General features: G+C 33.2%; 9 protein-coding genes across 10 annotated transcripts; 4 read left to right on the top strand and 5 right to left on the bottom strand.

Moving 5' to 3' along the window:
• Positions 1-16,768: 16,768 nt before the first annotated feature.
• On the top strand, positions 16,769-17,788 carry LOC126882506 (uncharacterized; the record flags this gene model as incomplete). The annotated part of the gene is made up of 1 exon (XM_050647473.1): positions 16,769-17,788. A coding segment is annotated over one exon (894 nt), but the record flags the coding sequence as incomplete, so codon positions are not given.
• A 15,700-nt stretch (positions 17,789-33,488) lies between these two features.
• On the bottom strand, positions 33,489-33,974 carry LOC126882505 (protein FAM200A-like). The gene has a single exon (XM_050647472.1). It carries the CDS (start codon positions 33,972-33,974, stop codon positions 33,489-33,491), a length of 486 nt encoding a protein of 161 aa, XP_050503429.1.
• An 11,495-nt stretch (positions 33,975-45,469) lies between these two features.
• On the top strand, positions 45,470-126,789 carry LOC126881109 (retinol-binding protein pinta-like). Its single transcript, XM_050645154.1, has 6 exons — positions 45,470-45,886; positions 74,041-74,200; positions 85,933-86,179; positions 100,036-100,146; positions 107,199-107,301; positions 126,539-126,789. The coding sequence occupies exons 1-6, from the start codon at positions 45,748-45,750 to the stop codon at positions 126,685-126,687; spliced, it is 909 nt and encodes a 302-aa protein (XP_050501111.1). The 5' UTR covers positions 45,470-45,747; the 3' UTR covers positions 126,688-126,789.
• A 24,058-nt stretch (positions 126,790-150,847) lies between these two features.
• LOC126882504 (general transcription factor II-I repeat domain-containing protein 2-like) lies at positions 150,848-152,644 on the bottom strand. The gene has a single exon (XM_050647470.1). The coding sequence runs from the start codon at positions 152,642-152,644 to the stop codon at positions 150,848-150,850; it is 1,797 nt and encodes a 598-aa protein (XP_050503427.1).
• A 15,498-nt stretch (positions 152,645-168,142) lies between these two features.
• On the top strand, positions 168,143-260,437 carry LOC126881108 (clavesin-2-like). Its single transcript, XM_050645153.1, has 6 exons — positions 168,143-168,397; positions 209,627-209,786; positions 228,695-228,950; positions 239,616-239,726; positions 254,434-254,536; positions 260,209-260,437. Exons 1-6 carry the CDS (start codon positions 168,271-168,273, stop codon positions 260,355-260,357), a joined length of 906 nt encoding a protein of 301 aa, XP_050501110.1. The 5' UTR covers positions 168,143-168,270; the 3' UTR covers positions 260,358-260,437.
• Positions 260,438-272,393: 11,956 nt separating this feature from the next.
• On the bottom strand, positions 272,394-272,930 carry LOC126882503 (uncharacterized). Its single transcript, XM_050647469.1, has one exon. It carries the CDS (start codon positions 272,928-272,930, stop codon positions 272,394-272,396), a length of 537 nt encoding a protein of 178 aa, XP_050503426.1.
• Positions 272,931-278,611: 5,681 nt separating this feature from the next.
• Positions 278,612-280,954, bottom strand: LOC126882502 (uncharacterized). Its single transcript, XM_050647468.1, has 2 exons — positions 280,391-280,954; positions 278,612-279,415 (listed from the first exon to the last, which is right to left on the bottom strand). Exons 1-2 carry the CDS (start codon positions 280,736-280,738, stop codon positions 278,612-278,614), a joined length of 1,152 nt encoding a protein of 383 aa, XP_050503425.1. The 5' UTR covers positions 280,739-280,954.
• A 10,180-nt stretch (positions 280,955-291,134) lies between these two features.
• Positions 291,135-401,956, bottom strand: LOC126881893 (alpha-tocopherol transfer protein-like). Of its 2 annotated transcripts, XM_050646543.1 has the most exons (6): positions 401,611-401,935; positions 356,696-356,855; positions 324,738-324,993; positions 317,476-317,586; positions 293,377-293,479; positions 291,135-291,322 (listed from the first exon to the last, which is right to left on the bottom strand). In XM_050646543.1, the coding sequence occupies exons 1-6, from the start codon at positions 401,735-401,737 to the stop codon at positions 291,174-291,176; spliced, it is 906 nt and encodes a 301-aa protein (XP_050502500.1). In that variant the 5' UTR covers positions 401,738-401,935; the 3' UTR covers positions 291,135-291,173. The 2 variants fall into 2 exon arrangements, with proteins under 2 accessions (XP_050502500.1, XP_050502501.1); XM_050646544.1 differs by lacking the exon at positions 317,476-317,586 and having other exon boundaries at positions 401,611-401,956.
• A 28,334-nt stretch (positions 401,957-430,290) lies between these two features.
• LOC126881892 (serine protease gd-like) lies at positions 430,291-520,488 on the top strand. The gene is made up of 8 exons (XM_050646542.1): positions 430,291-430,461; positions 452,839-453,045; positions 484,701-484,942; positions 489,220-489,314; positions 493,294-493,455; positions 499,224-499,430; positions 499,486-499,650; positions 515,113-520,488. The coding sequence occupies exons 1-8, from the start codon at positions 430,459-430,461 to the stop codon at positions 515,301-515,303; spliced, it is 1,272 nt and encodes a 423-aa protein (XP_050502499.1). The 5' UTR covers positions 430,291-430,458; the 3' UTR covers positions 515,304-520,488.
• Positions 520,489-523,727: the final 3,239 nt, after the last annotated feature.

The following is a 523,727-nucleotide window of genomic DNA, read 5'->3' as shown; positions in this document are numbered from 1 at the left end:
GTTTGCCTTGTACAGAAACTTATGTAACCGCGTCCACTGATCCGCATCGTACGGATCGCATTATCGATTGTCAAACTAAAATCCGTTGCGTACGATGCGGGTCTGTGGACGCTTGGCTTTAATCGGATTAAAATCATTTGCGTTCTTTGATGGTTTAAATTTGTATAGTTTCTGCTTTAGCTTTTGGTACTGCTAGTACCGCTTCCTCTTTGGTGACCCCATAGTTTTGAAAATCTGTGTCCGACCTTTTGGCTTGCCACTGTTTGTATAGTTTCTTAAACTTCGTTTGACCACCACCAGGTCACCAGATCGCCGTCGTTAGATAAAATAAAAAAAAATCAACACATTCATCTGCTCCCAACAGTACTACGTGTTGCCAGCTCTACTTAATTGGCTGAAATCTTCATAAACCAATCTACAAGCATCAACAGAGCACGATATATAGTTCCTAAGAGCATTTATTCTTAATGCTTTCAGATAATGCCTTCTAATTTCCTAAGAGAAATCAGATATCAAATACAGAACAATTATTTTACATTATAGAAAATCGAGAAGCCTTTGTAAATGGTGGTCGCCAACGTCGGATAATTCTAATATGAAGATATAAGGAACACATATATTTTATACTGATGTACATGATGCTTATTAAGTCCAAGAAACAAAAGTCTTAACAGAAGTAAGACTTAAATGAAATTCTTCACACCCGCGAAATAATATGCGGCAGGGAATTCTACGCCAGAGTAACGCCAAAGACAAACAAGTACTTAGTAGAATAATAATAATAATAATAATATATTCCATCATTCCTAACTCAGGGAACCACTTATTTAATACCGAAGGATCAAAATAACAGCCAAGATCCAGCCAAATACCGCCCAATTACTTGTCTTCCAACTTTGTATAAATTGGTCACATCCTGTGTAGCCCGGCGTATCTACCAACACTTTGTTCTGAACAAAATCATAGAGCCTCAACAGAAAGGATGCGCTAAGGGTTCCATGGGTTGCAAAGAACAACTCATCATCGACTCAGTCATTTCTAACCAGGAATATTCCAAAAAGAGGAATCTTTTTACTGCCTTCATTGATTACAAGAAGGCCTTTGATTCAGTGCCGCATGAATGGCTTATAGATATATTGAGAATATATAAAGTCGATGATAATATAGTGACCTTTTTAGAGCATATAATGACAGAGTGGAAAACTAGAATTAACCTTCAAATACCTGGTGAAAATAACATCGAAACTGAAAATATCGCAATCAGCCGGGGCCTGTTTCAAGGAGATTCGTTGAGTCCTCTGTGGTTCTGTCTAGCTATGAACCCACTATCTCAGCTATTGAACTCCACAGATGCAGGTTTTAGCATCAAAAATAACAAAAATGTGGTGGCGAAGCTTAATCATTTATTGTACTTGGATGATTTGAAATTAATGGCTTCCACTCGAAACCAACTCGATGAGATGCTAAAAACTGTAGATGCTAAAAACTGTAGAAACTTTTTCTAATGATATTAGTATGCACTTCAGACTAGACAAGAGCCGTATTTTAAATATAGTCAGAGGAAGAGTACAGCCCGGGGGATTCGATATGCAAAATGGCCAGAACATCGAGGCCATGGGCGAAAACGATATGTACAAATATCTTGGGGTGAAGCAAACGCGGAAAATTGACATAAGCAAATGAAAACTGAGATAACTACTGAGTTTATAGGAAGGGTAAAACAGCTGCTTCGTTCACAGCTTAACAGTAAAAATTTGTTTAAGGCACTAAACACCTACGCTTGTTCCGCGCTTAGCTATTCATTTGGTATTGTTAAGTGGACAAAAACGGATATAGAAAATCTTCAGCGAAAAGTACGAACACACCTCACAAAGGCACAAAAACACCATTTTAAAAGTGCAGTAGAGCGAACGAAATTACCACGGTATTTAGGAGGAAGAGGACTTATGGATATAGGTGAGCAATTAGATAAACAGATTGCTAATTTAAGAACTTATTTTCAGATGCAGGCTGAGACATCTACTCTTCATCGCGCTATTTGCGCAGTAGATGACACAACACCGATCAAACTGAGGAAACCAGAAATGCTCATAAACCACCTTACTAAGGACGAAAAAATGCGCACCTGGATGGGCAAACCTCTGCACGGGCGACATCCCAGTGAGGTCAGCCAAGACTATGTCGACAATACGGCGTCGAACTATTGGTTGGCATCAGGAAAGATGTTCCCTGAAACAGAAGGTTCATTGTTGCCCATTCAGGATCAGGTTATACTTTATACCAACTAAAAATTACCTGAAATATATCGTCAAATACCCTCAGATCCAGAACGACAGATGCCGATATGGATGTCGAACCCAAGAAACCATCCAAAACCTTACAGGGGGCTGTCAGGCATTTGCTGCAACTGAATACAAGGAACGGCATGACTCAGTAGGAAAGATCCTTCATCAGGAGATAGTTATCAAGCTGGGACTTCTTCAGACGGACCATCTCCCATATTATCATTACGTCCCTCAGAGTATGCTTGAGAATGACAACTACAAGCTATACTGGGACCGCACTGTACTCACAGATCAAACAGTGGCACATAATAGACCAGATCTCGTACTAGTCAATAAATTAACAAGACAAACAACACTAATTGATGTGGCGATACCTACCAACAATAATTTGCGAACTAAATTTACTGAAAAGATCGCCAAATACAGAGATCTGGAAACTCAAATACGAAGACAATGGAGAATGCAAAGTACCCAGACGATACCTATTATTATGTCTACTACTGGAGTCATTCCGAAGAACTTCCTCGAAAACATAAAAAAGCTGGGTCTAAATGAACACCTTTATAAGACCATGCAGAAAGCTGTACCTACTAAGAGCGACGGCCAGATGTGTACGAAAATTTCTGGGAGATACCAGCATACCAAGTCACCTATATAGGGCTCGATAACACGGAAAGTGTCCCACCAGAGCTCAATCCTTTTGATACCGTAGGTATCTGGGATGAGTCAATTTTCCCCTTAGAGGGAGTGTGAGCCGTATGGCTAAATCTGACAGCGTTTAGAAATTAATACACAACAATGGAAGAATCCCCATTCCACGAACATACGCCTGTTTTGGATTACTTCGACAACGAATATTTTACTGTGCAAAATAAGAAGAACGAAAGTAAATTGCAAATTACATTGTTGTTTATTGGAATAATTATTAGCGCCATTTACTTTCTTACTTCTTATGTTGCACAGTAAAATATTCGTTGTCGAAGTAATCCAAAACAGGCGTATGTTCGTAGAATGGCCCATACTTAATTTATGTTGAAATCTATCGAAAAACGTTCAGAAATAAGTAGGGATATACCAGTGTGCTATTCGTAGATCTTGAAAGACTTGGTGACCCATTAAATACACTCAACCAAACTTATTTGGAATCATCTGATATTTTTTATTATCGCGAATTAATGCTGAATTAAATTTTCTTCAATCACATCTCTCAGGAGCCTAACTACTAGTTATAGAACCAAATCAACATACCCGCGAGCTATTAAAGTTGGTTGCATGAAAATTAAAGGATTTTTTACCGATCATAGTCCAAGACGCACACTGATCATAGTTCCTTCACAGAAAATGACCCTTCCTCTTTTATATTTATGAACAAATCTGTCAGTTTCCGTTCTTTTTCTCTTCCTCGCTCTCTAAGTAAACGAATTCGTTAATCATCCGATTTTACACATTCTTCTTTCGTTTGAAAATAGCACTCTTTTCGAATTTCCAATGTTCCAGTTTTGGTATTGAAGTCACCAATTTACATGATCAATCTTACAAGAACCTACAGGTCGAGCAAGTCTCGTAAATTTCACGATTGCGAGCCACGCTTCACGCAACCGTGTTTGCGTACTTGTGTTTCAAGTTGCGTGGTCGTACGGAGTTATATTTACCAAATTTAAATATAATCGTTTTCAAAATTAAATCAATATGTCAATATGGCTACTGGGTGTAAAAGATAAATCTTATTCTATCTGTTCTTAATGAGTTTTAGATAATTTTAGTTGTATTTCTTTGTAATTTTGTGTTGTACAAAGATTAATTTAACATTTTCTCTGGAAGTATTAATTTAGAAAGATAATATGCTTCATTGGTGTTGTGTTTTGAAGTGTGAAATGTGATAAAGTCAAGATAAAGTTCACTTTTAAACTGAACTAAATAAGGTATCTGAGAGACAACAATGGTTAAATGCAATACAATGTACAGGTTTTACTAGCGAAATGAAAATTTTCCTGTCCTGTCTGCTGTAATCATTTTATATCTGGTAAGTTACAATTACAACAGTAACGATTTTTGAAGATGTTAACATTTTAATCTTATAGGAAAACCAGCCGACTTAATAGATAATAACAATCTCCAGATTGGGTTCCTTCAATAAATATGGTCTATAAACACAATGAAATAAGTTCCCCAAAATCTAAAATGGAGTGGTATCAAAGGAGAATTAAAGGGAAAAATATTCATATTGAAATTATTTATAAGGCACTGGACTGTCTTAAATTCTACAATAATACTAGGTGGGTAAATGATTTTAGACATTTTTCATTAAGAGTAGATTAAGATTAAGTAGATTTTCATTCAGTAGATTTAAGACTTGTTTACACGGGTAGAGTAATGATGCAAGTACTTGATAGAGTAGAGTAACTCTACCTGTAAAAATGCTCAGCACAGTAGAATAGCTGGTAGAGTGTATAGTTGGAGTTAAAGTAGAGTGACTAGCAACCTATGGCAAAGTAACTACTCTATGACCACCACTACTGCCAAAATGTCTACTCGGCTGCACACTCTACCCATGGAACACGCTCAATTATGGCAGAATAGAGTAGGTAGGAGAGTACATGGGGGCGCTGTCATTCTGGCTGGAATTGTGTTTTGTGTAAATAGTGAAAATGAAGTTCACCGAAGATGAAACTTTAAAACTTGTAGAGCTATAATACGGCGAATACCAGTGTTTATGGAATTTAGGTAGTGTATACTACAGAAATAAAAGTTTGCAGCAAGCTGCGGAGGATGAAATCGTCGAAAGAATGGCAAAGGGGGCTTTGGAGTAAACAAGCTTAAGCAAAAAATTAAGAATTTAAGGTGCACTTATAATCAAGAGTGTTTAAAAATACAAAAATCGGTTTCACTATATTAGCATCAGTACTATACTTGTACTCTCCTCACGTGAATGGTATCAAGCCATTTTTGGTAGAGTACTACCACTACTCTACTCTCCTCAAAACTCTACCCATGTAAACAAGTCTTTAGAAACAGTGGAAAATGAGGTAGCTAGTAGAGTAGTAGTAGAGTAAAATATACTGGTTTAGCAAATTGCAATGTTTTAAGGTAATACAGTAGCGATAAACAGGTAGCCTAAACGTGTTCCAAGATTGTCACTGTAATTTTGAATATTTTTTCGAGGCATTTGGCACACGTATTCGTAAAATAATAAAGAATGGCGGTACAGAGCCCAATTTGAAAAATATATTAATATGTGGAAATTACTCTGTAATTATACAATATTTAAAAAATGAGCCTGTACCGCCATTAAGAAGAACAAAAAAATACACTTTCTTCAAATAAACTTTTTTATCCGATGCCTAGATTTTGTGTAATTTTGGAACTACTAATGAAATAAAAAATTTTAGTAGTTCCAAAATAACACAAAATCGGATAAAAAAGTTGTATTTGAAAAAAGTGTATTTTTTTGTTCTTCTTAATGGCGGTACAAGCTCGTTTTTTTTTATATTGTATTTAATTACAGAGTAATTTCCACATATTAATATATTTTTCAAATTGGGCTCTGTACCGCCATTCTTTATTATATTACGAATATGTGTGCCAAATATCTTGAAAAAATATTCAAAATTACAGCCGCAATCTTGGAACACATTTTCGCTACCTGTTGATCTATACTGTTTCCTCTTAAGATAGTTTTAATAGTTATTTATGATATAAGTATTAAATTTTAAGACGCGCATGTGAAAGTTAACTTGAAAAAATAATTTTATTAATGTTTTGACTTCCACATCAGATGTCATTGTCAAAATACAAAATATTCATTATTATTAGGTTTGTTCTAGCAAACGGTCAAACTAGTCAAAAACCATCAGCAAACAGTTGGTCAGTAAAAGAACATAATACAGTCACCAGTGCGATCCCCTCTACTCGCGCTGGTCCACTATTCGCTGATGGTTTCAAACTGATGCTAGAACAAACCTATTATTATTATACATATCATTATCTGTAAATAATATTTCTTCTGATTGTTAATTGTAAAGGATAGAAAAATTACCATTTATTTTATTTTTTTTAGAATCAGCTGAGAGAAGTGGTCTACAAAAAAACCAGGAAGGAAACGGAATATGTGGCTACGAAAGGCAAAAGAAAGGTTTACAAAGCAAATGTGACACATTTTTTTGAAATATTTAGGAATATCAGTAAATTGCATTAAAAAAATGTATGAAAAGATTTTGTTCAATAAAAATGTTTATATTTATCAAGGATGTATTATTTGGTATGGCCACATATCGTCAGTGATGTAATAATACATCCTATCTGTTTTTTCATGAGTTTTGTAAGAGAGACTAAAAACTTGTCTTAGGGTCACCTCCTGTTTTCATATGATATTTTTTGACTTGTTTTGTAGTAAATTAAACTATCTATGAACTACAAAACAAGTCAAAACTTACATATGAACACAGGAGGTGACCTTAAAACATGTTTTTCCATCTCTCATACAAAACTCATGAAAAAACAGATAGGAAGTATTGTCACATCAGCAAGGATGTACAGTGATGAGTGCCCTAATAACCGGCAAAATATTTAGTTGTGAGATAAAAAGAAATGAAACTAGTCGAGCTGGGAAATTTAGCGAAATTAACCTTTAAATTTACGTTATATTGATCCCACCTTTACACATATCGGAGGAGTATGTCAACTAAAACTGTCACTGTGACAGTGGTAGTTTCCAAACTCGTCTGATACGTCTGAAGGTGGTACACAATCAATACAATCTAAATGTATAAGTTAATATCGCTAAATTTCCCAGCTCGACTAGTTTCATGTCTTTTTATCTCACTACTTAATACATCTTTTGTGCTATTTTGCCAGTTATTAGAGCGCTCATCACTGTATTTCTGGTATATCCAGGGAATGTCTACAAAATATATTTTGAATGTCCAGAGAACATTCGTGGACATTCATGGAATGTTCCAATAAGACATTCAGGTAATGTTTAAACACTCAGGTAATGTTTGCTGACACAGGATTTTCCTGGGATGTTCTCAGGGAACATGTTTTCGGGGATATTCCAGGAATTTTTCAATGTCTGTGTACCTTCTATGGACCTATATGGAATATTTTGGTGTTATTACCGCCGCACTCCACTTGCGATTTGTAATCAGGAAGATTGAACACATTGTTTCAAATACAAGTCAATCCATTTGTGACTAAATAATCATGGATTGACTTCTATTTGAAAGAATGTGTTCAATCTTCACAACTACAAATCGCAAGTGGAGTCCGGCGCTTAGGGCTACTTCCTCTTCGGTATTATGTATTATACTACAGAAATCAGGAACTTTCCTTCTAAATATATGTATGCATCTTGGCCATCAAACATATTCTTCCAAACATTTTTTTAAGGGGTCTTGTGGGTAAAAAAAGTGACTTTTTAAAAAAATTATATCTCGAAAACTAAAATTTATTTTTATTTATAATTGGAACATGTAAAAGTATAGTACTTAAGGTAGTCTCAAAAAAAGTTTCAGCCAAAAATATTCATTTTTGTAGAGTTTAAGTTTTTTTGCGTTGGCAGCATAACTAAGTCCAGTCTCATCTGAAATCAAAAAGTTTCTTGTAGTTAATACCTCTGGCTAGAATATGAACGAAGGAATTAAAAAAAAAATGAAATTTGAAGATTTTACATAAGTTTAAACACATTTTTGACCCCAATTTTTCTCATTTTTAAAGTAGTTTTTTTTATAAAACAAAAATGACCTCATCTAATAAAAAATCCTTTGTTGATTCACTAGCCAGAGGTATAAACTACAAGAAACTTTGATTTCAGATGAGACTGGACTTGTTATGCTGCTCACGGCAAAAAAGGGCTGTTGTCGAAAAATTGCAGTCAACTCTACAAAAATGAATATTTTTGGCTGAAATTTTTTTGAGAGTACTATACTTTTACATGTTTCAATTATAAATAAAAATAATTTTTAGTTTCCAAGATATAATTTTTTAAAAAGTCACTTTTTTTACCTGCAAGCATTGATTATAAATATTCCTCTGCAAGACAACAACTTAACAAATTGTTGATTTCAAATTGTAACAGTTGTTTTGCAAAGTATGCTGCCCTCTTGTATTTTCTGTGTTATCTTCATCATACAATTACTTCATCTAAAAACTTTCTGCGATATATTCGCAACAACAAAAACAAACAAAACAAAAAAAAAATAAAACAAAAGTTTAACCACCTTCACACCACAGAATCAAGCAATCAAGTTACACAAATTTTCAAACACCTCACCTGACACAGCGTCTCAAGTACGATTGCGCGAATTGGTAAATATAACTCTGCACGACCACGCAACTCGAAACACAAGTACGCAAACACGGTTGCGTGAAGCGTGGCTCGCAATCGTGAAATTTACGAGACTTGCTCGACCTGTAGATTCTTGTGATCAATCTTTGGCTGCCTGGTTAACTCGGTATCCCAAAACTTCTTCCTGCTTCCGTCCTTGGGCACTGCAACTCTTCTTCTTATCGTTTCAACTAAAATATTTACACCTATAACTTCCAAAAGCTGCAGGTTTCTGAAACATAGTGATTCCATATACTAAGTTTGGTGGAATGTAAGTTCTTTGAGGTATAGTTGTGCAAACAAACTAAGAGAGTCATTAATATTCAGCTCAGCGGGGTACTATTGATGGAAATGTTTGTGTACTTAAATAAACAGGGGATTATTCCATAAAACAGGTAGACCCCTTGTTGATAGGATTTCACACCTTGAATAACAGCACCCCACTGAGCTGAATATTAATGACTCTCTTATAGATAGTTCTGCTGAGCGGGGTGCCATTGTCCTAGTTGTGAAATTATATAAACAAAGGTTTAATTTTAGACAGGTAGATCCATTGTTTATGGAATTTCTCAACTCCTCCAATAGCACCTCGCTCAGCTGAATATTAATAACTCTCTAAGATAGTTTGCCAGACTATACACACATAATATATGAGCCCAATGAATAAGCTTCACAAGAAAACGGTTCGTTGTGTTAAGATTGACAACTGACAAGAATATCTTAAGTTCGATTAAAGTTAAATCTTAAGTAGGATTAAAGCTTTAAACAGGTCCCTTACAATGTTTACTTATAAGAAGCGCTTAGGTCTTATGCTGTGTACAAGTAGATAGCGTTTAAAAAAACGTAGAAGCATTAGAATTTGAAAGAACTGCTGTCATAGTTTCTCATTTGCAGGTGGCAAGGTAATAGTTGCTTTCGAGGAGAGGACATAAGTTAATATGAAATGAACGTAGAGGGCAAATCTTCGAAGTGGTATATGGCATCGTAGGTAGGTGCCAGGAATATTGGCAAAAACCGAATAACTAAGAGTAGGACATTTAAAAACACTTGCACTGAGGACAAATAAAAAATTAAGAAAAAATATATGAGATATATCGTGACAATGCACAAACTAGACAAGAAACATAAAAAACAAGGATTATTAGAAGGCAGCGTAGGTAGTTTGTAGAAAAGCTAGAAAGGCACTCGTAGAATCAGAGAAAGAATCAAAACTATAAAACACACAGTCAATGTTGAAGATAACTAGGTTTACTCCTAGTTATTAAACTCACACTAAGTTTTAAAACTTTTCCCTTAATTGCTTCTCTCCACTTCCACTGCTTCAGTTAGTTCTTGTTCTAGGCCTCCCTGGTATCACTTTGACGGTTTAAAGTATAGTTTCTGCTTTAGCTTTTGGTACTGTTACTTCCGCTTCCTTTTTGGTGACTCCATAGTTTTGAAAATCTGTGTCCGACCCTTTTGCTTGCCACTGTTTGTAAGTATAATCTTGTCTTCTTTATTTTTTCTTAAACTTTGTTTGACCCATAGATAAATAATATAGTATTACCGGACCAGGTCTCTTGTGGTTTGACCACCACCAGGTCTCTTTATTCTCAAACTTCTTTCCTACGATTGTTTTAAGTATTTCAATAACAGTATCTCTAATAATACTAACAATATTCCTCCAAATTGTATTAGGACGTATAATACTAAGAGCTGAATACGTAGACTTCTTAAGAGCTGAATAAAAATTTAAAATTTGTGTGCATTGTTGGTTGCTTAACTAGTTATTACTACATTCATATAATGATGTTGACTGGTTGATACCCATGTTGAGTCACTGATACAACATTTAAATAATGTTTTAATACTGCTTCTATATTCGTTGGTATGTACTGCGAAAATACCAAATAAATTAAATAATAAAAAAGACTAACTAAAATAGAAACAAGCAATATAGAGCGAGTATAGTAGAGTTGGTCTTAGTCTGAGAATAGGATACTATTCTCAGACACTTTCCATAGAATTGGGAATAAGCTTTTTGATATTGATTTACTATTTTTTTCAGTATTTTTTGATATTGATTTAAGTGTAAGTATTCCTGAAGGACAAAATATGAATTACTTTTAACATTATTACCTTCATGTTCTTTGCAGAACTCAGTACAAAAATATCGAAAAAACAATAGACTGTGGAATAAAAAGTCAATATTTTCTCCATCAAGATAATTTGCTAGCCATTCCTCATTAAACCTAAGAGATCTCTAATCTAGTGTAGGACCATCTGTTTCGTCGTAGATGAAGCAACGAAGCACTAAAAAGCCCAAAACCTAGGAATTTTGTGCAGTAAGATGAATCGTCATGCAACTTTTTGCATTCAATTTAAAAGAGTGTCAGGAAATTTTGTGAACTAAATTGATCTCCGGCAAAAAAATTTGTGCATGAGAAAATGCATTTTCAAAGTGCATCTCGAAGAGATGGAAAATGAAAAATTTAGAACTCAGGAAATATTGACGGAAATGAGTTCAATTTTTATATATGAGGGTTTTTTTAGGTCAGTGAACACAAATTTCATGACGGCGATGTTCTCCGAGGTACCTGGTGCCAAGGTGGAGCTCGTTGCCTGGGACGATTGAATAATTTGCGAAATAAAGATTGGATCGAAAAACTAAAAAATACGCGTTTAATATTTTTCAAAAATCTATCGAATGACACTAAAGACGACCCCCCACTCTATCCCTGGAGGTGGGGTGGGGGTAACTTTAAAATCTTAAACGGAAACTTTAAAATCTTACGTAAAAATAAGCAACTTTTATTCGAGAAATTTTTTCGAATTGTGGATAGATGGCGCTATAATCGGAAAAAACGATTTATCGTGATACCATAGGTAATTTATAGAAACGGTCTAATGCCTCGAGAAATACACTTCCAAATAAAAGACCAAAAAATACGTAATTAATATTTTTCAAGAACCTATCCAATCACATCAAACACGACCCTCCACTCCACCCTCTGGAGGTGGGGTGGGGGTTAACTTTAAACTCTTAAATGGGAATCCCCATGTTTTATTGCAGATTTGGATTCCTCATGAAAAAATAAGTAATATTTATTCGAAACATTTTTAGAATTGTTAATAGATGGCGCTAATAAATAGTGTTTTTCGATTATAGCGCCATCTATCCCTAATTCGAAAAAATGTCTCGAATAAAAGTTACTTATTTTTTATGTAAGGAATCCAAATCTGCAATAAAAAATGGGGGCTCCTCTTTGAGATTTTAAAGTTACACCACCCCACCTCACCTCCAGGGGTGGAGTGGAGGGTCCTGTTTTATGTTATTCGATAGGTTCTTAAAAAATATAAAAGATGTATTTTTTGGTTTTTTATTTGGAAGTGTATTTCTCGAGATATTAGACCGTTTCTATAATTTACCTATGGTATCACGAAAAAACCGTTTTTTCCGATTATAGCGCCATCTATCCACATTTCTAAAAAATGTCTCAAATAAGAGTTGCTTACTTTTACGTAAGCAATCCAAATCTGCAATAACAAATGGGGTTTCTATTTAAGATTTCTCCTTTCCACCCCACTCCACCCCCACCTCCAGGGGGTGAAGTGGGGTGGTCGTGTTTAGTGTCATTCGATAGATTTTTGAAAAATATTGAACACGTATTTTTCAATTTTTCGATCCAATCTTCATTTCGCTTATTATTCGATCGTCCCGGGAATTATTCGGTCGTCCCAGGCGACGACGAGTTTCACCCTGGGCACCAGGTACCTCGGAGACCATCGCTGTCATGAAATTCGTGTTCAGTGACCTCCAAAACCCCCAAGTATAAAAATTGAACTCATTTCCGTCAATATTTCCTGAGTCCTAAATTTTTTATTTTCCATCTCTTCGAGATGCACTTTAAAGATGCTTTTTCTCATGCACAAAAATTTTTGCCGGAGATCAATTTAGTTCACAAAATTGCCTGACACTCTCACAAATCAAATGCAAAAAGTTGCATGACGATTCATCTTACTGCACAAAATTCCTAGGTTTAATGTTTCGTTGCTTCGTCTATCGTATAGTGCATCGTGCAACTCCTATCTAATAGGGAACTTGCACATTTTTTTTTTATTAGATAATAATGTTCAGTTTTGTTTAAAAATGAGATTTCCAAAATTTCACGCTTCAAAAACTCGTAATAACTTATATTAAATAAAATACATACATATTTAAAGTCTTCTGCGGTATAAAGTAGTTCAAACGGCCCATGACGTCACATAGTTTTGCATTAGTTTTTATTATGGTTATATTTCGCTGTGTCTAGGTACACGATAACGTGTACGCAAATAAAAAAGTTAGGTAGACGCGAATTAAACTTCATGGTACATGCTATTTTGATATGTTTAGTGTTTGTTTGATAGAAACATATTTGTTAAGGGAAGGGAAGCAGAACTATTCAGATGTTTCAAACTTAATTGTAATAAATCAATGTATAATATAAAAGTATATATTTAGGTTAGCAAAATAATTAACATATGCATTTAGTTTACATGACATGTAGGTACAAAATATTGTTAAAATAATTTTTATACGTAAGTGAATTATTATAATCAACTATTCTAAATGCAAAATAAGCCACAATTTAACTAAAAAAAATATTTGATTAACTTTTAGACGTCCAAATCGGATTTCATTGTCAAAATACAAAAATTAGTCAGATTAAATAAATTATTAAGTCCACTTTACATCAGCAATAAATTGAACATGAAATTGACAAAGTTATTCAAGGCCAAATTTGCGTGTACAAAATGTATGGTTTGTAAAAGAAAATGAAGGAATTTGATGAAATAGAACAACTGGATATGTTTTATTTTGTCAAATTTCTTTATTTTTTTTTATTCACGGCAAAATTATGTGTTTTATATAAGTCAAATTTGACCTTGAAGAAGTTGGTCATATTCTTGTTCAATTTATTGTTGATGTAAAGTGGACTTTCGAAAAAATTTTTTACTAAGCAACAACATTTTTGTTTAATTTAATAATATTTTGTATTTTGACAACGACATCCGGTTTAGAAGTCGAAACGTTAATAAAATCAATTTTTTAGTTAAATTGTGGCTTAGTTCTCATTTAGAATAGTTGATTACAAAAATGCCACAAGGATAATAGCTTCAGAACAAGTTAATTATTATTGTGAACGCTTTAGGTCTTCCTTATATTTTAATCTTTTACGGTAATACTATTTCATTTATAACTACAAAAAATATATATTAATTTATAGTCTCTTATCTTTTTCGTACTGTTTTAAAATGTTCTTAAACTCATTAAAAGAACTAAATAATTGTCCACACTCCGTGGTTAATTTAAAAACAAACACTAAACAAATAAAAAATAAGAAATCACTGACACTAACTTTTTATTTGCGTACACGTTAGCGTATACCTAGACACAACCTTATATTTAGGTATATTCTTCTTCTCCTTCTTTAGTTTATTGGCCTCCACCTACTTTGGTATTTGGCAAGCTCATCGTCGTGGAATAAGTCAAAAATATTTATATTATAATGACATTTATCGTATAGCATTGTAATAATATATACCAGTTTGTTAAAATTGTAGTTTTATACTGTTTTTGAAGGAAAGGAACGAAGGTTTACTATTGAAAATAAAACCATTTTGTAAAAGTACAAATTTTCTATGAATAGGTCTAACGATCAAAAACACTTGTAACGTCACATAAATGTATTTTCTACTGACGTTTATAACGTCTAATTTAAAATTCTGTTTATTTTATTGGAAAAATGTACATGTAAAACCAAGTGACGTCACGACGCATTTTGGACCACCTGTTTTAATTTGAATTTTTAATCGTCTTTAGGGGCCAAACGAAAGACAAACAAAACTTTTTTATCTTTGATACATGTTTTAAATTATGTTCTGTTGTGATTTATAACATTTTTTTCGAATTTAAAAATTTATGCAAGTTCCCTATTGTTAAGCTAAGGTCTACATTAAGACGAACAATATTTGGATTCGTTGAAGCTCTGAAGGAGAAATACCAAGTTCTTCTTGGGCTAATTTGTCAAGTTCTGCTCAGTAAGGTTGAACATTATCATCACTTTTTGCCTACCAAATATTATGATAAACTCCTTCCATGACTCCAAGATATTCCACCTTAGTCAGTAAGATATAGACTTCCAAAAAGAAAATAATATGTACTTCGAACAATATTTTCCAATTATGTATTCAATATGGAACAATTATTTCATACGTTCTTTTCAATGTAGAATATGGTGATGGGAAAGCCTTCATACCTAATAGTCCAGGGCGCATCTGTTTTGAGATGGACGTTGAGAGGTGACTCAAATTTTTTTGCAGAAATTCCTTGAAAATAAATCAAATATTAATATTTGAGTTATCCTCCCTCTCAAAAAGGTCCGGAACATTGTTTAAATAATCAAAATGTCAAAAAATTAAGGAAAAATTCGATTTTTTTCTTGGTTTTTTGATTATAACTTTAAAAGTGTTCATTTCCGAGAAAAGTTGTACTGACATAAAAGTTGCGTAATTAAAGTTCCTACAATATAGAATTGGTTAAAAATTTAAAAAATAGTCACCCTAGTTGCAAAATAGCAATAATTGCGAAAAAACCATACAAAAACAAGTATTAAGGCTCCCCCAAACCAACGCGAATTATTCGCAGCGGATTCGTGACGGAAAGTTCGCAGTCGAATTCCTGACGGAATTCGTAAAGAACTTCATATTGAAGCGAATATATTCGCGTCATACTCGTATGTGTCTAGTATTGAGAAGAGTTGGTGACAACGAAAAACAAAGAATACTACTCAGTGATCTCAATTCTTCACAAAAATGTATACATCATCAGATGAAGAAGAGGCTCTTGTAATGTTAGCAATGGAGGACGACAATTCAAGGTAAAATTATTATCTATAGTTATCCTAAAACAACAATATGGACTATATTATGAATTTAATCTTAGGAAAAGAAGAAAATGGGTTCATGATATCAATCTAGAAAGACTGAAATGTGGGGAATATCACACGCTGATGCCTCAATTACGAAAAGACGATAAAAGATGCTACATTTATTTTAGAATGACAATAGATTGTTTCGATGAACTGTTGCACCTTGTAGAAAATGATATTAGAAAATCAGACACGAATTACCGAGAAGCTATTTCTCCCGAAGAACAGTTGGCCATAACATTAAGGTAAGAAAATGAAAAAAAAAACTGCAGGCATTATTTATATCATTAATTTACTACAGTAAAAGAGAATAAGGATCAAAATAACTCTAAAATATACTTTATGTATTGTAAGGGTCAAAGGAATTGACATAGTTGGAAACTGATGGATTATGAGAAGCTGCTTGGTTGCAACTCTGCGCCAAGTTGTGTAGTGTAATATAATTATTTTCACAATTCACTTCATAGAACCCAGAAGTATTCGATTGTTTAGGTAATGCAGTGTCATTTGGTGAAGGTAGGGATACAACCGAAATACTTCCGACGGAAGAGGGGTTTTGATAGGTGTCTGTACTTTCAGCTCTAGATTGATGGCTATTCAAAGAACTTTCCTCCAATTGAAGCAACTCCTGCTCCATGATAACTTGCGCAATCTTCATTTTTGTTTCAATTTGCCTTCTAGGAGAGAAAGATTTTACCGTAGAAGCATGAGCCAAAAACAGTTGATCGGTAGCATCATGCACTACTCTCTTTTTGCTCTCAAAATAACTGATCATATCTTTCACAGATGTGGATGGCTCAGAATTGCGTTTTCTGTTTGTTCTGCCTGTAGAAGGAGTTTCATTTGAAAGAGTAACCCTAGGAGCTTCATTTCGAGTAGGTTTCGATGAGGAGGGTTGAATCTTATTCTGGGAATCATCTGTCTGAGTTGTTAGTAGATTTTTACTACACGTTGGTTTCTGTACTGCGGAATTTTCATCCGTTAATATATTTTCGGGTTCTTTTCAGATTCTTGTGTATCAACATCTGTGACATTGGATGCAGTCTTAGCAAAATTTAGGAACGGTTTGAACGATTCCATATGATCTGCCCATATCCATTTTTTTTATCGCTTGCCGCTTGTCCAGTTCTAGTTTTATTAGTTCTTATGTACTTAGCGTACGTATCGCGCAGATTCCTCCATTTTTTTTTAATCTCATCCCCTGAAACAAAATACTCTTTTTTAGGTATCTGGCTACCGGAGATACATTTTATACAATAGGCCATAGTTTTAGAGTCGGGTTTTCGACTGTAAGTGCCATAGTTGTAGAAGTTTGTGAAGCTTTATGTAGAAATTTGCAACATATTTACTTGCCCGAACCAACTACAGAAATATGGAAAAAATCTGAAGAAGGTTTTAGAAATACCTGGCGATTCCCAAATTGTATTGGTAGCATCGATGGCAAGCATGTTACTATCAAGTGTCCAGACAAAACAGGATCTAATTATTGGTGTTATTTGAATAAGTTTTCTACAGTATTAATGGCTATTGTTGGCCCAGATTATAGATTCATTTCAGTTGATATTGGCGGTTTTGGTAAAAACAGCGACGGTGGAATATTCGAAGCTTCCAACATGGGAAGAAGATTTGAAACAAATCAGATGGGTGTACCTGAGCCGAAAAATCTCCCAGGCCAGAATGAACTTTCCCCCCATGTCTTAATTGGAGACGAAGCCTTTGCACTAAAACCATACTTGTTGAGGCCCTTTCCATACAGTCAAAGCAGAACAGATATTTTCAAGGAAAATTATAATGTGAGGCTCTGTAAAGCGAGAAGAGTAGTAGAAAACGCTTTTGGAATATTGGCACAAAAATGGCGTATATTCTACAGACCAATGGAAACAAAAATTGATACTAGTATTCTTATTGTGAAAACTGCATGTATTTTGCATAATTTTCTAAGGACAAAAAAATGTGATGATAGATTCATAGAACTTTTAGATCCACCAGAGCCTGAACTTGGAGCATTTCAAAATTTGGACAATGACCCAAGGAGAGCTGCAAGACTGGCATTTTCTGTTCGAGAAAAATTTGCCACGTATTTTAATTCAGGACTATGAATAAATTGTTCACGATGAAAATAATGGACTCTTCTTGCAGTAAATATAGTATTGTTTAGGCCTCTGCTTTTCTTTAGTCTTAGATGTAGAAAAATAAACCAATACAAATCGTAAAACTACTCACCATTTTCGCCTATTTCTTCTCCTATTCTAGTCCAAATCTTGTCCTTTTTCCTTACATTTTTATAATCTTCATGAGAAAGGTCATAGAGAATAGGATACTTTCGAACCAACTCAATAATTCTCTCCATTTTCAATTTTTTCACATGCGAAACTACTGCGAAACTGATAAAAACGCTGTCGAGTGCGAACTAAGATTCCGGACGAATAAATACGCAGACAAAACGCATGCCCGAACGACGAAAATCGTACTTGTCTGAACTTGTATACTTACCACAGTGGAAACAATTCAATGCGAATCGTATGCGGTACGGAATTCCGCAGGTAATGCGAATTTTCCGCGTTGGTTTGGGGGAGCCTTTAGCATTTTACGTTTTTCAACCATTTATGCTACACTTAGGACCTTCATATTTCACCCACAAAAACTTTATGATACAGTAAAACAATACTGTAAACTTCATTAAGATCGGTTTAATAGATTTTGCAAAATAAATTTTGCAATACAACTTTCGCAAATAGATTCATTTTTTCAAAATGTTACAGGACTGATAATAAAGCAGATAGCAAGTTGAAATTTTTTTTGTTTATAGAAGCGTACTGTAACTTTCATTTGCAATTTTCAAAATTAAAATCGATTAATTACCACGGCGTCAGAAAATTTTTTAAATAAACAATAATTTTTGGTGCTACGCGCAGGACAGCGGTGTTCGATTCACACAAGTTGATTTCCACCAAAATTTCTTCCAATCTTTATCTAATATATTATTTTCTTACTCTATATTTTGTTGTATTTTAATATTTTAATTCCACAAAAATCAAACTAATTTTATTATTGTTTGTGAAATATTGTTTAAACAATTGTATATGTTTAAAAATAATAAACTTTTATTATTTAAGTTAAAATATATGAACAAAGAAAGTTTTTGCTAATAAAAGTGTTATTTCAAAGGATAGATTATGTAATTTTATTTTGCAATAAACAAATTTATTTATTTATATCGAAATGTAATAAAAATTAAAATGCATCAATCATTATCAAAGGTCATTGGAATGCCCAATCAGAGCAAACTATCCGCTGTCCTGGGCGTAGCACCAATAATTAATGTTTATTTAAAAAAACTCCTGACGCCGTGGTGTTAATCGATTTTAATTTTGCAAAATTGCAAATGAAAGGTGCAGTACACTTCTATACGCAAAAAAAATTTTCAACTTGCTATCTGCTTTATTTTCAGTCCTGTAACCTTTTGAAAAAATGATTTTTTTTACGAAAGCTGGATTGCAAAATTTATTTTGCAAAATCTGTTGAACCGATCTTAATGAAATTTACAGTATTGTTTTACTGTATCATAGAGTTTTTCATGGTGAAATATGAAGGTCCTAAGTGTAGCAAAAATGGGTGAAAAACGTAAAATGCGAATACTTGTTTTTGTATGTTTTTTTCACAATTATTGCTATTTTGCAACAAGGGTGACTATTTTTTAAATTTTTAGCCAATTCTATATTATAGGAAATTTAATTACGCAACTTTTATGTCAGTACAAATTTTCTCGGAAATGAACACTTTTAAAGTTATAATCAAAAAAACCAAGAAAAAAATCGAATTTTTCCTTAATTTTTTGACATTTTGATTATTTAAACAATGTTCCGGACCTTTTTGAGAGGGAGGATAACTCAAATATCATTATTTGATTTATTTTCAAGCAATTTCTGCAAAAAAATTTAAGTCACCTCTCAACGTCCAAATGTACTAATATTTTTACAGATGCGCCCTGGTCTATAAAGGAATTAACAAGTAGATACTATCATAATTACCAGTAAAGTGGCTTGTTAAAATTGATTAAAATGATACAAACTTTTTACTGCGTTGATAATGGTAGGGGAGCAAAGTGTGCTAAATTTGCAGTCACTCGAGCGTTATGAGGTTGTGATTATTAGGTCCTAAAACTAAACAAAGTTAAGTAAAATTTTCCATTTCAGTGGGGACTTTTTTAAGACCATTTTTTAATTTAATTTTCCATATCCAAAAATCGATTTTTCCGATTATAGCGATATCGATTCATAATTCGAAAAAATGTCTCGAATAACAGTTGCTTATTTTTACTTAAAGAATCCAAATCTGCAATAAAAAGTTGGGGGCCCCATTTTAGGATTTTAAAGTAACCCCCCACCCCACCTCTGTGGGGGTCGTATTTAGTACCATTCGATAGATTTTTCAAAAACATTGTGAAAGTGTATTTTGCAGTTTTTCGATCTGATGTTCATTTTGCGAAATATCGCGGGGTTTGTATTTAAAATTTTAAATTTACCCCCCACCCCTCTCCGTGGGGGGTCATGTTTCGTACCATTCGATAGATTTTTGGAATATATTGAAGACGTATTTTTTAGTTTTTTGATCTGTCATTCATTTCGCGAAATATTCGCTTCTTTTTTGTAAAAGTTTTTGACTCATCCATTTCCTTACTCAAATCGTCAGATTTTTGAAATATACACTCTTTTGCATGTATGTATGATACTTAACTTACCTTATCTTAATCTGACAATTTCGAATATTTTTAAGGATCGATTTTTTTTTCGGGTCCCCCTTAACGAACTTCCCTGTGTTAACAGCCAATATATGGTAGAGGGACATCTGCAGGGTACCAGGTCTCTCCCCATATGATAATCTGACGCGCTCGAGTAACTGCAAAAATCCCCGATGGGGCTCCCCTACCATAAAGCATTTTTATAAAAATAGCGGTAAATATATTTTTAGAACGTCCAAATAAAATGTAAATTTTGCTAATCCCAAAAAAACCAACAACTATTTTAAAACAAAATATACAGGTAGAGGTAGACATCATCAAAATACCCACTTCAAAAGATGTAGATAAGTAAGTTATACAGTATGGTGCAAACTGTGGAATATATGCATTATTTCAGAAAAAGATGATTCAAAAAAATCTTAAAACACATAAATTTTAATTTTTGGACTGCCATCAATTGGCTTAGGTATTAATTTAAGTAATAAAAAAATATTTTTAGAATATTTATTTCTAACCGATTAACCAAAATTATGTACTTAATTACCTAACTATAAAGTATGAAATAAATTAGTTATTTCAGAAATGCGACTTTTAACAAAGTCTTTAAACACGCCAATTTTAATTATTTTTGGATGGCCAGCAATTATTGCTATATAACAGGGGTGGCCAAGTTCCTTGATAGTTCGAGCCATTTTTCAAAATTTGAAAATTTTCGCGGGCCGCGATTAAGGAATTTTATTTAAAAAGTGTAAACATGGTATATTTAATTTTTCTCTCAGTGTTTGGAGTCCACGCATTTTAAAGTGAAATAAAATGGTTCACATCGTTGTTTAAAATATGAAAATAATTCTACAAGTAGCTTTACTAATTCAGGATACTTCGGGATTCTTTATCGTCGTTCCCTCTTTTTCTGGGACGGCCTACTGATTTTCTACATTCTTTCAAAAAACACTGCTTCTATTACTCTGCCTTCCTCTGATCTTAACACATGACCTGCCCATCTTGTCTTAGCTTTTATGTGTCTGACGATGTTTTCAGTAGAATATCTACACAGTCACCAATTCGGCTTTGCGACACCTTCTCCATTCTCTTGTCATTTCATCTCTTTGAAGGCCAAATATCATTCTGAGAATTTTCCTTTCAAAATCCAGCAGCTTATTTATTTCCTGCTAATGTAGAGTCCATGTTGTACTTCCATAATATGTAACAATTGGGCGAATAATTAGCATGTACAGTTTTAATTTAGGATTTATGATAATTTAAACAATTTAGGGGGCTAATATTGAAGAAGAAACAGGTTTTAAAGCCTACTTACAAGAAGATAGAAGAAGAAGTCTTAATTTAGATTGTATTTTTAGTAGCCTAGATTTTAATAATGATGCACTCAACGAAAAAGGTACGTAATATCAATAAAAATGTTAATTCAGACAACAAACGCAATACTTAAAATTTGTCCAATTCTTGGTTTTATTGGGACAACAAAACGATGTTCATCAATTCATTATTTTCGTTCGTTGAGCCATGAATTGTATTACGTTTATTGAGTGGATGAACATTCATTATGTATACAATACCATAATATCACTTTATTGGTATTACGAACTCTGTTCACTGAGTCAACGAACACTATTTATTGATATTACGAACTCTGTTCACTGAGTCAACGAACACTATTTATTGAAACAACAACGTCGTTAATTGACCGACGAAGACTATTCGTTGTGTCAATAACAGTGTTATTTCTCCTAACGTATTTCGTTTATTTCTACAATTATTTCCGTTTATTGTTACAATTAATTCCGTTCATTCCCACAATAAATACGGTTTTTCTTACAATCAATTCTATTCATTCTTACAATCAGTTTCGTTCATTCCTAGTATGAACGTATTTTATATTAATAATAGTTACTGAATGCAATAGCCCAATGTATGATATTAATTGATTAATAATAATTTTTTAAATCCCCTTTTTTGTCCTTAACCTAAAGGACTTTACACTGTGATTTTTCATATGATTTCACTTATACAGTGTACTGGAATAAGTGTTACACTCCCCCCGCCCCCTTATTAACTTATTTATTATTAGCACATAAGCAAAACGCTCGGACAGGTCGATTTTTAAAATAATCAAAGTATATTATAACCTCAATATTTCGAATTTTACACGATCCCTCTACAGGTGACAGGCGCGGCGTAACTTTGATTTTTTGTAATGGGAAAGTACGTCATGTGACAGCTTATTTAAAAGCGTTTGAAATAGTGATTCCAAAAATGTATAACACTTTAATCCTTTTTGAGAGCGCAGGTGCAAAATTTCGATCGAATTCTTTTTAAACGCATTCATTTTTTTTGGAATTCTGAGAAAACATAAGTATTTTTGAAAAATTTAAACGCAGAATAAAATATTACATTATTACCGAGGGCAGAAAGTCCCTTAGAATAAACAAAAAGTTTCTGTTAAATGGTATGCCTATTTGAAATTAAAAATAATACTAAATTTTCTCTTTTTCACCCCTGTGACTTATTAAAATAATCATTATAGATGTTCTCAGGGACTTCAGACCCTCGATAATACTGTAATATTTTATTTTACATTTAAATTTTTAAAAATAATAATTAGTTTTCTCAGGATTCGAAAAAATGAATTAAAAAAGAATTCGACCGAAATTTCACGATAATAGACACACAAAAACTTCCTTCTACTACGGACTACACTTGAAAACGAAATGCAATTATTATTCGGCACCTCGGTAACACAGAGAAGCTAGGGGTATCACAATAAAGAAAAGCCGTTAACTTTCAAATGATCAAGCAAAACATTTATTGTCTCAACAACTCCGAGTATTGTCACAATGATGCATTAATTGTGGGTATTAAATGCAGTAGTAGATTGATTAATGCATTCGTTGTCACAACAATCAATTTACATCTATTCAATAATCATATATTACTCTATATTAACAACATTTGTACATTGTTTTAATGAAATCTGTACGTTGTCACGATAAACCAAGGTAATTGATTGTTATCTACGAAATCAAGAACGTGAGTTGCTGCCAGAATTAACAGTATTTATTAAATATACGAGACTAAGTTATTGGCTGAACAAATTGAGTGTTATTGATTAATGTACTCTAGTTATTCTCACAATTATTATTCAATCATTGTGACAATAACCAAATACATTCGTCAATGTCTAAAAGTTCGTTGAAACAAAAAATTAAATTGTTGTGACAACGAAATACTATTCAGTAATCACTGTTAATCAATATTACGAACTAATTTTTTTTAAGTGTGATAGGGAACATAATGATCTATTCCCCACGCAGCTATCCATTATCACTATGCTCAGTCCTCACTATGCTTCCAGATATTTAAACTCTTTTACTACTTCGAAGTTGTGGTCATTACTAGGGCTTTTCATCGATTGTCATTTGTTTCGAGCTTCTGTTCTGTCATATGTTGTATAATATGTGTATACGAATTTTATATACAGATTATACAACATATTATGACAGAAGCTCGAAACAAATGACTGTTGTTGAAAAGCCCTATAGTTATGTTCCGCCTAACTATTGGTATTGGATTTTTGGTTACTGTTAGCATGTATTTCGTCTTCTATTCATTTATTCGAAGGGCCAGACTACCTATTTCTTCCTCGTGTTGTGAAAACATCTCTCTCACGTCTCTTGTAGAATGAGCGACTGCACCTCCACCTAGATCATCAGCAAAGGTTAACAATAGTTTTGATCCTCGATTCGAAAATCCCTCTGTCAGCTTTTATATTCATTGTCAGTAATTCAAGACATTTTGAAACACAAAAATTAAAAGCAATTCAGGTTCATTTAATGAGAGCCACAAATAAAATCCTTCAAAGAGTCAGTGGCTCACGAGCCACAGTTTGGCGACCCCCATGATACTATGACAAGAAGATAAATCAACGCGCATGATGGTCTTGCATCCCTATCGCTCACTGTGACGTAAACCAGAGACAACTTTCCCGGCGCCAAGTTGAATTCTTTATTTGTGTTCATGTTCATTCATGTTGAATGAGATTTTTGTTTATTCGTTTATGTAGTAAAAACTTTTATATTATATAGTTATATAAATTTTGTGGTAAAAACGTTCAGTTTCCTGTGTTAATATCACCTAATTTGTTTATCTAACGCAAGTTGCTCTCGGCTATCTGTACCTACTTTATAAAGAAGACTAATTTTTGTTTACCATGTATTGTGCAGTGGTGGGTTGTTTAAACAATAACAATAAAAAAAGTGAAACTTTTTCGAAGTGTCGTTTTTTCGTGTTTCCTAGTGACAAACACATACGTAAACTGTGGGTCTCCAAGTGTTTTCAGCGAGACAAATTTAATGTAGATACCGTGAGAACATGCTCCAAACATTTTACAGAAGCTGACTTTTGTTTAAAAGAAAAACTATTGGATACCTGACAACAAGTGGAAGTTAAGAAATGATGCAATACCTTCTCTTCATTTAATAAAGACCCCAAGTGCAAAAACATCGATTGAAAATACACGCAAAAGAAGAATAGAGATAAGAAATATAAGAAATGACAGACAAAATGTTTCTATTGAAACGAATGGCCATTTTAATAGAACTCTGAATTCGAAGTAACACTTTATTTTTGATAGCTCCATAAATAACTCATTTTGGATGTATGTTTTACTACGAATATGCTAATGAAATGTGTTCTTTATATATTTAACTTTTATTACAGAGAAAACACACATGAACTACAACTTGAAATGTCAAATGTGTTAGATCAGATTGCAAAACAAGCAGTAGAAGAAACTTGCGACACAAAATTTAAGGATACCGCTACTCAAACTGTAATATAAGAGAAAAAAAATATTTTTAAAATCTACAAATTTACATAATACATATTTGTTATGATCTACTCAAAAATTAATTAATTTCAGTGAAAACGACATTGTCAAAAAAGCCATGGAACAAATAAAGAATTTGCATACTGAAAATAAAAAATTGAAGGAACTTCTTAGTAGAGAGAAGGAGGAAAAAGTACAGTTGAAAAATTTTTACTAAAGGGTAGTTAAAAAAATTAAAAAGTAAAAAACAAATTAAGTGGTCAATTGAAGATTTTGCTTCAGCAATTTCTTTGAATGCTGCAGGGGCAAGGTCCTATCGTTTATTAAGAAAAAAAGGCTACCCCCTTCCAGCTGTAGGAACGTTAAGACGATGGGATTCCAAATGCTAACGATAAATCGTTTACTTGGGTAAACCACGTTTCTGAGGGTGGTTTACTAAAACCAATCCTGGAATTTGTAACTAAATGTAGTGAACTGGAACATATTTTTTCTACGAGCGTGCAATAGCTATTTGTATAACAAGGGAGGAAAGTGCTACTTTTCCTCCCGAGAATGAAGTTTACTGCCCGACGCGTAGCGGAGGGCAGTAATCATTCAAGGGAGGAAAAGGTACTTTACTCCCATGTTATACATATGGTTTTTCCACCTTCCTCAAATAACAAGTCATTTTTTTCATTTCTACTTAATTTATTTATGTAACTAACCAACAAAATTTATTAGAACTAAAACAAACAAGTAGGTACAATATAACTGTCAACTGTCAAATATAAGTCAATTATTAATGTAAACATTGTTAAATCAGAATAACAATTTACTGTTTTTTACCATTCTGCAAAATACAGAGTGTTTTTAAATAAACGTTAAAATGTATAGATACTTACGTAATAAAAAATAGATATCGTACAGGGCGTCAATAAGTTATATTTCATGAATGAAACACCATGACCTCACTTTTACTTTTCCTCCCTAGGGAGGAAAAATATTTTCCTCCCTAGGGAGGAAAAGTACAACTTTGCTCCCTACAATCAGGTCCGGAAAAGTATACTTTCGGTAGAGGTAGGTGGAAAAAATGTTTACTTTCGCGCACGCGTTTTAGTTTAAAAAGTTTCACTTTTCCGCACGCGTGTAAATATTTTAATGTGGCCTTAAAATAATTATAATACATGCAATAAACTAATATTTAGATATTATTTACTATTTTATTTCAAATGTATCTTATTGTGTTCCTGTTTTAATGAAATTAACGCGACAATTCGATGAAATAAAATTATTTCGACATAATATTCGAAAGTCAAATCGGTAGACAATAACAGTCGTTTTGAATCATCGTCATGGAAACCAAGATCGTCGTCATGCTAACTAATTATATTGAAAGTTTGGTTTTGACAACCTTGTCAAAAAATTAATTTGTGTATGTATTTTCATATTAATTAAATTAATTGATTAAGATTTGGTCATTTTTATTAAGACTCACAGAAAAAATATTGTTCCTAACTCTTGCAGAAAGTCTCTTTTCCGCACTCGACTGCTTGCGGAACTCCCGCTTCGCGTCGTTCGGCAAACTGCAGTCGCGTGCGGAAAAGTATGACTTTCTGCACTTGTTAGGAAAATAACTATTTCGTACTTATAATCGCAGTACATTAAAAATTAGTAAACATTATCTGAAAACCCTATTAGAAGCCGCAAAACAAGTAAATCTTAGTGCCGACGTAAAATTACTTTTTTTTTTAGATGTAAAAGGTATTTTAAAATAAGGATGCTAAATAAAAATATTAAAGATAATTATAATATCCGCAAGAGAAAAATTATAAAAATTATCAAATAATATCATAAATAAATAAATAATAATAAATAATATTCATAAAGTCTGAAGTATGACACGCTTTTCGTTTATTTTTCAAATTATTTACGTCTTACCGGCTTTGTATAATATTTAATTTATGCCTTATAGCTTTATTTTGTAATGTACACAATCAAATCGTAGATTCATATATTTCTATAATTAATTTTACAAATTAATTATGCATTTTCAAAACCACGTATTCACATAAAGTAACTAGTTATGAATTCTTAGTGCAACATATGGCATCAAGGGCCACTCACCGTTAACAGTTTAAGTTTCAAGTTATTCATTTATAGTAATGAAACAGTGTTGCAATATGATTCATCGTCAAAATAAGATACACACAAGTTCCCTGGTTTAGTCTCGCAGTGACGTCATGCGCCAGTCGATTGAATTTAGAATTGCAAGTGTGCATATCTTTCTGTCATAGTATCATGGGCGACCCCTATATAATATGTGTTGGACATTACGTCACCAATGTTGGCCTAACAACGTAATCAATAATTTTTTTAATACAAACCGAGGTCACGGGATACCTCACTTAAAAGGTTTCCTAATCAGCTTTGCAACGAAGTAATATTCGAATATTTATTTCTACAGGATTAATCAAAATTATGTACCTAAGCACAGTAAATATTAAGCACTGTAAACTGGAATTGCAATAAATGCTTCTTCACTAAACTACATTACGTTAGCAAAGAATTTACTGCCCATCTTCAAAGTTCGTCATTTTCAATATTTCAATAATTTGATTATATTACTAAACATTTATTATAAATTTTTTTTAATGGCATAGATATTATTCATTCAGTCATTCGCTATCAGATTATAGTGTAAGATGTAGTGTGAATTAAGTAAATGTCTTGTTACTAAGTAAAGTCGACTTCATTATCTTTATAAAAAGACGCTTATTGCTTCCGAACGTCTGCGGTCCCTAGGTGAGTACTCACTTAAAGAAAAATTTCCTATCCAGCTGGGATTTGAACTCACAACCCTTGGGTTCAAAGATTCTTACCACAGAGCCACAGAGGAGTTTGTTATTATAAGTTAATTGCATTAATAAACCAACAGTTTTGGATAACCTTGTGAAAATAAATATTCAAATAGCATCGTTTCGAAGCCGAGTAGGAGATCTTTCAAATGAGGTAGGTATCCGTGACCTCGGTTTGTATTTAAAAAATCATCGATTACGTCATTACATAAACACTGATGACGGAATGTCCAAGATATACAGTCGACCTAATGTGAAAAATGCATAAGTCCAAAATATGTACCTGATTTTACAGGAGAGGCAAAATAGTCTAGTAAAATAAGATTACACTACATGTAAATCAAAATGTAAATTCGTAGAGGTTGGAACAAATTTTAAATCAATGTTTGGGTGAGTACAAAAGATATTTTCAAGAAAGTATCCAAATCATATAAGGGGATCATTGTTTAAATAATTAAAAAGGGGTCATTTTTGCACAATATTTACTTTTTTAACTGTTGAGGTAATTTACATTTTAATGAAGGTCTTTAAGGTTTTTTCTACAAAGCTAAAGGACAAATATTTCACCTAAGACCTACTAAATTAAATTTGACCCCCTATTTATTTAAATAATTATATATCAAATTTAAAAATCAAATTTGCAAAAAAATTTTTTTGCGTTTTAAATAAGCACTATAAATTATTTTATTTAATAGGAGAAGTTGCGCTATATTACCAGTATTAAGCAAAAAAAAAATTGGTTAAAAAATATGTAATAATGTATGAGATATTTAATGTGTTGATCAAATGTTACTATATTTTCAAGTGCAAAAACGCGGTTGTTACCAAAAGACTATAAACCTGTTTAAAATCTCATTACTTTTATTTTTATGTATGTTTTCGATAAATGTATTGATACATTCAAATTTCAATTTAACTCCCCTCTAAAATGACATTTGAAAGTCGTTCTAATTTGTTTATAATTTGTGTTTTAAATAACGTCGCGGGGATTAAACATTTTGAAATGCTGTTCCGATAATCGGGTTCCTGGGAATTTTTCACTAAGTAACAAATCTTTTTTGTCGTTTTTTCTTCTTCTTTTTTTTCCTTATAGTAAAAGACATAGTTTTGCTTATAGAGGGGGTTTCATTAAGAATGTCCAATCTCTGAGTTGTCGATTCTAGACCTCAAAATATTAAAATTTAACCAAAATTCCTTAAATAAAATATGGCTCCTTATTAAGTTACATTATTTAAAAAAAAAAAAATATTTTTGCTCAGTATTTTAAAACTGTTCGACGTATCCTTTTCAAACTTGGTAGAAAATGTAGGTATTATACACTCTACGAAACTATGTTAAATACAGGTTTCCGGCTATTACCAGAGGCATACGACAGGAGAAAGCAAGTGCTTGACCCTTCCCAAATTCTACGTCATTGGTGAAATTGCCATTTTAGCGCAATTTTTAGATTCTCCAATAATCTCTATGTAAATAACTTACTCTTCACTCGTAACGATAAAGTCATTATTTTTCGAGATATTTGAAGTTAAACCTGTAACGGCACAGTTATTTTGATTAATGTTTTGTGCCGCTTAATTTCAAGTAGGTATCTCGAAAGCTCTGATTTTATCGTTAAGACTGAAGAGTATAATATTATTCATTCTTAACGATAAAATCATTAGTTTTCGAGATATTTGAAACTAAAAATTAAGCACAATATATTAATCAAAATAACTGTGCCGTTACATGTTTAACTTTAATATCTCGAAAACTAATGACTTTATCGTTACGAGTAAATATGATATTATTTACATAGAGAGTATTTGAGAATCTAAAAATTGTGCTAAAATGGCAATTTCACCAGTGTCGTAGAATTTGGGAAGGGTCAACCATTTACTGTCCCCTGTCGTACGCCTCTGGCAATAGCCGGAAACTTGTATTAAACATAATTTCATAGGGTGTATAATACTTACACTTTCTACCGAGTATGAAAAGGATACGTCGAATAGTTTTAAGGCCATCGGTACATAATTCGCAAATATTTTACGGCTATCCCTACTTTTTCTGTCTTTACACTGCAAATTACGTGTAGTAAAATTCACACTGATATGGATATGTAAACATTACTAGAATGTCATTCTACTTGACAATGTCATCATTAACTTTAAAGAGATGGCTTTTGAATGTTTTTTAATAACTGTTATTTGTAAATTGCAAATTATTAATTCAGTTAATAAATGTGTTAATTTTTTCACTAACTATGAATTCAGTGATTGTAATAATTTATATGTATACAACAAAAACTAATACTCAATCAAGACAAGAGGAAAAGTGTTAAAGTGATTATTTAATAATACCTATATTGTTACTATGGAACGCTTACAATTTTGAACATCTTAACAAAAAAAAAAAATACTTGGATCACAGAATATAATAATATCCAGATGTATTCTCTGCTTGGATCTTCCATAAATAATAAACAACAAATAACTTTTTATTAAGTTCACGTCTTAAATCAATTATTTATCAAATACACTATCAATAGTTATTATTTAATCAACAACTCAAAATATTCCCGATGCTTGTGAAATATTTAAAACTGTCACTGTCTTGTCATCATATTATTTGACTCAGTTCGTTGTATGACAAAGATAGCGAATGTTCGATTTGGAAAATATAACCACGGACATGGTGTCCATTTTTTTCGAATCCTGAAAAAACTAATAAATATTTTAAAAAAAATTGAAACGCAGAATGAAAGACTAAATTAATATCGAGGGCCGAAAGTCCCTTAGAATAAATAAAAAGTTTCTTTTCAATGATATATTTGAAATTAAAAATCACACTACATTTTCTCTTAGTTTTTCACCCCTGTAATTTATTAAAATAAACATTATAGAAATTTTCAGGGACATTCGGCCCTCAGTAAGAACGTAATCTTTCATTCTGCGTTTAAATTTTTCAAAAATATTAGTTTTCTCAGGATTCGAAAAAAAAAAAAATGAATCCCCCTAAAACCCTCTAAAATACTGAGCAAAAATATTTTTTTAAATCTTTAAATAAAACACCTTGTAACTCAATAAGGAGCCATATTTTATTTAAGCGATTTTTGTTAAATCTTAATATTTTGAGGTTTAAAATCTACAACTCAGAGATTGGACATTCTTAATGAAACCCCCTCTATAAGCAAAACTATATCTTTTACTATAAAGAAAAAAAGAAGAAGAAAAAACGACAAAAAATTTGTTAATTAGTGAAAAATTCCCAGAAACCCGATCATCGGAACAGCATTTCAAAATTTTAATCCCCGCGACGTTATTAAAAAAACAAATTATAAACAAATTAGAACAATTTTCAAATGCCATTTTAGAGGGGAGTTAAATTAAAATTTGAATTTATCAATGCATTTATTGCAAACATACATAAAACTAAAAGTAATTAGGTTTTACACAGATTTATATTCTTTTGGTAACAACCGCGTTTTTGCAATTGAAAATATAGTAACATTTAATAAACAAATTAAATATCTCATAAACTATTAAACAGTTTTTAACCAATGTTTTTGCCTAATACTGGTAACATAGCGCAAATTTTCTTATTAAATAAAATAATTTAGTGCTTATTTAAAACGCAAAATATATTTTTTTGCAAATTTGATTTTTAAATTTTATATATAATTATTTAAATAAATGGGGGGTCAAATTTAATTAAGTAAGTCTTAGGAAAAATATTTATCCTTCAGCTTTGTAGAAAAAAATCCTAAAGACCTTCATTAAAATGTAAATTACCTTAGCAGTTAAAAAAGTAAATATTGTGCAAAAATGACACCTATTTAATTATTTACACAATGGTCCCCTCATATGATTTGGATACTTTTTTGAAAATATCTTTTGTATTCACCTAAACTTTACAATTCATTCCAACCTGCATGGAATTACAATTTGATTTTTTTTTATTTTATTAGGCTAAAAATAAAAAAACTAACAACTGTGCATAACTCCACTTTTATACAAATAAATATAATGTGAAAAGTGCACAAGTTCTTAAACAAATTAAGTTCAACGGTTTTCGTAATTAATTTGTTTAATTATCAAACAATATGTTTTGTAATTTTAACCTATTCACCCATTTACAATGAAAATACTTTTAATTGTATAAACATAAAAAAATCACCGATGCGTTTAAACGGTTTAACCACTAACAAAAGCGGACTTGTGGTACTTGTGCAGATTTCATATGGTTTTCAATATTAAAATGGACTTATCCAGATTTCATTTTCATCATTTTAGCAAAATCTAGTAGTAAACTATATTAGAAGAAAATAGAGCTGTACATAGCTTTTGGATAATGCTAACAGATGCCATTAAAGTCTAAAATGGAATATTTTGGACTTATGCATTTTTCATATTAGGCCGACGATATATAGCAGTTGATGGCCATTCAAAAGTTAAAATTGGCGTGTTTTAAGATCTTTTTAAAATTCGTCTGTTTCTGAAATAATGAATGTATTCCATACTTCTGCATCATACTGTATGAAATTCAAAAAAGGTTTTACAACCTCAGTCATCTATTTAATAGCCACACCTCATTTTTTAAAATAATAAAATGTTAAATAAAAGTTTTTATGTGGTATTTTTAGAAGTAGAGTAGTTTTAAATCTGGTTCTAAAACGATGGTATTTTGAAAATATATCCACAAACAAACAAAAAGTTCTTACACCTACAGTTTGCATTGCAGTATCAAATAAACACACAAATATGTTTTATCTAATCTATGTATCTCATATTATATAATATATTATATTATGTATAAGTTTTTAGTTTGTGAAAACTGTCATTATAGATAGCAGTACGTGAAGGATTTAAAGTGTGCGTGAAGTAACAGTCTTCTTTCTCATTGTTTTTTGGCACTCTTTCATATAATAAAATATCCCTAACTTTCGCGTTGTCATGGTGATGGCATGTGAGCAATAAATTACAACAAGTTTGGACAGTTTAGTGGTTTGAAAAAAGAAAGAAATTTTTAAATATCAAAATTCTAAAAATTATAGAACAGAAATGAATTCCAGTGACGAAGCGTTACAGTTTTTTTATTTGTTTATCGTAGATAAAATATTGTATGAAACTGTTCTTGAAGTACTTTTTGAGAACTTACACGATGTATACTTGCTCCGCTGTTGCTCGTGCTCTAAATATCGCGTGCTTTCGCAAAAAGCATACTTCACGAACTTCAAAAATAAATATTTTGCAACACTCTATGCCAGTGGTTCTCAACCTTTTTGTGGCGACGGAACACTTTTAATTACCGAAAAAATTGCGGAACACCAAAGCAATAACATGCATATACTGATAAACAGATTAGGATTAGCACATAAATTCTGTAATAAACTTCGTTATACGTACTCAAATTTGTAAAATTTTACTTAAAATATGAAAACAAAAAACATTTTTAAAATTAACAAAAGCGTAATTCTCAAAATACATCATATGAGTAAATACTTCAAATTAGTGAGACACTTGTGCCTAGTGTCATTTGCAAATTTGCTCAATATCAGGCCTGATGTGGGAAAGAGCTACTTTCATTTCTTGTTCTAAGTTTAGCAGCCTTTCCCGTTTCTTATTTTTAATGTTTGTTAAAGATGAGAACCCAAATTCACATACATAGGACGTTGAAAACTGTATTAAAATACTAATCGCTTTTTTGGCAAGAAGTGGATATTCCTCTTGGACCAAGATCCAAAATTCCTGAACATTCACTTCTGAAAACTTAATTTTCAGAGTACGATCAGATGACAACGAAATAAATTCTTCTTCTTGGTTCAGAGAAAACTGGAAATTGGCTGTATTACCTGTGCTAAAAGGACTTCTTATCCAGTCATATTTTTCTACGTTCAGAGATGGAAAATACCTGGCAATTGTCTCCTCTAATAGTGATAAGTGTTCTGTAACTATATGCGTGATTTCTTGTTCTTTATCTTCATCACCTTCATTCTGAAGCAATGGAAACATATCCATTGTATTTGTCTCTAAAATGCGCTTCTTCCAAAATGACAATTTTTTCTGGAAAGCTGACAGCTTGTCCGTGGATGTTAAAATATTTTCATTTTTGCCTTGCATACTTGAGTTAGGTCCATTTAAATAATTAAAAATATCGGCCAAATATGCCACTTTAGTGCACCATGCATCATTTTCAAAATATGTGGTAAATGTGTCATTACCTTCTTCTTGGAAAAAAGTTAACAGCTCCGTTCTAAGTTCATAAATTCGACATAATACTTTGTCCCTTGACGACCATCTAACTTCGGTGTGCAGCAACAAACATTCATACTTTGATTCCATTGAGATGCAGAGTTGTTTAAAAAGACGGGTTTTTAGTGGTCTTGATTTGATGTAATTCACGACATTAACCACTTGGTCTAATACAGATTTCAAAGGAGCTGGTAGCGTTTTTGAAATTAGAGATTCTCTATGCAAGAAACAGTGCGCAGATATGATATTTTCATTTCGCTTTTTTGCAAGGGTACAAAAACCTTTTATGGAGCCTACCATGGAAGGGGCACCATCCTTACAAATTCCTACGCAAAAGTCCCATGATATATTTTTTTTCTCTAAATATGACGTTATGGAATCAAATACATCCTGACCTGTTGTACGTGCTGTAAGTTCTCTGCAGCATAAAAACTGATTGACTATTTCACCTTCGTCGACAAATCGAATAAATCCTAATAAATGAGCTTTGCCACTAATATCAGTGGATTCGTCCACCTGCAACGCGAAGTTTTTTTTGTAAAGTTTATTTGTAACTTTTTCCTCAATATCTGCAGATAAATCAACAATCCTCCTTCTTATTGTATCATCCGACATAGGAATTTTCCGTATTTCGTTTTGTGCATCGTTGCCAAACATAATTTTGACCATCTCACAACATGCTGGTAATATAAAAGATTCTGCAACAGTGTGTGGTTTCTGTTTCAAAGCAATTAATTCGGCGACCTTTCAAATTGTTTCGCTTGCTTAGCTTGTGTCTCCAAAAGTCGCTTGAAATAATCTTTATTTTTTGAAGCTACACTAGCGTGTTTAGTAGTAAAATGACGTTTTAATTTAGCCGGAGCCATTGCGCTATTAGCGAGTGTCTGCCCACAAACAATACACTTGGGAATTGGACAGTCTTCTTCCCCAGTCCAAATGAAGCCATAATCCAAATATTCATCCAAATATTGCCGGTTCAACATTTTTTTGCTGCGCTTCGATTTGTCATCAACACCACTTCGTAAAGTTCCAGTATCTCCGCTGGTGCTCGCTTCATCATCATTAATTATGAGTTGTTCCACAGTAGTTTTTCTTTTAAGTTTGAGGAACTTATCCATTTTAATTTATTCGTCTCTAAACAAAATAATGCGGATGAATGCTTCACATTTTGTATAAAATATGCAATTACTTACCTTTGATAGATAAGCCGTACGTACACGTTTTCATAAAAAAAAACTCGCACAGCGATTTTCACGTATTACCTTTGTGCGATGTAACAAATTCAACATTCAGTTGCAGACTGTTAGGTAATTCCACGATACACAAATACACGGTATGCTTATTGGGTTGCGCGCGTCTTTAGAGCCAAAACCATCGCGCATCGTTCAATGTTCAATAGGCATACGAGGCATACCGTCGTGGGCATCGTGGGTGATTCAGATTGGCTGTGGCCAGTGCGGAGCTCACTCGGTCACAGCATAGAAAACGCAACAGCAGTGACACACTAGTAGGCGGGAAAAGTTCGCGCACTATTACGGCGCAGATCGTCGGCCATTTTGTGCGTAGTACCAGACAATGTAGAAAATCGACAGTGTTGCCGATTTGTACATAATTATCAGATTTACTTAACTTTTATGACATTCTGATAATATTAAATATTTTTTAACATAATTTTATACGTATGCCTGTAAGAATTATGTCAATAATTGGGACATAACACAAAATATTGACGATGAATGGCGATTGTATTTTACGCCATTATTAATTTAAACTTAAAATTTTTGTTACATTTTGTAAAATGTGTTGCTTGAAGAAACAAAAAATAATTTTGATTATATTTTGCAATTAAAAATTATTTTAGTTTGTTTTGTCATAGTTATCCATGAACGAACAATTTATTTTAAAGTATAATAATTTTTCTAATAATGAAAAAAAAAGAAGGTCGTAGAAAAAGCATAGTATTCTACTTACATGTAATGGCTATTACTCACTCTGATAAATAACGACACTCGCCTTCGGCTCGTATCGCAAACTTTATCATCGTGAGTAATACCTATCATTACATGCTCGTTGAATAATACAGTTAGGTCTCGTTTTATGCGGTGGATACGTTCTTCAGAAAACCGCATATAAAAAAATCACATAAAAAAGACTTTACTTGCATTGAAAGTAGGGATACGTTCCGTGATTTTCTAAAATCACATAAAATGGTGGACGTTTGTCCACCAAAAATTGTGTCTTTGATGTTTTTTTTCTTCATTGGGCCAAATAAAATCTTATAGACTAAGAGCCGCTATAGGTGAAATTTCTTAATCATTTTAGGCACGATAAAAGTCTATAACTTAAATAGTAGAACCTAAAAGAAAACGTTTGAACACTGTGCCGTCACTTTTCAGTGGCACATGCGTCGACAGTGGCGCATCAAACTTTCCACTTATGGACGGGATAAATAAATTAAAAGTTAACAGAACTTACTAACAGATTAAATTTTTTTATTTTTTTAAGTTCTATGTGATTAACACATAGGATTCATCGTGATTTTAACCCACCACCCCCTTCCCCCTGCCCCCACCATCAAAAACTTCATTTTTCGTTTTTATTTTTTTTATAGACATAACATGCATAGGCATAACATGCCTATTTTTTATAGACCCTTAGGTAGAGTGTACATAACCTCAAAAAATTAAAAGAAATTTTATTTTTCAAAAAAGCGTATAACTTTTTTTGAGGAATAGCTGCCGGTCTAATTTTTTCTTAATCTTGTGTGTTTTATCAAACACTATATTTTAAATCTTTTTCAGATTTTTTCGTAAGTCTCACCACCCTCAAAAATCCGAAAAACTGTTTTTGGGGGGTTTTGGGGGATTTTCCCTATTTTATAGACTTCATAATATATTAAATCAATTTTGTTTTTATAGGTTATATGTAACTTGAAGTAACTGAGTTCTTTAGAATATTTAAAAATCAGAAAAACACGTTCAAACCCCCCAAAACCACCTTAAAAAACAGTTTTTTGGATTTTTGAAGGTGACCAACGTTACAGAAAAATCTGAAAAAAATTAAAAATATAGTGTTTGATAAAATTCACAAGACTAAGAAAAAATTAGATCTGCAGCTATCCCCAAAAAAAAGTTATATACTTTTTTTCAAAAAAAAAAAAATTTTTAAATTTTTTTGAGGTTATGTAAACTCAACCTACAAGTCTATAAAAAATAGACGTGTTTTATAAAACCCTTAACTACGCGTGTAAATTTTTTGAAATTTTAAAATTGATTGCATCCCACCAAAAAAAAAATAAAATCGAAAAATAAAGTTTTTGATGGTGAGGGCAGGGAGAAGGGGGTGGTGGGTTAAAATTAGGATGAATCTTATGTCTTAATCACATAAAACTTAAAAAAATGAAAAAAATTAAATTCTGGTAATTAGGGAGGGTATTTTTTAATTTATGTATCCCGTCCATAAGTGGAAAGTTTGATGCGCCACTGTAGACGCATGTGCCACTAAAAAGTGACGGCACAGTGTTTAAACGTTTTCTTTTAGGTTCTACTATTTAAGTTATAGGGTCCCGTCGTGCCTAAAATGATTAAGAATTTTCACCTATAGCGGCTCTTAGTCTATTAAAGAAGAAATTAAAAACGTAGACTAACGAATCTTGCAAAAACCTCTTCTATATGGAACATAAAACTTTACGACACTTAATTAAATGTTTCAATCCAGAAATCAAAATGTGCTGTGTTTATTATACTGCAACTTGAAATCAGCAATATTTAAATTTAATTTCAAAACAATTATTAGAGGTTATATAGGTCTGGATTTTGGATCCCGCGTATGAAAAAAAAGTTGATTAATAGCAAGCTGAAAATTTGTTAATAGCTTAAGGGTGTCTAGTCGGACAAACTTTGATATATGGGAACACTGAAACAGGGGAAGTTTTATTTGTGGAACAGGTTAAAAATTTTGAACGGTCAAACCACGAAAACGTCACATGTATTTTGTCCGACAGAACTTCCAATTGATTTGTTACCCTTTCATTAAACTCTCATGCAAAAATCAGACTGCTATTTATCACCTGTCATAATTCCTGTCATTTGACATGTTCTACGTGTTCCACTCATTAAAATACCCATTTGGTGATAAATAGCAGTCTGATTTTTGCATTAGAGTTTAATGAAAGGGTAACAAATCAATTGGAAGTTCTGTCGGACAAAATACATGTGACGTTTTCGTGGTATGACCGTTCCAATTTTTTAACCTGTTCCACAATTAAAACTTCCCCTGTTCCAGTGTTCCCATATATCAAAGTTTGTCCGACTAGACACCCTTAAGCTATTAACAAATTTTCAGCTTGCTATTAATCAACTTTTTTTTACGCGGGATCCAGACCTAATACCTTTCAATGCGAAATTTAGATTGATATAATAGCTGCGTGGTACATCATGTAACAAGGGGAATACCCGAATTGCAAACTCTCAGACTACTGGATGGGAATAGTTAATATTAATTATACTAATTGTTAATAATAGACATTTTTGAATGAAATACCAATCGCATAACTTCAAAATCGCATAAAAATAATCCGCATAAAAAGAGACCCTGTTACATAACTATGTTACATAACTATGTACATAATTATAAATAATTTTGGATTAAATATAGTTTGAGTTTTCAAAGCCTTATAATTATTATAAAGCCACTTTTCTGAGTTTCATGGAAACAAAACTACTTAAAATATCTTCTACTACTCTTCTTCCAAATTTTCGAGAACATAATTTTAGTGAATCGTACAAAATAATCGTTTTTAATAATTTTCATTTTTGAAAATGACCGTTCGCCTGTTGCATTTGTAATAATTAGCGTAAGATAAATCTTACAAGCTACTGACAAATTTTGAAACTTCGATTCGAATTTGTTCTCATAAAAATAACCCAAAGAGACTATGAAGCAGGAAAAAATTGTTTTCGCTACAAATCCTGAAGATGGACTATAAAATATTTGAACTGCAGTAGTTCATCTTAAATTTCAGGTTCAATATCATCAGTAAAGCTCGGATTTATAGGCAACAAAAATTGAAGAAAAAGGCGCCTATATAGTCAAAGATTTTTATTAAAAAACGCAGGAATATTAACCTTTAGGCAAAATATAGGCAATAAAGAAATATAACTTATTATTTATTGTACAAAGTGAATTAACGTAATATTAACTTAAGGCAGGTATATTTACACATCATAATCATAACATTAGTATAAATAAACTAGTAACTAAATAACTGTTAATTAATAATTAAACATTGTAACCACTTAAAATTTTATCATTAATAGAAACAACTAAATGTTTTTCAATATTTTCGGTCTTAAAACTATGTCTTCGATCACTTAAAATTAATTTGTACATTGAAAACGAACGTTCGACATCGACAGATGTAATTGGAGCATATTTCAGAGCGGATAATAAATCTGGCATAATTTGTAATTCCTCGGAAAATGTCCCATTCAAAACTTTAGCAACATTAGATAAAAACGAAAAACCTTCATTCTTGTCGAAAACATATTTCATTTTTTTAAAAATTAATTGACCGTTACTTCCAGGTGCCGATTTAATTTTCGTCTTTAAATTATCTATTAATTTTACTGACTCACATAAATTTATCTCTTGTGTTTCTAATAAGGTAATTGTGGTAACTATTAATTTATAATTGTCATTGATATAAGCGAGTTCCTGTTTCAATTTGGGATTTTTTAATATTTTTTTGGCTTCTCGAATGGCTTCGGAAATATCATCATCAAATTCTGACATAACTAATTCTATTTCATTGCAGTGTTCAAAGTAAAAAAAAACTGCTTCGAGCCAGGTTCCCCACTTTGTAATTACTGGTTTAGGTGGCAAAGGGACACCGGGAAGTCTTTCTTTATATATTTGCACCCTCAACGGAGCCTTTACAAAAACTTTTTTCATAAAATTTATAAAATTATTTACCAACGGAAACAGATTTCTTATTTCTTCAGCAATTATATTTACCCAGTGTGCTACACAAGTGCAATGAATTAAATTAGGATAAAAAATCTTTAAATTAACAGCAGCTTTTAACATATATGCCGCAGCATCTGAAAGCATTAAAACTATTTTATTCACTGGTATAGGGTTGGGTAAAAAGAGGTTTGTTAAACTATCTTGTAGAAATCGACTTATTGTTAAATTGTTTGTTTTTTCCAATTCTTTAACGGCAACTAAATAAGGTTTTCTCGCAAAGTTTTCGTTCAAAATTCCAATCATTAAATTAGCTATATACCTGCCGCATACATCTGTCGTTTCATCCACGATAATATACAAAAAATTGCCCTCTAACTCCCGCTTAATTTTTGAAATACATTCCACATAACATTTTTCCACAGTATGTTTTCTCAATGTACTCTCGTCCGGTAAGGATTTATTAACATATTTTTCGAAAAAGCATTTAAAACTAGGGTTATTAATTAATATAGAGGAATGTTGGATGCAATCATAATCTGGCATAAATCAAATTTAAATGCGTCTTCCTCCTTTTTTTTGAACTGCTTAAACTATCCCGCAGAGATATTTGGGCTAACTTAGAGGAATTTAATTTTTCCAAATTACGTTTATGAAGTGGGGTTCCACAATGCTGGTCAATAAAGTACTTTTTTCTACTTGAAATCTGAGAATTAAAAAAAAATAATTAGAATTCTAAAACCGCTTTAGAATTTAGTTATGTTGTGGGACGAGAAAAAAAGAGAAAAAATAAAACCTACCGATTTGCCGCATGGTTTACAAAATGCTCCATCTCCTTCTAGAGAAAGTTCCGAATAAGGTGCGATCCATAGCCTTAATTTAGATGTCATCTTTTCACACAAATGTCTAAAACGTTTTAAAACGTGTTCTTTGCTTTTCGGTATACGCAACAAAACTAAACTAGGATATAGCAATTTGTGACTAAACTCTGATACAGTAACCGACTGTACAACTGATAATAAACTAATAAAGCTTAAGGATTTCCAAATAGTTAACCCTCAAGTCTCGGTCAGGTACATTTTCCTAGAAATCTGTTATATAAACAAACCATTGATATTTTATTATTGACCCAAAATTTTATTATAGAATGGTTTAGTAATAGAATAATATCATGGGTAGTACCATGAAATTTAAAAAAAGGCACAAATAGACGGAATTTACGAAAAAAGGCAAAAAGTGCAAAAAACAATTATAATAGGCAAAACAGGCAAAAAAAGGCATTTTGCCTATACTCCGAGCTTTAATCATCAGTATAGTTTTCATGTAGTTTTGAAGCACACTCCTTTGTTTGACTATCACTCAGTTTTGGAAAAACACACATAATACCAAATATACTAAGTTACTGACTCGTACGCTGTCAACTGACGACTCAGCTCAATAATTATCTTATCCGAAATTGGTATATTCGTTTTAACCTTTAACTTTTCTCCACCCTGTAGAAAAACTTTATTGGAATTAGCATCATCAAAATGTAGTTTTCTTGCCCGCGTTTGTTTACTCTCGTCGGTATATTCAGAGTACTGTAGATCGCAGACCTTCTGCTCTCCTAGTTAAGCAAAATTATCTCTTTCGTAGTAAGAACTGCAAAAGTAATTTTAGAAGCTGAACTGCAGTTTCAAGTTCAATCTCTTCTCGCTGTAATGATTTACTGACAGCGTTGATGAGTTCTAAAATTGTTGCCCAAAACTCATTCATTATGAATTTTTTTGTTTTGACATTTCTGTCAACAAACATAACCTCACGAACTGTTTCAGCTTTCTGATAAGGGTCTTCAGCAAGAATATGAAGAGCAGATTTGACAAAGACAAAGCTCTGGTTGCATCGGCCCTTGCAGTCCATCTAGTGCTGCTTGTTCTTTTAAGGACAAGGTTTAGATCGTGGCGAGTGGGATCGCTTCGTCGAGTTTCATTTAAGCATTGTATCGTAGCTTCCAAACGGTGGGTAGAGGCTGAGAAAACGTTGTACACGGACTGAACAAATCCAAAATACGATATTGCTCCAACGGGTCCAGGTCCAACGCAACTTTTAGTAGCACTTACTCCGACTAAAGCGAGTGTGCGGCACAAAAAATGTAAATTACTTTTAAATTAAAAGTTTGTTAATCTTAGATGAATGAGCCTAAAGACCATTTATTTGCCTGGAATGTAGCGAAAGGCATGGGTAATGAATGAGAGGGTAGCGAGGGAGCACTGACTTATTTGTTGCTCTTACTTTTACTACTTTTCTAAGAAACCGTGCAGACTTATAAGCAGTACTGTTCCTTCTACCAAACGCCATTCATTAGCGACTTATTATCACAACATAGGCTTTCTGTGTGAACAAAAGAATATGCATGGTAATGTAATTTTATACGTCCACCATCAATTTTATGGTATTGCGCGATATTTGAATTTTTCAACATAATATAATTTATACTTTTTATTTAAATCTAATTATTATTTTTTTATTTTGGGCCCTGCGAGGCCCCTAGGCAACGGCGTAACCAGGATAATCCTAAGGGGACAACTGCCTACTTTGCCTATTGGTTAATTCGGCACTGAATGGAAAATAAATAAACATTCTCATAACCGGAAGATCTGTTGTAGGTTCAATACATTTCTTATTTAGAACTTTTGCCATCGTTATTTCTAACTTGACTAGTAGTGCTCTTATCGTTCTTACAAAGTGTTCACTGTTATTCTATAATAATTATTTACTAATGCGCGACAGAGAAAAAGTATTGCAGGCTTTTGAGAAAACCGAAAAACATCTTACAGAAGATGTTAATGCGATCAAGGAATGGATTAAAAAGCATTCTTCATATAGGCCTATTTCACTATTACCTATCATGTCGAAATTATATGAAAAATTACTCTTGAAGAGACTAAAACCGATTATAGAGGAAAAAAAATTTAAAGCACTAGGGGAGTGCCGACAGAAGTGAAAACTTCTTGCGAAGCAAGCGTCTTCGGGTACACACTCGATCCCTCCTCCAACCATTATAACTTCGGTCAAACTTAAACGCAATTCAACCTATAGTATATAAATTACTAATATCTCGCCGTGTCGATGACGATCGCTAGATCAATGCTTTTTCCCCATTCAAAGAGATGACGATCGCTAGATCAATGCTTTTTCCCCATTCAAAGAGAAATGCTATACCTATATTATATACGCATTGAGTGCATCCTATACTATTTATAATAATATACAGGGTGTAACAAAAATACAGGTCATAAATTAAACCACATATTCTGAGACCAAAAATAGTTCGAATGAACCTAACTAACCTTAGTACAAATATGCACACAAAAAAAGTTACAGCCCTTTGAAGTTACAAAATGCAAATCGATTTTTTCGAATATATCGAAAACTATTAGAGATTTTTTGTTGAAAATGGACATGTGGCATTCTTATGGCAAGAACATCTTAAAGAGAAATTATAGTGAAATTTGTGCACCCCATAAAAATTTTATGGGGGTTTTGTTCCCTTAAACCCCCTCAAACTTTTGTGTCTGTTTCGAATAAATTATTATTCTGATGCCATTAGTTATTAAATTAAATATTTTTAAAACTTTTTTGCCTCTTGGTATTTTTTCGATAAGGCAGTTTTTATCGAGTTGCGGCTTCTTTTTTAATATGTTTACATAAAAATTTTATGAGGGTTTTGTTCCTTTAAACCCCCCCAATGTTTGTGTACGTTCCAATTAAACTATTACTGCGGTATCATTAGTTAAACACAGTGTTTTTAAAACTTTTTTGCCTCTTTGTATTTTTTTGATAAAGCATCTTTTATCGAGATGTGGCTTCTTTTTTAATATGATTCAAAATATACCTAAAAATGTAAATCATAAATAAATTTTCATATTATTACCAAGTCTCCATAATCGTACTTTACCATATACAAATATGTGGTGGATTTGACAAATATTCAAATATCTCGATAAAAACTGACTTTTGGAAAAAGTACTAATAGACAAAAAAGTTTTTAAAAACTTGTGTTTAACTAAAGGCGCTACAATAATAATTAAATTGAAACGTACATAAAAGTTTGGGGGAGGGTTTAAAGGAACCAAACCCCCATAACATTTTTATGGGGTGTCCAAATTTCATTATAATTTTTTCTTAAAATACTACCGCCATAACAATACCACATGTCCATTATTAATAAAAAATCTCTAATAGTTTTCGATATATTGGAAAAAATCGATTTTCATTTTGTAACTTCAAAGGGCTGTAACTTTTTTTCCGTGCACATTTGTACTAAGGTAAGTTATGTTCAATCGAACTATTTTAGGTCCCAGAATACGGGATTAAATTTATGACCTGTATTTTTGTTACACCCTGTATACATACGCATAATACATAAACATACAGAATTTATTTCGGCGTAGCGATGACGGTCGCTCTATGCTTTTTCCCCATCCAGAAAGTGCACAACATCGTTAAAGAAGTTTGAACTTCAAAAATACTTTAAACACTAATCATTAATAATGATTGGAGTAGAGACACTATGGCCCCTCATGCAATTCGCAAGCTCCTCCGATACGCACTATCCCTCCTCCACCCATTATAACTTCGTTCGAAATTATACGCAATACAACCTATTAGTATATAAATTACTAATATTTCGCCGTAGCGATGACGGTAGCGAATTCAATGCTTTTTTCCCATCCAAAAAGTACACAACGTCGCTAAAGAAGTTTTTATTTCAAAAATAGTTTAAACATTAATCATAGTACTTAATCAGTTATAATGATTGGAGAATGCATAGTGTGGCTCCTCATGCGCATGCTTTGCCATCTCCCTCTGGTACACACTCGATCTAGTTTCTAGTTTTACTATGCGTATCTCATGCCCTAAGTACTCATACCCTAAGAGGTTTCTTCAATATGCATGCCATTTTGCCATTTACTGAAATCTTTTCGCTTAACACAAGATTTGTCATGATTTGTGTTTTTGTGTGGTTGATTTTTAATCCAATTTGTAGTGAGGCTAGGTATAGTTTCTTCAGTTGCGATACTGCATCATCGATGCTGGTAATATGCTAAACATAGTTTATAATATACGAAACACAAAAAAGGTTTTATATTAGTCTCGATATTTAGTAGCCACACCTGGTTTTGTGAAATAATAAAATGTTAAATATGTAAATCTTTTATGTGGTATTTTTAGTAGCAGAGTAATTTTAAATCCAGTTCTAAAACGATGTTATTTTGAAAATAGGTCCACAAACAAATATAAAGATAAAAGAAAATACCTTGTACCTATATGCGGAGATAGACGAAATTTTATTTTATAAGAATATAAAAGTACAGTATAAAATGAACACGCAAATATGTTTGTGAACAACACCCTATATAGTAGTATGCACTTAAATAGGTATTTATTAAATGGCAAATAAATAAACACTCTCATAACCGGAAGATCTGTTCGAGGTTCAACACATTTCTTATATTTTTAGAACTTGCCATCGTTATTTCTAACTTGACCAGTGATATTGTTCTGACAAAGTTTTTACAGTTATTTTATAATCATGGGTTCCAGTGATTTACTTATGAACGACAGAGAAAAAGTGTTGCAGGCTTTTGAGAAAACCGAAAAAGATCTTGCAGAAGATGTTATTGTGATCAAGGAATGGATTAAAAGTCAACCGCATCTTCCTGAGGTTCCAAGTAAGTTTATTAACATTATTTTAATGATCCTTTTTAACTCCTTATAGAATTAGTCACAGTAAAACAAATGTAATAATTTTTTCTTACTGAATACTCCAATTAATAAGATCAAAAATAGGATAATACCCACCTCCGATTTCTATCCTGATGCATTGATTTTGATGAAATTTTGGAAATAGGCTCTACTCACTTCCTAATTCAAAGTCTACCCTATGCCGATATATTTACGCTTATGTTTTGGGAGGAAAACTACCCTTTATTGCCAAAATTGATAAAATTAGTTGTAACGTAAATCAAAGTAAATTTTGTACTTAGGGACTTTTGGCCATCGGTAATAATGTAATCTTTCATTCTGTGTTTAAATTTTTCAAAAATACTTATTAGTTTTCTCAGGATTAGAAAAAAATGAATGCATTTAAAACGCATTGGTCTGAGATTTAGCGCCTACCCCCTTAAACAAAAATAAACAACGTTATAAATTTGGAAACAGTCTTAGATTCGGTTCATTGTTTTTGTTTTCTTTGAAATGATTAAACAATAAAAAATATTTATGAAACAAATTATTTATTATTTACAAACTTACAATAATATTTACTAAAATACGAAATAGTCCAAGTAATGAAGCTTAAAATAGGACAAAACCTCGCAATTTTGAGAATAAGTAATAGTCCAAGGATCAAAATCTATATGATGCCGAAAGGCGCTTTTACCATGGGGGTGGTTGCCACCTCATCTCGGGCGTGGAAATGTTTTAATATATTTTGACCACAAAAGTTGGTAAAAACTTTCATTCTAAGCAGTGGCGTAGCTAGGGTGGGGCGGAGGGGGCGGTCCGCCCCGGGTGTCACCCTTTCGGGGGTGACACCCGAGAGACCCGATCACAACAGAATTAATCGTTAATTTGTAACTTTCCTCACTTTACAATCAAAATACGAGTACCATTCGTTATTATTTTGTGAACAGACGAATCCGACAAAAATCGAGGTCAAAGAGCCATTTCTTGGATTATTGGAGTTGAACAATTAAAAGGAAAAAAGCAGTTGATCGTTTCGATCAGTTTCGAAGTAACGAAATTAGAAGAAGATGTATAATGGAAAAATGTAGTGAGCAACTTGGATAGTTCATAGCGGCCAGCTGCAGCTTTTGAACTAAGTAGAGAGCTGTGGAAGAGTTTGCTATGGAACTCTAAGGACCTCATTGCCTTCTTTATGTCTGAATAGAAAACAAAAAATTTGTGACTGGCTAATTGACACCCAAGTCAATGCCATAAAAAAAGAAACGAAATTCTCAAACAACTTGAAATTGATGGTTTAGATAATATGAAGTGCCGTTCAAAGGAATATAGATGTTATGAGCGGCGTAGGTGAAGAAATACAATATCTTAAGTATTAAAGCAACAAACAAAAAAGGCCATTTTCTTTGGATGTATTGATCATTTAATTAATGTATGTGGCCAGCACTCTTGCACAAAATACATCTTGTATATAACAATTTTCGGAACAGTAGAGGAAATTTTGCACAAAATACATCTTGTGTAACAATTTTCGGAATTGTAGAGGCAATTTTCAATTTTTTCTGCTTCCACTAGCTGCTGGGAAGTGCTCATTAAACACAGCAAAACATCTATTAAACGACTTTACACAAAGAGTTGGAGTGCTCACTATGCTGCAGTTAAACAACTTTTTATTGTGTTGTTGCTGCAATTGAGGAATTATGTCATCAACAAGAAAATTTAGACACCAGAGGTGCTGCACATAACCTAATGCCCTGTATGTGTTATTTCACATATCTTTGATATCTTTTCTTTTGGAATGATGGAAGAGAAATAAATTTTTGTCAGATTGAATTGACAAGTAAAAGCATAACCGTTGATCACTCAGCGACCAAAATATATAGGGGCTTTTCGTCTTTAGATATATTGAAGAAAAACGTGGTGATAAGTATTATAGATGAAGCAATAGTTTTTGCCACAAAAAAATATGAGGACGACGACATTCCCACCGAAAAACGAATTCGACGTTAAAAACGAATGGATGGTGAGTTAGCTTCCGATACAGGACTCACACTTCGAGCCAAACTTCAAAACGATATGTTGGAATGTTTTGACCTATTCAATGTTGTACTCGAAACCAGATCAAAGTCCATTCATGATATGGCATCATTGTTCAAGGTTGTGCAGACACACACTTTGCTTTTCACGAACAGTGAACAGTTGAAATTAGCTGCTTCAACATTTTGTGACTTTTACAATGAAGAGGTATCAAAAGCAGACCTCCTGCTAGAAATACTAAGGCTCAGAAGACATTTACAAGCGGCCAATATTACAGCCTCTAAACAGTTATCTGTAGACTTTTTAAAATTCATTGTGGAATGGGTTTTCATGGAATCCCTCCCAAACTTAATGGTCGCATTAAAATTGTTTATGACCATGATTTGGGTATCGGTTGCTTCATGTGAGAGAAGTTATAGTAACCTAAAAACTAATCAAGAATTACTTGTGAGCAACAATGACTAATGACGCAAAGAAGGCTAAATAACCTCGGTTTATTAACTATCAAACATGAAGCAACACAAAACATAAATATAGAAAATATGATTTCAGAGTTTACTGCTAGTAAAGGTAGACAAAAAATATTTTAATTCATTCACATAAAGTAAAGCAAAAATAAATAAACTATACCTACTATGTATTTGGATGGACAGACGACGTCAAAAGGATTGCTGGGAATTGGTTGCAGAAAGACCAAGATCGACAAAACTGGAAGAAATTAGGGGAGGCCTATGTTCAACTTTGGATGCAGAAGGCTAGATGATGATGATGATATACTATTTACTGCAATTTCATTAACTATAATATTTTTTTTTATTACCTATAATTTTTTTATTATTCAAAACATACGTATACGTATAACGGATTTTCGTTGATTTTAACAATCTTTATTTTTAGGATTTGGGGTGACACCATCGATTACCGCCCCGGGTGTCACCCATGCTAGCTACGCCACTGATTCTAAGCAAAAAACGTTCTATACACTTTTTTGATAAAATTAATAATTTTCGATTTATTCGCTATCGAATGTGTTAGTTTTATATCGAAAAAACCAATGTTTTTAATAAGTTTTCTGCTAATAACTTCGTTTTATCAAAACATCTTTACTTAACAAAAATGTACCTTTTAAAAAAATTAACAAAACTGCCCTTTATAATTTTCTTTAAAACCAATAGTAATCGAGATATACTTTATTCGATGGCGCCCAAAATCCCGACAACCAAAATCCCTACAGCCAAAATCCCGACGGCCAAAACACCGACACGCCAGAATCCCGACACACCAGAATCCCGACAGGCCGAAATCCCGACATGCAACAATCCTCGCATAAGCAAAAATCCCGACCACTACATTTTGAATATTTATTGTTTCCTTTTCAAATGCAATACAAATCATATTATAGAGTATTGAAATTGAAAAATTAATTACTTACTTACTAATAAGTACGGGTACTAATTATTATGTATTTTAAAAGGAAAAATCATTAAGCACTTTATTTTATAATATAAAACTATACTTACTGAAATGGAAGGTTGTAAGTGACATGATAATTTTTATTATATGAAAGTAAACTTGAATTCAGGATTTGGTTATAAATATATTATTGGACTATACAGGGTGTTTGGTAAAGAATGGGCCATAGCTTAACCTCAGGTTCCTGAGGTTAAAATAGGCCGATTTAAGCTAACTTATTTTAGTACATAGTTTATAATAACCGAGATACAGGGTGTCAAAGTTAAGCTTTTTTTTATTTATTATTGAATATTTCCTGACAGGTATGAGATAACAACATGAAATTTGGTATGTGGGGGTTTTTTGGGTCGAGAAAACTAAATTCTCTACCAAAAATTATGTATTGCCCAGAGGGCGCCACATACGCCTTTCAGCACTCACTCTGTATAATTTTGATATTAAAATTTTTATTCTTCTATTAGTTTTACTTAAAAAAGGTATACTTCTTTCATCTCCCTAAACCCAACCGTTTTCGAGATAAACGCATATTAAATCTGCGATACACCATCATTTTTAGCATAATATCATTGTAGTTACACCCGAAAAATAACTTAAAACCATAAAATTATCCAAAAATGTATCGCAAATTTCTTCAAATGAAATTCGCGATGCAATGACATAAATTTGAGAACTTGCACAATTATAATGCTTTTAAGTTATTTTTCGGGTGGAACTACAATGATATTATGCTAAAAATGATGGTGTATCGCAGATTATTTAAAATGCGTTTATCTCGAAAACGGTTGAGTTTAGGGAGATGAAAGAAGTATACCTTTTTCAAGTAAAACTAGTAGGAGAATAAAAATTTTAATGTCAAAATTATACAGAGTGAGGGATAAAAAAAATTAAACGTAATAAATGAGTGCTGAAAGGCGTATGTGGCGCCCTCTGGGCAATACATAATTTTTGGTGGTGAATTTAGTTTTCTTGACCCAAAAAACTCCCACATACCAAATTTCATGTTGTTATGTCGTACCTGTCAGGAAATATTCAATAATAAATAAAAAAAAAGTTTAAATTTGACACCCTGTATGTCGGTTATTATAAACTTTGTACTAAGGTAAGTTAGCTTAAATCGGCCTATTTTAACCTCAGGAACCTGAGGTTAAGCTATGGCTCATTCTTTACCAAACACCCTCTATAGTCCAATAATATATTTATAACCAAATCCTGAATTCAAGTTTACTTTCATATAATAAATATTATCATGTCACTTACAACCTTCCATTTCAGTAAGTATAGTTTTATATTATAAAATAAAGTGCTTAATGATTTTTCCTTTTAAAATACATAATAATTAGTACCCGTACTTATTAGTAAGTAAGTAATTAATTTTTCAATTTCAATACTCTATAATATGATTTGGTATTGCATTTGAAAAGGAAACAATAAATATTCAAAATGTAGTGGTCGGGATTTTTGCTATAGTAAAAATAGGATTTTTGTAGTAAAAAAATAATTTACTACATATACCCATGTTAGAAATTTTATTTAGAAAATTAGTTCATATTAAATGGTAAATAATTTTGTTTAGTAACAAAAAATAAAAGACAGATGGTCATAAACAAAAAACCGGAAATAAATGTAATTATATGTTAAAAATGAACTTATCAAACCTGTCGGGATTCTGGCGTGTCGGGATTTTGGCCTGTCAGGATTCTGGCGTGTCGGTATTTTGGCCGTCGGGATTTGGCTGTCGGGATTTTGGGGTAGACCCACTTTATTATATGTTAGCTCTTCTTCGTCAAATGCAAAATATTGTAGTTTCAAAGTCAAAATACGGTAAAACTATGCATTTTTCGAGGATAACTTGTTCAGACTAATTTAAAGTATTTAAAAATATCTATCTTAAGAAATAAAAAAAGTCTGTAGCTCAAAAATTAGGTGACTTATAATGAAAAGAATCAGTCCCTATTTTTTTTTTCAGCGAAAAAGTGATCGGAAGCAACATCCTAATCACCACCCTAATTAAAATTAGTCATTGACCTTATTTGGTCTTCTTTATTTATGTATTATGAATAGCATCTAGAAGCCTGACCGGCTTAGAATGATTAATTTAAAAAAAAATGGAGTTAAAAGCGAATAACGAATTTTTGTAGTTTGGAAAAAATGGATTTATCTTCAGAATAGATAGATTAGTATCACAGATACGAAAAAATGTTTAAATATGAAATTTTAGCTTATTTAATTCCTAATAACCTGTTCTGCAAAAATTTTTTCTACGGTAAAAATTGAGTGAGCTATTGACAATTAAAACTTGTAATAACATGCAAAAACCACCTTTACCAACCCTTTCAAAGTCACCTCTTTTTGCGACTGAGGATTCTAAAAATATTTAATATTAATAGGCTTATAGATCTTGCAAAAACCTACAAAATTCTATTTTACCAAACTTTCTAAGATAAAAAATAAAAAGTAACGGTTAACAATCAATATATTTTTTTGAAAAAATAAGGAGAAATCCAAATGGAAGCATAATGATGTTAGCGGTGTTTTTAGTCATTGGCCTTATCAATTCTTCTTTATTGATGTATTATTAATATATTCTAGAAGTTTGACTGGCTTGGAATGATTAGCTTTAAAAAAACTTTAGCTAAAAGCGAATAACGAATTTTTGTAGTTTGGTAAAAAATGCCATTTTCTTCACAATAGAAAGGTTAGCATCAGAGATACGAAAAAATGTTTAAATATAAAATTGTAGGTTATTTAATTTCCAAGAACTTGGTTTGAAAAATTTTTTTCTACGGCAAAAATTGAGTGAATCGTAAATGAGTATAATTGAAAAACATTGATTTTTTCGATATAAAAGTAATCCTGGGGATAGCTAATAAATCGAAAACTATTAAATATTTTATAAAAAAAATGTATGGAACATGTTTTGCTTAAAATGAACGGTTTATCAACTTTTGCGGTCAAAATATAATAAAAAATTTTCACCCCCGAGATGGGGGGCAACCACCATCATGGTAAAAGCGCCTTTCGGCATCATATAGATTTTGATCCTTGGACTATCCACCACTTATTCTCAAATTTTCAAGCAAATCGATCCATTCTGTAAAAATTGCGAGGTAAAAAGCCTTGATTCCTGGACTAAAAACGAACATGAAAGGTTTTGTTTTAGGTCTTCGTTCATGATTCTTTCTATTTCGAGTTGAAATTTTGTGTTTTTTATTCTAATTTCCGCTTCTCCAATTCTGGTCCACTCAATGGATTTTTATTTATGTTAATTATTATATTGAAAATGTTTGTTCGCAAATGTAAGTCGAACTAAAAGTAACTTTAAATTTGGATATGTTCTTTCGAACATTGGCAAATTTTTTCCGCATAAAGATTTGTAAAATGCTAAAAATATCCTCTTTTATGTGTTTTTTTAATGTTGTGTTGCAGAGTACACCTAAAATCATCTAAATGAATGTTAACCGGTACAGAATCAATCATTTGAACCAAAAAAGGATTTTATACAAGTTATACGGAAAATTATGTATCTTCAAAATCTTTGAAACGATTTTCAAATTCCGTTAGCAAATTACAAAGTTTTTCTTCATAAATTTTAAACTCAATTTCTGGTACATTATTTAACAATTTTGTTTTCACCTAATTTTGAAAAAATGTGAAAACTTTGTATTATCCACGTCCGTCTGTCCGTCCGTCTGTCTGTAATCACAACTCCTCCGTCAATATATCAGCTAGAATGACAAATGAGGTGTCAACTGAAAGCTGATAATCCAAGGATGGTACTTAAGGTGAGATATTTGACCTTGGCGGTCTGTCCGTCGGTCTGTCCGACCGCGAATATAGCTCCTCCATCATTATACCAGGTAGAATGACAAATGAGGTGTCAAATGAAAGCTTATAATCCAAGGATGGTACTAAAGGTGAGATATTTGACCTAGGCTGTCTTTCTGTCGGTCCGTACGACCGCGAATATAACTCCTCCGTCATTATACCAGGTAGAATAACAAATGAGGTGTCAAATGAAAGCTTATAATCCAAGGATGGTACTAAAGGTGACATATTTGACTTAGGAGGTCTGTGCGTCGGTCCCTCCGACCGCGAATATAACTCCTCCATTATTATACCAGCTTGAATGATAAATGAGGTGTCAAATAAAAGCTTATAATCCAAGGATGGTACTAAAGGTGAGATATTTGACCTAGGCTGTCTTTCCGTCGGTCCGTACGACCGCGAATATAACTTCTCCGTCATTATACCAGGTAGAATGACAAATGAGGTGTCAAATGAAAGCTGATGATCCAAGGATGGTACTAGAGGTGAGATATTTGACCCAGGCTGTCTTTCCGTCGGTCCGTACGACCGGGAATATAACTCCTCCGTCATTATACCAGGTAGAATGACAAATGAGGGGTCAAATGAAAGCTGATAATCCAAGGATGGTACTAAAGGTGAGATATTTGACCTTGGCAGTCTGTCCGTCGGTCTGTCCGACCGCGAATATAACTCCTCCATCATTATACCAGGTACAATGACAGATGAGGTGTCAAATGAAAGCTTATAATCCAAGGATGGTACTAAAGGTGAGATATTTGATCTTGGCTGTCTTTCCGTCGGTCCGTACGACCTCGAATATAACTCCTCCATCATTATACCAGTTTGAATGATAAATGAGGTGTCAATTGAAAGCTTATGATCCAAGGATGGTACTAAAGGTGAGATATTTGACCTAGGCTGTCTTTCCGTCGGTCCGTACGACCGCGAATATAACTTCTCCGTCATTATACCAAGTAGAATGACAAATGAGGTGTCAAATGAAAGCTGATAATCCAAGGATAGTACTAAAGGTGAGATATTTGACCTAGGCGGTCTGTCCGTCGGTCCGTCCGACCGCAAATATTACTCCTCCATCATTATACCAGCTAGAATGATAAATGATGTGTCAAATGAAAGCTTATAATCCAAGGATGGTACTAAAGGTGAGCTACTTGACCTAGGCAATCTTTCTGTCGGTCCGTACGACTGCCAATATAACTCCTCCGCCATTATACCGGGTAGAATTACAAATGAGGTGACAAATGTCAAAGTTTAGTAAAAATGACTCAAAATTAGTAAATTCGTATATCAATCCACGCAAAGTTACACGTAAAATTCAAATATCGTCTTCCAGTTCTACTTTCGATTACTTTGGGTGAAAACCTAGGACTTACGAACTCCAATTACTTGTTAATGATGGAAATGAACTAATCCTTTCTTTTTTATATGATCAATGAATAGTTCGTGCTTCAATTTAAAAGAATTTTCCTCAGTTATCAGTTATCATATTGTGTGCGTATAAATCTTAAAATGGTAACTTTAAAATCTTAAATAGGAGCCCCCATTTTTTATTGTACATTTGAATTCCTTACGTAAAAATAAGTAACTTTTATTCGATGCATTTTTTCGAATTATAGACAGATGGCGCTATAATCGGAAAAACACTAGGTATTTATTAGCGCTAGGTATTTATTATTTATTAGCGCGTATCAACAATTCTAAAAAGCATTTTAAATAAATGTTACTTATTTTTTCATGAGGAATACAAATCTGCAATAAAATATGGTGATTTCTATTTGATTTTAAAGTTACCCCCCCCCCACCTCCAAGAGATGGAGTGGATGGTCGTGTTTGATGTGATTCGATAGTTTCTTGAAAAATATTAAACACGTATATTTTGGTTTTTTATTTGAAAGTGTATTTGTCGAGATATTAGACCGTTTCTATAATTTACCTATGATATAATGATAAATGGTTTTTTCCGATTATAGCACCACCTATCCACAATTCGAAAAAATGTCTCGAATAAAATTTGCTTATTTTTACATAGGCAATCCAAATCTGTAATAACAAATGGGGGTTTCTATTTAAGATTTTAAAGTTACCCCCACTCCACCTCCAGAAGGTGGAGTGGAGGGGTCGTGTTTAGTGCCATTCGATAGATTTTTGAAAAATATTGAAAAATATTTTTCAGTTTTTCGCTCCAATCTTCATTTCGCGAATTATTCGATCGTCCCGCGAATTATGCGATCGTCCCAGGCGACGAATTCCACCCTGGGCACCAGGAACCTCGGAGACCATCGCCGTCATGAAATTCGTGTTCAGTGACCTCCAAAACCCCTAAGTATAAAAATGGAACTCATTTCGGTCAATATTTCCTGAGTTCTAAAATTTTTTGCTGGAGATCAATTTAGTTCACAAAATTGCCTGACACTCTCTCGAATCGAATGCAAAAGTTGCATGATGATTCATCTTACTGCACAAAATTACTAGGTTTTGGGCTTTTTAGTGCTTCGTTGCTTCGCATAGTAACTTCGACCCGCCCAGCTATCTGACAAGTTTTTTGACATTTATGAATCTCAATAACCAAAATCTTTATGATTTCTGCAATGGGTTCGGTGGACTTTTTAAATCAATAACAAGTAATTGGATTTCGTAAGTTCTAGGTTTTCACCCAAAGTAATAGAAAGTAGAACTGGAAGTCCATCTTTGAACGCTTCGTGTAACTTTGCGCCGATGGATAAACGATTTTACTAATTTTGAGTCATTTTTACTATACTTTGGGTCATCATTGTTTAAACAGAAATGACTTCAAAACCGAAACTAAAGATTCAAACTTAACTTTTCAATACGCTTCGATTGATGTGTTACATGTAATATTTCTGCGACTATAACGGCACTTCTGGTTAGAACTTTTTAACCGGAAATGATATATAAAAACCAAAATTTTACATTTGTTCTCATCTTGCTAAGGCTCGTCGAATGATATATCGCTTATACTATTAAAAACAGTACTTACAGTTGCAACTCTAAAACCGAAAGTCCGATGTCAAATTTCTCATCTTTAATACCATCTTTGGGTTATAAGCTTTCATTCAACACATCATGTGTCATTCTATCTGTATTAATAACGGATAAGAAAGACAGACGGGCAGACAGTCATGAAACCGGAAGTATATATTTGTTCTCTTCTTGCGAAGTCGCGTCGAATAATATATCACTTGTACTATTCCGGTGACAAAACAGTACTTCTGGTCGCATTTCTAAAACCGGAAGTCCTAGTTCAAGTTTCTCACATTTAGTACCATCCTTGGATTCTAAGCTTTCTTTCGACACCTCAATTTGTCATTCTGGCTGGTATAGTGGAGGACTTACATTCGCGGTCGGATGGACAGACAGCCTAGGTCAAATTTCTCACCTTTAGGATCTCTCTTTATCCTTGGATTATAAGCTTTCATTTGACATCTCATTTGTCATTCTACCTGGTTAAATGACGAAGGAGTTATTTTCGCGGTCAGACGGACAGACAGCGTAGGTAAAATTTCTAACCTTTATTACCATCCTTGGATTATAAGCTTTCATTTGACACCTCATTTGTCATTCTACCTGGTAAAATGACGGAGGAGTTATATTCTCGGTCGGACGGACAGATAGACAGACAGCCTAGATCAAATTTTTCACCTTTACTACCATCCTTGGATTATAAGCTTTCATTTGACACCTCATTTGTCATTCTACCTGGTATAAGGACGGAGGAGTTATATTCGCGGTCGGACAGACCGACGGACAGACAGCCTAGGTAAAATTTCTCACCTTTAGTACCATCCTTGGATTATAAGCTTTCATTTGACACCTCATTTGTCATTCTAGCTGGTATAAGGACGGAGGAGTTATATTCGCGGTCGGACAGACCGACGGTCAGACAGCCTAGGTAAAATTTCTCACCTTTAATACCATCCTTGGATTATAAGCTTTCATTTGACACCTCATTTGTCATTCTAGCTGGTATATTGACGGATGAGTTGTGATCACAGACAGACAGACAGACGGACAGACGGACGTGGATAATTCAAAGTTTTCACATTTTTGCAAAATTGGGTGAAAACAACAATTTATGGCCAAAAATGCACAGTTTTAAGAACTTTCTTACTTACTTATTTACTCCGTGGCGTTACAGCCCTTCGTGGGTTTTAGCCGTTTCAACAACATGCCTCCACTCTTCTCTGTCTTGAGCAACCTCTGTCCTCTATCCAATTCTCCACGCCCATAGCATTCAGGTCTTCTGCTATATTATCTCGCCACCGGAGTCGAGGGCGTCCGCGTGTTTTTCTTCCAGTTGGGACTTCCTCCCATACCAGCCATACTATTCTTTGGTCGAAATGTCTTCTGAGGTGTCCAGCCCATTGGAGTCTTCTGGACTTCAATTCTTTTATTATGTTGGCGTCTGGGTAAAGTTCTTCGAGCTCTTTGCTTGTTCTTATTCTATGTTGTTCTGCTGCTTCATCAAGCACATGCCCAAAGATCTTCCTTAGGATATTTCTTTTCCAAACACGTAGTCTGTCTTTGTTTGCCTTTGTTATAGTCCATGTTTTCGCTTCCATACATCACAACGGGTCGTATTATTGTTTTATATACTATACTTGTATCTTTGTACATCTTGTTACTTGTTTCGTTATAAGTATTTCTTGTTAAGAATTTTCGTCTGCTAATAATTGAATGGTAGGTATCTATCTTCGTAAATAGTACAAAGTATTGTACAAAACAGTTACGGAATCTATTGTAATTAGCTCTCTCGTTTGCTCAATAATTTCACCTTCAACATATAATTTCATTTAAAGTTTAATTCTCGTAGAATTCTCCAAAACGTTTCTTTCCTTTACTCTTTAAAAATTACTCACTCTATATGAAACACCCTGTATAGTTTAAAATTAGTACACTCAGTTGAATGTTATTATGCAAAACAAACCATTCTATCTTAATAAAACATGTTTACATGTGACCTTTTAGTACAGAGAAATTTGGTATATTTAGTATGAGAAGTTTGGTATTCCCTATGACGTTTGATCAGACTAGGTACCTGACAATTTTTTAAGTTTTGGTTATGGACCTCGATCGCCAAAACCTCTATCCCCTATATTTTCTGTAGTGTGTTCGGTGGACTTTTTATACTAATGATTGCACATTTAGACCAGGCCGCATCTGTAAAAATATTAGTACATTTGGATGTTGAGAGGTGACTCATTTTTTTGCAGAAATTGCTTGAAAATAACTCATATAATAATATTTGAGTTATCCTCCCACTCAAAAAGGTCCGGAACATTGTTTAAAAAATCAAAATGTCAAAAAATTAAGGAAAAATTCGATTTTTTTCTTGGATTTTTGATTATAACTTTAAAAGTATTCATTTTCGAGAAAAGTTGCACCAACATTTCAGTGGCGACGCGTGACTTTTTCTGAAGTGTTACCAAAACCAGATGCAAAAAAATCTTGTTTAAAAAAATGAAGATATGGCTAAATGTATATATACACTCACCGGCACAAAATTCCGCCACCCAAAATTTTTGATTAAGTTTGACAATCTATAGAATAGAATAGAATAGAAATATGCTTTATTGTCATGAAAAATTTAACAATTTTATAGACAAAGCTTACAAGAATCATAAATAAGAACAATAACAAATAACAAATACAATTTACTAAAATGATATAAATCGTCTACATAAATAAAAATAATGAAGATAAACAAAAAAAAACAGTAACAATCTATTGCAAAATTTAAAAAAAAAAATTTGCAAATTGCATAATCTACCTTAAGAAATTTAATAAGTTAAGTTAAGCTGCTGCATATGACACTCAAATATAGATTAAGATTATACTTATAAATAAGAATACTGTACTTTCTTAGTTATTGGTTAAGAAACTCTGCTGTTGAATAATATGGTCTTTCAGATAAATAGGCTTTAGTCATTTTACGGAACTTGGGGAAAGATGTTGCAGATTTAAGTTGTAGAGGGAGATGGTTGTAAAGTTTTTTTGCAGAATATAATATAGATTTCTTTACTAACTCACTGGACGGGATCGGTAAATAGATGTCAAAGGTAGAATTTCTGGTGGAATAGTCATGTCTAGGTCTTGCTGGAAAGACATGTAGATGTTTACGAATTAAGCAAACAGTTTCTAAAATATATAAAGAAGGTAGTGTTAGAATCCTGTGATCTTTGAAGTAGCTTCTGCAATGTGTTGTTCTTCTGAGGCCAAACAGATATCTTATTGCTCTTTTTTGTAATTTAAAAATAACATCAGATTGGGCAGCCGTACCAGAACCCCAAAAAGGGAGACCATATCGAAGATGTGACTCGAACAAAGAAAAATATGTTATTTTGGAAGAGGCTAAATTCATTTCCTTTGAAACAGATCTTATTGCAAAGCAAGCTGCGGATAGTTTCTTGCTTAACACATCAATATGAAGGGACCATTTCAGATTTCTATCTAAAAAAATACCAAGAAACTTTACAGAATCAACGATACTGATCTGGCTGTTATAAAGAGGTAAGGGTTGAAGAGCTCCTTTATAGGACAATGCTACTGTTTTATCTACATTAAAAGAGAGTAAATTTGAATCGGACCAAGATTTTATTGTAAGTAGATCAGAAGTTATAGTAGCATGAAGAGTTGCGATATTTGAGTTGCTCCAAGTGATACTGGTATCATCAGCAACAAGAAAAACTTTTCCATCGATTTTTAAGCTAGTGATGTCATTAATAAAGATAAGGAAAAGTAGAGGACCCAATACTGAACCTTGTGGTACCCCACATACAACATTTTTGAGACTAGAGTCTGTATCATTTGCTCTAACCAGTTGTTTCCTATTATCCAAGTAAGATTTAACTTTATTATTTGTACTTCGATTTTCAAGATTCTTGCACGAATTTGTAGGTACATGTATTGATGTCAATCGCTATTATTCCGGTAACAAAAAATTTTTGCTTAGGTGGTATTATACGGGGGTGAATGTAAGCGTTGTTCTTTCTCCTAACTTTAAACAATTCTGTGGAAAAATTGGAGGGGCTGATTTTGTTTCATACTTGTTTTGTATTATCCTGGAGGTATCACTAAGGCCTTGTTTTTTGAAATATCTGAATATCTCTTTTCATGTAAGAGCTGTAATTAAAAACACTGCTTTGAAGGTTTATTTAATTAAAAATATCAAACGCACTAAAATTAACAAAACAAAACAAATTTAACAACAACACAAAACAATTCAATAGCGGTTATGTCCACCTCTTGCAGCAACGACTGCTCGCAATCTGTTTAGCATCTAATAAATATGTGTTTTCCTTGCCTGGGGAATAGCCCGATATTCCTCTACTAGGGCCATAGCTGTACCAAATCTTCTGGAGGCTTAGGATGACGGCAAATAGCTTTTTTTATTCATCCCATAAATGCTCAATATGATTGAGATCTGGGCTGCATGCGGGCCATTCTAATCTTATCAATCCAACCTCAATTTTATGAGTCAATCAGTGTTTTTATTTACAAAAAATGGTACAGCTCTTACAAGAAAAAAGGTATTCGGATAATTCAAAAAACAAAATGTTGGTGATGCCTCCGGGAAAATATGACAGGACTATGAAACAAAATCAGCTATTCCATTTTTCCACAGAATTTTTTAAAATTAGGAGAAAATACAACGCTTCCTTTCACCCATGTACAATTACATGCAAGCAAAATTTTTGTTACCGGAATAATACCAAACAATATGAATACATGTACCTACCTACAAACTGGTGCAAGAATCTTGAAAATAGGAGCACAAATAATAAAGGTATAAATTGTCAAACTTAATCATAAATTTTGGGTGGCGGAATTTTGTGCCGGTGAGTGTAGCTTCAATAATATCATTTTGTATATCACTTGAAACTCTCGAAAAAACAGATGTTTCTAGATGTTGATAAAATTTTTGATCTTTTTTGGCAATTAATGTTAACAATTTCCTGTAATTGCCTCGATTGTCAGAGTCGTCGCACTCAAAATGACCAAGAAACGCTAGTTCTTGTTTGGCCCAAAAACATACATTATCTATTATAAGTGTGCTAAGGATATACCTATCTATTTTTTTTAACAAACTCATTATGTTTAGCAATATCTGCTTTAAAAGCTTGGTTAAGAGAACTTTTGATTTTTGTTTTGCCAAACTGAATCAAATTGGGTATACATAATACATATCACATGTAGGTAAAGGAGAAATTTCATAAAACCAGAATACATCGCCAACAATACAGTATATTTTTCTTGCAACCATAATATAACCAAGGATTTTCACTGTACCAACTAAATTTAAAATATCGAACTACTTTTGTTGATTCCTTTTTTAAATTGTTTAAAATAGGTCTTTCATTTTTAATAATCTCATTTTTTTCTTCAAAATTATAGAAGGAGAATGACTTTTTAAGTAGTTGATCGATTAAGAAGCGACACTCATCCATGTTAACTGCACGCACACTTTTTGCACATCTTGGGTATTAGTGCACCCTAATATGTCTGTGTGGATTTTGGCATTGGATCCAACTAATCCGAATGGCTAATTTTTTTCATACTTTATATTTTCGAGGGTGCTGAAAACGAAAATAAGGTTTATTTTGAATTTTATCTGGGGGAACATTGTCAAAATCGCAATTTTAACCTAAAATAAAAAAAAAATGAAATCACGTTTTTTGCGTTTACCTCGCTACAACTCTGTTCCTTTTTAATATTTTTTTGTGAAATTTTTACAGTATATAGCTCTAATATTTCTGAAGACAATGGTACCTGCTTTAAGTTTTTATTCTTATCATGATAAAGATTATGAATTTTTCAACGAAAAAGGTGCGGATTTGTGCATTGCAAAGTTTAATCGCAAAAGTTGTGTGACGAAGTTTAAAATTTAGCTTCTTAATCACGCTTATTTGAAAGTAGAGAGTTCAAAGAAGTTTTCTGGTAAGTTTTAGATCAAAATTTTTTATAGAAAAAAAAATAGTGCAACTTTTAATGTCGACATTAGAAATCCCCAATGTAACGCTTATTTTTTGAGGGACAGACAATCTAGGTCTAATTTCTCACCTTTATTACTATCCTTGGATTATAAGCTTTCATTTGACACCTCATTTGTTATTCTATCTAGTATAATGACGGAGAAGTAAACGTTCTTATTCTATTATTCTTGTAGGTACATTTAACATTGATTGAAATTATGAAAGAAATGGCATGGCAACACTGTGACGCACAAACATAAGATTCAGCTGTGCGTTACATAGGGTGCACTAATATCCAAGATGTCCCACTTTTTATAGGTACTGTGACCAATTTTAAATCTGGTATAACAGCGCTACTGATATACAGCGCGCTTATGCCGTCGCTTCTTCAAAATTTTCAGTCACTAGCCGGTCCCGAGCGCAACGCGGGTATATAACCATTGTAACCAGAAATGAGTCTGGTAACAGAGTATAATAAAGTGCAACTGAGTCACATAAACTCGCCAATATTTTCGTGTCTACGAGTAGTTGGCTATTTACTGAGTTAGGTACTATTACCACATAATATAATAATATATTTCTATTGGTAAAAATATTGGTAAATAGAATTATTCATCGTCATAAAATATTTATTTGCAAGATTTTTAACTGTTACCAATGGTAACAGTGGTTACATGGACGCTTCGCCAGTGCAACATTTGCAACAAGTTGCGTAATTAAATTTCCTACCATATAGGATTAACTGAAAATTTTAAAAATTGTCACCCTTGTTGCAAAATAGCAATAATTTCGAAAAAACCATAAAAAACAAGTGTTCGTATTTTACGTTTTTCAACCATTTATGCTAAACTTAGGACCTTTATATTTCACCAAGAAAAACTTTATGATATGATAAAACAATACAGTAAATTTCATTAAGATCGGATTAATAGATTTCGCAAAATAAATTTTGCAATCCAGCTTTTGCAAAAAAAATTCATTTTTTCAAAATGTTGCAGCACTGAAAATAAAGCAGACAGCAAGTTGATTTTTTTTTAAATATAAAAGAATACTGTACCTTTCATTTGCAATTTGCAAAATTAAAATCGGTTAACCATCACGGCGTCAATAAACATTAAGTTTTGGTGCTACGCGCAGGACAGCGGATACGTTCGCTCTAATTGGGCATTCCAATGACCTTTGATAATGAAATAACACTTTTTTTTAGCAAAAACTTTCTTTGTTCATATATTTTAACTTAGAAAATAAAAGTGTATTATTTTTAAACATATGCAATTTTTTAAACAATTTTTCACAAACAATAATCAAATTAGTTTTATTTTTGTGGAATTAAAATATGAACATACAACAAAATATAGAGTAAGAAAATAATATATTAGATAAAGATTGGAAGAAATTTTGGTGAAAATCAACTTGTGTGAATCGAACACTGCTGTCCTGCGCGTAGCACCAAAATTAATGTTTATTTAAAAAAATCCTGGCACCGTGGTAGTTAACCGATTTTAATTTTGCAAATTGCAAATGAAAGGTACAGTATTCTTCTATTTGTAAAAATAAAAATTTAACTTGCTATCAGTTTAATTTTCAGTCCAGCAACATTTTGAAAAATGAATTTTTTTGCGAATGCTGGATTGCAAAATTTATTTTGCAAAACCTATTGAACCTATCTTAACTAAATTTGCAGTATTATTTTATAATATCATCAAGTTTTTTCTGGTGAAATATGAAGGTCTTTAGTCTAGCAGAAATGGTTGAAAAACGTAAAATGCCAATACTTGTTTTTTCATGTTTTTTTCGCCATTATTGCTATTTTGCAACAAGGGTAACAATTTAAAAAAATTTTAACCGATCTTGTATTATAGGAAATTTAATTGTGCAACTTTTATTTTGGTGCAACTTTTCTCGGAAGTGAATACTTTTAAAGTTATAATCAAAAAACGAAGAAAAAAATCGAATTTTTCCTTCATTTTTTGACATTTTAATTATTTAAACAATGTTCCGGACCTTTTTGAGAGGGAGGATAACTCAAATATTATTATTTCATTTATTTTCAAGCAATTTCTGCAAAAAAATTTGAGTCACCTCTCAACTTCCAAATGTACTAATATTTTTACAGATGCGCCCTGGTCTAATGCTACTTCCGTGAAATCCCATTATTGGCTCGATTTTCAGTAAAATCTCATTATCGGTCTAAATAGAAAAAGTAGGTCAGTTTGAAAATTGACTAATACATATTACAGCTCCAAAACAAAATCGCATCGAACATTTTCCGACTCGGTTGAAATCGAGATGATTCCCTTTCTATTTACTCGACTAAATCGGTGAGATTAACCGAATGATCAAGTGAGATACAACAAGGTTTTTCACTTAGTTAACCGGATTTTCACATAGTTAATCTAATGACAACGTAAAAATTCGGAATTGTGACTGATCAAAACAGATCCGCCCTGGACGAATTAAGAAATTTCGTCTACCAGTAAGAAGTAAAGCATTTTGAACGAATTTGGAGGTAATTAGGGTAATTCACGGTGATATGGTGAATCGGGTGGAATGGTGAAATGCTCTATTTCTTTTCCCGGTATACACATGTCTCTGTAAATCTAAATCCCGACAGTTTATTATCATTTATGCACCGAGCACTTTTTGAAAACCAGCTCCGTTTTAAAAACCGTAAATAATTTGTTCAAAACTGTTTCCGGTGCTCAATAATTTTTATACAATGAGGTATCTTAGACATTGCTTCAGGTAGCTCACTTAGTCCGCGAGGTATTGTTCGATATATTCTGACTTCTTACGACTGTTTATATACAACATAACATAACCTACAAATCGTTGCCTCTAACATTTTGAACTTCTTGCCGTGCTATTCACCATTTCACCCATAGTAGGTAAATGGGAGAAATGGTGAACTCAGATAAGTGATATATGGTGAAGACCTTTTCCAACACGTATACCTATTTCTAGAGCAGCTCTTTCAAATTCGGCCAAGTAAACTATTTTTTATTGGTTTCGTCCGATTTGCTTTGGTTTGTCAGTGATTTAAAAAAAAAACGAACTGTACTTGCAAGACGATGATGACGACGTGGATGATAAAGATTTTTGTTGTGTAGGGTGTGGTGAGCTGTACAGTTACACAAAAAAGGACGTGGACTGTTCAAAATATGAATCCATGTTGTGATATATATGTAGTAAAAACTAGGTGTAGTAAGTTCACTATTTCACCCCAACTGCCTTCGCCATTTCACATTTATGCATGGGTGAAATGATGAATTTAATAAAAATAATTATTGCTTTTTTTCTAACATTTGTAATGTCTTAAAGAACCTATGACACTGTTAAGTTGTTGCCAATATGTTTTGTGATAGAAGTGTATTTTTATTTCGTTTAAATAAACAATTTCTTGTCTTCTACACGGCTTAACTTAGTTGTTCCCCATATCTATTTTATAAAACACATTTAAAGCTTTAAAACGGTAATTTTTGAATGTTGATTTACTAATAGTACGGGAGCCGAATCTTGGTTGACCACCCATCGGCTTTCCGGATAAAACAATTTTTTTTTATTAGATTTCATATTGCAAATATTACTTGCATGACCATACTGCAAATATTATTTCTGAGTGATACCAAAAAGTCGAAAATCATAAGCTAATAAAATCTTTTTGAATTTTTTGTTTACCATGATTCAATGATAAGTTCTGATGTCCACCGCAAAATCCATGTCGAATTTCGACTTTAATTGGAGAATCACAAAGCAGTTTTTTATTTTTTCGAAAGATTTTCTGACCTGTTCTATTCTCGATCTCATTTCTCGATCAGGATAGGCTGCTATCGATCCAACATCCCAGGTACTTAAATCTACTGTTCTAAAATGTGCCCATTTATTGTGCAAGTTTAAGGTACGTTTTGGTTTTTTTGGATTGACATCACTGTGATTTTTTAATGTTTATTTTCATACCAAATTGGTCACAGGTCGGCTTTGTCTTGTCTATGAGTCGTTGTCTTAAGTCGGACTTAATTCGGAATCCGCAATTAACACCGTATCTTCAGCGTATCTGATGCTGTTAATCTTAACTCCATTCAACTTTACTTCATCTTTGGAATCGTCCAGTGTTTTTTTGCGCTAATCTATTTTTGCTAATGCCAGTAAAAAAATTATTTTCATATTCGAAAAACTTTCATTTTCTCACAAATTAAAAAAAAGTTGTTCTACGACAATTAGGGGCCAAATCAGTCACTTTTTTGTATTTGTTTTATAGCTTGTTTGTTTATAACAATTTATTATCGGCACTTGAAAGATTAAGGACTAAAGTTTTAATATACAGAGATTTTTTTTTTAATTTTCTAAACAACAAATTACTAAATCAACATTAAAAAATCGCCACTTTAAAGCTTTAAACGTGTTTTATCAAATAACTACTTAACAAGTTAATAATTAGGAAATTTACGCCACATTCCACGTGATGAAAATAAAAAACAATGTAGTAATAACAAATCCCTTATTAATGAATATGTGCACAGTGCAGTTATATTACTACTTATACAATAAAGACGTTTAGATTGGAATACATTCATTTTCTCGAGGATGGGCGATTTTGGAGATAAATCCCGAAAGAGGTCGATTTTTATTTTTAAATTATAATTATTTGGCAATTATACAAGTGACGTCATCTACCTGAGCATGATGATTGAGCAATCGATGATTTTTAAATGAGAATAGGGGTCGTGTGCTAGCTCATTTAAAAGGCTGTTCAATTTTTTATTCATTAATATAAACATTAGCATATTTATTTATACAGGGTGGCAAAAAAAAATTTTTTTGAATTAAATTAAAAGCAATGTTTTTCTCAAATAAAGATGTTTTTCTGTTTTCTGACAAGAGTAAAATGTATTTTGAATTAAATAAATTACATACATACTTCTTTTTGCGTCAATTACTTTAATTAAAAAAAAATTTTGGCACCATGTATAAATAATTATGGTAATGTTATTATTACTGCATAGATAATTGAATAACGTTTTAAATGAGCTAGTATACGACCCCTATTCTCATTAAAATAATTATAAATTATCGATTAAGTACGTCATCATGCCCAGATGGATGACGTCACTAGTATGATATATATGCCAAAAAATTATAATTTAAAAATAAAAATCGACCTGTTTACGGTTTTATCTACAAACTCATTCATGAAAAAATACGCCCATTCATGAAATACGCCCATTCATGAAAAAAAAATGAATTTATTCCTCACTGTGTATGTGAATGGTAGTTTGTATAAATTAAAACATTGTTTGATGTGGAAAATTTTCAGTCTATGAATCGTTTTTTGTAATAATATGTAACTAAGTTAATTGAAAGAGTCATCACGCTATTCTGATTTTCTATTTAGTTATATATTAGCAATCAGATATTCAAAATGCATCAATAAGTATTAAAAGTAAATACCTACTTAATTATAAAAACTTTATATTGTGTTTTGTGGAAAGTGTTTCCGTAATTTTCAAATTATATTGAATTTATTAATAAACAACGCGTAAATAACAATATTGTAACAATAATTATTTATACAATTTGGAAAATAATGAATCAGAGCCATGAAGGTGATACATGCATTTTTACGCTCTTCGAATATTAGTTATATTAGTCTGGGCAAGTTATAAAAAAACCATTTTTGGGAAAAGTTGTTTAGCAGTTATTTTATTGCTGGAATCGAATCTTAAGATTGCATAAATATTAGTAATATCGGTGTGAAAAGTCCACAGAAAGTGTGCTATTTTGTTTGTTAACAAATTAGCGCAAAAATGTAGGAGCTGTGTTTATAAAACGATTTTTTTTTCGAAAAATTCGAATAGTCCACTTGGGAGTGTAATAGAGCATTTTCAATGTATGTATGTAATACAGAACCGGGTTTTTAGCAGTAATACGTTATAATATGTTCCACTTTCTCCATTCAAATCGAAAGACAGCAAAGAAGAAAGATCTGTTCATGTGTCTGCGTGTGTAAGTGTAGATTTCCTTGATTCCTCGCTAATGTTAATAAAATTTGCAATGTTATTAAGGGTGGTTTTTAAGGGTTGAAATATTATGGTATTATATCTTAAAGCGTAAAACAATAATTATTTAACCAATCAAAACCAAATTTTACCCATATTAAGGTTTACAATGTTTTACACGACTTTTGACAATAAGGGGTAGTTTACACCCCTAAAAATAATCAACGCCCTTGAGTATGATATAGAATATTATGAAGTATAGGGTGAGATGATCTTAGTCCTAAATTTTTACGCAAATCGATGCAAGCCGAAGTGATTCTTTTAGGATAAATAAATTTTTTATATATAGCTCCAACAAGGGGTTTTAGGGGTTGAAATATTATGATATTATATCCTACAACATAAAACAATCATTATTTTAATATAAGTTTAAAATGTTAACTAAAATAAAAATGTATACCATTTGTATTCAGTTGCAATGCGAAGGCCAAAACAATCTTATTTTTCACTTAGAACAGGGAGCGCAGTCCATTACTCTGAATCGATGATTTTCGACTCTTATTGGAGTCATCATCGGAGAGGCGTAGGCCTGCTGCTCCATACTCGAAGTGACCAAACCTTGAAAGCTTATCACCACATTGCAACTGACGTGTATGGATTAGGTGACTAATCCTTTACCTTTTAACTCTTTGTGGCCTAGTGGCTCCACGCTGGAACCACCTTCAAGGCGGGTTGACATTACTAGTGAATGACGAACGTGGCTCACGCTTACGTATTTTGCCCGTGCTATTGTTAGATATTTTACAAATGTACTGCTCGAGTTTGAAAATAGATAATAAAATATCTAACAATAGCACGGGCAAAATACGTAAGCGTGAGCCACGTTCGTTAGTCACTAATAATGTCAACCCGCCTTTAAACAAATTTTTTCCTACTGTCCGAGTAATCGTACGCTGGCACCACCGGACGGATGCAATGTATACGTCTTATGTTTCACCGATCACGAGATTACAAAATTCTAGGAGCAATTATGCATAGCTGTACATCATATATTTGGCGAGCTAACAAGTGGATGACAGTGAGATTATTTTATTGCTGTAAATAAACAAACATTCTTCTGCTGATAAAAGATATGTAGGTTGTTAATTTGTTGATAAATAGATGTATTTATATATTACCGTATTGAGACTTTATGAACTGAGACGATAACTAAGTGAATTTTAATATTTTGTTTGGTGGTTCCAATAAGGTGCCACTAGGCCAACGGTAACTAATAGGTATGTTTTGTTACAGAATTCCAAAATGAAAAGACGTCTTGATTTGATTAAAATAACAAGTAGCGACGCTTACGATTTACTAAGAGATATCCCATCGGATGGATCTGACGCTAAAAAAAATTGTTTCATTCCATATCACGCTAAATAATTTTTTCATTTGTGGCCTAGTGGTTCCATATGGTACCACCTTTTTTATAATAATTACAAAAATTTAATATAAAAAACCTTTATTTTGTTTTTTGCCCTAATATGTCCTAAAAACAAATTATTCACCATCTAATATAAACAAAAAAAAGTCCGTCCGCAAAGGGTTAAAATGTTTAATAATAACTTTACCTTTTAAAATGTTAATTTATAATTTTTTACAATTATAGGGGTAGTGTTCACCCTTAAAAAACCAAAAGCGTACAACGGCTCAATATAGAAAATGAACTGGAGGGTGAAATGAGCCTAATTCCAAATTTTTGTACAAATCGATGCTGGACGAAAAAATTACGAGGTTTTGCCATTTTTCAGGCCATTTTCTGGCCTAATTGGACTATTTGAGCGATCTCAGGAATGTTTTAAAATTATAAACAATTTTTTGGCTTATAAACAAAATAGACTATATTCTGTCGAATAGAGAGTTACACCCGTCTCTAATCTTGGATGTAAGAGCACTAAAATCAGCAGAAATAGGAAGCGATCATAAATTGGTATTGTGCAAAATCAGAATGAAAACACATATATGTGATAACAAAACAGCGGAATACACCACCAATATTAAAGTCGAAAGCTTACAGGACGACTCCACAAGATACTTATTCCAAAAAAGACTAACGGAAAAAAGCAGCAACATGTATATCACAGAAAGTGACGGAGTCAAAGAAAGCTGGGCAAAATTAAGTCTAACATCTTAGCCTCTGCCAAGGAAGTTCTTGGTGAAAGAAACATTAATAAAAATAAATCGCTTCCAAGACTAAGAACTCCATGGTTTTGTACAGAAGTGAAAGAAAAATGTACAGAGGAGAAAAAAGCTTACCTAAAATACATGTCAACTAAAACACAAGAGGCATACGATAATTATAAGACTATAAGAAACGAAATATATTCAGTAGTAAGAAGAATAAAAAAATGATCACTGGGAACGTTTTTCGAAAGAAATAGAACATGATTTTTATGGTCTCCAAAAGGAAATATCGCGCTTTATAAGAGGTCAAAGAACGGAGGTAAAGGAACTAATAGAACCAAAACACATAGAAAAGGATATATGGATTGACTACCTAAAAAAGCTCTATGCAGAGGAAGAACAAATGATGCTAGAACCGGAAACACCAGAAATTACCACAAATGAAGATGTTAATATAACTGCACAGTAAGTAAGAAAAACACTAGAAAAGCTGAAGAACAGAAAAGCTGCAGGTAAGGATGGAATACCAAACGAATTACTGAAATATTGTGGAGCAGCAATGACAGAACAATTAACAACATTAATTAACAAAATCATAAAACACAATAAAATACCGGAAGAGTGGAGAACGAGCGAACTAATTCTACTATTTAAAAAGGAGATAAAAAGCAGCCAGAAAACTACAGAGGTATCAACTTGTTAAATACTACCCTAAAACTTACAACTAAAATCTTACAAGACGTAGTGAATCAGAGGATAAGTTTAGCAGATAAACAACAGGGTTTTCGTACTGGAAGATCGTGTACAGATGCAATATTCGTCATAAAGCAAATTACTGAGAAATCACTAGAGTATAATAGACCAGCATTTCTATGTCTGATTGACTTAAAGAAAGCATTTGACAGAGTAAGACTCAAAGATGTAATCCATCTCCTGTATAATAGAGAAATCCCTCTAGATATCATAAAAAATATTGAGAACATCTACCAAAACAACAAAATGGGAGTCAGAATAGATGGACAACTTACAGAACCTATAGATATAGGTAGCGGAATAAGACAGGGAGACTCATTGAGTCCTATGCTTTTCAATTTAATCATGGATGAAATCATCAAAAACGTCAACAAAGGAAGAGGTTATAGAATGGGAAACAATGAAGTAAAATTCTCTGCTACGCAGACGACGCAATATTGATAGCCCAAGATGAAGATAGTCTGCAAAGATTAGTCCACAGATTTAACATAAGAGCAAAAGAATTCAATATGACAATTTCATCTCAGAAAACCAAAATAATAGTAATCAGTAAAGAACCAATCAGATGCAAAATAGAAATTAATGGTATCAGTATTGAACAAGTAATGGAAGTAAAATACCTTGGAATTACATTGTCAAGTTACGGAGACCTAGACAAAGAAGTGAGAAATCAAGTACAAGAAGCAAATAGATTGGCAGGATGCCTTAATAACACTATATTATGGCGAAACCAACACATTAACACTGAGATGAAGTCAAGAATTTATAAAGCCAGTGTAAGACCAAGAATGACATATGCATCAGAAACAAGACCCGATACAGCCACAACACAAATACTACTGGAAACGGCAGAGATGAGAGTACTGAGAAGAATTACAGGAAATACACTGAGAGATCGAAAGAGGAGCGAAGATATTAGAAGACAATGTAACGTACAATGTGTAAACGAATAGACACTAAATAGACAAAAAGAATGGAACAACCACATAACTAGAATGGGGGAGACACGTGTGGTCAAAATAGCACGAGATAAATCACCAATCGTCAGAAGAAGTATCGGCCGACCGCGCAAAAGATGGAGTGACAACCTTCCATAGGGGTATAAATCCGCCAATGAACAAGCAGAATTGCTTATAAAGAGGAAGAAGAAGAAGAAGAAGAATAAACAAAATAGCATATCTCAGTAACTATTAGATTACATTATATTAAAAAAACGGTCTTGGGAAGGACTCGGCAAGACGCTTCTTTTAAAAGAAAAATAGTTGAATTGCAAGAAGTAATTCTGGAAGATATGAAAATTTGTATTGAGAAAGAGGACTGAAATAAAAAGGTAATGGTTCGAAGACTACCATCCTATTGTTTATAAATTAGTAGTAAATGCCGGTCAAATTTGACCGGCTGTATCTCAGGAACCACTCCTCCATAAAACTTTTTTCCTTTAAAAGAAGTATCTTGCCTTTCTTTTCCAATATCGTTTTCTTAATTTAATCGAATAGCTATAATAAACAGTGTTTGTTTAATTTTGAAATTAGTTTTTAAATAAAAAATATTTTAACAATTAAACTAAAATAAATACTAAAAGTCAAAACGTCTGCGGCCTTTACAACAACAGTGCCATCGAGAGAGCGCAGTGGCCACACTTGCTTAGCATGTGTTATCTTTGTCCAGCTAAAAGATTTACGTACTGTATACAATATAATATACAGTGAGCACGTAAAGGTTGGAATAAATTCATTTTCTCGAGAATGGACGATTTTGGAAAAAAATCCCGAAACAGGTCAATTTTTATTTTTAAATTAGGACTTTTTGACATATATATCATACTAGTGACGTCACCCATCTGGGCGTGATGACGTCATCGATGATTTTTTTAAATAGGAATAGGAGTCATATGACAGCTCATTTGAAAGTTAATTTTATTCTCTATTCAGTAATGTACACATTTATATAATTATTTATACAGGGTGTCCAAAAAAACATTTTTTTAATTAAATTTATTGAGATAAAAAGAAGAATGCATGTAATTTACTTAGTCCAAAATACATTTTACTGCTCTCAGAAAACAGAAAAAAATGTTTATTTGAAAACTAATCATTGCTTTTCGCTTAAATTAAATGTTCAAACTGTCAAGAGGACGGTGGGTGGGGGCTTTAATATTGAATTTAAGCAAAAAACAATATTTATTTGTTAAATGAACATTATTTTCTGTTTTATGATAGCAGTAAAATGTATTTTGAGTTAAATAAATTACACACATTCTTCTTTTTGTCAATAAATTTAATTAAAAAAAATGTTTTTGGACACTCTGTATAAATAAATATGTTAATGTTTATATTAAAGAATAGAGAATTTAAAAACCTTTCAAATGAGCTATCACACGACCCCTATTCTTATTTAAAAAATTTATAGATGACGTCATCATGCCCAGATGGGTGACGTCACTAATATGATACATATGCCAAAAAGTCGCAATTTAAAAATAAAAATTGACCTGTTTCGGAATTTTTTTCCAAAATCGTTAATTCTATAGAAAATGAATTTATTGCAACCTTTACGTGCTCACTGTATACTTAGTATGATACATAATATACATAGAATAGAATATGATTACAAGATATTTTAATTATATTTATGAATATGATATTTATATTTAGAATATGATTGTTTTGGATATTATAATGCTATACTTGAATTTTGGGTATCTACTTCTAATTGAATAAATTCCTAATATTCCGACATCAATGTATTTGTTAGACAGTGCTCTAATTTCAAAACTGTTTCAATAATGTTCATAAAATTATAAATGTGTTGAAAATGTTTGTCAAATTATAGTTAAAATTGCTAAAAAAATTCGGAACAAAAAATTATGTACATATTTAGACATTACTTTTATTGTAGGTACCAGTATTATAGAAAGTTTTCTCGTAACCAACAAATTCAGCATTGAAAAAACAAAAAATAAGTTGGATATGTACTACAGTATAAGAACGATGATACCAGAGTGTTTCAAAAACAGTCATCCTAATCTACCCCACATGATAGAAATCACCAAATATGTGTAAGGTACACTTTACCTATTATAATTTCTTTGATTTTTCACATTTCTTATAAATAGAGTCCATAAATGAAGTGAAGTAAAAATAAATGTATTGTTATTGTATATATCTTTCAGTTGAAGTTGATTCTCAGTTAGAGTTGACCATTCCTAGTTGGAGTTAACTCCAAATAAAACCAGCAGTAAGAGGTGATTTGAAAAAATTAATTCAACTTTTATTAGTTGAAGTAGACTCTTCCTAACCCTTATTAGTAAAAGTAGATCCCGTGAAAAATGGAATCAACTCTTACTAGTTTGTGTTGACTAATCCTGGATGGATTCAGTAAAAATGTAAATTATACGAGTATAATCTCACGTGCTTTTTTGATGAGTGTGCGTCTCTTTGTTTTGACCGTTTCAACTACTGTTACGATTTGAACATATTGATATTGAGTAACATTTTAATTTCTAGAATCGGTTGTTTGTGTGAATCAACTCTTACTAAATGGCATTGGGAAGAGTATACTTTTTCTAGTTGGAGTCTACTTTTACTAGTAAATGATGAATAAAAATCTTCATTTTATATTTATAATAAACTTTTTCTAGAACCAGCCATTTGAGTTGACTCCAACTAGGAATACTTAGTCAACTCAAACTGGATAATCAACTTGCTCTGTAACATATACAATAATTGTTGATCTGTATTGTACTAATGAAGATTTATCCTTGAATATCTCTACATGTTCATCAAATCTGGACGTTATCACCCTATATAAGATTAAGATATCAACTGTAACGTATAAATTAAAAAATAATGGTGCTACCATAAAATGAAGGTCACGATTCAGCATGTTTCTTCAAAAACTTTTTTTATTTTTATGATACCTAATACTGTTACATGATTGCTGCTTTTAACAATTCTCTAATACCTAGGTATACTTTAATTAAGTTGTTGCGTTACTAAACTAATATAATATAAATTACAGGTAACAAGCAATACCATTATTTTAGCAAAAACGTTTCTACAGCACCTACAAATTGTCACCTTCAGCAGTGAATATTTGAAATTATTGTTGGAAAATAGGAACTTTATTCACAACAACTCCTGTGTGAATTTGAAGATAATCTGAACATATTAGACAAGGGGAATACCTACTCGTATATATGTTACGGTCAATGTGATAAGTCCGGTCTGTATTAATAATTACCGGTAAATATTAAGAGTAACCGTAACAGTTGTTCAATGTGATTAATAATGCCTTTATAATTACATCTACCGGCTATTATTAATACTTTCCTAAAAATTCTGGTTAATGTAATAAAAACGCATTTTGGGTCTGACTATTGTTTATTTATAAAATTTGATATAAAGTTAAAATATAACTTATTAATCAAAAAACCTAACTAGACATGTAGTCCATTCTTTCACGGTTTTTGCTGTAAATTTTAAAGAACCGCTTGGATTGACATGAAATTTGGCATACACATAGCTAACATGTCATAGAAAAAAAGTGACATGGTGCCGATGTGTGCTTTTGCCCTGGGGTTTAGTTTCACCCCATCTCGGGGGTGAAAGAATACATGTTCAAGATAAGTTCCGAAATGGATAAACTGACTAATTTTAAGCAACTTTTGTTCTATAGAGTTTTTTCACCAAATCAATACTTTTCGAGTTGTTTGTAAGTGAATATGTTCATTTTTCAACAAAATAACCACGTTTTTAGACGGTTTTTCACAAATAACTCAAAACGTAAGCAGTTTGTCGAAAAAAATATTCTTAGCAAAATTATAACCTATAAAAAAGTGAAAAAAATGCTGTATATATTAGGTCCCTATACCTAGCAAAAGCAGAGTTATAGCTAATGAAAAATAGGTTCATATTCGAAAAATTCCAAATAGAATAATTCAATGTGAAATATCCAAATAATGAAGCATTCTTGGGGAAAACACATTACAACTTTTTTAAAGTGTTTAAAAAAATCTTTATTTCTGTTTTTATAAAAAAAATTTCTAGCATCAAATGTAAGCAAGTTACGCTCAAAATAAAGTTAGTCCCTTTTGTTTTGGAAAAATCAGGAAGATCACCCCCCCCCCCATTAGCAACTTAAATGAAATTAATCGTTACCGCTTCACAAGTTACTTTACTTATGTTGTGTTTATATGATCTGTAAGTTTCATCGATTCAAAGTGCTTATTTTTGAAAAAAATTTGGTTTTAAAGTAAAATTTAAAAAAAATTTGAATTTGGAAAAAATGCTTTTTTTTTTTCAAAATAACTTAAAAATTGTTAGAGATACCAAAAGTCTTAAACAATAAAAAAAGTCGGCTTTACTTTTCTGAATATTTTGTATTTTTTTGGTTTTCTGTAAGACAAAAATTGGTCAAGATTCGGTGTTTCTAAATTTGCATACACTCGTGATAAGTGACTCGTTCAAGCCCTTTTAACTACAGCTCTTTCAAAAATAAGGAATTTGAACCGATGAAATTTACAGATCGTATGATCAGTACATACGCGAGTAAAAAACTTGTGAAGTGATAACAATTAAGTTCATTTGAAATGCTAATTAGAGGGTGATTTTCCCGATTTCTGACCAAAAAAAAGGGACCAACTTTATTTTGAGCGTAACTTGTTTACTTTTGATGCTATTTTTTTTTTAAACAAAAACTTTTTTAAACAGTTTAAAAAAGTTAAAATGAGTTTTCCCCAAAAAAGTGCTTCGTTTTTTGGTTATGGCAAGTTAAAATATACGATTTGAAATTTGACGAATATGAACCTATTTTTCATTAGCTATAACTCTGCTTTTACTAGATACAGTGACCTAATATAAACACCAAGTTTTTCACTTTTTTACGTGCTATATTTTTGATACGAATTTTTTTTCACCAAATACTTACTTTTTGAGTTATTTGCGAAAAACCGTTTGAAAACGTAGTTATTTTGTAGAAAAATTAACATATTCACTCGCAAATAACTCGAAAAGTATTAACTTGGTGAAAAAACTTTACAGAACAAAAGTTGCTTAGAATTAGGCATTTTATCCATTTCCGGACTTATTTCGAACATATATATTTTTCACCTTCAAAAGGGGGTGAAACTCACCCCTAGGGCAAAAGCACACATCGGCACAATATCACTTTTTTTCTTTGAGTTATTAGCTATTTGTATGCCAAATTTCATGTCAATCCAAGCAGTTCTTTAAAATTTAGAGGTTTTGCAATATTTTACCTTCAAAGAACGTACTAATGTAATAGGTAAAAAATAAAGTCGTATTTGGTAATAAAGTTAAACACTTAAACAGAATTTATCAATGAAAAAATCTCCTACTAAAAAAAACTAGACACCTAATAAGTAAAAACCAACTCATACATACGCATTAGGCTTTAAGATTCCAGAATATAATTACTTGTTTTTGCAGAAAACGCTCTTGTGGAATTTAGAATTACAAAGAACACTTAATTTGTTGCATTTGTAGCGTTTTTAATTGCATTGGCCACTACAATAAAATTATAGTGGCGGAATCCTTGACTGCCTAAATTCGAATCTTTACGAGCGCATTGCATACATAAATGTTGATTTTTTAATTGAAAGCGCGTTGTTTGTTTTGAAATATGGAAATATAAAATTTGGTTTGAGACATTCGAAAATATTTGAGAAATTTTGGATCATGTTTATGCGGGAGAAAATGATGAAAATCGCCATATTCTCTTCTGTTTTTAATATTTCGTGAACCGTATTCTGCAGAAATGCAGATAACATCTCTGGAAACGGCAGAGATGAGAGTACTGAGAAGAATTACTGTAAATACACTAAGAGATCTAAATAGGAGTGAAGACATTAGAAGAAAAAAAGTAACGTACAATAGTGCATAAACGAATGGACACTAAATAGAAAAAAAAGGATGGAATAACCACATAAGCAGAATGGGTGAGACCCGTGTAGTCAAAATAGCAAGAGGTAAATCACCAATCGGTAGAAAAAGTATCGGTCGACCACGCAAAAGATTGAGTGACAACCTTCCATAGAGGTACCTAATAATCTGCCAATAACCAAGCAGAATTGCTTATGAAGAGGAACAAGCAGAAGATCTGCGTAGGTATATATTGTTGACATTAATTATGTTGATCTTAATACCATTACATATTTGATGGTACCTACAGTGGTGTCATGGCAAAATTAGCAGTGCGGGAACGCAGTGCCGGAACGCACTGCTAATTTTTGTTTACAAAACCTAAATTCTCTATTATTTTTTTTTCTTTTCTTAACCAGTGTGGGAACGGCGTTCCCACGCGTTCCCACACGATGACACCACTGGGTACCTACTATGAAGAAAACTATTTTCAACAGGAGAAACTAGTTTAGCGCTATTTTCCACACTTAATCCCCGATAGATTTGGCAGTAGTACATAAAGGTCGTAAATATTCTCTACAAGAAGTTGCTTCTGGCGTACTCATGCATGTTACTATATCGGCTATGTAGGTACAGTGCTTTTCAGATGAAACTATCCACCTTAAATAACTTTTGAACCATTGATTTTTAGAAAAAACGCAAAAACATGTCAAATAATACTGGAAGAGGAGCCATTATGCCATAACTAAGCTTATCGGGAAAGGCATCCTCTCACCTCCCGTATCATCCCTTATTTTTTAAAATTACTTCTACCTTTTTTATTTTAGGTTTGGATTCTCCTCTTTGTACTGGTTTCAAAAATGTATAACACATGATGCTTAAAGTGGTTAGTTTATGAGAAAAATAAATACAAAAATAAGAAAACTGGACAAAAAAAAATTATTTTTCTACGGCCGTGCTAAAAGAGCCACTTTCACGCACCCATTTCGTTTCTGAAAGTTGCACTTTCCCGCACGGCGTGCGTGAAAGTAAATTTTCCCGCACGGCGTGCGGGAAAGTAAAATACCTTGTAATATGGCATTATAATATATTATAATACATGCAGTAAACTAAAATTTAGATATTATTTACTAATTTATTTCAAATTTATCTTATTGCGTTCATGTTTTAATGAAATTAGCGCGATTATTTCATTCATAGGAGATTCTGACCAATAGAATAAATCTAAATTAAATCGATTATTTTTTATTGATTTTAACTTCCAATCGTATAGTAAGATATTTGATCACGTGTTTAATTCTGTCCAATCAGATTAAAATTATACTGAGAATTATCTACTGTAGAAAATTACCGATAGAATTTTTTTAAGTAGATTGTTTCTGTTTAATGGCAACCAGTTTCCTAGTTTTGACAACTGTCACATTTTTAAGAAAATATCCATAATATACGTATTAACAATAATCTTACGAATATCACACGACAGTAAGAATAAATAAGAAATGACTGCTTCATTTTTACTCAAATTTGTTGTCATTGGGCAATAGCCACTCGAGCCCTGCGGGCTCTCGTCTTTAGGGATGTTCGATACGTATCGATACTTTGAGGTATCGATACTTTATATTTCTATACTCGATATTTTGTATCGATACATTAGTTGGTATCGATACCGTGTATCGATACACCGAATCATAATATCGTATCGAAAATTCAACCCTTCATGTTATGCAATACCTTTTGCAACACCGGTTTGGATAATTCTTTGTCCTTTATTTTCCTTCCAAATTTCCAAAGTTTGTCCTTTATTTTCCTTGGTGGGTGGGCTAGGTGGCTTGCACGTGGTCTGTATTTTATTACAGGACAAAAATAAAGGACGGACACTATACTGCGCATGCGTATCTGTCAAAATAAAGGTATTAATATTGTGTATCGATACTTGCAATATCGATACTTTTGATTACGATATCATAGGGTATCGATACAGAACCTAACAATACGTATCGATACGATGTATCGATACTTTGGTGAGTATCGAACATCCCTCTCGTGTCTATTGCCAGACAACAAATTTTCGAAAAACTGCTGGATTATTTTCAATTTATTCTCACTCTCTTATGATATTATCAAAGATCTTATACACATAGATTTGGCCAACTCGGAAAAATAACGTAACGCGGAGCAGTTCGGGTCGGTGGTCTATCTATCTATCTCTACCGGCGCTTAAATTTCTCTCTCTAGCATATGATGGCTGCCGCCTCTGTGTAACTGTCGTTCCATTACTTCCACCTCTTGGTAGATACGCTCACACTCGCACGACAGACAAAGATAGCTAGACCACCGTAATTGATATCGGCGTTACACCCCGATGCATTGAGTGGCATATCCCTAGCCAGATCTATTCTCTTTACATATCTCTGGATATTATACCCGATAATTTTTGATAATTTCCCGTCGTCAAGTATATTACGTCAGATGCCCTTCGTTGCTACGAAAAAATACATTCAGTGACATTAATGACAATTAATGTTTTAAAAATTATAAAAGTGATAACTTCCAATCGTCAAATTAATATCTATAACAACTGTGTGTTTAACTGTACTAATTTGTACTTACATAAATAAATTACAATACAATTTTGGTGTTGAACAGTTTTATTTATGAAATAATCGCAACAAATTGCACTCGATCTCTAAAATTAATATATAATTTTTGCCCTCGTGACACTTTGACATAATTTCACTCGCCTTCGGCTCGTGAAAGTCAAAACTGTCAAAGTGTCACTCGGGAAAAATTCAATAATTTTAGAGCTCTTGTGCAATTACTACTGATAATTCGATGAAATAAAATTATTTTGATATATGTAATATTTAAAAGTCAGATTACTAGACAATTACAATGGTTTTGAATCGTCGTCGTGGTAACCCATTATATTCAAAGTTTGGTTTTGACAACCTTGTCAAAGAATTAATTTGTGTATATTCACTTCTAAATAAAAATTGATATAACTCTATTTGCTGTGGCTTTTTTCTAAACGTACGGCCCCAGAAAAAATATTGTTTCTAACTCATGCGGAAAGTGTCTTCCCCGCACTCGACTCGATTGCTTGCCCGAACTCCGCTATCGCGTCGTTCGGGTCAACGGCAGTCTCATGCGTGAAAGTATTACTTTCCGCACTAGTTAGGAAATAGTATATTGTGCAACAAGTGCAGAAAGGTACTAATTTCTCACGAGTTTGAAAAGTTGCGGTACGAGCGCAAGCGAGTGCCGCAATTCAAACAAGTGAGAAATTACCTTTCTGCACGTGTTTCACACTATACTTTTTCTACAAGCACAGTTTTTCCTAAAAATAAAAATCACAATTTCCAAACGACGATTAATTATAATAGGTACCTATGTGATAAATTTTAAACTGTATTTAATTAATACCTACTAATCAATTTAAATTCCTTATACCTAAATAAATTGCACAGAAATCAGTTAAAAAATTAATGCACTGCTTTAATTTGTTTAAATTTAAACAATTATTACACATTATTGACATTATATTTATGCAGTCACGGATTTACACAAAACCTACTTCATTCGACGTCTCTTGCACAGGTTGCTAAATCCTTATTGGTTATTTGATAATTATAAAATGTTTAATAAGAATAAAATTGTAAAATAAAACAGTCGTAACATCCATAATTTAGTTTCTATGCTATAGTTAAATATAATAATTGTCTTATAGGTTATATATTTGTCTAAAGTTTAACCACGGATGTAAACAGAATATAACGTTACTCAGAATGCGGTAGTCCACGGATGTAAACAGAATATAACGTTACTCAGAATGAGGTAGTCAACTGTGCAGAAAAGAACTTTGCGGCACAGAAACGTCACTTTTCTGCACACTAATGTCAAATATCTTATACTGTGAGAAAATATCAAGTTTGCTAACATAAAACCGTGCAGAAAAGTGCACTTTGAATAGTGGTTGTAGAAAAATAACTATTTTTTAACAATTTTATTACATACAAACATTTAAAATGAACATTTCAATACCAAAAATTTAAACAGTAATTATTCAAAATGAATTTTGAATAAATTATAATAAGTAATTATTCAAAACGAATTTTGAATAAATTATTGTTAAAATTTTTGGCAGTGAAATGTTCATTCTAAATATTATAAATATTATAAAATTGTTAAAAAATAATTTTTATTAATAAAAAAGGAGGAAGTAATTTAAAAAGAATGAAGGGATGATACGGGGGTGAGAAGCGGCCTTTCCCGGCAAGCTTAAATATGGCATATTGTCTCCCCCTTCAAGTATTATTTGAAGTGTTTTTACGTTTTTTCTAAAAATTAGTAGTTCAAATAGCTATTTGTATAACAAGGGAGGAAAGTGCTACTTTTCCTCCCGAGAATGAAGTTTACTGCCCGACGCGTAGCGGAGGGCAGTAATCATTCAAGGGAGGAAAAGGTACTTTACTCCAATGTTATACATATGGTTTTTCCACCTTCCTCAAATAGCAAGTCCTTTTTTCATTTTTACTTAATTTATTTATGTAACTAACCAACAAAATTTATTAGAACTAAAACTAACAAGTAGGTACAATATAACTGTCAACTGTCAAATATAAGTCAAATTATTAATGTAAACAATGGGTGCATTCAGCAGACGCAATCGCTAACTAATCGATTAGTGATTTTCTGCTGAATGCCACATAAATTGTGACATTCAGCATGTAAATCACAAATCGATTACTAATCGATTAGTTAGCGATTGCGTCTGCTGAATGCACCCATTGTTAAATCAGAATAACAATTTACTCTTTTTTACCATTCTGCAAAATACAGAGTGTTTTTAAATAAACGTTAAAATGTATAGATACTTACGTAATAGAAAATAGATATTGTACAGGGCGCCAATAAGTTATATTTCATGAATGAAATACCATGACGTCACTTTTACTTTTCCTCCCTAGGGAGGAAAAATATTTTCCTCCCTAGGGAGGAAAAGTACTTTGCTCCCTACAATCAGGTCCGGAAAAGTATACTTTCAGTAGAGGTAGGTGGAAAAATTATTTTTAAGGTGGATAGTTTAATATGAAAAGCACTGTACACACATTTCTGGGTGCTACTTACATTAATATTAAAATTTAATTTTTTTTGGTAAGTTAAAATCATTAAGAATGAATTATCATTAAAAAGAACAACATTTTTTTGGTTTCATCAAAAATAATCAAAAGTAACATTACATAACATGACGTGTACTACAATTACTACTTAAATTATCTGCCAAATAATTTTGTAACAAAAAAATTTCAAGGAGATTGATTAGGTACTTTACATTTTTTGTTTTATTCGTCTCGATTTTTTTTACTCATCAGACGTCAATATTTACATTTCCGTCTTAAGAATCTATTATAAGAATATAATTGTGAATAATTAATTAAACATAAATGAAAAACATAATTTATTCAGAGACAATACTTCATAAATAAATATATGTTTGATATTTAAGTTACAAAATCGGTATATTATGTATTACTAATAAAAGCATTAATAAAAGCATTGTCACTGACTGTAATTGTAATTACATTGCATTTATGCCAGAACGATACATATCTACATGTACAGGGTGTAACAAAAATACAGGTATAAATTAAATCACATATTCCGGGACCAAAAATAGTTCGATTGAACCTAACTTACCTTTGTACAAATTTGCACATAAAAAAGTTACAGCCCTTTGAAGTTACAAAATGAAAATCGATTGTTTCCAATATATCGAAAACTATTAGAGATTTTTTATTGAAAATGGACATGTGGCATTCTTATGGCAGGAACAACTTATAAATATCTCAGCAAAATAAAGTATAGTGAAATTTGTGCACAGGCATGCGTAGGGATTCTTGTTCTTTTTCCTTTTTCATAAACTGATATACGCTGTATATAATTTGTCGACCTTCGCTATGAATAACTGTTCTTGACTTGTTCATGTTTTCACGTTTTTGCTATAACAACACAAATTAAAGCTACTACAAGTATATTAGTTCATTCTTTCACGGTTTTTGCTCTAAATTTTAAAGAACCGCTTGGATTAACATGCAATTTGGCATACGTATAGCTTACATGTCAAAGAAAAAAAGTGATATTGTGCCGATGTGTGCTTTTGCCCTGGGGGTGACTTTCACCCCCTCTTGGGGTTAAAAAAATATATGTCCAAAATAAGTCCGAAAATGGGTAAACTGACTAATTTTAAGTAACTTTTGTTCTATAGAGCTTTTTCGAAAAGTCAACACTTTTCGAGTTATTTGCGAGTGAATATGTTCATTTTTCAACAAAACAACCACATTTTTAGACGGTTTTCCGCAAATAACTCAAAAAGTAAGTATTTTGTGGAAAAAAATGTTCTTAGAAAAAATATAGCCTATAAAAAAGTAAAAAAAAATGGTGTACGCAATAGGTCTCTGGATCTCGTAGAACCAGAGTTATAGCCAATGAAAAATATATTCATATTCACCAAGTTTCAAATAGAATATTTCGACGTGAAATATCCAAAAAATTAAGCACTTTTTGGGAAAAAATGGAAAAACTATAACTTTTTTAAATGTTTAAAAAAGCTTTATTTCTGTTTTTACAAAAAGTTTCTAGTATTTAATTTAAGCAAGTTACGCTCAAAATAAAGTTGGTCCCTTTTGTTTTTGCAAAAAAACATCGGAAACACCACCCCCTAATTATCAACTTAAATGAAATTAATCGTTACCGCTCCACAAATTATTTTACTTATGTTGTGTTTATATGATCTGTAAGTTTCATCGATTTACAGAGCTTAATTTTGAAAAAATTTGGTTCCAAAGTAAAATTTTAAAAAATTTAAATTTTGAAAAATATGTTTTTTTTTCAAAATAACTTAAAAATTGTGAGAGATACCAAAAATCTCGAAAAACAAAAAAGTCAGATTTGCTTTCCTGAATATCATTAATTTTTTTTTTTTTCTGTTAGACAAAAATTGATTGAGATTTGGTGTTTCTAAATTTGCATACATTCGTGATCAGTGACTCGTTCAACCACTTTTAACTACACCCCTTTCAATAATAAGGACTTTAAACCGATGAAACTTACAGATCATATAAACAATATATACATGAGTCAAGAAACTTGTGAAGTCGTAACGATTAAGTTCATTTAAAATACTAATTAGGGGGTGATTTTCTCGATTTTTTTACCAAAACCAAAAGGGACTAACTTTATTTTGAGCGTAACTTGTTTAATTTTGATGCTAGAATTTTTTTTATAAAACAAAAATGAAGCTTTTTTTAAACACTTTAAATAAGTTGTAATGAGATTTTTCCGAAATGTGCTTCATTTTTGGTTAATTTCACGTTAAAGTTTTCCATTTGGAATTTGACGAATATGAACCTATTTTTCATTAGCTATAACTCTACTTCTACTATGTGTAGAGACGTGATATATACACCATTTTTTTAAATTTTTTACAGGCTATATTTTTGCTAAGAATCTTTTTTCGACAAAATAATTACTATTTGAGTTATTTGCGAAAAACCGTCTAAAAGCGTGTTTATTTTGTTAAAAAAATGAACATATTCACTGCAAAATAACTCGAAAAATATTGACTTAGTGAAAAAACTCTATAGAACAAAAGTTACTTAAAATTAGCCAGTTTATCCATTTCCTGACTTTCTTTGGACGAATATTTTTTCACCCCCAAGAGGGGGTGGAAACCACCCCCAGGGCAAAAGCACATATCGGCACAATATCACTTTTTTCTTTGACTTGTTAGCTATGTGTATGCCAAATGTCATGTCAATCTAAGCGGTTCTTTAAAATTTAGAGATTTTGCAATATTTTACCGTTAAAAGAACGGACTATATGTAATAATCACAAAAAAATATTTTTTTAGGCAATATATTCCACTACCAAAATTAACAAAAGATATGTTCAGAGTAAACATTTCCAAGCTAAGCGGAAATCCAAAATATTTCGATGTCTACAATTTTTTCGCTCATCAGATCAACATTAATGAAATCAGATTGCACGAAGAACTTATACTTGGTGACGTACTATTGGTAGATCTCAAAGATGTTTCTCTAGGTCATATGGTCAAGGTGACTCCTCAACATATCAAGAAAGCCGTTTTGGTTTTAGAGGTAACAAATTATTCATATTGCTTGATTTTCCTATATTATGGCCACTAAAGTTTTACTATTTCCCTTATTATGCCCAATTGGTAGAATTTAATATCCCAATCTTCTTCTTCAGGTGCCGTCCTCGTTCCGAAGTTTGGCTATCATCAAGGCTATGCGTATTTTTGATACCGTAGATCTAAATAATTGGCAGCTGCTGCACTTGTACCAATCTCTTAAATTCTTCAACCATGAATGTTTTCTTCTGCCAATGGATCTTTTACCTATTATTTTTCCCTGAATAATTAATTGTAGTAGCTGGTACTTTTGTCCCCTCATTATATGTCTTAAGTATTGCAGTTTGCGCTTTTTAATAGTAAGCGCAAGTTCTTTTTCTTTCTGCATCCTTCGCAACACTTCCATGTTTGTCACTCTCTCTGTCCACGATATTCTCAGTATCCTGCGGTACATCCACATCTCGAATGCTTCTATTTTCCTTGTATCGATCTTTTTCAGTGTCCAAGCTTCCATTCCATAGAAAAGAACTGACAGCACGTAACATCTCATCAGGCGAATTTTAAGATTTAAACTTAGCTCTCTTCCGCATAAAACTGTTTTCATTTTGGTAAAAGTAGCTCTAGCTTTTTCTATTCTGATCTTGATTTCTTCAGAGTTGTCGTTGTTTTCATTAATCACAGTTCCCAGGTAATTATATTTTCTAACACGCTCAATTCTTTGATCATGTACGGTTATGTCAGAAAAATTTTGTGGAGATTTCGACACCATCATTATTTTTGTTTTTTTGATGTTAAGTGATAAACCGAACTTTTCGCTGCACTCTACTATTCTGTTTATCAGTGTTTGGAGATCTTCCGGGGTTTCTGCTATTAATACTGTGTCATCAGCGTATCTCAAATTGTTTATTAAAGTGCCATTTTTTTTTCCCAATACACTTAGTAAAATTGGTGAAATCACCGCTCTCAACAGCTGAATGTAAGGTTAGAGTGCAGAACGAAGTATCAAGAACTTTCCAGACACAAACAGGACTTCGAGAGGGAGGTAGCCTATCGTGTCTTCTATTCAACATTGGCCTAGAAAAAGCTATTAGAGAATCTGGAATAACAACAAGAGGGACCATTATTAATAGGAGTGTACAAATACTAGCGTATGCAGACGATATTGATATCATAGCAAGAAGAAAGGCGGACCTGGTTCAATCGTTCACGGCATTGGAAACAGCAGCAAAAATAATGGGGCTACACGTTAATACTAATAAAAAGTCTATATACCGCATATAATAATGCCGCATTTATACTCAGCTATTGCCACTGCTGCTGACGCTGACGGAAATATTGCCCGAAATACGATATCGACGCGAGTGAAGTGTTCACATCAGTTCCTCGCCAATGTCCTCACAACTCATTACCGAACGACTCACAAGAATGGAATGTGACGACAGCATCGTCTTGCTCCCTTACTCACTTGCCGCTTTGCCGGCGGCAAGTGAGAGAGAGAGAGTAGTTGAATGTGAATACCCACTCGTGCTCGCTCTGCCAGTCCTTTGACTTCCATCTCGAAAACCGACTTTTGAGGGAGCGCCGTGCAATGGCAGTAGCATGAGGAGCAGCAGAGCGAGTGAGCTATTTACATATTCACGCTGCCCACTTCCCTGCCCAATTCCCTGTCATTCCCCATAAAGGTCACAAATAATAATCAAGTAGCAAAACCCGAAGATCTAACCATAAGGTTGGAATATATATATATATATACTTTCGAAGGAAGGAGTAAGAGAGTTCATATATCTAGGCTCACAAATCAACCAAAGTAATGCAGTAACCGCAGAAATTAACAGACGTGTATATCTAGTAAACAGAGTGTACTATAGATAAAAGAAACTTTTGACATCAAATAAAGTTACAAAAATAACAAAAACATTGATATACAGAGCTCTAAGCAATCCTGTCTTCACTTACGCGTCAGAAACGTGGACGATAACAGAAAGTGATGAAGAACGGTTAGGCTGTTTTGAACGTAAAATTCTCAGACATATTTATAAAGGTGTGCAGGAAAATGGGTTATGACGTAGACGCTATAATTTTGAGCTTTACCGCCTTTATAATGAGTCTAGTGTTCGTAGGTCTATCAAAATAAACAGGCTGCGTTGGCTGGACCACTTGGAGAAAATTAATGAGATGGAACCGTTGAAACACATTTATAACCAAGTGAATTGGGATACACCGCATCTCAATAAACATCATATTACAAATAAACCTTTTAATAATTAAATGCCCGTGGTAATGTTTGTTTAATAAATACGAGTAACCTAGTTTTGCATGCTAGTATTTGATACAAGGTCGAGTTGCAATAATATTCACTGGGTGTTTATTAACAGTCAGCACTTTAAATCACGGTCACCTCGGCTTACCAAAACAGTAAATAAACAATAACCGACTTTAATTATATTTTTACGAGAACAGATAAATCAATTAGCAGTTGAGATTCGACGGGGTAACATCGATTTCAAGTAAATAATATACCACCAGTTATTTTCTGTGATATATTTAACGTGTAAATAAATGTCTTAACAACGAACTATATTTACTACATCAACCCTCATAGTCGGGGTAACCACCCCTCAGTATCCAGGGTGGCTCAGAAGGCGGGAGCCACCATATGGCGATCCAAGACCAGGCGAGAACTCAGAACTAGCAGTCTAGGACGAGTATAGAAATGGAGAAAAACGTCAATGTTCCGGCACCTCGACCACCCTAGACAACAGTGTGGTACCTACATGGAAATAATGGAGACATCAGGCCGACGCGGAGCTGAATGGAATGGAATGGAGACGGAACTACCATATGGAACATCGTGGGACAATGCTATGGAACGTGCAGCGAGAACTTTTGGGTGATACGAACAAAGACGTTTAAAGTGGTAAGTCCATATTAGCTATTTTTATGGTATTTCCTGATTCGTATAATATAAAATATAAAGTATAAAGTAATATTAACGTAATTATCATTTAAGACGCACATTACCTTTTAAGTTTTACCTATTTTTACTTAATTATTCTATTTTAATTTCCTTATGATACCAATATTTATCAAAATATACAGAATTTTTTTTAACCCTGATATTAGTTATTATAGGACGTAATGATACATTTTATTTGATACTGATTTTTATATGATTTTATATTTTTATATATTTACCAACATATTTTATCTTTGCTGATTCTTATCCATTCATTATTTGACTACTGATTTTTATTACATTTGTATTGGCTAAGCAGTAGACCCCTTTTTAATGGTGATTTATATTGAGTGATATACTGATTTTTATGGCAATTTACTATATTTCTACTATTTTTGACATAATATTTTTCATATATATTTACTATACCTCGTAAGACTGTCAAATTTACGCGTTCGTTACGGGTACAGGAATAAGAAAATTATGAATAAATGAGTAGCAACAAAGTTACTTGGGAAGATTTCATCAAAATAGTTGAGGAGATTACGCAAGAAGTAACAAGACAAAGTAGAAGGGTCTTGAAGAAGAAAGTACCTAAATCTAAGGATATACAAGAAGAAGTAACGACACAGCTAATTAAATTGTATAACAAATTCACACATTTAACGAAGAAAAATTGGGAAGCGCTATCGGACAAACAAAGAGAAGCGTGCAACAAATATTTCGGAAAAATAAGAGACAAAGTTATACGCTCATTTCAAGCTGTAAACTTAAGGACAGTAGTTCCAAGTTCAATACATCAACTAATCGACAAGGAAATAGAGGAAGAACAAAGCGACGAAGAAGTAGAAGAGGAAAAAAGTGACGAGGAGATAGAGGAAAAAATTGACGAGGAAATAAAAGAGGGAAAAAGCGACATAAAACAAGAGATAAAAATATTAAACATGGCTCTGACAATCAACGAATTTTTGAATATTGCAAGCAAGGTATTGCCCAACGAGTTTGATGGAAGCGCAGGGAAATTACAACCATTTTTAGACGCATTAGAGTTACTTGGAAAAATAGCAGAAGGACTTGAAGAAACAGCAATAACATTAATAAAAACAAGATTGACTAATAAGGCTAGAAATCTGATAACTACAGAGGATACGATCCCACTTATAGCAGCGGCACTGAAGAAAGAATTAAGAGGTGACAATCCGAAAACGATAATAGACAAGTTAACAAAGAAAAGGCAAGGAAACAAAGATGCAGCAGTGTACGCATCCGAAGTAGAGGAATTAGCGGAACAGTTGAAAGTAGCATACATAGCGGAAGGAATGCCATTGGAGCTAGCGAAAAAATACACAACGGAAACAGCTGTAGCAACAATGAAGCGAAACGTTAATACGGATAGAGCAAAGTTAATACTGGAGGCAGGTAATTTCACAACACCGCAGGAAGTAATATCTAAATTTTTATCGATTGATACGACAGAGGAGAACACACAGGGAAGAGTGTTCAATTATAGGACGAATTATGAAAATAGGAGAGGACAACAGCAATACCGAAGAGGATACCACAACAAATACGACAGAGGAAGAAGAAATAACTTCGGACAACGGAACGAAGGAGAAGAAACAGGAAACCAACGGAATTATTCCAACAGAGGATATAGACAATTCAACAACCAAACGTACAGAGGAAACCAGAGAGGAGGACGAAACAGAAACGTAAGGCTACTTGAGTTAGAAGACAGCCAAGAGGAAACAGAAAACCAGCAGTTGGGGTTTTGAATGAACGAAACAAGGAAAGTACACAGTCAGAAGTGGAATATAATATTTACAACTTCGACTTAAACCTAACGAATTTTGTACGAATGAAAACAGGAATCCTAGAAAACACAAATACCTTTATCATAGACACAGGAGCTGATATTTCAATACTGAAATGTTCACAAGATTTTATGAAGGAACATGTGAAACCAAACACAAAAGCGAAAATAAAAGGAGTAACTAAAGGAGAATTACAAACAATGGGAGAAGTTGAAACAACACTAGAAGTAAAAGGATCTCGATTTGAGCATATCTTTCAATTAGTGGAACCTAGCTTTCCTATTCCAACCGACGGAATCATTGGGAGAGACTTCATTTCAAATTTTCAATGCATACTAGACTATGCTAACCTTAAAATGCACATTAAAGAGGACAACGATTGTTACATTAGTACAAACATTTTGGATAATAATGATAATGACGCGATAATAATACCGCCTAGATGTGAAATTTACAGAATCGTAAAAATTTTTCAAACGCTGAAGAACGACAGGATAGTGGAACAACAAGAAATACAACCAGGAATATTCATAGCGAGAGCAATTATTTCAAGTAATAATCCGTACATCAAAATTTTGAACACAACCTACGAAACAGTAAAAGTAGAGACAAACGCAATCAAAACATTAGACATTAAATTATTCAACATATACAGACTGATCAACGACAGCAAGGATAGGAAAAAGGAATTACGGGAATCATTGAAGTTAGACATTCCAGAATACATACGCGATAAGTTAGTATCTTTATGTGAAGATTATTCAGATATATTCGCCCTAAGGCACGACATGCTAACATGTAACAACTTCTACGAGCAGAAACTGAGAGTTAAAGACCAAACTCCGGTATACATTAAAAACTATAGGACACCTCATGCACAGAGGAATTAAACCGGCAAGTGCAAAAACTGAGAGACCAAGGAATAATAGAACCATCTACATCAGAATACAACAGCCCAGTAGTACTGGTACCGAAAAAGGCGATAGATGGAAATAAAGCATGGAGATTATGCTTAGATTTTAGACAACTGAACAAGAAAATAGTCACAGACAAATTTCCTTTACCAAGGATAGACTCGATACTAGATCAACTAGGAAGAGCAAAATGGTTTTCAGTTATAGACTTAATGTCAGGTTTTCACCAGATACCATTAGAAAAATCATCGAGAAAATACACATCGTTTAGCACAGAAAATGGAGCATTTCAATTTACCAGATTACCTTTTGGATTAAATGTAAGCCCAAATAGCTTTTCAAGGATGATGTCAATAGCATTTTCGGGATTAACACCAGACAAAGCATTTCTTTACATGGACGATATAGTAGTGATAGGAATATCTGAAAAACATCACCTAGACAACCTGAAAAAGACATTTGAGACATGTCGAAAATTCAATTTGAAACTTAACCCAGGAAAATGTCAATTTTTTAGAAGAGAAGTAACATATTTAGGACATGATCTTTCTCAGGAAGGAGTATCACCAGACAAAGCAAAATATGCAACGATTGAACAATACCCGACACCTAAGACAGCGGAAGAAACAAAAAGATTCGTAGCATTTTGTAACTATTATAGACGTTTTATTCAAAATTTTGCTGAAATATGCAGACCACTCAACAGATTATCAAGAAAAGGAGTAGAATTTTTTTGGTCAGAAGAATGTAAAAAAGCATTCAATAAGCTTAAATCATCTCTGATGAAGCCACCGATCCTAAAATATCCAGATTTCAATAAACAATTCATCCTAACAACAGACGCATCCAACGAGAGTTGTTCAGCAATTTTAAGTCAAGATTATAACGGAATAGACCTACCTATAGCATACGCATCAAGAAGTTTTAATAAAGGAGAATGTAATAAACCTATAATCGTTAAGGAATTACTAGCGATTCATTGGGGAATTAATCATTTCAAATGTTATTTATATGGAGCACCAACATTTTTAGTAAAAACGGATCATAAACCACTAACACATTTATTTGCAATGAAAGAACCAACTTCGAAACTTACAAGAATCAGATTAGATTTAGAGGAATACGATTTCGAAATAGAATACATAACAGGGAAAAATAACTATGCCGATAGTCTTTCAAGAATAACATTACATCAACTAAAGAACCTATACATAGACAATACCCATATATTAGCTATAACACGAGCTCACGCAAGAGAAAATAAGAAGGAAGCAAGGCAAACGAAGGCAGAAAGCGAACTCGCACTACAGCCAGAAGCCCACAAACAGACAGTAAGAAAGGTACTAAATAATTTAGAGGCGCATAGACTACCAATTTTGTCTTTTGGAGCAGAACTAATCTCACCAAGGCTGAGCATTAGGGTCAAAAACAAAATAAAGTGCAGCAAGAGCATAGCCACAGGATTCAATCCAAATGTTGGCACAGCTTGATAAGCTGGCGGTAGAGAATGCAGTACGTAAAGTAAAAATATACGTAAACGATATTATTTTTAAAGTGTGCACAATTGAGGAATTTATTAAACAAGGAAACAAAATATTAAAGAATGTTGAAATATACATATGTGAAGTACCAGAAACAATAGAAGAAGACAAAGAAAAACACAGGCTAATAGAAGAATATCACAATCATCCGATGTTTGGAGGACACGTAGGAAATAACAGACTCATAAAGAAGCTAAAAGCAAGATTTAGATGGAAAAATTTGGAAAAAGACGTAAGAAAATACGTTAAACAATGTCATAAATGTCAAATTAATAAACCGAAAAAAACACATGTCGAAGAATTCGTGATATCGGACACTTCTTCCAAACCATGGGACATAGTATATATAGATACGATAGGTCCATTCACTAAAAGTAACGAAGGTAATAGATACTGTATAACAATGTTATGTGAACTTACTAAATACGCGGTCAGCATACCCGTGTGCAATAAAGAAGCAGATACAATAGCCCGAGGAATTTTTGATCATTTCATACCAACATACGGACTCATGAAGCAAATAAGAACAGACCAAGGCACAGAATATAAAAATGAAGTAATGCAGGAATTAACAAAGCTATTAAAAATAGAGCACAACTTCTCAACGGCATACCATCCACAGTCCATTGGAAGTTGCGAAAAACTACACAGAACATTAAACGAGTACGTAAGAGCATTCATAGATGAAGACAGAGAAAATTGGGATGTGTGTTGCAGGATGTTCACATACTGCTACAATACAACCCCTAACGCGTACACACCGTTTGAACTATTATATGGCAGGAAGGTTAACCTACCAGAAGACCTTACACAGGAGGTTCAACCATGTTACAATATAGATGCTTACTACAATGAGTTACGTTACAAACTACAAAGCGCACACGAGAGAGCTAGAACCTTCTTACTAAAGCACAAAAAAGAGCGACAAGAAAAGAATAAGCTCAAAGCAACACCACAACAATTTAAAATAGGAGACCTAGTCCTGGTAAAAAGGGAAGAGAATGGTAAGTTTGATAGTCTTTATGTAGGCCCTTTCACAATAACAGAGGTAAATAATGTTAATTGTAAGATCAGATCGGAAAACAATAAAATCAAGGAAATACATAAGAATAGACTATATGCTTACAATCCGAGAACACCGTGAGTGACAAGTGAAACGGGAACAGTCTAGATAACGAACATTTTCACTTTTATTTTTTGTATCTAATTAGTATTTATAGGAAAAATGTATATATTGTACTTCGTAAAACGCAGCAAGTAATTAGTGGTACTATTAGAAAAATTTTCTTCCTTTTCCGTAGTCAGAAAATTTTCGGGGGAAGGGGAAGATGAATTGGGATACACCGCATCTCAATAAACATCATATTACAAATAAACCTTTTACTAATTAAATGCCCGTGGTAATGTTTGTTTAATAAATACGAGTAACCTAGTTTTGCATGCTAGTATTTGATACAAGGTCGAGTTGCAATAATATTCAGTGGGTGTTTATTAACAGTCAGCACTTTAAATCACGGTCACCTCGGCTTACCAAAACAGTAAATAAACAATAACCGACTTTAATTATATTTTTACGAGAACAGATAAATCAATTAGCAGTTGAGATTCGACGGGGTAACATCGATTTCAAGTAAATAATATACCACCAGTTATTTTCTGTGATATATTTAACGTGTAAATAAATGTCTTAACAACGAACTATATTTACTACATCAACCCTCATAGTCGGGGTAACCACCCCTCAGTATCCAGAGTGGCTCAGAAGGCGGGAGCCACCATACAAGGACCGTATGGCGTGAGGAGAAGGGGCAGGCCTAGAGTGTGGTGGTATTCCACCCTCAGGAACATCCTAGGTTAGTGGGGGTAGTTACCCCCTGTGATAGGGGTCGATGAAGTAGACACTATTTGCTGAATACTTATTTATTTACCAACTCTAAACACCACAGTAACTAGTTGGTGCGTTTGAGGTCTAACTGTCTAATAATAATCTGAATCACGAATGATAATTGATAAAAGAATGATACGCGATGTTATTTTGTATCTATAAATAAACTAGAAAAGTGTTGATGTCTTTAATGCTGACTCGGCTTGGCCGTGAATTAAGAATAATATTGAATAGCTGACAAAGCGTTATTGAAACTAGTGCACTTGTGTTGAGTAATCGGTGTCACCTTAATTATTTAACAACAAACGTGATGTTTGTTTTGTAAGACATTTAAAAATTAAATGAATATGTCTTGCTCTTATTTTGGATGCTGATAATCCTGTACAAGAGTACGATTTAAGGATCAGGTGGAAGACGACTTACGAGTATTGAGAGTACGAAATTGGAAAATCAAGGCGAAGGATAGGAAGGAATGGAAGCTGATTCTAGAACAGACCAAGACCCACTATGGGTTGTAGAGATCTAGTTGGTGATCGTCCTCTTGATCTTCTCTCCGGAACGTTTCCAGAAACAATTAATCTCTCCAAACTGTTATCACCTCTGCGAACCACGTGACCAAATAAATGCAGTATTGGTTGCAGATATATTGTGGACAGCCTTTTTTTAATCTTGAGTTGGTTTAGAATGGAAATGTTTGTCCTATGAGCTGTCCAAGGTATGCGCAGCATTCTTCTCCAGCACCACATCTCAAAGACATCAATTTTTTGGCGCTCGCATGCGCGAGAGTCCAAGTCTCTGCTCCGTATAGAAATATTGAGAATACAAGGGCATTCACCAGTCTCATCTTGATATTTTGAACGATAGATCTGTCTGTCCAAACTTTAGTTAGGCGACTCATCGCATTTTTTGCCATACCAATACGTCTCCGAAGTTTTGCTTCACAGTTACCATCTTTAGTTATACTAGACCCGAGATAGACAAAGGTGTTTACTATCTGGTATTCTTGTAACATGTTAGTCAGTTGAATAGTGTCGAATCTGTCGACCACCATTATTTTTGTCTTAGCTTTATTTGATTTTTAGACCAACTTTATTGCTTTCGTACCCAACTCTTCGCAGGAGATCAAACATTTCTTGCTCATTTGCTGCTATAAGTGTAGTGTCATCAGAAAATCTTAAATTTGAGATTTTCCTACCAGCTACTGTTACTCCACCGGCCCATCCTTCTAAAACCATCCTCGTGACATGTTCACCATAAATGTTAAATAAGTCAGGTGACAACACGCATCCTTGTCTAATACCTCTCTCGGTCTTGAATTGGTTTGAGAACTTATGATCTAGTCGTACTGTCGCTATGTTGGACTGGTACAGATTTTTAATAAGTGTCACCAGGTGCATTGGTGCGCCCATTTCTATTAAAATTGACCACAGATTTATCCAGCTTACACAATCAAATGCCTTTTGGTAGTCAACGAAGCATACAATCATAGGTACTTGAAATTCTCTAGACTTTTCAATGAGTTGTCTCAGGTTCAGGATTTGTTCCTTTGTACCTTTACACTTTACAAACCCCGCTTGTTCCTGAGGTATTTGGTAATGTAGATAGGTTTTTAATCTGTTTTTGATGATGTGTAACAAGATTTTACTAGCACGTGTTATTAGTGACAGGGTGCGGTAGTTTTGACATCTGGTAGTAGTTCCTTTTTTGTGTAGCTGGATATAAATTGAGGTACACCAATCAGATGGCCATTTTCCTGAATTCCAAACAGCGACACAGAGAGAATGGATGATATGTAATCCTTTGTCACCTAGTAACTGTAGTATTTCACATGGTATTGAATAAATGCCTGGGGATTTATTTCTCTTTAGTGATTTAATTGCATCTTTGACTTCAGCGAGTAAGACAGTAGGTTCTCTAGGGTAGTCAGGGGACCACTGATTTTCTGCTGATATCTCGTTATTTTTATCGCCACAGTAGTTTCGCCATGTTTCCAATATTTCGTCAGTATCGGTCTTTAAATTACCTTCCTTATCTATTACAGACCACGTTTGAGGTTTAAATTCTCTGGTAAGGAGTTTGATCTTCTGGAATAAATCCCTCGGTTCATTTCGACAGCCATGTTCCTCTATCTCTCTGCATATTTGAGAGATGTAATCAGCTTTGTCTTTGCGGCACTGTTTTCTGATTTCTTTTGATAACGCTCTGTATTCATCGTTTGTTCCGTATCTAGTTTTATGTTCTTTTCTGCGTTGAATCACAGTCCACGTATCGGGTATCCATGGTTATTATATCATATGGTAGTAAATGTTAACCAATTTAAAAAGAAGAATATCGAATGTAAACTTAACCGCAAAAGATTTGTACCACCCAAATCTGGTGTAATTTTTTTACCACCAAAAATCGTTTAATTTTTTTGGTATTTACTGTCATTTACTGTTTGAGTAAACAAAGGTTTACTCAAATTTCTTTTTTGAGCTTATACCAGGTGGAAGAAAAAAATGTTTTTTAAATGTTGTTTACACATCAAAATCGTGTCATAGTCTTATATTTTGTGAACATTTTGTTTTGTGAATTTCTCTGATATCTTTAAAAACAAAGAAAATAGACGATCAGTTCCAGAAACAATTCTAAATTAACAATAAAAAATAACAACAGTTAACAAAACTTTAAAATCAGAAAGGCACATAACGTAAACGGTTTGGTAGACACTTTAAGAGTTTAGTTGTCGACCATATGAGCGGTATGCACACCGCAACATAAGAGAGACGAGGTTGTTTAATGGAGGTTCTGTGATGTTTTGGGGTGCAATTTATTTGAGCGCAATAATAGATTTGATGTCGTTACTCCATATTCGCGGTGTGCAAGTAGGTACTTGAAAGGGAAACGAGAAACGACCGTGCGCGAGTCGCGGAGAAATATTGCAACTATCTTAAATAATTCATATTGTCAATTGAAATTGTCAAATTGACGTATATTTCATACCTTCTGTCATTGATGCAGAAAAATTATATATTGCTCCACAATATTGATATGATATGCAATTATTATATAAAGGTAAATTTAATGAATTGTATTTTGCTTGCAGTACTGCATTTTAATAACTAATTTTATTTAATACATACAATTGTTTACGTTTGCATAACATAACCTGCATCTTATTTTTTCTTCTTATTATTTTTTTGGACTATGACCTTGACAATTATCCAGCAACCAGGACTAATATAATTGGCCAATATAATTAAAAGTGCGAATAAAAGTACAGAGCGTAGAAATAGAGGTCGCTTTGCCGAACTTGCACGGTCCCAATAGGCGAGCGGCAGCAACCTCTAAAATGATGTTATACCGACGACGAAAATCAACTTTCAGGTGAATGACGAATTTTGGTCATTTTTTATGTTTTCGAGGTCGCTGAATCCGAATATGAAGTTTATTTTTATCTAAAATTAGTGGAACATGTTCAAAAGTCAAATTTTATGCAAAAATGCGAAAAATCAATTTAGATGATTTTTCAACTTTAACTCGCTGTATCTTTAGTTGTTGTAAATATTTCCTTTCAAAAATATTATTGTATTATCTTTGAAGTATTCAGGTAACAATGAGATTTGTCCGAGATGTTTAAACAAATTAAAAGAGGAGTTGTTAATTTTTAAACATTTTGTCGTCAGGTTTCATTAGTTTCATGTTTACTTAAAAAAGTTGAGTGACAAAACTCTTTATTTTATAATTTAAGCCAACACAACATTAAAAAATACTTAAGTCACGAAGAAGTTATCTGGAAAATTTCAAGTCAAAATATGCAATAGGAAAAAAGTTATGTGGCTTTATAGACGCCCCCCAAAAACGCGTATTTCTCGAGATACTGACCACGGTGTGGTGAATGGCTAATTTTGGTCAAACTGTTTGTTTTTGATGGTGCTGGAAACGAAAATGAGGTTTATTTTGAATTTTAAGTAAAGAAACATTGTCAAAATTGCAATTTTACCCTAAAAATAAAATAAAATCACGTTTTTCTTAAAATTAAAATTTGCCCCATTTTTTTTCTATAAATCATTTTGTTCTTTGCAGTCTATATTTTAACAACGTAATTAAAAAGCTAAATTTCAAATTTTGTCACTCAACTTTTGCGATTAATCTTTTCAATTCAGGAATCTTCACCTTTTACTTATGTTTTATTGCTGTGTTGGTTAAAATTATAAACTAAAAAGTTTCTCACTCAACTTTTTCAGGTAAACATGAAACTACCGGAATCTGACCACAAAATGTTTAAAAATTAACAACTCCTCTTTTGATTTTTTTAAACATTTCGGACAAATTTCTGTCTTATCTGAATATTTCAAAGATAATACAGTAAAATTTTCAAAAGGAAATATTTGCAGCGACCAAAGATACGCGGGTTAAAGTTGAAAAATCATCAAAATTTATTTTTCGTATTATTGCTTAAAATTTGATTTTTGAACACATTCCACCAATTCTACATAAAAATTAATTTCATATTCGGATTCAGCGACCTCGAAAACATAAAGAATGACCAAAATTTGCCATTCGCCTATCATGGTCGCTTTTTCGATTTCTAAGACCCAAATTAGGGTTTCGCCGCTCGTCTAATATTTAAGTGAGGTAAATAGTCAGATACTGAATTGGCGTCATCACAGTCCCGAAAAAAATAGGGTATTTTAAATTAAAATTAAGGTTTATTCCAGATAAGAATAGTAGATAACTTTTGATGGATCTAACCAATTTTTTAATTTTGCAGAAGGTATTCTCTAACAGAATTAAGCAGATCCATTTGGTTAATCCATCGACAAGTGTGGACATGTTGGTATCTGTTTTGAAATCTACACTGAAGCAAAAATTGGCTGACAGAGTAAGTTCATTATATGCTAATCTTCTTCTTTTTATATTTTTGTGTGTGTCTGAGCCAAATGTTATAACTAATATTATCAGGGTTTTCATCTTGTACTAGATACTCTAATTTTCATCTTGTACTAGATACTCGAGATATTCCTTAATTTTAGTTGTTTTGATAGACCAAAGTTAGTAGCAGGCGTTGGCAAAGGAGATTCCTTTGTTCATATCATTTTTTCTGTCGATTTTTTCTATCTAATATATCCAAATTCTTAAACAGCTTTTATAGTTTTTCCATTAATAATATGTAAAATTCTGCATCTATTTTAGAAGAGTTGCTGATACTGACATATATTTTGATTTCTGTGTGTTCATTATAAGTTCCATAGTTTTTAATCCTCCAGCTGTTCGAAAGTGTCTACAATTCAAGATGTCTAATTTGTACTAGAATCTATTATTACATCATATATATGATTATATGTTTTTAGCGTTTGGGGTTCTAAGTGAATATCTTTATGTTTGAAATATGTGGTACTTAGCTACTCCTGCTTTATACAAGAGGCTGAAGGTTTACGGTTCTTATTACATTATCATTGCTCTCTTTATATAGGCTATGCGGTCCAATGATGGGATGGTACATAGACTCTATTCTCATTTTAGATTTCATGTAATCGATTTCATAAATCTTATGTCATTTATGGGTCATTTTCTGCAAGCCTGGTTAACTTTGAGGACGCTGCCACTACATTTATTACAGAATAGCCTAATAAAATAAAAAAAAGTCAAAATGTAAATTCGTACAGGTTAAAACAAATTTTATATCAAAGTTTAGGTGGGTACAAAAGATATTTTCAAGAAAGTATCCAAATCATACAAGGGGATCATTGTTTAAATAATTAAAAAGGGGTCATTTTTGCAAAAAAAATACTTTTTTAACTGCTGAGGTAATTCACTTATTAATGAAGGTCTACGGGATTCTTTTCTGCAAAGTTGAAGGGTAAATATTTCACATAAGACTAACTACATTAAATTTGACCCCCTATTTATTTAAATAATTGTATATAAAACTTTAAAAACAAATTTGCAAAAAAATATTTTTAGCGTTTTAGATAAGCACTATAAAATATCTTGTTTTACAGATTAAGTTGCGCTATGTTACCAGTATTAATTTAAAAAAAATTGGTCGGAAAATATTTAATATTTTTTGAGATATTGAATTTGTTTATTAAATGTTACTATATTTTCAATTGCAAAAACGCGGTTGTTGCCAAAGAAATATTCACCTGATTAAGATCTCATTATTTTTATTTTTATGTATATTTTCGATAAATGTATTGATAAATTTAAATTTCAGTTAAACTCCCCCCTAAAATGGCATTTGAAAATTATTCAAATTTGTTTATAATTTGTTTTTTTAATAACGTCGCGGGGATTAAGTATTTTGAAATTCCTTTTCGATAATTGGGTTCCTGGGAATTTTTTACTAATTAACAAAATTTTTTTGTCGTTTTTTCTTCTTCTTTTTTTTCTTGTAGTTATATTACTACGGGCCCTTTTAGGGCTAAATTTTATTAAGAATATCGAATCTCTAAGTTGTAGGTTATAGACCTAAAAATATTAAGATTTAACTAAAATCTCTTAAATAAAATGTGGCTACTTACTGAGTTACAGGGTGTTTTATTTAAAAATTTAAAAATTATTGTTGCCAAGTACTTCAAAACTATTTGACGTATCTTTATCATACTTGGCAGGAAGTGTGGCTATTATACACCCTACTAAATTGTGATCAATAAACGTTTCTAGCTAGTTCCAGAGGCGTACGACAGGGGATAGTGAATGATTGACCCTTCCCAAATTCTACGCCACTGAGTGAATTACTATTTTAGCGAAATTTTTCGATTCTCCAATACTTTGTATGTAAGTAGCTTTATTGGTATCGATAAAGTCATCAGTTTGAGAGATATTGGAAGTTTAAAATGAATGAATGAATGAATCAAAATAACTATGCCGTTTCATTTTTAACGTCCAATATCTCGAAAACTAACGACTTAAGCGTTACCAGTAAAGAGTATATTATTTACTTAGAAAGTATTGGAGAATCGAAAAATTTCGCTAAAATAGTAATTATCTCAGTGGCGTAGAATTTGGGAAGGGTTAACCATTAACTATCCCATGTCGTACGCCTCTGGTAGTAGCTAGAAACTTTTGTTTATCACAATTTAGTAGACTGTATAGTACCCACACTTTCTGCCAAGTATGATAAGGATATGTCAAATAGTTTGAAAGTACTTGGTAAAAATAATTTTTAAATTTTTAAATAAAACACCCTGTAACTCAGTAAGTAGTCACATTTTATTTAAGTGATTTTAGACCAATCTTAATATTTTTAGGTATAGAATCTACAACTTAGAGATTCGACATTTTTAATAAAACTTAACCCTAAAAGGGCCCATAGTAATATAACTCCAAGAAAAAAAAAGAAGAGGAAAAAAAGACAAAAATATTTGTTAATTAGTGAAAAATTACCAGGAACCCAATTATCGAAACGGCATTTCAAAATATTTAATACCCGTGACGTTATTAAAAAAACAAATTATAAACAAATTTGAATAATTTTCAAATGCCATTTTAGGGGGAAGTTTAATTAAAATTTGAACTTATCAATACATTTATCGAAAATATACATAAGAATAAAAGTAATAAGATTTAATACAGGTGAATATTTCTTTGGCAACAACCGCGTTTTTGCGATTGAAAATAGAGTAACATTTGATAAACAAATTCCATATCTTGAAAAATATTAAATATTTTTGGACCAATTTTCTTTTGATTAATACTGATAACATAGCGCAACTTCTCCTGTAAAATAAGATATTTTATAGTGCTTATTTAAAACGCTAAAAATATTTTTTGCAAATTTGTTTTTAAAGTTTTATGTATAATTATTTAAATAAATAGGGGGTCAAATTTAATTTAGTAAGTCTTATGTGACAGATTTACCCTTCAACTTTGCAGAAAATATTACTATAGACCTTCATTAGTAATTGAATGACCTCAGCAGTTAAAAAAGTAATTTTTTTGCAAAAATGACCCCTTTTTAATTATTTAAACAATGATCCCCTTGTATGATTTGGATACTTTTTTGAAAATATCTTTTGTACCCACCTAAACTTTGATATAAAATTTGTTTCAACCTGTACGAATTTACATTTTGATTTACATGTAGTGTAATTTTATTTTACTAGACTAAGAAAGTAAAAGGTCTCAGACACAGAATACATTATTAAAAAAAAAATATGAAAAAAATATTTTTAAAAAACGCTTTTCTTTAGTTACGAGTGACTAAAATTAAACATATTATAAAAAAATCAACTAAATAGCAAAAAATAAAAAAAATGAAAAATCTAACACATTCGTCAAAGAAAAGCGTGGCGCGTCTTCATCGAATAAACGGTTTTCGCACCACGCTTTTCTTTAACGAATGTGTTGGATTTTTTCAATTTTTTTATTTTTTGCTTTTTAGTTGATTTTTGTACATGTTTAATTTTAGTCACTCGTAACTAAAGAAAAGCGTTTCTTAAAAATATTTTTTCATATTTCTTATTTTTTACTTTTTAGTCTTACACTTTTCAAACATTCAAATATATCGTCATGTTTATTAAAATATGTATAAAACATATGATGTACAAACATGAACAGTAGTCGGAATCGGCAAAAAATTTGAAACTTTATTGTTTATTTATGAAGCATAACGTAAATAATTAACGTAAAAAGTGAAATTATTTATAGTTCATATAATTAGCTACAATCTGTAAAAGTTTCAAGTTTCTTCATTGTAAAAAACAAGATAATTTAAGAATTTCCTTTAAAATCGTTTTTTATTTAAACAATAAACAAAAAAAAAAATTATTGACTATTCGTGTATTGTTCCCGCGAATGCATATGTCATTTGTATTGAAGAAAACGCAGTCAAATTAACGTCCAAAGATTTGACCAAAACGATTTAACTAAAGAAAAGCGTTTAATTAATTAATACGACAAAACGAATTCTAATGTTAATTGTAGCACAAAACGTCTCTACCGGTGGTTTTTCTAGGACTACGATAAAAACACGAATTTTTTTAATTCGAATTTTGATGGAAGTTTTGTTTCGTATCGAATTGAAATTTGACACGAATAAACGCCGATTTATATATAAACAAATTTATAAGCGTTCAAAATTTGAACCTTTATTGTATATTTATTAAGCATAACGTAAACAATTAACGTAAAAAGCAGTGCCGGTTTAACACAGTCTGCCGCCCGGTGCTGATACGGATGCCGCGCCCAGGCTCAAAAATATTTCTTAACTTTATTTCAATTCAACAAAACATATTTTGAATACAAGTCTATTAAAATAAAAAAAACAATTACAACTTTTTTTGGTTTCAAACTTAAATGAAAACTAACAATATATGTAGGTACAAGGAAAAAATTAAGGGCGAACTTCACAAAGTAAAATAAAAATTTACTTAATAACATTCAAACAGGTAACATCAGGTAGGTAAGCAAATACCTTTACTATTGAAAAGCTTGTTTTCTTGATTTTACTGAAGCGAAGTTTTCGATGATATCACTTATATTTAATTCATTGAGCAGGTCCTCGTTAATGGATAAGACTGCTAAGGAGTTCAAATTTTCTTGGGAAATTGCATTTCTTAAGTAGGTCTTTACCCTTTTTAGTGTCGAAAGAGAGCGTTTGCCACTTGCATTTGCGACCATTATGGAGAAAAAAATACGCAGGCAAATATTAACTTTTCTAAATGAAGATATTAATTTATTTTCGTATAAAGCCTGTACCAATTCTAAAGGAGTGTCTATTTTTAATTGGGGAAGAGACGTTAACAAATGATTTAAATGAACACATTCTTGGGGAAAATACTCGTCCAAATCCTCCTTGTAGTTTTGTTGTAATTCGGTTGCCGATCTGAAAATATCTTCATCTTCCGTAGCTTTTAGTTTAAACAAAAATTCAAATGCTCTTGAACAAGATTTATAACTATCAGATCGGCGAATAATCTCCGACTTAAGATTGTCTATTATACAAACATAAAATTATGTTCGCATTTTTTCTTTTTGGCTTAAGCTTGCCTCCGAATTCATTTCTCCTAATTGCAATTTTTTTGATAATCCTCTTCTCAGCATAATTTTCGTTCCCTGTTAACAACATTCCTAAGGCCTCGTAGTGATCAAAACGATCACGTAAGAAATCAAAGTAATCTGCTAAAGATGATAACAGATGAGCGGTTGTGCTTAAATCCATATTTTCCTTTTGTACTGATTTATTCACTTCATTAACCCTTTGTAAAACGTCAAGCCAAAATGATAAAATTATTCCGTTTTCCAACAAATCAAGTTTTTCCGATAGAGAAGCTGCTTCAACTCTTACTATGTTTTTCTCATTTATATCCGTTGATATTCCAACCAAACATGTTTTAATCAAACCGTAATTGCTTTTTAACGCTTTTACGGCATCAAAACGAGAAGACCAACGGGTTGTATTCACTCTCTTAGGTAACAGTGTCTGCCCCGACTCAGCCGAATCCTTTATTGCACGAGACAATAACTCCCACCTATGTGTAGACACGGAGAAAAAATTGTAGATAGCTTGTACCAACATAAAAAAAGATGTTGCTTCCAAACAACAATCTGCTGCATTTTGGACAACCAAATTTAAAGAGTGAGCTGCACACGGCACAAAGAGAGCTAAATCATTGTAAGCTTTAATACGTGCTTTCAAACCAGAATACTTTCCACTCATATTACTGGCATTGTCGTAAGACTGGCCTCTACAGTTCTTAATATCTAATTTCAAAGACTCTAACATCCCAAAAACTGTTTCCTCAAGTTGTTGTTAGCTATGCCCAGTGTTTTTATAAAATTCCACGAATCTTTCCACGGGATTCCCTTTATGGATGTTGTTTTATGTGCTACTAGATTGAAAACCTACTTTTTTAAAAATAATTCACTTCTCCTCGGGCCGCAAAAAAAATGTCTAAAGAGCCGCATGCGGCCCGCGGGCCGCACTTTGCCCACCCCTGCTGTAGAATGATATAATTTTACGGCGCGCGGCATGTTTGTACGTTATCTGACATTTAGATAACATAAACTGAACACAGTGAATAAACCATATAGGTACGTCGACGTTAATAATAATATTTTATTTATAAATTATTGTTAAGTTTTCAAGTTAATGATAAAACAGAAAAATTTTTATTATTATATCATGTGGATTTGTATGTAAATTTTATTTTACCATAATCATATAATTTCGGAACAGCACGCGCTTCGCGCGTACCGCCCTAGAACCTTCAACCGCCCGGTGCTACAGCACCCAAAAGACCCCTGGTTAAACCGGCGCTGGTAAAAAGTGAAATTATGTATAGTTCATATCATTAGCTACAATCCGTAAAAGTTTCAAGTTTCTACATTGTAAAATAAAAATAAGAGAATTTAAGCATTTTCCATTAAAATCGTTTTTTATTTAAACAATTAATAAACATAATTTTTTATTGAGTATTCGTGTATTGTTCCCGCGAATGCATATGTCTGCAAATTTTCATTCATTTGCATTGAAGAAAAGTCTCAAATTAACGTCTAAATATTTGATCCAAACTATTGAAGTAAAGAAAAGCATTTAAAAATAATATACACTAATTTAAATTTGAAACCTTCCTTATTAGAACCATTCTCTCTTAACATCCTGTCTCTGCCTTCTACAATTTACAAGGCATAGAGACGACGAAAATAGAAAACGGAAAGGATTCTACAATATGCAATCACATTTCGTTTTCTTTCATCTAGGAAAAGGTACAAGAAATGGTTCTTAGTACTCACCATCTGAGTAAAGATAGAAGTGAATTAAAGGTAATTTACGTTTTATTTTGCTTTAGAGGCAATCCGCTTTAGTTTCTATGTCTCTTTCAGACATGCATGTATGTCTCTTCCTGACATGCATACTAGAAATAGACACACGCATAAATATCATTTATCGCAAATTATTTAATATTGATACAATGTTTCATTTTGTAGATTCAAGTCCATAATAATATCGAAACTCTATTGAATCATATGTCTTCTGAAATATTGCCAAAAGAATATGGAGGCACAGAGCGTCCAGTAGCAGAACTTCAAGGTAATGTATCTTCGAAACTACCTTTTAATGAGATTTGATATTATTCGTAATGTGTGACACATAAGGGTAAGTACATAACAAATAGGTCGAGGTGGAGGTGTAGGTCGCGGTGGATGCTACTAGTTAAGTCACGGTCGATGTCGACAGCACATAGCAAGGAGGTCGCCTGGGCTGTCAGTAGAGCTAGAACCGCTAGCAAGTGAAGTAGTTTAATGAAATTTGAATGACAAAAAGACTGTGCTCTTGCGATGTTGTGTCAGTCAAGTGATGATAGTGATGAAATGTCAGCTGTAAATAATCAGATCCTCCTTCATATTTCAAAAATTTACTGAATTTAATTACTTTAGAAATACAAAAATAAACTGAATAAAAAAGGGATTATATAAAAAGTATCAACTCAGATAGCGCAGGTAATGACAATTTGACTTCGAACGGACCAATCACAGGGAAGCATCCTTGTAGGCCGCTCAGTAGACATCCATGTAAAACAAACTCATTTTAAAATAATAAATGATGGTTTTGCTTGTTTTCGATTCAAAGGGATGCACACCCGCTGGACAGTCTGTTTCTACCATTGCAGGCGTCATCAGCAGCGTTCCTTAGCGTGCACTCCTCTGAATCGAAAAACAACTGGATCATCAATTTAAAGGGAATCTGAAAGATAATTCAAAATCCCCATTAGGACGCGATACAAAGACATCTCTTAACAAATTGAAGAGTCTCAGATGCAGAATCCACCAAAAATGGTAAATCGTTATTTAAATCTGAGACTATTCGTGTTGAAAGTTCTTTCTGGTACATCCTTAATCTGCGACTTTTTCAATTAATAAGACCGCAGACGACGAATATAGAAAACGAAAAGGAAACGATCACATTTCGTATTCATTCGTCTAGGAAAAAAGGACAGAAGAGGAACTTTCAGTACTCAAATCCGAGTAAAGATAGAAAAATAATAAATTATGGTTTTGCTTGTTTTCGATTCAGAGGGATGCACACCCGCTGGACAGGCTGTTTCTACCATTGCAGGCGTCATCAGTAGCGTTCGTTAGCGTGCACTCCTCTGAATCGAAAAACAGCGTGACCATCAATTATTCAAAACAATAAAATAAATAATTATCAAAATAAACTCATTTTATTTTCAAAAGCATCGATGTAAACCTCCCGGATGGCATCGCGCTAAATCTCCGCCGCGACTTACCTGCTCTGTTCTCTGCCATTCACTACAATGTGTTTGTTTTACATGGATATCGACATCGACCGCGACCTCCACATCCACCTTCACCGCGACCCACTTGTTCTGTTCTTACCCTTAGAGTGAATGGAAGTTTAATTAATAACATTAGGTATGCCGACGATACAGTCATGATGCAATTTGAAGACTAGAAAGAATAAAGAACAAACTATTAATATATAGTGGAGAATACGAACTCTCCCTAACATAAAAAAACAAATTTATGAAAATTAGCAAGAACAACAATACAATCGAAATATTAACCGTACGCGGCCAGCAAATTGAGAGAGTAAAAAATATACATTACTTGGGAACGGTAAATCACAGAAAATAACGATTATACTGCAGAAATAAAAGTGAGAAGTTAAAAAGCACGTGCCAACTTCGTAAAAATGAAGAAGCTTTATTCAGCAAAGATCTGACACTGGCCCTCAGAATAAGGGCAATTAAATGTTATGTACCTACACAATGGGCTTTACTATGGAGCTGAATCATGGACATTAAACCGAAATGCAATATCGACTTAACGCGTTTGAAATGTGGACATTTAGAACAGTATTAAGCATTTCATGGGTATATAGAGTCACGAATATAGAAGTGTTAAGGAGAATAGGCAGAAAGAGGGAAATTGAAAACACTATAAAAGAAAGTAAATTGCAATATCTCGGACATGTGATGAGAGGCGAAAAATATAGCATCTTGAGACTAATAATTTAAGGGAAAATAGAGGGTAGGAGAGGCGTAGGAAGAAGACGCGTTTCCTTGTTGAAGAACCTGAGAGAATGGTTTCGTTGCATCTCAAGACAACTGTATAGAGCAGCTGATTCGAAGGTCAGAATGATTGCCAACCTTCGTCGCGGAGATGGCACTTAAAGAAAAAGTGACACACATTGATATTTGATAGCATATTATCCTGATAAAACAATTGCCAATAAATCCACCAAAATGTACAAACGTCTGCCTAATTGGCTTTGCCAAAAAAAAAAACAAAGATACAGACGTGATTCGTCATTTGCTGCCTCTTCTCTGTCCTTTTTTATGGTGTTGAATCGTGGACTTAGAACGAAGATATATTGCAGAAAATTGGAAGCATTTGAGAAGTCAACTCGGTCTGACCAAGTCACAAATGAGGAGGAATCAGAAGAATGTAGAATAACCGAGAGGTAGGGGAAGGACGTCGAAGATGACGCACCTAAGCAAAATACATTTTATTTAAGGGTAAAAAATATTTAAGCTAACTTTGAATGCTACGAGCCTGTAATTTGGACATTTCTATAACCAATTTCTAGGATTATTTTTAAATTCAATAAAAGGAAGTATTTTTTATGCGGCTTTAAAAAAAACGCTTTTGCGCCATCTTACCTTCCACCGAGGGAAAGATGACGCACAGTGATGGTGAAGATGGCGCATGTAGGTATCTATATTAAAAGCGCAAGTGATATGAAAAGAAAATTTATTTTTTAATACTGAAAGTAAGAAAATGTAAACAAAGCTTTTTTAACATATTAACAAAAGTCACAAATGTAGTTTTCGGGACTTTTGGCTCCACTGCATTCTTTATGCACCCATTGTCCACAACTTGTGCATCTGAACCATGTTTCCGTCTTTTTGCCGAAGTCTCCACATAATATGCAGATATCAGTTTCACCTCCCTCGTTGATTATGTCATCCAACTCATCGTCATTGCAAAGACCTTCTTCATCAAAATCGCTTTCTTCAGTATCGCTATCCTCCAAGATTTTTTTGTTTATTTTTTGTTTGATTATTTTTTGTACTTTGGCTTTCCCTTTATTTTTATTTAGTTTTAATCCTGCATCATTAACCAATACTTGTCTGGTTACTTTTTTCTTTCCTTCTTCCGACTTCGCCAGTTTTTCTTTTTTTTATTCTCTTTTTCTTCTAAGAATTCTTTTAAAGGGGTGCTTGTTAGAATTTCAGAATGTTGCTTTTGTCGTCCATATTTTCTTTTAATTTTTTTATTGGGCAAAGGAACTGGAGAAATAAGTGAAAGAGAAATATGTGGACGTTTGGTTATTTCATTTTGTTTTGTGGGGGTTGTGTGACGACTTTCAGGAGACTGTCGGCTGGTTGATGGACGTGGTAATTCTGGTTCTCTTATAGATGGTGTTGTTATTAGTGGAGGTGTTCCCTGAGGTGCAGGTTCAGGAGAAACATCTCTATCCAAGCTATCATTGTTTAAATTATCAGCAGGAAAAAAGTCATCTTCTGTGAACTTATCAGAGTTTAACGGAAAAATTCCGCACGTTCCGAAACCAGAAACGGCCTTATCAATATTTGCCACCTGATCATATGCTAACTTAAAAATCTCGGCGACATCATATGGAGTAATTTTATCTTCAAACTCTGAGTTGCTGATCTTAGATTTTAGAAAGGAATTGCAATGGCGACCATACGCATATTTTAATGCAGAAAAAAATGACACATCAAGAGGTTGTAATTTGTGGGATGTGTGGGGTGGAATACTAACCATTATAATCCCATTCTCTTTGCAGTAATTATAAATATCCAGTGAAATATGGCTCGAGTGATTATCTAATACTAACAGCACGGGATTATCTGGACTAGACAGGACTTTTTTTTGGAAATGCTTCAGCCATAATAAAAACATAGACGTATTACTCCATCCATTATCCGTGCAGTTGTAAATCGCACCGCTTGGTCCATTTTTCTGAAGCTGTGGGCTCATCCTCTTCCTGGGAAATATAAATAATGGAGTAATGGAGGTATGTAGTTACCGGAGGCACTGAACGCCATTATTACCGTGATATTCTTCCCTCGTTCCCACGAAGAAATGATTCCAAACTGCTTTACTCCTTTGGGTCCAAGTCTTTTACATGATTCTTTAGGAACCGTAGATATACCGGTTTCATCAACATTGTAAATGCGATCTGGCAGAAATTTATATTTTTCTTGCACTGTTTCCAAATTTTTAAAAAAGCGGTCTACTTCTATTTTATTGAAGGCTGTTATTCTATTAATGCTTGTAGCTTCTGGCTTTCTCAAGGAAATTTGAGGATTTCGTTTTATAAATCCTAGATACCAGTCTTTTCCAGCCATTTGTTTATTCTTATTAAAATTGTGTTTAATTTCATTGCGTTCTGCATAAGCAAATGCCATGGTTCTCAGCTCTATGCAAGTGATACCAAAAAATAAATTGGCCAGCTTGAGAACATGATCTAGTATCTCCTTTTCATGATGTGCCGAAAACAATGGGGCTCTACCAAGAGACTCTGATTTGACTTCCTTTAATAAATTTTTAACCTTAAGTTTTCTCCTCAATGTAGCTTCTGGCATTGAAAATGCCCTTGCCACTTCCCGAATTTTACGACCATCTCTACAAATTGCATTCAATGCTGCATTAAGAGCTGCTGCAGAAAATGATCCTCTCTGTGTTTTTCGTATATATTTTCCCATTTCTAAAAAAGATAAAGATGCCTCAAAATGCAAAATAGACACTAAATAATAAATATTCTATACTCCATTGTTATTTAAGGTAATGAACTGAAAAGGCAAAGATGACGCACTATAACAGCAAAGATGACGCAGTCTGCGTCAACTTAGCCTGTTCAGCATAACCTACAAAAAAATGGTTATCAAAATTATCCATCATCAAATATTTAACAGATAAATCCTCGCTAACTGAAAATAAATATCACCTACTCCCATGAATATGAAGAAAATCCAATGGAACCATTTTTAAACAACTTACCATTAATATTCGCAGTGTCAAAAATAACAAGAAATCAACGTGTATCGCGTTACTCTGCCTCACAGATACTAAACAGTACGAAAGCTGACCGATGAAGTTTTAAAGTAATAGTAGTTTCTAAAGGAGGGCGCCACGGGTATAAAAACTGAATTTAGTGAAGTACTTGATAAAATACAGAGGTGCGTCATCTTAGACGCTGCGTCATCTTCCCCGTCCTTCCCCTACTGACCACCATCAAATCACAAAAGTTACAATACTTCGGTCATTATGCGAAATGAATCAAGATGTCCTCCTATAAGCTATCCTACAAGAAAAAATATTTGGAAAGCGCGGTCTAGGAAGAGGAAGAACATGCTGGTTGAAACTCAGAACTCGGTTCAACACATCTGTGTAGATTTTCCGCACAGATAAGATAAAAATTGCCATGATGATTACAATATATTTGTAATGGATAGGCACATCAAGAAGAATAATAATTCTCCTTTCTGCTGTTTTTAGCATCCTCCGTGCTTTGGCTGTGTGGGCTCTAATTTCTCATGCGTACGTAATTATTTGTTAAAAACCTTATATTGTAAAAGGTATATTTAAAATCCCTAAGGGGTTATATCACAATAGAACGTTTTAGCAATCAATATTCCATCATCAGTGTTTCAATATTTCATCATCATTCCATCATCAATAGGTCACATTACATGTTTTAAGCCACCAATATATACGGGAAAACCCCTAAGGTTGTTTTAAAATTGTAAAGGTTACATTATATTATAAAATTTTAAGGGATGTTAAAAATATTCCCAGATTAACGCCCGACATCACATGACATCAACCATATTGGTTGTAATATTTAAAGGTTTGACCTCACATGGCAGAGTTTAGAGAAAACTAATAAAGTGGGTGATCGACGTGCGAGCCATAATACCGCGGTTTTACGAACGACGCCGACGGTTTTACTCGCGGCTCGTTGGTGCTGATCGACTAGCGAGCAAAACTAAAACAGTCGTGTCAACCGTCTACAGTCAACATGTCGTAACCTTGTTACTTTCTTTCCTGTAGGATGCTCGCAATGATTGAATTTTTTTCTTGACATCCTCTCTAGTTGAGTTGGGTTCATGTTTTTTACGATATTTAAGAGTTTAAGTATGCGGTAAGTCGAATTGCTTTCTTTTGTACTCTGGGGATGTACATTTCCATAAACAAGAGCAGTCTCATAAGCAATATATAAATTCTAATAAGTCGTGGCTGAGAGTTCGCATATCCATGATTAAAAACTGGTCTTTTCACTTCAACGCCCACATAACAATGATGTTCGCATCATGTTCAAAGCATATACTACCAACATTCGTCGGAGTATATTCTTTTTAGTATATGCGTAGTACATGTATAGCATGTACCTTAAAAAACATTCTAAATTTCATGTTCTTTGCATATACTTCAAAGAATATTCTCGTACCGAATACACTGAGCACATTCGTGTACGTAGTATCTCAGAATATTCGTAACAGTTTATTCTTAGAATATACCTTTATCGAATATTCTTTAAAAGTATATTTGAGTATATTCTTAACCCATACTTATAAGTGCATACATACTTTTAAAATATCTTAAAAATATTATATATCTAATAATGTGAGCTTTATGGATAATTAACTTCGTTATTTATAGAATAAATAATAAAATTTATGTGTGTAGTTAGTACTGGACGAATTAATTTCTTAAAATTGTTTTAATTGTATGGTAAAAAAATTTAAACATTAATTGTATTAACGAAATAAAAATGTTCGTTTTCATAATTGAAATGAATTTACCATTTCGAGTTTACCAAGAGTATTTTTACATCGTTGGATTAGGTACATTCAGTTACAAAGAACTGAAAGAATACCCCATCCACCATTTTTACCACCAGATCGTAAAAGCAAGTATTTATAAAAGATCTCATCGGAATTATATCGACGTGATATGAGCCATTCCATTCAACTGCAAACGGCCAGTCTCATTCTGACCATTTTCTACCTGGATAGGGATTAAGTACGCAACGGTAAAATGCGAAAACGAAAACCTAATTATGCAGTGTTAAGGATGAAGGCGAACGATAAAGTACTAAAAGGAGAGGACTAGGAGCATATATAATCTCTTTATTTTGTTTGCGGTGCTTCAAAATATGATTTATTTTGGTAACTCAATATTACTTAAATAGTAGGTAAGTACATATACTGAAGTATATAAATTTTAATTACTTATTGGTTAGTTTAGATAAATATTATATAATATTTATAATAAATAACTAAAATTTATATATACTTACTTTTTAAATAATATTGTAGAATGTACTAACTACATTCTCATATGCAATTAGAATATGTAACTAGGTACTTGATAGAACCAGTAGAACCTAAGATGAGATTAAGTGATGCTGAAAACATACTTCTGAGCAATATAGCACTTCCTTGGGATATTCTTAAAAGTATATTCTTCCCAGATACTAAAAAGTTATACGGTAGTACGTTCTAAGTATATAAATAGAAGGTTTATAGCACGTCCTTGGAATATCCTAAAAAGTATATTCTTAGTATATACTGAAAAGAAGTCCGGTATTACATTCTAAGTATATACATAGAACGTTTAAGTACTGTAATGTAGTATATACTCAGTATGTGCTCTGCACATTCCCAATGGTAATTACGCATATCCTCAGTATATACTTTTTCTGAAAAGTATGTTCTATGAATCTACTAAGAACATGAAATTGTTATGTGGGCGGTTGCCGAAAACTGCAGGCTTGGCTCGCCAGCCGTGATACACGCGCGGTTTTGAACGACGAGCCAAGTAAAAAATAAAACAAACTGACGAGCCGCGAGCCAGGCTCGTCAGTAGATAAAATCGCCGCGCCGTATTGCAATGATACACTGGCGAGCTTTATCGACGAGCCATAATACCGCGGTTTTACTCGTCTGTCGATCAGGGCCTGTCTACAACTAAATATACCTTTTACAAGATAAAGTTTTTATTTTTTATGATTTATGGTATACAGCCAGTTACAGGAATTTTTTCCTTGTGATATTGTAATTATTGCTCTTATAGATTCTTGATCTCAGTTCAATGTTAATGATATAGTGTTGATAAGACATCCTTTTTATTTATTTGCTCTTTGTGCTTGTACTTGATTCCTTACTCCATTTTCAACGTCTCCATAGCCGGACATTGTAATTCCTACGTACTTTATGTCAATTAATTATTCAATGCTAATTCTATCGACTTCCAGTTTACATCCTTGTGGTTCTTTATTGATTACTATTGTTCTAGGTTTTTGAGTTAAGAGGAAACAGTAGCAATCAACAGGTAGAGAAAACGCGTTCCAAGATTGCGGCTGTAATTTTGAATATTTTTTCGAGATATTTGGCACACGTATTCGTAATATAATAAAGAATGGCCCACAGAGCCCAATTTGAAAAATATATTAATATGTGGAAATTACTCTGTAATTAAATACAATATTAAAAAAACGAGCCTGTACCGCCATTAAGAAGAACAAAAAAATACACTTTCTTTAAATAAACTTTTTTATCCGATGCCTAGATTTTGTGTCATTTTGGAACTAATAATGAAATAAAAAATTTTAGTAGTTCCAAAATGACACAACATCTAGGCATCGGATAAAAAAGTTTATTTGAAGAAAGTGTATTTTTTTGTTCTTCTTAATGGCGGTACAGGCTCATTTTTTTAATATTGTATTTAATTACAGAGTAATTTCCACATATTAATATATTTTTCAAATTGGGCTCTGTACCGCCATTCTTTATTATACCGTGTGTCCACTTATAGTTTCCCCCATTTTAACTGTCTATAACTTCTAAACGGCTCAAGATAGAAATATGCGGTTTTCGCTGAAATGTTTTATTTTAGTAAAAGTTTTGTCTGAATTGACTGAATTTTTTATATCGCTTTCAAATACGAAAATAAAAATGGCGGATTTTAAAAAAAACGTTGTTGACTTTTTTTTAATGGAACACCCAGTATATTTTTTTAAATTGAAAAAACGGTCATTTACCTATCCAGGAATATTAAATTTTTAAAATCGGTTGTCAAATGACTGAGCAAATAATTTTTAAAATGAAAGATGCAATGTGGAAAAAACATAACATAATATCATTTTGCTTAGTTATGTTATTTAGGTATGTGATATCCACGTTGCACCGCTCATTTTAAAAATTAATTACTCAGTGATTTGACAACCGATTTTGAAAAACTTTATATGGCTGGATAGGTGAATGACCTTTCTTTCAATTTACAGAAAAATATACTGGGTGTTCCATTAAAAAAAAGTCAACAACGTCTTTTTCAAAAATCCGCCATTTTTCTTTTCGTATTTGAAAGCGATATAAAAAATTCAATCCATTCAGACAAAACTTTTACTAAAATAAAACATTTCAGAGTCAATGCTATGGAAATGAGGTTCCTGAGGAAAATAGCAAACAGAAAAAGGACAGACAAAATACGAAACGAAACAATTAGACAAAACCTAAAACTGGAACCAATCAATGAAAAAATAGTGGAGGGACAACTTAGATGATTCGGGCACGTGTGTAGAATGTCGAACGAGAGGCTTACAAAACGAGTGTTCGAAACGAGAGTGCAGGGGAAAAACAAAAGAGGAAGACCAAGAGTTATGTGGGTAGATGAAATCAGGAAAGAAGTCGAGAAGAAGGGATTGACATTGGAAAGTGCAAGAAACCTAACGCAAGATCGGAAAGCATGGAGACTACAATGCCAAACTCAACTCCACCAGCCTTACACCTAAAGGTAGAAAGGCTTAGGACTAAGTAAGTAAGTAAGTAAAACATTTCATCCAAAAACCGCGTATTTCTATCTTATGCCGTTTAGAAGTTATAGGCAGTTAAAATGGGGGAAAATATAAGTGGACACCCGGTATTACGAATACGTGTGCCAAATATCTCGAAAAAATATTCAAAATTACAGCTGCAATCTTGGAACGCGTTTTTGCTACCTGTTGATCGCTACTGTATCACCTTAATACCGTCATGTTACATACTTTTACTCTTGTGTAAAATCTGTGAACTAGTTTTTGAAAGCTATCTTCATTTTGGGCTATCAATATTGCGTCGTCTGCCTAACAGATAATTTTAATTTCATTGTTCTCCATTCTGCATCCTCTTCTTTTGCTGGATTAGATTGAATAGCATGGAGAATCCCCTGTCTTATTCTATTGCCCTTATTGATAGATTCCAAAAGTTGTCCATTTATTCTGACTTCCATCTTGTTGTTTTGATAGATCTTTTTGAATTATTTTTATAATAATCAGCAGGATCTCTCATACCAAGCGGGATATCAAATCTCAATAGCCAGCGGGATCCAAAGATGTATTACATCTTTAAGTCTTACTCTGTCAAATACTTTCTTCAAGTATATCTAATGTAGGAATGAGGGACTTCTTCTTATTTCATTACCCTGTCCGATTATTATCAAACGTTGACGATCATATAGTCGAGGAAATGAAGCATTTTGGCTTGCAATTTTTTCGTCCAGCATGGATTTACTTGAAATTTTCACAGAAGGTAGGGAATAGTCCAAGGATCATTTTCTATATCATGCCGCTGTACGCTAAAACCTTGGGGGTGGTTGCCACCCCATCTCGGGGGTGGGAATTTTTTATTACAGTTTAATCATCTAAATCGATGTAAAAAGTACTCCTAAGAAAAAAATGTTTTTTACATTTTCTTCATAAAACTAATATTTTTCGAGTTATTCGCGCTTGAAAGTAATGGTTTTTCGTCGAAAAAATCGACTTCTTAGAGGGTTTTTTGAGAAAAGCTCGAAAAATGTGCATTTAATCAAAAAAACTGTAGATATCAAAATTGTGTCTTTTAGTAGCACAAACTAAATTATTTTTCTATAATATCTTTAAGACCAATACAAACCGAGATACGACATGTTAAAGGTTAGCTTTTCTCGTCAAATGCATAATTTGAAATATTCAAAGCCAAATAACGGGAAAACTTTGCATTTTCTAGGAAAACTTAAATTATCTATTTTCAAGTATATAATGAAATCTTTCAAAGAATAATAATAAAAAATTTCTAGCATGAAAATAGAGGGATTTATGATCAAAAAATATCGGTACCTGCTTTTCTCTACGAAAAAATCAGTGAAAATAACCCCCTAACTACCCTCCTAATTAAAAATTGGTCTTTACCTATCTGTAATTCCTTGTATATTTATATTGTCAATACACCCAAGAAGTTTCACCTATCTAAAAGGCCAAATTTTAGAAAAATTGGAGTTGAAAGAAAAATTAATTTTTTGCACTTTCGTATTTTTCACATTTTACTTCCAAATACCTCCGAAAATACTGGAGATACGAAAAAAATTATAGACTACTAAATTATAGCTTTTTTAATAACTAAAATTATTTTGTGCATAGATTTTCATTACAGTGAATAGTTAGCGAGATATAGCTGTTTAAAACCTCTATTTACGAGCAAACACCCCCTTATTCGTGCCCTTTAAACCCACAACAATTAAAAAGTAAGGGATCTAACGGAATTTAATTTACACAGGCTTATAGTTCTTCAAAAATCCTACAAAACCGTTTTTGAAAAAACTTTTTATCGCCAAAAATGAAAGAGCTGTGTTTATAAACCGCGTTCTTTTTTCGAAATATTCGAATAGTCAGCTTGTTGAACATTTTCAATGCATGTATAATACCACAGAACTGGTTCGTATACTGGAAGATGACTTAAAAACGATGTGTATTTGTACTTCTACATATTTGTAGATTAGTATTTTTGTGTAAATAAATGTTTTTTAATTCTTTAATTCTACTTTTTTTCTGTAAAGATCTATTAAATTATCTACTTATAAAAATTATAATGTTCTTATGGGTGATTTTTAAGGGTTGAAATATTATGATATTATATCCTAAAGCATAAAACAATGATTATTTTTAGCCAATCAAAACCAAATTTTACCCATGTTAAAGTTTACAATATTTTTTATAATTTTTGACAATAAGGGGTAGTTTACACCCCTAAAAATAATCGACGCCCTTGAGCATGTTATAGAATATGAAGTACAGGGTGAGATGATCTTAGGATCCCAAATTTTAATGTAAATCGATGCAAGCCAAAATTATTCTTTTAGGATAAGTAATATTTTATGTATAGCTCCAACAAGGGTGGTTTTAAGGGTTCAAATAATATGATAGTATATCTTAAAGCATAAAACAATCATTATGTAACTAATAAGAACCAAATGTTGACAATATTAAAGTTTAAAATGTTGTTTTATAATTTTTTACAAGTAGTTTTTTTAGGGGTCGTTTTCACCCTTAAAAAACCAAAAGCGTACAACGGCTCGATATAGAAAATGAACTAGAGGATGAAATGAGCCTAACTCCCAAATTTTTGTACAAATCGATGCTGGACGAAAAAATTGCGAGGTTTTGCCATTTTTCCAGCTTTATTTCCTCGACTAATATTGGCAATAACAATTTTGTGTAAGGCAGCTCTAAACAGATTAGCGATGGTTTTGAGGCCCGAGTGGCCCGAGAGTTGTTGATACCACTCTCGGAGATTTCGGAGCCAAGATGTTCTTCTTCGGCCTGCGCCTCTTCTTCCAGCGATTTTGCCCTGTATTATTAGGTATAGGAGTTTATAATGCTTTGTCTGTACTCTGCTAAACCTGTGATTTATTTATATTTAATTTTTTTGTATGCAAAATTATTGTTTTTGCTTCTATATGCACCCTCTATAACTGCTTACATAATATATAATGTATACAGAGTGGCCCAAAAGTCTGAAAACGGCCAATTATCTCGTAAATTGCTTGTCATAATTGTACAAAATTTCAGGTACACCGATTTTGGGACACGGAGATTCCATATTTGATATTTGCAATGTTATTTTGTATATTATCAGTAACTTTGGTTTTTCAAATTCATCACCCTGTATTGGAATCTCCTATTCAATACGAGTTCAACCATATGTAACACTTATGATTTTATATAGTCTGGAAGGTCTTAAATACATAAAACAGTGCAAAGTATGTAGATTTTAATAAATTTAAATATTTAAATGTAGAATGCTGTGATTTTGACATTTGTTCACCATTTACATTATTAACTAAAACTGACAGTGGTTATGTTTTGAAAAGTTCTGCAAGATAAATTATTGCTTCTCTAAAATGGCTCTTAACGAAAAAGAACGAATTACTATTCTAATGATGTACGGTGACAGAAAATAGCTATTTCCACCTACCTCTACCGAAAGTATACTTTTCCGGACCTGATTGTAGGGAGCAAAGTTGTACTTTTCCTCCCTAGGGAGGAAAATATTTTTCCTCCCTAGGGAGGAAAAGTAAAAGTGACGTCATGGTATTTCATTCATGAAATGTAACTTATTGACGCCCTGTACAATATCTATTTTCTATTACGTAAGTTTCTATACATTTTAACGTTTATTTATAAAACACTCTGTATTTTGCAGAATGGTAAAAAACAGTAAATTGTTATTTTGATTTAACAATGTTTACATTATTAATTTGACTTATATTTGACAGTTGACAGTTATATTGTACGTACTTGTTAGTTTTAGTTCTAATAAATTTTGTTGGTTAGTTACATAAATAAATTAAGTAAAAATGAAAAAATGACTTGTTATTTGAGGAAGGTGGAAAAACCATATGTATAACATGGGAGTAAAGTGCCTTTTCCTCCCTTGAATGATTACTGCCCTCCGCTACGCGTCGGGCAGTAAACTTCATTCTCGGGAGGAAAAGTAGCACTTTCCTCCCTTGTTATACAAATAGCTATTACTGCCCGACGCGTAGCGGAGGGCAGTAATCATTCAAGGGAGGAAAAGGCACTTTACTCCCATGTTATACATATGGTTTTTCCACCTTCCTCAAATAACAAGTCATTTTTTCATTTTTACTTAATTTATTTATGTAACTAACCAACAAAACTTATTAGAACTAAAACTAACAAGTACGTACAATATAACTGTCAACTGTCAAATATAAGTCAAATTAATAATGTAAACATTGTTAAATCAAAATAACAATTTACTGTTTTTTACCATTCTGCAAAATACAGAGTGTTTTATAAATAAACGTTAAAATGTATAGAAACTTACGTAATAGAAAATAGATATTGTACAGGGCGTCAATAAGTTACATTTCATGAATGAAATACCATGACGTCACTTTTACTTTTCCTCCCTAGGGAGGAAAAATATTTTCCTCCCTAGGGAGGAAAAGTACAACTTTGCTCCCTACAATCAGGTCCGGAAAAGTATACTTTCGGTAGAGGTAGGTGGAAAATATCTTATTGTGAAGTAGCCAACTTGTTCAAAAGCCTGATTCTCATTAGACGTGCAAGGAACCGAACCGGTAACGGCAAGGCACGGGCAAGGTTTTCGGAGCCAATTCACACTGCCAAAGGCTTGCCGCGGGTTGGTTGCTTTGTGTAGTGAACAATGTTGAAATTGAACGTTAATAAAAATTGCTCTAATATTAGACGAAGAAACAAAAAATGGAAACAAATATTGCAGAAATAGAAAAAGACGTTGTTGGGTGCTTAAAATGCTAAAGAAACGCACAAAATAAGGAGAATTTGCAACCTTACATTCCGAACTTTTAGACGATCAGACAAAATTTCTTAAATATAACCGAATGACAGTGAATGCATTTAACAACTTTTGGCTGCATATTGAACCATAATATTTAACCTATTTCTATAGTCACCCGTCAAAAAAACCAATGAAACACCAAGACAGTACAAATTACTGCATATGCAGACGATGTAGTTCTACACTTTAACACGACTAACTGAAGCGTTCAAAAACATTGATCCTGAAGCACGAAAAAGGGAGCTTTAAATAAACTAAGCAAAAACGAATGACATGACCGTCAAAAGAACACCTGACAATGAAAATTATATCACAATAGATAACTATACTCTTGAAGGTGTGGATGCTTTTACATATCTGGGCACAGAAATCAGAAGAATTTCGTAAGTATCGAAATTAAATGCACGTATTTCCAGAGGGGAATCGTACATACTATGCCATTAAAAGATTGATGGCATCGAAATTATTAGACAAAAGAATCAAAATGACTATCTACAGAACATTGATTAGACCCGTATGGTTGTGAAACCTGAGCAATGACGAAAAGGGATGAAGCCCAACTCAGTTCATTCGAGAGAAAAATACTGAGAAAAGTATATGGCCCGGTGCAAGCAAAAGACGGCATATAGAAAATCAGTAGAAACAACGAGGTTAATGAATTGAATGAAGGTTACGATATTGTACAATTTGTGAAAAGTCAAAGACTATCATGGCTGGGACATGTGCAACAGATAATTAATAAACAACAAAGAAAATATTACAATGGAAGCCGATAGGAAGGCGAAAAAAAAAAAGAAAGGGCCAGAACGAGAGGCATGGATGACGTGGAAGATGACATGAAAACCATAAACATAAGACAATGGAGAAAAAGTACACAAGAAAAATTCGAATGGAAGGACATAGCCAGACAGGCAAAGACCCATCCAGAGTTATGATGCCAAAAGAAGAAGAAAAATTGGCATATATTGAGGAACCTCTTCAAAAACAAAATACTTCTTTTCTCTATCGTCTTTATAAAAATGATTTTAAACAACCAAGATTGCAGATTACTTGCCGGTAAGGTATTCACTATTCACACTGTAGTGACCTTCACGGCACATGCTAGGCAAAGATTGTTTCGAAAAGAACGTCGCATGCAAAGCCCGTCGCTTGCCGCTGCCTGGCACGCATAGTGTGAATTACATCCCGTGAAGTGCATAAGATTTTATGTAAAATGTATCTTGCCGAGCCGATGCCTTGCCCATGCCGAGCACTTGCCTTGCATGCTAGTGAGAATCAGCCTATACTTTCCCAAACTGTTCTCCTATTCATAAGGCGACGGTACAAAAAACTGTACAGTGATTTGAGGAATCTGGAGAAGTAAAAGATAGATACCGATCAGGTAGACCGAAAAAAGTTAGTAATGACAACAAAACTTTAGATATAATGCAAAGTTTTGTTGAAGATCCACATACATCCTCACGCAGGGTTGCACAAGTACATGATGTAGGTCGTTCTTCAGTCTTACGTGTATTACGTAAGAACGTTGACTGAAATATTAATATGGGTTATTAATACCTCAATACCTCAATCAACGATAAGAATAAATTTAAACCATACAAAATTAACTTATTGTAATAATTAAGTGAAGATGATTTCGATCGTAGATTACAGTTTACTGAGGTAATGATGGATAAAATTGAAAATGATGAAAATCCCGTTAACAGAATATGTTTTTTTGATGAAGCAACCTTTACTCTCTGTGGAAGTGTAAATCGACACAATTTAAGGTACTGGAGTGAAGTAAATCCACACTGGATGCGTGAAAACCAATCATAAAGTGTAGGAAACAGACGTTGAACCTTGAACCTAACAAAATGGACAAAAGTCCGGTTTCATTTGTTTTCTGGTATATCAAGGAGTGCTTTTTATGAGACTAACTTTTTCTTAAAAAATTTCGCCCCAGAACCCCCCTTTTCATCCCTTTAAAGGGGGTAATTTGTGGTTTTTGCGAAACGTAGCCCTTCCTGTACGTTTTGCAAAAAAATTATTTAATAGTAAAATAAACAGGACTATATTTCCTACTATTTATTTCCCGACAGCATATGTCTATCACCCACCGTTTAGCGGGGGTGGCGCCCCAAAGTTGACAAATTTTTAGAAAAGATGTTTTAAAAAAATATTTTTCCCTAACTGTAATGAAAATTAAGGAGAAACCCTACGGCAATTAAACACAAATAATTGACCGATTTTTTGGTATAGGTTTCATTTAAGGGTGATTAATTTTTTAATTACAGAGTGTTAAATTTTAAAAAAGCCCCTTTTTATACCATCTGAACCACCTATGCTAGAGTAAAAAAACTTTCAGCGATTATCCATGTACTGGTGTTATTTACAAATTTCTATAATGCACCCCCATATTTTTCCTGGAACCACCAAAAAAAAAGGAGAATTAGTAAAGAAAATAATCAAAAATTGATTTTGGGCCACCACTGTGGCTTTACGGTGCAAAGAAAATAAAATATGCATAGGTCATAATGTGTAGCAGACAGTGTGTTCTTTTATTATCCATAAGTACGTTATCAATAAAGTGAATAGGTGACGAACAAAAAAAAACAAAAACTGGAGCCCGCCAAAGCATTTCTGAGGTTTACGGCGCCACTGTGCCGTAACGGTTGCTTATACGAAAAAAATGCATAGGACCTTATTTGTAGAGAAAATAGTGGTCTTTAATTATGTATAAGTTTTGTTTTAAAAAAATGCATAGGTAATGAGAAAATCGTAAAAACATGCTTTCCAAGAGATAGAGGTAGTTTTTGCAGTTTATTTTTAAGCATAGGGGTAGTTTCCGCAGGGATATTGCAATAATCATATATATTTATGAAAAACCCTATTGATGGAGCATATATCCATATGGGTCAAAAAGCAAAAAAAAAAAAATTTTTTTTCAACCTCCCCTTTATTTATTTTTTTTGGCTACAAGGGTTGCATCAAGAAATCGCTTTTGGTGTCCATGCATGAATAATAAGAACGTGCACAAAATTATATTTGAAGCATTTTAATAAAGGGCATGGTGTGTGAAGGATTCCCAGAAAATCACTTTCTTTATTATTTCTTCTTTTTTTTTGGGGTGGTTCCAGAAAAAAAATTGGGGTGCATTATAGAAATTTGTAAATAACACCAGTACATGGATAATCGCTAAAAGTTTTCTTACTCTAGCATAGGCGGTTCAGATGGATCCCCAAAAGGGTTTTTTTAAAATGTAACACCCTGTAATTAAAAAATTTGCAATTGCCCTTAAATGAAGTCTATACCAAAAAATCAGTCACTTATTTGTGAAAAATTGCCACAGGGTTTCTTCTTAATTTTCATTACAGTTAGGTAAAAATATTTTTTTTAAAAACTTTGGGGCGCCACCCCCGCTAAATGGTGGATGATAGACATATGCGGTCGGGAAATAAATAGTAGGAAATATAGTCTTCTTCATTTTACTATTAAGGAAATTTCTTGTAAAACGTACAGAAAGGGCTACGTTTCGCAAAAACCACAAATTACCCCTTTTAAAGGGATGAAAAGGGGGGTTCCGGGGCGAAATTTTTAAAGAAAAAGTTAGTTTCATGATAAGCACCCCTTGATATACCAGAAAAAAATAAAACCGGACTGGTGTCCATTTTGCTGAGGTTCAACCTGTTTCCTACACTAGTACTCAAAGACCACAAAAATTAAATATGTGTGGTCAGGTATAATAGTAGGTACTCAGTTAATTGGGCCATTTTTTATCGAAGGAAATTTAACGTCAGAGAGTTACGAAATGTTACTTAGAAATGAAATTGTACCTACACTGAGAAACTTGTTTGGGGTCAATTTTAATCAGATATGGTTTCGGCAAGATGGAGCTCCAGCTCATTTTGGTGTAAATGTTCGGCGTTATTTAGATGAGATATTTCCCGGGCGATGGATTGGTAGACGAGGTAGAATTAAATGGCCTCCACGTTCACCTGATTTCAATCCCAAAGATTATTTTTATTGGGGATACTTGAAAAATTCAGTTTACAAAACTAAACCAGCAAATCTTGCAGAGCTAAGGCAACGAATTATCGATGAATCTCGAATAATTTCTAGAAAATCATGGAGAAATGTGGTAGACGCATTCTACCATCGATTAGGGTACCGTCAACTCACAAATGGAGCACATTTTGAACACTTTGTAAAGTAACCATTATGTTAAAAAATGTTGTAATCTATCAATTGTTACGTTTTAATGTAGTTGAAAATAGTATTAAAAATTTATTGAGCCAATTAGGCGTTGCCAGACTTCTGTTTTATGTATTTAAGACCTTCCAGACTACATAAAATCATAACTGTTACATATGGTTGAACTCGTATTCGTATTCAATAGGAGATTGAAATAATGACTGAATATACAGGGTGATGAATTTGAAAAACAAAACCAAAGTTACTAATAATATAAGAGAAACGGCAAATCTGGCAACATTGCAAATACCAAATATGGAATATCCGTATCCCAAAATAAATGTACTTCAAATTTTGTACAATTATGACTAGCAATTTACGAGATAATTGACCGCTTCCAGACTTTTGGTCCACTCTGTGTATTTACCTTATTGAGAAGTATACAATTTAATATTGTTTTAGAGTTGTGGAAGCAGAAGTTGCAACAATACGGTGACAGATTTGATAAGCTGGAATTACTTAAAGTGAATGAAAAACTTCGTCCAACACCTTTACACAACGATGAGGTTTTAGGATATTATGGAAATTTCAAGACAATTAGCGTTGATTAAATAATTGGAATAAATATGCCTTAGCTTTCAGTTTTCAATCTCAGCTTTTGTTATCAGTGAAATTTTGTTGTCAAAAAATGGTATATATAAATGTTTGTTTTATTTAATTCTTTTTCTTGGAAAGGTGTATTTGTTTAAAGGCGAAATTAAACCGTTCACTTTGCCTTTCAATTTGGATGAAGCAACCAAATTGATCCATGTAAACATAAAAGTGAATCATTCCATGTCATTGAATGTTGTTCAATGGTGTTGAAAGAATTGAACAGTCAGGGCCGCCGAGAGGGTGGTACAGCCGGTACATTTTACCGGGGCCCGGCGATGTAAGGGGCCCGGCGTTGACCAGTTCAAAGACGTAATTTTTCCTGTTTTTTTTGCTCTTCACTTTATGTCCATAATACGTTTAATTAATCCTCGGCTATATTTAACATGCCCTTTAGTTGATTTGGTGTAAAATTTTAACAGCAATAAATCACAGAAGTCAAATGCTACAGTCCAGTCAGATAACTATGGATATGGAGATTAAAAATATATCAGGGCTTCTAGATGTACAAAAAATCAGAAATTGATTGAAGAATATAAAGGTTCAGAATTTAAAGGGATCAGGTCTTCCATTGTTGAAGAATCTAAATTAGGTACCAGCAATTATGGAATAAATCCAGAATTTACATCAAATAAAGAAAAACGGCGAAAGAAACCTGTGCGATTTTTTGATGATTGCCTGAAACTAGTAGTGATGCGACTGATAATTTTGAGCCCGATGCAATATTTCGCTGTGAACTATTTAATATTGTCAAATAATAAGCAATTTAACCAGAATATTTAATGCGGCAAATGAAATTAGTTCGCTATTTAACATTTTGTGGACATTCCGAGATGACGAGAATACAGTAGAACCCCGCAAATCGGAACACCGCTAATCCGAACATTCGGCAAATCCGAACCAACAGAAAGTGAAAAAAAGTTAAAAGTTCAAGACAAAAACTTAAAAACATGTCTATTATACACAGTAAAACCAAAAAATTTAATAATATAGGATTAATAGAACTTTGAAATTTAAAATTTCTTAAAAATAAATAAATACTTTATATGTAGTGCTTATAAAGGTTAAATACAAACTTACTTTAGTTCTCTTGCAGTCAACTTAATTTCAAAAATATTGTCCACACTCTTTCGTGAACGTTTTGCAACTCAAAATCAACGACAATGAAAGATTTGAATTATTAGTTTGGGATAACTTTATCCGAACTTTTCGGAATCCGAACAGGCTGTCTCCCCAATTAGTTCGGATTTGCGGGGTTCTACTTTATTAAGAAAAAAATTGATATATTGCGCGAGTTTTATAAAGAAGACATCAGTGAAGAATTATTGGTAGATGAAATTTTTCATTTGAGGGCGATATACAAGGATAATATTGGTTACGTATTTTTTATGGGAAATAAGCCACAATTTTACTAAAAAATGAATTTATTAACGTTTCGAAGCCCAAATCGGGTTTCGTTGTCAAAATACAAAATACTATTAAAATAAAACAAACATGTTGTTGCTAAGTAAAAAAATTCTTCTAATAATTTATTTAATCTGACTCATTTATATTGGCAATTCAGACGTATATTATACATTTTAAAGTAGAGGACTTTAAAATGATATCGCCAATATTTATGAGTTGCGTTCCTGGGACGACTTTACTAAAAGATAGTTCATTCGATTACATGAAATCAATCCCAACTCAAATTACATCAAATCAATCTTTTTAAAGACAGATCACATGCTATGATTTTTTTGCGACGGATATTCTTGAGTTGGGATTGATTTCATGTAATCGAATGAACTATCTTTTAGTAAAGTCGTCCTAGGAACGCAACTCATAAATATTGGGGATATCATTTTAAAGTCTTCTACTTTAAAATGTATAATATACGTCTGAATTGCCAATATAAATTAGTCAGATTAAATAAATTATTAGAAGAATTTTTTTACTTAGCAACAACATGTTTGTTTTATTTTAATAGTATTTTGTATTTTGACAACGAAACCCGATTTGGGCTTCGAAACGTTAATAAATTCATTTTTTAGTAAAATTGTGGCTTATTTCCCATAAAAAATACGTAATTATAAAAATGCCACAAGGAAATAGCTTCAGAACAACGATAATATTGGTAAATCTCAACTTTCTCCAATCTTCTTCTTTACGTCCCATTTCAGCGATGAAGGTTGGCAATCATCATTTCTATTCTAACTTTTGACACTACAGCCCGAAAGAGTTCAGTTGAGTTGCATCTAAACGGTTCTCTTAGATTTCTCTGCCAGGACATTTTTCTTCTACCTATGCTGTGCCTTCCTCGAATCTTTCCCTGCAATTTCTCCAATAGATTTACTTTATAAAGTTCAACATCTCAAATTAGATTCATTATTTCCTATCGTCGTTATTGCGTTAAGAATATTTTGCACATTGCCGGTGACAGTCGCAGAAGCGAAAAGATTCTTTAGTTTTCTTTCCCGCATAAAGAATGCTGTGATATCTACAATGAAACAGGATTGGTTAACTCGCCTATCAACTTTGTGCATTGAGAATGATTTAGTAAAATCATGCGATTTTTCGAAAGCTATAGACATCTTTTTCAATCAGAAAAACTCGAAAAGCACCTGTATTATAAATATTTTCACTATTATAAATATAATCAAAATTTAATAAAATTTATATTTGAAATGTTTCTTATTGCATATTTTTACTATTGATAATTTTATTTCTATAAAAGTTAAACAATTTTTTCGCTCTTCACTTTTTGCCGGGGGCCCGTTCTTCACTTCTTGCCGGGGCCCGCTCCTCCCTCTCGGCGGCCCTGTGAACAATGCTCAATATTTTCACTTGTAGCGTTCAATCTTCAACGCGGTGGAACGAGAAATAAATGTGTAAACATGAGAATTGAACAGCAATATTGACCTGATAAAAGCAGACACCGAACAAGCCATAGATACTAGGGCGGTCCGATAAATATTTAGCCCCCAAAAAAACGAAAATTTTGGAAAAGTGCTGATTTATTTTTGAACTTAGTCTCATTTTAGCTCGATACACGTAACGCAGCGATGCTCCGACTTCTCAAAAATACGTTTCCTCGAGGTCTGCAAAATACGCTTGCATGGTGGCGACTGACTCCTCATTCGACTTAAATTTCTGCCCGGCGAGTGACTTTCTCAAGTTTGGAAACAAAAAGAAGTCATACAGGGCCAAATCTGGAGAATACAGTGGATGGAATAGAAGTTCGTAGCCCAATTCAACAAGTTTGGCCATGCAGACGATGAAGGTGTGAGCCGATGCATTGTCATGGTGGAAGAGCATTATATTGTTCCCCAATTGGGGCTGTTTTTTCAGCAATTCGGCGTCGAATTGGCCCAATAATGTTGCATAGTAAAGCTCTGTGACTATTTGGACTTTTTTAGGAAGTTGATATAAATCACACCTTGTCAATCCCAGAAAACGGCGGCAATTACCTTTCCGGCCGATAGGAAAGTCTTCGCTCTCTTCGAGCACGCTCGCAGGGTGACGTCCACTGTATCGACTGTTCCTTGGTGTTTGGTGAGTACCTGCAGATCCATGTTTCATCGACGATCATGACGCAACCTAGAAGTCACTGCTCTGAAGTGGTCTTATGGTTGCGCCTGTTGGCCTGAGTAAGAAAATGCGGCACCCATGGTGCCGACAGCATTATCATGCGCAAAATTTAATGGAGGATATATACTCCAGGCTGTGGGTGAAAAATAGGTCGATTTCAGGATATAATTCAGGAACTTTTGAAACCTATCAGGTGTTGTAAAGGACGATGCCAGGAATAACTTCTACTAAAATGTGACCAAAAATATTGTGAGCTTTTTTTGTTATTGCGATTTTCATTTGTTAAATTTGCAATTTTTAAAGATTTTTAATTTTGCAGCTTAGGATATTGATTCTAGGGAAAAATTTTTAATAGAAAGTTGTAGTAAATTAAAAACCTACAATTTGAGCTATGGTAAGATTAATTTCGTTTATTGGTTATTGCAACACAGCCTGCGAAAGGTCCAAAATGGCCGTTTTTTACAATTGCGTTATTTATTGTACAAATAATTTTTTTTATTTTTTAAAGCTTTAAAATGAAGATCTTTCAATTCCAAACATAAAAAAAATTGTAAGGCCGGATTAACGAATTTGTTGCTTAGAATTATAAATTGTTTATCCCAAGAGGTCAAATGTCGAAGGCTATAACTTTTTGAAAAAAATCGTACAGAGTTGGTGAAACATCCAATCTCCTTCTAAAGAGTTATATTTTCATATTCTGATGTAAATAAATGCGTAAACATTTTTAAACTTCTAATTTTTGGGTTTGAAAATAAGGGGGCAAATTTTCGTTATAAACAATTAGAGCTGAAGCGGCCCTGTACATCCTATGAGTTTTTAACTTGTTGCTAAACACGAAACGAAGATTTATAAAAAAATAAAAAATTTCTACGACCAACTGAAGCCGAGCTAAATGTTGGGCTTGGAAATAAGGGGGCAACTTTCGTTATAAACATTTAGAGCTGAAGCGGTCCTGTACATCCTATGAGTTTCTAGCTTACAGACTGTTGTTGCTCAGGACGAAACGAAGATTTATAAAAAAACAAAAATTTTCTACAACCAACTGAAGCCGAGATAATTGTTTCTTTTTTCTTAAATCGTAGTGCCTTTATTTACAACAATTAAGAAATTATTTTACAGTCTTTGACTAAAGAAAGACTTATATTATCTTAAATTAAAAATAATTATAAAATATAGTGACATTTAATTTTTAAAAATTATTTTTAAAATCGGTACTTTTGTGAGCGTCCGAATTTTGCAAATCGCCCGGCTCGCTTCAAATCCGCGCGCTCGGAAAATGTTTACGTAACTTGTATTAAATTTTGACCGAAAACAATTTAATAATATTACCATTATAATATACAGTCTATTAACCACTGTATTTGTTTTTCTTGATAAACTTTTATCTGTGAAATCTCATTTCTGAAGAAATAATATTACAAAATTGATACCTACAAACCTACATACAATATGAAATATATAACTATATTTTTAATTTTTTCATTGTTATATAAATATAATAATAATAATGTTACTTCTTATTATACAATATAAAACATTTTCTTCTTGTAGTTACTATCCGTTTTGGATGTTGGCGACCATCATGGCAATCTGTATTTGCACACTAAATCGGTACTGCTGCTCTAAAAAGATTTGTAGTTGTTGTGTTGAACGACCGTACGTAAAGTTTCTAGCAAGGTAATCCTTCGCCTTCCTGGTTCTCAGTTTCCAAATGGGGTTTGTCAAATTGCCATGATTGTCGCCAACATCCAAAACGGATAGTCACTACAAGAAGAAAAAGTTTTATATTGTATAATAAGAAGTAACATTATTATTATTATATTTATATAACAATGCAAAAATTAAAAATATAGTTATATGTATCATTTTTGTAATATTATTTCTTCAGAAATGAGATTTCACATATAAAAGTTTATCAAGAAAAACAAATACAGTGGTAAATACACTGTATATTATAATGGTAATATTATTAAATTGTTTTCGGTCAAAAATAATTTTTAATAATTAAATGTAATTATAGTTTAAAATAATTTTATTTTAAGATAATATAAGTCTTTCTTTAGTCAATGACTGTAAAATAATTTCTTAATTGTTATAAATAAAGGCACTGCGATTTAAGAAAAAATAAACAATTATCTCGGCTTCAGTTGGTTGTAAATTTTTTTTATTTTTTTATAAATCTTCGTTTCGTCTTTAGCAACAATAATCTGTAAGTTAGAAACTCATAGGATGTACAGGGCCGCTTCAGCTCTAAATGTTTTTAACGAAATTTGCCCCCTTATTTTCAAACCCAACATTTAGCTCGGCTTCAGCTGGTCGTAGAAATTTTTTATTTTTTTATAAATCTTCGTTTCCACTTCAGCAACAATAATCTGTGAGTTAAAAACTCATAGGATGTACTGGGCCGCTGCAGCTCTAAATGTTTATAACGAAATTTGCCCCCTTATTTTCAAACCCAAAAATTAGAGGTTTAAGAATGTTTTACGCATTTATTTCCATCAGAATATGAAAACATAACTCTTTAGAAGGAGTAGGTTTTTTAATTTACTACAATTTTCTATCAAAAAGTTTTTCTCTAAAATCAATATCCTAAGCTGCAAAATTAAAAATCTTTAAAAATTGCAAATTTAACAAATGAAAATCGCAATTAAAAAAAAAGCTCACAATATTTTTGGTCACATTTTAGTAGAAGTTATTCCTGGCATCGTCCTTTACAACACCTGATACGTTTCAAAAATTCCTGAATTATATCACGTTTTTTCACCCACAGCCTGGAGTAATAACCCATGCAATCTTTTGATTATATTGTCTCAGCTATCTCGCTAACCTTCAGTTCACGGCCAGCAATACGAGATCATGAATTTCTTTCACGTTATCCTCCATGGTAGCCGTTTTCGGGGCACCTGGGCATTACTTAGAAAAAACCGACATGCCATCCCGTTGAAACTTACTAAACCAATTTTTATTGATCGCCATTGAAGAAAAAAAGTCACCATATACAGCAATCAACCTCTCTTTGATTTCACTGTGCGATTTCTATTCCAAAAACAAGAATCGAATCACCAACACATATTGCTCTTTTTTATCTTTCTAAAAATCTCTTCCACACGCGGTCAAAACAAAACTACAAGTCCGATTTGGCTGAGATTTTGACGTATAAGCTGTCTACAAGAATGTATTATACGATAATATAGTTCTCTTGCGATAGTGGCGCCATAGGGCGGAGAGGCTAAGTACTTATCGGACTACCCATGTATGCTACATGCCCTTCTAAATAAAATATGGACCAACGAAGAACTGCCACAAGAATTTAAAGAGGGACTGATAATAAAAATGCCAAAGAAGGAAGATCTGAGTAACTGTAAAAATTGGCGTGCAATAACTCGCCACATCCAAGGTGCTAACAAAAATTCTGCTCGAAAGAATGAAAGAAGAATTGAACAAGAAACTGAGGAGAAACCAAGCAGGCTTTCGTGCTGAACGCTCCACTATATGCACCTTAAGAATCATCCTAGAACAATCTAGTGAATGGCAGAAAGACATAAATGTAAGTTTTATGGAACCTCTTTAATCAGCTTGAAGATCTTAAATTTGCTGACGACGTCTGCCTGTTAACAGAACACAGAACACAGAACTCACATGCAAATAAAAGTCGATCAGCTTACACAGTAGGTACTCGGACATTATTGGTCTCCGGAGAAATGCAGAGAAGACAAAAGTCTTAAAAAATGATAAACCGCAAATTAATAAAATAAAAATAAAAGACAAAGAAATTGAAGAAGTAGAGAAAGTTACATACTTGGGATCAATCATGTAAAGAAAAAAAGGATGCATGAAAGACATACAAGCAAGAATAACGAAGGCACAATTCGCCCTCAATGCGTTAAATAAAATCTGGCAAACAAGTGAAATATTAGAATCAACATAAATCAATGTTTTCAATACTTGTGTAAAAAGCAAATTACTCTACGGAGCAGAAACTTGAAAGCACGACGAAAGCACAACAAAGATGCTACAGACTTTTGTAAATAGGTCCTTAAGAAAGATCTTAAAAATTTACTGGCTTAATAAAATAACGAATGAAGAACTATGGAAACAAACCAGTATAATAAGAACAATTGGACAGAAGAAATGGAAATGGATTGGTCATACGTTAAAGAAAGATCCTAGTAACATCAAAAGACAAGCACTCATCAACCTGAGGGGACAAGGAAGAGGGGACGACCAGATAATACCTGGAAGAAAACAGTAACCAGAGAACACAACAGAATCGGCTTTTGGGGGAAACTGAAAACCAAAGCAAGAAACAGAGGAGAATGGAAGAAACTGGTACGCAGATTAACCAGAGTAACCAAATTGATCGTTATGATTTCTAGAGTTATGAACTTGTTCTTCTGTTGTAATTCTTTCAAAATGTTTGTTCTACCTCGATACCTAATAGATTTATGAGCTCTGTCAGTCAATTTAAAGAGTTCTTCCAGATGAACATAAAATAAAATATTTTATTCATTTTTACTTAAGAGGAAAGGAACATTTTGAAGCCTGACAAAATTTTCAATGTATTTTAAAGGTAATCATTTTTTTCGAATCCTGCCAAAACTATAATAAGTAAAGCTCGGATTATAGGCAAAATGCCTTTTTTGCCTATTTTGCCTATTATAATTGTTTTTTGCACTTTTTGCATTTTTTCGTAAATTCCGCCTATTTGTGCCGTTTTTAAAATTTCATGGTACTACCCATGATATTATTCTATTACTAAACCATTTTATAATAAAATGTTGGGTCAATAATAAAATATCAATGGTTTGTTTATATAACAGATTTCTAGGAAAATGTACCTGATCGAGACTTGAGGGTTAACTATTTGGATATCCCTAAGCTTTATTAGTTTATTATCAGTTGTACAGTCGGTTACTGTATCAGAGTTTAGTCACAAATTGCTATATCCTAGTTTAGTTTTGTTGCGTATACCGAAAAGCAAAGAACACGTTTTAAAACGTTTTAGATATTTGTGTGAAAAGATGACATCTAAATTAAGGCTATGGATCGCACCTTATTCGGAACTTTCTCTAGAAGGAGATGGAGCATTTTGTAAACCATGCGGCAAATACGTAAGTTTTATTTTTTCTCTTTTTTTCTCGCCCCACAACATAACTAAATTCTAAAGCGGTTTTAGAATTCTAATTATTTTTTTTAATTCTCAGATTTCAAGTAGACAAAAGTAATTTATTGACCAGCATTGTGGAACCCCACTTCATAAACGTAATTTGGAAAAATTAAATTCCTCTAAGTTAGCCCAAATATCTCTGCGGGATAGTTTAAGCAGTTCAAAAAAAAGGAGGAAGACGCATTTAAATTTGATTTATGCCAGATGATGATTGCATCCAACATTCCTCTATATAAAGTTAATAACCCTAGTTTTAAATGCTTTTTCGAAAAATATCTTAATAAATCCTTACCGGACGAGAGTACATTGAGAAAACATACTGTGGAAAAATGTTATGTGGAATGTATTTCAAAAATTAAGCCGGAGTTAGATGGCAATTTTTTGTATATTATCGTGGATGAAACGACAGATGTATGCGGCAGGTATATAGCTAATTTAATGATTGGAATTTTGAACGAAAACTTTGCGAGAAAACCTTATTTAGTTGCCGTTAAAGAATTGGAAAAAACAAACAATTTAACAATAAGTCGATTTCTACAAGATAATTTAACAAACCTCTTTTTACCCAACCCTATACCAGTGAATAAAATAATTTTAATGCTTTCAGATGCTGCTATATGTTAAAAGCTGCTGTTAATTTAAAGATTTTTTATCCTAATTTAATTCATTGCACTTGTGTAGCCCACGGGGTAAATAGAATTGCTGAAGAAATAAGAAGTCTGTTTCCGTTGGTAAATAATTTTATAAATTTTATGAAAAAAGTTTTTGTAAAGGCTCCGTTGAGGGTGCAAATATAGAAGGAAAGACTTCCCGGTGTCCCTTTGCCACCTAAACCAGTAATTACAAGGTGGGGAACCTGGCTCGAAGCAGTTTTTTTTACTTTAAACACTGCAATGAAATATAATTAGTTATGTCAGAATTTGATGATGATATTTCCGAAGCCATTCGAGAAGCAAAAAAAATATTAAAAAATCCAAAATTGAAACAGGAAGTCGCTTATATCAATGACAATTATAAATTAATAGTTACCACAGTTACCTTATTACAAAAACAAGAGATAAATTTATGTGAGTCAGTAAAATTAATAGATAATTTAAAGACGAAAATTAAATCGGCACCTGGAAGTAACGGTCAATAATTAATTCTTAAAAAAATGAAATATATTTTCGACAAGAATGAAGGTTTTTCGTTTTTATCTAATGTTGCTAAAGTTTTGAATGGGACATTTTCCGAGGAATTACAAATTATGCCAGATTTATTATCCGCTCTGAAATATGCTCCAATTACATCTGTCGATGTCGAACGTTCGTTTTCAATCTTCAAATTAATTTTAAGTGATCGAAGACATAGTTTTAAGACCGAAAATATTGAAAAACATTTAGTTGTTAATGATAAAATTTTAAGTGGTTATAAATAATAAGTTATATTCCTTTATTGCCTATATTTTGCCTAAATGTTAATACTCCTACCTTTTTTAATAAAAATCTTTGCCTATATAGGCACCTTTTTCTTCAATTTTTGTTGCCTATAAATCCGAGCTTTAATAATAAGTATTTTTGAAAATTTTAAACGCAGAATGAAAGATTACTTTATTACCGAGGGCCGAAAGTCCCTTAGAATGAATAAAAAGTTTCTTTTGAATGAGATATTTGAAATTAAAGATCACACTAAATTTTTTCTTAGTTTTCCACCCCTGTAACTTATTAAAATAAACATTATAGAAGTTTTCAGGGACTTTCGGCCCTCGGTAATAACATAATCTTTCATTCTGCATTTAAATTTTTCAAAAATACTTATTAGTTTTCTCAGGATTCGAAAAAAATTAATCCCATTTAAATAGTATTGAAGCCGAAAGTTCGTACTCATCCTCTTAAGCTGCAAATCAGTTTTTCAGATTCCCAACCTTCACATCATACTTTTTCAACTGCCTGTAGCCATCCGGTATTTTACCACTAGCTTTAGATTTACTTACATACATGTATTATTTTTTATTAAACTTTGGTACTTTTCTTTTGTAAGCAAAACCGTATTGTGTTTTTTACTATTCATCACTTCAAGTAGGTACTTTTGTATTAATCAGTTCTAGGATAATGTAATGTTCAGTTTTGTATGTAGGTAGGTTAACGGTTAACACAAAACGTTATGTTGGTTAAAAAGACAGTTCAAAGATAGGTACTTAGGTACCATTATTGTTAATTACACACACACACACACACACACACACACACACAGACACACACACACACACACACACACACACACACACACACACACACACACACAGACACACACACACACACACACACACACACACACACACACAGACACACACACACACACACACACACACACACACACACACACACACAGACACACACACACACACACACACACACACACACACACACACACACACACACACACACACACACACACACACACACACACACACACACACTGTTTTTTTTTTTTTTTTTTTTTTTTTTTGAGGAGGTGGTAAATATTCTTAATACCGTACCTAGCCGTTTCCACTTAAGGATGGCTAAGCGTGTGTTGGATTCAGAGAGGAAGAGTTTACCCCCATGCATTTCCCCCTAAGAAGTCCTGCCTACGGGCACCCTCTGGCTAACTGCCTACCAACTAAAGTCCACCCCCTTCTCCCCCAGTGCACACGGTACAAATTCCTTGGCGGATGTAACTTCGAGTGCAGCGGGGCAGTCTGTCAAGCCTAATACGGCTCAGATAACTTTCCAAAAAGATAAAAGAAAAAAGAAAAGAAAATAATGTATACAACAGGCAACACACACACACACAGACACACACACACACACACACACACACACACACACACACACACACACACACACACACACACACACACACACACACAGACACACACACACACACACACACACACACACACACACACAGACACACACACACACACACAGACACACACACACACACACACACACACACACACACACACACACACACAGACACACACACACACACACACACACACACACACACACACACACACACACAGACACACACACACACACACACACACACACACACACACAGACACACACACACACACACACACACACACACACACACACACACACACACACAGACACACACACACACACACACACACACACACACACACACACACACACACACACACACACACACACACACACACACACACACACACACACACACACACTGTTTTTTTTTTTTTTTTTTTTTTTTTTTGAGGAGGTGGTAAATATTCTTAATACCGTACCTAGCCGTTTCCACTTAAGGATGGCTAAGCGTGTGTTGGATTCAGAGAGGAAGAGTTTACCCCCATGCATTTCCCCCTAAGAAGTCCTGCCTACGGGCACCCTCTGGCTAACTGCCTACCAACTAAAGTCCACCCCCTTCTCCCCCAGTGCACACGGTACAAATTCCTTGGCGGATGTAACTTCGAGTGCAGCGGGGCAGTCTGTCAAGCCTAATACGGCTCAGATAACTTTCCAAAAAGATAAAAGAAAAAAGAAAAGAAAATAATGTATACAACAGGCAACACACACACACAGACACACACACACACACACACACACACACACACACACACACACACACACACACACACACACACACACACACACACACACACAGACACACACACACACACACACACACACACACACACACACACACACACACACAGACACACACACACACACACAGACACACACACACACACACACACACACACACACACACACACACACACACACACACACACACACACACACACACACACACACACACACACACACACACACACACACACACACACACACACACACACACACACACACACACACACACACACACACACACACACACACACACACACACACACACACACACACACACACACACACACACACACACACACACACACACACACACACACACACACACACACACACACACACACACACACACACACACACACACACACACACACACACACACACACACACACACACACACACACACACACACACACACACACACACACACACACACACACACACACACACACACACACACACACACACACACACACACACACACACACACACACACACACACACACACACACACACACACACACACACACACACACACACACACACACACACACACACACACACACACACACACACACACACACACACACACACACACACACACACACACACACACACACACACACACACACACACACACACACACACACACACACACACACACACACACACACACACACTGTTTTTTTTTTTTTTTTTTTTTTTTGAGGAGGTGGTAAATATTCTTAATACCGTACCTAGCCGTGTCCACTTAAGGATGGCTAAGCGTGTGTTGGATTCAGAGAGGAAGAGTTTACCCCCATGCATTTCCCCCTAAGAAGTCCTGCCTACGGGCACCCTCTGGCTAACTGCCTACCAACTAAAGTCCACCCCCTTCTCCCCCAGTGCACACGGTACAAATTCCTTGGCGGATGTAACTTCGAGTGCAGCGGGGCAGTCTGTCAAGCCTAATACGGCTCAGATAACTTTCCAAAAAGATAAAAGAAAAAAGAAAAGAAAATAATGTATACAACAGGCAAATAATTACCTATATGATGTCATGCTTAAAATATACACATATTTACACATACAGACATTCAAACATACATAGTACACACAAACACATATACACATATATACTTCGTCCGTAGTTTAGTCCCATCAATCCAGTACAAGTCTATCCACCTTGATCCTCTCTCGCTCTCTCAAGCGTCTCCTTTTTCTTCATAATTCCGGTTATCAGATCGACCACCAAATTAAAGTTATCTTTGCTTTGCAAAGATTTTTCCATAACGTTATCAATGGAGATTTCTCCTAACCTTGTTTCTAGAATCAATCTCTCTCTTTCAAAGAGCCTGCAGACAAATATGCAGTGTTGAGCGTCGTCTCTGATGTTGCATTCTGAACATTGGTCATCTACTGTCTTCTTGATAACATACGTATACGATCTAAAGGAACCATGGCCGGTGAGGAACTGTGTAAAATAATAATTTAATCTTATATACTTACATGCAGACCAGGCCACCACATCTGGAATGAGCCTTTTGGTCCATTGAGCCTTTTCGATTTGTGCCTCCCATTCACCTTGCCATTCTTGGTACATCTGTCTTCTTACCTCAGACTTTATGTGGGGCAAGTGGCCGTAATCATTTGCATATAATAGCATTGTTTCTTTGGCTAGGAGGTGAATGGGGAGAGTACCTGATATTGCCTGAAGGGCAATTGGCGAGGTAGTCCGGTACGCACTTGTTAGTCTCAAGAGGGGTTTTCTTTGTGATTTTTCCAGCATGTTTTTATACTTTGTCATTCTCAAAACTTCGTACCATATGGGGGCACCATACAGAAGAGTAGAATGCACTACCTGAAGGTACATTCTTCTTTTATGACTGCTTGGTCCGCCGATATTTGGCATGATCTTTGATAATGCAGTGGTCCTTCCTTCTGCTTTCTGGACTATTTTACTAAGATGTTTGGTATATCTAAGACCTGTATCCAGGTGTATGCCCAAGTATTTCGTACAATTTGTCGGCTCTATTCTTGTACTACCTACCATGAAAGTTAGATTGGGTCGTTTTCTTGGGCCTTTTAAAATGACAATTTCTGTTTTATGTGTAGCCAATTCGAGATCTTGTTCCCTCATCCAGTCATATACTTTCCTACAACTTTTATTCACTATATCTTGTAAGTCCCAGTTCGTTTCAGTCTGAATCAGTAGCGCTAGATCATCTGCATACGCAATAGCTTTGACTTTACTTCCATAGGTAATTTCCAGAACCCCGTTATACAGAACATTCCATAATGTTGGTCCCAGTACGGATCCTTGCGGTACTCCTGCTGTGGTTTGCAGGTCTTTAGGCTTCGCTACCTGGACATACCTTTCATTAAGGTAGTTCTTGATTATATTTACTAAATATTCTGACACTCTTGACTTTTCCAGAGCTTTGACGATGTGACCCCAATTGGCAGAATTAAATGCATTTTTCACATCGAACATCACGAGAACGGCCCATCTTTTCCTCGTCTCTTTGACCGTGTCAGTTATTGCCTTTGTTATTGCCTTTACCGCATCTATTGTGGATCTGGATCTTCTAAATCCGTACTGTCTATCCGAGATACTTCTGTTTCTTTGCAGATCCTCCTCCAGACGATTCTTTATTAGATATTCATAGAATTTTCCCAAGCAATCCAACAGGCAGACTGGCCTGTATGAGTTGGCTATATCGGGGTCTTTCCCCGGTTTCAAAATAAGCGTTAATCTGGCCTGTTTAATCTGGTCGGGGAACTCTTGCCTATGGAGGAGATTATTGAAAATCCTCCTGATTATTTTAGGATATTTTTCTATGATGATCTTAATCGCTTCTGGAGGTACACCATCTGGACCAGCTGCTTTACCTACTTTTATATTACTTGCTGCTACTGCTATTTCCTCCGCCGAGAAGTCGTCGGGTTGAACAGTAATGTTGACTTGGACGAATGTTTGACGGGGCTTTGTGGGAAAAAGTATGTTCGCTATTTCATTCCTTTTTTGTGAGCAGAGGCTGTACGGGGTTTCTGACCTCAAAGTTTTTATTGTGATTCTGTATGCTTCTCCCCATACATCATTTTCTAGCGCTGTGCATAGATTTTGCCAACAATTTCGCTTAGCCCTTTTGATTTCTCTGCCCAGTTCTTTCTTAGAACGCTTGTAATCGTCGATATTTTGCTGGGTCCTATACCTCTGTGCTGTTCGTCTACACCTAAAACATTCGGCTCTTTTAGACTGAATCTCGTCGTTCCACCAGTATGGGACTGTGTACGTAATATTCTCACGCGTTCTACTAAGAGTATGTGCGTTGACAATGGTCCGTCGGAGACTTTGAAAGTCAGTAGTATCATCTTCTTGTAGATTGCTTATTTCGGTCTTAAAGCGTTCTATGTTGAAGGTAATTCTTTTCCTTCCTATCTTCATGACCTTAGTTCCAGTTTCGAAGACGATGTATCTATGATACGTGTAGAGGTTGTCCTCCAACACATCCCAACCCATCAACTTCCTGGCATAATTTCTACTTGCAAGGGTAACATCAATATGACTTCGTGTTTCGCCTCTAACAAACGTCGGTTTGCCATTATTAAGCACTACTAGGTCTTCTGAAAGTATCCAATCGTTCCACATCTCCCCTCTGTTGTCGTTTTTAGGAGACCCCCATATGATCGATTTGGCGTTTATATCCCCAGCCACAATAAAGTCTCTGTATTGTTGAGACGTTTGTATGATGCTTTCGACATGTTGTTGGTAGCGCTCCCTAGTTATGTTAGGGGAGATATAGCAGGCGATGATTGCCAAGTTATCTATTTTGATCATTACATGACCCTCCTTTTTTATGATTTTGCTGATGCACACGTTCTTGTTTACGGGGTATATGGCCACATCTCAACTTTCAGGTCGGCAATCCAGCCTTGGTTCTTAGTCATGTTTTTATTTGGCTCGGGGACAACCAGTAAATCAGCTCCAATTTCGAGGGCTTTAGTATAAATCATATGGTGTGCCATTTTGGCCCTCCCGATGTTCACCTGGAGTATTTTAAGTCTTTTTTTCCTAGCGAAGCCATTGCAGATAATTACCCTTGTCTTAGTTTAAGGTTAAAGTTGAAGTTGTCGGTGGAGAGTATTGTCTTATAGTAGACCGGCTATATCTGACAAGGGCGGTGCTACTTCCGCAGCATCACCCAGTTCTTGATTCTGGGTCGCGGTGTTTGTAAGGCTGGACGACGATGTGGAAGGTTCCATTTCCACGTCTACTCCGACATTGGGCATATCAGCGAGGGAGACGGTTTTCATATAATCAGTTACGGATATTTCAGATTTATTGCCCGGCATCGGGATATCTTGTTTTTTAAGTTTTGGCTTTTCGGCCTGTCTGGCCATCCTCAGGGCATCTCTGAATTTAGGACAGGCCATACTGCCACATCTGTGCGCCTCATCGCACAAGACGCATCTTGCCGCAGCCCGACAGGACTCTGTATCGTGCCCGGTTGCCCCGCAGCCATAGCAAGTACCGGTCCTATCGGGCCGGCACACGCATCCCGAGCGTGGTCGAAGGCCCAGCATCTATTGCACCTGGGGACTCGGATACGTTTCTCAACCTGGCATCGGACGATGCCCACCTTTACTGTCTCTCTCTGGAGAATAGAATCGGCCGCCTGTTTGGTGAGGATGACTGTAGCCGCTAGGGTGTTACCCCTAAATGGCCTCATCTCTTTGATTCTATTCGGTTCTTGCCATCGACCAGTGTAAACCTCGAGTGCTTCTTTAAGCTCCTCTTTACTAGTGTCCTCCGACATGCCTTTTACATGGACGGTTACCGTCTTATTTTCTTCACCAAGCTAAAGGGTGCGTAACCCACTACCTTTGTTGGTCAGGGCGTCTCTAATCTGTTTTAGGGCGGCCTGGTCCTTATCCATTGTGATAAGGAGCTTACCGTCCTTGGTGCTACGCAGCGTCCTGATTGAATCTGTGGCTCCCGTGGTCTTAACTGCCGTTTTGACCGAGCTTAATAAATCTTTGTATGATGTGTCTTTTTTGGACACAATCATACCATATGTGGGGCGGTCCTTCCTCGTTGCAGTGGTATAGATGTTTATTGTGACCTTGGTATTTCGGAATATCACCTCACACATTTTCTGTAGCCCGACCACCGTAATAAAACTAAGGTGGTGCAGCGCAACTACCGCTTCCGGGCCAACTTCCTCTCGGATCTGTTCCAGGCGCTCCCAGAGAACCCGCTCGTCCAATGTAAGATTAACCCTTATAACCTTGCGTACCAATCCCGCCGATGCCTTAGACCTTACTGATGTCCTGCTCTCTAGGACATCAAATTCGTTTTCGATATCTGCCAGCTCTGGGAATCTATCCCTATAGAGTCTTTGAATGCTCCCCTCCATTGTTGTATCCGTCGGTTCGACGAAGACAACCTTGTTATATTCATCAGTCGTAGTTACCGGATTTCCGACTACTATCTTGGTTCTCTGATATACGCTGTTTGCCCAATCTTGCTCTGTTACCCTCTTCCAATCATCAAAAAGGATGATTTCGTCAAAGGAACTTATAAACTGTTTGACGCCGAAACCGTGCCAAGGTTCTGTTTGAGTGCTAAACTCCCGAGTTGCAGGTCTGTCACTACAGGAGCAAACCGTCCTCTCGGGGGTAGTTTGTGTTACTGCGCACTTCATAAGCTGCGCAGTAGAGTCAGAATGTGGATCGGTTTGAACGTCCGCGTCTATCAGCATTATATCGGTTTCCTCAAACCGCCTTTTGTCTATCCACGTTTTTAGTGACTCATTTTTCATATTATTTGTGTTCTTCTGTAACGCGAGTACGGCTTCCTTAATTGTTTTATGAGTGTTTGGCACCTCTGTAACTAACCTACAGAGGTCCCGAGTCAGTTTTTCCTGCATCATCAGGCATTCCGTAAATATAAAATATTCCGGACACTCCCTCTTCTTATATACCTTATCCTCAATATCCGAGGTACTAAACTTGCGTTTAGCCCCCATCAATTGCGAATGCTCAAGTCTGTAACAAAAATCAGTGAGTGAGTTCAGTCTCGCTCTACCTGTTTTGCCTTGGTCTGCTCTTCCCGCTTTTCCGGGCGGGTCGCCCCCGGTTCTTTTACTTGTAGTAGATTTAGACATATCATTCCCACGAGTAGCTAGAGAAGTAGAAGTTCGCTACCGCAGGGCCCCGCATGCGGCAGTAAGGCTACGTACAATGGGGTGTCGCCAGCTCCCCAAGGGAGCACACACACTGTTACTTTTACTTTTACTCTAAGATCACTTACAGCGCAATGTACAACCGTATATTCGAAATATTTATATGGGTCCATGTTTTTGGCAAGATAAAAACCACTTATTATCTTTGTCAAAATATTCTTACTTGTACTTAAAGGTTTAAAGATTAGAAAGCTTTTTATAGAATTATAATTCATTTAGTAGTTTTTGGAAATAAACCAAAAATTGCAAAATCTCGAAAAGGAACTATTTTTCGAAAAATTACCAAAAGAGAAAAATTATTTAGTTCAATGAGATACGCCTAAAAAAATTTCATTCAGGAAATTGTTTTTTGTTTGTATGTAATTTATTTATACAGGGTGTCCAGAAACTCTACCAACCAACGAAGACAGGACCTTCCTCAGATAATTTTAAAACAATTTACCCAATTTACCTAGTCCGAAAATGCTTCCTAAGGGAGCTAGAGCTCTTTGAAGATGGCGTCCTGTAATTAGTTTTTCTTAAATGCCTCCAGAACGGTTCTAGTTAGAAAAACGAAAATTGGTACACATATTTGTCTTCCAGAGGTAAATCGATTCCATTCATTGCGGATTTCTAGTACCGGTCATAGGCGCCCGTTTTGGGTAGGGATATGGCTATTTTATCGCATAACTTTTTTGTCTTTAACTTTTAAGCATTTTTGACTCTAGATTATTAAATTATGAGATATTCTAGTACTAAAAGGTACTCTTGCTTTAAGTCGGTAGGGCACATGGTTTTCTATAAAAATCGATTTGAAAATTTTTCGCTTTTTTAATTTGAAGAAAATTAAAAAAAATTTTCAAAAAAAAACGGTGTATTTCACCAACTTAAAGCAAGAGTAACTTTTAGTACTACAATACCTAATAATTTAATAATCTAGTGTCAAAAATGCTTAAAAATTAAAGACAAAAAATTATGCTATACAAAATCAGTTGACCTACCCAAAACGGACGCATATGGCCGGTACTAAAAATTCGCAATTAAAGAAATCGATTCATCTCTGGAATATAAATAAACGTACCAGTTTTCGTTTTTCTAAATAGTTTTTTTTTTATTTTTTTTTTCTAATTCACAAAACGAAAAATTTTCAAATCGATTTTTCTAGAAAACGGTATATCCTATCGACTTAAAGCAAGAGTAGCTTTTACTACTAGAATACCTTACAGATTACTAATCCAGAGTCAAAAATGCTTAAAAATTATGTAAAAAAAGTTATGTTATAAAATATCCGTAGCCCTACCCAAAATGGACGTCTGTGACCGGTACTAAAAATTCACAATGAATGTAATCGATTTATCTCTGGAAGATACATATGCGTACCAATTTTCGTTTTTCTAAATAGAAGCGTTCTGGAGGTATTTAAGAAAAACTAATTATAAGACGCCATGTTCAAATAGCTCTAGCTCCCTTAAGAAGCATTTTCGGACTAAGTGAATTGGGTTAAATTGTCTTAAAATTATCTGAGGAATCTCCTGTCTTCGTTTGTCGGTAGAGTTTCTGGACACCCTGTATATGATAAACATGGTTAAACAAAAATAGTTAAAGGATAAAAAAAGATAAAATTTGAAGTATTATTTTTTTGAAACCATCGCAATACTATCCCCAGATTCATATTCCTCTTCTATATAATGAAGAAAACTTTTACATAATAAAAAATATTTCTGTAAATAAACAACTCGAACCGTTAAACATGGTAAACAATACAGTTTGCATTAACTATCTTGATATTTTAATTTTCACTAGTAATACCACTAAAGGTCAAATTATTTCCGGAAATTTTCTAAAAATATTCATGATCAAAAAAAAATTTCCGGATATTAATTTGACTTCGCGTGGTATCCGGTAAGAAAATTCCACACCAAATTTGCATTTGAAAATCCAAAGCTGCATGAACAGATTAATAGCGCGCCATAGCTTTGTCAGCAATTATTTAGGCTTTCAAATTCGTAATTTCTACTCATTGTAGTTGCATGGGAATACCATTTCAAGATAGAAAATAGTATATTCTTCAATTTTACATATAGTGGAGTCAATGAAGGTTTTCACCTCCGATTTCGTTGAACCTCCATCGATTTTCATGAAAATTGGTAAGTATGTAGAGGATACCTCAAGAAACAAAGGTGACATGGTGCCAACTTGCGCTTTTACCCTGGGGGGGATGCCACCCCTTCTCGGGGGTGGAAATTATTTTATTAAAAATAATACCACTAATCGATAGAGGGACAAATTATAAGTAAAATTTGTTATATAGAGTTATTTCAATAAATCAATAGTTTTTGAGTTATTAAAGATCAAAAGTTTTGATTTTTCCTGAAAAAAATCCATGTTTTAAAGCAGTTTTTCATAAATAACTCAAAAACCATAAGTTTCTTCAAAGAAGTTGTTATTACCAAAATCGAAGATAATATGAAAATAAATAAGCTCCTTATTCGAAAAATCCTTTATTACATATACAAAGTGAGTTATATGCAATTGAATGTATATTTTTTCCGCGAGTACTCAAATCTTAGTATTCAAGCTTAAATAACAGGAAAACGATGCACTTTGTTAAATATAGATATTAAACATTTTAATAAAGTACTTAAAGGTAACTATCAAAAAGCTATATAAGAAGTCGATAGCATCAAAATTAAGCAAGTTATGATGGAAATAAGAGGACCCTTTCAGATTTTTTAGGGAAGAATGAAAAATGAAACATACGTCATTTCCACAAAAATTAAAATTTATAGTAACCCATTTAAAACTTTATTTATTTTAACATGAGTAATAACTTCAACAATTTTGACCGGTTTAGAATGCATATTTTTGAAAAAAAAAATACGATTAAAAAAAATTAGAACTTTTCAAATTTTCGTGAATTTCATTTTCTTTTGATAATAACTCCAAAAATACTCGATATACTTAAAAAATGATAGAGAACCAAATTTTAGTTTTAACTTTATTTAAGCTTTTTCTTTTTTTAATATTTTTTTACGACAAAAAATAACCGAGATAGAAACATTTAAAACCTAAATTTTACTGCGAGAACCATGTAACCGGGGCCCTTTCACCTTGTATTTAAAAAAAAAATAAAGGATTTAGAAAATTATGTTTAATACAGTGTTATAGAACTTTTACTTAGCTTTGTAATGGTTTTTGGATAAATCTCATATTTCAAAATTTAACGGAGTTATTTTAAAAAAACCAATAACATTTTCTTTGAAAAAATTTTATAGCGGAGATTTTGTATGTATACAGGTTGTGGGAAGTCCAATTAGTCGTTTGTTGTAGGAGATACGAAAAAAGTTTATTTAGGTGAGATTGGGGCATAGATAATATCAGAATTTAAATACATTTCCAAATATACAGGGCCACCCATATTGACAGGGTGAAACAAAATTATCTTTTGTTTAATGGAACACCCTGTATATTTTTACATTTTTGGATTCTCCTCTATGTTTTATTTCTTAAAATATCAGGTTTTGTGATGTTATACGAAGTAGTTTAAAAGATAATTACGTTTTTATTTTCAAATTTCATAGCAATATTCACCCCCTGTATAATTGTAGTGATTTGACATCAGAAAATCAATTTATGTTCATATGATTTTTAATATAATCTATTATTGTTAAAAATTATTAATCTAGCAAAACGTTTAATTTTAGCTAATACAGGGTTGGTCGAAACTGAATGAGTGTTTTCTCAAAGTTTGAGAGAATGAGTTTTCTCAAACGGAGCAGCCTGTAATGTCTGTAATGAGCATTGTAATGAAATGCTATTGTATGGCACTTTATTATTTCCCACCCTGCCAGTGAGAACTGAATTTATTTTTGAAATCCCTAACTTTATGTCTTTAATTATTTTAAATATTGTAAACGATTAAAAAACAATCAAATTAAATTGAAATGAATAACCAGTGTATATCTTCCACATTTACTTCATATTTAACGTAGCCTGTACCATAACATTGCACAGATTATTATCCCTGTATAGCAACGATATACCATGAATGTGAATTCATACTTGAGAAATGTCCTATATCCAGTCTCACAAAAAAAAGGGATTCCTCAAACATAATATATATGCAGACAAAATCAGCCAAAGTGATTTGCGATATCTACTTAAAGGCCCTACCAAGTTGGTTTTGTTGAATATAGCATGGAAGCACGACGATACTTTAGTGATAAGCGTATTTTTCGTAGTAGCTATAGTATGTTGTTTTATATTATGTATTACCTATATTAAATTAGTTTTAGTATGTTTCGTTTATCTAAAAAAATGTAAAACAAACAAAAATTCTGTTTTTCTTGTAGTTGTTTTTTCGTATAGATATTGTTTTATATTGTAGTAAATTGAATTTAGTTTTAGTATGTTCCGTTTGTTTGTAGAATTATATTTAATTAGATTTGCTTTAATTACTAAAATAAATAAATTTTCAATTATATTTTATGTATTTGTGGAAAAGGAAACCTAGCATTAGCGGCCACATTTCTATAACGGCCAATTGTTTTCTATTTTTAGTGGCCGTTATTGTCAGGTTTTACTGTACCAATAATATTTTGTTAAATTATGAAATATTATTTAAATAAAAAATTTATAAACTTGATAAAAGAAAGTTTGCTTAGAATTTTCTCCTCTATCTAATTATGGGGTTATTTTAATAAAATAGTCGCAGACGAGGGAAATTTTCTAAAAATATTCATGATCAAAAAAAAATTTCCGGATATTAATTTGACTTCGCGTGGTATTCGGTAAGAAAATTCCACACCAAATTGGCATTTGAAAATCCAAAGCTGCATGAACAGATTAATAGCGCGCCATAGCTTTGTCAGCTATTTTTAGGCTTTCAAATTCGTAATTTCTACTCATTGTAGTTGCATGGGAATATCATTTCAAGATAGAAAATAGTATATTCTTCAATTTTACATAAGTTTTGAGTAACTACAAGTGATAGAAAATGAATCAAAACTAAATTATGTAAACAAATAAAAACGAGTCTGTCAAAAATGTTCTGTTATTGTAAACGTCAAAAAATTTCCACTATAATTCGCTGTTGGGTACCCCACGAGCAAAAAATTTCCGATAAAATACCTCCGTTGCCATGGTGATCTGTCAAAATAACGTATTTTGATTGGTTCAAAATTACAGGTGTGGAATTTTCAACGAAATTTTTTTTTTCGTTTATACCAGGGGTCTCCAAACTACGGCCCGAGGGCCACATCCGGCCCGCAGACAGATTTTGTCCGACCCGCGGAGACATACTTGAAAACTCCTTAATATTTTTTATAGCAAATAAAATGTTTGTGATAAGTTGGATAAAGAAACACAGAATGGTAATGAGTAAAGACATGTATAATTTATGCAGTAAATTTAACTTCAGCATATAATAACTAACAAATTATTGAAATGAATCCAACTAACATTTTATACATTGTAAGTAATGAACAACACATACCTTATAACAAACATGACATATGAAATGCTAATGAGATGTATGTAATTGAGATTTTCCACCGACAATAGTTTGTAGTTGTGGACTAATTTTACTTGTATCAATTATTAAAAGAGATTTAAGATGCTCGTCAGTTAATTTAGATCTGTATACATTTTTTGTGTACTTCATTTTGGAGAAGGTTTTCTCACACAAATAAGTAGTACCAAAAACGGAAAACAGCCCACGAGCAAATTTATGCAAATTATCAAATTGTGTCAGTGGAAGACTCTTATAAAATTCCAACAAAGATGAGTTTTCATATTTGTTCTTAATTATATCACTGCACTGAAGATCAATCATTTCCATTTGAAGTTCCGGGGCTAGGGTTTCAATGTCAGCATCAAAAGGATTCTGAAAAATCTTAATTTGATTCGCAATGGCATCAAAGTCCGAGAAACGAGTATCAAAATTTATCTTCAAAGCACTCAAAGTTTCGATTGCAAAATCGATTGGAAACTCAGTCTCAGTAGTGTGGCTGAATATTTCACATGTTTTAAAATGTGAAAAACATTTACTTCGTAGTTGTGATTGAAACAGTATCAATTTCATCCGGAATGACTTGATATTAGTGTATAAATCAGGAAGATGCTGGTTTTCTCCTTGCAATCTCAAATTCAGTTCGTTCACATGTTTTGTCAAATCAACATAGAATGCTAACTTCCATAGCCATGCGTTGTTTTGTAATTCAGTAAGAGGGCGGTGCTTTTCATTCAAAAAAATTTCGATCACTGCTCGAAGTTCAAAAAAGCGCTGAAGGACTTTCCCACAACTAAGCCAGCGTACGGCAGTATGATAAGGTAAGTCTGTTTCTCCGATCTCTGCAATAAATTGTCGGAATTGTCGGTGATTTAGCCCAAAAGATCTGATGAAATTAACAGTTGATATGACTGGTTTCAGAACGTCAGACATATCCAAACATTTTCCGCACAAAGACTGTTGATGAATGATACAATGTAAGACTAATGGTTTTGAGCCGCCGTCATTTTCTACAGCCTTTGACACAAGAGCGACCACTCCTTTATCTTTCCCACTCATGTTTTTGCCTCCATCATTTGTAATACATTTCAAGTTTTTCCATCGAAGGTTCTTTTTATTAATGGCCATTTCAACTCCTTTAAAAATATCGATACCAGTAGTTGTGCCATGAATACTATACATATCAAGAAGTTCTTCGTGCACTTCATAGCTTTTATCTACTCCTCTAATATAAATCAACACCTGAGCAGTATCTGACACATCCGTTGACTCATCCAAGGCCAAAGAAAACCACTCAACATGTCCATTTTTGTCGAACAGTTGAGAGGATATATTTTCAGCGATGTTTTGTACCCTTCGAGCCACAGTGTTTGCTGACATACTGACAGTTTTTAATAAATTTACCTTTTCAGGGCACATTTCTTCGACTACTGCAATTATGCATTCCTTGATCATTTCTCCATCGGTGAATGGTTTTCCACGTTTTGCAATTTCAAGAGCCACACGAAAGCTGGCACGAGTTGCCGCCTCTTGTTCAGTTTTGACTTTTGTAAATAAAGATTGCTGCGATTTCAATCCGCACTTCAAAGCTTCGAATTTTTCTGTCCGCACAATTCCTGTATATTTTGAGTAATTTTGAGAATGTTTTGTTTCATAATGACGTTTCATGTTATATTCTTTGAGAACGGCTATGCTTTCATTGCAAATCAAACATAGCGCCTTGTTACTGGACTCAATTACGAAATACTGAATGTTCCACTGATCTTTGAATTTTCTGCATTCACTATCAATTTTTCGCTTCTTTTTCATTCTACTAAATCACACACAAAAGCAACAATTCAAATCAAATCAAAATACTGTTACACGCACAAACTTGTTTTAAGGAGGTACGCCCTATTTTATTTCATAACAGTTTCATAGGAACTGACTTGTAGTTACGCCACTATTGTCATCGCCAGCTAACTTGGCGGAGCGCACAAACCCAAAATTGCTTACTGGCTTAGGTGGGGTCTTTAGTCTCCTCCCAGTTATCAGGGGCGTAACACTTAAGTGATTTGCGGCTATTATTTTTCAGACTTCTTATTATTTCGGATAGTTAAGTGTGTTTGTGACAATTTATAACGATGGCGTTGAAAAATAGTAGAAAGAATAATTATGTTATTAGTGGACAATCTCGGGAGAGATTGGAGATTTCCACTGGTGGAAATGTTTTGTTTGTTTATGTCTACCTTGTATTAAATTAAAATATATCAAAAATAGGTGAATATTTGACATACTTAATAATGTTGACAGCTTACCACACTTACAAAAAATTAAATTATTCGTTATTTTACGGGAAAAAATTAAATACAGGAAAATTAATAATATGCAGTGTTGCCATCTTGGCCCTCGGAACTTACAGGAGTAATCAGTATGGCCCTAAGGCTGGAAAGTTTGGAGACCCCTGGTTTATACCGATGGGTACCTACAGTTCATCTAATTTACTTACCGTTGCACGTCATTATCTACGTTAGAGATCTAAGTTGACATTGTTGCCCAATTACAAAAAATTCTTAAATTCATTTTAAATCAAATACATCACACAAGTTTTGCGGAAGTGGATTTTACAGCAAAACCAATTAATATTCAATGTAAATAAATAACAACTTTAAAAATAGAAAACAAGAATTAAGTTATAATCTTACGTTAAAGTACATAATAAAAACAGTAAATATAATAGTCCTGTCGCCAGTAGGGGTACAACGGCCTCCTTAATTCAGATGGACTTACCCAAGTTTTCTTTATCTATTTTGACCCGTAGAACACGAATTTTTTGGGTAACAGTCGATCCGGATGTCGATAAGATTGTTATAAACAAAGAACTTGAGGAATCACATAACAGCGATTTTTCGCAAAACAAAACATGTTTTTTTATTCTTTGGGTCATTCTAAGCAAAAAATTATTTTACAAGTTTTTTGGTAGGATGCATAGTTTTCGGCATAAACGGGGTTGAACTTTCAAAAAATCGAAAAATTGCAATTTTTGAACCCGAATAACTTTTGATTGAAAAATAAAATAGCAATTCTGCTTACCGCATTTGAAAGTTCAAGTAAAATTCTATCGGTTTTGATTATTTTCATTGCTAGAAATTAATTTTTTTATTGTTAAACAAAGCTATCAACACATGGTAATTGAAGTATGTTTTCAATGCATTTCTAATTTGAAATCGAACGAGTAGGCGCGCATACAGAATTTCTACGTACATTGCGTCCATTAAAACGCATGCATTGGGCCCGGGAAACACTATGTGTTTATATCTTTATTTAACAAATAAAAACTTATTTTTTAGCAATGCAAACAATCAAAACCGATATAATTTGACTTGAACTTTCAAAAGCAGTAATCAGAATTGCTATTTTATTTTTTAATCAAAAGATATTCCGGTTCAAAAATTACACTTTTTCGATTTTTTGAAAGTTTAACCGCGTATATCTCGAAAACTACGCGTCCTACGAAAAAACTTGTAAGATCATTTTTTACTTAGAATCATCCAAAAAATACAAAAAAATATTTTGTTTTGCGAAAAATCGCTGCTATTTAATTCCTCAAGTTCTTTGTTAATAACAATCTTATCGACATCCGGATCAACTGTTACCCAAAAAATTCGTGTTCTACGGGTCAAAATACATAAAAAAAACTTGGGTAAGTCCATCTGAATTAAGGAGGCCGTTGTACCCCCCCTGGCGACAGGACTATAATGAAACAAATACTTGTAGTAAAGAATATAAACAAATATGAATTGTCATCACCGCAACTGTCAAATAAATGTTACGAATTTATGCCAAAATGTCACCTCCGTTCGATTATAGTTACAGTGTATTCCGAACAAATGTGCTTCATAAAAACGCTTTATAATCCATTTGTACAAATTAAATGAAACATATTATTGTGTATTTCTTTAAGCTAACATTAATAGAAATATTTAAATATTATTTCTACGCGTATATAATAAAATATGTCTAGTGGCTGTAATGCCATTGTACTCGGCAAAGTGATTATAAAAAGAACACACCTACCGCCTAAATATTTCGTGTTGGTATCATGTGACGTCACGGGCTATGACGCGAATGACGTGCAACGGTAAGTAAATTAGATGAAGTATATGTAGTTTTGTCTCCTGAATCCAAATCTGAAAACAGCATGTCGATGTCTCAAACCATATCTCGGGATAGCAATTTAGGGTCTTTTTACAATTTTAGATAGCGAGATTATTCTACAATGGAGACCCTGCTAAAAACTCATTAAATCTAATCTAATGCAAATTAAAATTTCATATTATTTCAAACTAGCGCATGACTTCGGCTGATATCGGCTATTATAAACGCTTGTGATCAGGACCCTAAATTGCTGTCCCGATTGCTGTCTTTGTTTCGTTCAGTTTCGTTTGACACAAAGCGTCAAGTTGAAATGTCAAATAAATAAATTTGATTGCAGCTTACTATAAAAAAATTTTGAAAAAGAGTTGTTTATAACAAATTAATAAATGTTTATTGTAAAAAGGCGTATTGTAAAAACGTAAATGACATTTAGTCTGGGCTGATTATCGGAGAATAGGCCATTTTTGGGAAAAGTTATTTACCAGCAATTTTATTGCTGGAATCGAATCTTATGATCCTATATATTAATAACATAGGTATGCAAAGTCCGCAGATAGTGTGCTACTTTTTTTATAAACAAAATGGCGCCTGAAAATCGTGTTTTTTTCAATTTTTGCTCTCTAACTCCAAAGATTTTAACTTTACACCAAAAACACTCAAATAAAAATTCACCGCAAGTAAATTCTGCATAGAGACGTGTTTTTTCCGATTTACTTCGACGAAAACTTTCCCCGGAAAAAGCGGGTTTTTCCAACAAAATCTTTAATTTTCAATTAAACTTTTAGATAAGTAATTGTTAATCAATAATTAAATAACTTGGTAATGTAAAAGCCCTATTTGTATAAATTATAATTCCAGAAGCCGATGGAAATTGAATGAACAGTTTAGCAACAATTGAATTGTTAATTAAAAATTTACGGTCGCTATAATAACGACAATAATTATGATGCATAAGAATAACTATGATTTTTTCATAAAAAGACACTATACCTATCTAATGTTTTTCACACAATTGAAATAGGACTATTTAAGCGGCCTCAAGAATATTTTAAAATCATAAAGAATTTTTTGGCTTGTAAACAAATAGAATATCTCGGGAAATATTAAACTAAATTAAATTGTAAAAACGGTATTCGAAAAACAGCGGTAGGACGCTTCTTTTAAAAGAAAAAAATGTTTAACTATGATGAGTAGTTCCTGAGATACAACCGGTCAAATTTGACCGGAATTTACGGCAAAGATATAAACAATAGGATCATAATTTTTAAACCATCACTTTTTCATTTTTGTCCTCTTTCGCCACACCAATTTTCGTATCCTTAAAGACTCATAACATATATTATTATAATAAAAACTATCGATAATACGTGTGAAAATTGCCAAAAATAGCAAAATTCCAATCAAAAATTAGGTTGGAGAAAATGTAACCCTCAAAGTTCAAAATCGGTATACGTTAAAAAAATGCATTTTTCCGGCTTCCCATGGAGCAATTTCCTTCATTATTTTTTTGTTCCCAAGTAACTCGAGTAGAGCCATCGAACTAACGCATTATTAAATGTCAGACTTGTTTTTGTTTTGTTATAATAAATTTATTTATTTATTATAACACAAAATTTTAATTTGTTTAAATAAAAATTGTTTAAATAATTATACAGCTTTCAAATGAGAATATTTATGTTTTTAACTTTAAAAGGTACACTTGTAGTAAGTTTATCTAAAAAAAAGCCTACAACTGGAAAAAATATGTAGTTTTCTGTTCTTATAAATAAATTAATATATTATAACAAAACCAAAGCAAGTTTGACATTTAATAATGCGTTACTTCGATGGCTCTACTCGAGTTATTAGGGAACAAAAAAAGAATGAAGGAAATTGCTAAATGGGAAGCCGAGAAAATGCATTTTTTAACGTATAGCGATTTTGAACTTTGAGGGTTACATTTTCTCCAACCTAATTTTTGATTGGAATTTTGCTATTTTTGGCAATTTTCACACGTATTCTCGATAGTTTTTATTATAATAATATATGTTATGAGTATTTTAAAGATATAAAAATTGGTGTGGAGAAAGGGGACAAAAATAAAAAGGTGATGGTTTGAAAATTATGATCCTATTGTTTATACCTTTGCCGTAAATTCCGGTCAACTTTCACCGGTTGTATCTCAGGAACCATTTGCCGTAATTAAACATTTTTTCTTTTAAAGAAGCGTCGTGCCGGTGTTTTTCGAATACCGTTTTCACAATTTAATTTGGTTTAATATTTCCCGAGATATTCTATTTGTTTATAATCCAAAAAATTGTTTATAATTTTAAAATATTCCTGAGGCTGCTTAAATAGTCCAATTTCAATTGTGTAAAGTACATTAGATAGGTATAGTGTCTTTTTATGAAAAAATCATAGTTATTCTTATGCAACATAATTATTGTCGTAGTTATAGTGACCGTAAATTTTTAATTAACAATTCAATTGTTGCTAAACTGTTCATTCAATTTCCATCGGCTTCTGGAATTATAATCTATACGAAAAGGGCTTTTACATTATCAAGTTATTTATTTATTGATTAACAATTACTTATCTAAAATTTTAGTTGAAAATTAAATATTTTGTTGGAAAAACCCGATTTTTTCGGGGAAAGCTTTTGTCGAAGTGAATCGGGAAAAACACGTTTCTATGCATAATTTAATTGCGGTGAATTTTTATTTGGATGTTTTTGGTGTAAAGTTAAAATCTTTGGAGTTATAGAGCAAAAATTGAAAAAAAAACACGATTTTCGGGCGCCATTTTGTTTATAAAAAAAGTAGCACACTATCTGCGGACTTTGCATACCTATATTATTAATATATAGGATCTTATAATTCGATTGCAGCAATAAAATTGCTGGTAAATAACTTTTCCTTGTATTTTGCTAATTAGCCCAGAGTAATTGTTAAGTAGCAGGGTTGATAGATACACTCATGCACTTTTTTTTAGCTTAATGTCTTGTTCCTTAGCAAAGTCGACGTCATTGTCTTTGCAAAGAGCCGCTAATTGTATCCGAACGTCTGCGGTCCCTCCGGTGAGTACCGATCCCACATGGATAAGAAAATAGAAACTATTTTCATTTATTAATTTTTAATAAATGAAAAATTCTCTACCCAGGTGAAATTCGAACTCGCGACCTTTAGGTCCAAACCTAGGCGCTCTTACCACTGAGCCACAGAGGGGGGTTCATGCACGTTTAAATATTAATATTGTTAATTTTGATAAATAGACAAATTATGAATTTTTACATTTGGAAAAGCTATCTAGACAGAAAATGGTCTTAGAAAAACTTTTTTTATATATAAAAAATTACCAGGAACATGATATCGAAACAGTATTTCAAAATTTTTAACCTTGGATGTGTTATTAAAATAACAAGTTTAAAACAAGTTACATCAATATTCAAATTCCATTTTAAAGGGAAGTTTAATGTAGGGGAGCCCAAGCGGGGATTTTTGCAGTTACTCGAGCGCGTCAAATTATTACATGTGGAGAAACCTTGTACCCTGAAAATGTACCTCCACCCAGGGCCGTAACTACGATGTTGGGGGCCCCGGGGCAAACGTCATCTGGGGGCCCTCTACCGGGGGGTCTGGGGGTTTACCCTCAGCAGAAGGGAGGATTCTGGAAAAATGTTTGACATTTAACCCCTTGAAAACGCATTTTAATGCATTCCATGACTGAAATTTTTTGTACCTTCTTATTGCTATTTTAGACCAACACAAATTTTTTTTTGAAATTACCTTATTTTAAGCTAAATAATTTTGCAAGTACCATCAATATAACATCTTTTCTGTTTTCATAAAAAATATTCTATAATGTTAATTACATTGTTCGGCTACAATCTTCTTACATCTGTTGGCAAATCTGAAACAAAAATGTTATATGGTATGGGCGATTAAATACTCCCCTGAGGCATCCCTTCCTAGACTTGTTGTAGCTTAGCCTGGGCCCCCTCTTCCAATGGCATTTTAGGTTTTATTACGCGAAAATAACTAATTTCCTAAGTAATAATTTAAATTTCTATGTTAAGGTCTCAGGGGCCCCAGCTTCGCCCAGGCCTCAGGGGCCCCTGTTCTATTCCAATTGCATTTTAGTCAAAAATACTAATTTTCCCAGCGAAAAATTAAAACTTTATGTTGAGGTCTAGGGTGCCCCTGAAAGATTTTTAATCTTACAGTTTAAAATTGTGTCAGTTGAAAATATTTCGTTGGGATCGGCTTTTAAAACACATATTTTTATATTCCTCGTTAAAATTTATGCACGGCCAAAGAAAAAGCGGCCCCTGCGGGGCCCCCCTTGGCTGGGGGCCCCGGGAAAATGCCCCAATGGTAGTTACGGCCCTGCCTCTACCATATATTGGCTCTTAATGCAGGGGGTTCGTTAAGGGGGGGACCCGAAAAATAATTATCCTTAGAAAAACTCGAAATCGTCAGATTAAGATATGGTAAGTTAAGTACATGGAAAACAGTGTATATTTCAAAAATCTGACGATTTGAGCGGGGCGTAAGGAAATGGGTGAGTCCCAAAGTTTCACAAGAAAAAAGCGAATATTTCGCAAAATGAATGACAGATCGAAAAACTAAAAAATACGTACTCAATATTTTTCAAAAATCTATCGAATGATACCAAACACGACTTCCCACGGAGAGGGGTGGGGGGTAAATTTAATATTTTAAATACGAATCCCGCGATATTTCGCGAAATGAACATCAGATCGAAAAACTCAAAAATATACTTATTCAATACTTTTGAAAAACTTATCGAATGGCACCAAATACGATCCCCCACGGAGGTGGGTGCAACCCCACGGGTTTTATTGCAGATTTGGATTCCTTGCGTAAAAATAAGTAATTTTCATTCCAGACATTTTTTCGAATTATGGATAGATGGCGCTATAATAAAAAAACGATTGTTGGAATTGGAAAATTAAATTTAAAATGGACAAGTCGCCACTAAAATGGAAAACTTTACTTAACTTTTTTTGGTTTTAGGACCTACTCTTCACAACCCAATAGGTCCCCAAAGCGCTTGAGTGACTGCACATTTAGCATACTTTGCTCTCCTACCATAATTATTGGAATATTGATTTCTCAATGTATTTATCGAAAATATACATAACAACAAAAAAAATGAGAACTTACAAAAGTGTATACTCTATGGCCAACAGCATCGTTTTTGCAATAGTAATAATAGTAATATTTAATAAACAAATTAAATATATGAACTATTGAATATTTTTAAACCATTTTTTTTCTTTTTACTGGTAATAGAGCGCAACTTCTCCTGCAAAATTAAAATAATGCTTATTTATAATGCAAATAATTTTTTTTTGCAAATTTGTTTTTTAATCTTGATTTACAATTATTTAAATAAACTAAGGGTAAAATTTAACATGAAATCCTGTTTCTTCAGATTTGCAGAAAAAACCTTCATAAAAACAAAAACATGAATTACCGCAGCAGTTAAAAACGTAAACTTTGTGCAAAAACAACCCATTTTTCATTGTTTAAATAATTATCCCCTTATACAGTGTGGCAAAGCTAAATGGAATAAATTTATTATTTCGCGAATGAGTGTTTTGGAAGAAAATCCCGAAACGGGTTCGTTTTTTATTTTTAAATTGCGATTTTTTGGCATGTTATTATATACATCTTACTACGTGATGACGTAATCGATGATTTTTTAAATGAGAATAGAAGTCGTGTGCTAGCTCATTTGAAAGTTTATTCAATTCTCTATTTAACCCTCGTAAGGTGGTGCGGGGTGCAAATGCACCCCAGACCTCGTTTTTCTCACCTATCTTTTTTAATAATTTTTTCTGATTTTTGCCCATTTTTTATTCGCATTAAATTCAATTCTAAACGCATTCCACCCATTACCGTTTAAAACTCTTAGCGTTTAAATGCTTTTTTTTGGAAAAATGACTGTAGGGTACAAATTATAAAAATTTCATATCCTGAATTGCACGTTTCTGATGTTCCACCTGGAGCTAAGAGGGCTAAGGAACAAGGGAGGTGTTACTTATGTCAGAGAAAAAAGACCGAAAGTCCCGGCTTAACTGTATTGTGTGTAAGAACTTTGTTGTGTTGCCCACTCTGTTAAAAATTTCATGTGTTTGTCTTGCAACGATAATATTTTTTGTCTAAGAAGAAATGAGTACTTTTTTTGTAAGATTATATTTCATAGGATAATACACAAGTCCTAATTATGTTTTATATCAATTTTCCCGACGTTTACATATAAAAAATGGATATACAGATGGGGTGCAAATGCACCCCGCACCGTTGTTTACGTAAGTATCTAAGCACCGCCTTACGAGGGTTAATAATATCAACATTGACATAATTGATATTTATACAGGGTGTACAAAATATTTTTTAACCTAAAATAATTGACAGAAAAAGAAGAATGTATTTAATTTACTTAATTTAAAACACATTTTACTGTGGTCAGAAAAACACAGTTTTTCGCTTAAATTAAATGTTCAAACTACCAAGAGGCAGCTGGGTGGCAGCTTGAAAATTGAATTTAAGCGAAAAGCAATATTTATTCGTCAAATAAATATTTTTGCTCTTTGCTGACAGCAGCAAAATTTCTTTTTGTATCAAATAATTGAATTCAATTTTTTTTTGTAATGTACCTAATAATTATGTTAACGTTGTTCTGAAGCTATTTTCTTGTGGCATTTTTATAATTAATTACTTTTAATGGGAAATAAGCCACAGTTTTACCAAAAAAATGATTTTATTAACGTTTCGAAGCCCAAATCGGGTTTCGCTGTCAAAATACAAAATACTACTAAAATAAACAAAGATGTTGTTGCTAAGTAAAAAACTTCTTCTAATAATTTATTTAATCTGACTTATTTATATTGGCAATTCAGATGTATATTACCTATACATTTTAAAGTAGAAGACTTTAAAATGATATCGCCAATATTTCCGCCAGTAAAATTCTCACGTTAGAGATTCCATAGTAAATCACGAGGGAAAACCAGGAAAAAATCTCGTGATACTATCCCGACATCGTAAGTATTTGGTCTTACATTTAATTTACTTTCAAAAAACTAATACCAAATTCTGACTTTAAGATGTTTAAATTATAAATAATATTAATAATACATAGATATACAATAAGTAATACAAAATATTATATAATTTGTACTAACTCGATATGTTATTTATTAAATCAATAACTCAGGAACGCAACTCATAAATCTTGGCGATATCATTTTAAAGTCTTCTACTTTAAAATGTATAGGTAATATACGTCTGAATTGCCAATATAAATGAGTCAGATTAAATAAATTATTAGAAGAATTTTTTTACTTAGCAACAACATTTTTGTTTATTTTAGTAGTATTTTGTATTTTGACAACGAAACCCGGTTTGGGCTTCGAAACGTTAATAAAATCATTTTTTTTTTTGGTAAAATTGTGGCTTATTTCCCATTAAAAGTAATTAATTATGTTAACGTTTATATTACTGAATAGAGCACGCAGAACCTTTCAAGTAAGCTTTTACACCACCCATATTCTTATTAAAAAAAATCATCTATTACGTCATCACGCCCAAATGGATGATGGCACTAGTACGATATATATGTCAAAAAATCGTAATTTCAAATGAAAATCGGCCTGTTTCGGGATTCACGAATTAAATGAATTTATTCCATTTGGCTTGGCCACACTGTATTCACTTTCTTGAAAATATCTTTTGTCATCACCTAAATTTTGATATAAAATTTATAGGACTGGATCTTCTTCTTCTTAAAGTCCGTCTCCTATCGGAGGTTGGAAATCATCACAGCTATTCTTATTTTACTGACGGCCGCCCTAAATAGGTCGATGGAACTGCAGCCGAACCATTCCCTCTTCCGATACTTCTCTTACCCCTGATTTTACCCTGGATGATCAGTCTCAGCAACGAGTATTTGTCACCTCTCATAACATGGCCAAAGTATTCAAGCTTTCTTCTTTTAACAAACTGGACTGGATCCCGCGTACCAAAAAAAAGTTGATTAACAGCAAGCTGAAAAATTGTTAATAGCTTAACGGTGTCTAGTCAGACAAATTTTGATGTATGGGAATACAGGAACAGGGGAAGTTTTAATTGTGGAACGTGATTTTAATTGTTCAACGTGCCATTCTGACAAGTTTATGATTGTGAAAACTAGCACATTATTTTGAAGTTTATTCAATGCGCTCTGAGCTTCGCTGGTGTCACTCCTAGCGGATTAGTAATGCAACTTTCATCGGTAATTTTTAAATTTATTATTTAATTGTTATCGCTTAATATTTACAACGTAAAAAAGTAATTAAATTGTAATCGATTTTTTTAAGATTTTGCTAATCATTTTGACGTTCTATTGATGAAATATTAATTTCTTACTTCGGATACTTTCACAATTATCGTATAGATGGCGCTAAGATTAATAGATTAATTTATAATTATTACATATTACGGAACATTAAAAAAACTTAAATTCAGTATTTAAAACGTAAGTATATTTAAGATAAAAATATATACCACAGCTTTGACCAACTAATATTTTTTATAATTAATGTTTTTATTTTTAATTTTAAATTAATCACTTTGACAGGGTCTAGGACGTTTCATCGCCGCCGTTTCGATGCCGCCAGTTCGATGCCGATGCCGGCCGATTCATCGCCAGTCAATTAATCGCTATCTGATATTTTCCGAATTTTCGACAGTTACAATTATTAGTTATTTTTAGTATTAATTAGGAATTCTAGGAAATGCGAGATATGACGGCGATGAAATGGACTGGCGATGAACCGGATGCATCGAAACGGCCGGCGATGAACCGGCGGCATCGAAACGTCCCATTCCGCTTTGACATTTATGTCAAATTTCCAGTAAACGTTTACAGACTTGTTACTACTGGCGCTCGCGAATTTTTAAATATACCCTCTACGTACGAGCTCACAGCGTATTCGCGGTGTGCAAGTACTCGGAAGGGATACGCGAAACGATCGTGCGCGAATAGCGGAGAAATATTGCAACTTTCTTAAATAATTCCTATTGTCAATTGAAATTGTCAAATTGACGTACATTTCATACCTATTGTCATTTAAGAAGAAAAATTATATATTATATATTGCATTTTAATAACTAATTTTATTGACTACATACAATTGTTTACGTTTTAATAACATAACCTAAATCTTATTTTTTCTTCTTATTTTTTTTTGACTATGGCCTTGACAATTATCCAGTAACCAGGACCATATGATTGGCCAATATAATTAAAAGTGCGAATAAAAGTGCAGAGCAAAGAAACCAGGTGTCGCTTTTCCGAACTTGCACGGTCCCAATAGCAAACTTTATAAAATATAATATATTTATGAAAAAATGTTTGCCCGACAAATACCGGGTGTCCACTTATATTTTCCCCCATTTTAACTGCCTATAACTTCTAAACGACTCAAGATAGAAATATGCGGTTTTCGCTGAAATGTTTTATTTTAGTAAAAGTTTTGTTTGAACGTATTGAATTTTTTTATATCGCGGTTAAATAAAAAATGGCGGATATTTGAAAAAAAAAACGTTGTTGACTTCTTTTTATTGAAACACCCAGTATATTTTTCTTGGAAATTGAAAGAATGGTCATTTACCTATCCAGCGGTATAAAGTTTTTTAAAATCGGTTGTCAGATGACTGAGGAATTAGTTTTTAAAATGAGAGATGCAATGTGGAAATCACATAACATAATTAATATATATCAATCATAAATATCAATTTGCTTATGCTTAAACCTTGATTACACGTAACGAGTATTATAGCGAGACAGTGTTCTCGGCCGAGTGCTCGTTTGGTATAACCATACTAACGAGTACTTGGCCGAGCACTCGACCCAGTCATATGGCGATGGCGAGGCAGTCACTCGGATCTTGTTATATTTACTAGGCCGAGTCTTCGACCTCCCACCCTTCAATCGTATACTCGTCAGTCGGTATCGGTATGTGTAAACAACACTCGATCTGTAACCATGATACTAATATCATGATTTGTAACTGTGCACATTACTATCAGAGGAGACGACTTGTGTTAATCAATGTGATTTGTGATTCTCAAAAACAGCTAACAAATGGAACCCAGATAGGACAATAAAAACGTGATGCAGCATATGTATCGATTGTAGAAGAAATAAATATTGTTGGTTTTAAAACTCAAGAAGTCGAATAAAATAAAAAATTTAAATTCAACATATTCGAGCAGCGAGATTTGGTTTTCTTAAAATCCATTGTCTATAGCCTATAGTTCAAAGAAGCCTATCTCATTCTCATAATATATCCGTGAATTCTTGTATAAGCTAGCAGTGGTATAAGTCGTTTGATATATTTTTAGTGTTAGCTTTACGATCCATAAGTGCACTACTTATTTTTGTAAATCGAAACTAAACTGACTCGCCTCCAAACTAAAAAATTGCCAAATACGTATAAACCATCCCTCGCCCTCACCACTATCTCGGCCTAGTAACAGTTTGCTGTCTCGCCACTGTACTCGTTACGTGTAATCAAGCCATTGTTATGTTATTTAGTAATGTGATATCCACGTTGCACCTCTCATTTTAAAAATTAATTACTCAGTCATTTGACAACCGATTTTAAAAAACTTTATATCGCTGGATAGGTGAATGACGGTTCTTTCAATTTACAAAAAAATATACTGGGTGTTCCTTTAAAAAAAAGTCAACAAAGTTTTTTTCAAAAATCCTCCATTTTTCTTTTCGTAATTGAAAGCGATATAAAAAACTTAATCCATTCAGACAAAACTTTTACTAAAATAAAACATTTCAGCGAAAACCGTATATTTCTATCTTGAGCCGTTTAGAAGTTATAGGTAGTTGAAATGGGGGAAAATATAAGTGGACACCCGGTATACAGGGTGATTGATTAGTAGGGTAAAGCTCAATAGCTCCGCTATAGTAATAGATAGCAATAAAAGTGAATAACAAAAATTTTAGCCACCTTTGAGCTTCACATTACAAAATTAGTTAGAATGTTACAGGGTGTTCGATAACACAGTGGCAGACAAAACTTTTGTTTTTTTAAATGGAACACCCTATATTTTGTTTTTTATTCGAAATCCTGTTAACTTCTCCATCACAAAAATATAAAGGTTTGTTATGTTATACAGGGTATTTACAAAGTTATAACCAATTTTATATGAAAATCGTAACAAGTTTAACTCCCTGTATAAATAAAAATGAGCAAAACAACAATGGTTTATTAATGCCATATTTTTTAACGTATTGTCAAAATTTTCAAAAATGGTCGATATTGCTAATTTTCTTTATATCAAATACAGGGTGAGTCAAAACGCAAGTACATTATTTTCTCAGTAATTTTAAATGGAACACCCTGTATTTTATATCACTATTGAAAAGTACCATTACCGTACTTTAATTTTTAGATAACATTCCCTATGTCTAAATTTATTAGTTTTCGAGATATTTTCATTTTTCAATGGACCAGTAGCGTGGCCACCCAAATCACCAGAATTTAATAAACTGGACTCATTTTTTTGGGGTTTCGTTAATAATGAAGTTTATAAAATACCTCCAACAACAAGGGATGAGATGAAAAATAGAATAAAAAGTGTATTTCGATGTGTTAATTTACAAATGCTCCGTAGAGTAAGTAGCTCATTCAATGATCGTTTTTAGGCGTACATAAATGTGTTAGGAGATAATTTTGAACACCTTATGTAATTAAATATTAAAAATATTTTATTAAAAGTAGCTTCTAATTTTTTCAAACATGTTTTTTTGCAAAATGTATTACTGATAAATTATGTTTCGTTCTTTATTTGTTAGATTGTTACATTTACATACAAAAGTAGTGTTTAATTGTCTTCACAAAATATTGTATGTTGTATTTGTGTGTTTTTTTAAAATTTATTACTAATTTTCTTTGTTTATTTGTTGCATTTACATAAAAAGATAGTTTTTAATTGTTTCAAAAATGTTGCATGTAGTGGTTGTGTTTTTGTGTGTAAAATGTATTACTAATAAATTATTATTATTTCTTTATTTGCTACAGTGTTACATTGATTACCGGATTGATAATCGGTAATCTTCAATTGTCAATTCAGTCATGGCTTACTTAAAATTTAGATAAATTTAAACACCTAAAATAATTTGCTCTGAAAAATGAAAATATCTCGAAAACTAATAAATTTGGGAATAGGGAATGTTATATAAAAATTAAAGCACGTTAATGTTACTTTTCAATAATGATATAAAATAAAGGGTGTTCCATTTAACATTACTAAGAAAATAATGTACTTGCGTTTTGACTCACCCTGTATTTGATATAAAGAAAATTAGCAATATCAATAATTCTTAAAAATTTTGACAATAAATAAAAAAATATGGCATTAATAAACCATTGCTGTTGTGCTTATTTTTATTTATACAGGGAGTTGAACTTGTTACGATTTTCATACAAAATTTCTTATAACTTTGTAAATACCCTGTATAACATTACAAACCTTTATATTTTTGTGATGGAGAAGTTAACAGGATTTCGAATATAAAATAAAATATAGAGTATTTTATTAAAAAAAAAACATAAGTTAGGTCTGCCACTGTGTTATCGAACACCCTGTATCATTGTAACTAATTTTGTAATGTGAAGCTCAAAGGTGGCTAAAATTTTTGTTATTAACTTTTAGTGCTATCTATTACTATAGCGGAGCTATTGAGCTTTACCCTACTAATCAATCACCCTGTATTGGGCATTTTAATAAGTCCGACATGTAGAAAATGTCAGATGATAGGAATTATATCGGTGCTAAATAGCAGTCTGATTTTTGCATGAGAGTTTAATGAAAGGGTAACAAATCAATTGGAAGTTCTGTCCGACAAAATCCATGGGATGTTTTCGTAGTCTGGCGTTCGAAGCCTGTAACCTGTTCCCCAATTAAAACTTTCCTTGTTCCAGTGTTCCCGTACATCAAAGTTTGTCCGACTAGACACCGTTAAGCTATTAACAAATTTTCAGCTTGCTATTAAAAAACTTATTTTTGGTACGTGAGATCCAGGCCTATTGTTCCAACCTGTTCGGAATTATTTTGATTTATATAATATTGTCATCGACAATTTTTTTTGATTGGGCTAAACGACTACGACCTGCCGCTGAAAGGATTCTCAACAGTCGAATTATACGTTCAAGGTTTGATTATTGTAATAATTAAACGTATTATATATAGGAAGTGTGAGTCGTTTAGTGCATTTTGGACGTGAAAATGAATCCAGAGAAAAGAAAGGCGTTAATGCTATCGCATTTCGGAAAAACCAATAAGGACTTGGAAGAAGATGTTAAGTTGATTAAAGAGTGGTTGAAGACTCAACCTCATCTACCCGAAATTCCAAGTAAGTTCAAATTCAAAACTATTTTATTCAAATTATTGACAATTTTTCTACTGTTATATTTTTTGTTGCAATTATTTTTAAGAAATTACTTTGTCTTTAACTTTTTAACCATTTCTGAAAAAAAAACTACGCACATAGTAAAATATTTAATATTAACAATTGAGATATAAAATAAATAAACTTAATGGGGTTGGCGCAAAATCTCGGACCAATGCATTTTAAATGCATTCATTTTTTCGAATCCTGAGAAAATCCTAATACATATTTTTGAAAGATTTAAACGTAATGAAAAATTACATTATTACCGAGGGCCGAAAATCCCTTTGAATAAACAAAAAGTTTCTTTTGAATGAGATATTTGAAATTAAAAATCACACTAAATTTTTTTTTCATTCCTGTAACTTATTAAAATAAACATTATAGAAGTTTTCAGGGACTTTTGGCCCTCGGTAATAATGTAATCTTTCATAATGCGTTTAAATTTTTTAAAAATATTTATTAGTTTTCTCAGAATTCTCAGGAAAAATGAATGCATTTAAAAAGCCCTGGAGCCGAAATTTTGCTCTTATCCTCTCAAGGGGATGGGTGCGTAGTTTCGGCTCTAATGCTATTTAAATGGGATTCATTTTTTTCAAATCCTGAGAAAACTAATAAGTATTTTTGAAAAATTTAAACGCTGAATGAAAGATTACGTTCTTACCGAGGGTCAAAAGTTCCTGAAAAGTTCTGTAATGTTTATTTTAATAAGTTACAGCGGTAAAAACTAAGATAAAACGTAGTGTGATTTTTGATTTCAAATATCTCGTTCAAAAGAAACTTGTTATTTATTCTAAGGGACTTTCGTCATTCGATAATAATTTAGTCTTTCATTCTGCGTTTAAATTTTTTAAAAATATTTATTAGTTTTTTCAGGATTTGAAAAAAATTAACACCATGTCCGTGGTGATATTTTCCAAATCGAACATTCGCTATCTTTGTCATACAAACGCACTGAGTTAAATAGAATATGATGACAAGACAGTGACAATTTTAAATATTTGACATGGCATCGGGAATCTTTTGAGTTGTTAAATAAATAATATTGATAGTGTATTTGATAAATAATTGATATTTGATAAATAAATTTAAGACGTGAACTTAATAAAAAGTTAATTTTTTGTTATTTATGGACGATCCAAGCAGAGAATTGACCAGGATATATTCTGTGATCCAAGTATTTTTTGTTAAAGATGTTCAAAATTGTAAGCGTTCCATAGTAACAATATATTATTAAAAATCACTTTAACACTTCCTCTTTTATCGACTGAGTATTAGTTTTTGTTGTAAAGTATATAAATTATTACAATCACTGAATACATATATACCTAGTGAAAAAATTATCATATTTACTAACTGAATTAATAATTTACAATTATACAAGTAACAGTTATCTAAGAACATTCAAAAGCCATGTCTTTAAAGTTAATGATAACATCATCAAGTAGTACCTAATGTTTACATATCCATACCAGTGTGAATTTTACTACACGTAATTTGCCGTGTAAAGACAGAAAAAGTAGGAATAGACGTAAAATATTTGCGAATTATGTACCGATGGCCTTAACCGCAAAAATTATACTCGATTTTCTCGTGAACGAATTTAATTAATGGATTCCGCTAGTTTTATTATAATTTTAGATTTTTCTTTGGTTTTTACAATGTTGGGAAAAGGTTTACTTAAACATTTTTTTGAGCTTATACCGGGTCGGGTGGAAGAAAATAAATATTTATTTATGTTAAGTTTGGGACACCCTGTAGGGAAAACAAATAAGGGTGGGTATACATTAAAATCAGTTTTTGAATTACCCCGATATTTTCAATAACGAAAAAAATGGACTGTTTTATTCTTTAACGTGTGCTTTACCTGAATACTAAATTAACAATAAAAAATAACAACATTTAACAAAATGTTAAATGCAGAAAGAAACATAACGTAAATTAATATGGCGTGTTCTCCCTCTAAAAAAGAACTCCCACGGAACGTTGGAGCGGAAGACCGAGTGAAATAGAAAATTGTAACAGAAAAAGATAAGAACTGAAGACGGAATTTAACGCAACGTGAAATAGATTCAACGCAACGTAAAATAGCGAAATTTCTGTCGAAATTTGTTATTTATGATCCTTAAGCTAATACCAAACCCTAATTTATTGCTTCTTTATCCTATTTTTATTGTCCTGAAGACCGTGTCACACAGGGATGTGTGCTTTCCCCTCTTTTATTTAACATTTATTCGGAAGCCATATTTCAAGAGTCTTTGGAAGATGCAGAGATGGGAATCAAAGTGAATGGAGTATTAATCAACAACATACGATATGCTGATGATTCTGTCTTAATTTGCGACAACATAGCAGATCTTCAACAACTTGTCACTATAATCGGAGAATACAGTAAGCGAATGGGATTAGAGATTAATACCAAAAAGACCAAATTCATGATCATCTCCAGAAACTTGGATGCATTTGAAAACTCCACCATAACACTGAATACTAAGTCCATTGAGAGAGTGAGCAAATTCAAATACCTAGGAACGTGGCTTTTTGAAGACTGGGCATCGGACAGGGAAGTAAAATGTCGCATTGAGCAAGCTCGACAAGCTTTCGTAAAATTCAGGAAGGTACTGAGCTGCTCAGAGTTCAACCTTACACTGAGACTAAGGTTTACTAAATGCTACGTGTGGTCGGTGCTGCTATATGGCATAGAGGGCTGGACACTCAAAACGAGGGATGTAAACAGATTAGAAGCCTTCGAAATGTGGCTTTATCGTCGTATCCTAAAGATACCATGGACGGCGAAAGTCACAAATGTGGATGTCCTTAAAAGAATCAACCAAGAACGTCAGCTTTTCGAAAACATCAAGAAAAGAAAAACGGCGTATTTGGGTCACATCATGCGAAACGAAAAATACCAGTTCCTTCAACTTATAATCCAGGGTAAAATTGAAGGCAAGAGAGGAATAGGACGCAAGAAAATGTCCTGGCTCCGAAACATAAGGCAATGGACAGGGATTACCGACATACAATCACTGATCCACATTGCAAGAAACAGAGAGTTAATGGAAAATGTGATCGCCAACATCCATTAGTGGATTTGCATTTGAAGAAGAAGAAGAAGACCGTGAATATTTTTCCGGTGAACTGCCGGTAAAATGACACAGTTCAAAGAGATTTAACATACATGTGCTAAAACGTCCCACTTTGAACTAAGCTAGGGAGCTGATACGATCAATGCCGTGGTAATTTTACTATGTAGTGGTCTAACTGGATGATACCCAATTTGGGTTCCGCAAAGGACTTGGAACAAGAGAGGCATTGTTTGCGTTTAATGTCCTCTCTAAAAGATGCTTAGATATGAACCTGGACACTTTTCCTGTTTCATCGACTTCGAAAAAGCGTTCGACAGGGTCCGACATGAAAAACTAATAGAATTATTGAAAAACAGAGATATAGACAGACGAGATTTACGAATTTTATCATAAATCTGTATTGGAATCAAAAAGCCAATATAAAGATAGAACAACAAGAATCCGAGAATATTGATATAAAGAGAGGGGTAAGACAGGGTTGTGTTCTGTCGCCGCTACTGTTTAATCTATACAGTCAAGCCATATTTCAGGAAGCGACAGCGGAGCTAAGTGATGGAATCTCTATAAACGGAAGAATAGTAAATAACATAAGATTCGCTGATGACAGCGTTATAATGGCAGACATCCTGGAATCGCTACAAGAATTGCTAAATAGAATTAACGATTATTGCATTCGATACGGACTAAAAATAAACAAGAAAAAACTAAATTTATGATCGTTTCAAAAACAGAACATGGAAATGAAAGGTTAATGATAGAGCAAACCCAAATAGAAAAAGTAAAGACATACAAATATCTGGGAACCTGGGTCGATGACAAAAATGACCAAAGCAAAGAAATTAAAGTTCGAATTGAAACTGCAAGGCAAGCATTTATAAAAATGAAGACACTGCTTACAAACAAAGACCTTTAGTTGCCTCTCAGATTGAGGGCTCTGCTACATATTTTCTATATTGCCATACGGAATGGAAGCTTGGACATTGAAGAGACAACACATAAAAAGAATAGAAGCGTTCGAAATGTGGTGTTACAGAAGAATATTGAAAATTCAGTGGGTTCAAAGGATTACCAATGTTGAAGTGAAGTGCTACGACGTTTAAATAAGGAGTTAGAAATTATGAAGAGTATAAAAACTAGAAAACTGGAATATTTGCAAGGAAGAAGAAGCATAGGAAGAAGACGCATCTCCTGGCTGAGGAACCTTAGAGAATGGTTTAACTGTAGTTAATTACAACTGTTCAGAGCAGCAGCAAACAAAGTGACCATAGCCATTATGATATCCAACCTCCGATAGGAGCGGGACTTTAAGAAGAAGAAGGTCTAACTACTTTGTGTTAGGATTTTTATCATTGTATAAATTAACCAATGTAATAAAAATTTTACCGCCCATACTGGCAGTATGGTGACATATTCTTGGGGACATGATGGTCCGACTGATTTTATCATAAAAGTAAATATATTTATTAATTTTACAATAATTTGGGGTGCCAACTGTGTTCTCTTTCCTTTGCACTATTAAATATTTTCAGACTTAAACAGGATGTTTGATTTTGGTCTATGGATGTTTAAATAATAGCAGTAACTATAGTTTCTGTATTTTGTCGGGAAACAATAAGGGGCTCACAAAGTCTTAATTATCTCCCGACAATATTCCATAACTGATCAATAGGTTTCATATCGGGGCTAATTCAATATCTGAATAATTATCTATATTTATCTGAATATGGAGTAATGACACGCGGTACGTGAGGAGGTCTTGACTTATCATGCATTAATATGAAATTATTTCCTCTATGAACCCAGACGCATATGTATTGGACCAAACCAATATGCAAGACAAATTTATTACATTTTAATGTATTTTTACATAAATAAAAAACATAAAAAACTATGATTTCTAAAATATACTCTTAAGGTGATACAGTAGCGATCAACAGGTAGCAAAAACGCGTTCCAAGATTGCCGCTGTAATTTTGAATATTTTTTCGAGATATTTGGCACACGTATTTGTAAATAATAAAAAATGGCGGTACAGAGCCCAATTTGAAAAATATATTAATATGTGGAAATTACTCTGTAATTAAATACAATATTAAAACAACAAGCCTGTACCGCCATTAAGAAGAACAAAAAAATACACTTTCTTCAAATAAACTTTTTTATCCGATGCTTAGATTTTTTGTCATTTTGGAACTACTAAATTTTTTTATTTCATTAGTAGTTCCAAAATGACACAAAATCTAGGCATCGGATAAAAAAAGTTTATTTGAAGAAAGTGTATTTTTTTGTTCTTCTTAATGGCGGTACAGGCTCGTTTTTTTAATATTGTATTTAATTACAGAGTAATTTCCACATATTAATATATTTTTCAAATTGGGCTCTGTACCGCCATTCTTTATTATATTACGAATACGTGTGCCAAATATCTCCAAAAAATATTCGAAATTACAGCCGCAATCTTGGAACGCGTTTTCGCCACCTGTTGATCGCTACTGTTTCCTCTTAAAAGGGAGTTATTCTTATATTAATACTATTTTTACAAACATTTTCTTTCATACTTCTGCATCGAGATATACAGGAAACCTCAGCTTTTTTATGTCTACATAAGTTTTTAAAGCTATTTTTACAGTTACATGGTGTTACAAAGTGTGTTCTTGGAGGCAATAGAATTAAAATTTTTGAGAATTCAGAGTCTCATTATCTATATTATGATATCCATATTATAAAAGTGGCTCTAGTTCTTTTGCAGCATCATCAAGTCACGTCCATTTTGCGTACGCCGCCAAATAAAATTTTCGTTTTATTATCCAAGGATGATGCAAAAGAACTCGAACTACTTTAATATGGATATTACATAGATAATGAGACTCTGTCTGATAGATAATTTAACAAACTTTGATTGGAATCCTATGAACTAAGCTTTAAAATGAGACTTTGGAAAGCTCATTTGCATGCATAGAAGCCGAGTTATGATCGAAAAAGCTTCAAAAAGTACTTATTGTGCAAATTGCAATTTGCATTAGGCACTAATTTTACAATATCTTTATGATACAATATTTTACAATTAGTGCAGTCACTGAAGGTTTTCACCTCCGATTTCGTTGAACCTCCATCGATTTTCATGAAAATTGGTGAGTAATTAGAGGATACCTCAAGGAACAAAGGTGACATGATGCCAACTTGCGTTTTTACGCTGGGGGTGGATGCCACCCCTTCTCGGGGGTGAAAATTATTTTATTTAAGATGTAAACCTCCGCGAGGATGAATCGGGTTTACGTCTTAGCGTAGTAAAAAAAAAACAATTTATAAAAAATAACAATAAAAAAATTAATAAAAAAAACAAATTAACAATATAAAAAAAATGCAAAAAATACAAAAAAAAATAAAAATTTACAAAAAAAATGAACAACCAAAACAGAGTATTATTTAGATAATAATTGTAGATAATAATGTTAGTTTGTTATGTATTTAGAGTTAGAAATACAGAAAAAATTCGTCTGATTTAAAAATCAAATTTGTTTGTTTTTAAAATAACAAAATGTCTGGCTAATTGGCTCGGCCAAGGCCATCAAATTCACTCAAAAAAAAAGCTAATCGTATCGTATCTGTTTAATTTGTAATACACAAAATTTGTGTATTACTAAATTAAAATACTAAATACTAAAATAAAATTTTGAATATAAAACAGTTTTCATGTTTTCAATTATAATACATATATCCTGAATGCATTAATTAATGTAAATAAAAATGTAATATGCAATCCTTTATCACAAATAAAAAACCAAATTACAAAAAACTCGAAGATGAATAAAAGACAAATAAACTGAAGACAAATAAAAAAATCTAGAGATTTCTATTAACCTTTGAAATAGTACATATTATTGATTTAGAAAAAACTTAAAATGTAACCTTTGCAACCAATAAAATAAATTTTATTTATAACCTTTCTTAACTCAAAGCATTTTAATCACGGTAGGGGAGTCCAAGAGGGGATTTTTGCAGTTACTCGAGCGTGTCAGAAAATCGCATGGGGAGAAACCTGGTACCCTGTAAATGTACCCCTAGCATATATTGGATTTTAATACAGGGGAGTTCGTTAAGAGTGGTACGAAAAAAAAGTATCCTTAGAAAAACTCGAAATCGTCAGATTAAGATAAGGTACGTTAAGTACATGCAGAACAGTGTATATTTCAAAAATCTGGCGGTTTGAGCGGGGCATAGGGGGTAAGGAAAATGGGGGAGTCACAAAGTTTCACAAGAAAAAAGCGAATATTTCGAGAAATAAACGTCAGATCGAAACACTAAAAAAAATACGTGTTCAATATTTTCCAAAAATCTATCGAATGATACCAAACACGACCCCCACGAAGAGGGGTGGGGGTAAATTTAAAATTTTGAACCCCGCGATAGTTCGCGAAGTGAAAATCAGATCGAAAAATTGCAAAATACACGTATTCAATATTTTTGAAAAATCTATGGAAAGACACTAAACACGACCCCCAACGGAGGTGGGGTGGGGGTTACTTTAAAATCTTAAATAGGGGCCCCCATTATTTATTGCATATTTTTATTCCTTACGGAAAAATAAGTAACTTTTTTCGAGACATCTTTTCGAATTATGGATAGATGGTGCTAAAATCTGAATAAACGATTGTTGGAAACGGAAAATTAAGGGGATCGGTACAAAGTTTTGTCTATAATGCTATTTAAATGGGATTTATTTTTTTCGTATCCTGAGAAAACTAATAGGTATTTTTGAAAATTTTAAACGCAGAAGGAAAGAAACGCCCTCGGTAATAATGTAATCTTTCATAATGCGTTTAAATTTTTAAAAATATTTCATCTCAGGAAATCAGGATTCTCAGGAAAAATGAATGCATTTAAAAAGCTCTGGAGCCGAAATTTTGCGATTATCCTCTTAAGGCTTAAGGGGATGGGTACGTAGTTTCGGCTCTAATGCTATTTAAATGGGATTAATTTTTTTCAAATTCTGAGAAAACTTATAAGTATTTTTGAAAAATTGAAACGCAGAATGAAAGACTACGTTCTTACCGAGGGTCGAAAGTCTCTGAAAACTTTTATAATGTTTGTTTTAATAAGTTACAGGGGTGAAAAACTAAGAGAAAATGTATCAAATATCTCATTCAAAAGAAACTTTTTATTTATTCTACATAAGTGACTTTCTACCTTGATAATAATTAAATCTTTCATTCTGCGTTTAAATTTTTTAAAAATATTTATTAGTTTTTTCCGGCTTCGAAAAAAATGGACGCCATGTCCATGCTGATATTTTCCGAATCGAATATTCGCTATCTTTGTCATACGACTGAGTCGAATAGAATATGGTGACAAGACAGTGTCAATTTTAAATATTTGACAAGGCATCGGGGAAATATTTTGAGTTGTTGATTAAATAAGATTGATAGTGTATTTGATAAATAATTCATTTAAAACGTGAACTTAATAAAAAGTTATTTATTGTTTATTATTTATGAAAGACCCAAGCAGAGAATACACCAGGATATAATATTTTTTAATCCAAGTATTTTGTTGTTAAAGATATTCAAAATTGTAAGCGTTCCATAGTAAAATAATATTAAAAAAAACTTGATCACTTTTCCTCTTTTCTCGATTGAGTATTAGTTTTTGTTGTACAGTATACAAATTATAACAATCACTGAATACATAGTTAGTGAAAAAATTATCATATTAATGAACTGAATTAATAATTTAAGTAAGTAAAAGTTATCCAAGAACATTCAAAAGCCATATCTTTAAAGTTAATCATGACATTGTCAAATAATGTTTACATATCCATGCCAGTGAGAATTTTACTACACGTAATTTGCCGTGTAAAGAAAGAAAAAGTAGGGATAGCCGTAAAATATTTGTGCCTGTGCTCTTAAATTAAAAAATGGGAAGTCCCCACACAAATGGAAAATTTTACTTAACTTCTTTTGGTTTTAGGAACTAATCTTCACAACACAATAGGTCCCCATAACGCTCGAGTAACTGAAAATTTAACATACTTTCCTCCCCTACTATAAGTTTTAAAAAACAATCAATTATAAATTTTTTTTTATTTAATTAATTTGATGGCTTTGGTAAAGACCAATTAGCCAGATAATTTTTACATATAAGTATAATAATTTGAATAAGTAAAAATATTTAAATAGTGCAAAGATACTACTATCGACAGAATTGACGGAATTGACAAAATCTTCTTTTTATTCAATGACATCTATCACATTTACTTAAAATCCCTAATTTTTCGTGCTTGAGATCCAATCTTGTTCGAGAATAGCCGAAGTATCGTTTATAAAACAGATCAAAGATTTGAGAATGACTTTTAAGGTCGACCAAGATTTTGGGCATATCATTAGAAGAAGGGAAGGTATGGAACGAATGATAGTTGAAGGCAACTTTACGTGCAAAAAATCCAGGAAGACATCCAGCACATAGTTGGACCAAAGAAAAGACACGGCTGGTTACTCATTCTCCGAAGCAAAGCAACACGCACTGGAGAAAGACAAATGGGCAGACATAGTCAAACAAATTACATACATGACGCCATTACATCATTAGGAAGAAGAAAAGATAGAGGTGGAGACGATTCGATTTTAATGGCAACCAATCTAAAAAGGTCTAGGTTTCTAGGGTTTCTCAGACAGGAAATCCTTCTTCAGTCGATGGTTCTTTTATCTTTGACATTTATTACCTCTGGTATAAAATACTTTTGTAGTCGTTTTGGCACTTCAGTATTTGTAACTTGTTGAATCAACGCTATTTGTATTATACGCCTATAGAACCAGATTTTAAACCATTCCAACTTCTTTATTAAGTCTTTATTAGCTTCTTTATTATTTTTGATTTTTATATATTTTTGACGTTTTTCTTTTATTTTGTGATCGTTTTCCTAAGCGGATATCAATCGAAAAAATCGCGTTTTGCATTAGAAAAACCATGTAGAGTTGTGCTAAGGAATCTTCTTCATAGTTACTCCGCATGAGGATATAATAGATGTCTTAAAAAACAAGGACATAACGTTAAACACCTAATGAATGTAAAAAATCGGGCAACACATAAACCTCGTGATATCTTCTTCATAGATTTAGAAAAAAAAAAGAAAAACAACTCCACTTAAATAGAAAACTTAACTTAACTTCTTTTGGTTTTAGGACCTAATCTTCACAACCCAATAGGTCTCCATAACGCTCGAGGAACTCCAAATTTAGCATACTTTCCTCTCCTACTATAATTAAAAAAAAACAATAAATTTTAAAAATATTTAAATAGTGCAAAGATTCTAAGTACTATCGACCGAATTGACGGAATTGACAGAATGTTCTTTTTATTCAATGACATCTATCACATTTACTTAAAATCCCTAATTTTTCGTGCTTGACATCCAATCTTGTACGAGAACAGCCGAAGTATCGTTTATAAAACAGAACCTACGCCACACCTACAAATTACCGGAAGAAAAACTATATAGAGTTGTGCTAAAGAATCTTCTTCATAGTTACTCCGCATGAGGATATAATAGATGTCTTAAAAAACAAGGACATAACGTTAAACACCCAATAAATGTAAAAAATTGGGCAACAAATGAACCACGTGATCCCTTCTTCATAGATATAGAAAAAAAGCAAAACAACAATGATATACTTATATAAAATAGGAACTCTGTTAAACGCAGTAATCCGATTTGAAACCCCAAGAAAGAAACAAACCATAGTTCAATGTAAAAGGTGCCAAAATTATGGTCATACAGGAAATCAATGTACACTACAATACAGATGTGTCAAATGTGCTAGACAACACGACTACCGTAAATGTGCAATTCTTCTTCTTGCAGTACTCTCTCCTATCGGAGGTTGGCTACCATCACAGCAATCTTAACTTTGTTGGCTGCAGCTCTGAACAACTGTATTGAACTGCACCCATACCACTCCCTTAAATTTCGCAACCAGGAAATCCTCCTACGTCCCACATTTCTCTTTCCCGAGATTTTTCCTTGGATTATGAAAAATGATTATGAAAATGTGCAATAGCTAAATGTGCAATAGTTAAATACCTTGGTATGCACCTGGACAAAACTTTGACATGGAGAACCCATATATGGAAAAAGCGGAAATATATGGAAAAAGCCCATATAAAGGAAATATCAATCGAAAAAATCGCGTTTTTTGCATTAAATTGTTAATAATTAAAAAACGGCCCCGAACGGTGGCCGAACTCTTGGCAGGATACTCTTTAGGTTTTATTTCTATAGGACCACAATATCTAAAAGAGTTGTTAGATACCTGGATTATTTAAAGTTCTGAGCAAAATCTTACTTCCCTGGACTATAAGCATATTTCTCCAAATTGTAATCAAGTTTGTAGAATATTTCGTGTCCAAACCCATTTTTTTTGCCCCAAATGTACATTCCTCTTACCTTTTACAGAACAACGCATCTTCGTAATGTCTATCTAATCTTATAAAATCCTAATGCGACACGTCGTGCAGTTTGTCCTGGACATTTGTCGATATATAACATTAAATGACGTTTAATAAACGTCCTTTTATTTTTTATTATTTTTATAATAGCTCCAGAATGACTAAACCGATTTGACTGACTTCGATTTTTAAATATTTGTAGAAGTCCAAGGAAGGTTTAAAAGGTGAGAAAATGTGATGAAATTGTACAGAAAATCCTAAAAACAACAATGATAATTTTAGATACAGTAGTTATAATAAACTCCTTTAGATTGACATCACTAATACTGCGACTATCTTCGCGTCTATTTATTTTTTATGTTGACCGCGAATGAATTCGAATGTTACATTGATCGCGAAGTCAGTGAGTACTTTTTTATTTTTTAAATCCCTTCTTTTATTATTTTAAATCTTATAAATGATTAAAAATCCAGTAACCAGTGTATATCTTCCATAAAAATAAAATAATGATCAATAAAATAGACTAAAATAAAATATGCAGTCTTCTTTTATTTGTCACAAACCAGTAGTTTTGTTTTTACAATAAAATAATAATCAAATAATAATAAAAATTAAGTAATTAAATATAACTTATTGAAGATAATAATGAAAAGGTAAATAATGAATTAATTCTATATTATATTTAACACATCAGATCAAACAAAGTGTCAACATCGGCTAATTCAAATAGTTGCCATGTACATACCATAACAATGGACAGTTTAGTAGGTATCTTTATTTTTTAGCCGATTTACCACGAATGTGATTTAATGCTTGAAGAATGTCATACATCCAATCCAACAAAAGGAATTTCTCAAACATATATCTGCAGACAAAATCAATTTGCGATATCTAAGAAATGGTCGTATGAAGCTGGTTTTGTTGAAGATGGTCTGATAGCACAACGATACTTCAGTAATAAGCAGTTTTAAAACATTTGTAGAAGTCCAAGGAAGATTTAAAATGTGAGAAAGTGTGATGAAATTGTAAACAAAATACTAAAAACAAAAATGTTATTGTAATATACACACAGTTATATTATACTCCTTTAGTTTCACGTCAGTAACACTGCTGCTAACTTCGGGTTTATTTACTTTTTTACATTTCCCTTAAAATCCATGCTTTTGGCACGTTGTTTGATCTAAATAGGTATGGTATTTAGAATTGTTTCATTAAATTTATAATACTTAAAATGTATTGCATTAACGCACAAACTTGAATTTTCAACTTTATCGAGGAGTAAATGTTGAAAAATAGTCTTATTTTATTGTAAGTCATATTGTATATTATTAATTTTCGATATTGTCAAAAATAGAGATATTCTTGAGCAAGGAGCACATTTTTTACACACTTCCTATACAACTAATAAAATTTGATATCTAATGGGATATTGTAAAGATCTTCCTTAGACTTCTAAAAATATTTCAAAATCAAAAGTAGCCAAATCAATCCAGTCCTTCTCGAGTTATAAAATAAAATAATATAAAAAATAAGCGTTGGAAAAAAATTGAGGGTATCAGATAAAATTGGAGAGTGGCAGAAAAAATTGATAGAATCAGAAAAAAAATGGAGGGTGTCACAGAAAATTGAGTGCAGTGACTGTAGAAGGCAATTGATTTAGACAAGGCGAAAACGGCGGGTTCGTTGGGAAAAATATTACCACGAGATTTTTTTGCATAATCACATTCGTGAGACACCCCAGAATAAGGTTCAAGAAGTCGCCCACGCGAAAAGTGCTTCAAATTTTTTTTAACAATTTTTTTAATCAAATTGCAAAAATCAATATTTTTGGCCCGGACAATTTTTTTTAGGTATTTTGGACCATTCTGGACAAAAAAGATCTGTTATATTTTTTCTCTAAAGTTGATCGTTTTCGAGTTATAAGCAATTTAAAATTTGAAAAACGCGTAATGGCCATTTTCAAGGTTTAATAGCTCAATTAAAAGTTATTATTATGAAAGTCAGAAAGTGACTAAATCAATGTTTAAAGCCCGCCCTACAAGATCCTGAAGAAATTTTTGTCATTATTTTATTACTAAGCTGTTATTTTTAAGTAATATTAGTGAGCGCCATGCACGTGTTGGGCGGCCGTAAATGCTGAGTGCGGGAGAGATGCCATTCCGGCAGTCCACTTGTGCATCTTACTCACACTCACATTTACAGCCGCGTCAATACGATCTAACCGCTCATTGTTATTAATTAAAAATAACAGCTAAGTAATAAATTAATAACACAGATTTCTTCAGGATCAGGCTTTAAACTTTGATTTAGTCACTTTCTGACTTTCATAATAATAACTTTTAACCGAGTTGTTAAACCTTGAAAATTGCCATTTTCTCGTTTTTCAAATTTTAAATTGCTTATAACTCGAAAACCATCAATTTTAGAAGAAAAATATAACAGACCTTTTTTGTCCAGAATGGTCCAAAAAATATAAAAAAGAATGTGTGTGTACTTTGTACGCACGTATGAAGTTATACTTCTATTATATAATTTCAACGAGATAAATATACTTAACAGTTACAATACAAAAAATTAACAACAATTACCAAAAATTAACCAAAACTTAACAATGCCAAAAATTAAAAAAAAAAAGAATATGAATAGTCTGGTATTTGAACCCGCGATCTCGCGATCTCTCGATCTCTCGATCTCTGGTCCAATGCCCTACCAACCAGGCTATCAAGGCGCCTGTTATTGACGTTTCGCATATATATAATTACACGTCACGGTGACAAGTGAAATATAAAAATAGATATTTTATTATTTTACGCCCAAGGAAGACAAATCAAAAGAAACAAAAAGTTTAATAAACAATAAATTTACTAAAAAACACTAATATATTATTTTAATGGCTTATTTGCGCTGATACATAATTTGAAAGATTAGCAACAAACAACATACCTACTATTGAACGTAAAGAAATAAATTATTAATCACCTAGTAGATCTTGGCCATAGAAATAAGTTGCTTTAAACTGCAGTTAAATATATCGCAGTAAATACTTAAGAGGCTACAGTAGCGATCAACAGGTAGCAACAAACGCGTTCCAAGATTGCGGCTCTAATTTTGAATATTTTGTCGAGATATTTGGCACACATATTCGTAATAAAATAAAGAATGGCGGTACAGAGCCCAATTTCAGAAATATGTTAGTACGTGGAAATTACTCTATAACTAAATAAAACATTGAAAAAAGGAGCCTGTACCGCCATTAAGAAGAAAAAAAATAAACTTTTTTATCCCATGCCTAGATTTTGTGTAATCTTGGAACTACTAAAATTTTTTATTTCTAACAAGAAATCGAACATATTATAACTAAATAACTAATTAGGCAACATAAAGAAATTATCACTGTCATTTTGACAAACCTGCGTCAGATTTTCTCTAATCTGTTCTGTCATCTTTATCGATATCTGTTCAGTGCAGTAGTGTGTTAATTTAAGAATTCGCTTTTGTTGATTTATAGGAAAGCAGTGTTTATTGATAGTTAATTTATTATATATTTGTTGTTGTTGTATAAGTTGTTGGCCTCTTTGAAAGAATAGATTGTTGTTAATTGTGAGTTTTAGTTATATGTAGGTAAGTATACTTTACATAAAAATATTTCGAATTCTAATGTGAGTATATAAATTTTAGTTTTAGGAGGATTTTTTATTCTAAAAATATTATCAATCGTTTAACAAAATGGAAAAAGTAAATCAAACGAAAAATAAAGTGAAACCTTCCAAGAAAAAGTCCATTAAAAACCGTGCCAAAATTATGCGAAAATCGAAATTTGTTTCGCTTCAAAACAAAAAGTGATTATTTATTATTGTTTTATTATTAGATATTTCATGCAAATACCTTTCTAAATACCTATCTTAACATAAAATTTTCACCCATTTTGGTTTATTTTTATAAATATCTATTTATTAATAATAAAATCGTTTTCTACTACTTCCATTTAGCGCGACTATGATATTGTCAAAATATTAATCTTAGATAATGTCAAAGATTGCCACTGTTGCCAAAGTTTATGATACTATCTCTCGAAGTTATATTTTGTTGCTACCTGTTGATCGCTACTGTTTACTCTTAAGGCATTATAATAGCTGCACATGACAAATAGAGGAGAATTCAACATAAGGTTAGTTCTAGCTTGTGTATTTCTGAATGTATTCGAATTTCTTACTGGATAAGACGGATAAGATTATAATAAATATACAATAAAATGTTTTAATAATACTCATCTTACTCCTGAGGAAGACAAATCCAAAGACACAAAAATTATAATAAATATAAAAATGTATACCATTTTTATTCAGTTGCAATGCGAAGGCAAAACAATCTTACTTTTCAATCAGAATACGGAGCGCAGTCCAGTCCTCTGAATCGCGATTTTCAGCTCTTATTGGAGCCTCATCGGAAAGAACGTAGGCACTGTTCTCCATACCCTAATTGACCAGCGTCGAGAGTTTTTCCCACCCATTGCAACCGAAGTGAAGGTATTAGGTGACTAGCGTCATCTGGCAATTGAAAAATGAAGTTAGTTTTCAATCCTAATAGCAAAATTAATAATATTGAAAATATTAAAAATATTACTAAAAGATTTTTAAATTGAAAACTTATTGGTACATTTCCCTGGTGACACCTCCAAGGCTTCTACAATTTGCAAGCCAAATGGATGCTGCAGTGAAGACAAAGGGAAGGAATTCTACACTATGCAATTCACATCCCCCGTCTGCAGCTCGGTAAAGTTCCAACGGAAAATGCACCTGGTTATTCTACGGAGTAATACGACTATAAAATAAAAATGTATACCATTTTTATTCAGTTGCAATGCGAAGGCAAAACAATCTTACTTTTCAATCAGAATACGGAGCGCAGTCCAGTCCTCTGAATCGCGATTTTCGGCTCTTATTGGAGCCTTATCGGAAAGAACGTAGGCACTGTTCTCCATACCCTAATTGACCAGCGTCGAGAGTTTTTCCCACCCATTGCAACCGAAGTGAAGGTATTAGGTGACTAGCGTCATCTGGCAATTGAAAGATGAAGTTAGTTTTCAATCCTAATAGCAAAATTAATAATATTGAAAATATTAAAAATATTACTAAAAGATTTTTAAATTGAAAACTTATTGGTACATTTCCCTGGTGATACCTCCAAGGCTTCTACAATTTGCAGCCTTGTAGATTGTAGAAGCCTTGGAGGTGTCACCAGGGAAATGTACCAATAAGTTTTCAATTTAAAAATCTTTTAGTAATATTTTTAATATTTTCAATATTATTAATTTTGCTATTAGGATTGAAAACTAACTTCATCTAACTAACTTCATCTTATAATAAATATATTTACTAAAAACACTAATATATTCTTTTCACACCTTTTCTTGCACTGATATATTTATACATAACTAGAAAGATTTAGCAACTAAACGCCATACTGTATGTGTGCGCATGCGCGCAGTATTATGAAATTTTACTCTCAATCGCGCCTAAAGAAGTATAACTTAAAAAAAAATTGTGCGGGGCAAAAATATTGATTTTTGAAATTTGAATAAAAATAATTTGGACCACTTTTCGCGTGGGCGACTTCTTGAACCTTATTCTGGGGTGTCTCACGAATGTGATTATGCAAAAAAATCTCATGGGAATATTTTTCCCAACGAACCCGCCGTTTTCGCCTTGTCTAATTGTATTCCCGTCGAATGGCGACGGGTAAAATCACTAGTTCTATAATAAAGAATTATATCTATAAATAAAACTAATAATTTATTAGTCTGTAGAGACGTACATTTGTTTTTATTGACCTCGCTGTAAGGTATAATTATAACAATTCTATAAATTTACAACAGGTATTAGACCACTCGTTTTTACTTTAATTTCATCTTTAATCCAGTAAATTCCAAATAAAAACGTTTCCTTTTACTAATTGCAAATTTAAATAACTAGTTTTGTGATAAATAAATCAAATAAATCAAACGAATTTGAATAAAATTACCAAATGACTAAAATATAATTAGATATTGTTAACCTTGATATTATTTAATTATGCTAATGATCTTGTCTAGGAAATTATGCACAACAACGAAGAAGTAAATTTATTCAAATCTACTATGATGAGACTGCCCTGAAGGACGAAATTAAGACAATAAAGCCTAGTTTACATGAGTCGAGCAGCCGTTAAAGTTACTTGTAAATACAAGTAACTGTAATCAAGTATTCAAGATTTAAGTTTGAAGGGCATTCAAGTAAAGAATTCACATTTAGTTCAGAGAAATAAGGGAAAAAATATCCTGTTAGTGACACAACCCCCTCTAGGCTGAAACCAAATTTTTTGAGTAGCATGGACATCTGCTATAATAATAACCTATATGTTTCCTGCAGCCGATTTTGATGATACATAAACAAATGAAGATCAAAAACGGCAAATTTTCGTTTTTTTCGTCTATTACCAAAAAGTTAAGCATTTTAAACAAATTTGAGAGTAAGAAACTCATAAATTGTGTAAAAAACGTAAATATGGCGTTCGCTGAATATGTTTATCCTTATTGGTTTCTTCCAAAATTGCAAAAAAATAATAAATTTTGAGTTTTTATAAATATTCATTCAATACAAATTCAGTCTTTCTAATTCTACGGGTAACGGTTAAAAAGTTATTCTAATTGTTTATAAGTAAGCAAAAAATCGACATGTTTTTGCAAAATAATTTTATATTGTTAGAAATTACTATTTGTAATTTTTTTTTTAATTAAGTTAATAGTATAAAAATGTTCTTCTTCCATAAACTGTCCGAAGTATTACTGTAACCTCATAATTTTCTGACTTATAGTGTTGCACAAAAAAAATGAATTTGGGATAAACAAATTAAATAACTTTTTAACTATTTGACCAATTGCTTTGAAATTTAAAATATAATTTAAGAACAAAAAGTCTCAGCATTCTGTGTAATAACAAGGTTCTAACTTAATTTTTACATAAGTTATGAACATTTATAAAATCTCAAAATTTATGACTTATTTTGCAATATTCTAAGCAACAAATAAGGATAGACATATTCAGCGAACGCCATATTGAAGTTTTTTATTGTTGGAATTTACTTAATACTCAACTTTATTATTTTTGTTTAAGTGTTAGAATAGCCTTCATGGGTGGCCGAATTCTTCGAATGCATAAAGGTCAGTCCGACACCCTCTTACGTAAGATTGCATAAAAGTATAATGTTACAAGGGATGTGAATGCGAGAAATGTGTTTTAGTTTGGTTTGATTTTTAGTGTGTAAGAATATTTTGTAGAAGAAACACATATCTTAATTTCTTTGTTTGTATATTATTGTTATAATACGGTTCGGTTAAAATAAATAGTTTTTACTTTTATTTGTACCTTTTATTATCTTCTATTTCTAATATTTATATGATTTATGAGTTTCTTATTTTCAAATTTGTTTAGAATGCTTCACTTTTTGGTAATACACGAAAAAAGTGAAAATTTACCGTTTTTTGATCTTCATTTGTTTATAACTATGTACATCAAAAAAATCGGCTGCAGGAAACATATAGGTTATTAATATAGATGTCCATACTACTCAAAAAATTTGGTTTCGGCCTGGAGGGGGATGTGTCACGAAAAAATCTTATTTCTCTGGACTAATCATTCAAGTAAAAGAACTGAATTTTTAATAGCGGTTCAGGGAAGAGAGAAAAATGAAGCGAAAAAGGCGCGGTACAACTTTACGGAATAGTGTACAAATGATGGCATTGGTGTTATGTAATGAGTTACAGAATGTCATTGATGAATGTGAAAGTGCCGAAAAGGTTTTTGGATAAAAAAGTGACTAGAAGAGACACGCACGGATGGATCAAGGCATTTAGCAAAAAATAATTAGATTTTTAAATACAGCATCAATCGACTTGGGGGATATCAATGTGGTTTCTGCAGACAGAAGTCCACAATAGATCAGATCTTTATCTTGAGGCAAATCTTGGAAAAGACTAGTGAATTTAATATAGACACACATCATCTCTTCATTGATTTTGAGAGTGCTTATGATAGTATCCATCGAGAATTTCTGATCCACGCCCTGAAAGAGTGAATATAGTAAAAAAAACACTTAAAGTACAGAGCCAAATTCGAATTCAAAACGCACTAACAGATACAATCCATGTTAGAACGGGCCTACGACAGGGAGATGCCCTATTGTTGAAACCCTAGCTTAACTTAAAAACATTGTCCAGTGCGACGCTTAGCAACGAGAGTTTTAGTCCGTTCTTTAACGGTAAAATATTGCAAAATCTCTAAATTTTAAAGAACCGCTTGGATTGACATGAAATTTGGCATACACATAGCTAACAAGTCAAAGAAAAAAAGTTATATTGTGCCGATATGTGCTTTTGCCCTGGGGGTGGTATTCACCCCCTCTTGGGGATGAAAAAATATTCGTCCAAAGAAAGTCAGGAAATGGATAAACTGACTAATTTTAAGTAACTTTTGTTCTATAGAGTTTTTTCACTAAGTCAATACTTTTCGAGTTATTTGGCAGTGAATATGTTCATTTTTTTCAACAAAATAAGCACGCTTTTAGACAGTTTTTCGCAAATAACTCAAATAGTAAGTATTTTGTCGAAAAAACATTCTTAGCTAAAATATAGCCTGTAAAAGATTTAAAAAAGTGGTGTATATATCACGTCTCTACACCTAGTAGAAGCAGAGTTATAGCTAATGAAATATAGGTTCATATTCGTCAAATTCCAAATGGAATATTTTACCGTGAAATAAACAAAAATGAATCACATTTCGGGGAAAACTCATTACAACTTATTTAAAGTGTTTAACAAAAGCTTCATTTTTGTTTTATAAAAAAAATTTCTAGCATCGAAATTAAACAAGTTACGCTCAAAATAAAGTTAGTCCCTTTTGGTTTTGGTAAAAAATCGAGAAAATCACCCCCTAATTAGTATCCTAAATGAACTTAATCGTTACGACTTCACAAGTTTCTTGACTCGTGTATATATTGTTTATATCATCTGTAAGTTTCATCGGTTCAAAGCCCTTATTATTGAAATGGCTGTAGTTAAAAGGGGTTGAACGAGTCACTGATCACGAATGTATGCAAATTTAGAAACACCAAATCTTAATCAATTTTTGTCTAACAGAAAAACAAAAACATACATGATATTCAGAAAAGCAAATCTGACTTTTTTTGTTTTTTAAGATTTTTGGTATCTCTAACAATTTTTAAGTTATTTTGAAAAAAAGCATATTTTTCAAAATTTAAATTTTTAAAAATTTTACTTTGAAACCAATTTTTTTCAAAAATAAGCACTTTCAATCGATGTAACTTACAGATCATATAAACACAACATAAGTAAAATAATTTGTGGAGCGGTAACGATTAATTTAATTTAAGTTGCTAATTAGGGGGTGATCTTCCCGATTTTTTTTGCAAAAACAAAAGGGACCAACTTTTTTTTGAGCGTAACTTGCTTAAATTTAATGCTCCAAACTTTTTGTAAAAACAGAAATAAATCTTTTTTTAAACACTTTAAAAAAGTTATAATGGGTTTTCCCCAAAAAGTGCTTAATTTTTTGGATATTTCACGTCGAAATATTATATTTGAAATTTGGTGAATATGAATCTATTTTTCACTGGCTATAACTCTGGTTCTACGAGATCCAGAGACCTAAGGCGTACACCATTTTTTTTACTTTTTTATAAGCTATATTTTTGCTAAGAATGTTTTTTTCGACAAAATACTTACTTTTTGAGTTATTTGCGAAAAACCGTCTAAAAATGTGGTTATTTTGTTGAAAAATGAACATATTCACTCGCAAATAACTCGAAAAGTTTCTATAGAACAAAAGTTACTTAAAATTAGTCAGTTTACCCATTTCCGGACTTATTTTGGACATATATTTTTCACCCCCAAAAGGGGGTGAATGTCACCCCCAGGACAAAAGCACACGTCGGCACAATATCACTTTTTTTCTTTGACATGTAAGCTATACATACGCCAAATTTCATGTCAATCCAAGCGGTTCTTTAAAATTTAGAGCAAAAACCGTGAAAGAATGGACTATTTATTAAAAGTTGTAAAAAGATACACACGTAATTTTTATTGCTCTGCGAAAGTATTACTCCAATTATTCATTTTACAATCGAAAGTTAACAGCAAAAAGTCCAATTATAAATCATAATCATTGTGGTCCTTCGAGAAGAATCAGTAGCAGCCGTATAATGGAGGAGGAACGAGAAAATTAACAAAAAAGTCTCCAGTTTTGATAATAAATCAAAACGTCAAAAATATAGGCCTAATTCCAAATTTAAGCGAAAGTCAGTTTTATTAAATTGTTTGGCTAACTGGTAATAAAACATTTAAACATTCCTAAATTTAAATTCCATAAAAGTTTCAAGTAAGAGATCCATTTATATTTTTCTAATAACATTACTGTCTTTTTGACATTTGTCATAATTATAAATCATAAAGATCCATTCATATTTTTCTAAAAACATTACTGTCTTTTTGACATTTGTCATAATCATAAATCATAATGGCTCCATCCTTGCTGAAACTTAGAGGAACGATTAAACAAAAACAAACATTATATCAGCAGTTCGTTAATTAATTTTTTGAAGATATTAAATATGAAAATGCAGATTTTAACTATTCACTATTAGGTAACGCCCAAATTATCGAATTTAATGCCCGTTTCGAAAGGTATAATGAGCTTTTAAAGGAATTTGACAATATTAACTCGCAATTAGAATCAGAAAGCGATCATGATGAATTGTTAAAACATTAAAATAAGCGAAAAGAATTTGAGGACATATATTATGCGCTATTTAGTAAATGCAAACAATTTTTAAATTCATTTGACAAATTTATTAATCATGACACTGTTTTAAACTCTTCTCATGAATCGGCCAATTTATCGAACGTAACGAGTATACAGTGTGTTCAAAATAACCTTAAATTCCCGGAAATAAAATTGCTTTCATATTCAGGGGACTATAGCTCCTGGGTTGAATACAGGGACACCTTTGACGCGTTAATTAATAAAAATTCTATGTTAGACGACATTCAAAAGTTTCATTATCTGCGTTCTTCTTTAGAAGGAGGGGCAGGTCAAATAATTCGCGCTTTAGAATTTTCAGCAGTTAATTATAAGGCAGCATGGGATGCTCTATTAGAAAGATACAACAACGAAAGTGTCCTTGTATACAATCATGTAAAATCAATATTTGACATACCGGTAATGACTCACGAATCAGCAGCAGACCTTAGAAAGTTACTTGATATTACTTCTAGACATCTTAGATCATTAAATACATTGGGTCAACCGACTGATTCTTGGGACACACTATTAATTTATTTATTGAGCCAAAAATTAGACAAACGAACAGCCCGCGAGTGGGAAGAAAGGCGAATAAAATGTTCGCGAAAAACCAATAGTCTAGGAAGGGAGCCATCAAATGTATTACCAGGTTTTAGTGAATTCAAGTTATATCTTCAACAAAAGGCAGATTTTCTTGAAACGGTAGCATTAACCAGCGACACAAAGGGTGTCAAATCGAAAGTAACTGCTTCTCGTGCAATATATCAAACCAACGTGTCTAATTCGGTTTCTTCTTCAAATGAAAATAAACTTTGTACCTTTTGCAATGAAAATACACATTTTATTCAAAATTGTTCACAATTTTTAAGACTTTCTGTCAATGACAGAATTGCAAAGGTCAAATCTCTTAAGCTTTGCACAAATTGCTTAAGGGGTAATCATATTTACAAGTTTTGCTATGCAGGTAAGTGCAAAATATGCAATTCAAAGCACAATAGTTTATTGCACTTCAACAATAAGGCTGATGGACAGACAACACCACAAGGTGAAATTTCTTCAAATAATTCAACAGCACGTACTACAATCCATATACCAAATGACGAACACACAATTTCTCAGTTTTCTAACGCGTCTGAAGATAGTTATGTATTTCGGTCAACTGCTTTGGTTGAAATACGAGATAAAGCTGGGAAACCACATTTACTCAGAGCGTTATTAGACTGTGCATCTCAATCAAACTTCATTACAGAAGAATGCTGCAAACTTTTAGGTTTAGATGTACTGCCAACAAATATTTCGGTTATAGGTATAAGTCAACAAGCAACCAAACTTGGAAAAAGGTGCAACGCCAAAATAAAATCTGTACGTACAGACTTTCAAGTTGACTTATCATTTTTAGTTATACCGACAATCAACGAATGTCTTCCAAGTCAGCCTATCAACGCTTCGAAACTTAATATTCCTAATCATCTTCAACTTGCAGATCCTACATTTCACAAAATGGAAAAAGTCGATATTCTGTTAGGTGCTGGAATATTCTTTAATCTTCTCAATGCTGGTCAAATTTGTTTAGGTCCTATAGGGTCTTTAGTCATGCAAAAAACAGTTCTGCAAATTCTATGCAAGTTTGTTTCCAATGAGGTTACAAATGATGATCTTCAGAGTCAGCTCAAAACTTTCTGGGAGATTTAAGAGCCTTCTTATAAATCTAAAACTCTATCCGGAGATGATAAGAAATGTGAAAATATTTCAAAGAACTACAAAACGAGATTCTGATGGCAGATTTATTGTCAATATACCTTTAAAGAAGCCTGTATCTCTGTTAGGAGAATCTAAGGATGCAGCATTTAAACGTTTAAAGGGTGTCGAAACTAGACTTCAAAAAAACGCTAGTCTTTCAAATCTTTATCGAAAGTTTATGCAAGAATACATGTCTGTTGGTCACATGTCGCCAATAGATGCTAATCAAGAAATAAATCAAATATCTTACTACATGCCACATCATGGTGTGTTCAATGAGCAAAACCAAACTACCAAATTAAGAGTAGTATTTGATGCTTCAGCACCTACAAGTACAGGTGTTTCATTCAATCAACTTCAATATGTTGGCCCAACTATTCAAGACGACCTTGTCTCAATTCTTCTCCGCTTTAGGCAAAATCCTATAGTAGTTTGTGCAGATATTGTCAAAATGTTTCGTCAAATTTGGGTCGATCCATCTCAGCGATCACTGCAAAAATTCTTTGGAGGCAGAATTCATAAGTAGAACCAACAGAATATGTGCTAAACACTGTTTCGTTTGGCCAAGCATCTTCGCCTTGGCTTGCTGTTAGATGTCTTCATCAGTTAGCTTTAGATTTCAAAGATATTTATCCTAAATCTTGCAAAATAATTCAAACAGATTTCTATATGGACGATCTTCTTACAGGAGGTAGTTCCGAAGAGAAAGTTATTAAAACTTGTGATGAAATTATATCAATCTTAAATACCGGTTGTTTTAAATTGCAAAAATGGGCATCTAATAGTTCAAGAGTACTAGAGCATGTAAAGGCGTCAGATCCATTAACAATTCTAAAACTAGACCATGAAGACAAAACTAAAACATTGGGTTTGTTCTGGTCATGTTCAAATGATTCACTGTTGTACAATGTAAATCATTTAACCTCATCAAGTGTAACCAAGAGAGCTGTATTATCTGAAATTAGTCGCATATATGACCCTCTGGGTCTAGTTAGTCCGTGTGTAATCATTGGGAAAATTATTCTTCAAAAGCTTTGGGCAACGAAAGTAACATGGGATGAATCATTACCAATGGAGCTAGATTACAAGTGGCGAAATTTTCGTACACAACTGCAATATTTAAACCATATCAATGCTCCTAGATTTATCACAATTCCTGATCCAGTTGATATACAACTCCATGGCTTTTCAGACGCTTCTATTGAAGCTTATGGAGCCTGCATTTATATTAGAAGTGTGGACTCTACAGGTCAAGTTAAAGTAAACTTACTTTTTGCAAAATCACGAGTTTCTCCTCTAAAATCTGTAACAATCCCGAGGCTTGAATTATGCGGTGCACTCCTTTTATCTCAATTAGTAGCAAAAGTAGAATCTTCCCTTAGCTTGCAATATTCCAAGATTTATCTATGGTCGGACTCTAGTATCTGTCTTGCTTGGATCAAAACTCAACCTAATCTACTCCAAACCTTTGTTCAAAATCGTTTGTCTCAAATTCAAAAGTTAACTAATCAAGATGATTGGAAGCATGTCAAGGGTACCGATAATCCTGCTGATTATATTTCAAGGGGAATTAATCCAAAAGAATTTCCAGATCTTCAATCATGGTGGCATGGTCCTCGCTGGCTAAGTGAAGACGAAAGTATGTGGCCTGTCTCACCTATTATATTCAAAGGAGACCCTCCTGAAATGCGTAAACAAAGGATAAGTTATTTGACAAAACAAATCGTCGATCCTTTTCCTATATCAAAATTCTCAAATTTTCAAAAACTGCAACGTACGACAGCTTGGTGTTTGAGGTTTAGTCATAACTGTAAGAGCTCTCAAGAAATTAAAATATTTTCACCTCTTAGTTCAATTCAACTTGAAAACGCTACGGTATGTTTGCTAAAATTAGCTCAACAAGAAACCTTTGGTGAAGATATTTCTGTGTTAAGCAAATCTAAAACCTTACCTCCCAAATCAAAAATTCTATCATTATCTCCCTTTCTAGATGAAATGGGAATACTACGAGTTGGTGGAAGCCTTCACAATTCATTACTTATATACATTACTACAATATCAGAAAAAACATCCTGCAATATTATCAAATAAACATCACTTAACCAAACTATTGTTTAAACATGAACATTTAAAATTGCTACATCCTGGTCCCCAACATTTACTCTATCGTATAAGAGAGAAATTTTGGCCTCTTAGTGGCCGTAGTCTCGCAAAACAGACCGTGCACAATATTGTGTTAGATGTTTTCGCGCTAAACCGTCAAACTTAGAACCGATAATGGGTAATCTTCCGAAATGTAGGTCCCGTCCTGCTCCTCCATTTCATACTACCGGTGTAGATTACGCAGGTCCTATTAAAATTAAAGACAGGCTCGGTAAGGGTGCAAAAATCACTAAAGCTTATATATGCCTTTTCATTTTATGCTTTACCACTAAATGTGTGCATATTGAAGCAGTTAATAATCTAACTACTGAAGCATTTATTGCGGCTTTCCGACGATTTGTATCTAGGCGCTGAAAGCCGTTCGAAATGTATTCTGACAATGGTACCAATTTCGTAGGGACCGTTTCAGAATTAAACGAATTATCTCAGTTTCTTAAGACAAATGAAACAATGTTACAGGAAACAATTTGCAATAAAGGTGTTAATTGGAAATTCATTCCAGCTTATAGTCCGCATATGGGTAGTTATTGGGAAGCTGGGATAAAATCTGCAAAATTTTATTTCAAACGAATTGCTGCTGATGTTAATTTAACGTTTGAGGGGTCCTCGACAGTTTTAGCGGAGATTGAGTGCATTCTGAATTCCAGACCAATCTCCCCAATGTCAAATGATCCTAATGATCTAACTGCTCTCACCCCTTCTCATTTTCTCATCGGCCGATCTCTTACATCATTGCCAGACCCAGATGTAACAAATTTACCAGTTAATCGATTATCCCGCTGTCAATTGGTATAACAAATACAACAACATTTTTGTAAGCGCTGGTCAAGAGAATATCTCTCAGAAATGCAACAAAGAGGGAAATGGAAAACTACTAAGTCCAAACTTGACATCGATTCCTTAGTTCTTATTCGAGATGACATTGCCTCACCTTTGAATTGGTTACTTGGACGAGTTCAAAAATTATTTCCAGGACCTGATGGTGTTCCTAGAGTGGCTGAAGTAAAAACTGTAGGTGGTGTAACTCGTCGTGCTATTACGAGACTTTGCAGATTACCCATAGAAGATGAGGTGCTTACAAACATTACAAGTTTACAAGAGTGAAAGTGATCTTTTATCTATTTTGAAAATGACAGTTAATTTAATATTTTACTTTCCTCTTTTTTCAGCAATTGAACTTTGACTTATGTATTTATGTTAATATTATTTGGAATCATTTCTTATCGATATTATTTGTTTAAAAGATTCATTATAATCTTTCAAGGCTGGCGGTATGTTGAAACCCTAGCTTAACTTAAAAACATTGTCCAGTGTGACGCTTAGCAACGAGAGTTTATTAAAAGTTGTAAAAAGATACACACGTAATTTTTATTGCTCTGCGAAAGTATTACTCCAATTATTCATTTTACAATCGAAAGTTAACAGCAAAAAGTCCAATTATAAATCATAATCACCTATCCTGTATTCTATTCAACATCACATTAGAGAAAATAATTATGGAGTCAAAAGTCAACACCAGAGGAATAATAATAACAAAAAGTGTACAAATATTGGCATTTACAGATGATGTTGATATCATAGCTAGAAGCAAAAGAGAAATGATAGAAGCGTTTAATGCGATAGAAAGAGCGGCACAAAACAGTGGCCTAAATATTAGTGAAATAAAAACCAAATACATGAAGGCCAGCAAATCGACAGGTCAAAGAAACCTACATAATCTGACAATAGGAGACTATAACATCGAAAGCGTAAAATTTTTTTACATATCTAGGTTCACTAATTACCGCAGATAACAATGTCAGTGAAGAAAAGAAAAGAATACATATTGCTAATAAAACATATAATGGACTAATTAAACATCTAAGATCTAACAACATCACGAGAAAAACCAAATGAAAAATATATAAAACCCTGATAAAACCGGTCCTTATATATGGATCAGAGACATGGACACTGTCGAAAAGCGATGAGAACTTATTAGGTACGTTTGAACGAAAAATCCCCAGACACATATAATATAAGGGGTGAAAGAAAATGACGTATGGCACAGAAGATATAATTTTTAACTATATGCAGCATACAACGAACCCGACGTCATAACATCCATAAAAATCGGACGTCTGCGCTGGATGGGACATGTTGAACGGATGTTGGAGACCGAAACACCAAAATATATAATGAGGCAAGCACCAGTACGGAGAAGGTCAAAGGGAAGACCCAAACTTAGATACATGGAACAAGTGCAACAAGATCTAAAAACACTTGAGATTACCCACTGGAAGAACAAAGCAAGGAACAGAACAGATGGCGGAAAATCCTAGAACAAGCCAGGACCCAAAAAGGGTTGTCGAGCTACTGATGATGATGATGATGACCAATCGACTTGCAACTTTTTGCATTGTGTTAGGGATGACGTCAGGAAAAAAGTCTACAATAGAAAAATGGGTAGAAATGGATAATTGCATTTACAGTGCCTAAGATGCATCTAAAAGTGCATAAACATATCAAAATCAGTATATTAAGGGCCAGATTTTGTTACTCGGGAGTTTTTGGGGTCGCTGAACATGATACGCAATCAGAACCAACCCCTAGAGCACCTGGTGCCCAGGGTTTTCGGCACTAAATTAATGTAAACAGATTAGTCGGAGGTTTTTGGGGTTGCTGAACACGAATATGACATCAGAACTAACCCTCTGAGCACCTAGTGCCCAGAGTGATTGAAATGCACGCCATCTTCTGGAATTTCGAGGCTTTCCGAGACTACATTGATGCAAATAGATTACTCGTGAAGTTCTTGGGGTTATTGAATACGAATACGCCATCAGAACCGACCTCCGAAAACCGAAAACCCTCGAAATTCAAGAAGATGACGTGCATATCAGTCTCCTTGGGCACTAGTTGCTCCGAAGGTCAGTTCTGATGTCATATGCTTGTTTAGCAACCCCAAAAACCCCTTGAGTAATCTGTTTGTATCAATTTAGTGCCGAAAAACCTAGGAAGTCCAGAAGATGACGTGCTTTAGCAGTAACCCTGGGTACTAGTTGCTTCGGTGGTAGGTTCTGATTACATATTAATGTTTAGTGACCCCAAAAACTCCCCGAATAACAAGATCTGGCCCTTAATATACTGATTTTGACACGTCTATGCATGTATTGGATGCATTTTTTGCCCTTTAAAATGCAATACATTTCCACCTATTTGTCTATTGTAGACTTTTTCCTCATGTCATCCTGAACACAATGCAAAAAGTTGCAAGTCAATAGGTGCTGTATTTAAATTTAGGGACACGCGCCAACTCGTAACTCTTAATGACAAACTTTTTCAAATCAAAATGTACACCGGCCAATTCGTAACTTTTTTACTACCTGACTCTCCCAACTCGTAACTTTATACAGGTGAATTCGAAACCATTGTTTAATTCTAATACCACAGGTAGATAGGTTAAAAGGTAAGAAATAAATTTGAACAGTAACGGATTAAGCCAACACGGGGCATATAGCATATTATGTAAGCGAATGGTTCTTGGTTTGCTTAAAACATGTTGTATATTAGGTATATGTACAGCCGGTTCCTAAAAAAACTGATACGACTCTTAGTAAGATTTGATCATGTTGAGCAGTGTATTTGATTGATCTGACATTATATTTATTATGACAGACAAATAATAAAATAAACAAACAACAAACAACTGATTACATATTATGTTAATTCATAAATTGTACTAATTATTAAGGTCTAAATGTTTATATTATTTTGAATTCCTATATTTTATAAAGAGTATATAAATGATAGTTTTTACATCAAATAGATCACATAATAATTGTAAACGTGGATTATACAACAAAACAAATTAATATTCAATTCAGCCCTGTAACTTATTAAAATAAATATTATAGAAGTTTTCAGGGACTTTCAGCCCTCGATAATAATGTAGTCTTTCATTTTGAGTTTAAATTTTTCAAAAATATTTATTAGTTTTCTCAGGATTCGAAAAAAAATGAATACAATTAAAATACATTGAGAATTTTGACATGCGTCACAATTTTGCATTAACTCAATGTAAAATTCTAAACTGTTGAATTCCAGCGTCCCTAATTATTTGACATCAAATGACATTAGAAACTATTTGTAGAGGATTGAAATCTGTATTGAAAACAACTGTTAAAATTGGTCTACGTAATTAAACATATATTCCAAAATTTTGTAAAAATGTAATACATTTCAGTTTTCAGCCCAAACTTAGGCCACACACAATGCAATATGTTCACATTTTTGAACTGTCAATATTCTTATTTTATCATCTATTGTTTAAAAACAATACAGTTGATAAGATACCCTCAGTTGCGGAGAAAGTATTAATAATAAAGATTAATAATAAAGTCTAATAACCGTGGAACAGAATAATCTATCTGACAAATTTTAAGATTTGGCAGTGACATTGACAGTATGTAAATATTAAGTATTTATCCTTCAAAATACACTGCTCAATTTTCTACAAAATACGCTTCAAGAGTCGTATCAGTTTTTTTTGGAACCAGGTGTACCTATAAAAAATAACAAAAATTAAATTCTCTTAATAAAATAATTAAAACAATATGATATATGTATATACCAGGGCGGATCTGTAAAAAAAACGTCTATTTGCGGATGTGCGAGGTGGCATTCGGATTTTTGCAGATAAAGTTAGGTCACAACTTCAATAATAATAATTGACTTATGCTCCTTCTCAAATATGCCTGGAACAATAATAAAAAAATTAAAATATTTAAAAATCTCGAAAAACATTGATTTTTCTACTTTCTTTGCTTATAACTTTAAAACGATTAATTTTGGAGCAAAGTCGTAAAGAAATAAAATAAAGACAATTGAATTTTTTATGATATACGACTAGTTAAAAATGTCTTAAATTATTACCCTTTCTGTAAAATAGCAATAAATACAAAATAAGGGGGCAAAATAAGCCTCTTTTTATTCAGTGTTTTTTAACAACTTTGGTTGCACTTAGAACCTTCGTAATTCGCATAGAAGATCCTTATAACATACTTAAATCGTCCACCAAATTTCATTAAAATCGACCTGACAGATTTTGCATAATATTTTGCAATCTAAATTTTTTTAAAAAAGTTCAAATTTTTTAACAAAAAGTAAACCATTTAGAAGTTTGCTAATTTTTTAACATATAAAGAGGCTCTCTACCTATCTAATACACTTTACAGAATTAAAATCGGATTATCTAAGCGGCCTGAGCACTGTTTTAAAATTATAAACAATTTTTTGGCTTATAAACATATACAGTGAGGACGTTTGAGTTGAAATGAATTCATTTTCTGGAGAATGGGCGTCTCTGGAGATAAATCCCGAAAGAGGTCGATTTTTATTTCTAAATTCTAATTTTTTGGTATACATATATCATACTAGTGACGTCATCCATCTGGGCGTGATGACGCAATCGATGATTTTTTGATGAGAATAGAGGCTGTGTGTGTAGTTCATTCAAAAGGCTATTCAATTTTGTATTCACTGATATAAACATTAACATTATTATTTATACAGGGTGCCCAAAAAAATTTTTTGAATTAATTTAATTAAGACAAAATAGCTTTTTGTATAACAAGGGAGGAAAGTGCTACTTTTCCTCCCGAGAATGAAGTTTACTGTAATCATTCAAGGGAGGAAAAGGCACTTTACTCCCATGTTATGGTTTTTCCACCTTCCTTAAATGAATAACAGGTAATTTTTCATTTTTACTTAATTTATTTATGTAACTAACCAACAAAATTTATTAAAACTAAAACTATCAAGTAGGTACAATATAACTGTCAACTGTCAAATATAAGTCAAATTATTAATGTAAACATTGTTAAATCAAAATAACAATTTACTGTTTTTTACCATTTCTGCAAAATACAGGGTGTTTTATAAATAAACGTTAAACTGTATACTTACGTAATAGAAAATAGATATTGTACAGGGCGTCAATAAGTTATATTTCATGAATGAAATACCATGACGTCACCTTTACTTTGCTCCCCACAATCAGGTCCGGAAAAGTTTACTTTCGGTAGAGGTAGGTGGAAATAGTTATTTTCCTAACTAGTGCGGAAAGTGATACTTTTACGCACGAGACTGCCGTTGACCCGAACGACGCGATAGCGGAGTTCGGGCAAGCAGTCGAGTGCGGTGAAGACACTTTACGCATGAGTTAGGAACAATATTTTTTTTAGGGCCGTAAGTTTTGAAACAAGCCACAAAAAATAGAGTTATATCAATTTTTGTTTATAAGTGAAAATACACAAATTAATTATATGACAAGGTTGACGACGATTCAAAACCATTGTAATTGCCTACTGATCTGACTTTTAAATATTATGTCAAAATAATTTTATTTAATCGAATTATCAGTAGTAATTGCACAAGAGTTCTAAAATTATTGAATTTTTCCCGAGTGATACTTTGACAATTTTAATTTCACGAGCCGAAGGCGAGTGAAATTATGTCAAAGTGTCACGAAGGCAAAAATTCTATATTAATTTTAGAGATCGAGTGCAATTTGTTGCGATTATTTCATGAATAAAACTGTTCAAAACCAAAATTTTATTGAAATTTATTTATGTAAGTACAAATTAGTTCAATTAAACACACAGTTATTATAAGTATTTGACGGTTGAAAGTACAGTCGAACCCGTTTATTGGAATCGCCTTCGTGCCAAGCAAAAATATTCTTATAACCGGGATATTCTAATAACCGATCGTTGGTGGCTAGCCGAAATAAATGTACCGAATATAATACGTAATGATAGTACATACTATGTTTAACATGTATAATATGTATATGGTTTTAGGTCTTTTTATGTCAATAATACAGTATTGTAACTATTAGGTACTTATTTGTTAAAAACCAAATTGCATTATAATGTGGATGCATACAGGAATAATATGAAATGTATACAATATATAGATGTGTAAATATTTTCTAATTAAAATACATATACAGTCGGAAAAATGAAAGAATACCCATGAACGAACATATAAAACACGCTGTATTTTCCTGTCACCGTGTCACAAAGAAAATTGTCCAGTGCAAGTACATATAACAATAATTATTGCATGTACTTGCACTGGCCAATTTTTTGTGTGACACGGTGATAGGAAAATAGAGCGTGTTTTATATGCTCGTTCATGGGTATTCTTTCATTTTTTCTACTGTAAAAGAGTTATTACTTATTTTGTCTTGAAAAATAATAGGTAATTGTACTTGTTTTTTTTTTGTAACATAAACTACTAATCAGTTGTTGCTCTAAATTATAAACTTAGAAAAATTTCCATTGGATTGACCCTCCAGAGAACTTCTTACCTACGAGCGGTTAGGATAGCCGATAAGATTGTTTCTAAAAATGTTTTTATAACAGGCTAATGGGTGGCAATATGTAAAGAAATTTGCAGACAAACGAAATTATTTTATGACCTGTGTCGGCGAACGATTGAATTCGTACTCATAACAAAGTAATAAAGTAATAAAGTGTATTACTTGACAAACCCTAAAAATTTAAACAGCACTAATATTATGCCTTCGAGGCCTTTGTCGACAATCCATAATACCAGACATAATTTAAATTTTTGGGAAATTGTAGGTAAAAATTAATTCGTTGACATGAAGAATATTCTATAAAGCGGTACTATCTTACTAAATCATATTCCAATAAACGGATAAATTTAATAATGAGTAAATGGAAAGGTTTCGGGGCCTCGAATGTTTATTCCATAAACCGGGATATTCCTATAAGCGGTACTCTAATAAGCGGGTTTGACTGTAATCATTTTTATAATTTTTAAAACATTAATTGTCATTAATGTCATTGAATGTATTTTTTTATAGCAACCAAGGGCATCTGACGTAATATACTTGACGACGGGAAATTATCAAAAATTATCAGTTTAGTTTGTATATCTGTAGCTTGAATTTGAATAGCTTTGAATTTGAAAAATAAACATTGCTTTTCACTTAAATTAAATGTTAAAACTGCTAAGAGGCTGGTGGGTGGCAACTAATATTGAATTAAGTGAAAAACAATAGTTGTTTATTAAATAAAACATTTTTTTTCTGTTTTAGGACAAAGTAAAATGTATTTCGAATTAAATAAATTATATACCTACATTCTTCTTTTGTCTCAATTTAATTAAAAAAAAATTATTTCGACTTTCTCATGTAACTCGTCCAAGAGACAATACACATAAATGATGAATAACTTTTACACCATCTTCAAAGAGGGTAATTTATACAAGTATATACCTGAAATACCAGTATTAGTTTATCAACTTCGTTAGTATGGTATGTTAAACAGTAAATGGTTAAGTTCAATTAGTTACCACTATAAACAGCCCGGATTAACCGATAATAGTATCAAAGGCCCGGTTTCAGGTAAAATTTATTTTAGGCTTTATTATGGGAGTACCGTCTAGTCAGTGTTAATTGCAAAAGACCAACTCTGTCTACCTCGGTGGCTTATCGCTCCGGGTGGGTCTTAACAATGGGCCAGGTCAGATAAATTTAATAATATTTACGACCGCACTAATTGAATTCAAACCATTTACTGTTGAACATACTATAACTACTTAGAAAAGAAAGTTACAAATTTAACGGTACTTGATGGGTTACCGAAAAATTAACTGCTCGGCAGGGTTACCAGTTGGCCTGTAATTAGGATGGGGGATTAAAATAGTTACGAATTCACCGGGACCCAAATTTAGTGCTAAATGCCCTGGTCTAGGAGGTTCAGCTTTGCTTTTCGCAGAACTTGCATTAGAAGACACGAAGGATTCAGAATGTGCTTAAGATTGACCCCTAACAATTTTAACAACTTATTAGAAATGGTGGCGCCGCTTTTATAGCGCTCGTGTACTCTTATGAGGGATGCCATTCCAGCAAGAATAAAACTGGAAATAAAGTTATGTTTTCTGGCCACCGGATAGAGCTACAGAAGCCGCCAACACTTTTTTCGCGTTTCAAAGCCTGTCATTTCAATTTTTGTGCCAGAAGTATGTAATGCAACAAGTAACTGCCTTCGAAATTTTTTGAAAATAACATTACTAATAATTATTATTATAAGTTATAATGCATTAGTAAGGGCACATACGAGAATGTCGCTGTCCTGGTGAGACGACTCTGGTTCACTTTGACTCATGGGTGAGGAGTAAGAATCGGCTAGTGAAGTGTCAATGCTCTGCATTGATGACAGCGAATCTTCTTTTTTGTATTGTAATGCTTCCATAATGTTTTTTGATTGCACGCTTTGTATGGATTGAATCCTATATTTTGTTAGAATGCTCTGAGTATCTTTTTATGCTAGTAAAGATTTTTCTGGTTCTAGTTGCTTGTATCCATTTTCTTCCGGTTCAGGTTGCATCAATTCAGAGTTCATTTGTCTCAATTCTACCACAGCGCTTCGAACATCTGATAATTTTCTTTTTTTTTGCACTAGAAGGTTTTGTAGTTATTGTTTTTCTTTCATTACTTTTTGGTTTTTCAATAGTAGGTATTATTCTTCTTACATGATGCGTTTACCTGAATATTCCTGGAAAGAGACTTCAACATTTTAAGCTTCTCGTATTGAGTGAAAATAATATCGGAAGTAAAAATGCAGTACTGTTTTAGATATTCTGAAACCAGAAATACCTTCTGGTTGTCTTAACTTCTTCATTCGATATTTCTTTCAATGATGATTATCTCTCTTTAACTATGTTGATTTAGATTAATTGTTCTTTTTCTCGTTCCTTGATCGTTAATCTTTTGATCGGTGTTCAGTTTCATTCAAAAATATTCACAAATTCTTATTATTGTCTCCATTAGTATAACAAGAGCATTTTCCTATTATAAATTATTAATAAGTTAATACTTCTTATCGCTCGGTATCGAATTTTGACGGTACTGAAATCCTATTTGGCATCATTCGAAAAATCGAGAAGCTATTTCCTTGTGGCATTTTTATGATTAATTATTTATATGGGAAATAAGCCACAATTAAAATGAAAAAAATAATTTTATTAACGTTTCGACGCCCAAATCGGGTGCCGTTGTCAAAATACAAAATATTACTAAATAATTGTTGCTAAGCAAAAAAATTCTTCTAATAATTTATTTAATCTGACTCATTTATATTGGCAATTTAGACATATATTATACATTTTAAAGTAGAAGACTTTAAAATGATATTGCCAATATTTATGAGTTGCATTCCTGGGACGACTTACTGAAAGATAGTTCATTCGATTACATGAAATCAACCCCAACTCAAGAATATCCGTCACAAAAAAATTATAGCATGTGATCTGTCTTTAAAAAGACAGGATAGTAAAAGGGATAGTATCACAGGTTTTTTCCTGGTTTTCCCTTGTGATTTACTATGAAGTCTCTAACGCGAGAATTTTACTGTCGTTGCATTTGGTTGTCTTTTTAAAGACATATCACATGCTATAATTTTTTTGTGACGGATATTCTTGCGTTGGGGTTGATTTCATGTAATCGAATGAACTATCTTTCAGTAAGTCGTCCCAGGAACGCAACTCATAAATATTGGCAATATCATTTTAAAGTCTTCTACTTTAAAATGTATAATATATGTCTAAATTGCCAATATAAATGAGTCAGATTAAATAAATTATTAGAAGAATTTTTTTGCTTAGCAACAACATTTTTGTTTATTTAGTAATATTTTGTATTTTGACAACGGCACCCGATTTGGGCGTCGAAACGTTAATAAAATTATTTTTTTCATTTTAATTGTGGCTTATTTCCCATATAAATAATTAATCATACCTTATGGTATACCGTAATAATATCTATATACTTATTGAAACTTTCTGTAACTAAATTTTCTATTGTTTAACAGGTTTTAGGGTGATTTCAAGTATATATTTCGAATTTTAAATTATTGATTGAGTTTGGGGTGGTTTCAGCGCTATACAGGGTGAGTCATGAGGAACTGTACATACTCCTACCTCGTATAGAGGCCCCTATGGGGAATAACAAATGACCATTAAAAAGTGTCTGCTCCCATTGTTTAATAATATACAGGGCGAGTTTCGCATTTTGACAGAAATTTATATTCGTCATAATTTTTGAACGATCAGATCGACCTAATCAACTGATTTATTCAAACTAGAAAAAAATCAGGTCCGGCTTTAAAAAATTAGTTCGTTTGGGTCTTAGAAAAAATTTCATCCTGTATAGGCTTTTTGAAAACTCTAATATTAATTTTACAAATTAGACAAATAGGCAATTAAAATGACATATTTATTTTTTTCCCCACACGATTACTTAATTTTTTATAAAAAATCAAATTTGACTATGAATTAAAAATTTGGTAAAGTGAACCATAGATTTAAAAAAAATTAACTTTTATTACAAAAATTTATTTTTTTAAACAAATATTTGATTTATGTTACCACCCAATCAACTGATTTATTCAAACTAGAAAAAAATCAGGTCCGGCTTTAAAAAATTAGTTCGTTTGGGTCTTAGAAAAAATTTCACCCTGTATACGCTTTTTGAAAACTCTAATATGAATTTTACAAATTAGACAAATAGGCAATTAAAATGGCATATTTATTTTTTCCCCACACGATTACTTATTTTTTTTATTAAAAAATCAAATTTGTCAAAATCGCAATTTTACCATAAAAATAAAAAAAATTAAACAACGTTTTTCTTAATATTAAAAGTTTCACCATTTTTTTTTCTATAACACGTCTAGATCTAAAACTCCCCATAACACTTCTTTTTGAACTCTATAGTTTAACATAGACGTGATAAAATAGATAAATTTTAAATTTTTTTACTTAATTTTTGCGATTTAACTTTGCAATTCACGAAGCTGCACCTTTTATTTTTTTAAATTCATAACTTTTACGAGAAGAAGACTGAAAGTCTACAACAATTGTCATAGTCTTCACAATCGTAAGAGATATGTGCTGTAAAAATTTCAGAAATTTTTTTTTAAATGGAACGTTGTAGCGAGTTAAACCGTGATTTCATCTTTTTTTTTTTTCATTTTTAGGTTAAAATTCCGATTTTGACAAATTTGATTTTTTAATAAAAAATTAAGTAATCGTGTGGGGAAAAAAATAAATATGCCATTTTAATTGCATATTTGTCTAATTTTTTGTAAAATTCATATTAGAGTTTTTAAAAAGCGTATACAGGGTGAAATTTTTTCTAAGACCAAAACGAAATAATTTTTTAAATCCGGGCCTGATTTTTTTCTAGTTTGAATAAATCAGTTGATTGGGTGGTAACATAATTTAAATATTTGTTCAAAAAAATTAATTTTTGTAATAAAAGTAAATTTTTTTAAATCTATGGTTCACTTTACCAAACTTTTAATTATTATTCATAGTCAAATTTGATTTTTTTATAAAAAATTAAGTAATCCTGTGGGGAAAAAATAAATATGCCATTTTAATTGCCTTCTTATTTGTAAAATTCATATTAAAGTTTTCAAAAAGCGTATACAGGGTGAAATTTTTTCTAAGACCCAAACGAACTAATTTTTTAAAGCCGGACCTGATTTTTTTCTAGTTTGAATAAATCAGTTGATTGGGTGGTAACTTAAATCAAATATTTGTTAAAAAAATTAATTTTTGTAATAAAAGTTAATTTTTTTAAATCTATGGTTTACTTTACCAAACTTTTTAAATCTATGGTTTAATTCATAGTCAAAGGACATCGCACACATCTTATGGAAAATATAATGTCACTTAAATTCAATAAAACTTATACGAATAGATTCGTTTTAAAGTAACGGTCAAATCTTATCATTGCGCCAACTCTTAATTACGTATAATTACGGCTCAAATTGCAATTAAAGTTTATCGAAATCACATTTTTTGAGCCAGTAAAAGTGTAAGTTACCATCACAATTGCTCTGGGTGCTATTCAAAAGAGCTTAAAACCCCCGCTGGGCCTAAGCGGATTAGTGAAACTAATCGGCTGATTTATGGAGTACCGACAATTTGGGTGTTATAAAATATTTTTTCTCTCTCTAACTTATGCACGTACCCATTTGATTTCAGATTTATTTATATCAATTTCTGCTCTTATTATTGAAAATATAGAGTTGGCGCAATGATAAGATTTGACCGTTAATTTAAAACGAATCTATTCGTATAAATTTTATTGAATTTGAGTGACATTATATTTTCCATAAGATGTGTGCGATGTCCTTTGATTTTTTTATAAAAAATTAAGTAATCGTGTGGGGAAAAAATAAATATGCCATTTTAATTGCCTATTTGTCTAATTTGTAAAATTCATATTAGAGTTTTCAAAAAGGGTGAACTTTTTTCTAAGACCCAAACGACCTAATTATTTAAAGCCGGACCTGATTTTTTCTAGTTTGAATAAATCAGTTAATTAGGCGGTAATAGTGTAACGATTGACAAAAATAAGAGACACATCGATCTGACCGTTCAAAAATTATGACGAATATAAATTTCTGTCAAAATGAGAAACTCGCCCTGTATATTATTAAACAAGGGGAGCAGACACTTTTTAATGGTCATTTGTTATTCCCCATAGGAGCCTCTATACGAGGTAGGAGTATGTACAGTTCCTCATGACTCACCCTGTATAAGTGATTTGTTCAATTTTTACAAAAAATTTAGTGCAGCATATGATTTTAGTCTTTCCAAAAATATAGTGCAAACATTTTTTATGGCAAAACTAAATATATATTCAAAATTTACTATTATTTACTGGGTTCGGGGTGGTTTCAACCCTATAGGGATTGACATGTTTAATTTATCCAAAAGAAAGAATGTGTGTGTACTTTGTATGCACGTAAGAATTTATACTTCTATTAAAATTAAAATTAAAGATTTGTGTAGAAAATCTGACGTTTTTTTTTAGATTCTTTACGATTCCTCAAGGGAAAAGCAATTACGGGTAGGCTACAGTTCATAAAAAATGACGTATTAACGTTATTTTTAATTTTTGGTATTATTTTAAGTATTAAAATTAGTTTACTATTTAAATAAAAATACAATTAAAATGTTTGAAATATATTTGTTTCATTGAAATCATAATAATAGAAGTAAGTATAACTTCATACGTACGTACAACGTACACATAGGTACTCTTTTTTTTATAAGTCCAAAAATTTATATAACAACTATTTAAAAAGTCAGCACAACTATAAACTCACTTTGTCTCTGTTCTCACAACTTTTAAAACACAACTTAACAACCATAACCATAAATAAAAATGACAACAACACATTCTTTAACCACAGCCGCCATATTGAATAATTTTTTACATGACGTTGGAATGCCCAAAGAAGTATAACTAAAGAAGTATAACTTCAAAAAAGTATAAAAGACCCATGTTTTATGGTGAAACTAAGTATGGATCCGGAATTTAGTATTATTGACTGGGTCCGGGGTGGTTTCAACCCTATAGAGGTTGATTTGTTCAGTTTTTTTTTAAATATGGTGGAGCACATGTTTTTCTACTGATATTAAATATAAATTCCAAATTTTCAATTTTTGATTTTTTTAAATAAATAAAATTAAATAAAATATTAAATAAAATTATATAAAATTAAATGAAGTTAAATAAAATTATATAAAATTAAATGAAGTTAAATAAAATTAAATAAAATTCTATTTAAATGATTTCTGTCAAATGTGTACAACTTAGGTATTACACTATTAACCCAGTTTATGCGGATGCCAAGTTCAGATTTTTTCCTTATCTGAAAAAGTAGCTATATATTAGTCAAGCTTGCCTATAGAAATTTTCATTTTAAAAATATGTCCACTCATGCTATTGTGCGAACCCCACGGTCCTTCTCCTTGTCCTTGCTATCCTCTGATGTCGTCTCTGACCTCATTTTTTACTTATATTATTATTTTAGGCGATCACATGATTGCTTCTTTTATATGGATTAATAAATTTAGTTTGGAAAAAACGAAGCAAAGAATTGATTTGTACTACACAAATAGATCAACTATGCCGTATGTATTCCAATTTGCAAATCCAAAAAGTCAATTTATGAAAACATCTGCTGAATCAAGGTAAGATACATGTCATTTTGTTGTATAGCTCTGTGTATAGCTTAAAAAATAAAATTTCTCCGAAACCTCTAACACCATCTCATAGAGAGAATGGAGTATATTCTGGAAAACAAAGAGTTGATCCTGGGTGCATTTCTCGATATACAAGGAGTATTCGATAACTTCTCCTACGACATAATCACAAGAACGATTAACTCAACAACTACAGACGTCATGTCTGTAGCAAATTGAATGGCACAGTGAGAGATAGAATGCAAAGGTTCTGAAAGTAGTTGCTGGGCTTTAGTCCTTCAAATGAAGGACTTAACATAAGCCACAGAAAATCATAAAATTTACCAGAAAGGGGAGTTTAGAGTGATCGGTTCCTTTAACCCTTGCAACTTCGGTGACACATACGCGCGTCCAAATATCACTAGAGATCAGTGCCATTGAAAATATTAAAGCTGAGCTGAAAGGTTTAAGTATAAATGGTATATATATATATATATATATATATATATATATATATATATATATATATATATATATATATATATATATATATATATATATATACCAAATCAAACAAATGAAATAGAGAATGTGGAAAAATCCCCTTACGAATAACTCACACATCCACTATTTCGGGCTGGGAAAAATTTTCTGAATAGAATCAAAGATCCAACACCAGTTCTCAGAAATGTGTTTCGCCCTCTTCAACCTCCCTGGGCTCATCGGTAAAGATGAGAGGTTGAATATCGAGACACATTCCATCAAAAAACAACATCCGAGACATAGACATAACAGGAGCGTATATCTACGCATCATCTGACAATGATAGTCTCAAGTTTTAATTCCCTAATTACTTAAAGTAAAATATATGTTTAAAAAACAAAAAAAAAGAAGTCAATCTTTGAACACACTCAGTGATCAAAAGATACAAAGTTGGTTCACCGACCAATCGTAACAAAATCAAACAAATGAAATAGATAATGTGGAAAAATCCCCTTACGAATAACTCACACATTCACTATTTCGGGCTGGGAAAATTTTCTGAATAGAATCAAAGATCCAACACCAGTTCTCAGAAATGTGTTTCGCCCTCTTCAACCTCCCTGGATCTCCTGTTATGTCCTCCTGTTATGTCTATGTCTCGGATGTTGTTTTTTGATGGAATGTGTCTTGTGTCTAAAGATATTCAACCTCTCATCTTTACCGATGAGCCCAGGGTACATTGTTGCCGCAGACGGCGTTGCCAAATATTCGAAAATGAATAAAGGATTGAGTGGGTCGAACTTTGGTGCACAGCGAGAGGTAGTATAGGTATTTATTACGGATATAGGTAAAGAAATAGTGGGAACTTGTTCACATGTTCTATTGTTGTTTACATTAAAAATAAAGGATGGTTATTTTTGATATTTTAAATAAGCTTAAGATATGAACATGGTTTGTTTGGATTATATGTTTAAAAAAAATTTATTAGTAGATATTCCAAGCTAGTATTTTGCAATAAATTAAGCTAAGCCAAGTTATTTTGTGTGAATTATTGCTCTTATACAGTAAAATTATAAAGGCTCTTAACGATATAATTTATTATTTGCAGTAAACATATTACCTATCTCACAGAAAAAAGTGTCAACGGTTTATTTAAAAATTTTAATTAAAAATCAGTAAACTAGTATACATAGCTGTAAAAATGTTCCAACAAAACGTATTCTTACAGCAAAGTGTACGAAAATAATCCATAAGGTGGTGAAGGTGGGGTGGTTTTAAGGGCGAAAATGGTTTTCTGAAATTTCTGGCTAAAATTGCATCGTTTAAAAAAATTCAACGCAAAAGCTGTGGGCGATAAAAAAGCTAAGAATAAAAAAAAATTATAAAAATAGCAACAAAAAGTAAAAAAAATATTTCTATATTTTCACTTCAGCATCATATTTATAAAAAACTTACATATGCCATACATATTTTATTTTTATGAGATGTTGAATTTTTGATTTTGTGTTCTCTTAAAAGGTTTGTTTTTTAATATTTCTTCTTTGTGGAGGCACATATGAATCGCATTCGGAATCTTCCCTTGCTTGGTTTTTTGATGCTTTGAATAGTTTTTTTATTTGGATAGTACTTATCGTCACTGTCCGTTTTAAATTCTTTACTTGTTTGAGCCAGAACGTTATCTTTTGCAACCAACGCTTTACTTTTTTTAACTTTTTGCATACCTGCAATACTTGGAAAATTACTATTCGTATTTTGAAGATTGCTTTTTTTATTTTCTTCCGCATTTTTCTCAATCGTGGTGAAAATCTAGTTCTTCAAGCGATTTTCTTTTATATTCTAAAGGAAGAGAATCCCTTTCCATTACTATTAAAAATTTTGACAATTTTACGGTTTGATAAATGTCATTCATAACATTAATCATGCATTTTTTCGTCATGCCCCATAAACTTGACAAATTATTTAGGTTTAATTTTTGGACATACTTAAAATTTGTGCTACTGTTGCAATATTTTTGCGTAATTTGTTGCTTGATATAGCTTCAGAGTTTGTTAAAATCATTTTGCTTATCAATTTACGGATCGAAACATCCCCCTTTGTCCCATTTTAGCTTACTGCCTGGAACTGCAAACATATAGTTATTAACGTCGGACGACGTCAGACATGTCAGACATGTCTATGTTTTATTAAAGTTTCTATGAAACCTTGCAACATTTTTGAAAGTAAAATAACAACAGCTCAAGAACCTTTACCAGAACACACTGGAATTTTGTGTCCTCTCGTAAGTGCCTTTTCTCCTTCAGTTAAAACATTTTCAAAATCACTGAAATCCGTTTATCTTTCGTTACTAGATTGCTGAATTTTTAAATACTGAACATAACCTATTCGTCTTCTGTTAAAAATAATGGCTAATGCTAGAGCATAGTTAACTAAATTTTTATGTTTCAACATTATCAATATTGCTCTCAAACGTCTTCTGACACTTCACACCAATTTTAATACTTTCTTCTCAAAATATTTTAATATCACTTAGTGGTACTAGCTTTGGCAATTTTTGTTCTTGAATATCTTTGTTAGCGAGAGAAGCAATTTCCAAACTCCAACGATTTGTCAGCAACGTTTTCAAATTATGTATTTATAGCCCTTGGCCAATTCCTGTATTTGTCTTTCTGTTGTACACGTAAAATCAGCTGATTCTTTTAGGGCCAATTTCTCATATCGAGTTCAACTCCAGTTTAACCTGAACTTCTAGTAAACGTCAGTTTAAAGTCAAAATCGTCTTTCTCAATTCACGTTCAACCGATGGCAGTTTAAACTTGAACGATGCTTGAACGGTAGAATTCGGCCGTTCAAAGATTTCCGAACTCAGTTCAGATGATTCCATGGACTACGCATGCGTTGTATTAACACGAAACGCTGTCATAATATAAATATATCCTATTTTATTATATTAAGCCTAACGATAAACGATAACATTATTTTTGTTTTTATAATATTTATTTATAATTATTAAAATGACTATTTGACTATAAATACTTAAATTTAACTTTATTCAAAAACAGCATAAAAATGGTAGTTCAAAATGGCGACAGTATTTTACCTTTTGCCATCTGTTGGCGTTTCTCGAAAGCTGTAGAACGAGCGCTGACATGAACGCGCAATGAGAAATGCATTTCAAACAAAACCACAGATCACGGGTGAACCTGGTTCAACTGAACCATAGATTAACGCAGGTATGAGAAATCGACCCTTAGTATTAAATGGAGGTGTTCATAGCAACATAGTTTTAGGTACGTACCCAAGTGCAACGCGATAATACGAGTAGGAGAACTGAAGGTCTTTTTAAAATTATTGTATACATATATAAAACTAAAGACTAAGTAGTTTCGTGTTGCAACGAAATTGAAAATGCTTATTAATTTTTGGTTTACATGTTTACTCTGATTGGAGTACGAAGGGAACCATTCTCGTTGGAACTTTACCTCGCTGAGCAGATGAGACGTGAATTATAAATTGTAAAATTCCCTCATCTTCCTTAGTCTCAGCATCCGTTATGGCTTGCAAATTTTAGAAGCCTCAAAGGTATAACCAGAGAAGGTTCCCATTGTTTTCAATCTGGTAGGATGTGGAGCAACATTTTTGGTGTTGTTTTATGTGCTATTAGTTTGAAAACTTAGTCTTTTGCTAGCAGTTGCCGCTAGGGCATCCCAGCCATTTCGTTCGTTGCAATTCGTGACTGCACGCCGAGGTTTGTCCTAGTTGGGTCAGAGAGAGCAGCATATGTGCCTCCTGATGAGAGACTAATAAGTTTCGAAACCTGTAGAGGCGCTTGCAGCGCTCTCTGATTGGACTAGAATATGATGCGCCTGTAGTTTCGCGTTGCAACGAAATTGAAAATGGTTATTCATTTTTGACATATAAAACTCTTGGAGCACTTGAGATCGTCAAAATTTTTGGGTCTTAAAATATGCTTTAAAGCAATCGTATTATTATTTACCATCGTTCTATACTTAATAATAAATATAGAGAAGGTTCGCATTCTTCCACTACATGCATAGTTTATACCCTCTCTCTTATGGTTTTTTAAGTGAGAATTATCAAAATTAACGTAAATGTAAATGCTACCTACATCTTTCGTTTTGTAGAAGACTCTTGTTCCTTAACATTTAATTTGGGGACAACGTTTCTTGGATCCATTACACATGCTGTAAGGGTTTGCGATTCAGAACCGTAATTATTACTGGAACCACCACGGTTTTTTGCTTGCAAATTCTGTTATGTCGTTTATAATGATACCGTCATTTGCTAATAGTCTAGCTAGAAGGCTTACAAGACATAATCAATAAAGTTACAGAAGTGAGTCAGCGTTATGGACTGAATCCTAATATTAAGAAACCTAAATATATGAGGATCAGGAAAGATAACGCATCAGTTGAAGGGCTAGAAAAAATCGTAAACAAATAAGCACAAACATGCAAATTACCTATAAGGATATTAATCTGGTGAGCAATATCAATGGTAAATAAAATAAATAATAAAATAAGGGTACTTCGATGATATGTATTTCCCGTGTTTTCTTTACATCGCCATCTATCAAGATCTTATTTTCAGTTATTTTGTTCGTTTCATGTCTTGTCAATTTATTTTTGTTAGTTTCTCATTTTATCGTCCTATATTTTTTTTGCTTGAAATATTACTGTTGTCATTTCTATTCAAACATTTTAATGTCAGAATACAGGTTTTTCTTTCAGAGCAGAAGTAGTAAACTTCTGATGTTGGATAGTGTTTTGTTGTTTCATTTTTGAGATTTTTGAAACTGTTGCTATTACTGCTCAATCACAGTATAAAGAGGTTCCATGAAACCTCTTTATACTGTGGCTCAATGATAAATTCCTATACGAAATTTACTTAGATTGATTCCCGTTTGCATGTCACCCACATAAAGATATTTATTTTGGTTTTAAATATTTTTTTTTGTTTGTGTTAAGCCATTCAGGTTCATTTTAGTGTTTTTCAACTTTCTGTAATTTCGATAGTAGGTATATCAGTGTTTATCCTTTGTCATAACTGTTATTTTTTTCCTACTGCTGTTACAGAAAAAATAATTTATGTTCTTACTTTTGTAATAAAGTCACATAATATAATGAATTTTTTATTTTTTAGGATTAAATTAATGACTGGTTAGAATTTTCCTATCCTTTCGTCTTCATGATCCTTTGGGGCATAGACTTGTTCAGTTCCATATTATAATAACTACTTAAGTATTACATACGCTCCATGATTACTAATATTCTGTTTGTAATTTTTATTAATTCCTATGCGACCAGCTAATATATTTTTATTCCGGCATGCTCTCTCTCTTATAGAACTTGTTTATACAGGGTGTCCAGAAACTCTACCTACAAACGAAGACAGGCGATTCCTCAGATATTTTCTTAAGACAATTTAACCCAATTCATTTAGTCCGAAAATGTTTCCTAAGGGAGCTAGAGCTCTTGGAAGATGGCATCTAGTAATTAGTTTTTCTTAAATACCTCCAAAACCCTTCTATTTAGGCCTATTCATCTTCCAGGGATAAATCGATTCCATTCATTGTGAATTTTTAGTACCGGTCATAGGCGTCCATTTTGGGTAGGGCAACGGTTATTTTATAGCATAACTTTTTTGTCTTTAGCGTTTAAGTATTTTTGACTCTGGATTTTTAAATTGTGAGGTATTCTAGAATTAAAAGATACTCTTGCTTTAATTCGGTAGGACACATCGGTTTCTAGAAAAATTTATTTGAAAAGTTTTCGTTTTTTGAATTTGAAAAGAATTTAAAAAAACGGTGTATTTTACCAACTTGAAGCAAGAGTAACTTTTAGTACCAGAATACCTCATAATTTAATAATCTAGTGTCAAAAATGCTTAAAAATGAAAGACAAAAAGTTATGCGATAAAATAACCGTTGACCTACCCAAAACGGACGCATATGACCGGTACTAAAAATTTGCAATTAATGAAACCGATTCATCTCTGGGATATAAACAAATGTACCAGTTTTCGTTTTCTAAATAGTTTTTTTTTTAATTTTTTTTTTAATTCAAGAAACGAAAAATTTTCAAATCGATGTTTCTAGAAAATTGTATATTCTATGGACTTAAAGCAAGAGTACCTATTAGTACTAGAATAATTCACAATTTAATAATCCATAGTCAAAAATGCTTAAAAATTAAATAAAAAAGGTATGGGATAAAATAACCGTTGCCGTACCCAAAACGGGCGCCTATGACCGGTACTGGAAATCCACAATGAATGGAATGGATTTATATCTGGATGATAAATATGCGTAATAATTTTCGTTTTTCTAAATAGAAGCGTTCTGGCGCTATTTAAGAAAAACTAATTACAAGACGCCATCTTCAAAGAGCTCTAGCTCCCTTAGGAAGCATTTTCGGACTAAGTGAATTGGGTTAAATTATCTTAAAATTATCTGAGGAATCTCGTTTTTTCATTTGTCGGTAGAGTTTCTGGACACCCTGTATAAGGGCAACAATTTTAAATCGTGAGCTGCAACTTATATCATAAAGTTTTTAGCTGCTTTGTTACGGTACCGACGGCGCATATTTTTATATTTCACGGCCTAATACCCAATGCAAACTGAAAGCGACGTTGCCAAAATCTGAGGCAACAAGGTACCGGTTGTTAAACAAAAAGTAGAATTTATATGCTGAGGCGACAACATACAGCTAGTCACTGCTGCAATGCCGATACTAGCGCCAGTGATATACTGCCGAACTAACGAACCAACAAATAGTGAAAAGGGGTACGTTGTCACCTCAAAACTATTTTTTGCACATCGACTCATAAGGTGGTTGGGAAGCTGTCCTGAAATTTTCAGCCCAAAACGTTGTCGCCTCACCAAAGTGAGGCATATTGTTATGATCTGCTTTATATTACTTTTATATTAATTATTATTTACTTGATCAATTATTTAATTAACGCAAATCATACATAAAAATTAAGAAAGAATCTCAGGGTGCCTTTTTATAATATAAAAAATGTCTAAATTATCTTATGTTATACTTATCTTCTCTCGTGGTTTCAGTATCTCTTAGTTGATCCTTATCGGGATAAAATAGGAAAAGGAAATAAATAGAAAAATCATAAATAAAAACATACAATTACCTTTATTATCAAAAGCAATGTTCTGTAAATTTATCAATTAAATTCTGTGGGCATAACTGTCCAAAAGAAACTTTTACCATATAAATTAATCTAATTCAAACAAATATTTATCGCTTTGTTCTTGATACCATTAATAAACCCAGCTAAACAAACAAATTTGGTATTCGCAAAATTACTTATACTTCCTATTAAATTTTTGAAATGTTGGAATCTTAAATTCATATGCTTTTACGAAAAAAATTTAAACAAAATCAATGGGAAAATACCCCTGGAAAATCTGATCTAGATCGAAAACGTTTTGCAGATCCTTTTGGATGACTTTTAATAGTTTTTAATAAACTTTTTATACCATTGTACAAATGAAGTTTTTTACTTCTGTATGATTTTTAAAAAAAATTTAACTTCTGATTATAAAAAAAATCTATCACATAGGTTATTTACGACCTTTTTGATTCACACACAATGATGTCTCCTCTTGACCCAAACAGCTCCTCCTTGTTGATTATGTTAGGCTACCAATCAAAGCCCTCTCCGTATTCAGCAAACAATCCAGCAGGATACCAGCAACTATTTCTCCAAAACACAAGTCAGGCTTCCTTTGACCAGGACTCGTTCAATAAACTCCAAATCTCTCTCCTCTCTTTCTCTCAACAATAATCTCCTGAGACCCAAGTATCTTTTTTGCTTGGTGTCACAAATAATTTTAATAACGATAATTCTTGTAACTTACTCTCTTAGACTTTACAGAATCAAAGAGGTATTTCTTCTCGATTTGATTTGTCTCTCGTTCCACTTTTCAGCTACTCTCACTTATCAAACACAACCACTAGTACTTGCTTCTGAACTACTCACGAAAATTTTTGACTGCTCCTCTCGGCTGCCGGTAACACAATAATCTTTTCTTTTCCAAAACTGTCTCAACATTCAAACAAAACTTTCCCCATTCCAAATTGCCAAGCCAATCAGAAACATTTCTCTCTCCACCTCCCTCTGTTTCAATCGAAAAACCCAGTCATTCCTTCAAACAATACTTCTACTCAAAACAAATGACTTTTCGGAAATTATCTAAATATTCCTGTCATTAAACAAACATATTTAAAATTCCAATTCTCTTTACCTCTATTTTTCTAAAAACTAATAATTACATCTACCTGTGGTTTTACTTTTCCCGTAATAAACAATCGGTTTAAAATTATAATCCTAAATAACTTTCACTTCACTTTTATTTACAAATGTCTGTTATTTTTCAGGGAAAAGCTCATTAAGGAGAAACCACCTTGCGCGACAGCTAACTTCTAATAAATATTTACAAATCAATATACAGGGTGTATCAAATTTATGTGCCCACGTTATATAAAAAAAAATAAAATTTTTATTCTATCTTTAATTGATAAATTGAAACACAATAACATCCCCACCTTGTTTTGAGATAAAATCGTTTTAATAAGTGCAACAAAAAAATTATTTTCTCTCGACATCTCTAGAGTGCTTTTAATTTGATGTTGGTTCTGATTCTATACTGGTTTGTGTTAATGTCGTGGTGAGGTCCACGAGATATTGTTATGTGATTTACAAGACCTAAATACCGACTCAAACCGTTCGAGAATCTTCTGAGTTCTGATGGCTTCCCTTATTAATCTCGACCATTGAGTGCAGTTAGCCAACTGTAGTGGCAACTACACAACGCGTGTTACTTTTAAGTAATTAATTTGTTGCATATCAGATAACAGAAATTAAATTAATGTATGCGTCACCGTGTTCAAATTTTTAAATTTTTGTCGGACTGCTTTTATAGTAAGATAACCGTTTTAGTTCGGAAGCAGGTCGTTAATAGAGGAATCTAGGACAAATAATCCCTGGACAAATATTCCCGGACAAAAAATCCATACAAATTATTTCTGGACAAAAAATCCCCACAAAAAATTCCCACAAATTATTCCCACAAATAATCCCCGTACAAATAATCCCCAGACAAACAATCCTCACAAAAAATTTCGGGCAAATAATCCCCACAAATTTTTTTGGACAAAATATCCCCACAAAAAAATCCTGGAGAAAAAATCCCCAAGAAATATTTGCTGCCGAATAAATAGTTCTCTAAAAGTTTTCCCGTGAATTTTTTGAAATTTTTTTTATGAATGTACACAGATTCTCGATTGCGTTTTTTTTTAAACGGGATATCGAATAGTACCTAATGCCCAATTTGTTCCCAAAAGTACCAAAAAGTCAAAATAATCGAAAGGCTTTGTATAACTTTCCTCGCGATGCATGGTTCTGGCATTGGAATTGAAATTAGTGGAAATATCAATTGTTTTAATACACTCAAAATCTTATACTGATATAATATCTACTCTTTAATGTTGTTTGCACATGACCGACAAACATGGAAGGCAATAATAGTAAACGCAAAAACTCACGAAGAGTTATAACGCCATTTATGATGATGATGACTAAATATAGACTAAGAGCCGCTATAGGTGAAATTTCTTAATCATTTTAGGCACGACGGGACCCTATAACTTAAATAGTAGAACCTAAAAGAAAACGTTTGAGCACTGTGCCGTCACTTTTCAGTGGCACATGCGTTTACAGTGGCGCATCAAACTTTCCACTTATGGACGGGATACATAAATTAAAAAATACCCTCCCTCATTACCAGAATTTCATTTTTTTCATTTTTTTAAGTTCTATGTTATTAAGACATAAGATTCATCGTAATTTTAACCCACCACCCCCTTCTCCCTGTCCCCACCATCAAAAACTTTATTTTTCGATTTTATTTTTTTTGGTGTGATGCAATCAATTTTTAAATTTCAAAAAATTCACACGCATAGCTAAGGCTTTTATAAAACACATCTATTTTTTATAGACCTGTAGGTTGAGTGTACATAACCTCAAAAAATTAAAAAAATTTTTTTTTTTTGGAAAAAAGTATATAACTTTTTTTTGGGGATAGATGCAGATCTAATTTTTTCTTAGTCTTGTGTATTTTATCAAAAAATATATTTTTAATTTTTTTCAGATTTTTTTGCAACGCTGGTCACCTTCAAAAATCCAAAAAACTGTTTTCAAGGGGGTTTTGGGGGTTTGAACGTGTTTTTCTGATTTTTAAATATTCTAAAGGACTCAGTTACTTCAAGTTGCATATAACCTATAAAAGCAAAATTGATTTGATATATTATGAAGTCTATAAAATAGGGAAAATCCCCCAAAACCCCCCAAAAAACAGTTTTTCGGATTTTTAAAGGTGGAGAGCCTTACGGAAAAATCTGAAAAAAATTTAAAATATAGTGTTTGATAAAATACTTAAGATTAAGAAAAAATTAGACCTGCAGCTATTCCTTAAAAAAAGTTATACGCTTTTTTGAAAAAAAAATTCTTTTAATTTTTTGAGGTTATGTACACTCAACCTATGGGTCTATAAAAAATAGGCTTGTTTTATAAAAGCCTCAGCTATGCGTGTAATTTTTTTGAAATTTTAAAATTGATTGGATCCCACCAAAAAAAAAATAAAAATGAAAAATAAAGTTTTTGATGGTGGGGGCAGGGGGAAGGGGGTGGTGGGTTAAAATCACGCTGAATCCTATGTGCTAATCACATAGAACTAAAAAAAAATAAAAAAAATAAATTGTGTTACTAAGAGAGGGTAACTTTTAATTTATTTATCCCGTCCATAAGTGGAAAGTTTGATGCGCCACTGTCGACGCATGTGCCACTGAAAAGTGACGGCACAGTGTTCAAACGTTTTCTTTTAGGTTCTACTATTTAAGTTATAGGGTCCCACCGTGCCTAAAATGATTAAGAAATTTCACCTATAGCGGCTCTTAGTCTAATACTTTTGATGTTAAATTTACAAAAAGGAACAGGTTTTTTGCATTACAATCAAGATTTTCGTTTTCAGGTCCAGCAGTTATCATCACGAATAGGCAATGTTTTGAACAGTTATTCAAAGCACAGGGCCGGTTCTAGGATTTTGAGCGCCACAGGCAAAACAAAATTTGGCGCCCTTTCATACTAACATTCAAATTTACTGCAGATATTAAAAATAGTAAAAAAGTCAAAACATCAAAATTTCATAATAAAGAACTATGTAAAAATATATTTTATTCAAGAAATAGTACAATAGTTATTATAAATAACTATTTATAATTAATAATAACTATTGTACTATATCTTGAATAAATATAGGTATTTTTACATATCGCCGCCTCGCAAGAACGTAGGCTTAAGTCAAAATTTGAGAAATTGACTTATTAAGGCAGATCTACTAAAAATAAAAGTAGTCCGTTCTTTAACGGTAAAATATTGCAAAATCTCTAAATTTTAAAGAACCGCTTGGATTGACATGAAATTTGGCATACACATAGCTAACAAGTCAAAGAAAAAAAGTGATATTGTGCCGATTTGTGCTTTTGCCCTGGGGATGGTTTTCACCCCCTTTTGGGGGTGAAAAAATATTCGTCCAAAGAAAGTCAGGAAATGGATAAACTGGTTAATTTTAAGTAACTTTTGTTCTATAGAGTTTTTTCACTAAGTCAATACTTTTCGAGTTATTTGGCAGTGAATATGTTCATTTTTTCAACAAAATAACCACGCTTTTAGACGGTTTTTCGCAAATAACTCAAATAGTAAGAATTTTGTCGAAAAAATATTCGTAGCAAAAATATAGCCTGTAAAAAATAAAAAAAAAAAAATGGTGTATATATCGCGTCTCTACATCTAGTAGAAACAGAGTTATAGCTAATAAAAAATAGGTTCATATTCGTCAAATTCCAAATGAAATAATTTAACGTGAAATAACCAAAAATGAAGCACATTTCGGGGAAAACTCATTACAACTTATTTAAAGTGTTTAAGAAAAGCTTCATTTTTGTTTTATAAAAAAAAATTCTAGCATCAAAATTGAACAAGTTACGCTCAAAATAAAGCTAGTCCTTTTTGGTTTTGGTAAAAAAATTGAAAAAATCACCCCCTAATTAGTATCTTAAATGAACTTAATCGTTATGACTTAACAAGTTTCTTGACCCGTGTATATATTGTTTATATGATCTGTGAGTTTCATCGGTTCAAAGTCCTTATTATTGAAAAGGCTGTAGTTAAAAGGGGTTGAACGAGTCACTGATCACGAATGTATGCAAATTTAGAAACACCAAATCTTAATCAATTTTTGTCTAACAGAAAAACAAAAAATACATGATATTTAAAAAAGCAAATCTGACTTTTTTTGTTTTTTGAGATTTTTGGTATCTAACAATTTTTAAGTTATTTTGAAAAAAAGCATATTTTTCAAAATTTAAATTTTTAAAAATTTTATTTTAAAACCAATTTCTTTCAAAAATAAGCACTTTAAATCGATGAAACTTACACATAATATAAACACCACATAAGTAAAACAATTTGTGGAGCGGTAACGACTAATTTCATTTAAGTTGCTAATTAGGGGGTGGTCTTACCAATTTTTTTTGCAAAAACAAAAGGGACCAACTTTATTTTGAGCGTAACTTGCTTAAATTTAATGCTAGAAACTTTTTGTAAAAAAAGAAATAAAGCTTATTTTAAACACTTTAAAAAAGTTATAATGGGTTTTCCACAAAAAGTGCTTAATTTTTTAGATATTTCACGTCGACATATTCTATTTGAAATTTGGTGAATATGAATCTATTTTTCATTGGCTATAACTTTGGTTCTACGAGATCCAGAGACCTAACGCGTACACCATTTTTTTACCTTTTTATAGGCTATATTTTTGTGAAGAACGTTTTTTTCGACAAAATACTTACTTCTTGAGTTATTTGCAAAAAACCGTCTAAAAATGTGGTTATTTTGTTGAAAAATCAACATATTCACTCGCAAATAACTCGAAAAGTGTTGACTTGGCGAAAAAGCTCTATAGAACAAAAGTTACTTAAAATTAGTCAGTTTACCCATTTCCGGACTTATTTTGGAAATATATTTTTTCACCCACGAGAGGGGGTGAAAGTCACCCCCAGGGCAAAAGCATACATCGGCACAATATCACTTTTTTTCTTTGACATGTAAGCTATACGTATGCCAAATTTCATGTCAATCCAAGCGGTTCTTTAAAATTTAGAGCAAAAACCGTGAAAGAATGGACCACTAAAGTATCTATCGCGTGAATAAAGATTTATTACGTTAATAATAATAGTCGCTAAGAGATGGCATTAAGTGTCTATATTTGTTTGGCTCGAAAGTAGTTAAATACTTATTACATACATTTTCGTATGAATACAGACCCAAGTTAGTTACGCCGCAGAATGTGAAGCAATTTGTGTGTTTACTTCTCGTCAAAAATGACTGTTATTATATTTACGACTAGTTTTTGTGAAAATTCTCTATAAAATAAGGACCCTTTTTGTAGTTAGGTCAGCGTTTTAACAACGATGAAGTGAATGTTTCTCAGGAAAAAAGACTCAACTCTAATATGGGCAACAAAATGATAAAATTTAACCATTTTAACACTTTATAAATTTATCTAGTTATCACAGTTTGTATTTAGATATATTTCTAACAAAATTGTATAGGTAATTTCTTTAAAGTAACAACTTATTCGGAGTTATGCCAATAGTCATATCTATAAAATTTTAAAACGCCTCTTCTCTAAAATCGTCGTTTTTGACTTAAGCCTACGTTCTTGCGAAGTGGCGATATATTTTAATAATTGATGCAACATACCTATGGCATAACATAACAAGCGCATTTGAAGTTCAAGCGACGAAGGAACGAGAAAAGATAAAGATAAATGCACATTTTCAACAAACGGAAAAAATGTGTATAAACGTTGTACAATACCAAAAAAGATGTTGATTGAGCGCACTGCATGCGCATCCCTAATGACTAAATTGATGGAGTGGCATCCACATGGTATAAAAAAAGCACGAGGATATTCTTTGCAAACAGGAGCTTGTACACCTTTATTTTTCCGTTCATGTTAGAGCCGTTGTTATATCCTTGGCCTCTACAATCATCTAAATTAAATTGAAAATCATTCATTAATTGTTTTATTATACCTATAATGTGTAGGCCTATGACTCGATACCTAGACCCAAGGACATGGGAACAATGGAAGAAACAATCGAGATTGCACGAATATTAATAAAAGCAGTGTAATCACTCTACAAGAATAACAAAGTTGCTAATATCAAAATAGGCAACAGAATATGCAGTCAGAATACAGAAATAAAACAACTGGAAATAGACGAAGGTAAACGAATCAAAAGAACATACAAGTACAAGTATTTAGGTTTCATAATATTAAACAAAGAAACAACTGAAATTATACACCATGACAAGGAGTATCCAAGAAGTATTCAGTATAACTTATGGGTGTGAAAATTGTATAAGAAAACCAAAACCAAAATAAGAACAACAGAGATGGAATTCCTAAGAAGGAGAAGAAGCTTCAGAGTAACAAAAAGAGGTAGAATAAATAACAAAGAGATTAAGAAAAGAATGGGAACGAATTCAGATATAATAGACTACATAGAACAGAAGGAATTAACCAGGTACAGACAGTCATAAGAGCAGACATAAAAGATGGATAAACAAAATAACAGAGTGGAGCCCCATAGGAAAAAGAAAGAGAGGCACACGAAGATCTTTCAGAGATGAAGTGGAAGAAGTAATGGAAAAAAGAAATCTGCAGGAAGGGGACTGGCAAAATAGAATGAACTAGACAGAAGGGTTGAGTGACGGAATACACTGAAAACTGTGTAAATCCGTAAATCCTTAGAAATGATGCAGGGTGTTTCTATGTAAATAAGTGCGACAAACTTTAGGAGTAATTCTACATGCAAAATAATGACAGGTTGCTCTATAAACGTATGTCTTGAGATTTATCTAACAAACTGACGATTTATTTGTTTCTCTAAAGTTATTGCGCATCTTTTTTTCATACAATTAAGAATTTTATATCGAATTGTTGGCGCGCATACCGGTAATGGTCTGAATTAAAAAAATAGTACGTCACTGAGATGTTTAAAATAAAAAATCATTTTGGAATTCCTCGTTCAATTTATAACAAAAAATCTACCCCTTTTTTCATACGACGACGCGCCGTTTTTATGCAAAAAATAAAACATCTTAACGCTTACAAGGTATTCGAAATAGGTTTCTATACATTCATATATCAACAAGAACTTGTCATTCTTAATTGATACATGCCCAGTTTGGTAGAAAAAAAATTTAAAAGAAGAAATAAATCACTTTATAATGAAAGAATAGGTAAATTTATTTACTAAGATCGATGACAATAATAATTTAAAAAAATTACTTCAAATGTTCAAAATTCTCGTCATTTACCTCATGATAATGTAATATTTAATATTAGATATGATTTCCTACCATAAATTTAATTATACATTCATTTTTTTTATTACGTGGATAGCTCATTACCGAAATTTGTTTAACATAATATAATAAAAATTCATTAATTCCACAACCAATATTTATTTTTTATATATTAAAAAACTTTTTTGTTTCACAAAAGCACACGCCCCAGTGTTAATGCAAATTTACAGAAATACTAAAAAGTAAAAATATTATTTAACCAATGAGGCGTATAATGACATAAGCGCCAATATATTACTATCGCTGTCTATTCATGAATTTGTTGATCATTTAAAATTGGATCTTCTTGTATTTTTTAAGTAGTAGTCTAAGAGCTAGTGAACCCTCCGACTAATGGTCGTCCTGTAAGGCTAGAAATTTTTCTAGTGATAATTCATAGCACACCAAGGCTAAAAACCATGACCTGGCAGGCCTCAGTGGTGCACGTGTATCTACCAGGTGAATCGAAAAGTGCAAATTTAGGGGGTAAAATAAACTTTCTCCTGTAAGGTGTAAATTTAAGTATGTGTTTGAGTAAGTCATTCAGAAGAAATGTGTATAATGACAGGCGATTCTGAAGAGCATAAGACCTTGCCAGGCGAGGGGAAAGATTAGGGGTTTTTCCTAAAACTATTCTTTTTGCACCGAACAATTTTTTTTTACGTTTTTTGAATCATTCCAAACAGAAAACGTCTTTTGTGATTTTTCTCTTAAGTTAATAGTTTTTGTTATATAAGCGATTGAAAATTTTGAAAATTGCGAAATCGGCCATTTTTAACCCTAAATCGGACATTTATCTAAAAATTTCAATTTTGCCAAGATTCGAGTGTCTGTCGATTGAATCAAAACGAAAACGATTATTTTCTTTTCTTTTTCATACCTTACTCGGTTTAGAGTACAAAATTACCACGTTTCGTTAAAGTATTCTGAGACGCATTGTTGGAGTGCTCCTCCTAGCGGCGCCGCTTGGTACTATCGTATCCCGGTTAACAGAATCCTGACTCGTGGTCGAAATTTATTTTTATTTATTTTGTCATTCCCCGTTAGAAGACAGTCTAACCACACTCTGCTGCAGATATTTTAATATATGCAGTTCTTCTTCGTTTCGAGTTGATTCAATTCAGTCTACTTGCATAGCCTCTTTGATAAGGGGTAGAGACCCCGAAACACGGTGTCAGAGGATGGCAAGAGACTCGAATTGAATCAAAACGAAAACGATTATTTTCTTTTCTTTTTCATACTTTACTCGGTTTAGAGTACAAAATGACCACGTTTCGTTAAAGTATTCTGAGACGCATTGTTGAAGTGCTCCTCCTAGCGGCGCCGCTTGGTACTATCGTATCTCGGTTAACAGAATCCTGACTCGTGGTCGAAATTTATTTTTATTTATTTTAAAAAAAATTTGTTCGATGCAAAAAGAATAATTTTAGGAAAAACCCATAATCTTTCTCCTCGCCTGGCAAGGTCTTATGCTCTTCAGAATCGCCTGTCATTGTACACATTTCTTCTAAATGTCTTACTCAAACACATACTTAAATTTAAACCTTACAGGAGAAAGTTTATTTTACCCCCTAAATTTGCACTTTTCGATTCACCTGGTAGATACACGTGCACCGCTGAGGCCTGCCAGGTCATGGTTTTTAGCCTTGGTGTGCTATGAATTATCACTAGAAAAATTTTTAGCCTTACAGGACGACCGTTAGTCGGAGGGTTCACTAGCTCTTATACTATAGATTGTTGGCGTACGTGACAAATAACCGTTTCAAAAAAATGAATTAACTTTTTAATCTGTCTGTAGTCTGCAGTAATTTTGTATGAGTGATAATAGCCATAACAATTCTTAGGTGTATTATTTTTAATAGTGGACTTTGGTTTTAGTCTATTATTCTTTTTTTTTAGTTATAAATTCTGACTATAGATAAAAATAGTTTTCTTTTAAATAATATTAGAAAATTATTCAATCAATGTCTTAGGAAAAATGTTCAAAAATAATATATAAAATCTAAAAAATATTTTATTTTTATATCAGCTTCCCTCAAAATTTGGCGCCCCGGGTGGTCGCCCGGCTCGCCCGCCTCTTTATCCGGCGCTGCCAAAGCAGAGTGAGCAAAAGATGTCCGGGGATTATTTGTCCGACCCCTGGATATGTCCTGCTTTAACGACATAATATGTGGATCTAAGTAAAAAAGTATTTTAATTACATATTTAATTATCAGAAAAAATCGGCCGCTGCACTGTAGCTTAAGGGGAAAGGAACAAAATGCAAAATTTTGACGCCTGTCAATATTTTCAATGTATTTTAAATGTAATAATTTTTTTCAGTCCTGAGAAAACTAATAAGTATTTTTGAAAAATTTAAACGCAGAATGAAAGATTACTTTAATACCGAGTGCTGAAAGTCCCTTAGAATGAATAAAAAGTTTCTTTTGAATGTGATATTTGAAATTCAAAATCACACTACATTTTCTCCTAGTTTTTCACCCCTGTAACTTATTAAAATAAACATTATAGAAGTTTTCATTGATTTTCGGCCCTCGGTAAGAACGTAATCTTTCATTCTGCGTTTAAATTTTTCAAAAATATTTATTAGTTTTCTCAGGATTCGAAAAAAATGAATCCTCACTTAAATAGCATTGAAGCCGAAAGTTCGTACCCATCCCCTTAAAGCCGAACTACCAAAACCTACAAATCTCACCGTTTCACTATATTCCTTACTTAGACTATACCACTATAATTTTAAGATAATAGAACACATCAGTTGTAGATTTGTGCTATTTTTGTACTACTAACTATATATTCCACTAAATATCCACTTTTAGCACGGTTTATCATTCAAGTCGATACTTTCAAATATAAAAAGTTGTAAATTGATGGAATATCCTATAGCAACATTACGTTTAATAAAGTTTTGTATTTTATTTTAGATATTTTTTCGTATTACCTAAGCTGGTAGACGATAGTTATCGCGTAACGGTTATGAAAATAAAAGATTGTATTCCCAATGACTTTGATGTAAATGGATGGCTTGCAGAAGTCCTAAATAGCATTGAGATAACACTTAGAGAAGACGATAATTTAGTTTTGGGCACCATTTTACTGTGTGACCAGCAATATTTCAAAATGGACCATTTATTGAGATTTACTCCAACCGTCATAAGAGACAGTATATTAATTATAGAGGCAAGTATTATTATGTTTTTTTTATTTGAACAAAAGAAATTTTATTCCAATGTTGAATGGGTTGCATGTGAGAGTTCATTTTAAATGAAGTAAAAGACAGACGTACTCTTAATCATTTATTGTAACTTCCGACGACCGGTTTCGCTCTCTAGACTTTGCAGAGCATCTTCAGGTCAACGGTTACAAGTCACTAAATGCTACAAATAAAAAACCAGAGTTAGAACAATGTCTGGTTGTAAAAGATGCTAAAGATCCATAAGATCAAGCCAATGTTGAACAACATACATAAAAGTAGTAAAAATAGCAGACAAATACATATGCATGTAAAATCGGGGGCGGTAACAAACGTCCCCAAGCTTACAAACACATGCAAATGTATATCGTCTATAATCATGCAATAATAACGTGTCGTACTTACATTCGTATACAAGGAGCTACTACCTCAGTATTCATTAACATGATGTTTTTGCTTAAGTTATGCTAACGGGATATGGTGGAATAGACGGAGAATGTTACAAAGGTAAACAAGTTCATGGGATTTGGGAATTCTTGAGGGTGAAGAGGTAGTTGTTGAGAGACAACCAACAAATCTGTGCCTGTTATTGTGTTTGTGAAGTAAACTATAGTGAATGTCATATATACAATTTTTTTAAAATTTTGATGGTTTAATGGTTTTAAAGATTTTTATTTCTATTTATTAAAAGATTTTGTTTTTATTTATATTTATTAAAAGACTTCTATTTATTAATGTATGTGTTAGTGTAAGATTGACAACGTTTGGATCAAGACGGGTAGAATGATCCAAACGTTGTCAATCTTACACTAACACATACATTAATAAATAGAAGTCTTTTAATAAATATAAATAAAAACAAAATCTTTTAATAAATAGAAATAAAAATGTTTAAAACCATCAACATTTTTAAAAAATTGTATATATGACATTCACTATAGTTTACTTCACAAACACAATAATAGGCACAGATTTGTTGGTTGTCTCTCAACAACTATCTCTTCACCCTCAAGAATTCTCAAATCCCATAAACTTGTTTACCTTTGTAACATTCTCCGTCTATTCCACCATATCCCTTTAGCATAACTTAAGCAAAAACATCATGTTGATGAATACTGAGGTAGTAGCTCCTTGTATCCGAATGTAAGTACGACACGTTATTATTGCATGATTATAGACGATATATATTTGCATGTGTTTGTAAGCTTGGGACGTTTGTTACCGCCCCCGATTTTACATGCATATGTATTTGTCTGCTATTTTCACTACTTTTATGTATGTTGTTCAACATTGGCTTGCTCTTATGGATCTTTAGCATCTTTTACAACCAAACATTGTTCTAACTCTGGGTTTTTATTTGTAGCATTTAGTGACTTGAAACCGTTGACCTGAAGATGCTCTGCAAAGTCTAGAGAGCGAAACCGGTCGTCGGAAGTTACAATAAATGATTGAACGTACGTCTGTCTTTTACTTCATTTAAATTTTATTCCATTGCCGGTGACGCAGTTATTATAAACTACGGCTTTGTAACAGTATCTACAATTTATTAATAAAAGTTTATTGAGTGTAAATTAGTTATAAAAAGTATAGAAGGTGAAATCGGTGAAGAGCAAGCAGGATTCACAGCAGGGAAATCATATCTATTAATATAAAGTATCAAGTATATGTAATATATATAATACAATACAGACGAACTAAAAACAAATATGTACACATGGTGTTTGTAGACCTTAGGAAGGCATACGACACCGTGCCAAGGAAAGAACAATATAAAGCCGTGACAAAAACAGGGATACCAGCTAGCTTAACACAATCAATCAAGAGCATATACAGGGCAAATGAAGCATATTTAAAAATCGGAAACAAGATAGTTGCCAACTTCAAGACAACGAAAGGACTACTACAAGGATGCTCAATGCCACCAACTCTATTTAAAATATTTTTAGGACAGTCACTAACAACTTGGAAGTTAAAATGTAGGGGTATGAGAATACCGATAAGGGACCATTATCTCTACACATTATGTTTCGCAGACGACCAAGTGGTGATGGCTCAAGATGAGGAAAATATCAGTTACTACGTGAGGAAGACGTTGGCAATATGTGGCTATATCTTTTGGTATTTTTTTATGAATTTATATAATTCTTGTCTTAATGTTTCACTTAACATAATCACACTGCTTGATTTGATTAGTGGGTTGCTACCACTCGTTGGACTACGTCCATGTTTTCGAGCGAGGATCTTTATCTTTCTCTTACAAATGAAATCATTTATCATCGACCTAATGTCATAATAATTATAAAATTTATTACTTTAGTTATACAGGGTGTTTCATTGGGAAACGAAAATACTATAATTGTGAATAACCGAGGTGGTTCTAGATACACTACATTTTTTGCCCTACCGACTTTTATAACCGAGTTACAGGGTGTTTTATCGATTTTGCCAATTTCTTTCCTAAGCCATAACTTTAGAACCACCCTGCATATTTTTTTGATATTTGGTACACATGTGTCTCATCCAAAACCCAAACGACCGACATACTAATCACAAGAAAAATCCAGGTCCGGATTAACAAAAATTATAAAGTAATTGTGATCTTAAAACAACACCCTGTATATTGAAATTCTGAAAATCTGTTTGCATATTTAAAAAGAGCGCAAAAAACTAAGTCTAATGGTTCGCTTCAATTTTTCGGCCAGACAATTTTATGACTTTAATTTTAAAATTATATTGAATTTTTTAAGAACTCTGACATTAAAAAAAAGGTATTATTAACTTTTAATTATAAATTATTAAAGCTATTGAATAAATACTTATTTTAAAATTGATTAATACTTATTTACCACATCGGAACGACCCAATTATTAATCACAAGGAAACTCCATGTCCGGATTAACAAAAAAAAAATAAAGTAAATTGTGATCTTGAAACAACACCCTGTATATTGAAATTTTCAAAATTTGTTTGCACATTTGAAAAGACCACAAAAATCTGAGTTTATCGGTTTGCTTTAATTTTTCTTGAAGGAAATTTAATGACTTTAATTTTGAAATGAAATATATTGATAATTTTAAGAACACTGGAATTAAAAAGCAGATTTTTAAAGCACTTTAACAATAAATTATTAAAGTTATTAAATAAATACCCATTTTAAAAATAATCAATACTTATTTACGACATTCGAATGACCCACTTACAAATCACAAAAAACATCCAGGTCCTGATTAACAAAACAATATACAGTAATTGTATCCTTGAAACAACACCCTGTATATTGAAATTTTCAAAATCCGTTTGCACATAGGTAGGAAAAGAGCACAAAAAACTAAGTTTATTCGTTAGCTTCAATTTTTGGCCAGACAATTTAATGAATTAAATTTTGAAATTATGTCGAAATTTTTAAGAACTCTGGGAACTCATAATAAAAATTTCGATATTTATTCAAAAGTAATGTCATTAAATTGCCTGCACAAAAATTAAAGCGGGACATTAAACTTAGTTTTTCGTGCTCTCTTCAGGTGTGCAAACGTATTTTAAAAATATCAATATACAGGGTGTTTTTTTAAGGTCATAATTACTTTGTATTTTGTTGTTAATACGGACCTGGATTTTTCTTGTGATTAGTAAGTAAGTCCTTCTAATGCTGTAAATAATAACTGATTATTTTTAAAATTAGTATTTATTCATTAACTTGAATGATTTATTAATAAAAGTGGTTTAAAAACCTGCTTATTAATTTCAGGGTTCTTAAAAATTTGAATATATTTAATTTCAAAATTAAAGTTAATAAATTTTTGCACAAAAAATCAAAGTAACTCTATAAAGTCGGATTTTTGTGGTCTTTTCAATTGCGCAAATAATTTTTGAAAATGTCGATATACAGGGTGTTGTTTCAAGGTCAAAATTACTTTATGTTTTTTTGTTAATCCGGACCTGGATTTTCCTTGTGATTAATAATTGGGTCTTTCCAATGTGGTAAATAAATATTGATTAATTTTAAAATGAGTATTTATTCAATAAATTTAATAATTTATAATTAAAAGTTAATAATGCCTGCTTTTTAATGTGGAGTTCTTAAAAAAATTCAATATAATTTCAAAATTAAAGTCAAAAAATTGTCTGGCCGAAAAATCAAAGCGACCTATTAGACTTAGTTTTTTGTGCTCTTTTCAAATATGCAAACAGATTTTCAATATTCAGGGTGTTGTTTTAAGGTCACAATTATTTTATAATTTTTTGTTAATACGGACCTGTATTTTTCTTGTGATTAGTAAGTCCGTCGTTTGGGTTTTGGATGAGACACATGGGTACCAAACATTAAAAAAATATACAGGGTGGTTCTAAAGTTATGGCTTAGGAAAGAAATGAGCAAAATCGATAAAACACCCTGTACCTAGGATATAAAAGTCGGTAGGGCAAAAAATTTAGTATACCTAGAACCGCCTTGGTGACCTCTATGCGCCATTAAAGTATTTCCGTTTCCCAATGAAACACCCTGTATAATTTAAAGGTCATTTGACCTCTTTATGTGGTACATATATACAAATTAATATTCAACACTCAACCAAACTTATATGGAATCACGATGTATTTGAAATCTGCAGCTTTTGGAAGCTATAGGTGTACCTAAGTATTTTAGTTGAACCGATAAGAAGAAGAGTTGTCGTGCGCAAGGACTATATAGCAGGAAAAAGTTACGGGATCCCAAGACGAGCCAGCACAAGATTGGTCACGTAAATTGGTGTCTTCAACACCAAGACTGGTACATTGGAAATTGGAAAAGTGTGCTATTTACACTGGCGAAGCGTCCATGTAACCACTGTTACCATTGGTAACAGTTATAAATCTTGCAAATAAATATTTTATGACGATGAATAATCCTATTTACCAATATTTTTACTAATAGAAATATATTATTATATTATGTGGTAATAGTACCTAACTCAGTAAATAGCCAACTACTCGTAGACACGAAAATATTGGCGAGTTTATGTGACTCAGTTGCACTTTATTATACTCTGTTACCAGACTCATTTCTGGTTACAATGGTTATATACCCACGCTGGCGCTTGGGACCGGCTAGTGACTGAAAATTTTGAAGAAGCGGCGGCATAAGCGCGCTGTGTATCAGTAGCGCTGTTACCAGATTTAAAATTGGTGACAGTACCTATAAAAAGTGTGCGTGCAGTTAACCATGGATGAGTGTCGCTTCTTAATCGATCAACTACTTGAAAAGTAATTCTCCTTGTATAATTTTGAAGAAAAGAATGAGATTAAAAATGAAAGAACTATTTTAAACAATTTAAAAAAGGAATCAACAAAAGTAGTTCGATATTTTAAATTTAGTTGGTACAGTGGAAATCCTTGGTTATATTATGGTTGCAAGAAAAATATACTGTATTGTTGGCCATGTCTTCTGGTTTCTACAGAAAAATGGGTGGACCAGGTTCACGGTTTAAATAGTATTAGACTTTTAAAAAGGAGACATGAAATTTCTCAGTTACCTACATGTAAGATGTATACCCAATTTGATTCAGTTTGGCAAAACAAAAAGCAAAAGTTCTCTTAACCAAGCTTTTAAAGCAAATATTGCTAAACATAATGAGTTTGTTAAAAAAATAGATAGGTATATCCTTAGCACACTTATAATAGATACTGTATGTTTTTGGGCCAAACAAGAACTAGCGTTTCGTGGCCATTTTGAGTGCGACGACTCTGACAATCCAGGCAATTACAGGGAATTGTTAACATTAATTGCCAAAAAAGATCAAAAATTTTGTCAACATCTAGAAACATCTGTTTTTTCGAGAGTTTCAAGTGATATACAAAATGATATTATTGAAGCTACACTCACCGGCACAAAATTCCGTCACCCAAAATTTTTGATTAAGTTTGACAATTTATAACTCTATTATTTGTGCTCCGATTTTCAAGATTCTTACACCAGTTTGTACATAGGTACATGTATTCATATTGTTTGCTATTATTTCGGTAACAAAAAATTTTGCTTGCATGTCATTGTACAGGGGTGAAAGGAAGCGTTGTATTTTCTCCTAATTTTAAAAAATTCTGTGGAAAAATGGAATAGGGAGCGTTCAAGTATTACGTAACGCGATTTTTGAAGATTTTTCACCCCCCCCCCCCTCCCAACCTGCGTTACGTAATACTTGAACGGTCCCATAGCTGATTTTGTTTCAGAGTCCTGTCATATTTTCCCGGAGGCATCACCAACATTTTGTTTTTTGAATTATCCGAATATCTTTTTTCTTGTAAGAGCTGTACCATTTTTTTAAATAAAAACACTGATTGACTCATACAATTGAGGTTGGATTGATAAGATTAGACTGGCCCGCATGCAGCCCAGATCTCAATCATATTGAGCATTTATGGAATGAATAAAAAAGCTATTTGCCGTCATCCTAGGCCTCCAGAAAATTTGGTACAGTTATGGGCCTGGTAGAGGAATATCGGGCTTTTCCCCAGGCATGGAAAACACATCTTTATTAGATGCTAAACAGATTGCGAGCAGTCGTTGCTGCAAGAGGTGGACATAACCGCTATTGAATTGTTTTGTTTTGTTGTTAAATTTGTTTTGTTAATTTTAGTGCGTTTGATATTTTTAATTAAATAAACCTTCAAAGCAGTGTTTTGAATTACAGCTCTTACAAGAAAAGAGATATTCAGATAATTCAAAAAACAAGACCTTAGTGATACCTCCAGGATAATACAAAAGGAGTATGAAACAAAATCAGCCCTCCAATTTTTCCACAGAATTTTTTAAAGTTAGGAGAAGAAACAACGCTTACATTCACCCCCGTATAATGCCATCTAAGCAAAAATTTTTTGTTACCGGAATAATAGCAATTGACATCAATACATGTACCTACAAACTCGTGCAAGAATCTTTAAAATCGAAGTACAAATAATAAAGTTATAGATTGTCAAACTTAATCAAACATTTTGAGTGGCGGAATTTTGTGCCGGTGAGTGTATATATACATTTAGCCATATCTTCATTTTTTTAAATAAGATTTTTTGCATCTGGTTTTGGTAACACTTCAGAAAAAGTCACGCGTCGCCACTGGCTATTTTCAAACGAAAGTAGGATATGTAAAATCAGATAATTAACGAATTCGTGTACTTAGAGGGCGAGGAAGACAAGCAGACGGAAACTGCCAGATTTGTTCACAAATATAAAAGAGGAAGGGTTATGTTCGGGGGAGGAATTATGATCGTTACAGAAGGTCCTATAATCTTCAAAAATAAAATAAAAATTCCATTTTTATTCAGTTGCAATGCGAAGGCAAAACCGTCTTATTTTTCACTTAGAACAGGGAGCGCAGACCAGCACCCTAAATCGACGATTTTCGACTCTATTTGGAGTCTGCATTCAAGCAACTTTAATAGTTCGCAGGTATGTTGATTTGGTACTATAACCTGTAGTTAGGCTCCGGAGAGGTGCAATGAAAGAAAATTAAATTTAGCTGTAATTCGCTTACAAGAATAAAAAATATCAGATGATTCCTTATATGTTTGGTTGAGTGTACGTTTTGTCACTGAGGATGGTTCAAAAAGACTGAAACCGTTCTGAATCTTTATAATCCATTTTGGATATATTTTAAAACATTTTTAATACATTTATACCATTTTAACAAGAAGTTTTCACTTCATAATAAGTTTATTTCACTATTAAATACATTATTATTACATGTTTGATGCTGTGATGGGCGGATACTGTAAAAATAAACAAATAAACACTTTTAGAAACAATCACACTCGTGTTTCATGTGTGTATGCCTGCTAGAATTGGTATACCTACCACAAAAATCTGGTATATTATAACTGTTTTAACTTCCATCTAATTTCCAGAGAACGGCAGTTCTCGCCAGTGGCGCACACCAACACCCCCCTACACGCGACACTATATATACACGAAATTTTCGATTTTCTAAATCTGACTGATTTGAAAGATGGGCCAAGTCCCATCTTAAAGTTCACGAAAAGACTCACCCATTCATATGTCAACCATCCATTTTGGTCCAAGGGTGTGGATTTTACGGCCCTTTCTATTTAGGGTCTGTTTTTCGTTCTCGTCCCCAAAACTCCCAAAAACTTCAAAAATTAAAGTCCGACCTTTGCGGCTTCTAATAGTACTGATCATTACCTTTCCAACGCATGTCTAATTTTGAAAATCGGTTATACCATTTAAAAGTTACCGAGCTCAGAATTATGACTCAATTTTTATTTAAAAAAGGGAAAATGTTTGTGGATATGTATGTATGTATGTATGTGTGTTTGAAAGTTAAACCGATTTGAATTTTTTTTCTGTGTTTGAAGAGGGGGTCTGGGCCGATTTAGAACCGGTGTAGTTTGTGACTTTTGACCACCCATAAGCCAGCTAGAGGACTTGGTAGGTACATAACGGCATATTTTTTGGGGGTATATATCTTCGGATCAAGAAGAGACAGGAGAACCGCAAATACACCAAATCAATAGTGTTGAGTTAAGCTTTCAAATGGTGTTTAAGCCGTCAGGATCAGACATACACACGGCTCAGTATAGCCGAAAAACTGAAAAACTATACTTTGAAAATTTTTGTTTTTCGACAATTACTCAAAATTTCAACCTACGAATTGCTCCAATAACTGAGCGTTTGTAGAAGGACTTTAGACAAATCTAACGGTGTATACGTCATATCCGGGAAAATTCGAATTTTTAAGTTATAGGCTTCATAAGTATGATCAAATCTATTTCCTACGGGAAAAACTGTTTCTCAAGCTCAATAATTCCTGTAATAGCTTCAGTTATCATACTTGACCTTAGATTCATCAGATACTACTGGTAAGTACGTTTTAAATTCATGTTTATTGATCAAAATCGGTTAAGCCTTTTAGAAGTTATTAAGCTACAAAAGTATAATCCAATTAACGATTATTCCCGAAATGGTTTATGTAGTTGTAGTGATTACGACGCTAAATTTGATCTGGCAACGGGCAATCCGACTTCATTTACCGGTCATCTCAATATTTTTTTCAATCTATTTCGAATAGAAAAAAATCTAGTGTACATTCGATGGGTACTAGATCATTTGGGAGATAATGCAATAAAGGTGACCATTTATAAAGCTTAACGAGTAATAGAGGAACATTGCATTCAACTTCATACATTTAATTTATAAATAACTTTGAAAAAACTCCTGATACAAGAATAAAAAACCGCTAAACGCCTTAAAAATGAGTGGCGCATACAATATTCTAGCTACAAAAGATCTGATATGAATATTACGTGGCGCGAAAATGTATTTTCATTTTGATGTAAAACAAAAATTCTAGTTTTATTTTAAAAGATTTTTCCATAATATTTGTTAAATTTGAAGTAAACGCGCCACAAAAGAGTTTCAAAATTCAAACTGTATCAAAGTTACTCTTTTGTGCCGCGTTTACTTCAAAAGCAAATATTATGGAAAAATCATATAAAATAAAACTAGAATTTTGTTAGTCAAATGTACATTCATATCAGATCTTTTGTAGCTGGAATATTGTATGCGCCACTCATTTTTAAGGCGTTTAGCGGTTTTTTATTCTTGTTCTATTTTACGAAAGGATGACATTTATCTTCTTCTATTAATGTTTACAATTTTAAACTCCGCCGATTCGTTAAAACTCTTCTTCTTCTTCTTCTTCTTCTTCTTCTTCTTCTTCTTCTTCTTCTTCTTCTTCTTCTTCTCTTCTTCTTCTTCTTCTTCTTCTTCTTCTTCTTCTTCTTCTTCTTCTTCTTCTTCTTCTTCTTCTTCTTCTTCTTCTTCTTCTTCTTCTTCTTCTTCTTCTTCTTCTTCTTCTTCTTCTTCTTCTTCTTCTTCTTCTTCTTCTTCTTCTTCTTCTTCTTCTTTTTCTTCTTATTCTTTTTCTTATTCTCCTACTTCTTCTTCTGCTTCTTCTTCTTCTTTTTCTTCTTCTTTTTCTTCTTCTTCTTCTTCTTCTTCTTTTTCTTCTTCTTTTTCTTCTTTAAATGCTATCTCCGCGACGGATGTTGGCAATCATCATGGCTATTTTGACCTTCGAGGCAGCTGCTCTGAACAGTTGCTTTGGGTTGCAACCAAACCATTCTCTCAGGTGCTTCAACCAGGAAACGCGTTTCCTTCCTACTCTTCTCCTACCCTCTATTTTTCCTTCAATTATGAGTCACAAGATGTTATATCTTTCACCTCTCATCACATGTCCGAGATATTGCCATTTCCTTTCTTTTATTGTATTGTCAATTTCCCTCTCTCTGCCTATTCTCCTTAACACTTCTATATTCGTGACACTATCTACCCTTGAAATCCCTAACACTCTTCTAAATTCCACATTTTAAACGAGTTAAGTGGATTTATTGCATTTCGATTTAATGTCCATGATTCAGCTCTATAGTAAAGCACACTGTGTACATACATAACATTTTTTAGTTGCATCTTTGCTTTGCAAAATGTTAAAACTCTGTTTATACTATTTTGTCCCTGCTCTTTTTTAGTTAAAATAGTTTTATTCTAAAGTTTGCATTTTTTTCTTTGCCTCTATTTCCTTTCAACAAAACAAAACATTGATTATACATCTAAAAATCCATACATCTTCTTCCCTAGAAATAAAGTTAAACTATATTTTTTTTTTCAGAAACTATTAAACAGCAGAATAAAGCAGTTTCACTTTTTTAACTGCCCGTCATATGTAGACCTGTTATTCAAACTATGTAAACAATTTCTTAAACCAAAATTATATGAAAGGGTAAGTAGTTAGTGGTTGTAGGTATGAAAATTATTGTACAGCTAAATAATAATGTAAATTTTTTGGACACTTTGATATTGGCTTTGGAATCTATGTTCGTTCGCCATCTTAGTATCTATTATTTTCAATTTTTCACTCCGGTAAGATTCCGAGAAAATATTTAAAAAACGTATGGAAAATGCAAATGAGAACATAAAAATAAATGGTGAGTTAACCAACAATATAAGATATGCCGATGGCACGCTGATCCTTGCCAGTAGCATAGATGAATAAGTACAGGCAATGGAAAGGATTAATGCGGTTAGTGATGAATACTGCCTGAGCCTCAACTTCAAGAAGACAAAATGGATGCTGATGAGCAAAAAGCAACAACCTGCTCGACAGTTACGGACAAAGTCAGGCAAATATGCAGGCTGAAAATGAAGATATATGCGCATATATGCATATTATTTGTATCAAATATGCATGTATATGCATTTATTTATGTAAAATATGCATGTATATGCATGTATTATTTGTGTCAAATATGCATGTATGTACATAATATTTTAAGTATGAAAGTTGCTGCGGTAATATTTTATTTTTCACTAATTCTTTGAAAAGTATAAGTGGTTCGAAAGAATCGACTGGCTTCAATTCAGCAAAAATTTCTACGTAAAACATTGCAGCCTCTAATCAAGTTCTCATTTAGTAACAATAGGTTTTGGTGGAAGAGAACGATTCGGCAAATGTTCTTTATACAACTGATATCTTGTAGGTGCCTTAGAAATATTTTGTTCATATTTGAAATAAAATTGTTCTGAAGCTATTTTCTTGTGGCATTTTTATAATCAAGTATATTGAAATGGGAAATAAGCCACAATTTTACCTAAAAATGATTTTATTAACGTTTCGACGCCCAAGTCGGGTGTCGTTGTCAAAATACAAAATAATACTAAATAAATAAAAATGTTGTTGCTTAGTAAAAAATTCTTCTAATAATTTATTTAATCTGACTCATTTATATCGGCAATTCAGACACGTATTATACATTTTAAAGTAGTCGACTTTAATATGGAATTGCCAATATTGATGAGTTGCGTTCCTGGGACGACTTTACTAAAAGATAGTTCATTCGATTACATGAAATCAATCCCAACTCAGATATTCTTGAGTTGGGATTGATTTCATGTAATCGAATGAACTATCTTTTAGTAAAGTCGTCCCAGGAACGCAACTCATCAATATTGGCAATATCATTTTAAAGTCGTCTACTTTAAAATGTATAATACGTGTCTGAATTGCCGATATAAATGAGTCAGATTAAATAAATTATTAGAAGAATTTTTTACTAAGCAACAACATTTTTATTTATTTAGTATTATTTTGTATTTTGACAACGACACCCGACTTGGGCGTCGAAACGTTAATAAAATCATTTTTAGGTAAAATTGTGGCTTATTTCCCATTTGAATATACTTGATTGAAATGAAATTATTAACAAGAGGAAATTCATTTCTAATTTCTTCTGCGACCCTATTTAAACCATGTGCTATGCAAGTTGTATGTACTAAACTTGGATAAAAATTTTTCAAATTGTTTCCTACTTTAACCAGGTAAGGTGCAGCATCTGAAAGAAAAATAAAAATTTTTCGTTGGGAACAGCTAAAGGAAGAAAACCTATTGCTAAACTGTCTTGCAAAAACCTTAAAACTGTTACCTAGTGCGTTGGTTTTATTCAACTGCTTGGAAGCAATTAAATGCGATTTACAAGCTTGCTCATTTTTAAGAGATCCGATTAATAAATGTGCGATGTAACGTCCAGAAAAATCAATTGTTTCATGCACACATACACATACATAAAAATAATTGTCTTCTATATCTAATTTTTATTTTACTCAGTACCGCAGAATATTTATACCTACAGAATTGACGTCGTTTCCGATTAGTTGATTTTAAGCACCTAGATATCGAATCTTGCTTTTTCTCTCTCGATTCTAATTTCTTTTCTTTACCGGTGTGTAAAGCAGTTTTGCAATGCTGGACTATTTGGAATTTTTTTTCGCATGGAATCTGCAAAAAAATTCCTACAGTAAACTAAATAATTTTTAGATCGGGGGTTATTTAATAGTTATTTATGATATAAGTGTTAAAAGTACACGTTTAAGGCACGCATATGAAAGTTTGCAGAATGAGCGATAGCGAGTTCTGCAATTCACATGAGTGCCTTAAAAATGTACTTTTTAACACGCATATCATACAATATTTTTTCTACAAACGTAATTACATGACAATATCTACAAAAACTTTTACTTGAAATTGACTGACATTCCATTTTTATATTTTTTTGACATTACATCAAAATTGCCTATACGGTCAATATGAACTGCAGTGCCTTAAAAATTTTAAAGCCTAGTGCCTTAAAGTAGCATTTTTAACACTCGTATGGAGTGCTAAAAATTGCATTTTTAACACGGTTGTAGAAAAATAATTTTAAATTAAAAATATATATTTTTTAGTTTTCTGATTATTTTTATGCAATTTAAAATATTTAGGTTTACTTTGTATTTACTTACTGCATGCTGAGCATAATAATTTTCCCATATCAAAGACTAATTCTGGATGCCTTGATTCACATAGAAATATCAGGTACGAAGTTATTTGAACCATGGTTAAACAAATAAATTCGCTTTGTAAATAAAATAAAACCTACTACATGCACTTTATTTTTAAATATACCAGTATATGCAAAATTCAAAAGAAACTACGAAAATATGCAAATGCATATGCATATGCACTATTGCATATTTGCCTGACTCTGGTACGGATAAACAACATACTAATTGACCATGTATAATCTTATGTATACCTTGGCACCAACGTTAATGCAAAATGGGAACAGAGCACAGAAATTAAGGCTAGAATAAAACGAGCTAGAGCAGCATTTAACAATATGAAAAAGCTAATCATAAGCAAAGATTTATCTCTTCCTCTAAAACTACGTCTAGTTAAATGCTACATTTTTCCGATCTTACTAAATGGTGTGCAGGCCTGGACGCTTACAGAGATGCCCACGAAAAACTAGAAGCAATCGAAATGTGGGTATATCGACGCATTCTTCGTATATCCTGGACCGAACATGTCACCAACATAGAGGTAATCCACAGACTCGGAAAAGAGAAAGAAATCGTGAGCACAATTAAACAAAAAGAACTTGAATATCTAGGCCACATATTGAGACACGATATGTATTCTTTTCGTCACGATATAAGAAATTTGACCTGACGCTGGTGGGATGTCCCTACCGATTTAGTATCATAATAAATAGTTGACATTACTAATCCCTCAATTGTCTTTGCGACGGGTGGCAATAGTTTTGGAACAGCTACTAGGGCCATACTTTATATTATTTACAGAACTGACTCGTTACCTATCAATGCAAATAAATTATTAAAATTAAAATTTCTAGACAATGTATTAAAAATTTTGTTTACTGTAGACGAATTCGTTTAGTCATCTGAAATTAACTTGCTTGGAATCAATTACAAAGGATCACAAACAATTTTTATGTCCAATGCGCTCATTACGTGAATTTTATGGAGTTAGATTATAATGTGTTTTATATCGTTTTCACTTTAAACAAAATGGACTTCCGATAATGCAGCTTTCTATCTTTAAATAAAAAAATTAAAGAATCATTAGAAAGAGCATTAGTTAAAGATAAGATATACCTCTAATTATTATTCTATAGCTTTACACATAATTCTCGTGCTTATAGGTATTTAGGTAAAATTAAGTATCATTTATTTATCCAGAAAACATACATTATGGAACATTATGAAAGGGGGGCAAACATATTTAAGTTTGACATTTGCACATTCAGGCAGTTATTTTCTTGCATTTAGATAGAAGGTTAGATCGCAAGTATTCAAGTAAAATGTCTGAAGTCGGTGAAGCTAGTGCTAAGTGTAAAACACGTGTACATTTATCTGATGATGCCAAATAAATTATTAGGAATGTTTATCAAACTGTAAAAGAAGATAATCCAAATCCAGAAGACGGTAAATTCCTCATCAAGACAACATCTCGACTGACAAGAATGCCATATACAACAGTGTGGAAAATTGTTACGAATAGAATTCAACCTCGTAAAAAGCGGAGTGACTTTTCTACACATAAAGCAGTAAATGAAAAACACGCTGAGGTAATTAGAAGAGCAATTTACAATTTCTATTCAAAGAACCTATTTCCAACGCTTAGTATGATCTACGATCAACTTGTTAAAGACTATTCCATTACGTATTCGCCTTCAACTTTATCAAGATTTTTGAATCACATTGGTTTTCGATACAGGAAAATTAATAAGCGATCATCAATAATGGATTCTCCTCGTCTAATTAAATGGAGAAATTAATACTTGGATGCTATATCTAAATTTAGAGATGAAGGAAGACCGATATTTTATCTAGATGAAACATGGTTCGATACCCACGATACTGCTCAAAAAGGTTGGACAGACGATTCTATTAAATGTGCACCCAATTATCCAATTAATAGAATTCAGCGAATAATTATTCTGAACATTGGATCCAAAAATGGCTGGCTTGGAGGGGAAAGTTTTTTACTATCGGCAAAAAAACATTAAAGATTCAAAGCTGGACTACCATGAAAATATGACGAGTAGCTTGTTTAAGGAATGGTTTGAAAAGAAGGTGTTGCCAAATTTGCCTCCAAAAAGTGTAATTGTAATGGATAACGCAACGTATCACAGCGAACAGAAAAATCCCCGGTGTAGGTTCGACAAAAAAACAGATATCTGATTTTTTGTATGACAATGATTTGTACTTTGAAGAAACATATACAAAAAAAGAAATGTTGGAAGTTCTTCACACAAAAGTGTTTGAGAAACAATTTGTTATAGACGAATTAGCCAAACGTGATGGTCATAATGTATTGCGATTACCTCCTTACTACTGTGTCTTCAACCCCATTGAATGAATCTGGAGCCAACTTAAAGAAAGTTTACGGCGAAACAACTGCTGTCCCAAATTTAGTAGCGAATCGGTGTCACATGTTGTAGAAGAAATAAAAAAGATTTCCCCAACACTGTGGCAAAATTGTGTTTCACATGTTATAAAAACGGAAGATCATTACAGAACATTAACCTCACATATTAAACCAATAATTATAACATTAGATAACGATTCTAGTGAAGATGACAGCGATAGTGACATAGAGTTGTAATTTGTATTTATTTTTTTCCGTCTAAACTTCAAATTTTATTTTTCTATGTTATTTTCTATGTTATTTTTTATTATGTTATCTTTTTAATTCTGATTTTTGCTACCACTCTTTTAATCTTTTATTGTTATTATCATTAATTTCCTCGGTACTCATCGGTACTCATGTATGGAAGCGAAGTCTGGACATTAACAGCAGAGTCCAGAAGAAGGATCAATGCTGTGGAAATGGACTACATACGTAGAAGTGCTGGAATCTCCCGATTGGACAGAATACGTAACGAAGAAATAAGAAGAAGGATGCAGGCACACGATACAGCGGTAGACAGGCTCGAGAGGAGAAGCCTAAAATGGTTCGGTCACTTACTTAGAATGGACGACCAACGATGGCCAAAGAAACTCCTGAAATGGAAACCCCCAGGTAGGAAGAAAAGGGGAAGACCAAGACTATCCTGGAATGACACGATAAGGAAGGCCATGGAACACCGAGATTTGGAAGAGGAAGACGCCCAGGATAGAAATAGATGGCGGTTAGGTGTGGGGATGCGGCGTCAGCCGATATGATACCCCGTATATATATATATCATTAATTTCCTTAATTTCTTTAATTTTTTCATTTCTCTTATTTCATCGTACATAATAATATACCTATAACTACATAGATATAAATACGTAATAAATATAATGATATGATATTTAAATTTATATTTATTATTCCAACCCCATTAAAATATTATATCTACTTGAAGACTTGAATTTTTTTTGTTAAGGGGATGGGTACGAACTTTCGGCTTTAAGCCGTTACGTTATTACCGAGGGCCGAAAGTCCCTGAAAACTTCTATAATGTTTATTTTAATTAGTTACAGGGGTGAAAAACTAAGAGAAAATTTAGTGTGATTTTTAATTTCAAATATCTCATTCAAAAGAAACTTTTAATTCATTCCAAGGGACTTTCGGCCCTCGGTAATAAAGTAATTTTTCATTCTGCGTTTAAATTTTTCAAAAATACTTACATATTAGTTTTCTCAGGATTCGAAAAAAATTATTACATTTAAGACACATTGGAAATTTTGACAGGCGTCAAAATTTTGCATTTGTTCCTTTCCCCTTAATTTTAGCGAATCCGCTCCTGGAGGGTTTGTTGTTTGTTATTATGATACTAAATCGGTAGGGACATCCCACCAGCGCCAGGCCAAATTTCTTATATCTTGACGCAAATAATACCGTGTACTGTAAATGATTATCCAGGGGAAAATAGAGAGTAAGCGCGGGCCAGGCAGGAGAAGACACTCGTGGCTCCAAAATCTGCGGATGTGGTTCGGGCTCCACATCAGTCGAACTATTCAGAAGTGCCGTAAGCAAGATCAGAATTGCCATGTTAATAGCCAACGTTCGCAACGGACAGGGTACTAAAATAAGAAGAAGGTAAGATCCGCGCCAAGGCCTCTTGGTTCCTAATCACCGAGACTTTTCTCTGTAGATGTTATGGGACTTAATTAAGAGATAGTTTCCTATCCTAATTGCATCACGATTCGCATCTCTTTGAGATGAAAGGAATGATCTTGACAATTATTTTGGATTTAAAAGATGGAAAGTTAATACATTACTCTATTACTCCCGGGAATTATACTTATTATAGTCTGGGCTGATTATCGGAGAATAGGCCATTTTTGGGAAAAGTTATTTACCAGCAATTTTATTGCTGGAATAGAATTATAAGATCCTATATATTAATAATATAGGTATGCAGAGTCCGCAGATATAGTGCTACTTTTTTTATAAACAAAATGGCGCCCGAAAATCGTGTTTTTTTCAATTATCGCTCTATAACTCCGAAGATTTTAATTTTACAACAAAAACTCTCAAATAAAAATTCACCGTGATTAAATTCTGCATAGAGACGTGTTTTTCCCGATCTGCTCCGATGAAAATTTTCCTCGGAAAATGCGGGTTTTCCCAACAAAATCTTTAATTTTCAAGTAAAGTTTTAGATAAGTAATTATCTACCAGTATTTAAATAATTTGGTGACTTAAAAGCCTTCTTGGTTTAGATTATAGTTCCAGAAGCTGATGTAAATTAAACGAATATTTTAGCAACAATTTAATTGTTAATTAATAATTTACGGTCGCAATAATAACCAAAATCATTATGATACACTGATCAAACTTTGAAATCTTATAAACATGAGATGCCTTTTTAACATTTTGTCGACAAAATATAAATTTTTTATTTTTTTGCATAATCTTTAAATGTTAAAAAAAAATAGTTATAAACAAATTAACGTTTCTCAGAAAGTTTTTATTATATTGTAATTTTAAAAAATAGCTAAAATGCACATTTCAAATATCTTGAAAATGACTGCTTTAAAACTTTTTTGCAACCATTTACAAAAAAGTTATAAAACAGCAAAATAAACATACGATTACTACGGTGCTTATACATTTTTTTAATTCTTTCAAAGCGTAGAAGTGAGTATAATGTACAAGCTAATTATATACAAAAAAATATCGATTATCAATTTAATGGTTATATTTTAATTAAAGATTATAAATATATTTTTTTGTAATTTACACGCGCGAAAGTAGAATAATACAGCACTGTAGCTAAAATTTTCACTCGGAGCGACGACCGGCCGCGCGAGACGTACACTTTTATAAATAATATATGCTGCGTGTCAGTCGCTTCGAGTGAACATTTTAGCTCCGACTCTGTATCAGGCCTACTTTTGCGCTAAAAATGACAAAAAAAAAGTTTTTTTAATCTTTGATTAAAATATAACCATTGCACTAATTTTTGACATTCTTTGTGAGTAATTAGATTGTACCATAGACTCACTTTTAAGTTTTGAAACAATTAAAACAAATTATAAACAACGGACATTTCATATATTTACTTTGCTGTTTCATAACTTTTTTGCAAATGGTTGGAAATTTTTTTTAAAGCATTCATTTTCAAGACCTATGAAATACGCATTTTAAGTATTTTATAAAATTAGAATATAATAAACAATTTCTGAGAAATGTTAATTTTTTTATAACAATTTTTTTTAAAGATTTAAAGATTATGCAAAAAAATGAAAAATTTATATTTTGTCGACAAAATATTAAATAGCCATCACACCTTTATAATCTTTCTAAGTTTGATCAATGTCTCATGATTATTTTGGTTGTTATTGCGACTGTAAATTTTTAATTAACAATTGAATTGTTGCTAAAATATTCGTTTCATTTTCACCGGCTTCTGAATTTATAATCTATACCAAGAAAGCTTTTATTTCACCAAGCTACATAATTATTGATAAATAATTATTGGCCCAAAAAATTTATTTGAAAATTCGAGATTTTGTTGGGAAAACCCACATTTTCCGAGGAAAATTTTCGTCGGAGCAAATCGGAAAAAACCTGCTTTTATGTAGAATTAAATTGGGGTGAATTTTTATTTAAGTGTTTTTGGTGTACAGTTAAAATCTTCGGAGTTATAGAGCAATAATTGAAAAAAATACGATTTTCCGGCGCCATTTTGTTTATAAAAAAAGTAGCACACTATCTGCGGACTTTGCATACCTATATCAATAATATATAGGATCTTATAATTCGATTCCAGCAATAAAATTGTTGGTAAATAACTTTTCTTTGTACTTTACTAATTAGACCAGCGTATTATAACTATTTTTTTTTTCAAAATTTAAAGATTATGCAAAAAAAAAGGAAAATTTATATTTTCAAGTTTGATCAATGTATCATGATTATTTTGGTTATTATTGCGATTGTAAATTGTTTATTAACAATTGAATTTTTGCCAAAATATTCGTTTAATTTTCACCGGCTTCTGGAATTACAATCTATACCAAGAAAGCTTTGATGTCACTAAGTTATATAATTATTGATTAATAATTACTTACCTAAAACTTTATTTGAAAATTAGAGTTTTTGTTAGGAAAACCCGCATTTGTGTTTGGGTGTTTTGTTGTAAAGTTAAAATCTTCGGAGTTATAGAGAAATAATTGAAAAAAATACGATTTTTCGGCGCCATTTTGTTTATAAAAAAAGTAGCACACTATCTGCGGACTTTGCATAATTATATTAATATATAGGATCTTATAATTCGATTCCAGCAATAAAATTGCTGGTAAATAACTTTTCCATGAATTTTGCTAATTAGCCCAGAGTATTATGGAACAGTATGAACATTCACATGTCACCAGTGGCGGCGCCTGGTGTAAAATATTGGGGGTGCACACATAATATTAAGATATAAAAAGACCTTGAGACCCTATTTCCGTAGGTAAAATTTTTTGAGTGTCGTCAAATTGTAAAAATCAAAGGACCTTATTAAAAATTACAATAAATAATGTATTTTATTGACTTAAAATTATAATTTCGTGTTTAAATGTTACAAGCAAGTTTTGAAACGAAAGTCAGTCGCTTTTTTTTAGATAAATTATTCACAACCAAATTCAGTAAAATTTGGAATTTCTTGAATCATTTTTTTTAATTGAAACATTGCGAGTGCAGTTAATCGATCCTGGCCATAGCTATTCTAATAGGCTATTGATTATATTCAAAATAAGAAAGCTAAAAGGAACTACAACGTTAACGGGGTTTTATTATTTTATATGGTCAATGGACATCTATATATGAAAAAACCGCGGAGTGCTACCATTTAAAGGGGTGCGTTTTTGAGAAATGGGTGAATTAGTCCCTGGGCACAGGTTACATTAGGGTGAGTTCTATGCACTTTTGGTATAAACATACCTACATAAAAATTGTTCCTGGTTAAATTTACTATCTAAATATTGCTTTTTAAAGTCAATGATACTTTTTTTTACAAAAATATATTCAAAAGAAAAAGCACAAAGAAACACAAAAGAAAGAAATTTTGTTTTTTGTCCCATAACTTTTGTCCACGAGGATATAGGTATAGACATTGCTTTACAGAAAAAAAATCTACATATTTCTTCTTTAAAATGTTGTGTAGTAGAGGTAATTAGGATTTATAGTTTTCGAAATATGATTTTTCAAAGTTCTCCACTCACAGCAATTTTGGGCAATTTTCCTTGTAATTTCGCAAATATTGTTCTGTAACTTTTTTCCACGTAACTTTAGGTATATGAAATGGTACACGTAATAGAAATAGAAATCAATTAGCTTTAAAATGGTCTACTGTCTAACGTTGTACGACTTTTTTTAAAAGAGATTATGGTTTTTCAAAGTTTTATACTTTTAACGATTTTTTATAATATAATATAAAAATAAAATTATATTATTATATGATATATTGTATATTATATAATATTATATTATATATAGTATATATAATATAGTATATATAATATAATATTATATTATATAATATATAATACCTAATATAAAAAAAATATTATTTTTTACATTTTTTACGATTATTTTTGAAATTTTTCATTATAACTTTTTTTCTTCTACATTTTGGTATATATTATATTATATAATAAAAAAAGCTTATTTTGTTTACTTTAAAATTTTGTATTACAAAAAATTCGAGGATTATTTTTGAATAAGATATTATTTTTCAAAATGTAATAAGTACTTGCAACGATTTTTGATTTTAGGATTATTTTTTAAATTTCTCATTATAACTTTTTTTTTCTTGTACATGAATATACTATATATTGCTCAATAAAGAGGGCTTACTTTCTGTTCTCGAGTGATTCTTTGATATTTTTTTACCTGTATTATTTAAAATTATTTCTTTTACAAAAATTACATAAACATTAGTCTTAGAAAACATCACTTTAGTTAAAATTATTTAAACGTTGACATTTAAAAAATTTCAAAATCAAAGTCCATCTCTTCGTTAGCATTAGCTTCAATATCTTCCTCTGACACCTCAGTTATCTTAGAGTCCCACAATTAGTACCCATGTACATGCACCCTTTGCAGAATATTGAAAAACTAATTCCTATCTTCCTACAACCGCAGTTTTTTGTACATCCTTTGGTACATTTACATGCTATGTTTTCAAGCAAAGCTTGTGGTGCAGGAGCTTTGACAGTAAATATTGGAATTAATCCATATTTTGAAGTTTGTCCGGCCGAGTCAAGTGGATCCAAAGTATTACCTATAAAAAATAAGATTCAATCATAACACACAATCACATAAAAAAGTTATAAGGAGAAATTTAAAAAATAATCCTAAAATCAAAAATCGTTGCAAGTACTTATTACATTTTGAAAAAGCATATCTTATTCAAAAATATTCCTAGAATTTTTTATAATACACCATTTTAAAGTAAACAGAATAAGCTTTCTTTTTTATTATATAATATATACCTAAATGTAGAAGAAAAAAAGTTATAATGGGAAATTTAAAAAATAATCGTAAAAAATATAAAAACTTGTTAAAAGTATAAAATATTGAAAAAGATAACCTCTTTAAAAGAAGTCGTACATTATACAGTAGAACATTTTAAAGGTAATTGATTTCTATTCCTCTTACATGTACCATTGCATATGCCTAAAGTTGCGTAGAAAAAAGTTACAGAAAAACATTTGCGAAATAACAAGGAAAATTGCCCAAAATTGCTGTGAGTGGCGAACTTTGAAAAATCATATTGCGAAAACTATAAATCCTAATAACCTCCACTAAGCATCATTTTAAAGAGAAAATATGTGAGTTTTTTTTCTGTGAAGCAATGTCTATACCTATATCCCCGTGGACAAAAGTTATGGGACAAAAAACAAAATTTCTTTCTTTTGGGTTTCTTTGGGCTTTTTCTTTTGAATATATTTTTGTAAAAAAAAGTATCTTTGACTTTAAAAAGTTATATTTAGATAGGAAATTTAACCAGATACAATTTTTATGTAGACGTGTTTGTACCAAAAGTGCATAGAACTCACCCTAATGTAACCTGTGCCCAGGGACTAATTCACCCATTTCTCAAAAACGCACCCCTTTAAATGGTAGCACTCCGCGGTTTTTTCATATATAGAGATTCATTGACCATATGAAGTAATAAAACCCCGTTAACGTTGTAGTTCCTTTCTATAGTACATAATCAATAGCCTATAAGGAAAGTTTTGATACGTTTCAACGCAGAGAGACATCGTTCTGTTTCTGCAGTTGTCACTGGCATCGTAACAAGTAATTAAAGAATTCAAATTATTTCAGAAAAATCATCTTGTAAATTATTTTTAATCAAAAATTTAGTTAAGTGGACTGCTCCGGAGAGTTAAAATCGTATCTTCTATTTTATTCATTATGCTTCCTCTTTTTCAAATATGTGCTTCACACCTAGACCATTTGTAAGTTTTTACACAAATCTCCATTTTAAATAATCATTTTTAATCCCGACCTTTGCACTTTGGTACATTCTTAATTAACAAATTTGGTTTCGGCATTTTTAATTTTTCTTCTAAATATAATAAAGAAAATTTAATTGATTTTAAATATTCCACGCTAACATTTACATCCACAAATCCTTCCATTCTTAATATTGTTCCGAAATTCGAACTTCACCAAAGGAAAATTTAAACGTACGTGTGCCGTGCACGTTAAATACATACCCCATAAGATCACATCAGATCACATCCAACTTGTGCTCTTGTGGCCATCTAAACTTGTGGGCTATAGCGGGCAGAGGGGCGGGTGGTGAGTTGTATTTTGCCGTATGAAAAGTCATTGGGATAGGAACCACCAAGAGCGGTGAACGAGGGGTTCTGTCTAAGGCCTCGCATCCGTGAAGTTTCTCCTTTGAAATAGAATAAAAATAATTAAATGTTACCTATTAGATACTTATAAACTCCTTGGATCTGTTATTTCGAATTTCAATTACTGTATAGTTACTATACAGTGCCACTGTATGTCACCTATAAAAAGTTAGCTCAATCAGACCATCAGTTTATTAGAGTATTACTTATTAGTTTATGTTAATAGGTTATACGGTGACTTTAAAGACGATCGTTGACACAAATGATTTTTAACAGTATAGAACGCCCAAAGTTATATTCAAAAGGTCTCAGATGAGTTAATCTTCTTCTTCATGTACCATCTCCTTTCTTAACGTTGGTTACCATCATAGCTATCTTAATTTTATTAACTGCATCTTTCCACCTTTTTCTAGGCGACTGTCGTTACTGCGTATCACATGCCCTGTCCATTATAAGTCTATTGGCCTTTATACATCTGACTTACTCGTTGTTATTGTATCTGTGCCTCCATTAGTTTGTTACGCTGTCTCTGCAAAGGCCATATATTATTCGAAGGAGTTTACGTTTCCACGCCAGCAATTTCCTTACTTGTCTTTTTGGTAGCGTCCATGTTTCGCTTCCATACGCGACTGCTGGTCGTTTCTGATCTTATATCTGGATTTTTGCACCTCGTGTGAAAAGTTTTGACTTCAATAGATATTGCATTGCAAAGAATGATGTATTTCCTGCCATTATTCGCGTTTCAACTTCTCGATCTATTTTGTTGTCATTGGTGATTGTTGCTCCTAGATATTTAAATTATTTAACCACTTCGAAGTTATGATCGTTTATAGTAATAATTTTCCTTATTCGCCATCCTTCATGTTTTGAGACGACCATGTATTTTGTTTTGTCTTCATTTATTTTTAGAGCAATATTAATGCAGCTTCTTCAAAGCTCGAGAAAATATCCTTAACTTCTAATGTTGATTGTGCCACTGCATCTACGTCATCGGCAGAGGCGAGTACGATTTTTTGCTCCCCGAGCAGCTATGTCTGGTTTGATTTTTGGATAAATTTTTCTCATGACATATTATAAGGCCAGGTTAAGCAACAATGGAGACAACGGATCTCCCTGTCTCAGTCCAGAATTTACGCAGAAAGCATTTTAATTTTTCCCATATTCTAACTTGTGCAAAGGAGTTACAGTGGAACCTCGATAAGTCGGATTAATCGGAACCGCGGCCGATCCGGGTTATCAAAAATCCGGGTTAGCCGGAGAATATGGTAAAAATTAATAAAATACGGTATACTTGGAGATAAACTCCATTATAACTGCAAAAACATGAAGCACATAATATGCACAGTACATCTAAATTACGTAAAGTTGTATATGCAGTATTCTTCAATTCTTGATAAAAATCTCACGTCAGTTTCGGTTGTGTCAATTTCGTCTGACAAAAATTGGTCCGGGTTAGCCGGACTTCCGGGTTATCGGAGGCCGACTTATCGGGGTTCCACTGTACTTATACACATTTGCGTTACCGCAGTTAGTTTTTTAGGTACGCCCAGCTTGACCATTGCCTTCCATAGTGTTGGACGATTAATTTAACCATAATCCTGTTTGAAATTTATAAGCATCTGATGCACTAAAGTTTTTCGTCTTAAAAAAAAGTTACACTAATTTAGGGGAACCCTACCTTTCTTTCATTTATTTTCGTTTTTACCTATTTCTAGAATTCTTAATAAACATAATATAAAAAAATAAAAAAAATAAAATTGAAAATGTTTATAAATTTTTAATGTAAAAAAGTAATGTTTTAGATTCGGATACACAAATCTACGGACACATTGTTGGACTATATTCCGGCTGAAGTATTACCCAGCGATTATGGTGGTAAAGAAAAATCTGTTGAGGAGCTACAGAGTATGTATACTATATTTCTTCTAAAAAGTACGAGTAAATTCTTAAATGATGTTAAATAAAACATTAATTTTCTTTCAAGAAATTGCTATAAATTATAATAAATATTACTTAATATACCTGATAATTCATCAACCATTTAACCTCAAAAATTCTTGCAAGTCACGCCACAATCATTTACTGGATACACACTGAATCATTAAGAGAGAAAGCAGAAAGTTGAGACTAACAATGAATATAGATAAAACCAAATAGATGGTAATCTCGAAAACTCATGTTGACAATAGGTTTGTTCTAGCAAACAGTCTAGCAAACTAGTCAGAAACTGTCAGCAAAGAGTTGGTCAGTGAGAGAACATAATACAGTCACCAGTGTTATCCCCTCTACTCGCGCTGGTCGAGTATTCGCTGATGGTTTCAAACCATTTGAAACTGATGCTAGAACAAACCTATTATAAGAACTGTCATGTCATATAGTAATATTGTCAAAATAAATGCATGGCGCCTTTTTATAATAGTAATATGTAACATTACGCTTGATGTAAAATAAAGAATATTTTTAACACATTTCCAAACAATACACTTCTTATTTAAGGGACCGTTCAAGTATTACGTAACGCAGGATGGGGGGGGGGGGGTCAAAAATCTTCAAAAATTGCGTTACGTAGGGGGGAGGGGGGGTCAAAAATCTTCAAAAATCGCGTTACGTAATACTTGAACGCTCCCTAAATAAAAAATTCTGCTTGCATTTTTTTTCACAAAAATGGTACATTTTTGAAGGGCGGCTACTAGAGAATTGCCTAGGGCGGCAATTGACCTAAACGCGGCCCTGATTATAAATCTGACATTAGAGGGTAAACCGTTAGACAGGGTCGACAAGTATAAATAGCTAGGAGCAATTATTATAAGCTCCCAGCGTCCTGCGGTTTCCCAACTTCATTGCACAATTATACCTGTTCGTCCCGAGGAAATAGCCGCAACTATTTTCTCACACTCTCACACAAACTGTCCATGCAATGTCGAAAGCCGCCTCCTGACTTCCGACCAGGGCTGCATGCCTGTTACAGTGTACAATGGTTTCTAGCGACTGTGGTCGACGGTAAAGCATGGACAGTACACACACACGTACACACACACGTACACACACACACACACACACTCTGGAACGAACACCTTTTCCAAATTCACCCTATCTTCTCTGGTTCTGATAGTCTGACAGACAAACGCCGGCGCCGTCCAGCATCCTGAAAGCCCACGCAACACTTTACCCCAGCGCTTTTTCGGACTGTTTGCTTTTACGGCCTACACAAACACATTCAACAGCAAACCCTTGTGACGATAATATAATTTTATCGTCTAGAGTACGCCAATGAATTAAGTAAAACACGTTTTTGTACTGTTTCGAACGATATAAAAATCGGATCGAAAAGCCTAGTTGATTATTATTCTTGGAACGTTGATCGAAGAATAATAAACAACAGCGAGGTATAAGAGGTGAGTTTACGTAGGTAGTATTTCCCGATTATTTCCCGCTGTCGTTTTGGCGAGCTGAGCGAATCCAACAGTTTTCTTCTTACCTATCCTTATATGAGCGGTGATCGTATATCCTTTATATGTCTTTTCAATCCGGCGAGGTGAGCGGAATCTCCTTTCTCCCCTTTCCTTATACATTCATGTCGTATTAATAAAAGCAATTCCTATTTCGCGCGATCGTCAAAATCATTCATTCATGTACAAAAATATCATCACATCGGCCCGAACAGTAAGCTCGATGCGTAGAAATTATAAATATATTTTATTAACGAACTTAATGAGTAATTAAGGCTAATTATCTTATCTTCTGTTTATTTTGATTCCAAATAAAAATGTTTTAAAAAGCGAACTCTTTTTCTTCGACTGACAGTTACCTGGAGCAACAACAACGCAACGACCTCGTTACACCCTGAAGAGGACCACAATCCTAAACAGGGATACTCAAAGTATAAATCCTCTCGTAATAAAGTATCCTTACCCTTATCCAAAATATACATTTGATTGATTATTCTAAGCTCACAGTTATATCAAGATGAGGAGATAAAGATCAGAATAGAAATAGCTCGAAACGGATTTATAAAATAAAAGTCAATGTTTACAAAAAATAAGAAATTGAGTATGGCTATCAGATTAAGGTTCGTGGAATCTTATGTTTGATCACAGCTTCTGTATGGAGTAGAAGCGACCCAATCCGTAAAAAATAGAGGCATTCGAAATGTGGCTATATAGGTATTCTGAAAATTCCTTTTACTGCAAAAGTCTTAAACGAAGAAGTTTTAAGACGAATTGGACACGGCAGAAAGCTTATGAACACAATTAAAATAAAAAAAAACATCGTATCCGGGCCATATACTTTGAATTGACTTGGAAAGGCTTGGGAAGAAAGAAGAAATCTTGGCTGAGGAATATCAGAGATTAGACTAACCTCAGTGTTGAACAAATATTTCACGTTGCAAAATATAGGAAGCGTTTAAAGAAGTAATCGCCATTCTTCGTTAGAAGACGACACAATAAGAAGAAGAAAAAAAATTAATAATCTGTTGATACACCTCGGTGGGCAACACACTCATGGATGCGTCTGAGCTCGCTTCTGATTAGGTGGTCAATATCCTATTGGGGTTCTCGTTTCTTGTCCACCTATAGTTTAAGGAGGACGCTGTAAATTAAAAAGTCTTTGACCCATCATGCCCCACGCGGCACGCGGGTTCAATTGATTCTCTACCATTCAAGACGATTAATTGGATTTTAAGGGTAAGAGATAGCACTCAGTATGACCAAAATGAAAAAGGCCAAAACAGCGAATTAGACGATTATATTGTTCGCATCGCAATTCGCAATTGGTCTTTCATGAACCTATTGCAAAACATCGATTTGCAATAAACATGGTAGTGGAGAATCCCTCTCTTAGAGACATCAACCTTATATCTTGATGCTCTGTTGTACACTGTGCGCTTCGATCTTCGTGATCAGCCTTCTTGAGGCCACGTTCGATAACGTCCTAACACAGTATCTTAACCGGCGCACATGGATTCGCTCCCAACCCCTATAAAACCACTTTTATTGTACACGAGTTCGCTCCGAAACTCATACCCGAAAGTTAAGTTATGACCGAAGGGTTAGGTCTTCCTGCCTGAACCCGGGAGCGAATCCATGTGCAGCCATCTTAACTTCTGAGAAACATATTCGCAATCTCCCGAAAAGAAAGCCTGGTTTCTCTTAGACCAACCATCCGTCCCCTATCACACTTGGTTAGTTGATAGAAATGTGCATGTCTTTATAGATAGGTACTTTAGGCATTGTAAATGACTTTCAAAAAAACCAAGAACCGCACACCGCTATTTTGATCCGTACTAAATTTAAAAGTTCAAATTTTTAGTGATTAGCAAGTTAACAAAAAATGGCTGAAGTTATATTCTATATCATTTACAGTGGAACCTCGATAACCCGGATTAACCGGGACCGCGGCCGATCCGGGTTATCGAAAATCCGGGTTAGCTGGATAATATGGTAAAAATTAATAAAATACGGTATACTTACAGATAAACTCCGATATAATTGAAATAACATGAAATATATGTATATATGCACAGTACCTACCCATCTAAATTACTAAAAACACGCAAACACAAACCTAAGCAAACGGAAGCGAACAATACAAAAAAATAATTTTTTAAATAGTCTTTTAGTCTTTTTTAAACAATGCTAAGACAGTTTGAAATAAATAAAAGAATACTACAGGTGCCTGTTGTTTCCGATAATCCGAGGCAATGAAAGTCGGCGTCGCTCTGCCGCCGTGTCCCAGATAGCACAAGTACGTTTTATGGACATCAAATGGACGTACATCTGTGTACATTGGAACGTCCAATGGACGTCCCGCTAAGGTACAATGGACATCCGATGGACGTCCAACGAATGTCCAGAGTTCACAAAATTGGACGTCCATAGAACGTCGGCTACAAACGTACATTGTACGTTGTATTGGAGCTTTCAGTGTACACCTTATGTACATTCAATGTACGTCTTATGAACATTTGTAGGGCACTTTTCAGAAAGCAATCTAGTATCCATAATTTTTTGAATACATAGCAAAAAGCCTTTATAGGAAATAGTTCCTTATAATACTAAACTTATACTTAAAAATATTACACAAAGACAAAAGACCTTTTTTATTTCTCTTTACTATAACTTCATTATAGTATATACTTTATTATAGGAACTAGGAACTTCATTAATGCACGACTGCACTTGCACGATAAACAGAAAACACAAATATATTACAGGATGTATTTTCATAAAGACGAGATTCAGATAATGACGCCCTAGGAAGCATGCATATTAAAAGAGGTTTAATCTCTGTTCTGTTTCTGTTCCAAACTATTTTTAGAGTCAGTACGGTTGTTGTATATTACAAGCGTGTTTGCCATTCTGTGAATTATCATAAATAAACCCTCCTTCAGTATTCCACAACAATTAATTAACAGCGATAATCCCCTAAAAGTACCTGCCTAATACTACTTTTCACGACCGATAGCGCGAAGAGCGACAACGTTGTCAAGAGATTCTCATTTAGTTTGTATTGGGACTTAATATAACAACGGTCGCGTTTTGTGTAAAATATCCATGGACCACAAATGGATGTCCAATGTACGTTGAAATCAAACGTCCAATGGACGTCCCGTAATGTACGTACATAGTACGTCCAGTTTTGGTCCATGGACGTTTGGACTTTAAATGTACGTTATATGGACGTACATCGGACGTTGTGTGCTATATGGGGTGCCATGAGTCATTTTTACTATCGTGTAGTTCAAATTACACAAATACACATTATCTCTCAAATATTATATTACATACATTTTTATTGTTGAAATGTTTGTCTGATAAAAATCGGTCCGAGTTATCCGGACTTCCGGATTATCGGGGTTCCACTGTATTTATTGTTTTTGACAAGCTAAGCCTGTATACCAAATTTTATTAAAATAAAATATTTTATAATGGCCAATTTTTATGTCACTTCATATATTATCTATTTAAAATAAAACAGTTAAAACAGTAAAAAATTATATTTTCAGAAAAACGGAAAATCTGACAACAATGTAGATAACCATAAGATTGACAGTATTACAAAACCCTTTCAAACCAAAATTTATACATATAAAGCAGCATTTAGACGCCGCGATAAATGCCAGCAATTTATTGTGACGATAAATTGCTACGATTTATTGATTTTTTTTAAAGCTTGTTTAGACGCTGCGATATATTGTCGCGATTGATTATAAATTGAAACAACTCGATCGTTACAATAAATTGCTCGCATTTATCGCAGCGACTAAACCAGCGATAAATCGCTGCGATGTACCGTTTACACAAGACGATAAATTGAAACAACTCGATTGTAACGATAAATCGCTCGCATTTATCTCGGCGTCTCCTTAGTCGTGCAAACCTTTTCCGAGAAAATTGGAGCCTACTTAAAATTCACTGTATTTCTGTATATTAATGTACCTACCTATATCTTTACCAAACTTCAGACATACTATACTGGCTCCTCGTTTTTCCGCAGATGTGAAAAAAATATTTAATTGGTCTTATTATCTACTCGCGTATTTAAATCTATAATCTAAGTTGTTTTATTTATTGCAGAAGATTGGAACGCAAAGCTAGCAGAATACCAAGAAGTGTTTGACCAACGGGATGGACTAAAAGTGAACGAAAGTCTTCGTCCCACTCCATTGGAGAATGCAGAAGCTTATGGAGTTCAAGGCACGTTTAAAAACCTGTCCGTTGATTAATATTCTGTTAATTTAAAAATAAATTGTGATTAAACAATTGTATTATATTTGTTAGAAATAAATAAAATAATTTAAGTCTACTTATTTAATGATTAAATAAAATTGTGTTTTTACTAGGAAAGTTTTGGGGTAGTTCTGATTTCTTTCATGGTCTATGTATTTTGGACTGCTGAATCCGAATATGAGGTTTGCGGACAAAATTTCGTGACGGAACATTGAGTAAATCGCGAAAAAAGCGAAAAATTTCTGCTTTTTTCCGCTTTTTTGCTCAAATCTCGGAAACTATTAACTTTTAGTAAATGGTCTTTAACAAAAATTAAAGTACTTAAAATTCTCTACAAACATCACTATTTACTTTTTTTTTTAGATGAACCGATCGGTCTAAAGTGCAAGTTGAAAATTGCCCATTTGTAAGGATCTCTGCAAAATCCACTTTTTACATTCCAAAACTTTATTTTTTATTAGAATGCTTATTTGTTAAATTTACATCCTCAATCTAGTGGAGAATCCTGATATTCTAATTATCACAACAGCTCTTGAGATGGCACCGTCAAATGAACAGTGACAGTGGTGGGGGAAGATATCGACCTTCTGGTCATTTTGATTGGCCTGTGTAGCCCTAACACAAAAAATTTGTTTTTTCTGAAACCAGGAAAAGTAAAGGTTTCGCAAAGCTTCTACAACCATCATCTGGCTGCTGAAAGAATCTTAAATGGACCATATATTATTCCTACATGTGATGAGTGGTTGTAATACTATTTTTGCGTTGTTTAATCAGGGGAAACTGAAATTCCCTAATGTCTTGCAGAAGAACACAGACTTACAACCAACCATTGAGGCTTTTAAAACCCTAATGCATATCAGGATGAGTTTGCCATAGCAGGAAACGTGTTTCTCGTGGCTCTATATGGAAGAAACAAAGAGACCAGTCTGAAAATTGCCTCATTACCCCCTACCGAATCTGCTGCACGAGAACATTCACTTAGAGTTTACTATTATGTGCCGCAATGGTTATCTTTATATCAAGCCACACCTGACGAGCAACGAAAAGATCCAAGTGAGTGGGGTTGGAAAAAAACTACTAGTGGTCTCGTGCCAGTGCCAACCACTTCGGACCCTGCACCAAACTCACTACTACGGTATATGTTTGTAAATGTAAAAAGAGGTGCCAACGCCATTGTGGATGCAGGAAAACGAGCCTCCATTGTTGCCCAATTTTCACATCATGCGAAGGACTGTATAACAACGTTAAGCCCCCGAAAGGTAGCTCTGATATAGACGTAGAAGAGACTGAAGAAAGAGACAGAGGTATGTAGAATCTCACAAGTTATTTCGTAATCATTCATTTCTCCTGGATATTTAATCATAAGTCAGTATCACTACCACTTTTATTATCCAGGAGAACGAACCCTGGCGCTGACGATGGAGAAATTAGATCCTAAGCCAGGATATAATGCCATCGAAGAACCTCAGCACAATGCGGAATGTCTGTTTAATCTCAGAATCTATTTTGCAATCATCATTAAATTTCTCCTTTAGAACTGACACCATCTCTTTTATTTTCCAGAACCAGCAGAATATTTTCCAGACCCATCGCCACTGGAGAACCACAGCAAGGACCTTCTAAAAGACTACGGCTCATATAATGTTATATTATACACCATTTTGAATTTTCATTTGTTTTGTATTTTAATTTGTAATGTTAATAACCACGATATTTTAAGTTTTATTTTGTTAGAGTCCCGATAACAAAAGTTAACCATTTTAAATACCTAGGATGTTGGATAAACGAGACACTAAATCCGGTTGAAGAAATAAAAACTCGTATAGAAATTCCAAGAGGAGCATTTATGAAACTTACATCTATTCTGAGAAACTCTCACCTGAATTTACAACTAAGAAATCAAGTTCGTAAAATGCTATGTGTATCCTGTTTTACTATATGGATGTGAAACCTGGACCATGAAGGTTTACATGATGAACAAATTAAAAGCCTTCGAGATGTGGTCGTATCGTAGAATGCTCAGAATATCTTGCGTTCAGCGCATTTCAAACACAGAAGTCTTAAACGGAGTAGGTCAAGGCGAAGGTGGCTTAATCAAGATGATAAAAAAGAGAAAACTTGAATATCTCGCGCATATAATGAGCAGCAGATACAAGATGCTGCATTTAATAATCAACGGAAAGATCGACGGAAAAAGTGGACTATTTTATGCCGCGCAAGATCGAGAACAATATTGGCAAATTTTCATGGAAGCTACCTACGACTAAAATTTGAGCACGGTACTTAAAGAAGAAGAAGAGTCCTACCTTTAGTGATACTGCTTATACAATTTCGACCTTTTTTTTCTTTTTAATTATTTGTGCGGGAAACTAGGAGAAATTTATCAAATGATAGCATTCTAATAAAAAATAAAGTTTTGAAATGTAAAAAGTGGGTTTTGCAGAGACCGTTAAAAATTGGCAATTTTCAACTTGCACTTTAGACCAAACAGTTCGTCTGAGAAAAAAGTAAATAGCGATATTTGCAGAGAATTTTAAGTACTTTAATTTATGTTAACAGACCATTTACTGAGAGTTAATAGTTTTCGAGATTTAAGCAAAAAAGCGGGAAAAAACAGGAATTTTTGGCTTTTTTCGCCATTTTCTCAATGTTCCGTCACGAAATTTTGTCCGCAAACCCCATATTCGGATTCAGCAGCCCAAAATACATATATAATGAAAGAAATCTGAACTATCCCAAAACTTTCCCACTAGGGAGCTCGTAGAGTACAAATTCATTGAATTATAAGTATTTTTACAATTATTAAAATAGACACTCCGATGAAATCTCCATACAACGAGGAGTCAGACAAAATTGCATTTTGTCGCCAACATTGTTCAATGTTTACTCGGACCAGTTATTTAAAAAGGCACTTGAGAGACAGCCATATGGAATAAAAATCAAAGGGGAACTACTTAGGGTCGATTTCTCATACCTGCGGTACCTAATCTATGGTTCAGTTGAACCAGGTTCACCGGTGATCTCCGATTTTGTTTGGAATGCATTTCTCATTGCACGTTCATGTCAGTGCTGGTTCTACAGCTTTCGAGAAATGCCAATAGATGGCAAAAGATAAAAAACTGTCGCCATTTTGAACTACCTTTTTTATGCTGTTTTTGAATAAAGTTAAATTTAAGTATTTATAGTCAAATAGTCATTTTAATAATTATAAATATATATTATAAAAACAAAAATAATGTTATCGTTTATCGTTAGGCTTAATATAATAAAATAGGATATATTTATATTATGACAGTGTTTCTTGTTAATACAACGCATGCGTAGTCCATGAAATCATCTGAACTGAGTTCTGAAATCTTTGAACGGCCGAATCCCACTGTTCAAGCATCGTTCAAGTTTAAACTGCCATCGGTTGAACGTGAATTGAGAAAGACGATTTTGACTTTAAACTGACGTTTACTAGAAGTTCAGGTTAAACTGGAGTTGAACTCGATATGAGAAATTGGCCCTTAATGTGATTAGATATGCAGACGATACAGTCAGATTCTGTCAGATAATATTGAAGGTCTCCAAATTCTGCTTGATCGTATTCACGAGGTAGGAGAGGAAATAGGCATTAAAATAAATTCAAACAAAACCAAATTTTTAGTGTTTAGTCGTGACCCACATCCCGATGCAAAGCTTCAATTAAACTGAGTTTAAGTTGAGAAAGTTCACAAAATGACATATTTGGGAACTGTGATAACAGACCAACTAAATCCAGACATAGAAATAAAACGTAGAATAGCAATGACTAAAACTACTTTTATGAAAATGAAGTCATTTCTTTGCAATAATCATCTCAGTTTAAAACTAAGACAAAGAATGGTTAAGTGCTATGTTTGGTCCGTACTTTTGTATAGTGCAGAAGTGTGGACGCTAAAAGTATCAATCATGAACAGAATTGAAGCATTGGAAATGTGTATTCAGAGCCTATTTTACTTCAAATCAGGCCCGAGGCACTACACAATTTTCGGGCCCCTAAAAAAATTCAATAGTAATAATAAAAATAATTAATTAAATATAATTAATTAATTAATAATAATATTTAATAAATTAATTAATAATAGTAATTAATTAATTAATAATAATAATAAATTAATTAATAATAATAATTAATTAAAAATAATAATAATAATAATAATAAACTACTCGCAACGGCCAGATGTGTACGAAAATTTTTGGGAGATACCCCTGCATACCAAGTCACCTAGGGCTCGATAACGCGGAAAGAGTCCCACCAGATCTCAATCCTTTTGATACCGTAGGTATCTGGGATGAGTAAATTTTCCCCTTAGAGAGAGTGTGAGCCGTATGGCTAAATCTGGATAAAAATAATAATAATAATAATAATAACCTTTTTTAATTTTTTTTAACTTTTTTTAAATGTATTAATTATTAGAAATATAGTTGCACAAAAAATTAAATTTTTTTTAACAATAAATAAAATTTATATTTAAACAGTAAAAAATTAATAGGTATATATAAGGTACCAATAATGTACTACATATTATATACATAGTACATTATTGATACATTATAGATAACAATAAAAGAAATTTAATAAACTTACATAACTAAACTATAGGCTTCACATTTTTTTCTTGGAGCAGTATTCGTTTTTCCGATTGGTAGGTTGCTAACTTGTCAATCACCCTCCACATTTTATCCGGACTTGGGACCGGCTGTGGTAACCGCAGAGCTACTCTATTCACCCCGCAATTACCCCAGGCAGTGTTAAAACGAAAGAACAACAAAGTAGAAGTAGAAGTAAATGTAGAAGATGAACTAACTGACCCAATTGAAGCTGGCAATGGGATAAGACAGGGGGATTCTTTGAGTCTTTTGAGTCCAACGGAGCCGCGGGTTACCTGAGTAACAATATAGAGAAATAAAAATATCGGAAAAGAAATGAAAGGCAGAATTTACAAAACAGTCATCAGACCATAACGACATATGCGGCAGAAATATGACCTGACACATAAAGCTCTAAACAGCGGAGATGAAAACCCTTCGAAAAATCTATGGTAAGACATTATGAGACAGAGCCAGAAGTACATATATACGACGGAGGTGCAAGCTGGAGAACGTTAGTAACTGGATAAGAAACAGAAGAGTAGAATGGAATGACCACATAAACTGAATGACAACAAATAGAGTAGTAAGGACATCCAGAGATTGTTCCTCAAAAGAAAGACGATCAGTGGGAAGACCACGAAAACAATGGAATGACAACTTACTGGAGGCACATTGAAAAAAAAAAGTCCTGTCTATACAAAAAGAACAAGAAGAACTAAAATATATACAGAAATTACCTACAACTCAAATATCAAGCAAATACTGTCTCTACAGAGAAGAACAAAAAATAAGTACTATGTATAAATACTTATTATGAAAAACAAAATAAATTTTTAAACAAAAAAGTAAATTAAAATTTTTTTCTTCTTATTTTCATTTCACTAAATTTATCAATTATTACATTTGTGTCGATTGTTTGTAATATATCATTTTCTATATTTAAAATAGCCAAAGACGACAGATTCTGTTGATTTAGGGAATTTCTTAAATACGTCTTTACTCTTTTCAGTACCGAGAAAGATCTTTCACCTGAAGCGTTGCTAATGGGTATAGTTAAATAAATTTTAAGCAACGTTTCTACATTTGTAAACGTCGATATGATGTTATTTTCTATCAAAAAGGTCATCATACTTTGCGGATTTTTTAATATATTAGACGAGCTGCAAAGTTCTTTAAAATGTGCCACTTCTTCCACTAGATCATCAACATCAATATCGTTTTCATAATATTCAGTAATAGTTTTTAAGTCTACTGTTTCACTATTGTCTGTGAACAATATGTTAAAAATATCGTTTACAGAATTATAAGCGTCTTTACGTATAGATAGTTGCGCGATTAAAGTATCACATATAGGTAAAAAACTATTTATTTTAAAATTTTCGTGTCCTTTTAAAAAAATCGTTTCGGAAACACTTGAATTTTCATCAAAAAATTGTTTTCTTTTTCGTCCTCGGGAAAGCTCATCTTTATATGAAGCGTTTATCGGCGATACTTTTTTAGCTTCATTTTCAATTTCTGAAAATTTTTCTCTTAAATTTTCTATATATTTAATTAAACTATTATAAAGTTCACACACTACAGTAACGTTATTAGTAATTTCCTGTAATGATTTACTGGTTGCATTTATTCGGTCCAAAATTTTGTTCCAAATAGTTGTCATAAGAATAAACTCTAACGTGTTCATTTTCCCCAATAAATCATTCGCTTCAACTGACGTCATCCTTTTTTGGTTTGGATCTTCGCTTAATTGGTTCAACGCGATTTTAATTTCATCAAAGTTACGCGATATAGCTTTAATAGCATCACTTCTCGCAGACCATCTAGTGTCACTAATTTTTTTAACGGATAATGATTTCTGAGAATTTGTTAAGCACGTTTGAAGAACGTACCATCTATAGGTAGATGCAGAAAAAAAATTATAAATACACTGTACGTTATCAAAATACTTCGCAGCTTCTAAACAAGTTTCTGCTGCACTATTACCTACTAAATTTAAAGAATGACTGGCGCAAGGTACATAATGGGCGCTTTTCGATTTTTCTTTAATCTTCGCCTGTACGACATTATATTTTCCTGACATGTTAGAAGCATTGTCGTAGCTTTGTCCCCGACACCAGTTAATATTAATATCAAGTTTTTTTAATTGTTCTAAGACCACACTTGACAAATTTTCTCCTGTATGGGAAAAAATTGGTAGAAAACATAAAAATTTCTCTACTGGTTTTCCAGTCGGTTGCACATATCTGATTATTAAAGTTAATTGATCTATATGTGAAATATCGGGTGTAGAGTCTATAATAAGAGAAAAGTCTTCTCACCTTAGATTCTTTTGTACCGTATGTGACTCTCCAAGTTTAAATTATTTAAATGACAAAATTACAAATTTATCAAAAAATCAAATACCTTTAGAGAACTTTGAGGCCTTAATTCAAGTTACTAAAAAACTAAATGACAATTTGCCTGTTTTTATCGAGACTTATGACCTATTAACTAAAAATGACGGCAAACTGGACTATCTTACGAAAAAAATTGACGAGATCCACAAACTAAACAACCTGCTGAATCCTGAGAAGGTTTTAAAATCTGTAAGGCAGATGGAACACGACATTTTTAATATATCGTCAGTTTTTTTTCGGCTCTTCTTCAGATGAGACTATCAAGGTTGAAATCCAAGACACAAATTCAACTGAGATTAAGTTGGGATTAGAAAGGCTCTCTTCAAATATCGGTGAAATGTCAAATCAAATGAGCAGTCTTACAAAAAAATCTATCTAATATACCAACTAAAAAAGGGATATTGAAGAAAAATACATCTTATGCCACCGCAAGTACCCAAACTGAAGAGCCCCGACATCTCGAACCAAGTCCAGAGCAAAAGCCAAAAATTACAGAAGATAAATGTCACTTTGTAGTTATTAGTAACTTGACCCCAACGTACACCCCTATACAAGTTGTGCACTATATCAAAGAGAGGCTAGGCATTAAGGAATACATTAGATGTTACACACTCCTTAAAGATGCCGACACAGCAACTGGCTCTTCGTTCAAAATAGGTATAAAATCTAGAACAGCTATTAAACTATTATTTAATAAGGAAATTTGGCCACCTGGTGTTAACATCAAATGGTCTATAGAATCATCCAATTCTGAACCAACGCTTTCATCTGAGTCACATAAGAATCCGAAGAATCTCAGAAGTCCTGTCACCTTGGAAAATCCAATTACCAATTCTCGCAAGAACAAAGATGAAGTAGAAAACACAAACATAAGTACAGACAAGCAGGCCATCGAAGTTTGTAAATCTAAGAATCCGTTCCATTCGCCTGTAAATTTCATTAAGAAGGATACTTTAGAACCTTCGATAAATCTGGATCCTTTGACCCCACCAAGAGTTAGATTAACCAATAACTCGAATAGTCGATATCTTCTAGCCAGATTAAGGGAACCGGATATCTTAAAAGCCATTAAACTTCATCTTGCTTATCTACACGACCAACCAGCTTCAGTGTTTTACGATGGATTTACCAATACAAGCGTTAAACTCTTTTTGGCTTCCGAGGGACTTCCCACTAAGACTGAAGATCTACGACGAATTCTGCTGGAATTTAACAATGCCTATGGGATTGGTCCAGATGAGGTGGAAGCTGATCTTGATGCTTACAGATCCTTTCTCACTTCTGAAAGAATTATTCACCTGCAGAAATCAAGGGAATGTCACCGAAATTACTATTCCGCTGCCTCTCCAAAACGAAATTTTTAAACATCACGACGTGTTCTGAGGGACTAGAATCCTCAAATTGTTTTAGTGATAACAACTTTAGCATGGTTCTGATTAATATTCGTTCTATAAGGTACAAAACTGATGAATTATTTTTGTTCCTAGAGGAATTAGGATTTCCCCCGGTAGTTGCGGTTACAGAGCACTGGCTTGAAGTCAACGAGCCTTTTTTTGTAGAAAAATACACCACAATTGCTAGGTATGATCGTCCAAGCTCAGCTTACGGAGGCACCCTAATTCTATCTACGAGCAATGATTTTTCTTCGGTAACAAAATATGACTTTCTGCTAAGTGAAGCCTTCTTTGAGTTTTCGTTAATTTACAATAAGAATCTTAATCTTTATATTATTTGCATTTATAGATCACCTAACTCTTCCGTGGAACTATTTTTTCAGAACCTGCTAAATTTGTTAGATGACCTGCCCCATAAAAGTAGAAAAATTTTATGCGGGGACTTTAACATTGATTATGCTGCTGCTAGTGCTACACAAATATCCTTGGTAAACATATTTGAATCGTATGGTCTAACAATGCACGTTGATTCTCCTACAAGGATTACAAAAACTTCATCTACCATAATTGATTATACTGTCTCAGATTTTTCACCCCTTGATGTCCACTCTACAATTATTAATGCTGGACTATCTGATCATGAAGCAGTTTATACGAAGTTTAATATGTTGAGCAAACCTTCCTCGAAAACCCGACGTTTAGGCAGAATTTTTTCCACCCGGAACTTTCGTAATTTCCAAAATTTATGCTTAACCTCTGAGTGGCGCTTTCCTGCTATGGACGTGGATAATAATTTCAGTACTTTTTTGGATAAGCTTGTCCGTATCTTCAATAAAGCATTTCCTTTAATTGCAATTAAGCCAAAACATCGCAAACCCTGGACTACTAAAGGTATCCGAATATCTTCCAAGAATATGCGTTCTCTTCTCTATATCAGGAAATTTACTACCAACGTTTCTATCACTGAATATATCACCAAGTACAGGGCAACCTATCTTAAACTTATAAAATCAGCTAAAAAAGACTACTACCATAACCGTTTGGGAAGCTCAAAAAGTGTTGCAAAAGAAACTTGGTCCATAATAAACGATCTTCGAAATAAAACCCTCACTGCTAAAACAATTTCCCTTCCAGACCCTGAAAATCTAAATGAATACTTTGTTAATGTGAGTAAAAATATTACATCAACTATTTTGCCACAACAAGATCCCATTGCTTATCTCCCTAATTCAAGAAAGGTCTCGAATTCATTCTTTATAAAACCAGTCGATAAATCTGAACTGATCCAAACAATCAATAGTATCAAAAGCAAATCCTCCTGTAGTACTGATGGTCTATCGATAAAAATTTTTTCTAATCTCCCAGAAAATGTGTTAGAAGTCCTCATCTCATTAATTAATGATTCCTTTGAGAAAGGTAAATTTCCAGAGTGCCTGAAGACAGCCATCATTATTCCTCTTCATAAGGGTGGTGAAATATCTAATACCTGCAATTATAGACCTATTGCACTACTACCGGTACTCTCCAAAATTATTGAGAGACTCATAAAAGCCCGACTTATGTCCTTTCTAGTTGAAAACAACATTTTATCACAAAATCAGTTCGGCTTTTTAAATAATAAATGCACCACTGATGCCATCTTTTCTGTACTACATGAGGTTTATCAAGCACTGAACAATAATCTTCACACTGCCACCGTTTTTTGTGACTACGCCAAAGCTTTTGATTGTGTAAATCATAACATTTTGATAAGAAAACTAAATTTCTACGGAATTCGAGGTATTTCTTTAGATTGGTTCCAATCTTACTTGGATGATAGGAAACAACTGGTTAGAGCAAATGATACAGACTCTAGTCTCAAAAACATTGTATGTGGGGTACCTCAAGGTTCAGTATTGGGTCCTCTACTTTTCCTTATCTTTATTAATGACATCACTAGTTTAAAAATCGATGGAAAAATCTTTCTTTTTGCTGATGATACCAGTATCACTTGGAGCAACTCAAATATTGCAACTCTTCATGCTACTATAACTTCTGATCTACTTACAATAAAAACCTGGTCTGACTCTAATTTACTCTCGTTTAACGTAGATAAAACAGTAGCATTGTCTTATAAAGGAGTCCTTCAACCCTTACCTCTTAATAACAGCCAGATCAGTACCGTTGATTCTGTGAAATTTCTTGGTATTTTTTTAGACAGCAACCTTAAATGGTCCCACCATATCGATTTGTTAAGGAAGAAACTATCCTCAGCTTGCTATGCTATAAGATCTGTTTCGAATGAACTCAATTTAGCATCTTCCAAAATAACATATTTTTCTTTGTTCGAGTCACATCTTCGTTATGGTCTTCCTTTTTGGGGTTCTGGTACAGCTGCCCAATTCGATGTTATTTTCAAATTACAAAAAAGAGCAATTAGATATCTGTTTGGCCTCAGAAGAACAACACATTGCAGAAGTTACTTCAAAGATCACAGAATTTTAACCCTTCCATCTTTGTATATTTTAGAAACTGTTTGCTTAATTCGTAAACATCTACATGTCTTTCCACCAAGACCTAATCATGACTACTTCACGAGAAATTCTACGTTTGACGTCTATATGCCGACCCCGTCCTCTGAGTTAGTAAAGAAATCTATATTATATTCCGCAAAAAAACTTTACAATCATCTCCCTCTACAACTTAAATCTGCAGCATCTTTCCCCAAATTCCGTAAACTGACAAAAGCCTACCTATCTGAAAGACCATATTATTCAGTAGAAGATTTTCTTAATCAATAACTAAGAAATTATAGTACCCTTTGCACAAGTAGTATTTTTATTATCATTTTTTTTTGTGTATATTTGGGTGTCATATGCAGCAGCTTAACTTTTAAACTTATTAATTACTAGGTAGACTATGCATTTGCAATTTACTTAAATTTTGCAATTGACTACTTCTGTTTAACTTCATTATTATTGTTATTATTGTAAATATATTGACGATTTATGTAATTTTAGTAAATTGGATTGTTATTGTTTTGTTGTCTTGACTTTTTATAAGCTTTGTCGATAAAATTGTACAATTTTTCATGACAATAAAGCATATTTCTATTCTATTCTATTCTAAGTATTTTGCCACTTTTACTTCTTCTATTATTACATTTTGAACTTGTTTCCCCAGCAGAGCAATAAATTCGTTACATATAGATGATGAGAGGTAGTTGACGTTTCCACTGCCAACATCATTATATTTTTGTAAGTGACTAGCTAAAAATGGGTCAAATTCGCTTAAATACTCCAAGCAACTTAAAAAATTTCCATTTCCTTTTGTAAATAATTTAGTTGTTGAACCATAAAAGGATAGACCGTTCTTGGACAAAAATTTAATGGTTGCTACTATTCGCTGAAGAACATTTCTCCAATGTTCCTTTTCTTCTAAATAATTTCTTTCCATTAATGTTATAATTTGTCCTGTTATACTACTTCTCTTGACTAACGTACCAATTGAGGAAATATGCTCAGCAGATCGCTCATGTTGAATAACTGTCCTACTGATATTTTTCCAGTCGTTATACCCATCGGAAGTTAGAAGAACAATTTTCGTAGAAAACAGTTTACAAACGTAACAATAAACACGGCTACACTTATGTAGGACTGTATACTAACCACTCGCGAAGAATTTTTTCCCCATTAGCTTTCGTTTCATAAAAAATCGCACTTTGCAAATGTCTAGTTTTATTATTATCTAATTGTGTAACACACTCACCAATTTTATCAATATTTTGATTCGGTTGATTATTTATAAAATATTCTTGAAATTCGAGATTCAAATGTCTTGGCCAATCGCCTATATCGCTAGGAAAAGAGATACTTACATTGTTCTTTTCTATAGCAGATGATGGAGATGTACTTGTGCCAGGTGAAGTCGCTTGAAAATCAACAGTGGAGTTATCATTTTCTTTGATTGCAACTCGCCCTTCATCACATAATTTATTTTTACTATCACTTTCATTAGTCACCATAAATTGATCAGCAACAAGATGGAATGACGAACTTCCTTTTTGCGCACTGTTGTGGGATGTAAAATATGATAATATCGCATCTTTTTGTGCATGCCGTTCTTGTTCCCTTAATTTTTGTTTTTTTCGTTTTTCACTTCCACTTAAATGTTTGTAACTCATGATACTAACCAAACGATGACTGAGTAAAGGAAAAAAGTTTAAATGATTATCTAAATCTAAATGAAAATCTAAATGATTAATGGATAGATTAATTGAACAAACTTAAAAATCACAGGACTGAAAAATAACACCAGCAAGCAATTGCAGAAAACGGCATCAAAATCTAACTAACTATTCAAAATTTAAAAGTACATTTTGAATCAATATTATGACAAAACGTGACAAAACCTATTATTAATCTTACCTCTTGTTAGTCGTGTTAATCCTTCGGACTGGTGTTTAACAAATTTGCTTATTTTATTGATGCCGATATTGCCGACAAAGTAAACTTACCTCCTTGCAGTTTTATGATAAGAACGGCGTTCGTAGAACGGAACGGTTTATGGTTTGTGAATACAACTCTTATTGTTCATTTCATGTATATTATTTCCTATTCGTAAAATGAAATACCTAATTTTGAAAATTTATTTTGTTTTTGCAATAAAAAATTTCTCTTTTGTTTTTGCCATAAAAATTTTGTTTTGATGATCTTTTCGGGCCCCATTAGAATGCGGGCCCGAGGCAGGGGCCTCAAGGGCCTAGTGGTAAAATAGGCCCTGTGTGTATTCATAGACGGATGCTGAAGATACCTTGGACAGCAAGAAAAACTAATGAAGAAGTACTAATGAGGGTCAACAAAGATAGAGAACTGCTAAAGACTGTTAAACATCGAAAAATGTCTTATCTGGGACATATAGTGAGGGGAAGCCGATATAAAATATTACAACTGATCCTTAAAGGCAAACTAGAGGGCCATAGAGGTGTAGGAAGAAAACAAGTTTCTTGGTTAAAAACACTAAAGAAGATGGGACACGGGAGTAAAGTCTATGAAATCGCATTATAATTACCGGATCATTACCGGATCTCCTTTAACTTATGAAGACTTTTCAACTGTGCTCACTCAGGTGGAAAGGATACTAAATTCACGCCATTTAAGTCCTATGTGGGGTGTAGGGTTGTGTTATATAGGTAGTACCTTTCATCGGAACGACCACATCGAGCGTCATAGACGGGAGAAGGTTCTTGATAACTGGTCCTCATGAGACACGAACTCTCACTTATAGCTCCACGTGCCACACCCTGGGCAATTGCATTGGCCTGCAGGCTAAACTAAGCGAGGGTAGCCAGACAGGGTGAAAATAATAACGTCTGTACGCATAATGGGCGTTTGCAAACGGCGTCTGTTCCATAGTGGGCGGCTGAAAACTAAGCCTGGAAGTGGCATGAAGGAAGGCAATGGGAGACCACTTTCATTATTTTTCCCCAGACCATCACATGAATACATTCAACTCAAAATTATCCAGAGGTATAAATAGTGCCCCAATCGGACTTCGGGAAAGAGCGGTCTTGAATGTTTCAAAGGTATGAGCAAACCTAAGAGAGACATTAACGATAGGCACCTGGAATACACGCAGCTTATTTGAAGGCTGGAAGCTCGCTAACCTAACTCAAGAAATGTGCAGAATCGATCTAGATATCCTGGGATCTCAGAAACCTGGTAGCCTAGATCCGGTAAATGCACTACAGAAAGCGGAACATTCTTTTACTCAGGCAATGGTGACCGCGATCATAAAAAAGGCGTCGGGATTATGATAAGTAAAAAATTGATGAGAGCTGTCACAGAGTTTGTACCATATTCCGACCGCACAGCCTTAGTAAAACTTGATGCGAAGTCAAATAATCTTAACATCATACAGGTTTATGCACCAACTGCAGATACAGCAGATGAAGAGGTGGAAAACTTTTACAGTGAAATCAAAGAATTGCTTAAATTGACAAAGAAACATGAGGTCAACATAATTATGGGAGATTTTATATCCAAAATAGGGAAGGGCAGCTTTGAAGACTTAGTTGGATCTTACGGTCTTGGAACAAGGAACGGACGGGGCGACTGACTTATACAATTTTTTCAGGAAGAAAACATGAGAGTTACCAACACATGGTTCCAACTCCACCCCCTTCGCCTTTATACTTGGAAATCTCCAGCCGATAGAGCTCACAACATAATAAGAAATCAGATAGACTTCATTCTGTTTAACGGTAGATTCAGCACAACTGCCAAAAGAGCGTGTACATATCCTGGAGCAGATGTGCCTTCTGACTACGTACTATTAGTGACTGTCATAAAGGTCGCTCTTTCATGCAAGAACAATCCTGAAACTCAACAATAGATAGCATTGGATAAACTGAAAGACCCAATGATACAAGCAGAAATAAGCAATGAAATAAATACACAAATTCAAATATTGAAGACAAACATTGCCGAAGATCTAACACCAACATGGAATACGATTACAAGTGCTGTAACAGACATAATGAAAAACAACTTATGGTAGGTACAAACCAAAGAACAAAAAGCAAAAATGGATGACTGAAGAAATACTATTACTAATGGATGAACGACGACGACACAAGAATGACCAAGATGACAGTAATATGTATAAAAACATTAACAGGCAAATACAAGCACAGATAAGAATAGCAAAAAATGAATGGCTTAAGCAACAATGTATCGATCTAGAACATTTACAACGACAGCGTGACGACCGCAATTTACATAAAAAGCTTAAGTAGACTGCTGGAATATACAGAAAACAAAGACCAAGTACCATAGTTAATCAGGATCACCAGATAGTCCTGGATGAAAAGGAGAAAATTGATATATGTGAAAACTAATCCAGTAGCTCTTCTATGACGTAAGACCCATGAGTGAAGTTTATACAGACGACCAGCTGACTGGCCCTTCAATCACTAAAGAGGAGACAGTAAAGGCAATATTAAATTCAAAAAAAACAATAAGGCATCTGGACCAGATGAAATTCCTTCAGAAATACTCAAACTACTGGATGAAAGGGGAATATCTTAAATCATTAGCTCATCATCAATGGGGAACAGATGAAGATATATGTTGCTGAGAATTTACCGATCTTTAGTTCGTTCAAAAATAGACTATGGAAGTATATTATACATGTCAGCTCCCAATTCACAACTAAATTGCCTCAATATCATTCAAAATCAGTGGCGGCTCGTATAACTTTAGGAAGGTAGTGCCAGAATCCGGGCAGCTGCCTAAATTTTTTGTGGCGGTTTTACGATATGGTCAAAATGGATATAAAATATAAATAGAGTATCACGATAAGCTGAATTGAATTGGGTTTTTATATTTAACTTACCAAGCATTGAAAAGCTAAAAACTTTATTCATGTGCACTTTAGATTTTTCATGGGATTTCAATTTCTCCCATATATGTACAAGATGATCGGTGCCTTTGTTTGACCAAGTCTCGTCACCTCCAAACAAAACGCATACAAAACAGAAGAGTTTATTAGTTTGTTCGCAACCACACAACCAGCTATTTTTATCATAAATAATTTTATTAAACTTACGACAGCGAAGTTTTTGTCCACTTCCACTTTGTTTTTCAATTTTTAAATCGGGTAAAGGCCGACCGAGTTCTTTAATTTGTAGTTTTTTTTTCTAACGAAAAACCACCAAAAGAGTTTTTTAATATACTAATTTGATTCATTGTCAATAAATAAATTAAACGTAGAAAATAATCAAAATATTATTTTTATACCTACGACACCCACGATCACAACGCACTAACTAATAATTACAAATTAAAAAATATAGTAGAGTATAAACACAAATATACAATACAGTAGTAGACAATAAACACAATAGCGTCAAGCGAACGCGTAAAGAAACTAGAAATATGTAGATCTAAAACATTGTATCTTAAGATCCACTAACTTCCTTTTCGAGATTTCGAGCCTGGCACGGAGACTCCAATTTAAACGTATGTTAAAAGTGCAATACCGCTCTCTCTCTGTCACTTACACAGGATGCTCATACAATCTTTCTCTTTTCTCACGAGCCACTATGCCGTTCGGCACTGGGATTTTTATGATTTTCATCCTTTATCCGGTCAGCTGTGGGTGGCCAGAGTCGGTAGATTTGCATTGCGCTACACAGTTGCCAGATTTGATATAATTTATAAAAATAAAGAGAAATATTCACAAAAAAAATAAAAAGGCATTAAACTGTTTTTAAGATAAAAAATATGTTTCTGCATAGTTAGCAAGGTAGTGCCATGCCTCTATGGCACTACCTCACGGGCCGCCACTGTTCAAAATACCGCTCTTCGAATATGTCTTGGTGCGTTTAGATCCAGTCCCACTTAAAGTATTCAAGTCGAAGCTAACGAACCACCTACCAATATTCGTCGTCAGCGACTTCTTTTGTCATACTTTGTCAAAGCATCAGCTAATCCAAATAATCCAGTCAACAGGTTAATCAACTCTACCAAGCCAATAACACTAAACAAACCCAGAACAGTAAAACCAGCTTCTCAAATTCTTAAAGAACTAATAGGTAATATAGATTTACAAACTACTACTTCAATCTCATACTCTAACACTCTACCATGGACAATAAGATTGCCCAATATAAACACCAGTCTATCAACATATTATAACAAAAAAGAAACTCATAGTTCCGTCCTAAAGTCATCCTTCCTCTAACTCATCCACACCAAACAGTATGACTCAATCATCTACACAGATGCTTCTAAAGTCGAAGATTAAGTTGGTTCGTCTATGACTACCACTAACGAAGTTATAGCTACCTACCGTTTTCCATATTACTGTAGCATCTACACAGCCGAACTATATGCTGTCATGAAAGCACTTAGTTGTCCAACCAACAGAAGCAAAAACCTTGCAATCTGCACCGACTCGCTATCCTCCATAAAGCATTGTTTCCACCGGAGGAACAAATAGCAACATGTAGCAACATTTTTGTTGCCTGTGTTTCTTCTTGTTTGTAAATTTAGGAACTTATTAGCAACAAATGTAAACTTTTTATTTCCACTGACAGAACTTTTTGTTTCCGGTCGTTTCTGATAACTGAGAGAGAGCAACTTAGTGTTTCCACCGCGGTTGGTAAACATGGATCAAGATGATGAAATAGCTGCAGCAGCGGCGGCCTATATAGTGTTGTCGGCAAAAAAGAAAAAAAGAAAGCACAAATGTTGGGTGAAACCAAGTCTCTGTGATAGAAGTGAATATGGTGGCATGCATCTACTCAATGTATTAAAAAAAGACGATGTATACATAGGAAATAATAAAAATAATGGTAGTGTCAAAAATTTTTTACGAATGTCCAGCACCGATTTTGAATGGTTATTATGTCAAATTGCCCACAAAATACAGAAAGAAGATATAAATTATAGACAAGCCATTTCACCAATGGAACGACTACTGCTCACACTGCGATTCCTTGCAACAGGCGATTCTTACCATTCCTTGATGTACTTGTTCAAAATTTCGGTATCATCAATTAGTAGAATTATACCAGAAGTATGTAAAGTAATCGCTGAAGTTCTGAAGGATAAACTTAAGGTAAGTAGATACCTCGGTAGATATACAGCTTTTCAATCAAATGACATAATGTAAGTAGTAGACATTTACTAGACATTTACATTAATTAGTAGTAGACATTTTATTAAATTTTAATAAAAACCAATTTTTTGAAGTGTGAGAAAAAAATTAACAAGATATTCTATTTAAATTCTAAATAAAAAATTTAAAAAATCTAATTAAAAAATTAAAGAGATATTCTTTTTAACAAATAATATTTTATCAGTAATTTACATCAAGTCCTGCATCTGACATGGCCAGACGTATCGCATCAGATATAGATGATTCTTGAAGATTTCTACAAGGCTGCTTTTCTTTTGAGAGTGTCGAATTGTTTGTCTCTGTTTGGGGAAGATAGTTAGTTTCATAACAAGAGCTATTTGAGGATGGCATAGGTGTGTGTGTTGTTGAGGCTGGTGATGTTACAGAATCATTGGTACTGGATGAGTAATAGTTCTGGTTATCTGAATAATATCTTGCTGTGTTGTTATTGGCCGAAGGTGTATGCCAACTTTGATAACATGGAAATGGCCGATCGTATTTACCCATAGATGCGTCATACAAAATATTAGAGATCAAATGCTCTACCGTGTTTTTAGCGTTTTCATTTTGAAGATTTTCGATTTTACAGGCAACTAGTTCGCCGAAAATTTGGAACCGATTACGTGGCTTTTTATTTTGTAGCTGCTTCAGCAATACATATGCCTCTTCCTGTCGTTCGTCAGTTTTCACATCAGCTTGTCTTTTCTTCATTGTTTTTGGACTTTTAAAGAGCCTAGGTCCCTGTTTACTTTTTGTAGTGCTGCTTGTGGAAGGCGTTGGAGATCTGGTTCCGTTTTCATTAGGCTTTGTAGGTGTTTCAGTAATAGCAGCAACAGTTTTGTTCAGAGTGTCGACGTCATTGTTCGCCTCTCCAACAATAAAAGAAGAATCAGTTACTGCATCTGCCTCGTCTGCTATATTGGAATCTTGCGATTCAACTTCCCCGCTGTCCGTTGCACTGCTGTCTGACCCATCATCTTCACCCTGAAAATTAAAAATATATTTTTACTTCTTACTCTTTTAATATGAAATACAAATTATATTTAAAGCGAGAGAAGTTTTGATTAAACAAATTTACCGGTTTTTTATTTTTCAGATGCCTCAGAGTAGACAGGAGTGGCTTATTACGGGACATCAATTCGCTAATCTTTGGAATTTTCCTAAATGTGCCGGGGTTATGGATGGCAAACACATTATGATACAAGCACCAAAACATAGTGGCAGTGAATTTTATAATTATAAGTCCTTCTTCAGTGTGGTGTTATTTATTGTGGCCAACGCAAATTATGAGGTGATGTATCTTAATGTGGGCAGCCAAGGTCGTATATCCGACGGTGGAGTGTTTGACAGTACTCATTTCAAAAAAATGTTATATCAAAACACGCTCAATTTGCCTGAATTAGAACCATTGCCAGGAAGAACAAAAGCTGTTCCGTTTGTTTTTCTAGGAGATGACGCTTTTCCCCTATCACCAAACTTATTGAAACCTTACCCTGGCACTCAAGAGAAAGGTTCCTCAAAACGAATTTTTAATTACCGCTTGTCACGCGCTAGGCGTATTTCTGAGAACGTTTTTGGAATCATGTCTGCTAGGTTCAGGGTATTAAGAAAACCCATGCTACTTGAACCCGACAGAGTGGAATTAGTTGTTGCTGCATGTGTATATCTCCATAATTTTCTGAGAAGCAGTTTACATTCCCGAAAGTCATACTCACCTCCTGGCACCTTTGATTCAGAAGACAAAGATACGGGCGAAAGGATCCCAGGTTCTTGGAGAAACGAAATAAACAACAATATGTTTGCATCACTGCAAAAACAAGCACGTAATTCAACGTTGGAAGCTAAACAAGTTCGAGATGAATTTGCTCAATATTTTATGTCACCCGAAGGAATGGTTCCATGGCAAAATAATTTTTAACTTTGTATAAAAATTACAAATAAAACAAAAAAAATACGTACCTCACTTGTAGTTATTCCTTTTTCAGTACATTTTCTAACTTTGTTCCTGCCCGCAAGAAACAACAAGACTTCATAAGCAAACCACTTTGAAATAAATACGGCGCCGGCTCCCGACTTTTTTAACGTACGATATTTTTTTCTTTCTCTATAGAATTGTGCAATAACATTTTTCATTTTTCTTTTCACTTCTTCTATATTTGAGCCTGTTTTTTCTGCCAATGTTGTCCAAGCATCGTGTTTCGCATTTCTACATTTATACTGGGCGTGCTTTGTATTCCATAAACACTCACAAAGCTTATAGTTTTCGATTAATTCGAGTACTAACTCATTTGTCCACATGAACGGCATTTTTCTATTTTTTCACACGTCCGACCGACTATAAATTATTCCACGTTCGCCGTCGAGTTGCACTAGACAAAAACAAGTCACTACAAGTTGCTGTATCTGTTTCCACTCAGACAACAATATGTTTATGTTGCCTGTTGTTGCCGTATTTCTTTTGAAGTTTACCGCTAAAACTGGAAACCACCAACAATCGCAAACATGCAACATTTGTTGTCGAAACAAGAAGAAACACTTAGGAACTTTGAGGAACTTTGCGAAACATTTTAAGCAACAAGCAACAGAAACACAAAAGTTCCTTCATGTTCCTCTGGTGGAAACTATACTTAATATCCATCAAGAACATTTACTCCCAAAACCCACTAATTCCAAATATCCACAACGTATGCCACCAATTAACAGATAAGATCGTATTGGTTAGCATTATTTGGACTCCATCGCACGTGGGTATTACAGGAAAGGAAAACGCCGATAAAGTGGCTAAAGAGGCATCCCGTTCTGAGATTACAATGGAGTGTATAAAACTTGGTGTAGATTTACAACATACCTACAGTAAATCAAATGTGCTTGAGAGTCTGGCAAAACCTCTGGAATAGAACAATAACTCAAAACTCCATAATATTCAACCAGAATACCTTCCAGCAAAAATACCAGCATTTTGTAGAAGCAGGGCCGGATTTACCACTAGGCCGACAAGGCATTGGCCTAGAGCGCCAAATTTGTTAGAGCGCGGAACGGGCGAATTTTGTTCGCATTGCCTAGCTCCGAGTACACGCTGGCACAGTTTACCACGCATTAAAAGTTTAAAAAATATAAGAGCGATGATTTAACATACCACTTTTAAACATAATCGTGAGAAAATATTATTTATTAATTCTGTTACTTCTTTACGTTGTACCTGTAGACCGTGTCACAGCGCAAGTAAAAAGAATCCCGTTCACTTTTAGACAAGGCGAAAACGGCGGGTCCGTTGGAAGAAATTCCCATGAGATTTTTTTGCATAATCGCATTCGTGAGACACCCCAGAATAAGGTTCAAGAAGTCGCCCACGCGAAAAGTGGTCCAATTTTTTTTAACAATTATTTTTTAATCAAATTGCAAAAAATCAATATTTTCGTGGACAGATTTTTTTAAAGATTTTTCGGACCATTCTGGACAGAAAAGGACTCTTGTAATTTTTCTCTAAAGTTGATTGCGTTCGAGTTATAAGCAATTTAAAATTTGAAAAACGCGAAAATGGCCATTTTTAAGACCTAATAACTGGGTTAAAGATTATTATTATGAAAGGCAGAAAGTGACCAAATCAAATTTAAAGCCCCTTCATTATCCTGAAGAAATTTGTGTCATTAATTTATTACTAAGCTGTTATTTTTATTTATTAATAATGAGCGGTAAGATCGTATTGACGCGGCTGTAAATGTTAGTGCGAGTGAGATGCGCCATTGGACTGCCTGAATGGCATCTCTTTCGCACTTATCATGGACGGCCGCCTAATACGCGCATGGCGCTCATTATTTTTACTTAAAAATAACAGCTTAGTAATCAAATAATGACAAATTATAAGAGACCTTTTTTATCCAGAATAGTCCAAAAAATCTAAAAAAAATTTGTCCGGGCCAAAAATATTAATTTTTGCAATTTAATTAAAAAAAAATTGTTAAAAAAAATTTGGGCCACTTGTCGCGTGGGCGGCTTCTTGAATCTTATTCTGGAATGTCTCACGAATGGGATTATGCAAAAAAATCTCATGGGAGTATTTTCTCCAAAGAACCCGCCGTTTTCGCCTTGTCTATTTGATATTTTTCGCCTATTATCTGTCTCATTTAGTCATCGCCCCGCCAACCACTCCTCCAACCCCTCATTCTCATCCCCGTTCATCGACATGACACAAGTAACTGCAGCTCAGGAAATCTGAGGTGGGATTACGAACACTCGATACGAATCGTATCCGCCATGTTTTACCATAGCGTCTTATGGTAAAACATGGTGAATACGATTCGTATCGATTGTTCGTAATCCCTATGCTGTTTGTTTAAAATTGATCGGGTAGTCAGGTAGTCTTGGTAATATTTGTCTGTATTGTGTGTGTCGGTCGTGCGTCGTGCTATAGCATCAGAGGTCGAGTTGTGTTTATTTTTCGAGTTTCTATTGTTGCATTTTGAGAATGAGGGCGCTGTTATTGGTTTGATTTAGTTGTACAGTAATTGATTTTAATTTAGTTAATACTTATTTATTTATTGTTATTTTTTGTAGTATTACGTGTTATATACAAAATGAGTTTAAGAAAATTCAGTGCTGTTAAAAAACCGCAAAAAAGTGGTGTGCAGCACTAAAAAGGGTAGAGCGGAAATTGAATAAAGAAAAACTTGCTAAACTAAAAAAGATTTTTTTCTAAAGAAAAAGAGAGAGCAAATGAGAAGGACGAGGCCAGCCCGTGTTTTATCAGCTAAACTAGTGGTTGAAAATGAAGATGGAGCAGTAGCAGTAAGTGAAAAGGACAAAAACGAGCAAGCTGCGAAAACGAAAATACTGTATTTAGAAGATGATACGAAGTGTAACATAGTTGATGATTATGATGTTGGTGATAATCTGCCCTGTGATGGATGACCGAAGTTATCGTTAACGTAAAGTTATCCTGTAGTTATGTTATAACCATCGAATTGGTGTGATGTATCATACTTAACTTAACTATTTGCGTTATTTCTTGACAGTTCTTGAGTTATCTGGTCACTTTATAACGCGACGTTAAACCTCAAGTTATGAGATAACTCTGTAGTTATGCAAGGTTAGGTTCATCTTTTGACTTGTTTTTAGACAGAAATCAAGTGAATTGAGAAGCTAGTAATTTAATAATTAAGAATAGAAGGGTAATACAATTTTAAAAATTATACAAAAATCAAATCAAGCGATAAAAGTTGAAATTTTATTTTAAGTACCTACTGAGCTTTCTATCCAGAGTTGCCAGATGATATTTTATAAATCCCCACTTAGAAACTGAAATTCCCTGAAATTGAAGCTCAAATACCCCAAGGTCCCCAAATTTAAATTGTTGCCACATTTTAATAAATTACACTAGTCAACAAATAAACAAAAAAATTTTGCGACAGATGTTAAAATGGCTTTCATACCGTGGAGTTTAAAGCGCCCTGAATGCGAATTCAAACACTAAAATTTTCCACCACGTATAGATTTTGAGTTAACTTCTTCTTAAAGTACCGTGCATTTCTGCGCAGGGGTCCACGCGTACATTGTCTTGTCAGGTGAAATATTAGATTTTGGGTTATAGAATGCATCAAATATTGCTGTTTACTATAAAAATTCTTTTATACTATATACACATAAGTTCAAACACTAAAATTTTCCACCACGTATAGATTTTGAGTTAACTTCTTCTTAAAGTACCGTGCATTTCTGCGCAGGGGTCCACGCGTACATTGTCTTGTCAGGTGAAATATTAGATTTTGGGTTATAGAATGCATCAAATATTGCTGTTTACTATAAAAATTCTTTTATACTATATACACATAAGTTCAGAACTAAAAACAAAAACTATAGTAAGTCTTTTGTACACAATTTTGTGCCTATCCCAATTTTCCCATAACACTATGTGGATTAACACAAACACACATTTTATCCTGCATAGTAAAAAACTAGGATAGCTCCTGGTTACGGTTCCTAAATATTATAAGTTTTACTGGCTAGTAAATTCCATTTAAAAAAAATCCATTATTGTAATCTAGAACCTAGAGTTAGGCATGTCCTTTGGACAAGTGAAGGTCTCGAACTAAATCATGTAATTCAGCTTGTTGGATGCAATAAGGTGCTTTTCGTCGCTTTCGTGAAAATAAGAATCATTCTTTTCTGATACATCATCGGGTTTACTTTTATCGCCATACATTTCCAAATCTTCCTCACAATTTGCCGTGGGTCCTGGAACTGGTAAATCTTCTCCATGGAAAACCGGGTTTATTGCTGAGATAATATCTGGATATTCAATTGTATGCTTGCTTTTCCTTGAAAACACAGACACTTTTGTCATGCAGAAGTAACAGTCGTTAAAACGGTTTAGGACTATATAAGTTTTAATGGGTAGGTTTACTAATTAAGGATTACCTTTGGTTTATTCTTTATTTAAATGTTAAAGTGCTATTCGTAGACATTAGATATCCCAGTGTTGTCAAATTATGCACAATTTTTAGAAAAATGTTAATTTGATAACATCACTCCCCGATATATTACAAATGACTATTTTAAAAAAAATTTTAGTAAAATATTCATTACTCAAAAATGGTAACTCATTTTTTTTTAAATCACAACTCAAAAATCTTACGTGTTAGGAACTTTTTATCATCATAATCATATTCAGAGAGCAAAAATTAACAAAAAACGGCATATTGCATTCCAGTCGCAAATTGGTTGTAAACTAGTGTTATTAGTCAAATGAAGAGAACAGTAAAGCAAAATTCATACTACAATATCAACGAGGGCCATGGAAATAATTCATAGTTCCTAAAGAAACACCAAGGAACCCAAACAGCTGTTTGCTGTTCGGTCATCGGCTGTAGCCGACGACGGATATGTTCGGAACAATCTCTCGCGCTCACTCCAACTTGTACTGTTTGTACATAAGGCTCTCTTTGTTACTTCAAAATTTGTTCCTCAAAACTTCTTTCTAATATAACGTTGATGATATAACTATTTCATAACTGGGAGCGATACATCACACCAAATTTTACCTATACATTTATGAGCACGTTATTCCTGAGAGTTATCTTAACTTTAACTCAAACGTTAAACTTAACTTCGGTCATCCATCACACGACTGAATGTCGGTTCTGATAACCGACGACATTATTAATGAGTTTGCTACTGCAAAAAGTAGCAGAATGCCCATAGTTTGATCTGTAACTTGATTTTTAGCTAATGTAGGTTTAACTAACAAACATTTTATGGTAGCCATATTATTTGGATCGCCCACGTTTTCTCAACTGTCATCAATACGACCAGCTTCACGTGTAACTTTGATACAAGAATTATAAAAAAAATATTCATTGAAATCCAGATCCCGTAATTTTTTGAGCGTTATAAAGTGAGTACAAAGACATACATATTTCTTTTTTTGTAATTACAGCTTCAATTTACCGTACACTTCTCGTAAACTCTGCCGATAAGGAAGAGTCGTGTTGAGAAAACCTGGCGTGCCCATATTATTTACGTATTTTTTAAGAAAATTGTAAGCACTCTCTGTGTATTATTTTAAGTTATATGATCACTATTAACTATTATTATTAAAACCTTAGAAAACATTAATTACGGTAATTTTGTATTTATTATTTTCAATCCTTAGCCCACTTCTCTTTTATAACCATAGAATATTGTTAATACCTAGTGTAAAAGAACACTAGGGTATGAGGTTGGTTATGAGGGGGTTGGGGGTGGGAGATTAAGGCGTGGGGCGCCAGAAATGCCTAGTCGGGTTCAATATGTAAATCCGGCCCTGTGTAGAAGGGACAAAGTTGTCATAAGAAGATTAAGAATTGGACATTACCGTCTTACACATGGTTACCTGATGAGTCAGAGACATCCTCCTTGGTGCCATACCTGCAATACTCATGTCACCGTCAAACACATACTAGTTGAGTGCCAGCTATACACGAACACTCGAAGACAACATGAACATGAATAAAGACGTAACCATAATTGATGGATTCGACCGTTACTTGATGGAAGTTCATTTTATCTCACAATAAAACACTGAAAAACGTTTGTTTTCTATACTTCCACAAAATTTATTACAACTATGTTATTACTACAGCTGTTTCGGCAAAGTGCCTTTCTCAAGTGATATATTTTACAATGTGTTTGTCTTTTTAAGTCTTTAACTGAAAAGGTTGAGGAGTGGGGAGCTGTTTGTCTCGAGTTGGTCATTCAGAATTATATCTGTATTTTTCAATTTATTAATTTCCATTGATTCTAAAAGTGATAGCTTAAGGCCTTTATTTTGAATATGTAGAATTTGAAACTCTTCATTGAAAGAATGATCATGATCTAAGATATTTCTACTATCGTCAGATTAAAAACTCGACACGGAAAATATGGGGCACATCTGCACAAATTAGGAATAGTTAATTCATCAGTCTGTTTTTGTGATAATGTTTCGATTAGAGATTTGAACCATATTTTCTTGGAATGCAAAATTAACGAGAGATATATAAATCAATTGTATTACAATTTACGACAAACACAAGTTCATTTTCCAATTAGTATAGAATATCTACTAAGTTGTCATAAAATGGAAATATTTAAATTACTCATAAACTACTTGAAAGAAACAAATATAGTCATTTGAGTCAGATAGGTGGGAATATAACAAAACTAATAAATTGAGGTAAAAATAAAATAAAAATCTGTGGCTAACTGACCCGCATCCAAGCCATTTTTTCACACACACACACACACACACACACACACACACACACACACACACACACACACACACACACACACACACACACACACACACACACACACACACACACACACACACACACACACACACACACACACACACACACACACACACACACACACACACACACACACACACACACACACACACACACACACACACACACACACACACACACACACACACACACACACACACACACACACACACACACACACACACACACACACACACACACACACACACACACACACACACACACACACACACACACACACACACACACACACACACACACACACACACACACACACACACACACACACACACACACACACACACACACACACACACACACACACACACACACACACACACAACACACACACACACACACACACACACCACACACACACACACACACACACACACACACACACACACACACACACACACACACACACACACACACACACACACACACACACACACACACACACACACACACACACACACACACACACACACACACACACACACACACACACACACACACACACACACACACACACACACACACACACACACACACACACACACACACACACACACACACACACACACACACACACACACACACACACACACACACACACACACACACACACACACACACACACACACACACACACACACACACACACACACACACACACACACACACACACACACACACACACACACACACACACACACACACACACACACACACACACACACACACACACACACACACACACACACACACACACACACACACACACACACACACACACACACACACACACACACACACACACACACACACACACACACACACACACACACACACACACACACACACACACACACACACACACACACACACACACACACACACACACACACACACACACACACACACACACACACACACACACACACACACACACACACACACACACACACACACACACACACACACACACACACACACACACACACACACACACACACACACACACACACACACACACACACACACACACACACACACACACACACACACACACACACACACACACACACACACACACACACACACACACACACACACACACACACACACACACACACACACACACACACACACACACACACACACACACACACACACACACACACACACACACACACACACACACACACACACACACACACACACACACACACACACACACACACACACACACACACACCACACACACACACACACACACACACACACACACACACACACACACACACACACACACATTATGATCTAGAAGGTGAAGTGCGTATGTAGAAGTGTCTGTTTTTCTATCGTTGAAAGCCCTTTTGTGTTCTGCTATCCGTTTGTCAAAAGTTCTGCCAGTTTGACCGATGTAAGTTTTCGGACAGTCACCACAAGTTAGTTTGTACACACCACTCTGTAGTTGCTTTCTCTTTCGGCTTTTATTGTTTTTAATATGTTTGATATGTTTATCCTACTTAGTTGTAGGAGAAACACCAGAACGTCTACAAATTGAAATGGGAACTATAAATCCAACAGAAGTCTTCAAATACTTAGGAGTCCAAATATCTTCAAAAGCAGGGAGTAACGACGAAATACATTCCAGGATTGGCCAAGCAAGATCAGCCACCAGACAGCTACACGGACTATTGTGGAGTAATAAAATAACAAAAGAAAATAAAAGAAGAATGTATAAAACCATAATAGAAAGTATTGGGTTGTACGGCGCTGAACTCTGGGAAATCAACCAAAGAAACAAGTCAAAAATCAAGGCGATGGAAATGAACTATTGGAGACGATGTTGCCGACTCACTAGACTTGATAGGGTGAGAAACGAAGATATTAGGAGACAAATGGAAATCGATCTAGATATAATAGACACAATCGAAGCCAAAAGACTTAACTGGTATGGACACCTTCAGAGAATGCCTGAAAATAGATGGCCGAAAAAAATAGAAAAATGGAATCCACCCACAAGAAGAAAACGAGGTAGACCAAGACGATCCTGGAGAGATGTCGAAGATGCAATGACCGCCAGAGACTTAAAAACTGAAGATTGCTTCGACAGAAATCGCTGGAAATTAGGATGCGAGAAGCGGCGACAGCTGTAGAAGACTCGCTTATTATATATTATATATAATATGTTTGCTTAAGTTGTTGTTAGTTCTGAAAGCTGGTGTTATTCCTTTCCTTTTTATGTATCTGGCTATTTTTGTTGTTTTTTTGCCAGTATATGTGAGAGAGCAGAAGGTACTGGGTTTTTTCTGTGGTGGTGGATATACTAATTTCAAGGCTTTCTTATGGAGTTTTTGGTTTAAAATGTTAACTGTTTGTTCGTTATAGCCATTGTTTACTGCTATTTGTCTAATGATATTTAGTTCTGTCTCGAAGTTATTTTTTGTCATAGGAATTTCTGTCAGTCTATGTATCATGCTATGGTAGGCTGCTAATTTGTGTTGTGTAGGATGGGATGATGAATTGTGTATAGTTGTGTCAGTATGGGTAGGTTTATACGGAGATACGTAGGAGATACGTGGATGACATACTAGCCTGCTTTACTGGAACTAACAGACAACTTGACCAATTTCTATCATACATTAATTCACTTCATAGTACCTAATATTGAGTTCACAATAGAAACAGAACAGAATAATTCCATAAACTTTCTAGATGTAACGATTACCAGACTACACAACAAACATGAGTTCTCCGTATATAATAAACCTACCCATACTGACACAACTATACACAATTCATCATCCCATCCTACACAACACAAATTAGCAGCCTACCATAGCATGATACATAGACTGACAGAAATTCCTATGACAAAAAATAACTTCGAGACAGAACTAAATATCATTAGACAAATAGCAGTAAACAATGGCTATAACGAACAAACAGTTAACAACATTTTAAACCAAAAACTCCATAAGAAAGCCTTGAAATTAGTGTATCCACCACCACAGAAAAAACCCAGTACCTTCTGCTCTCTCACATATACTGGCAAAATAACAACAAAAATAGCCAGATACATAAAAAAGAAAGGAATAACACCAGCTTTCAGAACTAACAACAACTTAAGCAAACATATTAAAAACAATAAAAGCCGAAAGAGAAAGCAACTACAGAGTGGTGTGTACAAACTAACTTGTGGTGACTGTCCGAAAACTTACATCGGTCAAACTGGCAGAACTTTTGACAAACGGATAGCAGAACACAAAAGGGCTTTTAACGATAGAAAAACAGACACTTCTACATACGCACTTCACCTTCTAGATCATAATCATTCTTTCAATGAAGAGTTTCAAATTCTACATATTCAAAATAAAGGCCTTAAGCTATCACTTTTAGAATCAATGGAAATTAATCAATTGAAAAATACAGATATAATTCTGAATGATCAACTCGAGACAAACAGCTCCCCACTCCTCAACCTCTTCAGTTAAAGACTTAAAAAGACAAACACATTGTAAAATATATCACTTGAGAAAGGCACTTTGCCGAAACAGCTGTAGTAATAACATAGTTGTAATAAATTTTGTGGAAGTATAGAAAACAAACGTTTTTCAGTGTTTTATTGTGAGATAAAAAGACCTAACCGCCATTCTTAGTGATAATAGTAATAGGGGTAACTTAAATAACATAATAATGTTTCTCAAAGACTCTCAGTTATACTGCGCCATGTAAATATTGTTTTTTTTTATCATTTTGCTGATATTGTAATTTCTTTTTAAACATACTGTAATCCTTACTTTTGTAACCGTGTTAGTGGCCTGCGCTGCTGAGACACGTTAATTAAAAAAATATTTTCTTTATTTCTAATAAATATAATACAATAATGTTTAATCACAGTTTATTTTCAAATTAACAGGATATTAATCAACGGACAGGTTTTTAAATGTTCCTTGAACTCCATAAGCTTCTGCATTCTCCAATGGAGTGGGACGAAGACTTTCGTTCACTTTTAGTCCATCCCGTTGGTCAAACACTTCTTGGTATTCTGCTAGCTTTGCTTTCCAATCTTCTGCAATAAATAAAACAACTTTCATCATATATTTAAATATGAGGGTAGATAATAAGACCAATTAAATGTTTTCTTCACATCTGCGGAAAAACGATGAACCAGTATTTCGGAAGCTTGATAAAGATATATAGGTGTAATATTAAATACAGGGTGTCCAAAAACTCTACCGACAAACGAACCGTTCCTAAGATAATTTTAAGACAATTTAACCCAATTCACCTTGTTCGAAAATTCTTCTTAATGGAGCTAGAGCTCTTTGAAGATGGCGTCTTGTAATTAGTTTTTCTTAAATGCCCTCAGAAAGGTTCTAGTTAGAAAAACTTAAATTACACATATTTTTTGTCTTTCAGTGGTAAATCGATTCCATTAATTGCGAATTTCTAGTACCGGTCATAGGCGTCCGTTTGGGTAGGGCTATGGTTATTTTATCGCATAACTTTTTTGTCTCTAACTTTTAAGCATTTTTGACTCTAGATTATTAAATTCTGAGGTATTCTAGTACTAAAAGGTACTCTTGCTTGAAGTCGGTAAGACACCGTTTTCTATAAAAATCGATTTGAAATTTTTTCGTTTTTTGAACTTAAAAAAGAATTAAAAAATTTTTCAAAAAAAAAACGGTGTATTTCACCTAGTTAAAGCCAGAGTAAGTTTTAGTACTACAATAACTCATAATTTAATAATCTAGTGTCAAAAATGCTTAAAAATTAAAGACAAAAAATTATGCGATAAAATATCTGTTGACCTACGCAAAACGGACTCATGTGGCCGGTACTAAAAATACGCAATTAAAGAAATCGATTCATCTCGGGAATATAAATACACGTAGCAGTTTTCGTTTTTCTAAATAGTTTATTTTTGAAATTTTTTTTTTCAAATTCACAAAACAAAAAATTTTCAAATCGAATTTTCTAGGAAACGGTTATATCCCATCGACTTAAAGCAAGAGTACATTTTAGTACTAGAATACCTTACAGATTAATAATTCAGAGTAAACAATGTTTAAAGATTATATAAAAAAAGTTATGCTATAAAATAACCGTTGCCCTACCCAAAACGGACGCCTATGACCTGTACTAGAAATTGGCAATAGATGGAATCGATTTATCTGTGGAAGATAAATATGCGTACCAATTTTCGTTTTTCTAAATAGAAGCGTTCTGTCTGGAGGTATTTAAGAAAAACTAATTATAAGACGCCATCTTCAAATAGCTCTAGCTCCCTTAGGAAGCATTTTCGGACTAAGTGAATTGGGTTAAATTGTCTTAAAATTATCTGAGGAATCTCCTGTCTTCGTTTGTCGGTAGAGTTTCTGGACACCCTGTATAATAGAGGGAGATTTTCACGATTTTTTTACCAAAAAAAGGCCAACTTTGGTTGGCTTGGTGTGAAGTTTGCTACAAAATTTATAAAAAACCGTAATTATCTTTTAAACTACCCTGTATAATATTACAAAACCTCATATTTTAAGAAAGAAGACATCAAGCAAAATCCAAAAATGTAAAAATATACAGTGTGTCCCATTTAAAAAAATGAAGTTACCATCAACTTCCGGTATAACCGGAAGTAGAAAAGAGACCAAAATATTTTCATTAAATAGTTCATACCTCAGAATCCCTGTATTCCAATTTTCATGATTCTCTTACCTTTAGTTCTCGAGATATTTCTAATAGGCCCTTTATCTGCCTCACCCTACATATACTATTATATCGATATACATATACATCGAACATAAGATATTATGTTCACGTTGTGCGTTAGACATTTCATTGTAACGTAGATAATGTACTGTATGTATGGTTTTAGACAAATAACTCATCAAAAGAGCCCATATAATGTATTACTGAAGATCATGCTTGATGAGTTTTTTTGTCGAAAGTCGACAAAATTGTCGTACCTACTGTAGCCAATTGGTTTATTGTACAACTTTCATTTATTCATGATACCTATTTCAAAACTCTTTAAAATTAATAGAGAAAATTAATACTTTAATTAACATTATTTGTAAATTTAATCGTACTTTTTAAAAGAAATATTTGATTAAATTATACACATACTCTGTAGCTCCTCAACAGATTTTTCTTTACCACCATAATCGCTGGGTAATACTTCAGCCGGAATATAGTCCAACAATGTGTCCGTAGATTTGTGTATCCGGATCTAAAACATTAAGAAAGCTATAGTCTAAGATCCGAATATAGGTCAACCTGTACAAATCTGCTTTCCGGATGAAACATTTTTATTAAATTTCATACATAGACAAATATTACCAGCATGGGTTGCCTATCAAAATCGTGTCATAGCTATCCTTAAGAGGTTGAAATCAATATTTCAAGCAATTTTTTTTGAAAGTATGGTAGAATTATTTTATTTTTAAATTAAATAGGCATGTTCAGTACAATTCATAGATTATTCAAGAAAAAATTTAAGAGGAAACAGTAGCGATCAACAGGTAGCGAAAACGCGTTCCGAGATTGCGGCTGTAATTTTGAATATTTTTTCGAGATATTTGGCACACGTATTCGTAATATAATAAAGAATGGCGGTACAGAGCCAATTTGAAAAATATATTAATATGTGGAAATTACTCTGTAATTAAATACAATATTAAAAAAGAGAGCCTGTACCGCCATTAAGAAGAACAAAAAAATACAATTTCTTCAAATAAATTTTGTATCCGATGCTTAGATTTTGTCTCATTTTGGAACTACTAAAATTTTTTATTTCATTAGTAGTTCCAAAATGACACAAAATCTAGGCATCGGATAAAAAAGTTTATTTGAAGAAAGTGTATTTTTTTTTGTTCTTCTTAATGGCGGTATAGGCTCGTTTTTTTAATATTGTATTTAATTACAGAGTGATTTCCACATATTAATATATTTTTCAAATTGGGCTCTGTACCGCCATTCTTTATTATATTACGAATACGTGTGCCAAATATCTCGAAAAATGTTCAAAATTACAGCCGCAATCTTGGAACGCGTTTTTGCAACCTGTTGATCGCTACTGTTTCCCCTTAATGAAAAATATTGAAAAATAAGCCAACGGTGGCAGATTTTTGAAGACACCTCAAAATATAATGAATTTTGCGGTGAACATCAGAACTCAGAACTGATCACTCATCATTGGATCATGATAAACAAAAACTTTAAAAGATTTTATTAGCTTATTAGTCTGGGCTGATTATCGGAGAATAGGCCATTTTTCGGAAAAGTTATTTACCAGCAATTTTATTGCTGGAATCGAATTATAAGATCCTATATATTAATAATATAGGTATGCAAAGTCCTCAGATAGTGTGCTACTTTTTTTATAAACAAAATGGCGCCTGAAAATCGTGTTTTTTTTCAATTATTGCTCTAGAATTCCGAAGATTTTAACTTTACAACAAAAATACTCAAATAAAAATTCACCGTGATTAAATTCTGCATAGAGACGTGTTTTTCCCGATCTGCTCCGACGAAAATTTTCCTCGGAAAATGCGGGTTTTCCCAACAAAATCTTTAATTTTCAAATAAAGTTTTAGATAAGTAATTATTTACCAATAATTAAATAATTTGGTGACTTAAAAGCCTTCTTGGTTTAGATTATAGTTCCGGAAGCTGGTGAAAATTAAACGAATATTTTAGCAACAATTCAATTGTTAATTAATAATTTACGGTCGCAATAATAACCAAAATAATTATGATACACTGATCAAACTTTGAAATCTTATAAAGATGAGATGTCTATTTAACATTTTGTTGACAAAATATAAATTTTTTATTTTTTTGCATAATCTTTAAATGTTTAAAAAAAATAGTTATAAACAAATTAACGTTTCTCAGAAAGTTTTTATTATATTATAATTTTAAAAAATAGCTAAAATGCACATTTCAAATATCTTGAAAATGAATGCTTTAAAACTTTTTTGCAACCATTTGCAAAAAAGTTATGAAACAGCAAAGTAAACATACGATTACTACGGTGTTAATAATTTTTTTTAATTCTTTCAAAGCGTAGAAGTGAGTTTAAAGTACAAGCTAATTATTTATAAAACAATATCGATTATCAGCTTAATGGTTATATTTTAATTAAAGATTATAAATATATTTTTTTGTAATTTACACGCGCGAAAGTAGAATAATACAGTACCGTAGCTACCCGCCCACATACACAACTCGCGCGAGTTTAAGCGTGTCAGTCGCTTCGAGTGAACATTTTATCTCCGGCTCTGTATCAAGCCTAGTTTCGCGCTAAAAATTACAAAAGAAAGTATTTTTAATCTTCGATTAAAATATAACCATTGCACTAATTTTTGCCATTCTTTGTGAGTAATTAGATTGTACCATAGACTCACTTTTAAGCTTTGAAACAATTAAAACAAATTATGAACAATGGAGATATCGTATATTTATTTTGCTGTTTCCTAACTTTTTTGCAAATGGTTGGAAAAATTTTTTAAAGCATTAATTTCCAAGACCTATGAAATACGCATTTTAAGTATTTTTTAAAATTAGAATATAATAAACAATTTCTAAGAAATGTTAATTTGTTAATAACAATTTTTTAAAACATTTAAAGATTATGCAAAAAAATGAAAAATTTTTATTTTGTCGACAAAATATTAAATAGGCATCACACCTATATAATCTTTCTAAGTTTGATCAATGTCTTATGATTATTTTGGTTGTTATTGCGACTGTAAATTGTTAATTAACAATGGAATTGTTGCTAAAATATTCGTTTCATTTTAACCGGCTTCTGAATTTATAATCTATACCAAGAAAGCTTTTATTTCACCAAGCTATATAATTATTGATAAATAATTACTGGCCCAAAAAATTTATTTGAAAATTCGAGATTTTGTTGGGAAAACCCCATTTTCCGAGGAAAATTTTCGTCGGAGCAAATCGGGAAAAACATATCTCTATGTAGAATTAAATTGGGGTGAATTTTTATTTGAGTATTTTTGGTGTAAAGTTAGAATCTTCGGAGTTATAGAGCAATAATTGAAAAAAGTACGATTTGTCGGCGCCATTTTGTTTATAAAAAAAGTAGCACACTATCTGTGGACTTTGCATACCTATATTAATAATATACAGGATCTTATAATTCGATTAAAGCAATAAAATTGCTGGTAAATAACCTTTCTTTGAACTTTACTAATTAGACCAACGTATTATAACTATTTTTTTCAAAATTTAAAGATTATGCAAAAAAAAGAAAAATTTATATTTTGTCGATAAAATATTAAACAAGCATCTCATCTTTATAATCTTTATAAGTTTGATCAATGTATCATGATTATTTTGGTTATTATTGCGATCGTAAATTGTTAATTAACAATTGAATTGTTGCTAAAATATTCGTTTAATTTTTACCAGCTTCTGGAATTACAATCTATACCAACAAATCTTTGATGTCACTAAGTTATTTAATTATTGATTATTAATTACTTACCTAAAGCTTTATTTGAAAATTATAGTTTTTGTTAGGAAAACCCGCATTTTCCGAGGAAAATTTTCGTCGGAGCAAATCGTGAAAAACATATCTCTATGCAGAATTTAATTGCGGTGAATTTTTATTTGGGTGTTTTTGTTGTAAAGTTAAAATCTTCGGAGTTATAGAGCAATAATTGAAAATAATACGATTTGTCGGCGCCATTTTGTTTATAAAAAAAGTAGCACACCATCTGCGGACTTTGCATACCTATATTATTAATATATAGGATCTTATAATTCGATTCCAGCAATAAAATTGCTGGTAAATAACTTTTCCATGAATTTTGCTGTAGCAACACTATAGTGTCGATTCATAGAATGGTGAGATTTCACTCAAATAAAATGATAAAAAAAATGAGAAACACACTGGAGGAAGCTAACACATATAAATACCACGGTAGCTCTAGTCTCTAGAGATTATAGGGATGGATTCTTATGGATGTTATTAGAGATGTGATGCTGTTTATCAGATCAAATTATGAAAATCAAATAAAAAAAAAATATTTTAGTACAACGATCGGTGTCAGGTCTTATTTTCCAATCTTCAGCGGGCGCCACCATATCTTTCAGCTAACCTAGGAGAAACATGGAAACCACACAAAACAAACATGGTATACATAGTCAGATTACACAAAAAAAAATATATGAAATATTTATTAGGAGGTTAACTACCTTTACTATATCATCTAGATACACCTCATCATCTGGAATAGAATTAAGTATAAAAAAACTAGGAATAGTGAACAACGGTAATAACGTTAGAGTATGGTATATTTATCGTTCAATTAAATAACAAAAAAAATTATAATTTTATCAAAACGAAAAAGAAGATATTATTATTATTTACTATGTAATTAACTTATTTTTGGACGCCGGAAAGCTTTCTTAGTCTTCACAAATAAGAAATAATATAATATTATGTAGCAGAGTATTCTAACAAAATTCTTTAGAAACTAAATATTCAATTTTCAAAAAAAAAAAAGGAAATAAGCTGGATTCTGTCGTCACATTCCGAATCGATGAGAAATATTAATAAAATTTATTACTTTAGTTTTCCAAATGGGTATGTAGTGGAAATTCAGCAACAGGATAAACAATTGTAAAACAATCAAAATATGGTTGACTTTATTCGTACAGGCCTCAAACTAGACGGTCTTAAATTGAATTGGTCTCAAATTAACGGCATATCAAAACGAGAGCGTCCTAACAATATACGCTACCTCGCAAAATCTGGCCAAAAGTCAGGACTTTTTGTGACTTTTTCACATTCCAAAACCAAAATTATTGTGTGAAACCAGATTGTATGCACAAGTAAATTTTAAAATGATTTATTAGACAGTGACAGTTAGTCGGTGGATTATCAGAAAAAATGACTTTCGTTATGGAATTTGTTGCGTTTGAAAATTGAATTTAAAAAGTTTTCTCGCGGTGACCACTTATTATTATGATTACGTCATGCAAGTAATCGGTGTGAATTAAAAGAGAAATAAATATTATTAAATTAAAGGTATACTTATTTCGGATCGTTACACAACCTCCTTCACGAACTAAAGCTCGCTAGCGCGATTTAGATCGGACTATGGGTGTGGAAACACACGTAACGAAACGACCAAGACAAATTCATACATCCAAAGAAAATTTAGATAAAATTTATTCAAACGACCATACTATTACACTAAAATGGAAGGAGAATTGTAGCCTTTGTGGCTTGACATATAGAGATTTTCATTATATCTCTCGACTTGAGGTATACGTATTTATCCTCACGTCTATAAGCGGACTTAATCACATATTTTCACATTTCTACGTTCACTCACAGCGTAAATGTTATATGAGTAAACTAAAAAAAAACAAAAAGTAGGAACATGGCCATAAAAGAAACAAACCATGAAATTCAGACATAGAGGTACGTTACTAGTTTTTCGAAAACAAAAGAATTGGGTTATACTGGAGAAAAGTTAGACATTAGAAATACGGGATGACATACTTGCATATGAGATAGATGGTAATAGTTATTGTTTCCTTAGGACTGGTGATAACTAACGCGTATCAAACGCCTGTAATAGGGACATTTTTGGTGAGGGTCAAATTCGGTAAGCTCAAAATCGGTGAGGGTCTAAAATCCTAGGTTACATAACTTAAAGTTAATCAGGATACTCAAAAATTATTATTGGTACGGTATATCTGAAAAACTTATTATTCCGACAAGTAGCTGGCGGAAATCTGCTAACATTTTTCCTAGCCCTTCTCTGTGCCTGGCTATCCAAGACATCCGTTGAACGCTAGTAACAAAATGAGAAAGAATGAGAAAAATATTGAATGCAAGGAGTCAAAATTCCTAGTCTATAGGGTAAAGTACAACTACAATATTCGAACTAGTACTCATATGATAGAATACATATCAGAACAGTAGGTACTGTTTATTACAATTCAGGATATAAACGATTCCCATAAAAAAATAAAAAAAAAATACTATATTTACTACTACTACTATATTTACTATTAACTACATTATGTACTAATACATCATTTTGTTTTTGTGACCCCATGAGTATATCAAATCTCTCTATATAGGGAAAGAGAAATCACAAAACACACATGTTGACTATTTAGATGTATTATCTAAAAAACGTTATGTCGGCCAAAAATTTACCATTTACCAATATTCATGAAATCGACACTAACATCCATCATCAACCAGAACTAAAAGGTAGTGTGTTAACAATACACACCAAGATTAAAACAAACTGCACAACAGATATATGATATATAACCTACATATCATTAACATTGTGATACACAGTAGAGGCATAAACCAAAAACGACCAGCATGCGTATAGTATACACATCTGATAGCTTTATGTATGGTTGCCGAACTCAAAGCAAAAACAACACAATTATAAAATTTTTCTCTCGCAATTACCAGATAAGACAGATCATGGATGTCTGGATTTATTTGGCAAAAGAAAAACAAAATCGTTACAAAACAAAAATGGTCACAAAGGACACACTGGCCATAAGTAATTTAAACAGGAGAAGTTTATACATACACTCGATACAGTATTAAATAAAGAAAAACTTTCTTTTATTCTGTATCTGACGAGTTCGGTTCGTCGTCTGAGTCATTATCAGGATAATATGTTTTCAAATCCTTTATGTGCCATTTGCCAGCATTAGATCCATCAGGATTTTTCAAACCATATATTAGAGGAGAAAATTTCTTCACAATTGTACATAACACATATTTAGGCGCAAGTTTTGCCATATATTTTTTTGGTACACTGGAGAGAGCCATATTCTTTCTCCATACTTTATCTCCAACACTAAATTGGACATCACGCTTGCGCAGGTTGTACGTCTTGGCATTGCGCTCATAAGCTTTGGTGATATTCTTGCGTACAAAAGAGAAAACTTCAGACAAACCTTTAACTTCAGAGGCATATGATTTACGGTCACCTGGGACAATTTCCAAATCAACAAGATCATTTGGTATTCGACCGTAATAATTTCCGGAGATAGGTACATGCCGAGCAAAATTTAAAAAAGCTGGAGTGAATTGAGTCACTTCATGCTTGGCGGTGTTTATTGCCTGACGAATCTTATGGATTTCTTTATCCCAGTCACAGTGATTTTCTACGTAACAACGAATAGCAGTTCCGATGACACGGTTGCTTCTCTCGACAAAATTAACCTGAGGGGAATAGACTGCGGAAAACCATATTTTTTGAACGTTGTAACGATCACACAGATCTTTCATGATCTTACAATTAAGATTAGGGGCATTATCACAAAGAAGATGCTGAGGAACTCCAAACATGAGAAAAACTTGATTTTCAAGAAAATTGCAAATATTCGAAGCAGTAGCTTTCCTCAAAGGATGTAATAGAGTAAATTTAGAAAACCAATCAGCTACTACAAGTAACCAGGAGTGGCCACTTTTACTACGAGTCAAAGGACCTATTAAATCTACAGCAATGATTTGCCAAGGAAAATCGGCTTGTTTTTGACGACCCATTTTTCCAATTTTAGCAGTATTAGGGGCTTTTTGAGCTCCACAAGTCTTACAAGATCTAACATACTTTACAACGTCTTGGCGCATCTTCGGCCAATAATAACGTTCTCGGATACGTGCAAGAGTTTTGTAAGCACCGAGGTGTGCACATGTTGGTGGTTCATGGCATGAATTGATGACATCACGACGTTGAGGTTTGGGCACTAATATTTTCCACTCAAACATATTCGAATTAAACGGTAAACAAGACGGTATGAATTTATAGACGAGATCGTTTTCGACTTTCCATTGGGGAAATTCATCTGGATGATTAAGGATCTTAGAACGCAGATTATCGAACCAGGGATCGATACGATCGGTATCTACCTCAAGATAGGAAATTTCAGAATGTTCATGAGTTCTGCTAAGTGCATCCGGTACATTGTGGGAAGTTCCTTTTCGATGTATAATTCTAAAACCAAACTGTTTTAAACGCATCGCCCAACGAGATAAACGTCCAGTCGGATTCTTAAGATTCGTTAGCCACAAAAGAGAGTAATGATCAGTTATGATAGTAAACTCGACTCCATCAATATAAGGACGAAATTTTTCAACCGAAAACAACACGGCTAAGCACTCTTTCTCAGTCGTGGAAAAGTTACGTTCCTGCTTAGTTAAAGAACGACTTGCATAAGCGATTACCTTTTCTCCGCCATCAATTTCTTGGGTTAAAACAGCACCAAGACCAGTATTGCTAGCATCACATTGAACAGTAAACGGACAGGAGAAATCAGGCTGTACTAAAACAGGAGAAGATATTAAAGCTTCTTTAACAGAGAGAAAGGCTTTTTCAGCTTCGGGATTCCAAGATATAAGTTCCTTTTTCTTCTTACCTTTAAGTAAGTCATTAATGGGAGAGACAAGTGTCGAAAAATCTTTGATAAAACGTCGGTACCAAGAACACAAGCCAATGAAACGTTTTATTTCCGTGGTGTTAGTCGGACGAGGATAATTGACCATAGCAGTTATCTTATCAGGATCAGATCTCAATGAATTATTGCCAACGATGTAACCTAAATATTTAAGAGATGTTTTAAAAAATTCACATTTTTCCACATTGATGGTAAGATTTGCTTCTTTGAGTTTATCTTTCACTTTTTGAAGGAGGGCTATATGCTCTTCGGCTGTAGCTGAACAAACTATTATATCGTCGATGTAAGTAAAGATATATGGTTCGAAATCGGGACCAAAAATTTGATCGACTAGTCTTTGTTGTGTCTGTGCAGAATTGCATAAGCCAAAAGGCATGACTGTAAATTGGAAAAGTCCACGACCTACTACAGCGAAAGCGGTTTTTTCACGTGAAGCATTATCAAGGGGAATTTGCCAGAAAGCTTTTTTAAGATCGATGGAACTGATATATCTAGCATTTCTTAAAAGAGACAAAATACGATCGATGTTTGGCAAAGGATAAGTGTCATGACGGGTGACCTCGTTCAAATTTCTGCCATCAAAGCAAAATCTATACTCGCCTGTCTTCTTCTTGACCAGTAACACAGGGGAACACCATGGACTATTAGAAGGTTCTATGACGTTAAGTTTTAACATTTCGTCCAATTCATCATTTAGAATTTTGGCCATATATGGGGACATTGGGAAAGGACGTTTCCGAAATGGTTTGGCATCACCAGTGTCAATAGTGAGCTTGATCTTATTAGTTAAACCTATCCCATTTTTATTGTCTACTTCTTGGAAACTTTGTATAGCTTTTTCTGCACGATTTTTCGATTCTGGATCTAACGATTCAATAGAACTCAAATAATCAAAAGACTCATTCATTTCTGATTCATCACATGATGTTAAACATACTCGATTTTTTACATTCCAAGTGTTTTGAGTAAAATTCAACGAAAGAGAGAATTTCGAAATAAAATTGCTACCAAGAATAAATGTAAGAAGTAAGGATGGAACAATAAGACAGTTTATGACGTGACATACGCCATTAGCAACTATCGGCAAATCTACAATTCCAGTTACCTTTTGACTAGAACCATCGGCAAGCGATACACTCTTATGATTGGGTATTGCAATCTGAACGTCATGTTTTAGAAGAAATTCAATTCCCTGGGATCCTACGACAGTGGTAGTACATCCTGTATCTAACAGAAGAGTAAAAGTCTGAGAAAATATTTGTACCTTTAGATATGGTCGGTTGTCACACAGTTTGGAATATATAACTGGAGTTATTTGTGGTTTTGGTTGGTTTAAAAAAATTTTAACGTTATTGAGCCATTTGGACCACTCATTTGAATCGAAATTTTTGTTAGTCGAAATAGAAAGACATTTTCGTTCGGATTCTTTACTCCTACGAAAGACACACCTACCGAACACAGTAGTGTCATTCTTTAGTTTTTTGAACAATTATTGGGGCATGTTGGAATGGTGACATCTTTTTTACCACAGCGATAACAGTAACGCTGATGTTTTCGTCTACACTCACTGGAAAAGTGCCCCGGTTTTTGACAATTAAAACATATAACATTTTTGGGACTTCCACTTGAAAGGTTTTCAGAAGACTGATTCGATTCAGCATGGTTTTGAGAAGATTTTTTATTCTTAAAATTAGAATGTTTAGTCTGACGTTGGTGACTAACCAAAGCAACATTAGAAGATGATTCTTTCTTAACATTTGAAATCTGAGCATTATTTTCTAATTTTCTGATAACTATTGAAAGTTCCTCGATGGTGTTAGTATCGGTTAAAGCAATTAAGGGAATATACTCTGGAAGAATATTCTGTCTCATATATTTAACTAGAGTTTTTTCAATAGGAGGGGTAGTCAGACGTTTTGACAAGGACAGAATTTGAGCTTGATACAAAGCAAAAGATTCATTCCTCTTTTGTTTCCTAGTTTTGATCTGACTCCATAATTCCTCGTCATAGTCATGCGGTAGAAATGTAGTTTTTAATAAAACAGTAAGGTCGAGCCAATTCGTGATGGTATGACGAACGCTTCTAAACCATGTAGCAGCACTGCCAGAAAATAATTCTACAGCTGAACGAAAAAGTAGTTCTTGTGAAACATTCCTAGATTCTGAGATGTCTTTAACTTTTTCAAGGAAAGAGAATACACTTTTTGGATCACCATTGAATTTGATGTTCCAATCAGCAAGATTGATCGGATGAGAAACTTGTACAACTGGAGTTGGGATAACGACATTGTTCTGATTAATCGGAGTACCTAAGGTAGTGGATGGTTGACTAGAGACAATCTTATCATCAAGTTGACCTTCATATAATAAGCAATTTGCAGTAGCTTCATTTTTGTATTCTACTTCATCAGCTGAAACACTAGGAAGACGAGCAATTCTATAAGCGAGATGGGTCAACCTAGCCTTAGCTCTACGGTAGACAGAATCATTATCATCACCTTCAAATTCATCAACAAGGTTGGTAATATCAGCTAAAGTGTTATCAATGCTTGTCTTTTCATCGTCAAAGTGAAGAACATTGATTTCAATGTCTATTGGAGAATTCTTTAACAGAAGTTTACGAAGAATAGTCTTTTTGTCACTAACACTCCTTGTAGTTTTAACTCCCCGTATAAAAAGTTCATAATCTAACTCATCAACTTTTAAATATGGTACAATAGAGGACTCCATATTATCGTTAAAAGAATTAACAAAATCTCAATAGAAAAGAAAAAAATTTTCTTAACCAAATCAATATATTTAAGTCGTCGAAAAAACGATAGTGTGCACTTCAGCAAACAAAAAAAAACTAAGTCACATTTGGGGAAATAAATTTGTAGTAACTTGACTCAAAGACACAAGATAAATATTTTCGTAATCTCCTTGGTATGTTTGAAATTTTCTTTCTAAACTGGAAATTCACACAAAAAGAACTTTCAGAACTTATGTGTAGCAACACTATAGTGTCGATTCATAGAATGGTGAGATTTCACTCAAATAAAATGATAAAAAAAATGAGAAACACACTGGAGGAAGCTAACACATATAAATACCACGGTAGCTCTAGTCTCTAGAGATTATAGGGATGGATTCTTATGGATGTTATTAGAGATGTGATGCTGTTTATCAGATCAAATTATGAAAATCAAATAAAAAAAAATATTTTAGTACAACGATCGGTGTCAGGTCTTATTTTCCAATCTTCAGCGGGCGCCACCATATCTTTCAGCTAACCTAGGAGAAACATGGAAACCACACAAAACAAACATGGTATACATAGTCAGATTACACAAAAAAAAATATATGAAATATTTATTAGGAGGTTAACTACCTTTACTATATCATCTAGATACACCTCATCATCTGGAATAGAATTAAGTATAAAAAAACTAGGAATAGTGAACAACGGTAATAACGTTAGAGTATGGTATATTTATCGTTCAATTAAATAACAAAAAAAATTATAATTTTATCAAAACGAAAAAGAAGATATTATTATTATTTACTATGTAATTAACTTATTTTTGGACGCCGGAAAGCTTTCTTAGTCTTCACAAATAAGAAATAATATAATATTATGTAGCAGAGTATTCTAACAAAATTCTTTAGAAACTAAATATTCAATTTTCAAAAAAAAAAGGAAATAAGCTGGATTCTGTCGTCACATTCCGAATCGATGAGAAATATTAATAAAATTTATTACTTTAGTTTTCCAAATGGGTATGTAGTGGAAATTCAGCAACAGGATAAACAATTGTAAAACAATCAAAATATGGTTGACTTTATTCGTACAGGCCTCAAACTAGACGGTCTTAAATTGAATTGGTCTCAAATTAACGGCATATCAAAACGAGAGCGTCCTAACAATATACGCTACCTCGCAAAATCTGGCCAAAAAGTCAGGACTTTTTGTGACTTTTTCACATTCCAAAACCAAAATTATTGTGTGAAACCAGATTGTATGCACAAGTAAATTTTAAAATGATTTATTAGACAGTGACAGTTAGTCGGTGGATTATCAGAAAAAATGACTTTCGTTATGGAATTTGTTGCGTTTGAAAATTGAATTTAAAAAGTTTTCTCGCGGTGACCACTTATTATTATGATTACGTCATGCAAGTAATCGGTGTGAATTAAAAGAGAAATAAATATTATTAAATTAAAGGTATACTTATTTCGGATCGTTACATTGCTAATTAGCCCAGAGTATATGAGTTTTTCGAGGTAACGCTGTCGAGTTTTTTAGTTTTATCGACTTTTGACTTTTTGATATCACTCAAGTCAAAACAACGAATTTTTTGCAAAAAAGGGGTGAAAATTAACATATTTATTATTATTAAACAAGAAATAAGCAAAAAAAAAACATTTCTCGACAGCGTTACCTCAAGGAATCTCTAAAGAAAATATATACAAAATTCCAGGTGGTCAAGTATTTTTTGAGTTACAATGTCTACAGCCTTTGAAAAAAGCAGTTTTGAGGAAAAAGAGTTTAAAGTATTGTCAACTTTTATTTTCAATTTTTTTTGTCTGTCAAATCGTAAAATGATTCACACCGGAATATCTTTTTGAATTGCTGAGTAACTTACAAAAGAAAATGAGAACAGCTGTTGACCGTTGTTCAACAAACGAGTCGAAGGTAGGGATATTCAACGCTATCTCCCTACCTCCCTACCTTTGACCCGCTTTGCAGCAAATTCGCGCCAGCGCGCTTGAGCGTAGTGAGAAACGGTCAACAGCTGTTCCCATTTTCGTTTGTAAATTACTCCGCGATTCAAAAACATATTCCGGTGTGCATCACTTTACGATTTGACACAAAAAGAAATTGAAAATAAAAGTTGACAATACTTTAAATCCGTTTTTGTCAAAACTGCTTTTTTCAAAGGCTGTAGACATTGTAGCTCAAAAACTACTTGACCAACCTACCTGTAATGTTGTATATATTTTCTTTAGACAAAAATTCGTTGTTTTGACTTCTGAGTGATATCAAAAAGTCAAAATTCGATAAAACTGAAAAACTCGACAGCGTTACCTCGAGAAACTCATAAGCTAATAATAAAATCTTTTTGAATTTTTTGTTTACCATGATCCAATGATGAGTTCTGATGTCCACCGCAAAATTCATTGTTTTTTGAGGTGTGTTTAAAAATTTGTCACCGTTGGCTTATGTTTTTAATATTTTTTCTTAAATTTTTTCTTGAGTAATCTATGAATTGTACTGAATATGCCTATTTAATTTAAAAATAAAATAATTATATCATACTTTCAAAAAAAATGTGCTTTGAAATATCAATTTCAACCCCTACGGCCCCCTAACTAAAGGATATCTATGACACGATTTGGCCATGCTGGAAATATTTTAGTGCAGTCACTGAAGGTTTTAACCTCCGATTTCGTTGAACCTCCATCGATTTTCATGAAAATTGGTGAGTAATTAGAGAATACCTCAAGGAACAAAGGTGACATGATGCCAACTTGTGCTTTTACCCTGGGGGTGGATGCCACCCCTTCTCGGTGATGAAAATTATTTTATTAAAAATAATACCTTAAGTCGATAGAGGGACAAATTATAAGCAAAATTTGTTATATAAAGTTAATAAAATAAATCAACACTTTTTGAGTTATTAAAGACCAAAGATTTTATTTTTTCGTAAAAAAATGCATGTTTTAAACCAGTTTTTCAGGTATAAATCAAAAACTATAAGCTTTTTGAAAAAAGTTATTACATATTACTGAAATTGAAGATAATAAAACATTGAATACATTCCCCATATAAAGAATCAAACTAATGTTAGTTTAAAGTGAGTTATTGGCAACTGAATGTGTATTTTATTCGACGAGTACTCAAATCTAAGTATTCATGCTTTAATAACGAGAAAACGATGCAGTTTATAAAATATTCCTGCAAAACATTTGCCAAAGTACTTCGGAATACCTATCAAATGAGCTTCAGAACACGGTAATTTCGTCAAAAGTAAGCAAGTAATAATGAAAATAAAAGAACCGTTTCGAATTTTTTAGGAAAAAGTAAAAAATAAAAACTACGCCATCACCACAAAAATTAAAATTTATAGTAATCCTTACAAGAACTTCTTTATATTAGCATAAGTAATGTGCTAGATAATTTTGACCGGTTTTGAATGCATATTTTTGAAAAAAAGATATAATTTAAAAAATCATAATTTTTAAAATTATTGTATTTCTCATATTCTTTTGATAATAACTCCAAAAATACTCAATCTACGTAAAAAATTATATATAACCAAATTTAGTTTTTTCTGTGCCAAATATTTCACCTGTTTTACTATTTCCATAGTCTAAAAATAACCGAGATAGAAACGTTTAAATCTTAAATTTTGCTGTGGGAACCATGCAACCGGGGTCATTTAACCTTTTATGTTTAAAGAAGTAAGGGGTTTAAAAGATTACGTTCAACGTGTTTAAATAGGTCTTGAAATTAGCTTTCAAACATTTTTTAGATAAACCTGATATAGTAAACAAGAACGGAGTTTAAAAAAAACCATAAAATTTTTTGGAAAAATTTTTAAAAGATAAATTTTGAAAAAATTTTGGAGCATAAATTTTAACGCTATCAACATGCTCTGGAGCTCATTTAATAGATATTTTTAAGTACTTTGACAAATGTTTAATAAGTTTATGTTATAAAATGCATCAATTTCCCGTAATTTCATGTTGAATACTTAAGAGTTTTTTACTCACCGAAAAAAATATACATTCTATATAACTCACTTCTATTTAACGATAAAAGGTTTTTGTAGTAAGGAGTTTATTTAATTTTTTATTAGCTTCAATTTTGATAATAATAACTTTTTTGTAAAAATTTACACTTTTTGATTTATACCTGAAAAACCGATTTAAAACATGCATTATTTTACAAAAAATTAAAATCTCTGATCTTTAATAACTCAAAAAGTTTTGATTTATTTGAATAACTTTATAGGTATAACAAATTTTGCTTGAAATTTGTCCCTCTGTCGAATTATGGGGTTATTTTTAATAAAATAATTTTCACCCCCGAGAAGGGGTGGCATCCACCCCGAGGGTAAAAGCGCAAGTTGGTACCATGTCACCTTTGTTCCTTGAGATATCCTCTAACCACTTACCAATTTTAATGCAAATCGATGGAGGTTCAACGAAATCGGAGGTAATAGCTCATATCCACCTTCAGTGACTCCACTATTTGTCTATGTATGAAATTTAATAAAAAAAATGTTTCATCCGGAAAGCACATGGGTACAGGTTGACCTATAGAAATAGAAATAGAAATAGAAATAGAAATATGCTTTATTTTCACTGAAAATTATACAATTTTATGGACAAAGCTTAACAGAACTACACCCTGTTTTTAAACTAGGAGGAGTAAACTCAAAATATAGATTCACACCCAATAATGCCACTATAAAATTACCAGATTCATCTTGTTTTTTGGTTGAGCATGTCGGCCGTCATTAATAGTGTAAGGTAGCGTTTCTCATCCTTTTACCATTTGCGACCCAATTTTCCATAATTATTTTCACCGCGCCCCCCCTCGTACAATAACAAAATATATCATATGCAATAACAGTGTACCTTAAGCATTTACAAAAAATTCAACACCGATTCGGAACAGACTGTCTCTTTTCGCGGGAAGTTCCGAGTTATTTTGAACATTCTCGATCGTCTGCCTGCATCTCCATTTTCTCAGTTCTGACTCTGACCAACCAGTCTTTGTCTTAGCCGAGTCAGTTCAGTCAGTACTTCTGTAAATGTTAAATTTATTGTGGATGTGTAGTGTACATATGTATTATGTTCTAGTTACACCCTGTTTCGGTCAACTCTTCTCTGCAAAACAAGCCCAAGGAAGTCACTGATTTACATTAAATTTTTTGATAATTAGTATTAATATAGTATTAATTAGTATTAATTTAGTATCCAATGCTCTTTAATTATAGCTCCTTGTCAGTGTTCACGGGTATTTTATTTTGTCAGAATTTTGTTTTGCTTTGCTTTTGGTAAATTAGTCAATGTTGGTGTTTTTTTATATACTCACGCCCCCCCCCCCATTACTAAAAGCGTGCGCCCCACAGGTTGAGAATCACTGGTGTAAGGTAGGAATTTTTGTGCTGTATGTTTCCTATTCTACACGGCCAGCCTGCTTCAGTATTTTATGATGGATATACCACCACCAGCGTTAAACTATTTTTAGCTTCCGAAGGACTACCTACCAAGACTGAAAAACTACGAAAAATTCTTCTAGAATTTAACGATGTCTATGGAATTGGTCCAGCTGAGGTGGAAGCTGATCTTCCCGCTTTTAGGTAATTTCTCACTTCAGAAAGAATTATATACATCTACAAAAATTAAGGGAATGTCACCGAAATTATTATTCCACTAGCTCTCCAAGGCGAAATTTTTAAACAATACGACGTGTTCTGAGGAACTAGAAACCTCAAATCATTTTAGTGATGACAACTTCAGTATGGTTCTGATTAATATTTGTTCTATAAGAAATAAAACTGACGAATTATTTTTATTTCTAGAGGAATTAGGATTTCTCCTGATAGTTGCGGTTACAGAGCACTGGCTTGAAGTCAACGAGCCTTTTTTTGTAGAAAAATATACCACAATTGCTAGGTATGGTCTTCCAAGTTCAGCTTATGGGGCACCCTAATTCTTTCTACAAATAATAATTTTTATCTGATAACAAAATATGACTTTCTGCTGATGAAGCCTTCTTTGAGTTTTCCTTAGTTTATAATAAAAATCTTAATCTTTACATTATTTGCATCTATAGATCACCTGACTCCTCCGTGGAACTATTTTTTCAGAACCTGCTAAATTTGTTAGATGACTTACCCCATAAAAGCAGAAAAATTCTATGCGGGGACTTCAACATTAATTATTATGATGCTGCTTGTGCTACCCAAATATCCTTGGTCAACATATTTGAATCGTATGGTCTCTCAATGCACGTTAATTCACTTGATGTCTGCTCTACAATTATTAATGCGGGATTATCGGATTATGAAGCAGTATTTACGAAGTTTAACATCTTCAGCAAACCCTCCTCGAAAAACCGACGTTTAGGTAGGATATTTTCAGCTTGGAATTTTCATAAATTCCAAAATTTATGCTTAACTTCTGAGTGGCATTTTCCTTCTACGGACGTGGACTATAATTTCAACGATTTTTTAGAAAAACTTGTCTGCATCTTCAATAAGTCATTTCCTTTAATTTCAATTAAGCCAAAACATCACAAACTCTGGGCAACCAAAGGTATCCGCATATCAGCCAAGCATATTATGCGTTCACTACTGTATATCAAGAAATTTGCTACCAACGTCTCTGTCACTAAATATATCACCAAGTACAGGGTAACCTATCTAAAACTCATCAAATCAGCTAAAAAAGCCTACTATCAAAATCGTCTGGGAAGCTCTAAAAGTGTTGCAAAAGAAACTTGGTCCATAATAAACGATCTTCGAAATAAAGCTCACTCAGCTCAAACATTTGCCCTTCCAAACCCTGAAAATCTAAACGATTACTTCGTTAATGTGAGTAAAAAAACATCTATTTTGTAGCAAAACGATCCCATTTCCTATCTCCCTAATTCAGGAATGGTCTCGAATTCATTCTTTATAAGACCAGTCGATAAATCTGAACTGATCCAAACGATCAATAGTATCAAAAGCAAATCATCTTGTAGTACTGATTCAGAAAAATCTTCTTAAATTTCATAGAAAATGTGTTGGAACTCCTCGTTTCACTACTTAATGATTCCTTTGAAAAAGGTAAATTCCCAGAGTGCCTAAAGATAGCCATTATTATTCCTCTTCATAAGTGTGGTGAAAAATATAATGCTTGCAACTATAGACATATTGCCTTACTACCGGTACTCTCCAAAATTATTGAGAGACTCATAAAAACTCGACTTATGTTCTTTCTCATTGATAACAACATCTTGTCCCAAAATCAGTTCGGCTTCTCTTCTTCTTCTTCTTAAATTGCGTCTCCTATCGGAGGTTGGAAATCATCACAGCTATTCTTATTTTACTGGCGGCCGCCCTAAATAGGTCGATAGAACTGCGAAGATATTCTGCGCCTACCGATACTTCTCTTACCCCTGATTTTACCCTGAATGATCAGTCTCAGCAGCGAGTATTTGTCACCTCTCATAACATGGCCAAAGTATTCAAGCTTTCTTCTTTTAACAGTAAGTACAACTTCACATCATTTTCCGATCCGACGTAAAATTTCGGCATTCGTCACGTGGTCCACCTAAGATACACGGAGCATTCTACGGTAACACTACATCTCAAAAGCTCAATGTTTTTAATGCTGCCCATCTTCATGGTCCATGACTCAACTCCATATAATAAAGTGGAGAAGATATAACACCGAGCATACGCACTCTCAGATCAAGATTTATGTCACGAATACAGAGAAATATTTTCATCTTGTTAAATGCTGATCTAGCTATTTCTATTCTTGCTCTTATTTCTTTTGTTTGATCGCCTGTATGATCCAGGCAAGCTCCAAGGTATTTATAGGAGGATACCCTTTCTATAACGGTGTTATTGACAACCAAATCATTCCTGGCGTGTGGATATTTTGTTATTACCATCCATTTAGTTTTTCTAAGGTTTAATGTAAGTCCGTAGCTGTCGCAGTAGTGGTTAATGCGTTCCATCAGTCGTTGCAGATCTGCAAGATTGTCTGCTAATATTACTGTGTCGTCAGCGTATCTCACATTATTGATTGTATTTCCGTTGATCATTACACCACAACTAACCTCCGACAGAGCTTCTTTAAATATGACTTGGCTATAAAAATTAAACAAAAGAGGAGACAGAATACACCCCTGTCTTACTCCTCTACATATTTTGATCTCCTCAGTCATTTCATCATCGACCTTGACTTGTGCTGTTTGATTCCAATACAAATTAGTTATTATTCTAATATCTTTTTCATCAATGTTCTTTTCGATTAGAAGTTCTTTCAGTCGGTCGTGTCGGACTCTATCGAAGGCCTTCTCAAAGTCTATAAAGCAGGCGTATACATCCTGATTGATATCCAAACACCGCTGAAATAGTACGCCCACACCAAAGAGCGCTTCCCTCGTACTGAAGCCCATTTGTGTTTCACTTATATCTTCTTCAAGTTTGCGGAAAATTCTATTAGGAATGATTTTTAGAAAAACTAAGCATATGACTCATCAAGGCAATCGTTCTGTAATCCAAGCACTCTTTTACATTTGATTTTTTAGGTATTAAAATGAATGTGGACCTTAACCAGTCTTGTGGTATTATTCCAGTATCATATATGTTGTTAAATAACTCGAGTATCATGTTCATCACTTCTTCATCAATAAATTTTAATATTTCAACCGCTATTTCATCAGGCCCTGGTGTCTTACCATCCTTGGTGTTTTTTAAAGCATATTACAGTTCTTGTTTAAGTATCCTTAAACCCTTCATTTCTTCTCGTTTCACTGTTATTAATTCTTTTTCGTCGTCAAAGAGTTCTTTTACGTATTCTTTCCATCTTGTGAGTTTTTGTTTGAAATCTATTATAATCTTGCCTTCTAAATCATTCACCATTCCACTATGAGGCTACTTCTTTCTACCAGTCATTTCTCTGATCTTCTTATGCATGCCGAAACTATCGTACCTTCTCTCACATTCCTCAATATCCTTGCATTGTTCTGACAGCCATTTTTCTTTTTCCTCTTTAATCATTCTCTTTATGGTTCGATTTATTGCATCATATTGTTGTTTGTTTTTGTTCTTATAGGCACGTCTCTCCTCCATTAAATTAAGAATTTCTTCTGTCATCCATGCCTTTCTTTTAGTTCTCTCAGATCGTTTAGGAATCAACGTCTCTTTAACAGCTGTTGTTAGTGCTGCCTTTATTTGTTTCCAATTATTTTCAACTTCTTCGGAGTTCACGCTATTAATTTCTTTCAAGTTTTTATTAATTTTTTCTTTTATGTCTTCTCTTGTTCTTTTATCTTTTAGTCTATTGAAATCTATCCGAGTCTTTTTTTTTTCTTTTTTAGTTTCTTCAATTTTATGTTTAATACAGATACAACCGGATTGTGGTCAGAGTAGATGTCCGCACCTGGGTAGGTCTTTGTTGATAGTATAGAATTTCTAAATCTGTGGTCAACCAGAATGTAATCTATTTGATTTCTAATCATCCTCCCGTTACCATCAGCAGGGGATTTCCATGTGTAAAGTCTACGCTTCGGGAGTTTAAACATTGTGTTTGTAATTACAAATTTTTCATTTTGACAAAATTAAACCATTCTGTCACCACGTTCATTACGGTCTCCTAACCCATAGTCTCCAACCTCGGCTTCTCTAGGAATAATTAAAACGATCGAAAACATCTACCAGAACAACACAATAAAAGTAAAAGTAAAATATGAACTAACTAATCCAATTGAATATGGCCATGTGATAAGACAGGGGGATTCCTTAAGTCCTTTATTGTTCAACCTGATCATGGATGAAGTAAAAAACAGTAAAATCTAAAAATGGATACCAAATGGGAGAAAAACAACTTAAAATAGTCTGCTATACAGACGACGCAATACTAATCTCTCAAAGTGAAGATTATTTACAACGTATTCTGCACCAATTTAATGCAACTTCCAGAAAATTTAACATGTTAATTTCTCCAAAAAAGACAAAATGCATGATTATAACAGCAAATACAATAAGATGTAAATTGGAGCTGGAGGGTCAGATAATAGAACAAGTGATAGAGTTTAAAAATTTAAGCATCACACTATTTAGTCCCGGAGGGCTTGAAACAGAAGTAGAAGATTAAGTGAATAGAGCAAACAGAGCCTCAGGTTGCCTGAATGACACAATATGTAGAAATAAAAATATCAGAAAAGAAATGAAAGGCAGAATTTACAAAACAGTCATCTGACCAATTATGACATGCGCGGCAAAAACACGACCTGATACAGAGAGGACAAAAATATTGCTCGAAACAGCGAAGATGAAAACCCTTCGAAAAATTGGTGGTAAGACTCTATACCTGTGACACCTGCCCTTTTCTGATTTCCTGATTTCCTCGTTTCTAAAATTGGGCGGGCCATGTAGCCAGAATGAAGGAAGGAAGGTGGACCTAAAAATTACAGTGTGGAGACCACGAGCAGACAGAAGAAGTAGAGGTAGTAGACACGATGGAGAGACACGTCAAAAGGATTACTGGGAATTGGTTGCAGGAAGTCCAAGACCGACAAAACTGGAAGAAATTAGGGGAGGCATATGTTCAACTTTGGATACATAAGGCTGGATGATGCTGATGAAGACTCTATGGGACAGAGCTGGAAGTTAGGGTGGTTCGAAAAAAACTTTTTTTCTTATTTCAGATCGCTATAGTGCGCAAAAGTTGCCATTGGTATAGACATGAAAAAAACACTAATTATTATTTTTTTATTAATTTGTCTTCCGGTCGCGCAATGCAATCAAAGTTAGCAAAAATTGTGAAAAACCTAAATTTTTAAAAAAATTTTTAAACAGGCCAGATGGTTTTAATTGCGTTCCTATACCATGCATTAACTACTAAAAGTATGTAAAATAAATATAAACGCACTTATTATACATTTGTTTCATATCTTTCGGTCGCGCAACGTAATACAAAATGAGTAACATTAGTAGTTTTTGCAAAATTTCAAAGTTTGACTGTTTAGTACAATTTAATCATACGACTTTTAGAGATGCTATAGTTTAATTCAATTACAATAATATATTTAACATCCAAGCATCTAAGATACATTTTGATATTCTAGTGGAATTAGGTCGCGCAGCTTCGTCAAAAACAGCAGACTACCGAGAGACGAGGCGAAAGTGACGAATGCCAGCGAAGCTCGCGCAGCCACAAATAGAGATACATGTGGGAAGACCTCTACAATGGAGTATTTGTCTTCTCCATTACAACGAACTGCCATTCTGCCACCTTTTCCAACACTTAGATGGAAATACAACACGCCCAATAGGATATCCGGACAGATTGGAAAGGTCCTACCTGATTGTGAAAGACTACCAGTTGTCGTTGGCATCGCTGAGCGGTGCAATAATGTGGTTCTAATATAGCCCTCTCTGGAACTGTGTTCACACACTTTACTTGAAGCTACGGTCACTAGCTTATCGCATCTTTCAACTGCCTGTGTATGGCATGGCAAAGTATCTATACTCATAACAGGCTTGAAGTCATTCCTCACATACTGTTTTATCTCTTCATTAGTCAATGTTATTAGCAGTAGAGGAGAGTTAGTGTATTGGTGTTCCATTTGATAATTTCGTAATACTATTTAGCTTCAAAGTTTAAGTTTGGTGGTTTAAAGATTCTGATAGAGTCACTTTCAGATATTGCTTGCTTTTCCTTCATGATACGCATAAAGCCCAGTCTCGGATATGGTTTCTGTCATCAGTTACTATAGCCAAAAGTACATTTTCGGGATGGGCAAAGTAAGCACTCTGTTGTAAAACGGGATCAACAACTTGAATAAGCTCTTCTGGTAAGTACCTTGAATATTCAATGATTTTGTAATCATGTCTAGGCTCATCTGTGAATTTGTGGTTTATTTTTGTGGCAAACCACATAGGCATATTATAACATTTGAGAATGAATGTGACAATCTCAGATTTTCAGAAGGGTTGGCACACTGATGTAGAAAAGCAAAACTCGGTTTGCAGTAGTAAGCCATCTTGAATGTGACGTTGGGATAGGATCACGTACCCACTACAAAGTCTTCTGAACAATGTCCTGACTTGATGACTTCTGATATCTCAAGCAAGTACAATTATTGGTGCTTGCTAAGAATATGTTTGTCAGTTTTTGGAATCTCACAATCAATAGGATTAAAATCAATAAATGGTAGTCTTTCACAATCAGGTAGGGCCTTTCCAATTGGTCCGGAATATCCTATTGGGCCTGTTGTATTTTCATCTAAGTGTTGGAAAAGGTGGTGTAATGGCAGTTCGTTGTAATGGAGAAGAGAAATACTCCATTGTAGAAATACTCCTGGCATTCGTCACTTGCGCCTCGTCTCTCGGTAGTCTGCTGTTTTTGACGAAGCTGCGCGACCGAATTCCACTTGAATATCAAAATTTATCTTATATGCTTGGATTTTAAATATATTATTGTAATTAAATTAAACTATACCATCTCTAAAAGTCGTTTGATTAAATCGTACGAAACAGTCCAACTTTGAAATTTTGCAAAAATTACTAATTTTTGCATAAACTACTAAACAAATGTAAAATAGGTGCATTTATATAAAACCATCTGGCCTGTTAAAAAAATATATGAAAAATTAAGGTTTTAATTAAGTGAGTCGATTATTTTGCTCTCAAGTGTACATAGAGAAGTCTCGGTGATAAGTGATAAGGAACCAAGAGCTAGTGAAACACAACTGGCTAGCGATTTTAGTAGATATTTTTTTTGTTTTTGGCCAAATTTGTCAAAATTTGCAAAATTACTAACTATTTAGTAATTATTAACTATTTAGTAATTATTTTTTTACCAATTTTACTAAATTGGCAAAATTACTTAGGTACTAAAATCAATAGCCAGTTGTGTCTGAGTTTAGCGAACCGACTATACCTATAGATTCCAAAGCCAATATCAAAGTGCCAAAAAAATTTACATTTAGCTGTACAATAATTTTTATACCTATAAACTCTAACTACTTACCCTTTCATATAACTTTGGTTTAAGGAATTGTTTACATACTTTTAATAACAAGTCTACATATGACGGGCAGTTAAGAAAGTGAATCTCCTTTATTCTGCTGTTGAGTAGTTTCTAAGAAAAAAAATACAGTTTAACTTTATTTCTAAGAGACGAAAATGCATGAATTTTTAGATTTATGATCAAATGTGTGTTTCATTGAAAGAAAATACAAAGAAAAATCACGAGGTTTTTTCCTGGTTTTTCCCGTGATTTACTATGGAATCAAGAATAAAACAAAGATACACGAGAATTTTACTGTCACCGTTGCATGTGGTTGTCTTTTTAAAGTCAGCTCATATGCTATGATTTTTTTGTGGCGGATATTCTTAGGTTGGGGTTGATTTCATGTAATCGAATGAATTATCTCTGAGTAAAGTCGTCCCAGGAACGCAACTCATAAATATTGGCAATATTATTTTTAAGTCTTCTACTTTAAAATGTTTAAAAATATATGTCAGAATTGCCGATATAAATGAGTCAGATTAAATTAAATTATTGGAAAAAATTTTTAATAGGCTACAACATTTTTAATTTATTAATATTTTGTATTTTGACAACGACATCCGATATGGACGTCGAAACGTTATTAAAATATTTTTTTAATTAAATTGTGGCTTATTTCGCATTTAGAATAGTTGACTATTATTATTAAACTGTATTTATTTGTTTCCATATTTTTCAGACTTAGTTTTACTACTTTAAAGTGATGATTCTGAACATAACCCTTATAAATGTACACTGTCCCACAAATGAACAGGAAGAAGACACTAAGGTAGCCTTTTATCAAGATCTAGAACGAATCTATGACTCAATACCAAGAAACGACATTAAAATGGTGATAGGCGACACAAACGCCAAGATCGGAAAAGAAGAAGAGTACATAGGGGTAATAGGGAAACATAGTTTGCATAGAGACACAAATGAGAATGGTCAGTTTCTAATAGATTTCGCAGCTGGAAAGAATATGATTATCAGTTCGACATGCTTCCCACATCGGGACATACATAAGGGCACTTGGATATCACCTGACGGAAACACAATAAATCAAATAGACCATATACTGACTGAAAAAAGAATGGCGACGAGTATATTAGATGTAAAAAGCAGACGTGGCGCAAGCTGTGACTCAGACCATCAACTAGTGCAGACACGGTTTAGATGCAAAATCAGTCGACAGGTAAAAGAAAAATATCCAAAACAAGAAAAACTAAACTTAGATAACCTAAAAGTCCCTGAGGTACAAGAAAAATTTGAGAGAACAGTGGATGAAAAATTAGTAGAAGAAAACAGAGCAGACTCCACAATAGAAAATCAATGGAACACCATAAGCAGTATCATACTAAACACAGCGAAAGAAGTCCTAGGAACAAAGACACAACGGAGAGAAGAAACATGGTTCGATGAAGAATGCAAACAAGCTATACAGGAAAGAAATGAAGCACATAAGAATTACATACTCAGACGTACTAGTGAGAGAAAAACAGAATTTGAGAACAAAAGACGAAGAGCAGATAAACTGTGCAGGCAGAAAAAGAGAAAGTACGAAAACCAACGGATACTAAACATAGAGAGGGAGTTTAAGGAAAACGAAACACGTAGTGCATACCAACTTATTAAACATTTAAGACAGGGATACAAACCGAAGACTAGCCTCTGCAAAAATGAGAAGGGTGAAATCATTAGCGATATGGACGAAATTAAGATAACCTGGATGACATATTTTAAGGAAGTATTAAACAAAGGGGCACAACCACCATTACAACAGCAGAGGCAGCAGCAGGCACGGCAGGAGGTACCACAACAAGAGCTGGGGGAAGATGGAGAAGAAAATGAATTAACTAGACCCCCAACGCTAGAGGAGGTCCAAACGGCAATCCACATACAAAAAAGCCATAAAGCACCGGGAATAGATAAAATACCGGCAGAACTACTCAAGCAAGGAGGAAGGAATTTGACACAACAGATGTACCAGCTAATACGAGAGATATGGATAGAAGAAGAAATCCGCCAACAATGGAAGAAAAGTATAATCTGCCCTATTCATAAAAAAGGAGACAAACTGTTGTGTCAGAATTATAGAGGCATCTCTTTACTTTGTTCGGGATACAAAATATTCACAAACATCCTTAATCGAAGACTTCAACCTCTCACGGAAAAAATCATCGGGGAATATCAATCAGGGTTTAGGCAAAATAGATCTACAATTGACCAACTATTTACAGTTAAACAAATACTAGCCAAAGCATGGGAATATGACATGTACGTTTACAATCTCTTTGTAGATTTTAAACAAGCCTATGATTCAATAGATAGAACAATTCTACCTAATATATTGGAAGAATTTGGCATACCATCAAAATTAATACGACTAGTGCAAATGACAATGACAGAAACAGAAGCACAGGTATGTATTCAAGGACAGATCACTGATGCGTTTACGATAACGCAAGGACTGAAACAAGGCGACGGACTGGCTCCAACGATTTTTAATCTTGTTCTTGAATATGTAATTAGACGGTTGACGGTGAGCGGAAATAACATACTTACAAACAAATCTACCCAATTAGCAACATACGCAGATGATATAAACATAATGAGCAGAACAATGAATGCAGCGGAAGAAACCTACGTTGAGTTGAAACAGAGTGCAGAAGCAGTAGGGCTAGCAATAAATACAAATAAAACAAAACTACTCATACAAACCAGATCAAATAGACCGGCGCAACAACACTTTATTGACGATATAGAACATGTGAATAGATTCACGTACCTAGGAATGGATCTGGTTGCAAGCAATGAAGAAGAACCGGAAATAAATAGAAGGCTTGTGCTGGCAAATAAAGCCTATTTCACGATGGGCCACATATTCAAATCGCGAGACGTACACCGGAAAACAAAACTCCGGGTATATAAAACAATAATCAGGCCCATAGTAAGTTATGGCTGCGAAACATGGGTGGTGACACAGAAATCTGCCAATGCATTAGATGTGTTTGAAAGAAAAGTGTTACGTAGGATACTGGGCCCAATAAGTGAAAATAACAACTGGCGAATTAGGTATAATAGAGAAATATACGAGCAATATAGCGAACCAACTCTAGCACAATACACTAAACTGCAGAGATTACGGTGGGCAGGGCACGTGGTCCGCATGCATGAGAATAGAATCCCCAGAAAATTGCTGAATGCAAGAAAGCAGGGAAGAAGACCTGTTGGAAGACCTAAAAAGAGATGGAAAGACGAAGTCGATGAGGATGCCAGGAACTTCCTGGGAACGCGTTCATGGAAAAGAACAGCGGTAAATCGAAATGATTGGAGAAGCTTGTTGAAGGAGGCCAAGGCTCGATTTGGGCTGTAGTGCCATTGGATGGATGGATGGATGGAAAGTGATAATTCAATATAAATAATTTAAAAAAATGTTTAGTTGTCCTATAAACAAGAATATAATATGCAAAAATATGTGTGAAATATATTTCAAAAGAAGGGTTTTTAAAAAAGTACAATTACAAAGGGGAGTGCAATTAGAACGAAAACAAGCATTGTTTCGGAAAAATTCAAACAAGCTTATAATTTTTCTGAAACTTTTTTTGTTAGTTTATATACATATTAAAGTAAAAAGTTCTACTCGCAGATTTGGCCGCTAATTGTTTATTAATTGTTTAAACAATTACAATTTTTTTGTATAAATAATTTTAAAAATATCGTTAAATTCATCATTTTACTTTGATCAAATATGTTTCTATTTTGTTTTTGATTATGCTGAATCCGAATATGGCATTGCAATTTGAAAATTCTTATACAGAAGCTCTTATACAGTGTGCCTGCTGCGTAGCTAGGAACCACATGGAAAACTTTTTTAGATCAATTTTACGAAAAAAAGTTATTCTTAATAAAATGCTCTGGATAGTCAACAATCTACAACTCAACCTTCAGATATCAAATTTTATCAATTTTATACGAGTTATGTCAAAAATATGAATTTCGTTAAAGAGTAAAGTACCTTTATATTCCAGAATATCAAAAAATGCTATTATGAAAAGTTGTTTGAAATTAAAAACTATGTCTAAATATACAATTACATCATTCTAATCGAAAAAAAAAATAATTTTTTCGCAAATTACGGATACTTATCATCATTTTATTACAATTCTGATAACTATTTTATTATCACTTTTACGAAAAAAGTTATTCCTCATAAAATGCTCTCCCTGGTCTAGAATCTAAGATACAGCCATAAGATATCAAACTTTTTTAATTTTATACGAGGAATGTAAAAAATATGAATTTTTCTAGGAGTTAAGTGCCTTTATTATTCACAATATTTTAATTAGAAGGATGTAATTGAACATCAAAACAAATTTTTTAATTCCAAACAACTTTTCTTAATAACAATTTTTGATATTGTGAAATGTAAAGGTACTTTACTCCTGAGTGAAATTCATATTTTTTGACATACCTCGTATAACATTAATTAAATTTGATATATCTGATGATTGCAGATTAGATTATATACGATGCAGGGTATCGTATAAAGAATAACTTTTTTTCGTAAAGCTGATAATAAAATATTTATCAATAGGTTTCAAGTTACGCAGACATACTGTATAAGAGCTAAAGTAAAAAATTTTTGCTGAACATTTATTATTGTTGAAGCTTATTATTAAATGTATTTTAGGTAAGTTTTAAAGAAAAAAGTTTTGATCACTTTGTATAAACATTTTTTAGCTGGTAATTTTCGGTTTTTGTATTACATTTCTGTTATCTTTCTTAATTTTCTTAAAAGAAATAGTTTATTTCATTTCTAAAGTAAAATATATTAGTGCATTTCAAAGATTGCATCCTAAGCTTTAAAACAGCACTTATCATATATAAAACTTTAATAGATCTGTTCAAACTTGAGTAATACCGTCTTAAAGTGGTGGTAATTCTATAAAACTACGAAGATCTCAAAAATTACATTTTTTAAGACGTCCTATCATTTGAATTAAATATTTGAGATTTTTTTTTAATGAAACATTATTTAGTACGATGCTTGAAAGGTAAGTTGTGCAAAATTGAGAGTTTTATAAGAAAAATTGTATTAGTTACACATTTTTAAATTATTTTTAAACAAAATTCATGTAAAGCTCATTTTCCGCCCACACCGTACTTATGCCCATAAAATTTATTTCTTTCTATTATAACCATAAGATAGCTTAATTATTCTTCTTTCATGTTCAATTTGTAAAATTTCATTTGATCCATTAGTTAAAGAATTAGGTTAAAATAACTCAATCGTGCACTTCGCCGTACGTTAGTTTACAGTGCGCCAATGTTTGTGAGAAGGGTGACTTTAGCGTTATAAATAAAAAATTATAGAAGATACAGATTTAATTTTAGAAAATTCTTTATACAGGGTGTTTGGTAAAGAATATGCCATAGCTTAACCTCAGGTTCCTGAGGTTAAAATAGGCCGATTTAAGCTAACTTACCTTAGTACAAAGTTTATAATGACCGAGATACAGGGTGTCAAAGTTAAACTTTTTTTTTATTTATTATTGAATGTTTCCTGACAGGTATGAGATAACAACATGAAATTTGGTATGTGGGGGTTTTTGGGTCGAGAAAACTAAATTCATTACCAAAAATGATGTATTGCCCAGAGGGCGCCACATACGCCTTCAGCACTCATTTATTACGTTCAATTTTTTTTATCACTAACTCTGTATAATTCTGAAATTAAAATTTTTATTCTCCTATTAGTTTTACTTAAAAAAGGTATACTTTTTTCATCTCCCTAAACTCAACCGTTTTCGAGATAAACGCATTTTAAATCTGCGATACACCATCATTTTTAGCATAATATTATTGTAGTTCCACCCGAAAAATAACTTAATAACCATAATAATTGTGCCAGTTCTCAAATTTATGTCATTGCATCGCGAATTCGATTTGAAGAAATTTGCGATACATTTTTGGATAATTTTATGGTTTTAAGTTATTTTTCGGGTGTAACTACAATGATATTATGCTAAAAATGATGGTGTATCGCAGATTTAAAATGCGTTTATCTCGAAAACGGTTGAGTTTAGGGAGATGATAGAAGTATACTTTTTTTTAAGTAAAACTAATAGGAGAATAAAAATTTTAATGTCAAAATTATACAGAGGGATAAAAAAAATTTAACGTAATAAATGAGTGCTGAAAGGCATATGTGGCACCCTCTGGGCAATACATCATTTTTGGTAGGGAATTTAGTTTTCTCGACCCAAAAAACCCCCACATACTAAATTTCATGTTGTTATCTCATACCTGTCAGGAAATATTCAATAAAAAATAAAAAAAAGTTTAACTTTGACACCCTGTATCTCGGTTAGTATAAACTTTGTACTAAGGTAAGTTAGCTTAAATCGGCCTATTTTAACCTCAGGAACCTAAGGTTAAGCTATGGCCCCTGTATAAGGTTATTTTTGTAAAATTTTCTGAATTTTTCAATGGTCTAGTCAGTTTTTTTCTAAAATTTATATTTTCGGAGTTAATTAAAAAAACATCTAATTTTGTAGTTCATTTGTTTAATAAAAAATGAAGCACCCACTTCTCGAGTAGAACTTTTTGATATGTTGTTTATTAAACATTTCTTAATGAAATTACAAAAAGTTCCATCTTGTTTGATTTTTTCCGAAGTGAAAATCTATATGCACTCCCCTACTTATGCAAAATGCGTTTTTTTTATAAATTCAGTAATACTAAATTTGCTAAAAAAATTAAACGTTGACGTTACGAATTACACCGTTACGAATAATTATGTGTAGTTACGAACTGTCGTCGTTACGAATTGTGCGTTACCATTTGTCGGGTTACGAAATGTCACGTTACGAGATGTCATGGAACCATAAATTGGACCATAAAGGCCGATTTATGTTAGAACGGGACGTGCACGATACGTGCCGTAGAACAATAGAAAGCGCACCTCCCAGCTCCGTTGTCGCTCCGTCCCGTTGTCACATAAATTAGCCAATGCTTTTCATATCAGACGATATTCAACGTTCCCCGGAAGACAGCCGTGTCGTGCACGTCCCCGTTGTAACATAAATCCGGCTTATCATAGGTGTGAATAAGGTATAACCAGATAAACACAGTCCGATCAGATGAGAGATGACATAGAGGCTGCAGTATGTAATTAATTGCATTTAAAATTTGTTGTGTTCACTTAAAAGAAGACAATTAATTATAATAATACTTACCTCTATAATTACTAAAGTGTCTCTTACAACTGTTGGAGTTAATCTCAACACATGCTCCATTTTGAAATTTTGATTGTCGACCACTATAATGAGGCCCAAAACTAAATTATCGTCTTCTCTAAGTATGACGTCAATGATATTTATGCCTTGAGCAGCCCATCCATATGGATCAAAGTAATTGGGAATACAATCTTTTAGTTTCATAAATGTTACTAGATATCTATCGTCTACCATTTTCGGGAACACTAATAAATAGCTAAAATAAAATACATTAATTGAACATACCGTGGCTATAGTCTATTTCATCAATTTAAAACTCTTTATGTTACCTTTTCGATGATGAAAGAGGAGACCTGGAAAACATAGAACTTACTTCAGAAGAAATAGGTCCAGATATCACAAAAGAAGAAATAGCACACGCATTAAAAACAATGAAGAACGGAAAAAGCCCTGTGCCTGACATGTTTCCTATCGAATTAATAAAAATTATAGATGAACAGCACATTGATGTTCTAGTTATACTTTTGAACCAAACTTATAGATCAGGCGTATTACCCAAAGAATGGTTAACGTCGATCTTTGTTTGTCTCCCCAAAAAGAAAAACGCAAGAGAATGCGCCGATTACCGCACCATCAGCTTGATGTCACATGTGCTGAAGTTGCTACTGAAAATTATCCATAACCGAATATATCATAAATTGGACATAGATATTAATGATACACAATTTGGGTTTCGCAAAGGCCTAGGAACGCGTGAAGCTCTTTTCTCACTTAATATCCTAATACAAAGGTGCCTAGACGTCAATCAAGATATATATGTCTGTTTTATTGACTACAATAAAGCTTTCGATAAAGTACGACATGAAGAATTAATGAATGTCCTGAAATTAAACAAGATAGACTACAATGACCTCAGGATCATATCTAATTTATGCTATAAGCAGCGAGCAAAAGTACGTGCAAACGAACAGTTGTCAGAGGAAATTGAAATTAGACGTGGGGTGAGACAGGGATGCGTATTGTCTCCAGTTCTCTTTAATGCCTACTCGGAAGAGATCCTAAAACAAGCTCTTGAGGGTGAAACAGCTGGAATAAAGGTGAACGGAGTTCCCATTAATAATATTAGATATGCGGATGACACTGTCGTCTTAGCCGAAAATATTGAAGATCTTCAGAGATTGGGTAACAGAATAGCGACATATAGCCATGAATACGGTTTAACAATGAACATCAAGAAGACAAAATTTATGAGAATATCTAAAACTCAAAGAAATAACGAGAATCTCCTCATAAACGGAACCAACGTCGAACAAGTAGACCAATATGCATATCTTGGAACAATGATCAACTCCACAAATGATTACTTCCAGGAAATTAAAATTAGAATAGAAAAGGCTAGAGCGAATTTTAACAAAATGAGAAAAGTGCTCTGCACAAGAGATCTAAGGTTAGAGCTAAGAATAAGGTTGGCTAGGTGCTACGTTTTCTCGACTCTGTTTTACAGAATGGAAGCTTGGACCTTGAATGCGGCATCAATGAAAAAAATGGAATCATTCGAGATGTGGGTATATAGAAGAATTCTAAAAATATCATGGACAGAACACGTCACAAACAAAGAGGTTCTGAGAAAGATGAATAAAGAAATGGAAGTCTTAAATACAATTAAAACCAGAAAATTGGAATATTTCGGACATATTACACGTGGAGAGAAATACAACTTGCTCCAATTGATTATGCAGGGAAAGATTCAAGGAAAAAGAAGCATAGGGAGACGCAGAATATCGTGGCTGCGCAACCTGAGAGAATGGTACGGATGTACATCAAACGAACTTTTCAGAGCAGCCGTCTCCAAGGTCCGAATAGCTATGATGATTGCCGACCTCCGTCGCGGAGATGGCACTTGAAGAAGAAAAAGATGTTACCTTTGAAAGCATCGAGTTGAATGCTAAACCGTGCTAAAAGGGAATATTTAGTGAAATATATAGTTAGTAGTACAAGAATAAAACAAAGATACAACTTTGCTCTATTATCTCTAAAAATTATAGTGGTACTATTAAGTTAAGGGAAGCCAGATGGATTGAACGACTCAAAGAATACGATTTCAAGATTGAGCATCGGGCCGGTGTTAGCCACAGGAACGCTGATTCTCTTTCTATAGAAAGCCGTGCCCAGCAGAGTGTCCCCACTGCAACAAAACAGAATCAAAGGAAGCAGCACTGATAAGAACAACGGTGGTCAACGACGGGTGGCCGGACGCCTAATAAGATTAGAGAAGAACAAGAGAAAGAACACAGTTGATGATTTCAAATAGTAGAACATACTCCGGTCAACTTACGCATCCGAGGCTACAAAAATTACCATCAAACTGAAAATTGGCAGGATTGTTCAAAATACCATCATAAATGAAATCTAAAAAGTCCTCATAAATCCGACCCGTGCTAAAAATTTTACGCGGGGTCAAAGGTCACCAACTATGGTTTTTAGCGATTTTCAACGAAACGGTAAGTTTTATCGTAAAATTAGTGCTGACAAAAAATGTAGATTAGATAATTATCTATAAAAAATGCCTTATTACTTTTTTTTTCTGAGAGCCACCGTTTTTGAGATATAACGATTCAAAAAGTGGTAATGGTTATAATATGCGCACACGTTTCAACACCACCTTTGAGGTAGTGTACTTAGCGCGTTTTTTTTTAACGTGGTTTCACCAGTAGGCCTATTCCACGGATATTATGATTCTGTTTAATTTAAAGCTATTTAATAATTTATATTGGCAAGGGTTAAAAATGATAAAAGTTATACAGGGTGTTTGGTAAAGAATGGGCCATAGCTTAACCTCAGGCTCCTGAGGTTAAAATAGGCCGATTTAAGCTAACTTACCTTAGTACAAAGTTTATAATAACCGAGATACAGGGTGTCAAAGTTAAACTTTTTTTTTATTTATTATTGAATATTTCCTGACAGGTATGAGATAACAACATGAAATTTGGTATGTGGGGGTTTTTTGGGTCAATAAAACTAAATTGTCTACCAAAAATTAGGTATTACCCAGAGGGCGCCACATACGCCTTTCAGCACTCATTTATTACGTTCAATTTTTTTTATCCCTCACTTTATATAATTTTGACATTAAAATTTTTATTCTCCTATTAGTTTTACTTAAAAAAGGTATACTTCTTTTATCTCCCTGAACTCAACCGTTTTCGAGATAAACGCATTTTAAATCTGCGATACACCATCATTTTTAGCATAATATCATTGTAGTTACACCCGAAACATAACTTAAAACCATAAAATTATCCAAAAATGTATCGCCAATTTCTTTAAATGGAATTTGCGATGCAATGACATAAAATTGAGAACTAACTGGTATAATTATTATGATTTTAAGTTATTTTTCGGTTGGAACTACGCTAAAAATGATGGTGTATCGCAGAATTAAAATGCGATTATCTCGAAAACGGTTGAGTTAAGAGAGATGAAAGAAGTATACCTTTTTTAAGGTGATACAGTAGCGATCAACAGGTAGCCAAAACGCGTTCCAAGATTGCGGCTGTAATTTTGAATATTTTTTCGAGATATTTGGCACACATATTCGTAATATAATACCAATTTGAAAAATATATTAATAGGTGGAAATTACTCTGTAATTAAATACAATATTAAAAAACGCTGGACGGAACGGCCGCCCGAGAACTTTATCGTACCGATCTATTATCGTTATGGTACTAGATACTGGCATTCTATAAAAATAACAAAGTTACTCGTTATTTTGATATCTTAGAAACACCTACTGTACTTAAAAGTATTTTATGGTTTTACGCATCATTAATTCCTGCATTTGAGAAAATGTTCGATGCCATATTTCGGGAACACACTATAGATGTGTAGATTATTGCATAAATCAATAGAATATTATAGTCATACTTTCATTTCAAATTAGTTCATTTTTCTGAGAAATTAATAGTTTACAATATTTGCATTTCATTCTATTTCGATTACGCCAGTCAATGCGCGAGATTAAGAACAAGATATTATCTCCAAATTCTATCCTACTGCATGAATTTTAATGAAATTTTGGGAGTAGCCCAATCTCCTAATTCAAAGTCTATCCTATATACTATGCCGCTTTTATCATGGGAGAAGTTCCCACCACTTCTCAGGGGTGAAATATTTTTATTTTCGAATTACATGGAGAAAAATGAAGATTTTTAAGAAAATTTAAAAATTCATTCTATAATTTGATCACATTTTTTACAAAAACCATTCATTTTAAACCCGTTCAACTTTTTCAAAGTAGAAATAACACTATATATATTAAAAGGTATTGTAGAAGGAAAACAATGCATTTAAATTATGGTGGATGGGGAGTTAAATGTATATACTTTTCATTTTTCCTTAAAGTACATTAGTCATATATTTTTTTGCACCATATCTCGCTTAGTTTGTAAGTAACCGACATTTAACGGTGCTCGTTTTAAAGGCCCTTTCAAACACTACAAAAGGTGTTGGTAGCATTATACACCTAAAACCTACCGTTCCTCTGTTATTTCAAGTTGAATACACCAATTTGAGCATGCACCAAAAAACAAACTATTTTCACCTACCATATCTCTTTTTGTATTATAAATAGAACATTTACGAAGGAACGAATCTCTTTATTATTTATAATCTAAAAAATGTTTTATATAGTGAATTTTAGTCCGATGCATAGTTTTTAAGCTATTCACAAAAAATCCGTCCGAAAAGGTGTCATTTTTCAATGAAAATGGCCAATTTTCAACTACGCATAACTCAAAAAGTATTGAGTTCTCAAAAAAAGTATAGACCAGTTTTTGCTTAGAAATAGGTTCTTTAGCCACTTCCGTCCTTATTTTGACCAACAAATTTTCCACCCCCTTGAAGGGATGGGAACCGCCCCAAGATAAAAGCGCCATAGTATATAGGGTAGATTTTGTTTCTTGAGCTATTCCCTACTTACTGTGAAAATATCAAGTACATCAATGTAGTAGGATGGAATTCGGAGCCAAATACCCTCACTGACTGCCCTACAATAATGCTCTGCTATGAACGCGTGAGAGAGGACACACATAAGATTATAGCAAAATTTCTATTTACCGTAACTTTTCGAGTTTTTAAGCTATAGCAATGAATTTTATGTCATTGGAAAGGTAATTTTGCATTCTTTCAAAATATGTTAAAATATACAGGGCGTATCTAAAAAAATTAATATTTTTTATTCATTTCCGGTTTAACCGGAAGCCATATTTTTGGTAAAATTTATTGTGATAATAGATAATAAAGTACCATATATGTCTGCAAAATTTCAAATTTTAGTTTCTATTAACAAGGAAGTTACGGGCACTCGAATATTCTTTTATAAAAAATTCATAACTCCCCTCCTATGGGGAGTTAAGATATATGACTAATGTCATTCAATTTACTGATAGGATATCAAAAATATATCAAAAAATAAAAAAAATCCTTGGAGCCATTTTTGAGAAAATCTAGTTCAAATGTATGTCAAAATTTGACCCCTTAAATATAGGCAACCCGTAACTCTGAAAAACGATAACATCCGTCTTATAGCCCCATCTTTAGGCTATATAACGACTTTTGCAAATTAAACTTATCTTAAACATGTTTTTGGATAGATAGGGAAATGTGTCGGGTGGGCGGTCGGCCATGTTGGCCGCCATTTTGAATTTGGAAATGTCAAATTCCGTATTTTTATTTACCTATCGATGAGCTTACTTTGAGTTGAATTTCATTCATTTCGGTCAAAATTTGCAAAAATGGGCCCTAAATAACCCCCCTATTTCGGCCCCCCTTTGAGAGGTTTTTTTTTAAGCTTAGTTTCTCGACAAAATTCTCTTAAACTTACTCATACCGAATTTCATCAAAATCGGTCCAGTAGTTTTTGCTGGGCGGTGGCGACATACGTACGTACGTACATACGTACGTACGTACGTACGTACATACTTCCGACATGTTTTTTTATTTGCTTTTTAGACTCAGGGGGACTCAAAACGTCGAAAAAAAGTGAAATCTGAAAAAATTTTTTTTGCACGATCCTATAACTTTATCTATTATACTATACTACGTATATAGTACGATAAAGTAAAAGAATGTGTATGTACTTTGTACGCACGTAAAAAGTTATACTTCTGTTATATAATTTCAGATACTAGTACACTTTAAAAGACCAAAAATAAGCATTTTTAAGATTTTTTTTCTCTGAACCTTTATTAAAAGTGAACATAAAACTTTTTACATATTAATATCCAACTCTTAGAGAATACAAAAAATATATCTATTTTCATTTATGCACGTACACTAATATTTTATAGAGGGCGCCAAAGTCGAGGTCTCGAAAAAAAAGTAGTTCCGATGGCGGATCGTTAATCTCAGGATTGAGATCTCTGAAATAAAAAACTCGTACTGCATTTGAAAAAGGAAAATATCTTACGTGACAATTTACCACTGATATTGAAAAATTCCGCAAAGAAAATATTTAACGGAAATTTGAAAAGTTTTTGTGAAAAGATCGCCTGTTTTTCTTCAGTTTTTCATGGTTAAAGAATATTTATTTTTAATTGTTTGGTCAAATTGTGGCAAATTGTCACGTAAGTGACAATTAATAATAAATTTCCTTTTTCAAAAGCAGTAAGACTTTTTTATTTCGGATATTCAATCCTGAGATTTGTCCAACTGTCCGCCATCATTTTTCTAGGCCTTAACTTTTGCGCCCTCTACAATATTAGTGTACGTGCATAAATGAAAAAATATATATTTTTTGTACTCTCTAAGAGTTATATATTAATGTTTAAAAGTTTTTATGTTCATATTTAATAAAGGTTGTGAGAGAAAGATTATTGAAAAATATTATTATTTTTGGTCTCCTAAAGTGTACTAGTTACCTTCAACGAAACAAATATACTTAACAGGTTATTTGTATTTTATTTAAATATTAAACTAACTTTCTTATATACCACTTTCAAAAAATTTTTATTAAAACAATAACAAAAAATAAAAAATAAAAAAACGAGAATATAAATTGTCCTGGATTTGAACCCGCGACCTCTCGATCTCTGGTCCAATGCTCTACCAACTAAGCTATCAAGCCCCTTGTAAGTGACGTCTCGAATATAATTACACATCACGGTGACAAATACATCAAATGAAATATAAAAATGTTATACATAATAGATATTTTATTATCTTACTATCGAGGAAGACAAATCCAAAGTTACAAAAATTATAATAAATAATACATTTACTAAGAATATCTACTAACATATTCTTTTAATGACTTATTTGCGCTGATACATATCTACATTACTTAAAAGATTAGCAACGAACTACGTCATACTGTTTGTGTGCCCATGCGCTCTTATAAAATTTCACTCTCGATCGTAAAGAAATATTACTTCAAAAAATAGCGGAATCCGGTAATCTGTTCACGAAAAAATCAACTACATATGAAAATGAGCATAATTGTTTATTTTCCTAACTTTTGACGAGCTGTTTATTTACTCTTCACAAAGAAATATGTGTATAATTTAATAATTAGCAATTATATACATACCTACATAAAATAATTATTTATAAAACGCTATTCATAAACCTATTAATTCTTTAACATCATTAACTATTTTTAATGGGAAATTATAGACAAGGCGAAAACGGCGGGTTCGCCGGAGAAAATATTCCCATGACTTTTTTTGCATAATCACGTTCGTAAGACATCCCAGAATAAGGTTCAAGAAGTCGCCCACGGGAAAAGTGATCCAAATTTTTTTTAACAATTTTTTTTTCATCAAATTTTAAAAATCAATATTTTTGGCCCGTACAAATTTTGTTTAGATTTATTGGATCATTCTGGTTAAAAAAGATCTCTTATAATTTTTCTCTAAAGTTGATCGTTTTCGAGGTATAAACAATTTAAAATTGAAAAAAATGAAAAATGGCGATTTTCAAAGCTTAATAACTCTGTTAAACGTTATTGATATGAAAATCAGAAAGTGACTAAATCAAAGTTTAAAGCACCCCCTACAAGATCCTGGAGAAATTTTTGTCATTATTTTATTACTAAGCTGTATAAGGTTCAAGAAGTCGCCCACGGGAAAAGTGGTCCAAATTTTTTTTAACAATTTTTTTAAACAAATTGAAAAAATCAATATTTTTGGCCCTGACAAATTTTGTTTAGATTTTTTGGACCATTCTGGACAAAAAAGATTTCCCATAATTTTTCTCTAAAGTTGATCGTTTTCGAGGTATAAACAATTTAAAATTGAAAAAAAAAACGAAAAATGACGATTTTCAAGGCTTAATAACTCTATTAAAAGTTATTACTATGAAAATCAGAAAGTGACTAAATCAAAGTTTACAGCACCCCCTACAAGATCCTGGAGAAATTTTTGTCATTATTTTATTACTAAGCTGTATAAGGTTCAAGAAGTCGCCCACGAGAAAAGTGGTCCAAATTTTTTTTTAATAATTTTTTTTAATCAAATTGCAAAAATCAGGATTTTTGGCCCGGACAAATTTAGTTTAGATTTTTTGGACCATTCTGGACAAATAAGATCTGTTATAATTTTTCTCTAAAGTTGATCGTTTTCGAGGTATAAGGGTCATTCCATTTCAAATCACTCAATTTTGGAGCAAAAAAAATTTCGGACCTCCGATTTGTCTGAAAATTGGTATGTAGCTTCTGCGGGACGTAAAAATAAGATATTTAAGGTCAAAAAATCTTCTTCTTCTTTTTTTCTCAAAATGTTATTTTATGCGATTTTACAGTGATTTGGTGTTTATTTATACAAATTTGCATTTTCTATCGTAAAGTATCAATGGAAAACATAATATTTTAATAGAAGGGACTCAAAAATGTCATTATATGGCATTATAGCAAGTTACTTTAATTCAAAACAAGCTTTTGATTAAATTTTATAGTGTAGAAAACGTTAAAATACCGTTTTTTACATTTTTCTCCATTCCCAAAATACATCACAATCGATTTGGCTGAAAATTTGTCCACAGATAGACAAAACATAGGACTTTAAGTGGTGAGAAGGATTTGAATTATATTACAATACCAAAAATGTTACATACAATATTATAGTCAAAAATATAGGCGTCTACTGTAAGTACAATTAACTCGAAAATATCGACCTCACGACAAAAATTGTTAAAAGAAATTGTAATAATTGTAAATACAATTTATTTGGAACAATTTCAGTTCCTACCATTTTTGTCGAAAAGTTAAAAAATGGCGGAGATATTGAGCAAAACAGGTTCTCCTTTAAAATCAAGATGGCGGCTAACGTAACGGAGGAATTCATTCATGATTTTAAATTTAGGCTACTATTGACTCCCCTAAAGATCAGAAAAATAAAATTTTGGGCAGCTCGACATTCAAGGTTATATGCTATCCCGACTGATGTATTTTGGGAATGGAGGAAAATGTAAAGTATTTTAACGTTTTTTACACTATAAAATTTGGTCAAAAACTTGTTTTGAATCAAAATAACTTGTTATAATGCCATATAATGACATTTTTGAGTACTTTCTATTAAAATATTATGTTTTTCATTGATACTTTACGACAGAAAATGCAAATTTGTTTAAATAAACACCAAATCACTGTAAAATCGCATAAAATAACAATTTTGAGAAAAAAAAGAAGAAGATTTTTTGACCTTAAATATCGTATTTTTACGTCCCTCAGAAGCTATATACCAATTTTCAGACAAATCGGAGATCCAAAATTTTTTGCCTGAGTGATTTGACATGGAATGTACCATAAACAATTTAAACTTGAAAAAAACTAAAAATGGCGATTTTCAAGGCTTAATAACTCTGTTAAAAGTTATTATTTACTATGAAAATCAGAAAGTGACTAAATCAAAGTTTAAAGCACCCCCTACAAGATGCTGGAGAAATTTTTGTCATTATTTAATTAGTAAGCTGTTATTTTTAATCATTAACAATAAGCCGTAAGATCGCATTGACGCAACTGTAAATGTGAGTGCGAGTAAGATACACTACCGGAATGGCATCTCTCTTGCACTCACTATAGACGGGCACCTGATACGTGCAGGCGCTCATTATTATTACTTAAAAATAACAGCTTAGTAATAAAATAATGACAAAAATTTCTCCAGGATCTTGTAGGGGGTGCTTTAAACTTTGATTTAGTCACTTTCTGATTTTCATAGTAATAACTTTTAATAGAGTTATTAAGCCTTGAAAATCGCCATTTTTCGTTTTTTCAATTTTAAATTGTTTATATCTCGAAAACGATCAACTTTAGAGAAAAATTATAAGAGATCTTTTTTATCCAGAATTGTCCAAAAAATCTAAACAAAATTTGTCCGGGCCAAAAATATTGATTTTTGCAATTTGATTAAAAATTTTTTTTTTTTTAATTTGGACCACTTTTCCCTTGGGCGACTTCTTGAACCTTATTCTGGGATGTCTCACGAACGTGATTATGCAAAAAATATCATGGGAATATTTTCTCCGACGAACCCGCCGTTTTCGGCTTGTCTAATAAGCCACAAATTTACTAAAAAAATGTTTTTATTAACGTTTCGACGGTTAAATCGGATCCTATTTGGACGTTAATAAAATCATTTTTTTAGTAAAATTGTGGCTTATTTCCCATTAAAAATAGTTAGTTACAAAAATGCCACAAGAAAATAGCTTCAAAACAACATTGTTTAACATATTTTAAAAATTTAAGTATTTCTTACCTTATATACCTAGAATAATATCACCTAAAAGTAACACTAGAACAAAATCAAATCAAAACTAAAAATATGAAATCAATTAAAATTAACACACAAATTATATTATTAATCTATCAAAAATATAGAATTACAATTAATAATTAGGGTACGCTTAAAACTGATTTAGCAACAACTTGTCAAAGCGAAAAGAGGCGTAATTCTGACGTCACTCCATAGCTCACTTACACGGCGGCGAACGGCACACTCCTAATTTGAGGCTTAGAAATCGAAAAAGCGACCATGGGAGGTGAATGGCAAATTTTTATAATTATTTATATTTTCGAGGTAGCTGAATCCGAATATGAAGTTTATTTTTATCTAGAATTGGTGGAACATGTTCAAAAATCAAATTTCATGTAAAAATTCAAAAAATCAATTTTGATGATTTTTCAACTTTACCTCACTGTATCTTTGGTCGCTGTAAATATTTCCTTTTGAAAATTTTACTGTGTCATTTTTTAAGTATTTAGATACCAACGAGCTTTGTCTAAAGTGTTTAAACGAATTAAAAAAGGAGTTATTAATTTTTAAACATTTTGTCGTCAGATTTCGTTAGTTTCATGTTTAATTAAAAAAGTTGAGCGACGAAGTTTTTAGCTTATAATTTTAACCAATACAGTATTAAAATATAAGTGATGAAGAAGTTTTCTGAAAAATTTCCAGTCAAAATATGTAATAGGAAAAAAGTTATATGACTTTAAAAATCGCACACCTAGTGTTAGGCAAGCGGCAGCAACCCCTAAAATGATGTTATACCGATCACGAAAATCAACTTTAAGGTGAATGACAAATTTTGATGATTCTTTATGTTTTCGAGGTCGCTGAATCTAAATATGATGTTTATTTCTATTTAAAATTGGTGGAACATGCTCAAAAATCAAATTTTATGCAAAAATGCAAAGAATCAATTAAGATGGTTTTTCAATTTTAACTAGATTTATCTTTGATTGCTTTCGAAAATGTTACTGTATTATCTTTGAAGTAATTATACAACAATGAGATTTGTACAATATGTTTAAACTATCCCTTTTAAGCGCCATATTGGCTAACCTTACAACGATGCGATCGACACAAACGCCAGAGGTACGTTTGGCATATTCACCAATGTTATATCTTGATTGGACATAAGCGCCATTTTCTAGTTTTTAATTTATTTCAGACAGTATTTTCAGCCACATTAATGTTCATAAAATATTAAAATTTGAAAAAAAAATCACCAATTTTTTTGAGTCACTGTGCAGATAAGCAGAATTGGTAAAAATAAAAATAATCAGTTTTTTGGCTTTCTTGAAAAATCAATTTATTGTCGTTTATGCCGTTTTGGCTTGACAGCGTCGATCTAACGGTGCTCGTTTTAAAGGCCTTTTCAAACACTACAAAAGGCGTTGATAGCATTACACACCTAAAACCTACCGTTTCTCTGTTATTTCAACTTGAATACACCAATTTGAGCATGCACCAAAAAAGCAAACTCTTTTTCACCTACCATATATCTTTTTGTATTATTAACAGAACATTTACGAAGGAACGAATCTCTTTATTATTTATAATCTAAAAAAATGTTTTATACAGTGTTTTTAGTTCGATGTATAGTTTTTAAGGTATTCACAAAAAACCGTCCGAAAAGGTGTAATTTTTCAATGAAAATGGCCAATTTTCAACTACGCATAACTCAAAAAGTATCGAGTTCTCAAAAAAAAAGTATAGACCAGTTTTTGCTTAAAAATAGGTTTTCTAGCCACTTTCGTTATTTTGACCAACAAATTTTTCACCCCCTTGAAGGGGTGGGAACCGCCCCAAGATAAAAAGCGCCATAGTATATAGGGTAGATTTTGTTTCTTGAGCAATTCCCTACCTTCTGTGAAAATATCAAGTACATCGATGTAGTAGGATGGAATTCGGAGCCAAGTACCCTCATTCACTGCCCTATAATAATGCTCTGCTATCATCGCGTGAGAGAGAACACACACAAGATTATAGCAAAATTTCTATTTACTGTAACTTTTCGAGTTTTTGAGCTACAGCAACGAGTTTTATGTCATTGGAAAGGTAATTTTGGATTCTTTCAAAATATGTAAAAATATACAGGGCGTATCTAAAAAAATTAAGATTTTTTTTTCATTTCCGTTTCAACCGGAAGCCATATTTTGGGTAAAATTTATTGTTATAATAGATAATAAAGTATCATGTATATCTGCAAAATTTCAGATTTTAGTTTCTATTACAAAGGAAGTTACGGGTAGCCGAATATTTTTTTATAAAAAATTCATAACTCCCCTCTTATGGGGAATTAAGAAATCTGGCTGATGTCATTCTATTTACCTAGAGGATATCAAAACTACACCAAAAAATAAACAAATTCCTTGGAGCCATTTTTGAGAAAATCTAGTTCAAAATTATGTCAAATTTTGACCCCTTAAATATAGGCAACCCATAACTTTTTCTGAAAAATAATAATCTTCCTCTTAGAGCCCCATCTTTAGGCTATATAACGACTTTTTCAAATTAAACTTATCTTAAACAAGTTTTTAGATAGGTAGAGAAATGTGTCGGGTGGGCAGTCGGCCATTTTGGCCGCCATTTTGAATTTGGAAATGTCAAATTTCGTATTTAGATTAACCTATCAATGAGCTAACTTTGAGTTAAATTTCATTCGTTTCGGTCAAAATTTGCAAAAATGGACCCTAAATAACCCCCCTATTTCGGCCCCCCTTTGAGAGATTTTTTTTAAAAGCTTAGTTTCTCGACAAAATTCTCTTAAACTTACTCATACCGAATTTCATTGAAATCGGTCCGGTAGTTTTTGCTGGGCGGTGGCGACATACGTACGTACATACGTACGTACATACGTACGTACATACTTCCGACATGTTTTTTTTATTTGCTTTTTAGACTCAGGGGGACTCAAAACGTAAAAAAAAAGTGAAATCTGAAAAAAAATTTTTTGCACGATCCTATAACTTTATCTATTATACTATACTACGTATATAGTACGATAAAGTAATATACTATACTACGTATATAGTACGATAAAGTAAAAACGAGCCTGTACCGCCATTAAGCAGAACAAAAAAATACACTTTCTTTAAATAAAGTTTTTTATCCGATGCCTAGATTTTGTGTCATTTTGAAACTACTAATGAAATAAAAAATTTTAGTAGTTCCAAAATGACACAAAATCTAGGCATCGGATAAAAAGTTTATTTGAAGAAAGCGTATTTTTTTGTTCTTCTTAATGGCGGTACAGGCTCGTTTTTTTAATATTGTATTTAATTACAGAGTAATTTAAACATATTAATATATTTTTCAAATTGGGCTCTGTACCGCCATTCTTTATTATATTACGAATGCGTGTGCCAAATATCTCGAAAAAATATTCAAAATTACAGCCGTAATCTTGGAACGCGTTTTGGCTACCTGTTGATCGCTACTGTTTCCTCTTAAGTAAAACTAATAGGAGAATGAAAATTTTAATGTCAAAATTATACAGAGTGAGGGATAAAAAAAATTGAACGTAATAAATGAGTGCTGAAAGGCGTATGTGGCGCCCTCTGGGCAGTACATAATTTTTGGTAGGGAATTTAGTTTTCTTGGCCCAAAAAACCCCCACATACCAGATTTCATGTTGTTATCTCATACCTGTCAGGAAATATTCAATAATAAATAAAAAAAAAGTTTAACTTACCCTGTATCTCGGTTATTATAAACTTTGTACTAAGGTAAGTTAGCTTAAATCGGCCTATTTTAATCTCAGGAACCTGAGGTTAAGCTATGACCCATTCTTTACCAAACACCCTGTATAAAGCGGTATAAATTAAAAAAAGGGAAATTTATCAAACTGGTTCATAATTTTCTAATACTTCTGCTTCCCTTGTTCTTCTTCTCATTGTTCTTCTTCCTCTTCTTCATATTCTAGTTCTTCTTCTTCTTCTTCTTCTTCTTCTTCTTCTTCTTCTTCTTCTTCTTCTTGTTCATCCTGGGTGCAAGTAAATTGTCCCAATAATGACACATCGCATGGCTCCTCGATATAATCAAATGAATCCTCAATTGAGGTGATTCAACATTGGACACGACCGGTTTTGACAATTAGTGCATGCTACCGAACAAAACAGTCCAACTTTTTTGCAACCACATTTAGCGCTACATCCCCTTTTACAGTTGCAAAAAATTGTGTCAGGAGATTTTCCGGCGCAGGGGGAGTAAAGTTTGAATTGGTTCTAATGAACTGTCGACTAATTTCCATCCCCAGTCTTTTGGATCTAGCTGATAACCAAGCCACACTTGAACTTGGTAATATACCTGAAAAAGATGTTGATGAGCAGCCGCTGAGGTTGGAGGAAGACAAGATAACTGCACTTGTTTTTTGTTTCGAGTACTTTTAAAAAAACATGCATATCGAAACTTATCTAAGCACGTAGTTTTCTTAGGCGCTCCATACATAGAGAGAAGAAAGCTAATTCCGTTGGAAATAACTTCTTGTGGAGTTGAATTAGTTTTTTTAAAAACTTCAGCACATTCAAGTAAATCTTGTTTTTCAAACATTTTAAAAACAGTAGTTTTACCCCTCCTGAAAAATGCAGATGTCGTATTACAGCCAGTTATTGCGTGTAAAAATAGTATATGATTTTGACATTTTGCAAAAGTAGATAAACTTTTCGATGAATATATTTCCGATTGGTGTTGAGCTTTTCCAGGTTTAAAAAAAAAAGATAGTTTTTTCGATTGGAGTTCTACCAGTGAGTAATACGAGCAAGTCTACATCTTCACCTACAACAATAGTTGTATTTGTGAACCCCCCATTGCCCCATTGAACCATTGAATTGCTCTATGGCTGTTTCAATTATCATTACGTCAGCATCATTATTAGCTTGTTTTACCGATATATTTTCAGCAATAAACTTATCTTTCAGCATTGAAATGAACCGAGATTTGTTGTGAGTATTTGCAAGAAATTTCTGTTGAGTGATAGATACTGTCATAGATTGATCAAATAAAATATTAGAAGATAAAGATGTTGCTAAAGTTCTACGACGTTGTTCTGCAGCTTTAATATTTCTCGTAAAAAACTTTGGGACCAAAATGGCGCCGTACATACTGAACGTATTTATCTAAGATAACGTTGAATGTTTCTTCGTTATCCCACACAATGCGATGTAATAGATATCCTCCATCAATGATGTATGTCGCTTTTATGTTGTTAATATTAATATTTACCTTCTGAAAACAATCGTAAAGGGGAGACTTTTGTGTTTTACGCATTCCAATGTCGTCAAACAATGATAAAGGGTATGGAGCCAATTCATAGCCAAAATATTTTTCAATTTCGTCTTGAAATGCCCCAGTAATACTCATTCGTTGAAACAATAATACAGGGTCAACAGGTACTTTTTTATCGCGAACTTTTATGGTACTATTACATATTATATACATAGCTAAAAGAGGGACTACTTTGTCAGCGCGTTTTAATATAACCCTGCATCTCTCGGTAGACCGCAAGCTGTCTAGTAGAAACATTATCATATTTATAATCTTATATTATAATGTGTATGTGTAATATAAGTTAAGTTGACCTATAGAATATTATGTTTACTTGTATTACAGCTTCAGTGATGTATATTAGGGTGGAGCGAAGTTGACCGATATTTTTCATTTTTCTTTTTTTGAAATGGGCTAGTACCCAAAAGTTGTCTATTAGGTAGTATATTATAGGGAAAAAAATCAACCCCCTGTGTTGTAATTTAGAGGTTCCCCCCGGGACTTGAAATTTGCCTATAACGTTGTATACAATAATAGCAGCTCTTCGCTTGTATTTTATATTTTAGCATTAAAATAAAACCAAGAACTCACCACGAGGAGGTGGCTGCTAAACGAGTTCCACCACCACCCCCCTCCGCCACCGCCCTCCACCCCAAAAATTCTTTTCACCCCCTAACTCATAATGTAAATATGGTATTATGTAGTGTCTAGTGAGTACTCACGTTTTGTATTAAAATGCGGCATCTGTTGTCGTGAGTCTAATCTTGATTTGATAAATCCATCCCTGTTATCCTCCCCACAGACCGCCATAGAAGCTTCGGTAACCAGTCTGACACATCGTTCAACTGCGTGAGTATTACATGGATATTTAACAATTTCCATTTGATCTGGCATTTCTATCATAGCTAAAATGTCTTTGTTAGAAATATTAGCTAGTAATTGAGGCTTTTGAGATGTGGCTTTATCGTCGAATCCTGAAGATATCTTATACCGACCACATTACTAATGAGGGTGTTTTGCTGAGAATGCAAAAAGAAAAAGAGCTGTTAATCAAAATAAAAACAGCCAAAATCGAATACCTCGGTCACATCATGAGGAATAGTGAAAGATATGGACTGCTGCAACTGGTCTTACAGGGAAAAGTAGAGGGAAAGCGAGGACCAGGAAGGCGAAGGATTTCGTAGCTGAAAAATCTACGTACGTGGTTCAACACGACCACTACAAATCTTTTCAGAGCAGCAGTGTGCAAAGTACAGATTGCCATGATGGTCGCCAACATCCGAAACGGATAGGCACTACAAGAAGAAGAAGAAGAAGCTAGTAATGGAGGTTCCGTCAGCCTGCAAGACTGCCAATCGATGAGTTCCACAAAGTCTGTGGCATTAAAATTAATTTTTGGAATAGTAAAAAATCGTTTATATTGATTATTCTGATTTTGCTGACGAATTTTCAAGAGACGACGATAACCTAGCTCCCTTATGGACTTGGTTTCATCTGTTACCATCGCAAGTTACAGATTTTCTGGATTAGCATAGAAACCATTTCTCTGAATGACGGGATCAATAATTTCCAAAAGTTTCTTCTCAAAATTTCTGGACCATCTAATCATATTCAACAGATGACGAGGACCGCCCTTATATGACGGCTTTAGCTTAATATGGAACCATAAAGGTGCGTACACCTTTAGCACGTATTCGCTTAGAATTTGAAGATTACTTCATCATTTTTTTGGGGGGGGGGGGGTCATCATTTTTGAGCAAAGAAAACCCTTCAGAGAATTCAGGAACGGTTTTATTGGATGAATAGTTCTGACAATGTAAAGGACTGGTGTAAAACATGTACTACCTGTGCCACGAGTAAAGGACCTTACCGGAAAAGGAAGACTCATATGAGAGAGTACAATGTTTTATTTGAAAGAATAGCTTTGGACATTACCGGGTCATTTCCAGCCTGAAAGTGAAAACGAATGAAAGTATATGTTGGTCTACTAGATTACTTCACATCACGAAATTTTTAAATAAAACACCCTGTAACTCAGTAAGAAGCCACATTTTATTAAGTGATTTGAGTTAAGCCTTAATATTTTGAGCCAAGGAATCTACAGTTAAAAGATTTCCCATTATTAATGAAATAATCTGAATATTAACCAAAAAACTCGTCAAATATCAATCTAGTTATTGCGACGACGTCCCGAAAAATACTTATTTTCTGGACTAAAAGCAAAAGTGTAGGTACCTACCTACATTTTTCCACCAATAATAATTATTGTGAATAGCTCAAAACCATCGAGCTTATTCCCAAGATAAGCTCGAGGTCACAGTGGCCGATTTTGTTGTGTCGTCGCAGGTTATCATTATCGGAAATTAATTTTGAGTACCATCTTTTTTTAGTCACTTAATAGTTTCCAAAAAGTGTTTGTCTCCTGAAATGTAATGCTTCGCAGTCATGAAACACCTGGTTGCCTATTTCAGGTTCTCACAAGTTCTGCAGCGTAAGTCTCCATGACATAGTCCCATTGAATCGAGGTGTTCTTTGACTGGTGCGTATCCACTAACAGCCCGTTCACGCTTGTTGTGTGTCGGATCCGTATTTTAGTGCGCACCTACATTGGATCCGTTTTTCTCCGATCCGATCAGATCAGATCAGATCCGATCCGATCCGACAGGCGGCGCCTACATTGGATCCGTCTTTCTCCGATCAGACCGGTTTTCCGGCGAGGGTGCCTACATTGGTTCAGTAATCTTCCGACCACTGACCACCGACAATGAGTTCCGATGAAGATGTGTTAAGGAGATGATGACATTGAATTCATTTAAACATGTTAGCTTGCAACCCCCAACTTGCAACCAACTTGCAACCAGTTTGCAACCAGTTTGCAACCAAATTGCAACCAACTTGCAACCAACTTGCAACCAACTTGCAACTAAAATTGCAACTCAACTTGCAACCAATCGGAATGAAACCAAACACTTCTCGATGAGAATAGGAGAAGCTACTCCCGACGTCGGCCGATATCGGATCTGATCTGATCTGATCGGATCGGAGAAAAACGGATCCAATGTAGGCACCCCCATTTAATACTATGGGTTTATTTTCTATTCCGACGTCGGCCGACGTCGGATCTGATCTGATCGGAGAAAATCGGATCCAATGTAGGTGCGGCCTAATCGGAGGTTCCAGTGACTTAGATCTACAGACCGGGCGCGTCTCGTAAATTGCACGAATTCGCGCAATCGTACTTGAGACACTGTGTCAGGTGAGGTGTTTGAAAATTTGAGTAACTTGATTCTGTGGTGTGAAGTTCTAAAACTTTTAAGTGTGGTTAAACTTTTGTTTTATTTTCAGTGTTCTTTTTGTTGTAAGTAGAAAATGAATCGTTGTACTAAGTGTTTAGTTTCTTTCGAAGAATTAAAGGCTGTACAAAAAATTGTAGTCCCGATAAAACCCACCATAGATGCTATAAGAAATCAAAAAGATATCAATTTGGGTTTTCCATCCACATCCAGAATACCCTCCAATAAAAAAATTATCCCTCAGAGGAAATTTTTTCCAACGAAAAAAATTAAAAAGGTCAAAATTTCAAAAGCCGTCCTCAGAAGAATCCGATATGATGGCTGCAAAATTTTGATTCAAAAATAATTTATTTTTTTATGTGTCAATATAAAATATATATTTTAAAATAAAATTGTTTTATTTTTTGAGAAAAAATAAAAAATACAGCATACTTACAGTACTTTTTTTGAAATGCTATTTTCCAAAGTTTATAAAATTTCTTTCTTTTTTTTTTGTTTATATTGGCATGACCTTTATGTCATTCGGCCAGTCACAACATGAGTATTAGTGTCATGTGTAGTGTGTATGTTGAGTAAGTGTCTTGTTACTTTGCAAAGTCGACGTCAAACGGATTGCGAGCAGTCGTTGCTGCAAGAGGTGGACATACCCGCTATTGAATTGTTTTGTTTTGTTGTTAATTTTGTTTTGTTTTGTTAATTTTAGTGCGCTTGATAATTTTAATGAAATAAACCTTCAGAGCAAGTTTTTATTTACAGCTCTTACAATAAAAGAGATATTCGGATAATTCAAAAAACAAAACCTTAGTGATAACTCCATGATAACACAAAAGGAGCCCTCCAATTTTTCCACAGAATTTTATAAAGTTAGGAGAAATTACAACGCTTCCATTAACCCACGTATAATGCCATCTAAGCAAAAATTTGTTGTTACTGGAATAATAACTACCGACACCAATACATGTACCTACAAACTGATGCAAGAATCAATCTTGAAAATCAGAGTACAAATAATAAAGTAATAGATTGTCAAACTTAATCAAAAATTTTGGGTGGCGGAATGTCCTGGGGGTGAGTTTAACCCCTCATAAGGGGTGAAACTCACCCCCAGGACAAAAGCACACAGAGGCCCAATATCATTTTTATTCTTTAACATGTTATCTATGTGTTTGCCAAATTTCATGTCAATCCAAGCGGTGCTTTAAAATTTAAAGCAAAAACCGTGATACAATGTATTATAAGTTGCTAGCAGTTGCTAAGGGCAACCGACACAATAAATCATAGTCGTAACGAAAAATAAATCTCCATTACACTTTAAAAATCATTTTTAATAATTAAATGTAATTTTCGGTTAAAATAATTTTTATTTTAAGATAATATAAGTCTTTCTTTAGTCAATGACTGTGAAATAATTTCTTAATTATTATAAATAAAGTCACTACGATTAAGGAAAACAAAAACAATTATCTCGGCTTCAGTTGGTCGTAGAAAATTTTTATTTATTTTTAAATGTTTATTTTGTCGTTAGCAACAATAACGTGCAAGTTAAAAACTCATAGGATGTACAGGGACGGCTTCAGTTCTAAATGTTTATAACGAAATTTGCCCCCTTATTTTCAAACCCAAAATAATAGGTTGAAAAATGTTATACGCATTTATTTACATCAGAATATGAAAATATAAGTCTTTAGAAGGAGAGTGGTTCTTGGATTAACTCTGTACGATTTTTTTTCAAAAGTTATAGCCTTGGACATTTGACCTCTTGGGATAAACAAATTATAATATCTAAACAACAAGTTCACCAATCGGGCACTACAATTTTTTTTATGTTTAGTATTGAAAGATCTTTATTTGAAAGCCTTAAAAAATACATGAAAGTTATTTTTACAATAAATAAGGCAATTGCAAAAAACGGCCATTTTGGACATTTCGCAGGCTGTTTTGCAATAACGTATTAACAAAATTAAACTTGCAATAGCTCAAATTGTAGGTTTTTTAATTTACTACAATTTTCTATTTAAAAATTTTTCTCTAAAATGATAATCCTAAGCTGCAAAATTAAAAATCTTTAAAAATTGTAAATTTAACAAATAAAAATCGTCATAAATAAAAAACCGCACACAATTTTTGGTTACATTTTAGTATAAGTTATTCCTGGCATCGTCCTTTACGACTTTAACTTTCAAAAATTCCTGAATTATATCACGTTTTTTCACCCACAGCCTGGGGTAAATATGGTATGAAGTACCATACCTGAGAACATTAAATGTAATGGGTAAACATGGTTTTGTTTTGTGGGGATTCATGATCTTATCGGCACTTTCAAAAATGCTGATTTCTTATTAGTCCGTCCGCTATAACTTTTCTCATGCGGTACGATTCAATTTCAATCAAATTAAGTGAAAACATAAATTGAAACGAACGTCGATGTGTATATGTTACAGTTCAAGTTGATTATCCAGTTGGAGTTGACTCCAACTAGTTGGAGTCGACTCTAACGGCTGGTTTCAGTAAAAGTTGATTATAAATATAAAATGAAGATTTATATTCAACATTTACTAGTAAAAGTAGACTCCAACTAGGAAAAGTATACTCTTCCCAATGCCATTTAGTAAAAGTTGATTCTGATTCACACAAACAGCCGATTCTAGAAATTAAATGTTACTGAATATTTTCAAATTAGTCTAGGCTGTATCGTCGCCCCCGTTAGGTAAATTACTCCGATTCGAATTTTTTGCACAAACTTACTTAAAAAGAGGTCCTTATAATAACAAATCTACTGGGTGCCAGGCAGTACCTTGATCGATAAATTGTTTAAACAATTTTTTTAGACAAATTCACAAAAATAATTTTTTCACTTCGAACAATTTTTTTTAGATCATTTGGGTTAGTCTGTGCAAAAAAAGGTATTTTGTGATTTTTCTCTAAAATTGATTGTTGTCGAGTTATACGCGATTTAAAATTTGAAAAATGCGAAAATAGCCATTTTCAAGGCTTAATAACTCGGTTAAAATCCATTATTATGAAAGTCAGAAAGTGACCAAATCAAAGTTTATAGTCCCCTCTACAAGATCCAGCAGAAATTTTTGTCACTACAGTAGTCTCTCTTTATAACGATTCCCTATATAACGATAATTCCTCTATAACGATCAAAATACTAAACATTGTTTGGTTCGTCATAAGGACAATGTATTAATTCTTTCTCTATACCGATATCGTTCTCTCTTTATAACGATAACTTTTCAATATTCGATGACCTCACTTTTCAAGAAACAACTGATAACCATTTGCGTTTGGCAATAACTAAGATAACTAAACCGTGAGAATTTTACCAATTAAAGATAACACTTAATTGAAACACAGGGAATAACTGAAAAAGCTCTTGCGAAGGTGTAACTTGATAAAAAGTGATTAGTGAGTGATTCATTTTGTGGCTCTAATTTACCAAAAATTTGGTGGTTCAAATTTCAATCCGATATGCAGAAAGTTGAGTACACGCATTTATCGTTCGGGTGGTGTGCCTTAACTATTTTCACACAGATGTTGTCCTCTATTGACTATTGACGACTTCTAAGTTTCAATTTCGGTTGTATCTCGGTCTGTGAACAGTCAAGATGTTTTCGAAAAAGCGTAGAGTACTCTCGGTTAAAGAAAAGTTATCGATAACTCGGGCAATAGAGAAAATTAACACAAGTTATTTAGTACAGTATGATTACTATTACAATAACGATTTTTCTCTCTCTCTCTCTCTCTCTCTCTCTCTCTCTCTCTCTCTCTCTCTCTCTCTCTCTCTCTCTCTCTCTCTCTCTCTCTCTCTCTCTCTCTCTCTCTCTCTCTGTATAACGATCTCTCCTTATAACGATGAAAATTCCCGGTCCCTTGCATATCGTTATAGAGAGAGAGGACTGTATTTTATTACTAAGCTTTATCTTTAATTATTAACAATGAGCGCTAAGTGCGTATTAGGCGGCCGTCAATGGTGAGTGCTAAAGAGATGCACCATTCCGGCCGTCCAATGGTGAATCTCACTGGCACTCACATTGACGGCCGCCTTAATACACGTTTAGCGCTCATTGTTGATAATTAAAAATAATATCTTATTAATGAAATAATGACAAAAATTTCTTCAGGATCTTATAGAGGTAGCTTTAATTTTTGATTTTTTTTAGTTTCTGACTTTCATAATATATAATATCGTATGGCATTTTTGCCTTTCGGACAGTTCCGGCGCCAATTACATCTTTAACCCTGTTTCAAGTAACTAGTGTCGATGTACACTAGCCCAGGGGAACCGACGGCTTAACGTGCTCTCCGAGACACGGTGAGACGGCTCGTGTCATTATTGGAAATGAAAATGGTTTGTCTTTGGCAGGACCGCAAATAATGATATGTACCACCAGTAGTACATGTACCACAAATTGAGAACCGCTGCTTTACATAATATGAGATAGAGTAGATAAAAATTATTTTTGTGAATTTGGTTAACAAAAATTGGTTAAAGAATTTTTCGACCGCGGTACCGCGTGACACCCTGTGTATTTGTTATAAGGATTGTTATACGGATGTATTTCTTTGAGTAAGTTTGTGCAAAATATCGAATCAGAATAATTTACCTAACGGAGGCGACGTTACAGACTATACTAATAAGTAGTTGAAACGGTCAAAACAAAAAAACGCACACTCATCAAAAATGCACTTGAGATTCTCGTATAATCAACATTTACTGAATCGATCCAGGAAGAGTCAACTCCAACTAGTAAAAGTTGATTTAAATTTTTAAAATCAACTTTTACTGCTCGTTTCAGTTGGAGTTGACTCCAACTAGTTGGAGTCAACTCTAACTGAGAATCAACTTGAACTGTAACATATATACGTTTTGTATACTATATACTACACACATCGGCGTACGTTTCACTTTCTGTTTTGACTTAATTTGATTGAAAATGAATCGTACCGCATGGGAAAAGTTATAGCGGACGGACTATATGTAGGTACATCCTACATTTTATTAGTTTATTATAATATAATATTATTATAATATAGATTCTCACAGTTGCCTCGCGTAGATCGCGTAAAAATTTGTAGGGAAGAGTAGGATAAAACGGGATAGTCGGATAAAACGGAATACCTAGTCTAGAGATCAAACTAGTGCTGCTATCAATCGGAAAACGACAGAAACTTGTTATAAGTCCTCATTTTAACATTCTCAGTTTGTTTTACCTCGATCTCGCTATTTGATGAAAAGTTGTTAAGTTTAGAATTGTTTGACTATATTTTTTTACTACTTTGTACTTTTAAGTGCGTTGTTTTCTACATTATACTGGCTAAATATATACAGATATAATTCCGGTGACTATTACATTTAATTAAGCACTCATTAACGAATATTCTCATGTGTAGTCTATCTAATTTTACTTTCACTTTTAGGCAGCAGCCATTTCTGTTTTGAAAAATGTCTGAGTTGGACAAAACGGGACACTTGTAAGTTGGATAAAACGGGATAGTTTCTTATGTCCCGTTTTATTCACCTATTTATTTGTTTGCCTATTAATTTTTTAAATAGCGATATGAAGCGTGTTCTCATACCGCAGAAAAGAAAAATATATTTTTATATGACTTTTGTTGTGATGTATTTACCTAGTCCTAAATAAAAGGTCTTATTTCCCATTTTGCAATAAAACACAAAAAATGCCAACAATTTTTAAGTTTCTAACTACTAAAGATATTGTTCTTTCAAGAGTAAATTTTGCTGTGCAGTTTTATGTCTAGTTAATTATACTTTTTAGATAATTTTACTCAAAAAATTAAATATTGTGAACCTATCCCGTTTTATCCAACGGTGATGTGCTAAAACGGGATGTGTATGACTTTAGTACATTTTTTTTTTGCTATTTTCCAGTCATTAAAAATAGCTAAAAATATGTTTTTTGTGTGCTTAAATAACTGTTATCCGTATAAAAAATAATAGGATGATAATATCTTTAACCCATTTTCCGCAGTAAAAATAAACAAGAATGGTATCCCGTTTTGTCCAACTCTCCCCTACCAGCTTCGATCTTGGCGGTAACCGAATATTATTCGAAGTATGGTGGTACAGGGTTACTATGACCATCTTCTCCCGGTAAGGGTGGTTAACCCTTATCCGAGGGGTGGAATGATTAAGAGTCGTATCACTGCTTAAGTTGTTTTATTATACTTGCATGAGTATAAGCTGGTAGCAAGCTACGCGACGTCGTCTCGCGGAGTGGAGATGATACTATTTTAATATGAATAATCTTACGTCTAAGAAAGTATAATGAGGAATGTGGAATGTGGAATCCCTTACTATGTTTTGATTGTATAAGTATATTTGAAAGTGCCGAGTCAGCGGCGACCCTGAAAGGTGTTTATAGTAAACACCGACCGTGACTGTATGTATAACTACTCCTCACAATCTAGGTCAATAATATTTATGTAACGAAAGATATTTGTCTATGATAACATTTAAATAATTGAAAGAAATTAACGTAGATAATTAAAGGGTGTTTTAAAAGATATCTAATAAGTACAGATGAATTCTTGTACACCTTTCCCTTCTAAGAATTTTCTGACTACGGGGAAGAAAATTTTGCAAGTAGTGCTACCAACCAATACTGTGTTGTAATCAATACAAAATTTTTTTATTTTATATAAAGACTTTCCTAAAACTACGTAAATACATAAATAAAAATAAAAATGTTCGTTTAACAACATTGTTTCATTACACTTGTCACTCACTGTGTTTTCGGATTGTAAGCATATAATCTATTCTTATGTATTTCCTTGATTTTATTGTTTTCTATTCTGATTTTACAATTAACGTTATTTACTTCTGTTATTGTGAAGGGGCCTACATAAAGACTATCAAACTTACCATTCTCTTCCCTTTTTACCAGGACCAGGTCTCCTATTTTAAAGTGTTGAGGTGTTGCTTTGAGCTAATTCTTTTCTTGCCGCTCTTTTTTGTTTTTTAATAAGAAGGTTCTAGCTCTCTCGTGTGCGCTTTGTAGTTTGTATCGTAACTCATTGTAGTAGGCATCTATATTGTAACATGGTTGAATCTCCTGTGTAAGGTCTTCCGGTAGGTTAACCTTCCTGCCATATAATAGTTCGAACGGTGTGTATCCATGATACGCGTTAGGGGTTGTATTGTAGCAGTATGTGAACATTCTGCAACACACATCCCAATTTTCTCTGTCTTCGTCTATGAATGCTCTTACGTACTCGTTCAACGTTCTGTGTAGTTTTTCGCAACTTCCAATGGACTGTGGGTGGTATGCCGTTGAAAAGTTGTGCTCTATTTTTAATAGCTTTGTTAATTCCTGCATTACTCCGTTCTTATACTCTGTGCCTTGGTCTGTTCTTATTTGCTTCATGAGTCCGTATGTTGGTATGAAATGATCAAAGATTCCTCGTGCTATTGTCTCTGCTTCTTTATTGCACACTGGTATGCTGACCGCGTATTTTGTCAGTTCACACAACATTGTGATACAGTATCTATTACCTTCATTACTTCTAGTGAATGGACCTATTGTATCTATGTATACTATGTCCCATGGTTTGGAAGATGTGTCCGATATCACGAACTCTTCGACATGTGTTCTTTTCGGTTTGTTAATTTGACATTTGTGGCATTGTTTAACGTATTTTCTTACGTCTTTTTTCAAATTTTTCCATCGGAATCTTGCCTTTAGCTTCTTTATTAGTCTATTATTCCCTACGTGTCCTCCGAACATCGGGTGATTATGGTATTCTTCTATTAATCTGTGTTTTTCTTTGTCGTCTTTTATTGTTTCTGGTACTTCACATATGTATATTTCTATATTCTTCAATTTTTTATTTCCTTCTTTAATAAATTCATCAATTGTGCACAATTTAAAAATAATATCATTTACGTATATCTTTACTTTACGTACTGCATTCTCTACCGCCAGCTTATCAAGCTGTGCCAACGCTTGGTTTAAATCGAAATGATCCAATCCTCTGGCTATGCTTTTACTGCATTTTATTTTGTTTTTGGCCCTAATGCTCAGTCTTGGTGAGATTAGTTCTGCTCCAAAGGACAAAATTGGTAGTCTATGCGCCTCTAAATTATTTAGTACCTTCCTTACTGTCTGTTTGGTGGCTTCTGGCTGTAGTGCGATCACTTTCAGCCTTTGTTTGTCTTGCTTCTTTCTCCTTTTCTCTTGCTTGAGCTCTTGTTATAGCTAGTATATGGGTGTTGTCTATGTATAGGTTCTTTAGTTGATGCAATGTTATTCTTGAAAGGCTGTCTGCGTAGTTACTTTTCCCTGTTATATATTCTATTTCGAAGTCATATTCTTCTAGGTCTAATCTGATCCTCGTGAGTTTTGAGGTTGGTTCTTTCATTGCAAATAGGTGTGTCAAAGGTTTATGGTCTGTTTTTACTTTGAATGTTGGTGCTCCATATAGATAACATTTAAAATAATTAATTCCCCAATGAATCGCTAGTAACTCCTTAACGATTATAGGTTTATTGCCTTCTCCTTTACTAAAACTTCTTGATGCATATGCTATAGGTAGGTCTATTCCGTTGTAATCTTGACTTAGGATTGCTGAACAACTCTCATTGGATGCGTCTGTTGTTAGGATAAACTGTTTGTTGAAATCAGGATATTTTAAGATTGGTGGTTTCGTCAGAGATGCTTTAAGCTTTTTGAATGCTTTTTCACACTCCTCAGACCAAAAAAATTCTACTCCTTTCCTAGATAATCTGTTGAGTGGTCTGCATATTTCCGCAAAATTTTTAATAAAACGTCTATAATAGTTGCAAAATGCTACAAATCTCTTTGTTTCTTCCGCTGTCTTAGGTGTCGGGTATTGTTCAATTGCTGCATACTTCGCTTTGTCGGGTGATACTCCCTCTTGAGAAAGATCATGTCCTAAATATGTTACTTCCCTTCTAAAAAATTGACATTTTCCTGGGTTAAGTTTCAAATTGAATTTTCGACATGTCTCGAATGTCTTTTTCAGGTTGTCTAAGTGATGTTTTTCGGATATTCCTATTACTACGATATCGTCCATGTAAAGAAATGCTTTGTCTGGTGTTAATCCTGAAAATGCTATTGACATCATTCTTGAAAAACTATTCGGGCTTACATTTAATCCAAAAGGTAATCTGGTAAATTGAAATGCTCCGTTTTCCGTGCTAAACGATGTGTATTTTCTCGATGACTTTTCTAATGGTATTTGATGAAAACCTGACATTAAGTCTATAACTGAAAACCATTTTGCTCTTCCTAGTTGATCTAATATCGAATCTATTCTTGGTAATGGGAATTTGTCTGTAACTATCTTCTTGTTCAATTGTCTAAAATCTATGCATAATCTCCATGCTTTTCTCCCATCTATAGCTTTTTTCGGTACAGTACTACTGGGCTGTTGTACTCGGATGTAGATGGTTCTATGATTCCTTGGTCTCTCAGTTTTTGCACTTGTCGATTTAATTCCTCTGTTTGCGCATGAGGTGTCCTATAATTCTTGATATATACCGGAGTTTTGTCTTTAACTCTTAGTTTCTGTTCGTAGAAATTGTTACAGGTTAACATATCATGCCTTAGGGCGAATATGTCTGAATATTCTTCGCATAACGATACTAAGTTGTCTCGTATGTATTCTGGTATGTCTAATTTCAGTGATTCTCGTAATTCTTTTTTTCTATCCTTGCTGTCGTTGACTAGTCTATATATGTTGAATAGTTTAATGTCCAACGTCCTGATTGTGCTTGCCTCTACATTTACTGTTTCGTATGTTGTGTTCAAAATTTTGATGTATGGATTATTACTTGAAATAATTGCTCTTGCTATAAATATTCCTGGTTGTATTTCTTGTTGCTCCACTATCCTGTCGTTCTTTAGCGTTTTAAAAATTTTGACTATTCTGTAAATTTCACATCGGGGTGGTATTACTATGGTGTCATTATCTATATTATCCAGAATTTTCGTACTAATGTAACAATCGTTGTCCTCTTTAATGTGCATTTTAAGGTTTGCGTAGTCCAGTATACATTGAAAGTTAGAAATAAAGTCTCTCCCAATGATTCCGTCTGTTGGAATTGGAAAGTTAGGTTCTACCAATTGAAAGATGTGTTCGAATCGAGTTCCTTTTACTTCTAGTGTTGTCTCAACTTCTCCCATTGTTTGCAACTCTCCTTTAGTGACTCCTTTTATTTTCGCCTTTGTGTTTGGTTTCACCTGTTCCTTCATAAAATCTTGTGAACATTTTAGTATTGAAATATCAGCTCCTGTGTCTATGATAAAGGTGCTTGTGTTTTCAAGGATTCCTGTTTTCATTCGTACAAAGTTCGTTAGGTTTAGGTCGAAGTTGTAAATGTTATATTTTATTTCTGCCTGTGTGCTTCCAACTTCTTGTTCATTCAAAACCCCAACTGCTGGTTTTCTTGTTCTTCTTGACTGTCCTCTATCTCTAGTAACCTTACGTTCCTGTTACGTCCTCCTCTCTGGTTTCCTCTGTATGTTTGATTGTTAAATTGTCTGTATCCTCTATTCGAATAATTTCGTTGATTGTCCGTTGCTTCTCCTTCGTTCCGTTGTCCGAAGTTATTTCTTCTTCCTCTGTCATATTTGTTATGGTATCCTCTTCTGTATTGCTGCTGTCCTCTCCTATTCTCGTAGTTTGTCCTATAATTTAAGACTCTTCCTTGTGCATTTTCTTCAGTCGTATCGATCGATAAAAATTTAGATACTACTTCCTGCGGTGATGTAAAGTTACCTGCTTCCAGTATTAGCTTAGCTTTCTCTGCATTAACGTTTCGTTTCATTGTTGTTACTACTGTTTCCGTCGTATATTTCTTCGCTAACTCCAGTGGCATTCCTTCCGCTATGTATGCTACTTTTAATTGTTCTGCTAACTCTTCCACTTCAGATGCGTACACTGCTGCATATCTATGCCCTTGCCTTTTCTTGGCTAATTTGGCTATTAAATTCTTCGGATTATCACCTCTTAGTTCTTTCTTCAGTGCTTCAGCTATCCGTGGAATCGTATCTTCCGTGGTTATTAGGTTCCTAGCCTTATTGGTAAGTCGTGTTTTTATTAGCGTTACAGCTGTGTCTTCATGACCTTCTGTCAATTTTCCAAGTAGTTCTAATGCGTCCAAAAATGGTTGTAATTTCCCTGCGCTTCCATCGAACTCGTTGGGCAATATCTTGCTTGCGATATTCAAAAATTCATTGATTGTCAGAGCCATGTTTAATATTGTTATATCTTGTTTTATGTCACCTTTTTCCTCTTCTATTTCGTCGTTAATTATTTCTTCTTCTACTTCCTCGTCGCTTTTTCCTTCTTCTACTTCCTCGTCGCTTTGTTCCTGTTCAACTTCCTTGTCGATTGGTTGATGTATTGAATTTGGAACCACTGTTCTTACATTTACTGCTTGAAATGAGCGTATAACTTTGTCTCTGATTTTTCCAAAATATTTGTTGCACGCTTCCCTCTGTTTGTCCGAAAGTGCTTCCCAGTTTTTCTTAGTTAAGTGCGTGAACTTGTTATAAGATTTAATTAGCTGTGTCGTTACTTCTTCCTGTATGTCCTTAGATTTCGGTACTTTTTTCTTTAAGACCCTTCTGCTTTGTCTTCCTACTTCTTGCGCAATTTCCTCAACTATTTTGACAAAATCTTCCCAAGTAACTTTGTTGCTACTCATTTATACATAATTTTTCTATCCTCAGTTCCTGCACTTCTTAGCGAAAATATAAATTCGATAGTCTTACGGTGTATATAGATATGTAGTATATAGATATATAGAAAAAATAATAACGAGATAAAATAATACGTCAATATATGGTAAAAAATATGTAAAAAAATTGCAATAATAATAAATAAAAGTTCAATAATAAATAACGTTATATTAACCCTTGTAAATAAGTAGTTAGAATAATAATGTAGTAATAATAACGTCTAAGAAAGTATAATGACGAATGTGTAATGTGGAATGTGGAATCCCTTACTATGTTTTGATTGTATAAGTATATTTGAAAGTGCCGAGTCAGCGGCGACCCTGAAAGGTGTTTATAGTAAACACCGACCGTGACTGTATGTATAACTACTCCTCACAATCTAGGTCAATAATATTTATGTAACGAAAGATATTTGTTTATGATAACATTTAAATAATTGAAAGAAATTAACGTAGATAATTAAAGGGTGTTTTAAAAGATATCTAATAAGTACAGATGAATTCTTGTACAGAAGTGTGAATTGAAACGCCGACATCCGATTTAATATACGAATCCGACACACGACAAGTGTGAACGGGCCGTTAGAAGGCCTATTACGACTCTGAGCTGATTTCTGTTTGTTCCCCGCAGCACCTCAGTCTTTTTAGTGAATGTCCGCACAATGTAGATTTTGCCATGTGCTTGGCCGGGTATACTTTCCAGCAAGAGTTTTGGTGTCTGATATGTTTGCATCAAGTTGTTGTCGAATGCTCCCGGTATGCCGAGAAATGCACCCAAAATCAATTCTTGATTTACCAGAACATACTCCATTTTCTGTACAAAATGTTAAGAATTGCATTGGGAGAAATGCTGTTTTTTGAGCTAATATAAGAACAACATAATCTTACCTTGATTCTTCAGCTATTTTCATAAATTCAGTTTTTGGATTTGCAAATTGGTATATACATGGCAGAGTTGATCTAGTTGTGTAGTAAAGATCTATTCCCTGCTTCGTTCTCTCCAAACTAAATTTATTCATGCATATAAAAGAAGCAATGATGTGATCACCTAAAGTAATAAAGATAAGTAAAAAATCGAGTCAGAGACATTAGAGGATAGCAAGGTCAAGGAAAAGGGAAGTGAGGTTAGCAAAACAACATGGGTAGAAAAAAGTTTATATTTCAATCTTTAAAAGGAAAACTTCTAAAGGCAGGGCTTGTATGGCTAAAATGGGTCAATAATGTAACGTCAATGAAACACATTTGACATAAATGTAGGTAGTAGTCCATTGAAATGTTACATTTTTTTAATGTTGTTCTAAAGCTCTTGTGGAATTTTTATAATCAACTATTTTTAATGGAAAGAAGCCACAATTTTACCAAAAAATGATTTTATTAACGTTTCGAAGCCCAAGTTTCGAAGCAAATTCCCCGGTAGAATGCAGTAGGATGTGGTTACCCATACTGAAAGAGGAAGTCAATAGAAAGAAAATACCAAGATTAGTAAGTCAATAATATCGAGCTAGTACATATTTTATATTTTAGTATTACTTATATATCTAGTATTATTAATATTATTTATAATTTAAACATATTAAAATCAGAATTTGGTATTAGTTTTTTGAAAGTAAATTAAATGTAAGACCAAATACTTACGATGTCGGGATAGTATCACGAGGGTTTTTCCTGGTTTTCCCTCGATATTTACTATGGAATCTCTAACGCGAGAATTTTACTGTCATCGTTGCATTTGGTTGTCTTTTTAAAGACAGATCACATGCTATGATTTTTTTGTGACGGATATTCTTGAGCTGGGATTGATTTCATGTAATCGAATGAACTATCTTTTAGTAAAGTCGTCCCAGGAACGCAACTCATAAATATTGGCGATATCATTTTAAAGTCTTCTACTTTAAAATGTATAATATACGTCTGAATTGCCAATATAAATGAGTCAGATTAAATAAATTATTAGAAGAATTTTTTTACTTAGCAACAACATTTTTGTTTATTTTAGTAGTATTTTGTATTTTGACAACGAAACCCGATTTGGGCTTCGAAACGTTAATAAAATCATTTTTTGGTAAAATTGTGGCTTCTTCCCATTAAAAATAGTTGATTACATTTTTTAGGCCATACCATTTGTTAGAGAAGTCAATTTTATTTTTTGAATGTGCAGAGGGGATCAGTAGAAGCTTAAGTTCAAGTTTTTGGGATCGCCACCCTTGTCCCCCAGCCGCCATCTTGGAAAAGAGATGCAAAGGGGTTTCGCGCTATATATCGTAAACTACCAACGCTACGGAAAATCTAATAAAACATAAAATGTAGCAAATTAAATTTTCTACAATTTTGTTTGTTATACTTTTTATCGTCAAGTGACCAACAAAAAAGATAAAAACAAAAATAAGTAAAAGTTTTTTAACAAGTTTCCTTTTGGAGGTTATAACTTTTTTTCAGTTCATTATACAATAAAATAACATTATAGCAATTTTGTACAGGGTTTTTCAGCGAACAATTTCCACCATAAAGGTTTTTAACTCTATTTATTTATCTAGGTTTTACAGCGCTCCAAACTTGACCAGATTCTCGAATGCTCATAGGGAGACAATAAAAACAAAACGTTAGGCTTACTTTTCTACCTTAATATTTTTTTATTCATATAATTTATTATGATTTTAACATTCCTATGCTATTATTAATCTATTTTTAACCTTTCTCCCCACTATAAAACTTAGAACTCTAAGCATATACAGAAAAGGCCCAAGAAGTTGTTTGAGGACTAATTCGCCGGTCCAGAAGCAGCATGACGCAACCGAAAAATTTAAAATTCTTTAGAAGAGCAAAAAAAAAACGATTTTTAAATATTGAAAATAGGGATTAAATGAAGAGTAATCGTCCAGGAGCATCGGTATGCCGTTTGTTTTTTGACAACGATGGCTTTTATTTTCATCGATATTGGTTCGAATTTCATTTTCTTAATTTAATCGCACCATTTTCAACCCTATCTACAGTTGCGTCATTATGCATCTGAAACAAGGTCTAACATAGCGCGTATTTCAGTAACGACGCAACTACCCTATAGTGACTCAGCACATTTTTACAGTTCAGGAATTGACAAAATTTGCAGTTACGTCATTTTTCTTCCGTACCGGACTGAATATCTGCCTGATATTACTTTTATTATTATAATTTATCCTAGGTGGCACAGCAGTCGGTCCCCCTCTACTTAACTTATTCTTACAGTTTTGCTACCTATTTGGCCACGTGCAGCCATATTAACAATTGTAAAAAGTATTTTGAGTTTTATAGATAATACTATTGAGAGTCTTGTGGGTAAAATTTACATTTTTGTAATTAGATAAGCATTTTGTGTTTTTTGTAAGAGCGCATCATTAGTGGTAGTTATTCTATTTGTAAGAAATCTCTAGGGAAAATTATTTGTCAGTGGGAAAGTCGAGCCATCTTTACTCACTGTTGTCGGCGAACGTTTTTCGTCTCTTTATGTGGTGGAAATAAAGACGATTCTCTGGAAACCCTGAGATACAAACGATTCGCTAAAACAGTGACAAAAAATGCATTTAATCTCTTCTCACTTCCTCCAACACAAGATGCAGCCCATTTCCACAGACTCCGAGTGTATCACCAGATTCAGTCATGGCTCGGTAAACATTGTGATCTAGAAAATTGGGGCTGGAAAAAGCATGGAAAATTTTGGATACCAATCCAAACTTTCAAGCCTCCAGTACCCCCGAGCTTATGAAATTCATCTTTAGCAGATGCAATGTAAACTGGAAGTGGATCAGGTTACTAAAAAGCAGACCTTAAATGTTCAACAGTATGCCTCTATTGTGGTGATGAAAGTTGCAGCAACATCGTGGACATATCAACATTAATTATTGAAGAAAATGAATTGGTAGATGAATTACCGACAATGACGCCAACTCTAACTCTCATTATACCACAAAAATTCACCTCGGATACTGATTCAGATCTTGACTCGCAGCCTAGACCATCGAAAAAATAATAACTATGATAGATCTTTATCAACATAATATAATAATAAATATCTATTATTTTGTCTAGAAATTGTCAGTGGATTAGGCCTGTTGGGGATACCACACAAAAACGCGCTCCAGACTCTACCCCATAGGTGGCTGGGAAACGGGTCAAAAATAGCTTAATAATAGCATAGGAATGTTAAAATCATAATAAATAAATACATAGATAGAAAAGTAAACCCAAGGTTTTGTTTTTATTGTATTCCTATGAGAATTCAAGAATCTGGTCAAGTTTGGAGCGCTCTAAAACCTAGATAAATAAATAAAATTAAACAACTTTATAATTGAAATTGTTCGTTGAAAAATCCTCTATAAAATCGCTATGATGTTATTTTATAGTAAAATGAACGGAAAAAAAGTTATAACCTCCAAAAGCAAACTTCTTACAAAATTTTCTCTCATTTTTGTTTTTAACTTTTTTGTTGGTCACTTGACGATAAAAAGTAATTGATATAAAATTGTAGAAAATTTAATTTGCTACATTTTATGTGTAATTAAATTTTCTGTATGGTTGTTAGTTTAGGAGATACAGCGCGAAAGCCCTTTGCACCCCTTTTTCCAAGATGGCGCCCGGGGGACAAGAGCGACAACCCCAAACACTTGAACTTAAGCTTCTGCTGGACCCCCTACACATTAAAAAAATAAAATTAACTCCTCTAAGAAATGCAACCCTAAATGTAACATTTCAATGATAGCGCAAATCGGTGATAATGTAATTATAAAAACAAACGACCCATTTTTTTATTGGCCTATTTAACTTTTTAGAAGTTCTTCTTCTTCTTTCTGCTTCCTTAATAGGCTCGCGCCTGTTCCATCTTCGGATGCGTCCTCATCAGATATCCAGGTTGTCAGTCCATCTCTTCCTTGGCCTTCCTATAATCCTTCGACCGTTTGGTGATCTGTCTCGTGCTATCTTTACCATTCTTTCTTCTCCCATTCTACTTATATGGCTATGCCATTCTTTTTTTTTCTTTTCAGTGTCCAGTCATTTATCATTTATGTTCTCTACATTGTACTTTGTAACATTGACCGTCTGAACATTGGTCTACCGCGGCGTCTAGTTCCCATGGATTTCGTCAATAGAGTACGTCTTACAGGTTAAGATTCATTTGCTCTAGCCAGATATCCTGCACAATCTTCTTCAGCCGGTTTGCATCCACTCCTAGACAAAGGCCTCCCCAAGAGCTTTCCATTCTTCTCTGTTTTGTGCTATTTGGTGCCAATTTCTCCCCACTTTGGGAAAAGAGACCCAAACCCTTTGCCAAAGACCCTTTGCCAAAGACCGCCAAAGTGGGTCTCCAATGTACAAGGTTTCTCGTCCATCTGTCGTTGTTTTGCCGTGCCACGTGTCCCACCCGGTTCCATTTCGTTTGCGCAATTCTTCCAATTACATCTTCCATCTTCGTCCTGCTTCGCAAGTCCATGTTTCGTATATGTTCTCTCAGAGATACTCCCAACATATCTCGTTCGATGGCCCTTTGTGTTGTTCATAATCTATTGGCTGACAACTCTGTAAGTGTCACGGTCTCCATTCCGTAAGTCATAACTGGTATAATACAACTGTTGAACACCCTTTTCTTTAGATTTATTGGAATCTTTTTGTTTTTCAACATATCACTGAGTCTTTCTATTGCTGCCCAAGTCATTCGGATTCTTCTAGTTATCTCTGCCGTTTGATTCTGTATGCCTAGTTTGATCGTGTGACCTAAGTCACACAACTCTTCGACATTTTCGATTTCACTTCCATCTAAGTCGACTGTGATATTTTCTCGTTTAGACAGATTCTCATTTAAACTCCTTCAGCATGCAGATCAGTTCCTCTGTATTATTGCTTATTAGTACTATGTCATCGGCAAATCTTGGGTGACTTAAAAATCTTCCATCGATTTTTATTCCACGTTGTTCCTAATTTAACTTCTTGAACACATCTTCCAATGCAAGAGTAAATAATTTTGGAGATATGGTGTCTCCCTGTCTAACACCTCTTTCTGTTCTTATTTTGCTTGTTGCTGGGCCTTATGCTACATTTATTTGCATAGTTGCATTGTCATATATGTATTTTAGGAGTATTCTATATCTGGAATCAATCGTTGCGTTATTCATTCCGTCTAATACGGCCCAGAGTTCTATTGAATCGAATGCCTTATTGTAATCCACAAATGCCAAATGAAGAGGTTCATTTTATTCGTTACACTTTTCGATAAGTGTCCTTATTGTCTGTAGGTGTTCTATGGTACTCTAACCTTTGCGAAATCCCGCTTGTTCAACAGGTTGGTAACTATCGAATTAATTTGATAGTCTGTTGGTAATTATTTTGGTAAGCAGTTTGTATGGATGTGGAAACAGGCTTATTGGTCTGTAATTTTCGAGTTTGTTGTTGTCTGCTTTCTTGTGTAGTAAAAGTACCTGCGCATTTTGCCAAGAGGTTGGAATAGCACCCCCAAAGTGGCACTTGTTCATTAGGATTTTAACTGCCTCTATAGTAATTTGACCTCCAGCTGTAATCATCTCTTTTGTTATTCACTTCATCAAAGCCAAAGTGGGAAAAAACTGTTTTATAACTTTTTTTTTATGTTTTCCTGAAGCTATTTCCTTGTGGAATTTTTATAATTAACTATTTAGATGGGAAATAAGACACAATTAAATTGAAAAAAAAAATAATTTTATTAACGTTTCGACGCCCAATTTTTTTTACACTCAATACTTTTTGAATTATTCGTGGTTAAAAAATTGCCATTTTCAGTCAAAAATTTCGCCTTTTCGGACGGTTTTTTGCGAATACCTTAAAAATTATGCATCTAACGAAAAAAAATATATTAAATATAGTCCGTCTAGAAAGTATCCGGAATTTTATATTTTTCCTAATTTTAATAGATTTCCTTTTTGTAACATTTTAAGACAAAAGTAATGCATCAAGTAGGTGGTACCGATAGTAGATTATGGACAAAATCGCATGACAACACCATCTGTCAAATATTGTTGTTTGTAAACAGACTTTGTGAAATAATGTCGCAAGTAGAAAAAAGAAAAATGGTGGAATATTTGTATAGAAAGGGTGTCCGAAACGTTAAAATATTAGTGCAATTGACTGAACTCGGAAAAAGTGCAGGGTATGAGACAATAAAGAGGATAAAAAATGGCATAGATATGAGACATAGACCAGTTTCGGGTAGACCGCGTAAGATTTGCGGAAACAATTTAAATGCTTTAGTGACTTTAGTCGCTTTAGGACGACAAAATCCGCGCCTAGGGTTTCGAAAATTAGCGAACAGATTTGGAAATCAACGAAGAATAAAAGTGTGCCCAGAAACTGTCCGCATGTCACTGAAAAAGCAAGGCTACATATCAAGGAATTAAAAAAAAACCCTACAATGACACCTCTACAAAGGCAACGAAGAATAGATTTTTGTCAACGTTTTCGAGAAGATAATTTTAATAATGTCTTTATATCTGATGAAAGTTGTTTCCAGCTCGGTGCAAATCATCTAAAAGTCCTATCAAGAGAAAATGTTACCGTTCAAATTTCCAAATTTCCCACTAAAATAATGGTTTGGGGAGCAATATCTCAGCGTGGTGCTACACCTCTCTCTATAGTTAATGGTAGGTACTGTTGATAGTGCGAAATATTGTGACATCCTAAATGGTTTTCTTCTTGAAACGGCTCATGTTTTATATCCAGAGAGGTGGCTTTTTCAGCAAGATAATGCAAGATGCCATACTTCTGCTTATACTCAATCTTGGATGCAAGAACACGAATTGGCAACAATTCCGTGGCCAGCCGTATCTCCAGATCTTAGCCCCATTGAAAACATATGGGGACTGATGAAGATTGAAGTGGAACGAGCAGCACCATGAGATAAAGAAGGTTTGATTCGGTCAGTTTTACAGGCTTGGAACACCATTAACGAAAATTATGGCCTTGACCTAGTTTCGGGTGTACCTGGACGTTTAGTTAAGTGTTTAGATTGAAATGGAGGTTGTATAAGTAAATGAGATGAATTATTTGTTGAAATTTTATATTTCAAGTGATAGAAATAAATACCGTAAAATTATAATTCTGCTTTTTTCCGGATACTTTCTAGACGGACTATATTTTTGTAGCTTATGAAAAATCGAAGAGATTCGTTTCTTCAAAAATTTTCTAGTTATAATACAAAAAGAGATATGGTAGGTGAAAAGAGTTTCGGTACATGCTCAAATTGGTTTGTTCAACTTAAAATAACAGATAAATGGTCGATGTTAAGGGTATCATGCTACCAATATCTTTTATAGTGCTTGAAAAGAGCTTTAAACGAGCATTGTTAAATGTCGATTACATTCAACTAAGCGAGATATGATGCAAAAAAAAATTGATGACTAATTTATTTAAGATAAAATCCGAAATATATAATTTAACCCCTCATCCACCAGATTTAAATGCATCGTTTTACTTCTTTAATATTTTTTACTATGGTGTGATTTCTATAATATGTTCAAAACGTTAGACGTGCATGGTTTTTGAAAAAAATATATCAAATTAAAGAGCGCCTTTTTAAAATTTCTTAAAAATCTTCCTTTTTCTACATGTAACTCGAAAATGATAAAGAGATGAAAGACAAAATAAAATTGTTATCTGAAAATACCCTACATTTTTGTACTGTATCTTTTTTTCATATCTCTTATCCTTTTCGAGTTACATGGATAAAAAGGAAGATTTTTAGGAAAATTTAAAAATGCGCTCTAATTTGATCTAATTCTTTTCAAAAACCATTCATTTTAAACCCGGCCAACTTTTTCAACATAGAAATATCAGTATAATAAAAGGTATTGTAGACGGAAAATGATGCATTTAAATTCTGGTGTATAAGGTGTTAAAAAATATACTTCTCATTTTTCCTTAAAATACATTAGTTATCAATTCTTTTGCACCATATCTCGCTTAGTTTTAATGTAATCGGCATTTAACAGTGATCGCAGTGGTCTTTTCATGCATCTCAAAAGGTACTTGTAGCTAGTGTTGCCCAAATGCAAGACCAAGACGAGACTTAGACAGTCTTGGTCTTGGTCTTGCGCCAGTACACCTGGTCTTGGTATTGCGCTCCCAGTCTTGGTCTTGTTCTTGGTCTTGCAGCAAGAGTCTTGCAAGTCTCGCAGTTGCCCATTAGCCTATTGCATATCTTAGAACAACGTAACAGAGAGGTAAATTTTAAGCTTGAATATCATAGCCATAGTAAAGACTAGCCAAATTAATAAATATCTAAACAACTGACACCGGGTGGGGTTTGAACCCACGATCTAAAGTGATCGCTGTTATGTTCTAACTAACTAAAGTTAAAACTACCTCTTAAAACCCACAAAATTTCATTTGCGTATCTCAGCCGATTTTAGAGCAATAAATAAATCGTCAGTTTGTAAGAAAAATTTCAACCCCTCCCTATTTGGTAAACAAAGCATTTATAAAGTAAACGTTTATGAAGTAAACTGTCATTAGTTTTTCGTGCAGAATTACCCATTAAAGTTTGCCATACTTATTTAAAAACATTCTGTATTGATGAAAAACATGGATAGTTAAAAAAGTACCTAACTTTTTTATTATCCAATATAAGTGAATGAATAAAAAAACATAATGTTAAGAAAATATGAGGCTTTATTTGGGCTTTAATTTCAGTATGCTATTATTGCATGCTAGAATAATAAGTTAGCATAATGCTAGAATATTCCACAGAGTGAGAAAAAACACAGTTTGATTGGTACACTCGGTATACACTGACAAAATTGACCTGTCTAGCAAAAATATCTATTATTACTGCGATATTTATAAACAATAGAATAAGACCAAATATTAAAAAAAAATCACTTAAATTTAAATAACAACAGGTTTAGGAAATTTGAGACATTAAAAATGACCCATTTTTAAGGTGGTGCCATGGACGTATAAATAAAGATGGGTGGTGCGTTAATTTCTTGGAGAAGTGTACCTATATCGTTAAAATAATATTTCGGTATTATGTCTACACGATATCCGTCATATTATACGGGGCCTTGGCGCTGCATGTCGAAACAAAACTTCCATTTAAAAAATTGAACAAAATATTCTACAATTTCCCTAAAAAAACGCTTTGAAACAGTGTATTGTTTGGATGTCGACCTTTTCGTGTAATGGATATCTATAATATTATATCATTTGCCGCCGTATTACATAACAACAAAGAAGCTTTGTTTTTGGTTTGAAGTTAGGTACTTTTCATGGTTCATTTACCGTTGGCGGTGACACACTGTAAAATGGCCAAATTGCAATTTTTGTTATCGCTTAATCCTTGACGATTTGGAACAGTGTGTATATGTATTGTTTTGGGTATATTTTCGTGTACTTAATCTATTTATTGTTTAGCCCATTTTTTCATTGTTCAGTCACCCTTGGCTTATATATAACAAGTGTTGTTGAAAAAACTGAATCTGTTTTCAAATCCATTTTTTGAGTTTGGTTTATTAGAGTTTATTAGGTTTATTAGGTTCAATTTGTGCAGTCGATTCAGAAAGTTTAAATTTTAAATTCTGAAAATATTGTGAAGTGAAAAAAATTAGTGAAATAAAAAGAGTGTAGCTGAGTGGAGCGATGAAAAGAAAAATGAAACAAAAAAGGAAGAAGTTTTGAAGAAGATAATACCCAAAATTTCTTCATTTTTCCATCAACCAGATTCTCAAAGTGATTTAGATTGCAATGGTAAGTACTAGATCTAGATCTCTATCTACTAATGAAACAATAATTAATTCTTATCTAATTGTCGTCTGTAACAGGGGTGGCCAAGATCCTTGATATTCTTTGATAGAAATTTGAAATTTTTTAGAAGCCGTCATTAAATGCGTATTAAAAAGTTATGCAAAAGAGGTGTTAAAATTTTTTTTACAGAATTTTGTACAGAATATTTATTGAACACGTGTAAATAAAAGTACAACCTATTTGTACTAATTTTAAATATTATAAATTAGTCCGTTCTTTAACGGTAAAATATTGTAAAACCTCTAAATTTTAAAGAACCGCTTGGATTGACATGAAATTTGGCATACACAGCTAACAAGTCAAAGAGAAAAAGTGATATTGTGCCGATATGTGCTTTTGCCCTGGGGGTTGTTTTCACCCCCTCTTGAGGGTGAAAAAATATTCGTCCAAAGAAAGTCAGGAAATGGATAAACCGGCTAATTTTAAGTAACTTTTCTTCTATAGAGTTTTTTCATTAAGTCAATACTTTTCGAGTTATTTGGCAGTAAATATGTTCATTTTTTCAACAAAATAACCACGCTTTTAGACGGTTTTTCGTAAATAACTCAAATAGGAAGTATTTTGTCGAAAAAACATTCTTAGCGAAAATATACCCTGTAAAAAATTTTAAAAAATGGTGTATATATCACGTCTCTACACCTAGTAGACGCAGAGTTATAGCTAATGAAAAATAGGTTCATATTCGTCAAATTCCAAATGGAATAATTTAACGTGAAATAACCAAAAATTAAGCACTTCTCGGGGAAAATTCATTACAACTTATTTAAAGTGTTTAAAAAAAGCTTCATTTTTGTTTTATAAAAAAAAATTCTGAAATCAAAATTAAACAAGTTACGCTCAAAATAAAGTTAGTCCCTTTTGGTTTTGGTAAAGAAATCGAGAAAATCACCCCCTAATTAGTATCTTAAATGAACCTAATCGTTACGACTTCACAAGTTTCTTGACTCGTGTATATATTGTTTATAAGATCTGTAAGTTTCATCGGTTCAAAGTCCTTATTATTGAAAGGGATGTAGTTAAAAAAGGGTTGAACGAGTCACTGATCACGAATGTATGCACATTTAGAAACACCAAATCTTAATCAATTTTTGTCTAACAGAAAAACAAAAAAATACATGATATTCAGAAAAGCAAATCTGACTTTTTTTGTTTTTCGAGATTTTTGGTATCTCTAACAATTTTTAAGTTATTTTGAAAAAAAGCATATTTTTGAAAATTTAAATTTTTAAAAATTTTATTTTGAAACCAAATTTTTTCAAAAATAAGCACTCTGAATCGATGAAACTTACAGATTATATAAACACAACATAAGTAAAATAATTTGTGGAGCGGTAAAGATTAATTTCGTTTAAGTTGATAATTAGGGGGTGGTCTTCCCGATTTTTTTTTGCGAAAACAAAAGGGACCAACTTTATTTTGAGCGTAACTTGCTTAAATTTAATGCTAGAAACTTTTTGTGAAAACAGAAGTAAAGCTTTTTTTAAACACTTTAAAAAAGTTTAATTGGGTTTTCCCAAAAAAGTGCTTAATTTTTTGGATATTTCACGTCGAAATATTCTATTTAAAATTTGGTGAATATGAATCTATTTTTTATTGTCTATAACTCTGGTTCTACGAGATCCAGAGACCTAACGCGTACACCATTTTTTTTACTTTTTTATATGCAATATTTTTGCTAAGAACGTTTTTTTCGACAAAATACTTACTTTTTGAGTTATTTGCGAAAAACCGTCTAAAAATGTGGTTATTTTGTTGAAAAATGAACATATTCACTCGCAAATAACTCGAAAATTGTTGACTTGGCGAAAAAGCTATATAGAACAAAAGTTACTTAAAATTAGTCAGTTTACCCATTTCCGGATTTATTTTGGTCATATATTTTTTCACCCCCAATAGGGGGTGAAAGTCACCCCCAGGGCAAAAGCACACATCGGCACAATATCACTTTTTTTCTTTGACATGTAAGCTATACGTATGCCAAATTTCATGTCAATCCAAGCGGTTCTTTAAAATTTAGAGCAAAACCGTGAAAGAATGGACTAAATTTATTTTACTTCTTTTGATAATTCTTTAAATCATAGTGAATAAATGGTGACAGCACTTCTTAGTAATTATTTCAGATGCTGGTTAGTTGGTACTGATGAGTAATTGAATTTCAGGAATTTTAAAGTGGAATAAAATTATTCACACATGTCTTCTTCTTCATGTGCCGTGCTTGATTATCGAGTGTTGGCTATCAAATTGGCTATAGTAATTTTGTTGGCGGCAGCTCGGAAAATGGAAGCTGGAGTTTCTCAAACCACTCTCTTAAGTTTCTAAGCCATGGCGTTTTTCTTGGACCTGACCCTTTTCTTCCATCTCCTTTGCCTTTTATTATTAAATGGAGTATATTATAATTCTCCGGGTGGCGCATTCTTCTCTAGGTGCCGTCTCCGCTTCGAAGGTTGGCAATCATCAAAGCGATTTTTACTTTTGAGAGTGCGGCTCTAAGTAATTCGTTGTTACTACATCCAAACTATGCCCTAAGATTCTTCAGCCATGAGTTAAAGCAGCTATCAGCTTCCTATAAATCTTTTTCCTGGATTTTACTTACATAATGAAGTGGAGTATTAGATATTTATCTCCTCTCATCACATGTCGCATATATCTTAGTTTTCTTCTCTTAATTGTTAGAAGTACTTCTCTTTCCTTATGCATACGTCTGTCTCATTACCTCTACGTTGGTTATTCTATTTACCCATGAGATCTTCAGCACTCTTCGGTACATCCACATCTCGAATGTCTCCGGTCTTCTCACGTAAATTTTCTTCAGTATCCACGCTTCCATCCCGTAGTATAATACGGATAGCACATAGCACCTCATAGCATGGCCAAAAAATATTCAAGTTTGCGAGCTTTTACTGTTCTGATGACTTCCTGTAATTTTTCCCCTCCAATGTATAACAACTTCGTTACTAACTCTATCCACCCAACTTATTCGTAGGATCCTTCGATACACCAAGGTTTCAAAGGCTTCCAGGTTTTTGAGAAGGGTATCCGTTAAAGTCTAACCTTAGACACCATACAAAAGAGTACACATTCACATAAGTACGGTGTGCCATCAGTTCTTGAAAAGGGCCCCGCGAAAATCTTTGATACGGGGCCCCTGTGGGGCTAGCTACGCCACTGCTGCTGAGAAAGAATATATGACTAAAAAATTTTATTTTTACATTATAATAATGACCTCTCAATACATGTCAAATGTGTCGAGTGTTCTTTTAATGGATATTTTGATTCGCTATGTATGTTTATGGTATTGTTCGTAATGCGCATAAGTCCAATTTTCAAAATTTTTGATACAATTTTTTTGTTTCTCATAGAGTATCTAAGAATATAGCCGAACTTATATACTCCCTAAAACGACCCTCAGTTCTAACTGCAAGACGCAAGAGTCTCGCAGGCTTAGTCTTGTTCTTGCTCAAGTCTTGCACGGTAAGTCTTGGTCTTGGTCTTGCTAAAATTAGGCGGTCTTGGTCTTGGTCTTGGTCTTGCGAAAACGCAAGAACAAGACCAAGACCGATTTTGGGCAACACTACTTGTAGCATTATACCCCTAAAATCGACCATTTCTCTGTTATTTTAAGTTCAATACACCAATTTGCGCATGCTCAAAAAAAATCTTTTTTCACCTACCATATCCCTTTTTGTATTATAACTAGAATATTTATAAAGAAATGAATCCTTTGATTTTTACTAATCTCTGTTAATACAAAAATGTTTTATATAGTTTTTTTCGTTATAAAAAAAATAGATGCCTAATTTTTAAGGAATTCGCAAAAAACCATCCGAAAAAATGTAATTTTTCAATGAAAATGGAAAATCTTTAACCACAAATAACTCAAAAATTATTAAGTTTTAAAAAAAAATATAGAATAGTTTTTGCTTAAAATTAGGTTCTCTAGCCACTTCCGTGGTTATTTTGACCAAAAAATTGTCCACCTCCGAGAAGGGGTGGGAACCACCACCAAGATAAAAAGCGCCGTAGGATATAGGGTAGACTTTGTTTCTTGAGCTATTTTCTAGTTAAAGTAAAAATATCAAGTAAATTGATGCAGTAGGAAGGAATTCGGAGCAAATAACCTCACCGACTGTGAGATCGTGCTCTTTAGTGTACGCTTACCTTAAGAGAAACCTAAATCCAAATTTTCACTAGTAATACCACTAGAGGTCAAATTATTTCCGGAAATTTTTTTGAGATCATGAATATTTTGAAAATTTCCCGAGTCGCAGACGAGGGAAATTTTCTAAAAATATTCATGATCAAAAAAAAATTTCCGGATATTAATTTGACTTCGCGTGGTATTCGGTAAGAAAATTCCACACCAAATTTGCATTTGAAAATCCAAAGCTGCATGAACAGATTAATAGCGCGCCATAGCTTTGTCAGCAATTATTTAGGCTTTCAAATTCGTAATTTCTACTCATTGTAGTTGCATGGGAATACCATTTCAAGATAGAAAATAGTATATTCTTCAATTTTACATAAGTTTTGAGTAACTACAAGTGATAGAAAATGAATCAAAACTAAATTATGTAAACAAATAAAAACCAGTCTGTCAAAAATGTTCTGCAGGCAACCAAGTGACGTCATATAACGTTGAGGAAACGTCAGTTTTTGGTTGAAAATAACACGTGTTTGAACAGTACGTCAAATAGACGTCTTTTGTAGGTAATTTTAAATACGTAAGATTAATGACGTTAAGATTACGTTTAAAAAACGTTTTAACTTTAGACAGCCTAAGTCTGACGTCACAAAATTGGGAGGAGCTTGCTTGTTTGTATTGACTCCAAACAATTTCGTTTAGGTATAGGTAACGCTAAATGTTTATAAGAAATTTCTCATTTATTGTTTACGCGGTTTGTGTCTTGTGTGATAAAATAATACTTTTCATTTATATATTTAGTTAAAGAATGGTATAAATTAAGAGATTTTTATGCGTTTTTGCTCAGTGAGTTAGTTTAATGCAGTAATTCTTCTTGACAACTATCTGAGGTTATGTTAGTTTGTTTTTAATTAAGCGTTAAATTAAGATATTAAGTATGCTGGATAATTTGTCAATAAATTATTTATTAGTTTCATATTTTTTGTGTTTTTTTATATTTACGTTTCATATTTTTAGTTGTTTCAGATTTGACACAGTAAGTAGGTATATATATTGGATAGATGGAAGTAGGTATATATAACTAGTGAAAATTCTATAATGTGGGGGCTGGTACAATCAATGTTGCTTCTAGCCTAGCGCACAAGCGATCTTAAACAAGTGGTAGCACTTATACCTTCGACACATGGGACGTAGGCCTATAGGTTTCATGTTATGTATCTATTATACTATTTTGAAACATCTGAAAGAGGTCACTTTTTGAAAGTATTAAAGACGTGATTTTACCGACGTGAAAAAAACGTAGATACGATTACGTTTTAAAATTGTCACAATTATGACGTCAAATCGATGAGACAAATACACGTGATTTTCAACGTCAGTACTACGTCATAGAAACACGTCAATTGGTCATTTTTATGACGTGTTATCTACGTTATAAAAACGTCGTTTGGTTGCCTGACGTCAAAAAATGTCCACTATAATTCGCTGTTGGGTACCCCACGAGCAAAAAATTTCCGATAAAATACCTCCGTTGCCATGGTGATCTGTCAAAATAACGTATTTTGATTGGTTCGAAATTACAGGTGTGGAATTTTCAAGTAAATCCGTCGTGACTAGGAAAATTACACTCTTAAACGGTCATTTACTGGGCTAATAGTCGATTTGAATAAAGTCACTTCTTAGTTCTTGAGCATAATTTCCTACACAATAACATTAGCATAATTAAATATCAAGGTTTACTACAATATTTTTCTAATAATAATATATTTTTTTTAGGTTTATTTGGTAATTTTACTCAAATTCGTTTGATTTATAATCACAAAACTGTTCTAAATTCACCTTCAAGATCAGGGCCCCCGTAAGGGGTACTGGCGCGGGTGTCCAAAAAATGATTTTGGCGCCCCTTAAGGCATTTTGGATCATGTTTTTTATTTATTTTTTGAAGGTAGGTAGGTGCTTGAAATAAACCAGAAAACTGAACTTTAGAATGTGAGTTTCACACCTTCTCGGGGGTGAAAAAACATACGTTCAAAAAAGTCCGGAATTGGATAAAATGACTAATTTTAAATAACTTTTCTTCTATAAAGATTTTTCTCTGTCAATACTTTTCAATAGTTTTCGTTAGTTTCGTTTTCAATAGTTATTTGCGAGTTTTATGTTAATTTTTCAACAAAAAAAAAAAACAAGTTTTTAGACGGATTTTCGCAAATAACTCAAAAAGTAAGTATTTTATCAAAAAAATATAGCTTATAAAAAGTGAAAAAAAATGGTGTAAGTACCTATATATGAAGTGTGCAGACCCAGTAGAAGCAGAGTTGTAGCTGATGAAAAGGAGGTTCTTATTCGTCAAATTACAAATTAAATAACGTAAACTACCTACGTAAGTTTCAACGTAAAATAACTAAAAAATTAAGCACTTATCAGGGAAAACTCATTACAACTTTTTTAAAGTGTTTAAAAGAAGCTATATTCTTTAACATCAAAAGTAAGTAAGGTAAAAATAATGTTGGTCCCTTTTTTTGGTAAAAAAATCATGTAAACCACCCCCTAATTAGCATCCCAAATGAAATTAATCGTTACCGCTTCACCACAAATTACTTTACTTATGTATTGTTTATATGATCTGAAGTTTCATCGGTTCAAAGTGCTTATTTTTGAAAAGGCTGTATTTAAAAGGGCGAAAGGGCTGAACGAGTCACTAATCATGAGTGTATGCAAAATTTGAACAGGGATTTGATATGGAACCATATCTTCCAATTTTTGTCTTACAGGAAAACAAAACATCCAAAATATTCAGGAAAGCATAATCTACGTTTTTTTACTGCTTGAGATTTTTGGTATCACTAATTAATTTTAAAGTTATTTGGAAAAAGAAATTTTTTCAAGATTGAAAAAAAAAATACTTTAAAACCAAATTTTTTCAAAAATGACCACTTTAAACCGATGAAACTTACAGATCATATAAATAAAGCTTTTCTTAAACATTTTAAAGAAGTTGTAATGAGTTTTCCCCGAAAAGTGCTTAATTTTTTGGTTATTTTACGTTGAAATATTCCATTTGGAATTTGACGAACAAGAACCTACTTTTCATTAGCTACAACTCTACTTTCTACTGGTTTTGCAGACTTCATATATAAATTATTTTTTTCACTTTCTTGTAAGCTATATTTTTGCTAAGAGTATTTTTTCGATAAATTAATTAGTTTTTAATTGCGAAAAACGGGGATTTCTTGTTGAAAAATGAACATACTCACTCGCAAATAACTCGAAAAGAATTGACTTAGTGAAAAGCTCTGTATAACAAAAGTTGCTTAGAATTAGTCAGTTTATCCAATTCCGGACTTATTTTGAACGAATGTTTTCTCACCCCAGAGAATACCCCAGGTATTCTCGGGCGTATTCCCCTGAGAATACCCCTTTTACCCCCAGAGTAAAAGCACACATCGGCACAGTAGGTATCACTTCTTTTCTTGTTAGCGCTGTGTATGACAAATTGTATGTCAATCCAAGCGGTTCTTTAAAATTTACAACAAAAACCGTGAGTAAATGGACTATTATTAGTACGCTAAATATCAAAATGAAACAAACAGAATAAAAGCATAACAAAATAAATTAAAATGCCTGACTTCTGACATGTTCTCGCAAATGGGAATGGCAGTAACTGGATGATATACTAATCAAATTTAGTGTGTGTTTAAACTGAATCCTATTTAATTTCTCAACTTTTATTTTAAAATTAATTTTTGTTTTTTGCTTCTTTGCTTTTTTTGCAATTTTTGACCCCGGGTTTTGGCGCCCCTAAAGTATGGCGCCCGTGTGCATTGCACACTTTGCACATATGGTAGCGGGGGCCCTGTTCAAGATGCAGTAGAAATAAACAAACCAAGACACGTTAATTGCTACTAGGAGCACTCCCGAATCATAATTTACAATGCATATACATTGTAAATCCCAAATCATGATTTCCAAAGTTTATACATTGTAAATTATGATTCGGGAGTGCTCCTAGTAGGATTTAACGTATCTTGGTTTGTTTATTTCTACTGCATATTGATTGTAAATTTAGTATAGGAGCACTCCCGAATCATAATTTACAATGTATATACATTGTAAATCCCAAATCATGATTTCCAAAGTTTATACATTGTAAATTATGATTCGGGAGTGCTCCTAGTAGCATTTAACGTGTCTTGGTTTGTTTATTTCTACTGCATCTTGAATGTAAATTTAGTATAGATATTTAAATTTGAAATTAGTAACATGAAACATTTTTATTTGAAGAGTACAGGGGAAAACAATGAATGTCACATTTTATACATATTGAGATAAACACCAATAAAGGTTTAATTCTTGTGATATCTAAAAACTACTTAGGAGATTGTTACCAGAATTCTGGCAATTCTTATTCTATAATATTAAGAGGCGACATCAGCGCGCGGAAAACGCGTTCCAAGATTGCAGCTTTAATTTTGAATACTTTGTCGATATATTTGGCACGTCGGCCTAAAAATGAATATGAGAAAAACAAAAATAATGACAAACACAGATGACCAAAGACGTAAATGGCAGTGAGATAGAAAAAGTCCAGGAATATATCTACCTAGGCCAAATCCTGAAACTTGACAAAAAGAACCAAAATGCTGAAATTACTAGGAGAACAAGGCTAGCATGGACAGGATTTGAAAAACTTAGTTGGATACTTAAGTACCGCAAAATACCCTGGACCTTGGACCCTATCTATCTAATCAGCCCTAAGCATCCATCCTTGGATATAGGCCTCCTCTTCCTTCTTCCATGCCTCTCTATCTTGGGCAATTTGCATCCAATTTGACCCAGTGTGTTTCTTCAGGTCTTCCGACCATCGCATGTGTGGCTTTCCCCTTTTTCGTTTGTGGTTCCACGGTCTCCAATGTATAATCATCTTAGTCCATCTTTCATCCTTCTGCCGTAGGGTGTGTCCGGCGAACTTCCATTTAAGCTTTGCTACTTGGGTAGAGACATCTTTCACTTTTGTTTTGTTACGGATCCATTCGTTTCTTTTCCTGTCTGATAGTTTAATGTTCAGCATTTGTCTTTCCATGGATCTTTCTGTCTTTGCTATTTTTTCCATATTTCCTTTTGTAAACGTCCATGTCTGAGAGCCATATATTAGAACAGGGAGTATACATTGATTGAATACTCTTGTTTTTAGGTATTGCGGATATTTTCTGTTCTTTAGAATATAAGACAGTTTTCCGAATGATACCCAGGCCAATCTTATTCTTCTCTTTATTTCTTCAGTTTGATTTTCTTTATTTAATCTAGTGATTTATCCTAGATATATATACTCTTTTACTTGTTCTATTCTTGTTTGTGCAACTGTAATTATTAGTTCTTCTTGTTGATTGGTCATGGTTTTTGTTTTAAGGGGTCATATATAGACAAGGCGAAAACGGCGGGTTCGAAGGGAAAAATATTCCCATTAGATTTTTTTACATAATCACATTCGTGAGACATCCCAGAATAAGGTTCAAGAAGTCGCCCACGTGAAAAGTGGGCCAATTTTTTTTTAACAATTTTTTTTTAATCAAATTGCAAGAATCAAATATTTTTGGCCCGAACAATTTTTTCTTTAATTTTTTGGACCATTCTGGACAAAAAAGATCTCTTATAATTTTTCTCTAAAGTTGATCGTTTTCGACTTATAAGCAATTTAAAATTGAAAAAAACGAAAAATGGCGATTTTCAAGGCTTAATAACTCGGTTAAAAGTTATTATTATGAAAGTCAATATATGACTAAATTAAAGTTTAAAGCCCCGCCTACAAGATCCTGAAGAAATTTTTCTGATTATTTTATTATTAAGCTGTTATTTTTAAGTAATAATAATAAGCGCCATGTACGTGTGCGGGGCTGTAAATGCTGAGTGCGAGAGAGAAGCCATTCCAGCAGTCCAATTGTGCATCTTACTCGCACTCACATTTACAGCAACGTCAATACGATCTAACCACTCATTGTTATTAATTAAAAATAACAGCTTAGTAGTAAATTAATGACACAGATTTCTTCAGGATCATATAACGGCGACTTTAAACTTTGACTTAGTCACTTTCTGACTTTCAAAATAATAATTTTTGACCGAGTTATTAAGTCTTAAAAATGGCCATTTTCGCGTTTTTCAAATTTTAAATTGCTTATAAGTCGAAAACGATCAACTTTAGAGAAAAATTATGAGAGATCTTTTTGTCCAGAATGGTCCAAAAAATTAAAGAAAAAATTGTTCGGGCCAAAAATATTGATTCTTGCAATTTGATTTAAAAAAAATTGTTAAAAAAAATTGGCCCACTTTTCACGTGGGCGACTTCTTGAACCTTATTCTGGGATGTCTCACGAATGTGATTATGCAAAAATATCTCATGGGAATATTTTTCCCAACGAACCCGCCGTTTCCGCCTTGTCTAATACGTTTCTCGAGCTTAAAAAGTAGTCTAAATGTAATGATAAATTGTACGAAAACTATTGGGCTAATTGATTTCATTTTTTTTTTTAATTGTAAAGGTGGACATAAAACATATGTTAAAAGTTAAAAAATAATTAAAAACATGGCGGCTGCATCCAGTGGCGTAGAATGTGTTTTTTCTTTTCAGGTCAAACGGTGGGCATGTTAACTGCTTAACCGTTCGTCCGATTAACTTCATTTTTGGCATACATATTCTAAATTAGATTCACTATCGTGTGACGAGAGCTTTATGATTAAATTTAACCATTTTCGAATAGCAATAAAAAAATAGACTATTTTTTTGGTGAGAATTACGACTTTTTTTTTTTAATTTCGACCATTTTCGTAATTAATTTTTTTCTTAAATTCCTCTCGTCACACGAGAAATATTACTCTAAAAAATGATAACAAATACACAATTTTTGTTTCAGATAAATATTACGAGCTGAATCATGCCCACCGTTTGGTCTAAAAAAAAACACGTTCTACTCCACTGGACACAGCCGCCATGTTTTTAATTATTTTTTAACTTTTAACATTATGTTTTATGCTCCTTAAAAGTCCACCTTTAAAATTAAAAAAAAATAAATCAATTAGCCCAATAGTTTTCGTACAATTTATCATTACATTTAGACTACTTTTTAAGCTTGAGAAACGTATATGACCCCTTAATGTAATTCATCTTCACTCCTATCTTTGTCGATTCTCTATCTATTTCTTCCATCATTCTTTGTAATTCTTCACTTCTTTCTGTTATTAATACAATATCATCAGCATATCGTAAGTGATTCAGATATTGCCCGTTTATGTTTATACCCAAGCCATCCCAGTGTAGCTGTTTGAACACATCTTCTAGCGCTTGGTTGAATAGCTTGGCGAGATGGTATCTCCTTGTCTTACTCCTCGGTTTATTTTAATAGACTCCGTTTGTTTCATTAGCTTAATAGTTGTTGTTGCCGTATCATATATATTTGTAATTAAGTCGGTATATCTGTAGTCTATTCTTCTGTTTTGTAGGGAATTATTTACTGCCCAGTGTTCCACACTATCAAATGCTTTTTCGAAGTCAATAAATGCCATGTATAGCGGGATATGATATTCGTTAGGGAACATCCATAAACTACGTCGTTGAAAAGGGGAGGGGGGTCTTTGCTTATTACGACGGTGTACGATAGGGGGCGGGGGCCATGAGTGCACATCCGACGTCGTTTGATGTTCAGGAATCTAAAAAATATACCCTATTGTAGGATTAAAAAGAATTAGTAGGTATATATAGCTCGATCAAAGAACAATCTGCCCCCAAAAAAATAAAGGAAGGATAAAAATTTGGGAATAGGTAGTTGAAATTGTCTATTATTATATGAAAAAAAGTTTAAAACTCTACATCCCCTCCATTTTTCAAAAATAGAGGAGAATACCCCCCTCTCGAAGGAGAAAAATATACATTCAAAATAAGTCCGGAATTGGATAAAATGACTTCCGGAAATGGATTCTAAGCAACTTTTGTTCTATAGAGTTTTTTTCCCTAAGTCAATACTTTTCGAGTTATTTTCAAGTGAATATGTTCATTTTTAACAGAAAAAAACATGTTTTTGGACGGTTTTTCGGAGATAACTCAAAAAGTAAGTATTTCAGCGAAAAAATATTCTTAGCAAAAATATAGCCTATAAAAAACTGAAAAAAATGGTGTATGCTTGAGGTCTGTAGACCCAGTAGAAGCAGAGTTGTAGCTAATGAAAAGTAGGTTCTTCTTCATAAAATTCCAAATCGAATATTTCAATGTGAAATAACCCAAAAACGGAGCACTTTTCGGGGAAATTCATTTCAACTTTTTTAAAGTGTTTAAAAAAAGCATTATTTTTGTTTTTTAAAAAAACTTGTAACATTAAAAGTAAGTGAGTTACGCTCAAAATATTGTTGGTCCCTTTTATTTTTTGGTAAAAAAATCACGAAAATCACCCCTAATTAGCATCACAAATAAATTTTATCATTACCACTTCACAAGTTACTTTGCGTATGTATTATTTATATGATTTGTAAGTTTCATCGGTTCAAAGTGCTTATTTTTGAAAAAGCTGTAGTTAAAATGGCTTGCATGAGTAACTAATCACGAGTTTAGGCAAATTTTGAACAGTCATAGCATAATCAATTTTAGTATAACAAGAAAACAAAAAAGGAAAAATATTCAGAAAAGCAAAACGTACTGTTACGTTTTTTTAGGAAATATTACGCGAATTGACTTTTAATTATTATTAAATAAATAAAAGACTTACTTGAAATTGTTTATTTATAACACTTACAATTAACACTTATTTAACAACAATATCTAATTTATTTTACACTTTCTAACATTTAATTTATTTACAAATACGACTTATCTACTTTAAAAATACATACATTTCAGCAACCCGATCAAACAATAAAACAATATATCGCGTCGAATATATTAACTGACTGCCTGCTGCTTAAAAATCATCCGCTTATATAGATACGGCTCTGCTTCGAGAACAGTCAGGAAGGCCTGAGGCGGGTCCACGCCTATCATCGGGGAAACTTCTGGATTAGCGGAGACAATACTCGTCGATGACGTGTCGCTGTTGTTTGTTGACTACTAGGGGCAGGGCCGGCCTCAGTTAGAAATTCGTCACAGTACATTTTATTACTCTTTAAGATTTTTGGTATTACTAATAATTTTTAAGTTAATTCCATGAACAATAATTCCATTTTTTTCAAAATTAAAAAAAATGTTTTATTTTAAACCCAATTTTTTCAAAACTGAGCACTTTGAACCAATGAAACTTATAGATAATATAAACAATACATAAGTAAAGTAACTTGTGAAGTGGCTACAATTAATTTTATTTGGGAAGCTAATTAGGGGGTGATTTTCGCGATTTTTGTACCAAAAAATAAAAGGGACCAACAATATTTTGAGCGTAACTCACTTACTTTTAATGTTAGATTTTTTTTAAAAACAAAAATAAACCTTTTTTTAAACACTTTAAAAAAGTTGAAATACATTTTCCCCGAAAAGTACTCTGTTTTTTGGTTATTTCACATTGAAATATTAGATTTGGAATTTGACGAAGAATAACCTACTTTTCATTAGCTACAACTCTGCTTATACTAAGTCTGCAGACCTTACGCGTACACCATTTTTTAAATTTTTTATAAGCTATATTTTTACTAAGAATATTTTTTTCGCTAGAGTACTTACTTTTTGAGTTATCTGCGAAAAATCGTCCATAAACATGTTTTTTTTTGTTAAAGATGAACATATTCACTCGCAAATAACTCGAAAAGTATTGACTTAGTGAAAAAACTCTATAGAACAAAAGTTGCTTAGAATTAGTCATTTTATCCAATTCCGGGCCTATTTTGAACGTATATTTTTTCACTCACGAGAAAATATTTTTCACCCCGTATTTCCCAATTTTTGTAAAATGGAGGGGATGTAGAATTGTAAACTTTTTTTATATAATAATAGACAATTTCAACTACCTATTTCCAAATTTTCATCCTTCCTTTATTTTTTTGGAGGTTTTCGTAAAATTTTGTGTTCCCTGATCGGGCTAATTACTTTTATCGCACACTTTTCATTTCGTTTTTATCACTCACAGCCCTAATAATATTGCTAGCAGTTTTGTACAGAATATCAAACAATAAAACATTGTTCTATGTATTTAAACAAACGCTTCTATGCAGAACAACGTCTGGAAGCAATAAATATTAAACTGTTCATTTATTTACTGAATACTCTGTGTAAAACAATTATTCTACAAGAATGAATAGAAATAAAATATTCTATTTTATTTAGTTAGTACATTGTATTAATACTTAATAAAAGAAATGGTATTGAAATCAAAACAAAATATGTACCAAGATTTATATGATGCAGTTAAGAAAGCATAGGAACTCAGATAAAAGTATTGTCATTTGTCCCAATAAAGCTAATTAGTTGTACAGTGGATTGAATGAAAAATGTACGCGGATATTAATGAGCTACATAGTAATAGTGATTTAGATATTTTCGTAAATAAACTTTGATAGCTAACTTTAAAAAATCCAGAAATAACATAGAATTTAAAAAAAATCACTAAAAAGAGGGGTTATGAGTTGCAATTGCGACGTCAGTATGAGGGGGGATCAACTGTAAACGACGCTTTAAGACGGAAAGGGGGGAGGGTATTGAAAAGTCCAAAAATTTTTACGACGTAGTTTATGGGTGTTTCCTTAGCTTTTTCGATTAATATCTTTATCGTTAAAAGGTGGTCACTTGTACTGAAGCTCTTTCTAAATCCGGCTTGTTCTCTTGCCTGGTATCCATCTAATTTAGTTGTTAATCTGTTTGTTAATATGTTAGTTAATAGTTTGTACATCACATTTAGTAAAGTTGTGGGTCTGTAATTCTTTAGATCCTTTTTATCTCCTTTTTAAATAGTAACAATGTTACTGCTTCGTTCCAAGTGTTGGGTATTTGTTTTGTCATTAATATTTTATTCATAAGTATGTACAAAACTTCTCTAGTTGTTTTCCCGCCATTTTTTTTAGGGATCTTGGACCCTAACCAAGGCAAATATGAATAAAGTGGCCACAACAGAAAAAACAATGGAAAGGGCAATGTTAGGTATACGACTATCAGATAAAAAGAGGAACGCCTGGGTAAGATCAAAAACAAAAGTCGGGGACATAACAACAAAAGTTGCCAAACTTAAATGGAGCTTCGCAGGCCACACTGCTAGACAGAAAGATCAACGTTGGAATGCAACAATACAACACTGGAGACCTTACGAAAGTAAACGACCGAGAGGAAGACCACAGATAAGGTGGGTTGATGATATTAAAGAGTAGCTCGAACTCCGAACAAATTAGAAATATGTTGCTCAGGATAGAGACGGATGGAAGGAGTTGGGAGAGGCCTATGTCCAAACGTCGACGATAGAAGGCTAAGAAGAAGATGATGATTCGTAATATAGTAAAGAATGACGGTACAGAGCATAATTTCAGAAATATGTTAGTATGTGGAAATTACTCTATAATTAAATAAAACACTACAAAAACGAGCCTGTACCGCCATTAAGAAGAACAAAAAATACACTTTCTTCAAATAATAGCTATTTGTATAACAAGGGAGGAAAGTGCTACTTTTCCTCCCGAGAATGAAGTTTACTGCCCGACGCGTAGCGGAGGGCAGTAATCATTCAAGGGAGGAAAAGGCACTTTACTCCCATGTTATACATATGGTTTTTCCACCTTCCTCAAATTAATAACAAGTAATTTTTCATTTTTACTTAATTTATTTATGTAACTAACCAACAAAATCACGTCAAAATAACTGTCAAAGTTGATGTTGATATTTTGATCTGCTCCTGTAAAAGATAAAAGTTTTGGTGTTTTTTGGAAGATAAAGTAGTGGTTAATAATTAATTTAGTGTTTATAAACAAAAACATTTCAGTATATAGTGGTTTAAAACTTATTTCCCCCTAAATGGGGGATAAAAGTGAGTCAGGGACGTCTCTTGTGACGCGAGTGACTGCGGATAATGGTGATATTATTAGTAAAATGGAATTGAATATGCAAGATGATGGACAAAATGCGAGACCGAAGATTAAACAATTCAATTTGCTTTCAGATAAGTATAATCTTGATAATATTTGGGTTTACATTGAAAGGATTGGTGATGATCTTAATTTGGGAAAATTACATGCAATGACGATTGGGCACCTTATTTTTAAAAAATTAAAGTTAACGAATGTTCGAGAAATTAAAAGTATAGGTAGGAACCGTGTAAAAGTTTTGCTTACTTCTCGGTTAGAGGCAAATAACCTCGTCAATAACAGCTCACTTAAAGAACAAAATTTGAAAGCATATATTCCTAGTCATTTACTAGAAATAAAAGGTGTGGTGAAAGACGTTGACACTAGATATGATGTGAAATATCTCATGGATAACATCGAAACTCCTTCTAATGTTTTGAGTATATATAGGACTAAGCGTAGGGTACAAAAAGAAGATAAAATTGAATATGTGGACAAAAAAACTATAATTATAACTTTTGAAGGCAATATTTTACCGAATTATGTTGCCTTTAATAGAGTATATTTTTCTGTTGAACAGTTTTTTGGCCGAGTTGTTCAATGTTATAAGTGTTTAAAATTTGGGCATGTTTCAGGGCAATGCCGAAGTACACAGGAACTATGTATACAGTGCGGTGAAATTAAAAATAAAGACCATCATTGCGAAAAAAGTGTGTTTTGTATACATTGCAAAAATAACGAACATGTGACAATATCAAAAAAATGTCCATTTTATGAAAAACAAAAGAAAATTAAGAATATTATGATAGAACAAAAAACTACTTTTGTGGAAGCTAGATTAATATGTGAAAACTCCTTTTCGGCACTCATCAGTCCCAACTCTTTCTCTTGTTTAAATAATAATGAAAAAGAATTTCCATCCCTACCAATTAATAATAATGACAAAAATCTTGGTCCGACTCGGCCAACTGTAGAAATTAATAGATCTCAATTTTTGACTCAATCAAACTCTAATATAAATAATTCAAATGAACACTCAGGAAAGAAAAGAAAAGCAAATTCACCTATTTTAGAATCAACATCTCATAAACCGATGTTCCCCTTCACTTTTGGACCGTCTCAACCTTTGCCAACTAATTCTTATACACCGAATAATAATATCGAAAATAAAACTGAACTAGCTAAATCTGTAGCAACATTTATAATAAACTTTTTAAAAAATATTCATACAGTAGAAGACATAAAAACCTTAGACAACAAAATAATTATTAAAGAAGTAGAACAGTTCATAATTAATTCATAATGTCAATACAACATAATTTAAAAATAAGTCAGTGGAATTCCAGATCTGCTATATCAAACAAAGGTAGTTTAATGCATTATTTAAATAATAAAAGTATAGGCATCCTCCTAATTAGTGAAACATGGTTCAAAAAAGATATTAGTTATCATTTTAAAAATTATAATTTGGTTAGAAAAGACAGAAATGATGGCTTCGGTGGTGTAGCTATTCTCATCCACAATTCAATTACTTTTAGTGAATTAAATTTAAACTCTAATTTTAACACGGAAATAGAAGTTTGTGGTGTAACAATTAAATATAAAACAAAGGATCTGAATATTTTATCTATATATAGACCACCTAAAAGTAAAAGTTCAATAAATGATTGGACAAACATCTTCTCGCAAGTTAATAATTCAGCAATTATAGGAGGAGATTTTAATGCTCACCATACTATTTGGGGATCTAGTTACAACGACACAGTTGGAACACAGCTTATTAATACTGCAGATGATCTCAACCTTATCGTAATAAATAATGGCGAGCCTACTGTTCTTACTCGACCAGATCAAAATAGTTCAGCAATTGATGTAACTTTTGTTACTCCTGACATAGCTAATAAAATCCACTGGTACATACATTCTGACACACTAGGCTCTAACCATTTTATTATCAATATGGAAATATTAGATAGTACTACAACTGAAGAGTTTATACCCAGAAGTAAGTGGAACATTAGAAAAGCCAATTTGACTCTATACACAACCTCAGTTGAAAATTTTTTTAATAGTGTTTACGAAATGGACAGTACATCTGATAAATATTGCTTTCTAATAGATAGTATAAATCATGCTGCGCACATTTCAATCCCGCAATATAAAACTTTTAAAAATAAAATTCGTTGTTCCCCACCTTGGTGGAATACAGAATGTGATACAATTATTAAAGAAAGGCAAGAAGCACTGACAGAATATAAAAAAAATGCTAATTTTAATAATTATATAAAGTGTCAAGCTAGCATGGCTAAAACTAAGAAGAATCTAAAATTGATAGCTAAAAAGAGTTGGAAAGATTTTGTGTCTTCTCTAAACAAAAATACTCCAACTACAACGTTGTGGAAGCAAGCCAGAAAACTAAATAGAAAATCAATTCCAAATGCATACAATTTGGATAACACCTTAGAGGATGAAATCTTTGATAAAATTGCTCCGCCATCTGTTAAACCACCTAATACTCATAATTATATTCCAGAAAAGCAAAGCCATTTTTTACTAGAACCTTTTAATATTACAGAACTAGAATATGTTCTAAAAAATCGAAAAAACACGAGTCCAGGATTTGATAATATTAAATATCCAATGATTCAACATCTCCCTAAAATTGCCAAACTTCTAATGTTAGATATTTTTAATTGTGTAATCAGCAATAAATCAGTTATTGATCAATTTCACGATGTAATTGTTTTACCAATATTAAAACCAGGTAAAAACTCAAATTTGGCTCAGTCATATAGACCGATTTCTCTTATGTCCTGTATGTTGAAAACTCTAGAACGAATGATAAAACACAGGTTGGAATGGTGGGTAGAAAAAAATAAACTTCTTCCAGATTTTCAGTTTGGTTATAAAAAAGGATATGGTACTTTAGACGCACTTTCTACACTAGTAACAGATATTCAAAACACATTTTCCAACAACACCTATTTACCTACTATATGCTTAGACATTGAAAGTGCATATGACAATGTCAGTCTTGACATTTTAAGGGAAAAATTGATAAAACATTTTCATATACCGCCTCAGTTGGCTGAAGCTCTTTATAATTTTTATTCCTGCAGAAAGATATATCTAAGAACTAATTATAATAAACTGATAGGCCCTAGATATAATAATTTAGGACTACCACAGGGATCAGTATTGAGTCCCCTTTTGTTTAATATGTATACTGCGGATTTGCATAAAGTCCCTACTGACATTTTTAAATTTCAAATAATACAATATGCTGATGATTTTCTCCTGTATTCACAGGCCAAAACTTATGATAACTCGGTTCAAACCTTAGGACAAATTCAATGTTGTGTTAATTTATGGTTCAATCAAAACGGATTCGAAATAGCTCAAAATAAATCTACTGTCTGTATTTTCACTCGACATAATATCCCAAAAATAGGGAATTTAAAACTTAATGGCTACGACTATGCATTTGCTTCTTCCATTAAGTATTTGGGAATGATTTTGGATCGTAAATTGACTTGGAAATTACATATTAACTTTATGATAAATCGATGTAATAAGGGTCTAAATTTTCTTAAATCAGTTTCAAGGATCTGGTGGGGAGCTGATGTTGAAACTTCCTTGCTTTTCTATCGATCATATATTAGATCTATAATTGATTATGGTAGTATTCTATATGGCTCAGCTTCTAAACATATTTTAAACAAAGTAGACGTTGTACAAAACTTAGGACTCCGTATCTGTTTGGGAGCTATGAAATCAACCCCAAATAAAGCTTTACATGTAGAAGCTTTAGAAATTCCACTCAATTATAGAAGGAAATATCTCAGCCAGAAATTTTTAATGAAAATTCGTTACCTAAATATCGGCCTTTACCAAAATATTAACAAGCTGAATGTAGCGGATTTAACTAATAAATACTGGAAGCTAAAGAACTCTCCTCCCCTTTGCGAGGCTTTTCGAGATCTGTTAAATTTTGACTGTGATTATAACATGATTGATAGTTTTGGACTCGAAGATTTTCATTCTTTTTTACATACAGTTAAATTAGTAAAACCAAGTTACCATGAAAACAGTAATATTAGCTCTAACATCTTAAGAACATTCTTAGATAATTGGCCAGATTCTATAAATATATATACAGATGCATCTAAGACGTTAGTTGGAACTGGATGTGCCTTTTTCATACCTGCTACTAAAACAGAAAAAATATTTAAGTTAGGCCATGATTTTTCTATCTTCAGTGCTGAAGCCATAGCAATTTATGAGGCCCTGCAATATTTTAAAGAATCAGAAGATATATCTGCAACAATTATTTCCGATTCACTTTCTGTTCTTCTTGCTATTCAAACTATAGATTTTCCCAATAACAATTCAAATATTTATATCCTAATAATTAAGAAAATCCTTTTTGAAATTCATAAAAATAAAAGAAGAGTGAACTTTTTATGGGTTAAGGCTCATATAGGACTAACGCATAATGAATATGTTGATAGGTTGGCTAAAAAAGCCATTGAATATGGTACTTCACATAATCGTAAGTTTTGCATATCTGACTTAGTTAACACTATTAAGCATCGAGTTAAAAATCAGTGGAGTCAATCATGGCGAGATCTTTGTAAACAATCCAAATCTCAGTATTCACTGATTCAACCTTCTGTTCCAAATATATATTGGTTTAAAAATTACGTAGTACCTCGAAGATATATAACAACATTAATTAGAATGAAGTTTGGGCATGCATGTTTCCCTCTACATCTAGCAAGAATTAAAGTTTTTGATTCAAATCTTTGTACAGAATGTCAGAAGGTTGGTGACTTAAATCATACTTTCTTTGAGTGCGCAAAATATATTCCATGCACATATAATTTAATCCAAGATTTAATAAAATGTAATGTTTTTCCACCTTTCAATGTATCCTATCTATTGTCTCTGAACAGCAAGAATATATATGATTGTTTAATGAAATTTATCTGTGAAACTAAAATTAATCTCTAAACTTGTTAATCCTGATAATTTGGTATATTATGTACATATGAAAAAAGAAGAAGAAGAAGAAGAAGATACATAATGGAAAATGTGGTGAGCAACTTGGACAGTCCATAGCGGCCAGCTTTTGAACTGAGTAGAGAGCTGTAGAAGAGTTTGCTATGGAACTCTAAGGACCTCATTGCCTTCCTTATGTATGAACAGAAAACAAAAAAAAAAAGTTGTGACTGGCTAAATGACACCCAAGTCAATGCCATAAAAACCAAAAAAAAAAAAAAAAAACCAACAAAATTTATTAAAACTAAAACTAACAAGTAGGTACAATATAACTGTCAACTGTCAAATATAAGTCAAATTATTAATGTAAACATTGTTAAATCAAAATAACAATTTACTGTTTTTTACCATTCTGCAAAACACAGGGTGTTTATAAATAAACGTTAAAATGTATAGATACTTACGTAATAGAAAATAGATATTGTACATGGCGTCAATAAGTTATATTTCATGAATGAAATACCATGACGTCACTTTTACTTTTCCTCCCTAGGGAGGAAAAATATTTTCCTGCCTAGGGAGGAAAAGTACAACTTTGCTCCCTACAATCAGGTCCGGAAAAGTATACTTTCGGTAGAGGTAGGTGGAAAACTTTTTTATCCCACGCCTAGATTTTGTGTCATATTGGAACTACTAAAAATCGGTTATATTTAGCGTGCATATGAGTATAATAATTATTATTGTTATCACAATATTGTGCCGTTTTGGATAGTATAGTGTCACTGTCCCTCACCTGTCGTACTGCCGACGCACTGTTGAAAGTTCACAGAACTTAAAAAAAAAGAATGTGTGTACTTTGTACGCACGTAAGAAGTTATACTTCTATTATATGATTTCAACGAAATCAATATACTTTAAACAATTTATTTATATTTTATTTAAATATTAAACTAATTTTAATACTTACTACTTTCCAAAAATTTTTATTAAAACAATACCTACCAAAAATTACAAAAATAAAAGAATAAAACACACCCAAACACATTAAAACATGAAACAAAGAAATGATTTCTGAACAATTGTTGAGAAAATTTTAACTAAATACGTATTTTCTGAAAAAAAAAATATAATAAATATACTTACAATCATAAAATGTATAAAAAAATAAAATAAAATAAAAATTTGCATTGGGATTGAACCTGCGTCTATCAGGTTGTTAGATTATTTTGAACTCACCCCACGCAGAATTTAACTACCGAGACACGTGAATGAAGTGGGAAGATATAGCATCTAAACGTTTTAAAAATGTTTGACAGTTGCTTATTCTCTTAATTTAATCAAATAAGTTTGATTCTTGTGGAATTAAAATACAACAAAATATAGACGAAAAAAGCAATATATTAGGTGGAGATTTTTGTTGGTAAATCAAAGCATTACCTAGGTAGGTAAGTAGCTAGGTTAGCTAGGTAGGTACATTTTCCAAATAGGTATTTAATTTGTAATTTTTTATTACAATACTGAAACATTTACAATAAGGTACGTACCTGTTGCTTTTAAAAACTATTTAAAAAGTCACTACAATAATTATAAACTTGCTTTTTGTCTCTGTCCTCACAACAATAAAAACTTATATACACAACATTTGTTTATGCATAATATCCATTTGAACAAATATTGACAGATGATTTTAACACCCAATCAAATCCCGTATAACGTTTGAGCGACCAAAACCATACTGTCGGTGTGCGCATGCGCCCGGCAAAATAAAAATTCACATTATTATATTATTAAATACAATCGACTTCTCGTACGAATAGTCGCAGAAAAAACAAATTATGTTGGTCGCATCAGAAAATCGTACGAGTTCGTAGGAATTCGTAAGAAATGTTTGTAAGTAATGTAACCGTGGATATAACATTGTACGCATTTGTTTCATTCTGATGATTTCGTACGTATTCTTACGAATTCGTACGATCGGTTTTTCGTACGAACTCGCATCCAATGTAACCGGTACGAAATCATCAGAACGAAACAAATGCGTAAAATGTTATAAAATATGCACATAAAATATTTCTTACGAATTCCTACGAACTCATACGATTTTCTGATGTGACCAACATAATTTGTTTTTTCTGCGACTATTCGTATAGTGCGGGAGATTCGTGCAAATATTATAAGAATTGTGCATTTAATGATAGAAGCATATAATTTGGACCACATGTACTACACATATAAAGGTACAAAATTAGATGGGAGCCCATCTCAGATTTTGCCTTTTACAAAAATGGCGGGGATTCAAAATGGCGACTATACATATGTGACTAATAACTTTTGAACGAGACTTCAGATTTCAACCAAATTTGGTATATAGGTTCTTTTTTTGACGTATAAGATTGAGGTCTTGAACCGGAAAAATCGGTTTATCAGAAGTTGTGTTTTTCTGGTTTTTATGTAAAAATATGTTGTTTTTTTTTCAATTATTTCACCCTGTATGTATTAATTTTTCAAATAGTTAATACGACCATTAAAAATAGCGTAAAAATATTTTTTAGGAAATATTTTTAACTTTTTAGTTATGTTAATTACCATTTATTAAGTGCAAAACGTATCTTCACATGTACCTATATGCGGCAGATTCGTGCAAATATTATAAGAATTTATAATTCGTGCAAATTTAGATAAGAGGCCATCTCAGTTTTTGTTCCTTTTACAAAAATGGCGGGCATTCAAAATGGCGACTATACATATGTGACTAATAGCACGATAACTTTTGAACGAGATGTCAGATTTCAACCAAATTTGGTATGTAGGTTCTTTTTTTGAGGAATAATATCGAGGCCTTGAACCGGAAGAATCGGTTTACCAGAATTTGTGTTTTTACTGTTTTTTTTTTTGTAAAAATATGTTGTTTCTTTTTCAATTCTTTCACCCTGTATATATTAATTTTTCAAAAAGGTGATACCGGCGTTGAAAAGAGCGTAAAAATATTTTTTAGGAAATATTTTGAACTCTTTAGTTATATTAATTACCATTTAATACATGCATAACGTATCTTCACATGTAGGTGCCTATGTGCGGCATATTCGTGTAAATAATAATATAAGAATTATTGTGCATTTAATGGTAGAAGCATATAATTTGGACCACACATACTACACATACAAAGATTCAAATTTAGATATAAGGCCATCTCAGTTTTTGTTCCTTTTACAAAAATGGCGGGCATTCAAAATGGCGACTATACATATGTGATTAATAGCACGATAACTTTTGAACGAGATGTCAGATTTCAACCAAATTTGGTATATAGGTTCTTTTTTTGATGAATAATATCGAGGCCTTGAACCGAAAGAATCGGTTTACCAGAATTTGTGTTTTTTCTGTTTTTTTTATGTAAAAATATGTTGTTTCTTTTTCAATTCTTTCACCCTGTATATATTCATTTTTCAAAAAGGTGATACCGGCGTTGAAAAGAGCGTAAAAGTATTTTTTAGGAAATATTTTGAACTTTTTAGTTATATTAACTACCATTTAATACATGCATAACGTATCTTCACATGTAGGTACCTATGTGCGCGGCAGAGTCGTGCAAATAATAATATAAGAATTATTGTGCATTTAATGGTAGAAGCATATAATTTGGACCACACATACTACACATACAAAGATTCAAATTTAGATATGAGGCCATCTCAGATTTAGTCTTTTACAAAAATGGCGGGCATTCAAAATGAATCTGCCGCCCATATGTACATGTGAACATACGTTATGCATTTATTAAATGGTAATTAACACAACTGAAAAGTTCAAAATATTTCCTAAAAAAGATATTTACACTCTTTTCAATGACGTTATTACCTGTTTGAAAAATTTATATATACAGGGTGAAAGAATTGAAAAAGAAACAACATATTATTACATAAAAAAACAGTAAAAACACAAATTCTGGTAAACCGATTCTTCTGGTTCAAGATCTCGATATTATTCATCAAAAAAAAACCTATATACCAAATTTGGTTGAAATTTGACGTTTCGTTCAAAAGTTATCGTGCTATTAGTCACATATGTATAGTCGCCATTTTGAATGCCCGCCATTTCTGTAAAAGGAACAAAAACTGAGATGGCCTCGTATCTAAATTTAAACCTTTATGTGTGTAGTATATGTGGTCCAAATTATATGCTTCTACCATTAAATGCACAATAATTCTTATAATATTTACACGAATCTGCCGCATATAGGTACATGTGAAGATACGTTTTGCATTTATTAAATGGTAATTAACATAACTAAAAAGTTAAAAATATTTTTACGCTCTTTTCAATGGTGGTATTTACTTTTTGAAAAATTAATACATACAGGGTGAAAGAATTGAAAAAAACAACAGCATATTTTTACATAAAAACCAGGAAAAACACAACTTCTGGTAAACCGATTCTTCCGGTTCAAAACCTCGATCTTATACATCAAAAAGAGAACCTATATACCAAATTTGGTTGAAATCTGAAGTCTAGTTCAAAAGTTATCGTGCTATTAGTCACAATGTTTAGTCGCCATTTTGAATCCCCGCCATTTTTGTAAAAGGCAAAATCTGAGATGGCCTCCCATCTAATTTTGAACCTTTAGGCAAGCCGCACACCAAAGCAACATGAAACGAAAAACATGAAACATGAAAGGTAAAACATGTTTCATGAAAATAAAACACTGCTAAGCAAATCTCCACTACACTGCTACACTACACTGCAGAAATAAAAGTCAGAATCGAAAAAGCACGTTCTAATTTTATAAAAATGAAAAAGGTCCTATGTAGCAAAGATTTAACATTAGCTCTTAAAGTACGCCTAACAAAATGTTACGTCTACAGTGTTCTATACTATGGAGTGGAATCATGGACGTTAAATGAAGAGACAATGAGACGACTTAACGCCTTTGAAATGTGGACCTATAGAAAAATTATGAGGGTTTCCTGGGTAGATAGAGTTACAAACAATGAAGTACTGAGAAGAATAGGTAAAGAAAAGGAAGTTGAACTTACAATTAAAGAAAAGAAGCTACAGTATCTCGGACATGTGATGCGGGGCGAGAAGTATGGCATCCTACGACTCATAATGCAGGGAAAGATAGATGGCAGAAGAAGCATCGGAAGAAGACGAATTTCATGGTTGAAGAACCTGAGAGAGTGGTTTGGATGCAGCTCGAAACAACTATTTAGAGCTACTGCCTCAAAAATTAAAATAGCTATGATGATTGCCAACCTCCGTAGCGGAGATGGCACCTGAAGAAGAAGAAGAAGAAGAAGCAAATCTCAAAGTCCGCCTACCAATGAAACGAGTGTGATTCATGCTCATGACACATTTTTATTTTCGAAGAGTTTCGTAAATGGCTGGACGTATATTTGTTTAGTAGTGTTTTATTTCCATGAAACGTAATTTACGTTTCATGTTTCTTTGATGTGCGATATGTGTAGTATATGTACGGTGACCATATGTACTTATTTAAGTAGGACAGTACTTATTTTTAAATATTGTCCTAATGTACTTTAAAACTTTTCTAAGGACACGCGAATGTACTTATTTTTTCTAAAAAATGAATATTTTTATGCTTTACTACTTTTAAACAAATTTCTTTGTCTACTGTTCCAGGTATTGCAGCTTTTGTGTCTTGATGGTTTCCAATATTTCCATTCTTTTGTTGACTCTTCTCATGACTTCGTTGTTTGTTACAAGCTCGGTCCATGCTATCTTCAGATAAATACCTTCACCCACAGTTCAAATGCTTCCAACTTTTTAGTAGTCGACGCGTTAATTGACCATGCTTCTATCCCGTAAAGCAGAGTGGAGAAAATGTAACACCTTGCCAGCCTAACTCTCAAGTCTTAATTATTTCAGTTCTCTTGCACAAACTACCTTTCTCATTTTATTGAAGTTGGTTCTTGCCTTCTCTATTCGAACTTTGATTTCTTTGGAGTAATCGTTTTTGTGTGATTAATTATTGTGCCAAGATAGTTGTAGTTTTCAACTTGTTCTAAAGTTTTAACTTTAATTGTCAGGCTTTTATCATTATTTTGGTTTTTGATATCTTCATAAATTTAGTTTTCTTGATGTTTACTGATAATCCATATAGTTCTCCATACTCAGCTATCTTGTTAATTAGCTTTTGGAAGTCTTGGAGGTTGTCCGCTATTATGATAGTGTCGTCCGCATATCTAATATTGTTAATTGGCGTTCCATTTAGGTACCTTTATTCCTGCTGTTTTCCCTCAAGAACTTTTTTCATAATTACTTCAGAGTATGCATTTAATAGTAGTAGTGACAATACACACCCCTGTCGCACTCCTCTTTTAATTTAGAACTCTTCTGATGTGTGTTCGTTAATGCGTATGTGTGCCTGCTGTTTATAATATAGATTTGATATAATTCAAAGGTCATTGTATTGTAATTGTTTTGCTTTGGGGACGTCCAGTAGCTCTTTGTGGCGGACTTTATCGAAAGCCTTGTTGTAATCTATGAAACAGACGTATATATCCTGGTTCACATCCAAGAATCTCTGGATTGGTAGTGTAACTCCAAGGTGGGTTTCTTCAATATCCATATCAAGTGTTTGGTAAATGCGTTTATGAATGATCTTTAAAAACATTTTAAGTGTGTGAGACATCAGACTTATGGTGCGGTGGTCGTACACAAAACTTCACTGCACAACAAGTGAAACATTTTTACACAAAATGTGTAACCTACCTAGAAAACTGGAGTACAAATTTTCGTGAATTTAAACTATTCAAAAGCATAGATCTAAAGCGGGCTTCACACTCTCGGCGAAGTTACTGCGCCAAAATTGACCGAAGTCCGAAGTACCCTCTCTACACACTCGTTCTACTTCGCGAGGAAGTGCGATACCGACAAAGACCGGTGCGATACCGGCAAAGATCCCTTTGACCAGACCGACAGATAATGGAAGTAGAACAAAGTGAGGCAAAGTTACACAAGGTGGCCGTCTACACTCTCGTACTTGTTGAACCTCGATCGACTTCAGCGAGAGTGTGGAGCTCGCATAAGAAGTGAAATAACATGGAACGATGTTTGTTATTCTCCCGAAGCTTTTAAATTGTATATCAAGGCAACCATGTTAAACGAAGATCAACTCTTTGGCGAACTGGGAATTTTGAAAGACGTGGCTACAAGTGAAAAAATTGCTGAGTGGAACAGAGAAGAAAATGATAGTCAGGATCGATGGCTTAACGTTTTTTAGTGTGTAGATCAATTCAAACTGAAAAACTTACAAATATTATGCGCATTTATTTTTTGTTTTCCGGGTACTAGTGCTGCTATCGAGCGTTTATTTTCTGTAATAAATAATTATTATTGGACGTCGGAAAAGTCACAAATGTCCATATCCAATCCCAAGGCAACGATGCTGGTGTACGCAAATTTTGATGAGATTTGTATGAAATGTTTCATTTACTTCAGTCGAAGCCGGACATTCTTAAATTAATTTTAAGTTCAGAAAAATATGAATGATGCAAAAAACCGGAAGAAGATGAGGCTATTCCAGGTCCCTCATCTAAAAGCTCTTAATTACAGGCTTGTAACTTTTTCAAAGTTAATGTAATGTGTTATGTTTAGTTTAATTGATATAATTTTTTATGTTTAGCTACATAGTTTATTTATTTTTAATGCCAAAAAGTTATATTTGTCCAATAACAAGATACATTTTGCGTTTTTAATACATTTTTGTTTTTTGTACTTTTTTTTCTTTAAAAAGATACGGTCACCGTAAGTATATGTGGTTCGAATTATATACTTCTATCATTAAATGCACAATTGTTTCACATATCGGCTGCACTAGTACGAGAAGTCGATTGTATCTATTAGTTTTGTGGTGTTCGGCTGATTACAGTTACGAAATGGATGTTGAAAAATGAATAATACTAGTCCAAGAGCAACTTTAATAATAGCGGTGTTTTAAAAATTTTAAACTTCATTCAGCGTCATTCATTTTTAATAACCACAATGTTAAAACTCTTGTATATCTAGGTACTGCGTTTTTTCGTCTGAGGTCACATCTAAAACATGAATAACTCAATAAACAAAGTCTCATAAGGGAGGTAATCATGTTTTTTTTAATGTGGGCTCAAGGTCTATTAAAACAAAATGCTTACATGATAGTATTTGGCTGATATATTGTACATGATAGTATTTGGCTTCGTAATCGTTACCGCTTCACAAGTTACTTTACTTATATGTATTGTTGTAAGTTTAATCGGTTCAGAGTGCTCAGTTTTGAAAAAAATTGATTTTAAAGTGATTTTTTTTATTTTGAAAAAGTCCTTTTTTTCAAAATAACTTATTATTACAAACCAAAAGTCTCAAGTAGTAAAAAATGTAGGTTTTGCTTTTTTAAATACGTTGGATTATTTGTTTTACTGTAGACAAAAATTGGTTAAGATATGGCTGTTCAAAATTTGAATACACTCGTGAATAGTGACTCGTTCAAGCCCTTTTAACTACAGCCTTTTCAAAAATAATCACTTTAAACCGATGACATTTACAGATCATTTACACAACAGGTACACAAGTAAAATAACTTGTGAAACGGTAACGATTAATTTCATTTGGGATGCTAATTAGAAGCTGATTTTCACGATATGTTTTACCAAATAAAAAGTGACCAGCATTATTTTAAGCGTAACTTATTTGCTTTTGGTGTTAGAAACTAAAAAAAAACAAAAATAAAGCTTTAAACACTTTAAAAAAGTTGAAATGAGTTTTTCCCGAAAAGTGCTCGATTTTTTGGTTTTTTCACGTTGAAATATTCGATTGGGAATTTGGCGAATAAAAACCCACTTTTCATTAGCTACAACTCTACTTCTAGTGGGTCTACAGACTTCATATATTTACCGGCCAAACCCGATTTCAGGACAAACTAGTTTGGAGTAGGCCAAAAACTAGTATGGGCTAGGCCAAACTAGTTTATCCTGATATAAATACACACACTTCAGACCAAGGCCAAACTAGTTTATCCTGATATAATAAAGACTTACACTTCAGGATAAGCTAGTATGGCCTAGTCTAAATCAATTTAGCCGAGTCGAAAGTAATTTTGCGAACATGTACGGACTTTTACATGCGGGGAATTCCCAAATCACGTCCCAAAAGGGATGGCAAAAAATTATACATCGATATATTATAGCATATGATACATCGAATAAAGATATTGATACATGCTATAAATCAATATATTTTCTTGTATAATTAAATAATATAAAAAATAATAAATAAAAGGATGAGTTTTTCTCCGAAAATTAAAAGAAAAGATACACTTACGAATTAAATCGAGTACGAATTAATATTGTTTTCACCAATTTTGAAAAAATGTGAAAACGTTGAATTATCCACGTCTGTCTGTCCGTCCGTCTGTCTGTCTGTCCGTGAACTAAACTCCTCCGTCATTATACTAGGTAGAATGACAAATGAGGTGTCAAATGAAAGCTTATTATGCAAGGATGGTACTAAATGTGAGAAATTTGACCTAGGCTGTCTGTCCGTCCGACCGCGAATATAACTCAATATTATTGTTTGTTTGTTACGAATAATTATAATTTTAATAAAAATGATTATTTTTTCAAGAACAAAGTATTTTATTCAATTTATTATTTATATTAAGCCGTACTACAGTAAAACATGTGTTAACGGCCACCTGTCAAAACCGGCCACCTGAACTAGCCGGCCAGCTTCAAAGTTCCCCAAACCAAAATTTGTGGACTACAAAACCTGGTATTAGCGGCCACCTTTTTATATCGGCCAATAGTTCTGTCATTTTTAGTGACCGGTATTGACAGGGTTTACTGTAGTTGGCTGAATTACTTTCTTCTTCTTCTTGGCTTTTTCCCATTATGAGTTTGCCGTTTTCGTCTTCTATAGCACTCTAGTCTCCCAGTCTCCATCTCTAAGATCTCTATCTATCATAGCATTTGTGAGTTTTCCATCTCACATCAGGTCTTCCTCTCCGTCTTCCTCCCCGCGGGTCCTAGTCCAGTAATCTTTTCGGCCACCTGTGCTCCGGCATTCATTGTACATGCCCGTACCATTTCAGGGCTCTACTTTTACTACCACAACTTTTTTGTAATTGAGCATTCTACTTCTATTCTGTTTCATATTTCCTCTGTTCTTATTCTATCCTACCTGGTAATTTGTAGACACATTCTCATAAACTCCAATTCAACTGTTCGTATTTTATTTCGTATTATTGTTGTCACTGGCCATTCTACCGCTCTTTTAGGGTAATATTTAGCACTATGCCCTGAAAAATACTTTTTTGTATTCTTTAGTTAGAGTGTTCTTCCATATCACTCCATGGAGTGCTTTTGTGGCTTGCTTTCCCCGTACTATTTTCATTTCTATATTTTCATTTCATTTACCGTAAAAACTTAAAGGTCTTACAATTCTTAATAGTGTCTTCTAAACTTACGTTTAAATCAGCAACCAATCTGTAATTAATTATGTACTTTCGACTAGATTAAATTGGTTTAGACTAGGCTAAACTAGTTTATCCTGATATAAAAACATAAATTTCAGGATAAACTAGTTTGGCCTACGCGCGATAGGACAAACTAGTTTGGCCTAGGCCATACTAGTTTATCCTAACGCGCTTAGAACCTGAAATCGGGTTTGGCCGGTAACATATACACCGCTTTTTATAAGCTAGATTTTTGTTAAGAATTTTTTTTTCGATAAATTATTTACTTTAGGAGTTATTTTCAAAAAAACCGTCTAAAAACGTGTTTTTTTTGTTGAAAAATGAACATATTCACTCGCAAATAACTCGAAAAGTATTGACTTATTGAAAAAACTTTATTAAAAAAAGCTGCTTAGAATTATTCAGTTTATCCAACTCCGGACTTTTGAACGTATGTTTTTTCACCCCCGAGAGAAGGTGGTAGGTGGTACCCACCCCAGATCAAAAGCACACAGCGAGACAATATCACTTTTTTTCTTTGACATGTTAGCTATGCGTATGCCAAATTTCATGTCAATCCAAGTGGTTCTGTAAAATTTGGAGTTTTTGCAATATTTTACCGTGAGTAAATGCGGCAATATCACAAATTATTGCATTCATAGAGATTCTGACCAATAAAACCTACAAGAATAAAAATTACAACGATTATTTCATTCATAGGAGATTCTGACCAATAGAAAACTACAGAAATCTGAATTAAATCGATAATTTTTGATAATCTCCCGTCGTTAAGTATATTACGTCAGATGACCTTCGTTGCTACGAAAAAATACATTCAGTGCCATTAATGACAATTAATGTTTTAAAAATTATAAAAGTGATGACTTTCAATCGTCAAATATTTATAAAAACTGTGTGTTTAATTGTACTTACATAAATAAATTACAATAAAATTTTGGTTTTGAACAGTTTTATTCATGAAATAATCGCAACAAATTGCACTCGACCTCTGAAATTAATATAGAATTTTTGCTCTCGTGACACTTTGACATAATTTCACTCGCCTTCGGCTCGTGAAATTAAAACTGTCAAAGTGTCACTCGGGAAAAATTCAATAATTTCAGAGCTCTTGTGCAATTACTACTGATTATTTCATTAATAGGAGATTCTGACCAATAGAAAGCTACAGAAATCTGAATTAAATCGATAATTTTTGATAATCTCCCGTCGTTAAGTATATTACGTCAGATGCCCTTCGTTGCTACGAAAAAATACATTCAGTGACATTAATGACAATTAATGTTTTAAAAATTATAAAAGTGATGACTTTCAATCGTCAAATATTTATAAAAACTGTGTGTTTAATGGTACTTACATAAATAAATTACAATAAAATTTTGGTTTGAACAGTTTTATTCATGAAATAATCGCAACAAATTGCACTCGACCTCTGAAATTAATATAGAATTTTTGCTCTCGTGACACTTTGACATAATTTCACTCGCCTTCGGCTCGTGAAATTAAAGCTGTCAAAGTGTCACTCGGGAAAAATTCAATAATTTCAGAGCTCTTGTGCAATTACTACTGATTATTTCATTAATAGGAGATTCTGACCAATAGAAAGCTACAGAAATCTGAATTAAATCGATAATTTTTGATAATCTCCCGTCGTTAAGTATATTACGTCAGATGCCCTTCGTTGCTACGAAAAAATACATTCAGTGACATTAATGACAATTAATGTTTTAAAAATTATAAAAGTGATGACTTTCAATCGTCAAATATTTATAAAAACTGTGTGTTTAATGGTACTTACATAAATAAAATTACAATAAAATTTTGGTTTGAACAGTTTTATTCATGAAATAATCGCAACAAATTGCACTCGACCTCTGAAATTAATATAGAATTTTTGCTCTCGTGACACTTTGACATAATTTCACTCGCCTTCGGCTCGTGAAATTAAAACTGTCAAAGTGTCACTCGGGAAAAATTCAATAATTTCAGAGCTCTTGTGCAATTACTACTGATTATTTCATTAATAGGAGATTCTGACCAATAGAAAGCTACAGAAATCTGAATTAAATCGATAATTTTTGATAATCTCCCGTCGTTAAGTATATTACGTCAGATGCCCTTCGTTGCTATGAAAAAATACATTCAGTGACATTAATGACAATTAATGTTTTAAAAATTATAAAAGTGATGACTTTCAATCGTCAAATATTTATAAAAACTGTGTGTTTAATGGTACTTACATAAATAAATTACAATAAAATTTTGGTTTGAACAGATTTATTCATGAAATAATCGCAACAAATTGCACTCGACCTCTGAAATTAATATAGAATTTTTGCTCTCGTGACACTTTGACATAGTTTCACTCGCCTTCGGCTCGTGAAATTAAAACTGTCAAAGTGTCACTCGGGAAAAATTCAATAATTTCAGAGCTCTTGTGCAATTACTACTGATTATTTCATTAATAGGAGATTCTGACCAATAGAAAGCTACAGAAATCTGAATTAAATCGATAATTTTTGATAATCTCCCGTCGTTAAGTATATTACGTCAGATGCCCTTCGTTGCTACGAAAAAATACATTCAGTGACATTAATGACAATTAATGTTTTAAAAATTATAAAAGTGATGACTTTCAATCGTCAAATATTTATAAAAACTGTGTGTTTAATGGTACTTACATAAATAAAATTACAATAAAATTTTGGTTTGAACAGTTTTATTCATGAAATAATCGCAACAAATTGCACTCGACCTCTGAAATTAATATAGAATTTTTGCTCTCGTGACACTTTGACATAATTTCACTCGCCTTCGGCTCGTGAAATTAAAACTGTAAAAGTGTCACTCGGGAAAAATTCAATAATTTCAGAGCTCTTGTGCAATTACTACTGATTATTTTTTGATGATTTTAACTTCCAATCGTATAGTAAGATATTTGATCACGTGTTTAATTTTGTCCAATCAGATTAAAATTATACTGAGAATTATCTACTGTAGAAAATTACACCGATAGAATTTTTTTAATTATGGCAACCAGGAATTTTTAATGGCAACCAGTTTCCTAGTTTTGACAACTGTCACATTTAAGAAAATATCCATAATATACGTATTAGAAAATAATCTTACGAATATCACACGACAGTAAGAATAAATAAGAAAATAATGCTTCATTTTTACTAAAATTTGTTGTCATTGGGCAATAGCCTCCCCTTCGGGTCGTGAAATTAAAACTGTCAAAGTGCCACTCGGGATACAAATCGATAATTTTAGAGCTCTCATGTAATTACTAATAATAATTTTTTTAAAAACATTTGCAACGAAAAATGTATTAGTAGAAAAATTGTCAATAATTCGAATAACATACTTTTGAATACTTACTCGGAATTTCCGGTAGATGAGGTTGAGTCTTCAACCACTCTTTAATCAACTTAACATCTTCTTCCAAGTCCTTATTGGTTTTTCCGAAATGCGATAGCATTAACGCCTTTCTTTTCTCTGGATTCATTTTTCACGTCAAAAATGCACTATACATATACAACTCACAATTCGTATATACCTAATATTTTTAATTATTACAACAATCCAACCTTGAACGTAGTAATTCGACATCTCCTTTTAGTGGCACGTCGTGGTCGTTCTGCTTACTGCTTTATCTTTCAAATACCTATTGGGTTGATATTTTATGACTATTAAAAATGACTATTAAAATTTAAATGACTAATAAAAAATCAAAATATCAAGATTTTTAATGCAAAATATATTGTGGAACATAGTGGAGTCAATGGAGTTTTTACTTACGGAAAAAACAAACAAGGTAGAACTTTTTGTGATTTTAAGAAATGCGTACCTAATAAACAACATATAAAAAAGTTCAAAAGAGCGTAAATATCCATATATTGACCTTTACGCCAGTCAATGAGAGCATAAACAGGAAATTACCTCCGAATTCTATCCTACTGCACGGATTTTAATGAAATTTTGGGAATAGCTTCTACTTATCTCCTAATTCAAAGTCTACCCTATACACTGTGGCGCTTTTATATTGGGGTGGTTCACACCCCTTCTCGGGAAAATTTTTTGGTCAAAATAACCACGGAAGTGGCCAGAGAACTTACTTCTAAGCAAAAACTGTTCAATAATTTTTTTTTGAAAACTCAATACATTTTGAGTTATTCGTGGTAGAAAATTTGCAATTTTCTTTGAAAAATGTCACCTTTCGGATAATTTTTTGCGAATACCTTAAAAATTATGCATCTAAAGAGATTCGTTTCTTCGTCAAGCTTCTAGTTATAACACAAAAAGAGATAGACAGGTGAAAAAATATTTTTTTCTACGAGCGTGCAAAAATGTCTACTTTCGCGCACGAATTTTAGTTTAGAAAATTTCACTTTTCCGCACGTGTGTTACTTTTCCGCACGCGTGTTACTTTTCCGCACGCGGTTTTTACTTTTCCGCACGCGTGTTAATTTAGACATGTTAATATGGCCTTAAAGTAATTATAATATATGCAATAAACTAATATTTAGATATTATTTACTAATTTATTTCAAATATATCTTATTGTGTTCCTGTTTTAATGAAATTAACGCGACAATTCGATGAAATAAAATTATTTTGACATAATATTCGAAAGTCAAATCGGTAGACAATAACAGTCGTTTTGAATCATCGTCATGGAAACCAAGATCGTCGTCATGCTAACTAATTATATTGAAAGTTTGGTTTTGACAACCTTGTCAAAGAATTAATTTGTGTATGTATTTTCATATTAATTAAATTAATTGATTAAGATTTGACAATTTTTTAAAGACTCTTAGAAAAAATATTGTTCCTAACTCTTGCAGAAATTCTCTTTTCCGCACTTGACTGCTTGCCGAACTCCCGCTTCGCGTCGTTCGGCAAACTGCAGTCGCGTGCGGAAAAGAATGACTTTCTGCACTTGTTAGGAAAATAACTATTTTGGTGCACGCTCAAATCGGTATGTTTAACTTAAAATAACAGATAAATGGTCGATTTGAAGGGTATATGCTATTAATATCTCTTGTGGTACTTGAAAAGACCTTTAAAACGAGTACTGTTCACGTGACATTCAAACTAAGCGAGATATGGTTCAAAAAATTGATGACCAATTTATTTTAAGATAAAATGCGAAATATATTTATCCCCTCATCCACCAGATTTAAATGCGGTATTTTACTTCTACAATACCTTTTATTATAATGCTATTTCTATGTTGAAAAAGTTGGACGGGTTTAAAATGCGTAGTATTTGAAAAAAAAATAAGATCAAATTAGAGAGCCCATTTTTAAATTTTCTTAAAAATCTTTCTTTTTCTCCATGTAACTCGAAAATGATAAAGAGAGACAGTGATAAAATAAAAACAAAATTGTTATCTGAAAAAACTCTACATTTTTGTACTGTATCTTTTTTTCGTATCTCTTATCATTTTCGAGCTACATGGAGAAAAAGGAAGAATTTAAAAAATTAAAAATGCATAATTGTATCTTATATTTTTCAAACACAATTTATTTCAAGCTCGTCCAACTTTTTGAACATAGAAATAACACTATAATAAAAGGTATTGTAGAAGGAAAACGATGCATTTAAGTTTTGGCGGATAAGGGGTTAAATAATAATATACTAATGTAATCTACATTTAACAGTGCTCGTTTTAAAGGTCTTTTCAAGCACTACTAATGGTATTTGTAGCATTATATCCCTAAAATTGATCATTTCTCTGTTATTTTAAGTTGAATACACCGATTTTAGCATGCACCAAAAAATTTTTTTCACCTACCATATCTCTTTTTGTATTATAACTAGAAGATTTATGAAGAAACGGATCTCTTTGATATTTCATAAGCTACAAAAATTTTTTATATAGTTTTTTTCGTTAGATGCCTAATTTCTAAGGTTATTCTCAAAAAACCGTCCGAAAAAGTGTCATTTTTTAATGAAAATGGCAAATTTTCAACCACGAATAACTCAAAAAATATTGAGTTTTCAAAAAAATATATAGAACAGTTTTTGCTTAGAATTGGGTTCTCTAGCCACTTCCGTAGTTATTTCGATCAAAAAATGTTCCACCCCCGAGAAGAGGTGGTAACCACCCCCAAGATGAAGTGCCATAAGATATAGGGTAGACTTTGTTTCTTGGGTTATTCCCTACTTACAGTGAAAGTATAAAAAAATAAAATAAATTGATGCAGTAAGGTGGAATTCGGGGCCAAATACCCTCAGTGACTGCACTACTTCATAGCTCTGATTCAATACTTTAAACGAGTCATGGAATTTTTGCTTACGGAAAAAATCAAACAAGATAGAACTTTTTGTAATTTTAAAGAAATGTTTAATAAACAACATACAACAAGTTGTACTCCAAAATTAGTTGCTTATTTTTTGATTAACCAAATGAACCGCGAAATTAGTTGTTTTTTAAATAGGTACCTACGAAAATATAAATTTTAGAAAAAAAACTGGTTTGACCATTGAAAAATTGAGAAAATTTTACCCAAAAACATTATAATATAAAGCTTTTTATAAAATTAAATCTACAGTTTCTATAATTCTTTGGAAAACATTGACGCGCTGTATAGCAGCGTTGGTCGAGGTGCGCGATTGAGTTAATTGAACATAACTTTTTTACTGATTGATCGAATTTTATTTTTTTCAAATTGCAAATGAAAGAAGAACACTGAAGCTATCTTACAGTTATATTACCAAAAAGAACGAACAAAAATGTGTGCATAAGTACAGTGTGGGCGGAAAATGTAACTTATATGAATTTTGTTTAAAAATTATTTAAAAATGTGTTACTTATATAATTTTACCTATAAAAATCTGAAACTTACACAAATTACTTTTCAAACATCGTACTAAATGATGCTTTATTCAAACAAAATTTCAAAACTTTAATTGAAATGATATGACGTCCCAGAAAAGGTAATTTTTGAAACCTTTGTAGTTCTACAGAATTAGTATCACTTTAAGAGGATATTACTCAAGTTTAAACGGATATTTATATTACAATTTTATAGGTGTTATTTAAAGCTTAAGATGTAGTCTTTAAAGTGTAAATACCTTCTTTTTGAGAAAATTAAAAAAGATAAAAAATGTAAGACAAAAACCGAAAAATATCATTTAAAAAAATACATGTTGTTGTACAACTTGTATTCTTGATTCTTGACAACTTACTTTATTAAAATACATTCATAACAAGCTTAAAAAATAATATATTATGTATAAGATTTTGGATTTTCCTCAAAGCAAAACACAATGTGATTCTCGTCTAAAAACAAAGTTTATTTAATTTTCACATAACTAATATCAACTGATAAAAACAAAGAATCGACAAATAAATGTTCATGCTTTACAATTATTATAAAAACTTAAATCGTCTGTTGAACTTCTAAAAACTTTTAAAATTAAAGCTAAGTCATTTATATGAACATAATGACAAATTGCCAATGTCAGTGTCACCACAAAGCTTACATCACCCCCCCCCCTTCGAAGTGCAAATTTTCTTCGTAAAATTTAGTCACAAAAATTAAAAGTCAGTGAGCATGGGAATGAGCTTTGTGACAGATACAATCCAATTGATCTTGTTCCACGACCGGTATTTATTTTAAAAACTGAATCCGATATTTTTTCTTCTATTTCAAAGGGATCAATTCTAATTTCATTCATTTTCTTTTTATTTAATTTGTTTCCATAGTCAACAAATACCTTATCTCCTTTTTGAAGTTATACTTCTTTACCTGCGATATGAGGGTGAATTTTTATAAGTTAAAACCTATGATCCCGGCGCATGCGCATTATAACTTTGTTCTGATTGGATGTTCAAATGACATGTCAAAAATCATTCAATATGGCGGCTGTGGCACAGCTGTAGTTAGATTATTTATGGTTGTTGCGTTTTAAAATTTGTGTGAAAAGAAACAACAAACAAAAGTTAGTTAATAGTTATACTGCCTTTTTAAATAGTTTTCATATACCTATATTTTTGGACTTTTGGACTATTTTGGACAAGGAAAACTCATTCTAATTTGGTAAGTAGTTTTTATTATAATCATATTGTAATTATACATTTGGATTAGCTTGAAATACAGTAGAGCGTCGATTATCCGAACTAATTGGGGGACATAGGTGTTCGGAAAACCGATTTGTTCGGATAATCGAACTACAATATATTGATACATATTTATAGTCATACATATTTATCCACAAGTGAATAAAAGCCATATTTATATACCTACATATTTATTTATATCTTGATAATGACAACTAGCAACTAAACAAAAAAGTGCAGTCTTTGAAACAACATAATTATTTTTGGATACAATATTGAAGAAAATTGAAGATATTTTAAGAGTCAATTACTAACGCTTGCTCGGTATTCGAGTGCGGGATGCGGGAGTCGATAGTTCGAATAAGCGGTCGTTCGGTTGATCGACGTTCGGATAATCGACGCTCTACTGTACATTTATTTTCTCAAGAATGGGGATTTTAGAGAGAAATCCCAAATTAGGTCCGATTTTTATTTTTAAATTATGATTTTTTGGCGTAGATTTATTTATCTAGTAGGTATGTAATGCTTTGATTTACATACTTAATTTGATTACCAACAAAAGTTCTACCAATCTTCATCTAATATATTGTTTTCTGACTGTTTTGTTATATTTTAATATTTTCTTCCACAAAATTTAAACTACATAATTTAATTATATTCAAAACAACTGTCAAACAGTAAAACGTTCAGTTACCCTATTTTTCCACATGACAAATAATGTGGAATTGGACGAGTGAGTCTAGGCTTCGATTACGAATCAAAGCGCCCCGAAATTCACGGGTTCGATTCCCGATGCAAGTTTTTATTTTTTTATTTTTTTATGCATTTTATGATTGTAAGTATATTTGTTATATTATTTTTTTTTTCAGAAATGCGTATTTAAAATTTTTTCCAACAATTATTATCGTTCAGAAATCATTTTTTCTTTGTGGCATTTTTCAATATGTTTGTGTGCGTTATATTCTTTTATTTTTTCAAATTTTTGGTATTGTCTTAAAAATCACATAATATGTAGTAGAAGTATAACTTCTTACGTGCGTACAAAGTACACACACATTCATTTTTTTAAAATCATACTGCAACCTGTTCTTATCAAATAGGGATTTATTATATTCGTGTGATTTTATTGACCTTTGGAGTGCTATTTTCTTGTCTTTTTCCAAACTGTTAATACATGTTTTTCTTTTAGTTCATGGGGCAACAAGTCTGTAGAATTACCAGATAGCAAATATTTAGGAGAAAATCCCTTTACAGAATAGACAAGGCGAAAACGGCGGGTTCGAAGGGAAAAATATTCCCATGAGATTTTTTTGCATAATCACATTCGTGAGATATTCCAGAATAAGGTTCAAGAAGTCGCCCACGTGAAAAGTGGGCCAATTTTTTTTTAACAATTTTTTTTAATCAAATTGCAAGAATCAATATTTTGGCCCAAACAATTTTTTCTTTAATTTTTTGGACCATTCTGGACAAAAAAGGTTTCTTATAATTTTTCTCTAAAGTTGATCGTTTTCGACTTATAAGCAATTTAAAATTGAAAAAAACGAAAAATGGCGATTTTCAAGGCTTAATAACTCGGTTAAAAGTTATTATTATGAAAGTCAATATATGACTAAATCAAAGTTTAAAGCCACCCCTACAAGATCCTGAAGAAATTTTTGTCATTATTTTATTACTAAGCTGTTATTTTTAAGTAATAATAATACGCGCCATGCACGTGTGCGGCCGCTGTAAATTCTGAGTGCGATAGAGAAGCTATTCCAGCAGTCCAATTGTGCATCTTACTCGCACTCACATTTACAGCGGCTCAATAAATGATCTAACCGCTCTTTTTTATTAATTAAAAATAACAGCTTAGTAGTAAATTAATGACACAGATTTCTTCAGGATTATGTAGCGGCGACTTTAAACTTTGATTTAGTCACTTTCTGACTTTCATAATAATAATTTTTAACCGAGGTATTAAGTCTTAAAAATGGCCATTTTTCGTTTTTTTCAAATTTTAAATTGCTTATAACTCGAAAAGGATCAACTTTAGAGAAAAATTATAGAGAGTTTTTTTGTCCAGAATGGTCCAAAAAAACCTAAAAAGAATAGTCCGGGCCAAAAATATTGATTTTTTCAATTTTATTAAAAAAAATTGTTAAAGAAAAATTGGCCCACTTTTCACGTGGGCGACTTCTTGATCCTTATTCTGGGATGTCTCACGAATGTGATTATGCAAAAATATCTCATGGGAATATTTTTCCCAACGAACCCGCCGTTTCCGCCTTGTCTAGAATGGTTTGTTTCATTATATCTATTTCTACATTTTTCTGCTATTTTCGACCAATTTGTCTTTCCTTTTGATTCATTAATTTTGCATCTTATTTTGTTAACAATCGTCTGATTTAGCCTTTCATTTAAACCGCTTGAGATCGGAGTGTCTACCGCTGTAAGTATTAATTGAATATTTCTGTTATTAAGGTAATTTTTGAATTCAATCGAATTAAAAGCTGGATATTGATCTGTGAGCAAGATGTCTATTGTTTCTTCTTTAGGAATTTTTTCTAAAAGTTTGATGAAGTCTCGAGCGTATTGATTTTTGGAACATAGGATATATATGTATATCTAGTAAAGTGGTCAACTAGTAGATGTAAATATCGTTTTGTTGATCTTTAACCTCCAAATCCTCCTATTGTGTCCAGTGACATTATTTGAAAGGGTTTAGTAGCTGGGCCTAATTGCGACATAAAGCCATATTTTCTATTTAATCTTGTTTTGTTTTTTATACATATCTGGCAGTTCTTGGATATATTTTTAATATTTTCTGATAGATTCGGTGCAGTATAAAAGGGTTTTATTTTAGATTCTGTTTGATTTATTCCAGTATAACAATATTTTTCATGTATCTTTTTGATTATAGTTTTACTGTAATCTTCAGTTAGGACTATTTTTTCCTATTTTTTCCACTTATTTTATAATAAATTCCATCTTCTAAGACCATGTTCTTTTCTAATTTTTTTATTTGCAAATTTTGTGTTTGGTAATATTTTATGTCATGAATATCAATAATATTTACTGTCCTTAAGTTGTCTTCATGATTTTCATCAATTTCCAACACCGGATTTCTGCTGAGACAATCTGCTTCTGTATTATTTTTTCCTGGAAAATATTTGATTTCACAATTAAATTGTGACAGATAATGTGACATATTGCCTAATTCATCGTCAGGTTTGTTTCTAATATTTAACTTCTCTAATAGACAAGGCGGAAACGGCGGGTTCGTTGGGAAAAATATTCCCATGAGATATTTTTGCATAATCACATTCGTGAGACATCCCAGAATAAGGTTCCAGAAGTCGCCCACGAGAAAAGTGGGCCAATTTTTTTTTAACAATTTTTTTTAATCAAATTGCAAAAATCAATATTTTGTCCCGGACTAATTTTTTTTAGGTGTTTTGGACCATTCTAGACAAAAAAGGTCTCTTATAATTTTTCTTTAAAGTTGATCTTTTTCGAGTTATAAGCAAGTTAAAATTTGAAAAACGCGAAAATGGCTATTTTTAAGGCTTAATAACTCGGTCAAAAATTATTATTTTGAAAGTCAGAAAGTGACTAAATCAAAGTTTAAAGTCGCCGTTACATGATCCTGAAGAAATCTGTGTCATTAAATTACTACTAAGCTGTTATTTTTAATTAATAACAATGAGTGGTTGCAACATATTGACGCTGCTGTAAATGTGAGTGCGAGTAAGATGCACAATTGGACTGCTGGAATAGCTTCTCTCTCGCACTCAGTATTTACAGCCCCGCACACGTGCATGGCGCTTATTATTATTACTTAAAAATAGCAGCTTAGCAATAAAATAATGACAAAAATTTCTTCAGGATCTTGTAGGGGGGGCTTCAAACTTTGATTTAGTCATATGTTGACTTTCATAATAATAACTTTTAACAGAGTTATTAAGCCTTGAAAATCGCCATTTTTCGTTTTTTTCAATTTTAAATTGCTTATAAGTCGAAAACGATCAACTTTAGAGAAAAATTATAAGAGACCTTTTTTGTCCAGAATGGTCCAAAAAATTAAAGAAAAAATTGTTCGGGCCAAAAATATTGATTCTTGCAATTTGATTAAAAAAAATTGTTAAAAAAAAATTGGCCCACTTTTCACTTGGGCGACTTCTTGAACCTTATTCTGGGATGTCTCACGAATGTGATTATGCAAAAAAATCTCATGGGAATATTTTTCCCTTCGTACCCGCCGTTTTCGCCTTGTCTATAAAGGTTTGTGATTTGTATAAACAGTAAAATAGTTTCCAATCAACCAATGTTGCCAAAACTTTATACTCTCTTTTATGGCTAAACATTCTAAAAATATCGCTTTTTTCTTTTTTTTTATGATTCATTTATTTTTTTAGAAAAATACGTAACTGGTTTTTCTTCACAATTCTCTTGAATTTGTTTCAAAACTGCTCCTATTCCTATGGCACTGGCATCAGTATAAATAAATATTGGTGCTTGTGGATCATAAATGGCAAGTATGGCTTTGGAACATAGATAATCTTTAATTCTTCGGAATGCCTGCTCACACTGTTCTGTCCAATTGAGTCTCTGATTTTTTCTCAGCAATTTATGTAAAGGATCAAGAACTATCGAGACATTAGGAATGTATTTTGCATAAAAATTAATTTTGCCCAAAAATTGTCGTATTTGTTTTCCATTTTGAGGAATAGGGAAATCTTTTATTGATTTTAAATTGTCTTTTAGAAGTGTAATAGTATTCTTCTGTAATATATGTCCTAAATATTTAACAGAATCACTTGCAAACTTACATTTTGTGAATTTTAGTCTGAAATCTTCTTCTCGAATAGCCTCCAGCAATTTTTTTAAGTGTGTGATATGTTCATCAAATGTCTTAGAAAAGCCCAGAATATCATCAATGAAATTCACTGCAAATCCTGTCAGGTCATTTTTTCTTATAATATTTCCCAAAATCGGTTGAAATATGACTGGAGATGTTTTAAGTCTGAATGGTAAACAGGTCCATTGGTAATGACCTTCTTGCGTTACAAAGACGTCCGTATCGGTCTGTAATTTTTAATGGAATAGCCCAAAATGCTGAATTTATATCCAGAGTTGTAAAATAATTACAATTTATTGTTTTTTTTTTATTAAGTCTTCTATGAGCGGAAATGGTTGTGATTGAGGTATAATTATTTTATTTAAATCTCTGAAGTCTATGAATAATCTACTTTTTTTCCTTCGTCCCTTTTAAAAGCTAATGTAACAGGTGCCGCAAACGGACTGTAAGATTCCTCAATAAATTCATGTTTTAAAAGTTGTGAGATTTGATTTTCTATTTCTATCTTGTCTTGAACTGAACATCTATATGATCTTTTATAGCAATATTTTTCAACTTGCAAATCTATACAGGCTTCATATTTCTTCACTTTGCCAGTGTCATATTTATTTTTAGCAAAAATTTCAATGTAACTATCCAATAATATGTTTATCTGTTCTCTTTGATCAGTATTTAAGTGTTCTGTATCTATATTAAATTTTTTTGTATCTATACCTTCATTAAAATTTACTGCATATTCTTTTTCTTCTATATTTATTTCCATATTTTCAGTTTGTTTATCTTCAAACATATTTTTAATACTTATTTTGAAATTATCTGTATTTTGTATTTGGATATTTAAATTCTCATCATGAGTCAACCCAAATTTTTGTACTGAATCTAATCCTAGCATTAGATCATACTCAAAGTTTTCATGTTCAAAGATAAATGAATTTATTTTCTTCTTTTTATGTAATAACTCTGCATCCAGCATAATCAATCCTTTAGTTTTACCTCCTCCACTTATTGTTTTTATTGTGTCATAACAATAATTACGTTTCATATTCGTTACCTGAACTAATTTTGAATTTATTAATGTTATTCGTGAACCAGGATCATATAGCCCCTTGGCTTCTAATTTATCATTTAACATCACTGAAATCTCAATTAGTGGAGGGAATTTTAGTTTTTTGAATCTTCATTACTGAGTTGAACTTCTAATATTGAATTAGAATTTACGTTTTTATCATCTGTCATTTCTTTTTCATAGTTGTTATACCAGCAAACATTCTCTGTATGAAATCTATTTAATTTTCATTTCTTCTCACAAATTCTACACGATTTTTTTTCAGTTCGTTTTATTTCTTGGTTATTGTATTTATTTCCAGTGCTTAAGTTTTTCTTTTTGTAGTTGTTTCTTGTTAAATTTTCTAGCCCTCTTATGCAGTTAAATAAGTCATTTGCATCTTTTTTAAGACTTTCTCTGTCTATTCTATCCGTTATGTAGTTTGGTAGACCGGTGGCAATCAAATAAATCAGGGTGGGTATACCTATGGATTTGTTTATTTCCAGCAACAGTCTCTCTTTTTTTAGAGCATATTCTAACATTGATCCTTGTATATGCTTAAAATTCATAGCGTACCTTATTGGTGACCAGCCTTTATCAGCCAATGTTTCACTTAAACTTTTTTTCCATACAGACCAATCAGAATCTATAGTATGTTTGATAATCATTGAAGTGTACCAATCTACATAAGTATATTCTAATAGTAATTTTAGAATTTCTATTTTTTGTATATCTGTATCTATTTCTAATTGTGTACATTCACTTTCAAAGTTATTTAACTATTGTTTAACATTTGTTATATTTCTTGAAAACTTCTCTATTGAAAATTCTTTTACTAATCTCATCTTATTTTTTTGTTTCTTTGTCAATGTTGGTTCTGTCGATAATAACTCATGATTTTGTTCAAATTTTTCAAGTAAAAACGCATCAAATTGTATGTTGTCATTATCTAAATATGTTGATTTCATTTCCTTGGTTAATGTTATCCAAACTTGTCTCTTGTCGTGTCTTTTCTGTAGGGATTTTTTTATTTTACCAAATATTTCATGTTTTAATATTTCTTTGTGTAGATGCACTGATTGATACTCTATAGGAAGAATAAAAGTTTGGTTTGGTTTTCTGTATCCGTAATGGAGGTTAGGGCATAAATATTTGTCTTGTTATCATCTGGTTTAGCTTTCATAATAAATTCAAATCGTAATTTCTCCATTGTGTAGGTATACAATTTTAATTCTCGCACATCTATACGTGTACAATAAATATATTATACACGGCTCACTAAAATAATTAGTTACGCCCCTGTACTACTGATTACTTAAAATTCAAGTAGTATTTATGTAACCTTTCTGGAAACTCCAGGTTATTGTTGAGACTCGCATTTGAACCCCTCGCCGGGGCAGATCGTCAAAAGCTTCCTAACGAGAATCATCTCTAATCTATCGACGCTCCCGCTATTCGTAAAAAGGCCGCATTTTACCGGCTTTTTTTTTGCTATCGTTTTATACCGCTCAGATAATTCAATCTGCTCAGTATTATCGACGATGATTTATTTAGCGTATTAGTGAGTGCCTTACAAATGAACCAAATGGATTATGGAATTCAATCAGAGCTCTGATGTGACACGTCATCAAGGAATAAAACTGTAAGTACTCTACATGTATGTGAACATAACTTATTAGTCGTGATACTGTATGCATTTTGAACCATATACCTCTCGTAGCAAATATTCTTTGTGCCATTTATGCAGATAATACTTTAAATTACATATGAAAAATCGTTATCTACTCTTAACCAGCTTACCTATGGGAATATACTCTATAACCGTACAATAAGTATAGGTTACTATTGTTAAGGATACTTTACGTATTGCCTAAACATTTCTGTTCCATCGAGCCGTATCATATTAATTATTTATTAATTAAATCCTCAAGGTCCTTCGTATTTGCATATTTTGATAATCTCTATTCTGAGAATAACGGTTTTTCATTTATAGTGTCTTTCTGTTGCATTTGGAAATTTCCAAGCCACGCCGCCCCGGCACAAAAATAAAATATTCCTCTCTTTCTGCACTCAAATTCTCAGTATTTAACCCAGCACGTCTCTACAATAGCTGGTAGGTTGTTAAGCCCGGTCTACACGTGCAATTTCAGAAACTACTTGCTTTGTTCAAATAAAGGAGTCGTTTTGTTTGTATGAAAAAATATTTGCATATATTACATTATTTTATTTTCGTAAATATATTTTTCTGTTTATAGTATACAAAAAGTGTACTCATTTCTTGGCTGATAGTACGGGTGTTATAATTTTAACATTGTTTGTTCAACCTTTTGATTTAAATTAAATTTATAATTTTGAATCCGATTAAGCCTGGTTCACAGGTTACAAAAATTATTAAAAATAATTTTGTTTTCTTGCATAAATTGTAAGTTTTTGCTACATTTAGCTTCGCTTAAGCTCATTTTACACTTCTAGAAAACTATAGAAAATAAATAATTGTTTTTTCCTTCAATTTAATTAATTTAAATACTTGTTAAGGGTGTCTCACACTTGCTGAAAAATACCCATTTTGGAAAATTGCATATATTTTGAAATTTTATAGTTTTGCATTTCATATACTAATCTGCGCTCATACAGGGTGATACTATTAAGCCAATCTCACACTATTAAACGTGTAATATATAATATATTGTACATATTCTCTCATTTTCGCATCGATTTATAGGTTTAGACATTTGCAAATAATCTATCTAATCTCACATTCTCGCAACATGGCTGACCGATCAAAATATAACCGACAGAGGCTCACCGCAAAACTTGATATAACCAAGTTGGCTGATTCGGTTCCCACAACTCTTAATTCTCTAAACAAATATAAAATTCGTGAAATAATTTCACAACTCAAACATTCTTACGGACTTTTCCGCGATGCTCAAAATGTGCTGGAGACGATCCCCGAGGAACCTACCCCCTCTACTGATTCCTCTGTGGTTTTTGATAAATATTTGGATACAATTTCTCTATTGGAAGAAAGGTTAGAGGTCATTGAAAGTTCTAATGTGACTGCTACCCCCTCCCCCCAATTTGACCCTAATTCTTCTCTAACCTCACAGTCTATGGCTAGGCAACGAACAGTAAACCTCCCTCGTATTCAGTTAAAACCATTTAGTGGCTTAGTTACTGAATACAATTCATTCATTGAGACCTTTGATACAATAATAGGATCTGATACTACATTAAGTGATCTGGAAAAACTCATTTACCTCAAAAGTTTTCTAACTTCCGAGCCTTTGACGCTTCTCGAGCATATCCCACTCACAGGTGACAATTACAAAATAGCCCGGGATAACCTGACACAAAGGTACGCCAACTCTAAATCGCTTATCAAAACTCTCATCTCTCAAATTCTTGATGCGCCTCCTATTTCTGGAAACGCAAATCACTCACAATTAAGAAATTTTCATACGGTCATGTCAAATAATTTCAAGGCCCTATTGAACTTGAATAGGCCCCCTTCAGATCTCTTGCATTTACTTCTCATACATATCGCTACTCAGAAACTCGACGCACCTACCATTAGGGCTCTTGAGTTCCAATCCGGTGGTAGCCAAGCTACCCCTGATTTTGTCCATTTTCTAGGGGAAATCGAGACACGCGTTGTTCATCTTGAGAATATTCAATCTCAATCAAAACCAAAATCGACTACTACTTCCAGACACTCTTTACACCTAGCCTCAGACACTTCTACCAGTAACCTTTCGCCTCGCTTAGGTCCTAAGAAATGTTCCTATTGCAACGACTCTCACTCGATCTACTCTTGTCCTCAGTTCAAGCAGTTGAATTCTAAAGAACGTTTTAGTTTTGTCAAACAAAATAAATTTTGTATTAATTGTCTTGGGTCTCACATGCTCGATCAGTGTAAATCCAAATTCTCTTGCATAGTTTGTAAATCTCGTCATCACACGTTGCTCCATTTCGACAAAACGGGTCATAGTAACCCTTCCGCGGCTGTTGGCCAACACAACTCAAATAATCATAATAAAACCGCTATCTCAAATAACTCCCATACACAGGGTAATTCACAACAGGGGCCCTCACATGTTAGAGCTCCTGAAACGGAAGTTAATCTTCAAAATTCGACTCCACATTCAATGGCTCTATCTGCAGCCTCGCTTGATAATCATTTGGTGTTATTAAGCACACTCCAGGTCTATCTTGTCGCTCCTAGCGGCAAGAGGGTCTTCGCAAAGGCACTTTTAGACTCGGCCTCACAGGTTTCATTTATTAGTGCTGACCTCGTAAAGGAACTGTCACTCACCACTAGAGATGGAAAATTACGGATCAATGGAATTAACTCCACCTCATCCTCGTCTCAATCTATTGTAGATACAACAATTTTCGCTGTCGCTAACGACGTTCCTTTTGACATCTCGTGCTCTGTACTCCCAAAGATAACAAATCCGCTTCCTCAAATTTCTATTTCGGCGAGCAAACTAAACATACCCTCAGAGATACCATTAGGTGATCCGATGTTCCATGTAACATCCCCAATTGGTATCCTGCTCGGTGCAGACCTGTATAACGATATCATTCAACCTGAAATAATTCGTTTGGGAAAAGGTCTTCCCGTTCTTCAACGCACTCTACTCGGGTACACGATATCAGGGTCAGTTCCAGACTTTGCTCTTAAGTCGAAAAATACTAAAAAGGCTTTGGAATTTTATTCAAACTCTCTCGTTACTTGTTGTTCTCATAACACTCCTTCCGCCGTAAATGAGCCGGTAGTGTCCAACGAGGAACTATCCGATCATTTACAAAAATTCTGGGAGCTGGAAGAAGCCGCTCCTCAGAACACCGATCTCATTAATGATCACCCCGCTGAAATTAATTTTGTAAAACATGTTAATGTTCTCCCCAATGGACGATATGAGTCCACACTCAATCTCAAACTCCCTATCGAAGATATAGACATGGGAAATTCGTTTCTCTCGGCAAAAAGACGTTTTCTCAGTCTCGAGAAACGTTTTCAACTCAACCCTGATTTATTGGAAAAATATCAGGACATTATATCGGAATATCTCAATAACGGACAAATAATTCAAGTGCCGTTAAAAATGCTAAATGACTCAGGTAAACCTAATTACTTTCTCCCTCACTTTCCCGTTTTCAAATCCAACTCTACTACTTCCACTCGTATAGTTTTCGATCCAAACAATAAATCGTCTACGGGAATCTCCCTCAGTGACGTCATAGACAAAGGTTATGTCGTCCAACATGAACTTTTTGACATTCTCGCTAAGTTTCGTCAGTTTAAATTCGCACTAGTAGGCGACATCAAGGCTATGTTCCTACAAATCGCCATTTGTCCCACTGAAACATTTCTGTTAAATTTTCTCTTTAGGGACAATATTCAGCAGCCTTTACGGTGCTATCAATTTCAAAGATTACCCTTCGGGCTCCCAAGTAGCCCATTTATCGCTCAAAGAGTTATCAAGCACATCGCTGACAACAACAAACATACCCACGAACTTGCTACTAGTGTTCTGCAAGAATCTATCTATATGGATGACCTGATCAGCGGTGCTGACAGTCTTCATGAATTAAGTTGTCTTTTCGAACAATTAACTTCTTTGCTAGAAACCCATGGTTTCCTCCTCCACAAGTGGAACTGCAGTTCTTCAGAATTTCTGTCTCAACACAATTTAAATCCCGTCTCTGAAGTCAGTCTTAACTTCACGGGATCTGATAAAGTCTTAGGCATATTCTGGGATTCAGAACGCGACCACTTTTCGTTTAAAACTCCTATCTTCAAATTGGCTAATGTTGTTACTAAACGTACTATTCTCTCCTACATTGCTACTTTGTATGACCCGCTAGGATGGTTATCCCCTGTCCTTGTGAACGCTAAGCTCTTGATACAGGAAATATGGTCCCAGAAATTGGACTGGGATCAACCCATTGACTCACCCATCATTATGAAAAATTGGCAAAACCTCTTATCGACATTCAAAACTATAGAAGAGGTCAAGGTACCTCGATGCTTACTTTTACAAAAGAAAGTTGTTGATGTTCAATTAATTATTTTCACCGACGCATCGGAAAAAATATACAGCACTTGTGTGTATCTCAAAGCGACATACTCAGACTTTTCTGTATCGTCGCGGCTTATCGCTTCTAAAAACAAAATTTCTCCGCTAAAAAATAAACTCACCATCCCCAAATTGGAACTTTGTGGAATAGTGTTGGGAGTCACTCTGGCTCATAGACTTTTTCACATCTTCAAGAAAAATTTGAGTATATCTTCATCTCATCTCTTTGCTGACTCTACAATTGCCTTGTCTTGGATACTTTCTAAAAAACACATTTGGAACATTTTTGTACAAAACAGAATTCAAAAGGTCAATTCCTTGTTGGAAACTTTTCCTTGTGATTTCCATTTCGTCAGAAGTCACGAAAACATCGCTGACCCCGCTTCCAGAGGGATAAATGTCTTTGATAATCCCCAGACCACCGAAGACTGGTTATGCGGACCTAGCTTTATTAGAGACAATCCCATCGATTTTTCTCTTCATCAAATTCCTCATTTTCAGGATGATCTTCCTGAATTAAGGAAGTTAGTTGTCTCAAACATAGCAACAAATCACGAACTCAACGACACCTTTGAAAATCTATTCGCTAAATCTTCTTCTTTTCGTAAAATTCAAAGAATTGTCGCTTATCTTTTTAGATTCATCAGTAATATTAAAAAGAAAATAAATAACTCTCCACGAGATACGGATATATTGACGCCACCCGAAATGGAGATCGCTGATCACGCGATCATCAGGTATATCCAAAGTATCTACTTTAAAAAAGAGATTCTTGAATTGAAAAATGCTAAACTCGTGACCAATAAAGCCATTCGTAAACTCAACCCCTTCCTACAACATAATGATGGGCTGATTCGTGTGGGAGGACGTCTCCGACACGCCCCCATATCGTATAATCAAAAACACCCCATTCTACTTCCTTCTAAATGTCGAGTTGTAGAACTAATCTTGACTCAAGCTCATCATAAGTTATTACATTCAGGCGCGCAAACAGTACTTTCGTATGTCAAAATGAAGTACTGGCCAATTGACGGATTAAGACAGATTAAACGCTTAATTCGTAAGTGTGTAAACTGTTTCCGATTCATGACACCCAATTCTGTTCAACAGATGGCAGATATGCATCCCGATCGTGTACTCCCCACTAGACCCTTCCAAGTCGTCTCAGTGGACTATGGGGGGTTCTTCTTAATTAAGTCCTCACATTTGAGGAAGGCACCGCTTTACAAAGCATACGTAGCCTATTTCATTTGCATGAGCACTAAATGTGTTCATATCGAACTCGTCACAGGATTAAGCGCAGAAGCCTATATTCTTACTCTGAAAAGGTTTATTGCCAGAAGATCCACGCCCAGTATTATTTGGAGCGACAATGCCACAAATTTCCATGGGGCAAAAAATGAAATGCGCGAATTCTATGATTTTTTCTTAAATCAAAATAATTCGGAACAGATTAAGGAATTCTGTACTCAAAACTCCATAACTTTCAAGATGGGTGTTCCCCGCAACCCCCATCAATTCGGCCTCCATGAGGTAGGAATAAAGAGTGTGAAGTATCACCTCTATCGAATTATAGGAAATTCCCACTTCACCTTTGAAGTGTTTAACACAGTATTATGCCAAATCGAGGCTATTCTAAATTCGAGACCCATCACTAGGATGTCGTCTGACGCCAATGACTTCGCTTTCCTATCTCCAGCTCACTTCTTAGTTCAAAGAAGTTTAACCGCGCCCCCTGAACCAAGTGTTTCAGAGATACCTGAAAATAGGTTGAATCTTTTTCAGCGTATTAGTAAAATTCAACAGCAATTTTGGAAATTGTGGAAAAAAGACTATCTTTGCCTCCTGCAGCAAAGAAATAAATGGACCGACCCTACTGACCCTGTCAAGATCGGGGATTTGGTTCTGTTGAAGGAGGATGGTACTCCTCCACTCTTATGGCCAACTGCCAGGGTAATAGATGTATTGCCTGGTAAGGATGGTCTAGTTCGTACTGTCAAGATTCACACTACTCACGGTGATTTTCTTCGTGGTATTACGAAAATCGCTGTGATTCCCCTGGAAGATTAAAATCTATCCCTAGGGGGAAAACTTATCGTTTTCCTCCATTTTATCGTTGTTACCCCTTGTGTATATAAACTCTAATTTCTTCAAACATTTCTTATCGTTGTGCACATCTTTGCCAATCCCCTCTCTTCGAGGTGATATAGGCCATCTCTCTCGCCTGTCGCCCCCGGCAATATGTACAATAAATATATTATACACGGCTCACTAAAATAATTAGTTACGCCCCTGTACTACTGATTACTTAAAATTCAAGTAGTATTTATGTAACCTTTCTGGAAACTCCAGGTTATTGTTGAGACTCGCATTTGAACCCCTCGCCGGGGCAGATCGTCAAAAGCTTCCTAACGAGAATCATCTCTAATCTATCGACGCTCCCGCTATTCGTAAAAAGGCCGCATTTTACCGGCTTTTTTTTTGCTATCGTTTTATACCGCTCAGATAATTCAATCTGCTCAGTATTATCGACGATGATTTATTTAGCGTATTAGTGAGTGCCTTACAAATGAACCAAATGGATTATGGAATTCAATCAGAGCTCTGATGTGACACGTCATCAAGGAATAAAACTGTAAGTACTCTACATGTATGTGAACATAACTTATTAGTCGTGATACTGTATGCATTTTGAACCATATACCTCTCGTAGCAAATATTCTTTGTGCCATTTATGCAGATAATACTTTAAATTACATATGAAAAATCGTTATCTACTCTTAACCAGCTTACCTATGGGAATATACTCTATAACCGTACAATAAGTATAGGTTACTATTGTTAAGGATACTTTACGTATTGCCTAAACAATACGAATTGTCGATTTATAAGATTTTGGATTTTCCTCAAAGCAAAACACAATGTGATTCTCGCCTAAAAACAAAGTTTATTTAATTTTCACATAACTAATATCAACTGATAAAATACTAACCTAAAAACAAAGAATCGACAAATAAATGTTCATGCTTTAGAATTATTATAAAAACTTAAATCGTCTGTTGAACTTCTAAAAACTTTTAAAATTAAAGCTAATTCATTTATATGAAAATAATGACAAATTGCCAATGTCATTGTCACCACAAAGCTTACATAATATGATTTTTTTTATCTCTTATACAGTATGCCTGGGTAACTTGGGACCTATAAAACTTTTTTATTATCAATTTTACGAGGAAAAATTATTCTTTATAAAATACTCTGCATCGGATAGAATCTAAGATGAAACATGAGATATCAAGTTTTATTAATTTTATACAAGGTATGTCAAAAAATATGAATTTCACTCAAGAGCCTTTAGTACAAGAGCCACTCAAGAGTACCTTTAAATTTCACAATATAGAAAATTGTTATTATAAAAAGTTGTTCAGAATTAAAACCTATTTTTTAATTTGCAATTACATCCTTCTAGTTAAAATATTGTGACATATAAAGGTACTTTACCCTGAACGAAATTAATATTTTTTGACATACCTCGTATAAAATTGATAAAATTTTATATGGTATGATTGCATCTTAGATTTTAGATCATGCAAAGCTTTTTATAAAGAATAATTTTTTTTCGTAAAATTAATAATAAAATAGTTATTATAATTATTGTAATAAAATGATGTTAGGTATCCGTAATTTAAGAAAAAATTACAATTTTTTTTAATTAAAAGGATGTAGTTGCATATTAAAACATAATTTTTAATTCCAAAGAACTTTTCATAATAACAATTTTCGTTATTGTGAAATATAAAGGTACTTTACTCTTGAGCGAAATTCATATTTTTCGACATGCTGTGTATTAAATTCCTAAAATTTAGTATCTGATGGTTGAATATTAGAATTGACTACGTAGAGAATTTTATGTAGTATAACTTTTTTTCGTAAAATTGATAATAAAAAAGGTTCCCGTATGGTTAAAAGTTACGCAGACATACTTAGCTCATAAGAGCTCAAACATTTTTTTTGAATTTTCAAATTGTAATGTCATATTCGAATTCAGCATAATAAAAAAAAATAGGAACATTTTTCATCAAAGTAAAACGATGCATTCACCGATATTTTTAAAATTATTTATACACAACAACTATTATTGTTTAAACAATTAATAAACAATTAGCGGCTAAATCTGTAAGTAGAACTTTTAACTTTAATTTTATAAACATAGTTTTTCCATAGGTTTTAGAAATATATAAGCTTGTTTGATTTTTCCGAAACAATGCAAGTTTTCGATCTACATTGACTCCCCTAACATGTTTGAAGACTCGAATTGTTTATTATTATTTATAGAAATATTTTTCTTCATTATCTATATGCAGATTTGTCTATTTGTTCATATATTTGTTTATATACAGGTGTTAACAGAACGCAGAAGGATGCTATGTAGTCCCTATTTTGATTGTTTTCCAAAAACAGAGTTTCTAAAGTTTCAACTTTTTGTTTACGAGTAAAATCTGTCAATAACGGCCACTAAACAATGAAAAAACTATTGGCCGTTATAAAAAGGTGGCCGGTGTTGTCAGGTTTTACAGTCCACAAATACATAAAAGATATTTGGAACTAAAACTACTTTAGCAAGCAATTTCGTAAGTCCTAGATTTTCACCCAGCGTCACCGGAAGTCGATATTTGAACTCTTCGTGTACCATTGCGTCAATTGTTATACGATTTCACTAATTTTGAGTTATTTTTGCCTAACTTAAGGACATAACTTTTTAACCGGAAATGACATCAAAACCAGAACCAGAAAATTTTCCTCGTCGGTTTTTCCCAACAAAATCTTTAATTTTCAACTAAAATTTTAGGAGAGTAATTATTTATCAATAATTAAATATCTTGGTGACACAAATATTTTTTGTAGTAGATTATATTTCCTGAATCCGGCGACAATCTATAACAAATATTTTAGCAACAATTAAATTGTTAGTTAAAAATTTACGGTCGCAATAGTAACCAGAATAATTATGATATACCAGAATAACTATGATTTTCGTATAAAAAAAGGCACCACACCTATCTAACGTACTCTACAGAATTGAAATTGGACTATTTGAGCAGCCAGTTGGTTCAAAAATGAAAATTTTAAAGTTGGTCGCCTATGTTCACTAATAGGCCTAGATCCCGCGTACAAAAAAAAAGTTTATTAATAGCAAGCTGAAAATTTGTTAATAGCTTAACAGTGTCTAGTCGGACAAACTTTGATGCACGGGAATACTGGAACAGGGGAAGTTTTAATTGTGAAACAGGTTACAGGTTTCGAAGGCAAGACTACGAAAACGCCCCATGTATTTTGTCGGACACAACTTCCAATTGATTTGTTAAACTTTCATTAAACTCTCATGCAAAAATCAGACTGCTAGTTATCACCAACATAATTCCTGTCATTTGACATGTTCTACGTGTCGGACTTATATCTGTCCGAAAATGCCCAATATATCTGTCGGGTAAAAATGTTTTCATATATTATATAAAGTTTGCTATTAAATAAACTTAAAAACAACCTGCTAGTTTTCACAATCATAAACTTGTCACGATGATACATTCCACAATTAAAACTTTCCCTGTTCCAGTGTTCCCATAAATGAAAGTTTGTCCGAATAGACACCATTAACAAATTTTCAGGTTTATAAAAAACATCAGATCCAACAAAACAGAACAAAGAGCCATACACTCCATAGAACCTGAAAAATGGGAAAAACACTATAAAACACTGTTAGTAGAAGAAAGACCGGAATTCAAAAACATAGAACAACATGAAGTCCTGATTCAAGGGGAGCCCTCAACAATTAACATCGAAGACACTAAAAAAGCTGTATCACTGCTGAAAAATGGACGTGCTCTTGGTCCAAAGGGGATATATACAGAGTTAATAAAAAATGGAACCAACAAACTATTCGGGATACTAACAAAACCTTTCAATAGGCACTTGCATGGAGAACCAGTGCCACAAAGTTGGAAAGAAGGATGGATTACATCTATCCATAAGAAAGAAAATAAGGAAGATTGAAATAACTATCGGGGTATAACTGTTACGAGCACGCTTAGCAGATTATATGGAAGAATTATAAAAGAACACATATGCGAAGAATACCGTCATTTTGAATCGGAAGAACAAAACGGATTCAGAGCAGGACGATCCACAATAGATAGTATTTTCTGCTTATCCCAAATACTCGAGAAAAGAACACTGAGATCTCGAGAAGTGCATTTACTTTTAGTCGGTTTAACAAAAGTATATGACACCGTGACTGTTGCGAAGTTGTGGGAAGTATTGGAGAAACCCAGTATCAGCGTTACACTAATCGACGCTATTAAAGAGCTATATAAGAACACAATAGCAAAAGTTTAAATAGGAATAGAGGTGTCTAATGGTTTTCAGGTAACAAAAGGACTGAAGCAAGGTTGTTGTTTATCTCCCATACTGTTCAACATATATATATATATATATATATATATATATATATATATATATATGAAAGGAAACGGCGATTGCATTTTATTTCACTTCGACCACCACCGATATTCTACACGACGTGTTTCGAGCTCATGTCAAGCTCTCGTCAGGAACATCTAGGTGGATGGTCGAGGTGTAAGAAAATGCTTTTGGCCTTTCTGGTAATAATAAAATAACCAGACTTCAGTACACTTGGTACGACATCTATATTAATTAAACGAAAATATTTCTCTGGTATACAGAAGAAATCTTTTCCGTAGCGGACGCGAAAATGTAACTGAGAAAAAGTGTACTGAAGTCTGGTTATTTTATTATTACCAGAAAGGCCAAAAGCATTTTCTTACACCTCGACCATCCACCTAGATGTTCCTGACGAGAGCTTGACATGAGCTCGAAACACGTCGTGTAGAATATCGGTGGTGGTCGAAGTGAAATAAAATGCAATCGCCGTTTCCTTTCATATCACGGTTTTTCTCCGTTATTGAAGAATGTGTAGCGAATAACGTGGCTTTGTAGACAAATCTGTGACACAGAGAGGTGTCTTTTGTCGTTCATCGTCTTTTATGAAGACTTTGAAATTTACATTTTCGCGTCCGCTACGGAAAAGATTTCTTCTGTATATCAGAGAAATCTTTTCGTTTAATTCATATATATATATATATATATATATCGATGAAGCACTCAGGCACTGGAAAAAAAAGTGTAAAGGGATGGGGCTATCTATTGGGGATGAAACGTTATATACGTTGCACTATGTAGACGACCAGGTAGTTATTGCCCAAAACAAAGAAAACCTGGAGTATATGGCTAGAAAACTAATGAAAAAGTACAAAAAATGGGGCCTCGAAGTAAATGTCCAAAAAAACACAATATCTTTGCGTAGGACGAGAAAATACTACAGATGACCTCGACTTAGAAGATGAAACCATTAAGAAATGTGACCAATATTTGGGGGTAAAACTGACAAAGACAGGGAGAAGTGATGAAGCCATAAAAGACAGAATAACCAAAGTAAAACAAGTTATAGGTGCATTGAATTCAGTATTATTGCAAAAAAATATAAGACCGGAAACGAAAAAAAGAATATATATTCCTTACCATATGAAAACCATTAATCGTCTATGGCTCAGAAGTTGGCAGTTATCACAAAAACTTAAAAGTAACCTATTGGCAGTTGAAATAGATTTTTGGAGGAGAGCAGCGGGAAAGTCTAGATTAGAACATGTGAGAAATGAGGACATAAGGAGACAAATTAAAGTACAAAGATCAATAATTATAGAAGACATCGAAAAACAACAACTAATATGGTACGGACATCTTAGACGTATGGGGGAAGAAAGACTACCCAAAAAGATATTAGAATGGGTACCACCAGAGAAAAGAAAACGAGGACGACCACCAACAACATGGATCCAAGGAATCTCAAAAGAAATGTCAGCAAGAAATCTATCTGAAGAAGACTGGCAGGATAGACAGGCTTGGCGAACGGGAACCCAAATGCGTATTACGCTGTGAACGGGATATATCGTCGCCTCAAAGCAACAGTAGGATATGTCAAATATTGTAGTTTCGAGAAAAACGCAATTGAAATTTTTACGAATTTTTCATTACATAATAACTTTTTTATATTTGAATGGATTTACATGGAATTTTGTTTGAGTATATAACTTTACAGGCCTTACATAAATATTTATATTAATTTATAAAAAGTAAAAAATAATTGGAAAAAAAGTTACTTGTCCTACTGTTGCTCTAACAGTTAATCTGTTTTTTAACGATATCCGTAAATATGTGATATAAAGTGAGGACGTTTGAGTTGGAATAAATTCATTATCTCTAGAATGGGAGCATTTGGAGAGAAATGCTGAGACAGGTCGATTTTTATTTTTAAATTATGACTTTTTACCATATATATATCATACTAATGACGTCATCCATCTGGTCGTGCTGACGTAATCGATGATTTTTTTAATGAGAGTAGGGGTGGTGCGATAGCTCATTTGAAAGGTTATTTAATTCTCTATTCATTAATATAAACGTTAACATAATTATTTATACAGGGTGGCCAAAAAATTTTTTTGTTTATTAAATTAATTGAGACAAAAAGAAGAGTGTATGTAATTCATTTACTTTAAAATACATTTGAGTGCTCTCAGAAAACAAAAATAAATGTTTATTTCATAAATAAACATTGCTTTTCGCTTAAATTCAATGTTAAATCTGCCACCCGCCTGTCGCTTAGCAGCTTGAACATTGAATTTAAGCGAAAAGTAATGTTTGTTTTTGAGATAAATATTATCACCTGTTTTTCTGACAGCAGTAAAATGTATTTTTAATTAAATAAATTACTTACATTCTTCTTTTTGTGTCAAATAATTTAATAAAAAATATTTTTTGAACACACTGTATAAATAATTATGTTAATATTTACACTACTGAATAGAGAATTAAATAACCTTTCAAATGAGCTATAACACAACTCCTACTCTCATTTAAAAAAATCATCGATTACGTCATCACAACCAGATGTATGACGTCAGTAGTATGATGTATATGGCAAAAAGTCATAATTTAAAATTAAAAATCGAACTGTCTCAGGATTTCTCTCCAAATTCACCTCTTCTTGAGATAATTAATTTATTCCAACTCAAACGTCCTCACTGTATAAACTTATATTTGTACAAGCTTTGTTTAAAATTTTACACATTTTATTATAAAAAACAATAGCTATTTGTATAACAAGGGAGGAAAGTGCTACTTTTCCTCCCGAGAATGAAGTTTACTGCCCGACGCGTAGCGGAGGGCAGTAATCATTCAAGGGAGGAAAAGGCACTTTACTCCCATGTTATACATATGGTTTTTCCACCTTCCTCAAATAACAAGTCATTTTTTCATTTTTACTTAATTTATTTATGTAACTACCAACAAAATTTATTAGAGCTAAAACTAACAAGTAGGTACAATATAACTGTCAACTGTCAAATATAAGTCAAATTATTAATGTAAACATTGTTAAATCAGAATAACAATTTACTGTTTTTTACCATTCTGCAAAATATGGAGTGTTTTTAAATAAACGTTAAAATGTATAGATACTTACGTAATAGAAAATAGATATTATACAGGGCGTCAATAAGTTATATTTCATGAATGAAATACCATGACGTCACTTTTACTTTTCCTCCCTAGGGAGGAAAAATATTTTCCTCCCTAGGGAGGAAAAGTACAACTTTGCTCCCTACAATCAGGTCCGGAAACGTATACTTTCGGTAGAGGTATGTGGAAAAACAATTTTGTTCAAACATTTTATTAGATAAATTATAAACTCAATATACATGTTTTCCGACAATTTTAAAACTCGACAACGAAAATGACAAACAAAAGAGAATGGAAAATTAATCAAAATTAGTTGTGGTCACATCGGATGCAGACTAAATATTGACTTACACCTACTAGATATTTTAGATTTTTTATAACTTAAATTGGCTGAGGCTGAACTATTCATTTTTATTCTCACAATACAACTTTTAATATGAATGTAATAGTAGAACTGTGGTAAGATTTCTGAAGATAGTAAATATTGTGTGTGCAAGCCGTTTAATATAAACAAAGACAAATATTCGCAATTCGGCAATAACTACACGTAAAAGATAACTTAGTGTTGCATTAATATTTTGTGACCAAAATTAGTAAACGACAAAATACAACAGTAGGATATGTATGTTGTCTTAGTGTTACATTATAGCATATGAGTTAAAAAAAATGAATGTGTGTGTACTTTGTACGCACGTAAGAAGTTATACTTCTACTACATATTATGTGATTTTTAAGACAATACCAAAAATTTAAAAAAATAAAAGAATAAAACGCACACAAACACATTGAAAAATGCCACAAAGAAAAAATGATTTCTGAACGATAATAATTGTTGGCAAAAATTTTAAATACGCATTTTCTGAAAAAAAAATTATATAACAAATATACTTACAATCATAAAATGCATAAAAAAATAAAAAAATAAAAACTTGCATCGGGAATCGAACCCGTGAATTTCGGGGCGCTTTGATTCGTAATCGAAGCCTAGACTCACTCGTCCAATTCCACATTATTTGTCATGTGGAAAAATAGGGTAACTGAACGTTTTACTGTTTGACAGTTGTTTTGAATATAATTAAATTATGTAGTTTAAATTTTGTGGAAGAAAATATTAAAATATAACAAAACAGTAAGAAAACAATATATTAGATGAAGATTGGTAGAACTTCTGTTGGTAATCAAATTAAGTATGTAAATCAAAGCATTACATACCTACTAGATAAATAAATCTACGCCAAAAAATCATAATTTAAAAATAAAAATCGGACCTAATTTGGGATTTCTCTCTAAAATCCCCATTCTTGAGAAAATAAATGTACAGTAGAGCGTCGATTATCCGAACGTCGATCAACCGAACGACAGCTTATTCGAACTATCGACTCCCGCGTCCCGCACTCGAATACCGAGCAAGCGTTAGTAATTGACGCTTAAAATATCTTCAATTTTCTTCAATATTGTATCCAAAAATAATTATGTTGTTGCAAAGACTGCACTTTTTTGTTTAGTTGCTAGTTGTCATTATCAAGATATAAATAAATATGTAGGTATATAAATATGGCTTTTATTCACTTGTGGATAAATATGTATGACTATAAATATGTATCAATATATTGTAGTTCGATTATCCGAACAAATCGGTTTTCCGAACACCTATGTCCCCCAATTAGTTCGGATAATCGACGCTCTACTGTATTTCAACCTAATCCAAATGTATAATTACAATATGATTATAATAAAAACTACTTACCAAATTAGAATGAGTTTTCCTTGTCCAAAATAGTCCAAAAGTCCAAAAATATAGGTATATGAAAACTATTTAAAAAGGCAGTATAACTATTAACTAACTTTTGTTTGTTGTTTCTTTTCACACAAATTTTAAAACGCAACAACCATAAATAATCTAACTACAGCTGTGCCACAGCCGCCATATTGAATAATTTTTGACATGTCATTTGAACATCCAATCAGAACAAAGTTATAATGCGCATGCGCCGGGATCATAGGTTTTAACATATAAAAATTCACGCTCATATCGCCAGTAAAGAAGTATAACTTCAAAAATTAAGCTACACAAGGATATGTAATATTGTGAAAAAAGTATTCCACTTTTTATTTATCTACACTCAACAGAAGGGTTTATTTCCAATAATTTGAAATGGTTATCCCAAAAGTCATTTCTTACATATCCTACTGTTGCTTTGAGGCGACGATATGTAACAAATTTTCAGCTTGCTATTAATAAATTTTTTTTGGTATGCGGTATCCAGGCCTATAATTGGCGGAAGAAAGTTTTCGATTTGAAAGCAAACTGCCTGAATTCTCTTCGTGGTTACGATTAAATGAGCTATTTGGAAAATACACAGTGACTAACAATGACCTTCAGATAAAAATATTCATAAAGGTGCAAAACAGATTCGTTATTCTTGCTACAAAGAAACGCAAACAGAAACGAATACCCAGGAATACCCAGAAAACTTGTTTAGCCGATAGTGGAAGATACGTGATTAGTATCAAATAGGATTATCGAGACTTTTAAGTTTTTACAGCAGTGCAGTGATAGTTTGTTGTGGTGATGTGATAATCAATAATTATGGTATAAGTTTAAAATATTTAAATAGTATAGGGGAAAAACAAGGAATGTCACTTTTTCATGAATTTTGTCTTTTCTTCCATGTGGTAGCAAAAACTGAGGACTATAGACTGGCTTATCGATTCAGGGCAATAACCAAAAATGTCAGTCTATATAAATTTTCGGGCATGATGGCTATTAGTGCACCCTACTGTGTAGATTTTGGCATTGGATCCGACCATCACTTGTAACACCGTTGCCGCATCCTCTATTTTTTCATACTATCACGTTACAATTTTTTGTGATATTATACACGAGCGCTTCATCCTCAAAAAAGCGCTTAGTTTTCGAGATGCTGACCACGGAGGGGCGAATGGCTAATTTTAATCGTACGTTATATTTTCGAGGTTGCTGAAAACGAAAATGAGGTTTATTTTGAATTTTATGTGGGGGAACATTGTCAAAATCGCCATTTTAACCTAAAAATAAAAAAAATGAAATCACGTTTTTTGCGTTTACCTCGCTACAATTCTGTTCCATTTTAATATTTTTTTCTGAAATGTTTACAGTATATAGCTCTAACATTTCTGAAGACAAAGGTACCTGCTTTAAGTTTTTATTCTTATCATGATTAAGGTTATAAATTTTTCAAAGAAAAAGGTGCGGATTTGTGCATTGCAAAGTTTAATCGCAAAAGTTGTGTGACGAAGTTTAAAATTTAGCTTCTTGATCACGTTTATTTGAAAGTAGAGAGTACAAAGAAGTTTTCTGGTAAGTTATAGATCAAAATGTTTTATAGAAAAAAAAATAGTGCAACTTTTAATGTCGACATTAGAAATCCCCAATATAACGCTTATTTTTTGAGGGACAGACAATCTAGGTTTTAATTCCTTACCTTTAGTACTATCCTTGGATTATAAGCTTTCTACCTAGTATAATGACGGAGAAGTAAACGTTCTTATTCTATTATCCTTGTAGGTACATTTAACATTGATTGAAATTATGAAAGAAATGGCATGTCAACACTGTGACGTACAAACATAAGATTCAGCTGTGCGTTACATAGGGTGTACTAATGTCCAAGATGTCCAAATTTTCTAAAAATTTGTACGGGCAAAGAACTAGGAATGTCCATCCGCTACCGAAAAAAAACAAGGAATGTCAGCAGTATCCACGTGTAGCTGCCAGAATTGCTGCGATTATTTCGTTTTTTATGTACTAAAGGGGTTTATGCTTTAAAGTGAGAATACTTTGATAGTTTATCATATGAATAAGAATTGCTAGATTTGTTTTCATACTATTAAAATGACATTTCTTGTTTTAAATCTTTTTTTCTTTGTCTTTTTCGTGATAACTAGATGAAAAATTTTGCAACATAAGTTTCCACTCGTAAGTGCCTCGACGAAGGGTGTAGTAATGCGTAGGTTTATTTTTTTTTTCTTTCTTCTTCTTCTTCTTCTTCTTTTTTGGTATTTATGGCTTTGCTGAGAAAAGATTAGCTTTAATAATTGTTAGAAATAATATTTCTAACATTACAAGTAAATAAAAATACTATAACATAAAGATTTGTTGTAAATTCGCGTCTAAATTTCGTATTGTTAGACAAAATCTAACGCGCGACCGATTATATGCGTGGCAGAAAAGAGCGCGACTGTTCCCGGGTTAATTGATATTTATGTAAAAAATTGGGGTTTTGCTCATGTTACTTAAAAATTTTAATATATCAGTATTTAAGTAATATAAAATTCAATAATATGTATGAAAATGAAACCAATCTGCTAAGTAGTTTTTACATACCACAACAATAAAACCTGTAATGGTTTATTTGTTTATATCAATTATGTATAAAATGTGACAAATGTTGAAACTTGGTCTCATTAAAAGTTTTATTTCTCCGGAAATAGCATCTCTCTCTTCCATCCTGACCCCTCGGAAGGAGTGCAGTGGTCGACGTGATGTCGTGTATTGTCAGTCTTCAAAAATATCTGTCTCTGGTAATTTATTTTAACTTATGCATAGATCTTTTGCATACTCCAGTAATTTGATCGATCCATCTTGTTGGGGATCTTCCTCTTGATCTTCGGCCTTCCACCTATCCTTATATAATGAGTCTTTCCCTGTTTTCTGTGTTTGCTCTCATAACATGTGGAAAGTATTTAATTGTTGGAGATAGACTTTACTGGAGAGTCATTGGCTAACTTTTAGCTCTCTTAAAATTGAATTATTTGTCCTATTCGGTCTAAGGAATTCATAGCATTCATCTCCAACAGAACATTTCAGTGGCGTCTATATTTTTTCTTCTTTCCAATTTTATCAGGGTCCAAGATTCACATCCGTAGGTCAGTATTGGGAATATTAAGCAGTTGATTAACCTCATCTTTAACGCTCTTGAAATTTGACAGTCCTTCAATATTGAGGTCATTTTTGTTGTGCTAGTTTTGGGCTAGTTTTGCTAGATCACATCTACGTTTTATTTCTTCCTGTAGTGACCCTGTGTTTGTAGTTAATGATCCAGATATAAATATGAGCTCACAACCTCAAACGGGTCAATTGTGGTTATGTATGAATGATTGTTATGTAGTTTATCCACTATCATGATCTTTGTCTTTGATATGTTTAATTGTAGACCAAATATTTCACTTTTGTTTTCAACCAGTCGTATAAGATCAATCAGCTCTTCTTGACTATAGGGCTTTTCATCGATTGTCATTTGTTTCGAGCTTCTGTCATGTGTCACATAATATTAATATATCTACGTCATACGTCTTTGGTTTGTATCATTGGTTATATCAATAACGTATGACGTAGATATATTAATATTACGTGACACATGACAGAAGCTCGAAACAAATGACTGTGAATGAAAAGCCCTATTTCACTCATCTTAAAATTTTCACATAATCTGACCAATCACAAACCAAAGACAGCTTGTGTTATCGCGAAAATTCCACACCTGTAATTTTGAACCAATCAAAATACGTTATTTTGACAGATCACCATGGCAACGGAGGTATTTTATCGGAAATTTTTTGCTCGTGGGGTACCCAACAGCGAATTATAGTGGAAATTTTTTGACGTTTACAATAACAGAACATTTTTGACAGACTGGTTTTTATTTGTTTACATAATTTAGTTTTGATTAATTTTCTATCACTTGTAGTTACTCAAAACTTATGTAAAATTGAAGAATATACTATTTTCTATCTTGAAATGGTATTCCCATGCAACTACAATGAGTAGAAATTACGAATTTGAAAGCCTAAATAATTGCTGACAAAGCTATGGCGCGCTATTAATCTGTTCATGCAGCTTTGGATTTTCAAATGCAAATTTGGTGTGGAATTTTCTTACCGAATACCACGCGAAGTCAAATTAATATCCGGAAATTTTTTTTTGATCATGAATATTTTTAGAAAATTTCCCTCGTCTGCGACTCGGGAAATTTTCAAAATATTCATGATCTCAAAAAAATTTCCGGAAATAATTTGACCTCTAGTGGTATTACTAGTGAAAACACCAACTGTCTTTCAATTCTGATTGGTCTATCAGCTTCGTGTTTTCAACGACGTAACCATGGATACCGATCGCAAAGCAAAGTTTGACGTTTGTCAAAAAAATTATTGTAGCTGTATGCGTCAAAATGAGTCGTTTCGTTGGTACTTCAAACGAAGTTATAAACCAAAACATTGAAGAAAATATACCGAGTAACACAAGAAAATCTAAATCTTATATATGGAGACAATTTATGATGTTCTGTGTGGATCGCAACTACAAATTAGATGCAGAAAATAACAACGAAAGACTAGCATTCATTCTAAAAGACTGGGCCTTCAACTATTTATTGTTATAGGTAAAAAATAATTATAACAAATTATTTAGAGTTATAATAAATATTTCATGATTATGACTAATTGTGAATTATTCAAAAAATGGGTAGATTTGGGTTACCTAGATCAAATGTATTATTATTAAATTCCTTCCTCTCATTCTACTGAATTTTTGACCTATCACTTTGTTCGTGAAATAGTCTAATAAAATACCACTCGTGATTTAATTTATCTTATAAGTCTGTCTTTTATTTCTAAACTCAACTGAGTTGCTTAAAGAAAACACCACTCGTCCTACGGACTCGTGGTGTTTTCAAGCAACTCAGTTTCGTTTAGAAGTAAATCGACAGACTTATCGCGAAAATTGAATCACTAGTGGTATTACTATTGACTATTTGCAAGAAGGGCTGTGTCATCTGCAAAACGTAGGTTGTTTATTTTATGACCAATTATTGAGATGTATTTTTCCCATCCTTCAAGTGCTAATGTCATAATATGCTCTCCATATACAGTATGGTGCAAATGAAAGGAATAAATTCGTTATTTCGTAAACCGGCAATGTTAAGAAAAAATCCCGAAATAGGTCGATTTTTATTTTTAAATTACGATATTTTGGCATATATACCGTATGAGTGTCTGACGTCATCGATGATTTTTTTAAATGAGAATAGGGGTCGTGTGATAGCTCATTTGAAAGGCTATTAAATTCTCTGTTCAGTAATATAAATATTGACATAAATATTTATACAGGGTGGCCAAAAAAAATTTTTAATTACATTAATTGACAAAAAAAGAAGAATATATGTAATTTATTTAACTCAAAATACATTTTACTGTTGTCAAAAAACAGAAGTAAATGTTTATTTCGCCAATAAACCTTGGTTTTCGCTTAAATTCAATGTCCATGCCAACCACCTACCTCTTGGAAGTTTGAACATTTAATTTAAGCGAAAAGCAATATTTATTATTTGTGAAATAAACATTTTTTCTGATTTCTGACAGCAGTAAAATGTATTTTGAATTAAATAAATTACATACATTCTTCCTTTTTGTCAATTAAAATAATTTAAAAAAATATTTTTTCGGCCACCCTGTATAAATAATTATGTCAATTTTGATATTGCTGAATAGAGAATTTAATACCCTTTCAAATGAACTGTCACACGACCCCTAGTCCTATTAAAAAAAATCATTGATTACGTCATCACGTCTAGACGGATGACGTCACTAATATGATATATATGCCAAAAAATCAGAATTTCAAAATAAAAATCGAGCTCTTTTGGGATTTTTCTTTAAAGTCGCCAGATTACGAAATATCGAATTTATTCCTTTCATTTACACCATACTGTATATTGAATAATTGTGTTCGTCTGATGTCTACTGTCTGATACCCCGTTCTGGATGAAATTCGTTTGAAAGTGTGTCAAGCACTTTAACTGATCCAGTAGTGTGTTCGTATAGTTCAGTTATAAGCGAAATAAAGTGTTATGGTACACCTACTTCTTTTAGTATTCGCCATAAGTGTCTCCACTTGACCATGTCGAACACCCTACGATAATCTAAAGAGCATATATGTACAGTGGAATATTGAATTCCCTACATTTTTCGATTATCTGTCTTATATTCAAGAGGTGTTCTCGATTACCCCCACCTTGGCTGAATCCAGTTTTACGCCGGTTTCTTCTGTGGCTTTGAGCATTTCTGCTGTTATCATATCTGGACCTGGTGCTTTATTATATTTTGAGCTTACTGATTGTCAGTCTTACTTCATTTTCAAGTATATGAGGTTCTTCTTCCACCTCGACAGCGATTTTATTAACATGTTCTTGACGATGATCATGTTTATATAGGTCCCTGCAACACTATCTCCATGTCTCTGCTATATCTTCTCTGTTTGTTCTCAGAGTTCCAGTGTTGTCTTCAATGGCCCAAGTTCTGGCTTCGAAGTATCTTGTTATGTAGAGTATTTTTCTAAATAGATCTTTCGGCTGATTATTCTGATCATGTCTCTCGATTTCTTTGCATATACTTTGGTAGTAGGTACTGTTTTTTGTCGGCCTTGCATCTTCGTTTTATTTATTTATTGAGGTTTCTTAAACTAGCTTTTCCCTTTCACTACGTACACCACTTTGACAAAGATTTCTTCTATTCTCAATTATTTGAAAGGTTTAATCTGTTATTCAGTGTTTCCCTTTCGCAGGATTATTTATCTTTGGACGATCGATGGGTGTTGTTACACAATGTTGAACAGTCTCCCATATTTCATGTGATGTTCCATTACGAATAGAGGGCCTTATTTTATATACTTGCTGGGTCCAGTATATCCTCTTTGTCTCTTTTCGTTTGTCGGGAGCTTTAAGTTTAAGTTTTACTTTAGCTACGAGAGGATGGTCGGATCCGAATATCGCCCCTGGATATGATCTGACTGTTTGAATTGACGATATCAGGCGAATATTGGTGAGGATCTAATTTATTTGTTTCCTAGACCTACCTTCAGGACTTTTCCAAGTATAAAGTCGACGTACATGGTGTTTAAATCGAGTATTCATGATGGAATAATTGTTTGTGATAGCAAACTCGATTAAACGGTCTCCTCTTTCGTTTCTCTGCTCTATGCCAAACTTTCCCAGTACATTCTTTATGTCGTCATTCTGTGTAGTGTTGCAAACTTTTGCATTGAAGTCGCCACATATTAAAGTAAGCTCTTTATTTGGTTTGTTGGCAATTGTCGTTTCCAGTTTTTCGTAGAACTCCTCGATCTTTATGTCACCTGATGTTGATGTTGGCGCATAAACTTGTATGATATTAAGTTTATGTGGTTTGCCTTCCAGTTTACGGAGAACTATCCTATCGCTCACAGCTTTAAATTCGACGACCGACTTTTGTAATCTTGGTGAGACCAGAATGGCAACAGCTGTATAGTTCTGGGTCTCACCGCCAGAGAAGTAAATAATTGCCATTGTGTGTTCTGAAATTGCCCTTTTCTAACCAATGAGTTTCAGCTAGTCCAGAGATTTATTTCTATATTGTATCTTGCTAGCTCATTTTCAATAATTGCTAGCTTACCTGTGATCGTCGTTAGCCCTTGTACGTTCCATGTACCGATCTTCAATATCTGTCTGAGATTTAGTTTTTCTTTTTGTAGACCAGTAACTGAATTTCCACACAATGCTTGGTCACTAACATTTGCCTGGCCGGTGGCCAATTTTATACTACTTGAACCGGACTCAAGGTAGAGCCGGTCGTCAACCGGACTGCGTGACAACATCCGAGGCATTCCATTCGACGACATTACGCATAACTTTCTTGGGTATGATTATGCAATGGTTTCCCCTGTCCTATTGTATAGCAGTATCACAACCTTTCTGCTGTTAGAGCTCTGCTTGTGAAAATCCAATGATATATAAGCCGGATCAGGATAATTTCCTATACGACTTAACTTGGTACTGGCAGTCGCTGCTGCCCTCCGTCAGGAATGTTTATCGAAAGTTTGAGGAACTTAGGAGTGTGTTACGCTGGGTGAGAGTTACGCAGATCATTTGAAGGGGGGCCCGACATGTATAATATGCCACACACACCCCGGGCAAAATGGACCTCATCCACTCAATAATCGGGATGTGGTTGAGATAGGTTCCAGGTAAATAGAGAGGTTACGGCATCCATATCGAGTATCGATATTTTGTCGTGAGTGGATAACCATATATATGTTACCGGCCAAACCCGATTTCAGGACAAACTAGTTTGTCCTAGGCCAAACTAGTTTGTCCTAAGCGTGTTGGGATAAACTAGTATGGCCTAGGCCAAACTAGTTTGTCCTATCGCGCGTAGTCCAAACTAGTTTGTCGTAGGCCAAACTAGTTCATCCTGATATAAATACACACACTTCAGGATAAACTAGTATGGCCTAATCTAAACCAATTTAGCTGAATCGAAAGTGAAATTTAGCGAACATGTAAGGACTTTTACATGAAGGGAATTCCCAAATCACGTCCCAACAAGGATGGCAAAAAAAATTATACATCGATAAATTATGATACATGGAATGAAGATTAGATACAGAGAAGGATTGGGAACAAGGGAAGCTTTGTTCTCAATGTTAACATTACTTCAACGATCATGGGAAGTACAGAAACCAATTTACGTCTGCTTTATAGATTTTGAGAAGGCGTTTGATAGAGTTCAACATAACAGGTTGTTTGAATATCTAGAAATGATTGGAATAGACGATAAAGATCTGAGACTTTTACAACATCTATATTGGTATCAAGAAGCTTCTATTCTGGTAGACGGCAAAGAAATAGACAAAATTTGCATTCAAAGAGGTGTCAGACAGGGTTGTGTGTTATCCCCAACTTTGTTTAACGTATACTCAGAAATAATTTTTAATGAAGCCTTGGAAGGACAATGTGGAGTTCGAATCGGGGGAGAAACTATTAACAACATCAGATATGCAGACGACACCGCGATCATGGCTGAAAATATCGAAGATCTTCAATTCCTTATAGATCGAGTCACTAGGGAATGCTCCAATAACGGACTTAACATAAATGCAACAAAGACAAAGTTACTTGTGGTTAGTAAACAAGACGTCGGCCCTATGCAACTAATTGTCAATGATGAATCAATAACAAAAGTTAACCATTTTAAATACCTAGGATGTTGGATAAACGAGACACTAAATCCGGATGAAGAAATTAAAACTCGTATAGAAATTCTAGGGTGCTCGGTAAAAAGAGTATAAGTCAAAAATGGTCAAAATATTATTTTTGCAGAATAAGACTATAAAGGGCTATATCTTTACCTTGGTATCAATAGAACAAGTCAATATGCTAATATAAATTAAATAAAATTAATTGGTCTTTTTAGTACAACTACTTAAATGAACTTTTAATTTGGTAAAAACAGTTTATGTCAACTTATACTGTTTATACACTTCGAGTTTGTGAACTATTCTTGGCTCTAATAGTACATGTCGACATATGTACTGTTTTGACCATTGATACTGAATAATATCCAAGTAAGGCGGTCAACTTATACTAAGACGATCGCTTTCAGATACGTGTGTAAAACTTACTAAGCAAATATTACTCTTTTCTGTACGAGATTTTCAAGAAACAACTGATAACTATTCGCGTTTGGCTGATAACTAAACCGTGGGAATTTTACCAATTAAAGATTACACCTAATAGGGACAGCGAGAATAAGTAATACTAACTTCTCACGTAGGTTTAATTTGATAAAAATAGATGAGTAAGTGGTTTATTTTCTGGACCACTGTGCAATATAGGTGATCGTAACAAACGTGTTGCATATATTGTTAGCCTTATAGACTCCGAACCACCTAAAACCACTAGAAAAAGGACCTTGGGTCCGGATAAAGAAAAAGTTCGCAAAGTGGCTATTGTTTTTCATTTAAAGGTGAATGGCGCTAGAATTCAAGTTTGTAAAAAATGTTTTATGAACACATTTGACGAGACATATATATTTATTATACTGGCTCTTGCAAATAGGGATTCAAATATTTCAGGGAGAATAACTGATGACCAACGTGGTCGTGATCCTTCTGCTACAAGCATAATGAAGAAAAAAATTAATGCAGTGAAGTCCCACATAAATTCTTTTCCGCTATATGAATCTCATTATACTCGACGAGAAAGTAGTAGATTGTATTTGCCATGCCATCTTAATCTTAAGATAATGTACAAATTATACTGTAAAAAAAATGAATCACCTGTCTGTAGACCTATCTATGAAAGAGAGTTCCATAAAATGAACATTTCATTTAAAAAAACCTAAAGTAGATACGTGCCATAAATGTGATGTGCTGAGTAATAAACTCAAAGTTACTGAAAGAGAAGATGATAAAACTAAAATAAAAGATGAGATAAGTATTCATCACACTGCTGCAGACGATGCATATGTTATGAAGAGCAACGATACAGAAAAAGCAAAATGTGGTAGTACTTTTAGATGCCTCACTTTTGACTTGCAAACTTGTCTCCCAACTCCATATGTAAATTCCTCTGTTGCCTTTTACAAAAGACAGTTATGGACATACAACCTACCTACATATTCATAAGAATGGAGAAGGAAGTGTGGCATGTTACATGTTGCACGAAGGTGAAGGAGGCCGGGGAGGTAACAATATAGCTACATGTATTTATAAAGAATTAATATCACTAACACCACATGTTTTCAAAGTAACCCTGTACTCGGATACATGCGGTGGTCAGAACAAAAATTCACATGTTGCTATGATATTTTTAGTAGCAATGCAAAATATCACTAATTTAGAAGTTATTGACCATAAATTCATGGTGAGTGGGCACAGTCATATGGAGTGTGATATTGATCATGGATTGAGCGAAAAGCAAAAAAAAACGGTTAAGTGTTCCAATAAGCCATCCTCACGACTGGTATCAGCTTGTGAGAACTACAGAAAAAAAAAAGAAATTCAATGTTGTAGGACTTTACCATGGTGATTTCTTAAATTTTTCAGATCTTTTGAAAAGTACCTGTCTCATGCGTAAAGAAGATGCAAGAGGAAATCCTTTCAACTGGTTTGATGTGAAATAATTTCGTTATACAAGAGAAAATGGAATTATTGTTTATAAAACATCACTTGATGAAAAAGAGAAATTTCTGACGCTAAGTGTACTACGTAGAGGACAAACTAATGCTAGGTTGGTACCCAGCAATTTGTATAAAAGCACTCTTGCTATAGCAGTGCAGAAGAAAAAGGATATTTTGAATCTTTTTTCTGATAAGTCCAGTATTTCACGACCTTTATAAAAATTTAAAGACAAGTTATGCTGCTGATGTGAATCCAGATGGTGAAGATTCATCTGACGCAGAGTAATACTTTTCTCCGTTACCATTATTCCTATGTTTTTTTAATAAATATTGCATAGATATGTTTTTGTTTATTTATTTTTTAATAAACAACAGCTTTTTTGGGCTGAACAAAATAGTATAAGTCATCTGGTACGTGTGGTCCAAATAATATAAGTAACATTTTTTTTTTGTAATTTCCATTTATTAAAAAAAAAAGATATACCATCTTCAAGATTAATGTCTACAAAGTAAAATAGGTAAATATAACAATTCTGTGTACTACGATTTAGGAGATATGACAATTAATTAGCTTCAGAACAAAATTATTTTTCGTTTTTTGCTTCTCCTGAAAAGTTGATTAAATTGACTTATACTTCTTTTACCGAGCACCCTAGAATTGCAAGAGGAGCATTTATGAAACTTAGATCTATTCTGAGCAACTCTCAGCTGAACTTACAACTAAGAATCAAGTTCCTAAAATGTTATGTGTATCCTGTATTACTATATGGATGTGAAACCTGGATCATGAAGGTTAACATGATGAACAAATTAGAAGCCTTTGAGATGTGGTCGTATCGTAGAATGCTCAGAATATCTTGGGTTCAACGCATTTCAAACAGAGAAGTCTTAAACAGAGTAGGTCAAGGCGAAGGTGACTTAATGAAGATGATAAAAAAGAGAAAACTTGAATATCTGGGGCATATAATGAGAGGTAGCAGATACAGGATGCTGCAGTTAATACTCAATGGAAAGATCGACGGAAAAAGAGGAATTGGTCGAAAGAAATATTCATGGCTCCGAAACCTTCGTCAATGGACTGGCTTATCAGCAGATCAATTGTTACATGCCGCACAAGATCGAGAACGATATCGGCAAATTGTTATGGAAGCTACCCACGCCTAAAAATTTGGGCACGGTACTTAAAGAAGAAGAAGGAATGAAGATATTGATACATGCTATAAATCAATATATTCTTGAATAATTAAATAATATACAAATAAATAAATATACAGGGTGTTTCATTGGGAAACGGAAATACTTTAATTGTGAAAAGAGGTCACCGAGGCGGTTTTAGGTATACTACATTTTTTGCCCTACCGACTTTTATAACCGAGTTACAGGGTGTTTTATCGGTTTTGCCAATTTCTTTCCTAAGCCATAAATTTAGAACCACCCTGTATATTTTTTTGATATTTGGTACATATGTGTCTCATCCAAAACCCAAACGACCGACATACTAATCACAAGAAAAATCCAGGTCCGGATTAACAAAAAATAATAAAGTAATTGTGACCTTAAAACAACACCCTGTATATTAAAATTCTGAAAATCTGTTTGCATATTTGAAAAGAGCACAAAAAACTAAGTCTAATCGTTCGCTTCAATTTTTCGGCCAGACAATTTTATGACTTTAATTTTAAAATTATATTGAATTTTTTAAGAACTCTGGCATTAAAAAGAAGGTATTATTAACTTTTAATTATAAATTATTAAAGCTATTGAATAAGTACTTATTTTAAAATTAATCAATACTTATTTACCACATTGCAACGACCTAATTATTAATCACAAGAAAAATTCAGGTCCGGATTAACAAAAAAAAAATAAAGTAATTGTGATCTTGAAGCAACACCCTATATATTGAAATTTTCAAAATTTGTTTGCACATTTGAAAATACCACAAAAATCTGAGTTTATCGGTTTGCTTTAATTTTCGTGAAGGAAATTTAATGACTTTAATTTTGAAATTAAATATATTGATAATTTTAAGAACACTGAAATTAAAAAGCAGATTTTTAAAGCACTTTTAACAATAAATTACTAAAGTTATTAAATAAATAACCATTTTAAAAATAATCAATACTTATTTACGACATTCGAATGACCCACTTACAAATCACAACAAAAATCCAGGTCCGGATTAACAAAACAATATAAAGTAATTGTAACCTTGAAACAACACCCTGTATATTGAAATTTTCAAAATGCGTTTGCGCATAGGTATGAAAAGAGCACAAAAAACTAAGTTTAATCGTTAGCTTCAATTTTTTGGCCACACAATTTAATGAATTTAATTTGGAAATTATGTCGAAATTTTTAAGAACTCTGGGAACTCATAATAAAAATTTCGATATAATTTCAAAAGTAATGTCATTAAATTGTCTGCACAAAAAATTAAAGCGGGACATTAAACTTAGTTTTCGTGCTCTCTTCAGGTGTGCAAACGTATTTTAAAAATTTCAATATACAGGATGTTTTTTCAAGGTCAGATTTACTTTGTATTTTAAGGTTAATACGGACCTGGATTTTTCTTGTGATTAGTAAGTAAGTCCTTCTAATGCTGTAAATAATAACTGATTATTTTTAAAATTAGTATTTATTCATTAACTTAAAGTTATCAGAAGTTATCAATAACATTCGATATGCTGACGATACTGTGATAATGGCAAGAACAGTGGAAGATCTACAACATCTAGTTGAAAGTATGAATGAGATATGTAATAACTACGGCATAAGGATGAACGTCAAAAAAACCAAATATATGACCTTCAGTAAGAATCCAATAAATGACACTAGTATCACAATAAACGGTACCCAACTTGAAAAAGTAAACGAATACAAATACTTGGGAACCCTTATCAATGAAACAGGTGACCAAAATCACGAGATAAAAAGACGTATTGAAATTGCCAGGTCTACTTTTATAAAAATGAAAAAATTATTTTGTAATCGTGATATTAGTATTCATCTACGAACAAGAATGTTAGAATGCTATGTATTCAGTACTTTGCTCTACGGTGTTGAGTCATGGACTCTTAAACAGAGGAATATTAAAAATCTTGAAAGCTTTGAGATGTGGTGCTACCGCCGTATACTAAGAATAAGTTGGGTGGATAAAATTACAAATGAAGAAGTAATACGCAGAATAAATAACAAGCCAGAAGTTCTACTGAATATAAAAAAGAGAAAACTTGAATACTTAGGCCACCTGATGAGGGGACAAAAGTACACATTTCTACAAAACATAATGCAAGGAAAAATCCAAGGACGAAGAAATCCAGGCCGTAGAAGAATGTCCTGGATGAGAAATTTGAGAGAGTGGTTTGGCTGTACCACTAACGAATTGTTCAAAACAGCAGTAAATAAAATTAGAATCGCCCTAATGATATCCAATCTCCGATAGGAGAGGCACTCAAAGAAGAAGAAGAATTAACTTAAATGATTTATTAATAAAAGTGCTTTAAAAACCTGCTTATTAATTTCAGGGTTCCTAAAAATTTGAATATACAGGGTGTCCCGGAAAATAGTGCGTTCCTTTAAGGTATGGAGAGAATACACAATTTGGAACAAAAAAGTCCTATACCATTTTTTTCTAAAGTTAAGCGTTTCCAAAAAAAAGTTAACATTGTTTTCCATATACCTGTATTTTAATGTTTGGAAATTTTAATAAACTGGCAACATCGTACGCACTACGGCATAATAACATAATAAGAACTCGTTTGTGATTGTGATTAACAGTACCTAAAATAATCCAACCTAATAGTAGGTAATACTACTTATGTATTTACTATTTGTTTACTAAAATTATTTTCTTTTGAAATGTATTGAAATACCTATTGCATAATTTTAAACGAATTACACATCTTTTAACGTAAAAACACATCTTTTAACTAAACTAGTATTATGTATTTAGTAAGGTTTAAATGGGTTGAATGCTGAGTATTGCTGAGGGCTTTAACTGAATTACATAGTTTTAATAGTTTACAGTGGAACTTAAATACACCAGATAATGTCTCAGTAATTTGTTTACTTGTGAACTGAAATAACTAAGTTGTACTTACTTGAAAATAATTAATATACCGAATAGATGTTTCAAGTAACCTTTCACAAACACCATTCATAGGTAATAACATAATAGGTAATACACTCACTATTCGAAAACATTTTCGGCATTGACACTAAACAGGATTCTTTAAAACTATCTGTTTACTATCATCTTCTATCTATTTACATGGGACTGTCTATGCTTAAATTTGCGTACCGCACATAGTTGTCAGATTTAAATTTGGATACCAAAATACATTTTAATTTTTTGGTCAAACGGTTGCATTTAGAAAAAAATGTTATAAGAGTTTTTTGTTCTACATGGTGCCTTCTACCTATACCTTTAAGGAACGCACTATTTTCCGGGACACCCTGTATTTAATTTCAAAATTAAAGTTATTAAATTTTTGTAAAAAAAATCAAAGTTAATCTATAAACTTGGATTTTTGTGGTCTTTTCAAATGTGCAAACAATTTTTGAAAATGTCAATATACAGGGTGTTGCTTCAAGGTCAAATTACTTTATGTTTTTTTGTTAACCCGGACCTGGATTTTTCTTGTAATTAATAATTGGGTCTTTCCAATGTGGTAAATAAATATTGATTAATTTTAAAATGAGTATTTATTCAATAAATTTAATAATTTATAATTAAAAGTTTATAATACCTGCTTTTTAATGTGGAGTTCTTAAAAAAATTCAACATAATTTCAAAATTAAAGTCAAAAAATTGTCTGGCCGAAACATCGAAGCAAACTTCTAGCAAAACTAGACTTAGTTTTTTGTGCTCTTTTCAAATATGCAAACATATTTTCAAAATTTCAATATACAGGGTGTTGTTTTAAGGTCACAATTATTTTATAATTTTTTGTTAATACGGACCTGGATTTTTTTGTGATTAGTATGTCGGCCGTTTGGGTTTTCAATGAGAGATATGTGTACCAAATATTAAAGAAATATACAGGGTTGTTCTAAAGTTATGGCTTAGGAAAGAAATGAGCAAAATCGATAAAACACCCTGTAACTCGGATATAAAAGTCGGTAGAGCAAAAAATTTAGTATACCTAGAATCGCCTTGGTGATCTCTATTCACCATTAAAGTATTTCCGTTTCCCAATGAAACACCCTGTATAATAAAAGAATGAGGTTTTCTCCAAAAATTAAAAGAAAGGATACACTTACGAATAAAATCGAGTACGAATTAATATTGTTTTCACCAATTTTGGAAAAATGTGAAAACGTTGAATTATCCACGTCCGTCCGTCTGTCCGTCTGTCTGTCTGTCCGTGAACTCAACTCATCCGTCATTATATCAGGTAGAATGACAAATGAGGTTTCAAATGAAAGCTTATAATCCAAGGATGTTACTAAAGGTGAGACATATGACCTAGGCTGTCTGTCCGTCCGACCGCGAATATAACTCAATATTATTGTTTGTTTGTTGCGAATAATTATAATTTTAGTAAAAATAATTATTTTTCCAAGAACAAAGTATTTTATTCAATTTATTATTTATATTAAGCCGTACTAGTTCGCTGAATTACTTTCTTCTTCTTGGCCTTTTCCCACTATGAGTTTGCCGTTTTCGTCTTCCATAGCACTCTCTATTCTCCCAGTCACCATCTCTGAGGTCTCTATCTATCATAGCATTTCCTATGTGAGTTTTCCATCTCACAGCAGGTCTTCCTCTCCGTCTTCTTCCCTGCGGGTCCCAGTCCAGTAATCTTTTCGGCCACCTGTACTCCGGCACTCTTTGTACATGCCCGTACCATTTCAGGGCTGTACTTTTACTACCACACCTTTTTTGTAATTGAGCATTCTACTTCTATTCTGTTTCATATTTCCTCTCTTCTTATTCTATCCTACCTGGTAATTTGTAGACACCTTCTCATAAACTCCAATTCATCTGGCCGTATTTTACTTCGTATTGTTGTTGTCACTGGCCATTCTTCCGCTCTTGCAGGGTAATATTCAGCACTATGCCCTGAAAAATCCTTTTTTGTTTTCTTTAGTTAGAGTGTATATATTTCTCGTATATTTCTCGAGTAATGAAAATGAAAGCAAAAATGGTGTCGCAATAATAGTTTCCTCAAAACTCCAAAACTCTATTTGTGGATACGATACAATTGTGGAAAAACGAGAAACCAAATAGACCATGTCCTCATTGAAAGAAAACACAACACATCTGTGACTGATTGTAGAAGTTACAGAGGAGCAGACGCGGATAGCGATCATATATTGACAATAGTCAAACTTAAGCAAGAAATTCCCAAGCTAACAAGAAAAGGAACACAACGGAAAAAATACCAATTAGAGCGACTCCAAGATAAAGAGGTAGCAAAAAGAACAGAGGAAGAGATAAACAAGAGATTGGAAAGAATCACGACCGGGAACCTAGAAGAGGAATGGGAACAAATACAAGCAGCTGTGATAGAAGCGGCAGACCTTAGCATTGGGAAAGCAGAAAAAGAAAATAGAGAACAATGGTTTGATGAGGACTGCAAAAGAATTCTAGAGCAGAGAAACAACGCAAAAATGGAAAATATTACAAACAACAAAGAAAAAAGTAACAAGTATTATAAAGAAAAGAGAAGAGAAGCTAAGCGATTATGTAGGCAAAAGAAGAGAAAAGCACTGGAAAAGCAACTAGAAATAATAGAAGAAAACTATGTCCAAAAAGAAGTTAAAAATTTTTATCAAAGAGTAAAAAAACACGAGGGACTCAAAATAAATGCACAATGTTTTGCAGAAATAAAGATGGTATGTTGCTGGGAGACAAGACAGAAAAATTGAATAGATGGGCAGAATACTTCGGAGAATTATTAAACGATAAAGCCCAAACAGAAACAGAAATGCAACAGCGAGGGCAAGAAATCGAACAACAACAAATACAAGAAGCGGAACCACAACAAACACAAGCACCGACAGAAAGGGAGATAATAACAGTAATAAAGGACCTAAAAAATAATAAAAGTGCCGGAGAAAGCGGAGTTCCAGCAGAGATATTAAAGGTAGGAGGAAATATACTGCAGCAAAAAATAGCTGGACTTATAAAGAAAATATGGGACAACGAAAAAATGCCGGAGCAATGGAACACAGCACTCATCTGCCCAATTCACAAGAAAGGTGATAAGACCATATGTGAAAATTACAGAGGAATCGCACTGTTAGAAGTGGTGTATAAGGTATTAGCAAAAATTATAAGAACTAGATTGAAAGCTTATGAATCAGAGATAATAGGAGAATACCAGGCTGGTTTCAGACAGGGAAGAGGAACAACCGATCAAATTTTTTTGCTAAAGTTATTGCAAAACAATAGTTATGAACAAAATCTAGGCTTACATATGCTCTTTATCGATTTTAAACAGGCTTACGACTCAATCTCACGAAACGGGCTATACGAAGCAATGAGAGCACTAGGAATATCAGAGAAACTGATACGATTAGTTAAAATGACGTTAACCAACACAGTCAATAAAGTCATGATAGAAGGCAGTTTTTAAAATCAGTTTAACGTCAACAGAGGATTAAAACAAGGGGACCCCCTGTCAACAGACTTATTCAATCTAGTACTAGAAAATATAATTAGAGGAGCCAATATCCAGACAAGCGGCACGATTCTTAACAGAAGTCAACAGTGTATAGGTTTTGCAGATGACTTGGTGTTTCTGACGCGTTCAAGAATAGAACTTCAAAAAATGTTCAAGCAATTTGAAGAAGAAGCAAAAAATATGGCCTGACTATAAACCAAGGAAAAACCAAGTATATGGAAATGTGAGGAGAAAATGCTGAAGAAAATAAGTGGATTACTTATGGCACAAATGACAAAGATTATAAATTTGAGAAGGTAACTGAATTTGAGTACCTTGGAGTCACAGTTACAAATAGAGGAGACGAAGAGAGAGAGATAGATAAACGGTTGTTAAAAGGTAGCAAAGCAGTAGGTTCATTAAACGCACTGTTGAAGGCAAAAAACGTGTCCAGGGCAGCCAAGATCCGAGCGTATGAAGCAATAGTGAGACCAACGGTGCTGTATGCATGTGAAACTTGGACAATGAACCAGAAAGTAGAAAAGAAGCTAGAGATTTGGTAGAGAAAAATATTGAGAAAAGTTTTTGGTGGTATAAAGGAGGATAACGGGGAATGACGCAGAAGAACAAACCAGGAGCTAATGGAGATGTATAAGAAACCTAAAATAACTCAGAAAATCAAGGCACAGAGAGTTAGATGGTTGGGCCTGTTTTACGAATGCCACAAGAAAGAAACGTCCTAAGAGTTTTATCAGCAGGAGAACAAGGGAAGAAAAGAAGAGGGAGACCACGAAGGAAGTAATTTGATGCCGTCCGGACTGACCTAGAAGAAATGAGTACAAGAGACTGGAGAGGACAAGTACAGGACCGCAAAAAGTGGAAGAAATTAGTCAAGACTATCGAAGCCAAGGGCCTCTAAGGCCTGTAGGGCTGTTATATATATATTATTGTTGTCACTGGCCATTCTTCCGCTCTTGTAGGGTAATATTCAGCACTATGCCCTAAAAAATCCTTTTTTGTTTTCTTTAGTTAGAGTGTATATATTTCTCGTATATTTCTCGGGTAATGAAAATGAAAGCAAAAATGGTGTCGCAATAATAGTTTCCTCAAAACTCCAAAACTCTACTTGTGGATACGATACAATTAATGATAGAATCATTCACCTTAGGATTCTAGGCTCAACTTGTGTCTTACACATTATACAAGTATATGCCCGTACATCAACAGCAGACGACATAATTGTGGAAAATTTTTACACAACTTTGGAGACAACACTCGACAAAATATCAAACAAAGACATTGTAATGATAATTGGCGACTTCAATGCCAAAATTGGTAGAACTCAGCTTGATCATCATATGAGATTCACCTTGGGTCCTTTTGGTCTTGGGGAAAGAAATGAACGAGGCGATAGATTAATAGACTTCTGTGGCCAAAGAAAATTGTCTATAATGAATACCTACTTCCAACACCACCCACGAAGACTCTACACTTGGAAATCCCCGGGCGACAGAACAAGAAATCAGATAGATTTCATAATGATCAATTCAAGGTGGAAAGCCTCAGTTACTAACGCAAAAACTTATCCAGGTGCAGATTGTGGAAGCGACCACCAACTCCTTGTAGCTGTATTCCGAATACGTTTTAGAAACAAACACAAGCCTACTCCTAGAACTCCCGGGTTTGCAGAGACTGAACTTTGAACTTTCAAAGAAAGAATAAACCCAGTGTTAACTGGGACAAGTACTACCCCCATAGATGATATCGAGACTTTCTGGGGAGGTTTTAAAAGAGATATATTAGATACAGCTAAGCAAAGTCGCCAACCCATAAAAAACAACAGTCGTAAACCATGGATCAGTGACCAAACATGGAAAATTATAGAACAAAGAAGGCAACTTAAAGTTGGCAGTTTTGATTTAAACGACTATCGAAGCTTATTAAGAGAAATCCAAAGAAATTGCCGGAAAGATAAAGACAAATATGTGTCTAACATTTGCCAGGAAGTAGAAATCCACTTACATCGTAATGAAACAAGAGATCTCTTTCAGAAAGTAAAGTTACTGGCTCGGGAATTCAACCCCAAAAATTACGCTACAGAGGATGAGAAGGTAATATGGTAAGCGATATGGATGCGGTTCTGGAGACTTGGAATAAATAATGCACAGAACTCTATAAAGCTGAAACCTCTAACATTAATCATATAACAGCACTGCAAGTCTCAACAACAACCCTAGAAGCAGATATTCTAAGGTCTGAAGTCGATGAAGCCATAAAACACCTTAAAAGAAATAAATCACCTGGTTGCGATGACATCACGGCAGAACTTTTACAGAACATAGGTGAACATGGTCTCCAATTAATGTGGAGACTGTGCAATTATGTATGGAGAATCGGCAAATGGCCCAGTGATTGGTGTACCGCACTATTTACTCCCATTCATAAGAAAGACGTAACCACAAAATGTAGTAACTACCGAACCATCTCACTAATTTCACACTTAAGTAAAATTCTGTTGAGAATCATCAAGTGTCGCATGCAGACATACCTGGATAGACAAATACCACAAGAACAGGCAGGCTTCGTGAAGGGTACAGGCACAAGGGAGCAAATTCTTAATATGCGACAACTCATTGAGAAAGCACAAGAATTCAAAATTCCGATGATCATCTGCTTTCTGGATTATCAGAAGGCATTTGACTGTGTAGACTGGAGAGTTCTACATAAGATGGGGGTTCCTGATCATCTGTCAGCTCTGGTGAAAAGCCTATATGAGAACAGTGAAACCAGAATAAGAATTGAAAACCATAAGTCCGATCCTTTTAAAATAGGTAGAGGAGTCCAACAAGGATGTATTCTATCTTCAAGTCTTTTTAATTTCTATGGGGATTATATAATGAGAAAAGCACTCGACAAATGGAATGGCGGTGTTTCTATCGCAGGAAAGAAGATCTCAAATCTCAGATATGCAGATGATACAACATTAATAACTGCATCCGAAGAAGAAATGTCCAGCCTGCTGCAGCTAGTGGAAGCCGAAAGCAATAGATGTGGTCTCAAGATTAATAAACAAAAAACAAAAATTATGATAGTAGATTATTCAAATTCACTTCAGACAACAGGAGCCTTAGACCAGTTTGAAGTGGTTAACGAGTTCAATTATCTAGGATCCTACATCAGTAATACAGGATCTTGTGAAACAGAAATACGTAGGAGAATAGGCATGGCCAAAAACGCTATGAGTCGATTATCGAAAATCTGGAAAGATCGTTCCCTGTCGAAGAAAACCAAAATAAGATTAGTACGTGCCTTTATTTTTCCCATATTTAATTACGGATCCGAAACATGGACAATGAAATCGGACGACAGAAAAAGGATTGACGCCTTTCAAATGTGGTGCTGGAGAAGAATGCTTCGGATCTCATGGACGGAACAGAGAACAAATCACTCAATTCTCCAAGAGCTTAATATTCAGACTCGACTTTCCTCTATTTGCCCCTCCACCGTCTTAAAATTGTTCGGCCATATTGCAAGAAGTGATGATAATCTTGAGAGACTTATAATTTCGGGAAACGTTGAAGGGCGCAGAAGTAGAGGTCGCTCACCTACTCGATGGACGGATCAAGTACAGAAAGCCAGTGGAAAAACATTCTCTGAATCCATGAGGGAAGCTCAGGACAGAAGCCGATGGAAAGAGATAGTTGCTCGTATTATAGGGAATCACGACACTCAGCAATGAGGAAACGACTGAGGAGGAGGAGTTAGAGTGTTCTTCCATATCACTCCATGGAGTGCTTTCGTGGCTTGTTTTCCCCGTACTATTTTCATTTCTATATCTTTCATACAAGTGCCATCTCGGTTTATAATTTACCCTAAATACTCGTACTTAAAAGTCTTACAACTCTTAATAGTGTCTTCTAAACTTACGTTTAAATCAGCAACCAATCTGTAATCAATTACTTTCGACTAGATTAAATTGGTTTAGATTAGGCTAAACTAGTTTATCCTGATAATTATAAAAACATACACTTCACGATAAACTAGTTTAGCCTGAAATGTGCGACTTTATATCAGGATAAACTAGTTTCGCCTAGGCCAAAGTAGTTTGGCCCGAAGTGTGTGTATTTATATCAGGATAAACCAGCTTGGCCTAGGACAAACTAGTTTGGCCTAGGCCATACTAGTTTATCCTAACGCGCTTAGGACAAACTAGTTTGGCCTAGGCCAAACTAGTTTGTCCTGAAATCGGGTTTGGCCGGTACCATATACACTCTCTGATGATTTACGTCTCTTGATTTCGTTTCATGGCGAATTCTTATTATAATAGGCTTTGTTTATTTTGACCGAGTTATATGAAACATAAATAATTTTTTTTTTGTTTCTAGAGGCTGACCTATGTTGTTTTTATACTATGGGCCATTGCCCAAAAAATAAGAGCGGCATTAGAATCCCCCTGTCCAAAAGTATTTGTTTTTGAGCAAGACAAATCAGTTGATGGTAAATGGTATGGACTGATAAAGTTAATAACTCAGAGGGATATAACAGGTATCACTTTAGAATTGGAATTTGACAAATCGATTATACAATTAGCGGTAAGTAAATTAAATTGGTATATTGTTGAATATACAGTTACCGCCACGCTACTAGATAATAATAATAATAATAATAATAATAATAATAATATCATCAAAGACCCTCAGGTTCAAAACGACAGATGCCGATATGGATGTCAAGCCCAAGAAACCATCCAACATCTTACAGGGGGCTGCCAGGCATTTGCTGCAACTGAATACAAGGAACGGCATGACGTAGTGGGAAAAATCCTTCATCAAGAGATAGCTATCAAGCTGGGACTTCTCCAAACGGACCATCTCCCGTATTATCAATACGTCCCTGAGAGTATGCTTGAGGATGGCAACTACAAGCTATACTGGGACCGCACTGTGCTCACAGACCAAACAGTGGCACATAATAGACCAGATCTCGTACTAGTTAATAAATTAACAAGACAAACAACACTAATTGATGTGGCGATACCTAACAACAATAATCTACGTAGTAAATTCACTGAAAAGATCGCCAAGTACAGAGATCTAGAAATTCAAATACGAAGGCAATGGAGAATGCAAAGTACCCAGACGATACCTATTGTTATATCTACTACTGGAGTCATTCCGAAGAACCTCCTCGAAAGCATAAAAAGGCTGGGTCTAAATGAACATCTTTACAAGACCATGCAGAAAGCTGTACTACTCGCAACGGCCAGATGTGTACGAAAATTTTTGGGAGACACACCTGCATACCAAGTCACCTAGGGCTCGATAACACGGAAAGAGTCCCACCAGAGCTCAATCCTTTTGATACCGTAGGTATCTGGGATGAGTCAAATTTCCCCTTAGAGGGAGTGTGAGCCGTATGGCTAAATCTGGATAATAATAATATAACCTGGCAGTAGGTATAAAATGCAAACCCATTAATATGGAGAATTATGATTTATGTTTAGGATCGCTGCCTGGGGATCGCCAGGGCACGTCTGGAGCCGGCGCTGGACGTGACAGCATGCGGGACGTCGGTGGCAGGGTGTTGAGGAGGCGGGCCCCTGTCATACAAACAGCTACAGCCCAACAACAACAACAACCACAAGTGAGCCAAACAACAGCAAGAGCTCCACCCGCCGAAAGTGCTGCGCTGGAACCTCAGCCGGCGCTCACTCAAGCGGGACGACCGAGGCAGCGCATGAAATGGACTGCGTCCATTAATGAAAACATTTTGCGCTTCTACTACAAGGTGACAAACCTCGGTCAAGAAACGATCGGCTACCGACAACAGCTGTATGCCGAATTTTGCAGAGAGTACCCAGATATTCAAGTATCGGAGCAAAGAGTATCAGATCAATACCGGGTAATCATCAGAAATAATCTTATCCCAGAGGCTAGACGCGATACCATCAAAAGCGAAGTCGAACGGGAGATTAATAATCAAGGGCTAATTTTAGATCAAGTCCCTAATGAAATCCCTGATCAGCAGATTCCTGAGCTTCCCATACCAGAAACTCAACCTGATAATACACCGCAGGAAAACAACGAGTTACGTGATAGCCTAGTACACGAAATGGCTCGCGCCGTACAAGAGTTTAATGGAACAAACCCACTTAGCAGACCACCGCTACCAAGAATTAACTCTTGTAAGAAACTGGGTGCGCTGTTACAAATTGTGAACACTGAAGTCCTACCCAATTACGTCGTAGAAGCTCACACATTAGAATATTTGCATATGCTCATCTACTGTGCAGCAACAGCAATTGCTAATGTAATGGGCATTAAGATCAGAACACGACGGGGTACTAATAACGGAAGAACTGGTAACAGAATTGCACCCTGGGAAAAAAGACTGCAAGGGAAGATTGAATTACTGCGTAGGGATATTGGCCAAGTCACAGAATATTTACGAGGAGTACCAAGTAGAAAAGTCATTAGGAGAGCTGAAGAAATAATGCGGAACACTGCAAGACACTCGAGATACGATCCAGACAATAACACAGCTCAACAGTGTTTGGATACATTAAAACAAAAACTCTCCGTCTATTCAGGGCGACTAAGGAGGTACAAACTTAGTAACAACCGAAAAAGCGACAATGCACTTTTTGAAAATTCCGAGAAGGCGTTCTACCGAAAACTCAATTCCACCGTAGAAAGTGCCGACAAGTCTTACCCAAGCCAAGAAGAAATTCATGAGTTTTGGGGAAATCAACTTTCCACACCAGCTGCTTTTAACAACAATGCTAGATGGATAGAAGATACGACGCACAACTGTCACCACTACGTTACTGCTAACTACGAACCATTCACGACTGAAGAGGTCTCAAATGTCATCAAAGAGCTTCATAACTGGAAATCCCCTGGACCAGACGGAGTTCAGAACTTCTGGCTTAAAAAGTTTTGGTGTATTCATGATTGTTTATCAACATTAATTAATCATGTTATCTCTAATCCGCAGGAAATACCATCATTTCTAACTCAGGGAACTACTTATTTAATACCAAAGGATCAAAATAACACCCAAGATCCATCCAAGTACCGCCCAATTACTTGTCTTCCAACTTTGTATAAATTGGTCACATCCTGTGTAACCCGGCGTATCTACCAACACTGTGCTCTAAACAATATCATAGAGCCTCAACAGAAAGGATGCGCTAAGGGTTCCATGGGTTGCAAAGAACAACTTATCATCGACTCAGTCATTTCTAACCAGGCATTCACAAAAAAAAGGAACCTTTTTACTGCTTTTATTGACTATAAGAAGGCCTTTGATTCAGTACCGCATGAATGGCTTATAGATATATTAAGAATATACAAAGTCGATGATAACATAGTGACCTTTTTAAGGCATATAATGAGAGATTGGAAGACTAAAATTCACCTCCAAATACCCGGTGAAAACAATATCGAAACCGAAAATATCGCAATCAACCGGGGCCTGTTTCAAGGAGACTCGTTGAGTCCATTGTGGTTCTGCTTAGCTTTGAACCCCCTTTCCCAGCTATTAAACTCCACTGACTCAGGTTTTAGCATTAGAAACAATAATACTGTGGTAGCGAAGCTCAATCATCTGTTGTATATGGATGATTTGAAATTAATGGCTTCCACTCGAGAACACCTAGAACAGATGCTAAAAACTGTAGAAACATTCTCTAATGATATTAGCATGCACTTCGGACTAGACAAGTGCCGTGTTTTGAATATAGTCAGAGGAAAGGTACAGCCCGGTGGATTCGACATGCAAAATGGCCAGAACATCGAGGCCATGGGCGAAAACGATATGTACAAATATCTTGGTGTAAAGCAGGCGCGGAAAATTGACCATAAGCAAATGAAAACTGAGATAACTACTGAGTTTATACGAAGGGTAAAACAGCTGCTTCGTTCACAGCTTAACAGTAAAAATTTGTTTAAGGCACTAAACACCTACGCTTGTTCCGCGCTTAGCTATTCATTTGGTATTGTTAAGTGGACAAAAACAGATATAGAAAATCTTCAGCGAAAAGTACGAACACACCTCACAAAGGCACAAAAACACCACCCTAAAAGTGCAGTAGAACGAACGACATTACCCCGGTATTTAGGAGGAAGAGGACTTATGGATATAGGTGAGCAATTAGATAAACAGATTGCTAATTTAAGAACTTATTTTCAGATGCAGGCTGAGACATCTAATCTACACCGCGCCATTTGCGCAGTAGATGACACAACACCGATCAAGCTGAGGGAACCAGAAATGCGCATAAACCACCTTACTAAGGACGAAAAACTGCGCACCTGGATGGGCAAACCTCTGCACGGGCGACATCCCAATGAGGTCAGCCAAGACTATGTCGACAATACAGCGTCGAACTATTGGTTGAAATCGGGTAAGATGTTCCCTGAAACAGAAGGTTCAATACTAGCCATTCAGGATCAGGTTATACCAACTAAAAATTACCTGAAACACATCGTCAAAGACCCTCAGATCCAGAACGACAAATGCCGATATGGATGCCGAACCCAAGAAACCATCCAACATCTTACAGGGGGCTGCCAGGCATTTGCTGCAACTGAATACAAGGAACGGCATGACGCAGTGGGAAAAATCCTTCATCAAGCGATAGCTATCAAGCTGGGACTTCTCCAAACGGACCATGTCCCATACTATCAATACGTCCCTGAGAGTATGCTTGAGGATGGCAACTACAAGCTATACTGGGACCGTACTGTGCTCACAGACCAAACAGTGGCACATAATAGACCAGATCTCGTACTAGTTAATAAATTAACAAGGCAAACAACATTGATTGATGTGGCGATACCTAACAATAATAATCTACGTAGTAAATTTACTGAAAAGATCGCCAAGTACAGAGATCTGGAAATTCAAATACGAAGACAATGGAGAATGCAAAGTACCCAGACGATACCTATTATTATGTCTACTACTGGAGTCATTCCGAAGAACCTCCTCGAAAACATAAAAAAGCTGGGTCTAAATGAACACCTTTATAAGACCATGCAGAAAGCTGTACTACTCGCGACGGCCAGATGTGTACGAAAATTTCTGGGAGATACTCCAGCATACCAAGTCACCTAGGGCTCGATAACACGGAAAGAGTCCCACCAGAGCTCAATCCTTTTGATACCGTAGGTATCTGGGATGAGTCAATTTTCCCCTTACAGGGAGTGTGAGCCGTATGGCTAAATCTGGGATAATAATAAACTCGCTCTTCAGCGAAAAGTGCGAACACACCTCACAAAGGCACAAAAACACCATCCTAAAAGTGCAGTAGAAAGAACAACATTACCACGGAATCTAGGAGGAAGAGGACTTATGGATATAGGTGAGCAATTAGATAAACAAATTGCTAATTTAAGAACTTATTTTCAGATGCAGGCTGAGACATCTACTCTTCATCGCGCTATCTGCGCAGTAGATGACACAACACCGATCAAACTGAGGGAACCAGAAATGCGCATAAACCACCTTACTAAGGACGAAAAAGTGCGCGCCTGGATGGGTAAACCTCTGCACGGGCGGCATCCCAATGAGGTCAGCCAAGATTACGTCGACAATATAGCGTCGAACTACTGGTTGACATCAGGAAAGATGTTCCCTGAAACGGAAGGTTCATTACTGGCCATTCAGGATCAGGTTATACCAACGAGAAATTACCTGAAATATATCATCAAAGACCCTCAGGTTCAAAACGACAGATGCCGATATGGATGTCAAGCCCAAGAAAGCATCCAACATCTTACAGGGGGCTGCCAGGCATTTGCTGCAACTGAATACAAGGAACGGCATGACGCAGTGGGAAAAATCCTTCATCAAGAGATAGCTATCAAGCTGGGACTTCTCCAAACGGACCATCTCCCGTATTATCAATACGTCCCTGAGAGTATGCTTGAGGATGGCAACTACAAGCTATACTGGGACCGCACTGTGCTCACAGACCAAACAGTGGCACACAATAGACCAGATCTCGTACTAGTTAATAAATTAACAAGACAAACAACACTAATTGATGTGGCGATACCTAACAACAATAATCTACGTAGTAAATTCACTGAAAAGATCGCCAAGTACAGAGATCTAGAAATTCAAATACGAAGGCAATGGAAAATGCAAAGTACCCAGACGATACCGATTATCATGTCTACTACTGGAGTCATTCCGAAGACCCTCCTCGAAAGCATAAAAAAGCTGGGTCTGAATGAACATCTTTATAAGACCATGCAGAAAGCAGTACTACTCGCAACAGCCAGATGTGTACGGAAATTTTTGGGAGATACACCTGCATACCAAGTCACCTAGGGCTCGATAACACGGAAAGAGTCCCACCAGAGCTCAATCCTTTTGATACCGTAGGTATCTGGGATGAGTCAATTTTCCCCTTAGAGGGAGTGTGAGCCGTATGGCTAAATCTGGATAATAATAAAGACCTTTATTCATTCTATAATATTATTCACATAATGAATATTAGTTAAAAAAAAAGCTCCAGGCGAGTTTCAGTTCAGGAGATGTATAATGCGGGGCAGAATACATGTCCTGTCTGTTCAGCTAACCTGGGCAAAACAAATAATAAAAAAAAATATCTAGGATTATGTATAATAGGTTACCTACTAACATTTAAATAAAAATAAATCAAAATGTAACATTAATTAACTTTAGTTTACCAATATGCGCTTTGAATGTAAGCTCTACTCATACCATGTCAGCCAACTCTACCTATGCAATATTTCCTAATTTTTCAATAACGAACCTTCTAAATTTGTTTTGAGTAAAATTAGTACCAGTAGTATATTTATTCATAACTTGGGCTATTTGATATGTAAAAGACCGCTTGTATTGCTGTGTACGATGATAAGGAATAGAAATGGTGTTTTTATGTCTTATGTTAATATTGTGTACATCAGTACGGAATTTTATTTTATTATAGAGATACGGGGGGGTTTTGAAAATAATAATTTTTTGGAATTGACAAGCTGAATGTACATGTCTTCTATGTTTCATACTTAACCACCCTGTTTCTTTAAGTTTGTAACTAATTGCTTGATATCTACGGATACCATGTATCAAACGCAGACAAGAATTTTGCATTTTTTGTATCCGATAACTGTCACGTTCTGTGATACAGGAATTATAAATGGTATCACAGTAATTAAAGTGTGATAACACCAAAGTATCACAGAGCAATTTTTTTAATTTTTTAGTAAATATATGACGAGATTGGAATAAAAACTTCAGGTTCAAATAACTTTTCTGCAAACACTTGGCCACATGACCACCAAATCTTAGGTTTTGATCTATATGTAAACCTAAGTTTTTCACAGTTTCCTTAAACTCTATTGAAGAATTATCGATGGTGATCATGTGAGCAAAGTCTCTCAGAAAGATTTCTCTCCGCGCCGCTGAACCAAACACTATGCCTACCGACTTGTTGTTATTAAGTCGAAGACAATGGCTAGTCGAAAACTGATAAACTCTTTCTAAATCATAGTTGATTGCTGCCACTGCCTGTTCAGACTCATCAGGCTTAAAAGATAAATATATTTGAGTATCATCAGCAAAATAGTGTTGGTTACAAGAGAGAAAGTTTGCAGGAAAGTTTGAAGTGTAAATACTAAACAATTTGGGACCCAAAATAGAGCCCTGTGGTACCCCTTTATTTGTATTAAGATAGTTTGATGTCCTACCGTTGTAATGAACAGCTTGACTTCTATTACTGAGATAACTAGATATCATATCCGATGCCCGCTGAGACATACCAATATACTTAAACATTGAAGTTAATAGCGAATGATCAAGCGTATCAAATGCTTTCGAGTAATCCAGAAGTATCAGCACTGTGATTAAACCATTATCGCAGGCATCAAATATGTCATCAGTTATCTTTAACAAGGCACTAGTACAGCTGTGATCCCTTCTGAAACCAGACTGATTTTCTGGTAGAACTTTATGTTGACTCAAGTGAACCTGTAGTTGCTGATTTAGAATTTTCTCTAGTATCTTTGAGAAAGTGGGCAGTATACTAATTGGTCGGATTTCGTTATATCCTGTCGGATTAGTTGTTTTCGGTACCGGTATAATTTTTGCAACTTTCCACATTGACGGGAACTCGGCTCTTAGAATACAAGCATTAATAATGTGTGTCAAATAAGGCAATAAAAAGGGAAGGCACATATTAATTGTTAGTATATTTATTTTATCATATCCGGTAGCAGCACTCTTTATACTTTTAATGACATTTAAAACGTCACTTTCTTCAACACATGAAAAATTTGCTTCCACGTCCACACGACAATTATGACTATAAAAGTTTTTAAGTGTTAAATTAGGATTCATATTGGGAACACAATTTATAAAGTAGTCATTCATTGCCGAAATATCACTTAAATTTTCTGACAGTTGCGTATTGTTTTGAGTTTCCCTACCAAGACCTATAACTTTTAAGGATTCCCAAAGATCCTTCCCGTTTTTATTATCCAATTTTTTTGAATAGAAAGCCTTTTTTTCTCTTCTGACAGCTAAAGTAAACATATTTCTAATTGATTTGTATTCCTCCCAAGTTTGGATGTTTTTGTATTTCTTGTATAAACTCAATACTTTGTCCCTTTCTTTTTTCATAATACGTAAAGTGTCAGTCATCCATGGTGCATAATTTTTCGAAATTTTATAGGTTACATAGGGAGCATGACGATCCAGTAAGCATATTATATTATTGGTAAGAAACTCGACTTTATCATCAAGACCCTCAATATCAAAAATATTTCGCCACGGTAGAGATTGTAATTCCTCATAGAATACGGTCTGATTTATCGCCTTAAAGTTTCTTACAGTCTTATAAACAATTTCTTTCTTTTTCATCTCTATATTTATATTAGATATCAACAACTCGTGGTCACTAAAATCAACACATTCCACGACAACATCAAGAATTGTTCTTCGTTTTGTAGTTAAAATATAATCAATTAGGGTTGCCGTACTAGATGTATTTCTAGTCGGCTGATCTATGACTTGATGTAACCCCATTGTTTCAAAAAAATCACAGACAACTCTAGTATCAGGGCAATCAGTATTTAACAAATTAACATTGAAGTCACCAGTACAATAAAATGTTTCAATCAACGGCAAAACATCAGATAGAATATTCTCAAACTCGTCAAAAAAATGTCGGACATTAAATTTAGGTGGTTTGTATACAACACAGAATCCATACGATTTATTACTTACGAACAATTCCAAGCAAAGGTGTTCAATACTGTTATTATTTGTTTGTAGAACTTTATATTTAATTTGAGATCTAACATAGAATGCCACACCTCCCCCATTTCCATTTCTATCCCTTCTTATCACATTATACCCATCTATACCTATATCCTTGTCGGTAATGAAATTTGTAAGCCAAGTTTCACTAACTGCTAGTACATCAAATTTTTTTAAGAGAACACAGTTTTTGAATTCAATAAAATGTGCAGTCAGTGATCTTACATTAATATGACCAAAAGTAATCATAATATAAAAAGAAGAATTTATTTATATCTAATTTAATATGAGAATAATAATTATATCGCACTAATAGGTAGAGGCATAATATTTAAATTTGTAGAACTGTACATTTATTTTTACTATAATAAATAAACAGAAACAAGTAATTAATGGGAAAACAAACAAAAAAAAACTAGGACTCTACGTAAAGTTTGTGTTTTTGATTGTCAAAAATGGCACATAGTTGGCCCCACAGCTCAACTTTTTGTTAATAGCAAGAAATCAACAAATAAATTTTTTTACTCACTGGTTAAATTATGATTTAGTCTCCCATATCCAAACTCGTGATTTGTTTCTTTTCACCACCGACACTTGCAAAAATTTGGCCTTTCCACGACCAACAGCACTTATAGCCAAACTTGTCACACGCGTATTTATAAAGAGCTTGATTTTCTCTTGTGAGGAGTTCCATCATAACAAGTCCACTGCCTTTCAATTTTGTTTTATTTGTGAACACTAGATCACGCTTCCACTTGTTTATAAACATAACTGCCGTTGGTCGAGGTTTCCTTTGACTGACAGCTCGTTCTTGTTTTTTGCCAATTCGATAGCAAAAATTAATATCGTTTTCGGATATTTGTATGTTTAATTTATTACTAATGATTTTTGCTACCTGTTGATGTAGTTGTTCTTCACTCTCTGGAATATTGTTAAACACAATACCGTTTAGCAAGTAGTTCTGATGTTGATATTCCATCCTTTTTTTAGAGGAATTAGACGTGTCTCTTAGTTTTTCTATCTCGCTTTTGATACTGTTAAGGGATCTATTAAAATTATCTTCCAGCATTTTAATTCTTTCTAAGATATTCTTACTACTGGAATTGGGTTTGGAACTCTCATCCATATTTTGTTCTCCTATAAGCGATTTATATTGTTGAATATACAGTTACCGCCACGCTACTAGACATACGGTTACATTGAGCCAATACAGTCTTGGACCCTTCACTTGTTGCACTGTTTACTTTTATGTCTAGTGACGTCTAAAACGTCAGAAAATGTGTAGAAACCACATAAAAACCAATATAAACATAGAAGGTTGACAGTTCATAGAACAGTAGGTGTATTGTAAAGTAGGGTAACAATACTATTAATTAATATATTTTTTGAATGGAAAAACAATTATTTAGAATAGTTTCATGACATTCACGTGACATGACAGACATGAAAGTCACCGGTGAGAACGGGCCGCGAATTTACAAAACCTATACTATTTCAGTCATGGGGGCGACTGAATTCGAGTAGGTTTTGTATGCAGAATATTAGTTACATACCCTATTCTATTTCGGTCCAGAAATTAACTGTATCGGTGTAGGATTTGAAAGCGAAATTTTTTATTATTATTGAGCAAATGTCTATACTGTTTCAGTCATGTAAGTAAAACTAATCAAATATTTACTAATATAAGTGAATATAATATAAGTGAATTTATCATTATACGCTCTGAGCTTCGCTGGTGTCGCTCCTAGCGGTTACTAATTCAACTTTCACCGGTAATTTTTAAATTTATTATTTAATTGTTATCGCTTAATATTTACAACGCTAAAAAGTAATTAAATTGTAATAGATTTTTTTAAGATTTTGCTAATCATTTTGACGTTCTATTGATGAAATATTAATTTCTTACTTCGGATACTTTCACAATTATCATGTAGATGGCGCCAAGATTAATTTATAATTACATATTACAGAACATTAAAAAACGCAAATTCAGTATTTAAAACGTAAGTATATTTAAGGTAAAAATATAAACCACAGCTTTGATCAACTAATATTTTTTATAATTAATGTTTTTAATTTTAATTTAAAATTAATCATTTGACATTTATGTCAAATTTCCGGTAAACGTTTACAGACTTGTCACTACTGGCGCTCACGAATTTATAAATATCCCCTCTACGTACGAGCTCACAGCGTATATCATAAAATCAAACCGCTTTTAGAACCAGTTATAGCAAATTTTCAGAAAATTCCAATAACATAAAAACTATCCGTGGATGAACAAGTTATTCCTTTCAAAGGAAAACATAGTCTAAAAATGTATATAAAAAAATAAACCAGTGGGACTATAAAGCGTTTCTCCTATGTTTTGAAAATTAAAATGAATAATATATATTTGGATAATATTAAAAATTAAAAACAAATGAATAATTACTAATATACGAATATATACAGTATGTTTCTGTAAGTTGGAACCATATGGAAAACTTTTTTATTATTGATTTTACGAAAAAAAGAAACATATTCTTCATAAAAAGTTCTGCATGGTCTAAAACCGAAGATGCATCATCTGATATTACTTTTGCATTATTACATCTGATATTACTACATACTAGTAAGTTTTATTAATAGTACAATATGAGAAATGTCAAAAAATATGAATTTCTGTTAAGAGTAAAGTATCTTTAGAGAAAAAATTTCAATTTTTTTTCAACTAGAAGAATGTAGTTGCATATTAGAAAATTATTTTTAAGTCCAAACAAATTTTCGTAATAACAATTTTCAATCTTGTGAAATATATAAGTGTACTTTACTTTTGAGACAAATTCATATTTTTTGACATCCCTCGTATACTACTGAAAAAGCTTGATATCAGATGATTGCATCTTCGGTTTTAGACCATGCAGAACTTTTTATGAAGAATATATTTTTTTCGTAAAATCAATAATAACAAAGTTTTCCATATGGTTCCAACTTACAGAGATATACTGTATATATTCGTACATTAGTAATTATTCATTTGTTTTTAATTTTTAATATTATCCAAATATATATTATTAATTTTAATTTTCAAAACATATCTAAATTTTATGATATAATAATATATCCACTTAGTAAATATTTGATTAGTTTTACTTACATGACTGAAACAGACATTTGCTCAATAATAATAAAAAATTTCGCTTACAAATCCTACACCGATACAGTTAATTTCTGGACCGAAATAGCATAGGATATGTAACTAATATTCTGCATACAATCTACTCGAATTCAGTCGCCCCCGTGACTGAAATCGTATAGGTTTTATAAATTCGCGAACGGGCCGGATTAGCCCAAGCCTAGCAATTAGGTACCCGTGTGTCTACTAGCGTGGCGCTTACTGCATATGCAGTGCTAGTCGAAAGTCCCTTCCCCTCTCGAATATTTTGAACGGTTAGACTTATAATAGTTAAATTCAGAGAGAGAAATTAATAGATCAGGGTATTTATCAATAAAAACACCGAAATAAATAGATTTTTTCTAACAATAAAACACTGAAAACGTTTGTTTTCTATACTTCCACAAAATTTATTATAATAACTATGTGACTACAGCTGTTTCGGCAGAGTGCGTTTCTCAAGTGATTTAGTTTACTATGTGTTTGCCTTTTTAAAGTCTTTAACTGAAGAGGTTGAGGAGTGGGGATCTGTTTGTCTCGAGTTGGTCATTCAGAATTATATCTGTATTTTGTAATTTATTAATTTCCATAGATTCTAATAAAGATAGCTTAATGCCTTTATTTTGAATAAGCAGAATTTGAAACTCTTCATTAAAAGAATGATTATGATCTAGATCTAGAAGGTGACGTGCGTATGTAGAAGTGTCTGTTTTTCTATTGTTAAAAGCCCTTTTGTGTTCTGCCATCCGTTTGTCTCAAAGGTTCTGCCAGATTGACCGATGTAAGTTTTCGGACAGTCACCACAAGTTAGTTTGTAGACACCATTCTGTAGTTGTTTTCTCTTTCGGCTCTTATTGTTCTTAATATATTTGCTTAAGTTGTTGTTAGTTCTGAAAGCTGGTGTTATTCCTTTCTTTTTTTATGTATCTGGCTATTTTTGTTGTTATCTTGCCAGTATATGTGATAGAGCAGAATTGAAGGTACTGGGTTCTTTCTGTATTGGTGGATAGACTAATTTCATGGCTTTCTTATGGAGTTTTTGGTTTAAAATTTTATTGTTTGTTCGTTATAGCCATTGTTTACTGCTATTTGTTTAATGATGTTTAGTTCTATTTCGAAGTTATTTTTTGACATGGGAATTTCTGTCAGTCTATGTATCATGCTATGGTAGGCTGCTCATTTGTGTTGTGTAGGATGGGATGAAGAATTGTGTATAACTGTGTCAGTATGGGTAGGTTTATGATATACGGAGAACTCATGTTTGTTGTGTAGTCTGGTAATTGTTACATCTAGAAAGTTTATGGACTTATTATGTTCTGTTTCTATTGTAAACTTAATATTACTATGAAGTGAATTAATGTATGATAGAAATTGGTCAAGTTGCCTGTTAGTTTCTGTAAAGCATACTAGTATATCATCCACGTATCTCCACCAATATAAGAACTGTTTAAATACGGGATGTTTAGAAATAGTTGTTTCAAGCTGGTTCATAAATATATCTGATAGCAATGGGCTTACCCAATAGGATTACCCATAATAAGTCCTGCACTGTTGTTTGTGTATATTTGATTATTGAATTCAAAATAGTCTTGATTTATGCAAATTTCAAGAAGGTGTAAAATTTCAGATGCAATGATCGGATTTGTACTATTATGGTCTAAAAGATTTTTAACTAGAACAAAAGTTTCTCTAGGAGGAACACTAGGAAAAGGATTTTTTACGTCAAATGAAATTAGTCTGGAGTTCTTGGGCCATTGAAAATATTGTAGTTTATTAACTAATTCTAGTGTATTTTTTACGGTGAATTTAGGTGAAAATTTAGTGTATTATGTAATAATATCTGACAGTTTTTTTGAAAGTTTATATGACGGAGCTGTATAAAAAGAAACTGCAGGCCTTATTGGGTGGTCAGGTTTGTGTAGTTTAATAAAAGAGTATAATTTAGGAGGTTGTGGGTTCATATTATCAAGGCATTTCTGTTCTGTTGGACTTAATATTCATTTTGAATTTTCAATGGCTAGTTTAATTTGTTTTCGGTAGGTATTTTTCTGTGGGGTCTTTGTTTAGTGTTATACTATTTTGGTTATTTAAAAATTCTATTGTTTTGTTATTATAGTTTATAGTCTCTTTTATCTATAGCAATAGTAGTGTTACCTTTGTCTGCTTTTGTAAATATTATGTCATGTTTTATGAATTTATTTTTAATTGATGTGTTTTAGTGTTTTATTGTTAGATAAAATCAACTTCCATCAAGTAACGGTCGAATCCATCAATTAAATAAAATTTTAAATACAGCACACTAGAGACCTAGAGTCTACTATTCGCGGTGTGCAAGTACTTGGAAGGGATACGTGAAACGATCGTGCGCGAATAGCGGAGAAATATTGCAACTTTCTTAAATAATTCATATTGTCAATTGAAATTGTCAAATTGACGTACATTTCATATCTACTGTCATTGAAGGAGAAAAATTATATGTTGCTCCATAATATTGATATGATATGCAATTATTATATAAAGGTAAATTTAACTAATTATATTTTGCTTGCAGTACTGCATTTTAATAACGAATTTTATTTATTACATACAATTGTTTACGTTTTCATCAGATAACCTGAATCTTATTTTTTCTTCTTATTATTTTTTTGGGCTATGGCCTTGACAATTATCCAGCAACCAGGACTAACGTAATTGGTCAATACAATTAATAGTGCGAATAAAAGTGCAGAGCGTAGAAATAGGTGTCGCTTTGCGCAACTTGCACGGTCCCAATAGAAAAATGGGTGAAAATGCATAATTGCTTTTTAAAGTGCATAAAATCATCCAAAAGTGCATAAACATGTCAAAATAAGCATATCAAGGGCCAGATTTTGTTATTCGGGGGTTTTTGGGATCGCTGAACACGACTACGCCATCAGAAGCGACTCCCGGAGCACCTGGTGCCCGGTGATACTTCTAAGACACGTCATCTTCTGAAGTTTCGAGGGTTTTGGGCATTAAATTGATGCAAACAGATTACTTGGGTAGTTTTTGGGGTTGGTAAAAAGGAATTCGCCATCAGAACCGAGACCCGGAGCACCTGGTGTCTAGGGTCGCATCATCCTTCTAGAGTTTCGAGCGAGATCGGCACTAAATTGATGTAAACGGATACATTCCACTGGATATATTTCACGCATTAAACATGGTTTTTTTATTAAGAGCGTTTGTGGGCACGATATTATAGGGATTATTTCATTCATAGAGATTCTGACCAATAGAAACCTACAAGAATAAAAATTACAGCGGGAATTTTTAATGATTTTAACTGCCAATCGTGTAGTAAGATTTTTCATCACGTGTTTAATTCTGTCCAATCAGATTATTATTATAGTGGGAATTTTCTACTTTCACTATTACAGTGGGAATAATTTTTAGGTGGTAGATTGTTTCTGTTTAATTACGAGTTTTCTAGTTTTGACAACTGTCACATTTAAGAAAATATATCATAATAAACTTTTAGTCCTCCATCGAATGTCAAATTGTCACGAGGACAACCAAATCGGCAATTTTAAACGCTCGAGTTTACTTCGATAAGATTATTTCATGAATAAAACAACTGTATTTATAAATAATTTTAACTGATGTTTTATTAATATCTTCGTCTGACTATTTGCTAAATTGTGCTGTTCACTTTGACAAGTTAAAAAACATGTTTCAATTAATTGGGATACATGTCACTGAATGTTTTTATACAAAGACTTGAATTTTGTATGTAAGTATTAAAAAATAACCTGTCGAATATCACACGATAGTAAGAATAAATAAGAAAATAATGCTCCAATTTTTGTCTCAAACTTGTTTCCATTCGGCAATAGCCACTCGAGCCGTCCGGGCTCTCATGTCTATTACTAGGCAACAAGTTTTCAAAAAATTGTCGCATTATCGTCAATTTATTCTCACTCTCTTTTGATATTAATGTTGGCAACTTTTTTTGATAATTTCCTGTCGTCGATGAAGTATTTCACTCCCTTTCGGGTCGTGAAATTAAAACTGTCAATGTGTTACTCGATCGGGATACAAATCGATAATTTTAGAGCTCTCGTGTAATTACTACAGAAAATGGCATTCAACAAAAATCAAAGAACGAGATCGGTCCTGCATCGATAACTATAATGTTGTATTCAACGTGTGCTCCGAATATTTTTAATATTAACAAAGTTTAAAATACGTTATAAATTGTGAATCTCAGTGATATATTGAAATAAACTGTAAGTGTACAAACTCTTTATATAATCTCCAGTTAAATTAGCATTAAAGTCAGCAAATTGCAATTAATTGTTATTGTTGTCAATAAACAAATCCAGTTTTACCAGCAAAATAACCGCTTTTAGTAAAGACCGATACACCTGTTTTAGCAGGTGTACAGGGTCGGACTTACTTTTCACTTAACGTTATCGAAATGGATTCAAACATGGAATCACACAACAGTTCTACAATACAAGACCATCAAAGTCAAATAAACGCATCACAGTCATACTCTTTGGCAGCGTCGAGAGTGCAATTTCCCTTAAAGTCCCAAGCAATTATCTTTAGTGCCTTAGAAAACACCAAACTTCAAGACTACCTTCTCCCACTTGGAAATGTAATTCAACCGAAAAATATAATCTTCTCTTCTAGATTATCTAATAATCGCATATGTATGTATTTATCCAATAAACAAATAGTGGATGATTTTATGAATAATCATGGTCAAATAGAAATACAAGGTGAAATTGTCAGAGCAAGAAGGTTAGTTACACCAGCGGAACGACTTGTACTCTCCGGCGTATGTCCTTCAATACCGCACGACTTGCTAATCAATGAGTTACAAAAAATCGGCATAGTTCCTGTCTCCCCCACGACATTTCTCAAAATTAGTGCTTCTATGCCTGAGTACAATCACATCCTTAGTTTTCGAAGACAAATCTATATCAGTCCTCACAGTCTAACACTACCAGAGTCATTTACTCTTGTTTTTGACAACACGATATATAGAATATTCATTTCTCAAGACAGTTTAGTTTCCTTTAGAAGCAAGAAGCCAGGTCACATTGCATCACAGTGCTCCGAACCACTAGCTCAACTAAACCACAACCAAAACAATGAAGCGTCGGTATCCAGCGCAACAAATATATCTTTGCAAGCACCCAATGATACAAACCCTTCTCAGTGTGAACAAATGTCTATTTCTAATGTCCCGGAGATACCTAGCCAAGTAGATGCATTAACTAAGGACAGTCACATAAATAATCAACCAAAACGTAACTTTGATGAAATTATTTCACCTGAAGCATCTTCAAAAGAATATAACATTTTTCCACCACCTAAAGTCCAAGCAAAATTTAAAAAATCTGAAATTAGTTCAGCAAGCACTTCTGAATGCTCATTTTCACTCTTACTTGACCCTGCTAAAAACTTCATAGAAAATCCCCCTCTACCTTTCCCTCTAAACTTTGATCAACTTAACGCGCTCCTAACGAATATCACTGGATCAACAGATCCTATAACCTCAATTCAAGAATATACCACAGACCTATCAGCTTTGTCCCATATGCTCGGCCGAGTTTACCCCCATTTAAAGGAAAGATCCATAAAACGAAAATTTACGTCCATAAAGAAAAAAATAAATAGTTATCTTGGCAGTGAGGCATCGGACTGGGAAAGTGACACATCTCAATTAAGCCAACATTAATATTCAAGTTTCTACTTCAAAATAATATTCATGGATTTTGTTCATCGCCTTGCTATGCTCCTACATCTTTCTATAAATTCCAGCATCTATACTGCAGAGCTCTTTGGTTTGTGTTTAAAGCCATCAAACATATATATATATATATATATATATATATATATATATATATATATATATATATATATATATATATATATATATATATATATATATAAAATCAAACAGATGAAATAGAGAATGTGGAAAAATCCCCTTACGAACAATTCACACATCCACCATTTCGGGTTGGGAAAAATTTTTCGAATAGAATCAAAGATCCAAACATCAGTTCTTAGAAATGTGTTTCGCCCTCTTCAACCTCTCTGGGCTTATCAATAAAGATGAGAGGTTGAATATCTTTAGACACATTCCAATCAAAAAACAACATTCGAGACCTAGACATAGAAGGTGCGTAAATCTACGGCAAGTCCGACAATGACAGTCTCAAGTTTTAATTCCCTAATTACTTAAAGTAAGTAAAATCTATGTTTAAAAACATGAGATGTAGATCCTTGAAACACACTCAGTGATCAAAGGATCCAAGGTTAATGGTTTGACGACCACTCGTACGAAATCAAACAGATGAAATAGAGAATGTGGAAAAATCCCCTTACGAACAATTCACACATCCACCATTTCGGGTTGGGAAAAATTTTTCGAATAGAATCAAAGATCCAAAAACCAGTTCTTAGAAATGTGTTTCGCCCTCTTCAACCTCTCTGGGCTTATCAATAAAGATGAGAGGTTGAATATCTTTAGACACATTCCAATCAAAAAACAACATTCGAGACCTAGACATAGAAGGTGCGTAAATCTACGGCAAGTCCGACAATGACAGTCTCAAGTTTTAATTCCCTAATTACTTAAAGTAAGTAAAATCTATGTTTAAAAATATGAGATGTAGATCCTTGAAACACATTCAGTGATCAAAGGATCCAAGGTTAATGGTTTGACGACCACTCGTACGAAATCAAACAGATGAAATAGAGAATGTGGAAAAATCCCCTTACGAACAATTCACACATCCACCATTTCGGGTTGGGAAAAATTTTTCGAATAGAATCAAAGATCCAAACACCAGTTCTTAGAAATGTGTTTCGCCCTCTTCAACCTCTCTGGGCTTATCAATAAAGATGAGAGGTTGAATATCTTTAGACAAGGATCTACATCTAATTATGTGTTTCAAGGATCTACATCTCATGTTTTTAAACATAGATTTTACTTACTTTAAGTAATTAGGGAATTAAAACTTGAGACTGTCATTGTCGGACTTGCCGTAGATTTACGCACCTTCTATGTCTAGGTCTCGAATGTTGTTTTTTGATTGGAATGTGTCTAAAGATATTCAACCTCTCATCTTTATTGATCAGCCCAGAGAGGTTGAAGAGGGCAAAACACATTTCTAAGAACTGGTGTTTGGATCTTTGATTCTATTCGAAAAATTTTTCCCAACCCGAAATGGTGGATGTGTGAATTGTTCGTAAGGGGATTTTTCCACATTCTCTATTTCATCTGTTTGATTTCGTACGAGTGGTCGTCAAACCATTAACCTTGGATCCTTTGATCACTGAGTGTGTTTCAAGGATCTACATCTCATGTTTTTAAACATAGATTTTACTTACTTTAAGTAATTAGGGAATTAAAACTTGAGACTGTCATTGTCGGACTTGCCGTAGATTTACGCACCTTCTATGTCTAGGTCTCGAATGTTGTTTTTTGATTGGAATGTGTCTAAAGATATTCAACCTCTCATCTTTATTGATAAGCCCAGAAAGGTTGAAGAGGGCGAAACACATTTCTAAGAACTGGTGTTTGGATCTTTGATTCTATTCGAAAAAAATTTTTCCCAACCCGAAATGGTGGATGTGTGAATTGTTCGTAAGGGGATTTTTCCACATTCTCTATTTCATCTGTTTGATTTCGTACGAGTGGTCGTCAAACCATTAACCTTGGATCCTTTGATCACTGAGTGTGTTTCAAGGATCTACATCTCATGTTTTTAAACATAGATTTTACTTACTTTAAGTAATTAGGAAATTAAAACTTGAGACTGTCATTGTCGGACTTGCCGTAGATTTATGCACCTTCTATGTCTAGGTCTCGAATGTTGTTTTTTGATTGGAATGTGTCTAAAGATATTCAACCTCTCATCTTTATTGATAAGCCCAGAGAGGTTGAAGAGGACGAAACACATTTCTAAGAACTGGTGTTTGGATCTTTGATTCTATTCGAAAAAAAAAAAAAAAAAAAAAAAAAAAAAAATTTTCCCAACCCGAAATGGTGGATGTGTGAATTGTTCGTAAGGGGATTTTTCCACATTCTCTATTTCATCTGTTTGATTTCGTACGAGTGGTCGTCAAACCATTAACCTTGGATCCTTTGATCACTGAGTGTGTTTCAAGGATCTACATCTCATGTTTTTAAACATATATATATATATATATATATATATATATATATATATATATATATATATATATATATTATAAAACGAAAAGATTTCTCTGGTATACAGAAGAAATCTTTTCCGTAGCGGACGCGAAAATGTAAATTTCAAAGTCTTCATAAAAGACGATGAACGACAAAAGACACCTCTTTGTGTCACAGATTTGTCTACAAAGCCACGTTATTCGCTACACATTCGTCAATAACGGAGAAGAACCGTGATATGAAAGGAAACGGCAATTGCATTTTATTTCACTTCGACCACCACCGATATTCTACACGACGTGTTTCGAGCTCATGTCAAGCTCTCGTCAGGAACATCTAGGTGGATGGTCGAGGTGTAAGAAAATGCTTTTGGCCTTTCTGGTAATAATAAAATTTTTCTTACACCTCGACCATCCACCTAGATGTTCCTGACGAGAGCTTGACATGAGCTCGAAACACGTCGTGTAGAATATCGGTGGTGGTCGAAGTGAAATAAAATGCAATTGCCGTTTCCTTTCATATCACGGTTCTTCTCCGTTATTGACGAATGTGTAGCGAATAACGTGGCTTTGTAGACAAATCTGTGACACAAAGAGGTGTCTTTTGTCGTTCATCGTCTTTTATGAAGACTTTGAAATTTACATTTTCTCGTCCGCTACGGAAAAGATTTCTTCTGTATACCAGAGAAATCTTTTCGTTTAATTAATATAGATGTCGTACCAAGTGTACTGAAGTCTGGTTATTTTATTATTACCAGAAAGGCCAAAAGCATTTTCTTACACCTCGACCATCCACCTAGATGTTCCTGACGAGAGCTTGACATGAGCTCGAAACACGTCGTGTAGAATATCGGTGGTGGTCGAAGTGAAATAAAATGCAATTGCCGTTTCCTTTCATATCACGGTTCTTCTCCGTTATTGACGAATGTGTAGCGAATAACGTGGCTTTGTAGACAAATCTGTGACACAAAGAGGTGTCTTTTGTCGTTCATCGTCTTTTATGAAGACTTTGAAATTTACATTTTCGCGTCCGCTACGGAAAAGATTTCTTCTGTATACCAGAGAAATATTTTCGTTTAATTAATATAGATGTCGTACCAAGTGTACTGAAGTCTGGTTATTTTATTATTACCAGAAAGGCCAAAAGCATTTTCTTACACCTCGACCATCCACCTAGATGTTCCTGACGAGAGCTTGACATGAGCTCGAAACACGTCGTGTAGAATATCGGTGGTGGTCGAAGTGAAATAAAATGCAATTGCCGTTTCCTTTCATATATATATATATATATATATATATATATATATATATATATATATATATATATATATATATATATATATATATATATATATATTAAAAACCTCTCTTGTTGTCCAGTCCTTTCCGACTCTCTTAGCGCAGTCAAAGCTATGCAAAATATATACCATAAACACCCCAATGAGAAAAGAACCAAGGCCGAACTAATGGAAGCTCAAGAAAGTTTCAGAAGAATCCACTTCCTGTGGATACCATCCCACATAGGCATAGAAGGAAATATGAACAAGCAGATACTAGTGCGCGTAACGCTATCACTAATGATGCATCAGAAAGAGAGTGTTGCTAGCGATCTAAAAGTACATTTCAAAAATAAAGTGTTAGTGCGTGGAATTCAATTATTGTTCCAAAGGTTTAATTGTCTACAAATTGTAATTAATTTTTACCAATTTTCGATTTAATATTGTTACAAATGTTACAGAAATGTCGCTAATAACCTTCGGGTGGATGCGACTTTGTCTAAATAAAAAAAAAATCAAAGAAAACAACAAATGCTAAATTATTGAAGAACAAAAATTAGCTGTTTACCTTCTGCTTCTAATTTACTATATCTCGTTTTTAAAATAGGAGAAGTAGTTCAAATTTACCGCGCCGTAATGCCTGTTTGTAATTGGTAGAACCGCAGACAAGTTTACTCCACTAAATTTAGAAATTTTGACACTATTTACATTTATGAAATTTTGACACCATTGACATTTAAAGTTTATAGATTAATTAAGTTAAATCGGCCATTTTTTGTTTTCTGCGTTATTCCTTTAATTTTTAGATTTTTAGTCTGCATTTAGATACACAGTGATGAGCGCGCTAATAACCGGCAAAATAGCACAAAAGATGGAAAACATAATACATTGCGCAACAAAAAGAGATGAAACTAGTGGAGATGGAAATGATCGTTATAAACGTATAAATTAACATTATATTACATAGTTTCCCACCTTTAGGCGTATCAGAGGAGTATGACAACTGTCACTGTGACAGTAGAATTTTATAAAATACTCCTGTCACAGACGTTTAAAGGTGGGAAACTATGTAATGTAATGTTATTTTATACGCTTATACCGATCATTTCCACCTCCACTAGTTTCATCTCCTTTTTTCACGATGTATTATGTTTTCCATCTTTTGCGCTATTTTGCCGGTTATTAGCGCGCTCATCACTGTATAAAAAACAGTTGTTTTTAGAATTCTTCAGCGATGTATTAGTATCCACAATTAGTACGTTCTTTAACGCTAAAATATTGCAAAACATCTAAATTTTAAAGAACCACTTGAATTGACATGAAATTTGTCATACACATAACTAACAAGTCAAAGAAAAAAAGTGATATTGTGCCGATGTATGTTTTTGCCCTTGGGGTGGCTTTCACCCCTTTTCGGGGGGGGGGGAATATACGTCCAAAATAAGTCCGGAAATGGATAAACTAATAAGTTCTAAGTAACATTTGTTCTATAGAGTTTTTTCATTAAGTCAATACTTTTCTAGTTATCTACGAGTGAATATGTTAATTTTTCAACAAAATAACCACGTTTTTAGACGGTTTTTCGCAAAAACTCTAAAAGTGAGTATTTTATCTAAAAAAACATTCTATGGGCCATTTCACGAACATACGCTTGTTTTGGATTACTTCGAAAACTACTCGTTTTACTGTGAAACTTTGGTCTCTACCATACTTTGGTCTATACCATAGAGAATGCCTTGTTGTTATTTCTCTATGGTGCAACATAAGAATTACGAAAGTAAATGGCGCTAATAATTATTCCAATAAACAAGAATGTAATTTCCAATTTACTTTCGTTCTTCTTATTTTTCACAGTAAAATATTCGTTGTCGAAGTAATCCAAAACAGGCGTATGTTCGTGGAATAGAGTATAGTAAAAATATAGCCTGTAAAAATGTAAACAAAATGGGGTATGTATATGTATATGCATGAAGCCTCTAGACCTAGACCTCGTAGAAGCAGAATTATAGATAAATTAGGTTCAAATTCGTCAAATTCTAAATCGAATATTTTAACATGAAATAATAAAAAAATTAAGCACTTTTTAGGGAAAATTCATGACAACTTTTTAATAGTGTTTAAAAAAAGCTTTATTTTTGTTGTTTAAAAAAATATCTAGCATCAAAAGTAAACAAGTTACGCTCAATATAAAGTTGGTCCCTTTTTTTTGGTACAAAAATCGGGAAAATCGCCCCCTAATTAGCATCTAAAATGAACTTAATCGTTACCACTCCAAGTTGCTATATGTATTGTTTATACCATCTGTAAGTTTCATCGGTTCAACGTCCTTATTTTTGAAAGGACTGTAGTTGAAAGTGCTTGAAGGAGTCACTAATCACGAGTGTATGTACATTTTGAACGGCCATATCTTAGCCAATTTTTGTCTAACAGAAAAACAAAAAAATACAAAATATTCAGAAAAGCAAATCCAACATTTTTTTTACTGTTTGTGAGTTTTGGTATTTCGAATAATTTTTAAGTAATTTTGAAAAAAAAAAACATTTTTTTTTAAATTAAAAATTTTATTTTAAAACCAAATTTTTTCAAAAGTAAGCACTTTGACTCGATGAAACTTACAGATCATATAAACACAACATAAATAAAGCAACTTGTGAAGCGGTATCGTTTGATTTCATTTTAGTTGCTATTTAGGGGATGATTTTCCGGATTGCTTTTTGCCAAAGCAAAAGGGGCCAACTTTAGTTTGAGCGTGATGTGCTTAAATTTGATGTCAGAAACTTTTATTGTAAAAACAGAAATAAAGCTTTTTTCAACAGTTTAAAAAAGTTGTAATGAGTTTTCTCCAAAAAGGGCTTAGTTTTTTTGGATATTTCACGTTGTAATATTCTATTTGAAATTTGGCGAATATAAACCTAGTTTTCATTAGCTATAACTCTGCTTCTATCATGTCTAGAGACTTCATGCATACAGCATTTTGTTCAATTTTCTATAGGCTATATGTCTGCTTGAAATGTTTTTTTCGATAAAATACTTACGAAAAAGCGTCTAAAAACGTGGTTATTTTGTTAAAAAATGAACATATTCACTCGTAAATAATTCAAAAAGTATTGACTTAATAAAAAACTCTATAGAACAAAAGATGCTTAGAATTAGTCAGTTTATCCATTTCCGCACTTATTTTGAACTTACCCCCAGGGCAAAAGCACACATTGGCACAATATCACTTTTTTCCCTAATATGTTATATATGCGTGTGCCAAATTTCATGTCAATCCAAGTAGTTCTTTAAAATTTACAGCAAAAACCGTGAAAGAACGGCCAACCAAAAATGACCAACCAAAAAAGAAGATAAATCTGTTGATTTTGCTGGTTACATTACTGGATGTGAATCTGTCTTTTGTGTTTACTCCTCCTATTTTAAAAACGAGGTAGGTACTTTTAAAAACGAGGTACCTATAGCTGTTTTTTGATTATATCATGAAACATTAATTTATCATTAATCACGAAATGGTCATTTTCCACTAAGTACTTCTTCTTTTAAATTTTGATTTAATCGTTTTCTTCCTATTTCTATCATCTTTTTACCAATTAACTCATTTATTATGCATTTTAAATATAAACGATAGGACTTTTTAACGCTTCTCATGTGTTTCGAGCTTCTGCCATATTTCGTATATACCGTGTATATTATTAATATATGACATATGACAGAAGCTCGAAACAAATTAGAAGCGTGGAAAAGTCCTATAGGGAACTTGCATAAAATTTTAAATTCGAAAAGAATGCTATAAATCACAATCGAACATAGTTTAAATATATAGATATCAAAGAATAAAAGTTGCTTTTGTCTTTCGTTTGGCTCCTAAAAACGATTAAAATCGAGAGAAAATTCAAATTACAGCAGCCAGTCCAAAACGCACCCTCATTGATCGTGACGTCATAAAGTTAAAAATGTTCAAGTTCCACGCCATTAATTCATTGCGTTTGATATTCGTTTACTTTTTGTAGTCATTTTATGGTGTAGGTACCTATCTCAGTTTTGTAAATCTTTAGATAGTTGCTGCGAACTATATATTTCATAATATTTGAGTGTTTTTGTTAAGACAATTTTTTTAAAATGACTGAAGAGGGCTTTTCTAAAGGGCAGCCTAATAACTTACCCATTATGAACATTTATCTTTATTATTATGATTAGTTTATTTTAATTTTATAGTAAAACAGTTCCAGAAAAATATTGTGTAGGTAAATATCATTCAATCTCTAATGTAGATACGGTTCCATGACATCTCGTAACGCGACAGTTCGTAACCGGACAGTTGGTAACGGACAATTCGTAACAGCGACAGTTCGTAACGGCGACATTTCGTAACGGCGACAGTTCGTAACTATACAAATTCGTAACGGATAATTCGTCTTGTTTCAGAATATAATAAAAGTAGTTATACCAAGTATTAAAGTATTACAAGCCATCCCTCTTATCAACTATAACCGTTGATTGAATGCCCCAAAGCTATTACCAATCACAAGGTTTATTATAATAACAGGTAATTATAATATTTCCTTTAGGGCTTCCAATCCCGCAGCCTGAGTTCAATCTCGGTATTTGCGGGACTACGAATTTTCAATCCCGCGGGATCTCGGTATTTGCGGGATCCCGCATATTGAAAATAGTCATATTTATATAAGGCAAATAAAACAGTAAATTAATCAACTAAGTCCACATTTATTTAAGTATGACTATTAGTATGAGATTTAAACTGTTTTTTCTTCACAAAAAACAGTAACAAATACTGCAAAAACAAAAAATCTATCTTCTTCAAAAAATACACCAACGAAATTTTAAAAATCAACCAAAAAACCCATTTTCAACTAAAAATTAATGTAGTTTACTAATTTAGTTGCTATATTACTTAGCTATAAATAACATTATTATTTAGCTAAAGCTTTCAATTAAAAATGTTTGCAAAGGAAACACAACATATTGGATGGTATGAATAAAAATGGAGTATAAACTCCGAGTACGTTCTCATGAGTATGAGAATAAAGTAAAAGTTTATACTACATTTCATATGAATAAAAATATGTTGATGTGATGAGTTTCTACTCATCGTACCTAAGAGTAGATACTACCGCGTGGAGTATGTACTTACTCTAAAATTTGGAGTATAAACTACATTCTCATTTTTATTCATATGAACCAATATCTAAATCAAAACTGTCATCTGCCAAAATCCTGTGTATGTTAGACACAATATAGCCAGCAGCAGAAAATGTCTTTTCGGCGTCCATACGTCAACGGCATTCCTTTTTAGGCTTTAGATGTAAATGTAAGATATTTTCCCATTGACTCCCAAGATTCATAGAGAGTCATTTCTATTTTAATAATGGACTCAAGTGTATTAGCTCGAGATGGCGAGGGGCAAATAAATATTACATGCTGACGATATAGTGAACTCTAACTCCTGTTGCAATGTAAGATCAAGATCGGAACCCGATGATGGAACCTCTACATTGTTTCAAGTGCTTCTTAATTGATCAGCCTCTTCGTCATCAGTGCTCTCAGATAAATTTAAAAGGCTGCAGTTCATTCCAGTTACAAAATCATTAATTTCTTTTCGAAGTAAACTTTTCGGTGGGAGATGAAAAGTTTCATCGTCACACTACGCTTGGTAACTACGAGGCTTTTGGAGATAAATCAGTAGTGCAGTCACATTTATACGTCGCGTCGTTGTAAAATACGGCGCAAAGACAAAGCTAATTCTGAAGCTAACCTTGAATAATTTTTTTCCAGTTTTCTAATAATTTTGAGCAGCAGCAATGTACACTTTTTTCAGTCCCGCAAATCCCGCGGATCCCGCGCCTGTAATCCCGCATCACGCGGGATTGGAAAATGACGCGGGATCCCGCAATACCGAGATCTCGGTATTGCGGGATTGGAAGCCCTAATTTCCTTTACAAAATGTTTATTTAAAACGTTTGGAATGTCTAAAGACGGTTGTCAGATTAAAGATTTCAGGAATTAAGTACTTCATTGTTCCTTTGCCTGGGTATATGCAAAAAGGAACAATAAGAGTGATAAAATTTTAAAAATAATGTTAAAAGTTTCTATGTATTTAAACATATTTGTTTTGTGTTTAAAAACTTTTAAATACTCTGAAACACGAAATATAAAATGTGTTAAGCCTGTTTATCCGTATTGATTCGTTAAATTGATAAACATAATTTCAATTATAACTGTATTAACAGTTAGTTTCCACGTTAACAAAAATAAACATAATAATAAAAATAATAACATGTAAATAAGGTCTTTAGGTTACACTAGAATAGTAATTATTTGTATTGCGGTTACGTGGAAGAGCGCTTCTTAGCTGGTGTTTCTAGGAACATCATCTAAGAGCGAACGTCGCCTTTTGCTTTATTATAATTATTACTGTTTGTCTAGTTTGTATTTTTTTTTGAAAAAAAAAGCAATAAAGTCATCCAGATTTAGCCATACGGCTCACACTCCCTCTAAGGGGAAAATTGACTCATCCCAGATACCTACGGTATCAAAAGGATTGAGCTCTGGTGGGACTCTTTCCGTGTTATCGAGCCCTAGGTGACTTGGTATGCAGGTGTATCTCCCAAAAATTTTCGTACACATCTGGCCGTTGCGAGTAGTACAGCTTTCTGCATGGCCTTGTAAATATGTTCATTTAGACCCAGCCTTTTTATGCTTTCGAGGAGGTTCTTCGGAATGACTCCAGTAGTAGATATAACAATAGGTATCGTCTGGGTACTTTGCATTCTCCATTGCCTTCGTATTTGAATTTCTAGATCTCTGTACTTCGCGATCTTTTCAGTGAATTTACTACGTAGATTATTGTTGTTAGGTATCGCCACATCAATTAGTGTTGTTTGTCTTGTTAATTTATTAACTAGTACGAGATCTGGTCTATTATGTGCCACTGTTTGGTCTGTGAGCACAGTGCGGTCCCAGTATAGCTTGTAGTTGCCATCCTCAAGCATACTCTCAGGGACGTATTGATAATACGGGAGATGGTCCGTTTGGAGAAGTCCCAGCTTGATAGCTATCTCTTGATGAAGGATTTTTCCCACTGCGTCATGCCGTTCCTTGTATTCAGTTGCAGCAAATGCCTGGCAGCCCCCTGTAAGATGTTGGATGGTTTCTTGGGCTTGACATCCATATCGGCATCTGTCGTTTTGAACCTGAGGGTCTTTGATGATATATTTCAGGTAGTTTCTGGTTGGTATAACCTGATCCTGAATGGCCAGTAATGAACCCTCCGTTTCAGGGAACATCTTTCCTGATGTCAACCAGTAGTTCGACGCTATATTGTCGACATAATCTTGGCTGACCTCATTGGGATGTCGCCCGTGCAAAGGTTTACCCATCCAGGCGCGCACTTTTTCGTCCTTAGTAAGGTGGTTTATGCGCAGTTCTGCTTCCCTCAGTTTGATCGGTGTTGTGTCATCTACTGCGCAGATAGCGCGATGTAGAGTAGATGTCTCAGACTGCATCTGAAAATAAGTTCTTAAATTAGCAATTTGTTTATCTAATTGCTCACCTATATCCATAAGTCCTCTTCCTCCTAAATACCGGGGTAATGTCGTTCGTTCTACTGCACTTTTAGGGTGGTGTTTTTGTGCCTTTGTGAGGTGTGTTCGTACTTTTCGCTGAAGATTTTCTATATCCGTTTTTGTCCACTTAACAATACCAAATGAATAGCTAAGCGCGGAACAAGCGTAGGTGTTTAGTGCCTTAAACAAATTTTTACTGTTAAGCTGTGAACGAAGCAGCTGTTTTACCCTTCTTATAAACTCAGTAGTTATCTCAGTTTTCATTTGCTTATGGTCAATTTTCCGCGCCTGCTTTACTCCAAGATATTTGTACATATCGTTTTCGCCCATGGCCTCGATGTTCTGGCCATTTTGCATATCGAATCCACCGGGCTGTACCTTTCCTCTGACTATATTCAAAACACGGCACTTGTCTAGACCGAACTGCATACTAATATCATTAGAGAATGTTTCTACAGTTTTTAGCATCTCTTCTAGGTGTTCTCGAGTGGAAGCCATTAATTTCAAATCATCCATATACAACAGATGATTGAGCTTCGCTACTACAGTATTATTGCTTTTAATGCTAAAACCTGAGTCAGTGGAGTTTAATAGCTGGGTAAGGGGGTTCAAAGCTAAACAGAACCACAGTGGACTCAACGAGTCTCCTTGAAACAGGCCCCGGTTGATTGCGATATTTTCGGTTTCAATATTTTTTTCACCAGGTATTTGGAGGTGAATTTTAGTCTTCCAATCTCTCATTATATGCCTTAAAAAGGTCACTATGTTATCATCGTCTTTGTATATTTTCAAAATATCTATTAGCCATTCATGCGGTACTGAATCAAAGGCCTTTTTATAGTCAATAAAAGCAGTAAAAAGGTTCCTTTTTTTAGTGAATGCCTGGTTAGAAATGACTGAATCGATGATAAGCTGTTCTTTGCAACCCATGGAACCCTTAGCGCATCCTTTCTGTTGAGGCTCTATGATATCGTTTAGAGCACAGTGTTGGTAGATACGCCGGGTTACACAGGATGTGACCAATTTATACAAAGTTGGAAGACAAGTAATTGGGCGGTACTTGGATGGATCTTGGGTGTTATTTTGATCCTTGGGTATTAAATAAGTAGTTCCCTGAGTTAGAAATGATGGTAATTCCTGCGGATTAGAAATAACATAATTAATTAACGTTGATAAGCACTCATGAATACTCCAAAACTTTTTAAGCCAGAAGTTCTGAACTCCGTCTGGTCCAGGAGATTTCCAGTTATGAAGCTCTTTGATGACATTTGAGACTTCTTCAGTCGTGAATGGTTCGTAGTTAGCAGTGACGTAGTGGTGACAGTTGTGCGTCGTATCTTCTATCCAGCCAGCATTGTTGTTAAAAGCAGCTGGCGTGGAAAGTTGATTTCCCCAAAACTCATGAATTTCTTCTTGGCTTGGGTAAGACTTGTCGACACTTTCTACGGTGGAATTGAGTTTTCGGTAAAACGCCTTCTCAGAGTTCTCCAAAAGTGCATTGTCACATTTTCGGTTGTTACTAACTTTATACCTTCTTAATCGTCCTGAATAGACGGAGAGTTTTTGTTTTAATGTATCCAGACACTGTTGGGCTGTGTTATTTTCTGGATCGTATCTCGAGTGTCTTGCAGTGCTCCGCATTATTTCTTCAGCTCTCTTAATGACTTTTCTACTTGTTACACCTCTTATATATTCTGTGACTTGACCAATATCCCTACGCAGTAATTCAATTTTTCCGAGAAGTCTTTTTTCCCATGGTGCAATTCTGTTACCAGTCCTTCCGTTATTAGTACCCCGTCGTGTTCTGATCTTAACGCCCATTACATTGGCAATTGCTGTTGCTGCACAATATATTAGCATATGCAGGTATTCCAATGTGTGGGCTTCTACGACATAATTGGGTAGGACTTCAGTGTTCACAATTTGTAACAGCGCACCTAGTTTCTTACAAGAGTTTATTCGTGGTAGCGGTGGTCTGCTAAGTGGATTTGTTCCATTAAACTCTTGTACGGCACGAGCCATTTCGTTTTCTAGACTATGGCGCAACTCGTTGTTTTCCTGCTGTGTATTGTCAGGTTGAGTTTCTGGTATGGGAATCTCAGGAATCTGCTCCTCAAGGATTTCATTAGTGATTTGATCTAAAACTAGGTCTTGGTTATTAATCTCCCGTTCGACTTCGCTTTTGATGGCATCGCGTCTAGTCTCTGGGATAAGATTATTTCTTATGATTAGTCATATTAGTCATTATTAGTCATTATTATTATTATTATTATTATTATTAATTCAATTTGGACGTTACGAACTGTCGCTGTTACGAATTGTCCGTTACCAGCTGTCCGGTTACGAACTGTCGCGTTACGAGGTGTCTGGTCACGTGTAGATACATATGTTTACCAGAATATACCAAAAGTTCTATTAATAACAACTATTATACAACACTTTTAAAATTTTCTTTTATTTTTCTTATTATTTTATGGATTCAATACTATTTCTTCAAAAACTGTGTCAAACTCCAATATACACAAAATTGTATATTCTTTTATATGAGGCAGAAGAAATGTCATAACAATATATTACGATATGACATCACAAGTGTTCGCCAGCTTTTTCGATCGTTTGAAATGATTTAAATACACAGAAGATTTTAAATTAGTACTTCTAGGTTAAATGTTGGAAATCTTATTTTTAAACGAAACCGAACATTATTAGGTAATAAAATAGAGACGTGCAAGTTTCCTAATATATTATCTTTACTGTTGTAGAATCGGCTGGGCGTAGTAACATCGGATGACGACAATATACAATTTACTATAAGGAATAAGAACCAAGAAATAACAGCCGGTCAAACCTACAACGCAGAAATTTTTGTAGTTTATGATACCTTGTATGACTTAGAACCTCCACGATTGGTGAAAATTAAGTTCAACGGTAAAAAAATATGTTCTCGTTCCGAAGAGGAAAAAGTTAGTACTACAAAAGTTGTTGCGTCCCATGATTTTAAGAAGTAAGATGCCAATTAATTACTATTAAGACGATTTAGTTTTAAGTTAATTTAAAAAGTATTTTAATTGCTAACTGTATTGATGCATAATATGCTAATGTCTTCACAGATCTCTCTTTCTCTCTCTCTCTCTCTCTCTCTCTCTCTCTCTCTCTCTCTCTCTCTCTCTCTCTCTCTCTCTCTCTCTCTCTCTCTCTCTTTCTCTCTCTCTCTCTCTAACGCTTTCGCGTCTCGATTTTAAATGACGCCCAATACATACGACTTTACACCCGCCAAAATTCCATACCGAACAATAAAAAGTATTCAGTTCAATAATAATTCCTTATCTAATTTAATTAAGTGTAAGTATATAGATACGTAAATTATGATATTTATACCGCAAGCTAACCTCTCGAGGGCTAACGAGACGCTCTCGCGTCACGATTTTGAATGACGCCCAATAGGACTTTACACCCGCCAAAATTCCATACCGAACGATAAGAAGTATTCACTTCAAAAAAGTGGCAACAATCAAAAAATAGTCTTCATTCACTAAAACAATGATCTCATGGTTTATTCCTATCGTCATCTGTTTCCATTTTGTGTTACACGCACACAAAATTAATAGTTCAATAGACCCAGCTAATGTTAAAATCTGGTATAGTCGGTTCGCTAAGTTCAGACACAACTGGCTAGTGATTTTAGTCTGTAATTTTTTTGTTTTTTGCCAATTTTTACAAAATTGGCATAATTACTAACTATTTAGTAATTATTTTTATCGCCAACCGTCACTAAAGTCATTCATTATTGTACTTATTTGCCCTCATTTGCGGCAGTAAAGTAACACTTTATTGTACTGAAAGAAGAATTTTACTTAACCTGCCGCGATTAATCAAATTAACCCAGATTGAATGTAAGTGGTCGATGGCAGTAATCGAATGGCGAGAATTTGAGTGAACTTAAAATTTATTTACTTTAATTATTAAAAATATTGTACACAATTTGCGTTATTATCAATTAAATTTATGTCAAAAAGTGAAATTCTGTAGTATTTTGTAAATATATTCATATAAAATAAATTAAAACTTTACCGATTTAGTAATTATTCAATATTGATAACTATCGATTAAAAATCGAAAGCGGCCATCTTGCAAAAGTGATCTGTCATCATTGTCATGAAATTATTATGACGTCTAAAATTTAAAAAGTTCTTAAATTGTAAATTGCAAGTAGGTAAGTGTTAAAACCAATATCAAATTATTGTAGAAAGTGAAATTGTAGATAAAATATATTTTGGCATTATCCAAGCTGTCAGGCTTTCAGTACATACTTCATTTTCCAGTTTTTCATTCAGGGATTATTAAAATTAAAGATAATTAATTTTATGAAATAATAAACATAATCAAATTAAAAAAAAGTGTAGTATTATAATGAGATTTTAAAGAAGTTTTTCTAGAACCGTATTAAAAATGCAATTTTTAGCACTCCATACGAGCGTTGAAAACGCTACTTTAAGGCACTAGTGCTTTAAAATATTTTTAAGGCACTGCAGTTCGTATTGACCGTATAGGCAATTTTGATGTAATGTCAAAAAAATATAAAAATGGAATGTCAGTCAAGTTCAAGTAAAAGTTTTTGTAGATATTGTCCTGTAATTACGTTTGTAGAAAAAAATATTGTATGATATGCGTGTTAAAAAGTACATTTTTAAGGCACTCGTGTGAATTGCAGAACTCGCTATCGCTCATTCTGCAAACTTTCACATGCGTGCCTTAAACGTGTACTTTTAACACTTATATCATAAATAACTATAAATAAACGACAGATTTTTATTAAATTTATTTTATAAATTTTATATTATTTTTAAATAATTACAGAGCCCAAACTCGTACGTAGACAACTTTAAGGTGCGAATCATCGGAATGCAAATTCCAAGTTGATTTCCAATCAAATTATGTTGGCGATAAAATTTTGTATGCATCACGTCAGTAAAGACGTGGTGCATACAAAAAAAATATCAAGACTCGTTCGATAAAGAGTCACTTTAGTGACTTGGTACATAAATAACTATTTTGCCAATTTTACCAAAATGGCAAAATTACTTACTAAAATCACTAGCCAGTTGTGTCTGAGTTTAGCGAACCGACTATACTAATAATTCACACTGCCTATTTCGATGTAGGTATACTTAATTAATGTTAACACCGACAAATAAACTATAACGAAAAAGTGAAGAAAAACCTTTAAATTTGATATTTTCTTCAGAGAACTTCCAAATATCCGCTATTTTATTTGACCTTTATTTGACACTCGAACTTACTGCTTGTATAACAAATTGTAATTTTATCAAAAATGGTAAATAAATAATAATATTACATATTAACGTCAAATGTCATATGTAGAGTTCGGATTTAAAAGCATAAAGAAACGCAAAAAAAGCGCTTAAAAAGCATAACAATTTTACGAAAAAAAGCATTTAATTAATTATACAAAAAAAGCATGAAAATAAGCATATAAATTTTGACAAACAAAAATAGATAACTGAAACAAAAATGCTTTAACCTAATTTTTATCGACACGCTTTAGATGAAGGAAAATATATCATTTTTGTTTAAAGTATGAAATAACTAATTACTCATTTTAATGTTCCATCGTAAAGTTTCGGCACCTATCACTCAAAACCTTTTTGTATATCTAAAATCTTCTTTCAACGTCCACACTGGTTATCGTTGCATACCTACTTATACTTTGCCACTACTGCCGGATCCATATTTATATCTTCAACGTGTTCTCAATTTAAAACTGAAAATATTTTCTTCATCTTTTGAAATCCTTCGTTTTTTGTTAATACATCTTTGAATTTTGTTAATATTATCTGACCAATTTTTCCAGGGATACTTTCCATCTTTTTTTCAAAACTGTTTATTTTTTAGATCGACTCAACTAATGACATTTGCTATTTCTCCAAATATTTTATTGTTTCTCTCACAGAATAAAAGTTGCTTCTGATAAAAGCAATATTGTTTTATAATTATGTTTCAACTAAAACATCCTGACAATATTTTATCGATTTACTAGCAGTCTCTTTAAATTCCAATACGAAGCTTTTAACATTTTCGAAATATTCAGCGTAGTATAAAGCTACATCTAACCATCTACCCCACAGAGTTAACACTGGTTCCGATGGTAATGGAGTGTTAGGGAATCTGTCTCTAAAAAGTTGCACCCTTAAAGGAGCTTTAATGATTTTTTTAAATTTTTTATCAACTCATTAACAAGTGGAAATTGCAGCCGTATTGTCTCAGCAACGCGATTCAGGCCGTGTGCTAGACACGTACATTTAATTAGATTTGGATAAAACACTTTAAGATTCGATGCTGTTTTGATCATATTATTATATATGGTGCAGCGTCGAAAAGCATTAATAGGTACTATTTTGTTGGTGGGCACAGCCTCGGGAAGATAAAAATTTGTTAAAGCGTCATTTACGAATCTTGGAACTGTATTTGTTGCTTCTAGTTCTTTTGAGCACACTAAATAAGTCTTCGTCAAGATTTCTTCGTAAAGTACGCCTATGATTAAATAAGCGACGTATATTCCACAAATATACGTAGTCTCGTCCACAGCAAACCAGGTGTAATTGTTTCCCACTAGTGTTTTTATTTTTTTTGTGGTTTTATATTAAATGCAATTAACATATTTTTTCGCAGAGTACTTTCATCCGGTACGTGTCTTCGATAGTAGGTACTTTGCCAAAAATGATTTAAAACTTTCATTTTGCAATTTATTTAATGGGATATCAAAGTCCACAATTGCACTACATAGATCAAAATTAAATTTCTGCTGTTCGCAAATTCAAAAAATGATAATAGTATACAAAAAAGCACCAAATAAGCACAATAATTCAAAAAAGGCATAATAATTTCAAAAAAGCAAAAAAAGCATATAAAAGGGCTGTCAAAATGACTTAATTTTGCATATTTCGTTCGTATTTAAAAAGAAAATAGTCCTGCTTGTATTATTTACCATAAGCATTATGCTTAGAAATCCGGACTCTAATCATATGTGTATAATATGTTTAACGTCAAATTGTGGTCGCCAAACATGTCAAACGACTACGCTAGGTGTCGCGTCAGTTATGCAAGTAACGACTACCAGCAATAAATAATAAAATAGATTGCACCACATTACCGTATGTAATTATATGAACGTTGCCTTTTTCAATAACATTTATTTATATTATATGAATTTATTTATATTATACCACAGCGATACATTTAATATACCTTTTTTATTTTTAGCCCAAGTGATCTGTTCAAAATTACCGAACCAAGGTGTGGAGTAATTGTACCATCTGAAAGTGGATTACTTATTCATGGACATGATACAAACCCAGGTAGCAATCTTGAACACAACAAAAAAAACACTAATATAAATTATATTGTTTTCGCCCATTTTAAAAAAATGTGAAAACGTTGAATTATCTACATCCGTCTGTCCGACTTAAGGGAGAGTCAATGGAGTTTTTGCTTACGGAAAAAACGAAACAAGATAGAACTTTTTGTAATTTCATTAACAAATGTTTAAAGAACAACATAATATGTATCAAAAAGTTCTACTCTAAAAGTGGGTGCTTCCCTTTTTATTAAACAAATGAACTGCGAAATTCGTTGTTTTTTAAATACCTACGAAAATATAAATTTTAGCATTGATTATAGACACGGTGTCTATAATCAATTATTTTAGAAAAAGACTGACTTGACCATTGAAAAATACAGAAAATTTTACACAAAAAATCTTATATAAAGATTTTTCTAAAGTTCAATCTACATCTTCTATAATTTTTTATTTATAGATAACGCTCAAGTCACCCCTCTCACAAACATTGGCCCACTGTCTAATAGCGTTCGGCGCAAAAAAAATTATTCTTCGTAAAATGCTCTGCATCTTATAGAATCTAAGACGCATCCATCAGATATCAAATGTTATTAATTTTATACGAGGTATGTCAAAAAATCTTAATTTCGCTCAAGAGTAAAGTATCTTTATACGCAATATACTATACTATACTCTATAAGATGTTTATTTTTATTCAGTTTTGAGGGTATAAAGGAACTAGTTCGCTAACGATTATTATCACAGTGAAGGACAAGTCGTGAATGCAATTATAGATTCCCTTGTCGATTAATTCATCACTCTGTTCTCCTTTGTATTTACATCTTAATAAGCACATAGGATAATAATCCCAATTTTAGTTTCCGAATTTTTTGACTTATGGTTCTTAGATGGTGCTAGTAGCATCTTTTGTAATTATTTTAATAATTACACCGACAGATGAGAAATATTTGATTTCAGTTCAGTGCTTATATGAAAGTCCTCTAAGGAGATTTATGAAACCGAAATGCGCATAAGCACATTCACTTAAGGGTGGAGCCCCATTCTGAAATCAAATCTCAATCATCTTTTACTTTAAAATAAAGTATAATTAACAAAATTTCTATCAAATAGTATAATCGAAAAAAAAATCTAATCAACATATCGCACACCTAGTTCAATAGTGCCACAAGTGCAAGACACAATATTCTCGAGAAATGAGCAAAACGTTCTGTAGCAAACGCGTTATGCCTTGTAAATAATTTATTTTGAGAATGACTGGCTTCAAAATTACAATTTAGGTAGCAAATTATACAGTTATTCGCTCGATCTTATTACAATTTATTAAAATTGTGAAGAAAGTAATTTATAAAACGATACCTAGGAGATACGGCGGCAATATAATGAAAAAATCAATTGATTTTTGCAGTTGTGGCCGTATTGAACGTATTGAATAATTACATCGGTTGTATTGTGACAGTGTATATTATCGCCACATCTCCCAGTTATGGCCATATTGCATTTTCAAAACCTCCAAAAACCCTACAGTGAAACACCGAAGTAACTTACTTTATACTTATCCAAAACAATATTTTAGTTCAGGGTGTATTGCATAAGATGGGGCATTATACAGTGCTAGTCAAAAGTCCGTACCCCCTCGTATCTTTTGAACGGTTATACCTATAATAGTGAAATTTGGAGTGAGGAAATAAACGGACGTAAGCTTCGTAACTAGTTATGACAGGTGACGTAATAGTGACAGATGACGTTACAGAGCCACTGTGACCGATAATTTTAAATGGGACCTTATAGCAAGTAATACCTCGTTTGAAAGATATTTAAAATACCTATTCAGTCATACTAATTTTTTTGGGTTTAAGTTGATTTTGATTTTGGTGAATAAATTAAATAAATATAATATTGTAGTTTCGAATTTAATTAATAAAAATTCAAATGTCCGCCTATGGATTTTTTGTCAAAAAAGTTGACGTTTTTTAATTCTCTAGTAGTTTTTACGTCAACGTCAACCTGTTTGACAAGTAATCATAGGCGGAATTTTGAATTTTTATTAATTAAATGCGAAACTACAATTTTATATTTATTTCATTTATTCATCAAAATTTTCTTAAACTCAAACAAAATTAGTATGACTGAATAGGTATTTTAAATACCTTTCATACGAGGTATCACTTGCCATAAGGTCCCATTTAAAATTATCGGTCACAGTGGCTCTGTAACGTCATCTGTCACTATGACGTCACCTGTCATAACTAGTTAAGAAGCTTACGTCCGTTTATTTTCTCCCTCCAAATTTCACTATTATAGGTATAACCGTTCAAAAGATACGAGGGGGGGTACGGACTTTTGACTAGCACTGTATAGGCAATATTTTACAGCCTTAACACAAAATTCGAATTTTTTGCAGTTGTGGCACAATTGAACTAGGTGTGCGATATACTGACTTTTGTTCCGATTTTGAGATTTTTTCGGTCGTAAGAAAGCTTTCGGTGTGAATAATATTGTTTGTTTTCTTTCAAGATCATATCAGTAAACCCACATCTCTCCAACTACTAAAAAACAAAAATTAATAAAGTAGTTGTCCGATTTGCCCATCATTTTCAGAGATAACAAAATACAACAAATGAAAAAACACAATCAAAAGCACGCTATAACAAACAATACACTTCGTTTTTGGAAGACAAGTTTGAAAAGAGTTATAGTCCGGGACGTAGCGTGAAATTTGACCGGAGCATTTTGACATTGCTGTTTTTTTATACAGTCTGTTGTTCCAATGCTTATTAACAAATGACGTGTCAGCTGGTCCAAAACCGGGGCATAAAATGAAAAGAGACCAGGAAATTAATAATAAAAATAATTTAAACTTTTATAAAAAAAAAGAACTTTTTATAATGCCACGTTTTTATTATTTATGGGACACAATATAAAAAAGTATTATAAAAACATTTATTTTTCAATTCAAAATGTCAATTTTAAAAACAACAAGGATTTAAAATGCCGGGTATGGAACCCGAGACTCCTGGGTGAAAGTCAGATATCCTAGCCACTAGACTATATTATGGATGTGATGCATGGAGATAAATATTTGACATATTTATAAGTTCTAGGGTTTTTTTCCATCTACCTTCATATTATTTTTTCTTGCCTAAAAGTCCCAAAGTCGCGCTAGCTAACAGACATTTTCGTTATCAAACCAGTACTAACCACCAAAATAAATTCATAGAATCCGTGCCAAAATCTCCTTAAAAATTTGACACTACCTCCCAGACTATTAATGGTTACTGAAAATAGGTCTAAAGTTATATCTCCAAAAGATTTTTTGAGCCGCACACTCATACCATTAGGAAGACAGAACGTTTTCGCTCTAAAGAGAGCATCATCAGTGTTCTAAGCAAGCTCTACATGCTAAGCCACCAAAAATACATAGGTTAAAACCCTTAAAAGGCCGACCAAAAGTCTTACATTGGCGTGTATTATGTTAAACCCTGGCGATGGGTGAAAATGAAAAATATATACCTCACAGCATTATATGACTCTACCACGTGTATGTGGGTGGTTGAGTTGATTTCTCTGTCTTCACAAAGAGAAAGGTGAAAGCCAACTCACCAATGTAAGACTTTTGGTCGGCGTTTTAAGGGTTTTAACCTATGTATTTTTGGTGGCTTAGCATGTAGAGCTTGCTTAGAACACTGATGATGCTCTCTTTAGAGCGAAAACGTTCTGTCTTTTAATGTAGCCCTTTATTGGGGTTTTAATAAATATACCTTTTACACAGAAGTCTTTCTTCAATTTTTGTAATTAATGGTATACAGCCAGTTACGGGAAATTTTTCCTTATGGATATTAGGAAGAGTCCGTAGCAAGGCAAAAAGTCATGGTATCAATTTGGTAAAAGTTTATATAGAAGTAAAATAAATATTGACGTATTATTTTTTATTTTTAGGACTTTCTTGGATTATTTTCAAAACTGTTATCTATTTTTAGGGCAGTTCCCCTGGCATGCTGCAGTCTACACAAAAAAAGGAAAGCAGAGAGTTTACATTTGCGGAGCTTCTCTTATTAGTGAGCAACACGTAATCACAGCTGCTCATTGCACTACTCTCTACAATAAAAATCGTAATCCTGAAGACATGGTTATTGTGTTGGGTAAAAAATACTTATTTAATAAAACAAACTAAGTTCTCAATCTAGCAGTACATAAACAGAGAATAAAATATCGTTCTACATACCACCAGATTGACAACAGATGGAAATCTTTCTGGTTACAACCTCCGAGGCTTTCAAAATTATAAGCCATGCGGGTGCCGAGACGAACATTAAGATGAGGGAATTTTAAATAGAAGCATTCGATCGACGAATCCTAAAGATATCGTGGGTTTCGCACACTTCCAATGAAGATTTTCTTTAAATGCTGAATTCAGAACGTCTGCTCATAAGCATCATAAAGAGGAGAAAAACAGAATACTTCGGCCATATAATTAGAGGACCTAAATACCATCTGCTTCGCCTTATAATACAAGGAAAAGTGGAGGGAAAGAGATGGATTGGTCGAAAGAAACTTTCATGGCTGCGTAATATTAGACAATGGTGTGGCTGCGCAGTAGAAGAATTATTTCGCGCAGCAGCCGATAGAGAGAGATTTCAGGAAATTGTAAACATGATGACGGCCAATGTCTGAATACAGACACGGACCTAAAGAAGAAGAAGAAGAATTTTAAATAATTCACGTCCCATCTCCTCAACGTGGTAAAGCTACAACGAGAAGGTTTCTTAAGTACTTCAAAAAGAGTAAATAAATTAAACATTAAAAATGTACAAACATTTTCAATTTCGTTACAACCGGAAAACGCAGCAGCATTATGTTCTAGTTCAATCGGAGAGTGCAGGAAGAGTCTATACTGGTTTCGGGACTTTTTTGCCCCATCATCAGTAGACCCACATCCATTTCCATCTGTTGTCAATGTGGTGGTATGTAGAACGATTAATAATTGTCGGTTTATGTACTGCTAGATTGAGAACTTAGTTTGTTTCTTAGCAGATGTTGCTACGAATCTGAGACATTTCGTTCGTTGCAATCCGGGACGGCACGCGTCGAGGTATCTGGGTATCTATTCAATCGAAGAGAAGAGGATGTGGGTCTACTCACGAAGGGCCAGAAAACCCCAAAACTGGTATATACTCTTCCTGCACTCTTCGATTGAACCATGATACAATAACCCAAGATACGACACGCAGCGTTCCTAATTTCGTTCAGGTCGCGCATGACGTCACGTTGTGAGTAGATCCTTTACATTTCGAATGCATTGTCATTATGATTTGGGGATTTTAGCTTTTAAAATCAGTTGTGAAATTTTCGAGAAGTGCTGTTTTGTTTAGTATGATTAAATATAATTATTGAGAACATAATCTAATAATTGAAATCAATTACAAACATGATTTTTTATTATTAGGCAAGATACGTCTTATTAGGCATATATTATGTAGGTATACTGTGTAATACACAACGTTGCTCTCTACTGTTGTTCTGAAGCTATTTTCTTGTGGCATTTTTGTAACTAATTATTTTTAATGGGAAATAAGCCACACTTTTACCAAAAAAAAAATGATTTTATTAACGTTTTGACGTCCAAATCGGATGCCGTTCTTAAAATACAAAAAATATTAATGAATTAAACAAAAATGTTGTTGCTTAATAAAAAATTCTTCTAATAATTTATTTAATCTGACTCATTTATATCGGCAATTCAGAGATAATATATTATACATTTTAAAGTAGAAGACTTTAAAATGATATTGCCAATAATTGTTCATTCGATTACATGAAATCAACCCCAACTCAAGAATATCCGTCACAAAAAAAAAATCATAGCATGTGATCTGTCTTTAAAAATACAACCACATGACCACATGCAACGGTGACAGTAAAATTTTCGCATTAAAGATTCCATAGTAAATCACAAGTGAAAACCAGGAAAAAACCTCGTAATAATATCATGACATCGTAAGTATTAGGTCTTACTATTATTGTCGTAAGTATTATATTAGAATCTGCTATTAGTTTTGAGAGTAAACTAAAGTAAGACCTAATACTGACGATGTCGGGATGGTATCACGAGGTTTTTTCCTGGTTTTCCCTCGTGATTTACTCGTCACCGTTGCATGTGGTTGTATTTTTAAAGACAGATCACATGCTATGATTTTTTTTTGTGACAGATATTCTTGAGTTGGAGTTGATTTCATGTAATCGAATGAACAATTGGCAATATCATTTTAAAGTCTTCTACTTTAAAATGTATAATATGTCCGAATTGCCGATATAAATGAGTCAGATTAAATGAATTATTAGAAGAATTTTTTACTAAGCAACAACATTTTTGTTTAATTCATTAATATTTTTTGTACTTTGACAACGGCATCCGATTTGGACGTCGAAACGTTAATAAAATCCTTTTTTAGTAAAATGGTGGCTTATTTCCAATTAAAAATAGTCAGTTGCTTTCTACCAGAATTCACTTTGCCTTTTCCCGTTTTGGCTAAATTTTGGGATGGAATAGCTTTTTTTTAAGACATTGAAAATTTTTAGGAGAATATCCAAGCAGCTCGTGTTTAAGATTGCGTTCATAATCGTCGCTGTTACAATGTGTTGAACAGATACGACCGGTGTTAACGTTAAAATTGTCTGCACGTTTACGTTTACATAATTGTTTTCACACACATCGCACTTTTTTGTTTTTTGGGAAACTAAAAAACTTGAATTCGTATCGAAACCTTGTGATTGATTGTCCACATTACAACCAAACACGGCACACCTCATTTTTAATAAAAGTTTAACAAATCATAAGTAAAATTCACCTAAAACAAAAAAATAAACACCGTTTACTATACGACAACACTGAATTTAATGCTGTTCTACTCACAGAGTGACGTAGCTACGTAGGCCCCGCCCACCGACTCGTGTCATATCTTCAGTTATTGTATCATGCGATTGAACTAGAATATAATGCTGCTGCATTTTCGGGTTGCAACGAAATTTTCATTTCTTGTATGCTACACTTTAGACCAGTGCAGTGGCGTACAGTCCCACAGGAGCCCCGTATCAAAGTTTGTCGTTGGACCCTTTTCCACCACTAATATGAAATAGTGCTAAAAATGTTCAACGAAAGAAGCAATAGTGCTTGTATTGAACAAAATATTTATTAAATACAGTTATAAATTATACAAATATAATTACAAATACAGATGACAATTTAAAAACGAACTTCTTTCGCCTTTTGTTCAACAGCGTATTTATTAAAGCGTCCATAACTGAAACGTCCATAAAAATAACGAGGTATCAGCAGAAAATCAGTGGCTTTCTAACTACCCTAGAGAACCTACTGTCTTACTCGCTGAAGTCAAAGTTGCAATTAAATCACTAAAGAGAAATAAATCCCCAGGCATTGATTCAATACCATGTGAAATACTACAGTTACTAGGTGACAAAGGATTACATATCATCCATTATATCTGTGTCGCTGTTTGGAATTCAGGAAAATGGCCATCTGATTGGTGTACCTCAATTTATATCCCACTACACAAAAAAGGAACTACTACCAGATGTGAAACCTACCGCACACTGTCACTAATAACACATGCTAGTAAAATCTTGTTGCATATCATCAAAAACAGATTAAAAACCTATCTACATTACCAAATACCTCAGGAACAAGCGGGGTTTGTAAAGGGTAAAGGTACAAGGGAACAAATCCTGAACCTGAGACAACTCATTGAAAAGTCTAGAGAATTTCAAGTACCTATGATTATATGCTTCGTTGACTACCAAAAGGCATTTGATTGTGTAAGCTGGATAAATCTGTGGTCAATTTTAATAGAAATGGGCGCACCAATGCACCTGGTGACACTTATTAAAAATCTGTACCAGTCTAATATAGCGGCAGTACGACTAGATCAGAAGTTCTCAAACCAATTCAAGACCGAGAGAGGTGTTAGACAAGGATGCGTGTTGTCACCTGACTTATTTAACATTTATGGTGAACATGTCATGAGGATGGTTTTAGAAGGATGGGCCGGTGGAGTAACAGTAGCTGGTAGGAATATCTCCAATTTAAGATTTGCTGATGACACTACACTTATAGCAGCAAATGAACAAGAAATGTTTGATCTTCTGCGAAGAGTTGAGTACGAAAGCAATAGAGTTGGTCTGAAAATCAATAAAGCTAAGACAAAAATAATGGTGGTCGACAGATTCGACACTATTCAACTGACTAACATATTACAGGAATACCAGATAGTAAACACCTTTGTCTATCTAGGGTCTAGTATAACTAACGATGGTAACTGTGAAGCAGAAGTTCGGAGACGTATTGGTATGGCAAAAAATGCGATGAGTCGCCTAACTAAAGTTTGAAAAGACAAGTCTATCTCTCAAAATATCAAGATGAGACTGGTGAATGCCCTTGTATTCTCAATATTTCTATACGGAGCAGAGACTTGGACTCTTCGCGCATGGGAGCGCCAAAAAATTGATGCCTTTGAGATGTGGTGCTGGAGAAGAATGCTGCGCATACCTTGGACAGCTCATAGGACAAACGTTTCCATTCTAAACCAACTCAATATTAAAAAAAGACTGTCCACAATATGTCTGCAACGAATTCTGCAATTCTTTGGTCACGTGGTTCGCAGAGGTGACGACAGTTTGGAGAGATTAATTGTTTCTGGAAACGTTCCGGGGAGAAGATCAAGAGGTCGATCACCAACTAGATGGTCTGACCAAATAAAGCATTCAGCTGGAAACTCATTCTGCGAAGCTCTTAGAGCAGCTGAAAACAGAGACCAATGGAGAAACATTGTTAGGAATATTGGAAGAAATCACGATCCTCAGTAATAAACGACAGGAGAGAGATAACTGAAGATTTTAATTTCTCTAGATTTTCAGTTTCTATAGATAGTAACGACAAGTCTGATAGTCGTGTGCATGTCCATAGAAGTCCTTATTCTTCTTATATTAGGCCCCTTGGCCTGTTCTTAACCAATTTTGAGCTTGTATTCGTAGCTGTGATGTTAACTGACAGCTATCTCACCACCTTTTAAAGGGCCTTCCTATTGGTCTCTTGCCTGTTGGCTTTGAATCTCTGGCCATATGGACTATTCTCTCGCTGTCCATTCTCTCGTCTCATGCTGATTCCACTCTCGTCTTCTCTGTCTTACCCACCGTATTATGTCTTGTATATTACAGAGATCTCTTATTCTGTCGTTCGGTATTCTGGTTCTCAGTGTTTTCCCAGGTTTTGAACTCAACGTTCTCATTTGTGATGTTCTCAGTATCCTCTTGTTTTCTGCTGTACCTTGTTTATATTGCATACGTCATGATCGGTCTTACAAATGTAGGTATATGCGTACTTTCCCTTCACAGCCGCCTATCTTTATTTCTCCAGATGACATCACTCTGACATCTTGAGACGTAATTGGTTTTATTTGCTTGCTTTCGGACGCACTCTTTAACATCTCCATAACTTGAGGTTAAATTTTCCATATCCCTATGCAATTGACTTAACATTGCTCATTGCGCATGTACCACATTCCAGACACAGAGGTGTAACCAGGATGATCCTAAGGGGGGGGGTTACATCTACTTGAAAGTCTCTGGGGGGTATGGAATAATAATGGTGTTAAGTGTATAGAGCTCAAAGTACATCCGAAAGGGGGGGGTTAAAACCCCCAAAACCATCCCCTGGTTACGCCTATGTCCAGACAGAACGTCATCTCGCGATTCTATTGGTTCAAAATCTATATCGTAATGAAAATCTGATCATAATGAAGCTCATTGAAATCATAATTGATATATTAATATAATTGAGAATAGAAAACGTACTTTTTGTCATAGGTTTAGGTTCTTAATACTGTTTTTACTATAGGCAAATATGGGTTCTGGGTAGATGGTAAAAATGAACAAACCTTTAAAGCCACCAAAATTATTGTACACGAAGGATTCAATAGGTCAAGTTTTTTCAACGATATATCTATAATAAAGCTAGATAGACCAACTCAATATACTAAATGGGTAAGACCTATATGTTTATGGGAAGGGGATACTTCTCGTACTAGTATCGTCAATCACGTAGGTAAATTAGCTAAATTTTAAATCCATAATATTATTAATGATTTTGAGATTTTTAGGTACAGTCGCTGGATGGGATAGAGATTCCAACACTAATCTAGCAGCGGATCTGTTAATGCAAGCACACATGCCAGTCGTAGATACTCTAAACTGTATTTACGTTAAGCCCGATTTTTACGGATTATTTACCGGACCAAACAATTTTTGTGCCGGATATAGAAACGGTAAGAGCGTCTTCTTAATTTTAATTAGTAGATAGTAAAGAGCTCAACAAAATACAGTCCCGCAAAAATAACCGGACACCACACTTCTCCAAGAAATTAACACACATTTCCTAAATCTGTTGTCCGATTTGAGCGATTTTTTAAATATGTTATAGCCTTATTCTTTAAAAATGTCGCCGTAATAATGTTGTTGCTAGACAGATACATTGACCCGTGTTGAGCTGCCCCCCCCCCTTGCAAAAATTAAAAAACAAATAGCGCTAATTTATGAGCTTTCATTTTCCGCAAAAAAAATTTTGAGCTCGTTACACTGGGCAGGAATTTAATATTTTATTTTTATTAGTATATATATATATATATATATATATATATATATATATATATATATATATATATTCAAAGTGATTATATTATATTATATTAGTATATATATATATATATATATATATATATATATATATATATATATATATATATATATATATATATATATTTAAAAACATGAGATGTAGATCCTTGAAACACACTCAGTGATCAAAAGATCCAAGGTTAATGGTTTGACGACCACTCGTACGAAATCAAACAGATGAAATAGAGAATGTGGAAAAATCCCCTTACGAACAATTCACACATCCACCATTTCGGGTTGGGAAAAATTTTTTGAATAGAATCAAAGATCCAAACACCAGTTCTTAGAAATGTGTTTCGCCCTCTTCAACCTCTCTGGGCTTATCAATAAAGATGAGAGGTTGAATATCTTTAGACACATTCCAATCAAAAAACAACATTCGAGACCTAGACATAGAAGGTGCGTAAATCTACGGCAAGTCCGACAATGACAGTCTCAAGTTTTAATTCCCTAATTACTCAAAGTAAGTAAAATATATGTTTAAAAACATGAGATGTAGATCCTTGAAACACACTCAGTGATCAAAAGATCCAAGGTTAATGGTTTGACGACCACTCGTACGAAATCAAACAGATGAAATAGAGAATGTGGAAAAATCCCCTTACGAACAATTCACACATCCACCATTTCTTTGATTCTATTCAAAAAATTTTTCCCAACCCGAAATGGTGGATGTGTGAATTGTTCGTAAGGGGATTTTTCCACATTCTCTATTTCATCTGTTTGATATATATATATATATATATATATATATATATATATATATATATATATATATATATATATATTTAAAGGTATTCAGCTAGTGAATTCAGAGGTTGAATCGGTCAATTTAGTTGGCAATTAAATAAAGAAGTCAACTACTTCATTGATATATTGAAAACGTTTCGCTTTACAATTTCGAAAGCTTCATCAGTTCACTACAAATAAAGGATGAAGTCTATAAGTATAAATAACCTTAACAAAAGTGATATAATACTTACAAAGCAATTTGTAGTATGTTTAAGATGTTAAAACACAAATTCTACAGATACTACTCATTCTATAACAACAATTTAACGATACACTACGGAAAAATACACCATGTATTAATGTTCATTGGGTAGTTATTTAATTCGGTGATTTGAATCTCACTGAAGCCTTCATTTGTAGTTGATCACCGTTAGACGAATTAGCGGCAAATTAGATGTTATTTTTCCCTATGCCAAATCCACCCACTAGCCGACGACACGCATATTTGTAAGATTTATGGCTCAGTCCTTGAGTAATAGCGTTGATTGAAATATTGATATGGGAAGATCTCTCATGCTTCACTAAAAATTGAGGCATTCTATCACCGACATTCACCGAGTATCTCTATCCTTCTTTCAAAAACGCGAATACGATCTTCTGTCTCTTACAAACTGGAAAATTATTGAAAAATAGATTCTTCGGTAGGTACTGCCCCAGTGGATTCATCGCAAACTATACTGTTAGCCTGTAGTTTCCTGTTTTATTTCGTTTACCGTTACACCTTAGACAAGGAAAGAGACTCAGCCAGCCTTTTTACACACCAGCTCTGTTGCCACATCTAAGAAATTTCTAGTTAGTCATAAAATTTAAATGATTCTTTCTTTGTAAATATTTATAGGTCTGAAATATAATATTTCAATGAACGGTGGTATTTACGTTGTTTGAAACAACTTTTTTGTAGTTTGATATAATGTAACTACTGTCATTTGATTTTTTTCAATACCTATGTATTGTATTACATGAATTGATCGTATTCCAACTTTGTGTTTATCGTTTTATTCAAGAGTATATTCATTTAAATCCTTGATTGAATTAGAATACATATTGTATAAATAAATATTTCTTGTAATTCTTAACGAATTTCGAAACATAATATGCCCACAATAATTATTATTAGTTGCTTTGCATTACACTTATAGAAGGCTTTTCTTGTTATATGTCGTCATATCTACCTTTATTTATAGGCATATTTTATATAAGGCTTTGACAATAAAGACGGTTGGGACACCGTTTCTAATTAACATATTATGTATCTGTTAATTAATTTAGTTCAGTTTTTCAATTTTTAGTTAACGTTATTTTTAAGAAGGGCAAGGTTAAATTAACAATAGAAACAAAATACGCATAAAAAAACATGAACGTTGGACAAACACCTGTTTCCGATACATTCACAGTTAGGTCTGGATCCCGCGTATGAAAAAAAAGATTATTAATAGCAAGCTGAAAATTTGTTAAAAGCTTAAGGGTGTCTAGTCGGATAATCTTTGATATATGGAAACACTGTAACAGGGGCAGTTTTAATTGTGGAACAGGTTACAAATTTGGAACGGTCAGACCACGAAAACGGCACATATATTTTGTCCGACAGAACAGACTTAAACTCTCCGAACAGAGATTAAACTCTCATGCAAAAATCAGACTGCTATTTATCACCTGTCATAATTCCTCTCATTTGACATATTCTACATGTTCTACTCATTAAAACGCACATATTGGTGATAAATAGCAGTCTGATTTTTGCAAGAGAGTTTAATCTCTGTTCGGAGAGTTTAAGTCTGTTCTGTCGGACAAAATACATGTGCCGTTTTCGTGGTATGACTGTTCCAAATTTTTAACCTGTTTCACAATTAAAACTTCCTCTGTTCCAGTGTTCCCATATATCAAAGTTTGTCCGACTAGACACTCTTAAGCTATTAACAAATTTTCAGCTTGCTATTAATCAACTTTTTTTTCATACGCGGGATCCAGACCTAAGTGATATTATTGTAAAGCTTTTAGAAGAATATATTAAACTTTATTGCCATTAAACTTTAGTCCAATTTACTGTACCTGGATAATTAGCGTGTATTTTAAATAAAATGTTTTTAGGTGCCATCCTTGATTGAAATATAATATTATACAAAGGAGTTTAAAAGGAGTAAAAAATAAAAGTACTGTACGTGGTTTACATTTAATAAATTTATACCTACGTATTGGATATTGACGTTGATTGAAATAACAACGGCATTTAGTCTAGTCGCAACATAGGGGGTCCCGTGGCACTTTTAGTTCGCCGCGATTTGCCAAGTTGAAAATTGCCAATTTTTAACGGTCTCGGCAAAACCCAATTTTTACATTCCAAAACTTTAGTTTTTATTAGAATATTGTCATTTGGTAAATTTCTCCTAGTTTTCTGTAAAAATAATAAATGTTAGTTCATAATATGAATATGGTATATCTCTTCTCATAGCTTCCATGAATCCATTCCATCCGAAAATACCGAGAATATCTCTGCTTTTCCCTTACCTTAGAGCCCAGAAGATCAGGCACAGATGGAGTCACAGTTTCAGTTGGTGTCGAAATTCACTTCGGATCTTGATTTCTGATAAAGCTTGAGGTTTTGTCCTTTCAAAATTTATTAGTTGAACAGCTCTCTGACTTTCATAAATCTCAGGTGCACAGAAAACTACAGTGTACTAACCACTACTGTACCAACTACTTTGTACAGAAAACTAGGAGAAATTTATCAAATGGCAGCATTCTAATAAAAAATAAAGTTTTGGAATGTAAAAAGTGGGTTTTGCCGAGACCGTTAAAAATTGGCAATTTTCAACTTTGGCAACTCATACTTTAGACCGAACAGTTCGTCTAAAAAAAAAGTAATTAGTGATGTTTGTAGATAATTTTAAGTACTTTAATTTCTGTTAACAGACCATTTACTAAGTTAATAGTTTTCGAGATTTGAGCAAAAAAGCGGAAAAAGCTGAAATTTTTCGCATTTTTCGCGATTTTTTCAATGTTCCTGCCAGAAATTTTGTCCGCAAACCTCATATTCGGATTCAGCAGCCCAAAAGCCATATATAATGAAAGAAATCAGAACTTTCCCAGTCAAAACACAATTTTATTGAATCATATACGCTAAATCGCTTGTCATTAGTCGTGATAGCTTAAACCAGGTTCCGACTTTGTTATTAATAAATTATTGCAAAAATAACGGTTTATAGTACGTTTACTCACGGTTTTTGCTCTACTAGGAGTCATCTAAAAAACCACTTGGAATGACATGAAATTTGGCATGCACGTAGCTAACATGTCAAACAAAACAAATGATATTGTGCCGATGTGTGCTTTTACGCTGGGGGTGTGTTTCGTCCCGTTTCGGGGGTGAAAGAAGAAACCTTTAAAATAGTCCGGAATTGGATAAACTGATAAATTCTAAGCAACGTTTGTTCTATACAGTTTTTTCACTAATTCAATACTTTTCGAGTTATTTGTGAGTGAATATGTTCATTTTTCAACAAAAAAACAAATAACTCCAAAAGTATTGACTTGGTCAAAAAACTGTATGGAACAAAAGTTGCTTAAAATTAATCAGTTTAACCACTTCCGGACTTATTTAAAAGGTTTCTTTTTTCACCCCCGAAAAGGCGTGACACTCACCCCCAGGGTAAAAGCAGACATCGACACAAAATCGCTTGTTTTATCTGACATGTTAGCCTAGTGTATGCCAAATTTCATGTCAATCCAAGTGGTTTTTTAAAATTTATAGCAAAAACCGTGAGTGAACGTATTATAAACCGTTATTTTTGCAATAATTTATTAATAACAAAGTCGAAACGTGGTTTAAGCTATCACGACTAGCGGCAATTGATTTAGCGTATAAAAATACTATGAAGAAGACTACAAACTTGCTGTAGATAGCGCATTTCGAGCTTTTCGGCGAATAAACTATTATTTTGTTATTAACAAAATAAGAACATATTTTGAGTACCTAATCGCGACTAGTCACATTCGATTCAGCGACCAAAAGTACACCAGAGAAGACCTTAACACTATCAGTTTATTTACAGGACTTCTAATAATTCCTGAAAAACACCTAATTTTACCATAATTTGTTAATAACAATTAAAATCACCACATTTGGGCTTCCAGACCACTTCCATTGGATTTAGCGACCAGTGGCGGCTGGTCCTATGAGGCAGGTGAGGCAGTGCCTCATCAGTATATCAATCCACTATTTACGTTATTTCTTTATCCCATCATCAATTCATTAAATACAACTTAACTTTTTGAAATTTGTTAAGTAACTTTATTTTTATGATAAAGAATAAAAATAGGTACGGCGCTGGTAGTCCACAGCATCTCATTTTCACTTTCTCAAATAATGGTTACAGGAGAGGCATGCTTGGGCCAGCCTCTCATGGGTTCTATATCTACAAAAGGGACTAGACCGAGCAGCAACAAAATTCAACTTATGAGAACAATTTCGAACGATGTTTCAAATTTCCTGCCTGAAGCATGCCTCAGTAGTGTAAAATACGATATAATATATAAGCGTATAGGGTCTAACTGCACCGATCTGTTTAATGGATAAAAATTATTGTATTTGTAATTTAGTATGTTAACAATTATAAAAAGCAAAAAAGCAAGAGGTGTCCGATCTAATTTTTTTCTGACTATAATTAATAATTATTATTTAATTATTAAAAAATTACTTTTTCTATAAATTAAAAAACATGCAATAGGGTGCATCGAAAAAATAAAAGTTGGATATGTTATATCTAATAGTGTGAAAAAGTGCTAGTGTTATTTTTCAGCATATTAGTATTTTTAATTTATTTTTAAGCGAATGTTCTGCTCCCCCAACGACCTTGAATTTTATTAAATACCTGATTTTCGCTCATTAAAGAGAAGCTAACCACAATAATATTCATCAAGTGTAGTGTGCCTCACCATCTTATACTATCACGAGCCGCCCCTGTCAGCGACCCAAAAAACCTATAATACCACCATCAAATCGCGGCGAAGTAAAAGTTTACATGGGACCCCCTATGTTGCGACTAGACTAATTGGCAAGCAAGTCTCTAAAAATGTTAGGTGTTAGATATATTTTAAAAGAACAGTTAGGCCGTTAGGGTATGTCGTTCGGTTCCATGACATTTCGTAACGCGACAGTTCGTAACCGAACAAATGGTAACGGACAATTCGTAACAGCGACAGTTCGTAACGGCGACAGTTCGTAACTATACAAGTTCGTAACGTCCAATTTTAATTATTCTGTTTATTTTTGTTAATGGGGAAACTAACTGTTATTACAGTTATAAATGAACTGTTATGAAATTACAGTTATAAAAATGTAGGTCTTATATGACTAGAGCAAAGTTAGATTTGGTTAGATGAAGATCTCGTTTCAATCGCCAAAGCAGCCTGCACAAGCATCAACGGTTGTCATGACAAAGTGATGTCATCCTATATTATATGCATTGGTATCTAGAGGTTTGTGGTTTGTGCCACTGCCAACTAGATCTATGAACTCGATAAAAAACCGTTCTTGAACGGTTACGAGTATGCGCAGTAACAAGAAATGTGCGCATAATTATTATTCGTTATTGCGCATGCGCGTAACGATTCAAGAACAGTTTGTATTGAGTTGGGAGTTGGAAAATTGCTTATCTACTAAAATAAGAATACTATAAATTAGATATTGAATGGCCATATTTTTACCTGTACCGATTTAAACGAAGAAACTGCCATTTTTGACCCTTATTTGTTAATAACTAAAATTCTCGTCCGAACGGTGACGGGCATTTTTGTATTTATTATGTATTAGGTATATGGTATATGTATAGTATATAGTACCCAAAAAAACCATTTGTAACCTGGCTGCTCAAGTGTTCCGAACATGGCATATTTTTGCCTTATTTCCCTGGCGTATAAGTAAAAGATTTGGACTACAAGAAAATATATCAAAAACTAAATTTATGGTCATCAGCAAAAATAAAATTAGAGGCGCCCAACTGGTTATCAAGAATACACCAGGGGACTGAGTTAATATACCAGTATACAGTATAGTATACATATCTTGGAACAATAGTAAACGAACAATGGGACCACTCACAAGAAATAAAATGTAAAATAGAGAAGGCTCGGAATGCATTAAATAACATGGCAAAACTCTTTAAAATCCACAACCTTAAACTGGAGATAAAAGTAAGGCTCCTACGATGTTATATCTTTTTAATATTATACTACTGAGTTGAATCCTGGACACTCACTAAAGCGATGGAGAAAAAACTTGAAACCTTCGAGATGTGACTATACAGACGAATCATAAGGATATCATGGACGGACAAGATATCCAACGAGACCGTATTACGAAGAATGGGAAAAGAAAGAGAGGTGATGTACACCATTAAAAGGAGAAAGTTAGTATATATCGTTAAAAAGTTCGAAAGTTAGTATAACACATAATGAGAAACGGCACCAAATACAGATTACTGACGGTAATACTTCAAGGCAAAGTATTCGGAAGCGAGAAATTGGAAGAAGAATAATATCATGGTTAAAGAACCTGAGGAAATGGTTCTCCACAACAACTAATCTATTTAAAGCATCAGTTAATAAAATCATTAGAGCCAGAATGATCGTCAATATTCTAAACGAATAGGCACAAAAAGAAGAAGATTCGTTTCTATAATCTAAGTTTAAATCCATTATTGTGAAAATATAGTACATATTGTATAGGTAAATATTTCCAAAGCAAAGTCTTTCGCACATCTGGTTTTATTTTAATTCTAAGCGAACCTCAGCCCGGCAATAAATCACCAGCCAGGACCACTACCCTTCATATAACGGTATTTAAGAAAGATGTTTGCTAGGACATAGTCGAGTTTGTATTGTCGCCCCCGTTAGGTAAATTATTCCAATTCGAAATTTTTGCACAAACTTACTCAAAAAGAGGTCCTTATAACAAATCCACAGGGTGAGAGACGGTACCATAATCGAAAAATTGTTTAAACAATAATTTTTGTTAAACAAATTCACAAAAATAATTTTTTAGATCATTTGGGCCATTCTGAGCAAAAAAGGTATAGTTTTGGATCCCGCGTACCAAAAAAAAGTTGATTAATAGCAAGCTGAAATTTGATCATAGCTTAAGAGTGTCTAGTCGGACAAACTTTGATGCATGGGAACACTGGAACAGGGGAAGTTTTAATCGTGGAACAGGTTAAAAATTTGGAGCGTTAGACTACGAAAACATCCCATCTATTTTGTCGGACAGTACTTCCAATTGATTTGTTACCCTTTTATTAAACTCTCATGCAAATATCAGACTGCTATTTATCACCAACTGGGCATTTTAAGTCCGACACGTAGAATATGTCAAATAACAGGAATTACGTTGGTGATAAATAGCAGTCTGATTTTTGCATTAGAGTTCAATGAAAACGTAACAAATCAATTGAAAGTTCTATCCGACAAAATACAGTTTTCGTAGCCTGACGGTCCAAATCTTTAACCTGAACCACTATTAAAACTTCTCCTGTTCCAATGTTCCCATACATCAAAGTTTGTCCGACTAGACACCGTTAAGCTATTCACACATTTTCAGCTTGCTATTAATCAACTTTTTTGGTACGCGGGATCCAGACCTAGTAACTTGTGATTTTTCTCTAAAATTGATTGTTGTCGAGTTATCCGCGATTTAAAATTTGAAAAATGCGAAAATGGCCACTTTCAATGTTTAATAACTCGGTTAAATATAATTATTAGAGAGCGGAATATATGTAACACAACATTACCAAAATATGCGCATATATATGCATTACTTTAACTACAAATATGCAGGTATTTTTTCTAAATTTGTCTAAATATGCAAATGCATATTAAAAATACTCAAAAATAAAACAATATATTAAATATAAACATTTATGTTTAAAAAATTCAACCTACATTTATGTTTAATACATATTTATTTTTCACATAAAAACAAATGAAATGACACAAAAACTGATATTATAATTAAATTAAGAATCTAAATTATAGTATGAATTTATAATCAAATATTTTTCAAAATTTTCAACTAGCAACTTTTGCCTTCTATCACTAAAAACGTGTTTGGACACAGAAAAAGTTCGTTCTACATCTACTGATGTTATAGGACAATATTTAAAAAATGAAATGTGAAAATGAATGTAACTTACGATTTTGGAACAGGCCTTGCAAAATACTTTGTCTCCACTTAACTTTAACTCGGGAAAACACTTTATCCAAGCGCTTTTTTGAATGGTAGACATATTTAAATTTAATATATACCAATCACTTCAAAAACACTAAATACGATACAACGTTTACTTTAAACAAATGTTGGCCGGAAACTGACAAAATAAATATTAGACCCTTAAAAGCAGGTAGGTACCTACGACTTGCTACGCTAATAAAATAATATTTTTCTGGGAACACCCATAATTGTTAAATTCAGGTAGTAATGGGAAAGTCCAGATAGATAATAATGAGCCATAGATAGATAAATGACGAGCTCGTTCATATCGAAGTTATAAAATTCCAACTAAGAGAGGAAAATTTTAAACTTTTATATAATTTATTTTTAAAATATGCAAAATAAATCGTGTTTAGCTTAAATATGCAATGTTGTGTTTGTTGTCTGAAAATAGCATCTATATGCACTTTGCATATATTTCGCTCTCTAATAATTATTATGAAAGTCGGAAAGTGACCTAATCAAAGTTTAAAACCCCCTCTACAAGATCATAAAGAAATTTTTGTCATTATGTTATTACTAAGCTGTCATTTTTAATTATTAACAATGGGCGCTAAGCGCATATTAGGCGGCCTTCAATGGTGATTGCGAAAGAGATGCACCATTCCAGCCGTCCAATGGAGCATCTCACTCGCACTCACATTGACGGCCGCGCCGCCTCAATACACGCTTAAAGCTCATTGTTGATAATTAAAAATAACATCTTAGTAATGAAATAATGACAAACATTTCTTCAGGATCTTGTAGAGGGGACTTTAATCTTTGGGTAATTTGGTCAGTTTCTGACTTTCATAATGATTACTTTTAACCGAGTTATTAACCCTTGAAAATGGTTATTTTAGCTTTTTCAAATTTTAAATCGCGTATAACTCAACAACAATCAATTTTAGAGAAAAATAACAAGAGACCTTTTTTGCTGAGAATGACCCAAAGAATCTAAAAAAAAAATTGTTCGAAGTGAAAAAAAATATTTTTGTGAATTTGTTTAAAAAAAATTTTTAAACAATTTTCCGACCGCGGTACCGCCCGGTACCCTGTGGATTTGTTATAAGGATCTCTTTTTGAGTAAATTTGTGCAAAATAATCGAAAAGGAATAATTTACATAACGGAAGTGACTATACAGCTTGGACTAATAAATATTTTCGATACCGAATATTACCAAAACATTTAGAAATGGCAACGCTGTCGATTGTAGCGTTTTGTGGTCAAATCCAAAAATAATACAAGTAGAATTTTATACAAATTTCTTTGTCGTTCTAAGGGTTAGAGATTCACATATCTGCTCACTAGATGGCTTTTGGCCTGCCATCTATGAGGCGAATATAGCAGAGGTTTCGTTTTCTTTCGTAACATGAGATATCTTCTCCAATACCTCAATCAACGGTAATAGGTAGAATATTGACTTAACTTATACAGGGGTGTTAGAGAAATTTTTTGTTCGAAGGGTAGGATAATGTGGCAGAATTATTTGAAGCTTTAAATCTCGGAATATGGGTTGTGTTGATTTGTTTGTTATGTAAGATGGGATTTATTATGGCAGAATTATTTGAATCTTTGCATCTCAGAATATGGGTTATGTGGGTTATAAAAAAAAAATACCGGTGGGCCTGGAAATAGATATGAAAAAACGGACTACTTAGCGAAATATATATATATATATATAAAAGTACTGAGATAACAGCTGGGAAAACCCTGGTACTGAGGAAGCAATGAAAGACTGGTGCTTCAAAGTGAGTGCCTTTTATTTTGGTCAAGCTTTCGCCTATTGTTTTTAGGCTTCTTCAGGACTTGCTACAAAGAAGAACATTCTTTACAAATATGCTTAAAGATAGAACAAGCAATTCTTACCGAAATAGGTGCACTAGTGCTCAGTGAAAATAAGAATACATCTTTTACCTTGCCTTTTTTGTGTATACATAAGTAATACAGATATTTTTGTTGTTATTATTGTTATTTATTTACTAGTAACTTTTAGTACTGAGATAACAGCTGTTATCTCAGTACTTTTTTATTTACTAGTAACCCAATTACTCCTTGGACGTTTTTATATATATATATATATATATATATATATATATATATATATATATATATATTATTTTTTAATAATATATAATAATTTAATGGGGGGGCTGAGTCAGCCCCCCGTCACAACTTAAAAATAGGGATATTGAATCGATCTTTGTGGCAGAATTATCAGCTACTTATGAGCTTTAGAAGTGATATAGTTTGGATTTTTGAGCTCATCCCCTTAACCCCCAAACAACTCTTTAATTGGTTAAACTTAAGAGAAAAATGCTGAGAAAAATTTAATTATATCGTATCGCGGATATAAGTCCTATAGCGTATATACTCTAAGAATAAACTCTTAAAACACGCGCATTTCGATTATTGAGCTACAACCCCTTCGCAAGAAAACCAACCCTTCTTCCCGGCTTAAGAGAGAGTTGTAATTAAAATGAATTAAATTAATTATTTGGAGACTACATATCGTTTAATAATTTATGAGCTCGTAAAATACGCGCATTTAGATCATTTAATTGCAATTTCTTTTGTATAGTGCAGTCACTGAAGGTAAAAATCAACTATTACCTTCGATTTCGGTGAACCTTCATCGATTTTCACGAAAATTGGTGAGTGGTTAGAGAATACCTCAAGATATAAAGGTGACATGGTGCCACTTTGCCTGTTTACCCTGAGAGTGGATACCTCCGCTTCTCGGGGGTGAAAATTATTTTATTAAAAATACCTCCCCAAATCGATAGAGGGATAAAGTATAAGCAAAATATTTGTTATATAAAGTTTTTAAAATATACCAATACTTTTTGAGTTATTAAAGATAACATCGAAACTGATTAAAAAATGTTTCCAAGAAAATGTTTCTGTTTTTTTTAGAATAGCGCCGTTAATTTTTATGATATCAGATTCATCCAAAGACCATTTGAAAGGTAATTTCAAGAGCTATAAAATTATGTTTTTAAACTTAAATCACTTATTTTTTAAGATAAAATGTTAAAGGGGCCCGGTTACATGGTTCTTTCAGTAAAATTTAGGATTTAAACGTTTCTACCTCTGTTATATTGTATGCTACAAAAATAAAAAACAAGTAAAATATATGCTAACAAGAAAAGCTTTAATTTCGTGGTCTATCATTTATAACGTGTATCGAGTAGTTTTGGAGTTATTATCAAAAAATGTGTAATTTATAAAACTTTAAAAAATTCTTATTTTTTTTATATCATATATTTTTTCAAAAATATGCATTCTAAAACGATCTAAAAATGTTTGAGGTCATTAGTTACTCATGCCAAAGTAAAGAAAGTCTCATAGGGCTTACTAAAAATTTTTAATTTTTTCGGAAATGGCGTATGTTTTATTTTTCACTATTTCCTAAAAAAAATCAAAAAGGGTCGTCTTATTTTCATTGTAACTTGCTTAATTTTGATGATTTCAACTTAGTCCGCAACTCACTTGTTAAATATTCTTGAGTACTTTGACAAGCGTATTTTAAATATATTTTATAAAATGCATTTCTCGTTAATTAGGCTTGAATAATTAGATTTGAGTAATCGCCGAAAAAAAAAATAGATTCAATTACCTATAACTCACTTTGAATTAATATTAAAAGGTTTTTCAAAGCTTCAATTTTGGTAATGATAACTTTTTTGAAAAAACTTAAAAAAAAACAGTTTTTGAGTAATTTACGAAAAACCATGCATTTTTTTAAGAAAAATTAAAATCTTTGGTCTTTAATAACTCAAAAAGTATTGATTTATTTTAAAAACTTTATATAACAAATTTTGCTTATAATTTATCTCTCTATCGATTTGTGGAGTTATTTTTAATCAAATAATTTTCACCCACGAGAAGGGGTGGTATCCACACTCAGAATAAATGCGCAAGGTGGCACCATGTCACATTTGTTTCTTGACGTATCCTTTAACCACTCACTAATTTTCGTGAAAATCGATGGAGGTTCACCGAAATCGAAGGTAATAGTTAATTTTTACCTTGAGTGTACCTTGATTTTTATCTTGAGATATGTAGTCGCCAAATAGTTAATTTAATTCATTTTAAGTACAACTCTCTCTTAAGCCGGAAAGAAGGGGTGGTTTTCTTGTGAAGGGGTTGTAGTTCAATAATCGAAATGCACGTGGTTTAAGAGTTTATTCTTAGAGTATATACTCTATACGACTTATATCCGCGATACGATATATTTGAATTTTTCTTAGCATTTTTCTCTCAAGTTTAACGAATCAAAGGGTTGTTTGGGGGTTAAGGAGATGAGCTCAAAAATCGAAACTATATCGCTTCGAAATCTCATAAATAGGTCGGGGGGCTGAGTCAGCTAAATTATTAAATTCCTGCCCAGTGTTACGAGCTCAAAATTTTTACTGTGCGGAATATGAAAGCCCATGAATAGCTCATAAATCAGCGCTATTTGTTTTTTAATTTTTGCAAGTGAGGGGGGGGCAGCTCAACAGGGGTGATAAGTTCATGGAAAAGAATAAAATGTTAGATTTTTCTAACGGCACGACTGCTCCCTGGTTAAAGAGCTCTAGCTCCCTAAGTAAGCAGTCTACCAGGTGTACCAATCAAACTGGGTTTTTTCTCAAAGTTCGCAACAGCCTGTGGAATATTCTAGCATTTATAAAATACTGAAATCTTTAAACATTTCAAAAACGAAGGAGGATAGGAATAGGTATATATAAAACCCTAATAGAGATTGAAAGCTAAGTAAATTTTCCACACGACAGGATTTCAAAATAAAACGGTGTATTTTATCGACTTAATGCAAGACTAACTTTTAGTACTAGAATATCTTATAATTTAATAATCTTGGGTCCAAAATGCTTAAAAATTGATAAAATAACCATTGACCTACCCAAAACGAACGCCTATGACCAGTACCTACTAGAAATTCGCAATTGATAAAATCGATTCATTTCTGGAAGATAAATAAACCTATCATTTTCGTTTTTCTAAATAGTTTTATTTTGAAATTTTTTTTTCAAATTCAAAAAACGAAAAATTTTCAAATCGGTTTTTATAGAAAACGATGCATCATACCGACTTAAAGCAAGAGTACCTTTTAGTACTAGAATACCTCAGAGTTTAATAAAGCAGTATTAAAAATATTTAAAAGTTAATGACAAAAAAGTAACTGTTGCCCTACCTACCATTGGCGTTCATACCTATGGGCAGGGGAGGGCTGTGGCCCCCCTAGCTTTTCGGGTGCTATAAACTATATATGGTTATCCAAAGTATACAAAATGTAATGTGCAACATCTTCACGTCTGCCCCCCTCCCTAAAAATTTTTATATGGGCGCCCGTGCTACCTACCCAAAACGGACGCCTATGACCGGTACTAGAAATTCGCAATTGATGGAATCGATTTATCTCTGCAAGGTAAATATAAGTACCAGTTTTTGTTTTTCTAAATAGAAGCGTTCTGGAGCTATTTAAAAAAAAACTAATTACATGACGCCATCTTTAACCCGGAAGCAGTTGCGCTCACTTCTGTCACGTAAGCAGTCGCGCGTAAAGAAAAAATCTAACAATACGAATTTAAAACAAATTTCTATTTTATAATATTTTTATTTACTTGTTATGATAAAAATTTCTATTTATAACAATTTTAAAGCTAATTGGTTTTCACCAAAGCCAAAAATTCCACAAAAAAAAAATAAAAAATAAAAAAAATCCCACGCATTACTACAATCTTCCTCGAGGCACTTACGAGTGGAAAGTTGTTGCAAAATTTTTCATTAAGTTATCATGGAAAAGAATAAAATGTTAGATTTTTCTAACGGCACGACTGCTCCCTGGTTAAAGAGCTCTAGCTCCCTAAGTAAGCATTTTCAGAGCATCAATTCGGTTAAATCTTCAAATTATCTTAGGAATTTCCGGTCTTCGTTTGTTGGGAGTGTTTCTGGGCACCCTGTATGTGATTGATTTTTTTCTTTTTATGTTTCGGACAAATTATATTTACTTTTAAGGTACATCCACATGCAAAGGTAGCTCAGGAGACGGTCTTGTCTTCCCAAAAGCAGGATCAAATGTCTGGCAACTACGAGGAATTCGTTCCAATGCAGTATCTAAAGAAGGCATCTGCGATCCAAATTACTATGTAATCTTTACAGACGTAGCTCAATATTTAGAGTGGATAGCCCAACAACTTAAAATATAGTTTTAATGATAATTACACAAATAAATTTAATATGTGTTATACGGTAAGCGGCAAAATAAGCAGTACTGAAATTTGTATGCCTCAAATTTGTATGTGTCAGGCGCCGAAACGTACTGAGTGGTTTCCGAACGTCGTTATAACGGTTCCATGACATCTCGTAACGCGACAGTTCGTAACTATACAAATTCGTAACGGACAATTCGTAACGTCCAAATTGAATTATTCTGTTTATTTTTGTTAACGTGAAAACTAAATGTTATTACAGTTATAAATGAAATTATGTTTTATCAATTTAACGAATCAGTATCAGGATAAACATTTTTAAGGCATTTCATATTTCTTGTTTCAGAATATAATAAAAGTATTTAAACCAAGTATTAAAGTATTAAAAGCCATCCCTCGTATCAACTATAATCGTTGATTAAATACCCCAACGCTATACCTAATCACAAGGTTTATTATAATAACGGGTAATTATAATGTTTCCTTTACAAACTACTAGAACATTGGGAATGTCTAAAGACGGTTGTTGGCTTAAAGATTTCACGAATTACTTCATTATTCCTTTGTATATGCAAATTTAAGAAACAATAAGAGGGATAAACTTTTATATTTTATTAAAAATATTGTTAAAAGTTTGTATGTATTTAAATATTTGTTTGTTTTTAAAGACTTTTAATATATTCCGAAACACGAATCATAAAATGTTAAACATGTTTATTCCGGTACTGATTCGTTAAATTGATAAACATAATGTCAATTATAACTGTAACAACAGTTAGTTTCCACGTTAACAAAAATAAACAGAATAATTCAATTTGGACGTTACGAATTGTCCGTTACTAATTTTTATAGTTACGAACTGTCGCTGTTACGAACTGTCGCTGTTACGAATTGTCCGTTACCAGTTGTCCGGTTATGAACTGTCCCGTGACGAGATGTCTGGTCACGCGCTATAACATATGTGAATGTCGTGAAAATGTTGGGTGCTTCAGAATGGTTCTTAGTTTTGCAGAAAATGTTTTATTGTGGAATACTATTTTCGGTCATACGAAAAAAGTTACGAAAACGGTCCAAGCTTAAAATCAACAATGGTTTCAGCAGGACGGGACAACCTGTCACACTGCCAGGGAACCTCTTCGAAAACTGCGCGGTCATTTTGGGAGTTGCCACTCACCAGAAATAACGCCACCAGATGCGTGCATATGGGGAATGCTGAAGCAGTCAGACAGATCCACTGTCTGCTATTTCGGAATTTCGGACTAGAATTAAAGATTTTTTCGTGATAGAGACAGTGGTGGATCTAGAAATTTGCCTTGGGAGAGGCAATTTGCCTTAGGGGGGAACTTCCTATAAAAAATCAACCAAAAGATATAAAAACCAAACACTTATGTTAAATAGAAGACATAAATAATAACTTATAGGCATTCAGTTCGCTTAATTTTCGTAACTAGCGTGTTTATTGGATTGAATTTGTCTTTCTGTGGTTTCGGTTTCATGTCAGCTAATGTAGTTTTATGTTTGAACAATTTTTTTTTAATTTTCGACTTTGTTAGTTGGAAATTTTCCTCAATTCCCGCAATTTACAAATTTCCGTAAATCCGCCACTGGCTAGGGGGCATCTTTAACATCTGTTTTGTCGAGAACGTGCGTTGTTGTGAATAATGTTTGTAAGGCTATATCATGTATACTAGATATATAAATCAACTATTCTAAATGGGAAATAAGCCACAATTTAACTAAAAAAAATGATTTTATTAACGTTTCAACGTCCAAATCGAATGTCGTTGTCAAAATACAAAATATTGATAAATTAAACAAAAATGTTGTTGCTTAGTAAAAAATTCTGCTAATAATTTATGTAATCTGACTCATTTATATCGGCATATATTATACATTTTAAAGTAGAAGACTTTAAAATGATATTGGTAATATTTATGAGTTGCAATTTATTTAAATTATTAGAAGAATTTTTTACTAAGCAACAACGTTTTTGTTTAAATTATCAATATTTTGTATTTTGACAACGATATCCGATTTGGAGGTCGAAACGTTAATAAAATCATTGTTTTAGTTAAATTGTGGCTTATTTCCCATGTAGAGTAGTTGATTACAAAAATGCCACAAGGAAATAGCTTCACAATAATATTAAGATATATAAATATAGTCCACGTAATGAAGCTTAAAATATGACAAAACCTCGCAATTTTTACAGAATGGATCGATTTGCTTGAAAATTTGAGAATAAGTAGTGATCCAAAGATCAAAATCTATATGATGCCGAAAGGCGCTTTTACCATGGGGATGGTTGCCACCCAATGTCGGGGGTGGAAATTTGTTATTATATTTTGACCGCAAAAGTTGGTAAAAACGTTCATTCTAAGCAGAAAACGTTCTATACATTTTTTTGATAAAATTGATAGTTTTCGATTTATTCGCTATCGAGAGTGTTAGTTTTATATCGAAAAATCAATGTTTTTAATAAGTTTTCTGCAAATAACTCAAAAAGTTTTCATTTTGTCAAAACAACTTTGCTTAACAAAATTGTACCTTGTGAAAAAATCAACAAAACCGTTTTTTTTATTTTCTTTAAGACCAATAGTAATAGAGCTATACTTTATTATAGGGTCTAGGACGCTGCATCGCCGCCAGTTCATCGCCGCCGTTTCGATGCCGCCAGTTAATCGCCGGCCGATTCATCGCCGGCCGTTTCGATGCCGCCGGTTCATCGCGTCAGTTAATCGCTAACTGATATATTTCCGATTTTTCGACCAATTTTCGACAGTTACCTTTATTATTTATTTTTAGTAGGTATTAATTAGGAATTCTAAGAAATGCGAGATATGACCATTCCCGTTGCCATACTTAATCTTTTAATAGACTTTTAAACTTTTATAATATAAAATGTAATTTAACACTACAAATTTAATACTATTTAGTATCAAATTTAGGGGAAGTAGACATAGAACAGTAAATTAATATAGTAATATTTTTTATCTTTTTATTTGTCATATTTTTGAACTGAATTTAATGTCGTGTCGTGTCATCTCCCATAATACAAAATCAACTGACTAACTGGCGATGAAACGGCCTGCGATGAAACGGACGGCGATGAAATGGACTGGCGATGAACCGGCGGCATCGAAACGGCGGCGATGAAGCGGCGGCGATGAAACGTCCCATTCCGTTTATTATATGTTAGCTCTTCTTCGTCAAATGCTAAATATTGTAGTATCAAAGTCAAAAGACGGGAAAACTATGCATTTTCGAGGATAAAATGTTTAAACTAATTTGAAGTACTTAAAAATATTTATCTCCAGAAATAAAAAACAAGTCTTTAGCTTAAAAATTAGGTGGCTTATAATGAAAAGAATGGCAGTCCCTATTTTTTTTAGTGAAAAAGTGATCGGAAGCAAACCCCTAATCACCACCCTAATTTAAATTAGTCATTGACCTTATTTGGTCTTCTTTATTTATGTATTATTAATAGGTTCTAGAAGTTTAACCGGCTTAAAATAATTAGTTTTTAAATAAATGAAGTTAAAAGCGAATAACGAATTTTTGGATTTTGATAAAAAATTCGCTTTTCTTCAGAATAGAAAGATAAGCTTCAGATATACGAAAAAATGTTTAAATATGAAATTGTAGCTTATTTAATTCCGAAAAACTTGTGTTGCAAAAATTTTTTCTACGGTAAAAATTGAGTGAGCTATTGACAATTAAAACTGGTAATAACATGCAAAAACCACATTTACCAACCCTTTCAAAGTTACCACTTTTTACGACTGAAAATTTGAAAAAGATTTAATATTTAATAGCCTAAAGACCTTGTAAAAAGCTACAAAATTTTTTTTACCAAACTTTCTAAGATAAAAATTAAAAAGGTTACGGTTAAAAAATCAATATATTTTTTTGAAAAAAAAAGGAGAAATCTAGTTGGAAGCATAATAATGTAAGTTAGCGGTGTTTTTAGTCATTGGTCTTATTCATTCTTAAAAAAATAAAACGGGATAATACCCGAAGGTTGGCTGTATACCATCTAGTTAAATAAAATTAACATGAAGTAAAACTCCCTAGTGTAGTTGGTATATTTAATAAAAATTCTAAAAAAATTTTAAAAATCCAAACGGATTACGTTCAGAACGTTTTCGGACTTATCAGTCCATCATCAGTGAACTCTCTGTCCTTGTTAAATAGCCACAATGCCAAACACTGGTCAAGATATATGTTCTAACTACATGGTGAAATTTGTTAAACAATTTGGCTTACATTGGATGCCAACGGATTAGTACTAAATAGATACAGTACTAATCCGTTGGCATCCAATGTAAGCCAAATTGTTTAACAAATTTCACCATGTAGTTAGAACGTATATCTTGACCAGTGTTTGGCATTGTGGCTATTTAGCAAGGACAGAGAGTTCACTGATGATCGACTGATAAGTCCGAAAACGTTTTGAACGTAATCCGTTTGGATTTTTAAAAATTTTTTAGAATTGTTATTAAATATACCAACTACACTAGGGAGTTTTACTTCATGTTAATTTTATTATTCATTCTTCTTTATTTATGTATTAATAATATATTCTAGAAGTTTGATTGGCTTAGAATGATTAGTTTTTAAAAAAATTGGAGTTAAATGCGAATAACGACTTTTTGTAGTTTGGTAAAAAATGCAATTTTCTTCAGAATAGAAAGATTAGCATCAGATATACGAAAAAATGTTTTAATAGGAAACTGTAAGTTATTTAACTCCCAAATACTTGCCTTCAAAAAAATTTTTCTACGGCAAAAATTGAGTGAATGGTAAATGAGTATATATCGAAAAACATTGATTTTTTCAATGTTTTTATCAACTTTTGTAGTCAAAATATAATAAAAAATTTCCACCACGGAGATGGGGTGGCATCCATCCCCATGGTAAAAGCGCCTTTCGGCATCATATAGATTTTGATCATTGGACTATTAACTGCGTATTCCCAAATTTTCAAGCAAATCGATCCATACTGTAAAAATTGCGAGGTGAAAAGCTTCGGTGCCTGGACTAATAATAATAACATTATTTCAATATTCATTTCAGTACTGTTTATTTTGCCGCATACTGTGTGTGCTTTAAACTCATTTTGTAACCATTCACGCGGTAAAATTATTTAATTATTTGTAAAATAAATTTAAAATTAAACTTAGATATTTTCCTTTACTTTGATTAATCCTTTTGTCTTCCCAAATAATTTTATTTCCCAATATAATTAAAAATAAATTAAAGATGTCTTTATCTAACGGGAATAAGACTGGCTGGCTATTTTGGTATCGCAATATATAAAAAAAAACTGCTATCAACGAAGTATAGAAGGTTAAAAAATATAGTGCCTTCATTATCCTAATATCCCCGTAAAAATTATGGTTGGGTAACAAAAATAAACCCCCTTATAAATCTCTTATATATTGTTCGTCCGCTATAACTTTTCCCATGCGTCACGATTCATTTTCTAACAAATTAAGTCAAAACATAAAGTGAAACGAACGTCGATGTGTATATACATTTTGTATACTGAATACTATATTACTGTGCTATATACTACACACATCGGCGTACGTATCACTTTATGTTTTGACTTAATTTGTTTGAAAATGAATCGTGACGCATGGGTATAAACACAAAAGGAAATATAGAGAATGATCAGAGGACAAAGAAAAGAGATGAACGAACTAATCAAAACGAAACACATTCAGAAGGAAACTTGGGCAGACTATTTTCGATCTCTGTTTGCTAAAGATAACGATAACGATAACGAACCAGCAACACCTGAAGGGACAACAAACGAAGAAATAAACATTGAAGAAGCAGCGGTAACGGAAGCATTAAGGAAATTAAAAAATAGAAAATCACCAGGAGAGGAACAGAAAATCGAATGAACTCCTAAAGTTCGGAGAACAAGATCTGGCCAAACAACTATTAAAACTAATCCAAAAAATATTAAAATAAAAGAGAATACCACAAGAATGGAGATCCAGCATCCTAATACCTCTCTTCAAAAAGGGAGAAAAATCGGACCCAGAGAATTACAGAGGAATTAATTTATTAAACACAACACTAAAATTACCGACCAAAGTAATAAAAAACGAACTCAATAAAATTAGCGGAAGAATAACAAGGTTTTAGGTCCGGAGGATCATGCACCGCCGCTATATTTATAATGAGGCAGGTTCAAGAAAAATCGTTAGAATATAACAAACCGACATACTTATGTTTCGTGGACCTTAAGAAGGCATTCGACAGAGTCAAATTAAAGGACGTTATCCATTTACTTTACGCAAGAGAGGTAACTATAAGAATAATTAAATCGATCGAAAATATCTACCAGAACAACACAATAACAGTAAAAGTAGATAAAGAACTAACTGACCCAATTGAAACTGGCAATGGAATAAGACAGGGAGATTCCCTGAGTCCTCTATTGTCCAACTTGATCATGGATAAAATAATAAAAAAAGTAAGAACAAAAAAAGGATACCAAATGGGAGAAAAACAACTTAAAATAATCTGCTATGCAGACGACGCAATACTAATCTCTCAAAGTGAAGATGATTTACAACGCATGCTGCACCAATTTAACATAACCGCAAGAAAATTTAACATCTTAATTTCCCCAAAAAAGACTAAATGCATGGTTATAACAGCAAATCTACTAAGGTGTAAATTAGAGCTAGAGCTGGAGGGTCAAACAATATAACAAGTCACGGAGTTTAAATATCTAGACAACACTATCTAGCCACGGAAAGCTCGAAACAGAAGTGGAAGATCAGGTGAATAAAGCAAACAGAGCCGAAGGTTGCCTGAATGAAACAATATGGAGAAATAAAAACATCGGAAAAGAAGTGAAAGGCAGAATTTACAAAACAGTCATCAGACCAATAATGAGGTAAGCAGCAGAAACACGACCTGATACAGAGAGGACAAAAAGAATGCTAGCAGAGATGAAAACAGTTCGAAAAATCGATGGTAACACACTATGGGATAGAGCTAGAAGTGCAGATATACGACGACGATGCAAGGTGGACAACATTAATAACTGGGTGAAAAACAGAAGAGTAGAATGGAATGACCACATAAGCCGAATGACAACAAATAGTGTAGTAAGGATAGCGAGAGACGGTTCTCCAATAGGAAGACGGTCAGTGGGAAGACCACGGAAAAGGTGGAATGACAACTTATTGTTGTTCTGAAGCTATTTTCTTGTGGCATTTTTACAATTTTAACTATTTAGAATGGGAAATAAGCCACAATATTATTAAAAAATGATTTTTATTAACGTTTCGACGCCCAAATCGGGTCCCGTTGTCAAAATACAAAATACTATTAATATAAACAAAAATGTTGTTGCTTAGTAAAAAAATTCTTCTAATAATTTATTTAATTTGACTCATTTATATCGGCAATTCAGATACATATGATACATTTTAAAGTAGAAGACTTTAAAATGATATTGCCAATATTTATGAGTTGCGTTCCTGGGACGACTTTACTGAAAGATAGTTCATTCGATTACATGAAATCAACCCCAACTCAAGAATATCCGTCACAAAAAAATCATAGCATGTGATCTGTCTTTAAAAAGACAACCACATGCAACGGTGACATTAAAATTCTCGCGTTAGAGATCTCATAGTAAATCACGAGGGAAAACCAGGAAAAACCTCGTGATACTATCCCGACATCATAAGTATTTGGTCTTACATTTAATTTACTCTCAAAATTAATACCAAATTCTGACTTTACTATAATTTTGTTTAAATTATAAATAATATCAATAATACATTCAGTGGAGAGATTCAAGTATAGTCCTGAAAGAAACAGATAGTAAAAAGAGAAAAATCAAAGAAGCGGCTCTAATTATGCTAAACGAAACCAATTGTGTCGCAAATTCCTCGGTGGAATGCAGTAGGATGTGGATACCCATACTGAAAGAGGAAGTCAATAGAAAGAAAATACCACAATTAGTAAGTCAATAGTCGAGTTAGTACATATTTTATATTTTAGTATTACTTATATACCCATGTATTATTGATATTATTTATAATTTAAACAAAATTATAGTAAAGTCAGAATTTGGTATTAATTTTGAGAGTAAATTAAATGTAAGACCAAATACTTACGATGTCGGGATAGTATCACGAGGTTTTTCCTGGTTTTCCCTCGTGATTTACTATGAGATCTCTAACGCGAGAATTTTAATGTCACCGTTGCATGTGGTTGTCTTTTTAAAGACAGATCACATGCTATGATTTTTTTGTGACGGATATTCTTGAGTTGGGGTTGATTTCATGTAATCGAATGAACTATCTTTCAGTAAAGTCGTCCCAGGAACGCAATTCATAAATATTGGCAATATCATTTTAAAGTCTTCTACTTTAAAATGTATCA

Source organism: Diabrotica virgifera, chromosome 3 (genome assembly GCF_917563875.1).
Source record: "Diabrotica virgifera virgifera chromosome 3, PGI_DIABVI_V3a".
Classification (NCBI taxonomy): domain Eukaryota; kingdom Metazoa; phylum Arthropoda; class Insecta; order Coleoptera; family Chrysomelidae; genus Diabrotica; species Diabrotica virgifera.
The sequence above is the reverse complement of the archived record's forward strand: the minus strand, read 5'-3'. Positions and strand labels throughout refer to the sequence as shown.

What these genes read in the sequence shown, in the direction of transcription:
- LOC126882505 (XM_050647472.1), bottom strand. Translation starts at nt 33,974, where the DNA reads ATGGATATGTTTCCATTGCTTCAGAATGAAGGTGATGAAGATAAAGAA.
- LOC126881109 (XM_050645154.1), top strand. Translation starts at nt 45,748, where the DNA reads ATGGGTTCCAGTGATTTACTTATGAACGACAGAGAAAAAGTGTTGCAG. An exon ending in GCATCTTCCTGAGGTTCCAA is followed by an intron (nt 45,887 to 74,040) that starts GTAAGTTTATTA and finishes CTTTTATTGTAG; the next exon opens with GTACCAGTATTATAGAAAGT. An exon ending in TCCAGTAGCAGAACTTCAAG is followed by an intron (nt 107,302 to 126,538) that starts GTAATGTATCTT and finishes ATATTGTTTTAG; the next exon opens with AGTTGTGGAAGCAGAAGTTG.
- LOC126882504 (XM_050647470.1), bottom strand. Translation starts at nt 152,644, where the DNA reads ATGAAAAAGAAGCGAAAAATTGATAGTGAATGCAGAAAATTCAAAGAT.
- LOC126881108 (XM_050645153.1), top strand. Translation starts at nt 168,271, where the DNA reads ATGAATCCAGAGAAAAGAAAGGCGTTAATGCTATCGCATTTCGGAAAA. An exon ending in TCATCTACCCGAAATTCCAA is followed by an intron (nt 168,398 to 209,626) that starts GTAAGTTCAAAT and finishes TTATTATTTTAG; the next exon opens with GCGATCACATGATTGCTTCT. An exon ending in AACCAAAATTATATGAAAGG is followed by an intron (nt 239,727 to 254,433) that starts GTAAGTAGTTAG and finishes GTAATGTTTTAG; the next exon opens with ATTCGGATACACAAATCTAC.
- LOC126882503 (XM_050647469.1), bottom strand. Translation starts at nt 272,930, where the DNA reads ATGAGTTACAAACATTTAAGTGGAAGTGAAAAACGAAAAAAACAAAAA.
- LOC126882502 (XM_050647468.1), bottom strand. Translation starts at nt 280,738, where the DNA reads ATGCCGTTCATGTGGACAAATGAGTTAGTACTCGAATTAATCGAAAAC. An exon ending in AAGGAATAACTACAAGTGAG is followed by an intron (nt 279,416 to 280,390) that starts GTACGTATTTTT and finishes TTTAATTTTCAG; the next exon opens with GGTGAAGATGATGGGTCAGA.
- LOC126881893 (XM_050646543.1), bottom strand. Translation starts at nt 401,737, where the DNA reads ATGAATCCAGAGAAAAGAAAGGCGTTAATGCTATCGCATTTCGGAAAA. An exon ending in TCATCTACCGGAAATTCCGA is followed by an intron (nt 356,856 to 401,610) that starts GTAAGTATTCAA and finishes TTATTACTTTAG; the next exon opens with GTGATCACATCATTGCTTCT. An exon ending in ATCTGTTGAGGAGCTACAGA is followed by an intron (nt 291,323 to 293,376) that starts GTATGTGTATAA and finishes TATTTATTGCAG; the next exon opens with AAGATTGGAAAGCAAAGCTA.
- LOC126881892 (XM_050646542.1), top strand. An exon ending in AGACATGGTTATTGTGTTGG is followed by an intron (nt 493,456 to 499,223) that starts GTAAAAAATACT and finishes TTTTTACTATAG; the next exon opens with GCAAATATGGGTTCTGGGTA. An exon ending in TTGTGCCGGATATAGAAACG is followed by an intron (nt 499,651 to 515,112) that starts GTAAGAGCGTCT and finishes TTTACTTTTAAG; the next exon opens with GTACATCCACATGCAAAGGT.